Here is a 576,716-nt window from a genome sequence, read left to right as displayed (position 1 = left end):
TAATATGGTTAAGTTCACACACAGTTCGGTTATTTATAAGAGTTATTAGGACTTACATAACCACTTTTTTTTTGACAGAACCATAATGTTGTCATTCGCGTCATATCTGTACAATAGAGTCACATATCTGTGTTTCATGTGTGGTTTCGGTGACTTTTTCGGTAACAGCTGTGAGCTGTGCGTCATCGAAGCTTTCGATTCAGTCACCAGTCTTTCACCCGGATGAACGTGATTTTACCAAGTAGGCTACAACAACATCGAATGTTCCTGTAATGGATCAATGTCTTTGTTGATCCTGGAACAATATTCCAATCAACCAATCAGATTTGAGGGACAGAACCATAATGTTGTCATTCGCGTCATATCTGTACAATAGAGTCACATATCTGTGTTTCATGTGTGGTTTCGGTTACTTTTTCGGTAACAGCTGTGAGCTGTGCGTCATCGAAGCTTTCGATCCAGTCACCAGTCTTTCACCCGGATGAACGTGATTTTACCAAGTAGGCTACAACAACATCGAATATTCCTGTAATGGATCAATGTCTTTGTTGATCCTGGAACAATATTCCAATCAACCAATCAGATTTGAGGGACAAGTTTACAGTTTATGTCAAGTTTAGGCTTGACATAGGTTAGGCTTGCCACATAGGCTTGACACCCTGGGTTAGACAACATTGAGAACATATACACATTATATTCACCCATCATTAGATTTTAGGGATACATTGTGGGTAGGGTTAGTAGCCTATTAGGGGCAGGGCTAGGATTAGGACTACATTTTCCCATAGAAATGTTGTTATTATTTTATTGTTAAAATATGTTTATCCATGAACATGTCTTACTTGGCAAAATAATGCTGACCACAGCAGACAGACACACAAAAAAAACCTTTGCTTATGAATGTTAACTGCAGCCACAGTGTTTGTCTAGCTACTTTTTGCCAGAAAAAAAAAACAACAACGTTAATCTGCAATGAAATATGAAGGCTTGAACTGATCAATAATCCATGCACATTTGGATACTGAAACCATAAAAAAGTAGTTGATAAAAATGTTGCTACACAGACTTGAAAACAATACCAATAAGAAAACTAAACCCATTTATCTAAAACTTATATATGCATATTTATAAAATAAATAAATAAATAAAAACGTTCACACCCAATGGTAGCTGAATTAGTACAGAATCTCATTTAAATCTTGATGCTTATCTCAGATTACTGTGGTAGATGAGAATAGCATTTGATATCCGCATACAGACATATAGCCTACAATATGTATTGCATATTATTTTAATTTTAAATTCTTTTGTTGTGATTCCAGTGTGTTACTGTAAGCGTAAAATCATATGATAATGCACAAAACATCACAAGAACGGAAGTATCTTGAAAGTATTTTCTTTATTTCCAAATTGAGATAAGTGATTCATTGTGATTTCCCAACAGGAGAAAAATCCACAAGCTGACGTGATAAAGCTCACAAAGCTTGTTCACCTTGCTGAAGGGTTACTCGAACTGGATCTCCTCCTCCACTTCATCCATCCTTTATTGATTCACAGAGCTGGATGAGAGATGTGGAGAGAGGAACATCAGAGAAAAATGTAAACACGCCACTCTCCTCTGCCCTTGATCTTCCATTTCCCTTCCCTGACACGTGGATGGGCCCGATGGTTCAACACTGTAATGTGAGACAAAACTATCAGCCAATCAAAGCTGTCAAGGCCCAATGCATTTTTCATCTCCCTGCCAATAATGTTCGTACTGCACCTTTTTTTACATATGGAGAGCAGAAAGTCAGGTACATATATTAGAAGAATGCAGAAAAGAGATTGCCTAAATGGAAGCCATCTTCTCAAAAGGCTAATAGGCCTTTTTCCTGAATGGTGATGGTCTTGTTAGGCAGATATCAAGACTTTTTGGTCAAGTCAAGACAAATCACCTTTATTTTAATAGCGTTTTATACAATACAGATTGTTTCAAAGCAGCTTTAAAGTGATCAACAGGAAAATAATGATTCAATCATGCAAACAGAGATAAATTATGTAAAGCAGCTCTTAAAAAGAAAATAGTGTCATCAAGTCAGTTCAGTGTTGATTCAGTTCATTTGTAAAGATCATCCATATTACATTTTGGTAATATGCATTACTGGCCTACAAAATGACTGATGCTCTGAAACAATAAAACATCTGGAAGCATTCCATGATTAAGAAAAGGATGAGCCATCATAGAGCAATGGACCGCGATTTAAGACATATGGAACATTTTTGATTTTATTTTTTCTTCCATGTTCATGCTGTCGAAGAGACACAGCTGAGTGGTTGTAAAGTGATGAGCGACGTAAAGTTATCAAACCTGTTTACTTCGGCACGGATGGCAGGGTCAGGCTGGCAGCCAACGGGCTGTCACCTCCTGAGGCTATCAACCAGTCATTACAAAAAAGTGGCATGTTAACATGCCACGGAGGAAATCTCATTGAAGTGTCTAGGTTCATAACACCTTGACCGTTTTGTAACATTTGAGTGCGACTTAAAAAGCAGATCTATGCCTGATCATTCAAGACTTCAGACAATCTTAGTATTGGTATGATGGACACATGAATCAATAAATAATAGACTTTTTTTATTTATTCATCCAGACTGAGCTGAAATGTGTGGTTGAGGATCTGTTCTGCCTAACAGAAGATCTGCCTGAGACCTGTTCATTTGAACTGATTATAACAATAAGATAACCCACATCTTGAGCAGAATTGTCTACAGAAGTCAAAACATATCCATCTTTTTTATTCACAATGCTGAACAAATGTCACAGCATGCCACTTTAATACTAAAATGATATACATGTCATCAAGCTGATCATTGTAATGCATGTGGTAATTTTTTATATTTCACTGGCTTGGTCTTTATTACAGCAGATGATGAGTATGCCATACAGATTACAACATTTTTGACTCTTAATATGACATTATGTTTCGGCTGACATGTTAGTTTTTTCTGTAGTGTAAAGCTTCCCATCTCTTAAGTGCGAATGTACATCACTGCAATTCAAGACAAGACGTTTTGTTTTCTCAGCATTAACGATCTGCAACAGAGCATATCAAACTTTCAGCTTTTTCCTGTCACAGCCTATGTCAAACAGATGCTTCAGATGTTGTGGGATGGATGAAGGATGTTTCAACGCCCCATATCGAAATGCTATTATCGAGTGTCTGTCACATGTCACCACATTTAGAAGCACAGTATTTCTCAAAGAGAATATGATTTCCACAGGACCTGTTCAGGAAAATGTTTTAAGCATCAAAAGGCTAAAAAAATCAACATTTAGACAGTGCATTCATAATCAGAATAATGTCTACAGTGGAAATATGCGAAAATATAATATGAAGTACATAAAAAACACACTTTGGAGATCATATAATCATATTGACTGAGGGTACAGAAAACAGATGTACAGTAGAAGTGTAAGTCAATATGAGCAATAAAAGGAAAAGTGTTCTGTGGACTGTATCTTTGGAAGGGTGAAAAACAAGTAAATATGCACTGATAGTTTATCTTTCATCACTGTCTGAAATTACAACACAAGACTAAAGTAGTCCTCTCCTTTGGCACAACCTCAACATGCTTTGAAGTATCAAAGGCGTGCTGAATGACTTGCCTGCTGAACAGTGAGGCAACATGTGTCATTTAGGCTTTTTTCTTCCTCAAGAACTGTGCTTATCTATTCAATCATTTGGATATGGAGTGAGAGAACACATTGAACAAAACAAACAAATGGAAAGAACTGTCAAAAGTCAAAAGTCACAATAGCATTTGAAACAAGCTGAAATTATGTTTTTGAAATAATGTTGGTTAGGAGATTAAGATTCTCGGGGCACTGATTAATTAGAAACGAATGGTGATTTACATATGGAATAACCCAAACATACTTTACATTACATTATTGGTACACCATGTGGAGAACTTTATCAAACCTCAAGTCAACGATGTGTTAGATGAACAGAACTTTGCAAAATTGTTGCCTGCACTCAAATTGACTGTATCATTTAAGAGATAATGCTCGGAAGCCACAAATAAAAACTAACCAAACTCAAACTCGGGGCATAGCGCAGGGAGTTGGAAGGGTGTTGCCCTACGGTAGACGTGGAAAGCCCCCAATTATGTGATAATTCTAGTGAGCGGTTTGGGACATATTTATATTCCTTGCTCAGAGACCTTTTGCATTTACGACATTTCACCACAAACACATTCCACCAACCCAAGGCAAACGTCAGCCTCCATCATTCAGTCATTCATTCACTCAATCACATGATTAATGTGGGACTTGTGAGGAAGTCTTTGGGCTTTAAACTCCCACTTTAAATGAGATGAGTTAATTACCCTCTCTCTGGATGTTTGTGTATATATGTTATATATGTCAACATTAATGATAACGATAATAAATCCACTCAGTGAAAACACTCATTTTCTTTAAAGATTTATAATTTATGCTTTTAACAGTTAGGGGGTCAAAGTAAGCAATCAAACAGCCTGAGGCTATCCAGATGACTGTCAGCTCTTAATAAGTTTCCTTTTTCCATTGTGGTGTGTTCTCAAACGAATTAAACCCCACATGCTGCACAGGTGAGATATCACTGCAAACTTCAGTATACTGTGTGTGTGTGTGTGTGTGTGTGTGTGTGTGTGGGGAGGGGGCTATAGCACAGCTCTTCCCTCACATCCACCCACCAAGAGCACAAGGTCTCATGCTTTAGGAGCTATAATTTTAATCGCTGACCCTATGTGTGAAATCAGCAGGTGACAGAGAGGAAAATGAGGCAGGCTTGTCTCTGGAGGTACAGGAGACTCTCAGGCACAGCAGGGTCGGCACAGCTCTGTGTGTTAATCTCTCCTGGGCTACAATTTATGGCCATTATGGCAGTCTATTTTCAGCCCCTGTGATGGATTCTGCTCAATTATTGGCCATTATGGGGACGAGATGGCTTCGCAAGTGTGTTGCAGATTGCTGGGCACCACTGCGACATTCAAGTGAAATCCACTTGGCACACAGAGCAAGTCCTTACAGACTACGAGAGCGAGTGCAAAGCATCAAGACTTATTATTATGTGTCGTATAAGTGGATGAGGTATGCTGATGGGCAGGAAGTAACATGTGACCAAAGAGACAAATAGTAAAAGCATCACTCGCAGCGCTATTGATCCACCACCAAATTTATGTCACTGTAGTTTGTTGGTTCGTGCTCAACATGAACGCAGAGATGTTCCTCCAGCGCAGGTCGGTCCCAGAATTTATCCTCTGCAGTCTGAGCTCAGCCAGGCTAACTGACAATAAACATTTCCAACAAGCCATCCGCAGAAACAGCAAAGACCTGTACTGTGGGAGGACCCTTCAGACAGGTTAATCAAACCGCCTGATCGATTACTCTCAGCCGCCAGGAGATTTATGGGAAATCCTTTGTGAGGTCCAAAGCATGAGGTAATGTAGCACTTAGCAAATGAAATAAAAAAGACGCAAAAGCACACAGTGATTTGTATTTCATTTTCAATGGACATGTTCTAACTATTTCACCTTCCGTCTTTACAAAGGCAGTTTTGTTTTTTCACATATTTATTTAGTCAGCAGCAATGACACAACAATAACACGATAACATTAACGTCTCAACCTTTTGATTAGCTCCCATCTCAGTTGGTTGATGATGCATGTTGTATTATAGTGCCATTATATTAAAGTTCGAATAGAAGGAAGCACAGGAAATAATTTGAACTCTCAGCTATGGATTCATTCATGATTCATTCATATTTCATTCATTCATTCCAACTAAGTCATCCAAACGAGAGCTTTTGTGCTCTGTGTCTTAGAATTCTGAAAGCCAGATCAGGCAAATAGTCTAACATAACCTGACTTGATTGGAAGCTGCACATTCTGTCCTTTAAACAGAACCAATGCTTCTAAGCACAAAAGAGCAACAATCCTTGGGGAGTTTCTCCACTGTTGTTTCAAATTATTCAGTAATACATATCGCACTTTTCATCTCAAGCTTTAAAAACAAGCTCTCTCCTTAATTATCTTTTCTCACTTTGACGTGAACACATTCATATTCAGATTATGCCTGCCCCTTCTCTTTATGCAGAGATAAATTGATGGATTACTTCTTTTTCAAACTGTCTGTGCCTTGCAAAGTTTGCACAGAAGTTCAGCAAAGGTTTCCTATTTAAAACATCACAGAGCCCACAGCCCTTGTTTCTTAGGTCATCGGCACATTGAACAGCTTTTTTTTTTTTTAAATACCACATAACAGGTCAAATGGTTCACATAGAAGAAAGTTAAATAGAAAGCTCTTTAAACTGGCATTTATAGAGAGGAAGAAAACAAAAAGAGTTCATGTTGAAAACGAAAGCTCATGCTAAGATCCATTTCGATGACAGTTGGAAGAAAGCAGCTTTTATGGAGAGACTTGACTGTACTTTTTTGGGGAAAACTGTGATTATTTACTTAAAAACACAAATGGTGGGCCTCAAATCATGGGGATTGGGGAAGACAGTTTTTTGATTGAACACTCAGGGGATCAATTCCTTACAAATAAATTGCTCCATACCTTTGTCTGTGGCATTAAAGGCCATAGGCTGCACTTTTCTTGCCCTAATCTCAAGAATGCGTGAGTCTGTGGAAAGAAGCATGATGGTTTCCCTCTGTCACACTAAGAGAAAAGGCAAATGTTCTTTTTAAAGACTTCCACTTTTATTGATGTGATGGGTGTTGAACATAGCCAGCTGTTCACACCTTGTGTATATACACAATTTTATGGACTCTCTAAATTATAAAATGTCATTTTACACCATTACATTATGATCACAGGTGAAGATTCTTGTATTTTTTCCTCTAAAGTTATTTTTTTACATCTCAGAATGACCTCTTTGAGACACCTGAGCTCATGATTCAGGTATGAACAAAGAAGCTTTGAGGAATTCAGCATCTGACGACAGCTCGATGAGATCCTCCAGCTCACTGTAGACAGTACATGTGTTTTAACCACTAATTGACCTTCTTCATTTAAAGTTAACCCTCTGGTGCTCTTCTCTTGGGGGTCAAAAATGACAGATTTTTTTTATTTCAATAAAATGAATACTATATTTCAGATAATGTTTTTTATTTCATATTTCATATTTTTTTATTGTATGGTACTAAATTACATTTATGCTGTAGTTATAATCCATTTATTCATTATTCACAATTATAATTTATTTTTGTTAAGTAAATCTGGAATGCTTTAGAGCAGTCTTAAATTAGTCTTGGCAAATTATTGCTGAAGTGAAAAAAAAGGTGAACTTAAGTTACATAATATTATGTTTATTGTAATGAAAACTGCACAAAAATACTATTGTCAATTTTTATATGAAATATGTATTTTCAAAAACACGTTTTACTCTAAAACTGCAAAAAAAAAAAAAAAAAAAAAAAAATCAAAGCCATAAATCTAAATAAGTTGTGTTCCAAATCTGAGCTTGCTGATATCTCAAAAAAACTGTAACAAGTTATCCAAAGCAACCTTCATTCAAGGTAGGCCGATACATTATACCTGTATACATTGGCCATGTATGTTTTTCCCTCCAAACCAGTGCAACCCTGGCCTGCAGCTGATTTAATTGGTCATCTCAATCAGCAGTCACCTGTCAAAAATCATGCTGGCCATGCTCTGGTTTAAGTTTTTCCCAGTATAAAGATGAGGAGTGTGAATGTTGAAATTAAATTTTTTTTATTATGATTTTTTTCTGGACATGAGCGTGTGCTTAGGTTGATGATGGGCTAACAAAAGATTAAATGTTCTGCTCTTTTATTATATATTCCATTATATATTCTCTATATAATGCTTAACAAACACCATACACTTGACATGGTTGTTTCTAAATTTCTTTAGCCAAATACTTAGGCTATTAATGAGTGCAAATGAAAAATGACCATTCAGACCTCAGATAGTAAATGTTTTTAAAAACGTATTTGTACATTTTAAAAGCATTTCCACTATTCAATTCATCGTTCGTAATCAGGTAGGCTATATTGACAATCAGGAAAATGAGATGAGTTCGTGGGAACGTCACTGTGTTGAATGGAACTTCGTCGCATAGCGACCAAGTAAACAGTGTTTCTGTGGACAGCAATGCCGCGGGTGAGGTGCTTTTCTTTTCTTCACTCTTTTTGAGGATCCTCTCTGCGTTCTTAAGCTAGTATGAAAGGGTGACTTGTAAGGTTATCAAAATGCGTCGCTGCTTATTTTGCGCCTCATAATTTAAGAGAACGTTTGTCTTATTTTTCCCGCTAGTCGACGAGCTTTTGCTAGATGTTATGGTTAACTTACTGTTCTGATTCCGTCAGTTGTATCAGTTGCCATGGTTAAACAATTGTACGCCATATCAACGACATTCGCAAGTTCTGGTAAACTCTTTGTAGGCTAATCTCTGTGTTCATATCTCTGTGAGACGCAGACGCAGGTGTAAGATAAATGGACGCTGTAAAGTAAACTGCATAATAGTGGCTCAAAATGCTACAATCGTGACCTTTTTATGAGGCTGGTGACTATAAAAAATATTTTCAGCTTTACGAATTTTGTCCTGTTCATCAAATCATGTAATCATTATCATCACCATCATATTAATATAATCTACCATTGTTATGGTACTCATAAATCACTCGTTTATGACGCAACGTTCAATTTAACAACATGCAATCTTCTCATAAAATAAGATCTTGCAGTAAGACAGTCTCAAAATCCCAGACTCTCCATATAACGTCAGATATCACAGACTTCAGCGCAGCTCTTTAACACACAGTTTAAGTGTAAAGGTTTGTTTGACCCGGAATGAAAGCACTGGATTAGAAGTTCTCAAGTTGGTAATGTTTCTTGGTTTTCCTATAGACCCTAACTCTAATGGCAAAGTTAAAAAAAACACACAAAAAACAAAACACAGATAGGTCTATAATACCATTAGCATTGCCATTCATTGATCACTCGTCAAAGGCAAAAGACAGATAATAAGTATCAGACCATTTCTCTTTGATTATTCACAATAATCCACATTATATCCAGTGTAATATAATTGTATAATAATTGTAAAGAGTAGGTAAACCAGTTTAGACTACTGATCTATAAAGAAGCATGTTTCCATTTTGATGGAAGTCTACTGTATAATTCACAAATATTTAATTACAGTACTGTGGATTTACTAGGGCTCTTAAATGTGAGAAATGGACTGATATTTATTATCTGCCTTCTTAACTGAGTTTGACAGCTCCATGTTCCTTAGGGATCTGGCTGTAAAGCAGAGAGCAGGAGACTGACTCTAGCAGCTGTAGCACTACAGGACCATATCACACGAAGCTTTCCTATTCAAAACATTCCCCATAACCTCCCTGTATCAGACACTTCATGTCCTGCTGGCTGTGGAGCTGCACATTTTAGTAGGAGGCACAAAGACCACAACACAAAGCAGAGAGTCAGATATCCTGAGCGGACACCAGGACAAGAGAGAGAGTATGTGCTGGATCATGCCCCTCCACCTCTGACTCTTGGTAGGCTGTGATCATGGTGGTTCATTCTGAAATTTTGCTGAAAGCTCACAGTGACTAATATGCAGTTGTTGATGATGATGCAGCCCAGAGGATGGGTCTGGTGGCAGCTCCCTCAAGAAGACTAACAGCAGAGGAGTGGGCAGAGGTCAAAGCCAGGTCCATCCAGGAGGGAGACTCAACCCTACCCTGTGCGATATGCAGGGAGGAGTTTCGTCTGCAACCACAGGTAACTGCCCCTCAGAGGCGTCATGCACATTCACATGCCACCTAAGATTTGAGCCAAGTGGAATTTGAATGCAACGTCCAGAAGGCAAAATAAAAATATATTTACATTTGATTGTTAAGATCCACGGTTACTATAGGTACAAAATTAACAGTGCCCCAAAGTCGTTGCCTTTTGGTACATTTTGAAGCCAAATATATGCCATTTAGCCTACGTGATTAGTGGGGGAGTCCAAACTAAATTTGATCAAATCTTAATATGTCAGCACAATACAACCAAAGAATTTTAGCATTTAATGAATTGATATCATCATTGCTATATATATGTGTTGTTATATATCCATTTAAATGTCACCCTTTTGTGAGAATGACTTTTGGCTGAACTCATGCACTCGGGAATCTGTATCGAAGACGTTAAAGATTACAGAGAGAGAACAACCTCTGATTCACAAAATGTAGGCTACTTCCAAATACAAATAAGATGCAGTTTAGTCTTGCGGTGTCCAATGCTGATTATTCAAATTCATGTGTTTCTATAAGCTAAAGAATATGTGGAAGACTGAAATTATGACTTACTAGTGCAAAGTGGCCATGCAAAATCAGTTTTTGTGTGTGTTTTTAGTAATTGGTTCGGTGTGTTTGAGTGCTCATTGTTATACAATTACACAGCAAAAGTTAAGAGACATTTTTATTTGTGCATGGTAGAAAGCAAATACTGATACTGACATAATGACATACAATAAATATGACAGTATATACAGTGAACTCCTAGAAAACGCTATGCTTGAGCAAACAGTTTGTGAATAGGCCACTACAAATGATGGCCGTGAAAGAGACTGTGAACGCATTGAATAGTATATGTTTAGTTGGTGAATAGCATAGGCTACTATTACACAGTAGCGATAACGTTAAGCACACCAGAATAAAACATAATATTCAGAAATAAACAGTGTAGCTGACTTACAGATTCAGTTAACATCCACAAATGAATAAGCACGACGATTCAGGGAGCAGGCTACACAGTGAACTCAGAGAAAACGCTACTTAAGCTCCGCTGCTTTCTTCGACCCTCTCTGTCTCTGGTCCTGCGCTGTGCTCACTCCGTGTCAGTGTGAGAGGGGGAGTGGCCTCTGGTCCTGCGCTGTGTTCACTCAGTGTGCAGTGTGAGAGGGGGAGTGGCCTCTGGTCCTGCGCTGTGTTCACTCAGTGTGCAGTGTGAGAGGGGGAGTGGCCTCTGGTCCTGCGCTGTGCTCACTCAGTGTCAGTGTGAGAGGGGGAGTGGCCTCTGGTCTGGCTCTGTGCTCACTCAGTGTGCAGTGTGGAGAGGAGGAGTGGCCTCTGGTCCTGTGCTGTGCTCACTCAGTGTGCAGTGTGAGAGGGGGAGTGGCCTCTGGTCCTGCGCTGTGCTCACTCAGTGTCAGTGTGAGAGAGGGAGTGGCCTCTGGTCCTGCACTGTGCTCACTCAGTGTGCAGTGTGGAGAGGAGGAGTGGCCTCTGGTAAGTGTCCGGAAAGTGCCTATCGGTTACATCCAGCCTCAGCCGATGTCGAACACACCTTCAGTGTGCAGTGTGAGAGGGGGAGTGGCTTCTGGTCCTGCGCTGTGTTCACTCAGTGTCAGTGTGAGAGGGGGAGTGGCCTCTGGTCCTTCGCTGTGTTCACTCAGTGTCAGTGTGAGAGGGGGAGTGGCCTCTGGTCCTTCGCTGTGCTCACTCAGTGTCAGTGTGAGAGGGGGAGTGGCCTCTGGTCCTGCGCTGTGTTCACTCAGTGTGCAGTGTGGAGAGGGGGAGTGGCCTGTGGTCCAGTGCTGTGCTCACTCAGTGTGCATTGTGGAGAGGAGAAGTGGCCTCTGGTCCTGTGCTGTGCTCACTCAGTGTGCAGTGTGAGAGGGGGAGTGGCCTCTGGTCCTGCGCTGTGCTCACTCAGTGTCAGTGTGAGAGAGGGAGTGGCCTCTGGTAAGTGTCCGGAAAGTGTCCGACTTCACGTCTCCGTTTGCAGCTCCTCCCCGCCTGCACGCGGCTACTCTCGCCTATCGGTTACATCCAGCCGCAGCCGATGTCGAACACACCTTCAGTGTGCAGTGTGAGAGGGGGAGTGGCCTCTGGTCCTGCGCTGTGCTCACTGAGTGTCAGTGTGAGAGGGGGAGTGGCCTCTGGTCCTTCGCTGTGTTCACTCAGTGTGCAGTGTGGAGAGGGGGAGTGGCCTCTGGTCCTGTGCTGTGCTCACTCAGTGTCAGTGTGAGAGGGGGAGTGGCCTCTGGTCCTGCGCTGTGCTCACTCAGTGTCAGTGTGAGAGGGGGAGTGGCCTCTGGTCCTGCGCCGTGTTCACTCAGTGTGCAGTGTGGAGAGGGGGAGTGGCCTGTGGTCCAGTGCTGTGCTCACTCAGTGTGCAGTGTGGAGAGGAGAAGTGGCCTCTGGTCCTGCGCTGTGCTCACTCAGTGTGCATTGTGGAGAGGGGGAGTGGCCTCTGGTCCTGCGCTGTGCTCACTCAGTGTCAGTGTGAGAGGGGGAGTTGCCTCTGGTCCTGCGCTGTGCTCACTCAGTGTCAGTGTGAAAGGGGGAGTGGCCTCTGGTCCTGCGCTGTGCTCACTCAGTGTCAGTGTTAGAGGGGTTGTGCCCTCTGGTCCTGTGCTGTGCTCACTCAGTGTGCAGTGTGGAGAGGAGAAGTGGCCTCTTGGCTTCAAAATGTAGCCCTTGGCTTCAAAATGCACACTGAGTGAACACAGGACCATGCCACCTAAGATTTGAGCCAAGTGGAATTTGAATGCAACTTCCAGAAGGCAAAATAAAAATATATTTACATTTGATTGTTAAGATCCACGGTTATTATAGGTACAAAATTAACAGTGCCCCAAAGTCGTTGCCTTTTGGTACATTTTGAAGCTGTGCTCACTCAGTGTCAGTGTGAGAGGGGGAGTGGCCTCTGGTCCTGCGCTGTGCTCACTCAGTGTCAGTGTGAGAGGGGGAGTGGCCTCTGGTCCGGCTCTGTGCTCACTCAAGGCGTTTCTCAATGTCAAGGAAGGATCCTCGGAAGCCAGAATTTCGAGGATGCTACGTCATCGACATCCGTCGAAGGACTGTTCCAATGTCGAGGATCCTCGGAATTTCCACCAAGGACTGAGTCCTTCGTTCGAAAAATATCCCATATACAGGAAAGGATGCATATGTGTAGCCTTCGCGCTCTTCGCGCTCTCAAATCACCCACAATCCTATGCGCGCAGCTTTGCTATCTTGTTCAAAAAATTCAAAATGTTAGACGTTAACGGAGTCGGAGCGTTAACGGATCAATATGCTTTCAAATGTAAATATATTTACGTTACCAAACATTTGTTTAAAAAAATAATTACATCCATTATGTTATGGGTCAAATTGACCCGCACTGTTTAAACACACTTAACAGTCAAATAATCAATATGATTAAAAAGGAGTTTATTGATTTAAAAACGATTATATTGCCTGAGTGAACAGAACTGCGTCCATAGCAACGCTCTGTTTTTCATTTTCACTGACGTAATGACGCACTGACGTGCACTTGCTAGCCTGTTCCATTTACATGTTCTCCGAATGCTAAAGAGGAGCCTCGCCTAGCCTCTGAAGGAAGTGACTTGGAAGGACCAGTCCTGCCAAGGAAGTATCCTTGACATTGAGAAACACCTTCAGTGTGCAGTGTGGAGAGGAGGAGTGGCCTCTGGTCCTGTGCTGTGCTCACTCAGTGTGCAGTGTGGAGAGGAGGAGTGGCCTCTGGTCCTGTGCTGTGCTCACTCAGTGTGCAGTGTGAGAGGGGGAGTGGCCTCTGGTCCTGCGCTGTGCTCACTCAGTGTCAGTGTGAGAGGGGGAGTGGCCTCTGGTCCTGCACTGTGCTCACTCAGTGTGCAGTGTGGAGAGGAGGAGTGGCCTCTGGTAAGTGTCCGGAAAGTGTCCGACTTCACGTCTCCGTTTGCAGCTCCTCCCCGCCTGCACGCGGCTACTCTCGCCTATCGGTTACATCCAGCCTCAGCCGATGTCGAACACACCTTCAGTGTGCAGTGTGAGAGGGGGAGTGGCTTCTGGTCCTGCGCTGTGTTCACTCAGTGTCAGTGTGAGAGGGGGAGTGGCCTCTGGTCCTTCGCTGTGTTCACTCAGTGTCAGTGTGAGAGGGGGAGTGGCCTCTGGTCCTGTGCTGTGCTCACTCAGTGTCAGTGTGAGAGGGGGAGTGGCCTCTGGTCCTGCGCTGTGTTCACTCAGTGTGCAGTGTGGAGAGGGGGAGTGGCCTGTGGTCCAGTGCTGTGCTCACTCAGTGTGCATTGTGGAGAGGAGAAGTGGCCTCTGGTCCTGTGCTGTGCTCACTCAGTGTGCAGTGTGAGAGGGGGAGTGGCCTCTGGTCCTGCGCTGTGCTCACTCAGTGTCAGTGTGAGAGAGGGAGTGGCCTCTGGTAAGTGTCCGGAAAGTGTCCGACTTCACGTCTCCGTTTGCAGCTCCTCCCCGCCTGCACGCGGCTACTCTCGCCTATCGGTTACATCCAGCCGCAGCCGATGTCGAACACACCTTCAGTGTGCAGTGTGAGAGGGGGAGTGGCCTCTGGTCCTGCGCTGTGCTCACTGAGTGTCAGTGTGAGAGGGGGAGTGGCCTCTGGTCCTTCGCTGTGTTCACTCAGTGTGCAGTGTGGAGAGGGGGAGTGGCCTCTGGTCCTGTGCTGTGCTCACTCAGTGTCAGTGTGAGAGGGGGAGTGGCCTCTGGTCCTGCGCTGTGCTCACTCAGTGTCAGTGTGAGAGGGGGAGTGGCCTCTGGTCCTGCGCCGTGTTCACTCAGTGTGCAGTGTGGAGAGGGGGAGTGGCCTGTGGTCCAGTGCTGTGCTCACTCAGTGTGCAGTGTGGAGAGGAGAAGTGGCCTCTGGTCCTGCGCTGTGCTCACTCAGTGTCAGTGTGAGAGGGGGAGTGGACTCTGTCCTTCGCTGTGTTCACTCAATGTGCAGTGTGGAGAGAGGGAGTGGCCTCTGGTCCTGCGCTGTGCTCACTCAGTGTCAGTGTGAGAGGGGGAGTTGCCTCTGGTCCTGCGCTGTGCTCACTCAGTGTCAGTGTGAAAGGGGGAGTGGCCTCTGGTCCTGCGCTGTGCTCACTCAGTGTCAGTGTTAGAGGGGTTGTGCCCTCTGGTCCTGTGCTGTGCTCACTCAGTGTGCAGTGTGGAGAGGAGAAGTGGCCTCTGGTCCTGCGCTGTGCTCACTCAGTGTCAGTGTGAGAGGGGGAGTGGCCTCTGGTCCTGCGCTGTGCTCACTCAGTGTCAGTGTGAGAGGGGGAGTGGCCTCTGGTCCTGCGCTGTGCTCACTCATTGTGCATTGTGGAGAGGGGGAGTGGCCTCTGGTCCTGCGCTGTGCTCACTCATTGTGCATTGTGGAGAGGGGAAGTGGCCTCTTGGCTTCAAAATGTAGCCCTTGGCTTCAAAATGCACACTGAGTGAACACAGGACCATGCCACCTAAGATTTGAGCCAAGTGGAATTTGAATGCAACTTCCAGAAGGCAAAATAAAAATATATTTACATTTGATTGTTAAGATCCACGGTTATTATAGGTACAAAATTAACAGTGCCCCAAAGTCGTTGCCTTTTGGTACATTTTGAAGCTGTGCTCACTCAGTGTCAGTGTGAGAGGGGGAGTGGCCTCTGTCCTTCGCTGTGTTCACTCAATGTGCAGTGTGGAGAGGGGGAGTGGCCTCTGGTCCTGCGCTGTGCTCACTCAGTGTCAGTGTGAGAGGGGGAGTGGCCTCTGGTCCTGCACTGTGCTCACTCAGTGTCAGTGTGAGAGGGGTTGTGCCCTCTGGTCCTGCGCTGTGCTCACTCAGTGTGCAGTGTGGAGAGGGGGAGTGGCCTCTGGTCCTGCGCTGTGTTCACTCAGTGTGCAGTGTGGAGAGGGGGAGTGGCCTGTGGTCCAGTGCTGTGCTCACTCAGTGTGCAGTGTGGAGAGGAGAAGTGGCCTCTGGTCCTGCGCTGTGCTCACTCAGTGTGCATTGTGGAGAGGGGGAGTGACCTCTGGTCCTGCGCTGTGCTCACTCACTGTCAGTGTGAGAGGGGGAGTGGCCTCTGTCCTTCGCTGTGTTCACTCAATGTGCAGTGTGGAGAGGGGGAGTGGCCTCTGGTCCTGCGCTGTGCTCACTCAGTGTCAGTGTGAGAGGGGGAGTGGCCTCTGGTCCTGCGCTGTGCTCACTCAGTGTCAGTGTGAGAGGGGGAGTGGCCTCTGGTCCTGCGCTGTGCTCACTCAGTGTCAGTGTGAGAGGGGGAGTGGCCTCTGTCCTTCGCTGTGTTCACTCAATGTGCAGTGTGGAGAGGGGGAGTGGCCTCTGGTCCTGCGCTGTGCTCACTCAGTGTCAGTGTGAGAGGGGGAGTGGCCTCTGTCCTTCGCTGTGTTCACTCAGTGTGCAGTGTGGAGAGGGGGAGTGGCCTCTAGTCCTGCTCTGTGCTCACTCAGTGTGCAGTGTGGAGAGGAGGAGTGGCCTCTGTCCTTCGCTGTGTTCACTCAGTGTGCAGTGTGGAGAGGGGGAGTGGCCTCTGTCCTTCGCTGTGTTCACTCAGTGTGCAGTGTGGAGAGGGGGAGTGGCCTCTGGTCCTGCTCTGTGCTCACTCAGTGTGCAGTGTGGAGAGGAGGAGTGGCCTCTGGTCCTGCGCTGTGCTCACTCATTGTGCACTGTGGAGAGGGGGAGTGGCCTCTGGTCCTGCGCTGTGCTCACTCAGTGTCAGTGTGAGGGGGGAGTGGCCTCTGGTCCTGCGCTGTGCTCACTCAGTGTGCAGTGTGGAGAGGGGGAGTGGCCTCTGGTCCTGTGCTGTGCTCACTCAGTGTCAGTGTGAGAGGGGGAGTGGCCTCTGGTCCTGCGCTGTGCTCACTCAGTGTCAGTGTGAGAGGGGGAGTGGCCTCTGGTCCTGCGCTGTGCTCACTCAGTGTCAGTGTGAGAGGGGGAGTGGCCTCTGGTCCTGCGCTGTGCTCACTCAGTGTGCAGTGTGGAGAGGGGGAGTGGCCTCTGGTCCTGTGCTGTACTCACTCAGTGTCAGTGTGAGAGTGGGAGTGGCCTCTGGTCCTGCGCAGTGTTCACTCAGTGTGCATTGTGGAGAGGGGGAGTGGCCTGTGGTCCAGTGCTGTGCTCACTCAGTGTGCAGTGTGGAGAGGAGAAGTGGCCTCTGGTCCTGTGCTGTGCTCACTCAGTGTGCAGTGTGAGAGGGGGAGTGGCCTCTGGTCCTGCGCTGTGCTCACTCAGTGTCAGTGTGAGAGGGGGAGTGGCCTCTGGTAAGTGTCCGGAAAGTGTCCGACTTCACGTCTCCGTTTGCAGCTCCTCCCCGCCTGCACGCGGCTACTCTCGCCTATCGGTTACATCCAGCCGCAGCCGATGTCGAACACACCTTCAGTGTGCAGTGTGAGAGGGGGAGTGGCCTCTGGTCCTGCGCTGTGCTCACTGAGTGTCAGTGTGAGAGGGGGAGTGGCCTCTGGTCCTTCGCTGTGTTCACTCAGTGTGCAGTGTGGAGAGGGGGAGTGGCCTCTGGTCCTGTGCTGTGCTCACTCAGTGTCAGTGTGAGAGGGGTAGTGGCCTCTGGTAAGTGTCCGACTTCACGTCTCCGTTTGCAGCTCCTCCCCGCCTGCACGCGGCTACTCTCGCCTATCGGTTACATCCAGCCTCAGCCGATGTCGAACACACCTTCAGTGTGCAGTGTGAGAGGGGGAGTGGCTTCTGGTCCTGCGCTGTGCTCACTGAGTGTCAGTGTGAGAGGGGGAGTGGCCTCTGGTCCTTCGCTGTGTTCACTCAGTGTCAGTGTGAGAGGGGGAGTGGCCTCTGGTCCTGTGCTGTGCTCACTCAGTGTCAGTGTGAGAGGGGGAGTGGCCTCTGGTCCTGTGCTGTGCTCACTCAGTGTCAGTGTGGAGAGGGGGAGTGGCCTCTGGTCCTGCGCTGTGCTCACTCAGTGTCAGTGTGAGAGGGGGAGTGGCCTCTGGTCCTGCACTGTGCTCACTCAGTGTGCAGTGTGGAGAGGAGGAGTGGCCTCTGGTAAGTGTCCGGAAAGTGTCCGACTTCACGTCTCCGTTTGCAGCTCCTCCCCGCCTGCACGCGGCTACTCTCGCCTATCGGTTACATCCAGCCTCAGCCGATGTCGAACACACCTTCAGTGTGCAGTGTGAGAGGGGGAGTGGCTTCTGGTCCTGCGCTGTGTTCACTCAGTGTCAGTGTGAGAGGGGGAGTGGCCTCTGGTCCTTCGCTGTGTTCACTCAGTGTCAGTGTGAGAGGGGGAGTGGCCTCTGGTCCTGTGCTGTGCTCACTCAGTGTCAGTGTGACAGGGGGAGTGGCCTCTGGTCCTGCGCTGTGTTCACTCAGTGTGCAGTGTGGAGAGGGGGAGTGGCCTGTGGTCCAGTGCTGTGCTCACTCAGTGTGCATTGTGGAGAGGAGAAGTGGCCTCTGGTCCTGTGCTGTGCTCACTCAGTGTGCAGTGTGAGAGGGGGAGTGGCCTCTGGTCCTGCGCTGTGCTCACTCAGTGTCAGTGTGAGAGAGGGAGTGGCCTCTGGTAAGTGTCCGGAAAGTGTCCGACTTCACGTCTCCGTTTGCAGCTCCTCCCCGCCTGCACGCGGCTACTCTCGCCTATCGGTTACATCCAGCCGCAGCCGATGTCGAACACACCTTCAGTGTGCAGTGTGAGAGGGGGAGTGGCCTCTGGTCCTGCGCTGTGCTCACTGAGTGTCAGTGTGAGAGGGGGAGTGGCCTCTGGTCCTTCGCTGTGTTCACTCAGTGTGCAGTGTGGAGAGGGGGAGTGGCCTCTGGTCCTGTGCTGTGCTCACTCAGTGTCAGTGTGAGAGGGGGAGTGGCCTCTGGTCCTGCGCTGTGCTCACTCAGTGTCAGTGTGAGAGGGGGAGTGGCCTCTGGTCCTGCGCCGTGTTCACTCAGTGTGCAGTGTGGAGAGGGGGAGTGGCCTGTGGTCCAGTGCTGTGCTCACTCAGTGTGCAGTGTGGAGAGGAGAAGTGGCCTCTGGTCCTGCGCTGTGCTCACTCAGTGTCAGTGTGAGAGGGGGAGTGGACTCTGTCCTTCGCTGTGTTCACTCAATGTGCAGTGTGGAGAGAGGGAGTGGCCTCTGGTCCTGCGCTGTGCTCACTCAGTGTCAGTGTGAGAGGGGGAGTTGCCTCTGGTCCTGCGCTGTGCTCACTCAGTGTCAGTGTGAAAGGGGGAGTGGCCTCTGGTCCTGCGCTGTGCTCACTCAGTGTCAGTGTTAGAGGGGTTGTGCCCTCTGGTCCTGTGCTGTGCTCACTCAGTGCGCAGTGTGGAGAGGAGAAGTGGCCTCTGGTCCTGCGCTGTGCTCACTCAGTGTCAGTGTGAGAGGGGGAGTGGCCTCTGGTCCTGCGCTGTGCTCACTCAGTGTCAGTGTGAGAGGGGGAGTGGCCTCTGGTCCTGCGCTGTGCTCACTCATTGTGCATTGTGGAGAGGGGGAGTGGCCTCTGGTCCTGCGCTGTGCTCACTCATTGTGCATTGTGGAGAGGGGAAGTGGCCTCTTGGCTTCAAAATGTAGCCCTTGGCTTCAAAATGCACACTGAGTGAACACAGGACCATGCCACCTAAGATTTGAGCCAAGTGGAATTTGAATGCAACTTCCAGAAGGCAAAATAAAAATATATTTACATTTGATTGTTAAGATCCACGGTTATTATAGGTACAAAATTAACAGTGCCCCAAAGTCGTTGCCTTTTGGTACATTTTGAAGCTGTGCTCACTCAGTGTCAGTGTGAGAGGGGGAGTGGCCTCTGTCCTTCGCTGTGTTCACTCAATGTGCAGTGTGGAGAGGGGGAGTGGCCTCTGGTCCTGCGCTGTGCTCACTCAGTGTCAGTGTGAGAGGGGGAGTGGCCTCTGGTCCTGCACTGTGCTCACTCAGTGTCAGTGTGAGAGGGGTTGTGCCCTCTGGTCCTGCGCTGTGCTCACTCAGTGTGCAGTGTGGAGAGGGGGAGTGGCCTCTGGTCCTGCGCTGTGTTCACTCAGTGTGCAGTGTGGAGAGGGGGAGTGGCCTGTGGTCCAGTGCTGTGCTCACTCAGTGTGCAGTGTGGAGAGGAGAAGTGGCCTCTGGTCCTGCGCTGTGCTCACTCAGTGTGCATTGTGGAGAGGGGGAGTGACCTCTGGTCCTGCGCTGTGCTCACTCACTGTCAGTGTGAGAGGGGGAGTGGCCTCTGTCCTTCGCTGTGTTCACTCAATGTGCAGTGTGGAGAGGGGGAGTGGCCTCTGGTCCTGCGCTGTGCTCACTCAGTGTCAGTGTGAGAGGGGGAGTGGCCTCTGGTCCTGCGCTGTGCTCACTCAGTGTCAGTGTGAGAGGGGGAGTGGCCTCTGGTCCTGCGCTGTGCTCACTCAGTGTCAGTGTGAGAGGGGGAGTGGCCTCTGTCCTTCGCTGTGTTCACTCAATGTGCAGTGTGGAGAGGGGGAGTGGCCTCTGGTCCTGCGCTGTGCTCACTCAGTGTCAGTGTGAGAGGGGGAGTGGCCTCTGTCCTTCGCTGTGTTCACTCAGTGTGCAGTGTGGAGAGGGGGAGTGGCCTCTGTCCTTCGCTGTGTTCACTCAGTGTGCAGTGTGGAGAGGGGGAGTGGCCTCTGGTCCTGCTCTGTGCTCACTCAGTGTGCAGTGTGGAGAGGAGGAGTGGCCTCTGGTCCTGCGCTGTGCTCACTCATTGTGCACTGTGGAGAGGGGGAGTGGCCTCTGGTCCTGCGCTGTGCTCACTCAGTGTCAGTGTGAGGGGGGAGTGGCCTCTGGTCCTGCGCTGTGCTCACTCAGTGTGCAGTGTGGAGAGGGGGAGTGGCCTCTGGTCCTGTGCTGTGCTCACTCAGTGTCAGTGTGAGAGGGGGAGTGGCCTCTGGTCCTGCGCTGTGCTCACTCAGTGTCAGTGTGAGAGGGGGAGTGGCCTCTGGTCCTGCGCTGTGCTCACTCAGTGTCAGTGTGAGAGGGGGAGTGGCCTCTGGTCCTGCGCTGTGCTCACTCAGTGTGCAGTGTGGAGAGGGGGAGTGGCCTCTGGTCCTGTGCTGTACTCACTCAGTGTCAGTGTGAGAGTGGGAGTGGCCTCTGGTCCTGCGCAGTGTTCACTCAGTGTGCATTGTGGAGAGGGGGAGTGGCCTGTGGTCCAGTGCTGTGCTCACTCAGTGTGCAGTGTGGAGAGGAGAAGTGGCCTCTGGTCCTGTGCTGTGCTCACTCAGTGTGCAGTGTGAGAGGGGGAGTGGCCTCTGGTCCTGCGCTGTGCTCACTCAGTGTCAGTGTGAGAGGGGGAGTGGCCTCTGGTAAGTGTCCGGAAAGTGTCCGACTTCACGTCTCCGTTTGCAGCTCCTCCCCGCCTGCACGCGGCTACTCTCGCCTATCGGTTACATCCAGCCGCAGCCGATGTCGAACACACCTTCAGTGTGCAGTGTGAGAGGGGGAGTGGCCTCTGGTCCTGCGCTGTGCTCACTGAGTGTCAGTGTGAGAGGGGGAGTGGCCTCTGGTCCTTCGCTGTGTTCACTCAGTGTGCAGTGTGGAGAGGGGGAGTGGCCTCTGGTCCTGTGCTGTGCTCACTCAGTGTCAGTGTGAGAGGGGTAGTGGCCTCTGGTAAGTGTCCGACTTCACGTCTCCGTTTGCAGCTCCTCCCCGCCTGCACGCGGCTACTCTCGCCTATCGGTTACATCCAGCCTCAGCCGATGTCGAACACACCTTCAGTGTGCAGTGTGAGAGGGGGAGTGGCTTCTGGTCCTGCGCTGTGCTCACTGAGTGTCAGTGTGAGAGGGGGAGTGGCCTCTGGTCCTTCGCTGTGTTCACTCAGTGTCAGTGTGAGAGGGGGAGTGGCCTCTGGTCCTGTGCTGTGCTCACTCAGTGTCAGTGTGAGAGGGGGAGTGGCCTCTGGTCCTGTGCTGTGCTCACTCAGTGTCAGTGTGGAGAGGGGGAGTGGCCTCTGGTCCTGCGCTGTGCTCACTCAGTGTCAGTGTGAGAGGGGGAGTGGCCTCTGGTCCTGTGCTGTGCTCACTCAGTGTCAGTGTGAGAGGGGGAGTGGCCTCTGGTCCTGCGCTGTGTTCACTCAGGGTGCTTCTCAATTCTTATTTGTGCATCCTCGTTTCCTCTCCTCGCTTCCTTTCCTCGCGTCTCAGCTCCGCCCCCTGTAGGATGCGAGGAAAGGCTGCAAGGAAAAGACGCGAGGACGGAGGGATCGAATGAAAGCTTTTTTTATACATTGGAATCCTTGATGACTTGAGCGTCACTTCATCGCGTCATCAGCAGCGCTCAGAGGATCTGCCCTCATGTTGTTGAAATTTGTTTATTTAAGAAATTCATAATAAATAATAATAAAGAAAGATACCCTGTTGAAATATGTGAGGTGTGTGGTTTATATAAACTGCAAAAGTAAAGTATAAATCAAAATTATTGTGGCCGATGTGAAGGGGGAGGAGAATTTATACGTGCGTCACGTTTTAGTCGATAAAACTCTTCCGCATAGGATGCACCTGTGTATCCTCGCTCATGACTCCTCTGGAAGCCTCCTCACTCCTCGATCCTCGACTCCTCGCGGTGCAATTAGAGAATTGAGATGTCCTTCAAGATGGCTGAGCTCGATCGGTTTCCGGGTCATAGGATGGAGGACGGAGGAGAGAGGAGACGAGGAGGGATATTGAGAAGCACCCTCAGTGTGCATTGTGGAGAGGGGGAGTGGCCTGTGGTCCAGTGCTGTGCTCACTCAGTGTCAGTGTGAGAGTGGGAGTGGCCTCTGGTCCTGCGCTGTGTTCACTCAGTGTGCATTGTGGAGAGGGGGAGTGGCCTCTGGTCCTGTGCTGTGCTCACTCAGTGTGCAGTGTGGAGAGGAGAAGTGACCTCTGGTCCTGTGCTGTGCTCACTCAGTGTGCAGTGTGAGAGGGGGAGTGGCCTCTGGTCCTGCGCTGTGCTCACTCAGTGTCAGTGTGAGAGGGGGAGTGGCCTCTGGTCCTGCGCTGTGCTCACTCAGTGTCAGTGTGAGAGGGGGAGTGGCCTCTGGTAAGTGTCCGGAAAGTGTCCGACTTCACGTCTCCGTTTGCAGCTCCTCCCCGCCTGCAAGCGGCTACTCTCGCCTATCGGTTACATCCAGTCGCAGCCGATGTCGAACACACCTTCAGTGTGCAGTGTGAGAGGGGGAGTGGCCTCTGGTCCTGCGCTGTGCTCACTGAGTGTCAGTGTGAGAGGGGGAGTGGCCTCTGGTCCTTCGCTGTGTTCACTCAGTGTGCAGTGTGGAGAGGGGGAGTGGCCTCTGGTCCTGTGCTGTGCTCACTCAGTGTCAGTGTGAGAGGGGGAGTGGCCTCTGGTCCTGCGCTGTGCTCACTCAGTGTCAGTGTGAGAGGGGGAGTGGCCTCTGGTCCTGCGCTGTGTTCACTCAGTGTGCAGTGTGGAGAGGGGGAGTGGCCTGTGGTCCAGTGCTGTGCTCACTCAGTGTGCAGTGTGGAGAGGAGAAGTGGCCTCTGAGTCTGGTCCTGCGCTGTGCTCAGTCAGTGTGCATTGTGGAGAGGGGGAGTGGCCTCTGGTCCTGCGCTGTGCTCACTCAGTGTCAGTGTGAGAGGGGGAGTGGCCTCTGTCCTTCGCTGTGTTCACTTAATGTGCAGTGTGGAGAGGGGGAGTGGCCTCTGGTCCTGCTCTGTGCTCACTCAGTGTCAGTGTGAGAAGGGGAGTGGCCTCTGGTCCTGTGCTGTGCTCACTCAGTGTGCAGTGTGGAGAGGAGGAGTGGCCTCTGGTCCTGCGCTGTGCTCACTCATTGTGCATTGTGGAGAGGGGGAGTGGCCTCTGGTCCTGCGCTGTGCTCACTCAGTGTCAGTGTGAGAGGGGGAGTGGCCTCTGGTCCTGTGCTGTGCTCACTCAGTGTCAGTGTGAGAGGGGGAGTGGCCTCTGGTCCTGCGCTGTGCTCACTCATTGTGCATTGTGGAGAGGGGGAGTGGCCTCTGGTCCTGCGCTGTGCTCACTCAGTGTCAGTGTGAGAGGGGGAGTGGCCTCTGGTCCTGCGCTGTGCTCACTCATTGTGCATTGTGGAGAGGAGGAGTGGCCTCTGGTCCTGCACTGTGCTCACTCAGTGTCAGTGTGAGAGGGGGAGTGGCCTCTGGTCCTGCGCTGTGCTCACTCAGTGTCAGTGTGAGAGGGGGAGTGGCCTCTGGTCCTGCGCTGTGCTCATTCAGTGTGCAGTGTGGAGAGGAGGAGTGGCCTCTGGTCCTGCGCTGTGCTCACTCAATGTCAGTGTAAGAGGGGGAGTGGCCTCTGGTCCTGCGCTGTGCTCACTCAAGGCTTGTTTGACTTCATGCAGCTCTGCGCAGACCGATCAGCGGCTGACTTGAAGCAGTGCATGCCGGTTAGAAATTTTGTCCGACTTGATACAGCGCCGACGCCACGTGACTGTGACGTTTGCCATCAAAGTACTGCGAGAGCGATTCGAGAGTAGCCGGAGAACTCAGCCAGCGCAGCTTCTCAAGAGCGGCTGCACTGGGCTGCACGAGGGCTGATGACGACACAGCTGTTCCACGATTGGACGGATTCACCGCATGACAACGATCACATGTGTTTCGTGTTTATTCGAACACCTTTAGTTCCTCTAAAGCTCACAAATCAGTTTTTTTATAACAGTAAACACTCTTTTCATGTAGTTGCGATGTTATATTGTGTCATGTTTATCAAAATAAAACTGATTTAAAAACGTAGACTCCATTTCATTGATAGTAGCTTATGTTGAACTTTATTCTTGTTCAAACAGATGCTGTATGAAGCAGTAGGCTAGATAAAGTATTGAATGAAAATATCTCTGAAACATCTGTGAATTTTTTGGCAAATATTGCATTTATTTCACTTCAGCTGTGGTAAAGTATGCAAACACCACGTGAGCGGTCACTACAGGAACCAGAAAGTGTCCGACTTCACGTCTCCATTTGCAGCTCCTCCCCGCCTGCACGCGGCTACTCTCGCCTATCGGTTACATCCAGCCGCAGCCGATGTCGAACACACCTTCAGTGTGCAGTGTGAGAGGGGGAGTGGCCTCTGGTCCTTCACTGTGTTCACTCAGTGTGCAGTGTGGAGAGGGGGAGTGGCCTCTGGTCCTGTGCTGTGCTCACTCAGTGTCAGTGTGAGAGGGGGAGTGGCCTCTGGTCCTGCGCTGTGCTCACTCAGTGTCAGTGTGAGAGGGGGAGGGGCCTCTGGTCCTGCGCTGTGCTCACTCAGTGTGCATTGTGGAGAGGGGGAGTGGCCTCTGGTCCTGCGCTGTGCTCACTCAGGCCCCGTTCACACTACTGCGTTTTCGTTTAGAAACGGAGAATTAAAACGAATACGATCTCCGTCCACACCAGCGTTTTAGCTGCGTATTAGAATTGATCTCCGTCCACATTAAAACGACTGAAAACGCGGATCACGTGACCATTCACCAACACTGGGCATGCGCGAGCCGGTGTAAACACAACTTCATTGATAAAATTATCCCACCATGCGCTGGTTCTTCCCGGGAATTGTCAAACATAAACTATTTTATCGGGAATTGTCAGTTGCACACGGGAATTGTCACATTGTCACTATTTTACCGGGAATTATCACAGATCGCTCGAATAATAGCTTGCCTCCGGCGCATGTAGGCAGTTAGCATTGTAAAATGCAGAATTTACTTGCACAACAGCTGCTAGAAAATATATAGCCTACGCCATGACTGATGACACCCAATCATAGATCCGAGCGTGAGCCTCTACTACGTCATCGTTTCTAAAGTCCTCCGTTTTGACTAAAACGCCCTCCGGAGATTCAAAACGAAAAACGGGTCGGCAGCGTTTCTAAACTTCTCCGTTTTGGGTCTCCGTTTTTGCCGTTTTAGTGTGGACGGGAGGTGCAAACGTAGCAAAAGGTCTCCGTTTTTAAACGAAAACGCAGTAGTGTGGACGGGGCCTCAGTGTCAGTGTGAGAGGGGGAGTGGCCTCTGTCCTTCACTGTGTTCACTCAGTGTCAGTGTGAGAGGGGGAGTGGCCTCTGGTCCTGTGCTGTGCTCACTCAGTGTCAGTGTGAGGGGGAGTGGCCTCTGGTCCTGCGCTGTGCTCACTCAGTGTCAGTGTGAGAGGGGGAGGGGCCTCTGGTCCTGCGCTGTGTTCACTCAAGGCTTGTTCGACTTCATGCAGCTCTGCGCAGACCGATCGGCGGCTGACTTGAAGCAGTGCATGCCGGTTAGAAATTTTGTCCGACTTGATACAGCGCCGGCGCCACGTGACTGTGACGTATGCCATCAAAGTACCGCGAGAGCGATTCGAGAGTAGCCGGGGAACTCAGCCAGCGCAGCTTCTCAAGAGCGGCTGCACGAGGGCTGATGACGACACAGCTGTTCCACGATTGGCCGGATTCACCGCATGACAACGATCACGTGTGTTTCGTGTTTATTCGAACAGCTTTAGTTCCTCTAAAGCTCACAAATCATTTTTTTATAACAGTAAACACTCTTTTCATGTTGTTGCGATGTTATATTGTGTCATGTTTATCAAATTAAAACTGATTAAAAAACGTAGACTCCACTTCATTGATAGTAGCTAGTTTATGTTGAACTTTATTCTTGTTCAAACAGACGCTGTATGAAGCAGTAGCTACATAAAGTATGAATGAAAATGTCTCTGAAACATCTGTGTATTATTTGGCAAATATTGCATTTATTTCACTTCAGCTGTGATAAAGTATGCAAACACCACGTGAGCGGTCACTACGGGAACCAGAATGTGTCCGACTTCACGTCTCCGTTTGCAGCTCCTCCCCGCCTGCACGCGGCTACTCTCGCCGATCGGTTACATCCAGCCACAGCCGATGTCGAACACACCTTCAGTGTGCTGTGTGGAGAGGGGGAGTGGCCTCTGGTCCAGTGCTGTGCTCACTCAGCGGCAGCGTGAGAGGGGGAGTGGCCTCTGGTCCTGTGCTGTGCTCACTCAGTGTCAGTGTGAGAAGAGGAGTGGCCTTTGGTCCTGCGCTGTGCTCACTCAGTGTGCAGTGTGGAGAGGGGGAGTGGCCTCTGGTCCTGCGCTGTGCTCACTCATTGTGCAGTGTGGAGAGGGGGAGTGGCCTCTGGTCCTGTGAGAGGGGGAGTGGCCTCTGGTCCTGCGCTGTGCTCACTCAGTGTCAGTGTGAGATGTTGAGTGGCCTCTGGTCCAGTGCTGTGTTCACTCAGTGTGCATTGTGGAGAGGGGGAGTGGCCTCTGGTCCTGTGCTGTGCTCACTCAGTGTCAGTGTGAGAGGGGGAGTGGCCTCTGGTCCAGTGCTGTGTTCACTCAGTATGCAGTGTGGAGAGGGGGAGTGGCCTCTGGTCCAGTGCTGTGCTCACTCAGTGTGCAGTGTGAGAGGGGGAGTGGTCTCTGGTCCTGCGCTGTGCTCACTCAGTGTGCAGTGTGAGAGGGGGAGTGGCCTCTGGTCCAGTGCTGTGTTCACTCAGTGTGCAGTGTGGAGAGGGGGAGTGGCCTCTGGTCCAGTGATGTGTTCACTCAGTGTGCAGTGTGAGAGGGGGAGTGGTCTCTGGTCCAGTGCTGTGCTCACTCAGTGTCAGTGTGAGAGGGGGAGTGGCCTGTGGTCCTGTGCTGTGCTCACTCAGTGTCAGTGTGAGAGGGGGAGTGGCCTCTGGTCCAGTGATGTGTTCACTCAGTGTGCAGTGTGAGAGGGGGAGTGGTCTCTGGTCCAGTGCTGTGCTCACTCAGTGTCAGTGTGAGAGGGGGAGTGGCCTGTGGTCCTGCGCTGTGCTCACTCAGTGTCAGTGTGAGAGGGGGAGGGGCCGCTGGTCCTGCGCTGTGTTCACTCAGTGTCAGTGTGAGAAAGGGAGTGGCCTCTGGTCCTGCGCTGTGTTCACTCAGTGTCAGTGTGAGAGGGGGAGTGGCCTCTGGTCCTGCGCTGTGCTCACTCAGTGTGCAGTGTGGAGAGGGGGAGTGGCCTCTGGTCCTGCGCTGTGCTCACTCATTGTCAGTGTGAGAAGGGGAGGGGCCTCTGGTCCTGCGCTGTGTTCACTCAGTGTGTTGTGTGGAGAGGGGGAGTGGTCTCTGGTCCTGTGCTGTGCTCACTCAGTGTCAGTGTGAGAGGGGGAGTGGCCTCTGGTCCTTCGCTGTCTTCACTTAGTGTGCAGTGTGGAGAGGGGGAGTGGCCTCTGGTCCTGCGCTGTGCTCACTCAGTGTGCAGTATGGAGAGGGGGAGTGGCCTCTGGTCCTGTGAGAGGGGGAGTGGCCTCTGGTCCTGCGCTGTGCTCACTCAGTGTCAGTGTGAGAGGGTGAGGGTGAGTGGCCTCTGGTCCTGTGCTGTGCTCACTCATTGTGCATTGTGGAGAGGGGGAGTGGCCTCTGGTCCTGCGCTGTGCTCACTCAGTGTCAGTGTGAGATGGGGAGTGGCCTCTGGTCCTGTGCTGTGCTCACTCAGTGTCAGTGTGAGAGGGGGAGTGGCCTCTGGTCCTGCACTGTGTTCACTCAGTGTACAGTGTGGAGAGGGGGAGTGGCCTCTGGTCCAGTGCTGTGCTCACTCAGTGTCAGTGTGAGAGGGGGAGTGGCCTCTGGTCCTGTGCTGTGTTCACTCAGTGTACAGTGTGGAGAGGGGGAGTGGCCTCTGGTCCAGTGCTGTGCTCACTCAGTGTCAGTGTGGAGAGGGGGAGTGGCCTCTGGTCCAGTGCTGTGCTCACTCAGTGTCAGTGTGAGAGGGGGAGTGGCCTCTGGTCCTGTGCTGTGTTCACTCAGTGTGCAGTGTGAGAGGGGGAGTGGTCTCTGGTCCTGCGCTGTGCTCACTCAGTGTGCAGTGTGAGAGGGGGAGTGGTCTCTGGTCCTGCGCTGTGCTCACTCAGTGTGCAGTGTGAGAGGGGGATTTGCCTCTGGTCCAGTGCTGTGTTCACTCAGTGTGCAGTGTGAGAGGGGGAGTGGTCTCTGGTCCAGTGTTGTGCTCACTCAGTGTCAGTGTGAGAGGGGGAGTGGCCTCTGGTCCTGTGCTGTGTTCACTCAGTGTGCAGTGTGGAGAGGGGGAGTGACCTCTGGTCCAGTGCTGTGCTCACTCAGTGTGCAGTGTGAGAGGGGGAGTGGTCTCTGGTCCTGCGCTGTGCTCACTCAGTGTGCAGTGTGAGAGGGGGAGTGGCCTCTGGTCCAGTGCTGTGTTCACTCAGTGTGCAGTGTGAGAGGGGGAGTGGTCTCTGGTCCTGCGCTGTGCTCACTCAGTGTGCAGTGTGAGAGGGGGAGTGGTCTCTGGTCCTGCGCTGTGCTCACTCAGTGTGTAGTATGAGAGGGGGAGTGGCCTCTGGTCCTGTGCTGTGTTCACTCAGTGTACAGTGTGGAGAGGGGGAGTGGCCTCTGGTCCAGTGCTGTGCTCACTCAGTGTCAGTGTGAGAGGGGGAGTGGCCTCTGGTCCTGTGCTGTGTTCACTCAGTGTGCAGTGTGGAGAGGGGGAGTGACCTCTGGTCCAGTGCTGTGCTCACTCAGTGTGCAGTGTGGAGAGGGGGAGTGGCCTCTGGTCCAGTGCTGTGCTCACTCAGTGTCAGTGTGGAGAGGGGGAGTGGCCTCTGGTCCAGTGCTGTGCTCACTCAGTGTCAGTGTGAGAGGGGGAGTGGCCTCTGGTCCTGTGCTGTGCTCACTCAGTGTCAGTGTGAGAGGGGGAGTGGCCTCTGGTCCTGCGCTGTGTTCACTCAGTGTACAGTGTGGAGAGGGGGAGTGGCCTCTGGTCCAGTGCTGTGCTCACTCAGTGTCAGTGTGAGAGGGGGAGTGGCCTCTGGTCCTGTGCTGTGTTCACTCAGTGTGCAGTGTGAGAGGGGGAGTGGTCTCTGGTCCTGCGCTGTGCTCACTCAGTGTGCAGTGTGAGAGGGTGAGTGGTCTCTGGTCCTGCGCTGTGCTCACTCAGTGTGCAGTGTGAGAGGGGGAGTGGCCTCTGGTCCAGTGCTGTGTTTACTCAGTGTGCAGTGTGAGAGGGGGAGTGACCTCTGGTCCAGTGCTGTGCTCACTCAGTGTGCAGTGTGAGAGGGGGAGTGGTCTCTGGTCCTGCGCTGTGCTCACTCAGTGTGCAGTGTGAGAGGGGGAGTGGCCTCTGGTCCAGTGCTGTGTTCACTCAGTGTGCAGTGTGAGAGGGGGAGTGGTCTCTGGTCCTGCGCTGTGCTCACTCAATGTGCAGTGTGAGAGGGGGAGTGGTCTCTGGTCCTGCGCTGTGCTCACTCAGTGTGCAGTGTGAGAGGGGGAGTGGCCTCTGGTCCTGCGCTGTGTTCACTCAGTGTACAGTGTGAGAGGGGGAGTGGCCTCTGGTCCTGTGCTGTGTTCACTCAGTGTGCAGTGTGGAGAGGGGGAGTGACCTCTGGTCCAGTGCTGTGCTCACTCAGTGTGCAGTGTGAGAGGGGGAGTGGTCTCTGGTCCTGCGCTGTGCTCACTCAGTGTGCAGTGTGAGAGGGGGAGTGGCCTCTGGTCCAGTGCTGTGTTCACTCAGTGTGCAGTGTGAGAGGGGGAGTGGTCTCTGGTCCAGTGTTGTGCTCACTCAGTGTCAGTGTGAGAGGGGGAGTGGCCTCTGGTCCTGTGCTGTGCTCACTCAGTGTCAGTGTGAGAGGGGGAGGGGCCTCTGGTCCTGCGCTGTGTTCACTCAGTGTCAGTGTGAGAAAGGGAGTGGCCTCTGGTCCTGCGCTGTGTTCACTCAGTGTCAGTGTGAGAGGGGGAGTGGCCTCTGGTCCTGCGCTCTGCTCACTCAGTGTGCAGTGTGGAGAGGGGGAATGGCCTCTGGTCCTGCGCTGTGCTCACTCATTGTCAGTGTGAGAGGGGGAGTGGCCTCTGGTCCTTCGCTGTGTTCACTTAGTGTGCAGTGTGGAGAGGGGGAGTGGCCTCTGGTCCTGCGCTGTGCTAACTCAGTGTCAGTGTGAGAGGGGGAGTGGCCTCTGGTCCTGCGCTGTGCTCACTCAGTGTGCAGTGTGGAGAGGAGGAGTGGCCTCTGGTCCTGCGCTGTGCTCACTCAGTGTGCAGTGTGGAGAGGAGGAGTGGCCTCTGGTCCTGCGCTGTGCTCACTCATTGTGCATTGTGGAGAGGGGGAGGGGCCTCTGGTCCTGCGCTGTGTTCACTCAGTGTGCTGTGTGGAGAGGGGGAGTGGCCTCTGGTCCAGTGCTGTGCTCACTCAGTGTTAGTGTGAGAGAGGGAGTGGCCTCTGGTCCTGCGCTGTGTTCACTCAGTGTCAGTGTGAGAGGGGGAGTGGCCAGCGGCTAGAGCGGCAAAAGCCAATGTGTGCTTCTTTTACCGATATATTTAACAATATCTTTTGCATTTCTAATCCAAACAACGCCAAACTTGGCACTGCACTTACTCGTACCCGTAGCAAGACACCTGTCAAGTTTGAAATCCATCAGACTAATGGTTCGAGAGATATGCGAATAACAGACACACACACACACACACACACACACACACACACACACACACACACACACAGACAGAAAGACGTTCCTGTAATTTATAGATAGATATAATATTCAGAAGTAAACAGCGTAGCTGACTTACAGATTCAGTTAACATCCACAAATGAATAAGCGCGACGATTGAGGGAGCAGGCTACACAGTGAACTCCGAAAAAACGCTACGCTTGAGCAAACAGTTTGTGAATAGGCTACTACAAATGATGGCCGTGAATGAAATATAATATTCAGAAGTAAATAGTGTAGCTGAGTTAATGTTTAGCTGACAGTGTTTATGTCAGAATGTTTATTTTTAAACCACAACCTTCTAAGTGCTTCTTTTACCGATATATTTACCGATATCTTTTGCATTTCTAATCCAAACAACGTCAAACTTGGCACAAACTTGGCACTGGCTTACTCGTGCCCTTAGCAAGACACCTGTCAAGTTTGAAATCCATCGGACTAACGGTTCGAGAGATATGCGATTAACAGACAGACACACAGACTGACAGACAGACAGACGTTTCTGTAATTTATAGATAGATGTATTTTTATGTAGTTAAAGTAATTTCACATGTATGAATAATCATATCATTCTATTCAAGCAGCATACACATAAATAGTATTTGCAAAACTTATTTTACCAGGGTTACACACCCAAAAAATTAAAATGATCCTATAATTTACTCACCCTCAAGCCATTCTAATTGTATATGACTTTCTTCTTTCAGCCAAACGCAATCGAAGTTATATTAAAAAATATCCTGGCTCTTCCAAGCTTTATAATGGGAGTGAATGGTACTTTGTTTTAAAGCCCAAAAAAGCAGATCCATCCATCCATCATAAAAGTAATCCACACGGCTCCAGGGGGTTAATAAAGGCCTTCTGAAGCGAAGCGATGTGTTTTTGTAAGAAAAATATCTATAATTATAACTTTATAAACTGTAATCACTAGCCTCATAATGTTCGTCCACGTTCACGAGAGAGTCGAGTTCCGGCGTATGACGTAGGACTTAGGCGTAGTGTAAGCTTAGGTGAGAGTAGACGCGTGTTCGTTTTTGGGTGAACTAGCCCTTTAACCTTCCCTGTATCTCCTCAACGGTTTGTCGTCTTCTTTCTTATCTCAGTCAAGGTATGATGTGTTGCTGCAGTATGTTCTGTCAGTCAGTAGATGCCCCTGCTTTTTCCTACATATACACATGTGCACAATCACACTTTTTAGGGTCCTGTAACTACAAATTTAACATAATGTCTTGTAACTTAGCTGTTTTGTGAATGAAGTAGCAGTCAGTTAGGTCAGTGTGAGAGGTCAACCAGCCATTTACAGCATCCTGATTCCCCTTTAAGATGCCAATCACCTTAAGAATGCTGGGAAAAAAGACCAGATGTTCAAAGAAAACAAAGTTGCCTTAGTCACATGTAAATATTAGTTTGAGCATGTGTCTATGTGTTTGTTAATTAGATCTCAGAGTTTAATAAAAAATGTCACATTTCACTAAGATGTAACCAAAAAAAACATGGTAGAACATTTTAATTAAGAAGAAATAATATTTAATATATTAATATATAGTTCATATTAAATATTAGAATATTATTTTATAGTATTTATTATATTCATTTTAATATTAAATATATTAATTTGAGAAATTATGTATTCCTCAAAACAATTATTATTAGCACAACCTCATTTCTGTTGTAGGGATGAAAACTAATAAGATACAAATAAAAACCCTGAAAAAACCTTTGAACACTGAAATTGATTTAACGATACCAGATATAAGGTATTTTCGATACCTTATATCTGTAATTTGTAAATGTATAATATAATACATAACATAAATATATAAATGTAATCAAATCCTTAAAAAACAATATTTATACTGCAAACAAGTCATTAGATTGCAATATAATTGCATTGTTTGTAATTATTTACAATGAAATGCCTTACTTTTTACAAATGAAATCCTATGTTTTCTTCAGTTATTACATCTTGTATAAGAAGTGTATGCCCACTTTCTATTGCTCTTCTATGCAATGAAACTTCAAGGACTTTGTTAATGTTCCCAGTTGCCACCCACAGTCATTGCATATAGCCACTGCACTTTATTTGTACCATTTTGCTTTATATATGCTCCTAGCTGGCGTTTCTGGTGGCTTACCATTCCAGAATAACCTTGCCACCTTGTTCAGTTCATTATCATGCAGTATTTATTGAGAACTCTTTTCAGCCTTCTATATTCTCACAGTACATTAAGGCACTGTTTTATGGCAGAGTTTAATAGGTATAGATATACCAGTGAACAATGTACAACACATGATACATTTGGGAAAACATTATACTAGATGATTTTATAGAGCTCCTTAAAAAAATTGTCAGGACAGCATGTTTAAAGATTTTTCTTGTGATGTTTGTATAGGTCCTACTATCCTGTTCCCATGTATTTCACAAAGTAAGTCACCACAGATCCTTCCAACATCATGAATTGTCATGGAGCTTTAATAACACCTTATGGGAATCACTCTGAGTGATGGTGATTTGGTGATTAGCCCATTTGTGCCACTAATTTCAGGTGTGTCTGAAGTCTTTTGAGAAGTTCTCAGGCAGGAAGAGCTGCCCGATGTGCAGGAAGGAGCAGTACGAGACAAGGGTGATCTATGATGGTGCTCAGCTCTATCGAGAAAAGTGTGCTCTCAGGTAAAGATGTAGAAGTTCATGAGGTTTGACAATCTACATTCATCTAAATAGCTCCCAGGTCTCTTAAATGAACTTGTAACTGTTTTTTTGTGTTTAAAAATCTCAGAATACAGACTTTCTGGCGTGGCTACCATGTTCGCAAATGGTACAGCAACATAAGGAAGCACGTACCTCCGAAAGACCAAAAATTAAGACGAAGATTCTTTGAAAAAAAGGTAACACTAATTGAGACACTTTGACACTCTTCTATTCAATAGCGTTTTTTAAGTTGATTAATTCGATTATTGTATTCATACATTTACACTTTTCTTGTTCGTCTGTAATTTTGTCATTTGTTATTGATTTTTCTGCAAAATGAAAATCCAAATGAAAATAATTCTTGCTAATTAATTTTGTACAAGATTTGCGAACAGTATAAAAAATAAGTATTTTCCTGTTATTTTCCGTGGCGGTTTCATGCACCCTTTGACCCTTCAGAGTGCAGGATACTGATAGCAGGTGAAAGTGGTTAGAGGCTGTTGGTCAGGGACCCTCATTATCCCACAGCCCAGGGAAAGCAAAGGTTGCCATCTAGTGAGGCAGCAACTGTCAAGTCTTGGTTACGGCTCTGGAGCTGACAGCAGGATTACAAAGTCCAAGCAATACAAGCCATGTTCTGAAACTGCTTTGAAGAACAGAGTGTTCTTATTTAAAAGTATTTCGATTCTGTAACTCGTGACAGTACTGTATACCTTTGGGGGATGCCAAATCTATTGGGATATTTTCTCTTTTTTTACATTTGTCTGCTACTAGGGACTGTGATTGCTGAACAACTAATATCCAAATGCTATCGCAGTAATTTTTTGTATTCCCTAGGAATCAGACCCATAATCGTGGTGTTGCTAGTGCCATGATATAACATTGGCAAAATATTATGTGGATATATTATTTTCGGCATGTTACTTGTAAATGTATATTTCTAGTGCTTGTCTGTGTTTCTCTAGACCTTTGGCACACCAGGAAGCAGTTAACCAGCTAAACAATATGGAACAAAAGAGAGAAAGAATGTAGTATGCTTATCACTTTGCTTTTAGATAGGTTTTCAATCAACTAGTCGTTCTTTTTTTCTTCAGGTACCTCACTAAGTCAACATATTAGAAAGTTAAATTGGTGTCATTAAGATTGATTGTACCTGCCCTCTCTTTTCCCTGAATGTGAAGAGGCAGAGTTCACATTGCCAAGTGTTGTTTGTCCTTCTTTAGGAAGGTCTACGTTTGAACTCTGTGGAACGCTTAACGTCTGTTTAATTACTGATCAAATACAGCTATAAAGAAACCACTGATGTCATTCGGTGCAATAGCCGCCACAGGATGTGTGTGTGTGTGTGTGTGTGTGTGTGTACCTGTGCATGCTTAATCTTGCAGGTCAATTTCTGGGATTGTCCAAAAGTTTCCTTCATACATCCATTCATATTGCTATTGATCTGGCTGTTAACATCCTTTCATTGTCAGTGTAAGATTCAGAATTGATTTATGTTATGATGGAACATCAGTTTGCCTTGTCAAGTCTGACCAAAACCCATTTTCGTGTCATTTGTTTCCTTAATCAGTTTCAGGAGATGAACGACAGCTTGGTGCAGTCATGCAGCACAGACGTGGAAGCATTCCTGAACGATATCGATCGATCGGTGGCCATGAGCCACGACGTCCTGCGCTGTTTCGACAACAAGTACACGAGTGTTTCTGAAATGGAGGACAAAGACTGGCTGGAAGCTCAAGAGAAGGTTAGGAATAATGCCGCTGCTCCTTCACCTACACATGCAGACGGAGACCGAAATACCAGAGTGCCTTTATAAAAGAGCAGCTCGTCAATGCCTCTAATCCCTCTCTGCAGTCGCTCCTCGGTCCTGCCCTTAGCCCGACATGCCGCCACCTGTCCCAAAACGCTCGAGCCGCACAGATGTTCCAATTCAACAGTATCAAACCCTCCATGAGATGATTGTTTACCTTGCTAATGAATGAGCAGAAATAATCCACTGTGTTTACTAAAAAACACAAGCTGTGTGGATAATGCACGCCTAGCCTTTCATTACATGCGAGCTGAAGAAAAGATTTGGCATTTCAGTGGGTCTCATTGTTATTGTGTTGAGGCAGCCAATGGCGGTGATCCACTAAAAAAGAAAATGCTCATTTTTTATCTTCTGGATGAGAGGTCGGGAGATAACTTGAGACTCAAACCTAGAGTTAGCGGAGTTCAAGTCAGAACCAACCCATTCCCACCCAGACAAACAGAACGAACAATTATGAAACGTTCTTGTGCAAAGCAATTGGCCTTCGCTGAATAAAGGAAGCTGACAGTCGGTTAATGATTATGGCTGCACACCTACCTTCTGTTAGACTCAACTGAATCTCAACTGTGATACGAGCTGCACACAGCGGTCATAAATTTGCTAATCATTTTCCCCTGATAATGTAACAGGAAAACACTCTCACGAAACGAGGCGTGCGTCTGTTCATGACTGTGACATGGAACATCAGCATTTCAGAGACCTAGAAAGCAAATGATTCGCTTGTTAACTCAAGGGAATAATAGAAGAATATAGTTTGATAATTAAATACCAAATAACATCACACTACCGGTCAAACGATTGGAATAATTACGATTTTTTTGAAATGCAGTTGAAAGAAGTCTCTTCAATAATACAGTAAAAACAGTAATACTGTCAGATATTATTTCAATTTTAAATAACTTTTTTCTATTTGAATAGATTTTTTTTTAGTCTTCAGTGTCACATGCTCCTTCAGAAATCAGTCAATTTGCTGCTCAAGAAACATTTCAATGTTGAAAATAGTTGTGCTGCTTAATAATTTGGAAACCGTGATACAATTCCATTCAAAATGTTAAGCAGCAAAAACCGCGTTCAACATTGAAAATATTAAGATCCATTATTAATAATTGAGTACCATTAGTAATTGATAATAATTGAGCCGCAAACCAGCATATCAGACTGATTTCTGAAGGATCATATGACACTGGTGACTGGAGTAATGATAATGAAAAATACAGCTGTCACCACGGGAATAAATTATATTTTAAAATATATTAAAATAGAAAAACTGTTATTTCACAATATTGCTACTCTTACTGCATTTGTAATCAGCTTTGGTGAGCATAAGATACTTTTTTCAGAAATAAAAAAAAACAAAAAACTTTATTATTCCAAACTGAACAGTAGTGTATAGATATTTGTCCCACAGTTACCCAGGGGACATCTAGAACAACTTGGCACGAAGTATGGTACTGTCAGTTTCATTCTTCCAAAGTGATGGTAGGTTTGAATTTTCATTTAGTAATAAAAAAATATGTAAATGGATATAGGTCAAAGGGCATTTAATCAATAGATGCATAGCAGCAATTTTGATCATCTTTGTATCTGAATAGCAACTGATTCAGTTGCACCTACTAATTGCTGGTGTCGGTGTCACAGTGGTTTCTTACCAGCATAAATTAGTCTCTTAAACGTCAAGAATTGTCCCTGATAACACATTTTATGGGTAGTGGACAATTAATTTTCGATCCTATTAGACAATTGGTTAAATTTGCAAATGGATACTGGATGATATATATATATATATATGATGTCGTTGACATTTTAGCACCTTCTTGAAAGCAACTGGATGGGTATATATGCATTTTAAGCATTATCAGTGTAATTCGCACATAAATCATTAGCAGGCATCATTACTGTTTGTTCTCACATACTTAGTCTGATTACTCACTGATAATGTTTTCCACTGGGAAGCTCTTTCCTGATACTGAAATTACTTTTTTGAATTACACAATCTCCTAAAAATTGACACTACAAATGATTATTTTTCTTGGTTCCGCTAGGCTGTCCAGCGAGGCGTTCAGGACTGCCCCATTTGCCTGAACCGCTTGAGCTCACACAACGGCTCATCGAAGGAAGACAGAAATGTCCTATTATTGTCCTGTTCCCATCTCTTCCACAAACCCTGTCTGCAGGCCTTTGAGCTTTTCTGCCAGGAGATGAAACCCAAATGTCCTCTCTGCCGGTCACACTACGCTAAAATGCTTGTTTTGAATTGAAGCTCACTATATTTATTACGTAGTCCTGATGTTCCAGTGTATTTACTTAAAGAGACTATTTTGTGGTTCTACATTATGATACAGTTCCAAAAAAATAAAATAAAAAAAAAATAATAATTGTGTCAAAACCACAAACTTTATTGTAAAACTGAAATTAAATACAAAGTAACCTAAAGATAATCTGAACATTTTGCTTCACAAACATATGCAATTAAACACTAACGGGAAAAAGAACATTCTGAAAGTACATTCACACATGTAAAAGAATCAACAGGCAAAAACAGAAACGGAATTAATCTTTCCCTTAGAGCTGAAAATGAGAATTCAAATGAGACCAGACATTGACCACACCACAGACATTTAACCTATGATGAAGAAAACAAGTTGTTTTGGTGTGTAGACAGGCCACTGTCTAGTGAAACGCTGTCTCTCAGAGTTTGACAGATTGATGAACCAAAAATACCACAGCATCCTTGACGTAGTGTGTAGTTTTGTAGCTCAACAATGTCGTACAGACGATGGGATTGAGGATTGGAAAGAGAGATGAACAACTGAAGCGGAAAAACAGAGTATGGAATGAATAGGCTTCGTTTTCTTTCACAGTTAATTCTAGTACATCACTGCAAATGCCTCTATTTTGAGAAACACACCAACTAACACACCAGTCCTTGCGCTGCATAAAGTAGGACCAGGTGTGAAGCCTGGCACAGCAACATCTCTCAAAAAGCCAATTAAAGTAACAAAAGAGTAGAATTTAGCATCTTGTCCGGACAGTATTGATAGTTAATGACACAACATGTTCTGGCGTTACAAACTTTGTGCAGACAAGAGTGATGCAGACACACACACACACACACACACACACACACACACACACACACACTCAAAAAAATAATTAAGCTTAAAAGCTTACTTCAATTTTCTTACAAAATATTCTTTGTGCAAATCAACAGGAGGAAAAGGTATTTTACGTGAAACTTTAAATCCATGACAATAAAAATACAAAAGCAATGCATCATATTGAACCACAGAACCCATTTTTGAGGTGTCAATTTTAAATGACCATTTCACAGGCTTTGAATTCAGTGTCCCTCATTTGAATCCTTCAACTTTCCACAAAATACAATATATTCCTCCCCAAACATTAATATTCCATATCAGAGCCCTGACAGGTTCTTTTGCCTTTGGCCAGTTTGAGTTAAAAAGACGCACCCAGTCGTTTTGGTATGCCATGTTATTGACAAGAGGGATTCACAGTGAATTAGTCAATAAAAAGATACACACACTTAACTAGGGATGCACCGATATGAAAATTTGGCCGAAATTTGAAAGCCGTTAGCCGAAATATCGACAGATAAATCTAAACCTAAATCCACATTTTTATATAATTCTTGAGAGCCTGATTACAAAAACAAAAGTCTCACCATTAAAAGCCATGTCCCAAGCACTTCAACATAAATCAAACGTATACAGTTCAGTAGCCTAGTTTGAACCAGTGCGAGTTTTAAAATTAATTTACACTCCTATGGCCAAATTTCTTTATCCAAAAAATTAAATACAAAAATCTATTGCCTTACACAATTAATACAATTCTTCCTAAATAATGCAAACTAGTCATTGGACAACATTACTTGCGTATAAAGAATAAAAATACATATGCCATGGATAAATATAATGGAATAGCCCTAATGAAATGATTTTAATTAAACCATATTTTTGATGAAAATACGAGAAAAACAAAAGTGGTAGTTATTATTAATAATAATGCATCACTGTTTTTGAAAAGGAAACATCTAAAATGAATATTATTGTTTCAAATAACAGCCTTGCTATTTGAGCTGCGTGCACTGAAGCTGAAAAGCTGAATGGGAAACTAAAGCGCTTTAAGCCTACATGAGATTAATCAGATATTTATGCTACATAAACATAATATTACAAATTATATCTGCACAAAATGATTGCAAACGCACAAGTGAACATGAACTAAGTTATGTGCTAGTATGAATGTGTAACTCCTTGTTGTGGACACGCTCTACCCGCAACAACGCCCTGAAACATGGCAACTAAACCCAATGAATTCACAACGTTTATTTACAATAGTGTTCTCATTATAATGCTATGTGACAGTCCTGAAGATGATCACCGGCACGCTTTACTAACCCCTTAATTCTTAACCAAACGCATCCTACATGAGATCAATCAGATATATACACAAAATAAACATATTACAACTTAGAATTGCACAAACCAAAAGGCTGCGGATGCACAAGCAAACTTATAGTCATGATGAAGGTGCAACTCTGCTGTGGATGCGCTTTTACACTAAAACACGGGCGTACAAAGAATTTCCAACATTCTTTAAGTTTTGTTCACTTCTCATTATAATTTTATGTAGCCTTTATGACAGACTTGCGCTGCACATGTTGCTCTTAACGGTGTCCTTTTCGAAGCGATTCCAATCATATTTCAAGCGATTCAAACCCATCATGGCAAACAGTGCGCATCAGAAGTGTCTCAGATGAAGGAAATAATACATTAGCGGCTTTAATCGGCCAAAATTTCGTATCAGGTCGACAACAATAACATTAAAAAGGACCATATATCGGCCGATACCAACATGGTGGCTGATATATCGTGCATCCCTAACAGTCTGTCTCACTCTTTCACTCATTTACACATCTCACAGCTCGTCTCCTCAATACCGGACAACAGGAGACGAAAACGGAAAGAAGCCTAGCAAGCCTGTTTAAGGCATCAGAGGTGAATTTTTTTTTTTTTTTTTACAATAAACAAATGCTGAGAGACTAATTGACTGGCCTTTTCCACAAAAAGCATAGTATGAATGAAGCTCAAGAGCCTGTTTCATATCTACATTCTACAAAAATAAAAAGAAATATACTGTATATACATGTACATACATAATTTACATTAGTATGAGGCTTGTCATAGTTAAAGATGAAGAGTAAACAGGATGTCTCTGCAGCTTTACATCAAATGTTCTTTTTATGGTCAACATATTCTTTTTAGCCTGTTGGTTTTGTCCTCAGAATGGGAATGTTTGGAAACTATACAGAGCATATTGTACAATAAATGCGTGACCAGTAACATTTCAACAAAGTTAAAATTAAAGCAAAAAAAAAAAAAAATGACACTGTTTCTATGACACTATTTCATTGCTACAAAGCATTTCATTGCCCTTCAATAAGTCCTGCTGCTTTCTACTGTCTCAGCTCGGACTTCACATTCATTTCACCGCACAATAAGCTTTATTAGGCATGTAACCGACTCGTGTGGCTCTGCAGTCCTGTTTCCACAGCCTTTATATGTAAGAGTGTCACCTCTAATCTGCATATGCCAGTACTTCACAAGGCCAAACAGGCTAAGCTGGCCGAAAAACCAGCAGGAGAGCGAGTGGAAAAACACTTAATGTTCATGGATATAATAATCTTCCATTTGCAAAAAGCAAAGCAGCCTCAGAGGTACAGACTAGATGTTTGAAGGCTGTTTTGCTAGTGATGCTGAAATAAGGCAAACAAGCTCTGCAGCGAAGGATGTATGTTACTGGTTATAAAAAAAAAAAAAAAAAATCACTGTGTAATACATGTAGAATAGCATAGTATCAAAGGTTGTGGAGGAAGTAGCAGCAGATTTAAGACCAGGAATCTTAATCCCAAGATTGTGCCTCACCTTCCTCCAAAATATTTGGTGCATTTTTACTACTATAACAACAAAGAAGCATCTCTCTGCAGTCATTTCATTTTTGTTGCCTCCCTAATTCTAGACTATGGTACACTACAATCCATTTAATGCGTTAAATCATTGAGGTGATATTACCGAGAGTGACTGGCAGGTCGAAACATTCCTCAACACAATCTGCCGCAACCAATTCAAGTAAACGCAAAAAGATATTAAGCTGGTTGTTGGAAGTGACTCAAACCCATAATGTCCACTTCTGAACTTTGCCTGCCGACGGAAACAAGAGCAGTTGCAGTGCAACTAGAAATTTGGCAGCTAGGATCCTCCACTGATAGTAACATTCCAATACAACCCAGAATATGCCAACATTTTGAGTAAGGCACATGTTTGGGGAGTTTCCTTGTCAATTCCCATTACTTAATTCTGTCACATCCAACAAACCTGAATTGTCACAGTACAGCATGAGGAAACAAATCATAATGCTTCCTCATTTATAATTGATCATCTAATAAACAATAATTGATCATGTATGCATAATTGAATGTAAACATATTCAATGGCAGACACAGAATGACAATACTTTATACGTCAAGCAAGACATTTGACAGATATGGACCAATTCTGACAATCAAACTGTCAGAATATTGGGCGATCACATTTTGCTTATATATTATCATGAACTGAGTGCCATTTTAATTAGAACCAGTCAATTTGGTATTCAAATATTTGAATTTCTTTCCCAGCGCCAAACTTCAAAGCTCTGCAATTCTTAAAGTAATATAGTTTAATATTAGCTCTAAGATTACATGTAATAATGGCGTCTCTCCAGTCGATATCAACAAAGTTTATATTTCATGTGTGTGCTGTTTTTACGTGAACTGCTCTTGTGGCCTAAACCTGTTTCATGTAACAAGTTCTATTTAACTTAACAAAATACTGTTCAAAAAAAATCTGGCCACAAAATCTACAATAATTCAGGAGGAAAATGATATGCCCTAAATGAGACTAATGCATGGTTCATTGCGTGTGAAATTCAATGAGCTTGGCAAACAGCTTAATATTTCCACTAATCAAAGAGAAAGTATTGATGATGATAATAATAATAATACCCCATTGAAGGGTGCAGTCAAGAGGCCTTTTAGATGTGCAGGTCAGCATGGAAATAACATTTTCTCACCTGAAATGAAAGCATTTACAAGCTGAACAACAAACATTGACCAAAATTAAATCATTGTGAATCTCAGATTGGTTTCAGCTGGAAGGATTCTGCAGTGAGTTTCAGTGGCATGTACAACTGTATAGTGATGAGGTGATGGACACATTCCACACGTCAGGTAAACACTTGACACTAGAAGCATCTCACATTAATAACTTTTCCTAATGATCCCTTTTCCAAATTTTTTTTACATTTTTTTTTAATGCTTTCTGACTGTATACCGCTATATTCTTAAAATGAAAAAGCCAACTGTATACACATACGCGTGTTTGTGTGAGAATGTCTTGATGATTTTTCTATCACAAAGTTTTCTGATGCCCGTTGACAGCATGTTTCCCTGACTCTGTATCCGTCGTACTGTTTGACAGATTCAATTTATCCAGACCTGAAACCAAAGAAAAAAGAAAAAAAAAAAGAATTTGAAAGATTCAGATTTGATCTCCTCTTCTCTCACTCTCTCTCTCTCTAATAGACAAACTAGCATTTCAGACCCCAAAACTACAGTAGCCTATGCATCATCAATCAGTGGATTGCTCTGAATACAAATAGACAGAGACATGAGTCCAGCAAAAGAGATGTAGAGAACAGGAATGGGGGGAAAATGTAGAGAACACACATTATGTAAAAAATACTTGTTGGTTTAACTTAAAAAAAAAAAAAAAAAAAAAAATTGGGAACCTAGCTGCCTTAAAATTGAGTTCATTGAAATAGTAGTTAATAGTTAGTTAATACAAAGAAGATTAATTTAATCAACAGAAACTCAAAACATTATGTTATCTGAACCACATTAATTATCTAAGGTGATCTGACAAAGGTAAAAAAAGTTGTGATAAACATTTTTTTTTTTTACAATGCAGGAATGAGGGAAATGTAGAGCAGAAAGAAATTTGGAGGTTAAACTAAGATGTAAGAAGTCATAATAGAATGAAGTCAGGCAGAATACATTACCAAGGGCTTTGAGAAGTTCCTCTCGCACGGCAGACGTGAATTTTCGGACCAGACACAATGTGGTTACCACAGCAAACAGAAGATTGTATGAAAGTACGATGTAAAAATTTCCAAGCCAATTAAATCGTCCGAAATCACCCAGGAGATCAAACCTTGTTATTCCTGCAGAAAGGGAGACACAGAAAAATGGTGCTCAGATTCTCTAGTTTTTACTCTACTATACCACCTCTTTACTATAATCAACAAAAGGGTTGCATTACACCAAAACAATATCACAAAGATTCTTTTTTTTTTTTTTACAACCCACAATTCTCAAATTATTTTTATTTTCTCTGAATTAACAGAATATCAAACAAAAGAACCACATGCACAAAAAACCCATCAGTGACATGAGAATGTAAACTCATGATGAAATATATGTGCCTATTCTTGGCGAATATTTCAATATTAACATGAGTGGAGCAGCTTGCAGCGTCGGTTTCCCTTTTTGAATGACGAATATAGATGAATGTATCTTCAGAAATAGACAGTATCATTTACACGCAGGCGCAGAACACGCATTCTAGCAAGACGTGATAAAAAGGAGGCAATTCTGAAAGACACTTAAATGACTACAACTCCATCTCAATCAGATAACAACACCTAACATAAGTCTGCCACTTACCATCTGCTGACATATTACAGTTAGAATGAAGTTTGTTTATTGTTCATCACACAAAACTGATTGAGAATAACACATTCTTTCTGAAATAAATTTGAGTATTATGTTGCCAAGTTGCCAAACAAGTGTTATGTCAAACAAGTATAAACAATAGTGAATGCAGCATGCAGTCTGAAATGAATTAACTCACGTCATCACTTTAGACTGCATGGATAAAAAAAAAAAAAAAAAAAGGTGTTTTCCTCATAAATATGACAAAATATTTTAAAGTGATTTGTTTTACAAAATGATTTAAGCTCATGAAAAGACAAGGTTTTCCTGCACAGGATTTAGTTTTTCATACAAATAATATATAGAAAATATTTGCACGTTTCATTTTCTAATTTTCAACCAAATTCATTCCATTTCCCCCTAAAAAGTCTGAATTTAGATAATTGTTTAACCAAAATAAATTTAGCCTTTTTAAACACTGACTATAAATTACTTGCCTTTAAACGCATCAAATTTAGAGTTCAACTAGTTTCATGTGTCAGAAAGGAATAATCTGCCTTCCTTCTTTTTCCTCCACTTGAATGCATCATGGCTTTTCCTATTGGGCATGATTCTTGTTTCCTCCTCTCTCTCCAGCTTTTGGGTGCTTCTTTAAATACCATTATAACTCAACCTTTTTCTGGACTATCTCTAAATAAAACATTGCGCACAACAGGCTGACTCCTGAGGATAACTTAAAACAACTTCAATGTTTCACTTTCAAAATATAAAGCATCATCAGAAAAGTTGAAAATGGTAAAACAGGGTCAAGTTTTCATCCCTGGGAAAGCATATGTATTCTAAGTTGGAAGTGCTTTAAACATAGTTTTCAGACTGACCAACCGGTTTAAAAAAAACTTTTTGTATGCCCAGCATCCACCAAGTACTGCAAAAGCTCAACGGTGTAGACTTACAAACCTACAACCTGCGAACAAATTGTAGAAAATGAAAAGGATTCATAAATAATTAATTCATCTTTTTCTTTTTGTCTGTCCACTTTTTCCCATAGTCCACTTTTTCCCTAGGATTTCCAGCTTGATAAATCCCTTTTAGGTTTTTTGTCCATTCCTAAAAGGAAGGAAGAGACTGCAGGAGGTAATATAAACAACAAATAAATTAGATTTTATTAAAAGGGCTTTAATTACCAGTTAATGAGGGCAATGACCAATTTGTGCACTTTAAACTGCATGTTTAAAGGCAGCTGTAAAGAGAATCACATTTAAAATGATAAATTATAAACAGGATTTATCCAATTATTTGAATAAGGACTTGGAAATGGATATGCTGATTTGCTGTAGAAGTAAACTTATTCTCAAAAGGTTTCTCTTGTCCATGCCTGATTTTTGGCTGCAGTCACATTCACACCATTATCCTGAATTCAATTAATTGCATACAATCTAATAATACCTGTAGTCCATCACATACCACAAGGTTTATAATAGGGATGCACTGAAATTTCGGCTAACAAAAATTTTTGGCCGAAAAAGCAGTTTCCGATTTCAGGCCGAAATCAGTGTCCATAACAGACATTTAATTATCGCTTCACCAATGGCACGTTTTGACTGTTCAGCGTCTGTTGCGCGCACACAACGTGGATAAGCTATAACAGTTAAACATGTCAGCTGTCAGGACAGTAGCTCTGGGTTGATGATTGATCATTTTCGACTGTGCTGTTTCCTGTTGATGTGTTAACAAAACTTGACTAAACATTTGTAGCCCTCCTGCCATTCAATAATTGCAAAAAGCTCTGTGATTTGTTACTTTTAATATGAAGCAAAGCCTCAACTTAAAAATTCTGTTGATTTTATTACAAATTCAAGCAATAAATGTTGTTTTGGCACTCTTTAATACGCTGTGACAGACCACTGCAGCTGCAGCACAGATCAAGCGCACGTGAAGCGATCATCTCATCTCCTCTTTACTACTAGTTGCAGCACGAAATAAACATGGGTGAACACCAGAAGGTATGCTGAAAGATACATTACAACAAACAAAAATGAATCCTGTCTCATGTAATCGCTCAGTTTCAACTGGGGAAAGATGTAAAAAAAAAACAGCTTGTAGGCTATACAATGACACTTAGGGCCCTATTTTAACGATCTGAAACGCAAACGTCAAAGCGCAAAGCGCAAGTAACTTTGTGGGCGGGTCTTGGCGCTGTTGCTATTTTCCCGGCGGGATAAATGACTCTTGCGCCTGGCGCAAATCTAAAAGGGGTTGGTCTGAAGTAGCTACATTATTCATAGGAGTGGTTTGGGCGTAACGTGAAATAAACCAATCAGAGCGACATCTCACATTCCCTTTAAGAGCAGGCGCGCTTGTTCTAAAGCGGATTCCTATTATAACGGCGGATTTGCCAGGCGCACGACAGGAGCGGTTCAAGGCCGAGGAGACCAACGTTCCCGTCAGGGACGTTGGGGATGGAAAAACACACCCAAATTAACTTCGGTTAAACAGGCGTATGATAATTTGGGTAATGTGTAAGCTAGATGTATGCTTTTATAATAAACTGTCTATCTATCTATCTATCTATCTATCTATCTATCTATCTATCTATCTATCTATCTATCTATCTATCTATCTATCTATCGTAATAATGTATGATTTGCAAAAATGATAACTGCTGCGTCTGTGTGTAGATGAGAGAATCAAAGTGTATGCGCGTTGTGCACACGCTACATTGATTAAGGCCAAGCATGCGCCCTTAAAATAGCATATGAATAACATGTGCAACGCGCCACTGACTATAAACTGGTTTTTTTTCGGTCAGTGGCGCAATTGTTTTCTAAACCTGTAAAATAGCATGAGGGAACGTTTGCGCCGGAACACGCCTCCTCTTTGCGCTGAACCGCCCCGGGGAGCGCAAGTGTATTTCTTAGTTAACCGACGTGCTTCTGTGGAGGGAAAAGTCCGCTTTGCGCGGGTGCAAAATAGGAATGATACATGCGTCCGTGTACAAAGTCAATTGCGCTGGGTGCAAGATAGGGCCCATAATGTTACATTTACCTTAAAGCTATTCAAAGTCCATAAACTCATTAGTTAGCTAGAAAAAATAACTAGAGAAGAGCATTTTGCTAAATATATGCACTGTATTACATATTCATTATATTTTACTCAACCTGTTAGTCTTTATTATTTAATGTATGTTTGAACAAGTCTGTCATGAAAACAAGTTATTACACTTATTGTCGTTTAAATGTTTATATTTCACCAACAATCTGGAGTAGAAACTAGTCTTTTATTAAAAAGTAAAAAAAAAACTACCTTATGTGTAATTTAAAATGTTTGTACACCTCAGTTTTAGCTATTTGATTGCTTATTATTAAATAAGTTTGATTAATTAGCTTATTATTAATTTATTTTTGGTTTCAGTTTTTGGCCAAGTGCATCCTGAATTTTCGGTTTCCATTTCAGCCAAGAATTTTCCTTTCGGTGCATTCTTAGTCTATAACCTACAGCCATTGACGATCATGTTGAATTAAAACAGTTGCATAAAACTTTAGGTGAACTGCACTTTCCTGCTCATGTGTAAATTATTTATTTAGCAAAGGCCTCCTTTTTTTGGAAACCCCTAGTAATTACAAAAAATAAAGAAATCCAAGTAACTTACTCCTTCACAAGATAAAAAAAAAAATAAAATAAAAAATCAAGAGTTAAATATCTAGGTGTTAAAAAGTGTTTAAGAGGTGAGAGTTGTAAAATGTGTGTGTAAAAATCAGTGTCACAAGTCAGTTTGCCTTTCTCACACTTTCAACAGGCTCCTGCAGTCTGCATATGTACACACACACACACACACACACACACACACACACACACACACACACACACACACACACACACACACACACACACACACACACACACACACACACACACACACACACACACACACACACACACACACACACACACACACACCTTTGAGTATTTCTGAAGGACTTCCATCTTCCACACACATGCAGAATGTTTTTGAGTCTATTTGATAGTAAATGAGTTTTAATTTGTCTGTCTGAGACTCTATAGCTGCTTTTCCACTGTTGGGCCAAACCGTTCTCTTTGCTTAACCGTTCCATTCTGTGCTGATCAGGGTCAGCCGGCACGGATGCGGTTTCATTTTCCACTGTGGTGATAACGGCCACCCTTTGGAATGTAATGCAAATGCGTCAGTCTTTGCCTTGGCTATTTACTGATGATATGAGATGTAAATGTACTGCATTATGAAGGATGATCAGATATTTTTGAAATTTAATTATGAATTTGTGTTTACGTCGCTCAAATAGCGCGCTTAGTCAGCTACAGAGAAACTGGTAGCCAGGCAACAGATAAGTGACCAATCCTGAGTGGTGACGTCACTACACGTATTCTAGCAGCACGGTTCGGCATGGTTAGCCAACGGTGCAGAGAATTCCGGGCTCAGAAAGGTTTGTAATCATGCCGTGCTGTACTAGGCTCAAGTGGAACATAACTGGAACCGTTCTTAGAACCGTTCGGCTCGACGGTGGAAAAGCAGCTTATATGCACAAAGTTGATGAAATTCTTTGGTCAAAAACAAACAAAAACTACTCTATGCAACCTCTCCTTTCATCTATTCAATGCAGCACAGCAGAAATGTTGATATTTTTCTGAAGCTCCCAATGAATCACTGTACTCACTCACTAACACACACACACACACACACACACAAGGCTATTTGAACAGCTGTCTCTGTAGCTTGCCATGTTGTTTATTGCAGCTATTGTGACGGCTGCTTGTCTGTCCATTTTCTCGCTCCATTCTTGTGTAAAATCTCTATGGCAAATCCTGCTGGAATGTTACTTGTTAAATCTTAACAGTGGAAATGAGTTTGCAGGTATGTGTAAGTTGCAAGTACGTCAGTGCAGCTGGATAATGTAGAACAATTGTAGTATCCAAAAACAAACAAACAAACATTGCATGGCATGTTAATGGCAACCCCAAGAAATACGCAGATGCTTATGAAGGATAGTGTATGCGTGCATGCAAGGAGGACCTTACCAAGTGTTCGGGACATGACAGGCAAGGCCGAGCTCAGCACTAGAATAGATACACAGCAACCGATGATCTACAAGAAAAGGAAAAACAAGTCTAAGAAACATTTCCATCATTCCAAATTAAATATAAAATGACAAAAGATTCCATAGTCAATGGCTTTGGTAAAAAGAAAATATAACTAAATGCAACATGACCAATTTTTCACGATAATAATAGTATCAATTGTAAGGTTAAAATTTCCTTGTTACAGTGTAATTATACATTTAAGTACAAAATATTATAATGCAATAATTGGGAGGTAATTTTTGTATTCAGGTGCTAAACAATATATTCAGGTATTTAAGGTAAACATTTTTTTAGAGAATAACATGAACAATGAACTGTGTGAATATTTTCCCATCTGACTAAGTGTCAACAGGCCATAAAACTGAAGCAGTGTTGCAGATCCTACCGTTGTCATGGTAGTGTCGTCCTTTCTGGGAGTGAGCTCCTGAAAGATGCGAAGGCTATAGAAGCCAACCACAGACGAGACCATCAGATAACTGTTCAAGAGTTAAGACTAACACAGAGGTTTCTCGTCAAACCCTTTACTAGCATTTCACTCTAGAACACACTCACAACAATCATAAACAAACAACTTGAGTCCCCTCACTAAACACACACAATCTGTGATCAAACACTAGACTACAGCTCATGCATAATTTGAGAAATCACACACAGCAAAGGATACAACATGAGAATAATTTCAATAACTGCCTGGGCAACTCCAAACGTGGATAAAGAGGCATTGCCAATATCTCTCTCCTGCCAAAAGAAAGAGTGAAAGTTACTGCCAAAGGTTATTTTCATAAACTTAATTTCCCCATATAAAATTTGGTTTCGGAACATGATCATTTTTTAGTATGACTCTCATAAGTGCCGGTTTAGGTTCTGGACTGAGGCAATGCTCTTACATGGAGAAACTGCATGTAGTGGACGTGTTTTAGCGACATGCCCAACGCAAAGGCTCCTGTTACAACTGAAGCTGTTAATCTAAATAAGACTACAGTGTTGACACCTCAGTGCTTCAGGCGGCGTGGGCAGAAAAAAGCGGCACAAATATTTGGAGCTGTTCTGAGTGAACGCTATTATGAAGAAATAAAACGTATAAAGCTCAGATTAGCGAAGTTTCCCCTCTCACCAATGAGGACAGACAGAGTGAAATTGGCGAAGAAATGAATGGAAGCAGATGAAAGAAATCTTTTTAAATTCACCGCTGCTCACACACACGCATAATATGCGAGCAGGTGTTCAAACAAAAAAAAAACAAAAAAAAAGGAAAAAAGAAAAGAATGAAAAAGCAGTGGTGCTCTTACAGTAAGAGGCTGCATTGAATGAATGGCTGCCAAAAATTAGGAGAAAAATGTGGAAAAAAGAAACCAAAACAAATGCGTTGGCAAACAACGTTTTTCAATCTCAGGCCTTTAATATCTTTTGAAGTCATTGATGTGATCTAAAGGTTTGGATTAGAATTATTACAATAAAAGCCAACATTTATTTGGCATAATTTATCAATGTAAACCAATCTTAGTCTGGGCTTGACAAGTAAAATAAATAAAATAAAATAAAAATCAATCATCAGTCTCATTCTAATGATGTGCACTTGACAGAAGACCAATTCAAAATCAACAGAGCATATACAAATATTTATGATGATCCTTTTAACTGGATTAGATCAAATCTGAACCAGATTTTATAATGTCAGTCTTGCTTTGTTGATACTGATGTCAGGACTGAAGTTTACATGTGATTAAAAAACCAGAGAAGCTTAACTAAACACTGACTTGTAAAATATGATCAAATGCTCACTTTATATTACTGAATCATCCAAGAAAGTTAGCTTGTAGTTAATGTGAAATGAGACCAAAATAGGTAATGTGATCAAACATAAAACCATAACCCATTCTAAACACCACTGAGAGTGTTTCAGAGGAACTATGAGAGCTAAGAATTATAATTATAATATTGTGTGAGTGTATATTTATATAGCATGTAGTAGAGCAACACAATTAATCATTAAAAGATCGCAATCTCGATTCAAATACCCACACAATCTTATTCCTAAATGACAATGATTCAGCCATGTCTATTAAATCTTTGACAAGTACGATCACAGCGAACATTCAAATCCGTGTCGGGGCTGCCACTGAGCCAGAGAGAGCAGTTGTCATGTATAGGTATGAAACAGCTTCACAAACAGACTTTTCAACCACACTAGGCCTCCCTGGTAGAAGAGATAATTGTCTCTCAATGGGACCTTCCTGGTTCAATAAGTAAAATCACAGAAGTACTGGGATAAAAGTCTATAGTTGGGATATAAACACTGATGTCTACGGTAGTGATCAAAATAAAGTAAATCACCTTTTGAAAGTAAATTGGCGCTTCAAATTGTATCAATTACATCGTTACACCAGTAGTTGGCGACACGTGACTGTTAAAAATGAATTTATTGAATCATTCATTCAAGAGATTCATTCAAAAACACTGATTCATCCAGTAATGAAACAAGTGAAGTCTTTATGATTGAGCTATTGAATCATTCATTCAAGCCAATTTTTTAAATAGACTGCAGCAATAAACATTTTGTCAGAACCACTAGTAAATGTTTTGTTTAGTTGTCCATTCAGAATCATGATCTCTATTTTAATTCCCAATTTATCCAGACTCGTGCAGCTCTAATATGTAGTATTAATCTAATATGTATGTATGCATGTATGAATGTATAATTAAACTTATTGTAAAGCGTTACACTTTACAATTAGTTTAATTTTGTTAATATTAGATCTTTTTAGAACATTTTTAACAGCATTTATTAATCTAGGTTAATGTAATGTTATGCAGGATGGATGTGGAGTGAAACTGTGTGTGTGTGTGTACATACTGTGACATGTATACACACACAGTTTCACTCCACATCCATCCTTAACTGTCATTTAACTTCTAACCATAAACAGAATGATATTATTGAACTGGACAGGCATCTGAAATCTCCTTTTATGCTCAGAGCTGTGTAAGGTGTTTGTTGGCGCTGCTTAACCCCTGTGATTGAGTGAGTTTCAGGATATCTGTGTGTTTGCCTTCCTTCAGGTGTGTTCTAACTACGCTACATGTTTTGATGTGCCTCAGCTACCTCTGATGTTGGATAAGAACAGAAAAAACTAATCATGATTCGATTTTTTTACATTCTCTCTTTTTTAAAAAGCTGTTTACTGACAGGTTAGGGGCGAAATGCCATCTGTGGACTCTTACCAAAGGTTCAGAGGTCAAAAAGAAAATGATAATATCCCTTGCTTTCCCGCTCATCTTGTTTCATTCCTTCACTCCTTCTGCTCCGTATGACGTGTGAGATATGAGTTCGGATGAGAAACGGACATTAATGAGGCTGTTTTTAGCATCGACAATAATTCTGAATCCATGGGGAGTGACAGCAATAAGACTTTTATGGCAGTCATTAGCAACAGTGCATCAGACAGCTTAATGCAAGCAGTGCCATTGCATTAGATCTCCTTACCTCATAGCCACATTTACGACACCCTGCCTTATCTGACGGTCTCGGCGTTAACCTAGTTACCTTAACTCGCATCAATCTCTCTTAAGATTGTTGCGGAATGCAGGCCCACGCCCCACCACATCCCAACCCGACGTAAAAACCATCAAACAGACGTAGAGACACCACTGCTGGGTTGTCGTGGTTACACGAGATCATAAGCATGGCACCAGTCCAGCTCATCAAACGCATAAACCATTAAACCAGCCTGTCAAGAGGGCCCTTCGTCTCTGAACACTGTGACAAGTGTAATTTGGGGGATTTTCAGTCAAGCATCATGCCAAGGCAAATATCGACACTAATAAAATAATTAGAATGTGAAGCGGGCACTCTAATAGAGAAGCTCAACACTGTCAAACCGTGGCCAGAAAAGGGATCTGCCTTTCCTTTGTTGTGGGAAGAAAAAGGAAAATGTGCAAAGCAAGGACAGCAGGTGGGAGTGGTGAAGTAAGGTGAGATAAGAGCATCATTGTATGGAGGGAAGGAAAGAGCGAGAACAAAATGTTCATTAAAAAACAAAAACAGGAAGTGACGTAACGGTTCCCATGGACCTATTAAATTTACCTGTCCAAGCTCAAATGAGTGGTAAACTGACTTGGACCCAAATTTAACCAGTCGAAGCTTGTAATTACCTTGTCAAAAGAGAAAACTGACACGGTCTTCTCACAGTGCATAACTGCTCAAAGGTTAAATGATGGTTTCATTGCAGCAGTTTGGCTGAAAGGACTTCGTTCAAGTACTCAAAACACCCAGTTAAAACAAATGAGGTCTGTGTGAAGAGTTGCACACAGGTACAGTGCGTGAGTGCCTTTGAATTGACATCAAGCAGAGCGAACGGGAGCACAACTCTGATAAAGAGCATCAAACAGCAGCGACATGATACACATCTAGACCAGCCTTTTCTTCTACAGCACACACCTGAGCATATCAGGAAATCAGTTTGTGTCAACGCAAAGCATGATTTTAGCAGGACACAGCAGTAGTGAGAGGCGGCGGCAACAAGTGAAGGAAAAAATCCAGAAAAGATGAGCATTGGGTTGTTGACATGCATTTTTCTTACCGTTGAACCCTTCGGCATAGCCGTCTCATCAACGAGCAAGTACACAATGTTCAGAGCAACCAGGAGAACAGAAATCGCCTGCAAGCAGCACAGATTAAAACAAGCATTATAAACAGCAGAAAGAAACATAAAACCAACTCATAAAATAAACTGCAAGTCATATGCTTTGTGGTTTAACCCTGCAAAGTCTAAAACACATACCGTTCCAGCAAGAAGGACCAGCATTACTATGGGGTACAGGAGGTTCTTTTCCCAGGCTGAGGCCTTCTTTCTCCTTTCTAGGACGGAGGGATGAGAGAAACGATTTTAGTGCACATATATCTGACTGAATGTACATACTACATGTTTAACCTTTCAATTTAACCTTATAATTCCTTTAATTAGTCCATGCCTCTCAGTGTCTGACAAATTTTTTTTTTATTAAATACGGAGTAAAATAAACAATCTGCGTTTAATGCAGGAGAATTTTTAAAACATTATTTTTCAATTAACAAAGCAATAAGGACACTATTCATAAGTGTAACACTACACAATAAGTTTCAATTTCTTAACGTAGTTATTGCATTACTATCACGAACTAGCAATTTGCTACATTTATTAACCTAGGTTAATGTTAATCTATAAATATATAATACCTTTCTTAGGTAATTCATATTTGTTCAAAATACATTCATAATACTAATTTATTAATATTACATTAAACTAAATGTATACATAGACTACTGCATTTTAACATTTTTAAAGTTATTTTATGTATAAATGAACATTAATCTAATAGATTAATAAACGCTGTAAAAGTATTGTTCATGGTTAGTTCATGATACCAAGGGCATTAACTAATTAAACTTATTGTCAAGTGTCACACATTTACAATGTCAGTTTTTGGAATTGCCAACTTCCAGGTGCGAGTCTCGAAATGTCCTGTTCACACAGCAACTTACAATAGCGTCTTGAATACTATCTGTATGAACGTGTGGCCATATGTGACCCTGGACCACAAAACCAGTCACATGGGTTGTTGAAATTGAGACTTAAACATCACATGAAAGCTGAATAAATAAGCTTTCCATTGATGTATGAATTGTTAGGATAGGACAATATTTGGCTGAGATACAACTATTTGAAAATCTGGAAATTTGAGGGTTAAAAAAAAAAAAAAAAAAAAAAAACCTTTAAAGTTGTCAATGTTGGCGATTGTGCTGCATTCACTCACAAAAATAAATGTTTTACATATATTTACGGTAGGAAATGTACAAAATATCTTCATGGAACATGATCTTTACTTAATATCCTAATGATTTTTGGCATAAAAGAAAATTCGATCATTTTGACCCATACAATATATTGTTGGCTTTTGCCACAAATATACCCGTGCGACTTATGACTGGTTTTGTGATCCAGGGTCACATATACTACTGTTCGAAAGTTTGGGATTATAAAAAAAAATAAAAAAAAATAAAAAAGGATGCATTTATCAAAAGTGACAGTTAAGACATTTAAAATGTTTTTGATCATTTAAAAAATATTTATCGTATATTGACCTCTAACTTTTGATTGGTAGTGTATAAGAACTAACTGTAGCTTCTATGATAATCTATTGCTTTGCAATGCATTAGTGTATAGAGATAACAGCTACCAGTTATTTCTGGGTTTACTAAATTATTGCTACATATAAGCATGTCTATAGTTCAGAGGTTTCGGTATAGTTCAGAACAGTGATGGAAAACCTCAAACATTAAGGCTTCTCCTGCTCCACTCATGAAGTGGGTCTAGATTAGACCATCTTCGCTCTATCTCAGTGTCTGTCACTCCTGTGCCACTCTGTCCTCTACTCTCTCCTTCTCAACATCTCCCGCTCTGACTCTGCTCTGGCTCTGAGGTTGGCTGGGTTCCCTGCATATGCACCATGCTGCCTCTAAATTAATGACCGCACTTGGAGAGACAGCCACAATAAAGTTTGCATCACACTCCAATATCCTAAGTGCCTTTGTGGCCTCCTCTCCTTCCAACTGCTTGTCTCTCTGGAATCATTTATAATACCCCAAAACACAAGCTGACGTCGAAAATGATACAGCCATACCTCATCTGGCCCCACTCCAAATGACTGTTCACATTCAAATATGCACACACTTTGCAATTCAACATTATTATGAGTGGATATTGCAGCCAACACATATTTTAAACTGACAGTTCATAATCATGGTTCAATTTAGTTTAATATAACGTTGTTAAAAACATCTCTCACCGAGTTTGTTCCTCTGATTGCGAATGTTGTCCAGCTCTTTGTAGAGATGGTGCTGAGAGTTTCCATGGAAATAAGAGTTTGACATCGTACCTGAGAGACAGAAGACAGAAAGATACTTTCATTCTGTTTACCTTGGCTTATTAATAGCTTCTGTAAAACAAGATCAAAGGAAACATTAGTGACGTGAACATAAATCAGTGGTTTGAACGTTATCTTTTCCCTTACTCAAGTACATAATTAATATATCACACCATTTGTCAGAAAGTCTGTCAAGAAAGAACAGCTTTCATGGAGTGGAGATTCAATATCTACAATTCAATATGTGGACGCCCAAGAAGTGAGACTGAGCGAAATACCTGCAGGAGGTTTGTCACCACAGTTCAGCATTATTGTATATTAGAACATTTCTATACAATTTTCTATTTCTGCCACTTTCAACAACTGTAAAATTTAAGAAAACCTCATGAGCACCACACAACAGCAATCTCAAATGTGGTTAACAGTGCTCGAAAACAATGCTTTGAAAAGTTAATTATTGCTTTAAAAAAAAGAAGTGAGTAATTACATTAAATCATTATATTTCATGGAAAGGAACACGTTTGATACTTTTAGGTCACTTTTCTATACGTCATAACTTCTGGAGAGAAACAGCACAGACACTGGTCAAAGATTCAGATTCTAATGCGCATGTGTCAAACCGCCTATGCATCCAGCTGGACGCAAATGCAGTATTCGCATCAGAACTGAGGTATACTTTGGGTCTAGGCCAGACGCGTGCATGCTGCAACTGGTTCTGACGGAAGAGGGGACTGAGGTTTCTTCAAAACACTGACTGTGTGTGTGTCAGGAGGTGAGAGTGAGAGGGCAAAACCAGAGGGGTTCTCCAGGAAAACCACAGACTTCTGTCTCATTTAGCTCTCATTTATCCATTTCATTCTGGTGTTTTTTTTGTTTTTTTTCTGTTTCAGTGGTTCGTTTGCTCCTCAAAGCAAAGGATTGGTTTGCACAGCCTCGGGGGACACACACTGGCAGATCAGCAGCAATTAGTTCAGTGTTACACCGTTACTGGCGTGCAATAAAAACACAATCTTTCATCTTTTCAACGACATGGGGCTGAGAAGTCAATCACTTTGATCAAAACGTGATTATTATTATGATGATTGTACCACGCCCTGTCTGGTAGAGGTTCAGGTTCATAAAGAAATCTATTAAAAGAAAGAAAAAAAAAAACACACAACAGGTGGGTTCCTGATCGTGTACTTGTCTATACCAGTGAATTTTAGGGAAAATCTGTACCCTCCAACCAAAAACTGTGAGAACAATGAAATGGGAAGTGTCACTATTAGCTGATCAGGACTGGATTGTTCTGCCAAACATGGCTCCCTAAAGGGCTAACATGAGGTGAACAAAAAGTGAGAGAAAGAACAACGGAGACTTTTTTGTCAAACGTGTTTTATGGAATAATAATTCCAATAGTTTGTTCAAATCAGCATTAGTCAGTCATTTCCAAAAAGAAGATTAGGAAACACTTGACTAAAATTCTTGCTTATAGCCCTTCAATTAAGGTGATAAAGGTGCTGGTCAGCAGCAACTCAGTAGAGGGATGCTGGCAGAAGGAAAGGAGATGATGTCATTGTTTTCTAAAGAAACTTCAGCCGGTTCTGCATTACGTCAGTGGTAATTATGCAAAAGCAGAGAGCCATCCGGTACCGAGGAGAGTTTATGCAAGGTCACCCTGCCACTGCGCATCTGGGCAACAGAGAAAAGCATAGCAAGAGCCAAGACAGAGGACAAACAAATGCCTGCAATTATATGAAAGGCTAATATTAAAGCATACACTCAGACAAATGCACCTAAACACACAGCCACAAGATTCCCTCACATTGCATAAACACAAGTGCACTAATGCATCCATAGAATGACATTCACACATAGCAATACACACACACACACTACTACATGAATGCATTCAAAATTATACTTCAAAATACAACACATAGACACCAAATGGAGTGATCTGTATTAATGGCCTCAATTTAAGGACAGTAAAGTTGACATCAGATGCAGATTACTGGATCAATTGAATAATTAACACGCTTATCAATTAGCCCATATCAAAGGCCTGCAAGAGAGCGTGTGCAGGCACGTAGTATCTAAATGAAGTTACAGTCAGTTGGGTAATTGTTATTAGATAGAACACAGATAAGAGAGTAAAGCAAAGTAGACAGTTTCCTCTTGAACTCTCTTCCCCTCAACCTCACCTCAGGTTTTTATTTACGGTGCAAAAGAAGAAAAGAAAGAAAATTCCTTAAATTCCTGATAAGGTAAATTCGTTCTCTCTTTAACGCCTGAGCGAGATCTTCCTATAACGCAGAGTTCTTATGCTTTGCCAAAATTGCATTCCGCATCCCTAGTGGCCTTTTGTCACCCGATCACAGTGACTGCCACTGCGGTTCACATCAAACAACAATCACAAAAAAAGCGAATATCGTTAAGACCGATTACAATTATTTTATCAGGTGTTCAAAGCAAATCTGCCTTTGGTGCTAACACTACAGAACCAAACAACCAAATGAGAGGCTATTGAAATTCATCCATGGGATTTGGACAACTGGGTACTATCAGTTAAGATGATCTAGCTTACCTCCGTGAATTCAATAGAAAAAGCACATGTTCTATGTTGACTGGCATCTGTACACTCTGTTGCGTGCTTGAGTTGAAGCTAAAGTCTAGTTTGGCTTTAAGCCTAAACACTTCCTGCATTGTGTGGATGTTTGTGTAGGGCAGCAGTCGGGAACCTATGGTTCGCGAGGCACACCTGGCTCTTTGACAAAAATCATGTGGCTCACCAGGTCTGGCACCCTTTACCAATAAATGATCGATAAAAAATTAGACGCATCAATAGAGATTTCTGCAGAAAAAGCAGCCAATTACAATTCCTTTATTGTATATCCTGAAGTTAATGAAAAGAAAGTTTAGAATAACACATTTCAAGTTGTACCAGCCAAAGTGCACTCAGATTCAAGCAGCTACGTAGCTTGTTTGTAGTAGTTTAAAAATGTTTAGAACCGCAGCGAAAATGTAAAAGTAGGCTATATAAAAAAAAGTGACTGGACTGAAACATATAATTTTATTGAAACTGGGGCTTTGCTGTGCCAAGAGACAAAAATGAAAAAATGGCTCTTAGGTCAAAAAAGGTTCCTGAACCCTGGTGTAGGGTTAAAAGCCAGCTAAAAGGAAGACAAATGTGTGAGAAAACTTTCAATTCTACTTTTATGATGTTTCACCAGTTACTTGATTGATTTAAACAAGATCACTGGAGTCCCTGGTTTGATGAATGTGGCTGCTCCACCAAGTCCTGTTTACTAGTGGTTCTAATCAACAATAAATAGCAGTACATACAGTGCTATCACAGTGCAACTAGATAAATAGATTTATTAAACAGAAAAATAAACTACATGCTTTGGCTGGAAATGTATTAATTGTGCTTTAATTCTTAAAAACTGGTTTAGTGAAACTTACATGAGTCTAATTACTTTTTTTTTTACATATACAGAATATTAAAATATACAGAAAAAGTTTAGTTGTAATAAACATCATGTACACACAAAATGGAAAAATCGCTTTGAGTGAGCTAATGGTCGTGCCCTCTGAATCAGAGTGCATGGGTATGATTTCTCAGATAAGAGAGGATGAATGGGAGGGTGTTAAAGGAAGTGAGAGAGTGGGTTAAACGGTCAGGGACATCATTCTATTAGAACAGGAGCAGGTCAATGAAGGGAGATATCTATATATTTTATATTATTTAATCCTTTCTTTTGAACAAAAATTTAAGTGCAACATGTTTAAGGATTAATATGTCAGATCTGTCATCTGGGTGGCATGGTGATGTGGCATAGTGGCTCAATCTCAACCGGACAGTAGCTGGTTGACCAGGCTGAGCCATGAAAAATGACCATTGTGTTTTTAGCAATGCATTTATCCCCAGGTTACTCCAGAGAATCTACCCCTGTAATAGGTGCAAGATTATATAATGCATTTGCCCCATCATTCAAAAAACAAACACGCTCACCATTGAGTCTACGCTCCAGGGCCTCTTCCTGCAGCTGTATACAATAAATCTGTTCATCCAGATCCTCTAAAATCTACACGGAGAAAGAGAGGGAGTGTGTGAGGGACAATGATAGAGTGGATCTTTAAACACACACACACACACACACACAGAGAGTAACTGTACTTACTGTGGGTTTGACTAGTAACTGGCCCATCACTGTGAACATGCGTGACATTCCCACTGGAGTACACACTGATGAGATGAGACAAGAAACTGCTTAAAACCACACACACACATGCTCATTTATGCTTTTCTAAGGCAAGAGTATGAATGCAACCTTTGAACTAAAGAGTTCAAGTTTATGTAACTACTGTTACAGTGGGTGAAACAAGTGAAAAGGGCATTTTGAGTCACAGCAGGGGTGGGCGATATAACAAAAAATATATTTTCTGGATCATTTTCGGCCTTTTATGCCATTTTGACATATTAGCTTTAAAAAAAAAAAAAAAAAAAAACATACAAAAAAAAAATCATTTCAATGAGAGGAACCATTTTAACCAAACGGACACTTCAGCCAAGAAGATTCAACATGCTCAAAGTATTAAAAAAAGTAAAATTCTAGTTATGTTTTCCACACTGTTTTTCACTAAATGAACAAATTTAATTGTATACATCAATATAACAATACATAGGACTAAAACATTTACCTACATACTTACTAAAACATTTTAAATGCCACATGAATGGCTTAAAATCAATCGCCTCGTTCACAGTGTTGCTTAAATTTTAAATCGTCAGCAAAATCATGAACATATCATAAATATACAAAATATTACCCTGCCCTAATGCACAATCACATTAACTGTCTGCGTATTATATAGTATTCTCCCATAGCAAATTAAACAAAGTCTTTCTGTCATATTTGTCATTAACTGTCAGTCACAGCTAATTATGTTATATTAGGTTAAACTCAAATGTTCAAATTTAAACCTTTAGAAGAAAAGTGCAACATTCAATCTACAAACACTGACTTGTCACTGTTCAGACAGTGCTTTATTTTCCTTACAATGTCTATACACTGCCCTGCACTGGAAGTTACGGTGGCCAATAAGGGCTAAGTGCGGAAGCGATGGTTTCCTGTGAACTTACTAAGCAGCAATAGGCCACCCATCAGAGAGATGCAGGAGTAGAGGTACGGCAGATAAAACTCCCATAAATCTAGAATGAGAGAATGAGACAGGCACAGTAAACCACAGATCAATACATATCTGATTACATCACATGCATGCATCCACAGCAGCAGGAGGAGGGTTAAAAGACATACCGTAGAGCGATTCCATACTGGCCGCATCATTGTCGATGAGAGCGGACGCCACCCATACAATGCCCAGGATGAGGAGACCCAGCAGAAAGAGCATGACAAATGTCTCCAGCACTCGAGCCTTTATGCCCTGAAAGCAACAAACACCCTCTTTAATGATTTCAAGTTTACTTATGGCTGTAGCCAAGAGCGATTCAGAAACACACACACACACACACACACACACACACACACACACACACACACACACACACACACACACACACAGATCAGCAGGTGTAAATGAGGCTCTAATTGGAAATTTGGCTGTGGAAGCCCCGGGACTTCCCTATAACACTGCCTCAATGTCAAGCCCCCTTCCCAACACAAACACACACACAACAATAGGTCACAACACACACAAAGAAACGAATGACCTTCCTCCCTCTCATTCACTAACACGCACACTTATATGAACTGTTATTAACATGTCCGGTCGGAGTTTGCGGCTAAAATGAAAAAGGTGGCTACTACTGTCTGAGATTAACTCCAGAGGCTCATCTGGAAACTATTAGAGGAGTTTTTTCTGGGTCAGTAAGTTCCTGATGTGTGGCATTTAACTCCACTCCTGATTTGCTCTGTTTCCACAGAACCTAGATATAGATGTTATAGCACGATTGTGACAAGTCCGATATTTTTTAAACAAATTGGTAACACTTTACAATAAGGTTCCATTTGTTAACATTAACTCCATCAGTTAACATGAACTAACAATACTAAATACTTCTAAAGCATTTATTCATCTTAGTTTATGTTAATTTCAACATTTACTACTAAATTATTAAAATCAAAAGTTGCATCTGTTAATATGGACATGAGCTATCATGAGCGAACAATGAACAGTAGATTTTTTTTTACTAATAAATACTGTAATACATGTATTGTTTATTGTTAGTTAATATTAATGCATTAACTAATGCGACCTTATTGTCAAGCAAACTTTTATAATAACTTATTTCTTATTTGCATTGGTAATAAGCCTCCACTATCTTTCCTGCTTGAGGTTGTCAGATTTCAAGAGAATAAATCCCCTAAATGGGTCTTTTCTGCCCAGGGTTTTACTTTTATCTTCTCAATCTGGCAACAAATCTGTGCCTATCTCTGCGCAGCAAAAAAGCAGTGATGATCTGACAACACTGACAAACATGCATGTTGGAGTTAAGCGATGTTCAATGTGAAATTCTTTTCCAATGAAAGTGTCATACAGCCAGTTTGTGTTCCTTCATGAGACAGCGTGCAATTTGCTGCTACTAAATCTGCGAGCGAACAGTCTCTGTGACGATCTGTAATAAATTCAAACATGATTCTTGACCATATTGTTTGCGATCATGGTTGGTGAATAAATGTGGTCCGTGTAACCTCTGTGCTACAATACAAAGTAAATGTACATCATTAGGAATTATTGAAATAAATATTAGGAATTTCACATTTTCATGTTTACCAGTTTTCATAATGTATTGAAACCTACATTATTTTTGTATTTCCCGTGGGATGAAGCCATCATAATTGTTTAAATGAAGTCCACGTGCTATTACCCCTTTTGGCTAATATATATATAGATATATAGAGATAGAGATAGAGAGATTCCAAATGAGAATTGTGATTAATAATCGCGATTATAATTTGAGCAAAATAATCATGTTTATCAGTTTAACCATCATCGTGCAGCCCTACAAGCAACATTAATAAGCAGAAATTTAATCCAGCAATTACACATCTGACTGAACCCATTAGGATTATTTCCCTTCACCTTAAACTCAACTGGCCCTTCTATACTTTTTCAAGTCTCTACATTCCCTGCATCCTTAACACAAGCCTGTCTCGGTCTCTGTCCTTAAGGCACTTTATGTATGTGCAGTAGTTAACAGCTTTTCTTGATATTAAGAGAATCTAGAGCACCTCCAAGTGACTTCCTGATGAACAACATCTGCCTCATATCAGTCTCCCCTCAATGGATTTTGAACCTTTTATATTTGAACTGTGAATGAATGTGTTACAAAAAAACATCAGTGTCAATAAATAACTGAAAATCTGCAACAAAAATAAAAATAAAAATAAAAGAGAAGAATATATGCATTTGGTGATGTCACATGGCTATTTTTCTAAAGTTACTTGTATTTAGAACAAGAAAACAAATATAGGCAAGAAAAGAGTTTTAAAAGTGAAGCGTTACCATTCTGGTATCTAAAAAGGAGAGAGACACACGTGGCAGAGAAGCCAGAGAAGGGTTGAGCTCTTCTACTCTTGCCCATCTAAATGTGAGCACTGCTTAATATAGTAACTCTAAAATATTCAGCATCTAGTCCTTACACACACACACACTCTGCAGTATACTCTATTCGGACCGCTGCTAATACCAGGTTGACTTCCAAGAAGTAAGTGTGTGTGTGTGTGTGTGTGTGTGTGTGTGTGTGTGTGTGTGTGTGTGTGTGTGTGTGTGTGTGTGTGTGTGTGTGTGTGTTTGTGTTTGTGTAAAGGGGAGAGATAAAAATAGATGGAAAAGCGAATGTTTGCATTAATGCATGTTTTGTTGGTCTGCGTCACCTAAGAGGGCTCTCCCTGACCTTACACACCCTCAGTCAGCGTCAGGGTCACAAACTGCTCCCTCTCTCTTTCATTCCCAAAATGACTGTCTGTGTAACAAGCATAAATGGACAACAACAAAAAAAACTGCTTAACTTCACATGGTCTCAAAGCTTAGTGCATGTCAAGCTCAAAAAGAAAGAGAGAGAGAGAGAGAGAGAGAGAGAGAGAGAGAGAGAGAGAGAGAGAGAGAGAGAGAGAGAGAGATGAGAGAAGAGAGAGAGAGAGAGAGAGAGAGAGAGAGAGAGAGAGAGAGAGAGAGAGAGATCACAAAGAAAAAAAAAGAGAAGAACCTCTACGAAGTTAGAAAAAATTCTTTAAACAGGTCTGACCTGGCAAAACAGACAGAACAACAGGCACGTTCACAAACATGCACTGTTTTTCCCTGTCTACTACGATTTCCCCTCCGTGAACTACTAACTCTCATCAATAAAGGCTTAGCATGAACAGTAGTCATTACCTTCTCTTTAAGCCTGCTACACCAAGAGCAGTGTCAGAGACACAAAACAGAGCGCAGAACACGCAGGGGACATGAATCACTGTATATCAACACACACACAGGCCATTGATGTGCCATTCTGACTAATACATTAGAAGCCCGTCAAAATGACGAGAAAACAGGATATATGACTTGAGGAAGGCACTTCAGGACTTTTGAAGTTTGTGGGTGTGTTTTATTTTCTTTTTATCCCTCTTCCTACAGTGTCACCATCTTTTTCTTGTTAGCATGAGGTGTCTAACAAATAAGACCTTTGAGAACGGCTTCTGAACTAATCTGGGGTTTGTCAAGAACACAAACAGCAAGATGTTAAAAGCCAAGAAAATGTTTAAGAGTGATACAAATCAGAAATGAATAGAAAAGGGAAGCAGGCAATAATTTTTCAGTGTGTTGTTCAAACACACTAAAATACACGTCGAGGCATCTAGTGTAACAGAGCCAAACTATTGCACAAACAGTGCTGATGGTAGTGAACAGTCAACACACATTCATTTGCATTCAAGTAAACCTCACAAGAAATACCTACAAACATTCACGCTTTCTAAGGTTTGACTATGGAGGATATTATCCAATCCAGTGTTGCGCCTTTTCCCGTCAAAATAGAGAAACTCATATGTTGTCATAGAAACGGGTATAGAATGGGGCGCAGGCAGAGTAAATACACAGTGTCATGGCCTTAGCAAGCAAAGCCTGGGAGCGAGAATCACATCTCAAAAATAAATATCAGTCCTATTGTGGACAGACTACAAAGGAAGAGACTGACACACACTGACACACACACACACACAAAAACGTGATCATTATGTTAAAGAATCATGTGATTCCTAAGGAGTCAGTTAAGTTAGAGTCCTTTTGCTTAGTGATAATAACCAATAGATTTTACTAGTCGTATCCCCAGTTGCATCGTAGAGAGATAGGAGGCCATAAGTACCTCTTCATAGTTTTTTTTTAATGTAACACTGACTGAGGCATCCGGTTCATGCTTACTGAAATCATAATCCTGCCATCTGTTGTACATGATCAGAACTGCAGGCCTAGGCTATGCATCTTTCCATCCAAAGCACCCTTATAATGCCTGCTCCTAAAAAATCATTACAAATTACAATGTACAACACAGATCTAATAAAATTGGGTACGACATGCATGTAGACTGTACGATGACGACACCTATTGAATCGTAGGCTACGACGCAAGTTAGTATAGAAGAATAAAATGTCAACAGCATGCACTAGTGGTAAACAAATTGAGCAAGATTAATCACACTTTGGCAATTGTGGTAGCTGTGGTATATGCGAATGAGGAGAATATGGATGTGTTCATGGCTAGGGAAAAGAGGTGAAAAGAGTAGTTTGAAGTTTTAGCGCCATGTCACGTTGATCAATATGCCATTCATGTTGCATTTTTATTGGCTAGTCAGTGGACGCAAGTCATAGCCGCAAACACACTGGGCCTCATTTACGAAACGAACGTACGACAGAAAACTGGGCGTACGGTCATTTTCACACAAAACTTGGCATTTATGGACGTGAACGTTGACTAGGATCATATCTCAGGTCTCAGCTCGTGTAAGCAGGTTTTTGAGTTAGTGTGAACTTGCGTGCAGAATAGTAAATCTGGAGGAGAAATGTTACGAGAGCATTTTGACCATTTAGATTATTTTGACTGACAACTGAAGCTCATTAGTCGAGCATTAACTGTTAAGATTAGATTAAATTAGATTACATGGGTGTCTGTGACCCATTTAAAATTCCACAAAAGGGGTTTAGCTTTACATGCACAAATAGCAGCAAAACATGAGGATTCACACATCGTCACATCACGCACCAGCAGCACTTGTTTGACCGGAGAAAAACTGAGTAAAATTAAGTAAAAGGAAATAGGACTACATGAAATATATTTAACTTAATTAACAGATTAACAAAAGAAAAAACGGTGGCACTTGTTTTTGTGACACTCTAGCGCATTGTATTTGTTTCTTTATATCTTTTTATTTTATTAAATCCAACTGATCGCGTAAGCGCCTCACACACACACACACACACAACATATTCTAGCGTTAACTTGATATTTCAGCCGTTCATCATCAAACTAAAATGCAGTCAACCAAACAAAAAATTTTTACACTGATTTTACAGCAGACCATTTAAACTAAGCAGTGTGCCCAGTGCCAAACACATTTTTGCGCATGTGAAGGATGCTGTTTTACGTGGATTCTAGATTGCAAAGCCTTGTTTAGCTACATGATGAATAACAGTTTAGCAACCAAATGTTACGTGGCAAATATGGAAACATTTGGATACTTGCCCAATGAGAGAGGTGAGCCCAATGCTTTTCAATTTCGCTTTAAATTTATTCATTTTGGCTTGACGTATGTTGTTTATAATGAATACCACTATGACTATCTAATATATAACTTTAAAGCTACTTATTTTTCATCCTTGTACTTTTCTATATACCGTTACATTTAAAGGATTTGTTGTGGAGGGAACTACAATAGGCTACATGTTTATAATGTTTGTAAATGTTTCATTTGACTTACCGGTATTTAATATCCATATACATTAATGTAATTGTTTCCTGTTACAAGGTTAATGGGTGTTTTTGGAGTAAGAACAATTTCTCTTTCATTAGATTACTTCCTCTTCTTGGCCGGGTTTTGTTTCTCCGAGTTGTTTGCTCACGTGAACCCTGTCGTAAGATGATTTCTGTGCTCGGATCTGCGCTTGTTTCTACATTAGATTGATAAATGAGACCCACTGTGAGATGATCATGCTAAATTTCTGACTGTCAGAAAATTATCGCAGACTATCTTTGGTCGCAAGAACTTCTCTCACTGTACAACGTAGAACCACGATTTAGGATCCACGACCAAAGAAAGCACCACGATTGGCCATCTTTCGTCTGGGACAGTCCAAAATCGTAAATTGCGTACAGGGCATAAAGCTTTTGACAAATATTTTATATATACGAGGTTTGAATAATTACGTTTTTAAAAGAAGCCTGTTATGCTCAAAAAGAAAATACTCAGCAAAGGTGTTGACTTATGAATTTGCACATGGTTTGTCTTAAAGCATAGTAAAAACACCACATACACATATAAACAACATTAAAAACTTGATTTTCACCACAGGGGGACTTTAAGTTATAACAATAGAGCAGTTATTTTAAATTGTAATATTTTAACTATATTTTGGATCAAATAAATGCAGCATTGGTGAGCAGAAGAGACTTCTTCAAAAAGCATGTAAAAAAAAAAAAATTCATAATCATTTCAAACTTTTGACTGGCAGTCAGAAAGTGGATATAGAAAGAAAAACAGTCCAGTCACACACACACTTTTCTTCTCCACAGATATTGTTGGTTTTGTTTATTACATTTGATGAAGTACTAATACAAACACTGGTCCATAAAACGCACCAGCTACAGCTCACACAAGCTTTTAACAAACTACCCAGTTTCATTTCCTCCAGTTACTGAATGTAACTTGCCGTATATACGTCCCTGTTTAACCATCTAACCTGGAGACTGGCACAAGCAGGCCATTTGACTTTATACTTAAAAAGAAAACATGAAATCTTGATTTTATGGGCTTCTGCAGTTGACGACTTTAACCCTTCCCTGTATCAGCAGGGGGCTTTCATACAAGCGGCAGTTTCTGATCATTTCCTCTCTTTTTGCTACATGTGCGCACATACATACTCTCCACTGGTCATTCCGAGACGTGTAGGCCAACATAAAGCAGTGCTTCCCTTTCTCCTGTGTTTCTGGTTGATCAATGGCCAGAAACAGTCATGGTGCAAACGAGACAAAATGAAGCAGTACGCCTTGCTCCCGTACAAATGAGTGCAGCCCTCATAAACTACAGTAGCAACTAATCTTTATGTAGCTTTGCCAGAAGGGACATAAACCAGGAGCGACTTCAAACTGTGATGAGAGTAAGACAGAGGGCAACGTGATGCATTCCCTCCCACCCTTTCATTTCTATCTGCACGCTCTATTGTGACGGTGTGTGTTTGCTGGTTTACGGTCTCTATGAGCACCGGTGACAGCCCTTCTTTGAGTGACTAATAACATAAGGTTGAATGAGACTGGAGACATAAGACCGCTCTGCTTTTGAACTTTTATCTTTTTAGGGTGGGGGGAGTGGCTGAAATTAAAATGGTCACACATAAAACCGTGTGTGTGTGTTTGGGTAAGCGAGGGTGAGTAAGTGCACAAACTTGGGTGTGCTGGGAGCATTGGTTTGTACAAATGTGTAAAAATATCTTTACAATCTTATACGTCCTTGGCCATTGTATATAAACACAAAGCCTCAAGCTTGGAGAACACACACAAACACACATTACCACATACCTTTTTCGAACCAGCAAAGCCCTCAGACTCCAGGAAGAAATAGGCAAAAGGCATCAGCACAAAGAGACAGAGATTTGAGAAGAGGGACACCAGGTTCCACAGGCCTGAACAAAGAGAAATCTGTTCATTCAACTTTAAGTTCAGCTAACTAACCTGATCAATATCATTTTATATAATAACAGCATTTGGAAAACATCCCCTGCATCCCTTGTTCAGTAAATATTATTTCTAATTTGATTGTGCTTTTAGTTAGTGCGGTTTAACACTTTTTGCCATGTTTAAATCCATCCCACAGATTTCCCCTTTCAAAATCAATGAAGAAGAAAAAAAAAGAAAGAAAAAAAAAGTAGTTTCAAAAGTCATCATGTGAAACAACCCAAAAACTGCACAGAGAAACCATCCACACAAATAACAGACATATGACACCACCTTGTGGCCGTGGATGAAACTAAGGAGAAAAATACTTCAGCTGCAATAAAATGACTATAAATGGGAGAAATATGGAGTCAGAACAATGTGACAACACAACAAAATGATATACTCTAAATATTTTCCAGTGCACAAGTCATTTTAACTTTAATCAGATTTATTTTATTTTTTTTACGAAATGCAAGGGCAAATAAAATGGGCTGCGTTTTAAGGAGAACAGCACACAAGTAGCATTTCATTTCCACAACAGTCTGTGAAAATCACCTAATACATGACAGACAAAAAGGAAATAAACTTATGTAGGCATACTTGTACAGTGACATGTAAAAATACTGTGAAAAAGTCGTGATACTGACCATGAATGAGTGATCCATTGAGCCATTGTATATAGTAGTTTTTTGGAAGGGACAGCAGGATCTCATAACTGATTATAGAAAATGGTAAGAGGAGGACAGCCCCTCCAGACACTGCCAATGTGAATGTACACAGGTACATACTGAGAAAGAAAGAAAGAAAGAAAGAAAGAAAGAAAGAAAGAAAGAAAGAAAGAAAGAAAGAAAGAAAGAAAGAAAGAAAGAAAGAAAGAAAGAAAGAAAGAAAGAAAGAAAGAAAGAAAGAAAGAAAGAAAGAAAGAAAGAAAGAAAGAAAGAAAGAAAGAAAGAAAGAAAGAAAGAACATAAGTAAAAAGCATGCACATTTTATGCATTATTATATTAATTAAATTAACCATTTACATCAGTTTTAACTTCACATTTAAGATCATGGCATAATAATAATAATAATAATAATAATATGGTGTTACATGATGAAAACAAGTGTCTACAACTCAAGGTACAGTGGAACATCTAATAACAAAAATGTAATTAAAATGATCCAGTTATATTAATATCACTGAAACTTTAGTTTAGTGTACCATAAAAAATTGGCACTTGTTATTAATATTATAATACTCACGATATTCTGTTGACAATGGCATCTTCATCTTCCTGGTCATCTGAGAGGCATAACCACAGATGCAAAGTCATTGGTTTTGCCGTTTTTATTTTTGAAAAAGTTTATGTTCCTCAAGTTCTTTAGAGCTACGATGCTCTGACAATCTTTATCAATGAAAAAAATGTCAGCCAGCTCTTTTATGATCTAGTGTAAAGTTCTTTACAGTGAACTTGCGACACAAATAGCTCCAGCTTCAGAGGGCACAGAGACGTGACAGATGGTTTAAGATGTCTAAAGCATGATCTCTCTTCATTTAACTGAAAGCTACATGAAAACTGGTTCATCATAAATCACAAACAAGTGAATAAACCTTTACAATTAATCGGCCAGATGGAGGCTGTCAAGAATCAAAGCAAGGGGGAAGAGGAACAGATTGAAAAATGGCAACAAAAGAAGAAAGAAAACGGTGAGAGAGATGGACAAAAAGCATAGAACAGCATCACTAAATAGAGTGGTCCAGGTATGATGTCAGAAGCCGGAAGTCTAATTCGTCGCTGTTCCCTCGAAATAATTAGTTTTCCAGGTTCTAACATCATACCTGCACCACTCTACATTCAGACTCCTTGAAAGGCCTCTACATGAGGCCTGGGGTCATTTGGCTTTACAGTCATGCTTCACAACAGCATCTAAGCTCATCTGTTCATTTATTAAGACACGAGGCTTAAGAACAGCCTAGTTTTTGCTGTGATTGACGCTTTCCACAAGGGTTAGCTGACGTTACATATGCTACGGGAGGACGTGACCTTCTCAAGAACTCATAACTGTCTGTGTCAGGATTGAAAGGTTGGAGGTGGCAGCTTCTTGTGTTATGGAGTTAGATGATACTTGGGAATGTGCATACATTAAAACATAACTGTAAGGCGTTGCATTATGGAGTTATAGAAGGTGTAAAGTAAACCCCTTAAAAGTGTGCAAGCAAGCAATCAAACTGTTATTTTGTCATCTAGGAGTTTGATCTAAATCTCAAGAACTCACAGGTAGGGTTGGGTACCGAACTCAGTACTTTTAATGTCACCGACCGAATTTCACATTAAATCAATCGGTGCCAAATTTCGGTACCTGAGAACGCATCTGGGTGCGAGAGTAAGACTATTTAAATACGAATCCTGCATGTTCTGCGTGTCTCTGTGTCAACGCGGTTTCATTTACCTCACACACACACACACACACACACACACACACACACACACACACACACACACACACACACACACACACACACACACACACACACACACACACACACACACACACACACACACACACACACACACACACACACACACACACACACACACACACACACACACACACAGAAGCACGTGTGACTTCACCACAGGTCTTCACCACAACCCGGTTTCAGTTCGGTTTAATTTGATAATATATTACTGTTGTTCAGTTGAATTTAGATCTCTCAATTTAATAATAATACTATTATTATTAAATACTAACACTAATAATAATTTTTTTTTAAATGAAGGAATAATCACACTTTTTCATCTGTGTTGTAATTTTAACAGTATAAAGCTCAGTTGTGCCGCATGTTGTTTGACAAAAAAGTTAAGTTCATATAAAAGATCAATTAAATTAATGTTTTATGTCTTCATTTGATTACTAGAAAATTCACAACACAGAATTTGTGGAAAGCAAAACATAGAAAATATATATTTTTATTATTACTAAAATGACCAAGGCAGCTCTGGCATAATGTCAATAACACTTCCACAAATGACTTAGGCCTAGTTTCTTTACAGTTATTGAGGTAAACATGCCTAAATTACCGGAAAAAGGCACCGTTGGGTACCGGCACCGAATTTCAGGTAACGGTTAAAATGTGAACAGTACCCAACCCTACTCACAGGACATCATCAACCTGTGAGAGTCAAATATATGACTGGAAAACCTATCTATAACATAATATAATATCTCAAAAGTAAAAAGCTGTATTTATTCATAGTAGATATTATAAATACAATTGCATGTGTAACAACAATTGGATTAGTCTAGTCATATACTTACCACTTTTCCTCTTGTAGCGGGAGATGACGCAGTACGACACAATGTATAGTACTGCAAACAGGAGGAAGCAGACCTAGAAAAAGATGAAGGAGATGAATAAGTTTCCAAACACTGAAGTTCTGCAAGGGTTTTTACATTGTAAACTTTACATTCAAGACCCGTTTAACTAAAAGGTAGTAGTACCTAACTGAAATTCAGTGGTCTAGAAAATGTAGCCCAAGACAGATTGTGTGTGCTGTGTGTCCTGAATGGATTCCCAATAGAGCTGCACAATCAATCATTAAAAGATTGCAATATCGATTCAAACTCCCACGCAATCTAATTCCTAAATGTTTCAGCCATGTCTAAATCTTTGACAAGTACAATCACAGCGAACCCCCAAGTCTGTGTCAGGGCTGCCACTGATCCAGAGAGAGCAGTTGTCATGTCAAAATGAAGCAAAGCTCATTATCAATTAAAGACACATGCACTTAAGTCCCGTTCACACTACAAGCGACTTTATCGCTGCGTGTCGCCAGTGGCTGGCGGTGAGGTCGTTAGTGGGCGTTCTCACTACTGGTTGCCTAGTAATGTTTGTGAGTGACATTCACGGATGTTACTCCGTGTTGTAGACAACAAATCTGTTTTCTTGCCGCTACAAGCTAACATTTTGGAAGGAAAAGTCTAAATATAAATGGAATCAGTACATAAAATGCATAATATTAAAGATGAATGAGAAACAGCGAGTGCCCTGTGCTATCGCGGCTATTTAACTGCAGAAAATGGGCAAATACTGGTCTTTCTGAGTTCACGAAACCATTCGGGCTCGGAGTCAGCACGGCGAGTACCACTGTATGTACACGGAGACATATCATAAATTATTGGACAGTTTCTGACTGCTAAAATAAACTTCTCATTCATCTTGCCTCGGTCAGACGCTGCACTGAAGAGTGACGGATCACGTGTGCTCCACTGACTTCACTCCTATTGGTTGTCGCTCCCGAAAGTGGCTCTTCATTTGCATAAAGTTAAAAATTTCTCAACTTTGTTGCGTCGCCAGACACGCCCCATCCAGTCGCCAACGGTCGCGACCGCGCGTGTCACCGGAAGTCGCCTGCTCCCCATTGAAAATTAATGGTATCGTGTCGCTTGGTCGCGTGTAGTGTGAACGTAGCTTAAAACGGCGTGCTGAAAACAGAGCTGTTTTTGACCAGGTAAAATGAGTGTTTTCTTACAATACTAATGAGAATTTTTTATTAAAGTATATTACAAACTTTTAATTTAGACCCTAAAGAATCATATTAGCTTTAGAGATGCACCGATTACTATTTTCTAGGCCGATTCCGATTTCCGATTTTTCACTGAGTTTGACCTGCCGATACCGATTTTAGCCGATTCCGATTTAATTTTTTTCTAACCACTTTACAGCACACACAAATATTTATTTTCCATCTTTTCTTTAACCCTTTCACGCGTAAGTTTAAAATATTCTAACTGACATATTTATATTAAAATATTCTAACTGACACCCCCCGAGTGATTTTTTTCGCGAACGTTCCCTTTAATGTTTCCATGGCGACGCGTCACGCGATACACCGCAGCCACAATACTGTATGACAGATGTGTCGCTTTTATTTCACTTTTCCTTTTTTATTCAAAATATTCACAAACTTGCTTACCATGTCATCAACTAGCCTATCTGATATTCCGATTCTCAAATACGTGTAAGTGAGTGGTCGTTTAAAAACCTTTAATCTTGATCTATAATGAGATGGGCGCCGCAATGTTGTCCTGTCAGTCGGATTTACAGCACGTGAATTCATCAGTTTCTCCGAAATAAATGCAAGAAAGTGGCCGGTGAACTGAGAAGAATAGAGTAAACTTTATAGTTACTTCCCCTATGTTTGTCTGATATGAATAACACACGTCGGCAAATTATATTTGAATAGATTGTTATTGCTGCTTCCACAGACATCAGTGTGTGTTTTACAAACTCCAAATGTATTGTTTTAATCGTGCTTATGTGTATTTAAATATCTGAAACCTAAAATAAACATTATGAGGTTGAAAACACTGCTTAGTTGTGCCATAACAGCGCTGAACGCGTCCGACTCTGGCTCAGCGCCAGGCAGCCAACGCGCGAAAGCACAGTTTGAATCTGGCAGTTATGCGACGTCACTGAACATCTAAATGTGGCACCGCACCGTACTCTCATGGGCACAGACATACAAATCTCATATATGAGACCGCACCGCTCAAAAGGTTAATCATGCGGCGCCCGAGTGCATTTGACCGGCATAAAATCGGCATATGTCAGACTGACCGGCCGGTCGCCGCCGGTCATGGCCGATCACGTGGAAATCGGCCAATTCCGGTCACCAGCCGATCAATCGGTGCATCTCTAATTAGCTTGTACAAAAATGGCATTATATGACCCCTTTAAATAGCCTTTATATACTTTAAAGGGATAGTTCACCCAAAAATGAAAATTCTGTCATCATTTACTCACCCTCAAGTTGTTCCAAACCTGTATGAGTTTCTTTGTTCTGCTGAACACAAAGGAAGATATTTGGAAGAATGTTTGTAACCAAACAGATCTCGGTCCCCATTGACTACCATAGTTTATATTTTTTCCTACTATGGAAGTCAATGGGGACCGAGATCTGTTGATTACAAACATTCTTCCAAATATCTTCCTTTGTGTTCAGCAGAACAAAGAAACTCATACAGATTTGGATTTTGGAACAACTTGAGGGTGAGTAAATGATGACAGAATTTTCATTTTTGGGTGAACTATCCCTTTAAATAGACGGCAGCAAAGTTGTCAGAATGTCTGGTAGCCTAATTGTTATTTTGTTTAGTTGTCAATACAGAATCGTGGGAAAATCATGACCTCTATTTTAAACAAACAAAAAAATCGTGATCCTCAATTTATCCAGAATTGTGCAGCTCTAATTCACAACATAATTCAATACTGTATAAGTCTTGCCTGTATCAAGCAGTAAGAGCCCAATTAAATGATAAAGTATTACCTCTGTTTTATTCATCAAAAATATGCTATATCTGTAATCTTTAGAGCTGTAGCTAATATGATATGGCAAGAATCAGCAGAGTGTCCAGGACACTGGGTGTATTTTAGGAGGGACTGATGGATCTGCCTATGTAAACATGCTGCTCAAGCGTGAATTTTTACTCATATTACACCTTGCTTGTAGCCTCACAGAACTACAGATCCCTAACAGAGATCTGCATTACATACAATCAACTATACACACACACACATTAGGAGCAGAGTAGTGAGTGGTGTCCACTGTCCACACACACACACACACACAGTGCGGTGCCCAGGGAGAGACAGAGGGTTAGGTGCCTTACTCAAGGGCATTGAGTATTGAAGGTTGGTGTTGCTGTTGGTATTGAAGGTGAAAGAGAGCGCTGTTCATTCACTCCCCCACCTACATTTTCCTGCCGGTATTGAGAATTGAAGCCGCAACATTCGGGTTACCAGTCTGATTCTCTAACCATTAGGTCACGAGCCCACGACTGCACCCAAAATATAATAAATGTCACAATAGGGAAGAAAAGACTGTCGCAACTTACACTTCATGCCGACTTTAAACTTCCAGTCAAACTTCTTCCAGGTGAATTTTCTCAGCAATAACATACATTAAGTTGCTTTAGATGAACAAATAACTGCTATTAAAGCATAAATAATATGCTTGACAACCCTTCGCATAGTGAGGCAATCTTAAAACCATAATGTCAAACACCGATTGGCAGTCTATTGAGGTACAAGCCAAAGAGGCCAATCTAAAACAATTATCAAGTCCACAAATTATTATCCACCCAGAACATCCATGCAACATGCTACAATCTGTCTGCGCCACAAAACAAAACAAAATGTACATTTATATTTGTAATTATATTTGATAGTTTCTTAAAAAAAAAAAACTGTTTACAACTCATATTTTACATTTTCAACAACAGATACTCTGCGACTGCTAAATGTCATAAACGCTTTTGCTAGATATAAAATGGCATGCCATATGGTGGAAAGCATTATTGTTATGTCTAACTGATCCTCCCAAGGCTATTACAAGCACGTTCACACCACAGCTATAATGATGACAGGACAGAGAAACGATATTGTTGGAATCACTTTCAGAACAATTTTATCCAGCTGATGAACGATGAAATCAAGAATCCATCCAGCTGTGCCGAGCTCGAGCATTTAAAGTGTCAGACAAGCACGCGCTTAGAATGAATAGAACGATATTGTCCGCTGGTGTGGACGCTAATATCTTTATAGCTATCGTTCTTGTGTGAAAGGGGGATTTTATTCTTAAATTCTGCTTTTAAAAAAAACACTCTGAAGCTGAGATCTCAGCACAATCACCACTCTCAAAATCCTTGAATAATAAACAAAGTACACTCATCACACTGACTGAATGAATGCATATTAAAAACATAAAACTTTAAACTGTACACACAAAAGCTAGGGAAAAAAAAACATGTCAATATTGTTTTACATTTTAAATCCTAAATAAATAAAGATTATTTGTGTGGTAAAGGCCAAAATATATTAGCAACGTCATGCTTGAATGTCAGTCAAGATTAGAAACAGGACAGTTTAGAAACTTCTAGGACATTATTATCACAGCATCAAAAAAGAGCCAGAAAAATTGTTAGACTAACTTATTGTATGCAGCTGATAACAGCTATCTCACTTCTACACACCTTTAAGCAAAAAATGAATTCAGACTATTAAATACACTGCACGTGCTTCTACATTTTCACTCTAAAGTTAGTGGTAACATTTAAAGGTCAGTATATGAAATGTACTGACAAATATGAAAATAAGAGTCAAAATTGCAACAGTGAATCACACTAAATTTCTAATCGTGCGCATATTTCATTGCTTCGCTTTCTAAAGAATAGCCTAACTTGCTTCCTTGTTTTAAAGTGTGGATCAAGAACAACGTTGATTACTAAATCATCCTATTTTGCACTTTTCAACAGTTTTGCATTTGTTGTAAGGCAGAGACCGCGGCTGGGATCACACTAGAGTTTTCTGGCTGTTCTTACAAGTAAAGGCTGCAAAATCTGTTCAGTCACACATGCCAATTAGCATTGACAAATTAATTCGTGATATTTAATCACTTGCAGATCTTGAGAACAGGTTTGCTTACGGTGGAAGGAGATACACATTACATCCTGACACCCAAAATAAATACTGCAAACCTGCAAAGCTTATATGTACACCAGCAACAGTAAACAAGCTGTCAGTGCAGAACCGTTAGGATTAACGTTACTCAACTGTGCGTCTACTCTAATTCTAGAAATTCAGGAATATGCATGTCACAAAAACATAGCATTCACAGAGCATCATGCACACAATAACAGACTAACGTTACAGCTTTTGGCTTTTTTTTTATAAATAAAATGCCACCGAAAGGGATCAATGAGCTCAATAATGTAGCTAACTAAAAGCTAACAGGCTAGCAAACTAGCCTAATGAACCTCACTCACACACAGTATATTTTCAACAGAGAAACTATCAAAAGTTTCAATTAGAGTACACCCATTCGTATTTTCATTTCAAGAAATAGACGCAATGGAGGCTAAATGCGATAAAGAACAACACGCTAGGCAAACACGGTCACTCTTCATCAGTCTCTCTGTACTCACGATGTACTCGCGCACTTGGCTGTGGAAATTCTGCTCTCTGATCGTCACATCGTCTTCTTCCATTCTTCATGTTGCAGAAACACATTCATTAGCAACACATTTTTGTGGCGTGTCCATTCACTGTAAGAGAAAGCGCATCTATGGGATAATCAGACCGCCCTGAGAAGAAGAGCTCAACCGACTGACAGAGATCTAGTCGCGTCTCAGCGCCAAATAAACGATCAAAACACAGTCAAAATATATTGCGTCATTATTCAGCGACACACGACAGGACAAGAGGGCGTATGCACCATGCACACAGGTGCACAGCTGTCACTGAGAATAATAGACTTCAATAATTTGACAGAATTACATATTTCAGCATTTGTTCAGCGTTGGTTTGGAACCGGAGTAAAGATAGTTTTGCGGTTTGATATTCTTTTTTCTTTTGGCTATGGTACCGCCGTGCGGTGTCGTAGACATGCAAATAATATCTCATTTCGTTATTCATGATTTGTGAATTTGTGTGACGCGGTCCTCCGGTCTATTTTTTTTATACTGACTTTTATTTTTAAATTGCTTATAGCTCCAAAAGTCGGTCACTTAGAAGACTGAACCCAGCTTCATCTTGACCTGCTTGATTTGTGAATTTTTTCACAGCAAAGCTCATGTCCATAAGCGGTTTGGTATGTCCACTAGACAGGAAGTTAGAAAATATCCATTCTTTCACGTTTAACATCAATTTATAATAAACACACAGACCGCTGGTTTACAAAAACACTTGTTTTATATTGAGCTTGATTTGTGAAAACGTTTACAGTGCAGTTTGGGCCAGTTAACCCTTCCCTGAGTGTTTAAATGGCCCACTCTGATTTGTGAAAGGTTCCACAGTGCAGTTTGGGTCAGTTAACCCTTCCCTGAGTGTTTAAAATAACCATTCTGATTTGTGAAAGGTTCCACAGGTCAGTTTGGGTCAGTTAACCCTTCCCTGAGTGTTTAAAATAACCATTCTGATTTGTGAAAGGTTCCACAAGTCAGTTTGGGTCAGTTAACCCTTCCCTGAGTGTTTAAAATAACCATTCTGATTTGTGAAAGGTTCCACAGGTCAGTTTGGGTCAGTTAACCCTTCCCTGAGTGTTTAAAATAACCATTCTGATTTGTGAAAGGTTCCACAAGTCAGTTTGGGTCAGTTAACCCTTCCCTGGGTGTTTAAAATAACCATTCTGATTTGTGAAAGGTTCCACAGGTCAGTTTGGGTCAGTTAACCCTTCCCTGAGTGTTTAAAATAACCATTCTGATTTGTGAAAGGTTCCACAGGTCAGTTTGGGTCAGTTAACCCTTCCCTGAGTGTTTAAATGGCCCACTCTGATTTGTGAAATGTTTCACAGTTCAGTTTGTGTCAGTTAACCCTTCCCTGAGTGTTTAAAATAACCATTCTGATTTGTGAAAGGTTCCACAGGTCAGTTTGGGTCAGTTAACCCTTCCTTGAGTGTTTAAAATAACCATTCTGATTTGTGAAAGGTTCCACAAGTCAGTTTGGGTCAGTTAACCCTTCCCTGGGTGTTTAAAATAACCATTCTGATTTGTGAAAGGTTCCACAGGTCAGTTTGGGTCAGTTAACCCTTACCTGAGTGTTTAAAATAACCATTCTGATTTGTGAAAGGTTCCACAGGTCAGTTTGGGTCAGTTAACCCTTCCCTGAGTGTTTAAATGGCTCACTCTGATTTGTGAAAGGTTCCACAGTGCAGTTTGGGTCAGTTAACCCTTTCCTGAGTGTTTAAAATAACCATTCTGATTTGTGAAAGGTTCCACAGGTCCGTTTGGGTCAGTTAACCCTTCCCTGAGTGTTTAAATGGCTCACTCTGATTTGTGAAAGGTTCCACAGTGCAGTTTGGGTCAGTTAACCCTTCCCTGAGTGTTTAAAATAACCATTCTGATTTGTGAAAGGTTCCACAGGTCAGTTTGGGTCAGTTAACCCTTCCTTGAGTGTTTAAAATAACCATTCTGATTTGTGAAAGGTTCCACAGGTCAGTTTGGGTCAGTTAACCCTTCCCTGAGTGTTTAAAATAACCATTCTGATTTGTGAAAGGTTCCACAAGTCAGTTTGGGTCAGTTAACCCTTCCCTGGGTGTTTAAAATAACCATTCTGATTTGTGAAAGGTTCCACAGGTCAGTTTGGGTCAGTTAACCCTTCCCTGAGTGTTTAAAATAACCATTCTGATTTGTGAAAGGTTCCACAGGTCAGTTTGGGTCAGTTAACCCTTCCCTGAGTGTTTAAATGGCCCACTCTGATTTGTGAAATGTTTCACAGTTCAGTTTGTGTCAGTTAACCCTTCCCTGAGTGTTTAAAATAACCATTCTGATTTGTGAAAGGTTCCACAGGTCAGTTTGGGTCAGTTAACCCTTCCTTGAGTGTTTAAAATAACCATTCTGATTTGTGAAAGGTTCCACAAGTCAGTTTGGGTCAGTTAACCCTTCCCTGGGTGTTTAAAATAACCATTCTGATTTGTGAAAGGTTCCACAGGTCAGTTTGGGTCAGTTAACCCTTACCTGAGTGTTTAAAATAACCATTCTGATTTGTGAAAGGTTCCACAGGTCAGTTTGGGTCAGTTAACCCTTCCCTGAGTGTTTAAATGGCTCACTCTGATTTGTGAAAGGTTCCACAGTGCAGTTTGGGTCAGTTAACCCTTTCCTGAGTGTTTAAAATAACCATTCTGATTTGTGAAAGGTTCCACAGGTCCGTTTGGGTCAGTTAACCCTTCCCTGAGTGTTTAAATGGCTCACTCTGATTTGTGAAAGGTTCCACAGTGCAGTTTGGGTCAGTTAACCCTTCCCTGAGTGTTTAAAATAACCATTCTGATTTGTGAAAGGTTCCACAGGTCAGTTTGGGTCAGTTAACCCTTCCTTGAGTGTTTAAAATAACCATTCTGATTTGTGAAAGGTTCCACAAGTCAGTTTGGGTCAGTTAACCCTTCCCTGGGTGTTTAAAATAACCATTCTGATTTGTGAAAGGTTCCACAGGTCAGTTTGGGTCAGTTAACCCTTCCCTGAGTGTTTAAGATAACCATTCTGATTTGTGAAAGGTTCCACAGGTCAGTTTGGGTCAGTTAACCCTTCCCTGAGTGTTTAAATGGCTCACTCTGATTTGTGAAAGGTTCCACAGTGCAGTTTGGGTCAGTTAACCCTTCCCTGAGTGTTTAAAATAACCATTCTGATTTGTGAAAGGTTCCACAGGTCCGTTTGGGTCAGTTAACCCTTCCCTGAGTGTTTAAATGGCTCACTCTGATTTGTGAAAGGTTCCACAGTGCAGTTTGGGTCAGTTAACCCTTCCCTGAGTGTTTAAAATAACCATTCTGATTTATGAAAGGTTCCACAGGTCAGTTTGGGTCAGTTAACCCTTCCCTGAGTGTTTAAATTAACCATTCTGATTTGTGAAAACTTTCACAGTTTAGTTTGTGTCAGTTAAACCTTCCCTGAGTGTTTAAATGGCCCACTCTGATTTGTGAAAGGTTCCACAGTTCAGTTTGGGACATCTAAACACTCAGGTAAGGTTTAGCTGACCCAAACTGAACTGGGGAACCTTTCACAAATCAGAATGGGACATCTAAACACTCAGGGAAGCGTTAACTGGCCCAAACTGACCTGTGGAACCTTTCACAAATCAGAATGGGACATCTAAACACTCAGGGAAGGGTTAACTGACCCAAACTGAACTGTGAAAGTTTTCATAAATCAGAATGGTTATTTTAAACACCCAGGGAAGGGTTAACTGACCCAAAAACTGACCTGTGGAACCTTTCACAAATCAGAATGGTTATTTTAAACACTCAGGGAAGGGTTAACTGACCCAAACTGAACTGTGAAACCTTTCACAAATCAGAATGGTTCATTTAAACACTTGGGGATGGGTTAACTGACCCAAACTGAACTGTGAAAGTTTTCACAAATCAGAATGGTTCATTTAAACACTCAGGGAAGGGTTAACTGACCCAAACTGACCTGTGGAACCTTTCACAAATCAGAATGGTTATTTTAAACACTCAGGGAAGGGTTAACTGACCCAAACTGAACTGTGAAACCTTTCACAAATCAGAATGGTTCATTTAAACACCCAGGGAAGGGTTAACTGACCCAAACTGACCTGTGGAACCTTTCACAAATCAGAATGGTTCATTTAAACACTTGGGGATGGGTTAACTGACCCAAACTGAACTGTGAAAGTTTTCACGAATCAGAATGGTTCATTTAAACACTCAGGGAAGGGTTAACTGACCCAAACTGACCTTTCACAAATCAGAATGGTTATTTTAAACACTCAGGGAAGGGTTAACTGACCCAAACTGAACTGTGAAACCTTTCACAAATCAGAATGGTTAATTTTTAACACCCAGGGAAGGGTTAACTGACCCAAACTGACCTGTGGAACCTTTCACAAATCAGAATGGTTATTTTAAACACTCAGGGAAGGGTTAACTGACCAAAACTGACCTGTAGAACCTTTCACAAATCAGAGTGGTTATTTTAAACACTCAGGGAAGGGTAAACTGACCTGTGAAACCTTTCACAAATCAGAATCGTTCATTTAAACACTTGGGGATGGGTTAACTGACCCAAACTGAACTGTGAAAGTTTTCACAAATCAGAATGGTTCATTTAAACACTCAGGGAAGGGTTAACTGACCCAAACTGACCTGTGGAACCTTTCACAAATTAGAATGGGACATTTAAACACTCAGGGAAGGGTTAACTGACCCAAACTGACCTGTGGAACCTTTCACAGATCAGAATGGCTAATTTAAACACTCAGGGAAGGGTTAACTGACCCAATCTGACCTGTGGAACCTTTCACAAATCAGAATGGTTCATTTAAACACTCAGGGAAGGGTTAACTGACCCAAACTGACCTGTGGAACCTTTCACAAATCAGAATGGTTATTTTAAACACCCAGGGAAGGGTTAACTGACCCAAACTGACTTGTGGAACCTTTCACAAATCAGAATGGTTATTTTAAACACTCAAGGAAGGGTTAACTGACCCAAACTGACCTGTGGAACCTTTCACAAATCAGAATGGTTAATTTAAACACTCAGGGAAGGGCTAACTGACACAAACTGAACTGTGAAACATTTCACAAATCAGAGTGGGCCATTTAAACACTCAGGGAAGGGTTAACTGACCCAAACTGACCTGTGGAACCTTTCACAAATCAGAATGGTTATTTTAAACACTCAGGGAAGGGTTAACTGACCCAAACTGACCTGTGGAACCTTTCACAAATCAGAATGGTTATTTTAAACACCCAGGGAAGGGTTAACTGACCCAAACTGACTTGTGGAACCTTTCACAAATCAGAATGGTTATTTTAAACACTCAGGGAAGGGTTAACTGACCCAAACTGACCTGTGGAACCTTTCACAAATCAGAATGGTTATTTTAAACACTCAGGGAAGGGTTAACTGACCCAAACTGACTTGTGGAACCTTTCACAAATCAGAATGGTTATTTTAAACACTCAGGGAAGGGTTAACTGACCCAAACTGACCTATGGAACCTTTCACAAATCAGAATGGTTATTTTAAACACTCAGGGAAGGGTTAACTGGGCCAAACTACACTGTGGAACCTTTCACAAATCAGAATGGTTATTTTAAACACCCAGGGGAGGGTTAACTGAGCCAAACTGACCTGTGGAACCTTTCACAAATCAGAATGGTTATTTTAAACACTCAGGGAAGGGTTAACTGACCCAAACTGACCTGTGGAACCTTTCACAAATCAGAATGGTTATTTTAAACACTCAGGGAAGGGTTAACTGACCCAAACTGACCTGTGGAACCTTTCACAAATTAGAATGGGACATTTAAACACTCAGGGAAGGGTTAACTGACCCAAACTGACCTGTGGAACCTTTCACAGATCAGAATGGCTAATTTAAACACTCAGGGAAGGGTTAACTGACCCAATCTGACCTGTGGAACCTTTCACAAATCAGAATGGTTCATTTAAACACTCGGGGATGGGTTAACTGACCCAAACTGAACTGTGAAAGTTTTCACAAATCAGAATGGTTATTTTAAACACTCAAGGAAGGGTTAACTGACCCAAACTGACCTGTGGAACCTTTCACAAATCAGAATGGTTATTTTAAACACTCAGGGAAGGGTTAACTGGGCCAAACTGCACTGTGGAACCTTTCACAAATCAGAATGGTTATTTTAAACACCCAGGGAAGGGTTAACTGAGCCAAACTGACCTGTGGAACCTTTCACAAATCAGAATGGTTATTTTAAACACTCAGGGAAGGGTTAACTGACCCAAACTGACCTGTGGAACCTTTCACAAATCAGAATGGTTATTTTAAACACTCAGGGAAGGATTAACTGGGCCAAACTGCACTGTGGAACCTTTCACAAATCAGAATGGTTATTTTAAACACCCAGGGAAGGGTTAACTGAGCCAAACTGACCTGTGGAACCTTTCACAAATCAGAATGGTTATTTTAAACACTCAGGGAAGGGTTAACTGACCCAAACTGACCTGTGGAACCTTTCACAAATCAGAATGGTTATTTTAAACACTCAGGGAAGGGTTAACTGACCCAAACTGCACTGTGGAACCTTTCACAAATCAGAGTGGGCCATTTAAACACTCAGGGAAGGGTTAACTGGCCCAAACTGCACTGTAAACGTTTTCACAAATCAAGCTCAATATAAAACAAGTGTTTTTGTAAACCAGCGGTCTGTGTGTTTATTATAAATTGATGTTAAACGTGAAAGAATGGATTTTTCTAACTTCCTGTCTAGTGGACATACCAAACCGCTTATGGACATGAGCTTTGCTGTGAAAAAATTCACAAATCAAGCAGGTCAAGATGAAGCTGGGTTCAGTCTTCTAAGTGACCGACTTTTGGAGCTATAAGCAATTTAAAAATAAAAGTCAGTATAAAAAAAATAGACCGGAGGACCGCGTCACACAAATTCACAAATCATGAATAACGAAATGAGATATTATTTGCATGTCTACGACACCGCACGGCGGTACCATAGCCAAAAGAAAAAAGAATATCAAACCGCAAAACTATCTTTATCTGACGTTTCCTGTCGTACTACTGTTTTTTTCTCGCTTGGGCAAACACATAACCACAGATGTCTGGGGTAAACATCCTGCAGGCTCCCAGTCAAGTCAATAATAGTAATATAATAATACAAATGGTTAACACTTTATTTTACAGTGTTCTTGTTACACATGTTACATGTAGTTAACTATAGTAATAACAGGAAATTATGCATAAAAATAACACTCTGGTATTGTTCATTTGGGGGTCACACTTGTGTTGTTCGCAGGTAAAAGTGACCGAACACTTGAAATGTAACTTTTTTTTATTTGCAGTAAAATCAATGTAATATCTTTTTGTTCAATAATGTTTTGTATTTTGAGAGAATTTCATGGTACTAATTAGGGTGAATAGTGGTAAAGTGGGACAATGGGTAAAGTGGGACAGTTAAGCTTCTTAATTTCTATCTTTACATGTAAATGATTCCATTACTAAAAATCAACACTGAGCTCATCATAAGCAAGTATGTGATAAAAAAATATAGATTCTGTGGCTATGACATCACTTCCGGGGGTGTGGCACACCATATTCAACAACCTTACAGTGAACCGAGACGGTAAAGTAAAATGACATTCATTTGCATGACAGCATTCTGAGGTGAATAATGTTAAGATTATAAAAATTAAAACACTCATGGATCATTTGTAATTGTTATATATTTTGTTTTAGGATGTAATGGTGAATCAGAATTTGTAAAAATCACATTCATATGAATCTTTGTGTTTGTTTTTTTATGTGATTTTGACACTGTGCCAGTTTGCCAATAGCGTATTGTTAAACTGGGACAGGGTATTACTGGCAAACTGGGACAGCCATTTAAGTCATTCTAATGGGGGAATTGAGTTCCCTTTTTGTATGCCCCCCATACATTTAGTTAGCTAGCTAGATATTTCAACAAAGATTGTAAACTGATTTTAAAAAAACATTGCCAATTCCAAAAAAAAAACAAAAAACAAAAAACAAGAAAGATGGAGGATACAAGCTTGGATGGCTGGGACATTTGCAATATTTGCAAAAAACTTTTCAACAAAAAGAAATTAAACTTAGCCTGTGTGGAATAAAATTACCCTATAAGAAGAAATGTTAATGAAGATTTCTATTTTTTAAATTTATATGAAATAAACTAAACCCAATACAAAATATTGTGGACATGAGGGAGGAGTGGAAAGAATCTGCTGTATACCTGCACCCCTCCTTAAAAAAAGTGATTTTTATTATTTTTGTTGTAGTTGTTTATATTGTTATTGTGTATTTAATTCATTGGGACTACATTTGAATAACAATTTAATGTGTTTGAAGTGTCCCAGTTTGCCAATAAAGGTGTCCCAGTTTGACAGTAGCACCTGGAAAAATGTGGTTTGGGGTCCATGTGTGTTTGAGGAAGAGTCATCCATCCTGTGTTTAATGTTTCTTTCTTTTTTATGCTGTATAGTAGAGTAGAGCACTTAAGCTATTTAGAATAGTATCATATGAGGGGCTAAGACATTTGGATCATAATAAAACATTATGCAGAAGGTAAATTATCAAAAAGTGTCCCACTTTACCAGTATTCACCCTATTATTTATGCAATAATTATCATACATTTTCCCATTGAAAAAAAAAAAGCTCATATTTTGTATTACTTTTCAATAAAGCAGTATTTCATGTTAAAATATTGACCTTCAATATCCATTTTTTGAAGGCAGATTAGTGCCATCTGGTGGGAGTAAAAAGAGAGAAAGAAAAACATCTGTAATAGTGTTTCTATTTTGCACTCTTGACCCCTTCATTGCTGTGCATTTTTTCTGCATCGTGGATGATTTAGATTGTACACACAAAAAATATCTCAGTATTTTTGCGTATTTCCCGTTCATTTCAGTTTTCGTTCGCCATTCTGGCACATATCTCTCGCGGGGGTGGGGCTAGCAGCAGTGTGTTCTCATTGGCTACTGAGTTTTTGATTGACAGCTTCTTGACCTGGAAGTGAAGTCAGTGTTGTGTTTACATGTGTGGCTGTAAGCATCTGTAAGCACAGGTTTCTATTTCATTTGAGTGATATTAAGTTATGCATTTTGTTTTTAAAATTGTATCTATATTTATCTGCTGCTACTACTTTGTCGACAGAAGCTTTTACGAGCGCAAGAGATCTATTCAGTCTATTCAGGTGTAATTGTACATTAAAGTACTGTATATAATACTGAAAATATTGTATAGTGTTCAATGTTTTTGGAGAATATTTGTTTATTCCTGATGATTCTTCTGCATTGTAACCAGGTAATCAGGGTTGGCAACCATGGCCATCACACCACTCATTGTTAGCATATGCATTTGTCTGTCATCATTTACTTACCCTCAAGTTGTTCCAAACCTGTATGAGTTTCTTTGTTCTGCTGAACACAAAGGAAGATATTTGGAAGAATGTCTGTAACCAAACAGATCTCGGTCCCCATTGACTTCCATAGTATATTTTTTCCTACTATGGAAGTCAATGGGGACCGAGATCTGTTGATTACAAACATTCTTCCAAATATCTTCCTTTGTGTTCAGCAGAACAAAGAAACTCATACAGGTTTGGAACAACTTGAGGGTGAGTAAATGATGACAGAATTTTATTATCTTCTAACATTTAAAATTTGAAACACATTTTTAACAATCATCAATAATTTCAATTTTGACTTATAAAACCAGTTGAATGAATGTAATTGAAAATATGAATTAATTCATGCTGTTGGTATGCTAATCCAAGATCAGCATAGACTAATAATTTAATTTAATACTGTGAAGCTGCTTTGATACAATCTGTATTGTGAAAAGCGCTATATAAATAAACTTGACTTGACTTGACTAATAAGAATTAAGTGCAACCTCTTGTGTACTAGTGAACTGTGTTTGTTTTAATCTAGAGCTCCAAAGAAATTAAAATATTTGCATAATATCAGGTGTCTGAGGAAGATCTCAGTCATTCAAAGGTGATGTGTCTGAACAAAGTAAGATTCTTGTCTGATATGGACAGTGGACCTCTAGTACTACCATTCCATCCTCTGTGACAGCATCAGAATTTTGTTTATGGAAAAGGTTCTCCACTCCCTGGATAATGAGAAAGGAAATGTATAATAATCTAACAATTCGAACCGCTTTGAACTCCCACATAACAAAATAAAGACTTAAAATATTGATTTCAAACAAATATTTTTTAAAGGGATTTTACAGTACTAAATAAAAATACCTAATGCACCATTTATTATCTGTACTACTGTTGTGTAACCAGTAGATGGCTATATATTCCATATTTATCAGGCTCTCTCTCACACACACACACACACACACACACACACACACACACACACACACACACACACACACACACACACAGTCACAGACACACTAAACGATTCATATGATTAAATTATTTGGTTCTCAACAAGTACGCTCCAACTCAGTAGGTGGCGATAAAGCCACTCAAATGTGTTTTCTCTGCTGTAATATCCTGATCATCTAACGACGAGTAAACATCAATGGCTGCCTCCAGCTTCTGCATGTGTTATTTTTCCAAAACCTATTTTATGCGATATTTAGCGAATTTCCGTCTGTAAACACGTAACTATCGACAATAAATAAAGAGTTTATGCACCGTCAGATATAGTTCGCTTTGAAAATGAAGGGAAAGGCGCAGCGCAAGAGTAAAGGGAAAGGTGGAAGGCAAATCCACAAGGAGAAGCTTCAGAAATTCATGGATTCAGTCAATAACTTTGTGAAGAGCAAAGGCGGCTTCGATGAAAATGAAAACAGCCAAAGAGCAACCTTCGTAAAGAGGAAAAGTAGAAAAGAGCTGCGCAAAGAGAAACGTAAGTTAAAGAAATCTAAGATGAAAAGTCACTACATGGGTCAATCCCTCCTGAAGCCCAGCGAGGAGGAGGAACCTGCGCAAAAGGAAGAAAATACACAGAAACCAGCTGCGAAGCCGATTGGAAATCTTAAAAATGCCGCTCAGAGACAGCAGGAGACCAGCAAAGACAATATTAATATGAAAGATGGTGTAGAAGAGACGACTAAAAGGAAAGTCCACTTCTCCGAGCATCTGCCAAAGCAGAGAACGAAATCTAGTCTGCACGAGAGCAGAAAGCGGGCTCTGTTAGAGGCAAATATCGAAGAGGACAAGGAAATAAAGAAATTAGAAAAACGCCTTGGACTGAATAAAAGAAAGAACAAAAAGAGCCTGCCTCAGTCATTCGCCAACGATGGACTCGATTATATTTTAGGAATTCTTGAGCCTGGAGCATCCGCGACAGGACTGTATGAGAGTGATGAAGAAATGGACGTTGACAAAGCGAAGGATAACTTTGATGAGTTAGAAGAGGACAGCGACAGGCAACTGACAGATGATGAGAACAACGGTGAGGATGAAGATGACGCTGATGAAGAGGTAGGAGATGGAGAGGATGACACAATTATGGAAGAAGAGGAGGATGTAGAAGAAGAAGACACACAGATAGAAGATTATGTGGAAGAAGAGGAAGATCACACAGATGCATCAGAGGAAAATGATCATGGGGAGGAAGTTGAATCTGAACAATATACACCTGAAAGCCAGGAACTAGTATGTCATTGTAAATCTTTCATTATTATTGTTTAGGTCTAAATTCAGTCTTGTTCTCTATTAGTCAAGTGAAGTCACGTTTATTTATAGCGAAAATTCCGATTGTTTTAAAGCAGCTTCTCAGTAATAAACAGAACATGAACAGTGTTAATGTTGAAAAATTCATGAATTCTAAAACTATAGTGGCTCTAGTGTACTGTATGGCCATTACTCTCCACTCAGTCTACTGCGTGCTCATCAAAAGTATGTTTTGAAGCTGATATTTGTGGTTTCTTCTTTTTATAGAATTCTGCCACTGTGGGCAAATATGTTCCACCTCACCTACGAGAAGCCATGGACAGCAAACGCAAAGCCGAGCTGGAGAAACTGAAGCGCCGTGTAAAAGGTCTGATTAACAGGTAAGGTGCCGTGGAAGGGTACTATGACTACATAAAAGCTTCATTTTTGTTGATCAGTTTGATAATCCGCCTTTTGCTTGGCAGATTAAGTCAGCCCAACATGGCATCTATCAGCAGTCAGTTGGAAGAGCTGTACATGAGCACCAGCAGGAAGGACATGAACGATACACTCACGGACATTCTGCTGGCTGCCTGCGTCACACCTGCTCTCATGCCTGAAAGGTTACCTTATTATACTTCATTTTATAACCCAGTCTTTGATCATTTGTGTAGTGTTTAATTGAATTACGTTGACTTGAGAAAGCCCACGTACTGATGTTCTTCTTCTGAGACTAAAAGCCCTAGTGCTTTCAAGCTACATCCACCGGGGTCAGGGGTCGGATCTTCATTCTGTTCTGATTTAAAGCTGGAATCTGCTACATGACTTTCTCCCTGATGTTTTGGCCCAAGTTGCAGTCTAAACGCATCAATGCTAGTTGCTAAAAGTCAGAGCCAATCTGCAGATTTTAAACAGTCCAAGTTGACAGATTTTGCAGACAGATGCGTAGTGTATATGATGTGCACAGACTCAGAATATTTTAGCTTCATACTGTGATTCCATCCAGTTGGAGGATATCAAACATGTTTGATATTTTGAGCCTATTTTAGAACACATTGTTTTCATTGGTCATGCATTTCCTAGAGAAAGTCTGTTAGTATGTGATCCTCAGTCGTTTAATGTATGTTGTCTTGTTTTTCTCTATAACCACCATTTACAAAGTCGTCAAGTGTATGATGCCTGTATGATTTTAAAGGAGAACTCGAAGTCCACAGTAGTCAATTGTCGAGTTTACGCACATAGGTTTAGTACCTATGATCACGCGCGTGAACTCGACAATCGACTACTGTGGACTTCGACCGAAAACAGGAAGAAAATACAGGTATGTGCGCTGGCTGAATAAACATAATTTTTATTAATATCTTTCACATCTACTGCAGTCAGATTCACCCGCGTTCACTCCGAAGGAATCACTCACATGACCTGTGCACTTGTAATGACACATCAAGGATATTAAGAGGCTAAAAGCAGGTTTAAAACTTGCCCCATTGAAGTCAACAGGGTGCAAATTTTAAAAAGAGGATAACACGGTGTAGGCAACACCGATTTTTGTCGTTGTTCTCTGTACTGACAGCACTCCAAATGTACAAAAAAATGAGCTCAATGTTAAAATTGACCTGAGTTCTCCTTTAAAAGTTGTGTAGTGTATTCCAGCTTTTACTGTGCTATATCTTTTCTAACTGATTAAAATAATCTATGTCCTAGCAACTACTCAGAACACCCCTGTGAGCGCACCCAGAACACACTAGCATCTCCCTAGCAACCCCCTTAAAAAACAGTCAACCAAAAAGGAAAATTTTGTCATTAAAGGGCTATTTCACAGCTGGAAAGATGAATGTGTATTTAAATTGGGTCATTTATGTAGTAGAAATAAGAAATTATTTTAATAGTTGGTGCCTTCTAGACTGAGAAAAGCCAGAAAATGTATTTTTGGCTCATGTGGATGAAAGACAACAACTCCCAGAATGCACTTGCTTTGCTGCCCTACAAGGCCACTCCCAAGCCACGCCTACCGGTTACAGAGGGCAGTATCGGAAGAAATGATACTACTAGGCTACTAGTTGACTCGAAAATGAAGCACGGTCATTCGAAAATACCCCCGGGTTTCTACTGATACAAAGCTTAATGCTAATTGGTGAAGTATCCCTTTAATTACTCACCCTCATGTCGTTCCATACACACAAGATCTTCAGATCATGATACTTTAATGCTTCAAAAAGTTAATTAAGAGATTGTAACACTAATCTATATGAATCCAAATTTTCTGAACAGACTCTGATCTCTTTATATGATGAACAGATTGAATTTAGGCTTTTATTCACATATAAACATTCATCTAGTCTGACATCAGTTTTGGTAAACATAAGCTTAAGCATGTTCGCTTGACGTGCGAAAACCAGTGAGGTTCATTCTCGTGTTACACAGCACGTTTGAGCTTCAGCAAGAACCAATGAGGTTTGTTCTCACGCATCAGGCAGGTTCAGTTGAGCTTCTGTTTATGTTCGCTGATCAATGTTTATACTTGAATAAAAGCCTAAATTCAACTATATATATAGTGATCGAGTCTCTTCAGAAGAATTTGACTAAACAGCTCAATTAATATGGAATAGTTTTACGATCTCTTTATGAACTTTTTGAAGGGTCAAAAGTGGTAGTTTCGTAGATGCCAATGGATGGACAGAAAGCTCTCAGATTTCATCAAAAAGATCTTCATTTGTGTTCAGAAGACGAACGAAACTTTGGAACAACATGAGGGTGAGTAATTAAAGGGATAGTTCACCCAAAAATGTAAATTACCCCATGTTTTACTCAGCCTCAAGCCATCCTAGGTGTATATGCCATTCTTCTTTCAGACAATACAATTGGAGTTATATTAAAAAATGTCCTGGCTCTTCCAAGCTTTATAATGGCAGTGAATGGCCGTTTCTGTTTTGAAGTCCATCAAAGTGCATCCATCCATGATAAAAGTGCTACACGTGGCTCTGGGGTGGTTAATAAAGGCCTTCTAAAGTGTAACGATGAATTTGTGTAAGAAAAATATCCATATTTAAAACTTTACCAACTAAAATAACTAGCTTCTGGCTTGAGGGTGAGTAAATCATGGGCTAAAGTTCATTTTTGGGTGAACTATCCCTTTAATGACAATTTTCATTTTTGGGTGAACTAACCCCTTAAATGTGACCTTAAAACGTATCAGCGGCTCTGCTACAAGCACACTAATAAATACCTGTAAATTATTATCATTAACACGAACACTCTCTCTTCCAGGCTTTTAATGGAGCACATCCTACTTGTCAGCATCCTCCACCATAGTGTTGGCCTGGAGGTATCTAATATTTACTTTACTACATCTCACAGATTCATACCCTTGTCATCATGGCAATATAGTCCACACTTGCTGCCAGGAGCAGACTATTTGGGGCCCTAAGCAATTTCAGATATGGGGCGCTAACACACCAATTATGCGCCCTGTTAATTTGTAGGCCTTTTTTTTCTGCCTCTCTCTCCAAGCACGGGACCCCCTTTTTTCAAGCGTTTACACCAAGCTTAAAGGAGCCTTATGTAAGATTGTGGCCAAAACTGTTACTGCAATCACTTTCAAATTACTATAGAGCGGTGTATCCCCTCCCCCTCCCCCCTGACGCGAGGTTGCCAGATAGGCTACAGGATCCAGCAGGAACGTAGGCTGCTACGTAGCTAGAGCAACCCCGATGCCAAAACACTACTGACTTTGTGATTGGTAGATAGGTGGAGGGTGGGGAATCAGGCCACAACACAACATGACAACATCAACATCAGTTGAGGGCTGCAACTTCACTTTTTAAATGACAATATCCTGGCCGGACTACTGTTGTCAGTGATATACGTATTTGAAATGAACATGATTTCTTAATGTCTAGTGACATATCAGGGCCATTTTATGATTAATTGAAATACATTTCTTACATACAGCTCCTCTAAGCGAGATGGGAACAACTAAGCCTGACTAATGCGCACAGATACTCAATAATAAAGCAACTAATAATAAATGTAACACATTTATAAATAAACTGTAAATCTTAAAGGGCTTATCTTAAATTATGGCTATGCTAATTACATTACATTAAAGCCGGGATAGTTCACCAAAAAATCAAATCCTGATTCCTATAAACACTAAGTGGCTGCTGTTTTCGGTGGCGTACTCTGAATTTCAGTCATAGTTTGTAGATTTGCTTGACACCTGCTAATTTCTCACTTTCTCTCTTGTTTTCTTTGAGGTTGGAGCTCATTTTCTGGAGACTGTAGTCCGTCAGTTTGATAAAACTTACAGTCAACTCGATGCTACAGACAAAGAATGTGACAACTTGTTGTCCATAATTGCCCACATATACAACTTCCATGTGGTTCATGCTCTCCTAGTGTTTGACATTCTGAAGAAGCTGGTGACACGTTTCAGCTCAAAGGATATAGAACTAGCTCTGCTGCTGCTGAAGAACGTTGGGTTTGCTCTGAGAAAGGATGATCCGCTAGCTCTTAAGGAGCTGATCTCTGAGGCTCAGCGGAAAGCGAACGCTGAAGGAGAGCGTTTTCAGGACCAAACAAGGGTAAGACTTATTTGTCCTGTGATAAGCTGTCTTCTAGTGCTTAGAAATTATCATATTATATTTACATTTAATCATTAAACTCTTTTATCCAAAGCAACTAATAGTCTATAGTCGGTCTCAAGTTCTACAAACAGACGTTTGTTATGTTGGTTTGCTTGTCAGATTCGGTTTATGTTGGAGACTATGCTGGCACTGAAGAACAATGACATGAGGAAGATTCCGGGTTATGACCCTGAACCTCTGGAGAAATTAAGGAAACTGCAGAGGACTTTGGTGAGAAAATGTCTGATGTTACTTAAATTGGTAGATTTATAACGTGGACTTGCGACGCAAAAGTGCTTAGAGCGGATAACTAGTTAATGTTCACATTATTATCAGCCCTAAATTCATTGAAGCCTTAATAGTAAAATAAATGTTTGGTGTTATTGGTACCAAATTAACTTCTCGCTGTGGCCACTAGGGGTCAGACTAACTCCATACTTTGGTGTGGTCACACATTGATCCGAGTTTTGTCCAGTATTTTCAGAGAAATGTTGAATTGTAGCCTGTTAGTCATGCACTAACACAACCCTCTTAATAGATTCACAACAGTGGCAGTGATATGAAGTTGAGAGTCTCACTAGACAATCTTCTGGAAGCTGAACGCGTTGGTCGCTGGTGGATTGTGGGATCTTCCTGGAGTGGAGCACCCATGATTGATGACCATGAGAACAAGACAACCACCACATCCGCCAAAGGGGAACAAGTAAGTTTTTTTTTCTTCTTCTTTTTTTGCTTATTTAGAAATGTTTGAAATGTAAAGTGTTACCCTATATTCTTATACAATAAAGTGTCATTTGTTAATATTAGTAATGCATTAACTAACAAAAACTAACAATGAGCAATACATTTTTAAAACATTTGTTAAAGTTGGTTAAAAAAAATGTACATGTTGGTTCTGAGTGCATTAACTAATGTTAACAGATACAACTTTTTTAAAATATGTAGTAGTAAATGTTGAGATTAACATGAACAAAGAATAATAAATTCTGTAGACGTATTGTTTATTCTTAGTTCATGTTAATGCATGTAGCTAAGTTATGTTAACAAATAAAACCTTATTGTAAAAAAAAAAAAAAAAGTGTCACCAAATATAGTTATTTCTGTTTATATAATCTGTCACTTGTGTATAAATTGGCTTTATGAGAGTCAAATTGTCATCTGAAATGGATTATTCATGAATTTATTTATGAATTTGCAGTACAGCACAAAGATTTTGGAGCTTGCACAGAAACAAAGAATGAACACTGACATCAGGAGGAACATTTTCTGTGTGCTTATGTCCAGTGAAGACTATTTGGATGCATTTGAGAAACTTTTAAGGTTTGTCTGCATAGTTTCTGTTTCTCCTCATAGATTTTCAGTGACATAGGCCATGTTGACACATTTAAGTGTTGTTTTGGTCAAAGTGTCATGTAATGCCAGAGTCGATAATGCACTTTTTATTTAGTTGCAGACCTACTTGTGTAAAATAATTTTATAAAATGATTAGAAAAGTGTATTTACAGATTACCAGATCTGCTTTATTAGCAAGATAACGTTTATTTTATGTTAGGTTAAAAAGAGAATAAGAAGAATGTTAGATCTTCTGAAATGATATCCTTGGTGTGTGATGATGCCACACACTTTAACATTTTAGTTAATGTTATTCACACAGATCTTTCTTTAAATTACTTGCTAAGAGACCCGCCTGTTTTCTTCTTGTGTATTTCAAACATGATGTATTATATTTGTAATGTTTTTCATAAACCATAAATTACCCAATTCATACAGTGGATTATTTTCTGTCTCAGGTTAGGATTGAAAAACCAGCAAGAGCGGGAAATTGTTCATGTTCTTACGGACTGTTGCTTGCAGGAGAAAATGTTCAATAAATTCTATGCGGTTCTGGCAGAGAAACTTTGCTTGCATGACCGTCGGTTCAAGGTAGAGTGAAGCTGCAGGGATTCTTACAGTATGTCTCAGTCATACTCATGTTAGGAGTGTGCTTTTTTCACTAGGTGTTAGCTAAAATTGATATTGATATTATAAATGAATATTACTCTTATCATGTGCAATATGATATAAGATCAGCTATAAGTTTTTAATATACAAATCTGTTGTATTGATATTATGAGTCAGTCTGTTTACACCCATTTCTGCTGCATGTAATGCCCTAGTAGCTTGTACTGTAGCTGTTTACTATAGGTCAATTACAATTAAACATAACATCCATTTTGTAAATGTAAACCCTCTGTGCTTTTCTTCTGTTCTCCTAGATGACCTTTCAGTTTAGTCTGTGGGATAAGTTCAAAGAACTGGCAAACCTTTCCAGTAGGTCTTTCAGTAACCTGGTTCAGATGGTCACTCATCTTTTACACAGGAGGAGTCTCTCTCTTTCTATTCTCAAGGTAATATTTGGTAAAGTTCATTTGACAGCACTATGTAGTATATATGTTTTATGTCCTTCATCCTCTTTATGAATCATTTACATATTAGTTACAGGATGGCTTAATTTTCTGATGGTCTTTTGTGTTTTAATAAGGCTATTGAGTTTGGGGAGCTAGATAAGCCCAAAGTCAAATTCCTGAAGCAGATTCTCTTGAAACTCCTCAAAGAAACTGAGCCAGAAGATCTTGTGAATATATTTGGCAGGTGAGTGTTATTTGTCTACAAAATAATTATATTAGTCATGTAGATAAATGTTCATAATGTTCAATGGTTTGCAAGCTTCTAATTTTTTTAAAGGCATAAATCTATATTTTGTAATCAAAGGCAAAAGTGTGATATCGCTAATTATACATTAGTCTTGTTTCAGAGGCATTGTTCATAATGGCAGTATAAATGAACTTCAAAAGAGAAATGAACTTAATTAGCTATACCAATTCTTACATTAATGCAAGATAAATATTAATACATTAATATTTATTTGTGAGTGCAAGTTTTTAAACACTTTTTAATTTCAGTAAAATGAGTAAAAAGGCCATGTACAGGACAGCCTGAGTTAATCTAAAATGGCTTGTGTGTGGCCTAGTGTGTCAATATCTGTCTACCATTGTGTCCCAGGATTTCTGGAATTCCCGAGCTAGGAATGCTTCGGGAAGGCTTGAAGCTTTTCATCAGTCACTTTCTGCTCCGGACCATTCAGACACAAGAACCATCTGAGCAAGCCAAGGCACTCATGGACAGAGCCGAGGTCGCCACCAAAGCTATGGAGGCCCGAGACGCCCAGATCAAGCTATAGAGCACACAGATGTGTGCATAATGCATCAAACTTAAAAAAGTGACAATTTCTACACGAGGCAATATGCAAACCTGTATGCAGACTTTAAGACACATGCAGATCACTGACATGCATTGCATTTTCTATTAATGGCATTCTGTAGAAAAAATAAAAAGTAAAATATATAAATATGATTTTTTTTGTGTTTTAAAAAGTTACATATAAGAAAACCTCAATGGCCAGCTTTTCTATTGTGATGGAAGATGTTATCACTAGTTTTTTTAAATTGTATTATTATTATTACATGCATGACTGCACATTGACCAGAACAGATCTCAAGTTTGGAATTTATTTTGTATTGACTTGCATACCCGAGTAAGAGAAAGAAGAATATAACATTTGTGTGATGCATAATTATGTTTGGTTTTATTACGTCTCTTTTAATAGTAAGTCGGGATTTCTGTAATGCTTATTTCATTGAAAGGGAAAAGTGATCTTTTATTTGAAAACTATCAGAGCAGAAAATGTAAATATAAAAAAAGGAAAGTAAAAATACCAAGTTTGTAACATATTTGAGTGTGTTAAATCACAATGGCCTGTTTAATTTTTTTTTTTTAATGCCAGAGTCTCTCAACCAAAAAAAGAGAATAACTTTCATTCCTTTAATGTGCAAAAACATTCAATGTACAATAACTGTTGTGTTAACAAATTCAGCCTGTGACTCTTGAGTTGAATAGCTTATCCCATGAAAACAAAACTGTATTAACTTAATTTAGAAAAGAGCACAAACATGCATTGTTTGCTTAATTTGAAATATAGATTCATTGTAGTTGTTTGGAACAACTGCACATGCAGCAGTGCTCTGGACGTGACCAACTAGCATTACATAGCAGAGGGTTACCGTTAGATTTGATGCCCATGGTTAATTCATTAGCAACATTGGCATTACTGACATCAATCCACAGCATGGAGTGATCAGAGGATGAGCAATCATCATCTGGGGTCAGGCAGAGGAAACATCACCCTTGCAGCTCTACAACAAAAGAGCTAAGTGTTCAATTATATTTGATTAATTAAACCTTATCACATACCCCGGTGTGAGATCAAACAGACTGTCACGTTAGAACCTGTAATGATGACACCTCAGTCTGGCTGTTTTTTCTCTCGCAGTTTTAGAGCTGGAAACGGGAGGGTTACCTATACAGATGGCCTGCTTTTCCACCCTTTGACAAAGACAACATTGTCACCATATGTGAGGAGAAGCGTATAATGTGGGTCCAGCCCACTAAGACACACACAGGTGACCGTAAATAGTGTGTGCTATTGTCTGTCTGTGTGAGACCATAGGAAGGTTGATACTGACCTTAGTTTGAACTGGTAATAGGAAGCAAAGTTGCCGTTGAACTGATAACAGCACAGTTAGAATACTGTTGGTGAGGATGTTACTTGTTCCTGTGCAAAGGACCATGGGAGATTCATACATGTGCATAGGCCTGAGCCGAGTGTTAAATAAAACCATGTGCACTGGCCCCTACTGACAAATTACATAGCGCATAATTTTAACAATTTATATTATGTGGTTTATTATGCACTCATACTAAGTAATGTATTTACCCTACATGTTTTGTCTCAACTTTAACTGTCTCATCCAGTCCTTCATGTAGGCCTATGTTTCCCACCCTGCTCACTTGTGGTTTTCTTTCCCAATGGTTAGAGGGGTGATAGTGGCACTGATAAGGTTCTGAGTTCTTTGTACTTATGCAGCTGGGTAAACGTACAAGTAGGGTAAATTAGGCGTTAGTTAAATCAGTTACTAATGTTTCAAATTGACTGCTACCTGTTCAGGGCCAAATTAATTCTGTATAAATCATTGCTAATTGTTTCCCATTAGAGTATATTTGGATAACATTATACATTTATGTATGGTCTTAGTTATCATAACCACCATAATGTTTTATATCTGCATTAAACTGAACCACATTTCAACATTCTTTAGTTTCTTCACCCCTCTGAATTTCCTGTTTCAGTTTTAAAATGTTGCCTCTTGCTTGACTACCCTATAAGCCTTTTAGGACCCAAGGATAATGCCAAGTTTAATAGATTAGCCAGATTTTTAACCAGTCACATCATAGGGCAGGTAAATGCTATTTTTGAGTAATGAAAGGGGAGTCTGTCACAGAGAATTGATTCACCAGAATACACTGCATATTATTCCACTGAGAAGGTGTCTGAAAGTGGCTTAGTAAATGAAAACAAGAAGCATTTCAGATCACATTCAGTGTCCGAGTTCTGGTGGCCCTGGACTGATAGGAGTGGATAGTGATTATATTTAAATGTCCTCTAATTGATTCGAAGAAGCTCCTTGGCAAAGACCAGATGGATCTCTGGGTTTATTACCCTATAAAGCATGTCGTTATTAATAAAGGAGGGAATGCACTTATGCGAAATAGACCTCAATTAGATTGCCGAAAAGACCATTAAAGTAGCCGTGCTGTAGAGTAATCCAGCATACTCTCTTTCTTTATCATTTTCATTTCATATCCTTCCTAAGTACTATCGCTCTGTCTTTAGCTAATAGCTAGGCTAATTTTGAACATTACTCTGCGAACATGACAGAAACAGACTTCCGGATAGATATAACATGAAGTGTCTAAAATCAGCGGAAAGGTCAGTCTAATTTCACTTCACTTTAAGTCTAACATAAATATAAAAGACACCTAGAATAGTCCCTGTGATGTGCTCTGATGATGGATGGGCTTTGTCTCAAAGGTTCATTATTGGGTGGCCATTGCTGCAGTGGTGAGAAATGTTTGGCCATATTCGAGTATGCTTACTCGCACATTTGCACGGATATGAGAGCTCTATAAACGGCGATTCCCATGACCCGACCATGCCACTGACAAGAGACAGAGACCGCTTCACATCCAGCCTTGTTGAGGAGGGTTTTCCTTCACGCTTGTAATGGAATATAGAGTTCAACATTGTTACAAATAAAAAAGGCTCCCCAAAATTACAAAACAAAAAAATAATAATTTTATTCACAAAGTGTAACTGATAAGCCTAAACAATAACATGCATTTTAAAATTAATTTCGTTATAAATACATTGTATAAAAATAAACATCACATATGGTTCTGGCTGTGGATTATTATTTTTTATCCCACTCGAGTTCAGAAAATAATAATAAGTGGTTATCGAATAGGATCATCTTATTTTAATGATGCTAATTATTACCGATAGTGATAGGCCTACTCACTATGCTTGATGAGATGCGATTTTACCACATGCTCTGCAACCATACATCAGGCTATAGCCTATACCTTCAGGAAAGTATCCACTCCAGTCAATGTTTGTAAATGGGATGCCTATACAAACAGCTCATGTGGACGCGTCCACCTCAGCATTTCCATAATGACTGCAAGATGATAACATGCATTTCACATACTTAGCTTTTATGGGTGTTTTTTGTAAAAGAAGTCTCATGGTTGTGGACTTATATCACTGGCATTGGTTCGTTCATCCTCGGAGGAACAATCAGATGAATTTAGCATGTAATTTTCTCCTTCTTCGTCGTCACTGTCTCTAAAGTCCCGTATTCTGTTACTTTTCACTGAATCTGCCTTCTGGAAGTCCTTCTCTAATCCGTCCATTTTGTCCTGGTTTCCTTTGCCTTTCTGCTTCTCGGCCTCCTGAGCGGCCTGTTCTTTGGCCTTTTTACTGCGCTTCCATTTCATACGCCTGTTCTGAAACCAGATTTTCACCTGGAAATAAAAACATGACATTTCTCATTCGTAAACACTTCAGTAGCTAATCGAATTTGGCATTTTTCTACGTTATTGGTGTTAATCAGCCATATTTAAATTAAACAGATTTATATTATTATTTATTAAAAACATTTAATATTATTTATCACAAGACATTTTTTTTATTATTATTATTACAGAAGTGTTTTTCGAGGCGAAGCGTAAAAAAAAAAATCTGAAGATTTACCTGCGTCTCTGTTAGCATTAAAGATGTAGCCACTTCAAAGCGTTTTGGTCTCGATAGATATTTATTGAGCTTAAACTGATGCTCAAGTTCAAGGAGCTGCTGGCTTGTGAACGCGGTTCTTGGTCTTCTGCACTTCCCGAGTAAGTTTGACTGCGCCTGGCCTAGAATGACAAAATTTATAATTCATCATATTTAGCCTATATTTCATCATATGTTTCGTAAAACAGCATAAATTAATTAATTTGAAAGTTTATAAGCTACTATGTTGCAAATATTGTTTTAAAAACAGAACTATTCCAAATAGAACCAACACAGATTTAGCTACATGTTTATACAACATAATAACATTCTGCAAATAAATAAAATAAAGTTCTGCAAATATTTTTTTATTTTTTATTAAGAAAACCACCTACAAACTGACGCTGTAAAGAACCCAGATATACACTGGTCTACAAAACTATAGGCTAATGCAATACCAAGACATCAACAACAATTTTCGTAATCTCCAAAGAAAAACAGAATTTTTTTTTTGAGTGTTAGGCTATTTGATGAAAATGCTACTGCACTGAACCGTTAAATAATTTATTTTTGAGAGTGGTACGGGCAGGACTGCTTTTCATGTATAGCCTATATATATATATATATATCACATTATTATTATTATTATTATTTAGGCCCAGCAGCATTACTGCATTAGAGCACTCAAAACGGATTTTTAACACACAATGCAATTTATACAATGGTACGGCAAGAAATGTTAAAAGCTCTCATTCTTAAAAGCCCCCAGAGCAATTCCCAATCACACATAGCCTCTATGTGCCACGGCATTGTCAGTACATCTGGTAACATTTCCACCCTGTCTGATTTGTTTGGGAGAGGTTTGAGAAAATCTGCAGACGAGCAGCGGAACAGAGAGACAGTGTCTGCAGTGTACACAGTTGGCAGGCTGTGGTTTTCACACTCGTCCGCCACTTTCCCTCTGTCCATTATCTGTCCATTTTAGCCCCTCTTTGAAAGAGAGTGCTCGTTCAGTCTCAGTCAAAGAACAGCTTTACTGACCCTGCGCGCGCTTGTTAGATCAGGCTACTGTTATCCGTTGCTCTGTGCAATCTTAAATGATTAGCCTATTTTTATTTATTACAGCATAGCCTACATATGAAAAAAAAAAAACAGAAAAAAAATAAACACAGGCTATTCTGTAAACTCAAAATAGGCTACCACGTGAGGCTATAGGAATTACAGAAAAAAACAAAGGCCTATATAAAGCATAACATTCAAACTATTTTGAATATGATAAAATACCATTTTAAAATAATAACAATAATAATAATAATAATAATGGGCTAATAATAAGCCTATAGCCTATAGCCTACCTAAGGCTATATGTAGGCTATTTATCCACATGCAATTCAAATTGAACTCACCACTGAAATCTGCCATTTTGGGCAGCATCATTCCCGCAGTTGAGACCCTCAGCCAGTGATCGAGCTGAAAGGAGCTGGCGGTGAGTTTGAGGGGGTCGTTGGGATGATGATGATGGTGCGACCCATGCGGATAAGAGTACGACAGCGCCGGGTGCTGACCGAGCGCTGCTGCTGAATATGTGTACATTGGATGACCGTAGAGAGCTTGAGGAGGAATCCCGGCGCTGCTCTGAGGGTGTAGTCCGACCATGCCCGAATGTGGAGAGTTTAAGAAACCCGGCTTAGGAATCAAGCCGCAAGACGATATCCTGGGGGGCGAAGGAGTCTCGTTCCGAAGTGCTTCGGAGTTCGTGTTCAAATCTGACGCCTGGACACTTTCGGAGGAGGATGATATGGAAGATGTGGGCAGGGAGGTGACCAGCGCCAGCGGCGAGGTCTGCACTTTTGGTGGATCGACAGCTAGAAGCGCGTCGATTCGAAAGTTTTTAGATTTCTCCATCTGGCCCACCTCACAAACAGATTCACGCGTCGTTCGCAACTTTACAAGGCTGTCACAAGTGTCACCGTTCCTCTCCTTAAAGTTATGATCTTGGCCAAGGTGTGCAAGCCAGGAGTGCACTTGTCAACTGCTGCCCGAAAGGGTGTGGATTGGTCATTCACGTCATCCTTGTGGATTTCCGATTGGACAATGATTTCACCTTGTTCATGGTGCGCTTAGTGGAAATTCAATAGTCCTCAAAAGATAAGAATTTTCTCGTATCGTCGTGGAAGTTAAGGGTGTGTGAAAAAAAAATGTTGACACACAACACGTATTTTATATCCATAATTGTAGGCTGATTGTTTTAAGAAAGCATTAAAACGCAATGATTAACATGCTATCAAATTACAGACACAGAACAGAAACATTTTCATTGTATCCCTTAAAAAGAGTTTAATACAGTGTAGCTTATTATCACGATATAGCCTGATTTTTTTTTTTGATGCAAAAAGCTTAAGTATAAACGAAGATGTCTAAATAAATGGCTAGTAGTAGGCTATCATGTTAATACGTGGATAATTTAATCAAATATAGTTTATATCCTTATAAAGATAACGACTATATGTGTTTGAAAAAGAGAATGACAAATACCAACCAAGAGCTTCTGAATGGGCATGCAAAAACTATGGGCGTTTGTTGTTGTTGTTGTTGTTGTTGTTTAATTCGATGATTACTAGGCCTATGAATTAATAACAAAGTGGGATATAGTCTATACGCATTTTATATTAAATATAATTCTGAATCACAAGAGGACAAATTTGTGGAAAGTCTGTCCTCAAACCAACCATATGGCAAACCTTGTCACACTTTTTTGTACTCCAGTGAATATTTTTGAACAGCCAATTATAATTTTTCTGCAAAGACTGAAGCAGTAAAACAATGATGAAACGTAAAACAATTTGCCTAGGGAAAAATGTAAAAGGTAGGCATATCGGAGAAGTGTTTTGAGCAACAAATATTTAATATATTATAGGCTACATTTAATAATAGGCCTAATAGATTTTTAAATGTAGCCTAAATTTATTTTACAATATTTAAAACACTTGTGACAACTTGCCCGCCACATGATATATAAAACATCATTGTCCTGAGAGCAGGTCAAACTTTCATTTGAAATCGACCTTGATTTTATTTGACCCCTGCCTAAAAAATATGCCAGTTTCGGCTTGACATTATTATGATTAGGCTATTTGTTTACTTAACAGCTACAGAAATATAAATGTATTAGATGTTTTACTCTGGAGGTTAAAATTCACAACATTTTAATTTAAGATAATTTTTTAAACTATAACCATTGCGAAAACACATTTTGACTTTTGACTCAAAACCTTGACAACTTTTCCGCGTGACGTAGGCTATAGCGCCGGTCTTTATTTATGCTCTAAAAGAATCGTAATTAGCCTACGGGATTAACAGTTACATTATTCTATAGCCTATTCTGGATTTTTACATATTTTAGCAATTTTGCATCCATAACAACAAGATAATGTGTAGGTTATTTCAATGTTAGATTATATTTAATAAATAGCCGAATAGGCTACAAAGTAGGCCTATAGGTGCCACACTATTATAACTGTCACATTTATCATGACAGCTACAAACTTCTGACAGTATTGTAACATGTTGGTACATTTATATTTTGTAGGTTATTTATTCTGCATAAACATTGGCAAATCAGACCTTTGTTAGTTTGATCAAATTTAAAGGAAAAATGAAGAAAAAAAAGAAAAAAAAATGGGACCTATGGCTTTCTTAAAAGTTATGTCTAATGCAAACGGTGGATCTCGCTCTTAAAATCTAAATTAGCTATATATTTCTTCAAGCAGATGGGCACATGAGATGGGGTGTGGGAGATCTGTGTCCTGTTGTGGGGTCTGTTCCTCTTATAAGCCTCTTTAAGCTAATGGAGAAAGAGGCCAGAGAGAGAATTATTGACACTCTGTTGCCCTTAACCTGTCTACCAATAAAGCGGATTAGTTTTCCTCAATTCATCAGCTAACCACTCTCTCGAGACCGCTCGCATGCGTTTATTTGCTCAGGGGAAATCAACAAGTCACGAACCAAAAGGAGAAAAATAACAGGGTGTCGTAATGATGAAGTTACCCACCATTTCTAAAAAATAATAGGACTCATATAGCCTCAGGTGTAATTGCTTCAACTGCAATGCAATGCATAGTATAACCTATTTAGACGATGGACTGCGAAAAAGAAACGGTTTTACGTGATTTACAACGCAACAATAACCCTATTTATTTTTATTTGAGTTTATCTGGAATCCTCCTATTTGAGGTCTTCAACATTCCTCCCAATCAAATGTGCTTGTGTCTTTAAACGCGGTTAAACGTTCTTGTGTCTTGCCGCTTTTGTCTGCTTCCCATCAGTTGTAATTTCATTAAGGGATCGCATGAATATTTCTATTAAAGCAGCAGTGAAATATGAAGCCATGGACCTGCAGCGATCAGAGAGATTTATGGCTCTTTTTCATCACATCAGGGGAGAGTAAAATTATTATTATTGCACCCTCAGATAGAAGGGCCTGAAACCAGGGACTCTCCTCAAAGCTGCTCATTCGCTCGGTAATTACTTTCACAATTAAGTGGAACACATATCACAATGACAAATCGAAATAGTTTATATATTAATTAGCCCTATCCATGGTAAATGTGTTCATTATAAAAAGCCAATTTATCGGGACCTCCACTGTCTCTTTTATTGCAATAGCCTAAATATTTTCGATCATAATGGCACAAATGGGTAGTGTGATGAAATGCATATAGCACTGCTTTTAAACACATTTCGGGCCCATAATCTTTTTATCAATTTAATTCGTAGGGAACGGTTACTTAAAACGAATGGCCCTACCAGTAGCCTATCAAAAATCATTAAAGGAAATCCGATTTCAGCGCTTATAGATTTATTTATGATTCTGAACATGGAACTTGAATTCATTTTAAACAAGTCCTTCTTGGCTCTGGCTATATCGAAATGAGCGTTTTTATCAGTTTTCTTTGATAACCCTGATTAGCCTATATCTCTGTGAAAAAGCCCGAAAGCCAGGTGTCACTCAACCGAGCATACTGGTAGACTACACTAATGTGATGAACACACACAATTCAGTCAGTGGTGTAATTTAAAATGTGCTTTAAACGAGATGACCCACGAGTCCCCTCTCTCCGTGACACGAGCCCGTGATTGACGATGTCACCAGATGTCAGGCTAATTCAAATGAATGCATTTCATACCTGTCATAAGCACAGCAAAGAGTCAAAGATCTCGCTGTTTATTAAAACGAGTGCCCCACAAAACAAGCTAAGAACCGAGGAAATATTTTAAAAGGCTATTTATTAAATCAACAACAACCCTTATGATTTAATATTCGGCTATAAAGTAGACAGGTGAGATAACAGTTGTGTAAAAACAAAAAACAACAAAACAACAACTTTGTTGCTAAGTAAAACTGTAAAGATTTGACTCTGCACATTTGGGCTTACATGATTTAAAAACAATTGGCCTGATAATAAAAGCTGCAATGTTGCCATAGATATAATTAGCCTACTTATTGTAAGTCTTCTAAACCTGACCTCCCCAAAACATATCCACATTTTTTTAAATGTAAGGCAAATGTGACACAGTGATGTTTCAGAAAAGCACATTTGGCCACCACAAAATAATTGGAGGGTGTCTTTTTTTTCCCTTCTCTCTTTTTCATTTCTTTTTTTTTTTTTAAAGGGGGAAGTGAGGTGCATTTGGGCTTATGTTTCAATGATCAACCAACATCATAAGAGCTAAACAGCTTTTAGTCAGTGAAAACAGTTGCCTGTTTTCTTATGAATGTTTCTCAAGCTCAGCTTTTACATTTGTCTCACTGACTGATGAATGATCAGTCTTGTTTTTGTAGGGAATTTTATAATTTAAACAATGACTGCAAAGTACAAAGCACATATCAGGACCTAATTAACAGATTTAATGATGAACATTCAATTGTTTTATAAAAAAAATTGACAAGTGTACTTTGGAGCCAGATATAAAATTTGCTCTGTGAATGTTTGTATAAATTAATTATTTATAACCCACATTTGTTTTGAATATTTTTAGTGCCTATGGCTTTAAAAGAATATTGTACATGTAACTTGAACTATGTAAGCATAAGCATATGCTGTTTAAGACAAATGTAAAGGCAGCGTGATTTGGCGTTCATTATATATATATATATATATATATATATATATATATATATATATATATATATATATATATATATATATATGGATAAATGGATGCAGGGAATAGCTTAAAACACTTTTTACTTAAGAATACAAGTCCTGAAAGGACTCTTGAACAATTTAGCAATTAACCAGACTCAACAAAGAGTTATGGAGACATATAACTCAGGGAGTTGACGTAAATGTGTGACCCTTTTTTGACATCTTTCAAAATTAGAGACCTTTTGAGATGATGAGACCCCCATTCTGTATTCTGAAGCAGCTCCAGAAGACTTGCTGTAGTGGCTCGTTATACCCTTTTCAGGTCTAAAAGGCAGGATATGATCAATCAATAACTCATAAATCCCTCTATAACATATATGAGAAACTGAGTGGTTTCCTGTCTTGCTACTGCTGTCCAACAAGAATCAGATGCCAAGCAATGAGTGTGAGACCTATTCTGCTATATTTAGGGGGATGTGTGTGAAGTGCCGATGAGTATTTGTAAGTAAAGTAAGTTAATTGGCTTCAAAGTTAGTTCTTCTCCATAAAACTGGAATTCTGTCATCGTTTACTCACACATTCCAAATATACATGACTTTCTTTTTTTCTGTGGAACATAAAATATATTTTAAAGAATGTTGACTTCCATTCTATGGAGAGGGACAACAACAACAACAACAACAAAACATCTTCTCTGTTCCACAGAAGAAGTAAGTAAATAATAAAAAGTTTGACATTTTGGGTGTAGGTACTATGCATTTTAATGTTTCAAAACTTTATGTAAATGGTTGCTTTTTGTTTTGCTATGTGTTTGCCAATTCATTATTTACATCACTTACAAAGAAACCAATAAAGAAAGGTATTTTTATAATACTTTTTTAAGAATATCTAATATAAACATGATCCAGTTCAACGTATCGGAGATTAGATCCCTTTCACCGTCCGCAACTGGTTTCCTTTTATTGCTGGGATTCATCCAGGAAGTAATTGTGACATTTTTCCCGTGATTGACCTCGTTTTTAACCAATCGTTTGGTAGCCAGTGTTGTGTTGTCCAATCACATTCCACCGTGCTATTGAGTGGGCGGGCGTTTCTCTGTGTTGTGTTTGTTTAGTAGAGCAGGAGCAACGATTTCGGTTTTGTTTTCTTTGATTTCCAGTAGCTGAACTGTATGGTTCGGCCGATCATTCAATAAAACCAGGTAAACAATTCGCATTTCATTTACTAACACGACTCATCAGTAGAAAAAGCTGTAAAACCTCACTGAAATCACTAGGTGACTTTAGAAGCGATCAGAGCGACATATGACTGAAGTTTCTGTCAAGCTGAACTAACATATCAGAGCAGAGCAGAGCATTTATGTTTCCAAAATACTGTCTTAATTCTCGTTAAGTGGTGACAGACCCCAAATAACATACAGTTATACGTGTACATTTCTGGGAAATTGGGAATTGTCGAGGTGAAAGACAATTGACCTGCTGCTGAGTCATTAGCTAGCTAGTCAAAGAACCTTTAGCCAAGAGGCTAACAGAGAAGTTCATTGGATCCGACTGAAGAAAATACCAGAACTCTGTGTCTTTCACAGCGCGAATGCTTATTTATATTTAAACCTTCAAAGAACACGTTCGTAAATTATGATGAACGTCTGGTATAGTGAATCTTTACTGGTTCTTTATGTTAGCAAGCCAACTAACGTTAGCCTGGCTTGAGTCATAACAAATGTGTTTGTCTCCTTATGAAACAACCCTTTTCTTGAACATGTTTCGCTCAAATGAGGGTGCAGGGCATTTGTTGAACTCACAGATATTTGTACGCATGTACAATAATGTGCACATAAATTTGAAATAATATTTCAGCGGTCATGTTGTGACATTTCTGATTGGAGATGCGCTGGTGTTATACAGCTCTATAGTGTTGATCATCACACCTGCTGAAAGCGGGGTGACAATTTCCATTCACGCCCACTGTAACCTTCTGCACCTCCTCAGTTATCTATCACAAGGATAAAGTTGCTTTAAATATCTTCATCATAACAGCCTGCTTTATTTCACAGTGGTATATGTTTAAGCAGCATCTTTACCGGTGCTTATTGTTACAAGCAAACATCAATTCTGTTATGAGATAATGTTTCCGTTATGATTAGTTCATTGACTAGACTCCAATCTCATCATTTTTTGTTTTCTCTGTCTTGCCGGCTCAGACTGCACTTTGTTGCACTGCACACAGGATACTTGTATTGATTGCTGCTCAATGGGAAAAGTGTAACCATGTTCAGTTTTGAGGGAGATTTCAGGAGAACACCCAAGGTGTCCCTTGGGGGTGCTAGCAGAAAAGTAAGTTTTCCAAACATTTGACCTTTGTCTACAATGATTATTACTTTGAAACTGACCATTTTGTATATTTGTGAATATTTGTTTGCTAATTCTAAATTAGTGTAAATAATTTCCACATATGGACAACACAAATCTGGTAATTGTTGTTCCATAATGATATTAGATATATTTTGATATGTCTAACGCAATTTTTTTGTTCAGGAGGAAAAAGCATCTCTTCTTCATCGAACACAGGAAGAAAGAAGGAAAAGAGAGGTGAGTATCCGCCATTCGGGTATTTTACAGATGTTTAAAGCATTTTATTGTGAAAATAGGACCAAAAACGTTATGTTAGTTCTGAGAAAAGCTTGGTTTGACTTTTGTTATCTAATGAAATGACATTCATACATTTTTAAGTGTGTCTAAATACTTTTTGGTGTATCACAATGATGTGTATCTATTTTTTAGATTAGAGTCAGATATAAGAATGTGAATCTTGCAGTTATGAACAAATAAAAGATGATTTACTTATCTTTGTATTTTGCACAGGATGAGAGGAAAAGACTAAAAAATTCAATCATCATTCAGTCATACATAAGGGGATACCAAGACCGAAAACAGCAAGTATGCGGAATCACTTTAAACTCTACAAGTGTGGATGGGTTTCTTTGAACCCGTTCTTGTAGTTGATAGACAGATTGTTAAATTCCTGAATTTTCTCTCTGTTTCATATAGTATGCCATTCAAAGGGGCTGCTTTGACCACTGTGTGTGTCAGTGCCAGTCAGGCTCTGGCCCTCAACTTACAGACAGTGCCATACTCAGCCAACTTGTTCGCCAGCTTCTCTTTTTTTACAGACAAAGTGAAGACAGAAACCGAATGGTAAGAACCAAAAATATGATCTGCGTTGCCGGTTTAAAAAGCTTTTGTTATCATATGAGGGTCAATGACGTTTTGTTTTTGTTAATTGCCTTTTTAATGTGAATTGATGAAAAATAAAAAGAAGTTGGACAGCTTTGTTCTATGGTGTCATTAGCCGCCTTCCGACCGGAGGAACCTTTTCACAGTTCCTAGAACTATTGGCTAAAGTACCCGGATGTCGGCGTGTTCGCACCGCAGGAACTAGGAACGATTTTAGTTCTAGGAACTCCATTTGGAGGAACTAATTTAGGTCCTACTTCAGAGTAGGGTCTAAACCAGCACTATAGGAACTACCCGTGACATTAGTGTACGCTGATTGACCGAACGCACGCGGAGCACCAGCACCCGCCATTTTTAAAACAGCTAGAATGTAAACACACAGATTATAGCCTATATATTTTCTCCATAAACTAACTATACAAACATGGAAAACAGTGATAGATGGGTCTCTTAACCTTTATGGTGAAGAGAAAATCCAACGCAACTTTGAGGGGACCAAGCCAAACATGATTATGTTTATCTGCCTACCTAGCAACACTGGACATCAACCACACGGCATAGGCTAATAACCTTTTATTCATATACTGTGTACTTTCTATAACAGTTCTGTTAGACAGATCGCTAACTAATAAACACAGAGAATGTGAGCATTGTTTGCTCTGGCGTTCTCAGCGCCGCCAAAATAAAGGTCCGTCGCGCCGTCAAAATAAAAGTCACCGTGCTTGCGTCACTCCCTTACCCCTCCTACCAGTTCCTATGGCCACTTGGCCAGTGCGAACGCAAACAGCAAAACCGAGTTTGGGGGAGAGTAGTTCTTAGAACTGTTTAGAAGTGGACAGTTCCTAGAACTAAGTTCCTGTAACTACTTGGTCGGAAAGCGGCTATTGTCTTTAATGAATCCAAGAACCTTTCTTTGGATTTATGTGCATTTAAGGATGTTAATGTCTTAACTGTTGTAGATCTGGATGTGTCAGAGTTTGGTAAAGCATCATGCTCAGTTCGTCAAGCTGCTGACAGGGCCAGAAAGACAGAGCTGCCTGTTTCAGATCAAGAGGATGCTGGGACACTGTTGCAGGTACAAAATAAGATGTTCCCCAGATACTGTTTTCTGTTGGAGCATCCCTAAAATAAAAAATTCTGGCATAGTAAAAAATCTTTAGATCTGCTTGTTGGTTGGTCCCTAAGCATTTTCTCTGTCTCTCTAAGGTTATTGCAAGCACGTGAAGATAACAGTCTGAATGTGACAGTCCCGATGCGGATGCTGGAGGTGTTTTCATCTGAGAGAACCTATTTGCCCTTTTTACAGGATGAAAACTATGTCACTGCACTTATTGAGCAAATTTTGCGCTATATGGTACAGAAAGGTACATAGTTTTGCCCTATGTTTGATTTGTCTTAATCATACTTTGAGGCAATAGCTGAATATATTTAGTTAGAGACTGTACACAGAATTCTCTTTTCAAATTAGCAAAAGTTTGCATCTGCTTTAATCATATTATTTTCAATGTCTTTCTGTCTTTTAGGATACTACAGATCTCTGTATGTTTTAGTGAATCACAAGTTGCCATCGAGTCTAGAATATAGTGATTCCCCTTCCATTCCGCTGGCACAAACGCTACTGGAACACACACTCAAGCCTCTGCACTTTACGTACAGTTCCTGCCCCCCAGATACCAGGTACACACTTACATGCGCTCCTACTGTAAAGAAATCTGACTAGTTCAAATTATTCACAGCCTTTTACACTATATATGCTTTGGAGAGCATTTGATTTAAGCTGTTCGAGGAATGTCTTTGTTTTGGTGTATGTGTGGTGCACGGGTCCCACCCAGTAAAAGGTTGCCCTTATTGCAGACCGTTAGCTTTATCCTTCCAGAGGACCAATGGACAGTAATTCCCTCACTGCTTTGTTTACAGAGAGTAGTAAAATCCAGACAGACTCATTCACTCAACATGTAATGTTTACACAACATTTACCCTCCATTCTAACACTCTGAGAGACGAACAGTGCTGTTTTCTTTTCTTTTTTCTCTGAAGAACGACAAGAGCGCGAGAGTATAAGCTTGTGCATACAGTCCTGTGTTTGTCCTCTCTCTTTCTCTTTCTCTCTCTCACACACACACACACACACACATACACAGAGGCACGTATCTAGACAAACCAGCCAGATGTTGTTTCGAGTTATCGCCTTTTGATTGAAATTAACATTGACACTTTTTTTTTTATCTGTTCTTTCCTTTTACATTTTTAGGGTTAATAATGTACACTACCATTCAAAAGTTTAGGACCGTAAGATAAAAAAAAGGATGCATTAAATTGATCAAGTGACAGCAAAGACATTTAGAATGTTACAGTGGATTTCAAATGCTGTTCTTTTGAACTTTCTGTTTATCAAAGAATCCTTAAAAACATGGACAATAATAAGATGGTTTTTGAGCAGGAAATCAGCATATTAGAATGATTTCTGAAGGATCATGTGACACTGAAGTCTGGAGTAATGATGCTGAAAATTCAGCTTTGCAATCACATGAATAAATTACATTTTAAAATGAATGAAAATAAAAAAGGGTTATAACAATGTTATAATTACTATTTTTACTGTATTTTTGATCACACAAATGCAGCCTTGGTTAGCATAAGAGACATCTTTCAAAAACTTTAAAAATCTTACTGACCACAAACCTCTGAACAATAGTGTACATTGTCACCTTATATTTCATTTCAGTGTGGGTAGATTTCTACCAGGTGCCACTTCTATTTTAACAACGTTGACTGTAGAGCAAATGCAAAATACATTCTTTAAAATTGCTTAATTACTGTACTGTTACTTTGGAAAAATATGTATTCTGTGCAGTACCGGTCAAAAGTTTGAAAATGACTATTTTTTTATGTTTTTGAAAGAAGTCTCTTATGTTCACCAAGCCTGCTTTATTTGATCAAATAATTTCTATTTTAACAGATATAACAAACATATTTCTATTTTAAATAATTGCTGTTCTTTAACTTTTTATTCATCAAAGAATCCTGAAAAAACAATTTAAGCAGCACAGCTGTTTCCAGCATTGCTAATAATCAGCAGAATGATTTCTGAAGGATCATGTGACACTGAAGATTGGAATAATGATTTCTATTAAAATAGAAAACCATTATTTTAAGTTGTTTTTGCTGTATTTTTGATCAAATAAATGCAGGCTTGATGAGCATAAGAGACTTCTTTCAAAAACATTAAAAATAGTAATGTTTCCATTCCAAACTATTGACTGGTACTGTATATGTAAGGGTGTAGTCACACTAGGCGATCTGAACTGTACCCGAGCATGTTTGACCCCCAAAGTCTGGTTCATTTGACTAGTGTGATCGCTTCATACCGTGCCCAGGCGCTGTTTGCTTAACCATCCATGGCCCGCTTGGAAGAGGTGGGCCAGAGCACGGTTCAGTCGGGCTCGGGTGCGGTACGCATGCAGTGTGATTGCTAACTGTGTCTGAGCATGGAACAGCTTCTACTTTTGTGTGCGCTACTGTCATCATTACATCATTACAGACAGCAAACATCTTCTATTATACTGGGACAGTACACTTTTCAATTAATGTAATTAAATTGAGTATATTTAGGTTTATAACGGGCCTGGTTCGACAGTCGCGCCAGGGCACTTTACAAGGCAACTGTGCCTAGTGTGAGTACACCCTAAATATGGTAACTAACAAAGTCCTGCTAATATAAGGTCTCCTGACAGGAGATTGAAGGTTTTTTGTCTCATAGATACACAAATGGCCAAAAGTGTGTATAAATGTATGTTAGTATTGAAGTGGATCAATATTGTGATTATTTAGAAAATATGAAAGTTGAAGTACTTACTGCAGGCTAAAACATTAGCTACAGTTACAGTACATTTTAGTCAATAGAGTATTAAATTCACAACATTTTCTCTCTTCTCATTCACAGGCAGTTTGTTTTTACAGCCTTCACTGAGGAGTTCATCTCAGCGCCTTTCACTGAACAAATCTATCATTTCTTCGTGCCAGCTTTGGCAGATCCAAAACTAGCTTTCCCATTTCAGAACTTCCTTTGGTCACTCCAGGCCACCATAGCCTCCTCTGCCCAGGCCAGAGCTCAGGCTCCTTGGCTCTTTTACTTTGTGCTGTCAGTTGGAGAATCAGGACTGGGTAAGTAGGGTGTGTAAGAAAGATAAAACTGCACTGTATGACTAGTATAACATGTGCTTAAAAGGTGACTCCTTTAGAAATCGATTTGCAATTCTTTTTAAAATATTTTTGAGAGTATATTTAGGGAATCAGGTTTGAGTATTTTGTCTGTTTTATTTGTATAGGTTCACTCTCAGAGGAAGGGTTGCTGTTGTACTTAAACGCTCTACAGACTCTGTTGCCATTGTTGCCAGTGACGGAGTGCAACAGGAGAGCTGACATCAACAGTGATTCAGAAGATGAGGAAGAAATGACTGTACAGCCTCTTGCTGCGCAGGTACACACATTATCTCTTATCCAAATCTTTGCACAGAAGAAAATATTCAGAGAGTAGCATACAACGGGTGGATTTAATCCTGTTTCTTTTTCAAAAGGATGGGAGTTGGATTTCTGTGTATTACATAACAGAGGAATGTGTACAGAAGTTGGACACCAAGCAGCAGACTAATGCTCTGCTAACATTAGTGTGGAGAGACTCTGCAAGTGAAGACATCTTCACCATGATGGCTTCCATCTGTCACACGTTGATGGTGCAGCACCGTATGATGGTGCCCAGAGTCAGGTCAGATCACATACACGCATGCAAACAAAATGAATCACCTAGCATTTTGTGCAACACAACATTAAGGATAACCAATAGAACTAGATGTACTGCACAGTGCACACTTGTGCTCTATCACACTCTCATTGCAACTCTAATTGATAAAAAGAGATGCAGTCAAGAAAGTGCTATAGATCGGAGTCGGATAGGATTGGGATGCACTTTTATAGTAGTATATAAAAGATTCCCAAACATCAAACTGTCCTCAAGTCTGTGAGCGTTGTTTTTCTTTTTTTATCTTTGCCTCTCTTTTTCTGCTGGTTTTTAAAAACAGAAAACAGTAAAATCTCTAATGAAGCAGTCAGACGGTTAAGTTTCATCTTGCTGTGTTTTTTCTATTACCAGGGCAGTTTTAGTTGCTGTCACTCATCAATTAGTTTAATGAGCTCTCCTCTCAATTACCTTTGCTTTTTTCTACTTCTGGTTGTGCTATATTGACAAAATGAGAACAGGATTTCAGCAGAAAGAACTTGAGAAAGAAAGAAAGTGATGGAGAGAGGTGGTATGAAAGACAGGGAAGAGAAGAACGTCTAGTTTAATGAGGGAGAGGGACATATTTGATTGGTAAATCCAGTGTCAATCAGCTAATCAGAACCTCAACACATGCCATGTGTTTAATCTCGCTAAATCATTTCTCGTAGTGTATTAAGCTATAAGAACCCTGGCCTATACCTTTTATGTTCTCAGTATTGGTATTAAAATCTTGTCAGAAAACAGTCTTTACAATTAAAGGAGTAGTTCACTTTAAAATGAAAATTGCACCATGATTTACTCACCCTCAAGCCATCCTAGGTGTATAATGTGACTTTTTTCTTTCAGACGAATACAATCGGAGTTATATTAATAAACACCCTGACAACCTGTAGTGGATTGCAACCATCAGTTTGAAGCTCGAAAAAGTGAATCCATCATCATAAAAGAACTCCACATGGCTCCGGGGGGTTAATAAAGGTCTTCTGAAGCAAACCGATGAGTTTGTGTATGAGAAATATTCATTTTTAAAACTTTATAAAGTAAAATAAATAGCTTACAGCCAAACGGCCATTCGCAGTCTACTTGCGCCTAAAGCGCAACTAAGTTACGCAACTTGTGACGTCAGAAGTAGTGTAAATATCAGCAGTGCGTCGCATAAGTTGTGCTTTACACTTAAGTGGAATCTGTATGTTCGTTTGGCCAGAAGCTATTTATTTTACTTTATAAAGTTTTAAATATGAATATTTTTCATACATTTCAATATTTTTCAGTTCTTTTATGATGGATGGATTCACTTTTTCGAGCTTCAAACTGATGATTGCAATCCACTGCCATTATCAAGCTTGGAAGCGTCAGGGTGTTTATTAATATAACTCCGATTGTATTCGTCTGAAAGAAGAATGTCATATACACCTAGGATGGCTTGAGGGTGAGTAAATCATGAGGTAATTTTCATTTTAAAGTGAACTACTCCTTTAAGGAGGCAGCATTCACAAGCCTTTCATATCTTAATTTTTTTTTTAATGATCCATCTTGTATATGCTGAAAAAAAGTCACTTCTTTTTGTCTATTTTTATTTTTACATTTTCACATTTTCTTTTGTTAATATTTGCAATGTTTAAATTAACATTGTTTAAAGACCCTCTGTGGTGAAAATATATTTTTTTGTTTATATTTCTATGTGCTGTTTTTTAATATGCTTTAAGACAAACCATGTGCAAATTCATAAGTTAACCCCATTGCTGAGTATTTTCTCCTTAAAACTGTAGTGAAAAAAAGACAGTTTCTTATGTCGCAAACTACCTTGTTGGAACCAATCACGTCAATGTGTGGGCAGGCTTTAGCATATCATTAACTATGCTCTGAGGCAGGGGAGTCTCAAGAGAAGCCAGGTTATCCCGGTATATTTTTCTGTTGACATGAAAAATCTGGTAGATTTATCAGTATAGCGGGTGAATTATGTATATATTACGATGTTATGATGAACTATACGGCTTTCTCCACTGATGTTCAAAGTGTTTCTAAGGATTCAGATTTTTAGAAAGCAGCTGTCTGACTTTGAGGTGATGAACGGGAACATGGTTTGTGTAACATTAGCAACACATTATTAGCTGTCTGATAACGTAGTCAAGCAAAAGGCTAATCATATTAATTACAGTTATGTGTCCGATGTTGTAGAGAGCGATCCATAAAACGCATTTCCATTCTGACACATCGTCTTGTAGACGAGCCTGTATGAGCCAGTGGAGGCGGGGCTCATTTGCATATTTATGGTTCCGTGTAAACTAAATAAAGCAAGGTTGTAGAGTTACATTCAAGCTATTTTAAGGCATGAATAAAAAAAATTTACAGGAAAAAAAACATTTAAATATGACATTTTGGTGATCAAAGACTTCGTTCTTAATCTTGCTCCTCTGACGTCTTTAACATGTTTTGCCTGTTCCAATTACTTTCATACATGACATAAACCGCTTATTTCCATTGTTTTCTTTCATATTCTTTACTCATCCTTTTTACCCTGAATATTTTTTTGGTGGTATTTTTATATTTTACAGCTCCGTCGAGAAGAGAAGGCTTTTATCATAAATCCTGCCTTCACTACTTTATCATTATCGGATATCTGTACAAAATAATTAGCTGGCCTAGGAAGATTAATTCTTGCAGGAGTGGATGGGATAGTTTTACAAGAGGTATAACAGCTGTCCCTGATTTACAACCTTTAAAGAAGCACCCAGTGCGCGTGCAAACTTGGTTGCCTTTTGAACATTATCATATTTTAAAGTGAAGAGTATGACTGTATTTTACTCTAAACAGGTCATTAAAGTATCAAAAACTGTTAGTGTAAATAGAGTGCTTGGTTCCTGTTCATGGAAAGGTCTCATTAATGTTAAGCCTGCTGTATTTGTTTTGACAATTTAAAATCATCTTCATAGCGTTTTTAAATAGTGATTAGATGCAAAGAACAGAAAGGTGAAATAAAGAAAAAAGTCTCATTATTCGTGTTAATAATAGATACAAGATTTCCAAGTGCAACTTCGTTATCCTTGCATATCTTACTTAAATATGTAGTAGCTGGCAGACCTATTTTTTGTTTGTTTTTTAAACCCCCTAAAGTCAGTGAAATTGGGTGTTTTGTGTGATGTCCAGTAAGGCCATATAGCTTTGTTCACTTTTCAGGCAAACACACACTGTAAAAAAAAAAAAAAAAAAGTCTGTAAACTTCAAACATATTTACAGACCAACCAGTAAATTTTACACTTTAAACCTGTAATTTAGAAGAAAAAAAAATGAACCGGTAAATCCAACAGTCATGCGATGCTACTAAAATCTGTCTTGTTCTTTTTACATTTACTGACATCCACCATAATAACACTGGTGGTAAAGAGAAAGTGGCTTTTCTACAAGCTGAGCTAAATACTAAAATATAGAAGCTGCATATAGTGTCATGAACACAAACACAAAACACCATCATGGTAACAATCAACACTAAAGTAATGCAATAAACACTCTTTAAACAACATAAGATGTAACATAAAACCCTAATGTAACTGATGAGATCAAAACTAAGAAGAAACATAATTATTACATTTAAAAACCATCAAATGTGAAGTGTCACAAACGGAATTCTAGGAATGTCAGTTTACAGTTGTTTTCACTGTAAATTATAAGATACATTTGTTATTTTTACTTCCATTTAGTACGGGAACTTGCTGTTAACGAATTAACAGGGTTTTTCAGTCTTTTACTGTTGAAATTACAGTAATTTTTTACAGTCAATTACAGTGCATGCTCTGTGAAGCATATAAGCAATAAATAATAATAAAACGTTTAATTTTTTGTTCTCGCCTAATTTCCCTTGAACCTGTGGTGCTGAGATAACTGCTTAATTTGTAAACTCACTTTACTCTATTTGGTCCTTGATTGAATTTATCATGAACTGATATATTTATTTATTTTATTTAGAAAAGACCGGATAGCATTTTGCTTTGTGTGTCAGTTTCACTTTTTTAACATTTGGTCTACTTATTTCCCAGTATTGATGGATTTAATTTAAACTTTTTGGACCAGTTACTCTAAGGCTGCCAGCTTGTTCTAGAGTTACATCCATTTCTCAGTGAGAGTTCTGTAGTTGTTTTGATATTTTATTGTAGAAGTGCCACCTACATATACCATATTGGAGACTAGTGCTTTGTGTGTGTGTGTGTGTGTGTGTGTGTGTAAGGTGCACTTACACATTCTTACCTAACCTTACCCCAACTTTAATCTTATTTTCTCCCTTAATTACTTGCAATTATGCTTTATTTATTCTTTCACCTCTTGACACAAAACAAGCATGCGGTAACCACCAGAGCGATTTCTCACACCCCGGTGTGACGGCTGTTAGGTTTAATGATTTGGGTGGCCTAAGCACAGTATCTAATTTGTGATGGCAGCACTGTTTCTACGGTCAGGCAATTGTAGCCGTGCTACATTGTCTCTCTGGCCGTCATTAACTTAAATGGAGCCCCCACAGGAACCACTGGTCTGTTTACGACCCTGAAGCAGACTGCTAGTTTACTAATGGAAGGTACCTCACCTAAATAAAGCTTAATGGCTCATTTAATCTTTCCTGTGGTCACATTCAAAGACTAGAAATTCCAGCTCACTGGGTTGTTTATATTTTTTCTACTTTATGAGTCCTGCTGGAAATTTGAGTAGTTCAGGTTTTATGGGCAGGAGATGTGGTTATTTGAACATTTAGAGATGAGCATAGTTCCTGTAGCACCTTTGACTTAAAGTTTTGGTGAATTGTTTAGTTATGGTATTGTGTGTGTGTGTGTGTATATAGCCTAGACTACATAATGTTTAGTGGTAGCTTCTTAGCTGGCGTACTTTGTCTAAAAATCTTTATTCTGTGTTTTTGTCCTTTTTTTAGGCTTTTGTACAGTTTAGCCTTCAATGCTCGCTTTCTTAGACACCTCTGGTTTTTAATCACATCTATGAAGACTAAAATGATCACAGGGTGAGTTTTCCACATTGTTCTTTTCTAATGCATATTTCTTGAATATAATATTAACAAATCCATTTTTCTTTTCTCTTTATTCTCTGTCTCTTTTGTGTAGCTCTTTGGTTCCCTTGTTGCAGGTGATGTCCCGAGGTTCTCCGATGTCTCCGGAGGACTCCAACAGGATCATACCTCTCTTCTATCTCTTCAGTTCACTCTTCAGTCATTCACTCATCTCTGTGCATGACAGCGAGTTTTTTGGCAGTTCAGCAGATGGTAATAATACCTATTTCTGCAGAAATGTACTGTAAAGTCTAATAACTGTATAGAAATATATTGAAGTATTTAACAGATCAGGTAATTTTGTTCTTTTTTGCCTTCTTTTTATTGTGGTCTTGTTAATACTATTACACATCTAAATGTTTTTGCATTGCTCGGGCAGGTCAGAGCCAGTCGTCGATGATGCCCTTCTCTCTGTCAGAGTTGGTGACATTATCTCGGTGTTTGCGGGACGCGTGTCTGGGAATCATTAAGCTGGCCTATCCTGAGACTAAGACAGAGCACAAAGAGGAGTATGTAGCTGCGTTCCGTAGTGTCGGGGTGAAAACCAACAGCCAAGTACAGCAGCGCATCCAAGCTCAACAGAAACGATGGGTCCAGCTCTTTAAGGTGATTTCCTCTATTTCTCACACTCTCGTATTACCTAGTTAATGCAGAATTCACTTCCATTAGGTGTTGTAGTTGAAAGGAATTAAACTTAACCAGTACTGAGAAGATTCTCACTAGCACTTATTCTACATTCATTAGCGGTGATTATACCTCCAGTGGATGATGTGCGTTACTTTTAACCGGGCGCTGTATTAGCAGTCCTAACAACGTCTTTGATGACCTAATTAGATGGGTTTACAATTAATGAGGCGAATAGTCTTAGCATCTGTTATGGCCATCAGTGCTGATCAGCCAGGCAGGAAGACCACTCACTCGGGAAATTAATAGGTTGTTTGCCAAGACTAAGTGAGCTGAATAACGGCATTAGGATATTAGTCAGCTGTCTTCACTCCATCCATCTCCATCCTCTTCCTCGTCTTTCTCCATCATGTTCTTACTTCCATCCCCATGTCAAGTTTCAGCTTTTTCCTCATTATTTGTTTGTGGTTTAACCCAATCTCTTGCTTGCTTTTGACAGCTCATTTACCTACTTTTCTTTTCATTTAACTAAACTTATTTTCAATAGATTTGTAGAGTTTTTCCAACACTGACAGTTAAACTTAGTGTTGTTCTTATTATAAAATAATGTGAATTGATATGATTATACAGTACATCTCAGTACATATTTGTCTCCAGGAACATGTTGGTAACATCTACATTTAAAAAAGATGTTCCCCTTGAATGAATGACATCCATCTTTTTCTTGTACTGATATTACACATTTCTCCAAACTATGATTACTGCTAATCTAATCCAGTTCACACAACTGTTAGTATAGACTCTTCATTTAGCAAATCAGTTTAAAACAACATCAAGAACAATAGATTTGTCCACTATTGATTACATCATATATTAAGCTTTATATACTCACACAAGTATACAGATTACACAATACGTTTCCAAAAATTTGCTCAGATTCAGTTAACAGATAATTGTGGAGATCATTAATATTAATTTGGATAAAGTTTAAAATAAACTTGGATAAAAAAAAAGAAAGTAAAAAACAAGTTGTTATTTGCGAAATTCAGTTTTCAGTTTTTTTTAGGCATTTTCTCACCTTCCTCATTTGGAGCATTTGTTTCGGAACCTGGTGTATTTTCTCCCTCATTTCGATTTGCTTAGACATAAATGAACAGAGTAATCACGCTCAGATCCGGAGTAAAATAATCAGTCTGAGAACGCCTGGACGAGGGTGTCTTGGCCTAATTGAAAACAAACTCTGGAGCAGTTTGCGTACGGTGAGAAAGCAATCTGACCTATTGGACGTTCTGACGTACAACCCAGAAGCGCTGCGCTGTTACACTACGTGAACTCACTCAGAGGCCCACACAGAAGAAAATGAATAGTTGAATAAAGTCGTTATTTTTGTTGTTTTTTGCACACAAAAAGTGTTCTCGTCACTTGATAAACTTAAGGTTTAGCCAATGTAGTCACTTAATTAAATTAAATGTAATTTATCATTCAGAGTGCTAATCCAGACTAATATACATTTATGCACGTGTAACCACAACAGCTAGTTTGTGGAGCTAAATTGTCAGTCCATCTTGATGGATGACCACTATGAGCAGAATCCCAGAATACAAACAGGTGCACTCTGAAAGGAAAAATGTTGCCTTGTGAAAGTGAACCTAACCAAGGAAAAAACAACATTGTAAATATAGCTGCTTGCAGCGATGATGGGCCCAAGCTCCAGCGTCACTGCCACCTTTAGGACAGCTGTGCATGGTGGGCAATGTGCATTTAAAGCGGATAAAAAGTTGTTTGAATATGCCTCATTTACTGCAGCAGCTGGTGCCATTATGACCAAGAACCACAACAGCCACATCCATGAGATCTTTTAAATTTAGATGAATATCATGTCTTAAGATGTTATAGGTCACTTTCAAATAAGTGTGTAAGTTATCATTTGCAGGTAAAGATTTTGTACATTCATAAGTATTTATCTTAAGGTTTCTTTTTCTAGTTTTTATTAACCTTAATTAACCTTTAATTAACCTTATTATTAAACTAATTATAAACTATGTTGTCAGTGCAATACAAATAAGCTGGTTGTATGCCTTTATTTTGTCATTAAAACTGATAGAAACAGATCCTAAGTCAGGGATAGGCAACATCGGTCCTTGAGTGCAACTGTCCTGCAGAGTTTAGCTCCAACCCTACTCAAACACACTGTACTATTCTGTACTATTCCAGCAAGACTCTTGTTCTGAGAAAAGCACTTTAAAAGACATCTTATTGCTTGGGTTCCACTGGTTGAGTCAGTACAGCACACACAAGGCTCTGAAAGATTTCCACAAAAGATGGCGGAAAACGCCTCCTGTCAGCTAAAACGACCCATTAAAGAAGTACAAGCAGGAGAAACGCATTTCCCAAATTGAATGTGCAATTTACAGTCAGCTTTAACGCAGTTGACCCCTCACACACTAATGTTTGCCTCCAGCCATGGGCCGTCCCTCCGGATGTTTTATCACTCCTATTGTCGAGCTATCTATTTAATTGAAAGAAGTTAATTGAATGAAAATGATCAACTAAGCTTGTATTAATATTGCTAATGGAACTTTCTTCTTGGCCCTGTTTGGAGAGAGATGTCACCACAGGAGTTTTGGAGAGACCCATTAAGGCCTGCACTTAACCCGATGGGCTAATTAACCAATGCTTATTCATTCCACTTAGACAGGAAGAGCCTTCGAACCCCCTGCCCCTCAAGCCCACCAGCAACAGAGTTTTGCACTTGCCGTTATTACAGCGACGTTAACATTCCTTGGTCAGAGATTGATAGGCGTTCTCTAGAAATGGCCTTCCAGACGTTTGTTTGACACTGTAATCGGAGAAAATGAGTATTAAACAGAAGTGTAGATAAGTGAATTCAGATGAAGTCAATTGACTTTAGATGTGACTTACCCAGTGTTCAAAAAGAATGAAGACTTAGAAAATACATATTTGTTAAATAGTAGTGTGTGTGTTTTTTGTTATTGGTTTGCTTTTCCCTGCACAAGTGAGTGTGTGTCTATTTGTGTCCTGATGTCAACAAAATACCTGCTTTGTTAGTTGTGCTGGCAGCTCCACTTTTGGTTGCACTATTACATAAGCTATGTCAACATAAACTATTTATACTTATTAAAGAAATAGGACAAACACATGGGGCAGATTTTTCTGGTTGCTGAACTGTTAATGACATTAATAATATTTTTAGAAGCTTAAAATATGCATGTTTTTCATATATTAGCCATTTTTTAAATATATTTTTTTATTCCTGATTGTGAATGCACATCATGCTAAACATTTTTTTTTCTTCTTCTAAATATGTTAGGTGATTACCAACCTTGTGAAAATGCTCAAAGCCCGAGATATTCGAAGACCATTCTGTCCATCGGGTCATTGGCTGTCTGATGAGGTCAACATCAGGGCAGACAAGGTAAAAATAATTAAAGAAATTGAATCATATGATTAAAACCTAATAAACAGAATTACTAGTTTTGCTGTCTGATTAATTGACTGCAATGTATTTGATTGATAAACATTAAAGATCCAATGAAAGCTGGACTAGATAGATTTTTACTAATGAATGGCAAGCATTTGCATTTTAAAGAATAAATACAATTTATTATGAAAGTGTAATGGTTTTATTATTTAATCTAGGGTGTACAGCAAAGCCAATATTTGTATCTGTGGCAATGGCAAAAATATTTGTATTTAGATAAAGCCAAATGTGGGTAGGACATAAACCGGGGGTTTGTCTAAACTATACGAAAAGCCTGTTTTAAATATAACTTTGTTCCCTTCATCATTTGCATATAGCAAGTATGCCTTGTATAATTCATAAAATATTTTTTTGTCTTGTTTTTTATTATTTAATGTATTTATTTTTATTTTTTACAAAATGTTTTAATAATTTAATACAACAATAATTCAAATATCCTTTAAAACAATAGTACTAAATGTTAAATAAAAGGAATAAGTTCTTTAGGACAGTTTGTTTGTCTGTTTACTAGAGGAACTGCGGATTGCAGTTGCAGGAAAACAATCATATTGCTTTAACAAGAAATCGCTTCTATTGGTCAGAAACTACAAAAACCAACAGAACCCATTATAATTAGTTATACTGTCTGTCTACACTGCATGCGGTGCAGCACGACGAGTCATAGACACAAACGTTCTATTTCTTTGACGCGTACAGGGCAGAAAGCCACATGCTGTTAGACACGCCAGTTATGTCACACATCTGCTTGCCGCCTCCAGCGAGACAGAAAAACATAATATTATGTTTCTCTTTTGTAATGTATTATGTTTAAATAGATATGAAATAGTACAAAATGTGTATATTGCTGTATCTTAGTTGATGTATCTCTTAACAAGCTCTAATTTCTGAGAGACACAATATACAGAAACTGCAACACGACTGATGGCGCTGCGCTCATAGAGTTTACACTCATTAAATTAACACACTCAATATTGCATTGTAATTTTAATATTTTTCTATTAAATAAGGCTATCACCTCTCTCTATCTAGCAAGCTACTATTATTATGTATAATTCGTTTTGTTAAGTACAAAAATAAGTTATTTTTCATGCCTTTCTGAATAAAGCATATGGCTTCGTGCACATCCCTAATATAAACAAAAATACATGTTTCGAAATAAATACGTTTGAAAATGCATGAACTCACTAATAGCTTGTAGTGAACTGACTTGCTTTGTATATTATTGTTTGTGTGTAGGTGACTCAGCTCTATGTGCCCTCTGCAAGACATGTGTGGAGAACCAGGAGAATGGGACGTATCGGACCGCTTCAGTCCACGTTAGATGGTAAGACTTATACATATGGAGAACAACCACATCTAAACTGAAGTGTTGTGGAACACAAACAAAAACATGTAGTAATATTAACATGGCTTCTGTCAAGCAATTTCATTCCAAAGCAAGAACACTCAAGAGGGTCTTAATGCTAACTAGTACCGGTGTGTCTGATATTTCCCATGCCACCCTGGAGCATATGTGCTTAAAAATTCAATCAGCCTAAGACTGGACACATCTGGCTGCCTGTTTGTCCGGACCTTTTTCATTTCCCTAAATGGACTTGCGAGGTAGTGACGAATGGCTCCTGTATTGACCATGCTGCGCCATATTTCTCCACCAAGATGGCCCCTTGATGGCTGGTTTGTGGAGAGAGGGAGAGAAAGGACTGACTAATTGAGTAGAATCGTTCCACCATGCAAGCAACGTATTAGATGAAAGACACTTCTCATCTGCTGCTATGGCAGTTTTTTTCCCCGTGGTCGAAACGTTTGTATAATACAAAACAAACGTCCCTGTAATGGAGGGAGAGGACAGGTGGATGGGCAAATCGCTGCTGAGTTAATTAAAAGTGTGTGGCAGGAAAGACAGAGGGGGATTGAGTGATCTTTAATGGGATGCTCTGTAAATATCGCATTCAGCAAGGCTGGAAGGAGACCTCACTCAAGGTTGTGCAAGTGTACAGATGTAAATGAAGTAGGTCTTTTGCAACAGACATCATTGTCTTGTGCAGGTTAATTATCTCTAACAATTTACTGCCACATCGTTTGACCTTGTTGTGAATGGAAAAAATATGTGGATATACACTACCGTTCAAAAGTTTGGGGTCAATAATATTTTTTATGTTCTTGAATGAAGCCTAAGGTCCCACCAATTTAATAAAAATAAATAAATAAATATAGAATATTACTATTTAAAATAGGGCTGTGTGATTCATTGTTATTGATTTTCGATTTTGGCTTCCAACGATTATGAAAAAAAGATAATTGAGGTAAAACAATTATTGTGCCGCTGCTGCACTTTGTCTAGCGCACCTTCCTTTCCTTCACAGCGGTGCCCTTTTGTTCCTCCGTAAAAGCTGAGTGTTGTAAAATGCATTCTACTGTTGTTATACTGTGGGACGTGCTTGATATTAAACAGTGTTATTAAAAGTGCATTAAGCCACGAAAGAGACACTGTTCCCCAGGCGGCTTTCTGTGTTAGCGCTGCGAGATGTAGCCAAACGTGGGTAAGCAAAGTATACTTTGAGCTTCAGGTGTGGGCCTAAATGGTCAAATACACACAAATATGCCGTCTTAGCGAGTATTCATGTAACCAGTCGTTGGGACAGTTGGGAGTAAATAGGAGGTGTATCAATATATTGGATCTGTGTAGCTTTTAAAGTGACAGCAGCCTAATAAACCTGCTGCCTTTTGTCTCGTTAAGAGAAAATCACTCACTGCTCTTGACTGAATAACTTAAGTAGCTTTATTAAAGCTGCAGTCTGTAACTTTTTTGGGTTAAAAATTATCCAAAATAAATTGAGCAAGTACATAACCAGCCAGTGTTCAAAACTATCTGCTTGCCTTAGCTCGATTCAAACCGGTAAGCTTGTAATAATGTTTTTAATTCCAGTGGTACTGGTGGATTTCCGCGGGAAATTCAAGCATGTCTTTGCGTCATTACGTCACATCTGTACACTTAAAGAAGGTGTCTCGGCTAGTAGGCAATATTGCGTGAGGATGTTGGAGGTGGAGATTTATAGCCTTTTCTCACAGCACTTGATATAATTAAACTTATCAATTTGATGACGGATCCAGAAAGGTTCAAATGACAATCACCAGTGACAAAAGACTTCGGAGTGGCTACATAAAAAAAGAGACTGCAACCGGGCCCATGCGAAAACAAGGATAAATGTAAAGTTGATAATTCCGCGAATAACTGCAATTGCAGATTTCGAACAGAGATGGCGACAAAGAGGAAAAACTACAGACTGCAGCTTTAAGTATTAGGGGTGTGACGAGATCTCATGCCACGTGTCTCGCGATATCGCCAGGATGGGTGAAATAAGCATAGAATGACACCATTACACTCACATTCACCTCAACTATCGTTTTGCTGTTTTTATAAAAAAATTAAAACCAATGTAAACTAATATAAACTAATGTAAAAGTCTGCTCTGCTCATCCAGCACGAGTTGCCGTCACACACAGTGCAGCAGGAATCACAGTTCACTGATCGCGTGATGATGGCGGAGGATTCGTTACGAAACAGAGCCTAGACGTATGATAAATGTCCTATCTTAATCTGCGCTCAGCACCGCCGCTCCCTCTATACATAGAGTATGTGCGATCACAAATTTGAAAGTGAAAGTAAAACACAAGCTCCCTGATGTGCACAAATTAGGCTGCATACATACAATATGGTCTCTGTTTTCACTTAGAATATTGAGAGAGTACTGTAACGTCTTAAGGACAACAGATAAGGGAGCCTCCGTTTCTGAACTTATAATCGGAACGCAAGAACAACTGTAGAGACGAACGCACCATCCTCGTTTCTCTCTATCCGGCCTTAACGAACTCGCCGCCGGTGAAAAACCCCCCCAGCAATTTCACAACAATTATAAAGAGTCTGTGCGCTACAGTACTTTGATTATGGTTGCATGTGCACTTATTGTTTGCACTTAATAAGACTAAGAGAAAACTGTTATTTATTTTTGTTATTTATGTTGTTTTTATTTCTAGTTAGTTCAGTTAGGGGGTCACACACAGCTTCAATCAGAAGTTCTGGAAGCTCATATTTCATGTACAGTAAGGTCTGAATAGACTTATGTGAAATCATACAGGAGAAATTATTAATTATTTTAGAGAGCTTGTATATTGTTTTCTTTCAATGCATGTGATCATTCATACTCATTAAGTAGACCTGAAAAGACATGCATTAGAATATTATTAGTTAAAAATGCACCTGCAGACTATTTTTCCGGTCACAAATTTTGTCATTGAGGATTTCTGAAAAATTGTGCAGAAATTGCATCTCGTCTCGTTCTCATGAACCCAATCTCGTGCCTCATCTCGTCTTGTGAGATAAGTGTCTCGTCACAGCCCTATTAAGTATTAATCTGTATTTAATGTAAACAGTGAAGACTATGCAGTGTTATTTTACATTTGATTATATTCCATTAATTTGAGCTATTATCTGAATACAACTTAGTACATCTTCCTGAAAAACTTAACGCACTGTTTATTTAATTTGTATTTTTGTTCTGTTGAATTTATTTGTTGACTGTTTACTTGTTTTCTATAATTGTTTTGAGGACCTTTACATTAGTTAACCTTGTATTAGTTTATGCTGAAGTATCTATAATTTCACTGATATCTATTGTCTGTATTTTCTAAATGCTAACAGCAAACAATGCCAAGGATTTGAATGTTGAGCAGCAAGCTCATTGGCTTCTGATGCCATAGCAACCAATCAGCTGCGCTATATAGATAATGATGTGATCGCTAACAAATTGAGCCTATGCCATCTAGAGTTTCAATACCGAACATTGTATATATCTGATATCTGAAATAAGAATTTGATTAAATCAGCCACCAATAATCTTGTTAAATAATCGTGATTTCAGTATTGACCAAAATAATCGTGATTATGATTTTTGCCATAATCAGGCAGCCCTAATTTAAAACAACTTTTCTATTGAGATTGTATTTCTTATATGCTGCTTTGGTGCGGAAGGTGAGGAAGAATTTTTGGTTGACTGGTATATTATGTGTTTGGATGGTGAATAGAGAAGCATTAGCGATAACTATCAACAGGATAGATGAAGATGGAGGATGAATTCTCCAGGAGGATGAAATCTGTGCTTGTAGAGTAAATTGCTTGTCAGTTTTATATATTTTTTGTCCTTGTAAATTGAACAGCAGATTAATAAAATATTGGGATAGATTCCTAAAGGTGAAAAACACAGTATTGGGTGTTTCATAATGGATGTTTATTTTATTTTTGCCCTTTTTTTTTTACTTGCACAATTTAAAGAAGACAAATATAGATGTTCAGAGATGACTTAAATAAAAGTTTAATAAAAGATTTTTGTCCCCCGCACAGTTGGACTGGAGCCTCCACCATTGTCTGTATCGGAGGAGAGACATTTGGCCATCCTGACTGAACTACCGTTTGTTGTGCCCTTTGAGGAGCGAGTGAAGGTAAGAGCCATTACTGGTATGATATGGATTCCGTTTCATGCTCAGCACTGGTCTAAAAATTCAATGATCTGTGAATTAAAGAGAAGGTTGAAAGTTGTAATTAGTTGATAGCATTGGGTTTTACAAACTCTTTCATGTGTTTTTGTGCTTTAGATAAGAAACTGTGAGAAAGTGAGAATCTAAATTAACACATGCTCAAATTCGGATCCGTTACCTGACTTTAATCAGCTAAACTTCTTTCATTCTGTTTTTAGATTTTCCAGAAGTTGATCTATGCTGATAAGCGGGAGGTGCAAGGAGAGGGCCCTTTTTTGGATGGCGTTAACGTCACTATTCGGCGGAACTACATCTATGAAGATGCATATGATAAATTATCCCCCGAGAATGGTAAACAAGGCAAACCTACCCCTTCAAATATGCTGAAAGCTCTTTTAATAAAAAGCGATTAGCACACAGAATGTGATGTTCATAAGCACTGGGATAGACATTAAAGGAATAAGATACAATAATTTATAGCAGCTGTTTTGATGATTCAGGGCGAGGCCTCTTGAGTGTAAGAACTTACCTGAGAAAAGTCTTTTTAGTTGTGTAGCACCAGATATTTATAGATGACAGAAGATTTGGTCAAATTTTAGTGTTTGCTTTTTTTTGGTAAATGTTTTTCTGACTATAGCACCGTCTGGTGTTAAAGGAGAACTCCGGTCAATTTTAACATTGAGCTCATTTTTGTGTAAATTTGGAGTGCTGTCAATACAGAGAACAACGACAAAAATCGGTGTTGCCTACACCGTGTTATCCTCTTTTTAAAATTTGCACCCTGTTGACTTCAATGGGGCAAGTTTTAAACCTGCTTTTAGCCTCTTAACATCCTTGATGTGTCATTACAAGTGCCCAGCCATGTGAGTGATTTCTTCAGAGTGATCACGGGTGAATCTGACTGCAGTAGATGTGAAAGATATTAATAAAAATGATGTTTATTCAGCCAGCGCACATACCTGTATTTACTTCCTGTTTTCGGTCGAAGTCCATAGTAATCGATTGTCGAGTTCACACGCATAGGTTTAGTTACCTATGATCACGCGCGTGAACTCGACAATCGATTACTATGGACTTCGACCGAAAACAGGATGTAAATACAGGTATGTGCGCTGGCTGAAATAACATCATTTTTATTAGTATCTTTCACATCTACTGCAGTCAGATTCACCCGTGATCACTCCGAAGGAATCACTCACATGACCTGTGCACTTGTAATGACACATCAAGGATGTTAAGAGCCTAAAAGCAGGTTTAAAACTTGCCCCATTGAAGTCAACAGGGTGCAAATTTTAAAAAGAGGATAACACGGTGTAGGCAACACCGATTTTTGTCGTTGTTCTCTGTACTGACAGCACTCCAAATTTACAAAAAAATGAGCTCAATGTTAAAATTGACCGGAGTTCTCCTTTAAGCCTTTGAAGATTTTATGTAACGGAAGTAGCAACAGATCTTTTCTTCTGTACTGTGATGAATATCCAAGTGAAACAGATTATTGAAAAAGAAGGAATGCATTGCAGGGATTTGATGTTTTATTCATTGCTTGTTGATTGAATGGCAAATCTGAATGAGAACTTGATTTTCAAATTTTGTCACATAAATTCATAAATGATTGTTTTCTCATAATATTATTCCCTGTACTTCTGAGGTAATTCACCCCATACAGATGTAATTACTAAAAGTCTGTAAAATAGGGCACAATGTATTGTTAATATTTTTCACAGGTGTTTTACTCATATTTCGAATCATGCATTGCATTGTGTTTTGTTTTAGGGTTAAAGGAAATGTAAACTTAAAGGGTTAGTTCACCCAGAAATGACAATTCTGTCGTGAATTACTCACTCTCATGTCGTTCCAAACCTGTAAGACGTTACTTCATCTTCTGAACACAAATGAAGATCTGAGAGCTTTCTATCCCTCCATAGACAGCTACGCAACTGACACTTTGGTGCTTCAAAAAGTTCATAAAGTGATCGTAAAACGAATCCATATGAATTGAGCTGTTTAATTTTATGAAGAGACTCGATTGCTTTATATGAACAACAGATTTTGAATTTAGGCTTTTATTCACATATAAACATTCATCTACTCACACATCAGTTTTGGTAAACATAAGCTTAAGCATGTTCGCTTGACATGCGAGAACCAATGAGGTTCATTCTCGTGTTACACAGCACGTTTGAGCTTCAGCAAGAACCAATGAGGTTTGTTCTCTCGCATCAAGCAGGTTCAGTTGAGCTTCTGTTTATGTTCACTGATCAATGTTTATATGTGAATAAAAGCCTCAATTAAATCTGGTCATTATATAAAGCGAGTTTCTTCAGAAAATTTTGACTAAACTGCTCAATTCATATGGATTTGTTTTACGATCTCTTTCTGAACTTTTTGAAGCATCAAAGTGTCAGTTGCGGACAGAAAGCTCTCAGATTTTATCAAAAAGATCTTCATTTGTGTTCTGAAGATGAACTAAAGTCTAATGGGTTTGGAACAACCTGAGGGTGAGTATGTAATGACGTGAACTATCCCTTTTTCTTACGGTACATGTGGAGCATTCTAAATACATTTGTTTATCTCCATTTCAGAACCTGATCTCAAGAAGAGGATCAGAGTTCATCTGCTCAATGCTCATGGGCTAGATGAAGCTGGCATTGATGGAGGGGGAATATTTCGAGAGTTCTTGAATGAACTGTTGAAGTCAGGCTTTAATCCTAACCAAGGCTTCTTCAAGACAACTAATGAAGGGCTTCTCTATCCGAGCCCCACTGCAGAGATGCTTGTGGGAGAATCCTTCACCCGCCATTACTACTTTCTTGGCAGGATACTGGGAAAGGTAAGACCGATTTCACAGGGATCATGTGATGTATTGCATTACACTATAACATTCTTTATCTCTTCAGTGGTGCAGAGACCAAAGAGCATTACGAAATCAGTGATCACCTGCTACACCTGTTCACGATTTAGTTAACATATATCACTGCAAGTTAATAATTGAATAACACTTGCAGTGGCTTGTCTTTTCATTTTTTTCTCATTTGTCTTTGGGGTCAAATGGGGTCATTTGGATCAATGCTGAAAGTCAAAGGTCAGGTTCAATCAGTGGTCTCTGGCTGAGTAGCTTAGTTAACATTATAGATCATATTTACGAGGTCACTGAAGTTTAAAGTCAAGTTTATTTGTGGCCTTTTGATCCAAATAATTTTTCCTTTGTCTAGGTTTATTTTTGTAAGATCATTTAGTAAATTACCTTTAATAAACCTCCATCAAAATACTAGAAATTTATGGTTGCATGTAAATTAAATAATTTGCTCACAATTACATTACTTTGTCTAATTGTATGAGGCCTCAAAGTAGTTTAGGAGCTTTAATTTAGCGACAGAAATTACAGTTGACTGTTTCCAAGCATTGCAGGAATCTGTATATACAGTATAGCAGTACATCGTTTTTGTTGGAGGATGGAAAGAATTTGATATAAGTGCATGCTAATTTCTTAATGGTTAGAATGGTTCACAATAAGTGGAATTTTTTTACAATAAAACCATCTTGATAACTCTTTGATTATCCTAATTTTGTCTAGTGTTTTCCTATAATGGCTCCACCTTGAGCCACAATTTATTGACGCTATTGTTTTGGCCATCTCTTTTGTATGGCCGCTAGCTGGTATTTATTAGCCGCTAATGTTTTTAAAGTTTCATTAATGCGTATGCCCAGGATTGTTTATCACAAAGCACATTGACTGGGGGAAGGGTAGATGAATTACCTCATGCCAAGAAGCTTGCTGCTCAATTAGGCTACTCCATTAGCCCATGATTTCCCGTCTCTGTTTGTGTAGCCATCGCATTTGGCCATGGACGCTAAATCAGCTAGCACCATAAATAACTGGAGCCGTGCCGCTGGTAATAGAGTTTTGATCTGTTTTACAGTCACGGGCATCAACACCACTTGTGAAGAGGCAATTCAGGCCACTTATTAGAGGGCTATAATGAACACACACACATACACACACACACCTTGTATGATGGAAGGGACATAACTGAGCACCTACCCTGAGGAATGGCTGGCCCCCTCCCTGCTACTTTCTTGATCTTATTCCATTCAATTGCCCCCACTCCTTAGTAATGGGCGAAGCAATTAAGGTGACGAGATTAATTTCAATTTGACTTTCAATTAACCCTCCTTCTCTCTCCATAAATATGTGAAGGAGTGGCAGACTGAGTGGGATATTGATATTTGTTTAGTGCTGTTATAAAGACGATCTGTTTAGATTACAATTGCGTCACTGTAACTGTGGCAGGGTCCAATGAAGAGACCTGTCAATTTTACTTTTTGTGATACATTGCAAATTTTTTATTTTTTATTTTGACGATTTGTCACCATGGTAAATTTATCTAATTGGCTTTGCCTTTGGTAAAAGGTTTTGTACAAACCTGACAGTAGTGTTTTTTTTTTTTTTTTGGTGGCGTCATATATTATGTGAAATCTAAACTTCTTGCCTGACTGGACCAGCTGGATAAAATCCTGTTGAGCCCTACACTGTTAGCTTTGCAGACCATATTTGTGTCATCAGGTTTAAGAGAGTTTAGACATCATTGCAAATGCAGATTTTGTGTGGTCCTGTTAACCGGTGATTTACACAGAATTGGAGCCCTAGTCATTTACAAGGGTCGACACATCACTTCACTTATTCATTAAAAGTTTTGATTAAGCTTTTGATTAATTTGATTATTCTAGTTTCAGCTACCATTTTAGAAGTGTAGTACTCCCAGATCCATTCAACATACAATTCTATTTAACAGTCTAGTTTTTGGCAACTGGTTTTGTTTTTTTATTATTATCTTTCATCATTTCATAATTTTTTTGATGATTGTTTTTATTAGGTTTAGTCTTGGACGCTGGCCAGGTTTACATTTCACTGCAAGTTGTATTCTATATACGACTGTGTAAGTGACAAATAAAATTTTCAATATTAATTTGTAGAATTGCTATTACATGTCTTTATCAGGAAGACATCATGGTCTGGATGCATTATAGATCAGGATGTTTTCACAATATTGGAAGTGGATACTTGAAAAATAAATGGATTTTATTTAAATATCAAGGCATGCTACAGCCATTTAATTAAAGACCCACCCTTGTGTAGAATTGAATTATTTTCACACTCTACTCTACACATGCCCTCAAATACGAACTGAGTCACACACACAAATGCAACGTGCTCTGCAGTTCAACAAGCAGTGCTTAACTGTCCCTCTTCAAAGGGCAACAGAGAGGAAAGAGAAGGTCAGAACTCCTGATTGATGGCAAGTGTGTTAAATTTTTTATTGATTCTTAATGCTGTAAATTTACAAATTTATTTGGCAGAAACAGAAGGCAGCTGCTAAGTTGTTGGCGTTTACTCTCCTGATGGTGCCACAATTTGCATTAATTGCGTTGCCACTGCACTCACTTATATTAAAAGTCCTGGCCATTCATTAATCCATTTTATCCCAAATCATTTTGGCACAATTTCTGGCAATAAACACCCATAAATAACCTGAAGGTTTGAAAAATAGGCTGCGTTGTGCCTCCATATCCTTATTGCGGCTTCTTCCCGGGAGCGACGTTATTGATAGGTTTCAGGAGGGCGCAGCACATATGTTCCCACAACAGGGCTCGTGGGAAGAGTGTTGCTAAGTGGATTATTTTGCATAAAAAATGTCCCATGTTTGAAGTTGCACGATTAACCTGTGTTTAGGAAATGCTCTGATTTACAGCCTGCGTGTGTGTTTTAGATGCATGCATTATGGAGATTTGGGAAATTTATAATCCATTTAGCTTATGTGGCTGAAAGATTTTAGTGCAATCATTTATGCAAGGCCTGTATATTTTAATGACCTCAGATATGGTCTTTTTAGGACTGTTGTGGTACTTTAGCTTTTAGGACTCACCATCCTTGTGCTTCTTAATGGAACAACAGGTTAAGGATACAGTTGATGTTTGTAAAGTTTGAGCTTCTTCAGTATAAAGTGTCAGTAGTATTTGGGACAGATTAGCCCACAGGATATAGATATTGTCATAATTGTGCCACTTACTTTACATTACACAGTGTTTAACAGTCCTAGAGGTCATATTGTTAAATATATTTCTCTGTGTCTTCTGTCTCCCAGGCGCTGTATGAAAACATGCTAGTGGAATTGCCTTTTGCCAGTTTCTTCCTGTCCAAGATTTTAGGCACCAGTTCAGAGGTGGACATCCACCATCTGGCCTCTTTAGACCCAGAGATGTACAGAAACCTGCTTTTCCTCAAGAGCTATGAAGGTGACGTGGAAGACCTCGGCCTTAACTTCACTGTGGTCAACAATGATCTTGGGGAAGCACAGGTGAACAACACGTCTCCCCCCCTTTGTGCCCTTTTGTTTGTCTTTTGTGTCTCCTCTCTCCATCTCTTGTTCTCTGGCATTGTTAATGATTGATCTAACTGTTGTTAGTCTTGGCTGATGGAGATAAAGCACGTCTCTGTCTAGATCTTTAAAAGTACTTATCTGTTGACCAGCTCAAACATACCTACTGGGAGAAAACTGTGTAGCATAGTATAAGGTCTAATCATCCAGCTTGATATCTGGTAGTGCCACTCCTCACTTCCAAACAAATGGAAACCAACTCAACCTGTGGTGTATGGAAAGAAATTGTGTGTGCTCTCAACATTTGGTTCAAGTTTAAGTAAAAAAAAAAAAAAGAGTAATGAAAGGTTTCTGAATGTTTAGAAAATATTAATTGTCAACTATTAGTAACAATTATATCCTTATATAACTTTAACTATATATATATATATATATATATATATATATATATATATATATATATATATATATATATATATGTTTATATAGACAGGATGGGTAACAGGGTGGCAGATTTAGCCTAAATAGTAATTCAGTAGTGACTAGCTAGTTTAGGACCAATTGATACTGATTTTTATTTTTTTAAAAAACTTTTATTTTGCATGAATGGAGAGTTTGATAATTCTTTCTTATTACTAAGATACCAAAGTACAAGTAAACTCTTATTTACTTTCCCCTTCATTAGGTAAAGGGTGTTCATGGGCACTCATTTCCATTATGTTCCTCAGTTGCCTTAAACACTTTCCTCTGCAGCTGTACTGTTTCACTTTCAACATGGAATTAAATTATCACTGAACCCAGGGAGACAGTGCCTGTCACACTTCCATCTATTTGTTTCTTTTTCCAGGTGGTTGAGCTCAAACCAGGGGGAAAGGACATCCCGGTAACCACAGCCAACAGGATAGCCTACATCCATTTAGTGGCCGATTACCGTCTGAACAAACAGATCCGAGCACACTGCCTGGCCTTTCGACAGGGCCTGGCTAACGTGGTCAACCTGGAGTGGCTGCGAATGTTTGATCAGCAGGAAATTCAGGTAGCAGCTTACCTGGACGCACACACACACATGCATACACATGCATGCTAAAAATGTGGGAAAGGGCACATGTGTCTAGACACAAACCAATCAGTAATGTGTCAGAAAGGATTAATAATAATAAGATCAACAGATATTATCACCAGATAATACTGAAAACTGTCTGTCTTTTCTTCTCTTCTCTTTTTTTGTTGTCATTAATTAAATGTAAACAACTTAAGTCCACCTATATTTTCAGGTATTGATTTCTGGTGCACACGTGCCAATCTGTCTGGATGACCTGAAGAAATTTACTAACTACTCAGGTACTACAAGCACCACCCATCAGACTTTTTATCACTATAGATTTAGCTTGATTTACTAGCCTCTCTTACTTTCCTTCCAGAGATGTCATGTTGCTCTTACGTTTTGTCTTGTATTTATTTATTAGTAATGGAGAGCCAAAACACGCACAGGTCAAGTGTGAATTTGTAGTTTATTAACTACAAATTCAGATTTTAAGTCGTGTAGTGTATTCCAGCTTTACGTGTTAACTCGGAAGCTTCAACTTTTCCTCTACTTCAACAGGATGTAGTAAAAAAGGTTTAAAATGTTAACTTTTAAATTAAATGTTAAATGTTAACCATGTTTTGCTCTAAAGCTCATAGCTGAGATGTTGTATCATTTAGAAGGGTTTAGTTATGAAAGACTTTAGATATATGCATTATATTTATTGTTTATTATGCATTATATTTAGTTTTTATTAACTGTTGCTGCACTACTCAGGTGGTTATTCAGCAAATCATCCAGTGATCAACATTTTCTGGGATGTGGTGGAGAGCTTCAGTGATGAGGAGAAACGGCAGCTTCTCAAGTTTGTTACAAGCTGCTCACGACCTCCGCTCTTAGGCTTCAAGGTCAGTGACATTGACCTAAAGCCTCTGAAAATATGATTTTAATTAACTTTGGGTTGTGTCTGAACTCTTTAAAGATGAGTTAATGTTTTATCTGAGATTGTAAGGGGCCTTAGGTGGGTTCACTGGAAAAGTGAAATGTACAGACATAACCCAACCCCGTGTCTGAGCTGCATCGATATGACTCGCACCTCTGTTAGCACATATGAAGTTCAGATGAAGTTCATGCCAACTCGCACCTGCTTATGATTTTGTCCTAATTTCTATATTTTTATTCAATAAAGTTATCAGGATCCCCACCACAAAGACGTCTACTCCCTGCAAGGTGTGCTGCCTTAACGGAGAAATAATGAAGTGCAAAAAATGTTTTGTCGCAGTATCTCGTCATTAATTTACACAAGGGTGTACGAGCAAACAGGCTCATTGTAACAAATCATTTTCACATTATAACAGCTATCAGGATAGGCCTTATCTTGGCCTCTATTTGTGCTAGAGAGGTTGTGACCCCTAGCATTGTAATGTTATTTGAGGCTTTTCCAAGTGCCACTGGGTGTGTGAAATCCATCTGACTGATAAAATGCCCTGCTGAACTTTAAACGGCTCTTGCTTGATGTTGACTGTATCTAGCGTGTAGTCGAAGGCCAGGAAATGAGGATGATAGCATCTGACAGTAAACACAGAGAATAAAATACATTATTCTGACCACTTCATCCACTGACTATTTTCTTAGGATTAGCATTGTCTCAGTCTCCAGGAATTCAACCTTAAGTCTGTTTCTTGTATACCAGAGTGTGAAGTTGTGCTTATTACACTCAGCAGTATCTGGGGAACAGAAAAATCATTAAATGTGTTTTTATGCCTTCCTTAGATTAACCAAGGACAGTAATTGTCATTTCATTGACTTTATTGCATCTTTTAATATCTGTCATCAGTTTAAAGCAGATTACTTTAGCCTGAATGAATTTGGGTGGGGGATGGCTTCTGAGCAATTCCACAGATACGTGCTACTGCCAAAATTAAAGTGGGGCTGTTTAATGAATTTGACTTTGGTGCAGACGCTCTGAGGAACGGATGGAAAGGAGGAGTAAGAGGAAAAAGACGAAGAGAGACGGATCAAGGGGAGATGGCCTCCCACCTCGTCTGGCTCTTCAGCCAGCTCAGCCTTAATTAGATGCCGTTAAACATCCCAGAATTCATTAGGGGAGAAATAGCCCTGTCACAGTGAGCTATTTAAAAATCATGATGGATTCCCTTTTTTCAAAATGATGGCTCCCATCATGACATTTTCTCGATAAGCAACGATACTTTAATACCTTAATTGTTAGAAAAATTGGCCCCTTAAAGCAGGTTTAAACAGGTTCATTTTGGGGTTGATCCTCGCAGTCACGTGGAGAATTTTTCCAGTAGGGCCCGTCTTGTTGTTCTTTCAGCAACCTTTTATAGATCTGAAAAGTTCTCTGTTTAGCTGTTGCTGTGATATTAGGCTGTTGTTTGTTGCATATATCTGCATAGATGCTGCCTGTTTAAAATGATTTATAGCATTTTTTTTAATAATCAGTGATAGTCTACACTGAATGGAGCGCAGCGTGACCAGATACTGACAATAAACTTGTGTTTTATTTGTGCCTGCGCTACTTCTGACAACAGTACAGTTGGAACTTTGATTTTGACGCGCTCCTCGTAGACAAGCTGTGGTTGACTACAGTTCACCTAGTGTAGACACAGTGTTAAACTGTTTTTACAATCCTACACTAATTTTGGCTATAATATTATTATTATTATTATTTTAAATCAGTGATACACGACTAGAGATAAATGAGAAAAATGAGATTCAACACTCATAATGCACTGGACTTGATCCGACTGTCTGAGCGGGATACAAAAATGACAAAGTACGATCTGTAGTTTTCACAAAATAAACGAGGATATCTCCGTGCAGGTAAAATGGAAAAAGAGCACAGATTGTTCATTCACTTATACTCCCGACATTGTAACAACGTAAAGCTGGTTGAAAATTTACGAACGTTCCCTTTAATTCAGTAACCGCCCTGACTGATTCAAGGAGTTCATTCAGTGATGGATTTGTCAGACTGATTCAACCCAGTAATGTCTTTCAAATGTCATTAGTGAATTGGATGACACTGGTCACTCTGTATGTTTTGTTTTGAATGCAGCCCACAAAACTTGATAGAAAGACATGTTTTTGTGTATTCAAATTTATTTAGGCAATCTCACATCTACAACTTGACTAAAATATGATTTTGTTTCACTTTTCCCCTCAAAGTGTTTGTTGAGTATGAGATTTTCCGCTTTCTCTTTGTCTCTAGGAGCTGTACCCGGCGTTTTGCATCCATAACGGAGGCGCTGACCTGGATCGTCTCCCTACCGCTAGCACTTGCATGAACCTTCTCAAGCTACCAGAGTTTTGTGACTCTCAGCAAATGAGGAACAAGTTACTCTATGCTATTGAATCCTCTGCTGGCTTTGAGCTCAGCTGAGGAATACATCAACCCCTTGATGGCCTTGAAACGCAGACAAGAAGCTGCGACTTTTGTCATAGTAACCAGATATTAAATGATCAGAATGAACAGACAAGTGTGTCTGCTGTGGATGTACAGTGATTTACAGGTGTTGGGAGGTAAAAAACAAAAACAAACGCAGAAGGACAGTTTGAAGTTGTGGCACGGACAAATATATGCTCAGTTTTATTTTTACTTCAAAAAGAGTATCCTTGTAAATAATGCATTTATAATCTCAAAGCAGCATCAGGGAAAGGCGTCCATTGATCAAAAGCACTATCACTGAACGGGAATATCGGGATGTTTGAGATACGGAGGGAATAAAACGGCAGCGCGACATTTACTTGTAGATTTTCCTTGGTTTTGCATTGCTTACATTGAAGTGGATGTTTTAAGACAATTCCATTTTACGATTTTAACTGCCCTTTGTCACAATAGTGCAGCACATATTGAGTGTCTACCAATAAAGATGCATGCTTTAGCCTCGCTGACTCAAGGACAAGCTAAAACATACGCTTCTCCAATGTAACAGCATGCCTGAAATTTCTTCAGCACAGTAGGGATACTAAAGGTTGTGCTTGGATTAAGGTCACACTGCTTCAGCTTTACAAATGTACATGCCTTGATACAGGGCGTGCTTATATTGTAGCTTTCGCTGAAAACTCTTGAGCTATTAATTTTGCAAGCTAAATACTATTGTTTGGCTAATGTGCCACCAACAGAACAATTGAATAGATTAGAATCACGGCAGGATAACGGAGGTTAACGGGGTGGTAGAACAGTAGCACAGGTGTGGAGTCATCTTGTTTCAATCATGTAGTAATGATGGCTTAAAATAAATATTATTCAGTTTTAAATTACAACAATGGCTAGCTGCATTTCAGGCCTCAAGGTTTACTGTATGTTTCTATTGCATTTTACAAAAAAACTAAACAAAAAAAACAAAAAACAGATTGTGTAATTATGTATTCCACATATTGGGCCTTGTTTTTATAGCAATGGAGAGAGTGACGCTGATATTGTGCAATAATTAAAAACAGAAACTTTGAGGACATGCAAGTTTTAGATTAGCGGATCTAGGGTTTTTTTTAAGGTCAGACACATTGATAAATGAAGGAAAAGTGTGACATGCCTGAGTTCTGCTGTAGCAAAGAACAATTTGGTAACCTGAAGAGGACTGAAGAATGTGCTGTCAGCATCCTCTGATTGCTTTTTTGCTGCTACTCACTGGGTTCAGCATGGCTGTATGGACATGTTGGTTGGTGGAAAGCTGAGTGATGATGGATATGCGAATATGTATTTGTCTACATCTTTTAACGTTCACGCAGCATTTGTACAAGACTTTTAAATTCTCTCTTCACCTTGTCAGTAATAACCTGTTTCCCAACATCTGTTAAAGTAAATGAGTAATATGACAGCATCTGATCGTTTACGAACACTGATGTGTAGAGTTCGTCTTGGTGTTCATGATGAGCAAGGACAAGCAGAGTTGTTTGTAAAGATGTGTTTACCGACATTTAAGTGTATGTGCCCTGAATGATTTTTTGATTGACAAAGACAGGTGTTCAATCTATGTATCATAGAATGTGTGGTAATGATTAAATGTTTTTTTTTTTTTTTTTTTTGCACAAGGGATATTAGCATCTTTTGTTAAAACATAATGTTTAAGGAAAACTGGGATGTAGAATTTCATTTCGAGTTTTATGGCCTTTGACATATAATTAAAGAAACATCCAGTGATGGAACAAGAAAGGAGGCTGGTCGGGACCACGGATGCATTATCCGTGTAACATAAATTAAGGGTGTGTTCGTTTGACATAAATCTAATGGGGGCCTGCAATGAGAGCAAGTGATGGCCGGAGAGCAGGGGGAACTTTTTTTTTATTCCACCTTGGATCATCTCCATATATTCTCCTAGCCTCAGTCTCACCCTCCTCACTGGAATAAGTCTCTAGACTCCTCCCTCTCTGACCAAATTTCCAGCATTTTAGCAGCAATCTCAGACGCGGGTAATTGGGTCTTAAAAAACTAACTTGTCTTATAGCTATGAAGAATTGGCCTTAATTATGGGGAGATTTATTTGGGTCTATTACCTTATAATGGATTATAGCTGGCAAACTTAATGCCTCTGGCCATCAATCACACCCACGTGCTAAGATATACCAAAGGTATTTTATATAGCTTTTAGAAATGTTATTATTGCACTTAGGGCCAAGTCATTTCACGCCAGAATGTGAAAGCTTAAAGATTTCATTTCAGAGAATTCATTAAGAACAATTAATGGGTTTAAAAAACAACAACTTTACGTTTAGTCTGTTTTTTTTTTTTTTTTTGGTTGCTTTTTTCCCAGGAAAAGATTCTAGTGTACATTGTCATCCATCGTGTTAAAGATGATTAAAGTCGTAAAAAAACTCGTGTTTTTTAATGTGTAAAATAATTATAAAGATATAAGAAAAACAATCTGATACTGTAGGCCTACATAAGATGATTTGCCGCAAATCTGAACAGATTTGAAGTAAATACACATTCATAATTATTATAGCTTAGGCCTACATAAATATAAAAAAAGTAACCTGGATGTATTAAATATTACCATGGTTTCCGTTTTACAGCTTGCTCAAAAATGAAAATACTGCTAACAACAGTAAATTGGAAAGAATGGACTGCAAAATGATAGCCTGTTAATTCATAATCGCTTTTCATGCACGATCTCTGTCCGTACTATTTTTTTCTTATCATCATTATTAATATACATTGTAAATAATAACAATAACAAATACTTTGATTTATTAATATTCGATTTTTCCATTGCTTTGTTGCTCTAATGTATCCTAAACAAGTAACTACCGCATATAAAGATGAATAATCATTAGAAGACCACGAGTGCCTCCCTGTGGAGGTTTTTTGAAACTAACTAGAAATAAGTTATGTAGCCTAGTATCAGTTTTGATACATGCAGCATTTATAAATCATAATGATGACCTCTGTTATCATTGGCATTGGGAAAAGGCACATATTGGTATTATCTCACTGTGTAAAGTTTAATAGTGCACTATGTAATAGGGGGTTAAATGCGAACGGAATGATTGATCAAAGGAAAGGAATTTTCACTCTCTGTTGGCCAATACTGAGACATACAGCGCTTACAATAGAGCTTAAACTCTATAGCAGAAACACTTACACGTTTTACATAACACTGTCACTAGTTCTCAGTGTTCCACTAAATCCCATCATGAATGCTGTATACTCACCTGCAGTCTGTAACACACCACACACTTTACTCATACCAGTTTAATAATCACTTTTTTTAAATAAATAAAACATAGAGGCCTAGTTATCTCCCAGTAGAAAAAAAAGGAGCAGCCTTACAATTTGTTTTAGTTTTCCACATTCTTCTGACTTGTTACTGCTTTTGACGAAACAGCATAATGCTCTCTTAAAGGAACACTCCACCGTTTTTTGAAATAGGGCTTATTCACCTTCTTTCCTACATTTAGATAGGTGGGCAAATGCATTTTTGTCTCAGTGCATGCATTGTTTTAGTTTGACAGGGTCAGCGCTAGCTTAGCTTAGCATAATGAATGGAATCCTTTGTTGCCAGCTAGCATGTCCTGAGTAAAAGTGATATATATAAAAAAAATATAAAAAAACTAATTACTTCTTGTGGCCTGCGTATTCACAACGAGTACATGCAGATTAACACTAGGCGATTTCCTAGGCAGATATTGACTTATATATTAAGGACTATATTAGGGGGAAGCACAGGCGAAGCACTGCTACTTGGGCGTGATATCTCTGCACCCAAGTAGCAGTGCTTCGCCTGTGCTTCCCCCTAATATAGTCCCAAGTCAATATCTGCATAGGAAATCGCCTAGTGTTAATCTGCATCACTATTTGTACTTGTTGTGAATACGCAGGCCACAAGAAATAATTAGGTGGGGTTTTTTTATTTTATATATTACTTTTACTCAGGACATGCTAGCTGGCAACAAAGGATTCCATTCACTATGCTAAGCTAAGCTAGGGCCGACCCTGTCAAACTAAAACAATGCATGCACTGAGACAAAAATGCATTTGCCCACCTATCTAAATGTAGGAAAGAAGGTGAATAAGCCCTATTTCAAAAAACGGTGGAGTGTTCCTTTAAAGGGATAGTCCACCAAAAGAAAATTCTGTCATCTTTTATACCCTCATGTTGTTCCAAACCTGTTTCTTTCTTCTATTTAGCATGAACCATTTTGAAGAATGTTCTTTAGTCATTGTATAGACTAAAAATAAAATAGAAGTCAATGGAGACCGAAACTCTTTTGTTACCCACATACTGTACTTCAAAATATCTTCTTTTGTTGTTCTGCAGAAAAAAGAAAGTCAGAACAGACTTTCAGATTTATTTTTAACTATCCCTTTAACCAGTAAAATCATGTGTAATCTCAACATGGGGTCTAACAGGGGATACAGACAAGAGCCATTCTCCATCTCGTATGTGTCGTGCTCCCTGCCAAGTTTGGATCAACAAGCTGAAGATTCCAGCACAAGCTTTTTGGCACATTCTTTGTCTACATTCTTCTACAATCCATTTTGTTTACTAAGCGTCTAGCTATCGTTATCAGAGTGGAAAACATAACAAAAAAGTCCTTCCACATGATTTCCATGGTATCAATCTCCATTCCAGAATCCTTCACAGGCAGCAGGAGGGGGAAAGGCAACATCTGAATCCAATGCATGCATCACATCACTACTAACATGTAATCATTTGGTTGAATGCTTAAGGAAAAAATAAACATATATGTGCCTATTTTTATCAGCCATAAAACCATAAACATAAATGGTGTCTGAAGGGGTTATGCTTTGTAGTCACTAATTTGCATGGTTATTAGCTCAATTGGATTTGTTCTAGAATCTAGATCATTACACCGGTGATTGCATAGGCGCAGCCAGTCACAGGTCATGACCTCTCACCCTTCGCTCCACCTTTGAATGTGGAAGCTGCACTTTCACTTTCCACTCCAATTCTTCTGTCTCAGGATCATAACTAAACCCTTTCCTCTGCTTGACATTTAGATATATATTAGTTTTAAAATTAGATTTATTTTTATGAGTGGATTATGTAAATATTTGTTGTCCATCTATAGGCTAAGCAGTGGTTCTCAAAGTGTGGTAGGCAGGCTCCCTCTAGTGGTACGCAGAGGAATCACTGAATTTCGCATGAACGATCAAACCGGTGTGCTCAGTCTTGGCTGGTCCCTGGAGTACGATTACAACGATGCGATTGTGAGTAGAACGGTCAGTGCATCACGTGACGTGATGATATTTTGAATAAAAAAGGAAATAAAAGCTGATCATCAGTCATTCAGCACTATTGTGGTGTCACGTGACAAGCAATGACAAGTCACCATGGAAACAATAAAATTATCCGTCCTAAATAACGCTCGCCATGAAACCCTCAAGGGGGTCAGACAGAATATTTTACGTGTAAAAAGGTTAAATATGAATACACAGCCTGTGTTAATTTTTTTTTATTAAGTACAGTACTTTTTAACCTTAATATGTTAAGTTCAGTACAGTTTTTATTTCACTTTTAGGTTCAATACATTTGCATTTACTCATTATTTAAGTTTTTTATTTACCTGTATGTAAGCAGCACAGTGCAGTGTTAATATTCACACTGTGTTTTTAAATGTTTAAAGTGGATGACAATACTAAATATTCTTATTAGAAATAAAACTGCCTCATTTTTGAGCTGTGCATAACTGTAGCTGAATAGTTAAACTCTACTACTGTATTTTCATAGTTTGAGAACCACTAATGCATATTATCTGCTCCTAAGAAGAAACATTAGTTTATGATATGTTCTCAACAATCTCAATGTTTGAGATATGAAGATGAATCATTTTCCCTCAAGAAGTCCCCATATTACAACACCATTAGGCTACCTGTCACATCACACTTACTGAGCAATCTCCTTCAGCTGTTTGGGTAACAGGAAGTGACGAAATTGCACAAGAATCATGTCGCTTTATAGAGGTCGGCGGATGGTTGGAGAACATTAGTGGCAGCCCAATTTCATTGATAAAGGTTCATGTGTTCGTCCGCTCATCTCTGTCTTTCATATAGGGAAGTTACTCCGATCACCTGAGACTATATTTTATAAACGGACAGACCTCGGACCAAACAGAGGCTAATTACCGCAGGAATAGTTTTTCAAATAAAGAAACTCGACCTCATCATTGCAATAGCTGATCGGAGGTCCAAATAAAGCACCGGGATAAGGACACATAAGGTTTGTGAGTTTAACCTTGAGATATGTTGATGTTTTTTTCGGTTTGCTATGAAAACGAGATGAAAAACATGTAGCCTACGTCAAAACTTAGTTTCGCGCCTATGATGCCCAAATGTTTAGGCAGGCAGCTCATAGGATATGAGACACGGACACAGTGTCTTCGGGGATCACTGGAGCGCCTTTTCATATACAAAAACAACAGAGATCAACAGCTGCAGAGTTTTTAATGAAAATGGTAGGCAGAAATAAATAAATGTTTAATACTAACGTTAATAATTTTACAAAAGACAAACGTTTTACATTGTTACAGCAGCCGCATAATTTCTCTTGACATCTAAAAGTTTTGATCAGATTTCCGATATAATTCTAAACGATTTTACGTTAGTATTAAATTGTAGCCTTTAACGGTTTAAGTATAGTTTTGTTCTGTTTTAAAAAAAAAAATAAGACTAACGTTAGCCTACTGCTTTTATTTCGCCCAATAAATTGACTAACAATAACAACAGAATGGTAAGATATCAGTGTTGCATGTAAATGTCAAATAGGTTATTGTAAGTGTGTAAACCACAGTCTATGGTGTAAACTGACTTATGTAGGTGAAACGATTAGTCACCGGAATTTGGTAAAATGTTCTTGACTTTCCAGTACATTCCATGTCTTCTCACACCTGTAAACATGCATGCATTAAAAGGTCATATATGAACCTGAGACGTGCTTGAGATTATTTCCACGATTAGTTATGATAGTGTTCAAAGAGTTAAACTCTTTAAGACACCACGTTGCTCTACAAGTACTTTTATTCTTGTAGAACAACATTAGGACAGGGAAAAATCAAGGAGTTGAAGATTGCTCATGCATGTTTGGCAGAAAGTTTTTCTTTCGGTTTAGTTTTTTATAGGCTTCCGTTTACATCTGCTATGGATACTAGCATTCTTATTACATTGAGATAATTAATTACATGCTGATGTTAATTAAACGCATTGTTGATTATTTTGTGAGCTGTAGTTTAAGTGTTGGTCTGCAATTTCAAACTGACATTTTCATATTTATTCATGGTATGGTTAATATTTCTGTCTCATTTTTATTTGAGATCAGAGTTGACAGCATAAGTCTTAGGCTACATTTCAGTAGAATGGAGAGTAGTCCAAGTGGTGTTTGTTAATGGTCTGGCTTCACTTTGCATCACTTTAAATTGTTCAAATCTTTTCATCAGGGATGCAATGCATAAGGTTAGTAGCATAACAAACCAATTTGACAAAGTTTTGAAATGGCATAATCTGACAGCCTTCATCTTCAAGTGGACCGACCAAATTCCCCTTTAATTTTCTGTGCTTTGTCAATGTATCCCAGTGTTTTGAGATTAATGCTATTAAAGGTACTCATCGGTGTGTTTTTTACTTTGAAGAGGTACCAGTGTTCATTTCACTTTGTCCAGCCGTAACTCTATCCACCTTGATTTAAACGCAAGAACAGCCTCAGTTGGTTTTAAACTTTTTGTGTAAGGCTTCCGGTTATCCACTTCCAGTTATTTTAGTTGTAAAAAATACTTAATTAGGCTGTTTGTTTCGCGGCTGAGTCTGACAGACAATATTTAGTATATTATATCATCATTATTATCATAAACACATTGGTTTAGTCCATAATATAGTTAGTGTGTTACAGATTTTAACATTCTGCCAGAATGATCGAATGTAAGATTTTACAGGAAGTTCATATAGCCTCAGCCTTATTTGTTACAGTCCCTATTTTGGACAAACAAGTTACTCAAGTCTTTGGTTGATGCAGGAAGTTACTGTAAATAAGTGTGTCTTTGTGCTGTACTGTAGATGAACACAAATGAATGTCGCTGAACTTGTTCAAAGATAGAAATATAAACTTAATTTAGTTGTCTTTTCTAATTGTATCAGTCAGAAACTTGGTTCAAACACTGGAAGCATCAAGCTGTCCTCTGGTTCAGTCTGTCACACGCTCTTGCCAAATAATGACTTCCATTGCCCTAGATAGCAATGGCTCATTTGTTAATCGCATTGACAAGTCAAATACTCTCTCTTTCCTAAATTTGCAAAGAAAGAAAAAGAAGAGAAAACAAATGGCCACATGGACAAAATGTCTTGTAATTATTATGGCAACATCTGGTCAACATATCCAGCTATTTGGTTTGTCGAACTGATCCTTCATCAACACTTATTTTAGGCCCGTTCATGTTGTGTAACTCTTTGCCTTTCACCTGTGGGAAGTCTAATTTAGCTTTTTAAATCACTAAACCAGTTTTCACTAATTAAAACTGACTAAGCTGTGGTCATTTGGTACAAGTGTGGCTGGAGTTATTGCAGTCAAGTGATCTGCTTTGAGCTGAGCTGACAGGCTCCTCTTAGTGCCACTATGAGAAGCCAGAAAACAACCTCCAGAGAATTCCACAGCCATTTCACATCTGTTCACACATTTGTGAGCTTGCCCTGACTGCTGTTTCATGACAAGTAGCAAAGGAATGTGCAACAGATTTTGGAGGAAGATATGGCAGAGGAAAGATGAGGGTGAAGAAGAGGGGACTGCTGCTCCATGAAAAGGCTGTCTCAAAAAGGTGAAAAAGATTGACTGTAGCATGAGTCAGGAATGTTGGCTGTTGTGCAGTAGGTGTGGTTTTAAAGAAAAGCACTTAAAGATCCAAAAGTGGGTGAAGAGAGGACTTGAAATAGTGGGTGTGTGTATTGTGAGTATTTAGAGAATTTGCATCTGCAGAAAGTGGATCATCAGTCAAAGTTCACAAAGTTCTTAATATCTTTCACCCTTGTGTTGTAATTTAGTAAATATGTTTTAAATATTAAAAACTCTCTGCTGCTTTAACACAGTTTGTCGTATTTAAATCCATTCCACAGAATTCCTTGGATTATGCCCTAACACCACCACAGAAAAACTATTAAGTATTTTGTGAATTATTATTTTGTTTTTAACAGATTTTCGACCTTATTTTGTCTTAATGGTTGTGGCCATTAATGTTCAGTATTAATTCGTTTTTGTGTTTGTGTACCATTTTTATGAAGTACAATACGCTAGTAGATCTTACTGACTAAGCATTGCCGAACATTGTTGTGAATTTTGAGGATGCTGGGGTGGTCTGCAGGAGATATAATCTTTCTCTCTATGGGACAAAAGTTTAAATGTTAACTTAAATGGAAACCAAGTTCCAAGGTTTAAATGTTGCCAATACAAATCATGTTGTGTTTTTTCTGTGGCTGCATCAACCTGGGTAACCCTTATTTAGCCATTTTAGCTGTACCAATTTTGAACTAATTTTAATATTGTAATATTGTATTTAATTTCCTTAAAGGGAAATTAATGCAAACCCAAAATAAAGAAATCAAAAACTAGGTTATATTTGAAGAGTTCAGATGCAAAAGCCTCTAAGTGCCATCTGAAATTTTCTTCTAGAATGATCATTTTTATCAAGCTCGTATATTTAAGTTCAGTAATTTCACTTAAATGGCAATGAAAATTACCTATTAATTGTCATTTAAGTGAAATTACTGAACGAGCTTGATTAAAAAAATGATCATTCTAGAAGAGAATTTCAGATGGCACTCAGAGGCTTTTGCATCTGAACTCTTCATTTGTTGTACATATTAATTAATATTAAAGGGATAGTTCACCTAAAAATGAAAAAGATTTCATTAAATACTCGCCCACATGTCGTTCCAAATTCGTAAGACTCTTGTTCATGATCGGGATACGAATAAAGATCTTTTTTATGAAAGCTGAGCGCTTTCTGTCCCTCATAGACAGCTACACAACTGACACTTGGATGCTTCAAAAAGTTCATAAAGAGATCGTAAAACTAATCCAAATCAATTGAGGGGTTTAGTCCAAATTTTCTGAAGAGACTCGATCACATTATATGATGAACAGATTTAATTAACTTTTATTCACATATAAACATTGATCAGTGAACAAACAGAAGCTCAACTGAACCTGCCCGATGTGTGAGAACAAACCTCACTGGTTCTAGAGGAAGCTCAAACGTGCTACGAAACACAAGAATGAACTTGTGCCCATTAGACAGTCATTGGTTTTCACACGTCCAGTGAACATTTCTGTCTGGAGGAGTCTATGCTAGTGAAAATCAGAACCAGTCTGCAGATTTTGTCCAGTCTTGAGTTGACTTATTTCACAAGATTATTGTGTAGTGTATGATTTGGCACAGACTTGTTTTAGCTTCATAGTATGATTTCATCCAGTCGGAGGATATCATGTATGTTTGATTGATGTTTTGAGCCTATTTTGGAACACATATTGTTTTCATTTGTCGTGCATGTCTTGGCAACGAGGCACGTCTTTCTGTGTGAGTCTGTGTTTGGAACGAGTCTGTTAGTGCGTGATCCTCATTTGTTTGGTATATGATGGCCAGTTTTTCTGACCATTTACAAAGTCGGCAAGTGTGTGATGCCTAGTGTTTTAAAATCTGTTCAGTTGTTAAAAGTTGTGTAGTGTATTCCAGCCTTTACTTGGACAACGCAGAGGAAAGCCAGTGCTGTGCCATCACCTCTGGGCCTGTCCTGAAGGACACTGCAGATATAAATAACCAATGAGATCCAGCTGGAAAGCTATTGGAACTGGGTATTAGGCCCCTGTTTGTTTGAAAGCAGTTGACATTTTGTTCTTCATCAGAGGTTTAGATTTGAGATGATGACTCAAAGCGGTTTTAAAAATGGCTTGTAGGTTTTAGGAGTTATATACAGTAAGTGCCGTAAGAACATCTGTAAACTGCTATATGAAAATTATTTATTTATATAATATATTATATGTACTATGTTCATATCTTATTAGGGTTAAACCAAGCTGGAGTATAGCCATGTAGATTAGAAGATAATAGGATTTCCCAAAGGAAACTGAAATCTTACACAGGAGCCAACAGTGAATAACAAATAGTCATGAATCAGTCGGTTCCTTATAAATGCTTTTTATGTAAGAGGTGTAATGTAGAACCATGCTTTCACATGACATGTTGGTTTGTTTGAGGTTGTCCCTCACAGTTGCCACACACCCACATAGCTACCAAAACACACCCTCTGTTTGTTGGATGTCTTCTTCAACTAGATTTTTCTCCCTCTTTCCAGGTCCACTGCTGAAAATTTGTCATCCAGTGGAGTGAAATTAACAAAACCTGAGCCATGGGGGATTATTATGAGATCCTGGGTGTGACGAAAAATGCATCCCATGACGATATAAAGAAAGCGTAAGTACTCGGTGTCCTGTCATGGCCATCTATTTTTGTACACGTAGTGCGGTAATGATAACAGTGACTGTGCAACACAGCAGGGGTTAGTTAGTTGATACCGTCCATGTGAGACCTCTTTGCTGCTTGCCTTATTAATGTGTGTTTGTCTCAATCCATCGCTTCTAATGTTCTCTGTAAATAAAAATCAGCACTTCGTGATAATAGCACTGATGCAGTTTGGCAATAGAAAAGGGCAGACACAGACATGACTGCCAAAAGAAGAACGAGTTTGTGCTCTCTGTGACACTGGTGAGGTCGAGACAGACACTGTGGTTTATATAAAGTTGACAAACTCGCTAACCTCATGCCACAGTTTTATAGTTCTTCAGAAACTGATCAAATGCAGATGTTATTGAGGGAAGACGGCTACCCATTAACTGCCGCAAATTTTTCAGCTGCACACCATCAGAAACCATTTATTATTATTTATTTATTTTCATCTTATTTTTTTCTATTAATAAAAAGACAATCTATATTAGTGTTTTATTTTATTTTAATGTCTTGATAAATGTGTTAATAATAATAATAATAATAATAATAATAATTATTATTATTATTATTATATCCATATTATTTTTATTAATATTTGTTTTATGGTTTGTTATATTGTATATTTCTTTCTCTTCTCATTACTTGTTTTGTGCATAATGCGTTGGCTGTATTGTATGTATCTAAACAGTCATGTCAGTAAAGTCCAAAAAATGGACACAGAGAAAGGGAATGGAGTATATGGATAGATGAGGAGCGCACACAGCATTCAGTATTCAGACATGTTGTGTCCTTGCTTATGCCCCGTGCCTTATTCCTAGAAAAGGGTGTTTAGTCCTTTGTTTTTCAGGTAAGCAAGCACCTATTGAATCCTGATTCTGTAGGTCTTTAGAAATTCCCCTCATAACCATCAGCAAATTCAAAGCACAGAGCTACAGAGGGCAAACACTATTAAAAGATGTGCAAAGGACAAATCCCCTGGTGTATGGAGTGTTTGGTTTAGGCCATTGACCCTGCTGTGTCCTGCTGGTCGGGTGTGTATCGCTGACTCAGGCTTAGTGTGCAGAGATGCTGACCTGTTGTCACACCTACCGAAGTTGTATTGTGCAGCATGACCTGTATTGAAAGTGGTTGTTAAGTGGTGCATGACTTTGTAATGCAGTGATGTGCTAGCATCATAAATGAGGACAGTGCAGTACTTTACAATGAACAATTTGTGTCCTTGAACTGTTATGTATAAATATTATGTCTTATAACTGTTATTTTAAACCCATAACAAATGTGTGTCATTTAAGTGGCTTAATCATTGTGTGGCATCAATTAATCATTGTTAGATAACAAAGTCTGGTTTTAAATCAGCATCAAGAATTTTGGTGAAAAACATATATTGGGTCTCGTCTTTTCTTTTCATTTCTTTTACAACCTCCCATGATGTTTAATTGTCTTCACTAGTGCATTTTAAATGGTCTTTTAATAGTTCATAAAAGTTGCATGAATAATAATAATAATAATAATAAATTAATTAGCAGCATCCAAAAATATTTTACTCCAACTTGTGTATGGTTATTTTTAGATTTTAATTGGCAAAGGACCTTAAACTGAATATGTCAGAGGTTTTATTTAATGACCCTCATATTTGCTGTACTTCTAAATGTTAAGCAATGTTGTTGTAATTTTGGATATACTAAGAATGAAGCAGTCTTTTGTGTTGCCGTTGTTCACTCTTAACAAGACTTGTTTTAATGAGTGTGTGTGTGTGTGTGTGTGTGTGTTTTACAGGTACAAAAAACAAGCACTAAAGTGGCATCCAGACAAAAACCCAGAAATAAAAGAAGAGGCAGAGATCAAGTTTAAAGAGATCTCAGAAGCATATGAAGTCCTGTCAGATGGTATTGGCTATTTATATGTTTGGCTGCACTTTCTTTTAAGGTGTCCATGTTACAGTGTAATTCTACTTCTAACTCGTTTAAGTACTGAGTAATTATAATTAACTACATGTACTTACTATAGGGTTGGATTAGGGTTTGCATGTAATTATGTATAATTAAACGATTGTTATTACTACAGTAACTAGATGTAACGTGTAACAAGGACACTGTAAAGTGTTACCTTTTTTTTTTTAAATAGATTTTTGTAAATATGATGCCCTGTTTTGATGCCATTTACTAACATTAATGGGTGACTTGAGACATTAATGAATTGTTGTAGAAAGAATGCCCATTAGACAGTCCCTTTATGCTGATATCCAGAATTAGCTGTGATAGTCTAATAAGGCAGTCAGTAGTTGAAATGTTTGATTCATGAGTGTTTTAAACATGTTGTATGGCCACGTCCTCAGAATAGGAAGGAGTTTGGAGCAAAACCGGAGAGTCGGTGGCCGGTTTCATTTGTCCTTCCTTGAGTGGTTGTCCTTACACATCTGCTTCTGACCTTTTTATTGAATATTATTAGTTGTGTCCTAGCTGAATGCAGGTGATTTATAGATGGATATGTCATCTTTCCTTTTTTAAGCCCTGTAAAAAAAGCTTTATTTAAACGTGCATGGTATGGATTGTCTCACGAGTATTAGAATCAGCTAAAATAGGTTTCCGTAAGCTTGCAAATGGTAACAGTGTGCCTTTCTGAGGTAAAGGTAATATTTGGTGTGTGTATTTACATGGGTGTGTGTGAAGGCTGCATATGTTGCATTATTTATAGGCTCAAGTTCCTTGTGAGGAGATTGCATTTGTTGTTCATGTAGGTATAAATGTTTGCCTAAGCATAGATCATTGCTTGTAGTAACAATCAACTTACATTATGTTATGAACCATAGTTTTGGCACAGAACGGCACCCTTTACTGGCTCTGATGTTGCGAAGGTGTGGTGGGAGGAGTGTGTAATTATTATAAACCCTATTAATCTGTGTTTTGTGTGAAACTAAAAGCAGCATTTTTCTTTCATACAGAAAACAAACGGAGACAGTATGATAGATATGGTAAAAAAGGCCTGTCTAATAGAGGTAAGTGAAGTTATTCCACATTATTTCACATTTTTATCTGTTTTTGGATTTTACCTGTAGTTTTCCTGTAATTATTTCTTGTTGGGAAAGGTGGCCATTATGACGAGGATTTCATGGGCGGATTCACATTCCGTAATCCAGATGATGTCTTCAGGGAATTCTTTGGAGGCCGAGATCCATTTGCAGATTTTGCAGATTTCTTTGGTAGGTGCATGCTTAATAATTTATATTGATTTAATGAAGCGAAAAATAAAGGTGGAATAGAAAAAGAGTACATCAAATAATTTGGTATCAATTTCTATGAAGCCCATGCTTATAATGAATTATCGCCCCATTTTATACTTATACTATTCTATAAATATATTTAGACTCATTAAGACCAATACTGCATTATAAGAACAGTTATAGTTACATTTATAAGTCATGCATTTGGTTTTTCAATGCGCATGCTCATAATCCATTATACACTGATTTAGAAATGTTAATTAGCCAGTCGTATAGTTCCATGAATGTGTTTATAAAGATGCAACCTACATTGCTATAATGTTATTATATTATAGTTACAATTACTTTTAGTAATTCAGATTTATTTCTGTCAAAAAAGTGAATATATTGTTATTAATAGCGGTGTTGTTTTCTTATAAATACTTATTGTGAGGAATAATACAGTTACTAACCTCTATAAATGCATCATTGATGGCTTTAAGTAAAGTGAAAACATAGGATGCAATTTTCCTAAAGCAAATGTTAAGAAATCATGTTGTTGTTTATTTGTAAATGTAACCAATGAACAATAATTCCTGTAATAAACTAATGAAAAAAAACAACAACAACAGAGAAATCATTAATAGAAACAGATTTAAAAAAATATATTTTTTAATGTTACATACGAGCAAACACTGCAACAATATTTTTTAAGGTATAATTTCAAACTGCTATAAGCAATACCATTCATATGGCTGAGGAGATATAGATTTTAAGTTATCAGAATGACCATTCATAGAACCATTTGACTGGCTAATTAATACTTATAAATCAGTGTATAATGGATTATGAGCATGTGCATTGAAAAAGCAAATGCATGACTTATAATTAATTATAAAAAATAATATAAATGTAACTATAACTGTTATAATGCAGTATAGTCTTTACATATATATTTATAGAAGAGTAATACTCATAAATAAGTATAAATGGGGCTATAATTCATTATAAGCAAGGACTTCATAGAAAGTGTTACCAATAATTTTTCTCTATTTCAGTTTTCAATGGCAAAAATTTAACCTGCATATTTCCAGAATAAATAGGTTATTGTCAGTGAAAAATGAGAACAGAATTCCCAAAGAGAGGAAAAGGTCATTTAATCTCTCACAGTGTCTCTGTGAAAGTAATAACATGGTTTGAGTTAATTAGGAAATTAGGTTTTGCATGAACTTATCGGAGCTTTGGTTCATTAGTCAATTAGCTTTCTGTTAATCTACCATAATTGTATTGCTCACTAAAAATATTCACAAAAATGAGCTCTTAACATGGGTGTATTATGGGAACAATTTTATTCACTTTATTAAAAGCCTCTTTTTTTTTTTTAAACCTTTTATACATAAAATATATTTTTACTTTTGTCATTTCACACAAGTATGCTGTTTAATTTTTTTTTTGTTTTTTTTTTGCTATAAAACAACTCAATTAGAATCTCAATTTTTACTCGTTTCTTTTTTTTGTCTATACAACAGTTAATCACAGACTGTCAAGCTTAGAAAAGGACATAAAAGCGCCATGAAAGCACGACTTGTGTGCTACATTCCAAGTTTTCTGAGGATTATCCAAGAATAATGGCATAATACATCATATAAATAGCTTGAGTCCGTAGTCACTATGATTTGATGTGTTGTTGAATAACTTCTTAAAAACATAAATGCTGATATAGGTATTGATGAACTAGTAAAAAAATTGATCATAGATAACACACTTCAGTTATCCATTAAATACTGAAGTGCTATCCCATGCCCACTGACTCTACTGCTGGGAACAAATGGCTCAACGCAGGGCTCGACATTAAGCCTTTTCTAAATCTGTCATTCACTTGTTCGAGTAAAAAAGTTGCTTGTCCGGAATTTGTTTTGTATGTGTGTGTGTGTTGTAAATATAATTTATTCTGAAGCAATATTCTCATCAGTGTTCAATCAGCTTTGATATACTTAAATCTGCATATTGTAATATCTGCACTTTTAAAACTCGTCAACTGTATCATATGTTAAACATAGAAAAACTCATAGAAAAAATGTATCGGCAGTATGTTGTTAACTGAGTTTCTTGTGCTTCGCTCATTTGTTTCCATTTCTCTTCAAGAGGCTGTGCGAGCCTCAACAGCGCAACCATGTTACTGTCAGTAGGCCTAAAACATTTATTATCCACTATCGATCACAACTTACAATAAATGTAATAAAATCAGAATAATTCTCTCGTTTTAGTGATTTCCTAGTTATTTTCTTATAAACGTTCTAATCAGGCTATACTTGTCCGATCAGGCAAGTAAAATTCTCTTTGCACTCGTTCCGCACTCGTTCCGGACAAGCGTTAATGTCGAGCCCTGCTCAACGGCATATGTGTAAAACATACAGGCGCTCTAAATATGGCGAGGGCGCTCAGACCAGTGGGACGAGAAGAGACTGTGCATCATCCACTAGGAATGTTCTCAGAAATAGCTTCTGAATAAAAGAGCAGCAAGAGAAAGGGAATGCTTATAGCTCTAGGCCGCTACAGAGAGTGGGAACGAGTTGTTCAACAACATTAATGTGTTTGCATGTGTGTTCATCTGTGAGCAAAATGTCAAACTACTTAGGATTATTTCTATACAGCAGTCAAATAGATGTGGGTATACATGTGAATGTTTCAGGAACACCATCCTTTATGATGGGTCAATGGTGTTTACTTGTGTTTATGTAGCCATGACAAAGTTGGGGGTGGGTTAGAATAACTGTGTGTGCTGTGCATGTGTTGGAGAAGATATCAGGCATGGTTCTGCCTGCCAAATCAAACTGCTTGAAGGAGCTGGGAAAGGTTCATGTGAAGGTGCTGAGTGCCTGAAAATGGAGAAACTTTGATTTGGGCATGTTTCAGCTGGCATACTGTATCTTTACACTGCAACACTGGTCACAACATTATGAGAAAGAATAAAGATAGACCTCTGTAGACACCAACGACCTAGTATTCCGATGAACAGGTCCAAAAAAAAAAAAGTGCAACTTATTCAAAGCTGGAAACCGAAAATATGTGTGTATGTAGCACTTCGGTATTTAACGGATAACTCCAGGTTGCTTCAGGGAGATTCTCCCTGTTATAAGTCACCTGGGATAGAATCATTTACTTGAACATTTACTACTTGTTTGACAGTTACCGTATATTCACAACTTTACCTAAACAAATTGACAAATTTTAAATTCATAGCGTACCGTACATTTATGAGCTGTTTCAAGTGGCTTATTTCTAACAAGTCAAAATGCTTATTGTTGTCATGCCACAGTTATGAAGATTTTGTATTTGTCATGCCACAGTTATGAAGAAAACTGTGTTACGAGAGAAATTTATATTAAAGCAATCCATGACATGAAAAACGGGTTCCCTTTAAATGCAGTTTCCTCACTCTGAGTGGCAAAAGGCCACTGTTGGTATTTTGTGATTAAAACAAGCAGATGGATCAAACTGGTTCCCATTGAATTGCTTGCGGGAAAGTTGTAATGGTTTGACATTATGATAGAGGACCAGTCCCAACATTAAATACAACAATTTTGGTGTGTCTACTTTTGAACCGTAAGGCCTATCAACAAATTTCTCATGACGATTCGATTGCATCCTATGATGTCATTTTCCGACATAAAAATATGTCCACCATTTTGAAATTTGAATTGTCCAAAAAAGCTACTTTTTCGAACTCGTCCTAGACGGTTTGTCTGATTTGCACGAAAATTGAACCGGATGCGACTAAAAGTTATGGAATTCATGTTGATTCGTCAAACCGTTGTCAAATACCGCGCCAATTAATTTTATGTAGCGCTAGCGAAAACAAACGCAAGGCTGTATCTCTGCAACGCTTTATCTTATTCAGACCAAACTTGGTACATGTCATCACAAGCATGACCTGAGGCTACATGCTGCATTTTGGTGCAGCGGCACCTACTGGTCCAGAGATACGAAAAATGGCTATTTTTGCTTATAACTTCTGAACGGTTTGTCCAAAAATCATAAAGTTGTCTCGTTAGATTCAGGGCGAGTCAAATGATATCCAATTTTCCCAGATTGGCCATTTTGGTTGTCGGACATTTTGAATTATGTGCTAAAATGCTGTATTTTCTGAACACATGAACGGATTGTCACGAAACTCGGTATGGGTCATCACCACGATGCCCTGAAGTAGCCTGAGAAGTTTCGAAACAGCGCCACCTAGTGGCAGAATTCAGAGAAGTGATTTTCCTCATTGTGTCCATATTTAGATGCTGTAAAGAGGTTCTGTAAAACATTATTGTGCTGTTGGCGAATGTTTCAGTGGTCTTTGTGATATCTATCAAGCATGTGAATCTGTTGTTCAGTAGTTCTTGATTAATTGTTGATTAATCTGGAACCACTTTATTCTAACATTTCTTACATTTACAGTCATGACAGTTTCACTTTTTCTTTTGATTTAGCTGATGACCCCTTTGAAGATTTCTTTGGTGGTGGGCGGCGTCACAGGGGTGTGAGCAGGAGCAGGACGACAGATTCATTCTTTCCTGGATTTTCTCCATTTGGTCCTGCCTTTTCTGGGTTTAACACTGGTATGTTAATCTGTGTGTAGCCAGTGAAAATTTAAAAGTACTTCTGTGTAAGATTGCCATACTTTTTGTGTATTTGAACATCGTCATCATCATCATCATCATCTTTTCTGTAGGATTCACCCCGTTCGGCCCAATGGGTGGGGGTGGGGGTGGGGGTGGTTTCACCTCATTTTCCTCCTCTTCTTTTGGTGGAGGTGGAATGGGAAACTTCCGCTCTGTCTCAACATCCACCAAATTCATCAATGGAAGGAGGATCACCACCAAACGGTACCAAAGAACATTCTGTAATGGCCTCTAATAGTGACTCATAACTTCAAGCATGTTACGCAATACACTTTTGCATAAAGTTACTCAGTTACCACATATCTATGCAAATTGCTTATAAATCGTTGCTTATTTGACTAAGCCTTTACCACTAGATATGGTAATTATAATCTCACAGTTAATGTAATCTCACTGTACAGCTAACTTTTGTGTCATTACAGTATTGTAGAGAATGGTCAAGAGAGAGTGGAGGTAGAGGAGGACGGTCAGCTCAAATCTCTCACAGTCAATGGTAAGGAGTAGCTTCTACAACGGGACAGCAAGTGATCTCTGAACTCTGCAGATGAACATTCAAAAGGTTTAAACCCAAACATTCCTAAAGATAAGCAACCCTCACGACCAGGCTGATGGCTACTAAAGCATCTGCTCTCCACTAGTCAGCAAACCAAGAGTAGGTCACATGTGACGCATCCAAGCGATGTGATGCTGTTACCCTCCTTGCAGTGAATTGCAGACATAAACAGGGTTAAACACTCATTCCAACGTGAGCATTCTTTTTTTTCTTTTTTCTTGGGGACCATTTATTCCTCACAAAACCTGGAGACCTCAGTTTGAACGAGCGCAATTCATTCCTTTCTGTCAGCTGATGGCTGTTCTTTCATCCATAAGGGCTTATTGTCTGATTGAATCTGGAGCGTAACACGTTGTATCTGCTTTCTGCTGCTGAGCCATTCAACTGTTCCAATGAAGTCTTAACCTCTCCACTCTAAAATATTTAATATGATCTAACCAATTTCATATAGCTACCATTTGTTGATAATATTAGGCTGTTGACAAATTACTTTTCTTATTTTGCTTCACAACTAACTGTTGCATAACCTGAGACCTTTCCATTAAAAATAATATTGTGTGACTTATTTATATATGCTGGAAATTTTGTTCTTTGTAAGAAAAAAGCAAAGATGGATAAAGTTTCAGGTTCAATAAATCTACACTTTCACATGTTTGGAATGTTGCACTCAATTTCTTTGCTGTGGCTTCAAGAAACACAGACTCGTCTCTAATTTGTATGTAGGTGTGTGTCCTTTTGCTTGGCGTATGCATGTCTCATCCCAGCACTCACAAAATTAAAAAGAGTAAAACATCGTCTTTCACATCACTTTATTACTACTAGCCTCCAAAATATCCACACATGCATGTGCACGTACTGTACTTCACTGGTTTTATTTGGTTTCTTCTGTTACGTGCAAATTAATGCACACAAATACAAGATTTCATCTTTGATTAACTACAAGTATATGTAAATATTAATTGCTTCTGCACACTTTAACAGCCATGAAAAGCTCAACACATCAGCAGATGTTAATCCAAACCTTGTCCCTTTTATATTGATGTAAATAACCTGAATAATCATCAAAATTGTGAATGAAGAAGCTAGCTATCATAAAACGCAACTCTTTTCTAGATGTAAAGATTGTCTTTAGAAACTAGGCTCACTTTATGACTAGCTCATACACATAGTGCATGGCATTACAGTATGAGAACAATGGAGAATCAGAAATATAAATGATTTACTCTAAATCCATAACTACACTTAAAGGAACAATTTCTTCAAGATCTGAAGTTGTAGACAAATATGTGCTTGATCAAACCTCATTATTTTGTTGATTAAGTTAATAGTTAAAAATGATTCTTCTGACATATTACAGTTAAGCTATACTTGTGAGGGCCAAATGTCCTTACTAATATAATGACATATCATGAAAACCGACTTCCAGGTATTCAAAACTGGTCCAGGTATTCCCCTCAAAATGTTGGTCCCCATGATTAAAAAAACGTATACATTTTATATAGGGGATAGACTATTATTATATAATAATATATATGTTATTATATAGGGGATAGAATATACCATTTCAAACTGTACAGTATAAAAATCTATGGTATGTCCCCATAAAACACGGAAACCCAACGTGTGTGTGCATGTGGTGATTTTTATACTCATTAAGGTAAGTTGGAAAGAACTGTTGTGTTGAACATGAGCAGATAGCTATTCATGCAAACGCTATCTTCCTTTCCTTTGTATTTTGATGTAATGTTTCTCTGTAGAATTATAGAAATACAGTATTTATTGATCTTTGCTAAGGTTATTTAATAAAAATACAACTGTTCATTCTTTGTTAATATGGACCTGAGCTAACATGAACTGATGCAACTTTTGATTTTAATAATTAACATAACATAAATAGCATTTATCATAAATGCTTAGTGATTTTCACTGATGTTAATGTTAAGTAATGTTAACAAATGGAACCTTATTGTAAAGTGTTTTTGAAAGCATGGCTGCATTAATTTGATCTAAATTATAGTGAAAACAGTACTATTACAAAATATTATTACAATAACAGTTTTGTATGTTTTAAAATTAAATGTATTCCTGTGATGATAGCTAAAGCTGAATTTTCAGCAGTCATTACTCCAATCTTTACTGCCACGTGATCCTTCGGGTCAGAAAAATATTTTATGCTGATTTGGTGCTCAAGAAACATTTATCATTATTATCAATGTCGAAAACAGATGTGCCGCTTAAAACTGTGCTAGATCTTTTTTTTTTTTTAGGATTCTTCAATTAATTTAAAGTTCAATAGAACAGCATTAACACCATCCTTACTAAAAAAAAAAAAAATGTCTTAAAAAAAATTACAAAAATCTTACTGACCCCAAACTTTTGAACGGATTTCAGTGAGAGCACTGAAAGATGAAGCTGAAAGCTGTGCTGAGTAGTTTGTTTGTGGTCCACTGGCGCCCCCTGTTATCTACATGTTACACTAACATGCCTTTCCATTCCCCAGTCTTGCCTTGTCCTTTAATAAAAGTAAGCTAAATAGATTGGATTTTCTAATTATGAATGTCCTTTTTTGGGATGGTGTAATTTTCACCACATATTGTCAGCTGAAAGGAAAATGTAGTGTCTAACCCTCCAGGGGTGCTTCTCGTTTCTTAATTGTGCATCCTCGTTTTCTTTCCTCGCGTCTTAGCTCCACCTGTCTATCCTCGCTCGTGACCCTTCAGGAAGCAAACTCGCTAGAGATGCCCTTCAAGATGGCTTAATTCGATTGGTCACGGGCTGGAGGACAGAGGAAACGAGGAAGCATCAGTAGTATTGAGAAGCACCCTAAAAAGTCCACTTTCGAGATCTTTCCTGCAAAATTGAACTGAAACCGTAATCAAACACAACTGTAGGCTACAAGGCAAGGCAAGGCAAGGCAAGTTTATTTATATAGCACATTTCATACACAATGGCAATTCAAAGTGCTTTACATAGAAGAAATTAAAATAATAAAAAGAAATAAGAATAATTAAAACAGTTTAGAAAACTAAAAACTAAAATACAGTACAGTACAGTACAAACAGTCGGACGAACAGCGGCACAGTGCTCATTCAGTAAATGCATAGCTAAACAGATGTGTTTTGAGTCTGGATTTGAAAGTGACTACTGTAGGAGCACGTCTGATCTCCTCTGGAAGCTGGTTCCAGCTGCGGCTGGCATAATAGCTAAAAGCGGACTCGCCATGCTTAGAGTGAACCCTTGGTATTTCTAGCTGATATGATCCTAGTGATCTGAGTGATCTGTTGGGTTTATATTCAGTGAGCATATCTGCAATGTATTGAGGTCCTAGGCCATTGAATGATTTATATATCAGTAATAATACTTTAAAATCAATCCTAAATTTAACTGGGAGCCAGTGTAAAGACCTGAGGAGTGGTGTGATATGTTCATATTTTCTGGTTCTGCTCAGAATCCTGGCGGCAGCGTTCTGTATGAGCTGCAACTGTCTTATGGTCTTTTTGGGAAGGCCAGTGAGGAGTCCATTACAGTAATCCACCCTGCTGGTGATGAAAGCATGAACAAGTTTCTCTAGGTCTTGCCTGGAAACAAAGCATCTAATTCTTGCAATATTTTTCAGATGATAGTATGCTGATTTAGTTATTGCTTTGACATGACTACTGAAACTAAGGTCTGACTCTAGTGTCACACCAAGATTCCTGACTTGATTTTTGGTTGTTTGACCCCTAGAGTGAAGGTATGCGTTCACCTTGAGAACTTCATCTTTGTTTCCAAAAGCAATGACTTCAGTTTTGTCTTTGTTTAACTGAAGAAAGTTTTGACACATCCAACTGTTGACTTCATCAATGCATTGGCACAGGGAGTCAATGGGGCTGTAATCGTTAGGCGATAGGGCTAAGTAGATCTGTGTGTCGTCTGCATAGCTGTGGTAAGCAATTTGGTTCTTTCTCATTATTTGGCTCATTGGGAGCATATACAGGTTGAACAGGAGTGGCGCAAGAATTGAGCCTTGAGGAACTCCGCATGTCATGGATGTCCACTCAGACTTATGGTCTCCTATACTCACATAATAACCTCTCCCATCTAAGTATGACCTGAACCATTTTAGGACTATCCCAGAAATCCCCACCCAGTTTTCCAGCCTGTCCAGAAGTATGTTATGATCGACAGTGTCAAATGCAGCACTGAGGTCGAGTAGTACCAGCACCGATAATTTGCCTGAATCAGTATTTAAGCGAATATCGTTTATTATCTTTATGAGCGCTGTCTCTGTGCTGTGGTGCGGTCGGAAACCAGATTGAAAATTGTCAAAGTATCCATTCGAGCATAAGAATTTGTTCAGCTGATTGAAGACAACTTTTTCAATGATCTTGCCTATGAAAGGAAGATTTGAGATCGGCCTATAGTTGCTTAATATGGTCTTATCCAGATTGTTCTTTTTCAGGAGGGGCTTGACAACTGCAGTTTTCAGGGAGTTTGGAAAACTCCCAGAGAGAAGTGAAGCATTTACCACTTCTAGAAGATCTGCTTCTAAACTGTTTACAAATACAAGCTATTCAAGATCTTCAGGATCACACTATAAAATTACAAGCAGGTGAGTTTAATCAGGGTTGGAGCTAAATAGCAGGAATGTGGATCTTGAGGGCCAGAGTTACCCAGCCCTTGTCGAATCAGTAGTGACAGCACTAGAGGGCGCCATTTCTTCAGTGATATCGAAACGTATTCGATGTTCAGAAAGTCTGTTTATAACAGGGTTAGAAAGATGAATTTAACTGAAACCTTTTAACAGACAAGGTGTGGCAGAAATGACTGACCGTGTGTGTGTGTGCGCGCGTGTACGTGCGTGTTTACCGGTGTGTACGGGTTTATATTTCATTGTGGGGAGTAGCCTAAAACCTGAGATCACATTGCAGGGAGCAGCCTACTAGGGAAATGGCTAAATAAACATAATAAATTGTTTTTTTTTTTTTGAAAATGTAAAAATGCAGGAAGTTTTCTTTGATGGGTAGGTTTAGGGGATAGAACAGTTTGTACAGTATAAAACCATTACGCTTCTACTACTTTTTTACATTTCTCTTTAAAAAATGAGATGAAATGCAGACCTGTGTTCCCAAATATTTTTGTCAGCCAAACTAATTGTCATATGACATGCAGATAAACAAACAAAGTATTTAATCATTTTAGTATCTGATGTTGATTTGTTTTTTATTACTTATTATAATTAGACATTTTTTATGAGACTTCATGAATTATTAGCTTTTCATGAACTCACTACCCTGCATGCAGTTCCTTTACAAACCCTGTCTGCAAACCCTAACGTATATTGTAATGTTTAATGCCCTTAATGGAAAAAATAATAATATTTGTTTAGCTTTGTATTTTTTATATCAATATGGTACAAGATTTATATATACTATAAGTGTTTCAATCAGACCCGTTACCAAAGGTGTATAAAATCAAGCACCTAGCCATGGAGTCTGCATTTTCAAACATTTGTGAAAAAAATGGGACGTTCTGATGAGCTCAGTGAATTCAAGCATGGTACTGTGATAGGATGCTGCCACCTTTGCAATAAGTCAGTTTGTGAAATTTCATCCCTGCTAGATATTCCACCGTCAACTGTATGCTGTATAATTGGAAAGTGGATGTGTTTAGGAACAGCAGTAACTCAGCCATGAAGCGAAGACCACGTAAAGTAACAATGCCAAGTGTCGGATGGAGTGATGTAAAGCACTGGACTCTGGAGCCGTGAAAACGTTTTTTTGTGGAGTGACAAATCACGCTTTTCTGTTTGGCAGCCTGATGGCTGAGTCTGTGTTTGGCGGATGCCAGGATAACGTTACCTGTCTGACTACATTGTACCAACTGTAAAGTTTGGTGGAGGGATAATCAGTCTGGGGCTGTTTTTCAGGGGTTGGTCATGGCCCCATACTTCCAGCGAAGGGAAATCCTAATGCTTCAGCCTACGAAGACATTTTGGACAATGCTATATGCTTCCAACTTTGTGGGAATAGTTTGGGGAAGGCCCTTTTCTATTCCAGCATGACTGTGTTCCAGTGCACAAAGCAAGGTCCATAAAGACATGGTTGGATGAGTTTGGCTTGGAAGAACTTGACTGGTCTGCACAGAGCCCTGGCCTCAACCCTATTAAACACATTTGGGATGAATTAGAACGGAGATTATGAGCCAGGCCTTCTGGTCCAACATCAGTGCCTGACCTCACAAATGCTCTACTAGATCCTAAAGAAGCACTCCAAAATCTTGTGGAAAACCTTCTCAGAAGAGTGGTTGTTGTAGCTGCAAAGGGTGGGACAACTCCATATTAATGTATTTAGAGTGCAATGTTATTACAATCCCTGTTGGTGTAATGGTCAGGTGCCAATACTTTTGTCCATATAGTGTGTGTACATATAGTGTATGTATGTATATGTGTGTGTGTATATATATATATATATATATATATATACAGTATATATATATATATATATATATATATAGTATATGTATATAGATATAAACCAAAAATCACCATACTGTAGTTCAAATGAAAGCAGGCCACACATATAGGTTATATAGAGAGACAAATCTATGTAGACAAAAATAGATGTTCATTTCCTTCCTTCATTTTTTCCTTGCCTCTTTCTTGGATGCATTATCCAAATTTGATCAAAAAGATCCACAGCTGTGAAACCGGAAGCTAAAAGCATCCAAAGCCTGATGAAGAATGTTTCCTCTCGTGTTTTACTGCTGCCCTCCCAATGTTTATTAAAGATGGTAAAGATAGGAGTGATAGAAGAGAAAAACATAAGGTTAGCTCTGGGTTTCTGTTAGTGCCTGCTGTGATGCTATCAGAATGTCAGAACAGTGGGAAGTGGTTGTTGACTGTGGTCTCATTTAAAGATGGTGGTAGTTGCTTTCCTGGCTGTGTGAATGATTTTTGGTATTGCAGAATGGATGGAAGAGTGTTAAGCTTTACCGCAGAGATCCAGTCTAATTTCTCAGTGACCGCCATTTATTTTTTGTTTGTTTTTTTATATCACTTAAAAGGTGTAATTTTTTGCTTTTGTTGCATTGGCTAATATGGATGCATAATCCTGCAGAAGTTTTTCAGCCATTGAAGACAAACGTAACTAGCATTCTGTTTCATACTGACCCATGGATGACAAATACCAACACAGTCATGAGGGATGCCACCCATCTGAAAAAAACCCCCCTCCAAACTGTGAGCTCCTGACTCACAGCATGATGAGCAGCAAAACTGACCTTATAAAACCTGGCAAAAATGTACAGAGAAGCACAAATAGCGACAGTGCAGATGTCCGTCAATGAGACTCTTCTAAAGGCAGCCCATGAAGAAGTGATGGGCCTAGTGGAATGACAAGTTAGACCCCAGGGCAATGGTTTCCCTGCTGCTTTGTAAGCCAGTGTAATCCTCTCCAGTATCCAGTTAGACATCCTCTGCTTCGACACAGAAGCAGCTTTCTTCACGCCACCATAGCAGACAAATAGCTGGTCTGACTTGAGCATTAGTCTCCACAAAACACCTCAGGGCATGAACGGGACACAAAAGTGGAGCACTCGAATCAAACCCTCAAGATGTCTGAAAAGAGGCCAGCTCAATGTGCTGGTTTAACTGAGGACCATCCCGAAGCCATCCAACAACCAACGCAAGCATAACTCGCTAAGCGATTGTGCGTGCACTCACTGATTTGATTTGCAGAAGCAACAGCCAACAAAAAAGCAGTTTTCAAGGACATCCATGTCATAATTGCAGGATCACAATGCTCTAGTGAATGGTCAGTGACCAGACCCAAAGCTGTAGACGAGCTGCATCTGGGTACCAGATTTCTGCCCTCCAACTGGGACAGGAGGACCTTCCTGGAGGGAAGCTTCCTAGGATTACCTGTGTCAGAAGTCACAAATCAAACCATGGTCTGGGTGGCCATTCTGGTGCCATGACCCTGTGCTTACAATGAGAATGAAGCCTCCATTCTCCTGGATGTAAGCATCCCTGGAAAGAGCATCCGCTGTTTGGTTACATGTTCCCAAAATATGAGGCGCCTCCAGTAAAGTCATGATCTCATAAATAAACTGGGAAGAAGAGCAGGATTTCGTGCCATCCTGGTGGTTCAAATGGAACACTGTCGTGGTGTCTGGCAAGAAATACCTTAGAGCCATGAACACTGCACATATTTCCAGAAGATTTATATGTTCTGATATTCGTCTATACAATACAATACAAAATACCTCTCATCCAAAGAGGAGACAGAGCTGTGCTCACACACCTCAAAATATGAGTAGTTTTCAGCTGGTCATGTGACCTCAACATGGCAGTCCCCATAAGGGGACCTGATCCATGTAAAATAGTACAGCTTTGCTACTCAAATGACTGGAGTCTTCATCCATGTGTATACACACACAAACTTTTATTTTAAACACATTTTTCTTTAAAAATACTACCAATTTCTTAATGTGTAAAACCTTAATAAGGAAAAACACTTGACTGCACATTTAAAGGAACACTCCACCGTTTTTGAAATAGGGCTTATTCACCTTCTTTCCTACATTTAGATAGGTGGGGGGCAAACGCATTTTTGTCTCAGTGCATGCATTGTTTTAGTTTGACAGGGTCGGCGCGAGCTTAGCTTAATGAATGGAATCCTTTGTTGCCAGCTAGCATGTCCTGAATAAAAGTGATTACATTTTTTTTTTAAACCCCACCTAATTACTTCTTGTGGCCTGCATATTCACAACGAGTACAAATAGCGATGCAGATTAACATTTGACTTGGGACTATATATCTCTGCGCCCAAGTAGCAGTGCTTCGCCTGTGCTTCCCCCTAATATAGTCCCAAGTCAATATCTGCCTAGGAAATCGCCTAGTGTTAATCTGCTTTCCTATTTGTACTCGTTGTGAATACGCAGGCCACAAGAAGTAATTAGCTGGGGTTTTTTTTATATTTTTTTTATCACTTTTACTCAGGGCATGCTAGCTGGCAACAAAGGATTCCATTCATTAAGCTAAGCTAAGCTAAGCTCGCGCCGACCCTGTCAAACTAAAACAATGCATGCACTGAGACAAAAATGCATTTGCCCATCTATCTAAATGTAGGAAAGAAGGTGAATAAGCCCTATTTCAAAAAACGGTGGAGTGTTCCTTTAAGAAAACTAACAGAATTATTTTAGACTTCATGGGTAACTTTATCAAACCCCAACGCATGGTAGTGTGCCATTTGCAGCTCAAACAACAAAGCATATCTTCTTTGAAACAAGCCATGTAATGAAAAAAATAAAGGATTTGAACAGAGAAAACATATCTTTACTAAATTGGTATTAAAAGCTTGTAGTTAATTAATTCTTCCCGCCAAAATATTTATTTCACCACACAAGAGTAATTAAATGATAATGGATTACCACAGGGATAACCAGTAACCACCATAATATACTGATCTGAAAGCAAGGACGCTTTCCAACAATAAAACCACCACATTGAATACTCCTGCTTCTTGAATACACCAGGCTTGCGAAAGCCTCTCTATTTCCTTTTTTATTTCCCCTCCATATTTAAAAAGCTAGATATGATCTCTCCCGCTGCCTTTCATGGACGAATAAACACTGCTTGTTATTCAAAGCTCGACGAGGATGAGAAACCTTAACGCCAAGGGTTTTTACTCCACTGAGAGCTAGTGAACGGGACACTTATTTTCCATGTACAGTCCCTGACTGGGATTTAGACAGTGCGCCTTGATTTGCGTGAATGCACATGTTTGCAGGGACGTGCGCCTTCGGTAACAGACTGTGATTTTACGACGACCCCGGGTAATAACACATCCATCCAATCATTTGCGTGGACATTGAGACTGCTTTTGTCTCTCTGTTTTACAATATACTCATTACGCTTTGTGCTGACATTTGGGCCTCTTATACTTTTCTCACTGTCACGTTCTCTCATCTATATCACTACCTTCATCTTTCATTTCATGTGTCACTCTCTTTTGCCATTTTCCCCTCTACTGAGCCTTTATTTGTTTTCTTTTTAGAGATACATGAGCAAATTTCTATTGGTTTTGATTAGAGGTCTTTTGCTGCCCTCACATGCTTGTTCCTACATCCCAAGTTGAATTTAGAAGTATACCACATTTTATGTGATAGCAAGATGGCCAGTTTCCTATTTCCTGAGTATATTGTCCAATACATGTACTTGTATTGTGCAACAGTGTGCAACAGACATTCATTTACACATAAATGTATATGACCGAAACTGCAACAGCTAACAAGGTAGCTATATTTACAATCATTAGCAACCATTCACTACTGAAACTGTCCTCTTTTGTGCCATGTTGAAGGTTTTCATCCACTGGAATATTAAAATGGTCTCTGATGTTCCCAGTCGTAATTACAATTCGAAGGGGCTCTCATGCGCATCTTGTTAAAAAAAAAAACGTTAAGGTTCTGTCATCATTTCACCAGCATTTCGCTCCTAACCTGTATTACTTTCTTATTTCGACTGAACACAAAAGAAGATATTTTGAGAAATGTCCCAGTAAACTCAATGTTCACCAAAAGGGTTTGTTAGCAACTTTCTTCAAAATATCTTCTTTTATGTTCCTCGGAAGAAAGTCCAACAGGTTTAGAATGGCAGAGTTTTCATTTTTGAGTGAACTATCCATTTAACATAGTTCTGAGTGTGTCATTACTTAAACGAATGAACTTGTTCATGCTAAAAGCTTTTATAATATCCATATACTACAAACAATGACATTTCCCAGTGTCACCTTAGGCAGCTGCTGTTGTGGCCCGGGTCACAGTGATCCCCTACTCCAAGCTCAAATACAAGGGTCCGCCAGAGAACAAGAGATGTGGTAAAAGCGTGTGGCTTGTCCTCTAAATGTATTCTATTTTTCATCTTTTCTTTGGGGGATTGTTGGTTGGTAGAGGAGGGTGTTGCAGCAGACGCAGGCCTTTTCCGGAGATGAAAAACGGTTTGGTAGTTTGAGAAGCAGCATCTGTCCCTTTTCTTCTCCTCTCTCCCCTTTAATTACACAACACAATAGCCACGAGATGTGCCCATAATCTGCACACATAATCAGCCTCTCTTTTCTCTCTTCCGAGCCCCTATTCCGTACGCTAATTCAATATAAATGTAAATTAACACGCGAAAAGAATAAAGAAATCTCAATCTATTTACATGACTAATCACAATAAACGCGTTCCACATGAAATATGAATGAATGCATCTCGATTAAGGGGAAAAGGGGTGTGTGGGTGTCAGGCAAGGAGCACTTAAGGAGCTGTAAAAAAAAAAAATATATATATATATATATATATATATATTTTTTTTTTTACAGTTTTCTCACACACTTTTGTGTTTGTGGAGTGTCTGTAAAAGGCAGGTTAAGTGTGATATGAAAAAATGCACAAGACTGTGTTGTTAGTATCTTTGGAGACAACACTTACAAGTCTGGTGAATATAACCTTAACTTGGGATCATGATGGATTAAATAATTGTACAAAAAAAAAGTAATATTTTTGTCAGTGTCAGATAGTATTACCAGCGTTACTCCTTGCTAAATTGCTAAATTAATAAATTGAAAGAAAAAGAAGATACAATTTTCTCCAAACTTCATGGTTGAACTGATATCTGAGGTACTGGGCTACAACAAGAAGAACTAATGATTGGATTAGTAGAATTATTTGATGTTCATGGATTCAAATCTTTAAAATACATTCAGAGTTAGTTTGAGGCAATTAATAAAACTTGGGTTTGCTTTGTTTTATGCCTGTGAAATCATCAGTACTTATTTTTTAGAATGATGGAAATTTTGATCATCCTATATATATATATATATATATATATATATATATATATATATATTAAATACTGTTATGGTATCATCTGTGTCAGATTTACCCGTTTCTAAATGGTAGATAAAAGCTAAATAAATGGTTTATTTCTCAGATGGACTGTCAGGCGGTTCTCTGCCAGAATAATGTGACATGATCAGACTTTATAATGATAGTCAAAAAAAGAACAAACTGACTGAAAATGAGGATTGTGTGAAAATAAAGCAGCACAATACAACCACACAGAATATTGTCGGTAAAATGATAAACACATTTTGGTAACTTTGAACAGAAACAGAAAACTTCTCAGTCAAAAAATCTAAATATAAAACAAATCCAATATAAAACAAACTCAATACTGTATAATAACAAACAACCATAACTTGTTTCAAAAACTTAATTTGAGGGACTAAGCAGGTGACAGATGAAATTTAAGAAGTTTTTTTATTTATTATTTACTGTCAGATTTGCTTATTTTGCATCTCACAACTTTTGCCTAGAAGCACGTAATGGAATCAGTTCAGTATAATAAATGGAGGTGGTTTGGCACAGAGAGGAATGATTCAATGAGAGTAAAGCCTTGCATGTATCATAATGACTAATACATGCAAGGCATGATCTGATATAGATAAAACTGATTGTGCCTTTCTGAAACAAGCAATATTTCTGATTTGTATGCTTTTTGGACATCTCAGGAATTCAATAATAATTTACTTGATCATGTTTGTTTTATGACTCTAGGTGAGCCCTGACAGATTTTTCACATGAATGAAACATTAAACCCAATGTATTTATTATAAACTGCTAATGTTCCATATCATTTGTCTGTTTTATTCGGTACAGTAAGTTGCAGTGATTAAATTAACATAATTCATGAAGGTTGACTAAATGATTGATTGTGTATTGAATATTATCATCTCAAATTATGATGGAGTAGACATTGAATAGTTTTGTCTTGTTGTGTGTGTTGTTACACTGATGTCATATAAAAATGATGTTTTTCTATTCGAGTTTAAGCCCTCTGTCTACTTTTGTTCATAAACAATGCAGAAAAATATGAGAAGGAATTGATGCCCAGAAGTAAATCGAATGATGTCAGATTTTAGAGAAATAAATAACTGCCCAGAGATCACAGCGGAGCCTGTGCTTACATAAAAACTGCATTTCAGCAAACACAACACCGAGCTTGTTTGGGTTTGCTTGTACTATTAACCAGCCACAGAACTCCTACAGTACATCTGCTTGTAAACCACATATTGATCTTTACTGATCTCAGTATTATGTTTTTTTCTGAGGTGTTATCTGTAACACATTTTCATTTTAAGTACTTGAAGTACTATGACTTTCGATGACTTGGCAACTTTACTGAGAGAAGAATTCTTGTAATCCTAATGACTACATTATAAATAATATTAGGTGTGTCCCAGTTTGCGTGCATTTAAAGCATGTAAATAATAATAATAAAGAACATAAATAGGCAATCAACATTTAATGCAAATTCATCGGAACTGTGTCTGGTCTTGCTCACAGGTATTTCTGATGACAATGTATTGGAGGAAAGCTGCAGACAGAATGCTCTCTCTAGCACCGCCCCACACAACCGTTACCTCCGAAATGTGGCCCAGAACCCTTCAGAGGAGGAGAAAGAGGAGGACAGAGGCCTGCAGAATCTGGGACTTGCCAAAGGTTTGTGTCCCAGCTGGACGCTGTGGTGGAGGCGGCACTTACTCATGAAATGTATTTCAGCAGGCAATTTTTTTAGCCAATACAACTTGCTTTTGACTGCTTTAAGCTCTCAACAGCATCTGGAAAAGAATTTCAAGGTTACAAAGATGTTCCAGTTATTGATTTAAAGTAATTGAATTCTTCCCTTCTGTTTCCTAGAGCCACGGTTAATATGTTTTCAAGTATTAGTCAAGTTGTTTTTATTCATTTTGTGTTGTTGTTTTGCGGACTTAATAAAAGTCAAAGCTCATCAGATTCCCTCATAGTAACTAACTTTCATTTCTATAGGTTTTTTTGACACTAGGAGAAAGAAACTATTGCTGAAGGAGTCTGACACCAAAAAGAAGCGGATGCCAAGACTGGCTCCTCGGATTGGGGTGTGGTTCTAGCAATTTTTACAATATACAGTATATTTTGTGTGTGTTGTCTTTACTGTTCATTTTCTAAAAAAAATTAGGGGATTTAAAGACATGCCTATTAAATACTGTCACACAAATTATTCAAATTATTCTTTTTAAGTAGCCCACATAGAAAGCTTCTTTCTAAATGTTCTGCTTTGACATGTTGCATTCATGTAGTGTTATCAAAGTCTGTATGGCCCACTATAAATCGTAATCACATCTGCTTAGTGTAATTATTGTAACCTTTTCTATTGTGTTTTTTAGCAATGCCCCGAATTTGGAACAAGCCAAGTTGCATTTCACCAGCTCATGATTTTCCCAATCTTTCATTATCCTGATCTGATGTATAAAAAGCAATCACACTCACTTTTGTACTTACTTTATTCATGGTTTTTAAGCATATTGTAGGGCATCCCCCACCATCGCTGTGGTGTTGAAAACAGTCCGTTCATGAAGGGGCCTAAACACATCACTCATTAAATAATTAAACCCAACTTTTTAAACATTAAACAGATCTCTTCATTATTCTGTAAAAGTATGTTCAAGTTACTTGCAAGTCTGTTTTCAGCACTTTGATATATTTTTGATGAAGAAAATAGTTCATTATAAACATAAAAGTGAGGCACTTTAAAGTTTGTGTGTTTGCTGGTGAATTATGCATTTTGTATTAAATGATGGAGTACAAACTCAGGATTGACATGTGTAAAAGATGCTTGAAAGAGTAACCATGGAAGTGACAAAAAGAGGCAGGATGATGAGAGCAGGTCGGACTAGGGTACTGAGGAAGGAAAGTGAGCAGGACAAGGGAGAAAAATGGGGGAAAGGATTTTTAAATTATTCATTTACCAATGTGAGAGAACACGTTTTCACCAGTCTGCCTTTTGATCCAGTCTTAAGCACTTATGAATATTTCAGAAAATACTCCAGATGTGGTATGTCCTACCAGAAATGGGAGCATGGCTTTAATTTTACTCTGACTACTGCATGTGTGTTTCATTTTGTTTTTCAATATGAAACAGAAACCCAAATATGTGCATAGTTCCCATATAAAAAACTAATTAAAGAGATGAAGAGCTACATAGACACATTTTTAATAATACACTGAAAAGCTTCTACTCTGATGTGTTATAGTACATTTTTGCTGATGCCTAATTAATATGTATTATTTGTTGATACATATTTATGCTGTTAATTGGTATTGGTGTGAACTGAAGCACTTTGTTTTAATCAAATGCTGTTTCATTTTCAAAGCCATGAATGTCTGTTCATGCTGTACAGAAATAACTAATAAATTGGGTTTTGGGGAAAAAACGCTCAACACAAAACATTTTAACCATAGTAGAAAATGGCTTGCTGTTTACTTACAGCTGTGAAGGTTTTACTTTGTAATGTTGACAGAAAAGGCTTATTTCAGATGCGTGTGTGTCTGGTTATTTCCTTTTTTAACATATACAAATAAAGCTTAAAGTTGCACAATTTTTGTATGTTCTGTAAATGTATGAACACTAATTTACAACAAAAAAATGTTGTGTATTACAGAAGATTTATAATTGCCACTGTATTAAAGCAGCTTGTGGAGTGCAGTATTATTCATGGAAAGGTATGCGCACATGACCTGTAGAGTAATTTGGGTCTGGTTTGGTTGACTGAAGTCTCACAGGGCTTAATTATAGCACAGCACCAGCTATATCAGTGGCCCACCTTCCATTGCTTTCAATTTGCAAGCTGTCTCAACTCAGATTAATATAGATCCTGATGGGAAGGAATGCTTCAGATTCAGGTGGTTCTTACTGATTGAAAGAAATCAAATGTACTGGTCATAAATGTGCCATGCATGGACCCTTGAAGTGGGTGTTTGTGACGGTCACGGATTGACCACACATTTAACATGGACTTGAGTTTATCAATACACACACACACACTTGTTAATCGAAATGAGTGAATGAAATACACGGGTGCTTCTGAATTCTTATTTGTGCATCCTTGTTTCCTTTCCTCACGTCTCAGCTCCACCCCCTGTAGAATGCGAGGGAAGGCTGCAAGGAAAGAAAATGAGGATGGAGGGATCGAATGAAAGCTTATTTGTATATTGGAATATTGCACTCGAGCATCACTTCACTGCGTCATCAGCTGCTCTCAAAGGATCTGCCCTTATGTTGTTAAAGTTTGGTTATTTAAGAAATTAATAAATAATAAAGATAAAGCGAGATGCCCTGTTGATATATGTGTGATATATGATGTATTTAAACTGCAAAGGTAAAGCATAAATGACAATTATTTTAGACGTGAAGAGGGAGGAGAATTTATATGTGCGTCAGGTTTCTCGACAAGAAAGACTTCCGCATAAGATACACCTCGCTCATAACTCTGGAAGCTTCCTCACTCCTCGTTCCTCGCCTCCTCGTGGTGCAATTAGAGAATTGAGATGTCCTTCAAGATGGCTGAGCTCGATCGGTTTCCGGGTCATAGGATGGAGGACGGAGGAGCGAAGAAACAAGGAGGGATATTGAGAACATAGACAGTAAAAGAAATGGACACAGCGACCCCATGGACTTCAACGGAGACGAGTGAAGTCAATTAGAAGCACTCACTTCCTGATGGCTGAGCGTACTGCGCAGCCTCAAACCGAGCTTGACGACGTAGATGTGACGTGAGCAACCTGTCTGACAGTTGTAAGTCTTCTAGTAGCTGTGCCAAAAGAAATCTGAATCATTCCCTTCCGAATCTTGCAGAGACGGAGAGCGTGAGTAGGAGCTGTCCATGAGCTAGAAGCAGGAGCAACTTTATGACTCTCTATGGGCTTCTCCCTTGACTTTATCGGACTCTATGCCTCCACGTTCCCCCCGATTGCCCGCGAGCTTCTCCTCGTGTCTATACGGTAATTTCTCTACTGTGCGACAGTTTTTACAAAAACGGCTTCTACGGGGCCATAGTGTAAGATACAAGGTAATGGATCCTTTTATACGGACAAATGGAGTCTTTAAAGGAATGGTTGAATATGATTTCAGTTTTCTAACTTTAGTTAGTGTGTAATGTTGCTGTTTGAGCACAAACAGCATCTGCAAATTTACAACGCTCAAAGTTCAAAGCAAAGGGAGATATTTGCTTTTAAACAAATCGCTTTTTAAGGACTACAACAAACGGCTGGTAAGAACTACACGATAATCCTTCCGGGTTAGTGACATCACTAACCCTAAAATTTACATAAACCCTGCCCCCGCAACATGATTTATAGATTATCAAGACAGAATATGCTAATCAATGACAAGAAGATAACTACACATAAGCTACATAAATTCACCAACTAACCATTCAGAAATGTTGTCTACATGTTGTCACTTCTTGAATCTCCATCTTTCTGACTCCGGTTTGAACATGAAAAGGCTAAAAGTTTTTGAAATTTCCATTGCATGTGTGTGTGAGGTAAAAGGACACAAGCTCTTGAAGCTCCGCCCTCTGTGCTGGGAGCAGCAGCTCATTTGCATTTAAAGGAACACACACAAAAACGGTGCGTTTTTGCTCACCCTCAAAAAGTGACAAATTTAACATGTTATATAAAAATATCTGTGGGGTATTTTGAGCTAAAATTTCACATACACACTCTGGGGACATCAAAGACATATTTTACATCTTGTGAAAAGGGCATTTTACCACCCCTTTAAACGCCTCAAATGTAAAGTTATTCGCTGTCAAAGTGACGCCAAAATGAATGGGAGTCAATGGAATGCTAACAGCAGGTGATGGCTTGTTAGCCAATGGATGCCCCCAAAAAAGGTGCGGGCGGTGCGAGCAGAGGTTGAGACATCTGCTAGAGCTGAGATGGAGGGAGATGATGGTGAATTTGGGAGCATCACTGAGGATGTCTTACTAGCGGAGCTAAGAGACATGTTCCGATCCCATCTTGCACTTCACCAGGCTCGAGACCACTGCATGGAGCAAGAGGCTGGCCAACAGGAAGCTCGATGGAGAGCAGTGCAGAATCAGTTCTCTCTACTACAGTAGGAAGTGCATGAGAGAATGACACCAGATCCACGGCCTGGCAGTGGTATCCAATATGGCCTTCCATTACAATCAACAGTCCAGCGAGTACCCTCAGTTTTACAGGATGGTCCAATCAGCAGACAGATGGCATCACCAGCAGCAAGGCCAGAGTCAGCTGAGAATTGAGAGGGAGCCACACCTGCAACGACTGAGTGAGGCAGACGATGTAGAGCATTATTTAGCTACATTTAAAAGAATCGCTATGGCGTGTCGGAAAATTACTATGTTTATCTATTTCTTAGCCAATGAGAATCATTCAACAAACTCCTGTGTGAGTCTTGAAGCTGACTTCTGCTGATGAAACTGCAAACTATCTTCAGTAAAACAGAAAAAATAATTCTGACTCCAGGTCTTCTTTAAAAACATCTGGTCCTTGGGTCCTAAACTGTTACCCCCTAACATGTGGAATCCTTTTCTACTGATATATGTCTCCTCATTTACAGTTGGAGCGATAATGCAAACATGAGTTCCATCAATGGATCCAACAACTCCAGGGAAACTTGCAATCCTCATAAAAGTGGCTTGATTTTGCTGCAAGATTTGAAGATCAGTTGGAAAGTCAATAAACTGCCATACAGTAGTGGCCAAAAGTGATGTCCGGCAAAGGAAAATTGACATATTCCCCTTTATTCAAATAGTATTAAAAAATGTGTTCAAGATTTTGTAAGCGTATTGTGTAGTGCTTGTGCTTGGAGTGAATTGTTTATTTGTGATAACACAATGAAACATGCCAAATTGTACAGACATATTTTTTAGCCAGGCTGTCATACAATGAAATTATAAACACATGAAAAAACAAGAGAGGACAATGAAATATTAATAACTAACTACAGTATGTTGCAGTCAATGTGTGTGTTTATTTCCCCCTGTGAGTTTTTAGTTTTTCTAAAACCTCTAGCTGCAGTTTGCCTTTTTTGTCACTTAATTTTCAACAATATTATTGATCTGCTTAAATTGACACGATTGTCTTAGAACTGAACTGAGCTGGACGATGACATCACTGTTTCTCCAGAGCGGCTGTATAGATAAATGAACTAAATAGATAACAAATAATTTTTTACAATGGAAATGAATCAACACTGGACTTACGCTGGACAATTACACTATTTTCTTATTATGCTGCTGCACAGCCAAAACAAACTTTGTTTAATTTTTCCCGTAATCAACAAGCTTCTTTGAAACAATCTGTATTGTAGAACGCACTATATAAATAAAGGTGACTTGAAATAATTTTGTCAGATAAGTTAAGCTAAGTTTAGTGTTTTGTTATTTCCTCATATTTTAAAATCTAAAAAAAAATCTAAATATCAAAATATTTTCCTCATAATTTGATGGTTTAAGCAAACTTGTAGGGTCATTACTCCGCACATCACTTTTGGCCACTACTATGTTTGGTGTGGTAGGTGCCACAATAGTGCTATTAAGACTCTGCTTACAGTGGACTGATGAGCTCAAGTCATCACCTAGATACACTGCTAAATTTTTCCAGTCGCCAAAAATGTAATTATTACTTTAACTTAATTTTTAGACTTGCAGTTAGAGCATTGATTTGTAGAGTGGGAGAGGCTATTACATTTCTTAAAGGTAAGTTACAAAAATAATACCTTGATGACATCATTTAACTCCTCATTTAACTCCAAGACATTATATTTTCGTTGAAAAATGTGCGGCCGCCTCCTCTGTGCTGCCATCTTGTTACTCCTAACTAGGTTAGGATACCTCTCAAGCACTCTTAAATAACCTAGGAGCTGAGCTCCTTTACACTGTTGGAAATGCGGAGAACTTAGTGAAAAGTGCTGTCTGTCGTGACATTCACACAATTTACCTGGCCACTTAAGCCACTTAAGACCCCAGGTTGTAAAACTGAGTTTTTTCGCTATTGCAGGTACATTGTAGTTGTTAATGAAGATCATGCAATCACGACCATGCCAGTAAATATGATTTGATTGTCCCCCAGGCTTCCCTAATGTTAGGTTTATAGGTTTAAGAGGGAAATACGAATAGGAGAGGGGTAGAAAAAAAAGGATGAACACGAGGTATGTGTTAAGAGAATGAGCAATAAAGAAACATGTAACCCGTTCACCTGCTGTGGCCTGGCTTCGTATTGATACCTAGAACACTACAAATTGGCGACGATGCGACCCACTATTGTTGCAAAGATGGCATCGTCTGCACCATTTCCTAACTTCTTCTTACCTGCTCTGGGTGACCCCGCGACCCCTTTCAAGACATGGGAGCGGATGTTCCAGAATTATCTACTAGTGAGCGACGTTGAAGGACAGGAATGGTCGGAAGCCAGGACAAGAGCACTTCTATTACACTGCCTGGGCACGGAGTGGCAGAGAATATTCTACACGTTACCAGAAATGGGCGATACAATGGCCGCTGCTATTACTGCTTTACATGCTCATTTTATACCCAAGTTGAACGTGGTTATGAAGAGAGACACATTCCGGAAAAGAACTCAACAAGCTGGTGAGTCTATAATCCAGTATGTTGCTGCACTGAGAGAACTTTCGTCTACGTGTGACTTTACAAATGCAGATGATATGATTCGTGACCAGCTGGTGGAAAGCGTCACTAATCCGCGTATCCGTGAGAGACTTTTGTTGCATGATAAGTTAACATTAGTGGATGCTGTTACAATTGCACAACAAGTCGAATCTGCTGGAGAGCATGCTAAAGCAATAACGAGTACACAGAACTTTTCCATACAGACTGTGAATGTGCAAAGAAACGCAAAAGTACATGGACATTAACATTAACGCTGGGGGATCTAAAAATAGAACGGCCGGCGCGCTCTCCACTGATTCATTCACATCTCCTCGGACGGTGACTTCACGCACCTGCTTTCGCTGCGGATCGGATAAACATCTTGCAAATGCGGTAGAATGTCCAGCAGCCAAGGTAACTTGTAAAAATTGCAAAGAAAAAGGGACATTTTGCACGTGTCTGTAGAACGACGCAAACTCACACAGTGCATGAAGTAGTAATGCCTGAGTACACGCTACTGTTACTGCAAGATAAGGATGTAAGTGCTAAACTCAACTGTACTGTTCAAGTCGAAGCCGGGGCGGTTCAGAGACCTGTTACACTGACTGTTGATACTGGAGCTTCTGTCTCAGTTCTGCCAAAGAGCATGTATGATGATTACTTTGGGGAAGTACCTCTACAGCCACCTGCAGCATGCTTAGTCACTTACTCGCATACTCCAATTCATGTAATCGGCTGCTTGCGCGCAACCGTAGTAAAAGACTGCCGCAAATGCTCAGTGAACTTCTATGTGGTGGATAAAGGAACTGCATTAATGGGCATGGATCTCATAACAGATCTTAAACTGTGCATTAAAGTAGATAAAATCCTGCCAGATCCTGCTACAACCTCCACATCTTGCTCTTCAGAACCAGTGTTACAGCTTTCTACTCAAGTGGACTCACCCTCAGTTGGCTGTGTTGCAGGGTTTATGCATAAAGTCAAAGTGTCAGATTCAGCCGTGCCAGTTAGACAGAAATTACGACGCCTTCCCTTTTCTGTGAGAAAAGCCGTGTCCGCTGAGTTGGACAGACTACTTTCTGCTGGAGTTATAGAGCGAATTGATGCATCTCCATGGGTGTTACTGATTGTGGTTACAATGAAAAAGACTGGTGGCATAAGAATGTGTGTAGATCTCAGGGAACCGAATAAGGCTGTAATAATAGTTCACGAGTTCACATCTACATATAATTAATACAATAAGTTTATGCGTATTTGGCGTGCTGTCCGGGGGGAGGGCTCCGAGCTCGGAGTTAGGCCCGAACCCAAAGTACTCCCCCCAGTTGGTAAGTGTAGATGGAACTGGAAGTGTAGATGGAACTGGAAGTGAGGAGATGGGGTGGAGGAGGGATGCTGACAAACTTTCAATGAACAGAGATAGGTCTGCTGTGAATTTATACTCTGTCATTGAGTTGATTACTGATTAATCTCCAGCTGTGCATAATTTGGTTAATTATCTGAACCTGCTCCTCCCGAACTTTGTTAAATAAAACCTCATTTCACGAGTTCACATCTACATATAATTAATACAATAAGTTTATGCGTATTTGGCGTGCTGTCCGGGGGGAGGGCTCCGAGCTCGGAGTTAGGCCCGAACCCAAAGTACTCCCCCCATAAAAGCCAGGTGAGCGCAGGACAGCAATCGTAAAATGATGTGCAATTAATTCCCCCAAAAAGTGCAGGGCATGAGAAGGTACTTACTAAAACGAGCTTGACTGTTCGACCGGGAGGGCTCTCGCGACATCCGACGGGAACTTGGATGCTCACGGCATCGGACGGATAAGCCCATTCGGCAGTTGGACTGTCAACTCGATGACGCAAGATTTTTACGAGCGTGATTTGAGAAAGAGTTTAGCCATTCAACTGGGAGGGCCCTCGCAGCGTCCGACGGGAACTTGGATGCTCACGGCATCGGATGGGTAGGCCTCGCCAGCGGAAGGGAGGGCGCCCGCTGGACTCTGTCGGGGGGCTCGACCGGCGCTTCGAAGGGGGCTGGGACATGGGAACAGAACCCTCGCGGCCCGACGAATGGGGAGCCCACACAGCGACACGAGCGCGGCCGTCCCACGATGACTAAGACGGGCAGACTCTCACTGCGATTCGAACGGAATGGCTCAATCAGCGCTTCGGAAGGGGGACAGAGCCCGGCCCTTGAACGAGGAGCCATTACGTGTGCGAACGGGGGAGCCTGCCATTGTTTGTAAAAAAATACGCTGTATTGTAGATGTTTATTGTATCGAGCTTGAACGCAGCGAACCAAATGATACTGGAAGTGGGTTGGAACTTGGTACTGGTACTGAGAGTGACGATGGATGGAGCGCAGCAGGTGATGGAAATGAATGATTTAATTATGGCTTGGTGAGCGTTTTGATGTGGAAGCGGCTGGATCTGATGTAGGTTTTGAACGCTTCTGATATGGGCCGAGTAGGGATTTGAACATTGAACGTTTATACTGCAGTAAATCAAACGAGAGTGGTACAGTTGGATGGGGGTTGGCGGATTGAAAATATAAACGAAGTGACCTTTTTGCTTGATCAGTTTACTACTTGTTTAATGAAGAAAATATGTTTTCGATATCTACGATCTGTAAATCTGAGATTGAAGGATAGGTATTTGAGTCGACGTTAGATGTGATAGTCAATTCGGAGCGGTGGAGAAAACCGAAGACAGCTAGGACAGACGTGCTTCCAGTGTGCAGACGGAGTTGGTGGAATGGTATGCGAGACAGAGTGTTGGAATACATTTGGTGAGTATGTCAATTGCAACGGATTGACTGGTATCCGGACGAGTGGGATAAGTTCTTGAATCCTTTAATGAGCAGGGATGTTTGAGATTTATTTATGGCGGGGGCAGGCTTACCGTAGACTAATTTATTGAAAACTGAATGCTGGTTAGATAGCTCTATTAAGCTTTTTATGCTTCTGGCACCAACGTCCTGAATTTCTGGAAAGAGTAATGGGAGAGAGTCAGCGATTTGATTTTGACTAATCAAGCGGAGTTCCAGATGAGGCATCTGAGGAGTGGCAATTAACACGGGTGAGTAAGAACGACCTTTGTTGATGCAATGCATAGTTTAGTTTGTCGCGATGGACCAGGATTCTGTTAGTTGACCACTTTCCCCCCTGAGAAAGCAGTGACGACGATTGGAAGGAGCTGTCAACAGCTTAAATCGAGGGGGGGAGAGATGTAATCGAAGAAAAAGGTTAAGCCATTCCACTGATTAGAGTAAGTTATACATAAACTTAGGGCGAGGAGGTGCGTGATGACAGGGCGGCCTTGCTGAATTATGTGTATAGCATGGTTTAGGTGGCTGAGCGGCGAGAAGAATTCGCGTTTGGAATTATTTGGGCAGTCTATGAGGTTGGACGGAAGGACTGCCTCCGCTGTGAGACCGATGCTTGCAGAGAAGAGAAAACATAGATGCATGCATTGTCCGCTGGGAGACCAATGCTCGCTGGACAGAAGAGAAAACTTAGATGCATGCTATAGCACATCCTCTGGGAGACCAAAGCTCGCTGAACGGAGAAAGGCTGTAGCAGAAGATGAGATTAGCCGGAGAAACAGTTCTCCTGCTGGAGCAGACACATCCCTGCTAGCAGTAGAGAAAATGAACTGGAGTAACAAATCCTGTGGGAGCAAAGGAAACCTCACTGCCATGGCAGTAGAGAATTAGCCAGAGAAACAGAGCTTGCGGGAGCATAGGAGACATCACTACTGCGGCAGGGGAGAAAGTAGCTAGAGTAACAAATCCTGAGGGAGCAAAGGAACCTCATTGCTGTGGCAGTAGAGAATTAGCCGGAGAAACAGTTCCTGCAGGAGCAGAGGAGACATTGCTGCTGCGGCAGGGGAGAAAATAGCCAGTAACAGAAAACCCATGAGAGCGAAGGAAAACCTTACTGCTGTAGCAGTAGAGAATTAGCCAGAGAAACAGAGCTCTTGCGGGAGCAGGAGACAGCCTTGTTACAGCAGTATAGAAAATTAGTCAGAGAAATAGAGTTCCTGCGGGATCAGAGGAGACATCACTGCAGTGGCAGTAAACAAGATTAGCTAAAGAAACAGGGTTCCTGCGGGAGCAGAGGAGACATCAGTGCTGTGGCAGTGGAGAAAATAGCCGGAGTAACAGAAAACCTGTGGGAGCAGAGGAAACATCCCTGCTGTGGCAGTGGAGAATTAGCGGGAGAAACAGTTCCTGCGGGAGCAGAGGAGACATCACTGCTGTGGCAGTGGAGAAAATAGCCGGAGTAACAGAAAACCTGTGGGCAGAGGAGACATCACTGCTGTGGCAGTGGAGAATTAGCCGGAGTAACAGAAAACCTGTGGGGGCAGAGGAAACATCACTGCTGTGGCAGTGGAGAATTAGCCGGAGTAACAGAAAACCTGCGGGAGCAGAGGAGACATCACTGCTGAAGCAGTAGAGAATTAGCTGGAGAAACAGTCCCTGCAGGAGCAGAGGAGACATCACAGCTGTGGCAGGGGAGAAAAATAGCGAGAGAAACGGAAATCCTGTGGGAGCAGAGGAGACACTGCAGTGGCAGTAAACAAGATTAGCTAAGGGAACAGAGCTCCTGCGGGAGCAGAGGAGACATCACTGTTGCGGCAATGGAGAAAAAGCCGGAGTAAGATAAAACCTGTGGTAGCAGAAGAAAACATCACTGCTGCAGCAATGGAGCAAATAGCCAGAGTTACAGAGAACCTGTGGGAGCAGAGGAAACATCACTGCTGTGGCAGAGAAAAAAATAAAATAACCAGACTCACATGAAACCAGGAAATGAGCTCCTGCAGTGTGTGGATGAGCAAATGGAGGAGGAGAGTGGGGCTTGGAGAGCCGATGGTCATCTTTTTGTGCGTTAATCTAAGACGCGATGGAGAGGAGGTTAGAGATGAAATCGTTGCAGGATTATGCATTTCTGTTGTTTAAGTGACCGAGCACAGATATCAGTTTGCTTAGAACGATATTGACTGTCTGAGAGGTGGACGAGATCCGAAAGTCCTATTTGTTTATTTATATACTGGAGATCAACTGTTCAAATTAATGGCCAGGATTCGATGAGGCTGAACCCATGGTTTTAACCTGCGTTTGGAATCCAGAGCTTAGCCAAACTGTGCAGGGCTGAAAGATCAATTATTGAACGTTTGATGATTAACAACGTCAAAGTACACTCTGATTTAGATAACGATTGTTCGTTTATCTGTTGCTGGTTTCTACGGAGACAGCTTACGTAAAAGACGACGCTTTGCATAAATTTAGTTTAGGCGCTTTGTGTTTGTTTAATTTTGTTTCATTTAAGGATCACTAAACTATTGGTGTGAAGCACATTGCTTGTAACCATGTATAAAAACATTTATGCTATAACTAAGTTTCTACGCGATTTATGCAGATGAATTGCAGGACATAGTTAACGATATAAGTTAGGTTAAAGATTCTGAGCGCATGCGTTCAGCACGTAATGCACGAGGCCGCGAGCTACTGTGCTTGTGAGTTTTAGCCGCAAGAAAGCATTAGCATTAAGTTAATGACATAAAATAATTTGGACCGACACCATTTAAAAACGTGTTCCCCTCGTTATAACTGAACAACTGAATGCAATGCGAAATTTAACCACGGAGCGGAGCGCTCGCCGAGTTCAGCCAACGGGGTTGAGAGCGTAGGCTGGCCGACCGGTACTGAATCTGCGGCGCTGCTCTTTGAGGGCCTGCGGCTTCGGCCTAAAGCTGCTGGAGAAGCCCGTTCTTTGCGTGAAGAGGGCGGCATTGCCCGAAACGCGAACGTGGTGCTTTGCAGGCCTTATGACCATTCTCCATGGCAGGAAAAAACGTTACTTGAATGATCTGGTTTAGAAAAAATGCGGAAGAAGTTTGCTGGTATTTCGCCTGTGGTGGCAAGGACCAGTTTATTTGGCTTGACGCCCGCAATATAATACCCGAGGATTCTGGCAGATCGGATTCCTTCAGTGGGCAACCAGTCTTGGGCTACAGGGTGATATGGCTGCTGACAGGATGATGAACTAATGGCGGGAAAACAAAAGACATGTGACTAATAAGACTAAACAGTAACACAACTGTTACAGTACTCCCCCCTCCCGGTAGGCGTGTCCTTGCGCCGTGGAGGGACCAACTGCAGAGGGACCAGGACGGAGCAGGCAGTGCAGGCACCAGGGCGGAGGGAGGAGCCATGGTGGAGGTAGGGATGACGACACCAGGGGGCGGACTGACGGGGGCGTAGCAGGTGGGAGAGGTGACCAGGGTGGAGCTGTAGAGCCGACGAGACAGGCGACGCCGAAGATCCAGCGGGACATGGCGGGGCCGCCAGGTCAGGAGACTGAGGTGCAGGCAGGGACACAGAAGGGTGCGGTTAAGACAGAGGGAGTGAGGACCAAGGAGGAACTGACGGGAGTGAGGAGTCCAACTGAGCCGGGGGGATGAAGGGACGAGGCGAAGCCAGAGGAGTGCAGTCCAGAGGTGAGGGAAGATGGACGAGCGACCAAGGTGGATCCGGAGGGACGAGGGAGCCTGGCAGAACTGGTGCACTGATGGGCAATGGTGGAGCTGAAGGAGGTAAGAGCCAAGGGGACGTCAATGGACTGTTGGGCTGAGGCGGAGTTCTGGTCGAGGAGGTTTGAGGCAGAGACTGGGGATCCACCGACCCTGAAGGAGTTGGTGGCAGGCAGATCCTCGGCGACTCCACCTCCTCAAAGGTGGATACAGGAGCAGAGGGGCTGCCAGGCAGTGGTGGAGGAAAGGTAGAGAGGAGGCAGATGGGAGGAGGTGGGAGAGGGAGGCTGGGTGGGAATTCAGGCTCTGGTGTCAAGACGGGCTCCGGGCTGGAAAGGACCAGCGGTGAAAAAGGCTCTGGACTGGACGGGACCAGCGGTGAAAAAGGCTCTGGGCTGGACGGGACCAGCGGTGAAAAAGGCTCTGGGCTGGACGGGACCAGCGGTGAAGGCTCAGGGCTGGACGGGACCAGTGGTGAAGAAGGCTCAGCGGGCATGACGTCAATGGTCTCAGGCTCGACGGGCATGACGTTTACAGTCTCTGGCTCGGCGGGCATTACGTGTACAGTCTCTGGCTCGGTGGGCATTACGTGATGCGCAGGCTCGGCAGGACTGACGTGAAGTGCAGGTTCGGCAGGACTGATGTGAACTGCAGGCTCGGCAGGACTGACTTGAAGTGCAGGTTCAGCAGGACTGACATGATGCGCAGGCTCGGCAGGATTGACGTGAAGTGCAGGTTCGGAAGGACTGACGTGAAGTGCAGGCTCGGCAAACATTACGTGAAGATACTCAGGATCTATATCAAAGTCAATTAAATTTAACCCCTCAGGCTAGGCAGATATGATGTGAAGATTCTCAGAAAATGATAACTGCGTCGGACTGAAACTAGCAAAAAACACTTGCTCTTCACTCAATCTTAATCTTAATCTTAATCTTAATCTTAATCTTAATCCTAATCCTAATCTTAATCCTAATCCTAATAATAATCTTATTCCTAATCCTAATATTAATCCTAATCCTAATCTTAATCTTAATCTTAATCCTAATTTTAATCTTAATTCTTATCTTAATCATAATCTTAATCCTAATAATAATCTTAATCCTTATCTTAATCCTAATCTTAATCCTAATAATAATCTTATTCCTAATCCTAATCTTAATCCTAATCTTAATCCTAATCCTTATCTTAATCCTAATCTTAATCCTAATCTTAATCTTAATCATAATCATAATCATAATCATAAGTTTAATCTTAATCTTAATCTTAATCTTAATCCTAATCCTAATCTTAATCTTAATCTTAATCTTAATCCTAATCTTAATCCTAATCTTAATTAATTCGTTCACTTTTTGTTCAAAGCATTTTGCTGATATTTCTCAGGGTTACCTGCAGTATTCTGGTTCAGTATTTTACAGCATATACTGTATAGTACTTGGTTTAATACTACTGACATGACATATTTAAGGTAAGGTTTATATGGGCTATAGTGTTAATAAGTTTGTTGGTATACCTAAGTTTTCATATAGCGTTTATTTCATGAATTCATGATCACTGACACTACCTAAAATAAGACCCTCTGGTGGTTTCATGTTTTACATCTGAACAGTTGAACAGCTTCTTCAAGAAAGAATATTTTCTCCAGACTGAATTCATTAAACACTGCCTCTCATGACTTAGAGCTCTCTTAAATACATGATTCTGGATGGTCAGTTGCAGCATTTGGTACCACAGTACGATAATTAAAATGTAAGAGTAAAAGTTTTTGCAGATGTTTTCTGTACACTATAGACAAACATTGTGCTCCACTTAAAGTATACCAACAGGCATTTGGCATAATCTGAAAACTGATTTAGAATGATCTCCTGTTGTAAACTGGGCGATGACTAAGACAGTCTGGTCAGCGGATAGCAATAACTGCCGTAGGCTTACAATGTTTAAAAAAAACATTGCCTTTGTGAGATGGAGAATGAGGGAAAGACAGATACAGAGAGTAGTCTGCCCCCTCACCTCCCACACATCGACCCATCTCAGGTAAACAATGCTCTAACACACAGCTCTCCGGTGAGATCTTTCTCTCTTACTCCTGTTTGCTTCCATTCTCTCCTATCCTCCAGAGTCTTTTTTCTTTTCTTTTGCTTAGTCTCTTTTCTCCCCACCTTTCTTTTGTCTATGCCTGAGGACAATATGCTTCTACATTATAACCCCAATTGGTTTCAACCATCTTCAGATCTCTTTAGCATAGAGACACACATGATGGGGCTCTTTCACACATGTGAAACCGCTTTTAAAAGAAACAGTCTCTGTATAGTTTTAATCACATTGTAACAGGTCTGAGCTACACTGATACCAGTGTCCAGATCACTGATCTATATAGACCTTATGTAGCCCCGCCCCTTTTCAGCACTGCGCTCGTTGTCTTTTGACTTCCGGTCTGTATTTTCACAGCGATTTTGCGTGTTTATTAATGAACGGCTCGTTTTAAAATCTTCCCGGTCGACTGACATTTGTTAAGTCATCTGCTTTAAACATTACAGTCCTCATGATAACTTTCGTTAACTTTACATGAAGTAAATCCACTTCAAAAGCGAATTACTCCTGGACAGCAATGCCAGAGGAATACACCATAGACAGTAAAGGAATATACAAAGCGACCGCAAAAACGGAAGTTCAGAGACAATATTCTAAAGATGGCGGTGCCCTCGTTTCTCTGGCGCATAAGGTCTATAGACCTTATGTAGCCCCGTCCCTTTTCAGTGCTGCGCTCGTTGTCTTTTGACTTCCGGTCTGTATTTTCACAGTGATATTGCGTATTTATGAATGAACGGCTCGTTTTAAAATCTTCCCGGTCTACTGACATTTGTTAAGACATCAGCTTTAAACATTACAATCCTCAAGATAACTTTTGTTAACTTTACATTAAGTAAATCCACTTCAAAATCGAATTACTCCTGGACAGCAATACCATAGGAATATACAGAGCAACCGCAAAAACGGAAGTTCAAAGACAATATTCTAAAGATGGCGGCGCCCTCGTTTCTCTGGCGCATAAGGTCTTATAGACCATCTTGTTTAATGTTTTAGTTTGGCAGTGCCGCCGCTAGCTTAGCTTAGCATAATGAATGGAATCCTTTGTTGCCAGCTAGCGTGTCGTGAGTAAAAGTGATAAAAAAAATAAAAAAATAATAACTTCTTGTGGCCTGCGTATTCACAACGAGTACAAATACCAATGCAGATTAAGACTAGGCAATTTCCTAGGCAGATATTTACATGGGACTATATTGGGGTGAAGCACAAGCGAAGCACTGCTACTTGGGCGCAGAGATATCACACGACACCTGAAATCCCCCAACTGCCGTCAACATACAGGCGTGAATAGTAGCTGGGCTATTTTTCCTACAGTAGACATAGTGAATGGTGATGAACATGGCGGATTTTGTGAGAGACGAAGAGGGTGACTTCTTTGACAGTCAAGATCCAGAACCATACCTCTATGAACCAGAGTTTTCAGAAGAGGAGCGGCGTGCTTTGGAAATAGAACGACAGGAAGAGGAGGTTGCGATCGCTCAACAGCCTGAGGACATGAGGATGAGAGCCAACACGAACTGGTGACAGTAGCGCGAGAAGGGGGGTGCTGCGGGTGCTGCAGCCCCCCTCGTCATAGTATCAGCACCCCCTGGTGGGGGGCTGTGGACTAACATAATATTGTAGTTAAAAACGTGAAAAAAAAATAAAATAATGGACAGTGTTAACTAACGCTCTTATGCCTAATGTAGTGAGTGTTCAAGCTACAGAGAAAATTAAATAAAGTTTGAATTTGTCATGCTTTGTTCCGATCAGAGCATTTGAGCGGAGATCGTGCGCATTTCGCTCAGGGTCGCTCGCTCAACCCAGAATGTCCTGCTGGTTTGAAAATATGTGGAATAAGGGCTGCCTCCGACTAAAGTTTTTTTTCTAGTCAACTAGTAGTTGTTCATTTAAGCCATTATTGGACAAATCGCCCCTTTATATGAATTTAATTGCTTAAATAGGCTATATACAGGATAATGAGCGTGTACATATTAGCCGCACTCATAAAGCTTGCCACAAAGAACCGGCAAAAGTATGAATGTGTCAAAAATAGCAAGGACACATTTAATTGTTTATTAATAAACTGGTGTTTTCTGTGTCGCTGCAAAGATGAAGTTGACGATGCGGACTCGCCATGAACGCCAGAGAGACATTACATAATCAGAGAGTAGCCTATTTCTTTTCGTTATGAATAGTTTCGCTTAAAAGTAGACATTTCAAGCCTTCTATAAGATAGCCTATATTTCACAAATCTGTGAGGCACAAGCTGAGTTTCGGCGCCCTCCAGTTCACGTGCAATGCAAGTGATCGTGTCGGTGCCTTATTACATTGTCTGCTATATATTTGCTTCTTATTTATTAAATACAGGCAATTGGTTGATAAAACATTGATCAAAATTAAGATACAATTTATACAAAACGAAAATCTTTTAAAAATAGTCTTTCTACAAAACAAAACTCAATGAAGTGTTCAAAATCATGTCTTACCCACTCCATGTCTCCAGACATATTGCGCATCTCATGATGTATTATTATCTTTCTCATGCTGCATGCTCACTTTCATAATCAACATTTATTAAATAAAAAAATAACATTAGCCTATAATATTTAAACATAAATATGAAACTAATATTTTTTTCTTTAATGGCTACAACACGTATACAGTACAGAGAAATTTCATGTCTTGTCGTCAGCCACAACATAATGATGTCACATATTTTCCAACCCAGCCCTCAGCCCCCCTCACATGAAACAGCTTCCAGCGCGCCTGACTGGTGATGTGAGTGTGGGGGAATAATGCCAACCTGTGCCGACTGAAATAGAGTGTCTGTGCTGTGGCGAGTGGGACAAGGTACTGCCATAGATGACCATTCTCAACGTGGGGGGATTTCAGGTGTTGCGTGATATCTCTGCGCCCAAGTAGCAGTGCTTCGCCTGTGCTTCACCCCAATATAGTCCCAAGTCAATATCTGCCTAGGAAATCACCTAGTCTTAATCTGCATTGCTATTTGTGAATATGCAGGCCACAAGAAGTAATTTATTTATTTTTTTATTTTTTTTACTCACGACATGCTAGCTGGCAACAAAGGATTCCATTCATTATGCTAAGCTAAGCTAGCGGCGGCGCTGCCAAACTAAAACAGTGCATGCACTGAGACAAAAATGCGTTTGCCCACCTATCTAAATGTAGGAAAGACAGTGAATAAGCCCTATTTCAAAAAACGCTGGAGTGTTCCTTTAAAGATTTCACTGGATGCACACATTTTTCTTTTACCCAAAATGAACAACCAATAAGAAAGACAGACGATATGTGCACACAAACACACACACACACACAGATGAGAAAATCATTAATTAATATGGTCACTTTAGCTGAAGAAAAATATAAATAAATTAAAAGTAATTTCTTTAGCACATACAGTATTCAAAACGAAGTCAGCAAAAATACAGGCTTAAAGTCTGTAAAGTCATTTTCCCTTAACCAGTGTTAAGATTGTACCCAAATTACCACATTATAATGTTCATCGTCATTAAGCCATTAAGTCAACTCATGAAACAAAGGCCCTAAAAACTCCCTAAATAGTGTTATCTGTGCTTGTGCCTTCAGTTACGCTTTTATTTACTGATCCTTAATAGCAAGCATTGCATTAATTTGTTTTTGCATGTCTCGTAGTTAACACACTCGTGCAAAAGAAAACGTTGACACAGCATCTCATGAGGCATTAGTTCAATATGAGCAGACATGATTTATGAATGGGTTTAACACAGTAATTAGCTTGCTGTTTTATGTATCCAAGGGGAAACGGCCTGCCGTGGCCACAGCTCAATTCACGATGTGGAGGAACAGCTAAGGGAAGTCTGATCTGTGACTCAACATTTCTCAGTAACATACTGTATGCTTCAGGGAAATAAAATATTTGAAGATAAAATGCTATCTTAAAAGATAAAATGAGGTAACACTTTATTTTGGTCCACTTCAGACATTTTAACTATAAGTAACTTTTCAACTACATGTCAACTAACTCTCATTGAGTATTCGTAAACTGTCTCTGCTTAATATCTGCTAACACTTTATTTTGATGCCCTTCCAGACATTCTACTGACTAAGTAACTTTGCAACTACATGTCAACTTATTTACTACCCTAGTGAAAAAAAGTATACTTTATTGTATTTGAAATATATTCCCTTTTTCAATAGTACATTGCAAATATACTTGTACTATCTTTAAATATATTAAAAGTATATTAGGATCATGCTTTTACCTATTTTCACAATACAACTTTTACCACACTTTAAAATAATTGTAATTTAGTATATTTTCTAAAAATATATTTTAGAAAAATATACTTGAAGTGAAAATACATGATATATTTTACACCATGAAATGTGGAGCTGGCCTGAGGATTTTGTGGATTATAGACTATTGTAGCCTATTTATTTTGGTCATGTTCTCTCTGTGCAGTAAAAATCCAGATATCTGTAAGAAAATACATGATATTTTGTAGTATTTTGTACAAAGTATAGCTAAGTTTTATTTGTCTAATAATGTACATTTGTTATTGAAGACAAAGTATGAAATTTGTGCTATTTGGAATAAGCCAAAGGTATTAATGAGCCTATAGTTTTTACTCAAATATATCACACCACGATAACCTTGTGGGCAAGTGTGCTGACATGTGCTTCAGTCCCTCCTCTCTCTCTCTCTCTCTCTCTCTCTCTCTCTCTCTCTCTCTCTCTCTCTCTCTCTCTCTCTCTCTCTCTCTCTCTCTCTCTCTCTCTCTCTATCTCTCTCTCTCCCACCTCACTTCCTGTCTAGCTACTGTCCTATCCTACTAAAAAGCGAAAACGCCAAACATAATATATATATATATATATATATATATATATATATACATATTATGGCAAGCCGTTCAGGAAATAATTATATTTATAATATGAAGTCTGAATATATAGAATGAAAGTCTGAATATATAAAACGAATGTCTGAATATATATGGAATGAAAGTCTGAATATATATAGAATGAAAGATATAGAATGAAAGTCTGAATATATAGAATGAATGTCTGAATATATAAAATTAAAGTCTGAATATATATATAGAATGAATGTCTGAATATATATAGAATGAATGTCTGAATATATAAAATGAAAGTCTGAATATATATAGAATGAATGTCTGAATATATAGAATGAAAGTCTGAATATATATATAGAATGAAAGTCTGAATATATAGAATGAAAGTCTGAATATATATAGAATGATAGTCTGAATATATAGAATGAATGTCTGAATATATAAAATGAAAGTCTGAATATATATATAGAATGAATGTCTGAATATATAGAATGAAAGTCTGAATATATATAGAATGAAAGTCTGAATATATATAGAATGAAAGTCTGAATATATAGAATGAATGTCTGAATATATAAAATGAAAGTCTGAATATATATAAAATGAATGTCTGAATATATAGAATGAAATTCTGCATATATATATAGAATGAAAGTCTGAATATATAGAATGAAAGTCTGAATATATATAGAATGAAAGTCTAAATGTATGTGAAAGTGTGAATATGTGAAAAGAAAGTGTACATTTGACAATTCTCACTGAATAATGTGTAGCTTGTTTTAGCCTTTTGAATTGTGATTCATTTAAAAATGTCATTCCCTGAAATTTTCCAATACTTTGGTGAGCTACAAGACTTTTTTGCAACAGTTGGTCATACTCCAAACAACATAAACAATTTGGAGTCTACATCACGTCATCTCGAGGATCATATTTCCATTCTTGCAACATTCTTAGCGCTTATGGGCAGTCATGTTCAACAAAACGTTGCTGAAAGAACATTATGCATCATTCTCGAAGGAATTTATGAATCTTATGAATTCACCGCATTCACTCTTCCGCGATGAAATAGCGAATTCATTTCGTCATCAGTAGAACGATGTTGAGTACGGTTGCCAGTATTTTGGCCCGTACACGCATTCGCCAGGGTGTTAATTATGATCGTTACTTAAAATTGCTGCTACTAAATTTCGTGCGGACTCGCTCATTGTTCAAAATGTGTATAAAAAATAGTAGATGAATAACACAAGATGGCGCTGATAACATCAGATTTACATTCCATATATTCAGACATTCGTTTTATATATTCAGACTTTCATTCTATATATATTCAGACTTTCATTCTATATATACATTCAGACTTTCATTCTATATATACATTCAGACTTTCATTCTATATATTCAGACTTTCATTCTTTATATATATTCAGACTTTCATTCTATATATATATATTCAGACTTTCATTCTATATATTCAGACATTCATTCTATATATTCAGACTTTCATTTTATATATTCAGACATTCATTCTATATATTCAGACTTTCATTCTATATATTCAGACTTTCATTCTATATATATTCAGACTTTCATTCTATATATATATTCAGACTTTCATTTTATATATTCAGACTTTCATTCTATATATATTCAGACATTCGTTTTATATATTCAGACATTCATTCTATATATTCAGACTTCATATTATAAATATAATAATTTCCTGAACGGCTTGCCATAATATATACACTTATGGTATATTGCTTGTATGTTTCGAAGACACTCGAAATGAATTTGTAATACACAGGCATATACTTAAAGTATGCTCGAAGTTGGTCCAATTTAGTATACAAAAGTACACTAAATACACAGTTATGCTTTACTACAATTTAATTACAATTACAATATACTTCAAAATAGCACACTTCAAGTTAACTAATCATTAACACACTTGAAGTATACTGATAATTAGTCTGGCTGCAAGTATACTATATCTTTTATTTTTTTCACCAGGGTAACCTGAACCCTAACACCTAACCCTAAGCTAACAGTCTACTACAGTCTACTAATACTCTGATGAGAGTTAGATGACATGTAGTTGCAAAGTTACGTATAGTTAGTAGAATGTCTAAATTGGACCATCGAAATAAAGTGTAACCTAAAAGGATTTTAAATCTTTAGCGCATTATGCAGGATTGGGGAACTCTGTTGTGTGTTACAGCATTAGAAGGAGTGAAAGATCTTGTCCGATGACCTGAAGGTTCAAAGTTGACAGGAGTTTTTTCTTTCTATAACATACACTATTTCATAGATTTTCTTTTAATTTGTTTAGGAAAACCAATATGCAAAATTGATTCAAATGATTTGATCAAATACATAAAAGCTGTGTCTGCTATTTTACTTTTCTGAAATAACGCAATGATCACAAACAAACAACCATATTATATTAAAACATAACATAATGAGTTCCAAAAGCTTTAAATACCTTCAGCATATATCAATATCGCTTTGTCCTGTTGTGTGACACTTCCTAAAGATTTAATTTTGTGCTTAATTCTCTCACAATTGTCATGCACTACGCTGCACTGGAAGTTGCAGTTGCCAGTGGGGATAAAAGCAAAAGTGATCATGCATAGACTCAATTATTGTATGAAACACTAGTCACTCACAAAATTGCGATAATTGATGATCACCATAGCAACGCTTTGAGTTCTCACAGCCACCATAAACTACAAACGAGAATGAGGTCCAAAGCAGTCACATCACTGCAGCAACTAGGTGTTCAGTTCAATTTAATTCTGTACACATAACAATGCAGGTTTTATGCAAACATCATAATAAATAACTTATGCTATCACTATACCTGACTTTTCGGAAGTAAACTCAGTTGTAGATTGCGGTTCACTGCTGTGAATTACTGAAATATCTGTGATCAGAACTCAGTTAAGAGGAGTGACAACCGTATTCAGCTGTGGTCCATAGGTACTTAGAACAGAGCAGCTGAACTATTTTTAAAGGACAACCAAATTTTTTGTAAAATTCACATAACCCCTCAGGTCCTACTTGCCCTGCTCTGTGCGGGCCTCGAAGCCAGATCTGGGAGGTCCGCCTTGGGAGAGCAGAGCAGCTGATCCAATTATCGCATGCCAATATGCATTGGCTCGTTTTAATACTCTCGAAGTAGATTGGTCTCTCAAGGCGATCCCAATTACGTCGTCACGTCGACGTTACGTCGAACGTGAGCGACTGAAAGGGAACACATTATATAAAGGTTATAAATTGATTAGCATTTGATCGAGTGAAATAAGTATTTGATCCTCAACCAAGCAGCAAGCATTCTGCCTCCCACAGATTGGTTATGTGCCCATGTGAAACACAGATTAGCCCTGTCACTTTAAGAAAGTACTCCTAATGTCAGCTCGTAATGTGTATAAAAGAAACCTGTCCACAGAATCTGTATCTTCCATTCCAACCTCTCCACCACCATGGGCAAGACCAAAGAGCTGTCAAAGGACATCAGGGACAAGATTGTAGACCTGCACAAGGCTGGAATGGGCTACAAGACCATCAGCAAGAAGCTTGGTGAGAAGGAGACAACTGTTGGTGCCATTATTCGGAAATGGAAGAAATACAAAATAACCATCAATCGCCCTCGGTCTGGAGCTCCATGCAAGATCTCACCTCATGGGGTACGGATGATCATGAGAAAGGTGAGGGATCAGCCCAGAACTACACGGGAGGAGCTTGTTAATGATCTCAAGGCAGTTGGGACCACAGTCACCAAGCAAGCCATTGGCAACACAGTACGCCGCAATAGATTGAAATCCTGCAGCGCCCGCAAAGTTCACTTGAGCACCTGGTCAAGAAGGCACATGTACAGGCCCGTCTGAAGTTTTCCAATGAATATCTAAATGATTCCGAGAAGTCTTGGGAGAAAAATGTAGCTCTTTGGCATCAACTCAACTCGTCTTGTTTGGAGGAAGAGAAATGCTGACTATGACCCCAAGAACACCATCCCTACAGTCAAGCACGGAGGTGGAAACATTATGCTCTGGGGCTGTTTTTCTGCTAAGGGTACAGGACGACTTCATCGTATTGAGGGGCTGATGGACAGGGGCCAAGTACCGTAAAATTTTGGACGAGAACCTCCTTCCCTCAGCCAGAACACTGAAGATGGGTCGTGGATGGGTCTTCCAGAATGACAATGACCCAAGACATACCGCCAAGGCAACAAAGGAGAGGCTCAAGAAGAAGCACATTAAGGTCTCCAGATCTTAATCCTATAGAAAATCTGTGGAAGGAGCTGAAACTTCAAGTTGCAAAGTGACAGCCAAGAAACCTTAAGGATTTAGAGAGGATCAGTAAAGAGGAATGGACCAAAATCCCTCCTGAGATGTGTGGAAACCTGGCGACCAACTACAAGAAACGTCTTACAACTTTGCTTGCCAACAAGGGTTTCTCCACCAAGTTCTAAATGATGTTTTGCTTGGGGATCAAATGCTTATTTCACTCACTGAAATGCAAATCAATTTATAAAGTATATATAATGTGTTTTGTCTCGATTTTTTGGTTGATATTCTGTCTCTGTCCGTTAAAATAAACCTACCATAAAAATGATAGACCCTTCATTTCTTTGTAAGTGGGCAAACTTACAAAATAAGCATCAGGATCAAATTCTTATTTTCTTCACTGTACAATCAGCTTTCCATTGTACATTATACTGTACCAGGACAATACAACTTGCCAGGATTGAAAAGGATCAAATTGATGTTGTGTAAAAAGATAACCTGGAGGGTCACCTTTAGAAATTAGACCTTCTTGGTGGTCCTGGCCACAATGACTAATGCTAACATTTTATTTTCTTATAGATATCTGGATTTTTAATGCACAGAGAGAACATGACCAAAATAAATAGGCTACAATAGTCTATAATCCACAAAATCCTCAGGCCAGCTCCACATTTCATGGTGTAAAATATCTCTTGTAAGACAGGGACAGTAATGACTGCATGCAACTGCTTGGTTAGCACCAGTTGCGACAGCTGGTTGCCAAAAACACCACAGATAAAATCTGATCAACGTTACACTGGCTGGAACCCAATATAGTGAACAAACTCTCCCTGCTGTTTAGAAGTGTGGTTGCCTCTGAAAAATATCAACTGACCAAGATTCTTTATTAATGTCCTGGCTGATGGACCAGTGTACACTGCAACATCTGTACACCTCAACTTTACCACCTGCGGATAGACAGGATGGGTGTGACTGCATGGAACCTCATTCGTCAAGATACTGTACACATTTATAATCCTTTTATAATTAATGCCTTTTGATATTTGCATTTATCATTGTTTTTCCCCTGCTGTCTGGCTGATCAGAAGAGGCCTGCAATGCATTTTTCAGGGTCTTCAGAAATCTTCACATTCAGTTAACAAATGCAGTGCTTTAATTTTCCATCATTGGAGAGGGAAATTGTTGATGTGCGTTGTTCTGGTCTTCTTGTCATATGGTTCACGGCATATTTTTAACAGGTCAAGTGGTCCAGAAAAATATTAATTATCAAAATTCATTATTTTGTACTAGCGTTGTGTGTTCCTGTAAGATCTTAAATAGTCCTACAATAAGATGATATAATATTTCAACCTGTATTTATTAAAAAAATACATTCAGTATTGTGTCTTAGTATTTTCACAAAAAAATGGTTTTAAGCCAGTCATTTATATAGTATACTGTAGTAAGTAGGAAATACCAATTTACATTTCCAAACATTCCTTTTGCTGATCAATTGATCAGCGGTTTGCAGAAGCAGCAATGGCATCGAGCGATTTTTGCAGGTTGTGCAAAAAAAAACATTAAATTGAGTGGTATTTACACCCACTCGAGCGATTTGTTTGCTAAACTAAAGAAGCCATTGAGCATCGTTGAGCGGTTAAAAGGAATTGGATTGGATTAAAGCCGCCAATAGCGCGGCAGGTGGATAAGCCAGTTTGTGATTGGTCCCCGCAAATTTGTAACGGAAGCAGGATAGAAGAATGTACAGGTTTCCAGGCTGAGCTGCAGTGCGAAATCAAATGCCGGCAGATCGGGCTGGGTTTACCCAGTCTAATAAAACATAAATCAGTAAATATAAATCAACATACTTGAAACCTTTTATTTGGTGAAAATGTTGCAATGCTCAGTACGTAAATAAATGTGATGAGTCTTCATAAATGTTGTGTAACCCACGGTCATACATTGTAAGTGATTTATACTCACTTAAGATGAATCCCTCTTGAAATTCACTTTTCAGGGCACTATTGGACGATTGGAACACACCCTGACTGTGTAGCAGTTGTCTAGAAAAAAACATATTCTCCCCTTCACTCCTCTCCTCTCCTCTCTCACCCTATTGGTTGAATTTGATGAGATTTGAAAGTTCCCCATAGGCTGAAAGCCGAGTGGCGAGTTGTTGCTGTTGCTAGGTTCCTGTTACTAGGATGGGCTGTCGTGCCGGAAGGGGGGTGGGACACACACAATGAATTATGGATGAATGATTTTTTTCCCCCTCTTTTTTATGCAGAGTAGAGAGAGGACTCATCTGTGATGCAGATGAGAGGGGGAGTAAGTGAGAGAGAGAGAGAGAGAGAGAGAGAGAGTGGAAGAAAAGGGGGGTGTCTCAAACCCTAGGGCAGGCGTTTGGCAGAGTCCTGGTTGCTGTGGTAACCAGCTGCAGAAAAATGATGTTGATTCTCATGCAAAGGCGAGGTTCAGAGTTCACTATCTGTTATTTGTTCAGCAGGAGCACCAGAGAGTTGGCCTCTTGATCTTACCTGACCTCCACTAACCTAAGAGATTAGCCACTGATGAGTGACAAGGCACTGAGAGAGGGAGAAAGGACAGTCAGATATGAGAGGTCCAGAGGAAAATTGGGGAGGAATAGGGATGAAACGAGAGGAAAAAACATATGGAGTACGAAGAGAGAAGGATGTGCCTAACAGCAAATGTGAAATAGGATGAGACACTAATTTGACCACTTTGGCTGTCAATATGAAGAGCAAAGTTACACATAACATAATGTCCTCCACATTTAGCCGAAACAATTGTCTGAGAATCAGAGCAGCCCTTTCCAGTGTTTTATGCAACTTTGTCAGAATGCAGATATAGTTGTTGCAGCTTATTGTTTGGCATGACACATTTTGTTTTTCAGTCTTTTATTCACCTTTTTCTTGCCGTGAATCACAGTCTCATTAAAATGCGTAATCAGCTCTCCACCTCGGTCTGAACGTGCGGGTCGTCTTTACAATGGCTGCGAGCATTTTTAATAACACGTTATTGAATTTTCGCACAATGAACATAGGGAGGGATTTTGCTGTGACAAGCGCATGATATTTCATCCTTTATATAAGAAAAGGAAAACACACATGCTTTGATACAAAGGTTTTTTTTTTTTTTTTTTTTTAACTAGTGCAGCTGTTCCCCAATAAAGCATTTGAACCTTTCGTATGGAATCGGGCCGACTAGCCTCCTGTGCTGAGAAGGTACAAAAGCCATAATTACCATAAACAGATGAAGGACAATATGGAGCCTGCTGTTTCAATGTCACTAACACAGAAACACATGCACACCTACACGGTGACAGCACATGGTCTCACAAAAAAAGCTTACAAAAAAAAGAAAAAGAGCTCACTTGCAACAGTAGGGGGGAGAATAAGGTCACACGCGTATTGTAAAACCTACCAATTATCTGGAATACAGCCCCATATTGAAACAAATAGTGACACATGCAGGAAAGGCAGCAGGAACATAATTATTGCCTAAATTACACATCAGCACGTTTCTGATTTTCGTGTACTGCTGCTGCTTATGTATACTGCTGCCTGTTTGGTGTTTCTGCAGAGTCACAGATCTTACCATATATGATAATTTGTTAAAGGTGCAGTATGTAATATTAACAGCTAGTGGTTGAAATGGGTACTGCAGTCTAAATTCAAAATATTGGAGAGAGTTGTTTCCCCCGCCACCTCCTCCTCAGACTTGACGCTCATGCGGGTTGCCAGATTGAGGACATGCAATAGGAACGAACGCTATTGACAATGGAAGGCAACGAGCACTTACACTGTAAGTTGATGAGTTGATTTATCCGTGTTTAATATGTGGGACTACACAGACCAAAACAAAAATAGACATTCTGACAAGGAACACATATTTCAAAATAGAATAACTGGCTGTAGCATTGCTTTTTCTGTGAAACGAGTAAGTGAACTTAGTGGTTCCTAAATATCTGCAAGCATATTACGATATTTTTATGCTTTAGTACAGTCAGAAAATTACATACAGCACCTTTAAGTTTCAGAATTGTAAATAACCTCTTGAGCCTACCATATCATCGTTGACCTCTGGCTTTCAACTACAGAATCCATATCATTTAGGTGTCTAAATGCGTCTGTGACACTAATATACCATGACATTCTTGTTAGCGCCGCTCTTTATCGTTGATAATTATGCAAGCACAGGGCGACGCCTCCTCGACTCAGAGCAGGAAAAGGACGGAAAAGCCAATCTCAGTATGCAGATGGTTAAAGTCCCTGTGGAGAGGCTGGCCGATTAGATGTGTGTTGATAAACTCACTTACTATGAGTGACAGTTTGCAATATTGGGGTCACGGAGGTGACCTCCGTTGACGACACTGATGAAAACGAGGAAAAAAGAGGAGACAAAATGCCAGAAGTGTCCCCTGATGCATGATGGGACAGAGATGAAAGCTTGTGAAATGTCAGTCTGTTTTTTCTTTCTTTCTCCTTGTTTGTGTTGTCAGCCCCTCCTTGTGCTTCCTCCATGGTTAATAACCGTGCGAGAGCATGAGGTGTAATGAGAGGAGATTCTTATTCAGATCAGGAGATTACCCTTATCCAACTCTCACTTCCTCAACAAGGAAGTCACCTTGGGTGTAAAATCATCTAGTGTAATCAAAATGTATATACTGTATATTTGCATGAATTCATGATTTCTATTTTAATATATTTTTAAATGTTATTTATTCCTGTGTTGATAAAGCAAAAATTCAGTGCCACAAGATCCTTCAGAAATCATTCTAATATTAATGATTCTTAATATTTCTTAGCATTTTTTTGTGGAAACAGATAAAAAATTTTTTTTTCAGGATTCTTTGATTAATAGAAAGTTCAACAGAACAGCATTTATTTGAAATAGAAATATTTTGTAACATTATAAATGTCTTTACAGTCATTTTTGATCAATTTAATGCATTCTTGCTGTACAAAAGTATTAATTTCTTTCCCAAAAAGTTTTTGGAATTTGGAATTGGTTATAATGCAAATGTTATGTATGTTTTTAATAAACCTGGCTATGTAATAATACCAATAATACTAATACAACTAATGGTAACACTTTATTTTATGGTCCAATTCTCACTATTAGTTGCTCATTAGCATATATATTACAAGGATATTGGCTGTTTATTAGTACTCATAAAGCATATATTAATGTCTTATTCTGCATGACCATATTCCACACCCCTTAATCCTTCCCAATACCTAAACTTTACAACTAATGGTAACACTTTATTTTACAGTGTCCTTGTTACAAAGGTACATGTACTTACTATAGTAATAACAGTTAATTATGCATAATTACATGCAACTAACCCTAAACCAAATCCTAATGCCCAAACCCTATAGTAAGTACATGTAGTTAATTAATATCACACTGTACTTAAATATATAATTACACTGTAACAATGACACCTTAAAATAAAGTGTAACCCAACTACCTTACTAACTTTTAATAAGCAGTAATTAGGAGTTTATTGAGCAAAAGTTATAGTTAATAGTGAGAATTGGACCCTAAACTAAAGTGTGACCAAAATAATAATACATTTTGCTAACCTTTTTTTTATAATTCTAAAACCAACCTAAGTTGTTTTGTATTACATTGTCTCTAAAGAGTCTGTTGAGGGCATGAAAGATGCTTCATAAAGAGCTCCATCCATATTCTAGCATATGAAGGCATTGGGTGAGTGGGAACGCTTGAGTGTGTGTGTGTGTGTGTAAACTCCTTTTCATGTTTCCTCTATTCACTAGGTTCATTGCAGTGGAGAACATGGTGAGAGTCTCTGCCTTGTAGCACCATGTTTAAAAAGCTTGTTTGTGTTTTATAGGAGATCAAAGCGAGCAGGGGTCCTGGCCAGACATGAGACGCTACTGCTGCAATCTGCTCCCCTCTCATTACAGATGGGAGAAAACAAGCCCAGCTTCAGTCAGCCATCTCAAGGAGACCTGGATCACTTCCCACATGCTTCTTCTGGAAGTCGTCCAAGCCAAACACAACCAGGGTTCACCATTGTTTTTTAGGCATAAAACTGGCTACCTGTGCAGATACCTATTGATCTAACAGTTTTAAAAGCAGCCCGTTTTCAGAAATGTTGCTGGTAAATCAAGAAGTGCTTGCTAGATTATCTAAAGACCTTCTGATTTAAGACCAACAAATTATGTCAGATCTTTTGCACAATGCCTAAAGACATTTATTGGAAATATGCATCCTAGTCTTCAAAAAGGAAAGTCACACAGCCTAGCATTTCAGACAGACCCAATTAGCTCTTTGAATAGCTCTTATATAGGTGGACTGTGGACATACTATTAAAGCTGTTTTATGTCATTACGTGTGTCTTAATCATTTCCACAGCAAGTTTGTATATACCAAACTGCACTTAAACATGAGATTCTCTTTGTCATATTTTTTTGGTTTGACTCAGCCTATTTATTCCTAGGGTAACGGGTGCAAAGACATGATTATGAGCTGGATTGGAACTGAGTTTGAAGTACTATTGAAGGGAATCTCCTATTGAAAAGGGTCCTCTTAAAGAGCTGGGATACTGGGCCAGTGGTTGTCAGAGGGGACTTGGGAATAATATAGAAAGATAATTGGGTTTCTAAGTGAGCTTCACTACAGGGCTCTGATTGAGTCATACTCTTGAGGACTTCTAATCGTAACTTTTAGTCCTTTCACGATGAAATATTCTGAGCTGGGAAATCTCACTTTCTTCACATCAGTAAGTGATAGCAGAATATTGTGGGAACCCTTACACATGAGATGAACTGACCATATTCATAATATCTGTAATGGCGATGAACTCAAGAGACGGAGAAGAGTAGGATTCAGAAGCAAGAGTGTTATTTAATAACAGCAACAAAAAACGAGGAACAGAACTGAGGACAACACCGACGGAACATCCATAAAAGAACAACACCAGATAATAAACACAGGAAACACAAGGGTTTAAAGACACAAGACTATTAGATGAGAGACTAAAGCCCTATTCGCACGGGATTAGTATTACCTAGGGACCTCCGGTAATTTGTAATAATCGCGGAGGTCGTCTGTGATTTTTATCCCGTGCGAATCTGCCATGTCTGTAAAAATTCCCCCGAAAATTACCTTCCGTATTTCGGCCAACACAGGGGTCCTCTGATAATACCAGTCCCGTGCGAATCCCCATGTCTGTGTTTTGGGCTGTTTTTCTGTGAGCCTATCGTTTCCTAAAGAACGTAATAACCATTATGGGCCGTTTAACAGTCCATTTTACGTCTGTATTAAAACTATATTAACAATAAAATCTCTCGATATGCCCTACTCCAATCCATCCGATTATAGTTTTTCTCCAATAAAAACTATGAAGTGCTGCAAAAGAGAAAACAAACTACAGTAAAGACGTGATCCGGAAGCTCAACTCGGACCGTTGTCATGGAAACGTCAAATTAAGCATTTTGGCGCAACATGGAAGCTCTTTTGGAAAGTTTGGACGCTTTTTGTGGAAATGTAACAGTCTGTATCGTGGAGCAATTCTTTGCGCTAAGCGTCACCGTAAAGTTTTGCGCGATAACATCCAAGGAATCACCAAACCCGCTATTCGTCGTCTGGCGCGCCGCGGCGGCGTCACGCGCATCTCCGGTCTGATCTACGAGGAGACTCGCGGAGTGTTGAAGGTGTTCCTGGAGAACGTGATCCGCGATGCCGTCACCTACACCGAGCACGCCAAGAGAAAGACCGTCACCGCCATGGATGTTGTGTACGCGCTGAAGAGACAGGACGTCCATCCTGTAAGTATCTCAAGAAATCAAAGTGTAAAAGAGTAAAAATGATATAAAATGAAATAAACCAAATAAAATGAATAGAAGAACAAGCCTATCGCGACGTTTCGGTATTTATAATACCTTCTTCAGGCAGGCTTGTTGTAAACATGGACAAAGAATAAAAGAAAAAGAAGATATATTATATATTTATACAATAATATGATATTCTATAGGCTAATATATATAAATATTTTCTCTAATAAATTGGTTTTAAATAAGTTCTTTTTTTGAATTGCAATACTGCAGCGCGATCTTCGTTTCAGCACGTTCAGCTAGTGAAGTGTGAATGGGTGGGCGCGCGCTGTCCAACTCGAGGGAATTACGAACATTTATTTGCCCGTGTGAACAAGCCACCAAAAACACAGACGTCAAGGGGTAATTTCTTAATTACAGAGGTCCAGGGGTAATACTAATCCCGTGCGAATAGGGCTTAAGACAGGAACTAAGCAAAACTCCAAACTAAAAGTCCAAAAGCAGAGAGAACAGAGGGAAACATATCACAATCTAAAGTGATTGAAATATTTGAACATAAACGAGCATGAACCAAGGAGTTCTGTGTATTTATAAAAATACATGGAACAGACACATAATGATGTTTCCTAACATTTTCCTTTCCTGCATGTCACTGGGGGATGCTGTAACATTCACGTTTGTATGAAATAATGACACTTTTAAATGATATTACATTGTGATTTACTTGCTAAGAACATTGTCACTATATATTCAAGCCTAAAACTATCTAAAATCAAGACACGGCAAAGGCATTCTATTATTAAATGGCATTAAAAACATTAGCAATAAAAACATTTACCTATGCTTCTAGTCATGTGACACAAGTGTATCTCTGCCTTCAATCATATTTAACAAGTTGTGGCCGGCATTACAAAGTATTTTAGATAAGACCTGATTAGTCTTTGAATTGTTCTATCAGTCAATGTGTGCGTTCTTTCTGCAGTGTCTAGCTTCCTTTCTATCCTCTAATGCAGTGGCAGGTAGTAGTAAAGCTCTTAGAGAAGCACACAAGGTCATTTGTGATCACTTACAGTCAAATGCTTATGTACTGATATAACTTGTGTTAAACCAAATTAGAATGCTGTTTTCATCCCTCCGCTCTGAATATATTCCACAAAACAGCATTTCTGATGCTACTTGTTCGATTTAGTGATCATCTGCAAGGCTCGTCTTTTAGTTTGAATCTGTATTTTTATTCATTCATGCAAATTACGTAATTCTGAGGATACTAAGCTTTCAAATTTGTTATGCTTGTGACATCTAACATCAATTCCCATAACTTCCAAACCAAGTTTTGGGGAATTCTTTCAAGCTAAACATGCAAATTCTTTGCATTTCTAGTGTGTCAGTGAATGCAATGCAATCAAATAATTTAGAACTGATAGTATTAATAGTAATATCTCTTCTTTGACAGTGTGTTGGTAAAAATGAGAGAGAGAAAAGAAAATGGATAATGACACTCTGATTTAAACAACTTGGAACAGATGAGAATAATCAGAATGCAAATTATCAAGGACAATTTAAATGGATGAATTCTAAAATAAATGATAGTGAAACTAAGTTAATTAAAAAATCAGCTTGAGTTAAACTAGTTGTCGCCAAACGCAATAATTAATCGTGTTAGCAGTGCTGAACGATATATGAATTCCCTGAACAGGAGACGACAGCATATCACAATCCTGCATAATGCTCTAGTTGCTGCAGGAAGCAATTACCATCCGTAATTTTTTCTAATAAACTTGTATCCCTCTGATGACGACCAATTAAACATGCACAATTATGGTTACCATATAGTTATTCATAAGATGATTAGCATGCCCCCCTTACATTCAGATTGGTTGCATACTGATAAGACGCAGGTTAAGCGACAGATACATATGCAAATAGCATGCAAATCAACACAGAAATAGCAGGAAGGCACATGGACGTCATAAGTGCTGTCAATAATAGCACTGCAGACAGGAAATGAAGGAAATTAATATGCATCTAGGAGAAAAGTTTCTACATTTGTATTATGCATACATTAGTCTGTATTAGCTGTTCAAGGATGAGTAAAACAGAAAATGGCCCTTTTTTCGTATTTACCTCCAGATATTCCCAAATCAAGCATTCCTGAACAGATTTAGGAGATTCAGGAGTGACAATCCATTTGTTCAGTTTCTCTCATTCTGTCTTTCGCCTTTCATTATACAATGATTCATGAATGCAATTATCACTCAAGCTTCAGCATTTTGAGATTTATTATGTTACTTTATATATTGCACACACACAAAAATAATATGTACAATAACATTTTGGCAGACCATTTTTAATCACATGGTTCATTCTGTATGTATAATCAATTAATCTATATGTAATAAAATCTGTTTATTAGTTGATCTAGAAACAATATATCACAACAACGAAAGTTGATTCCAAGGAGATCACAACTGTAGCACTGTAATATACTGTAGTATTCTCATTTTCGCATTAGTATTTCTCATTCATAACTATAAAGTGTAGTCACATGAACTCACTGTATAAGAACATAACTGCAGTGGACTAATACAGTGTAATACAATCTGCATCACACAAACACTTATATTTCAGATATTTCATATGCACAACTAGTGGGTATGTAAACACCAATTCGAGCTGCAAATACAATCTATGATTGCATGCCTTGTTGGCTAGTTGAATATCGTTCTAAATAATCACTTCAATGCTATAGAATTGTAGACACACTTAGTACAAAGAAATGTCTTATGCAATACAATGCGTCTGAATCTGGATAGAGCTTGACATTGTCCATTTTCATAATCATCTAGATTACACAGAGAAGAGAGGAAGAAAACAGGTTGGAAGTGTTTGTGAAAGTTTCTTTCACTGAGGCAGAGCTTTCAGGATGGCGTTCACCTCTTCTGCTACAGCAGTCAATGCAAACTCAAACTGTTCCTGAAGACAGAAGGAGAGAAAGCGGAAGCTAAGTACTTGGAAAAACACTGACATTTTACACTAAGCACAACGGATGCCAGGGATATATTTTGCAGAATAAAGGATAATGGAGAACATAATAACAATAATAAAAAAGGACAGACAGAATAAGACGAAGAACACCAATGTGTGCACTTTCCTTGTGTAGATGTGTGTGTTTAAAGCTGCAGAGAATGTGTGACTCAATGTGCTCTGTTCAAACTATGACTCAAAGTCTGTCTCTTCCCTGAGGGCCGGCCCGTGAAGATCGATCATTGTCTGAAGAGCGACCCTCAAATCTAACGTTTGAAACTGAAGCCTCCCACTGCAGGCCAATAAACAAGCTAAAGTGGGCGTTAAGTTAGATGCAAAGCTTCACAAAACAAGAAACGGATAAAAAAAAAACCTCTTGAATTAATGTTTACATGCACTTTTCAGTATTTTGAACCAACAAAAATGAGTCTCTAAAAACACAAAGTGTAGAGTGAAGGTAAAGGTTTGTGAGGTCAGTAACAAAACTAAACAACATGAATAAATATACTATTTTATTATTTCACTTTGTAGCAGTAGTAGCTTGTGCTAGACACATGAGAACATTTTGATCATTTTCACAAATATCATTCACAGTCATACAAAGAAAAAAGCAACTGCATAGGAAAGTGTAAATGTGACCATCTTGCCACTAGATGGTGTCACATTAATGCCTCAATGTTCTCCAGACATGATGCGGTTTTGCTGTGGATATTTATCTGATCAGTCAAGCCATTTATTGAGGTTCTATTCCAAGGTAAACAAAAGCCGAGAGCTCAAGTATCTGCAAATGCACAAAACATTCCTATTCTGGGCCAGGAATGGAGAGGGGAGAATGGATTTTAGGAGGCAGACCAATTTCACACACGAGTACCTGCTTTGAGAGTGTTCTAAAAGTGGAGGGTGAGGGGGCATCCTTTAGACATATGTTGCCTTTTGGAGCAACACAGAGATGAAGTATCGACTGAGCAGCCCAGTACAGTAAAGAACAAGATTACTGTACTGTACAGTCCAGAAATTAGCACATTTAACAGAACTTGAGAACAACCTGTTATGTTAGACTTAAGGTAAGTAATTAAATAAATGATGTTTTTCTTTTTTAATTAAATTTTTTCACATTTAATTAAAAAGTGACTCAAAACACAGCAGTTTAAAATTACACGATTAAAATTACAATGCACTAGTAATATTAGTACTATTTTGCTATTAAATAAGTGCAAAATAGTGAGCCACGTATTATATCACAGTCAGAAAATCAAAAATATACACATACTAACTACAATGTGACTCTGAACCAATAAAAAATAAAAAAACGCAGCATGTTTTTTTCATCGTTCTATTATTACTATTTTAAAATAATCTTTTACACTCTGATGGTAGTTGGTACATTTTGGTAATTTGCCATTTCTTTAGAAATCCATCAAAATTCACTGTTTGTGAGGAAACAGCGCTGGCTTTTATTTGTATATAACAAATTTGTCGAACATCATGATAAATTAACCTTAAATTAAATTAACTTAATTAAATTAAGTAAAAAAAATTAACAGAAGAGTAGCTGATTACTCTGTAAAGTAGGTTGATTTCTCCAAATAGCTCATTCACTAACCTGAATACATGAAAAATGAATAAAAATCCTAATAGGGAGGAAGCTAATATAATACTAATATTTACAACTTATATAATATCACTTTCATTATTTTTAGTATCCTCTAAATAGATTTGCATACTGAATGCTATCTCTCCGCCACAATCCACGAAGGCTCAATATCTCAGTTTACAGTGTCTAACCAGGTATGGTCTTTATCTTTTATAAACAGCAGCTAATGTAATTCAGTTCGGGGGGGTTGGGTCTGCTATATCTTACTATCTCCAAACACAAGACTGCTAAATATATGTTTCTTTAACACAGTTTATATTTTTAAAAATCATAAACATAAACTGTGTGAGACTATCTAGGCCCTGCTGGCTGATGTTCAAATCGTTGTTGCTTGCGGCATCAACAGGACACATTTGTAATGGAAGAAGTGATCAATTACAAGATAATTTTCTGAGCCTGGCTTTTGGTGCTTTATTGACTACGTGGTTTTAGATTACAAATCGATGTTAATTGTAGCAGTGTGGTTAGGGTCGCATTGTGCAGGACGTCTCAGGACGATATGTGCAAGTGAAATTGCAATTATTGTTTAAAGGGCAGCTGACTGAACTTTCCTTTCCGATGAAGTTATCATAGCATTACACTGAATAATAGTATTGGCACTAATATTGAATTATTGTTATATGAAAGAGACATCCAACCTAAAAATGATTTATCTGCCTTGAACAGACATATTCATGAGAGAAAATTAAAGCAGTAGCAGTAATAGTAAAAAAAAGACTTTAAAAGACACGTTTTAGTTTTCTCACAGAACATACCTTAAATTTTTTTTATTTTAAATAATATTTTGTACATTTTATTTTGAGAATTATTTTATTTTATTCTGGTTTAAGTACAAAATCTTTACCGGAGAACCTAAACACCTGACGTCCATCATCTCGCACTTTTATGCTGTTCTTTAAGCGGAGAGCTTACCTTGGTCTGTACCATGCCTGATCTCTGGTCCCTCAGGTGCTCCAGGGTAGCAGCAATATCAATCTCCTTAGCACCTGCAACAGAGCCACACAACATGAGTTCAAAGTACTGCGCGTAATCATAGATCATCTTCCACTCTCTCCAGCGCTCACTCTTTTTCTATGGAATTACATTCGCCGGACAAAGCTTATAGACTGTTTCTTGTTTTAGCTCACAATAAAGAAATGGAAAGGATCAAGCAGAACTTCACGGTTTATTCTAGAACAACATAAGAACTTTTTCAAAACTAACCAATACTAGTGATAAAAATCCAATCTGTACAGTATAAAAAGAGTAAAGGCCCATTCACACCAAGGACGATAACTATAACAATAACAATAAAGATACAGTTCTAAAAATCGTTCTAAAAACAAAAGAATAGCAGAGTCTACACCACAGCTATAACGATAACGGCACAAAGAAACGATATCGTTGGAATCACTTTCAGAATGTTTTTTTTTTTTTCAGCTGATGAATGATAAAAACATCGACAGCCAATAAGAATTCATACAACTTTAAAGAGCTCAAGCATTTAAAGTGGTAGATGACAAAACTGCAGCTCGCTTAGAATAACAGAACAATATCGTCCGCTGGTGTTGATGCTAATATGGTTTTCATGCATGCCTAAAAATGCATAGAAGCGCAAGGAGTTTAGTCAGTTTAGTCATACTGATGTGGTCATATACCATATGTTATTTTATTTTAATAAAACCATTTCATTTCGATTTTGTAGGTCACCTGACAATAAGTCTTTTATGCTTTGTTTATATTTGGAAGATTTAGCCATTGCCTGCAGATCATTTTACTTGATAATAAGTAACATGCATAATCACTTACATTAGGAGATTCTGAGACTGTGGTCACAGATACTGAACCTGCACCCAGTTTACATGAGGTAAAGTGCTCATGTAGAGCTGTTGTTCTTGTCCATACAAATTTACAATGCTACCACTTATTGAACCAAAACTGTAAAGTGAATATGAACATTTTCACATGGCAGGAAGAGTGAAAAGGCTGATTAGGAGAAATATCCCTTTCACCTTTAGCTTGAATTCATTTTTCTACAGGTCCATTGTTGTTTCTCCTCATAAATGAGAGGAGAGCAGGAGAGGTCTAACAAGGCCTTATTTCTCATTCATTCATTCTTCAAAAAGAAAAGAAAGACTACCCCCTCCCTTCTGCACAGATTGATAGAGAGAGAGAGAGAGAGTTTGAGGGCGAAGGAAAGAGAAAAGCTGGAATCTTTATAGATGCTTTCTGAAAGGGAGCGAGTGCAGCTGGGGTTCCAGCCTCAAAAGTCCTCCAACACTTTCATGTCTTAAGAAGTGCAAGATTCCGAAGTTTAGGGGGAAAGACAGAGAGTGAGCAAAGGAGGGGGCATCTAATAAGAAAAGCCTTTGGAATTAAAACAGCATTCTTCACTAATTTACAATTCATTCCTAGAGATGAAAAAAAGCAAAAGAAAAATACGACGGGGTGTTTGAGGAAAAAAGGGAGCGAGAGAGAGGAGGAAGACATGAAGAACAGGAGAGAGAAAAGGGGAATGGAAGAGGGAGATTTCTGTTGTTCAGGACTTTCTAGGGCTTTGATCACACAAGTGAACACTGGAAAGTGGGCAACCTGTGAGCCCCTCCCGCTTCCCAGAGAAGAGACAAAAGGGAGATGGAGGGGGCCGATGAGGGCCGAGGCTCCGGGCCCCTGACAGCATGGGAAAGGGGCACAAATGTGACTCTCTCCCCTGAATCTGCCCTTTGATCCCCCATTATGGAAAAAGCTACGGACCATGGTCGGGTCAGGAGTAGGGATGGACCGGTGACCAGAATAGAGGGAGGCAAATGCATGGGTGACCTCACCAGATGGGGTCAGGAAGAATGGTGCCGGTGCTGGAGAAATGATTCGGACAGGTTATGAAGGCACCTCCTGTCTCCGTGGCTGGATTCACATGACTTGTTAAACTCTATGCAGCGTTTAATATTTGCATGTGAAAAAATCAATCATAGTATGCAAAGCTGAAACCTTCGCAGTTGCTTTCAGGAGAAACGCATTAAGACACAAGCCGCAAAAATCGGGGAATGTCTACGCTTTTCTCAGTCCTTCACGTTTTCACACACTTTTCTTCACATTAGCCATTTGAGATCCTTGCCCATTCATTAAAGAGCGCAATCATCCCCTAATGCACGGCGAGACCTTCACTGTTTGCTGTGCGCTCTTACCTTTGGCCATTTTATTTAGAACCATGTCAATCAGGATGTAAGTTCCACTCCTTCCGCCACCATCGCTGCAAGTGAAGACAGAAACTCGTTATCACTTCTGAGAAAAGAGCAGACCTGTCTGATTGAGCATTACAGCGTGTGCCTGCCGAAATGAAAACAAAGCGTTCATTTCTCTGTGTTTCAGCCGCATTGTTGGCTGTTGCATCATCCTTCAGCATTCACAATAATTCTGTCAAAGGCGACTGCTGTCTTGTTTTTCTGTTCTTTGCAGAACTAAACTGCATTCGCCAAAAAATTAAATAAAACAGCTTTTTTAACACTTTATTTTTGAGTCTTAACACAGTGGGAATTTGAAGTGACTTGTAAAAGCATTTTAAACTTGTTTTACCTTCTACACAATCTACTAAATTGCAAGAACCAGCCAAACTCAGACGCAGTTGGATGGTAAACTGCATTTTGATTTGAAATCAAGGTTACTTTTCAAGACATGCAGCTGAATATTATGAGTGTATTACTGAATGAATGTGTGTGGATGCCACTTTCTGAGGTTGCTCAGGTTTAAGCACACACACCAAAAACACATTGAAGTAAGGGGTTTGGGAAATAAGAGAGAATAATTTACGGAAACCCTTCCCTCTCCCCTGATATCATTCTGAATTATTCAAATATGCATGACAGCTGTGAAGCCTGTCTTCCCCCCAACGCACAACATGTTAGCCATTAACCCCTGAGGTTAAAGATCATTTAACCAATATTTTAGTTTACACAGACTCTCATATTCTTCTATTTCACACTGATGGTAAAGGGCATAGATTTTTACCATCAGTCATATAGACACCGCTCACTGAATAATCCATTTATTTTACCAGCGGATCATTTCTAACCGAGCCTGAGAGATAATTCAGATCCACTGGACTGATTACTGCTCTCACTTTTGCATCTTATAGTAAGACAACAACAAAAAAAGAAGCAATAATTTAACAAAATTAAGAACAACGCACACACACACACACACACACACACAGTCTTAGTATTTTAGACTGGTGCAACTAGCTTATAAATGCATTTTTATATTATTGTGGTACTTGCCTGCAATGAACAATTATCGGACAAGATCTGCCCCGGTAGCACTTGTTAACCTTTCTGCAATGACAGAAAAAAGAGGCCATTAATATTTGAAGAGCAAATTAGTAGATCAGGGACATATTCATTTGTTTAAAAATTGCTATAAATATGGGCACATAATATAAACATATGACATTGCTTAACATGTTACTTTCAACCAGAAAATAAATGAGTAATCCTCCACATTGTGACAAGCCATTAAGGAAATGATGTGTGGTTAGGTGTCACGATCCAAAACACATTAACCTTGCCCAATTATAATGCCTGCAAAACCATAAGGCCTTGCAAGATTTTAAGACACATAGGTGTTGTTGCCATGGAGACCTACTGTTAACTCATATTGTTTATCTCATCCAAATAGAGGGAAAAAAATCCCTGCTTCAGTAAACATAACTTGACAATACTTTGACGTTGTAGAACAAAACGTCAAACACGAAATAGCAAACGCGAATTTTGAAGCAGTTATTTTCATTTTTGAAAATTTACATTTTTAATAAGTAACTAGATAAGACAGTTTGGGGTGTGAGTGTGTGCAGTATGTTGTAGAACAAAACGTCAAAGTATCGACAAGTTATGTTTACCACAGGCTTTATTTTACTCATAAATTGAAATCCCCCATTATAAAACCCCATAGGAAAATCTCGAAGGAACCAGTGGCGAATAGACTTCCGGATTCTGACATCATACCTGCACCACTCAATTAAAGAATTTCCATGACTCGCTTATCTTATAGAAGCTTTTAATTCTGTGGAAAAGTACCATCAGAAAGATGCCTAAAGTTTTTTTGTTTCTTTTACCAATACAAATGTGAAATATTCATTGCAGTAAGCCATCAAAATGAAAGTACGAGGTGGGAAAAAAACAATGGGTTTTAATAAAAATAGAGTAAAATACATTTCTAAAAAAACCAAATGCATTCCAGATCCGTACATTAATTAGCTTTGGACCTTGAAATAAATATAAAATAAAGTGTGATGCTTCCTACACAAGAAATGTTTAATGAAAGTGATTCTTCGAGTAGTTTTGTTTGAGATGGCGCAGATCTGCAGAGGGGACCATCATGCATTAGGGGCATTAGGACAGCAGAGAGCGTTTTTGGGTAAGACAGAGGGGCAGAGAAAAAGGGAGGGTGAGTGCGAGAAACAGGGAGATCTGGTGAGTGAGAAATGCAGGTGGGGAGGCAAGGAAAAATCAAGGGCCTGGAAGAGGATATACAGTTTCCAATGATCACTTTTGTGACTATGCAACTGGGCTCATATAACTAGCTGCAACATCACAAAAATGACACTGGCAACCGCTAATTAGCTGGCCAACGAAAAAAACAAGAGGTGAGTGAGGAGCGTTTGACAGATTCAGTGTGAGTCATGGCAGTGTATGAGACAAGACTGTGTCACAGGCCTTTGGGGAGATATTCAGTATGGCTTCAGAAACCAGAGAAAGTCAAACAGAAGCACCAGGGTTAAAACCATCTCATCAAAGCCTCAATGCTCAAGGTGTCATTGAAACGTTGGGAGAATTTTCCTAAAGTGAAAAGAATATTCAGAACACCTCAGAATAGGAGTGCTAATTCAGAACCAAGGATCATATGGTAATCATCAATAAGACTGCCGATTGAGGATCAGACCCAGCCTATTCACAAGTTCCAATATCATCATTCCAGATCTAAACGCTTTGTGCATATGAACACTTTTCCCATGATTCCAAAAACAGATTCAGCAAATCTGAGGCTTTAGAAATGTCAGCACATAAATTTCAATCTCATATGATAAGTAATTCTTAATTCACCTACATATTTAAAAGAATATTTGAAATCTAAAGCACTGCTCCCTGTATCTATAAAAGTGGAAAACATTCTATGGTGAAGTAGTGTAATTAATAAAGTAACAGCGCAGCAGAGCACTTTGTTAACTCAGCTTGAGTATGAACAATGAAACTGGTAGACCAAAATGGATCAACCTATTGGAGGTATACATCCACCTACTGTATGCCAGGGTTATTACATTTCTTTAAGGTTTTACCCCAGAGGCCTATTGCATTTCTTCAGAAAGCTCACAGCAGGTGAAAAATGAGGGAGTCTTGTGCTGCCATTGGCTTTCCTTTCACTACTGTTTTATTGCTGAACATTTCACATTTAATTGGAGTGTTTGATTTAAAATAGATTGCTGTGGGGGGTTTGCAATGCGTTGGCTATTATGAACACATATACGCAGGGCCTAACATTAACACTCGCCAAGTGCCAAATGCTAGTAAAAATCTGTGTTGGCGAGTGTATGAAACATGGTCAATCGCCAAGTGCCAAATGCTAGTAAAAATCTGTGTTGGCGAGTGTATGAAACATGGTCAATCGCCAGTTGCAAGGTAACATTTTTATGAATTCAAACAATGCAATATTGTGAGAACATGAACATGAACAAACATGAACGACGCTTGGGACAGTTGACGGACCAGTGCTGCATCGTCACCAAAGTTTGAGCCATGCCAATTTAAATATTCAAGCGCAAGCGGACGTGAAAGACAACTCATTCGTCACTCGCATGCTGTGTGGGAAGTTTTCTGTGCGCAAGCATCCAAAGCCCGTGCCCAGAAATCCGCGTCTCAGCGTGCGAATACTGCATTGAGCTCTCTTTCACGTCTTCTTGCACTTGAAGAGACACATTTAAACAAAATTATGTCAGAATGCCCATCTTTGCAAGTATACCTGTAAACATGGTCAGTTATGTCTTAAGTGACCGTAAACAGTTGAGAAAGAAAACGCATGTGTGTCAGTTTATTGGATCTTATTCATTCATTAGCTCTTAAAGTGAGAGTAGCCTAATATTCCTGCTGCTGTCTGTGTTTTTAATGTTAATCAAACAACAAAAGACAAAGAAAAATCACGCACTGCTCTTGACTGAATAACTTTTGTAACTTTAATAAGGATTAATCTATGTTTCATGGCTGGTAAAACAATATTTATGGCCGGTAAATTTTCTTAGCGGCCATTGGCAGGTCTGGCAAAAACTTAATGGCCATGCATATAGGGATCTGATATAAAAAAAAATAAACTAAAGGGCTACATTTTTTCTTCTTCAAAAGCATTCACTCTATTCACTCTAAAATATAGGGTGAAGGTCAACAGAAGGTCAAGAAACAACAACTAATAAGGAACATGAGTATATTAGTCAAAACCTTTAACGAAAACCAGTAGACATTCTGGCATTAACACCCTAGTGAAATATAGTAGCTGGACACATACCTGCGGAAGTCCAGCAAGGTTCTAGCAGACTCTGGAACATTCTGGTCCATCCAGGACAAGAAGTGGAACTGAGTGACTGTGCGGGTCTCATTAGTCTGGACGTTCTTTAGGTAGAAACTGCGCACCAGGAAATCATCACACCAGATATGCTCAGAGACCAGGTTTACCTTCAAGAACATAAAGAGAATGTGATATTACACTAGGAAAAGCCTTAAGCATTTTTAAAGAGTAAACATAAATTAGTCAAAATATAAGGAAATCTGTAATATAGGTTTGAAGCTGTCAATCTAAACTAAGGTATTAAAACCTGAAATAATATATAATAAAAATAAACCAATATATTTCCTCAGAAGCTTTACCTCATATATGTGGTAGAGGTCCGACCCTTCATCAGGCCAATACTGATGACACTGTTTGATGCCGTTTTCAGCAAGAGGTGTCAGCATGACAATCACCACACAGCCACTCTCCCAAACCATCTACACAACATAGCAGAAAGTGGAAAAGCAACATTACAATGTAGACAGAGACGGACAGCCATAAATACATTTTCAACATAAAAATGTTTTTCCTCAACAGTATGATCAGATTCAGAGAGTTTCAGCAGAGCTCACTTTAAACATAATTGGTCTTAATAACTCAACCCCACTCGTCACTGTAATTGAGGTTTAGTTTAGTCTTCCAGCCAACCTCTCTTGCCCTTTATCTCCCAATCTCCCCTTTTCCTTGTATACTGAACCTCCTCAGCCTTGCTCCATTTCCCCTAATCACACTTTTACTGTATCCTTCAATCACGGAAAGGCCCACTGCAGCCATTATGAAAATGAGGGAAAACACTGACTTTTATGGGAGCAATAAAATACAATGATCCTGTTCATAAAATAATCAAACTCGTGTGCCACACGTCCCCACAGAGTCATTATCAGAGAAATTGTAGAGACATTACACCATGGAAAAAGTGGTTCAAAAAGCAATATAAAGTTATCATTATGAATATGTTATCATTTTTAATCTCACAAGACACTGGAGATGGAATGATTATATGATGATGATGGCAATACAAAGCAGCTTTCATTGAATGTAGTATTTAATAGAGTTTTAATTTTATTTCACATGTTTCATCCTAACAGAATTTATGTTACAACTATTAGCCTACAGGAATAAAGAAATGTGTTTAGATGTATTTTCACTGTACACATTAATGGTCAAATGATGTTAAAAGATAAATGTTATTCAGCATTATAAAAAACACATTGTGTAGTTTAAGTCATTCTGATCGATGAGCTCATATACAAAGACCACAGCGCTTGATTCTGTAATACAGAATGTATTAGAAGGTCACTGAAGGAGCTTGTAATGTTCCAGACCAGGTGATAAAATATTGTTGAGTTTAAGCATTGCAGTGCAATATGCAGAAAAGGTCAAATAAAACCAACAAACATGTTTCTGAAAACTCCTCCGCTGTGAACAGAACTGAGCGCTCTGTGCTTGGTCAGAGTTTTGAACAGAAATTGCACAAAGCAACAACTGAATACTGCGTGAATCAAATTTGACAGAAGTAGAAGTTGCTTTCAAACAACTTTCTTTTTTTGACATTTGGCATGTGGACAGTACAAATCTCCAACATTCATATTAAAACATGTTGTAACGTGGACCTAAAGGGGTCACTATTATGGATCATCACTGCTTGTCTTTAAGGGTTCAGTGGAAATGAATGGCTACAGAAAGGTACTAAAATGACCTAAATTTGTTTAGCTATATTTTTACATTAATCTCTTTAATAATTGTTTTTTTTTTTGGATGTATGCTCACAGATTTTCAACGAATGACTTCAGAACTTTGAACAACATAGATACTTATCACTAATTAACACTGTTTCTATTGTTCTTTGAATGACGAATTAGAGAAAGTCGTACAACCTCATGCCTAATGAAAAACTGTGTATAGGCTATTATGTATGTATGTATAGGCTATAATTTGTTTTATATTTTTATTAACTTGTGCCCTATCTTAAGGAGAAAACTTAAGACTCTGCAAACCGTTAAAAGCTTGGCTCTGTTTGGAATGAATCACCTTGTCATTAATGAGAAGGAACACTGAGACAATGACATTACTACATTAATTGACAGGGATTAATGCACTCAGTTTAATTTAAATGGAACTTTTAATGTTTTTTTTTTTGCATTCAGAACTGGCCTGACTGTCTATAATTCATCTGTATGAAATTAAATCAATTTAGATAATTAATTTTCTGCCAGTAATTGACAAAATGACAAATTCAAACAACCAATAACATCAATTAGTGCACACCCACATCTGTTAGTAAACAGCTTTGTGATTACAGAGGGTCAAGTGACATCAACACATTACCACAGTCAATTTATTAAAATGTAGATTCAGGTTTTTAACATCATCTACTTACAACCTTACTTTTTTTTTGTTGAAAAGCACAAAGAGGAATCAAAAAGAAAACATGTTCAAAGCTGCTGCTATATGCAGATTATTGGATCAGTTGGAAAATGTTTGAGTTAAAAAACATGCCAGCAAAAAGCATCAAAATCATCGGAGGCAATAATGTCAATTCTAATATACAAATAAAACCACTAAAATCAATACTGAGTGACTTGTTCAAAGCATGCGTGTTGGAGAAAAAAATCTCCCAGTTCTCACATACACACTTTGTGCAGTTCTACCAGTCAGGAATCCTAAACATTATAAGACCTTTGACCCTCTTAATTAAGGTAACATGGTGATGTTTATAAAGTAGCTTTTTGTGGACAGGTGGAAAGTGTTCTTTCTAACCTTATCATTGTAAAAAAAGGCCCAGTTTTGCCTTTTTTATTCGAGAGTTCATATTCACATTATATTTCGAGTTCTTTGCTTTTACAGATAGATATTAATTACCGATATGTACCCATAGCAATAGCAAATAGCAAAAGTAATTAATGCTAATGGGTTTCCCTGAACAAGTCTAATGCGATAAAAACGAACAACGAACACTGAATAGTGATGAATAGTGTTTTTAAATCATGAAACATTAACCTAAAAGAGTAGACCAACATTGTGTTTATCCTTATGGAATAGACATGGACAAGACTGAGTATCTTACCTGCCAGAAGTCTGCCACAGTGGAGGGAAGAGGACCTTGAGAGCTGATATAGGCTGGGTTTCGGGGGTCATGGTCCATCTTAAAGGAGAAAAGACAGAGTAAATATTCCATGAATATCCATGAAATGGTCATTTTCAAATAACATTGAAAATTATACACCTAGCAGCTTTTTATAGGTTATCTATTCTACAGTAAGACTTAAGTGATATGTGCATGTTGGACGGATGGAAGTTTCTATGGTGCTCTACTGCACTGTTTCATTTATCTTATTTATTTGCTTTCTGAACATTTTTTCGGTCCCCTCCAATATTTTGGGAAGGGGTAAACAAACTTCCTGCCAAGAGAAACAGAATGTCCACAATTTCTGTTTGGCGTTAAAAGCAAAAGCAAATCAAATAAAGAGAAGGCACAGAGGCCTGTCTCTAATGAGAGCAGAGTCGTCTCTCTCACGACCACCTTCCCTCTCCCGACCCCTTTCTCGTTCTCATTTTTATCTACTCCACATCCCCTCTCTCTTCCATTTCTATATCGTTCTATCATCTCCAGTCACCTCTTCTTCCTCTCTCTCTCCCCTGTCTGTCCTCTCCGAGCACGTGCATTCTTTAATACCTTTAAAGCCGGCTCCGGAGTAAAGCAAGGCATCTCTCTAATCAAAAGCATTTATTGATGAGAAGCTCAGTGGCTGGAGGAGGGTGTCTGCGTGTAATTGTGTGCCTGTCTGAGTGAAAGCTGTCCCAATGGAAAAAAGGCTAATGATGGAGAAAAAAAACTTGATATGGATATGGACTATGACATTTATAATGCACTAGCCACAATTAAATAATGACAGGCAAGATCTTCTCCAGCACTTCAGCTAATCAGCAACAAAACCATAAGCAAAAGTAGATTTCAAACTGCAGCAAAGTCAGTCCACCTCTTTTAACTTAATCAATCTAATAAGTTTGCAAACTGTCAAATTATGCCAGTGTTTCTCAACCTTTTTCCCATCAGTAAGACCCAGGTTCCTCTTCCCTGACGCAAACCAGAATGTGTTCACTGTTAAAAGTGATAACTGTAAGGAGCTATTTCTACCTATCTATCCCTTAATTTTTTTTATGAAACCTTATGTATTTAGATTGATCCAGCGAAGATTTTTGAAGACAACATTTTTGACTTGCATAAAACCCAATCCATTTAGAGGCTATAACATTAACATTTAACTTTAATCATCAATTTCATTCAGCATTATCATTAATATTATTAAAGTAGAAAACAAAACAAAGAATGTTTAATACAGATCAATACAAACTCACCAATTAGCACAAATATTCTGGGGTACACGTAAACCTGATTGGCAATTACTGATTTATGCAGTACAGGAGAATGGCCAGAATGGGGGCATGCTATTGATCAATTCTTATTTAATAACCCATGTCTAACAAGCTGTGATGACCATCATTTGTCTGAAGTATAGCATCCGGTCTTACACTAGTACACACATCCCACTATCTGTCATCAAAGAACATCAACGGACACCACCATTTATCAGGTCTGAAAGAAAAATGAAGCAAATTTTTTTTATAAAAAATAGCTTATTATAAAATATGTATATTCACTGACTCCAACACATCCTGTCCACACTCATATTTAAGAAATATATTATTGTCTGGATGCATTAGAGGAGAACATCCTCCTGACCTGAAATGTATCTTTACAAAATGAAGGGAAAGCTGTCATCAGGTTGGAATGTGCCCATTTTGAGCTGCAACAAAATCGTGTTTGCTGTGAGGAGGCAAGATATGCAGTCTTGTTAGGGATGTCAGACCTGAGCTTATTAAATGAAAGAACGGTTAGAGAATGGACGAGACTGTAAAACACACAAGCTCCAAATACTTCCAAAGTTGCTGCTGCTCTTTCATGTGGATGTGTGTGACCTTGAAGCTAAAAAGAATAGTACTGCTTATTAACGTGGCCATTTTCATGTCCGAAATGCTCTGATTTGATGAGAATTTCTCCACGCAGATCAAATGCTACAGCAGTCTGTGTGAGTGAGTGTGTGCTTGATAGCATGTATGCTTGTCTTTGTGAGTGCATTTGGGAGTATGTATGTCTTTAAAGCACAAAAGCCGATCACAAAGCCTTTCAAAACTTTTGCTAAAGTAATTGCATGGTTCAGTACTTCTCCACTAATTTCTCTATAGCTTCACAAAAAGATCAAACACCACTGCATGAGAGAGAGACAGATTCAAACCCCATGGTTACAGTGAATGACACGCACACCTATTAGCATGGCAGAAAATGGAAATAATTGCTTTGCTCAACCTTAATTGTTGGCAAGAGCAATTTAAGGGTAGAACAATTATATATACACAAGCTGGCTAATGCCGGCAGTCTATATGAAACTGATTTTTGACTACCCGCTCTCTAAAAAGGGTGTTATTATAGTCGATTTGTCATTTCACACAGAGATATGATCCCACTCTAAGAGTCTAATTTAAAAGACCTGAGACTTTTATCAGTTTATCAGTAAGTTCAGCATCTTGTGATGCTCTATACAGGACACATATCAGCTGAAGTAGAAGATTTGAGCATAAGATGACAAAAGTGTTAGCAGGATTCATTTCAATTGTTAGGAGTCAAGATTGATGGAATAAAACAAAGAATGCAATTTTTAATTCCTGCTTTAATTTACTCAATATTACTAAACATAATAAAATCTTTGCCCATTTATGTGAAAGATGCGATAATATCATCCAAAAAGCTTTATCTGTACGTTTTTCGTGTGTATATTTGAAAGAGAGAGAGAAATGCCAGAGCATAACTCAAACCCAAAAATCACCAAAACTGGAGGAAAGGGTGTTGGTGTGAGGAGGTTGTGAAAAAATATCACGAATGATTTACTTTGAGGCCTTTTTCTTTCTGGCAGCTAATGAGAAAGAAGCTACAAACATTGACAGACATAATTATCACAGTTTTTGAAACGCACATTGCCAAATCCCTGCTGCGCTTTAATTACCGCGCCTCCATGCATTTGTCTCCGCACCAGTGGATCAGTGCACCCAACCCCGACTGCAGTGTGAAACCCTCGGGGAGGGAGGGCTGACTTGCTTGTGCCTTTTGTTTCTTCTTTTGACGAGTTGGAGTCCAAAAATAACAGCATGTAAAAATGACTCAGTTTGACTTTCTCAGTGTGATGTTGCTGCACACGTATTATACTGATTAACATTATGTGTATGTACTGATTAAGGGGCCAAAACAAAAATTTGTGTGTCTTAATTATTATTAAATTATTATTGCGATGAAATCACACAGTGTTTGGTTTTAAAGTATTCATGTGGTCTGTGTATTATATTATGCACACAAAAAGAGCTCACATTGATAGACAAGATTACTTCCTTTTGACTCATAATGTCTGTCATAGTGAAATGTTTATTTTTGTTCTAGAAATAGACCCTACTTGAGTAGTGAGTATTTTCTTTGTGTTTTCTCAGTCTCTCTGCGCCTGTGCCTCTATATATACATAAACGAGCATACTTAACAGTCTGAGAATGGTCAGTGTTGATTGACAGAGGAGAGACGAGGAGGAGAAAGGGGGGAAATATCTACAGTATGAGCAAATAAATTAAATATAACAGTAACCCTCAAAGGAAAGTTGAAATGGACCTGGCATAGTCCAAGCAATTGACACAAATGGGCATTAATACGGTGTTGCTAAAAGAGCCTCTGCTTCAGTCACATGAACTACCTGTAAAACGTTTTTTTACTTCCAATAATGAAGATGATGTGTAAAATATGTACAAAAATAAATAAATACAAAAAAAGAGTTAAAATGGCTACTTACAATGGGACTCGCGTTGATGTAATCAGATCTGGATTGGTTATTCTCCGGCTTCAGGATGACTCTGGAGTGATCGTCTACAGTATTCAGGAAGACAGACAGACAGGTGGTGATGTAACTACTGGAGCATCAACATATAACACATTTGTCTTAACCAGGTGCTTATTTCTTCAGTAAAGAATGCACTTGTTTTTATAAGCAAAAAAAAAGTATGATTAAAAGAGGCCATTGACTTTCTTAATTGATCAAAACAGAACGCAATAGCCTGTGACAGGACACAAGAAAACAAATATACATTCACTCGAGGCTGATACAATTTGCGAAGCACTCACACACAAGGACGCCGTGTGGGCGGTTGCGCTGGACATTCTGTTCCTCCTGACCCGTTGCACATGCTGCTGGCTCAGCCTGGTAACTACAGAGAGCCTCCCACTCCTTATCCAAACGATCCTTCTTCTGCAGGTGATCCTCCATATACGACTGCACAAGACACACAGGAGAAAGTCAGACATAAAAGTTGCTCACAGGGTACTAATGATGATATGGTAAATATTTCCTGTAACATGCATAACTCAATAAAAAACAATAAGCAGATACCAGCTCAGACAATATAAAAACATGACGCATGTATAATTCTCGGGATTTCGGTTCAATTCAGGGTTACAGTTGTTGTTTATACAACGCAAACAAGAACATGAACCATATTTCGTGTGCTTATGCGTTTCATGTCCCATTTGCCTTCCTGTGTAAACGTTTTTGAATTAAGTCTCCTTCCCTCCCCTAAATCCGGCGAGTAAAAAATCTCCGTAGCAAGTTTTCATTCGTCTGTTATAATCCAGCTTTACCTCCAAGGCCAACCTATCGCTTTCTGTGCTTTCTTTCTTCCCAACAATACAATCACTCACCTATCCACCTTCAGACAGGCAAGAGCTCAAAACCGCTCAGCACGGGAATCGTAGACAGTAATCCTAAACATGCACCACAAAGGAGAAGAGAGAGAGAGAGAGAGAGAGAGAGAGAGAGAGAGAGAGAGAGGTACAGAAAGGGGGGTTGCAGGGAGGGGGCTTGTCCTGACAATCACACATGCAATTAAGACTCCTGAAAGGCCTGGGCACGCCAGTGCCTCTTCAGCCTGCTTCAATCACTCCTTTTCACTGCTTGCACAAATGCTGATAAGATTGTCTGTGCTTAAGCCGCCTTCCCAAGAAGCCCAAATTGAATTCAACTGAGACAAAGGGGAGTGAGAGAGAGAGAGAGAGAGAGAGAGAGAGAGAGAGAGAGAGAGAGAGAGAGAGAGAGAGAGAGAGAGAGAGAGAGAGAGAGAGAGAGAGAGAGAGAGACAGACAGAGACAGAGAGCTCAGAGGACTGTGTGCTGGCCAGAATGTAAGAGCGTAAGTGTTGTTTGGCGGTTGGTGTCTTGTTTTTTGGCTGCTTATTTCTGGCCTCCCATTGTTAACCAACAAGAAGGGGTTTACCTTGTGCAAGTGGGCATGTGAATGTGTGTTTATGAGTTTATTGTGTGAAAACAAATTACACACTCATAACCTAATGTCAAGAATCCTCTTGGCCCCGTACAAAGACAGCAATCCATAATTTCACAGGGCTCCGACACAAACGGAAATGTTTCTGCATGCCAAAAGTGGCATTTAAAATATATTTTTAAATGTACTTCATAGAACTTCAATGTCTTTATGTATACCAATATCATGGCTTTATAAACATTCTCATAGATTTTATTTCTTGTTTGAATAGCATATTGCACTCCTCTGAACACTGAGCTTGTGTATGTGTGTGTGTGTGTGTGTGTTTGAGAGAGAGACCTTGTTTTAAGAGATGATGAACCATGTGACAAGTCGCTTAATAGAAGACATTATGGTTCATATGGAATTCATGATTTAGCGAAGGAGAAAAGACTTTGATTAAATGCCACTGTAATAAGATTAACTCAAAGAGGAGAAAATGTGGCCAGTCCCCAAGAAAGTCTAGGTGTCAAAAATCTTTCCCTTTAGTTTAAGGACATAAATACCATTGTTATCATTTTAAAGTATTATCATTTAAGTATTTAAAGTATTATCATTTTAAATATGATTGTCCATAACACACATACAATTTGTTTTTAGTTTTTTTGTGAGAAGTCTCTTATGCTTGCCTAGGCTGCATTTATTTGATCAAAAATACAGTAAAAACTGTAATATTATGATCAATAACAGTATATATTTATTAAATAACGGTATATTATTACAATTTAAAATAACTGTTTTCTATTTTCAGATATTTTAAAGTCTAATTTATTCCTTTGATGGCAAAGCTGAATTTTCTGCATCTATTACTCCAGTCACATGATCTTTTAGAAATCATTCTAATATGCTTTTGTGCTCAAGAAACATTTCTTATTATTATTAATGTTGAAAACAGTTGTACCTCAATATTTTTGTGATAGAATTCTTTGATTAATAAAATATCAAAAACAGCATTTATTTCACATATAATAAAAATGTTCACCATACCTTCCGTTACACATGTGGAATTGTTTTGAAAACTTCTTGCCAAACAATGTGAAATATTTATGCATATTACATATGCCTTCTAAGTCCTGGTTATTTGTGGCAAATACATTTTAAGTAAATGGAGTTCCCACAGTAATAACTGACGAAGGATGACTTACAGTTTTGTGTAAACGGAATTATGAACCATAGTTTGTCGCACTGTCGTTCTTATAGGCTATTCGTCATTCATCTTTTTTGATAAAGTAAAAAACGTATTCATTGTAATTTGCAGTGTCGTGTTTTAAATAAAATGAAACGTGGTGTCTTACTGTCTTACTGATGAAAAAACAGAAGATGTCTCTCACTGAAGCTTTTATTCAGGATTACAGCAGATTTCGCAGATCAAAACAAAAACAAAAGCAGTGTTCTCTTTCATCATCTCGTGTTCGAGATCCACCTATGGGAAGGGCATCCGTACCTGACCTCTGCAGAAGCATCCAATTGCACCAAGTCTGGCTAGACAGACAGAAGCGCGCAGCCAATGCTAGGTAAGGTCCATCCCCCTTACCTGCGGGCATAAGAAGCCTGCAAGCGCTGCTATTCTCCAGTTGACATTCGTGCTGATCGCCGCTAAGGACCTTCACTCTTTCTGCGTGGTCTGCTTGGGCTTCAAACACGCTCAAGAAGCCTTGGAGAACCCGGAGTATTGCAGTCAGTGCCTTATGCTGCCCAAGAAGCTTTTGCGACCCCGTCTTAAAGTCGCAGCGACCCAGTGCGCCGAGCTCGGCCTTTCTGACTCGGATGGGGGACACGGTGATGACGACGCGCTACTGGGGGCCTCCCGGGGCGCTACTTCACTTAATTGGACTGACCAGCCCAATCCTGCATTCTCTGAAGAGGACATCTCCGCGGGCAACCTCCCGCTCGTCGACAAACCGGCCGGTTCCAGCGACGAGGATGACGCGGCCCTTCTTGGGGTCTCAGAGGACGAGGAGGCCATCCCGCCCTCTGGAGTTCCTCAGGCCTATGCCCCCACGGCCTTGCCTCAGCCCATCCTCCTGGAAGTGTGTGAGCGAGCGGCCGTTCGCCTCAACATTGAGTGGCCGGCTCCACAGAGCGCCACCGACCAGGAAAGGGACATTTACAATGGAAAAGTGGTGGGACCCTCTCCCAGTCCGAGGAAACTCTTAGAAGGAATGTTCTTCAATCTTGGACCTCCGTGTGTTGAACAAACGTCTGAGGAAATACAATTTCAGAATGTTAACTCATGGCTCGCTCGCCCGCGCCATAAAACGGAACGACTGGTTCACATCGGTCGATCTGAAGATGCTTTCTTCCACATAAGCATTTATCCGCCTCACAGGAAGTTTCTTTGTTTCCCCTATCAAGGCACATGTTACGAATTCACAGTTCTCCCGTTCAGGCTTAGCACCCACGAGAATGTCAGGTCTGAGGATTTTGACATACATAGACGATTTGCTCATTATAGCCGAATCGAAGGAGAAAATGTTGCAGGACACCTGCAGTGAGCTCGCACACATCACATCTCTCGGGTTCAGGGTGAATGTGAATAAGAGCAATTTTACACCCAGTCAAAATGTGATTTTCCTGGGCTTGGAGTTGAACTCAGTCTCCATGCAAGCGCGTCTCTCTCAAGAGTGTGTTCTCTCTCTAATGAACTGTCTGTCACAGTTCAGAGAGGGGTAAAAGTACAATATCGCACATGTCTCAGACTGTAGGGTCTTATTGCTTCATCTATCCAGGTTTTGCCGCTGGGACTCCTGAGAATGTCCATGAAATGGGTTTTGTCACTAAATTTCAGCCCGATACGCGATCTTTGCCGCTCTGTAACAGCGCCTGCTCGGCAGCCTTGCACCACTGGAAGAGTGCAGACTTTTACGGACCGGGAACCCCTCTGGGGACGGTTATGATGCGGAAAGTTGTGACGACAGATGCGTCCTTAACAGGCTGGGGTGCCACCAAGGAGGGCAGAACAGTGAACGGTTTGTGGCCGAGCAGACTACGTTCAGCGCACATCAATTATTTAGAGCTTATGACCATATGGAAAGCTCTGAATCATTTTCTGCCTCGCCTGCAGGGACATCATGTGTTCGTACGCTGCAACAATACCACGGCAGTGGCTTACATCAACCGTCAGGGCGGCATGCGCTCGTCGAAACTCCATGCTCTAGCTTACAAGCTTTTGGTGTGGAGCAGACGCGTTTTCCTGTCGTTACGCGTGACGCATGTTCCAGGCATTCTGAACAAAAGCACAGACCTTCTATCGAGGGGAAACCCAATCTACGGAGATTGGCGCCTTCACCCTCAGATAGTGGACATGTTATGGATGAGATTCGGACAGGCAACCGTAGATCTATTCGCTGTCTATCTGTTCTTCTCGCTAAAGGGCGTGGACGCGCCCCTCGGGGTAGATGCACTGGCCCACCCATGGCCCAAAGTGCTGCTGTATGCTTTTCCTCCCCTATGTCTGATAATTCCCACACTGGCCAGGGTAAGAGAGCAGGGCCTGTCTCTCATTCTGATAGCACCCAGGTGGCCCAAAGCACCATGGCTGGCGGAGATAATCCCTCTGTTATATGCCGAGGCGTGGCGCCTCCCCCTCCATACAGACCTATTGTCCCAAGCGAACAGGGAGATTTATTACCCACACCCGGACAGGGTGGCTCTCTGGGACTGGCCCGTGAGAGGACAAACCTAAGCGCACTGGGGCTTTCGCCGCATGTGATTGCTACTATACAGAATGCCAGGGCCATTTCTACACGGTCCTTATATGGTTGTAAGTGGCAAGTGTTTGAAGGGTGGTGTGATGGGTATGGTCTCACATCATATCAGTGTTCAGTTCCTGATGGTTTGTGTTTCCTTCAAGACCTCATGGAAAAAGGGAGGTCTTTTTCCACAATTAAGGTCTACCTGGCTGCGATTTCTGCCTGTCATGTGGGTTTTGAGGGCTTAACAGTATCCCCTAATCCGCAGATTTATGAAGGGTGCCCGTCGCTCTTTGCCAGTCGTCAGGAGAACTGTTCCTGAGTGGGACCTCTCCATGATGTTGGAGGCTCTGTCTCAATATCATTTTGAGCCTCTGGGAAGTATTTCCCTAAAGCTGCTGTCTTTCAAGACGGCGTTGCTCTTGGCCTTGGTGTCAGCTAAACATGTCAGTGAGTTACATGCACTCTCGGTTCCTTCCTCGTGCACTAAATTCTCTCTTAGTGGAGATGAGGTTTCCCTTAAGCCTAATACGGCCTTCATGCCGAAATGCTTCCCTGTGTTCACATCGGAGGTGTTAGAGTTGTCCGCTTTTCACCCTCCACCTTTTTCCTCCACGGAGGATCAGAGGCTGAATGCTCTGTGTCCTGTCCGTGCCTTACAGACATATAAGACCAGGACCAGTGCTTTCCGGAAGAGCGACCAGCTCTTTGTTTCATGGGCGCCCCCTCAGAGAGGGAGTCCCATATCTAAGCAACGCCTCTCACATTGGCTTGTGGATGCTATAGCTTTGGCATATGAATCTAAGGGAGTGCGGCCCCCAGGGGACATCAGCGCTCATTCCACGAGGGGCTTAGCCGCCTCTTGGGCTTTGTTTAGGGGAGTGTCACTGCAGGACATCTGTTCCGCTGCCATTTGGGCTTCTCCTCATAACTTTGTGCGTTATTTTCCGGCTGGATGTCACCAGAATCCCGGTAGCAGATTCTTTTTTAGGGGTAGGGTCTTCTTAGCCCCTCACTGCAACCCTATTGGAAGTAAAGAATAGGGGGTGAATGGGCCGGCAGGCCATGCACATTCCTGTCACCAAACATGCATATACATTCCTTCCTGGGCGTATATATACACATATATGTGTTGCTGGGGTTGTTAATGTGTGTGTGCCACATACATGTTTCATGTCCTGCATGTGCACAGCAGGTATGTGTGTGCGTTAGGATTGCAGGTTCATGATTATGGGACGTGTCAGGCACCGCCTCCCTGGGGTGACCGTCTTTCTCTGGCTTACAGAACCTCACTGTGAGTGTATTGGGCAATCGGGGAGCTGTCCATGTCTCTCCCATAGGTGGATCTCGAACACGAGATGAAAGAGAACAATAGGTTAGATCCACCAGCTTTGCCACCGCTTGCCGCACGAGAAGCAAATATACTTACTGGAGAATAGCAGCACTTGCAGGCGTTATATGCACTCAGGTAAGGGGGAGGGACCTTACCTGGCATTGGCTGCGCGCTTCTGTCTGTCTAGCCAGACTTGGTGCAATTGGATGCTTCTGCAGAGGTCAGGTACGGATGCCCTTCCCATAGGTGGATCTCTCCACTCGATGTTTCAGAGAACCGGGGTTACGATAGTAACCTGTTGTTTTCGATGTGCTTTCTTCTGTATCCGATAATCCAACGCATTAAGCCCATAAATGCCGAAGCAAAGGAAAGAACAGCAAATCACAAGTATTCGGTTTGACTGCGGCGCTACAGTATAAATACTCAGTACATATCAAGCGATCTGTATCAGACAATGCAATAGTGACACATGGTAAAAACACTCACGCTTGTGTGTTGTGACATTACTGTAGGATCCAATGTAGTCGGCACTGCATCATCTTTTATTTTCAGTCTCTCTGAAAAGCCTGTGGCGAACTGTGTTCGACAACAAACAGTGTCTTACTGACGTGATCTGACTGGAACTTCGCTAAAATAAAGTTCTACCAGAAAGACTCGGGAGAATTAATACTGTGACGATGAACATTTATTTAAGAGCTCAGCAAACAATCAAGTTCTTTGGTGTAGGCCCCGTCCGTAACTCGCATTCCGAGGGTACGGAATCTGCATATCCTGCCTGAAGACGAAGGCAGTGGCGCAGCCCACCCCTGCGAAGTAAGGAAGGGGCCATCTGGTGGTGGTGGGGTGGAAGGAGGAAGAGGACATCCTGGCGTCTTCAGGATGGAGGGGAGAGCCCGTCTGGAGGTGTTGGGGAGGATGAAGGGGAGAACCCAACATAGTGGTGTTGGGGGGGATGGAGGAAAGGTCCCGTCTTGGTGGTGGTTGGGGAGGATGGAGGTGGTTGAAGCGACAGCATCTGCGAACTCAGACATGTGTAAGTACCACCCTTTTATACTGGGCTATTAGGATATGATTGGATAGATGAGAAGGTAATAGGTGATGTGAACGATTGAGTCTTCCTGGCAGAACTTGCGCTAGGCTTCATTTCATCCACACTTTCTTAATGTTAGGATCACAAGGAAGGCAATGTAAATAATGTGTTTTTCCACAACTTGGCACTTCAAAACATCTTGTAATCCTCAGAGGCATCACTATCGTTTTGTTGGTGAAGTAATCCTGTGTCTGCCTCTGTCTCGTATTTGGGTCAGTGACAAATAAGGTTTGTCAAGATGAGAAATTCGAAAATCTTGTAAAAACTTGTTTTAAAAGCATGAATCAGGTACGCTAATATGTTCATAGTGTATTTATGTTGATTTTAATTAAAAATGACATTTGCATTTTTTATGAAAGTTAAGACTGCATGTACCTGAATGTGTCAAATGGTGTAACTGCCAAAGAATGAGAAATATGAAACATTTTATCCACCTAGATAGCATGTAAGTGTACATACAGAAATAAATACTTCATTTTAATATATCACATGGAAATAGATTTTATTCGAGTAAAATAACATTTTAAATGTAATTTTTAATTTTTAATTTTAAATGTAATTTCTAAATGTAATTTTTAATGTGTTTTTGCAACATTTGGCAGGACATATGCTGAAAACACCTTTGACAAATTATGAAAAATTGTTAAAAACCATGTTATTACACAAAATGTTATTACTGGTTACGCCAATTGACAAAAACCAGTTACACCACCTGACCATGTTGCTTCTAGAGTCAAAGGCCATTGTTTGTTGAAGAAATTGTGACTGAAAATCAAGTATGACAGTCAACAGTCCAGAAGTGGTTTTATTTTTGTCAATGCTGAAAAAAACAAAGCTGAAAAGAGCTAATGAGCTTCATTCTCGTTTTACGCAGCACGTTTGAGCTTCAGCAAGAACTAATGAAGTTCATTCTCATGTTACGCAACACGTTTGAGCTTCAGCAAGAACCAATAAGGTTCATTCTCGTGTTATGCAGCACGTTTGAGCTTCAGCAAGAACCAGTGAGGTTTGTTCTCGTGTTACGCAGCACGTTTGAGCTTCAGCAAAAACCAGTGAGGTTTGTTCTCGTGTTACGCAGCATGTTTGAGTTTCCACAAGAACATATGAGGTTACAATGGTTACATTGAACACTTGAAAAGAGTTCCAAATAGTAGGTTAGTTCATATTACATTTTTAATTAGCATCATAAACTAGTGATATTTTACTAAATTGGCCCCTAACATAAAGGCTTTTAATAGGAGTCAATAGGTGTAACCGGTTACACCATTTGATATTTCAGTTTAAAATCTAATTTCACAGGCATTATCAATCATGTGGCCTTGGTGGTAATATTTAAAATGTAATTTTTAAAGTTAATAATCATTTCTATAATAATGATGAATTATTAATATATTCCCGGGGTCATACCATTTGACATACACTTAAGAATACCTGACCATACCCTAAAATTGTCACATTATCTCACATTTTAAAGAGAGTTAATAACATTTGCATGCAGCAGTTAGTTTCACTCTGACAGGGGTCCGTCTCTGTGATATAATTTCCATGTCACATGGTCTTCTTACACAATATAAAAAAAATGACTCCTTGAATGGTGGTTACACCAACCTTAACACTTCAGGAATTTGACTTGACTCACATGATTCCCCAAATTAATTATAATATTTAGAACAATGGTGCTCCATTTACTTTTATTTACTGTTAAATGGTCCTAATGTAAGATTATGTCAAACTAGCTGATATGGTGTTTTATTGAAAATTTCACCTTTTTTAAACAAGATCAATTATTTGGTACAAAGTTTTGATGGTTACACCACATAGACATTTTTGCAATCATCCCCCAAATATTCTCTCAAAATTAAATTTAGACTTGGTCCTCAAAAAAGAGAATGTATGCAAGTAATTTGCCATTTTATTTAGAAATTGTAATCCTATTAAATTTAATTAAACCATATAGACACAAAAAAATGTCACGTCATTGACCCATTTACTACTACATGACATGCGTGAATCTGTGGGCGGGGCTAAAGAGGCAATAATGTAGAAGTAGATGTTGATTTTTTTTTTGCAGATGCAGTCTTTCGTCGCACTATTACATCATAATGTGACGAAATCCAAAAGGAGTCATTTTCTGAGCTTGGTTTCAATAAAAGCTGTTTCTGGACTAATGAGGAAGTTTTGAACTTATAGGATATTTCTTTTGTAAAATGACCTCTTATACACTCACCTAAAGGATTATTAGGAACACCATACTAATACTGTGTTTGACCCCCTTTCGCCTTCAGAACTGCCTTAATTCTACGTGGCATTGATTCAACAAGGTGCTGAAAGCATTCTTTAGAAATGTTGGCCGATATTGATAGGATAGCATCTTGCAGTTGATGGAGATTAGTGGGATGCACATCCAGGGCACGAAGCTCCCGTTCCACCACATCCCAAAGATGCTCTATTGGGTTGAGATCTGGTGACTGTGGGGGCCATTTTAGTACAGTGAACTCATTGTCATGTTCAAGAAACCAATTTGAAATGATTCGAGCTTTGTGACATGGTGCATTATCCTGCTGGAAGTAGCCATCAGAGGATGGGTACATGGTGGTCATAAAGCGATGGACATGGTCAGAAACAATGCTCAGGTAGGCCGTGGCATTTAAACGATGCCCAATTGGCACTAAGGGGCCTAATGTGTGCCAAGAAAACATCCCCCACACCATTACACCACCACCACCAGCCTGCACAGTGGTAACAAGGCATGATGGATCCATGTTCTCATTCTGTTTACGCCAAATTCTGACTCTACCATCTGAATGTCTCAACAGAAATCGAGACTCATCAGACCAGGCAACATTTTTCCAGTCTTCAACTGTCCAATTTTGGTGAGCTTGTGCAAATTGTAGCCTCTTTTTCCTATTTGTAGTGGAGATGAGTGGTATCCGGTGGGGTCTTCTGCTGTTGTAGTCCATCCGCCTCAAGGTTGTGCGTGTTGTGGCTTCACAAATGCTTTGCTGCATACCTCGGTTGTAACGAGTGGTTATTTCAGTCAAAGTTGCTCTTCTATCAGCTTGAATCAGTCGGCCCATTCTCCTCTGACCTCTAGCATCAACAAGGCATTTTCGCCCACAGGACTGCCGCATACTGGATGTTTTTCCCTTTTCACACCATTCTTTGTAAACCCTAGAAATGGTTGTGCGTGAAAATCCCAGTAACTGAGCAGATTGTGAAATACTCAGACCGGCCCGTCTGGCACCAACAACCATGCCACGCTCAAAATAGCTTAAATTACCTTTCTTTCCCATTCTGACATTCAGTTTGGAGTTCAGGAGATTGTCTTGACCAGGACCACACCCCTAAATGCATTGAAGCAACTGCCATGTGATTGGTTGATTAGATAATTGCATTAATGAGAAATTGAACAGGTGTTCCTAATAATCCTTTAGGTGAGTGTACGTCAAAAGATCAAGGAAAATTGTATTTTTCAATTCATGACCCCTTTAATACATCCTTTAATGTATTCTTTCAAACAATTTTAAATCTTACTGACCACAAACTTTTGAACAGTAGCATAAATACATGGAAAAAATAAAATAAATAATCCCCCACACAATAAACATTCTAAGTCATGATCTCTTATTGGCATCTAAAAGCAAAGCACATTTCCATAAAACCACTGCCATATTACCAGCATAAACCATGAGAGGCAACTGCACTCAAAATGTTCTCATCCTTCAAGCAACATATCACAAGAGAAACAAATTACCCAGCAATCAGTTTACTTCTCCAGTTCCTGAGTGCCATGAGCGGATGAACGCCAACTGTTTGTGGTCACATATGGATGTTATGAGGACAATTTGCTCTTCTCGAACATACTGTATATCTGACCTTCTAGACAAAAGGTTTTCATTTTTTCCCCTTAGTTTTTCTTAAGTTACAGATGGTTGATGGAGCATCTGCCCTATGTGTGTGTGTTTCTGTGACCATATGTAACAGTAACTCTCTCTATTTGCCTTCTCTAATACCACCTCTATTAGCAAGATGATGCATGATTTAATCAGAGACAGAGGGATTTGGCAACTAGCCAACCATTTAGTCACTGAGGTACTTCTCCCTGACAGACAGCAAACCATTTTCTCTCCTTTCACACAGAAAAAAACAGTCCATCTCTTCTTTAAGGAATGTCAATAAATAAACACTGCAGTTTATTACTAGCTTTCACACACACACACACACACACACACACACACACACACACACACACACACACACACACACACACACACACACACACACACACACACACACACACACACACACACACACACACACACACACACACACCAAATGTGTTGCTCTTCCTCCCAAACAACAGACAAAACCTGTGCATCTCTCCCCCATCATCTTTCACTATGTGCATGTTTCACGTATGAATAATAAACACACAGTGAAGTGGAGCAACAGCAGAGAACTGTGGCGCTGTCCAAGGTTCTGAATTAGTTCTTCATGATCCTGCAGCAGCTATAATTTGTATATAATAAAAAGGTCAGATATCTGGGCTAAATCTCAGACTCTTAAACCAATGATGTGTCATAATATATGATTTGAACCTCACATTGTATGCATACAAAAACATGTACTCATTTTATGTACAGAAACAATATCTGTAATAATGTATTTAAATGTATTAATGTCTTTTCATGTGATGAAAAGACCGTGTAAAACAAAAAGCAGTTTTATAGATCGAATAGACCTTATTGTACAGCATGCTAGTAGATGGAAACCAAATACATAGCATATATTAAAACAAAACAAAAAAACAAAGCAGTGGGATTGTCAGTCAAAGTATGATGGCAGAACAGGGGGCCATTATAATGCTGAGCAGCGCCATATGAAGCTGGGCTGTGGAGAATGCATTCTCTTGTTTTGGTCTTACCTGAGGAGGGATGAAAAAGATGCCTTATAGCAACCTGACATACTGAGAGATTACGCTATCAGAATAGTTATTATTTCATAACCCGTCTTTGATTGCACCCATTGAGAGATGGATAGTGTACAAGCGGTAACCTCTGATACATTGCACTAGCTGGTATTGCAGTCAGAGTGTGATTTTGAGATTTTCTGTAGCACATCGACCAATATGGATATTTTTTTCATGGATGATGACGATATCTTAGAGAGCAGGGTGGCTGATGGTCGATATAAAAAAAGTTGATACAGAATCATACTATTTAATTAAATAAAGATAGTAAATAACACCTGGCAGTTAAATTTACATATTTATTAAATTAAAAATACATTTGAAAATAAATTAATCTGAAAAAATTATTTGAATGCTGAACCTGTACGTAAAATAAACTGATTTTAACTTTAAATAGGAACTTCTTGATTCCGTTTTTTTTTTTTTTTTTACAAATAAAGAAATATTTAACAACATTACTAAAAAGGAAGTAATAACTAAATATACAATTTTTATTAGCTATTTAAAGGTGCTCTAAGTGATGTCACGCGTTTTTTAGGCCAAAACATTTTTTGTCACATACAGCAAACATCTCCTCACTATCCGCTAGCTGCCTGTCCCCTGAACACACGGTAAAAAAACGCGGTCTCTCTAGACACCACAGGCTCCACAAACGGCAACAAAAACAAACTGGGCTCACCCGCACCACGAAACACAACAAACAGTGTTCCAGCCAATAACTGGCAAGATGTATTTGAGGGTGGGGTTTGGGGGGGTTAGTGCGCGTACACATGAAGGGGGTGTGGAGGAGAGAGAAGCATGAAGAGGGAAGTTTGAATTATGGTCGACACACGACCAAAGAGACGACGTTCCGATGAACAAATTGCAAAGAATAGGAACAAGGATAAGGAACGCGCGAAGTACCGAATTTACATCAGAAAAACCTTCGAAAGGTGGCGAGAACTCCGCCGGCAGAAGGGATTCCAATCCGACATTCAGTTGCTCTGTTTTTGCAGAACAGGTAAATCCATTTTTCTTTCTAAATTGACGTTCATGTTCGCCAAACCAACACAAGGATGTAATTAGCTAGAACTACTGTATGCAGTCAGCGTATGGTCAGCGTTAACTTTGGTGAATACAACATGTTTCTAGCAGCTAGCGATCAATCTCTATTGTAAATGATCAAGCAAATTCACAGTAGGGCGACAATTTGTGTGAATGATTGTTTTCACCCAATGTTTGTTATGAATTTGAATGTTCATTTATAGGCTATTGACAACTTTTACTAAATTAGTTTACGACGCCGCCGTTGTTTATGCTCACTGGGAAATGCGAAGCTAACGTTATCCTGTTATTATTGCGTCCTTGTATGGGAGCTAACTTGTTATAGTTATAACCTCAGGTGGCGAAACTATTTTAAGATAATGTTTATCTTTTTCTGCATTCTGTTCTGCAATATATAAAAGCATTTATCTAACTTGGCGACATTACACATTGAATGAAGTATCAGTAAAACTTAACTTTGTTTGTAGTGACTACTTTGACTTTCCTTTATGCCGGAAGGGAGGGGAGGAGGGAGGAGACGGGATGAGGAGGAGGGAGGGTCGAGCTAGCCTCCGTTTTGTTTGACAACAATTCGAATGTCAACAAGAAGTTACGACTCCCGGCATCGCTTAGAGCACCTTTAAAGACTTGTTTAAATTATATAAATGCATTTTTTCATATTCTATTTACTTTCTTTGTTTTACATTTCTGTCTAATAATGCATTACTAACGAAGACTCAGGATGGGAGTTCCCACGTGTCTGTCCTCAGGCGTGGGTGTTCTCTGCACTGTCAAATTAAAAGTCATTGCGCTGTCAAAATAAAAGACACATATCACTTAAATGCCAAAAAGAAAAATGTATTGGCTGATGGCGATAATTAAAAAATGCTAAATATCTGCAATATATCAGTCGATCACTGCATTTTTAAGCATTTTTTTTCACTGTTCAGAGTGCAATGTGCATTTATACACCATAATATTGGCAGTGTGACTGTGCATAAATAGTTTAAAAAAAAATAAATATTTGATTTGTCTCGAACACCTATAATTATCTTAAAGTCAATGAAAGTACACTGGCACGCATTTTACTGTCCTTGCTGAGTGTCTGTGAAGACGACATGGTCCAAGTTGCTTCAAACCAGCTAAATAATCAATTAAACAATTACCACAGCACTTTTCAAACTTCTGAATGTTTGAAAATTGCTTTGCAGGTGTACACTTTAGCAAATGCATCTCTGCCAAACAACGCACATAGTTTTATTAGCTGTTGAAAAAACCCCCCCTTCATCTCAATAAGGGCCATCCATTACAGCAAAACACAATACGCTAAATCAATCAACTCAGTGGCTGTCTTTTGCTCCACTGTTGGATGTATGATAGATTCTCTGCTCGGTAATGAACACAACGCTACCAGGCACCTATCAGTCTTTCCTGTCGAAGCTGTGCTGAGATGAATAAAACAAAAGTTGGGACGAAATTAAAACAATCCATTGTGTCAGAAAAGCCAGAGACCATGGGGCCCTGCAGTTCCTTTCAGAGCCAAAACAAATCCACAAACTTATAAAATATGAGACTGATGTGAGACAAAGGTGAAGGAAAAAAAGGAAAGAGACAGAAGGAGAAGCACATGTTTGGAATGTATTTATGCTCATCCTGACTATGACTGCAATGACACAGGCTCTGTACAAAGAGTGTGAAGAGTGTAAGATATTATGTTTAATAGTCTATTGCTTAAATGACTGTGTCCTGTTTTCACGTGCATATATTAAACTGTTTACCAGTATCATGTGTCCAGTGGAGATGTCCATGTTGGTTTGGGTGGGCTCTTCACTCCAGGAGGATGTGCTGCTGCGGGCGGAGGGACTCTGCATCGGTCCGTCACTGAACTGTGAGGACACGCTGTTAATGCGTGACGTGTGTGATGGGTGGAACACTTCTGATCGCTCTCCACGCTCTGATGTCTGCACCGCCATGCGCTGGCGACAGAGATCCTATCGAGAAAGTGGACAAAAATTTGTCTTATCTGTGAAGACATTATCTAGGGCAACTCATAAAGCTCTTCTAAAGAGTAAAATGAACAATCACACAAAGTGCAGCATCAAAGCACTGGTTATTATGCTTAGAATTGTATAATGGTTATATATATATATATATATATAGGAAAATCATTCAAAAACACACTGATACTGCATCAGGACTCTGGATCAAATTTCATTTATCTCCACTTTGCATCTCAGAGTGGGTTCAAGATACAGCCAACAATATATTACGTCACTGTCTGCTCTACAAGATGAAATCTACCAGCTGCATAAACTCACCAATGGAGCAAATAATTACTATTTGCTAGCAGCCATATTTAAACACAAGGCTCACTGATAAGGTTTATTTTACTTAAAGAATACATTTACACACACACACACACACACATATATATAAACCATAATCAAGCATAAGATTTGCTTACAATATGACAGTTTGTAACAAGTCATACCTTGTATACATATAGTTGGAGTAGTGTTGGTAAATTGTTCATAAAATGCTATCAAAAGCAACAAATTAGCAATCTATTTACAAAACCAGTCAAATTTTATTGAAAATCCAGCTTGCTCTCTCTGTCTCAGGATATAGCTACTGTATTTGTCAACCAACTAGCAAACACTTCTATATACACAGGTCTTCCCTTTCCCCTTAACAGCTACATATCAGTCACTCACGTCATTCTGGAATTATAACTCCAAGCTATTATCTACCATTTGTCACTTCATTGAAATCAAACAAAGAAGCAGATTTTTTAAACCACCTTCGAAAGGATCAGTGACTCTACGAGGATATCAGATGAATGCTTCAATGTAAAAGCTGAACTCTCTCACAGATGTGTCATTATATCCCTTCTAACCTGGCTCAACATATAATTGCTGCAAGCAATTATTTATGGAACAGCGTTCAGAAAATGTCTGTACTACCTGACAGATTTCACTGAAATAGGAGAGATATAATGTCTGTTAATAGAAAGAATGAATTTGGTTGTGGGATGCTATTGTTTAGTCAATCAGAAGACTTTTGAGCTCTCTGTCTGTCAGTCATTTTATGAATTTGTCTAGGTGAAATCAGGATTGATCTTCAGGGGGAGGGATTTTAAAACGGGAAGTCAGTTCTAAGTCAGTTCTGGAAGTTATTGAAATGACTAACATAGCTTTCAACATTTTGACTACAAGCTCCTTACAATGTTTAAAACAATTTACAAGAAAGCTTTCAGGCATTTTTCAGGCAATTACCATATAGGTTTTGTATAAAACAACAGCATTTTGTAACATTTTAAAGCAATTTTAAAAGCAGTCAAAAGCTCTAATTTTATGGAGTGAAAAACCTTCTGCTCATTGTGCCTGATTGTGATTATTTCTACTTTCCCCCCCTTGCTTAACTTCCATTGTATTTACTCAAAGGTTAAACAGGCACAGACAATTACTTTCTGAAGCAGTTGCAACAGTATGACCCCATCAAATGTCCAACAGTTAAAAAAGCACTCAGATACATATAAAAAAAGAAAGACAGCAGAGTGAGGCTGACAGCAGGGTCAGTGAGGGAGTGTGGGGGTTGGAGGTGGAAGTTTAGTGCGTCTCACTAATGGAGCTCCCCAGTGAGAGAAACCAGGAGGGAAGGTGGTGGGGGCTAAACAGAGGCCACAGAGCTCTAAAATGAGCCACAGACTAGAGGATGGAGTTCACCCTTAACATTAATATCTGATCTGATCATGTCTACCATGAGTCAATCTGACTCAAAATGAAAAACTGAAAAAACATGTGCAAACTGTTAAAACAGTGCCCACTTCCTGATAAATCATGTTCATTTCAGACAGCACAAATCAATGCATACATTTGCTTCTCTTAATCAGTCAACCAAGCAAAATTAATTACATTTGCATTTAATCATTTAGCAACCATATTTATCTAACGTGATTTACAAAGAGCAAAAGAGAAGAATATAACTACAAAAACAATTAGCAAAAGCAAAATATATTTGATTTATAACTCAATAAAAAAAAAAAAAAAATGTATTTGATGCTTTAATCTAATTCTTTTTTTAAAAGATCACTTTACTTAAAGTAAAAAACAAAACATGCTGTTAATGTAAGTAACAATAACCTGACAAAACTAACAAATAACAAAACTTACTTTAATGAACATTTTTACAAGTATGGTTAGAATGTGAGGGATATAAAGAGGACCATGAACTGTATTTAAAGAACACTGAAAGCACTGAAAACTACAGTTGATCTCATAACACTTTGACCTTTTCCACATTTTGGCAATAATGGTATACGCAAGATTCAGATTAACGTTTTAAGAACAAGAAACTTATTGAATAATAAGGTATTAACAGGGAGAACAAACAATTGTGAATATGCAAGTGTTTAGGAAAGTGTAATGTGTGTGTGTGAGTAGGTGGGTGGCAGTGGTGATGGTGATGTGTGTGTGCTTTGATCTGCTACAGAATCATTGCGGCAGAACTGATTCTAATTGCATGTTTCACTGTAAGAGTCCCTGTGCACAAGACTGCATTCAATCCAGCTACAGCAGTTGGGAAATCCCTTACAACAACACAGTACGAGCCGTGTCTATGCCTTTAATCTTATGCGCTTATAAAAAATAAATAAAAAAAACCTGGCAGATCTAAATGGCTGAAAGCACTCTCAATATACTACCATACGACAACATAACACACAAATTAAAATCAATACAAAGTAATTAAAATCTGAAATGAAAACAAAGCAAAGGAGTCACAGGACATAATGTGTGACTGCATCATAATAATATTAAGAAACACAAGTTATTTTGCCACACTGATAGGGCCAACATTTATGGAAGGGACTTCTCGACCAAGTGTGAGAGGTTTATTAAATATTGAAGGCGGGGGAGGAAGCCAAGCGCTTGCACCCTGCGATCCAGTCTCAATGAGTACAGCTGAGCCCAACACAAAATCAATAAGCCTTCACCGCAAGCCCTCCCTCCAGGAGCCGTGAAAGAAAGGTCAGACAACAAACTCATTTCCCTGCTAAAAAGGGCTCTGCCTCAATTAGGATTCATATTAAACACCGCTGTCGTGCAAGAACATCTGCGCCTGCTCCAATGGGTCACAATTAAGGAAAAAAAGCTTTAAATGAACTCCATTGTCTTTTTGTTAATGAGCTACAATAATTTCAGCAACAATTAACAACCTTCATTACACCTGGTGAAGATCGCAAATATGGACAATGTTACTCTGGAAGGGTTGGTTTGCTGGATTGGATGTGGAAATAACCTTGGTCGAGGACAACTTGCTTAGTTTATCTTAAAAACAGGAATGCTTATTTGTGTTAATATGTACCAATGAATGTCAGAGAAAACATGATTGGCTGAAGTAATTGGCCTGCTCCTACCTGATAGGCTGCCGTGGCATCGTGGCCTGTGTCATTTCCCAAACCAGTGAGCTTCTCCTTCAGTTTATGGTGGGAGCGGTGGCGCAAGCAGTACAGAGTCCCTGACATCCCCAACACCATGACAATAAAAACCATGGAGACCACCACCAGAATCAAAAAGTTGCCTGGCTCCACTCGACTGTGTTTGACCAGGGGGATGTGGTTCAGTTTGCCCCTCTGAAATTAGAACAGACAAGAGAGAGAAACCCTGGTAAACATCGTGGATTACAAAATATTAAGCATTGCAACTGTTTTCAACAATAAAGATAATAATGTTTCTTGAGCACCAACTCAGCATATTAGAATGATTTCTGAATGATCATGTGAGACTGAAAACTGAAGATTCAGCTTTGCCATCACAGGAATAAATTACATTTAAAAAAATATTTAAATAGAAAACTTAACTTTAAATTGTAATATTTCACAATTTTACTGTTTTTACTGTATACTGTATGAGTCTTCTATATCCCTCAACTGGTCACAGGATAAGAGTGTCCAATTGGTGTTTTGATATGGTACTTTAAATTACGTGGCAAGATGCTTATTGCTTTTAATTATTACTTGTTGTACACATTGACGTACAAACAACTTGGGAAGTGAAGGCCTGCTCCACTCTTGCCTTGGCAAGTTAAAGCATACCACCACAGAGCAATTAGGGTCGGTCCTCACTGTACCAGCTTGTTGCTAATTAGCCTCCAAGTCTTGGGTTTGGTAGAGGATGGGGGAATTGGCTCAGACCTCTAAGTTAATAAAATGGGAGAGGGGCTAAGCTGAGGGGGAGTACCTAAAAGGTCCGGGCCCCGCGAACGTTCCACTGTAGAGGGGGTTGTCAGGCTTGTTAGCCCCTCGGGGGGAGGGATGACAGCCGGGGCTAAGCTGCTGGGGGATTGGCAGCGTATTGTTTCCAAATGCCTTGTGAGGCTGAATAGACTGAGGCCTTTAGAATGGGGTTCAATTTTTTTTTATCTGCCTCTATTCGCATTCAGTGCTATCATACCAACCGACTGATCACAAAACTATAAGCCATGTGAGCTGCCATCCCATGATTGATTTTTCTGATCAGTATTTTAGAAACAATGACTATTTTCTGTTTCCTGAATAAATACTGATAATTTACTTCATATTTGTTATTGATGTATTGTTTTTCTTAAAGCATTAAGCAACATTTAGGACTACTACACCTTGTATAACAGGATGCAAATTCATGAAGCACAACATATTTAATTCAAGCTCTAATTACATATGCCACTCCATTTAATCACATACTGAAATCCCCCATACACTGGCTACACATTGCTGAAAATATTAGCACCTAAATGTGAGGTTTAGTAGTTTCCAAGGATTAGTTTCTACTTTTTGTGATTGTGAGCTTTTGTTGGTGCAGAAATGGTTTGCTTTCCACCCATCAAACGTTGCATGGAGAGTGTGTAGAGAGGAGGGCGCATTCAGCTGGAATAGAAACCCCCCTCTCTCCTTCCCTCCATCCCTCTATAGGCTTAGCGCTCTCAATCGAATTACATGAAAAGATCTCTAACATGAAAAGCTGACTCTGAAAAGAAAATTGTGCTTGGCTAAATAATGTCCGCAATTAATTATAACTAAATAGAATACATGCATTAGGCAGTTGAGCAAGGGACTGGAAAATGGATCAAAAAAGGAGAAGATATTAAAGAAAAAATAAAAATGTTGTCCTGAGGTAGTTTAGTTAAATGCAAGTTACAGTGTATATGAAATTTATGACGACTACCAAAATGAATCCTAAAGTATATTTGTGCAGTATACAGATATATATATATATATATATATATATATGTACACACACACACACACACACACACACATCTATATATATATATATCAATCAAATAAATATGAAACCCCTATGCCAAAGCACAGTTGACAATTCTTTTTTATCATATGTACAAAGTAGTTGCTTAGCAAAAATGTTTATCATGGTCTAAATATATTATGTTGGTATATACAATTAATCAATATAACTGAAAACAAAAAATAATAGAAAAACAATCAATGTCATTGAGGAATTATTAGAAAAATAATAACCTGTCAACGACATAACTTCTCTTAATATGAGGACAGAAAAAATGCAAAGCAGACTCAACATGGTAATGTGGAAATCTCTTTTGAAGAAAAATCTGCTGATTATTTCAACTGAAATAATGTCAAATCTTCTCTTCCTGCAACACATCTGGTCTCATAATAGAAAACCCGCAAAGATACACTTTACGTAAAAGCAGAGAAAAATTAAATAAAATGAGGAAAAAAGAGACAGGGGGAAAAAAGAAAGAAAGGGAGGGAGAGACAGAATCCTTTATGCTTTTATGGTTTTGTTCTTCTGTAGGGAATAAAATTGGACTTGCAAATTTCTGATTCACAGGAGTCTACTGAAAAACAGACAGACAGGTTCAAATCAAGCTTTCTCTTAAAAAAGTACCTTATTTGAACTAAAATACAAGGAATTCTGGGCGTATAAGTCTCCATACCTAAATGTGTTCCAGTGAAAATATGTTTCATTTAAATATATATAATAAAAAAAATATATAATAATTTTTGTAATCTAAATGAGAGATATGAGAAAAAACTGTTGGAGTTGAAAATGATATAATATAGTATATAATATAGATAAACATAAATCAAATCAAATTAAATTAAAACACACACACACACACACAAAAAAAACAACAACAAGGAAAAACAAGACATTGCAAACAAAAAGAAGAAAAATGTTACAGGGTGAAATGTGTTCCTGAATTAATGGGTGTGTTTCCAGGGTCATCGGATATTGCTTATCCACAGATTCAGCTAATCAATCTCTTGACTGAAACTTTACCAAACTGACAAAAAATTTATCTTAATGTTTCTCTTTATATTAAGCGATAAAATAAAAACGTTTGTAAAGCAGTGAATCAATGTCGATACAAAATAACACTTGAATCCAGGATTATTGTTCTAATAAATAATAAATAAAACTAAAAATGAACACCTAACACAAAGGCCACTGCCCAATGTACGGCCAGAAAAATTTCACCGACAAAATTTTTATTTTTATTTTTTTACTTTTTTAAGCAATCTATACGTATGGACTTTTTTTTATATATATCTCTTTTTTTTTTTTTTTGCTCTCAAAGTTTAACAGGAGGATTTGTATATTTGAGGATGGATAAAATGGAGATGGATTTGGGATGCTCTGGCTGATTTAAATCATTGAGGAAAGGGTTGGGTGGAAGAGACTGTGATGGGTGAAAGGTTGAGACAAGGGCCGCCCAGATATCCTTTAACTTTTACACACATTAATCTCTCAACCTTAAAATCATTCATCCACTCAAATCTCAGCTCTATATCTTTAAAATATGTTGAAACTAAATCAATTTTAAAAAGAACAAACATCATGCACGCGGTATTGGACAAATTAAAAGCAGTTTTACAGTCATTGTGTTTTGAAATACAAGTTCTATTATAATTTTTTAAACTCTTAAAAAAAAAACTACTATAATTTGCATTAAGTGAGAAAAATATTTCTGTTTCACTATTTATAAGAAGATCGTCTAAATTGCAGCATGTATGTGGAATCCTATTGGGAAAATCATCCAAAATTAATTTGTATATGTCAGGGAATATATGTAGCCTAATGCATTATGACTTTAAAAATATCTTACATTTCACTAACCATTTCACTTAAGTTAACTTTACATGTAAATTAGAGATTAGACATTGCCAGTGTTTAAAAATATTTACAGTCAGACATTAAAGCTGAATATATAGAATAATGAATCTATGATCACTGCAATTTGTCAAAGTAGGCTATAAAACATTATTGCCCTACATTTCGTTCTTTAGCTCGTTTATGGAACATTTATAAAAAATATAATGATCAGAGATAGGCCAAATAAAATAATTATCAGTCCTTGTAAATAATCCCAAATTGTGAGAAAAGTTTTTCTCCATTTATCAACCCATCTAGGCTACCTAACGCATCTTTCTTCTTATTATTTATTTTTGTCTCAGAGTCATATGCAACTTGCGAAGACCCATGCAGACGAAACACACCGCTTTCAATGCGATCGATTTCCCACAAACGACCAGCTAAACACCGATTCCTCCCTCTAAAAAAAAAATGAACCGAATGTTGCTTCTGTTAGTATCTGTGCCATCTGCACAGCGCTTACCACCACTCTATATTGACTCACGACCCATATCAATTACATAACATCTGCAAACCATCTTGGCCATAAAATCGCAAACTATGCACGCGCTTCTATCAGCAGAAGCGTTTAAAATGAAAAGCACGATGAAATTTGCCATGCTGTAGCACCGCCATGTAGCAAGTCTTGCAGGACAGTGTCACTCTCATTATCAGTCCAGATGCATCCGGATGCGCAATAAGTTTTAGGTGACGCTTAATGGCGCGTTCACAGCCTCGTTACATTAATTTACCCGACCACTATACACGTGCATCAGACATACAGACAAGTGCAAGTCCAGATAGATAGTTACCTTGTTCCATTTTCTGACAGCGCGCGACGGATGCTTTTCAAGATCCTATTCCGCCTTTCTACATCAGATGTCCGGCTTGGCGACTGCAGCTTCCTTTCTCAATCCCGCTAGCTAAGAAAAGTTTTTCACCTCCGCATCCACCTCAACAATAGACCGTCACTGTTCACAGTGTTTTTAAACAGAAGAGTAAAAAAAAAAAGAAAAAAAAAAAAGAGTTTGAAAGATAAAGACGGGAGCGGGAGAAAAAGGCGAGCCAAATCGCCCGACACATTTCCTAAAGACTTATAAGAAGCTGCAGTGGGTTGTCTTGTCCTTTGAATGATCATGTGCGCCTGAAAAGCTGGGTTTTTTTCACGGAGCCCCTCCTTATATTCAGCGAGACTCGAGTCGCTGTCTGTAGCACATGTCACATCCACTGGTTGCTATAGCGATGCCTCCACATGTTGCCCACAGCTCGAGGGGCGCTAATCAGCGCGCGCGGGGTAGAGAGGGCAGCTTGAATGGACGGAGAGCTTGTCACTCATTTGTTCAACTATTCGGGATTTCTGTGCCTGCTGAATTCCTCGCGCTTGGATTTTCCCTAAGCTTTCTCCCACGTGTTTAACCCGTTATATCGCAATCAAAACGAACTAATGTTGCAACGCCCACCACCAACTACTTCGTACGAGCCAGACAGAGAAGGGCGCTTCACTGACCACATCGACCCGTCGTTTTAGGACTGACTTCAAAGAATATAAATCAATTACAATTCAAACATCGTCTTGCATATTAAATAATTAAAAATAAAATGTAACACACACATGCATTGCACAATACTAAGACTAGATAATATTTGACATGAGCATTTCCCCTATTACATAAAATGCCTGGTTTCCTCCCTCTTCAACTAAATATCTAATAATTTATTTCCTTGCAATTTTTTTTTTAGCATAATTGAATTAAAATAATACCTTGACAAAAATTATGCTTAAAAATATAAATAACTGCATAATAATAAATAAATAATATAATTCTAGTTTTGATGGTCGACAAAATAGGGCAAGGAAAAAGACTTTATGATCAGTGAGATGGAGCCCATGTAGTGACTAAAGCTACAAAAAGAGGAACTTATTTTGTTCTTTATAAAAAATATATTTAAAAAAAATTCACAATTTTCGGGGACTATTGTGAGGTTTGAGGAGGGCAACAGCTGCAGCGAGCAGAGAGGGATTACCAAGTCTAACGAAGAGAATAGAGGAGGGGGTGAGGGGGTTGAGGGGGGGTGGGGGGGGGGTGGTTTGACTGTTTCTGTGTGTGTAAGAGAGAGAGAAAGAGAAAGCAATGCAAGCACTCAGAGAGGGAGAGTGTGTAAGAGCTACACAACATGTGCCCGTGAGGTGTAAGTGGCTGTATTTGTGTGTGTGTGTGTGTGTGTGTGTGTTTGTGTGCTGAAGGAACTGGGGGTGGGGTCCCGTCAAATGCAGATGACGAGCCTGCGGAGGGGTCTTCGGTTTATCTTTGGTTTCAGCTGCACTCCTCCCTCCGTTGTCCCCTGCTTACCCCTCTTTGTCCCACAGCGTGACAGCTGGAGTTGGCAGAAATGAGAGAGGAACAAATAAAGTGGTTCAACCATTCGAGAATCTCAATATCCGATTAACACACCTTAGCGTGAGCACCGGCCAGACATACTTCCACCTTTAACCTCAGCTCTCTTCATTTTCCAAGAATGGGCGTGCTGTAGTGAATGACTTGTATACAAAATATGATCTTCGACATGGACAAACAAGCCCAAAACCACAGAATGGCTAGATAAGCACACTAACATTTCTTTCATAATATTTTTTTGTGTATCCACTTTATGACTATGTGTCAATTTTGTCTGTTTCTATGATAAATGCCTGCCAGAATGGTGCATCTGTGTCCTAATATGCATTGAATTATTATTTCACAGCTTCAACCGCTGATGCATCAACCATTTGTGTAATTTCTTAGAGAATAAAATCTGGATGACTAAAAACCTCACTGCCATTTCTGACAACACAAAAACCCTTAATGATATATGAAATTATAGACATTTAATGTCACTCAACAATGCAATATCATTTTTCAACAAGGACATTAACACTAACTTGTAACTGAACCAATAGCTGCAGTGCCACTCAGTACTATATAGAAACAGCATTGCACGCCTTCCGGCTGTAAAGAGTCCTGCGGTGACTGACAAACAATACTGTTCTGATCAATCTAAATCACTGACTGCAGAAGGAGAGAGTGATGTTAAACACGCATCTGGATAGAGGATGAAGTCAGGCTGCCTAAACCATGCCTCCAACCATACTCACAGACTGAGCCATCTGTCTGTATCTTTCTTCAAGTATAACCCTCTGTCTCAAATGTAGATGCTTGATAGTGCAATATAGGCTTTACATAGGTGGTCAATTCAGAGTTATAGGAGTATTTATGAAACTGCTTATTTTCACACTTTTCTTATACTTTTTCTTTGTTTAATGCATTTAACTCTCAAACCCATTAACTTGTCTAACACTACATATTAAAATGTGACAACTATTTATTTCTCAACAGGGTAATCGATTTTTGATGTTGCTTGAAAATATGTTACAGCTGTACAGTATTTAGTATTAGGTGCAACAAATTACTGTACATATTGTACACTCCTAAAATTTCATATCTATCATTACCAAGGTTTGTGCACTTAATTTGTGCAAAAAAGACAACATGCTGTTGTTTAATGGAGTTGGGCTAGTCCAACTCAGTCATAATTTGTACAAGATGGCGAAATCATATTAAAAGCATACGATCTAAACCAAAACTTAACCATCATTTTAATAGGAAACAGCTATGAAAATTATATCTTTTCATACAATCCCAAGCTGTATGCCATGCTGTATGAAGTTGCCATGTAAGAGTGTTAGCTGTGACAGTGTAAAGGTGCGGTCTCATTCGTACATTCAGTTTAATGTTATTAAGATAAATTTCATTTATCATTTATGATTCACCGGAACTATGCATTGTAGACACTTACATTATGTGTTTGCTCCATCCATGCAATAAATGTGCGCCCTTGAATAAGCAGGGTTTTACTTCAACTGTCCAGGAAAGGTAATGTCAATGGTATGACCCATTTTATGCCAAACTTTTTATTTAAAAAGTATTTTATCTTATAGAAAATAACGGTGACTTTTCCATGCAATGAAAGCATTTTATTTCATCAGTAGTGACCACGCAATGACTTGGCAGCTTTATCAATGGCTTGAGAGGTTTGACTCAGGACTATTGCTGTCTCGATAGAGAGCTATGGACGGAGTGTGAGCGCAATCCAGCGAAAGGCGGTAAAGACTGCAGCATGTGTCTGTGAAGGAAAGCAGTGAGGCCGCGAATGGTGAGGCCGCGAATGACGATGCACCATGAATGTCTCCATGAATTAGCGCATGTAGTCATTTAATGTTTATATATTTTAAAGCACTGAATCACTATCAAATATCTTAATTAGATTCATAGCATTTTAAATCGATTATTGACCGAAATCACAGATTCACGATTCAAAAATACATGTTTGAAGATCGATGCATCGTCAGGATTTGTAATCAATCCATCGAGAAATCAAGTGAATAGGCGTTGTATGAAGCAAAGTTCACACAGAAGTCACATTCAAATAAAGCAGCTTTCTTTTGGGCAAATCTGCAAATTAGCGTGACCAACGTGAACCTGATGCTAAATCTGTGCCAGGATGGATGGAGGGAACGAAACATGATGTCACACTTGGGAGCCCCAATCACCTCTGCTTTTTTTGAGAAAAGGCCAATGAAAATTGGCGAGCGGAATTTGCATGTGTCACTCCACCGGAAATTCAGGTATAAAAGGAGCTGGCTAGCATCCACTCATTCAGGTTTGTGCTGAAGAGCCGAGGCAGTGTCCCGGCCATTTCAGTGGGAAGTTCAGCGCTGTGGCAGGAAGGACTCCACATCTCATTCCCTTTATCAGGGAACGGAGGTTGCAATAATAAATGAGACATTCCTCTGTCAGTCATTTTTATGTGGTGTTGATGACTGACACTAAGGGTCCCCCAGGGAAAATGGCACAACCGCTAAACCGTGTTATGAGGTTTTGGCGGTCCTTCGTCGCATGCAGGGACAGAGAGCACAGTACTTACCATGGGAAAACGATACTTCAGCCAGTCTTCTGACCTTTTCTCTCTTTTTTTTTAATTCACAGCTGTGCGGACACAATGTGGAATGTGGAAAAAGGAACACTACGGAGATCACATTCTGCCCGAAGGTAGGTTAACACGTGGAGAATACATCACATGGACTTAACCACCGGGAAGTAGCACACTTGTAAAGAAGTCTCTGCAGTAGGTCCTACCTGAAGAGGGAGGAACTTCTATAAGCACAGTGACTGGCGGAAGACATGGGTTTAAGTAAACACGCAGGGCGCGTAGTAGACGCAGCAATGGCAAGGCAGGGTCTGCCTCATCTTAGGGCAGTGCTTGCAATTTTACCACTTAGTCCCTAAAAGGGATAGTGGAAATTTTGGGCACATAGCCCGTCCACATGCCCCATGAGCCTCTGAAATTGTTTCAGTGGAACCACTGTTTTTCCCCCGAAAGTCTTCGAGGAGTTCAGCATTGACTGAGCGCGCTCATTCATGTGATGCGGTCGAAGTGACTAAATCCAGCTCCATCCCAAGAAAAGAGATGCTTTGCACTGGGGAGAGCTTGCTCTTTTCCCAGTTGTCCTGAAGCCCCAAACGGCTGAGGTGTCTGAGCACCAGGTCCCTGTGTGCACAACAAATCTCGAGAGTGAGCTAGGATCAGCCATTCATTGAGATAGTTCAGAATGCTAACGTCATCTTCCCTTAATTGGGAAAGGGTAGCCTCTGCAACTTTTGAGGTGGGAGGGACAGCCTGAAAGGAACTTGTCCTGGTATGCCTGACCCTTGAAAGCAAACCGAAGAAACACTGTTGAGGAAAAATCAAGACATGGAAGTACACATCGTTCAGGTCTATCACCACAAACTAATCCTGTTGGCGAAGGCATGTCTGCGTTAACATCTTGAACGTGAGTTGAATCAAAAGTCACAGGTCTAAGATTGGTCGCAACCCAACACCTTTCTTTGGCACGATGAAGTAACGGCAGTAGAAACCCTTCTTCATCTTGGCTGGAGGTGGAACAAAAAGAAAAGAAAACAAAGAATTCTCCGCCGTGACCTTCGTCGCTTGTAGAGCAAAGTTGGTTGCCGAACACAGTTCCTGCATCAATCCCCAGCTCAGAACTAACCTAGAGCAGATCTTTAAGGGTGTTGGCCTGATATACCTGCAGGATGGCCTTGGCATGCAAGGCGGAAGCAGCCTGTCCAGCAGCACTGTAAGCCTTCGCCGTTAGAGATGAAGAAAATGAGCCCAGAAACCAATCACCCGGGCAAGCATGGTCGCCAACTCAGCATCGAATTTGATGCAGCATTTGATGCAATGCTGAACTCATCCGGGAGCTCCACCGGGCGCAATTTGCAAGACGAGGAATAGGAGGTCCATGGGGATTACCCAGGGGAAAAGCTCCCATTGTTGCACTCAGATCGCCCTAAACGCTAGCCACCGCAGCCTTGTGCATTGCAGAAGGACCGTGACAGAAGCAGCTGAGGTGACTCCTTTTACTATAAAAGAGAGTCCTGATCGGAACGTTTCCATGGTCATGTTCTCGCAGTGAGGACATGAACAATCTACGAACACTGTCTCAGCGTGTGGGTGACCCAAACACGAGACAAATATTCTGGCAGTCCGAGGATGAGCGATATCGCCATACCCAGAGACATTCAGGCAGAGAGGTATCTTTAAAAAGATGCTCTCTGTCTGTGTTTGCTCTTTTAGAGGAAGCTTGCTTTTTCAGATCGCTGCACAGCATTGCCCACAAGGCTATTTTTCCTACATAACAGCTTTTATTTTTTGTTCTTTTGTCTTTGGGTTGTTATATTTCTCACAGAAAACTGCTACAGTAGTTCTAAATCAGATAAGCACAGTAGCACAGTAAAGATTACATTTATATGAATGCATTAGTGAGAGAGCGATTTCATGTGAATTAATTCTACCTGGCAGCGTCTCTCTACTAATAGTGAAGCTGTGGGTTTTAGTTATTAAAAAATATATGCTAGCCTAGAACTTTTCAGTTTCTAAGCTATTTTACTGATAAATCACAGAACAGTGTTGACAATACATTTATGCGCAACTGAATGATTTTGTGTGCGTGCGAGCTACTGTCTGCATGTATGTGCGTTACAATGCAGCAGCGCATTAGTTTAGAACAGCGATTAACTTACATGTACAATAATCTGTTTAAAACATGCATTCACCCAATACATTTTGAGCATCCAGATGGTATAATCAAACATATCTTGTGGAGCGCTCTCGGAGTAGACATTTATTTGTCATTTTAACTGTTGGAAACGGAATGTAGAAGTGGAAATATTTCCTGTCCTGTTGGGTACTCTATGGGTCATGATCAGCGATTAGTTGACGTCAAGCTTGAAGTGTCATGGCAGAGAACTAAAGTCGACTAGTCGCAACCCCCAATAGATTACACTTCACTCGGCTCCGAAGAACAAATCTGAATGAGTAGTGCATGCCTGCTCCTTTTATACCTCTATGTCCGGGGGAGTGGCGCAGGCAAATTCCATTCGGCAATTTTATTTGGCCTTTTCTCAAAGTGGGCTACCAAGTATGACCCCACTGTCAGTCAATGACATCAAAATGACTGAAAGATAGGGAACTTCAAGATTCTGCAGATTCCTATTTAAATGAACCAATTTTGGTGCAAAAAAATCCGCCCAAACAACGGTAATTGTGACCACGCTTTAAGAAAAAGTAGCCCAATCAATCAACTATTTGACTCAGCATTATGTGAAAGACTGAGAAAACAAGCATTTGCTTAATAGATATCCTGTCTGTCAGAGCATTTTAACACTTTGCATTTTTGGCAAGTTTAGAACATGAATTCACTTCACCACTGAGAGCTAACATCAGGATGTTGTGTGACATTTTCAGGGTATTTTGGAGTGAATTAACTTTACATTCCCTTCATGGATGAAAGAGATTTGGTGGAGGGGAGAAGATGGGAAAAAAAACAACCCGCCTCTAATCCACACTGAACACTGCTGCACTAATTGGCAAGCGCTAACATTTGGCTCGCTATGTCTCATACATATATAAGGCTTAAAGGACTAATTTAGGGAGAGATATGTGTCGGCCATGTCGCTGCAGTCTTTGCCGTAGATTAGCTTGTTAAAATAAGCTCCCTCATTGTCTGAATCTAGGCTAGAGCTAGACCCATGCCAAGCGGTTCAAAGCCATGAACAAGCTAGCGATCAAGGTAAATGCTACGCTTGTCATCTTGTGTATACGGACTCAGCATGATCAAAACCCAACAACACATACACAGCTGACTTTGCTTCAAAATAACACTGAAAAGCAAACCAATAAAGAAAATCAAACCATGAGGCGACACAGTTACTAAGAATAATACTTCATGGAATATGGAGAGTTGGATGCCAAAGAAATTTTGACGCTGATTCTGCTGTTTAACACAGCATACACATAAGATACATTTGGACGCATGATTTAAGTGAAGAAACAATTGACAATCCTTATAAATCTTGGTATTGACTGGTACCACTGTGAAAACATCTATTCAACAAATTTTACTACTTTATGCAGAGTCATAAAAAACCCTCTAAGCTGCACAATTACTGTTCCACGCTGCTGCTGATCTGGTGGAAAATGCTGACTCAAGGTTCAGTCCACCTTACTTGGAGCTGCTCGGGCCAGGGCCAACAATTAAAGCATTCCCTTAATGCCCATATCAATACTTCTGATAGGCTCCCTTTAAAGTTTAAGAGTTATGGATTTCATTAGGAACACTGTACTCTCAGGGCCTTTAGCCATGGTTATTATGTTGGACTCTATTAGCAGTTCTTGCGTTTTAAAGGACATGCTTGGAAGCCGCTTTAAAATGAGATATGACAAAACCTAATGATGGAATTGCAGCACATTTAGGCATTTGAGACATTTTATACATTGGATGGAAGGTTATGATGAATCTGCTCAAATGCTGCTCATATATGTATAATCAATTTTGTTATTATTGGTTCATTTATGAAATGACTGAGCTAAATAAAAAAAAATAAAAAAAAAGAGTTGTTACTTAATCATATGGTTACCACACTCTCTAATTTGTGCCCTACTTTTAACGTTTTGTTCAAGACACAATCTGTAATTGATAAACACCACTTTAAACCTAAGCATTATTTTTGAGGTCAAAGAAACCCCTTGAGCAGAATCAGGAAAGAAGCTTATTGCTGAAGGTGTCTTATGCCACCACTAAAAGTCTGTCCGATGCAGTAATTACAGACTGCTGCTCCACCACTGCCTTTTAAACCTCAAAAGACCAGTGAACCAGGCACTGTCTTCCTGCTGAAGAATTTGGAGAGTTTGGTATGTCCCTTTCACAGAACATTTTTTTTTTTCTTTTTTTTTTTACTGCCATTTTGTTGCTACAGATGAGATGTCTTCACTGAATGTGTCAAGTCCTGCAGTTATGTTAAAAGCAAATCGCTGAAAGTGTAGAAAGAATGATTACCACGATGTCATTGTTGATAAGTCAATAGATGTGAGTGGCTATGAAGCAAAAAATTTATTGCCCTTAAAAGCTATTTCACTCACAATAAGATGATGGTTAGAATATACTATAATCTTGACTCATTTTACATTTGTACAAAGCTAAAAAGCATTATTTGCCAAAAGTATCCACTGGGTAAATCTGGCACTTACTGTATAAATCACATTGATGAATGTGTTTTGTCTCTGACAAATAAAGTCATATTTATAAAATTGAAACATGGCCAGTATATGAACACCCCTTTTAATTAACCGGTTTGGGCTAGTCCAGTATGTCCAGTTAAGACAAATCTTAATGTGTGTATGTATGTGTGTGTGTGTGTGTGTGTGTGTGTGTGTGTGTGTGTGTGTGCATATACAGTAATGTAATTTATTTTAAATAATAAGTCATCAGTAAGTATCCTACTTTACCGGTATTCGCTAAAATAGTGCAATCATATATTTTGATTTCTAAATATGTAATGGCACTTTTTAATTTCTCTAAGCATGTGCTCTATATCTTGCAATCCTAGTCCACATTCACATAGAAACTGCCAGCCAAACTAATAGATATCTCAAAGGTCAATCATCCCCTGAAGCTGAATCCTGAAATGATCTGCAAAGAGCTCACAGATCCCAAGATCTCTCCATTAAAATCTCTATATAATCTGCTGCACTGTAATAAACTAGGACCTTGTGTTGGAGCAGAGCTTGTATCTACAGGTCCAATACCACATATATTTAACAACCTTAGAAAGAGTTGAAGGTGATGTTTTTAAGACAGTCCCTGTTGATTTTTTCTGCTAGGGTCATCCCAGGTCTGTAAACTAAGGAATCTGAGACCGCTTCCATTGTTACACCATCACTGCACACATCATTACTCACCATCCATACATCAGTGTCAGATCTGCCACCTTGTTCCTGTATGCAGTCTCATTACTGCTGATTAGGACTCTCATTCACACATGACACCTTGCTTTTCCCCTGATCTGGATAATGGACATTTTTAAAAGCAGCCTGTGACTATAAAGAAAGACAGTGAGAGGTTGAAAATAGCTCTAACAAGAACTGAAGAACTATCAGGCCAGTTTACGCCAGTTTATTGGAAACTATTACGAAAATGTTTAAATTCAGAGACAAGAAAACATTCAGAAAAACATTCACAGATGTGGGGAACTTATACATTCAAGATATTTAGCAGACACTCTTATCCAGAGTGACTTAAAAGAGCTTTAGCATCACATTAGACGATTGTGATCAACAGATGGCATGCAGGTAATTTGAAAAGGATGGATGTGCTTTTGTACAAATACAAAGAAGTCCCATTGTACTAGTACAATAAACCTAATCCATGTCATTATATTTTTTGTGTGATGGTTCACAGCCCTGTATTGTGGCTTTAATTTGTTTCCTTTTAAAAATGTTTTTTGGCCCTTGTCTTGTATACTGATCCATCAAGGAATTGAAAGTTCTGCTGAGGTCCTTTAATCAGTTATGCATGTCTCTGTTAAACTAGATGTACCGCATCGCGGTACAAAATATGACCGCCGCTCAGGCCTACACTGGCTTTCCACAAAAATAAATGACGTGGAGTAATTTGGCTGTATTGCGTGTTTATGTATATACCTAAAAAAAGTAATAGTATGTGCATGTCTGTCTGTGTGTGTGTGTGTGTATGTGTGTGTGTTTGTGTATGTGTGTGTCTGTGTGTGTGTGTGTGTGTCTGTGCGTGTATGTATGTGTGCGTACATGTGTGCGCGTGTGTGTTTGTGTGTGTGTGTCTGTGCATGTGGATTTGTATGTGTGTGTATGGGTGTGTGTCTGTGCGTGTGGATGTCAGTGTGTGTGCATGCTTGCGTTTGTTTGTATTCCTGCATGTGTGTGTGTGACAGTATCATCCTAAACCAGCAACCCTTCGCTCAACAGCACCATCTACAGGCCGATGAGTGTACAGTCACTAAATGTGCACATAAATGAATTTATTTTATACCCCCCCATGGATGAAATTCTACAAAACTTAGCAGAGGATACCCCCAGAGGATGTCAAGTTAATCATACACATGAAATATGGTGCAGTTCTGAACATCTGCACTGAAGATAGGGGCGATTAAAGCAGAATAATATTGCATTTTCATTTTTTATGGGAGGGGCGCAAATCACAAATGAGTGATTATGGGCTAGGTTGATGTGGGCCCTTAAGAGCAAAATACCATAAAAATTTCTTCATCCTCGGTGCCACGGTTCAGGTAGTTATTTAGGAAAAACTGCATTTTTTTGGTTTTGGGGGGGGCCCAGCGCGGGGGGGGAGTGGCCCCCGGGGACCAAACGAAATTTTTCCGTAGAAGTCTAGTGGGGCTACATGCCCACCAAATTTCATGTTCCCCGGTGCTTCGGTGTCCCTGGTATCGTTGACGAAAAATTTACGGGGGCCCCAGCGCGGGGGGGGGAGTGGCCCCCGGGGACCAAACGAAATTTTTCCGTAAAAGTCTAGTAGACCAACATACCATAAAAATTTCTTCATCCTCGGTGCCACGGTTCAGGTAGTTATTTAGGAAAAACTGAATTTTTTTGGGTTAAGGGGGGCCCAGCGCGGGGGGGGAGTGGCCCCCGGGGACCAAACGAAATTTTTCCCTAGAAGTCTAGTGGGGCTACATGCCCACCAAATTTCATGTTCCCCGGTGTTTCGGTGTCCCTGGTATCGTTGACGAAAAATTTACGGGGGCCCCAGCGCGGGGGGGGAAGTGGCCCCCGGGGACCAAACGAAATTTTTCCGTAAAAGTCTAGTAGACCAACATACCATAAAAATTTCTTCATCCTCGGTGCCACGGTTCAGGTAGTTATTTAGGAAAAACTGCATTTTTTTGGGTTTGGGGGGGCCCAGCGCGGGGGGGGGAGTGGCCCCCGGGGACCAAACGAAATTTTTCCTTAGAAGTCTAGTGGGGCTACATGCCCACCAAATTTCATGTTCCCCGGTGTTTCGGTGTCCCTGGTATCGTTGACGAAAAATTTACGGGGGCCCCAGCGCGGGGGGGGAAGTGGCCCCCGGGGACCAAACGAAATTTTTCCGTAAAAGTCTAGTAGACCAACATACCATAAAAATTTCTTCATCCTCGGTGCCACGGTTCAGGTAGTTATTTAGGAAAAACTGCATTTTTTTGGGTTTGGGGGGGCCCAGCGCGGGGGGGGAGTGGCCCCCGGGGACCAAACGAAATTTTTCCTTAGAAGTCTAGTGGGGCTACATGCCCACCAAATTTCATGTTCCCCGGTGTTTCGGTGTCCCTGGTATCGTTGCCGAAAAATTTAAGGGGGCCCCAGCGCGGGGGGGGAAGTGGCCCCCGGGGACCAAACGAAATTTTTCCGTAAAAGTCTAGTAGACCCACATACCATAAAAATTTCTTCATCCTCGGTGCCACGGTTCAGGTAGTTATTTAGGAAAAACTGCATTTTTGGGGGTTTGGGGGGGCCCAGCGCGGCGGGGGAGTGGCCCCCGGGGACCAAACGAAATTTTTCCTTAGAAGTCTAGTGGGGCTACATGCCCACCAAATTTCATGTTCCCCGGTGCTTCGGTGTCCCTGGTATCGTTGACGAAAAATTCAGTAAGGTGACGAAAAAAAAAAAAAAAAAAAACTTTGACAATCCCTATATGACCGCTTTCGCTAGCTACGCTAGCGGCGGTCATAATTATGGCTTTTGATTATGGCAATGGCCTGATTTTCATTAGGATACAGATATGATACACTATTTTGTAGATTGTATTATCCACATACTCTTTCATGAATCCATAAAGTGACCCAATTATGCTATTTTAAAGGCTCCTAATTTTGTTTTGGAGGTCTCCTTAAAAACCACTTTCATTTTCTCATAATATACATTGCACATCTCCACATTTTTCAGCGATTCTCAAACGACTCGATGGATGAATCAGTCTCTCTAATTAGCTTGCTTTGCTCTGCTCTGATTGGCCAGATGGCCCAGTCTGTTACGATTGGTCTACAGCTTACAGCGCCTGTCAGAAGCTAACGGCCATTACCATAACTGAACGTCCGCTCTGTCCGGATGATTCCTAAAGCTCAGCGATTGTACACACTGTAAAGACAGTAATGACGTCGATTTTACCATATCAATCCGAGTGCGAGTCTGATGATGAAGAAGTAGTTATTCAACCTGAACCTCCATCACAAGGACAACTTGAGCGGGACGTTTCTCAGTGATATGCTACTCAGGTACATTATGAGATGTTGCAGTTGGTCATTCCTCACCATTAGCAGCCCACCGGCAACTATAGTGACCGCAGTGCATAGTTGTCATTTTCCTTTTGTAAGTATTTTTCTAGATGTAGTCCATGTTTTATTTCTCAATGACATGCAAGCAAACAACCAAATAAAGGATTTCAAGAAAAAAAAAAAGGTATTCACTTCCTTCCTGTCACATGAGGCTGTCAACTTCCTACCCCTACTTCCAGGAAGCATGGCGAAGGCAAACCCTCCCAAAGAAAGGATCCAACTCCTCCCCCTGGATTTCGTGTTCTACAGTGAGGACCATCTCTTTTTTTTTGTTATATAGATATATTTTTTTCTTCATTCTATTTATTTGTATTTATTTATTTTCATTTAACTTTTTGATACACAATGCCCTGTTATGGCTGCACTTTGTTCTGCACTATGTTCCACAACTTTAACCCTTGTGCGCTGTTCGTTTGCGGTTTACAGTCAGGCTGTTTGGGGTCTGAGAGACCCCAGGCAACAAAATGTAATTTTGTAACAATATATATATATTTTAAACAAGAATTAATTTTACTCAGTTTATTAATGTTTTTACTCCACATTTGGACATTTTTACTCCAAAAAAAGTTCAAGAAAAGAAAAGAAAAATTCTCCAAAAAAAAAAAAAAAAAAAATGTAAAATTCGCCTTATAAAATACCCCCATTTCTAACTTTCATTCATGGGGAAAACATGGATAATTTGACATGGTTTAGTGTAAGATTGTTGCCCAAATTTTGGAAAATGCAGTTTTAAAAGTAAAAAAAAAAAAAAAATCCCTGTAAACAGTAGATGGCTGCAGAGCTCTAAAAGTACTAAAAGTTTCAAACTAAAAGACTTCTTTTCACAAGTTTTTCCAGGTAGATTCATATCTACATATAATGAAATCACAATTATAACAATAAAAGTTACTTTTTGTCAAAGTTTAGCAGTTTTTGTACTGAAAAAAAAAAAAAAATCAGTTTTTCAATAATGTTACATTATGATTAGAATCAAACCTGATCAGGATTTACAAAGAGAAAAGTTGGAGTTTTTAGAGTTTATCATTTATTTCAAACATCTGGTTTTCATATAATTCTACAAATTTAAAGTGTGCTACTTCATTTCTGTCTATGTGTGTTCTGTGTTGTTTCTGATTTTGAGGATGAATTTTGTCCATTGATAAAATTCATTTGATTCTAATCATAATATAACATTACTGAAAAACTGATTTTTTTTTTTTTCAGTACAAAAAGTGCACAAAAAGTAACTTTTATTATTATAATTGTGATTTCATAATATGTAGATATGAATACAACTGGAAAAACTTGTGAAAAGATGTCTTTCAGTTAGTCAAATAGCAAATAGTTCTGCAGCCATCTACTGGTTAAAGTGATAATTTGTTACTTTTAAAACAGCATTTTCCAAAAGATGGGCAAAAATCATACACTAAACCATGTCAAATTATCCATGTTATCCCCATGAATGAAAGTTAGAAATGTGAAGCTGAACAGCGCACAATGGTTAAGGCAAATGGATTTGTTTTTTTTGTTGTGTTTTCATATTCAAGAGATTATAAGCTACATGCAGTTTTTGGGGGTTTGCATCAAGTGGTCTTCGACTTTTATACATAATAAATTTATGAATAAAGATTGATCTGTTGAAAGCAGTTATTTTGAGATAAATGCCAAATGTTCTCCTCCTATTCATATTTTACATTGAGGGGGTGCATACAACATACTTGCCCACCGGCAACTATAGTTGCCGCACATTCAAATATGATTTTCAAGAAAGAAAGAAAAAACCTGGGACAAATAATGTTCACATAGGACACTATTAACACGATCATATGCATGAAACCATTCAGAAAAATTTGGGCACAAATGGGTTAACAAGAGTATGTCCATCAACAAACCGATGTGTATATTTCAAATTTATTGCAGTGCACATGCGGGAACTGTACCAATAACGGTGCATATGTTCACCCAGCACTAACGTGAATGACTGATGTAACAAACGTTTGTAAACCATCCTTTATCATTACTCAAAGTATAAAAACGACAGCCAATCTGCATTAATAGACACAGTTTTAGGTAATAGTGGCCCACAGCTGCTTAGCAGAAGTATTTCAGTAAGATAACGTGAGGTAGCCAGTTAGCCGGAAACTTACACAATATAAACACAAAACTAAGTATTTTGAACACCCGGTAGAATATATATACATCAATAATTATTCATACTTACAGGTTGTGACTCTGAGGAGCAAGCTGGTCTAAATAAACTGGGTACTGAACTATATTTCAAGAGCAAGCGGTTTGCAAATCCTGCATTAAAGTCTTTTTTTATTTTATTTTTATTTTGAGAAGCAGTTGTCAGTAAAATGACTTGCTGTGGCTGGCCAAGTTGTTCGTGGGTGGACAACATACAACATAGGCAGACATTATGTAAATGTATCTTCTAGTGACGTAGAACCGTAAAGCAGTAGGATGCGAAAGAAAAACGACTCATAAAGGCAATTCAGAGTTGATTCTTTCTTTTGGGAGACAATAACTTTAGTTATCGTACACTTTCGACTTTATAATTTTGCAGAACGTTTACATTCACAAACAGCTATATTACACACTGCATGAAAGGGAATATTCAAACCATAGGGGCACTTTAATAAATCTGTAAACACACTTAAATCAGAAGCTGTGGATCACTGCTCCACTTCTGCTAGCCGGTTTTGTACAATATTATGTGTGAATGCCTCTTTAATGCTGCAGTGTTCACCATCATGCACAAAACAACCTCCATATGCATTTTTTACTTGTTTTCTGAGGATGCTTGGCCTGACGTCATCATACTCAGATTCCAGTCAGAATGTCAGTCTGATACTGCTTCATTGGGCTGTGATTATGGGGCGTGTTTCAACCAAACCAGGAAAGAAAATGCCTCTGCACTCAATTGGATAGACCTACAACCAATCAGAGCAACGGAGTAAATGACGTATGTTTTTCATTCATGTTTCCGATCGACAAATGCCTTGATCGCGGTTCTCTGTTCTTCTTTTAAAATGAATGCGCTGTCGATATCTTCTATAACAGACGCGATGGCGGAATCAACACATGATGTTTCATAAACAAAGTTCAGAGTGATGTTCAAATAATCAATCCAATCAACTTGTCATCAAACTATTACAATGTCTACCAGTGGGCATACCAGTCTACCAGCATGAGAGGAAGCATATATTTATTCACTCTGTCAACTCACCTAACATTCCTTGACAGTTTTCAGCATCCCTCCACTCACTCTCGGCTTGGTCTTCCACAGCCTGAAAAACGGGGGGAGTACTTTGGGTTCGGGCCGAATACCGAGCCTGGAGCCCACTCCTCGGACAGTAGGCTAGGCTACGCCAAATATGCATTTATTCTATCTGATTTCTTTGTAAGTGTGAAATCTCAATTCTCCAGCGGCAATCATCTTTGTTGTAAACAAATTCAACCCAAGCGCTCTTTGGTGACGTGGATGATTACGTTACTGTTGATCATCTGTCCATCATCATAGAAAGCCCGCCCTGACAATTTGATTGGTCCGAACAGTTTTTGTTCGGGCATAATAGCTCCTCAACGGATCAAGTCCAGACCGAACTTCCCGACCTAAAAATTTTGTGGGTGGGGCCAGTGGCGGATACAGAACGTCATTAATAGGTGGGCCTGGTGAATATGCGGAGGGGCCTCGGTTTTTTAATCTTATATACACGACCAGTGGCGTAACTTTGCTAAATCAGATATATGTACAATAACATTACGATATCCAGCAATCGATTTAAATAGTAGGCTACATGGGGTTAAATGAGATGTAACCTAATATATGTTGTCAGTGCCGAGAATTTTCGTGTGAATAAATACATAGATCCGCCTATATGACCAACATATACCTTAATGGTCCAGTGGTCTAATCCGCACTCGTATAGTTTTTTTTCCTCATCAAAACCGATTATGTTCATCAGTGGTTGTATGTCAAGCAGGGACACGTTTATGTGCATTATGTTTTGTGATTTCACCAGAACGAATAGAGTATCCGCAACGGATTGAAGCGCGCGTCCGAGTGAAGATAGTGCGGCGTGTGCGCGAGCCACACGAGAAAACACTGTATCCGCGCCACTGATCGCAGCGGCAACGAGCACTTTGATCACTTGATTTAAAAAAAAACACATTTCAGCGCTAGATCGTCTCTTATTTAAAAAACGAACGAAATGAATGCTCTGCCAGTTAACTGGAGATGTTTCATTTATTTGTAGAATTGGTACATTCTAGTACGAGATGTTTTAAAAAGTGGTGGGGACAATATCGACCCTGGCAAATTTACGCCTGTACACGGCTGATAAATATGTCAACTATAGAAGCAGATCGGTGCTTTGGTAGTGAATTTAAATAGGCCTATGCCTTGTACTCATGTCAGTCAGCCCCCGGCTGCTTTAAACCTCATCTGTCTGTTACGCGACTCGCATGTAGACTATCACAACGTTAAGTCAGTGCGCGCACGGAGAGCGGTGTTGCGTGATAGCATCACTGGACTGGCACGTGATATGCCGACATAAATATTTTTCTTTTGTAGTTATTTTTCGTAGCTACTGTATATAAATGTCCGCAGGAAACTTTTGAAATGAAATTATTTATTAATTAATTATTATTATTATTATTAAAATAATTTTTTTTAATTGTTTTTATTAATCTGATTGGGTGGGCACCCATAAATCCGCGCCTGGGTGGGGCTTTGTTCGGCTGGCATCCAGGCTAGAGGATGCTTGTAAAACTCTCAAACAGTGGAAACAGTTACTGCAAAACACTTTCTTCACACTAAAACTAGATTTTAAAGGATAGAAGCATGCACACTACCTTATGAGAGAGTTGAAAGGAAATGACAGGTTTGTCTGTGATATTTTATGTCACCCTGAAATATCAATGGCTTTGTTTTTGGTAGCTTGAAGCAATTCCTCAAATGTACGTCCCCTGCAGTGAGTACAGATTATGAGATACAAGAAAAATTATTTTATATATGACCATTTCTAATTCACTAAGTGAATAAATGTAAATGGACAGTATTTCTAACATGGCAATTCCTCAGTCATAGTGATCATTACTGGTAGTGCATTAGTTTTGAAGTCATGAGAGGGGATTTCAATGTCTTTACTTTTTCTGTATCAAAATCTTAATCTCTCTTCTAATCTTAGTATAAGATTTACATTCTTGATTTTTTGTAATAGTTCTGTATGAGTCCTTCAATTGTCCTCAGTGCAAAAAGATGAGTCATGAACAACAATCACTAAAAAACAAACAAACAAAAAATAAAAATAAACAGTCATGGATCTTTCAGATAATGATACAGTATTAAGAATCAAGCGTATGTAAATTTACTTTTTTGTCTTGTGAACTACACGTAAACATCTGCTATTTGAAGTAGATTATTCAGGGCATTACTCAACATGCATAAAACATGCAATTTTTATGATCCCTAATTTTTTTTTACATTTTGCAGATTCTGCATATATGTAAATGTATGACCACAACTATCTACAATTTGTAAATTGCAACATTTACAATAGGTAATTTTAATTGTTAAATGTGATATATACAGTGTATATATATATATATATATATATACAGCGGGGGAAATAAGTATTGAACACGTCATCATTTTTCTCAGTAAATATATTTCCAAAGGTGCTATTGACATGAAATTTTCACCAGATGTTGGTAACAACCCAAGTAAGCCATACATACAAAGAATAAGTTCAGAAATTAAGTTATGTGTAATAATGTGAAATGACACAGGGAAAAAGTATTGAACACATGAAGAAAGGGAGGCGCAAAAAGGCATGGAAAGCCAAGACAACTGCTGAAAACTTACAGTAATTAAAAAGCAATCCAGCCCCCTGTCAGTGGAAATTAATAACAGCTGGTTCAGTCCCAAATGATGGCCTACAAAAAGCTCTCATTGCCAAGGTGTCACACAAGACACATCTCATGATGGGTAAAAGCGAAGAGCTGTCTCAAGACCTTCGCAACCTAATTGTTGCAAAACATAATGATGGCATTGGTTATAGGCGCCATTCTAAGCTTCTGAATGGTCCAGTGAGCACTTTTGGGGCCATAATACGGAAGTGGAAAGACAATAATTTCACCATAAATTTGCCTCGACCAGTGCTCCTTGCAAGATTTCTGATAGAGGAGTGAAAAGAATAATCAGAAGAGTTGTCCAAGTGCCAAGGATCACTTGTGGAGAGCTTCAAAAAGACCTGCAGATAGCAGGTACTGTTGTCTCAAAGAAAACAGTAAGTAATGCACTCCACCGCCATGGCCTGTATGCACGCTCACCACGCAAGACTCCATTACTGAAAAAAAAAGCATGTTGAAGCTCATTTAAAGTTTGCTGCACAACATTTGGAAAAGCCAGTGAAATACTGGGAGAATATAGTGTGGTCACATGAGAGCAAAATTGAACTGTTTGGATGCCATAATACACACCATATTTGGAGGAGAAATGGCAGTGCACATTACCCTAAAAACACCATACAACTTGGTGTTGGCTCTTGGACAACTCTAATATATATATATATTAGGGCTGTCACGATGTTAGATTTTTCATACCACGGTTATTGTGGCCAAAAGAATTCACGATATCGATATATCGTGATATCTATAGAATCTATGGGGGGTTTTTATATAGTTTTTCTTTTTTACCCAACAAACATAAGGATACTGATAAATACAAGGCACATGCACTTTTACTTCTTGCGTACTCAATCTATGGCAAATTTTTGTGAAATAAGACAAGCATGTGAAGTTTATCTGGTTTCAAACTGAAGCGAAACACTGTCTGAAGGTTTCCTGAAGAACTGAAAAGCTCTTAAACCTATTGTTGCGCCGGCGCCAATAAAGTCATGCAGATAGCAGATTTTAACAAAAAAAAATCAAGTGCAAATACAAATACAAAAATTAGATGAGTAAAGAAAACGGGGTTCTTAATAATCACCCTTTATTAAATATTTGAACACAGAAACCCCCTGTTAATAGGTTAATGTCACGTTTCCCATTCCATGACTAGTAAAATAATAGCAATTTACTCTCTGTAAAATGGCGTAATCCGCAGGATGATGGACACGGAGATGGGTAAAAAGGTTGATGGCTACACATTCTGCAGCGCCGCGTCGCGTGTAGGACAACTCGAGGTATCGCACACCGGACGCTCACTTTCTCAGTTTATGGCCAACAATATTCTAATGCTTAAGGACATTATGAATTTAAGATAATGTCTGTACTATGTTATGATTGTACTGTTACAATTAAATACAATAGTTGCTGAGTCTGTGATCTGAACACTTTACCTCAGAGCATCCGTTAACTGAATGAATTGAGAATATCACCTGAAAGTCCGATAACATCAGTAATTTTCATTCAAGCAGCTGATTTCTGTAAATTAATGTAAAATTAAATGTATATTGCAGCACAGGGTTAAGTCATTTACGATGATTTGAGACAAATATAATGTAAATTTAATATAAAACTAGGTAAATGGTGCTCTGTGTCGCGGCAGGATTTTGAACAAGGTCCTGAGCTGTTGCTGGGCGCCGCGGACAGACGCCGAATGGCACCGCCGGTGTGTGTACACTCATAGTCATAGAGAATAATGTGTTTGAATTTTAAAGACGCTGGCGCTGCTCGTCTCGTCCAGTGTGCGACCCCCTTTAAGGTGCTGTTTTCTTTGAAGCCGAAGAACTCCATACTGGCAAGCTTACTTTTTTCGGGTGTGCAATACAGACACCTGAGAGGTCAACCAGGTACTGGCGCTGGAGTATTTACGTGTCATGTTATCATAAGAGTCCTATTCATTTTAAACATTGTGGTTATCGCCAATACCGGTATATTGTCACACTCTAAATTAACAAGATGTCGATATTTCATGCTTTGAATATCACGATTATCGTCAACACCGGTATATTGCGACAACCCTAATATATATAAATATAAATAACAAACTATAATGCCTTATAGAGCATTGTAGTGTATTTTTTTATACGGTCTATGTATTTGAAGAGTTTTGACACTGCAAATACAGCCTCCATTACAACCTAAAGTACTTTTTTACACTGCAAACACTCATTATACCCATTTCAGTTTAACAGATACATGCCACTACAAAACAACACGTCAAAGGGGAGCAAGAGAAACACCAATCACATCAATAGCTGTTGAAGTTGACGGCTGCCGGTGCCACATGCTCTGAATTCTCCCAAAATGTTTACTTCGTTGTCATTTGATTTGCCTCCACCACCCACTGCCTTCCTCAACCACAGACTTACAAAGCACACGTTACTGACTTAAAGAGAGGACAGTCATTAAGGAAAGAGCCATTACACAGAAGAAATGCAAAAAAAGAGAAGAAAAAAGACAACATAATGGTCACATAAATTCTCATTAGCATCTTCATTACTACAGCACAACCAGTGGGAGAAAACATTTTTCCTCGGCCTAGTCATTGCCATGACAACATGACTGAAACACAGCTTGACGACTATCCTCGACACGGGTTGCCTGCCTATCAATCTACATGCAACTTTCATGGGAAGTTAGATGGACACATGTAAAACCTCCTCCCCTTGAGTCTGAAGAGTAAGAGATGGTCAAGAGCATGGAATAGAGCCAGGCCAGTTTGATCCATCCCCTCACAATACCTCCTAACAGGCCAACGCTGAGACCAGACCTTTGATTTCAACGCTTAATTACTGCTAGTCTAACACAGTGTCACAACTGCTAATGATGCTATGGAGCCTGGGTTTCTCCCTCAGTTCACTCCAGCAGACCTCGACCAGAGCTAACAGTGTCTTAAGTTCACATGAAAGCTGTTCTCTTTTTGCCTCAAGGCAAAAAAACCGAGCTCAACTCAAGCTCTGGTGAATATGTAATGAAGCCTATGCCCATGCCCATGAATTGCTATGAGGAACTGTCTGTTTTTATTTTTCCTCTGCTTAGTTCTACCACCAGACACAACATTAGAGGAGTCAGATAGTCAGCAGGTGTTGGTTATGGAGGTTTACAGCACATTAACCATAGCTAAACTGTACTGAAACAGAATCCTTGACAGTTACGAGAGACTGCAGACAGATTCACAGGAAATCAAGAAAAAGATATGTATATCAGAGCACGCGCTGAGCAGACACCACAGACAATCAGCGACATATTCGTTTAGCGCACATTATCACTTCATTACTTTTAATGATCAGCTCATGTTGAGGGGGGTTTAAAAGCCTTGATTATTTTGCAGTGTTTCCACAATCTGCATTTGTATTAGCACCTCATTTAAACTGAATAACCTTGATGAAAGACATACTGTGGAGAAAAACATTGCGCCAATCATATGCAAAAGCATGAATGGGACAGACATGCAATAAAAAGGAAAGGTTAGGATGACTATTTCCATGTCGCCAGAAAAACCAGACATATGAGAAAAAAAAAAAAGTGATATTGGCATACACTATATTTAAAAATGTCAGAGTTAAAAAGGAAAAGAACATGTATAATAAAGAGCTGATCATGAAAATAAATGCACTGATTTGGTTTATAAAAAGTTGTTGATGAACGAAAGTATCCATGCAGAGCACACTATTCTTAGCATAGATTTTTCTTAGCATTCTTCTGGATAAGTTTCTACTCCTCAGCGTGCCAGATTTGTTAGAAGAACTCGATGTTGTACAGCCCTACTACTCTTAATATTCACTTATTTTAAGTTTTAATGAATAATTTATGTGTGTTGCATAACCCAAATCAAAGCACCTGTCTTTTGCTATAGCATGGATGGCAATCTGTGAAAATCACCAACTGCTAACATATTCACAACACTATGATATAGCTACTCTGTCTCAACTGAAGTCAGTCAGTGTATTTTAAATGTCTGTGGTATTACAGCGAGTCTCTAAAAGTGTTCTGCTGATAGACTCACAAAGTGACACCTGCCGTGAGAAACAGCAGTCGCCCACTCACTGGGCTTCAGACCTGCTCTGCTTCTGACCCCACCAGTGCTTTACCATGTGACATGTCCCACAAAATGGCACTGAGAGGGAGACCCTGCCAGGCTGACATTTAAACCCCAGCATTGTACCCAGCTGTGACCCCACACCACCATCCCTCACTGCCTGAGGGTGCTTGCTGTCTCTGTGTTTCTCTCTCACTCTCTTTTCAAAACACACACACACACACACACAAATGAGATGACACGCTGAGAGGAAAGCAAGACTAGACTAACATATGGCAATAGCTGATCATTCAAAACAGTAGACTGTTATAAACTGATCACTTAACTGCTTTGGATGGGACTGGTTTATGGGATACAAATTAGTTCACAGACTGTTAAGGAGTAACTAACTATAAAGGTAGTGACATTACTAACATAATTCTTTTTGTAGCATGACAATAGTTTCATAAGTAAAACTATTTTAGTGATTTAGTAAATGTATCCAGGAAGCTGCAGTGTAACATGACCAAATACTACATGGTTGTTTTTAATGTCTGGACTGAGTGAATAATAAAAAAAACAAGGCTTAACAGTAGTGACTCAGAAATGTAGCAATGCGTTGTAGTGGATCAATTCACCCTAAATGTTCAAAAATCATTCAGTGATTTGAATCCCTGTACTGTTATTATGCAAGGTGTTAGGTGGATCTGATGTATTTATAATAAACTGAACTGCTCAAGTTTGATACTGTCACCCTAATTTAACTATTTAATTCATTTGTGACACTTAAGACTGTCACAGCAATGGCTGGTGAAAATTGAGCTTTGCCATTACATTTTAAAGTATATTAAAATACTATAGACAGTTGTTATTTTAAACTGTAATAATATTTCACAATATTACTGTTTTTAATTATATTTTTTCTGATCAAATAAATGCAGTCTTGAATGGTAGTATATACATATTGCCCCGCTACATTACTTCAATGTAGTTAGATACTTCTTGTTTCTATCTTGTAAGTGTAACTAACTACTTTTACAAAACAGTAGCTTGACAGTTAGTCAAATTACTTCAAATAATGATTGTAGCTTGCTTGGCAAGATACAGTTTCAAAGTAGCTTCCACAACACTGGTTTTAATTAAGCCAAGGTAAGGAATACAGTTAGCAAGTTTCAGGAAAAAATGCCATTATTCTGTTGGATACTTGAGGTTAGAATCAACAGAGAGACAGTCTGTTATTGATATAACATGAGGTAATGGTCTTTGTGCTTCAAGGAATAAAATGGTGCCATGAGAGCAATTTGTGGGAGTAATGTCTAATTTGAAGCATTTGTTGTCAGAGCAGCTCTAATGGCATGACAGCAGCAGCATTTACAGTACTTTTAATGTAACTTTAAAAGAACACAGAGTAAAAGCTGCAATTGTCATTAAACCACCGGCCTCTCATATATGTCACTGTCAGATGATGTGAAAAGAGTGCAGGGAAGGTCGAAATAGCTGGTTTGAATCCCATCAGCTTAAGGTTGATCTATCCATTACCTTTTAAAACAGAGAAAGAAAAGGGAGGTGTAATGAGGGATAGATGCAGGTGCCCACACGTTACTCACTATTCCCTTTCAACACTCATAAATGAAATAAAAAATCACCTCTCACACTGCTTTGGAAAATGCTTCAGTGGTTGATTGGTGGGGGGGAATGCCTGCACAGACCGCCATCAAACGCTCTTTCCCTGACCAAAAGGTCAGACCTTGGTAAAAGGTTGCCAGAGTCGCGAGTCTGCCTCTTTTTCCTTGCTTTCAACCATCCTCTGGAGCCCTTGCTCCAGTGAAAGAGGAGAGAGGGAGAATGAGGGAGAGGGAAGAGAGAGAGTCACTCTGTAGCGGCTGCTCCAATATGACATTTCACACAGGGATCCACCACAGCAACCACTGGCATTTAAGTTACTTTTAAAGCAGGCAGACCAGGTTCCTAACAGCATGGCTGTTGTTAGTGGCGGTTGATGTGCCCACTGAAATCTCTATCACAGGCAGCTCAGATGTCGGCACGTTAGGTTGACTCTAAAAATGCAGCATAAACAAAGTTATAACATCCAGGCTTAGACACACACACACATTATCTGACAGGTTCACACGATCTGAACATTACACACCACATTAGCACTCCGGCACCTCGTTAACACACAGCCTCTTTGCACAGGAAGTTAGGATGCCCTCCATCTGTTGCGAGTGTAGGTGTTTATGATGTCAGTTAGTGTTGCGAATAATAGCACAGCTAAGCTTTGAAGAAACAAGCAACAGGATCTTTGACCTCTTATTTACAACACTGATAAAAGATAAAACACGGCCATAGAAAATCTTTTTGGCATGTTTTTTTTTTTTTTTTTGGTTTGATACAACAATAACCTCCCTTTATTAAAAGCTGTAAAGGTAAGACAGCAGTTGATCAATGTGGTTAAGAAATACTAAAAAGACCCCATAAAAAAAAAATGCTTTTGGATAAAGATGATTGTAAAGGGTTCTTTGACATGCCACAGTCTTTACATTCAAATGTTTAAAACATACACAATAGGATGCACACATACAAAAAAAAAAAAAAGATATGCACTAAAAAGAGAGGACTTTCATCTCCAGACCACTGAAAGACCCTCGGAAAAAAAGAAAAGAGGGAAAGAGAGGAAACAGGGTTAAGCTTTGAAGTTGTGTGCAGCACTCTTGGTATTTCAGTATCAATTTATTATCTGTGATTTCATTTCATTTGTGTTACTCACTCTTTCGCCTGCATTAGGAGAACAACATCATTTGCTTTGATGTCTGAGGCTGAAATATCCTGGCTCTGCAGTGGAGATGTAAAGAATCTCTGGACTGACTCACAAATCCAAATTATGTCCAGCCTGGCTTAAAGTGGACAGTGGGACATGTTAAAATCCACTCTGTAACAAAGTCCTTACAGAAACACATTATGAATTATGATTATGATATTTGTTTGCTCCAAACAACAACAAAGCAGACACAATCATGACCTTAAAGGGATAGTTCACATAAAAGTTCAAATTCAGTCATCATTTACTCACTCTCATCATGTTGTTCCAAACCTGGATTACTTTCTTTCTTCTGCAAATGTTTTTGTCCATATAATGAAACTCAATACAACACTGAACCTCATTGACTTTCATTATACAGGCAAAAACACAGATTTTTCAAATCAATTTTTTTTAAAGAATCTTGCATACAAGTTTGGAACAACATGAGGGTGAGTAAATGATAACAACATTTTTGGGGAGAACTATCCCTTTAAAACAACACAAATTTAATGAAATTGGAATTCCATTCATAAACATGTCCAAAAATATTTTAGAAAATATAAAAATATGAAACACTAAAATACTTAGTGCAATTAGGATGTTATTCACCATTCTCTTTTTAAAATGCCTTTAAAATCACACAGACTGAAGAATAACGCATCTGTGTTAGTTAGGAATTTTTCAGTTTATATGGCGCCCTTTTTAGAAAACATATTATTCCAAATTATCTTTAAGAAAAATAGTGCCTTGCAAACCCCCATTGATCAAGACAAAGGCGACAGTAGATGTGGAAGAAACCATGGGGGTAACCAGACTCACCTGGGTAAGCCCTCCTCCTCCTCAACCTGGCACTTATTTATGAACAAATAAACTTACAGGAAAACCTATGGTGCCAACAACAACAACTGTCAACAGTTAAAAAAAAAAATGTTTTATCAAGAATTCAAACTGAGTACAGCATCTGCCATTAATTCACATGCAAGCCAGGAAATAACCAGGTAAATATTGACACATTTCCCGTCCACAATGGAAGCTCACACAGACCTATTGTGCTGCTGTTTTTGACCTTCTGTAACTGAATCAATAATAATCTGATCATTCACCTGATTAGATTGAGGTGATCTTCACGGCAGGCTTTAATCTGTGCGGTTGTGATATCCCTCACGTAAAATGTACACAGCAAACTGATGTTCAATCTAACCACCACATTATAGTGTGGTATCGGCTGTGCAAAAGCTGAAAGCCACCATTAGGGATAAAGTGGATATTCATTTGTGCCACCATGCAGTGGACACGAAGGCCATATTTGCTGGCCTCCAGTATAACAAATATTTGTGTTGCCATGGTGATCCCTCTTCTTTTCTATCTGGCTGATTAACACCTTCAAGGTCATTTCTAATCAACATGGTGGAATGTATCAAATATTCCATTCATACAAATTGATGTACCGGTACATTTCAGTTCCTTCCACAGTTTCCAAACACCTTCTATATAAATACAATGCTGAGTTTCAAATTCCAAGCAATAAAATGTTTTAGCATATTAATAACTTCTTATTATAATTTACGCTGAAATCATCACCAGCCCCAAATGCTTTGGGGACAAATAAGTGAAAAGACAAACCAAGTGTGAATACCTTTGTATGGCTTGGTTTTCCTTTTTTTCCTTTTTAATCCAGAGTCTCCTGACTGTCTAATATATCTGACACACGTGCGACTCTGAGAAGCTTAATGAGTCGTGAGTGTGAACGGGGATTTTTACAGAAACCACATTTACATTTCACAACAGAAACACCAATATATTCCTCCAAAGACTTCTCAAATGCTGCTGTAAAACCCCAGCTTACACACCAACTGTAGAGCTGTTACATTAACTGCTTAATAGAAGTGTGAGGCATTTTTCAGGTTTCAATTTAAACCCTGAATTACAGTATTAGAAATAACTGTGATATTGCTCAAGACCAGAATGGACAGCTTTTGCATAAATATTTTTAATAACACTAAGCTGAATTATAGCATAAATGCATTTTTAGTTGAATGTTTGTAGTTCACAATAGTTATACTTCATTCATTTTCATTCAGCTGAGTTTTATCTGCCAGACTGAAATGTGCATATTGTATTTGAGCATGTGTCACATATGTAATATGTAATATGTAGTGTAACACTAGCAGGGCAAGGCAGACAAAGGTCTGAAAGAAGGGTTTGGTGAAAAGGCCTGCATCTGTGAACTTACTGGAGAAAGCCTATTCTTGTTTCTACACCTGCAAGATGTGATTCGACAACAGATCCCTTCCTTGACATGTCACAGTATTATATGCTAATGTTTATTTCCACTGCATCAAATTCTACTCTCTTGTTGGGTTGGGGGAGGGAGAGATGGGGCGAGAGAGAGAGAGAGTCAATGCAGGGATGGAGAGAGTCTGGGAAGGCTCCTCGAGGTTTTGCTCACATACACATGAAAATACACATTAACACTCTCTTTGTCAAAGGTGATGTTTTGATGAAAAACTAGCATGCAGTTGTACTCTAAAAACTAATTTAATACATTTGTCCCATCATGTTGTCTTTTTTATGCATTAACATATTTACTGGTATTAATTACAGATTTTTCATGTTTCAGTTTATTTAGCACTGTCTCTTTTTTTCTCCATTTATTATTATTTTTTGCTATTATATGTATGGTTGAACTATCCATTGAACTACCTGCCATTGCCAAGCTCCCATTATACAATGAAAATGTTCATTTACATGGCCTACCTAGTTAGGCCTAAATTAAGGTGAAATAACAAAGTAAATAAGCAGACAAGGTATACAAGCCTCTCACTAAAACTATTCTATGAAAACAAGCATGCAGACATGCTTACCTTTCTTCATAAAAAAACATACAAAAATACACACACACACACACACACACACACAGAGAGTGAGAAGTTGAGATTCCTGACTGTCATAGATGATTTTCTGCTCCTTCCAGCATTATCTGTTGAAGTGGTGTTTAGAGAATGGCTGCTAATGGCTGCATCCATGCATAAATACCCTGAAATAATTCGTGGACCAATTTATTCACCAACTCAGTCAGATGTTTGACAGGATCTGCCTCTTGAGAATAACGTAGCCAACAGCAGTGGCACACAACCTTCCCACTACCTGTTTCGGGCATCAGGAGCATCGTAAATCTCTAACCAATAGGGGACAGTTGCGGCCTAATGGTCAGAGAGTCAGGCTTGTAACCCGAAGTTTGTAGGTTCGATTCTCAGTACCGGCAGTACCCTTGATGCCCTAAATGAAGAGAACAAATTCTGAGTATGGGGTACCAACTTACCATACTTGGCCTTCACCTCATGTCACACACTCCATCTAGAACAGCTTCCAAACCTTTCTTCCAGCACTTTAGAGTTCATCATACTACCACTTTTTTCCTCCAAAATACTTATTGACCTTCCCCAATCATCAACAATTTCCTGACGAGTGTGCCTAATTGTGAATGGTGCGTCTGATGGCAAAGAAGCCTGGAGAATCTCCACTCCACTCTCCACAATCCAACTCTGACCCATCTGATAGCAATAATTACAGGCCAGTCTCTCTCAGTCTCTGTTCATGTCATGGGCTCTTAAACATGTTAATTCTAGTAAATGTCAACCTTTCTCACCTAAAGCAACCTGCTTTGTGTTTTCTTTTCTATTTTAAATGACCTAGTATCATACACAAAATATCAGATTTTTCTGATTATAAAATAATTACCTAGTTCTGGCATTTTGTAGCATTCAAGTCATTATCTACATAGCACAGCTGATTGGTTGTTGTTGCTTCAGTGGCCAATGAGCTGCAGCACAACATTCAAACAAATACCGGTAGTGTCGCTGGTAGCAGTATGCAGAAACCCTCCAGCTTCCCCAGCTCCACCTGTATAGATCTGCTATGGGGGTTAAATCATTTATGTTACATGTTCACAACAATGTCTGTGAATGTATTGGCAGTAGCAAGTCTCTATTCCGCCAAGAACAAATACATTAACAGTGCCATATCCATTTATATATTATATTTATTTATTTAATGATTCATTTATATATTTTTTTATTAACTTAATGTTAAAAATGAGTTAGTATATGTAATAAAAGTTGTAAAAATACTGTTCATTCTTAATTCATGTTAGCTAATGTCAACAAATTGAAGTGTTACCGCAATAATATTATCTTGAGGCTTTTGGGCAGACAAAATGCATTGTTGGTTTTGGGTGAAGACAGACGGTTCTTTTTAAAGCCCTCCTCACCTCTCTACACCTGGACTTCTCCCACACTTCCCACCAACTGCTAGGCAAAGACTGACTTAACGATAGGCCTGTGCAGCTGACACAGTGTGTCAGGGATTTAGTCACTATGGAAACCCCTATCATAGCTGACGTGGGGTGGCACAGTCTCCGTCGCTATGACAACCGGGCCAGCTGACATACAGGTGGTCAGGGGGCGGGTGATATCACCAGGTGTTGTGTGCCCCCCTCCCCCCCCGTGACCCCTGGCAGTGATAGAAGGCGGAAAAAAGGTCAGGCTTTTCCTTTTACCTTTTATGAGCTATGTATAACTCTTTCACATATCCCAGTCCTATTCCTCTCCCTATTTCCCGTTCCCTTTTATTTTTCATCCTTTGTGCATGGCCCTGTGTTTCTTCATCCCTTAAACACCCTTCCCCTCTCTCTTCCCCTCTCTCTCTCTTTCTTTCTCTGTCTTTTAATCAAGGAAGGAGCTAAAAAGAGGTTCATCTTTTAACAGGGAGAAAGATATGATATACTGGCCAGCAAATGAGTTCATTAAAACATTAATCAACACATTTATCAACTATCAACTAAAAAAAAAAAGAGAAATCTTCCCTTTCCCTTCTTCCAGCTCGCACTTTTTTGTCTCTCTCACTCTGCTCTCTACCAGATTTCACACATATCCGATATATATTTCTCTGAAATAACACTCTAATGCAGTGGTTCTCAACCTTTTTTGGGCCAGTGCCCCCCTACCCATTATCTAGGTCACTCCCTAGATACCCCCACCCCCCACCCCACTACCATTCAAATGTTTGTGGTCAGTAGAATTATTTTTTTTAAATAAACTGAAGGTAATACTTTCATTGAGCAAGGATGCAATACATTGATTCAACAATAAGTGTAATAATTTGATTTACAAAGTTTAAGGGCCAGATTTACTAACAGTTTGCGCCAGCGAAAACCCTCTTTTGGTGTTAAAAAACTACTGTCAGGATTTACTAAAGACACACAGTGAAAAATTAGCAAGTTATTTTTTGCGGCTGACCTTATTGCATTTGCATTTGTAGGAGTTTCCCTTTCAGACGCAAAATTTATGGGAGGTGAGTATTTAAATGAATCATGATTTACTAAGGTTTGCGCTCGTCAATTTACTGGTATTTTGTGCTGTTATTTACCACCCCAAGAAAGCAAGTTCTTAAACCAGACGCTAATTTGTGTTGTTCTTGGTAGATTGTGTTGGTCATTATGGAAATGATCCAGCTGTGTCTGTGTTCTTGATTTGCGCGTCATCAGTAGATCACATGCAGAACTTTCCACATGAACTTTTTTGGAATTTCGCTCTCATGCTAATTTGCCTTGTTTAGTAAATCTGGCCCAGCCATAGTATTGTTGATGCTTTTCAGTGATATAGCCTTTGGCAATGTTAAGGTGTCTTTCAATTTCTATCTGACATACCCTGTTGCTCCAAAGGTTAGAGAGACTTGTAACATAATCCTGTTTAGGAAATACCCATAGTGGAACCAATTGAAAAGACATTTCAGTTGGTTCTTCCTTAACTGGAACTCTATACTGTGATTTTACCTCTAAATATTTGGTGAATGTTTTTAATTGGCTTTCAGTTAAAATATTTATATTTATTCCTTAGTTTTAGAAAATATTCTGTTTATGAAGAATATATTGAATCCCTAGTTTAGTGCTGTCCTAATTTACTTTAAGTAATGAGTCCATTCCGTTTCAAATCTTGCTTTTTTGGATGTTAGTAAGTGTGGATATGCTCTCTGTCACATTTTGTAAATGTGCAAAATGTGCAATAACATTTTTGAAAAGACAGTAAATATATTTATAATGCTAAACATTTCTATTTAAATTTTTTTAAAGGAATTCACATTTCTATTTTCCATTTCCATATTTCTATTTAAATCTTTATGTTCACCAAAAAATTCTAATAAAAACAAACACCACACATTCCACATTTCTATAAGCAGCACAACCATTTTCAGCTGATAGGCCTAATAATAATAAGAAATGAAAAGCACCAAATCAGAATATTAGCATGAGTTCTGAAGGATCATGCGACTGAAGATTGGACAGGAAACAGGAAAAAAAAAACTTTTAAAATACATTCAAATAGAAAACAGTTTGTTGAAATTGTAGTGATATTTCTCAATATTGTTTTTACTGTGGATTTTTTTTATCAGTCGTGGTGAGAAAGATACTTCTTTCAAACAACACTTTTGATCTGTGATGTACAGTATATTCAATTTTTTTTATTTCTAATATATATTCTGATGTATATTATTATTACTATTATTCAACTATAAAGAATGCCACATAACAGATTTGATTTGACTGGACAGTAAAAATATTAGTTTCCCAAGGAGCAAGAACAGAATTTCTTTTGAACAGAAATTATATGTTAAACAATAAGCATTCATATACATTTTCTCAACCGGAAAACAAGAAAAAGAAAAAAGCATATCGTGTTGTATTGTGTCTGAATGCAAGACTACAGCTGCGCTACAGAAAGCAAATAGTCATTGTTATGGAAATGATACACCATCGATTTTAGTTGCATTGGTGTAAACCGGCAGGTTACTCTCTTCTGTCTACAAAGAAAGAGAACGGTGCGTCACATTGCATCAAAAGCACCTATTATAATCAGTGATTCTGTCTACACTGGATGTGCGCCAAGTCATCGACAGTAAACAGATGCTATGTACGAAGTCTGAGGCACTTGATCCACGCCCTTTCACTACGGACAAATGCATTTGGAACGTTCGCTTCAATGTGTCCAAGGATGCACCGGTATAGACACTGTGTTAGAATGTTGAAGACCATTTTCTTTTACAGGTAGATAAAAAGAGTTTCATTTCGTAAATCTTTGGCATATACGCGCCTTAAACAAACGCCCCTCAAGAACACCCTCTTCCATTGAGAAACGTTAAATGCCTCCTTGTCTCGGTTTAGTGCGATCATAAAAATAAAACATAAAAACCTAGGTACAAATATCAAAACAACAGAGCTCCACTTGCAGGAGCTATATATGACATTCAGAAATCACATAAAAAAAAAATCATGCCTTCATTTTAAATGTTGCATGTGCCCACATGGAGGCATGACCAGTGGAAGGCCTATCGATCCTCCCTCCTTATCTCTCTGACATTTACTTACCTCAGACTACATCTACCACAGTCACATCCACCACTGGCATATCAGACCTCTAGCTAAGCATTTATGTCATTACTTTAGCAGACAGATACAGAGAGAGATTTCAGTCATGCGTGAGGTAAGAGGAATCCTATGATTTGATTGGCCCCCATGGGAAGGCTTTTTTCTTTTTTCTTTTCTTTTCTTTTTTCTTTTCTTTTCCCCAGATCCGTTGTGCAACTTTATGATCTTCTTTATCCTTTTTTCTCTCCTGCTATATGTACATTTATATTTTTCTGCTATGTTTTTCATAACACGTGTCAATCCACCTACTCACACACACACACTTCTGCCCGGTGAAACTCACACAGACATATGCACGGCTCTGCATGGCTTTTTATTTTATTTTATTCAGCGCTATCTGATCACATTTTCACACAGCTCAGATAATTCTTCTTTCCCTTCCTGCTGAGAGTCTTGCGCCCCCGCCAACCCCTGCAGAGCAGTCGTGATTAAGGCTAATTACCAACAAAACTGGCCAACATGACAAACTTTAGACAGTGGCCCTGCACCCATACAGCATGGTGAAAATGACTGTCAGTGTGTGAGCACAAAGAATGCAATTCCTCAGTGTTATCTTCAGTGTGCTGTAATGAGAGCTCCAAGATCAAATAGTTACTAACACTTCACTACAAACATCCTTGTTGTTAAAATTTGATTTAAAAAAAAGTGTCAATTTGGATGTCAAACATGAGCTGCAGCTCAATCTCATTGTTAATTACTATTCATTTCTATAAACAACATGATATGTTTTCAGCCAGCGCTGCAAAATTATACACTCATGAACAGTTTGCAAACAAGTTCTCAAATAAGCTCACACCAGTAAAACATAAAAGCCGTTTCATGACCCTGTCAATTTCAAATAATAATGTCGATGACAATCTTTTTTACTACCAACCCAGCAGTTACAGTGGATGAAAAGATAATAGATGAGTTGGAAGAAGCGCAGCTTGTTTTGCGACATATTCTCCTCTTTGCTTGTTTGTGGCACACATACTGAGGTCTTATGGTCACATTTTCTATTGGAAAGCTCATTTAGACCAGGTTCATAAAGGCTGCCGGCACATCAATACCCTACTTGATTACATTCTCACCTCCGCTGAGAGGCCTCGATGAATATTTATCAATGTGGATGCACACGCACCCTCCCCTTTCATCACATCCGTCCACCGCCCCTCAAAACCTTCTTCACTTAATTTCTTTATGAATATTAAAGGCTGCATTATGTCAGCTCACAGACTGACAGCACTTGAGCTAATCCTGTTATTGTCTTAGCGAGATGGCTGCATCTCTTGCTTAATGTGTCAAAAAACATGCATCCCTTTATTTATTTCTTTTTTCACCCTCTTTCTATTGTTGTGTTTGTCTTTTGTTGGCATGGAGACAACCCTAAGTGGATCGGAAAACAATTTGTGGAGGTGGAAGGATGGGTTATCAAAGTGCTGCTTTCAATAGGAATATGCTTGACGTTAATTCTTGGCAAACAATCAATGTCTGGGTTTTCATGTAATGGGAGCGTCGGAAAACAGCACAGGGAAGGAGACTTGAAAATTAAAAACATCTATCTCAGTGATTGTCCAAAGTCACGCAAAAAAGAAAAAGAAAAAAGAAAACTCACGTTTGATGCCACAAGCATGCAATTCATCGGAAATTCAACAACATATTCCAAGAAAGTATGTTTAAATTGCTTCATGCAAATCACTATCATGTGCTGGTAATAATTATAATACAACATTCTACTGTTTTAACATACAAAACTGTCTGTTATGCTACTTAATGTTGCAAAATGGTATTTACATTTACATTACATTTACATTTATTCATTTAGCAGACGCTTTTATCCAAAGCGATTTACAAATGAGAACATTTTATATTCGAACATAACAAATATAACAATATTTGTTATATTCTTTTCATTTCTTATCATAAACACACATTGTTTTACCATTTACCACACTGTTATTTACCTAGCTTGTTTCCTAATCTAGCTTTAATAAAATTAAAAGGTGGATACTTAACGATTTCACTTCTCGCACTGACCTACAAACCAGTGTTGAGAATTTTTAAGATAAAAATGTAAGATAAAACAAACAGGTTAACAGGTTAAATGTGTATTAATTTTATGCTACAAAAAAGTTTAATCACATGACATTGGCTTGATAAATGTTAATTCACTGAAATCACAGCATGATATCATCTTAAATATGTCTAGTCTTCATAATGCTTTCTGCCAGTGGTCTACCGGGCGATGTTGCATCAATGTAGTTGTTAAGTTGAATGAGCCGCTATAGATCTACCACCAAAACAACAAAGACTTAAGGGCAGGTAGTCAGTGGGATTGAGAATGAGATCAAATGTTCCAGCATAAGAACAGTCTTATTTGCTCATTGTTCCCTTCAATCTGAGAACAATGCAAGGATATCCTCTCTGATTATTATCCTAAATAAAAGCAAAACAAGTTTTACCATTTTCAAACTAAGATATTAAACTACCCCTTTGGTATATCTCGGTATGGTATTGTTTATGTTATAATTGGCTTTATGTTTCGTGCAGAACAGCCCTTTTAATAATTTCAGTTTAAAGTATCCAGTGAAATTGCCAAATGTCTGCCTGTTAGGCAATAGTCTCAAAACATCTCTGTCCATGTATTTGATTGAGATAACTAATAACCATCTGTCCCTCCATCCTCTCTCTCTCTCTCTCTCTCTCTGTTGTGTGGCCGTTTTGATTGACAGAGTATATTTGGCATGTTGCCTCTGCAACAGACAGCGAATTGAAAAAGTGACAGAGAGAGCCGCTTAGCTCTATTTAATGGCAATCACAGACAAACACATACATACGTGCTCAAACACACACACACACACATGCATATAATAATCACTAAAGTTTTAAGGATGCTCTTTTAATATTAGGAAAATTAAGGAAGGACTATTAAAATTGGATCAGAAAAGAAATGCCTGATTCAGCTTTTGGAGTTTTATCTGATCTAAAAATTCACAGGAATTGAGCAAGCTAACAAAAGACTACCAAAAATGCTATAGTAAAACTATGCATTTTGAGATATGCACAGAGTATTTTCTGAAAGAACTTTGGGAAAACATAAATGCCATGACATATATATATATATATATATATATATATATATATATATATATACAGTATATATATATATATATATATATATATATATATATTATAAAAAGAAATATATATACTGTATATATATGGTAACCATTTAGTACCACAAGAGATTTTGCTTCAGATGCCATTCGCAAAAATCTTATAGTGAACCAACTGCAATGATAAAAGGAATTCAATCCTGGTATTGAACTTTTCATGTGGGAGGTAAGGCTTTTTTCTATTAGTTGACTGCTAGTCATTAGTGCTATGAGTTTTGTTGTATTTAGCCTTTGACGGGCTTTTCACATTTGAAATAGTGTGTCATTCTAAACCCCGGGAAACCAGAACCCTAGGTTATCTTGTTTCAAGTAGGGCTGTGCAATATGGACAAAATAATCATATTGCGAATATTTGCGAATAAATGAATATTTGCAATTGCGATTTTATTTTGCAATTTTGCCAGTTGTTTTTGCTTTTTCAAACATGCTGCATTCTAAATGTATTCAGTGCACAAGAAGTGCATAACAAAACATTTCACAATGATATAACATTAGGGAAATAACAATGTAATAAACTGTCTTAAAAACAGACAACATAAAAAAATTCAAGGTTTACTAACCTAAATTGCAATCATAACAATAAATAAACTTCAAAATTGTTTTTCAGTGCACACATTTCACAATGAAATATAATTACTGTACAGTGTACAGTTGTAATTACTGCTTGATAAACTAAATTGTAAATTGTATCTTTAAAACAGACAACATAAAATAAATTAAGATTAACTAACCTAAACTCCAGTCATGACAATAAATAAATTGTATCTTTAAAACAGACAACATAAAATAAATTAAGATGAACTATAACCTAAACTCCAGTCATAACAATAAATAAAAACTAACAGAAATCAAAACCAAAAAATAGATTGCTATATAATGGACCGTTAAACTCATGGCGTAGCATTTCACTTCAACGCCCACCTTACATTTATCATTCATTTCAGGAATAGCAACTCGTGTGAAATGAGCGCGAGATAGCAGGTATCTTTTGTCGAGTGTTTGTATTAGTCTTCGGAAGCCGTCTTTACTGACGATGTATGCAGCCAGGCACCATGTCTTTGCATAATGATATTGCGTCTGTAATTTCTTTGTGCCGTTTTGATCCGAATTCTCATAAGGCGTGACGCTTGCAAATGCTTGAAAGGTCGGTTCAGGCTGGCTTTGAGGTGTGCTTTTGTTAGTTTCGATGGTCTTTGTCGACATGCATTGTTCATACAGTTTTTTATGACTTTGTTTTAAGTGTTGGAACAGGTTTGTAGTATAGCCCCGTTTCGTTGCAATAATTATTTCACAGGTCTTGCAAATTACCTTGTTCTGTGACACATCCTCTCTCCTGAATTCAAAATACTCCCAAACGACTGCATCTATGTTTTATGTTCTTTCCTCCCGTTCGCCTATTCTGTTCTCCCGCTCAGCTTCGTGGTTATTTGCGCGGTGCGCTGAGTGAGCTCTGATTGGTTAACATCTTAAACATGCGCACAAGAACGTTGCAGTATTCTGAATTAAAATTTACATAAATTAATAAATAAAATGGCAGCCTTATGCATTTAGAAATCGCATGTGCTCAAATCGCGATTGTTCTGCGATTGCGATTAATTGCACAGACCTAGTTTCAAGATACCTGGTGTTAAGTGAAAAAGAGACATCACCATTTTACATTTTCCCCCTCCAACGCTGAAACTTCTGTTTATATACAACACTTAAATCATGACAACTGTGTTTGGCATGGTAATGGATAATGTTGATATGTTTGGTCTTTGGTCTAGATCTGCTACACTGCTGCTGATAATTGCTGCAGCAGAGCAAGTACGGGACTTGCTACTGCCAATACATACATGACACGCTGCTGTGAGTAAGAAAGACATGCTGCTGCTGTACAATATAGCGTACATGAATTACCCATGGGGAAGGTGGAGGGTTTCTGAAAGCGCACTGCAACAGCAAATGCTGACCAAGCTCATTGGCTACTGATACAGCAGGAACCAATTAGCTGTGCCCCATAGAGAATGATGTGATTGCAAGCAGATTGAGTTAAGGACCTATCAGCCAGCACCATCTAAAGTTTTGTGACAGAATTTTGTATTTCTGTGACTGCCCAAAGCATGTCAATATGAACTACATGATTGGTTGTCTGTTTGCTAAGTATCTAGCCGTAACATTATAACAACACATTGTTTAAAGGAAGTTATCCCAAAAATGAAAATTCTGTCATCATTTATTGACCCTCAAGTTGTTTCAAACCTGTATAAATTTCTTTTTTTCTGCTAAATGGAAATGTATTGAAGTGGAAGTCAATGGCTACCGTCAACTGTTTGGTTACCCACATTCTTCAAAATACCTTCTTTTGTGTTCAGCAGAAGAGAGGAATTCATAAAAACTTGAGGGTGAGTAAATGATGACAGAATACATTTTTTGGGTGACCTGTCCCTTTAACACTGCACACGTTTGACACAGCAATGTGAGGTTGCTGTGCAAAACCTGCTCCAGAGTTTCATAACTATAGATAAAAAAAAAAAAAAGCTCCCGGGTTTAGAACAACGATACCCCGGCGTTAAGCGCAGTGTGAAAAGCCCCTAATTGTACTTGGCCACCACAAATGTTCAACTTGCACTGCAAAAGACATTTGCATAAACAGCATAAGGTCTCAGATCCATGATTTGAAATTAATGCTGGTGGCGCTAGTGCTAATCTATGACATTTCATTCTAGAGTTCGAAATAAACACCATCTATAAAAGAATGCTAAGTTAAGGGACAAATTTTGTGAATAAAATACATTCAATAAGGGGTTGCACTCTGGGAAAGGAGGATGTCATCATTGGTGAGGGAGGAATAGGGGAGAGAAAGCAGACTCCTTTCCTCTGACTTACATCACTCAGTCCAGCCTCAAGAATCTGCAGACCACTCTCCTTCTCCAGCTGTCCTTTTTGCTCAACTGTTAAAGAGAAAAAAGAGGGCCTGAGTGAGAGCACATCAGAGGCTATAGCATGTCATCAGTGCTGAGGTGAAGATGTGTGTGTGACAAGAATGTTTGGGCTCATCTGAATGAATATTGGGGTGCCTGCTGCACATACTAAAATATACTTGAATCAATATAAAACCATTTAAAACAGGATATTAAACATAAATATCCGCAAGCAACAATCAACAATCAACGGGGTCAGATGATGAGAAAAAATGGCGAAAGGGTGTGTACAATGTTTTTCAGGATTATTAGCACTGAGAAAGAATTTTAGTATGTTTGGGAACTTTAGTATGTATCTTCATGGGAAACCAACACAGTCAAAAAGTACACCAAGAAAACAACAGATGTCAGTCTGAAACCTGCAAGTACAAACATTTAACCTACAGGGTGAATCTGGGACCAGTAGGGAAAAAGAACATTGTGTGGATGAAAAAAACAAATGACTGAGTTTGCTATGGATGTTGTCATATCTTCAGCTGATGGATCAAAAAATACTGGAGCTTTATTCAGCATTTGACACTTTCAGAAGTTCAGACCATGGAAGAGCTTTAGCATTGAATAAAAAGTCCAAAAATATGATACAAAAAAGAGGACTCCTTTGCTGGTAACAATTTGTAACAATTTGTTACTAGGCAGTCTTGCCTTTGATTACGTCTCAGAAGACTAAAATCAACTAGTATCAATTTCAATAATGTTGTGACATGTTTAATCTTTCAACACATATATGAGGTTATCCATTGTTTTGGCATTTTAAGAGCCACATCTGCTCTGACATGACAGAAAAAGTAAAGCATGATGCGTTAAATATCAGCCCTTTTGACATTTTTCTGTCAGTAATGTTAGTTTGCTTACAGCCCCAACCAAGCAATTCATGTGATACTTAAAGGGATAGTTCACCCAACAATGAAAATTCTGTCATTATTTACTCACCATTTAATTGTTCCAAACTTTTATGAATTTCTTTCTTCTGCTGAACACAAAAGAACATATTTTGAAGAATGTCAGTAACCAAACAGTTGATGTGCTCCGTTGACTTCCATAGTATGGAAGAAGACATGGAAGTCAATGGGCCCCATCAACTGTTTGGTTACCCACATTCTTCAAAATATATATTTTTTGTGTTCAGCAGAAGAAATAAATTCATACAGGTTTGGAACAACTTGTGTCACGTTTAGATTCCAAAAATGATGATGAAGGCAGGTTAACAGTTTCAAAATAGTAATAAGGTTTATTAACAGAAGCGATAACTCGAGGCAGAGTGCATAGGAAACACCAACAATATCGGACAGAAAGGAAATGAGGAACTTAAAGGGTTAGTTCACCCAAAAATGAAAATTCTGTCAGTAATTACTCACCCTCATGTTGTTCCAACCCTGTAAGACCTTCGTTCATCTTCGGAACACAAATTAAGATATCATTGATTAAATCTGAGAGCTGTCTCACTCCTCCATAGGCTTCTAAGACATTATAACTTGCTGGCCCAGAAAATGCATTAAAGACATCGTTAATATAGTCCAAGTGACTACAGTGGCTCAATCTTAAGTTTATAAAGCGACGAGAATACTTTTTGTGCGCAAAAAACAAACAAAAATAACAACTTTATTCCACTATTCATTTCCTTCTCTCTGGGCCTCGAGTTTTTTCACGTAGTATAACTGCGCAGCGCATCTGTTTTGTACGTCACACGTAGGCTCACTATTGGCCGACGCTGGTCATGTGTGTGATGCGTGTGACGTACAACACAGAAGCGCTACGCAGTTACACTACGTGAAAAAACTCGAGGCCCAGAGAGAAGGAAATGAATAGTGGAATAAAGTCGTTATTTTTGTGTTTTTTTGCGCACAAAAAGTATTCTCGTCGCTTTATAAACTTAAGATTGAGCCACTGTAGTCACTTGGACTATATTAACGATGTCTTTAATGCATTTTCTGGGCCAGCAAGTTATAATGTCTTAGAAGCCTATGGAGGAGTGAGACAGCTCTCAGATTTAATCAAAAATATCTTAATTTGTGTTCCAAAGATGAACGAAGGTCTTACGGGGTTGGAACAACATGAGGGTGAGTAATTACTGACAGAATTTTCATTTTTGGGTGAACTAACCCTTTAAATACTCAATGATATTAAACTCAATAATGACCAGCTGTTATAATAAAAATATCCATGGTAATAGATGACTGGAGGGATTCGTCAGTCACTGACTTAACTCGGAGTGACTGAACGAAAGGGAACGTTACGTCTCCCTGCCACTTCCGCTGTACCGCTGGAACCACCTGAGTTCAGTCTCAGCTCCTCAGCAGGAAAACATAACTGCATGTCGCCAGCGTACTTCCATATTTACCCACGAGGAAAAGGCGGAGTTACGCTATGCAAATTCCGCAGACCCATGGCATTTCATTGCCATTGGCTCGTTTTGTAATACTTGAAGGTGATAGGCTTTATAAGCGAAACCTCATTCGTCAGTCACTGACGTAACTAGGAGTGACTGAAGGAAAGGGAACTAGAGCAAAGGAAACAGGAAACAGATGATAAACAAATCAAAAGTCCATGAAAGTGAAACTAACTGAACATAATCGTGACAAGCTGTGGGTGAGTAAATGATGATAGAATTTTCATTTTTGGGTGAACTATCCCTTTAACTACTTAACATTTTCTGTTTGTCTGCAACTGTTTTCTGTCTCTCCTCAACACAACCGAAACCAAACAATCATCAATTTAAACAAAACCATTTTAATCAAAACTCTAAAGTGATGTTGTGAACCTGAGTGGTACAGCAACATGACCTCTCAATTGTTTCAACTGAATGGACAGTGAATGCATACAATAAACTGTTGTACATATTCTTCTATTCCTCTTCTACATATTTAAATTATTACTCTGAAACTTGTCCAAGTTAATAATAAAAAATAAAAAAACTACTGTATACGTACATAAAGAATACCCTCTTTTCCAGTGTTCTTTATGTTTGCCAAAAAACAACAACAACAAAAAAAAACTAAAAACAATTTAAAAACAATTTACAGTTTTCAGCAACAATATGCCATTACATGTTCATTACAAGAGATGGGAATGATCTCGGCCAGTTACTGATTTAACTGTGTGAACAATTAACCTGCCATGTTCTATAAGCAATAAAGGAACATTGCAAAACATGAGCGTGAGAGCATGAGCACTAAATATGTGGATTTGAACATATCTTACGATGATGGAATCAAATGAAATGCATTAGTTAAAAAAAAGATGAAACACTTTCTGCTTGCCTTGATTCTCAGGCAAGTTGCTCTTTTCAAGCACAGCTTTGATAGTGCATTTAGAGAGAGAGAGTGAATTAAAAGGCTTTTTACAGATTACACAGAAGGGAAAATAATTATACAGTGTGAAATTATAATTGACTTTGTTTACTTTGCCGGAGCAGAAACGGCAGAGGGAGGGAGCGGGGTTAAGAGGCAGCACTGAGATAGTGAAGAGAGAGAGAGAGACAGATATAAGAAAAACAGGCCGTCAAACCTGCAGGAAGATAAGGCAAGAAAAGTGTGAAAATAAATGGCAAAGCAAGGAAGCCAATGCGAAAAAGTTGGACAGAAAAGAGAAATGGGGGAAAAAAAATGTTCAATTGAGTTCTGAGGAAACAGAACAAAATGAGTTGTGTGAAAAAAAGAGAGTTCTTTAAGTGCCCCCAGATGACGGCTATGCTAATGACACCAGCTGAGTTGGTCTCCAGTGCTGGTCTTGTCTGCTGGAGACTCTTTAATTAGGATTTTAATCTATCAAAGCCCGTTTCTCTCACCATACTCTTAATGCTACATTCCATACGATTAAGCACGATGCCTCATTGAGCGCCTCATCTCTCTTTACATCACTGTCTGCCTGTGACAGCACTAAAGCCTGGTCTCTATAAACAGGTGTATGTGTGTGTGACAGAACGACAATGAGGGAGTGTGTGAACTAAAGTGTCTATCAGCGGCTGCGGTTGAGAGAAAATGAAAGACACTTTTTTTAGTGTCTGGGTCTCAAATACAGCTGAGCTATTCTGCACCACATCATCACTTCTCGAGACAGAGATCATCCAAGCTCAGTAAACATCTATTACTTCCATATATATACTGTTTTGTCGTACAGGCACGTAAATAGAGGTCGCAAATATGCTTTTTGTACATGGTCATTTTTGTCAGCTGAACATTTGTTTTGCTTTTGTAACAAGACTAAAAACAATGTGATGTGATGAAAAAATGTTGTGCTATCTTAAATCGATCAGATATGCTGTACGTTAAAATGCAATTCATACAATGGCTTGGTAAAATGTTGTATTATTTAAATGTATATTATATGGCCAAATCAGAGTCAAGTGATGCAACCAAAATTCTGAAAAAGAAACCATAAAACAGGAAATTATCTCATAGAGAAGACCCATGCAAACCCTCACAACTGTGTCAAGGTCATAGTCTATTAAAATATCACATAGGGTGATCATTTTTATGACAAGAAAAAGCAAGTTCAGACTTGAAAATATCATGTGATGACTTCAAAAACAATGATATTAAACAAAAATGAGTGATAACCTTAAAAATAACCTTAAAAATGTGTCATTAAATGGAAACTTTATCATGAAATAAACATGTACACCAATAGTATAATCCTAAGTAATTTTTAAAATATATATTTTTAAATATATTTAAAAAATATTGATTTCTTTATTGAGGCCAATATTATGTTATTGACTCATATTTGTTAATGAAGAACCTGGATGATGTTAAATAACTGAATGTGATTAAACTAAGGGTACATTTACACAACCAAAATGTACTAAAAACGGAAAAAAGTTTCCTTTGCACAGATGACAGCGTTGTCAAAACGATCCCCGTTCACACGGATCCGCAAAAACGACTAAAAACGCTGTATTAAGTATGCCAGGCCAGTAGTTGGTGATGTCACTTTGTAAAGAAACACTACGACAAGCCTATAAACGGAACAAATTTTCACAAATTTTATTTTACACAGAGACGATAACAGTACCGTTTTCAAAAACTTGCAATTTGGATCCCGTTTGCATTTACAAGCACCCGAAACACCGTTTGTCGTGTAAATGAAGGGCCAAAAAGCATAACAAGTTTTCTGTTTTTAGTTGAAAATGGTCACCCATCACCCTAAATAACCTATGTTTCAATGTAACACCTAGGATGTAGACTACATTCACATATGGTAAACAAACACAAATACTGTACTGTGCCACTAATATTCATACATCATTTGTAGATTTGTGTTTTTTTCTGTAGAGCACCTAATAAATGCTAAATGAGAGCAAATGCAACCACGTAAGCAAACATGCCTTCTCACATCACATATTCGCACATGAGGGACTAAATCTCACTCTCCCCTGCGCTGAGCTTTGACCCACTCTAGCGAATGAAACTGCACCCAAGTTAACCTTGTGTCACAGCCAATCCCCAGAACCCCTCAGAGTCTCCATTTATTAGAGCTCAGAGTCTGTGGAGGCCTTCTCCATCCAGTTTGCACTCAGGCCTGTCTGTAGCCACTTTAAATGTAAATGAAAAGGCTGGGGACAGAGTCAGGGAGCCTGAGCGTTTCTCAGGGGAAAGGGACTGCGTGAGGGTAAGATGCCCTGCTTTTGAAAAAATGCATCATGAAGGTTTGTGTTTTGTTGCATTTAGGACTGTATGCTGGATTTGGATGCGGTTCAAAGGTAATGAAACATAAACAGAGAAAAGATCTGTCCACAGATGATGAGAGAAGATAGCAGCCAAAACAAAATTGGCGGTGGTGGTCTCACAAAGCTTCCATGGGGTGCACGTATCAAGGCCTTTAAAATTAAACAGATTTCATATCTGACATTCATCATATAACAAATAAAAATGTAGTAAATGGCACAAGTCTACAACATGGATTTCAGAGAACTATATGAATTACAGTCTGTGTTACACACACACAAATTCTGGTAGCTGTTCGTTTCTGATTTTATTCAGTAAAAAATTGTCTTGACTTTCCAAATTATTCAAGACAGCCCATGAAAACATGTGTCAGGCTTGATTTTCAAGTTGTTTTTCAACTGGCTTTAATTGGCTATTGTACCAGTCACTTCGGTTTTATTCCAGATATGCATTTCTTAATGTTCCAGCTGGTCCAGCATCTCCATCGTACTAATAGACTGCATTTTTTAAAGTCCTCTTAAGACATAAATAGCCAATTTAAATGCATTTAAAATTAATCTGAAATGTTTAGTTGGAAGTAAAAAAAAAAATTCTAATCAAAGACACACACACACACAGAAACAAAATAACCCTAATCTATGGTGAAAGTTTGGCTTCCTCAACCTCTGTCATAAGACCAGTGTGAATGTTTACATGTTTACGTCTTTATACATGTAAACTTTTAAGATGAAAAAGGTCTGAGGCTGATACCATTTGCGTGATGGCAAGTAGGGTTCTAAAACTTGGTTGTAAATGTACCTAAACAATTTATATCCAAAGATTCATTGGACAGGGAACAAGGACAACTTTTTCGATTGGCTCTGAATCAAGCTTAATTTGCCTGGGGGTTGTGAACCAGGGGATTTTATTTAAACCACACTACTCATCAAGTGTTACGTCTCTCTCAAGCTCACTATACTTGTCCTGTGAAAGTCAAGATGTCTGAAGGACTTTGGGAAATTGTGGCCCACTTTAAACAGAAAATAAAGCATGACAGTAAAATGTAAACAGAACCATATGACCAGAAAAATTGGTGACTTGGAACAATCATTTTTTACAGTGTTATAAAGACTGTGAAAATACTTACAGTTAAAACAAAAAACAAAAAAAACTTTGGTCACTTTAATGACATTGTATAATTTTACTGAACAAGTTGCAGTATGAACGCATTTATAGTTGTGCATGTTATTGATACCGATCACAAATACACACTATAATGCTATCATTTTATCATGCAACCATATTTTTTAACAATACATTTTGCGACATGGATTTTATTTATTTATCATCCTCCTATATTGAACTGAGGCGTGTGTGTATCTATTTCATTTTATTGAGGAGAGGAAGAGTGATTGAAAAATTGCGTATAAAAATGAGGGCCATCCCATCATGCCTTTCCCCGATCTGTTTGCAAAAACATAATGCCATTTCAGGATGACAGAAAAAAGCATTTTCCAGAAAGCGCTCTTGGATCTTTTAATATCACATCTTCATCTCAACACCCACGTTCCTCTGCTCACCTATTCACCCAATCAATCCATCCCTCTCCATGGTGATGACAAGTGCCTGCCCGACGTGGCTATAACCGTTATCGAGCAATCACTCCAGAATTAGAGCAGACATCATGACAGATGCCAAACCCACCACATATGAAGCCTGTCTATACGTATCTATCACAGAGAATGAGAGAAAGACAAAAAGAGAGCGACAGAGAGTGAACAGAGAGAGAGAGGAGGGATATATGAAGATATAGCTTGTTTTCAGCAAGGCAGGCAGAAAATGTTTAGCAAATTCCATTCAATTAGTAGACAAAGTTTTGTTAAGCTGAAAATGCAGATGCTAATAGAAAATTGTGCAGGAAGTAGTAGACCACAATCCTTTTATGTGCTTGTACGTGGAAATGCATAAAAACATACAAGACAGACTAATCGACAGCATCTACAGTATTTAAGGTATACACAGCTTCAAAGAGATAAAAAAATCTTTACAAATCAACTATATTATGTTTATATTATAAATATATTCACATAGCTACATTTTACTTTTTACATACCACAATATCATAAATAATTCAGTGGCAGTAACATCTGGTTGACACTCTAACATGGTAGGTGGCGGTATTGCACTTTAACAGTGGTTGCCCAAAAAAAGACGCTGTGTGTAGCTACTACTGCCTCACAAAACCATGTTGGAGGCGATGATAGACAAAAGCGAGACACTCTACCTGCAAACGGAAAACCGTTGAAGTTTTCTTGGATTCAGTAAAAAAAGACGGGGTGTTAGGCACCCCAGTCTGCAGAAAGTGCCAGTCAAAAGTAAGTCATTTTTGTATGTTTTTTTACAGTTATGGTTACAAACTCTCCCTAAACTCAAACGCCTCCCTATACTCATATTTTGAGTGTAAATCACTGGCCAAAAAAGAGAAAACACAAAATATACAAAGTTAAAGATTCATTTGATTGATTCATCTGATTACATTACAGACCGATGATCATGATATGAATATGCATCCTCTAGACCCAAATCGATGTGTTTACAGGCACACCTTCTTAATTCAACCCTTTAGTTCAACATGAAATGACGGACTCGCCTCATTTATATCATGGTCACAGGACTTCTTGTTGTCTCAGGAGGAAAAACAAGAACAAATTCAAACCGCTTTCTCTCCCTACTCATTTTAGAAAGCGAGCAATCATCTTTCCTCCTGCAGTAATGCATCCAATCCTTGTATATTTCAATGGTAATATGACATTGTCCTGGTCTGCCTTTGATAAGCCTATAATATAGAATCAAAGCAAGAAACCTTTTGCTCTGAGTCCACCAATGAATATTAGAGTGAAAATGAGATGTGATAGCGGAAGTAAGCAAAAGAGTGAGTGAAACGTTGAAAGAGAAAGAGAGGGGGAGACGAAAAGACAGAGAGAGAAGGAAAGATGGAGATAAGTGCTGAATGAAGATGGAAGGGTAGAAAGAGGGACGAAGAGACAGAGATTAAAGGGTAGAGAAACAATAAGATGAAGCGACTGTGACAGATGAGAGGTGCAGCAACAAAGAGCTGGTGTTTGAGCAAGCAGCTGAGCAGTTAGCAACAAGCCACGCAGACTGTGTCTAGCATCTCACTGCCACGTCTCAGCCTGCAGATCTGAGCGGTTTGCTCTGGAAAAAAATAATAATCGTAAAACAGCCTCACCCAGAGAAATGTCAGAAAAATAAGAGTCAGTTATTTGAAATGGTTAATGCAGCAGTGATCTGGCCATATGCAGTCAGAGTTAGATGCAGGTAAGTGATCACATATGTAATGGCTAGAACTGCAAGAACTGCCACACTTTAGAATCAACGTTGTTCAAAAGATCATGACCACATCAATGGTATTCAGCTCTGAAGGCCAAGAGCAGGTCCGGATCAGAATTCGGTATAAGCAAAACAAGGAAACTGCCAGTTGCAAACCAGTCAACCAAATACACAATCACTAAAGAAACTCGAAGGATATTGAATCCAAATGTTGAGCAATGATAATGGTTACATTCAATGTGTCCACTTGATTACTTATTTTCCTTTGAAATTGTGCGTAAGTGGAATTAGTAGCCATGTTTGCTTACTGTTATTTATACTGTAGAACTCCCACTCAAAAAAAAAATTGGCTTGTTCAGTGAACTTGATTAAACTATGAAAACCTTTTCCACGCAATTGTTGGTACAATAAGAATGAAACAATTCCATTTAAACAAATAATGTTTTGCTAAGCCAACTCAATAAATATAAGTTCCTGTGTCATTCTAACCTGCTATAGTGCATGTTAGAATGCTAAAGACAAGTCTGGTTAATATGACACAGGAACTTTTTATTAAACTTAAGTTGCCCCCATCCAAAAAAAAGTTTTTTTAAAATATATGATCTTGTTTCATTCTTATTGTACCGGTCTAAACTAAGTCTGTGGAAAAGTTTGCCTTAATTTAGTTGTTCACTGAACAACCTTTTTTTGTTTTGTTTTTGAGTGTAGGTCAAAGGAATTTGCAAGACAAACAGAATCATCCTTGAATTACTGGTTAAACTAAAATGAATTAACATTGTCATGATGACAGTTTTTTTTTTTTCATTAGACATGAAGGGTAGTGTAGTTATCAATAAACATTTGTGACAGAGTCTGGTTTTAATACACAATATTTTAATAAACATAACAAAATATTTCAAATAAACACAAAGGGTATTTTCAGTCAGGTGATGATGTTCAAGATGTTGCGCAGGAGACTCAGCTGATCATAATCTGACCAATACAAACCATAGTTTTTCTGAGGCACAGATTTTAGAAAACTAAACTGAAAAAAATGCACTCTTAGTGACGATTGGTCACGCATGAAATGCGGATGAAGTAGAGAGTTCTTGAAAGAAAGAAAGAAAGAAAGAAAGACTCAGTGAAACATTATGCTGTTTACAGCTGAATCAGTGCAGCATGAGAGTGTTGTACACTTGAACTGTCGACACTTATTTCCAGTGTAAACTAATGGTTGTCAGGATCTGTTTATTAACAACCAAATGCCTGTGCAGAAAATCTTTGAAATCTATTTCACGCATCGTCCAACCGGATTATTTATTAGCTTTTCCTCTTTCTTATCATCAGTTGTGATCAATACCTGATTGGTCTAGCAGGGAGGTGAGGTAAGGATGCATTTCCTGATTGGCCTAAAAATTGCCTAGCAACCACTGAAATGGAATGAAATCATTCTCGCTCACTCTTAATGACTCTAGAGCCGACGGCTGTATTCAGATCCTTGGATTTGTGTGTTCATTGTCATGTGATTTTGTCTCAGATAAGGCTGTTGTTGGATATGGTGCATTTCACACATCTCCAGTTGTTACCAACCAAATTCAGCAGTCTATCATGCATATACACACAAATACGACCATGCATCCACCCACCTTCCAGCACACAAACTGATACACACAATGATTCCACTTGACTTTACGTCAGACTTTTTATGTTCAAACTCTAGATGACATTTAAATAGAGAAACTGTAAAAACAAAAATAAGACTAACACATTGCAAAGAGCTTGAACACACTCTCTCCGTCTCTCTCTCTCTGTTACACACACACACACATTGATTAATAGGTTGTGACTTCTGTAATACTGTGTATATAGGCATGTCAAATGAGAGGAGATGGTGATGCTAATCTTTCACACTGACTTAAGCAGCTGGCACCCCAGAGAGGTTTTTTTCCCCCTCCTTTTTAACTGAATGAAATACTACTCCAGCTAGATTCAAATAACTTACAATGCTTTCCATTTATAGTTCTACCAGAAAGACTCGGGAAGCAAAATAATGTAACAAGTATGCATTTATTAACAGCCCAGCAAGCAAGTATTATGATATAAACTTCTTTGGCGTAGGCCCCATCCGTAGCTCGCAATCCGAGGGTACGGAATCTGCATTTACTGCCTTAAGACGAAGGCAGGGGCGCAGCCGACCCCCTGGGAGGTATGGGAAGGGAATATCCTGGTGGTAGTGGGGAGGATGGAAGGGAAGGGACCATCCTGGTGGTGGTGGGGAGGATGGAGGTGAATGTATCTGCGAACTCAGACATGTGTAAGTACCGATCTTTTATACTAAAAGTATTAGAACACGACTGGACAGATGAGAAGGTAATAAGTGACGTAACAATTGAGTCTTCCCAGCAGAACTTACGCTAAAGCTTTCATTTCTACCAGAAAGACTCGGGAGGCAAAATAACGTAACACGTATGCATTTATTAACAGCCCAGCAAGCAAGTATTATGATCTAAAGTTCTCTAGTGTATGCCCCGTCCGTAGCTCGCAATCCAAGGGTATGGAATCTGCATTTCCTGCCTGAAGACGAAGGCAGGGGCACAAGCCGACCTCCAAGAATAGGTGGAGGAAATAATTCCACTGGGAACGGAGCCCACCCCCAAAGAACTGTAAAGAAAAAGTATACCCACCAGTCGTGTATCTTGTGGTTCCTCGGTTAAACCGAGAATGAGAGGCTAACATAGCTACATAAAGACAAGGCCACTATAAGCAACGAACCATGATAGACCACACAGAGCAATGCCACGATGGGCCACACAGAGACAAGGCCATGATAGACCACACAGAGCAAGGCCACGATGGGCCACACAGAGCAAGGCCACGATGGGCCACACAGAGACAAGGCCATGATAGACCACACAGAGCAAGGCCACGATGGGCCACACAGAGACAAGGCCATGATAGACCACACAGAGACAAGGCCATGATAGACCACACAGAGACAAGGCTGCGATCAGCCCCAAGGCCTTGATAGACCACACAGAGACAAGGCCGCAATCAGCCACAAGGCCTTGATAGACCACACGGAGACAAGGCCACTAAAAGCCACACTGATACAAGGCCATGAGACAAGGCCGCTTGGCCACACAGAACCTATGCCCCGAGGGGCCACACTGCCAAGATAGGCACAAAGGACAAGGCAACGATATGCCACAAGGCCTAGAAGACCCACACAGAGACAAGGCCACGATAGGCCACAAGGCCACTAATGCCACACAGAAACAAACCATTCAGAGACAAGGCCACTAGGCCACATGGAACCTATGCCCCGAAGGGCCACACTGCCACGATAGGCACAAAGGATAAGGCAACGATATGCTACAAGCTATGGTAGACCACACAGAACCAAAGCCACGAGGGCCACGAGGCCGCAATAAGCCGCACAGGACAAGACTACGATAGGCCACAAGGCCACTAAAGGCCACACAGAGATGAGGTCACACAAAGACAACAGCCACTAGGCCACACAGAACCAATGCAGCTAAGGGCCACAAGGACACGATGGGCCACACACAGGACCAGGCAACGATATGCCACAAGGCCTAGAAGACCCACACAGAGACAAGGCCACGATAGGCCACAAGGCTGTGAATGCCACACAGAGACAAACCACTCAGAGACAAGGCTGCTAGGCCACACAGAACCTATGCCCAAAGGGCCACACTGCCATGATAGGCACACAGGACAAGACCACAATAGGCCACAAGGCCACACAGAGACGAGGTCGCACAGAGACAATGGCCACTAAGCCACATAGAGGCAATGACACGTTAGCCACTCAGACTGGAAATGCAAGCTAAGACAATCGACAGGATAGATGAGTAATATGTGTGAGCATGACACCACCACCAGTATTTGCATGAGGATTACATGAGGATTACCTTAATCGTTGTTGGAAAGGGCTTGCTGAGCTTTGAGGATGATTTTGGAATCGGATCTTATATAGGATTCAAATGCAGAGGAAGACCATCTGCCCAGGATCTTGATAACTGACGTAGAAACAACGCGTTCAGCCATGATTACAACGTGTTCAGCGTTCAGATGATTAATCTTTGCAATAAAGGCAGCAGTTTATCTGGGGAATTGCTAGAGGATTTAGCTATGCCTTTGAGTAATAAGCGAACGGAAGTAGCAGTGAAAAGACTTGGAAAATCAGGATTGAAATACTTTGTAATTGTAAAATTTAATACCTGCAAGCAATCTACGAATGGAAGAAGTTTTTAATTTGCGATTTTCAAAATTGTAGACGAGAAAGTAGCAGACTGTCGTGATCAAGATGGGAAATAAAAGGAATCTGAAAGGATAAACAAAACTTTAAAAACGAAGACCTAGCGGAAGTGTAATCTTTAAATGTGGAAGGAGCTATGCCTTTAGAGATGCAATGTCTGGCTGATTTAAGCAAATCGTCTAATTTAACATTATTACTGCTAGGGAAGTCCAGGGTGTTGGATCCGTGTTGGCTGAAGGGCAAAGCTGTCTGAAAGCCTGAAAATGAAAGCGAGAAAGCGCATCAGCAATGACGTTGCAGTGGCCAGGGATATGAGCAGCCTTAATTAAGCCTTATTTAAGCCAAAAAATGACTGATTGCCAGATTAAACGTCTCAAAAAAGGCATAATCTTCTGGCAAGACAATCTACCTTTGTTGATGATGGCAACAGTGGCTTTGTTGTCACAAAACATCATGATACGTTTCCTCGACCACACCGAACCCCAAATAACGCTAGCTACAGCTAGAGGATAAATCTCGTAGAGTGCGGAGCCACAAGCCATCTTAGGAAAAATCGTTTGGCCATTTCTCAGCAAACCATTTCCCTTGAAAGAATTCCCCGAAGCCAATAGAGGGGGCAGCGTCGGTGAATAGATGTAAATCTAAAGCATCACTGTAGAAAAAAGAGATACTGTTCCAATCATTTAACAAACGGGTCCAAAAACTGATATCAGACAGACATCCTTCATCTACAGTAGCTGGAGCGGTTCGCTTAAATTTGGCACGGAATGAGCCAGTGTCAGCAAGCGAGAAATAAAAGCCCTGCCTTGAGAAATAATGCTCATGGCAAAATTTAGGTGACTGAGCAGAGAAAGCATGTCACGCTTCGAAACGACACATAAAGAGGAAAAAGATTCTAGAAAGGACCTGATTCTTAGAAGCTTTTCGTGTGGAAGAGAAGCTTGCATTTTTATTGTATCGAGAGAAATGCCTAAGAATTTTAGCGAAGTAGAGGGGCCCAGTGTTTTTTCTTCAGAGAGGGAAACTTTCTTTATTTAAATTAACTTAACTTAAATTTAAATTTAAGTTTAAATATGTCGAGGATAGAAGATTGGGAAGATGGAAAATCGATCAGCAAAAAATCAAGTAAATGCAAGATGAAAGGAAGCTTACAAACATTCAGCAGGATCCAACACAGAGCTTCGGAAAGACTATTAAAGATATGAGGGCTACTTCTACACCCGAATGTGAGCCTTACAGTGAAATAGAATTTTGAATTCCATTTGACTCCAAAAAGAGGCCAATCTGAGGGGTGAATTGGCATGGTTTTAAAAGCGTCTGTGATGTCAGCTTTAGCTAACCAAGCACCTTGACCAGCTAACTTAATTAACTGAATAGCATTGTCGACCGAAGCGTAATGTAGAGAGAAAGGTGTTAAGGGAATACATTCATTAACGCTTGCTGTATTGGTAGAATGTGGAGAAGACATGTCAAATATAAGACGTTTTTTGCCGGAATATTTACGTGTTGCGACGCCGATATAATTGATCCGAAATCGAGAGAAAGGAGGAGATGCGAAAGGGCCAATGACGTATCCTTTATTAACCTCTTATTCTAGCAGGGCTGAAACCACGTCAGGTTCAGTTATAGCTGATTGCAATTTTTTTGCTACAAAAGAGGTGGTGAGATGGGAAAGGATGCCCACCCTAAACCCTTGGGACAAACCGGTGATTAAATAGTCTACAAAGGACGGATCAGGGTGAGAAAAGAGGTAGCATGAAAGGTTTGGAACGTTAATAGGAGTTGATGGGTGTCTATTCAGAATTTTTCCGAATTGGGGCCTTCCCGTGGGTTGCAGGTCTGTACCAGCGTGGACAGACTGATTTCGGGTGCGGATCCCTGCAAACTAGGGGTGGGAATCTCTAGGCACCTCACGATTCGATTCGATTACGATTCAGAGTGTTGTGCATATGCATCTTTTTTTATATACAGATTTTCTTTTTTTCTCACTGTGTGACTACTTGGTACTTTTTAAAGCAAAGTATTTGTAATGATCCATAATGAATTTACTTCCAATATATTGTATTAATTAAACTAATGGAAGTGATTTGGCAATAAATGTTGCGATAAAGTTTGTAATTCGCTTTGCCTTTTCCGAGTTGGGTGGAAGCTTTTAAAGTTTTCCTGGTTTCCACGTCAGCGCTGTTTGATCTGACATGTGTGGTTTATAACAGAATTCTACACCAAATTTGAATGCTTCCAATTAGATCTCGCTACGATGTTATTAATTCAATCTGTGGTGAATTCAAATGCTTTCTCACTGGATCTCCCAGCGCTGTGTAAAAACAGTGTTGCGTAATTGAGATTGGCCCACGAGTACAGCTGTTCTGAGCTCGTGCCATTTTATGTTCATGTTCTGAGCTCGCGCTCAACGTTCTGCGCAGCGCAGCTCAAGCGAATAGCGCGGTTTCGTTTCACTTTGCTTCGTTTGCCGTTTGAAGTTTCTCGTATGTAACAGAAGTTGCAGCTCTTATCACTTGGACAACGTGCAGGTCACACCAGCGCGAACTCTTGTTGCCCATTTGGTCGCAGTCTGGAGCCCTACTTGCATAAAGTGTGGCTCTTGTCCAGGTCCTTTTTCCCTTCAACTTCATAGAAGCCAAAGTTACGCTAGATTTTAATGCAGAGGGTGACTGTCGGATTTCTCGCTCAATCTTGCATCATGCGTCTCTGTTATGTGCACAGCTGCACGCCACAGACTGTCCAGGCGCCTTTTGCATTCCGTCAACATTCTGTCATCAATTAACATTTAGAAAATCGATTTTTAACATTTGTGATTCGATTCAGAATCGTCCACGTCCACATCGCGATGCATCTAAGAATCGATTTTTTCCCCCACCCCTACTGCAAACACTACAAATGTGAGCAAATTTACAAAAAAAAACAAACAAAAAAAACAGACTCATTAAAATTATTACATAGAGGAACACCGTTGAATTCTGCAACAGGGCGACCTCTGCTGTTGGAAGGGAGTCTTACATTTTCAGCACCACGGACAGCGGGCGGATCATGGCTAGCGAATGCTTTAGGGCAAAATGATGCAGAGTGTCCATGATAGCTACAAACAGCGCAAGCCAAGATTTTTTGGCCGCCGAAATGACGGACGAGCAATTCAGTGTCAGACAGACCAGTCTAATCTTGAGTTAAAAAGAGTGATGGAGGTGGCAGATTTAGCAGAGAATGACTTATGGTATTCATAAAATAAAGTGCACCCGTATCTTTGGTTGAAGTCCGCCATCATAGCTAAATAGAGGTCTAACTCTTCCCTTTGATCTGGAAAACCTTGGCACAAAATATCTCTGTAAATGCTAAAAGCAATTACAAACTCGGCAAACGAAACATTGCGTTGAAAACGAGGATCGGAAGTTTTGAGGAGGACTGTCACGTCCCCACAGTCAACCATTTTCCTGTCAACTGCAGGCGAAGGAAGCAGTAATGTAGCCAAGTTTATATCCTTACCTTGGATGATATTAGCTCTAAGATGGGGAGACACCGTTACGGTGGCGGGTGAAACAAAACACCTACCGAAAGCTTGTGCTGGAGCTGCTGTGGAGAGACTGAAGTTTGGAGAAGCAGGTGGAGCAGAAACATCTTGGAATGGCGTCTGAACCGTGTAGAGAGAAGCTGGCAGAGTAGCAGATGTCGAAGGCACACTCGGGGGATTGCTTAAAGGGATGGTTCGGAGTAATTTCAACCTAGGGTCCTTTGCACCGTGACCTCGAGCCAAACAACACTTTTTTTTCCCTTGGTCGAACATTATTAAAGTTAGAGCTTATTTAGAGATATCAGCTGAATGGCTTATTGCAGGCGCTAATGTATCCAAGTTTGTATCTCGTAAATTACCCCACTATAAATGCCCGGAATGGTACCAAACTTCTACAGTGGTACAAATAGGTTCTGTACTCATAAAACGAGGCATTGGAAAGTTTTTAAGTACATCAGGAGTTTATTTAAATAACACTTGCCTGATGGCTTATGCTACCGCTAACCCGGACGTCGAGGTCACTTACGCGATTTGGGAAAAGCCCGTAAAAGTCAGGCAGAAAGCGATGCGTAAGGATGTAGTGTAACGACGCCCAGTTCCAGGAATGCACTAATATTTTGTTGGTAGTACCAGTTTGCAACAATTATTAGTTAACACTAAGAACCTATTTGTACTACTGTAGAAGTTTGGTACCATTCGGGGCATTATTAGTGGGGTAATTTACGAGATACAAACTTGGATACATTAGCGCCTGCACTAAGCCATTCGGCTGATATCTCTAAATAAGCTCTAACTTTAACAATGTTCGACCAAGGGAAAAAAAGCTTCTTGGGGGGGTGTTTGGCTCGAGGTCATGGCGCAAAGGACCCTAGGTTGAAATTACTCTGAACCATCCCTTTAATCCGAAAGGAGGAGGACAGAACTGTGGAATAGCTGAAGAGTTTGTGACAGGATTCGAGCTGAGGTTAGGATTAGCGAAGGAATGTTCGAAATTCGCCATCTTCGATTCTAATCCTTTAACCATTTGAGAGAGACTTTGAACTGAGTGGATGAGCTGATGATTCACGTCAGTGGGATCGGCGATATGTGGAGAAGATGGTACCCGTGCAGGCAGCGTGGTTCTTTTTGCTGGACGGAGTGAGGATGATTTTGCAATTCTCTTCCTGCCGGCTTGTTTATGCTGAGCTGTCAAGGTTGAGGCTTTTGGGGTTGTAGAAATAGAAACTGGAGGATTACCCAGGGTATTTTGGGCATGCGCGTAATTTGCACGGGGGTTACGGGGGTCATGACCCCCTCAAAAATCAGATCCAGCTAATATAACCCCCCCCAATATCATCACATCATTAAGATTAAAATAAATATGAAATATTCCGAATTAATACTTTTGTTCGTTTTCTTTATTAATTTCATTTGCCAGCAAGATAGTATCATATTTTAAATAATCTGTAATGTACCCCCCCGCCCGCCACACCGACTACTTGGTATTACCCAACCCGCTTTCTCTAAGTTTGTTCACTATTTTGCGCAGTCGCTGGGATGATGAATGGTTGGAGAAAGCTGACGTTGCATGCTAACGGATGGAAAGATGAAAAGGACACTGAAAGGCAGCCAGACAACGATTTTTCATTGTTGGTCGACACCAGCCAAAAAGAGGAAAAATCCTGACCAAACGAGCTAAGTTAGCTGTTAAGTTAGCTCAGCGTCACTGGTTTTGTGCCCATCTTTATTATTTCCTTTATTTATTGACCATACACTCAAAACAAAACAAAGACACATTTAAATGTAAGCCTTACTTAACCTTTTCACACGTAAGTTTAAAAGTTTTTCAAGGCGACCGTTATTGATCGTAGTATCACTTTATGGTTCCCATGGAGACGCGTCATTCATTGCTTGTCACACCGCAGCCACAATAGCGCAGAATGACTGATGATCTGCTTTTATTTCCTTTTTTATTCAAAATTTCACAAATTTGTTAGCTATAGCAGGATATATCTGATATTCCGATTGTCAAATATGTGCAAGTGGATGTGTCTTGTTGTTCAAACACCCTTATAACGATCGCGTTAGTTGAGCTGTATGTGCAACGTATTTTAGGTATCTTATTAAAATACCTAAAAAAATACGTACATTATTAGGAATTTACCACCTCTGGCTCAATTTGAGATTTTTTTTTTTTTTGCATGGAGTTTGCAAAGTGATAAAATGAATCAAAGCACAACTAACGTTAGTCCACACTTGTATTTTCTCAGTTTGTGAATTTGAGCTTAAACACTTAATTTAACTACTGTGTCATTATGGCATAAATAGTCAAGTGAACAGCTGCATTTACGGTAAGTAGCCTAAATCAGTAAAAGTATCACAATGTACAGGGTGGGCCATTTATATGGATACACCGTAATAACATGGGAATGGTTGGTGATATTAAAGTCCTGTTTGTGGCACATTAGTGGCCACCATGGTCACCACCCATCTTGAGGAGTTTGCCCCCTCACATATACTAATGTGCCACAAACAGGACTTTAATATCACCAACCATTCCCATGTTATTACGGTGTATCCATATAAATGGCCCACCCTGTATTTCTAATACAGGAACGGCAAATTAGCATGTTACCTTTTACACAAGAAAATTATTCAATAAATAAATAAATATGCCGCGAGTTTAACCCCCCCAATAGTAGACCCAAAGTTACGCCCTTGATTTTGGGCCAGAAGAAGCAGATCCTCTCTTGATAGTCCTTGGCTGATGGGTATGCCGGCGGCCTCAAGAGTGCTGATCATACGAAGACCACTGCACCCACGGGGAGTCACGGCACTGAATGCGCGAACTGCGCCGTGTAGCAGGAGGAGACGGCTGGAAAAATTAATCGTCAGAATCTGAATAATCGCAAAACAATATGCGTGTCCTGGTTGGCAACTGAACGCGAGCAAATGAATGTAGGCGTCAGCATCTGCAAACTCAGACATGTGTAAGTACCGATCTTTTATACTACAAGTATTAGAACACAATTGGATAGATGAGAAGGTAATAAGTGGCATACAGTAACAATTGAGTCTTCCTGGCAGAACTTACACTAAAGCTTTCATTTCATCACCAAAAGCATCTATTTTGACACTGAGGTATGTTGATAGGATCTCTGAAAGCATCCAAACAAAAACATGAAGCACAAAGTCAAATTATTTCTCTTTCAAGATCTCTTAATTTAGCATAACTTTACACTTTATATAATTTTTAAAATAAATAATATTAAAATGAGTGGTAAAACCTGTATATAATTTGCATAATATTCTAATCCACTAGTAACTTTTAGTCATCCTGCAGTGCTTGGTTGACCACCATCAAACAAACCAAATGTGGGACGATTATAAGTTTGTGTGGGACAATGTGGGACATGTTACCAATACTAAAACATAACCTGAAACTGTTATGTCTATCTAACATAATAAAAACATTTGTATTCTGCCTTTCAGCTGATAAAAATACTTTGTTCTTTAGTCCCTTCCAGAAAACACCATTACATCACAATGTAACATAACATGTCTTAATTTTAAATGTCATTTAAATTCAACATCACTGAGCCCAAAGGCAGTAGGCATCATGCAGATAACTATTTTTGAAACAGTTCTGACCAAGTCCAACTAAAATCCAACAAAATAAACAATGAACAAATAAAATATAAAACAACATGAAATTAGATCATTGACAGTCTTATATATTAAGAATATATTAAACCAAAAACTCCTATTTTTTAGAAAGGATGTGAAAACAACCACAGCAGGTAACAAATTTATAAATTCTGTTAAATGAAAATTTTAATTGACCGAATTATTCATTTGTTTTCTGACAGGGAACACATGGAACGAATCACCGGTCCACATTTTGATTGACAGCCGTCACAACCTACTAGTGACCGTGTTTACTCCTTTCTTTTCAACCATTGGATAGGCTGTTGGGCTGTTGTATTTGTACTTCTGACGAAGCGCTGTTAAATATAGGTGAAAAACTACGCCTCAAAAAGAATAAATAAAATGCTTTCTTAAAAAGGCAAAAGAACGCATGCACGTTTTCTAAATATGATAATTGAAATATGACTAATATTTCTCAATATGCGACATGCGGGACAAGGGGTGAACATGCTGTGCGGTACAACGCAAAGCGGGACGGGTGGCCACCCTATGCAGCGCTAATGCTAAATTACCAAGTTATCTGTAAACAGTGGGGTTCAAAACTTAGTGGAGGAGTTTGTCTTGAGGAGCATGTCTTGAGGAGCATGTGGATCCTAGATGCAACCTCCAGAAATGAGAGAATGTGGCGAAATTAAGGCATATTTATTTAGTTAGTTAAATCTGTTTTCCAAAATAACATCACTTTATATGCCTTCTCAGTACTGAACCAACAGCACCCATTAAAGTTCCACCAAAAACAAATGAGAAATGAATCAAGATTTTTGTTCTACAACGAAGATCATGTTCTCCAGCATGATTCAAGATCCTAAGTTTTTGCACATACTTGTGGAGTTTATATCAGCTCGAGTGCTGCTGACATTAAAGTAAATGGGGGACCAACCAAATACAAATACATTCTCAAATCCATAATAATAATAATACATTTAAAGTAATTAATTCATTTCACCATCCCTTTGAACAACTGCACTCGATGCAAGCAAATTCACAATACCAAAAATAACATTTTGAAAATAATATCAATTTTATATTAAGTCAAAATCAACTCTTTTGTGAAAAATAATCACTTTCATCAGAGTAAATATCACTGAGAAACAATCAAAGCAGATTCATTTAATTCGATGGCTTCTCTGTCCCAAAGCCAAGTGTATGCACATCCAGGAAGTAAGATCTGGCAAGCTGGTCGCCAGCTGCAGCTTTTTTCCTGCGGGAGCCCTGAGACACAGCGGGAGGATGTCCATTTTGGCTAAAAGTAAGGCAGTAGGAGGTATGGGGTGTGAATATGCTTTCACATGCTTAGATCCTGAGTTCTGTCCAGACAGATAAGCAGCTTTACTGGCACTGAATCTCAGTGATAAACAGTGTATGGAACTTTTTATCCAATTAATATTGATGCAGCAAACATGTTATTTAAATAAATGAGTCATCTGATTTAACTGATGCTAGCCCAGCTAGGGCAATGTAATGACACAACTATCTACTATATGGTCTTGACAGCTGCCTTAAAGGGTAGTTGATCATTCTGCCATCCTCATGTTGTTCCAAACCTGTGTGGCTTACTTTCTTCTGTGGAACAACATTTCACAAAACTTTTTTTTGTGTGTGTGTTCTGCAGTCAGGTTAGGAACAACATTTTTCTTTTTGAGTTTGAGTAAATGAGGATATAAGTTAGATTTGTCTGTGAACTATTCCTTTAACTAGTGAACACATATTAGTCACTGTAGTTTGTCTGCTGTCTTCAAACATATAAATTGTGCATCCATATGTACTGTACCAAAGGGTTCAGAATAATGTCTTTTACATAAAGAGAGAAGCATCTAGAAGAAAGACCAAAATGTACAACACAAACTATTTCAAAGCAAACAAAGACTACCTGCTATAGGCATCAGCGACTTGGTACCAACTCGCCAAGCTACCAAAAGCTTCATTACCTACCCCTGCAGCTGGTTCATCCTCACACGACTTCAAACGCATGATCCATGGCCCTCTGGCCAGAGAGAGAATGAGAGAGAAACTGGTGAGGCAAACAAACTACACGGCAAGGTCACCTCATTACAACCCATTTGTTCCAGCTGTCATTAAAAATCACACGCAGCGTCACTCAAAGCAGCAACGAGAGAGGAGGGGACAAAAGAGAGTGGTGTAGTTGAAAATGACACCTATCAGATATACAACATAACATCCACCCACCCACGTCCATACACACATACGCACACATCACAAAATGCATTAATCACTGAATCCTTTCATGACCTTGTGGTTCACAAACACATCCCACCTCTGCCTCCATAACACACACCTCCCTCCATTTTGGCCTTGTACTCTCATCTCCTCTCAGCTGCTACTTCTTAATAATGAGCAACTGTAATATTGGGAGAAGAAATTTTAATAATATGTTATCATATACGGCACAGTGATAAGTCTAGCTAGAGGGAGGGAGGGAGAGACAGCTTTGGAGAGCTCTGCATGGTTAGTCATTAGTTGGACTGAAGTTTGAAAATGGCCGCCCCAGAGCTTAATTTCCCCTTTTGTTTCTCAGGAGAGATAAAAGCTCAGTGGCAACCCACAGCATTGCAGAGCAAATGTGATAGTTTTATTAATAAAGAAAGTCCTGTTTAAAACAAAGAACTTCTAAAGCTGAGCTCTCTCTGCTTTTTAATATGCCGAGAAAGGAAAGGAAGACAATTGAGTTTGGAAACCCCGGTTGTGCTTGGGAAGTATTGTTGAAATATCACTCACTCTACTTTACAAAAACTCAGTTGACATCACAAAAAAAAGGTTCTATCAAATGTGGTTAACTACAAAAGCAAAATGTAATGGTTTAATATTGATATTTTAATTATTAACATAGTAATAGGTTGCATTTAAATGTTTTGAGATAAACTTACAGCTAAATTCAAACAAAATTACATAAATTAGCAGATAGTAGGAGTAGATAGATAGTTTTCAATAGTGTTTATTTAATGCATTAAATTGATCAAAAGTTATAGTAAAACATTTATAATGTTACAAAAGATTTACATTTACAGTAAATGCTGATCTTTTGAAGATTCTATTCATCAAAGAATCTTGAAAAAAAAGTATCACATATTCATATTCAGCAAAATCATTTGTAATAAAAATATTTCTTAAGCAATAATTCAGTATATTAGAATGATTTCTGAAATAGCATGCAACACTGAAGTAATGGTTGTTGAAAATTCAGCTTTGCCATCAATGGAATAAATTATAAATTATTTAAATATCCAATAAGGATATTGGTTCAAAATCCAATGTGCTGCATACATAAACCAATTGCAATTCAGTTTAGTTCTAGTGGTACAGAAATGAAAGCATTTGTATAGTAACATTAACACCTGTATTTAGTCACAACAACTAAACACTCATTCCCTGAGACTCGTTTTATTTACAGCTGAAGTCACATTGACTGAGCTCTCAAATAGATCTGACAGCACAGCAAGTTAAAACTCCATTTATCAAAGTTGCACAAGAACATAACACACAGATTGCATATTTTACATATATATTTAAAAAGATTCATCACCTTTCACTGTCTGTTCATCAAGTGCTCAGAAGTTTGTTTAAAGGTTCAAAGAGTCAAGAACAAGTCAGGTTCAAAAAGTGTATATATATATATTTTTATGTCTGATGAAGAGAGGATGATTCACGTCGTCAAGATGCAAAGACTTAAAATGACCTCTTGTACAGACTGTGGGTGGCTGAGAGTTTATTCAGGGTTTACAATACACGTATGCACTTAAAGCTTAAGTACAGTATAAGCACATGCTTAAACCGATATAAAAGATACTGAGAATGGATGCTTTTAAAGGGTATGATAAATGTTAGTCTCAGGAACAGTCGAAACGTTGAAGCGAAGTATGTATTACACAACAAATATTTCTAATAAGGGATTGAAATGGTCAGAGGGTTTGATCCCTACTGATCAATATGGATATGATTAGACAGCTATATGACTGAGTGGAGAACTTCTGTTTTGTGTCAGATAAATGTCATTTTATGCAGCATTTCATCTGATCCTTCACTGCAAAAAGCAGTCTTCCCTTTGAATTAACTTCATTTATCCATTCATCCATGGGCAAATATGTTTTCTTGTTTTAGGTGTAAAAAATCTTTCAGAAAACAAGACATTATAAATCTTGATTAATAATGTTTAGATATTTGTACTGGACAAAAATACTGAAGAAGCCTTTTTGCAGTGTTTAGCCATGCAACATTTTACAAGTCATTAATGAAATTTGGGGTGTAGGGAGCTCTGGGTAGAGGTAGTGCCTTTGTTTTCTGATAGCTGCACTCAACTATTGACGCCCGTGAAGAGACGACTCGACGCCTGTGAAGAGACGACTCGGCGCTGGCGATATGTTTATGCCCTAAATCAATACATGATTAACTAACTGTATTTCTCTATGTACATTCCTGAAATGCACTTTCTGTAAAGCTGCTTTGAAACAATATGTATTGTGAAAAGCGCTATAAAACAAAAAAACAAAAAACAAAAAAAACTATTGAGTGGACGGATACACTGGTCCTCATCCATCTCCTAAATCTCTCACGTCTGGCTCCTAGTGCCACACCCCGGTACACTACTATCGTTTAGCCCGGCGCTTCAGATGTGAGGGGGTGATGTCCACACAGCATCACTGGGCGAATGAACTCCCACGACGGAGTCACCGGCCACCTACCAGCTATGCTTTCAAATAGCAGGGAAGGCAGATCTCTTCAGCCTTGGCAGGCCATCTGCCTAGGAGATGGAAACTCTGATGTAAAACCTACGGCCCGAGGACCTTGCTGTCACTGTCCCAGCTTGCTAGGCCATGGCAGTTGAAGCCCGGGCTTAAAGGGTGGGGTCATTTCTACCAGAAAGGGAGAATTATTTCAACAAATCGTACATTTATTGACAGCTCAGCAAGCTGATAATATACAAAGTCAATTGGCGTAGGCCCCGTCCGTAGTGCATAATCCGAGGGTATCGGATCTGCAATTCCTGCCTGATGACGAAGGCAGGGGCGCAGCCGACCCCCCCGGGAGGTATGGACAGGACCATCCTGGTGGTGGTGGGGAGGATGGGGGTAATCGTCGCTTCAGTATCTGCGAACTCAAACATGTGTAAGTACCGAGCTTTATACAGTGAGCATAAGAATATGATTGGATAGAAGTGAAGGCAATAGGTGACGTAGTAATTGAGTCTTCCTGGCAGAACTTATGCTAAAGCTTTCATTTCTGTGCACACTGCACTCCACTAGAAAACTCCTCTGCGCAGGCAAGAAGGAAATATCCACGTCTACTAGCACCATGCAGCGTAAGCTTCGAGAGATTCAGAACGAGTGGTGGACCAACCTCGCAGTAAGAACTCAGCTTTGCGCTGACACCGGTGACTACAGGGGATTCTACTAAGCTCTAAAAGCTCAGTCCAAGAACCAGCGATTGATCGCATCCCACAGCAACCAGTGAAAACTGAACTGGATGTGGCACCAACAGTACAAGAGACTGAGGAAGCCATTAAACAGCTGAAGAGCAGAAAAGCTGCATGAGTTGATGCCATCCCTCCTGAGGTATGGAAGAACGGAGGCCCAGCACTGCACACCAAACTCCATGAATTCTTCGTCTGCTGCTGGGAGCAGGGAGGTCCTCAAGACCTCCGTGATGTCGTCATTATCACTCTGTACAAGAACAAAGGGGAGAAGTCAGACTGTTCCAATTATCGTGGCATAACACTTCTGTCCACCGCCGGCAAAATCCTCGCAAAAGTACTGCTGAATCGACTGTTACCCGCGATAGCAGAAGATCACCTTCCAGAGATACAGTGTGGCTTCAGAGCCAACCGGGGAACCACAGACATGGTGTTTGTCCTGAGGGAGATTCAAGGAGTAGTGCCGGGAACAAAACAAAGCGCTGTACGTCACCTTTGTGGATCTGACAAAAGCATTTGATACCATGAGCAGGCTCTCTTTGGAAATTCTGGAAAAGCTAGGCTGCCCACCAAAGTTCCTCACCATGATCATCCAGCTTCATGAAGATCAGCTTGGACAAGTAAGACACAGTAACAACCTCTCGCAGTCCTTTCCTATTGCAAACGGTGTGAAACAGGGCTGCGTTCTCGCTCCCACACTGTTCACCATTTTGTTCAGCATGATGCTCCAGCAGACTACAGAGGACCTCGACGACGCTGATGGCTTATATATTCGTTTTCGTCTCGACGGGAGCGTGTTCAACCTGAGGCGTTTGCAGGCCCACACAAAGACCATGGAGCAACTGATCCGGGAGCTGCTGTTTGCTGACAATGCCGCCCTCCTTGCTCACACAGAGGCAGCTATGCAGCGAATCACGTCCTGTTTTGCAAAAACTGCTCAGATCTTCGGCCTTGAAGTCAGCCTGAAGAAGACTGAAGTTTTGCATCAGCCCGCACCACAAGAAGAGTACCATCCACCAAGCATCTCCATTGAACAAACAGAACTGAAGGTTGTCCACCATTTCAGTTACTTGGGGTGCGTTATCTTGTCTGACACCAAGATCGACAAAGAAGTTGCAAACAGGCTGACCAAGGCAAACAGTGCATTCAGCAGACTATACGGACGTGTCTGGAACAACAACAACAACCTCAAAAAAGACACAAAGGTCAGTGTATACAAAGCTGCTGTGCTGACCACTCTCCTGTATGGCGCTGAGTCCTGGGTCACGTACCGCTATCGCCTGAGACTTCTCGAGCGTTTCCATCAGTGCTGCCTCCGCACAATCCTTAACATTCGTTGGCGTGACTTCGTCACCAACACTGAAGTCCTCGAGTCAGCGGAGGTTACTAGCATCGAGGCCATGGTCCTCAAGGTACAACTTCGCTGGGCAGGCCACGTCTTTAGGATGGAGAACCACCGCCTACCTAAGATTGTGCTGTACGGGGAACTGTCCTCTGGCTACCAAAACATCAGGGCACTGCGAAAGCTATACAAAGACTGCCTGAAGAAGTCCCTCACTGCTTGCTGCATCGATCACCGTCAGTGGGCAGCACAAGCAGCTGATCGCGACTCCTGGCGGCGCACAGTCCATCAGGCCACCTCCCTCTTTGAAGATACCCGCAGGGCCAGTACGGAGGACAAAAGGAGAAGAAGAAAGAACCGTGTCCCCTCAGCACCTATCCTGGACCAGACCTTTACCTGCAGCCGTTGTGGCAGGACCTGCCTGTCCCGCATAGGCCTTGTCAGCCACCAGCGTGCCTGTAGAAGACGTGGATGTCCTTCCTAAATCTTCGTTCGCGAAGCCAAGCCATGAATGAAATTAATTGTCTTGGTTGTTAGAAACAGAAAAACTTTATCATTGGTTATAGTGTGGATGAATCTTGTGATATTACAAATCCAGATTACATCAGAAGAGATTAAATCATTTAAAGAGCAGCTTACACCCTTAATTTCTACTTGGGAATTGTATAAAATGAATATATAGTTATATTAAATAGTTCTATTTCAAGTTTCCATCATTGTCTATTAGAAAAAAATGTCTGTGGAAAGTCTCTGGCTAGCTCAAGATTCAAGATTCAAGAATCTTGAACTTAAAGAATCTTGAATTCAAGAAAACACGATGAACTTGGTCTGTATCCGCTTTACTAATACATCAATGTTAATAAAACTTACTAAAAATGAAATAATGAAAAATAAATAAATAAAAATTAATTTACTATTTTTTGTACTTTTAATAACAATAAAGCTTTCTTTCAGTGCATGTGGCAGTGGTGACATTGGCAAGTGACTCATGGAATGTGTAATGAATGTGGCTAGTGTTCTGTCTGGATGAGGGCTGCTGGGGTTGGCAGGGCAGAACTGCCAACATCAGGCCTTGCAATACTGCCAGAGAGTAGAGAGACCACATGGAGCAACTGCAGAAGCTTTACACAGTCTGGCAAAGGCAAAATACACCCCAGCAAATACAAACACGCACACAATGGGAAACAACGGTAAACACACAAACAGCCAGCTGCAAACAGCACCCTCATCTATAAATCCATGTACTGGCATCTATGGCACAACTTTGCTACACATACCTTGATTGTGGAAACTGCTTAGAGCTACCCTCAGAGCCCATGAACTGTCATTAAATAGAAGAGAATGGGCAGGATATTCTTCACAAATTCAAAGCTATACGGTTTTGGAATGACATAAGGGTGAGTAAATGATGACATAATTTTTTTGGATGAACTATCAAGAGCATTACAGTATAAAATAAGCATTAAGACAACTTGTTCTTTAGCTGTGAGGCATAAAAACAAATGGAACATTTAAGCATTGAAAAACTGACAATTTTATGTAAATTATTTCATGTTGGAGCTTTTCTGTCAAATACAAGGTAATTCAAGGTAAATGGATGTTCACTTTTTTCAAATGACTTTTTAAAATCAGTGACATTGTATTTCAAAATGAATTTTAAAACTTAACTCTGCAATACTACAACAGAACAATATTGATATACTTTTAGGTAAGGAAACATAAATGTATACTGAGCTGTGCATCCAGCACCCAGTAAATACATTTACACTTGAAAAAACAGGAAAAGTATGAGACAATATGCAAGATTTGCATTATGCAAGGATGATATTTAGGAGGCTTTTTTGACAGTGGAGAACAGAGACTGACAACATCAGACGTGCTCTCACCTCTGTGAGTTCTGTGAGCCATCCATCAGATCAAAAAAGAGATAAAGAAAGAGATGGACAGAGAGAAATAGACAAAAAGACAGTGAGACAGCCAGGAGAAAGAAAGGACAGGAAGGTGCATATGTGGAGAGAAAGATAGCAAAGGGTTTGTAAGCATAATCTCAGGACATGAGAAAATGTATATATGTACCTGTCTGTGCGCGCGTGTGTGTGTGTGTGTGTGTGTGTGTGTGTGTGTGTGTGTGTGTGTGTGTGTGTGTGCTATAAGTATGTGTGTACATGAGAAATCGGTGTGGAAAAGGTAATTCTTCGGCTGTTTACACCTTCAGGTGATAATGTGACACCTCCTCGGCCGAAGCAATGGATGAAAAGAGCGCCAGAGAGCGAGAAAAGGAAAGAGAGAGGGATGTGTCCCCGGTGTGTTGACAGGAAAAGAGAGGTGTTGTGTGAAGTAGAAAAATATCCAGAGGGCCACTCTCTCCACAGCAGCCTTCAGGCAGGTAATTAGTGCGGCGCTGGTGTAAGGCTACAAATATGAACGCCGCCATCAGTGTTATGACAGAATTTATACCTTTTCATTAACTGTTGTCTGACTGTATAGCAAATAGCACTTTTCCTTCAAACAGGCTGGATAATTGAGGTTGAACTGCTTTATTAATCATCTGTTTTTTAGCTTTTATGCACACTCTTCCAGGAGAGTTTAAGCACATCTTCAAGAGTACCTATAAACATATGGTTGTGATCTTTAAAAAAAGCAAATTTGAATATATAAAGGAATAGTCTGGGTTCAATAAAATACAAGTTCACCTAAAATTTATTCTCTCACAAGTTACTCACTGTAACTTGTGCATCATTATTGGTTAATGACCCATTAATCTACCGTTCATCTTCGGAGCAGATATTTTTTTATAAAACTTGAGAGATTTCCATTCCCCCATTGAAAGTCCATTCCACCACAAAGAAGTTCATAAAGACATTGTTTTAAGGCGAGACACTACAGGTGAATAGGGTACAATTTTTATATAGATTATTTAATATCACCATGAAACTTCCTCAGTTGATTACTTACACAAGTATATAAAAAAAATGTATTACAAGTTTTTGAAATTTGTATCTCTGATTATGCAAATTAGGCATTATTTCATTAAATATGCACGATTTTGCATATATTTCGGTAGATAGATCTGAACATATGATAAAGCCAGGTGCAAAATTATTTTTTCATTTTGTTTACACACAAGATAAAAAAAGAAAAAAAAAATTCAGAGGGATTTCAGGATATATGCTTTCATTACCTAGGAAATCAAAATATACTGTCCATAGCCTTAAAAATGGATTTTAGCCATATTTTTTTTTATTAAAATGTCACATAAATCAGGCCAGGAATGATTTATTAACAAATCCCTCAGGAAATATCTTCAGAATACTGCTAAGTGTATAACTGGAAAGTTTGGTGTACATACGTGCTACATAGGCTGAGATGTTTGTACTGGAGAATGACAAAAAACTCATTTTGAGAAAACGGCATTTAAAGATTTAAATAGCTCTAAATGAGATTTCGTCATTAGCTTTAAATCCCCCTTTGAACATTCACGATTGGTTACTGATAGAAAGGAAATGCCCTTATTTGGGTTACATAGTGTTGTGCAGGAGACTCATAGCTTTACAACGATACTGGTCATGACAGACTTCAAACGTTTTCTTTAAAGCAGCTTGAAAGAACACATATTGAAGGAGTAAACTAGCCCAACATCTCAAAACTGACCACTGCATGAAAAATATATGGTTTTGCCTGCTGTGTCTCACCTTAAATCATCAAAATCAACAACATGTATGTTAGACCCTATACCAACTAAGCTACTGAAAGATATGCTTCCAGAAGTCATAGATCCTCTTCCTAATATCATTTCTTCATCACTGACATTAGGATACATACCAAAAACTTTCAAGCTGGCTGTTGAATTGAACCTCTCATTAAAAACTTGATCCTAGAGAATTTGTTCATTACAGACCGATCTCAAATCTCCACACCCTTTTCTGTTAAAAATAATAGAAAAAGCAGTATCCTCACAATTGTCTTCCTTTTTAGAAAGAAATGTTATCTGCGGGAATTTACGGTCAGATTTAGACCGTATCATAGTACAGAAACTGCTCTCATTAGGGTTACAAATGATTTGCTCATCATCTGATCATGGTTGTATCTTTCTATTAGTGTTAATGGTCCTTAGTGCTGCATTTGATTATACAGACCACAATATTCTTTTGAATTGACTCGAAAATTATGTTGGCATTGGTGGAATTGCACTGGCTCGGTTCATATCATACTTATCTGACAGTTATCAATTTGTAGCAGTAAATGAAAAATCATCATATCGGTTTACAAGTTCAGTATGGAGTACCGCAAGGCTCAGTACTCGGACCATTGCTTTTCAAACTGTATATACTACACTTAGGAGAAAACATTAGGAAGCATGGCGATGCTTCAGTTGATAAAACTTTGACATTCTCTAAATGACAAATGTAAAAAAGTTAGTTCATGTGTTAATGACCTCAAGGCTAGATTATTGTAATGCTCTACTGGGTGGTTGCCCTGCGTGCTTAATAAACAAACTCCAGCTGGTCCAAAATGCAGCAGCTAGAGTTCTTACTAGAATCAGGAAGTATGACCATATTAGGGTATGACCGCATTTGCTTAATGCCTGAGAACAAAGGGATAAGACACAACATCCAGTGTCTCATCCATTTGTTCTCACGCATCAAGCAAGTGCGGTTGAGCTTATAATGAAAGTAAATTGGGCCATTTTCAGATAATCTGAGGTATATAATTTTATAAAAGAACTAAAATCAATAATTAGTTACCACGTGTGCATTAAATTAGAGTTAAATTGTTCTTGACATATTTATGGTCATTTAGGTTTTAGGAATTAAGTTGTTATTTGGATATAACATTACACAGAAAAGGTTAGCAAGCATTTTTCTTAACACAAAAATCATGTTAACATTGTTTGTCTTGTGGCTATACTTTTAAAAACAGTGAGTATTTTAACATTTCCGATTACCATTGTTAGTGCCCCACTAGTAACCCAGAAACCATTTTTGCTTTTTTTAAAGAAAAAGTAGGACAAGTGGAAATTACTTTTTGCAGTAAGCAACATTATGCCACAAACTGTGTTGATTGAACTTACCTTGTTCTGAACCTGGAAAAGTCCTCAACGTGCATCTTCAAGAGTAAATACAAACACTGTTGTGAATGTGATCATTAGAAAAAACTAATTAGAATATCTGAGGGATATCTGTGCTACTTTTCACAATATGGAGGTGACAGATGCAGCACCATGACATGTCTCACTCAGAGCAGGTTTATAATAACATGCTCTCGATGCATTCCCCATGGCCAAGAGCCCCCACGCAAACCTTGAAGAGCGATGAATATATGAATTCTGCACCGCTCGGCCTACGCTACTCAATCAGAAGCGGATATTGGAGTTAAATTGAAAGAGTCTGTCCTCTTGGAGCTAAGGCTCAGATATGGCAGACTTATCACCATGAGAGCGGCTGGATGGGGGAGCAGGGGATAGCTTACTTTGGAAGCACAGTGGTACTCTGGTGCACGCTGGGTAGTGACCCATGACAGTGAGCCTGTATCGATTTAAAGAGCGAGATAGAGAGGCCAACCAAGAGGAGCGATATTCCTCTTAGGAGTGATACATAATTCATTCCAGGCATTATCTTCTTCCCTCACTTTTCTTTCTGTCTTTTTCTTCCTCCTCTCTCAGTTTTTCTTTTATTGAAGGGTGTACACCAGGGTACTTTCAATTTTAGTGAGGGATTTGGGGTTGGCATTTTAGGACACATCCCCAATAGGAACTTTGATCTTCATCAGGATATAAATGATGACTGACATTGAATGTGAATTGTAGGGTTAAAGAGTAACCTCTATATTACACAAAAGCTTTAAATTAAGCAACCCTGTTACCTTAAAAGCAGAGACTGGGACGATGATGCTGAGGACAAAGGGAAGTGCTATCTAAAACGTAATGATCATTATTGTGGCCCGTAAGTGGAATATAAAAGGGGATTTTTTTTCTCTTTGGATATGATACAAGTATTTTTGCAGTGACCTTCTAAAATATCGCATACAGCACAATAAAAAAAAATAAAAAAGGAAAGAAAGAAAGAAGTCCATTAGGTCGGATTGCTTTCACACCTCAAGCGAACTGCCCCAGAGTTCGTTTGCAATCGGTCAGAGACCACCTCGTTCAGGCGATCTCAGAGCGATTGTTTTGGTGCGGATTCAAGCACAATTGCCGTGTTCAGATATGCCTAAACTAACCAAACCAAGGGAGAAAATGCACCAGGTTCCGAAACAAACGCTCAGGTGTGAAAGCACCCTAGACAATTTTAAGCAGAACCCTTAATCAGATATGAACAAATAAAACTACTTATAATAACACTGAAATAAACCTGTCTCTTTGAAAATGTCATATTAGAAGGCCTTTCTTAATGTACTGCAATTGATCTTGCACATTAGTAGGGTTGGATTTCGATTCCACTTATCGATTCCTGTGTGCACATTTTAATGTAATTTCAAACCATTTTCAAGCACAAGACGATGTGAAAGAGAGCTGAATTTGGCACAGGCGCCGGCAATATCTAATCAAATATGCACTAATTTGCATATATTTTAAAAAACGATATCTGAGTATTGGATAAAGCCAGGTTAAAAATGATTTTTTCATTGTGTTCACATATTAGATAGGAAAAAAATTACAGAGGGATTTATGGATATCTACTTTTGTTATCCTGTAAATCAGAAAATACTGTCAATAGCCTTAAAAAAATGATTTTCGCCATGTTTTTTGTAATAAAATGTTATATAAATCAGGCTAGAAATAATATATTTACAAATCCCTCTGTAAATGTCTTCATAATATAACTAGGTACAAGTCTGGAAACTTTGGTGTACATAGGTGCTACTGAAGTGGAGATTTCGGACTTGGAGTATGAGAGAAAAATCATTTTGAGAAAACGGGCTTTAAAGATTTTTCATCAGCCAATGAGATTGCGCATTCAGCCCTTTTACTTTCACGATTGGTTGCTGATAAAAAGGAAATGACCATATTTGGATCCGACAGGATTGTACACAAGAGAGAGAGCTTCCTAGCATGTGATGACAGGCTGACGGCAGAGATCGCGGAGCAGCACGTTGATTTAGAACGCAAACTTTTGTTGAATTTATGAGAAATCTACAGACGCAAACAGACAAAGTGTAATAAAATAAAGACCTAAATGTGTATTTCGGACTTTTTTTTCAACACAAGTCTGAAAGAAGACATGTTATTGAAGACAAAAAAAAAAAAACGATGTTTTTGCCTGCCGTGTCTCGCCTTAAGTGAACATAAAGAGTTGAGAAAGAAAATGCACATGTAAAAGTATATGGGATCCTGCATGAAGTCTTAAAGTGACAGCAGCCTAATAATCCTGCTGCAGTCTGTGTCATTGTTTTGATTTTCATGGACTTTTAGTTTGTTATTGTCAGTCACATGTGTTCCTTTGTTCAGTTTCCTTGTGAAAACTTTTAAACAGGATGAAGTTGTCCAAATGCTTCTTTTTCTTTTTTTAAAAATATACTTTTTTTTTCAGTTGTGTTTCCTCAATTGTCCTCAATGTGAAAAGATGGATCTCAAAATCATACAGTCACTGCTGGAAAGGGTTCAAATATGCAAAAGATGCTGGAAAACGGAAGAATTTTCAGGACCTGGAGGATTTTTCCGAAGAACATTGGGCAGTTTAACTGCTCAGGACAAACAAGGGACTCAAGAGCAACCATCACAAAAAAACAAAAACCTTGTGGTAACGTCTAGGTAACGACACAGTATTAAGAATCAAGGATCCCTAAACTTTTGAATGGGGTCATTTTTATAAATTCAGCTTGTTTTTTTTTTTGGTCTTCTGGACTATATGTAAACATCTTTTATGTGAAATATCAGTACTAAATAAAAAATAACAAGCATTTTGTATGATCCCTCTTATTTTGTTAAAATTATTCACATTTTCTGCAAGGGGTTCACAAACTTTCAAGCAGCACTGTATATTAGTTAGTCCAGTAGTTTTTGGTGTGGTATTTCTTTTAAAACCTGTTAGGCTGCTGATTTTTGTTAATAGAAATCAGGTGCAACAAAACGTTTTGCCAAAAGACACAGAATAAATATGTTTGATATAAATGTTTGAATAAATGTTTTTACCTTACTGGAATCGAAACTGGGAATCGATGACCACAATTAAAAACTTTTCTTTTTTTTGTTTAAGAAATACACAGGCCTTATAATCCTGTCATCCTTTCTATTTTCCTTATTTGAGGTCAAATAAGTGAACGAGGTCAAACTTTCAGATGCAATGCCACTACCCACAAGACAAAAGCTCGAGGAGCCTTGTGACAATAAGCCTGATGAGTTGATTTGCAGACAAAAAAGGCATAGTGGGAAATACAGGCTTAAAAAGCAGATAGAAGACGCTATGACAGCCGAGTTAATGAGAAACCAAAGGATAAACTGAGAATCTGATCAAATAGCTTTTCACATCAACACAATGGATGTGAAATCTGTATGAAAAAAGAATGTCATTGAAATAAAGGCATTTTTCTCAGTCGAAAATCATTTCAGTTGTCGTTCTGTCAACTGCCTTGAAAATTAAACTAGTACGTTTTTCTTCACAGTTTGTGTTTTTTTTCTGCCTCTGTGGTAGCAGATATGGTCTTAAGCTAACTTGTTTCTAATGAAAATACTGAGGAGGAAAAAAAAATCTAACAAAGAGACATATTCATGAATTTCTCTTTTAGTGCAGCTGCATAATGAAATAAGTAAAGACTGGTTGAAGCCGTGTGCTAATCCAACTCCCAACAAGTCCTTTAGAAGAGGAAATATATTAATTATACTCAAAGAGGAGCTACAAAAGCAAAATGGGGGCTTTGAACACAGAGGGCCCTAAATGTCACTCGCTTGCTTTGAAGTGAAGGGTGCCTGTCTTTGTTTTTCCTCCCTCTCTCTCTATCTGTGTGTGTGTGTTCACAAAACACGAGTGAGTGAGACAGAACACTACTGCTTTCAAGAGGGCATCTTGGACACACACTTTTCCATTATACAAAAAGAAAATATATACACATGTACAGACACAAACAAACAGTCTTGAATAGATAGGAGGAGCTTGGCCATGAATACAATGCAATATTATTTTTATGCATGTAGCTGTATAAACCTCTCAATGAAGAATATTTAGCACTGAGAAACAAATGGCTGCCAAATCTATGAATTCTGTATGTAAACATTTAAAAGAATATTACAAGAAACTGTATATGGTACTTCGTTTGAAAAAATAATAATGGTGTGGACCAGTCATTTGTGCAAACAGCTCATTAAATTGTTTCTTGAATATTGATTTTTCCCAAGTGCCTAATAATATCCAGCGTGACAATGCAACGTTGAATCAGAGGTATACTACCGATAAATACAAATCAGCAAAGCCAAACCACCTTGAAATCACAGAAACCCTGAAGCAGCAAAGCCTATGACTTCCTGAATTTGTCAAGCAGGAGAACCAAATAAGGCTCTGTGCAATTACAATCAGCATTCACCTTGACCAATCAATTCTTTCCACTACTTGTTCCCATAAAGAGCCTGGCATCTGAGGGCATCCAGGATACGGAAAGAAGGGAAGAAAGAAGAAAACTAAGCGGTAGAGGCCAGTGATAGACGAGGAGAGAGGAGAAAGATGGAGAAGAGGAAGAATGTGTTGTTTAGCGTAGAGAGCTGCAGTGTGAGGAAGACTAGAATATTCTGCCAGCATGTAGAAGAGCTCCTGTGGCTGTAATCGATCAGATCGCCCTCCTCCTGACAGACTACCTGTAAGAAACCGGCTGACTATGTTTTTTGGAGTGAAGAGTGGAATCTAGTCTTTGAAATGGGCAAAGCTTCGCAGGCAAAACAACTTTCAGGCAACGATTTAGTGTTAGACAGTAATTCTAAATAATCATACCTATTTGGCATGGATCAGAGAATTTGTGTAACTAACCAGACTAAACTACTACATAAGAATCTTGAAATTTACAAATCAATAAAACCATGATTCTAATAATCTAACAATCTGGCAATACCATTTTGTGCAAGCAGAGATACAGGAAAGGACCAATAACAAAGACAGAGGCTGTTTCTCAATTCAAAGAACACCAAGATTTGAATTCTAGTGGAGACCGGTCTTGCCAGGCTACCGTGAAAGAACAAACTCAGAAGGACGCAAGGACACAGAACGCATCCTTGTGAGGATTGAGATCTCTGCAATCTTGTTGCTCAACTGACCGTCCAAGCATATTATAAGTAGCGTCCAATCAATGCACAATAACTACAAAATAACATCACAAACATAAGTCATAACCTATTAAAACATTCATTTTGGTCACACTTTAGATTAGAATCCAATTCTCAACGTTTGCCTCAATGAACTCCTAATTACTGCTAACTAATAGTAAGGTAGTTGTTAAGTTTAAGTAATTTTTGTAAAAGTGAATATGTATGTTTAATGTTACTTATGCTTTGTTAGTGTAAAGACTTTTTTTAATACGCTAATAAAAAAACAGCATACTTTCTCCAGGTCTTTTTTTTCACTTTATTAAAATTAGGCAAAACAAAATGACAAACGTTTACTTTCACAAGCAGTCACATATTTGTGAGCTTGCAGGTTGAATCTCTTAAGTGAAAATAAGAATTTTAAAGCTTACAGGCTTCTGTACGTGGTCTGCCCACAGTGTCTTCTGGGATTTCTAACTGTTTGATTCTCTCAAGTCTGCATTCGATGCATCCTCGGTATAAAGAACACATCCGGGTACTTTCATGCATCCTCTGTACTTGCTTGTTGTAACTTCGACAGTTGATGATGATGTAGTGCGAGAACACAAGAAAACAAGGATGCAAGATCGCTTAAGAACGCATATTGAGAAAAGGCCAAAATAAAGACTCTAAAACACTCCAAAAATCAGGGAGAAAAAAGTGTGACTTAAACACATGCCTGTTCCTTGTTTCATATTAAAAATTTCAGGGGTTGATAACCTTTCTGTCATGAAGTGCCATTTTTATTCATTTCATTCACTTACTCTGCAGTGGTGGATGCTGAAAGGCTCACATTTCCCACCATAGCATGAATGAACAATTTTTTTGTGCATCATGTGGTGATCATTTAATGTGAAATTCTTTCCTTAATGAATTTGAGTGTCAAAATCATTACATTTTGTGAATAGATTAATAAAAATGTATGCTGGGTTGAATGTTTATCCGCTGCATGGTAATACAGAAGGATTACTGCAAGAGGTAATTTGTCATAAAAATGTGAGGAAATTAAATATTTATAAAAACACACACACAGAAATAAATACCTTTAATATTATTTAATATTATTAATCTTTCTCATTCTTATTTGTGTGGTAACATGAGTAGCAAAGGTTGCAGACTGCTGATTTATAAACAGATTAGATGATACCAAGGTGACAAGGACCTGATGAATGTGACTGAATTTTTGAGTGACTGAACAATTAATGTCAGACACTTCTCTTATTGTGGGCTCCTTAAGTTTTTTTATGCTGATGTGAGCTTTAGGGCATATCAATACCCTAAAAAAAAGAAAAAAAGAAAGTGAATTGGTGTAAAATCTACTTTTTTCACTCAGAATTGCTACATTGTTTTTACAAATAAAGTAGAAAGTTTTTTCTGTGAAACTAACTATTCATATTTACTTATTGTCCAAAAGTACTTATTGTCCCTAAGAATACCAAAACTTTTTTTGATTTAACAAAATGAATAAAAACAGTTATTATGTATTAATGGATTGTAAACAGATGGGACAAAACATCAAAACAGATCTGTGCATTAGTGTGAATGCACCCTATAGATCTGCTGCTGTCTATTATGTCATTTATAAAAATCTAACTAAAATAGAAAAAACAAATCAAAAAGAAAATCACTCACTGCCCTTGATAATGAAGACACTCTTTTAATGCTTGTGCTTCTTTATTCTGCTTTAGGCTACTACTACTGACTATTTGCTTGTATGTTTTGAATCTATATTTACTTGAAAATTAAAAGGGGTGCAAATTAAAAGGGTTAGACCATATGTGCAATTTTAAAATGTCAAAAAGTACTTAAAGGGATAGTTCACCCAAAAATGAAAATTCTGTCATATTTACTGACCCTCAAGTTGTTCCAAACCTGTTGATTTCCACAGTATGAAAAAAACATCAACAACAAAAAAATACCATGGAAGTCAATGGTGCCAATCAACTGTTTGGTTACATACATTCTTTAAAATATCTTATTTTGTGTTCAGCAGAAGAAAGAAATTCATACAGGTTTGAAACAACTTGAGGTTGAGTAAATGATGACAGAATTATAATTTTTGGGTGAACTATCCCTTTAATGAAATAAGTAAAATAAAGGAGTTAAACAGATAAAAAAGAAGTGTCCAATAGCATTTTTTTCTTAATTTTTTTTTTTTGTAATGGCTAATGTAATTTTGGTATCACGATAACAACTTCTAGCCTGTACTGATAAAAATACTGGAAGACATGACGCATTGAAAATTGTTTTGTAACCAAATAATTACTCTTTAAATGTACCCTTTAAATTGAATCGAATTATGAGGCCAGTGAGGATTCACACCTCTAAAACAAAGAATAATAATTAATAAAGTAAAAATACAAAACCCCTAGTCCCACTTTGGCAAAAAATAAATATTATAACTATCTTGTGGCCTCAAGATACTAACTCGTGGCCTCAAGATACTAACTCGTGGCCACGAGAAAGTAAGTTTTTTCAAGGCGAACGTTCCTTTTAATGTTTCCATGGCGACGCGTCACGCGATACACCGCAGCCACAATACTGTATGACAGATGTGTCGCTTTTATTTCGCTTTTCCTTTTTTATTCAAAATATTCACAAACTTGCTTACCATGTCATCAACTAGCCCCTGAGTACGTACGGCGCCACATTTAGAATGTTCAGTGCTGCCAGATTCAAACTGTGCTTTCGCGCATTGGCTGGCGCTGAGCCAGAGTCGGACGAGTTTAGCGCTGTCATCACAACTAAGCAGTTTTTTCAACTTCATAATGTTTATTTTTGGTTTCAGATATTTAAATACACATAAGCACGAGTAAAACAATACATTTGGAGTTTGTAAAACACACTGATGTCTGTGAAGCAGCAATAACAGCAATAATCCTTCGGATGAGACGTTAAACCGAGGTCTTGACTCTCTGTGGTCATTAAAAATCCCATGGCATTTCTCGTAAAGAGTAGGGGTGTAACCACTGATCTATATAGAATGACTGGATAGCTCATGACGTCATGAACAGTGAAGCCACCGCGCCGCCATATTGGTATTCCCTAGTGAGCTCATGCGTTCTATTGAATCAATAGGAAATTTTATGATTTGACTGAAAAAACATTGCCTAACGAGACACCGTTTTAAAATCTAAAGTCTCCCTGCACATTTTTACAACGCAAACACTCTTAGCATTTAAATGGGTATTTGTTTAAAGTCGGAAATTTTTCCTGCTTATTAAAAAACGGCAATTTCTTTGCAAAAGGAATTAAAAGCTGTACGAGAACACTAGTCGGCCTTCACTGAAAAGCTATCTTCACAGGTAAGAAAAACAGTTTGATACTATTAATTAAATAGTGAATGCTAAAGACCTATATTTTTTTGAATTGGTGAATATTCATGTGAATATTGTTTCGTAGCCACGTACGAATGAATAATACCTCAGCACAATACTAATTTGTTCCCTCGTTTTATTATATTGTGGCCACGTTGTAATTCGTTAAATCAAAATGAGGGAGGGAATTAGTTAAACGTGTCCACGATTTATTAAAACGAGGGAACAAGTCGTCGTAACAACGAATTATTTAGATCAGTGCAGAGAGAGCCCCGGCCGCGCGCGCGCGCGCACTCTCAGCGCCTTCAAACAACCCGAGCGCTGTATTGCTCTCTCTCCCTCGCGCATATCAACATCAACTGACACAATATTAAAAGGTCGGAAGACCGATTTGTGTTTTATAGATTAGTAGTTTGTTCATATAAAGTGTTTGATTAGCAAGTTACATGTTCAGGAAATGCTTAATACAAATTGTATGGGTTAATGTAACGGTAAACGGACTCTGCACGAAGCTCTTTTGAAGCTGTCAAATGGTGTCGCTATTGGACACTTAATTGTGATTATTGCTGCTCTGAGGTTTCTTATAGGCTACTGTTGACTGTTTTATCGTTGATTTTTGAAGAAGCAGCAGCTCTTGCCTCGGAGAAAACAACACAGGCATAGCGACAATTTTGCATATAAATTACTACTTATAGGGCTTGAATTACAACCTGTGGGCAGTTGTTCTACATCCCTTTGTGAACGTCGTCTTACACTTGTATGCTGCACATCGGGTCATCTTAAAAGTGCCGTCGGAGCTACCAATCTCTGTATAACGGGCGTTGGATCCCTCTGCTGGTAGGGAATCGTAAGATGGCCGCTCGAACACTTCCGGTGGCTTCACTGCCTAGTGGCAGTTTAGAACGTCATGAGCTATCCAGTCATTATATAGATCAGTGGGTGTAACCCCGGTGTCATGGCCACACACCATTGGCCCTTACCAATCATGGCCTCCTAATAATCCCCTTACATTGAATTGGCTCTATCACTCTCTCTCCTCTCTCCACCTATATCCGGTGTGTGGTGAGCGCACTGGCGCCGTTGTACTGTGGCTGCCGTCGCATCATCCAAGTGGATGCTGCACACTGGTGGTGGTTGAGGAGAGATCCCCTGACATGATTGTAAAGCGCTTTGGGTGTACAGTAGTACATATGAAAGCGCTATATAAATGCCCGATTCTATTCTATTCTATTCTACTATCTTGAGGCCACGAGTTAGTATCTTGAGGCCACGAGATACTATCTTGAGGCCACGAGATACTATCTTGAGGCCACGAGATACTATCTTGAGGCCACGAGATACTATCTTGAGGCCACGAGTTACTATCTTGAGGCCACAAGATAGTTATAATAATTTTTTTTTGCCAAAGTGGGACTAGGGGGGCTCCGTACAAAACAAAGTGCAAGGAAAATGATATTTGTCAAGGCAGTCCGTTGTTCAAGTTGCTGCATGTTAAAGGGATAGTTCACCCAAAAATGAATATTAGCCCATGATTTACTCACCCTCAAGCCATCCTAGGTGTATATGACATTCTTCTTTCAAACGAATACAATCGGAGTCACGAATATTAAAAAATGTCCTGGCTCTTCGAAGCTTTATAATGGCAGTGAATGGCTGTATATATTTTAAAGTACATAAAAGTGCATCCATCCATGATAAAAGTGCTCCACACGGCTCTGGGGGGTTAATGAAGGCCTTCTGAAGTGAAGCGATGCGTTTGTGTAAGAAAAATATCCATATTTAAAACTTTATTGACTAAAATAACTAGCTTCCGGCAGACAGCCATACGCATTGATTTACGGCGAAAGAGTTACCCCCAATTTCCACCGGCTGCGTTACGGCTCCGGCACGGCGGCGGAGTCAATAGGTTTCCATTAAAGTCAATGAGTGTATTTCCACTGAATGCGGTACAGCTGCGTTCCGACTCCGGCGATCCGCAGCCCTCCGGAGCAGATACGCAGAGCTTCTATTTTTGCCGGATGCCGGAGAGCTCCGCAGCAATTCAGCACTTATATCGCGCGATCATACGTGAATTTGCGAGATCTCGTGGGTCCTTGTGACTTCAGCTGTCAGTCATGACCGCAGCCGTTCCGCAACAAATCCGGACCTGGTGGGTATTGACGGACGACGGAACACGGAGCTGTCACGCAGCGGAGCCGTTCCGCAGCCGTTCCGCATCTGGTGGAAATTGGGGGTAACACTTGACATGACGCACAACGTAATGGCGAACGCGGAACGAAATTTTTTAAAGAGAACTGTCGGAGGAGCTTGAGGTTGTTGCCCAGCCCTATTTGTTTGAACCGTGAGAGGCATCAAAGCTTATGCTACTCCTACATCCTATATCGTCAAGTGTTACTCTTTTGGCGTAAGCTGACTTGCGTAGGCCGTCTGCCGGAAGCTAGTTATTTTAATCGATAAAGTTTTAAATATGGATATTTTTCTTACACAAACACATCGCTTCACTTCAGAAGGCCTTCATTAACCCCCCAGAGCCGTGTGGAGCACTTTTATCATGGATGGATGCACTTTTATGTACTTTAAAATATATACAGCCATTCACTGCCCTTATAAAGCTTGGAAGAGCCAGGACATGTTTTTATATATGTGACTCCGATTGTATTCGTTTGAAAGAAGAATGTCATATACACCTAGGATGGCTTGAGGGTGGGTAAATCATGGGCTAATATTCATTTTTGGGTGAACTATCCCTTTAAGTTAAAGAAACAAAAAGTTATACCTTTGCATAGGTTTTCATGTTTAAAAAAAAAACAACACACTGGTGTGTGTAACTGTGGAACCAGCTAATTAATACTGGGATGAAAAAGACTTGTGGGACTGATAATTACTGGGTGTGGAATGGATATGACAGTATGAAAATGTTTAATAATGTAAGATGTTACTAGTAGAATTGGTGACCAGTAATTGTTTCAGTTTTCAACAATTAGAACTACTGCAGAATGTATCTATTTTTTTGGCAAAAGGCAATATTGATAATTAGAGATTGATCACATTGTCACATAAAAATTCCCTTCACCCTTTTCAAACAGCTTTATTCCACATACTGTATGATAATCACAAAAACTCTATTGGTATGGATAGGGGCATCATGGGTAAAACTTTTTTTTGTGTTTACCTTTTCTCAGTCTCTGCTGAACTGTGTGTATTCTCTCTCTCTCTCTCTCTCTCTCTCTCTCTCTCTCTGACAGCCTGTCTCATTTGTCACTTTCCTTAATCTCTCACACTTGCCAACACTTTCGTCTTCATCAAGCCTAAATCACTTGATATTATGCATGCTTGTTTTCCACAAATACCTCGCTGGGGGAATTAGGAAACAAAAACAGTGCCCACATTCTCCTAATCCCCGTCTACGGGCAGAGCCTCCACCAATACACAAGAGCTCTGGCCGGCTGTCGAACTGGCTGCCACTGTTTTGAAGTTCCTCTCCACAAATCTGTGTTGACACAGTGAGCGCTTACTGCCTTGTCACCTTGCCACAGATTGGGGACTGCCTCCTCTGGACTACAACTGTCTGAAGATATCAATGAGCTTGCATAAAACACATGATCCAAGAAGGTGGGACGTTTTGAATCAGCTGTGTAGGACTGCTATATATGTTTGAGCAAGCCAATGAGATTTTGAATAGAAACTACTGATTCCTATGGACCCATTCAAACCATGCATGAACATTTGTTGTCAGAAAAAGCCAATGAGATACAAGCTTTTGGTCATGTTTACGGAGCCTATGCTCCTACACAGTCGTCTGCTATTTTGCCCTAGAAGATGGTCCTGAAGTTCCTGATACATGGTGTTTTTGTCAATGTTTAATACTGAATGAATGTACATTAATCGTTACACTATACCTTATTATTTTAAAATATAATCTTGGCTTTAAAATAACTGAGGTAACACTTTACAATACAATCCTGTTAGTTAATGTTACTTTTGCATTAACTAACATTAGTTAGGGAAAGTTAGGCAGTTTTTTGCCAATCTGCAAACAATTTTCTTACCAATAGTTTTTTTTACCATGTATTCCTATAGGTGTCTAGTAATACCTCCCAATTTATCCATGGCCAAATCCTCGGGGAAACGCCTGAAGAGGCAATCAAAGTTGGGGTGCCCAGAGGGCCTGGGTAAAAATAATGAAAATATATATATTTTTTTTTACCAATATTAGCTTTTGAGATGTCTAACTAGGGATTTTTAATAGTTTTTAGGGGTGCTGAATTGTTCCTGTGGAACAATGTTTTTTAAGTCTGAACGAATCTGAATGTCACAGCATGCATTCTTCGTACGTCTCAGGTGGTCATGGTCCTTGGTGGAGCTACCGTATCCGTCAAAGACCACAGTGATCCGGAGGTGATGGCTACCCATGGACATCACAAACCGGAGGTAGCTCTCGGTGATGTCCTTCCACGTGAGATTAGCCTCCCATTTGACGCTGTGCAGGAGCCAACCGCCATCAACCACCAGGCTTGTGCAGGTGTTTTTTTTCGACAGGCTCCACAAATGCCTTCAAGAGCCTCGCTAGGGCAGCCTTGTCTGGCTTTTGCAACTTCTGATTTTTGTCAAATAGAGACATTGGTGTTGGCGTCAACTCAAAGTGCAGAGCTTCTTTGGTCTTGACTTCGTGCTCACTAATGATGATGAGGCGGTTGAAGAACTTGAGTGAGTCAATGATTAGCTTCTCTCCATTGATTTTGGGAGCAGATCTGAGGCTTGCCAATAACCTGATCTTCCTACACAGCTTCTCTGACTGCGATACCGTATCAGCAATTTCTGTGTTTAGCAAACCAACTTTGCTCACCAAGCTCTGCAAGACTGACAAAGCAGAGGGGGCCATGGATGTGTTCAATGACATCTGAGCCAAGAAAAGTGACATCATCAAAGCTGGCTGCCAACTGTTTAAGCTCATATTCTGTAGAAATCCACCTGAAGATTTGGAAGACTTAAGATTTGAGATCTTCAGCAAGAGGGCCGCAGCCGGGAGCATCAAGCCTGAGAAACTGCCTCCGACTACAGGAGCTGCAGCACAGCACTCTCTGCGGGCATATCTCCAGACCAGAGATTGGCTACTGCTACAAAGTCCATCACTGGATGTCCTTGAGTATGGATGGAAACAAGGAGAACAAGGTTATGCACCAGTCCCTACAACAGATCCCATTGCCCTGGACTACCTTCTGAAGTTTGTCAGCTACATCTGTGCAGGGGACTGTGACACTCTCAGGTGCTGCTGTAAAAAGCAAGGAGTCAAGTGTATTTCTGTTAATGGGAACTGTCATGGTAACTTTTGACAGAACATCAACCAGCCAGATGATAACAGGAGTGAGGGAGATGCAGGGCAGTTGGATGAGGTTTAGGAAGTTTTGTTTTGTAATTGCTCAATAAAATTGATATATTTAAAAAAGACTTACTGTCTTATTTACAATAAGATTTTTGTATGGACTTGGAGTAATTTTTTCCTCAAAACTAATGAATGGGATAGATTCAGCACCCCTAAAACCCCTAGTTAGACATCTCAAAAGCTAATATTGGTTGAAAAATGCATTATTTTTACCCAGGCCCTCTGGGCACCCCAACTTTGATTGCCTCTCCAGGCGTTTCCCCGAGAATTTGGCCATGGATAAATTGGGATGTGTTACTAGATACCTATAGGAATACAGAATTTATTTTGCAGATTGGCAAACAATCTAGCAATACATCTGTTACAGTATTTATACATCTTTGTTATACATCGTTAGTTAATAAAAATACAACTGTTTAGTAGGAGAGGGGGGAAATTGATTCGCATATGAATCACAATTCTATCTTCTAACGATTTGAATGGATTCATACATTTCAAAAATTGATTTTATAAATGTTTATTAATAACGTGATGTTGTTGGAACAAAGGTGGCAGCAATCAACTGCGAAAGCAGTGCAGCCCCCGGACAATTTAGAGAACGCACATGCTTGCAACGGGGAAGCATTATGAATGAAGCTTACGTGACAACAGTTCCTGTATCAAAATCTTAACGAATAGAAAATGTCATTAATTAATGTATAGTTACCGGCACACATCAAGCTTTTCACTTTCGATCTTGCCGCCTCTTATGTGTACAGGTACTGTAGGCCCTGTCCCAAATGGCACCCTAAACACTCGCGAAGTGCGCATCGAGGGCGCATATCGACCGCACCCTTCTGACATAAAAAATAATAATTGGGACACCCTACGTTCTCATGGACTTAGCGGACGCGCACGTGGCAGCCATTGTAAATCCATAAGACCGTAAGTGCATATGAAGTGTGCCATTTGGGACAGGGCCATACTTTATACACACGATAAGCGCGCTCAACATGGACGTGCAAGCGGTTTCAGTGGTAATGAACAATAGCTACTTGTATAAGCTAATAAACATCCTGTATCTGAGGCACTGTATCACTAAACACTGAGAAAGCAACAGCGCACATTATATTTTTCTAAGTACAAATGATCGGCCACTGATCAGAACCAGCTGATAATCCCTTCCTTTGATTTGATACGTCTCTCAACTTGACGCTCACATAAACGCTAACATTTTAATGATGTAAAAGACACGTGCGTGCTCACGCTGTAAGAGGCGAATATGAAGGGATGAGTGGCAGCGGGCTAGAATAAGATAACAACACGGTTACAAGGTGTGTATAATTTAAAACACTTTATTTAATAACTGCCAACCAATCGGCACTAACAATAGCTACTGTTCAGTTTGCATACTGCTGCTTGCTTTTACTCACTTCTGAACTCTTCCCTCTCTGCATTAAAGCTCCAGTGAATGGTTGTCATATCACAAAAAAAGCAAAACAAGCCCCTTAAAAAACACAACTTAAGAAGTAGACATGGCTGCACTAAACTGAACTTAATTTATTATGAATAAAAAATAGTTAAATATAAAATATTTAGATAAATTGATTGAAGTAAAATAGTAACATGAGACTGAAAAATAATAATTCAACAAAACTTGAATTAAAGTTTTAATTGCACCTATGAGTTCTATTTAACTTCAATCATTTGGGGGCACAAGTTTTCTTATATATAAGGAGGAAGGGGTTCAAGGACAAAGGGTTGTGAACCACTGCTTTAGATCACTTGTATCTTTGTTAATTCTAGTTAACTAATGAAGTTAACTAATGTTAATAAATGGAACTTTATTGTGAAGTGTTACCATAATGGTTTAGTTCAGAATGTAGTTAAGAACTAGCCTGGGAAAACCCAGACAACTTCCGGCAAATTTAGATTTGCTCTGCAAGTAGTCTGGCAAAGAGCTCATTCAAGCCCATTTCTAATCCGTCGAAATCGCGGCACCAATCAGAAACGTTGGGGCGGGCTTTACACAATGACTATCGCTCTGATTGGTTTTAGGTCTATCCAATTGCGCCCAGAGGCATTTGAGAGACGTCCGTTGGTGAAGCGCACCAACTTTTAAATGCATTATTATATTCAAATTGCAAACAAACACATGAGGACAGTCTCCATGAAAGACCCACTGGCAGATGAACGTGCTACTACATTTCTCTCCGAAATGGTAGGAAATTAAATTAGATTTAATAGAGGATTTTAACTGTGACAAGATGATTGACAGGGCAGTTTACGTGACAGCATGCACGCGACAGATCCGTCCAATAAAGATGATGAAGTAGTATGTCCCAAACCTTAATTGCCTACTTTTTTGCTACACATTCAAAAGTAAATACCTTTTCTTCACAAAAAGAGTACATACTTTTATGGCGTAGTGTAACTTAGGTGAATTGGGACGCAGCATATGGCTTTACAAGATGACGATCGCTCTGATTGGTTTTAGGTCTATCCAATTGCGCCCCGAGGCATCTGAGCGACGTCCGTTGGTGACGCCCTTTGGAAATGAGTTATTAATGAAGCTTTGCTCAGTAAAGTAAACTCATGAAGTATGAAGTATGAAGTAAACTCAGTTACTACTGAGAATGGTCTGGTTTTAACCAGGCTAGTTAAGAACTACATTTGTAGTAAAATATATATGCCAACATACAAAGACACTGGACTGATGTAGAGGCTCTCATAAAAAACAGATTCTGTATTACTCAAAATGCATCAAAATATACAGTTAAAATGCACAATTAGGATGAATTGATCTCAAATACTGTATCAATATGGCTGCACTGACAGCAAAGTCACTTGAAGGCAAGCTTGCAAGGTCAGCAAAAACCTGCGTTACACAGGGAAGGAGACCAGAGGCTTTAACAATGCATATCAATGGAGGAGAGGCTTCACTACGCTGAATAAACTACTTTTGTGGGAAAACGGCATTGTGGAATTGTGGAATTGACAGCCCATCGGCTAATCTTCAACATGTTTGCTCTTCGTTTTGGATTGATCTATTTTTAGAGTTTACACAGAAAGAAATGCAGTTTTTTTAAGAGAAGTGATGGACAATTGCACGACAGGTAGGATTCCGCAAACATGTTTTCATCCCTAGTGATGAATTTAACTAATGCACAAAATGGGAATATCGCATAAACCTAGGGATGCACAGATACCACTTTTTCCAAAATGAGTCCGATACCAATATTTTTATTTATAGTACTTGCCGATACAGAGTACCGATACCATTATATTCATTGCATTTAAAAAATTTTAGGCAGAGAAACCAAAAGAATAAGAATCAAATTGGTTGGCTTAGCAAATAGATATTTTCTTAAGTTATTTTAAGAATGTTAACATGTATTGTAGGAGATACTGCTACTTTCACTGTTCATATTATTGCTCTATCATATTTTATCTTAAAATTAATAGAACAGTGAATCTTTAGAGCTGCTCCAGCAGGGCTCAACCAGTCAAGAGCAGAGAGTGATTTTCTCTGTCTTTTGTTGTTAGATTAACATTGAGGACAAAGACAGCAGTGGGTTTATTAGACTGCTGTCACTTTAAGAGAGGCACGTATCCAACATACTGTTAAACAGGCATTTTCTTTTCGACTTTTTATGTTCACTTAAGACCGACTAGTTTCACAAGAATACTTGCCTATACGGGCATTTTGTGTGAATTTGTCAGTTCAAGTGCAAGAAGAGAACTCAATTTAATAGCTTTCTGGGCGTGCGCTGTGGATGTTTGTACACAGAAAACTTCTAGAAAACGTCATGTGCTTTACATTCCTTGTTATACATAAATCATGTAACAGTTCATGTTTTTACTTGAACATGCGTTGCACATGCGATTTAATTTTAATTCAAAAGACGATCAGTGAACGATCAGCAATCAAGAGCATGCAACAGAAGTGCGCGCTCTCTCTATTTACCATCAGTTAACATTAGTAATATGCTCCTCATTTGACTTTCTTTGCTACTCCATTATCCGACCGAACTACAAATATTCCAACGATGTCTGGGGAAAAAGGGATGTGTGCCAAGCTGCGCACTCAATCCACTCCTTGTTTTGCTTGTCAGCTCGCGCACAGCAGCTATATAGGCGTAAATATTTCATTTGTTTAACATTCTATTTATTTTATACATTTCATTCATAGACATCCTTCTCTGATATATCCATTCTGCTCTCTGTTTTCTCTGTTGTAGATGTTTCGTTGTCACGAGCACTGTACACACTACGTGGTATCGGTTGTTGGTGTCAGAGCATTTTAATGATACTACAAGTACATGAGCGCAGCATCTGGCCTGTTATCGGTGCATCCCTACATAAAACATTTGCGAATAAGTCGAAGAGAAAAAAAATCATCACTTCCTGATATACAGGTGCTAAATATCACTAAGAACAGTAGGAGAAGCCACTGTATACAGTTGTAATCAAAATTATTCAACCCCTCTTGCAAATCAGGTTTATTGTCAAAATTTGCAGACTTTCAGCTGTTTGTAATGAACAAATCAAGCAAAAGTAATTTTAATAAAAAAGTAATTAAAGTCATTAGTAATTATGCATTTTCAGTTGAATTTGGGGAAACCACATTTGTTGTGTTGATCTATTTCAATTACTTTTGTTTGAATAAGTCTGTAAATGTAGAAAAATTTGTAGAATTTCATATCATTTTCGTATCAAAAATCATTTTCGTATATAATAAATTACTTGCGTCTCAGAGCGCACAGACTAAACGCAATGAATGCATTTTGGAGGAACAAGCCTGCTGTTTGGCAGTCATGTAAGACAGTTCCGGAAGGCAATTATACCGAAACACTTTGATGACAGAGCGTTTCAGAACAACTAAAACAGCATTTCAGATGCTGTGCAAAAAGATCAGTCCGCTGATTAGTCCAGATCTGCCGTCCCATTTTTTTATGGGAATTTCTTCGGTAAATGTGTATCTATCATAGTTTATGCGCATGTTTTCTTATCAAATAAAAAATGTGTCCGACTCAAACGAGCGCATACGTATTTAATGCACATTTTTAGAATTGATGCGCATCTTGGCATTTCCATCCAGCATTTTTTAATGCGATATCCCAAAATGCGCATAAAAAAAGTGGATGGAAACATAGCTAATGATTGACTGTCCAACAAAGAAATTTGTGGCGTCAATGACGTCAAGGCTGTAATATGATTAGATGTCAAGGCAAACGTGATTCAAGTTGGCCATTATGCTTTCTCCAATGGCAGAGCCAAGGACCCTCGTATCTCCCAATAATAAGACAATTTCTGCTGACAGGCCTGTTAGAGTTTGGACAGAGTTTTAATCTTTCATGCTTTTATGTGTGGTCCGTTTCTCAAACAGCGCCACCTATTGAACAGGAGTGAATTGTGGTTTCATGTAGACCAGAGACTATTCATTTCAGCCTTAGTCTGAACAGACCTTGGGTCAACAATGTATTCTGCATTTGGTGTGAATAGGCCTTGACACAGAAAATATCACTGAGCTGATAAAATCTTTCTCTCCTTCACTTCACTTCTCAGTTTCAAAGCTGGATAAAGCTCCATGAACAAACCCCCCCCGGGCCCATACAGTATGCCCAGAGTACAGCACGTCCTGACATTGCTGTAATCACAGACCAAATTTCACACTTTCAAACTCAGGATCTTTACTGTGAGAAAAGCCTAGACACATATCCAAATGCACAGAGGACAGCATGCTACCTAATCAAAGGCTTGCATAATGTCTCAAAATCACTGCGAGTGTGATTACATGATAGCACAAAGCTATAGTCTAGAAACCGGCAACTCAGCCAGGCACTGGTTCAAATTAACAAGCCGGAGCTGATGGTGAAAAAAAACACAAAAAAAACGAAAGCATCCGGTTGGGATTTAGAGTGATAAACTGGCTCATATTTTTATCAGTAATCACAGGTTAGCAAACTTGATAGAAGGTTTTCTATCTTCCATGTTTCTGTAATCTCAAACAAATACCCCAGTACTGATGTTGATCATTTGAAAATATAATAAAAAGAATTCAGTTCAACTGAACCTAAATTAAGTATACATTAGCGACCTTTCAAAACTTTCAAAACTATATTAGTTTTTTTTTTTTTTTTTTTTTTTAATACAAGGATGTATTAAACTGATCAAAAGTGATCGTAAAGACATTTGCATTGTTACAAAGGATTTCTATTTTTTAAAAAAAGCTGTTCATTTGAACTTTCTATTCATAAAAGAATCCTGAATAAAAAATGATCACAAAATATTAAGCAGCAAAACCGTTTTCAAAGACCTTGGTTAGAATGAGACTTCTTTAAACAGCATTAAAAAAAATCTTACCGACCTCAAACTTTTGAATAGTAGTGTACATTCATAATATAAGAACTGTAGCATATAGATTAACTGCACCAAAAATAAAATTTTCTCCTTTCAAGAGCGAATGAAAGCAAGTAAGAGCCCGAAGTGACGTTTGACTGACATGTGCCATCCAGGCAGAAGCTGAGACTGTGGCTTGCCCATTAAGGAGGGAAAGGCCCCCTACTGCTCTAACACAAAAATGTAAAAACACAGATCCAAAAATTTTAACAGGATCAATTTATTTTAAATAAATTATTTAATAAATTATGATTTTTTTGGTCACTTTATTTTACAGTGTCCTTGTTACATATGTTTCATGTACTTACCATAGTAATAACAGTAAATTATGCATAATTACATGCAACTAACCCTCAACCAAACCCTAATCCTACACTAACCCTATAGTAAGTATGTAGGTAATTAATATTACTCAGTACTTAAATATATAATTACACTGTAACAATGGCACCTTAAAATAAAGTGTAACCTTTTTTATTATTATTTCTAGCATATTTTGAAAACCTTATCACCCTCTGTTCCTCTCTGCCTTTCTCTCATCCACAGCCTGTTAAGGAAGAGAACATTTTTGATCACAGAACTAAGTGCGCTCAACCAAGGAGGGCAGTCAAGGATGAGAAGGAGAAAGGGGTGGGAGGCGAATGAGGGGAACAGAGACACACAGAGTGTGAGAAAGCAGGGGAGGAGGGAATTAGAGAAGGGGAAGATGAGAGATAGAGGGAAAATTAAGAAGGACAGGAATTAACTAAACCCAGAGAGGCGGCAGTGGGCCAAAATGAGGGTGTCATTCTACATCTGAGGTTTTGTTTTGAAGACAAATGTGTAATGTGCTTTCAAATGTGCTACAAAAATATGAACGTAAGCCAGTAAACACCAAACAACACTTTTGTGATTCAGTTCCTATTTAATGAGAACATGAAGAGACATTAAATGACTGCATCTCACAAACTGTACCAGCTCCCGATGCCAGTGTAACGATGACAAAAACTGTGTTCATTCATTAAAAGCCATTTATTGCACATGATCATCAATTATGTTGACTTATATTAGTTGGCATGCCTTCTTGATTTTTAAACAACACCAGAAGTGTGTGTTTTCCATAATGAGTAATGGTATCAAAAATGCATAAAAAAGAGGTCTATTAACACTCAGTTCACAAAAAAAAAAGAAAAAAAAAAAGATTAGGGGGCAATTTAGAGGTGAGCGGGGCACAAACTAATGCAGGGTTAGTTGTAAAACACATGGTTTACAACTTTCCACACATGCCAGCATGACAAAAAAAAAAAAAAAGTGTATTTACTAGTTAACATATCAACACTATATAGAAAAAAAAAGTGTGCCAAGAAGACATTACTGAAAATATGATTGAACATTTATTTAACCATAACAAAAGTAAATTTCTTACTGAAATACATTTTTCTTCTCAGTTTTTAGTGTTTATATAAAATAAGACAAATCTGCTATTATTTAAATCTCCAATCTGTTATTTAGCCGTTTAGATAGTTTTTTTTATGTTGATCTAACCAGCATAAAACACTAGCCGGGTTTAAATCCCAGCTGCGCAGGTGATTAGAACTATGCTATGATGTTTGCAATATAATTCACATTAACAATTGTGTTTATGTGTTTAAATTGTCCTATTGAGAACCATGCGAAAAAAGGTGAATAAAGACCAAGATTCAATGTTCTGAAATTATTATTATGTTTTCATAACAATGCTGTATAGCTGTGTTTTGCGGTGTGTTTGTTGTGAAATTCAAAAATTGGTTTATTTTTAATCATTAAAAAATGCCATTATTTTATATGAAAAAGTTGATAATTGTATTTTATTGACACAATATTTAGTTTGTCTTGTATAGTTTCTTGATTAGATCAGATAACATTTTAAGCTGTCATATGGTCATGTTACAATGTGCCCCTCACAAGTTACAACATGCCCCACCTATGAGGCAAGTTGTCACATTTCACTTCCATTTTTTCGGGGTAAATCAAGAAAAAAAATATACACTGTATTAATGAAACAAAACCCTATAATTGTACTAGACGTGTGAAATGAATGTGTGAAAACTAAATACTGGGGAAAAAAGTGGATTTACACAAAATTCTAAATGTGCTCTGCTCTGCCAACTCACCCTCATGTGACTTACTTTCCCTTTTAGTCAGTCACGTTCGACGTTATGTCAAAACGACTGATGAAATGGGATCTCGCCTGAGAGCCCAATCACCTTCGAGTGTAACTAAACGAGCCACATTGGCGTGCGAGATTTGTATTGCGCACCCCGCCCAGCAAAGCAGGTGTATGAGGAAGAGCCCGTGCAATCGCACATTCAAGATTTAGCTTGGGAGCCGAGTGTTTGTTCTGCTCTACAATTATCAAGAGTGTGCTACAAGGAAGAAGCTCGTCTAGACAAGTGTTGGTGTGACGTCACGTCAGCGGTGGTCGCTCTTAAAGAGACAAATTTCCTGCTGTTTCTGCAGCTTCCTGAAAGAGCATTTCTGCACATTGCAGTGAAAAGGTCTAGCAAGTTGTGCTGCAACCATTCCCTGTGCGCTTCAGCACTTAAAAGAGCAATTTCCCTAAAAGAGCCAGCACAAAGATGTCATTCCACCCGTGTGTTTCTGGATGCAGTTGTTTCCTGGCTCCGTCTGACAGTCATGATCGCTGCATCACGTGTCTGGGCTTAAAGCATGCTGAGGTGGCTTTCGTGGATGGTAGAGTCCGATCTGCTATGCCCCGATCTAGATCCTTTGCTGGAGATCAGCAGAGGGCTACTTCGGTGAATACACGGGGTGACAGCAACATCGGTGAATACACAGGGTGACCTGAGGATCACAGTGGGGGATTACCCACTGAGCCAATCTCCGTGGGCCCCCCACTCCTCTAGTGCATCGCAAGCTGTGGAGCTTCCGGATGAAGTCGCTGGTCCTTTCCATGGGGGACCTAGCGTTTCATTCTGGGCTCCGGTGGACCAGATGTCAATCGCTGCATCAGAGGGTGAGTTAATTGTCGATTCGGCTGCATTGTCCCCTTCAGGGAGATTAGCGCTGCTCGAGTCTGATCCAGAGCTGACTGCTATGCTTTCCCGGGTCACTGAGAGCGTCGGGCTCAAGAGGAGGCCTCCACCGTGTCCTGAACGTTCAAGGCTAGATGATTGGCATCTCGGGTGGCTCAGGCTGATCAACCAGCCTAATCTCACACACGAAACGTACATATTTAGACGTAAATAAAAACGATCCAATTCGTATATATATTTACGTATTATAGTGACTATTACGTATCATATGGACGTTATTTCAGGTTCGATACGTATCTATATTTACGTATTACAACTTAAAATACGTATAGATTCAACGTATATCCATAAATGCATTTATACAGCCTGGTCTCATTGTTAATACGTAGTATTAATACGTAATTTTCAAAGATAGAAAACTGTATAATTTACCTTTTACCGTTTTATAGATAAATGGAAGATCCCTTAACCCCACTCCCAAACCTAAACATAACGTTACCCATTTTATACAGAATATAAAAAGGACAAAACGTACAGATGTGTATAGGGAAATGGCAATTTTATTAACAATATAGCATTAAAAGATTTTTTTAGCAGCTAATCCTACTCCTACCCCTAAACCTACCCATAACAATTTCTTAAAACTACATAGGCTACAATTATGAAGAAAAATTACAACATACGTGTAATCACAATAATTAATTTATTGCGAAAATGTCAAAACCGGTACCAAAAGTCGTTCACATGACGATGTGTTGCAGTCACAGTCCTCTCTTTCAGTATAATAGTTTTGGATGAGGTACAGAGCAGAATTTAAGTTATTAATCCATGAAAATGTTAATCCGTCTTCGCTCTGTGTGAAGGCGCGCGCGCTTCTCCATTTCAAATGTAGTTTACCGACTGAAATACGGCATGTCGCAATCTGTGGCGAGAGCCAATGAGCGTTTGATATTACTGCCGTAAAACATGTCGTAACGCTTCTTGAGGGCGCAATTTTTGAATTTAAATTCATCACGAGCGCGGAATTTGACAGTTACGGACTGCGCTGCTGTGATAGCCAGTGGAATGGAGATGAAGATCACTCACTGGATAAAGGGCTGAATTTGGATCTCTTTCTTGCAAACGCATGGATTCTAAAGATTTGGATTATAATATCAAGCTAATAAAATGTATGTCTTTTGTGAATTTATGTTGGGTTTTGGTGTATTATTGTTCTATTGGAGAAAACGCATTTTGTGTCTCACTGTAAATAAACTTAATATTACAAAATGGTTAAACGATTAAATAAGGTATTTTAAGGTTTTAAAGTGTATTCTTGTGTAACTGCATGTAGGCTAATCCTCCGAAACGAGTTTGCAGCAGAAGGCACGAACAGAGCGAATGGTTATTAGCCTATTTCTTGAGTAAACTGCATTTAATAATAATAAATGCGACTGAAAACGTAATTGATAAGACATTTGAATGCAATAGAGTCAAAACATTAATGCCACGATTTTAATATGCATAAATAAGAATACGTACAAATATGTACGTCGGTAGAGTTGTTCATACGTAAATAATTTACGTTTTTGTGCTGTTAATACGTAAATATTTTACGTTTTAGTGCTGTAAATACGTCAGTATTATACGTTTCTGTGTGTATAAAACGTAAGTAAATGTACGTATGGTAGAATTACACTTTACGTAAAAATACACACGTATTCTCATGAGATCACGTTGGATCAACAGCGTCCCACCCCAGTGCCCTTCTTCCCGGAAGTGCATTGTTACATGCTCAGAGAGAGAAGGAGGGAGCTGATTCTTTTCTTTTGTCACGCTGTGTTGTTGGCGTGTCTTGTTTTCGTTTTTTGATTCTTTGTTTACCCTCTTAAATTTTTGAGTTAACAGTTTGTTTTCTCCCAGTGGTCTGTTGTTTTTGTATTAAGTTGAAACTTTGAGTCTTTATGTTTTTTCTTTTTTTTTTGTTATTCGTTTTTTTTCATATTGTCTTACAGCCGACCAGGGAGTAGTGACCAGGGAAGTATGTTACGTGAAGATATTCGCAACATCTAGGGAAGCGCGTTGTTAAGACACTAGGTAAGGAGCGGATGCCACTATTGTATGTTTTGAGTTTTCTTAAGTAATATAGATTAGGTAGGGCGTGTTGAACGCCGAAGGTTTTATTTTGTGTGTTGTATCTTTTTTCTTTTCTATTTTATTGGGAAGGGGATGTAGTTAGAATGCAGGTTTTGTTTTATTTCTTTCTTGATTTAGCCACGCTCAGGTTCCTACTCCCTTTGTACGGTATTTGTGTTTTTTTTAGTCTCTCTCTTTTGAGCACTTTGTTGTGAATAAATATATTCCTTTTCTCAATTAAAACTCCCTTTGTTCTTGTGTTCTTTTGCACCAGCGCCTTAATAACGTTACCAGGGTTAAACAATCCGGGAATTAACTAATTTATTTTATGTTGTGTTCCCTCATGCCCTTAGCCACTTTAAGGATGTAACATGCATGAAGAAGATACCAGATCATGAAAGGCACCTTTTTCTGCCCTAAATGAGCTGGTGCTTGTTCCGCCCTCACTACCCTCGATGGTGGGTGGCCAAGGGGTACTTGGAGATTCCCCCCAGTGGAGCGTGCGGTTGTGATGCAATTGTGTCCACAAAGCACTGCCGCATGGTGGGGAAATCCACGTCTCCCATCCAAGGCCTGTAAGTTCTTGTCCGTGCTTACGGCCAAGGCTTACAGAGCCGCTGGACAGGCTGCCTCCGCCCTGCATGCCATGGCCCTGCTGCAAGTCAATCAGGCCAAAGCACTCACAGAGCTGCACAAGGGTAGTTCTGACCCGGGTTTAATGCAGGAAATGCACACAGCGACGGACCTTGCCCTACGTGCGAAGAAAGTCACTGCGCGGTTCCTGGGTCAGAATATGTCCACACTTGTGGTCCAGGAACTATGGCTTAACCTGGCTGATATGAGGGAGACCGACAAAAACAAATTTCTCAACTCCGAAATCTCCCAGGCTGGCCTCTTCGGTGACGTGTAGAGAACTTCGCCTAGCAGTTCTCGGCCGCACAGAAGCAGACGGAGGCGATCAGGCACATCCAGGTCCACAAAGCATCGGAGCAAGCGGAACTCCTGAGACATGCGACCCAGCGATGGAAGAGATTGCTCGTCAGGAGATGGTAACCACACCACTCCTTCCCCCAGAGGAAGGCCAGGCAGAGATTCCTTTGTTCAGTTTCTTCGCTGATGTCCATTCAACCATGTTTTTTGAAGCAACACATAAATTACATATATTATTTTAGAGGGCTCTAAAAAGCATGAAAATCTTGAATACACTAAATATGGAACATGCTTTCACTTATGCTGCACAATGCAAACCCTGAACTCTTAATATCGACAATCTACATTAAATGGTCTGTGACACTGACAATTACATAAATGGCTAAGTCAATCGAAATACTTAAGGAAAATGCTATTGGACTGTCTGTCAAATGCTGATGAGATATGAATTATTGTACACTTGTGCTGAAAACTCATATAACCCTCATAAAACGCTCAAAGGATCAGTGAGAAGATACAGTCCAACACACACACACACACACACAATAATCTCATTGCACACTCACACACACACACACACACACGCTCACATATATTCCACATCCAATTGGTGGCAAAGAGTGAGTCAGGTATATGTAAGCCATTACTTTAGCTGGAGAGGCCAGGGTAATTATGGCTGGCATTTTGACAAGTGTTTGGTGGAGTGAAGGTCAACTGTGTCTGCGTGGGAGATCTATGCTAATCTGCCCAGCTGGAGTGCAGACGAGCAGCCCCTGCACCGCACCACTGCAATTACAGAGAGAGAAAGATAGAGCAAGAGAGAAAGGGATGAGTGGGTGAGGAAGTAAACACGGCAGAGATGTCAGAGATGTGGACGGATGTGAAGAAATGTCAGCAGGAAAATAAAGACAACATGAGATTGAGGGAGTACAAATCAGATGAAGTAACCAGACTCTTAAACAGACGGCAGTTCAGTTTAACTACCTCAAAGCGAACCGAGGGGCAAGGGAGAGGAAGATAAAGAAAGGAATAAATGAGGCTGTAGCAAACTGTCACTCTGACCTATGTTAAAGTAAGAGCATGGCCATTATTGTTCTAGAAGGTCATGACCTATGACATGAACAATAGCAATTCAGGTCACGATTCCTCTTACTCCTTTCTAACCTTTAGTATATTTTTCCTTTTGACACACTGATCACCTTTTCTCTGTTTTATCTTTTATCTGTTTACATGAACTGAAATCCCTGTCTCTTTCTTCAATTCTGCAGTGGTAGCAGGTGTAGATGGCCTTGACAGTGGCTCTGATTGTTTGCCTGACGGGACGTGACCATCAGGGATCCATGTTCCATCTGCCCTAACCTGTCCAGACTTGGACCCATAGGGGTTCTCACGGCCTGGGCACACCACCGGGGTCAACCCCTTAGAGACCCCCAAGATCTCCTCTAGAGATCTGGCCTGACAAAGAATGGTCATATCTCCACCCACTAGCCTGAGACACAGGCTGATACCTCACGCACTGTAATGGCCAACATTGTTCTTGGTGTGTTTAAATGTGGATGTGTGTGTTTGTGATATGTGTGTTTGTGATATTATCAGAAGATACAGAAGTAATGCATTCATACAATATTTCATTCTGTAATAATCATTTAGACAGGCATATATTTTCCCAATAATTCCACCAAAATGACACATTTAAAAGTTTTTTCCTGTGAAAATATTTTCTTCATGCCTTAAAATAGCTTGAATGTAACTCTTCACCCTTGCTTCATTTAGAATTTGTGGATCCATATATATGCAAATTGGTCCCTGCCTCCACTCAATCACAGAAGCTCGGACTACCTGATCCACTCGGTCAACTTTACTGTAGAAAACGCTGCACCAAGGCAAGTAGAAATACTGGTTTATGTTTGAACCAGAAAATGATTCAGAAGAAGAAGTCGAAGAGCAAATTCTATAGGTTCGTTTACAATTCGATGTATAAGAATGGTAACGCGTTTAGATATGATTAGCCTTTAGCTTGACTACGTTATCAAACAGCTAATAATGTGTTGCTAATGTTACACAAACCATTTTCACATTCACCACCTCAGAGTCAGACAGCTGCTTTCTAAAAATCAGCATCCTAAGAAACAATAGGTTACTGTCGTAACCCCGGTTCTCTGAAACATCGAGTGGAGAGATCCACCTATGTGAAGGGCATCTGTACCAGACCTCTGCAGAAGCATCCAATTGCACCAAGTCTGGCAAGAAAGACAGAAGCGCGCAACCATGCCCGGTAAGGCGATGGGTATGTCTTACCTGCGGGTATAAGAAGCCTGCATGCACTGCTGTTCTCCAGTAAGTATATTCGCTTCTTGTGCGGTAAGCGGGGCAAAGCTGGTGGATCTCTCCACTCAATGTTTCAGAGAACCGGGGTTATGACAGTAACCTATTGTTCTCTTTCATCATCTCATGTTTGAGATCCACCTATGGGAGAGACATGGACAGCTCCCGGATTGCCCAATGCACTCACAGTGAGGTTCTGTAAGCCAGAGAAAGACTTTCACCCAAAGGTCACCTGACACATCCCATAATCATTAACTCGCCATACTGACGCACACACATAACTGCTGTGTACAGGCAGGACATGAAACGTGTGTAGCACACACAGGAGAAGGAAGGGTTAAGACGACCCCACCCCCAAAACCGAATGTGGTACCGAGGTAATGGTGACATCCAGCCGGTAGTAACGCACAAACGTATGGAGAGAAGCCCAGCTGGCAGCAGAGCAAATGTCCTGCAGCGATACTCCCCTGAACAGAGCCCAATAGGTGGCTAAGCCCCTAGTGGAATGAGCTCTGATGTCCCCTGGGGGCTGCACTCCCTTCGATTCATATGCCAAAATTATAGCGTCTACAAGCCAATGTGAGAGGCGTTGCTTAGATATGGGATTCCCCTTGCGAGGGGGTGCCCATGAAATAAAGATCTGGTCACTCTTCCGGAAAGCACTGGTCCTAGCCAAATATGTCTGTAAGGCACGGACGAAACACAGGGCATTCAGCCTTTCATCCTCCGCAGAGGAAAAAGGAGGAGGAAGAAAAGCGGACAGCTCCAACACCTCCGATGTGAACGCAGGGAAGCATTTTGGCATGAAGGCCAGATTAGGCTTAAGGAAAACCTTATCTCCACCAAGAGAGAATTTAGTGCATGAGGAATGGACCAAGAGTGCATGTAGCTCACTGACACGTTTAGCTGATGCCAAGGCCAAGAGCAAAGCTGTCTTGAAAGACAGCAGCTTTATGGAAATATTTCCCAGGGGCTCAAAAGGGAATTGAGACAGAGCCTCCAGCACCATGGAGAGGTCCCATTCAGGGACCATTCTTCTGATGACTGGCAAAGAGCGACGGGCACCCTTCATAAATCCGCAGATTAGAGAATGCCAGGTAGACCTTAATTGTGGAAAAGGACCTGCCCTTATCCATAAGGTCTTGAAGGAAACACAAAATATCAGGAACTTCGCACTGATATGATGTGAGACCACGCCCATCACACCACCCTTCGAACACTTGCCACTTACAGCCATTTAAGGGCAGCATAGAAATGGCCCTGGCATTCTGTATAGTAGCAACCACACGCGGAGGAAGCCCTAGTTCGCTTAAGTTCGTCCTCTCATGGGCCAGGCCCAGAGAGCCACCCTGTCCGGATGTGGGTGATAAATCTCCCCGTTCGCTTGAGACAACAGGTCTGCGTGGGGGGTGGAGGTGCCACGGCTGGGCGTATAACAGAGGGATTATCTCCGCCAGAAAAATCGCCTGTTCCACACCAAAAGCTTGTAAGCTAGAGCGTGAAGTTTCAATGAGCACACACCGCCTTTACGGTTGATATATGCAACAGCTGTGGTATTGTCGCAGTGTACGAGCACATGAATTTCCTGCAGAAGAGGCAGAAAATAATTCAGAGCTTTCCAAATGGTCAGAAGCTCTAAATAATTTATGTGCGCTGAACGTAGTTTGTTCGGCCACAAACCGTTCTGCCCTCCTGGGTGGCACCTAAGCCTGTTCAACACATCTGTCGTCACAACTTTGCGCAACATAATCATCCCCAGAGGGGTTCCCTGTGCGTAAAAGTCTGCACTCTTCCAGTGGCGCAGAGCTACCATGCAGGTGCGCGTCATTGTTACAGAGCGGCAAAGATCGCGTAACGGGCTGAAATGTAGTGACAAAGCCCATTTCATGAACACTCTCTGCAGCCTGAGGCAAGTGCAAAATTGCACTTTCGCCCCCTCTCTGAACTGCGACAGGCAGTTCATTAGAGAGAGAATGCGCTCGAGAGACAAGCGCTCGCATGGAGACTGAGTTCAGCTCCAAGCCCAGGAAGATCACACTCTGGCTGGGTGTAAAATTGCTTTTGTTCACATTTACCCTGAACCCTGAATGTGGGGGGAGAACACACAACGTCCACTGAACACATGAGCTGGGCAGCATCAAGACGGGGGTGGCCGACCCCTCCATAAGAAACCCTCCATCTCTTGGGCAGGAAGAGAGTCCAAAGAGCTTGCCTACCAGGTATTCCCAGGAATTCCCGCCCTGGTATTCCTACCAGGGCAGACTCGATGCCCCCATCAGCTGAACATCAGGCAGGCCGCTTGCGTTTCAAGTCGGTGGGGGTAGGGTTTGAGGGTTTTCCCGTCGCAGCAGGAGTTCGTCTCCCCAGGGTTTAGCAGAGGGTGGGTTGCTCTGTCATGGCGGGGGTTTGTTGCGGGGCCTTTCCTTGCCCTGATGGAAGTTACATCCCGAGACAAGGGGGTTAGGCAAACGCGCAGGAGGTGTCTAGCGTGGGGCCGCCTTCCTGGGAAGGCATAACTTTAAGGCCTTGTCTTCCTTTTTCTTGTCGTCACATCGTTGCTGCATCAATGTGATGTTGGGGCCAAAGAGAGCCTCTTCTCACTGTCAGGGAGGCCCGACAGGTTCAGCCACGGAGCTCCCGCAGGTTTGGACGGCCTGATGAGCCATGCCGAGAGCCGCCATATCCTTCACCTCTAGACCCGCAAGACCGTGTTTGAGATCGAGCGGGTCGCTCCAGTTGTGCCTCATGTGCTTTGTGCACGCTGGAAGGACGGGGAAGAGTTGTTTCCTCAGACCGGGAGGGGGTCCCATCACTTTCCCGTCATAAATGTCCCTTTCCTGGTCGGTGTCAATTTAAGAGTCATTTGATTACATTTAAGGAAATTTTTGTTATTTTGTTTCGAACAAATACATTTAAGAGTCATATATGTTCAAATAAGTATTAATTGATATTAATAAGAGTAATTCACTTGTATTTGAGGTAACTGAAATTCTTTTTTGGGGGGGGTCTGACTATTTTAAGTCACTGAAGTATTGAGTTTTGGGTCACTTAAAGTGTTGCACTATTTAAATGTGGGTAACATTGTATTGTAATGTAGGTTTCCCTGAACCATTCAAGATTCCATCATTGTGTAAGTGAATTATTCTGTAGTTTCATATTCCTACCATTTGTTTAATTTTTATTTAATTTAATTTAATGTATTATTTATTTTTGTTTGGGGTTTATTATAACTTTCTTATGGTCAACCTGTTTTTATTTTATTTTCAAACACATGAGAATATATGTTTATTATTTGGAGGCACCGCGCTATATAACAAATTATTCTTGTAGTATTCTTGTAGTTAACTATCCATTCTTCAGGGGAAGGAGCAGACATTACCCTTTACTACTGCTGGGATACCAGGACTCCTTTAATAGCATTATACGAGTGTACCCGGCTGGGAAGGGTTAGACATATAAACATAAAAACTTGATTTTCACCACAAGGGGTCTTTGAACCTACTAGTTTTTTAAGCCAATAACTGGTATATATTCCCAATGTTAATCTACAAATTGTGAGACAAATCGCAAAAAAAAAATGTTCACATTAATACATAGGTGTAAATATCATCTAACAGTTGGAGGAAAAATAAACATAATATTTCTCAAGAGCAATTTTAGAAGGGGACACAAAAAGCCTTACTAATATTATTAGAATAGCATGGAGACCGTGCACAAAGCAATGGTTGTTTAAATATAAGTTAGGTTCATAGGTTCACCACGCTGTAAGATTATTAAATTATCTTGCGTCCTCCACATAGTATTTTAGGTTTCATCTGGGACAGAGGACATCTCTTACTTAGATATTCAACTGCACCAAGCCCACTGATCTGCCACTTAACAACATATTGAGCAAAACCCAACTCAACGGTAGATCTATAATATTAGCCTAATATCAGTTTACACAAAGACTTATCGCCGTGTTATTTGTAGTGGGTGACTTACGGTATTAAACAAGCTTCCAAACAAGCTAGGTAATGTTATAATTGCTATCATAGTGGACTCATGGAAAACTACATCTGTTATCATAATTGTTTTTACATCTATTTTAAAGAGAAAAGAATCACATAATTTGATGTTTAAAGGGATAGTTCACTTTGAAAAAGAATTTTGGTATGTTTTAGCTTACCTCAAGGGCATCCAAGATGTAGGTGTCTTTGTTTCCGCAGTAGATTCAATTTTGATATTTTTAGGTCAAACCGTTCTTGTCTGTCAGTCATATAATGCAGGTCTATGGTCACCAGCTCAAAGAGCATGCACAGAGAAGTCCAAATTAAACAATTCCCCATCTTAAGTACACATTGATGGCCTAAGACACGAAACGAGCGGTTTGTGTGAGAAAACGAACAGTATTTATATCGTTTTTACCTCTTGTACACAGCCACGTCCAAGTGATCTGAGGGCGCGTCCGCGCTTCCTGGTGTGTGACGTTCTAGCTTTTCTTTTAAAAGAATTACACGTAATTGTTTTCTTTTACGTCGGTTTAAACATCCCGGATAAGCGCAAATTAGTACCATTTCTATTAGCCGTCTTACCTACAATCTCTGTTCTGTGTGAACAATGAGTGACGTACATGCACGAGAGATCACTTCCGGCGCTTGTGCAGACCAAATTGTAGGTTGTGTACAAGAGGTAAAAACGATATAAATACTGTTCGTTTTCTCACACAAACCACTCGTTTCGTGTCTTAGGCCATCAATGTGTACTTACGATGGGGAATTGTTTAATTTGGACTTCTCTGTGCATGCTCTTTGAGCTGGTGACCATAGACCTGCATTATATGACTGACAGACAAGAACGGTTTGACCTAAAAATATCAAAATTGAAACTACTGCGGAAACAAAGACACCTACATCTTGGATGCCCTTGAGGTAAGCTAAAACAAACCAAAATTTAATTTCAAAGTGAACTATCCCTTTAAATTGAATAAAATAGCCTTGACAGCCTACTTACTGGAGTTCCACAACTACTGAAGAAGTTTGTTCTCTCCCACCAGACTTGTGTGTGTAGGTGAGGTAAAAGGGGAAAGCAGGCAGTGGACCAAAGCACTGTGAGGCAAGGGAGGGGGACTCAAAATGTTTCTAAACTTAAAATAATTGTATAAGTAGTAAAACAATACAAATTCAAATGGGGCAAAAAAAACAACAACTTTTTTTAAAGTATATATTATTTACAATACACAGTGTGGTTTTTAACCCTCAGATTTTAACCCCTTAGCAAACAATTTAACTTATCTTGCAATCATTTAAGGAATATAATTTATACATGTCTATGACCAAAATATAACCTTATCAAATATAACAAAGAATAAAGAAACTAACAGCCTTTGTGCTTTGTGCTAACTAAAAGCCTGTGCTTTTTCCCCCCATTTATAGCAACTAAACTAAAACACTGAGATTGAAGCAAGAGTATCTCCAGAAGAGCACATCCACTCTACAGAAATACTGCCTCACTCACACACACTCACACACCTCCCACACAAACATTCCACTTTTAAGTGGATGAAGCACAATGCATTCTGTTTTATCAAAAAAGCTTTTGCTCCTCTATCACAGGAAAATCTACACTGTCGCACGTTCCCTTTCAGCATATGAATTTAGATGAGACCATTTTCTCTTTTGATTGATATGCAGCATTATGAGTTTAATATCGTCTGATCAGAGCATCATAAAAAATGCACCAGTGTACAACAGACTTTAATGAAATCTCACCCAAAAGACAAATGATGATGCAGAATGCCCCTTCTTGAAAATGTAACTTGCAGTTCTCTTGAGAGCATTTTTTAGGATGTTACAACAAATGAACAGAATATATGTGTGTGTATATGATATTTATGAAAATGCAAGGTTGCAGTCATCCTGTTGGAACATCTATACCCGTATACCACAATAAAGATGCAAACAAACAAAAAAGTCCAAATTAAACTAAACAGAACAACAAAAGTTAGGTAATATTTAATTATTTTAAAAAATTTAATTAATGTAAAATACTAAATCAAATATTCTACATAAACTGACACATTTTGACAATTTAGTTAATTTAATTAATAATTACATACAAATCAAATAACCAGTCAAAGAGACACATCTGAAGTATACTATGTGATAATATGATTCATGTTTCTATATTTTTAATTAGAAGGGATTTAATAACAAATAAACTATGAAAACATTACCTGAAAAACATTCACTGATCACTCTATTAGACAAAATATTAGATAATTTAACCTTTGTCCAGCTGAAATAAATCTAACATGTTGATGTTCAGATGAGATTCAGTGACATCTATGGTCAAGAGTAAAGATGGAGTGCTATCTGACACTAGTAAAGAGGAAAGAGCGCGCACACACACACACACTTGACAAAGTATAAAGACAAAAAATAAGCTAGATGAATTAACTTGGACTGCAAAAGGTGAGCAGGAGCAGAAGTGGGAGACAGGCAGAAATTAAATGTGACAGGCAGAGAGGAGGAAGAAAGCATGTTAGAAAGAGAGAAAAGAGAGAGTGACAAGAGATGAAGCGAGAGATGACACATTGTAAGATTACACTGTGCAGTTTAGGGTGCCATTTCATCAATACTATGGATGAATCAATGGCCCGATAAATGATTGTGAAGGACCCACACACACAGAGAGAGAGAGAGAGAGAGAGAGAGAGAGAGAGAGAGAGAGAGAGAGAGAGAGAGAGAGAGAGAGAGAGAGAGAGAGAGAGAGAGAGAGAGAGAGAGAGCAGGGGTTCATCTTTTGTTTTGAGACCAGGCAGGGATTACCATATCCAGTCTTTTGTCCAAAGCTTTCTTTCCAGATGAATAGAGTACAACAGCAAATTCCTCAATCCTAATGAATGCACCCCAGACCCCCCATAAAGCCCTTCAGTTAGTTGCTGTGTTGCTAGCAGTTTGAAAGACTTCAGCACAGCTTTGCATCAGAATATGAAATCCCTGCCATATAGATAGACCCTACAGGATACAAACATCTATACTGCGGCTCCTTCACTGGAAATAGTTTGGCAGGAAGTGATCATTTTTTTGTCAGAGAAAATTAATGGTTACATGTTTGTGAAGCCATGGTTACCGAAATGAGGTGTCGTGAACTGGTGTGACATACAGTGCATTTCAAAACAACTTTTGAGAGAGTGTGTGGCATCAAACAAATAGGTACAACACGCTACAATAACTACATGTTCTAAAGCATTTGCAACATTTATTCATCAATATTGTGCATTTTCATATTAATATTTTCATATTCCATATCTTTATTTGCCATATATATTTTTCCTTGGTTCAGTATACAATGTATCAGCATACACACGGATCCTGTGTGTAAATATGTATAAATGTATTTTATCCAGCAAGATTTCTTTCTGACACAATTGTAAAGGCCAACCTTTGGAAAAAATGGGTGAATGACTTATCTTGCATAGATAGTTTTGACTTAATTATAAATTATGTACTCTTTGTATATACAATTTTTTTATATTTTTATATATTAATAATGTATGAGCAAATGCTTGATGATTAAATAACTATTAACTAAAAAATTGCAAATCCTCTATAAATAGGTGTAGTATAAAGTGTTCCCTTTCATGGTCACTACGAGTTACGTCGTGACGACAAATGGGGTTTCGCTTAGAAAGCCTCTCACCTTCGAGAATTAGAAAACGAGCCAATGGCAATGAAATACCATGGGTCTGCGGAATTTGCATAGAGTAACTCTGCCCCACCTCATGGGTATATAAGGAAGTACGCCGGCAACACGCAGTTATGTTTTCGCTTCGGAGCCAAGAACATTCTTCACTCCACAAGCCATTCTGAGTTTATCTACTCATCATCTCTTCACTCTTCGAGATGAGCGACTCTCCTGGTGTTGGTGTGACGGCGATCTCCAGCGAGTTCACACTGCCTGCTGATCTGTGCAGTGATCTGCCAGTGAGTGCGTTTCTCCCTGGCCGCTTCAGCATCTGCAGAGTTTTTTCCTCTCACAAAAAGAGCTTGCACGCGGCACATCTTTTTAAAGATATCTCGCCCGTGCACTTCTGGTTGCGGTCGGACTGTATCTGATTCTGATGGGCACAATCACTGCTTTGTGTGTTTGGGCATTGATCACGCTAAAGCAGCGTTTGTGGATGACTCATGTTCTCATTGCGGGAACATGACCATCGCAACACTACGGTCGAGACTCAATGACCTCGTCAGAGGGAAAGTCCACTCATCCACACCCCGATCTACCGCCACCACGAGAGGTCGTACTTCGGCTAGTGGGCAGGGTGACCTGAGGGTGACGGTCTGGAACAAAGCGCCGACGATTGCTCCTCGGCCCACACCCCCCTCTCCTGTGTTGCTACCCACGAGCGTTCAGACTGAAACCGTGGGACCGTCTTCGGGCGTTCTGCGTGTTTCTTTTGGCGCTCCAGATGATGATGCTATGCCATCGCGGCATCACAAGGTGGGCAGGAGTCATCGGGAAGTGAAGATTCGGCTGTGCTGCCACCTTTGGGTGTGCCAGCATTGTCCGAGTGTGATCCTGAATTGACGGCCATGCTTTCCCGGACCGCCGCGAGCATCGGTCTAGAGTGGAACCCTCCACCCCGTCCTGAGCGCTCGCGACTGGATGATTGGTTTTTGGGTGCGGCCGATGATCCCCATCAGCATCCAACCCCAATACCATTCTTCCCGAAAGTGCATGAGGAGGTCACAAGGTCCTGGAAGGCACCCCTGTCTTCACGTGATCGTTCCGCGACCTTCTCTGCCTTTCCTCCCCTCTACGGGGCCACTGCAAAAGGGCACACTGGGGTTCCCATGGTGGAGTTCCCATGGCAATGCCCCTGTCATGCGTGCGGAGGTCGCTACCTTACTGGCGAAAGGTGTGATCGAGATTGTCCCTTCAGCCGAAATGAAGTCCGGGTTCTACAGCCCCTACTTCATTGTACCGAAGAAGACCGATGGGTTATGGCCAATCCTGGACCTGTGTGTCTTGAACCGATCCCTTCACAGGCTGCCGTTCAAGATGCTCACGGCCAAACGCATTCTCGAATGTGTGCAGCCACAGGATTGGTTTGCAGTGATCGACCTGAAGGACGCCTACTTCATGTCTCCATTCTTCCTCGACACAGACCGTTCCTATGGTTTGCTTTCGAGGGGCGGGCATATCAGTACGCGGTTCTCCCATTTGGTCTAGCCCTGTCTCCTCGCGTCTTCACGAAGGTCGTCGAGGCAGCCCTTGTTCTGCTACGGCAACACGGGGTTCGCATCCTGAATTATCTCGAAGACTGGCTGATCCTAGCTCACTCTCGAGACCAGGTTTGCGAACACAGGGACCTAGTGCTCCAGCACCTAGCCTGTCTGGGCCTTCGGGTCAACCAGGAGAATAGCAAACTTTGCCCCGTGCAGAGGATCTCTTTTCTCGGTATAGAAATCGACTCGGTCGCCATGTGCGCGCAGCTTACGAGTGAGCGCGTGCAGTGACTGCTGACTTGCCTGACACAGTTCAAGGGCAAGAGTGCGGTTCCACTGAAGTTATTTCAGAGGCTCCTGGGGCATATGGCATCCGCAGCCGCAGTAACGCCGCTCGGACTGCTTCATATGAGACCGCTTCAGCTCTGGCTTTGCGATCGAGTCCCGTGGTGGGCATGGCAACACGGCACGCTCCAAGTACCAGTTACTCCGACTTGCCGTCAGACCTTCAGCCCGTGGTCGAACCTCAGCTTTCTACGGGCCGGAGTGCCCTTAGAACGAGTTTCCAGGCATGCTGTTGTCTCAACAGATGCCTCCACCACAGGCTGGGCTGCCATGTGCAATGGACATGCTGCTGCGGGCTCCTGAACAGGACCCCAGCGTCTTTGGCATGTGAATTGCCTTGAGTTGCTGGCAGTACGTCTCACTCTCCACCGCTTCCATGCGTTGCTCAAGAACCAGCAAGTACTAGTCCGATCAGACCAAGCGTGCCGCCCAAGCCCTGAAAAGTGAAGCCAAAACATCTTGATCGCCCCCTGGTGACAGGTCTGGTCCCGAGATCGCTACTGCGCAGACTCAAGTTCCAAGATGTCAGCGCCATATCGGGACACTGGCGGCTTCAGTTCTCACCAATGGAAGAGAGCGAAGGGGCGTCGTCCATCTTTTTTTACAGTCTATGGATCAGACAATACCGTGACAGTAGTGTACATCAACCGACAAGGTGGTCTACGCTCCCACCGTATGTCGCAACTCGCTCGCCACCTCCTCCTATGTAGTCAGAAGCATCTGAGGTCGCTTATTATACCGAGCCATTTATATCCCGGGAGACCTGAACTGTGCAGCCGACGAGCTCTCACGGCTTCAGCCTCTCCCTGGAGAATGGAGACTCCATCCCCAGACGGTTCAGCTGATTTGGGATCAGTTCGGGGACGCGCAGGTAGACCTGTTTAGACCTGCCTCCCACGACTCGTCCGATTGCGACCTGTTTTACTCCCTGACCGAGGGCACGCTCGGCATGGATGCACTGGCGTACAGCTGGCCGCGGGGCCTCCGCAAGTATGCGTTTCTCCCAGTGAGCCTTCTTGCAGAGACCCTGTGCAAGAACAGGGAGGACGAGGAGCAGGTCAATTTGGTTGCCCCTCATTGGCACAACCGGACCTGGTTCTCCGAACTTGTACTCCTCGCGACAGTACCTCCATGGCCAATTCCTCTGAGGAAGGACCTCCTTTCTCAGAGACGGGGCACCCTATGGCACCCTTGTCCCGATCTTTGGAACCTCCACGTGTGGCTCCTGGACGGGACGAGGCAGGTTTGAGTACCCTACCACCAGTGGTGGTGGTTACCATCACTTCCGCTAGAGCATCGTCCACGAGACATGCCTACGCGTTGAAGTGGACCTCTTCGTCAACTGGTGCTCTTCTCATCAAGAAGACCCCAGAAAATCCCCGATCAGTGTCGTGCTTTCCTTCCTGCAAGATGGGTTGGAGCGAAGGCTGTCTCCCTCCACCCTGAAAGTGTATGTTGCTGCTATCGCCGCACATCACGCCGCAGTCGAGGGTAAGTCCGTGGGAAAGCACGACCTGGTCATCAGGTTCCTGAGAGGAGCGAGGAGACTGAATCCTCCTCGCCCTCCTCTCGTTCCCTCTTGGGACCTCTCAGTGGTTTTAACTGCCCTGCAGAGTGCGCCCTTTGAGCCTCTGCAATCAGTGGAGCTTAAGTTCCTGTCAATTAAGACAGCACTCCTGATTGCATTGGCCTCCATTAAGAGGGTAGGGGACCTGCAGGCATTTTCCGTTGACGAAGCATGCCTGGAATTCGAGTCAGCCTGCTCTCACGTGATCCTGAGACCCAGGCCTGGATATGTGCCCAAGGTTCCCACCACTCCCTTTCGAGATCAGGTGGTGAACCTGCAAGCGCTGCCCTTGGAGGAGGCAGACCCAGCCTTGGCACTGCTCTGTCCAGTACGCGCCCTCCGTGCTTTGGCATACCAGCAGCAAGGTCGACTGTGCCCCCTTGGTGTGAAGGCCCACTCCACTCCACACTTCTCTTGGGCTCTAGCGCATGGCGCCTCGCTAACAGACATCTGCAGAGCTGCAGGCTGGGCGACACCCAACACATTCGCAAGATTCTACAATCTCTGAGTGGAGCCAGTGTCCTCTCATGTATTCGCTTCAACCAGCCAGTACTAGGATCTGCCTGACTTCACTTTGCTCGCCATTCCACTCCACAGACTGGATACGTGCGATATTCTCCTCAGGTGAGCCTCCCCGAGAAGCCCTGAGTTCCTCCAGCACTGTTGACGTCAACACCAGAGTTATGCCACTGGCAGCTTTCGCGATTGGCTAGGTGCAACCATGTGCATGGTTCCCCCTCTGGGCGACCCCCACATGTGTTTTTCCACTGTAAGCCTCTCCAAGCATGTGTCTTTCCCTTGGCAAGCCACCTTGCCCCCCCCCCCTGGGGTTGAAACATATGCAGCCCCATATGTTTCTCCATATGCAGCCCCATATGTTTCTCCATATGCAGCCCCATATGTTTCTCCATATGCAGCCCCCTCTAGGGTCATATGTGTATTCTGTAAGTCCTCCCCCTTCGGGCAGGCACTAATTGCATATTTCTACTGAGATATGCTTCCCAGTGTACCTTGGTATTCCTGTGTTAAGTAGGAGTCCTTCGTTCGTGCTACTCTCACGTCAGGGAGCTCAGACTTACATAGGGCACTGGAAGACAGCCGAGTTAGCGTGATTAGACTGGGAACCCCATTCGTCGTCACAACTTAACTCGTAGTGACCACGAAAGGGAACGTCTCGGTTACGTATGTAACCCTCGTTCCCTGAGAAGTTACATCTCCCTGCCACTTCCGCTGTACAGCTGGAAACGCCTGAGTTCAGTCTCGGCTCCTCAGCGAGAAAACATAACTGCATGTTGCTGGCGTACTTCTTTATATACCCACGAGGTGGGGCAAAGTTATGCAAATTCTGCAGACCCAAGGCATTTCATTGCCATTGGCTCGTTTTCTAATTCTCGAAGGTGAGAGGCTTTCTAAGCGAAACCCCATTCGTCATCACGACGTACCGTCTCCGTTCCCTACTCAGGGAACGAGGGTTACATACGTAACTGAGACGTTACCCAATAACAGAGTGTAATGTGGTATATGACTGGCTAGAAAATTATTAATGCATATTGGGTATTATAAACCAATTGAGAATAAACTATAAAAAAGTTGATCTTATCTATAACTGTTCATTAAGTACTGTAGTATTGCAGTTGTATATATTTTTCTTCTTACACTATAAAAGACAGACGGACTTTTTTGTCCCCAAAAGGGAAATACAGGAAGTTAAATATAAATTGACACATTTGCATGACATACAACAACAACAACAAAGACAAAACACAAGGGAGCTGCTGTCATAGACAGATGTGTGTGGCAGAACCAGAGGAATACAACTAGATAAGTGGAACATGTTCATTTCAGACACCCATGAAAACATTCTCCATTTTGCGTGTCTGAATGGAGGGGGGTTATATAAAAGGGAAGACTCTTGCCTAACAGGCTGATCTAATGTTCTCTAATGTGCTCAGGTCAACAGTACATGTGCTTTTCAGTGTCATTTAGAGCGGTGCTACATAAGAGCTCCATACATGCACAAAAGACTGATGCCTTTCAGTGCTTCTAAAAATCAGACTGCTGAGCTAGTGGCCAATTATGCCATATATATTAAGGTTTTTGCACAACATTTAGCAAGACCCAAATTCAACTCATTCAAGCTACTTATAATAGAAGTTTATAATATCCCTTGAAAATTGCAGTAAGCACTTGAGAAGTTAAATAAGCAAGATCTGGTTGTTTTAAATGTAAAAACACTGCTTCTGGAAAGATTTAGGCAAAGCAGAGATGTAAATCATGGACATATAAACAAATATCAACAGTTACAACCCAAACATAATCCTCAACACTCATATTAACATATTTTCCACTAATCACAAATACTGTGAAGTTGCTTAAATATCTAAGGGGTGTATGTGATGTCAAAGGCACAAAAAAATTTGAATAAACGATTAGGTGCGAACAGCAGTGTGTATTCAGGAGTAATAAAGTGTGAGGAGAGATTCTCTCTGTTTAAATAAAGTAATAAATTGGTATTCAGGCACCAGGGTTTTCATAATTTATCTGCTGTGTGAGAGCGGCTGATCATGTTGACTTAACATTTTGTCTGACATTTGGGTCTGACGAGCCCAGCCATTAACTCTCTCAACATGCTACAAGAGACTCTCAAAGGGAGGAGAGACTGGAGATACAGTCACGTGAAAAAGATAGGACACCCCATGAAAACCTTTTTCAACATATGGACATTGGATCTTCATTTTAACAATATTGAGAGATGGAGGTAATATAAATAATAATACTAAAAACTAATAAAACTGAAGAAATGTCTTTTTAAAATTATTTGTAAAATTTCCTTAATAGAAATGAAAAATTTGGTGAGCAAAAAAATAGGACACCTCCACATTTATTTACTACTTAAAATTAGAATCCGGTGCGCCACATCATGTGCAAAAGATTAGAATATCATTAGAAAGGATTGTGTTTTTTTATTGTGTTTTAAAGGATTGCCTGTCTTATTTAAACCTCAGACATTTAGTTTGGTTTGCTCTTGATTGTGGAAGTGAGTGAAATCACCATGGTGAGATCAAAAGAGCTCTTTGAGGCCTTCAAAAAGAAGGTTATAGATGCATATGAGTCTGGGAAGGGATTTAAAAATATATATATTTACAAGTGGAGAACTTTTAAGACAACTGCCAACATGCCCAAGTCAGGCCGTCCTAGCAAGTTCAGCCCAAGAGCAGACAGCAAGATGCTTAAAGAAGTCTCCAACAATCCTAAAATGTCATCTCGGGACCTACAGGTAACTCTTGCCACAGTTAATGTCAAAGTACATGCATCTACCATAAGAAAGAGACTGCACAAGTTTGATTTGCATGCGAGGTGTGCAAGGACTAAACCCTTGCTGTCAAAATATTATCAGGGCAAGACTAAAATTAGCCAGAGAACACCTAGACAAAGACCAGGACTTCTGGAACAATGTGCTTTGGACAGATGAATCCAAAGTTGAATTGTTTGGGCCCAGTAGCAGAAGACATGTGTGGTGCAAGCCAAACACAGCATTTGAGCACAATAACCTCATACCAACTGTGAAGCATGGGGGTGGAAATGTCACGTGTAACGCTGTCAGTCCGATGATGAAGATGAAAGGCAGAGAAGATCAGGTATAAGTCCTTTTATTTAAACTCAAAGTAGACTCAGATTATCCAAGGTGTATAAACAGCAAATAGACAGAGTGTAGCACACAATACACCTACATTTATAGAAGCAATTTCCAAGCTTCTCATCTTTATGGTCTGCAGGTCTTCTGTCACAATCAGAAGAGGAAAGACAAGGTTTAGGTGAATAATATAAGTTTATTAAGTTGTGCAGAGGGAAGAGCAATGCAGGGAAGGCATACAGACGAGAAGTATAATGATCGATGAACTGTTGATGACTTAGCTGACAGTAGTGATGTTACATTTGACACTGAAGTTTCAAAGCGCGTATCAAGTATGCAGCGCAATTTCTCATTAAGCTCATTAAGTAGGCCTATTGTTTTCAGAGAAACACGTAATCAACGAAAAACGAAGCCTCACTTTCTTTCCAGTCACGTGAATGCTTCACTTTGCGTGTCGGAATGTTTGAACCCAGACCACTACTCTACAGGTTTTTGGAAGATTAAGTCCATTTACTAACATAAAAATATATATATATGTGGCGAGCACGACGAGGTCGAGGGCCGTGGGAGGACGGCGCGAGGCCGGTGGCGTGATTGATAATGAGCGACACGTGCGCGACGCACCGGTCTCGCATCTCTCACGGAGGAGCGGAAGCATAAAGGAGGAGCGACGACAGTGAAGAGCGAGAGAGGAACAGGCCTGTGTTTTATTTGATGTTTTGTTTCTGTTTTGTGTGGCAGCAGTCGTCCGTGAGGGGCTGCTGTCTTTTACTTTCGTTTTGTATTTGTTTTATTTTATGTCATTAAAGTGTTTAAATGTTCGCCGGTTCCCGCCTCCTTCTTCCCGTAACATCTGAACTGCGTTACAATATATATATATATATATATATATATATATATATATATATATATAGTACCAGTCAAAAGTTTGGAAACATTACTATTTTTAATGTTTTTGAAAGAAGTCTCTTATGCTCATCAAGCCTGCAGTAAAAAAAAACAAAAAAAAAACAGTAATATTATGAAATATTATTACAATTTAAAATAATGGTTCTCTTTTTTAATATATTTTAAAATGTAGTTTATTTTTGTGATGCAAAGCTGAATTTTCATCAGCAAGTACTCCAGTCTTTGGTGTCTTATGATCCTTCAGAAATCATTCTAATATGATGATTTGATACTCAGTTATTATCAATGATGGAAACAGTTGTGCTGTTTAATATATATTTTTTGAATACTTTTTTCAGGATTCATTGATGAGTAAAACGTTAACAGCATTTATTCATAAAAACAGCATTTATTCAAAATAAAAACATTTCTAACAATATAAATCGTTACCATCACCTTTTATCAATTTAACGCATCCTTGTTGAATTAAAGTACTAATTTCTTTAAAAAAAAAAGTTATTGTTCCCAAACTTTTGAACGGTAGTGTATATTGTTACAAAAGATTTCTATTCTAAATAAATACAGTTCTTTTTAACTTTTTATTCATCAAATAATCCTGAAAAAAGTATCTCAGGTTATAAAAAAAATATTAAGCAGCACAACTGTTTCCAACATTGATCATAAATCAGCATATTAGAATGATTTCTGAAGGATCATAAGACACCAAAGACTGGAGTACTTGCTGATGAAAATTCAGCTTTGCATCACAAAAATAAATTACATTTTAAAGTATATTAAAAAAGAGAACCATTATTTTAAATTGTAATAATATTTCATAATATTACTGTTTTTTTTTTTTTTTTTTTTTTTTTTTACTGCAGGCTTGATGAGCATAAGAGACTTCTTTCAAAAACATTAAAAATAGTAATGTTTCCAAACTTTTGACTGTTACTGTATATATAAATATATAATTAAGCCCACAGCCTATATTACATGATCATATATTCTGACACATAAACAGCATTAAATAATTAGACCAACATTTACTTGCATCAAGCAACTCTGTAGGTATTTTTATTTCTGTATAGTATTAATATAATTGTTACATTTATTTTATTGCCACACTTTAATATGTGAATTATATTATTAGAAAACTGAACATTTAGCGTTGTCAGGCTTTTATTTGTGCTTAATGGATAAAACAACGGCACTGTGCACTCAGCTGCACATAAACATGGCTGCTATAAATTTGACCTGCTACAAGATGATGCTGTTTTCGACACTCTTGATGCTTTGAATCTTTTCCCGAAACATTCAGGGGAAAGCCTCAGTGCTTCATGAGGCTTCATTTGCCCATCCCTAGCTGACAGTAATGACGTCTCTTGTTGCAGGTATGAAGACGGGAAGAGCCAGGGTAACGTAGATCGGTGATGATGGGAAGAACGGTACTTCAGGTGAGTAGACTGTGGCATTAATCATGGACGAGACCAGACAAGGGAGTGCAGGAGAAGTGTCTCTTTATAGGGAGTGCTGATGATGAGGTGCAGGTGCTGACGTAATTAGGTGATGGCTGATGGTGTGCAGGTGGGAAACATGAGGGATGCTGGGAAGTGAAGTGCGGCTGAGGGGACAGAGCTGGTGACCGTGACATCATGGTTTGGGGCTGCTTTGCTGCAGCAGGGCATGGCCAATTCACTATCATAGAATCTACTATGAATTCTTCATTGTATCCGAGGGTACTTGAGGAAAATATTAGACCATCTGTCCGAAAATTTAAGCTGAAGCGGATGTGGACTATGCAACATGACAATGACCCAAAACATTCCAGTAAATCCACCAAGGAATGGCTCAAAAGAAAGAAATGGAGAGTCCTGGAATGGCCAAGTCAAACCCCGGATCTTAATTCTATTGAGATGCTGTGGGGTGATTTGAAACGGGCTGTGCATGCCCCTCAAACATCACACAGCTGAAAAGATTCTGTATGGAGGAGTGGGAAAAACTTTCTCCCAGTCGATGTCAGAAACTTGTAGACAGTTATAGGAAACGTCTTATTGAGGTTATTTCAGTCAAAGGGGGCAATACCAGCTATTAGGGCATAGAGTGTCCTACCTTTTTCCTCAGTAGGAATTTTGTTAAATAAATGATATCATGGTTAAAATTTCATTGTTTTTGGTTCATTACATCACCTTTATCTATATATATTGTTTGAAAGAAGATCAAATATTGATATGTCCATATTTCTTACAAAAGAACAAAATATTTCATGGGGTGTCCTATCAATGTATACACACTTGCGCAGATGCACGTACACAAATAAAAGTCGAAATTCACACCAAAGCAATTGGACAAAACTGGAGCGCATTTCCAAAGATGCTGAAACATGCACAAACACATTTGCATTTTGCACACACACACACACACACACACACACACACACACACACACACACACACACACACACACACACACACTCAATCAGAACTGGGTCTAGAAGGACGAGATGTCCAAAGACTCCAGCAAACAGCCACAAGAAAGACAACACACAATAGACTTATGCATTATCTGTAGAACTGAAATGAGAGCATTCACTACCGAGGTCAAAACAATGACAATCAAATAAATGAAAATAAACACGAAAATAAACATTTTCATTAAATACACTTCAAGTACTGGCTTGTTGGCTGCATATGTCATTATTTCAATGGGCGATAGTGAAAATTATTTGTAGCTGCAGATATAAACAAATAGTAATAAACAAAGAGCCCATAATGACTGTCAAACTGTAATAGAGTTTCAACACATACCTAGAGTGCTTTATTTTTAAAACAACTGGGTATTTCAGGTTCAGTTTGCAAACGTTCCTGTGAAATCTTTCCCTTGCATATCTCGTCTTATCTCTTGCATTTCTGTCAGGAAGCACAGACAGACATGGGACAAATTCACATGAATATTTTTTCCCTAGTAGTAATTATGATGGATCAAGGGAATTCAGACCTTATGATGTCAGATTCCTTTTGTTTTTCCTTTCATTCTTTGCCCTTTCTTTTGTGCATTAAAGATCAAATATAAAATCCTGAGTGTTAAATGTTAAAATAGTGACTGAAAAAGGGATGCAGTACTGCAGTCTATTCTGTTCCAGTTTATAAATGCTGAATTCCTGACACCAATGATGAAAATTCAAACGGTACTGCAAAACAACTGTTTTAGAATTTCAAAATGTAGAAAAGTCATAATAAGAGTGCTTTTAAATGTCTATTCTATCAGGATGCAGATCTGCAATTTAAATTAAAATAGGGGGAAAAAACTAAGAAATTCATTGAATATTACTGTAATAAGTATACATTTTTAACCTAGAACAGATTTGTTCAAATAAAAACTTGTAATTTTGAGTTGAAAAATCCTTGTCTGAAAGTTTTGAAGTTTGAAATTTTTATAAACCTTACACACAGATCAATCTGGTTGAATGTCAGCTATAGAAATTTTGTTTTAAATAACCAACACAACCATTCCAAAGTTTAGGGTTGGTAAGATTTTGTTTTGTTTTTGAAAGACATCCAATTCTGCATTTATTTGATAAAAAAATACAGTAACAACAACAAATCCCTGTGGGTGGGACCAATACAATTAAAATTTCCTCTCAAATGAATGGGTCAATTAATCAATTTTGGATTTTGTCCAATCCTGGTATTGGTCGATGCCGAAAAATTATATATACCATGATTCACAAAGGAAGATGCATCCCTGCTATTAAAAAACAAAAAACAGTTAAATTAAAAACGGGAACGATTTGCAAAGCCCATCCTAAATAAATATTGGTACAAAACACCAGCAGACAAAAAGACAAATGAAATGGATGACATCCTCACATCACATCCATTTAAACTAAAACAATATAGTACATACACTGTTTATTATATATAACAGTGATTTCACAAGGCCTGGAGACATCAGAGTCCATATTCACTAAAAGTTAGACATTTTTTATCTGTTTTTGTTTGATTGCTTGCTTTTGCATGTGTGTGTGCAAATTTCTTATGTGAACAGTGTAAAATGGGGGTTTAAACCTTGAAAATAACTAATGCTGCAATCAAGGTCGTGGCACTATGAGAGGATCTTCCCCAATGTGTCAGGAGATGATCAGAATACAGAATAGCAACTAGAACGCAGTAGTGGAACGAGTGGTGTGCGTGTGTGTGTGCATGTCTGTGTTTGTGCGTACCTGCCACTCTGGCTAGCTGGGACGTGCTGATGTTTCGAGCATTGGGGCGCACTCGAAAGGTTACTGCTGGACCCAGAACCCTGAGAGACACAGGAGACAGAGTGAGAATGAGACAATAAGGAGAAAACACGTAAAAAGAGAGATCTCAGTATGCAGTGAGTGTGATGAACAAAACTGTTGCAGCTTTGAGTCATGAACATAATCTTTTATAATTTAAAAAATACATTGTTGCAGACACAGTCACCTGCAGTACTGCAACTGCACAGTTAAAACATCCGATCACTGGGGAATATTGCGTTTTTGGTTCATTTTGTTATGACAGATCTGTGCCGTTAGCTTCCCTTTCTGCTTTTGACATAAATTGACAAGTTTTTCCTCCATGAAATAAATCCTCACGGGAAACCTGATGTTCTTAAGAGTTGTCTAAAATGTTTAGTAGATCAGCAAACAGGTCCAAATGAAAAAAGTAAAAGAAATCATTCTTTAAAAAAAATGCTCACAGGCTCAATGCATTGTATATGAATCTCTTTGCAGCATTTGAATAGGTGATCCAGAAATGCTGTGCAAATGCACAATGGCATTTCGTACAAATGGCATTTGTGATTGAGCCAAACAGCTGTCTGTGTGAGATCCGAGCAGCACTCCACATTCATTTATCTATTCTAACAGAGAATCCTGTGAAGTATAATATTTCATGGCAAATTGTTCCTTTAAAGGAAATGGAAATGATTTAAAAAAAATGCTGAGTATACTCAAAACTGACACAGTTTAAACAAACCGTCACACATCCCACCACAATTAAAAAACACAGACTCAGGCAAAAGAAGAGAAGGATCTGTTAACTGGCACGCCACCATGACATCAAAACAGACCCATAGATGAGCTACTGTTCATCTCGACATATCTGTTTATCTGTGTGGCGAGCAGGACGAGGCTGAGGGCCGTGGGAGAACGGCGCAAGGCCGGTGGCGTGATTGCTAATGAGCGACACCTGTGAGACGCACCGGCCTCGTATCTCTCACGAAGGAGCGGAAGCATAAAAGGAGGAGCGACGACAGTGAAGATCGAGAGAGACCAGGTGTTATGTGTGACTTTTACTTTCATTTTGTTTTTCATTTTTGTTTTATTTTTTATATTAAAATCTGTTGAATGTTCGCTGGTTCCCACCTCCTTCTTCCCACAATAACGAACTTCGTTACAATCTGTTTAAGATGACTAAAGCAGTGAATATGATGGTTAGCTCATAAACATGCAGTTGTCCAACAAGGGATCTTCCTGTTTCCTGCTTCTGAGGCAGAAACATTTATCTGGGATGCAGCTCTGAAGCTGCTCCCACTGCCGACCAGGGTGAGGTGAGGGTCACAAATAGAGAGAGGAAAAAAAAAATGGGAAGAGGGGAGAAAAAGAAAGAGAGGTGGAAGACTGGAGGAATGGATCTGTCACCAGAACAAAATCCCATTCACACGTCAGCAGGTGGCCAAAGGCAACCTCTCATCCTCAGCAGAATTAACACACACAGACAGCCAGATATCTGCTGGAAATAATAGTGCTTCTAGTTTCTTGTGTATCTTTTTATTCTCATTATATTTTAAATTATTGTAAACCATGGCTTAATGTTATCCCATCAAGACACATTTTCATTTTTAAAAATGATATTCACCGTGGGAATAACAGATGATATGAGAAACAGCATAGCAATAATCTAATAAAAAAATTAAATAAAAAAACATTAAAGAGAAACCTTTACCTTACTTTAGTTTTAAGAATAAATGTCTTAAGATTACCTGTTTTTTGTTTGTTTTGAAAAAGGAAAGCTGTATGGTAAAAGAGCAAAGAATTAGATATATAACGTAATGTATGGTTTTGATGTGTGTGTGTGTGTGTGTGTGATCATACATAATTATTATTATTTGCCGTTAGGCGTGACAGGTCTTCATTTTTGATGTCTGTGCAATGTGACAAAAAACACCTTGCACATTTGTTTGCCTACCAGTGTCCTCATACGTACACCTTACCTTTTGAATATATACAAAAACATAATTCCCCCTTACAAATATACACATGCACCCTGGGAACATTATCACTCCACTTGTATTTACTTTCCCTACACCAATTTCCCCTCATATTTTGCATTCTTCTGTATACCGGAACACACACCTCTGTTTGGCTTCTTTTCCCAGAAAATCTGGACATTTCTCGATGAAAACACTGACTGTCAGAGCTAAATAAATACAATGGCCCAGACTCCCGGTTATAACACCATCAGTGCTGATAAGCTATCAGTAAAATGCCACCAACGTCCAGTATACAGAGGGAGGGAAGCTATAATGTAACAGGACTGTTTCTGTTCGGCTTCTTTTGCACTGTGGGGGAGAGTGTGGGATGGAGATGCTAGGTAGACTGTGTGTGGGGGTGGGGGGGATGTAGAAGAATACATAAACGAGTGAGACAACAGAAGAGAGGTAGAATTAGTATAAATGAATGTGCGTCTGTTAGTGTTTCAATGTGTATAAGAGAACAAGACCGTCTGATTGCAAATCCATGACTGTGCGTATGTGTTTTTCTGTGCCCCCTACTGTCTGCACACAGTACAGCCCTTACGTCATGTCTGGAGTTAAGAGAGGAGCTACACTGACTCTTTATGTAACTGCAACACAGCGCAAAGCCCAAATATGGCAGCACCGCCTTTGGGTGAACGAATATTCGAGCGAGTGTGTGCTGAATTTTCGTGATCTTTAACTGCTTTTGATCATACAAGCAGCATCTTGCTTCTCCACCATGTAGTCTGCTTGTGCACTGCGGTTTTCTGCCTGTCATTTCTTTAGTCCAAAATAATACAGACATTACGGCATAATGTTTTATATAAAAGTGCGCATCATCCAGAACACCTTTCCATTATTTCTGAGAAAAGATGAAAAGCATGAGCTGACAATAGATACATTAGCAGGTACCTGTGTACATAGATATGAGCCACTATTCAAGAGAGAACATTACTCAAACACAAAGACACAGCTCACCTGGACAGTGGTCAACCACACACAAATATTTTACAATCTCTGTGTGTGTGTGTGTGTGTGTGTGTGTGTGTGTGTGTGTGTGTGTGTGTGTGTGTGTGTGTGTGTGTGTGTGTGTGTGTGTGTGTGTGTGTGTGTGTGTGTGTGTGTGTGTGTGTGTTTGTTTGTGTGTGTGTGTTTGTGTGTGTGTGTGTGTGTGTGTGTGTGTGTGTGTGTGTGTGTGTGTGTGTGTGTGTGTGTGTGTGAGTGAGTGAGTGAGTGAGTGAGAGAGAGAGAGAGAGAGAGAGAGAGAGAGAGAGAGAGAGAGAGAGAGAGAGAAAGAGAGAGAGAAAGTAAGAGTGCAAGAAATTAGTAATTGCATTAATATTTGTATTTCCTTTATCCTCGTATATAAAGCTCCAATTTATTAAGTGTGTGAGTGAAATGTAACCACAATAAGTTCCTCACTAAAATACAGATGTGGCAGAAAGCATTTGTTGCATTCCAAACAATTAAGCAGAAAGCTGTCTTTAATCTGTGCATTCGGAGAATATTGGCTATCATCAGAAATGTGCTGTAATTGAACTGAAGTTTATCACTGCAGGCAGGTCAGAATAACACACACCTACACATACAGAGATGCATTCTCTCTTATTCTCTCTCTGAACCATTTATTTAAAGCTTGAACTTATATGCACAGAATTCAGAACACACTCATAATCATTGAGCTGTCACTTGAAAATAAGTACTTAGCCCAAACTATACTGTGAAATGGAAAAACAAAACAAAACCACAGGTTGAGTGTTCCATTAGTGCCATTAGTGTGACGACCAGCATGAGACTGTCTTCAACAAATATGTTTGTGTGTGTGTACTTACGAGAGTTGTAGAAAATCTGTTACATGAAGGCTGACTCTTTCAGCTAAGAGCTCCATGAGGTTCAGCCCCTGATCAGTGGACAGGGAACTATGACAAAAAAGACAAAAAGGAGAAGAGAAATAGAGAAAGAATAATTATCTAGATTTGTACATTCTCACAAGAAAATGTGGTGATATGGTTTTGTGGGTGGTTGCCAGGACATTTACAAAAATGTTCGGAGTAGTTTTTACAATGCCGCCATGCAGTAGCTAGGTGGTTGCTTACTGGAAGAAACTCAAAAAAGCCCTTTCTTAAAGTGTAACTCTTGCCAAAATGCAACCTAGGGTCTTTTTGTGAATCTACCCGAGGCAAACTTTCATTTAAAAGCATAATTAGAATGGAAACGCCACTTTTAAGATTGACCGTATTTTCGTTTTCGGTCAAATTGCCTTTTGAATGGGAGAGCTAGGGGCACTACTATGATAGCATCAAAATCGCTATTTTTAAAACACTAAGAAGGCTCGACACAACATGAAACTTTGCTCAAAGTATCACCAGGGGCTCTACACATGAGCTCGAGCATTGAGAACATTGACTATTTTTGACTGTCAAAATGCCGGCGGACACAGCTACAGTGAGTTGTTCAAATTTTTTCTTTTTAGTAAACTCTGTGTAAACAAACAATCTCCGAATGCGAATGAACTGACTCTGAATTTTAGTATTGTTTCTTATATGAGGATTCTTTTTCAAATACAAGGTCAATATTGATTTTCACTAACGACAAAACAACAAATTATCCGTGAATTTATATGGAACTAAGCTTTAGGAGCTTTCCATCTTTACTCTCCTACCCGTTACGTTGCATTCGGAGATCGACTATTTTTGACAGTCAAAATACCGGCGGACGGACACAACAACAGCTACAGTGAGTTGTTCAAAACCTTTCTTTTTAGTAAACTCTGTGTACACAAACAATGTTCTCAATGCTCGAGCTCATGTGTAGAGCCCCAGGTGATACTTAGAGCAAAGTTTCATGTTGTGTCGAGCCTTCTTAGTGTTTTAAAAATAGCGATTTTGATGCTATCATAGTCGTGCCCCTAGCTCTCCCATTCAAAAGGCAATTTGATCCAAAACGAAAATACGGTCAATCTTAAAAGTGGCGTTTCCATTCTAATTTTGCTTTTAAACGAAAGTTCGCCTCAGGTAGATTCACAAAAAGACCCTAGGTTGCATTTTGGTGAGAGTTACGCTTTAAGTCTCTGTTATTCTAGACTGACTCAGGTCTCTCCTTTACTGTAAGTCTATAAGATGTTTTTAACCTGTTTTACTGTTGGTCAGGTGAAATCAAAAGTCCAATCTTTTAAAACAGTAATATGAGATTTCTACTTAAACAAGCCGTTTCATTTGATTTATGATTCATGCCCATAGCATAGTTACACTAATATTAAGGGCTACAACATAGGTTCTCAACCTTGGGATTGCAGAAATTAATCAAATTTTTCTAGGAATAACATGACAAAATCAGCAAAGTCGAACAATTTACATTTAAAACAAAAAGCACTTAAAGGTGCATTGTGTAATATGTAGGAGGATCTGTAGAAATAAATGCAATATAATATACATAACTATGTTTTCAGTGGTGTACAAAGACCTTACTTAATGAACTTAATAATGTTAAGTTATTACTTAATAATGTTTTTTATTACCTTAGAATGAGCCATTTCTATCTACATACACCACGGGTCCCCTTACATTGAAATGCGCCATTTTACGCCATCATGTTTCTACAGTGGCACTAAATGGACAAACGCATTTCGTCACTGTGTTTTTCTTCATGCAAAGAAGCTAGCTAAAGTCAACGAATGAAACACTGACACAATGATGAACAAGTAACAATAACATTCGCAATAACATATTGTTTTACTGAACAATAAAGTAAACATTATTTCTTAATTTATCTTTGTAAAGAAACCTCATTGCTTAACTGGCTACTCTCTGCTGTCTCAGACAATGACATCTTCTCCTGTCAGCCACCGTAACTTTTGATGGTTGCAATTCATAACCTCACCCTGCACCAGTTTAATATAAAATAGTTATATTGAAATGTGTGGTTTTCAGGCAATACATGAGATCATTTAAACATTAACTATACAGATATGGGTGCTGCTGGATGGATGGATGCAGTATACAATTCAATATTGAAATATCGAACACAGCACATAGGAGGAATACAGAGAGCAGAGAGTGCATAAAACACATAGGGAATAGGACACAGGTGGCTTGCATGCTTTGATAAATCACCTGTATTTTCCAGCAATAAGGCAAACAATAAGGTGTAAATGGAATCCCTGTGAAGTGTGATGTCTTTATGATATGGCCATGCCAGCCCGAGTTAAAAACACACACTCGCTCACACATCAGAAAACGTGCAAACACACACTTGCACACAAGCCTGAAGAATGATAAGCATCCAAATGGAAAAAAAAGTGAGAATTAGAACATGCTAGAGTTCAGCTGTATTCCTAATGCCTTTTTACACCTACAACTCCCTTCTAATACACACTTACACACTTATAAATCTACTTCTTGAGATTATACATTTCAGGTACTCCAAGTTAAATGGGACTGTAGTAATTGAGCCAAAAACCTGGAGTGTCTGTGAGATAAATCAAGTTATTGGAGATGCAGTGGCTGTGGATACCATCATCTTTCGCTTTGAGGGATGTACTATAGCACAACACACACACAACAATTTACACACTGACACCAATATACATGAAGAGGACGGCTGAGGGAAACCAAACAAATTGCAGTATGGAATGCAGTAACAGAAACTGAGCATGGAAACATAGGAGTGAAATGTGACAATGAGTGAAAGGCTCCATTCTGCATAGAAATTGCAGTTTACCTGTAACTGATTTTAAAGGGATACTCCACTTTAAAATGAAAATTCTGTCATCATATACTCACCCTCATGTTGTTTCAATCCTTTATGAATTTCTTTCTTCTGCTGAACAGAAAGGAAGATATTTAGAAGAATGTCAGTAACCAGACAGTTTCTGGTCTCATTGACTTCCATAGTAGGAAAAAAGATATACTATGGAAGTCAATGAGACCAGAAACTGTCTGGTTACTGATATTCTTCTAAATATCTTCCTTTCTGTTCAGCAGAAGAAAGAAATTCATAAAGGATTGAAACAACATGGGGGTGAGTATATGATGACAGAATTTTCATTTTAAAGTGGAGTATCCCTTTAAGCAACACCATAACCATGTACCACAGATGACTCCTAATTAACATGGTTTAATCAATGTACTTAAAGTTTCTATAAAACATACAATAATAGTATCTGTTATGAAAATGCAGCCTAAACACATGTATAAACTCTAGTTACAACTGCCACAGGTCGCAATTTAAATTATTTTATATAACAAATGTAAAATATTTAAGCATACAGAAGGAATAAATGTGACAAAGAAGTTGTTTTAGGGTGTTTCAGGGGTGGGACGTTTTAGGCTTAGCACAGACATTTGTGAATACATAGGCTCTGATGAAATACCGGAATATGATACACTGCAAAATCATTACAAAATTAAATGCTACATCAGTGAGGATTGATTTTGTGAAGTAAAACTTTAAATATGACTAAGGCAAAAAACTAAAAATGTCCCACTAAACTGTAGACCTGCAGTATAGTCCATTACATGTTTGAATGATTATATAAAAATATTCAGTTCATTTACACTACCATTCAGAAGTTTTTGGCCAGTAAGAGTTTAAGAAATTGAAACTTTTCTTCAACAAGACTGCATTAAATTGACGAAAAGTGACATTAAAGACATTGACAATTATAGCTACATTTATATTGACATGTTTTGTTTTCATCAGAATGAATTCATTCCGATTGATGAATCCGAACTTAGGGCCCTATTTTAACGATCTGAAACGCAAGTGTCAAAGCGCAAAGCGCAAGTAACTTTGTGGGCGGGTCTTGGCGCTGTTGCTATTTTCCCGGCGGGATAAATGACTCTTGTGCCTGGCACAAATCTAAAAGGGGTTGGTCTGAAGTAGCTTCATTATTCATAGGTGTGGTTTGGGCGTAACGTGAAATAAACCAATCAGAGCGACATCTCACATTCCCTTTAAGAGCAGGCGCGCTTGTTCTAAAGCGGATTCCTATTATAACGGCGGATTTGCCAGGCGCACGCGAGGAGCACTTCACAGCCGAGGAGACCGACGTTCCCGTCAGGGACGTTGGGGATGGAGAAACACACCCAAATTAACTTCGGTTAAACAGGCGTATGATAATTTGGGTAAATGTGTAAGCTAGATGTATGCTTTTATAATAAACTGTCTATCTATCTATCTATCTATCTATCTATCTATCTATCTATCTATCTATCTTTCGTAATAATGTATGATTTGCAAAAATGATAACTGCTGCGTCTGTGTGTAGATGAGAGAATCAAAGTGTATGGGCGTTGTGCACACGTTACATTGATTAAGGCCAAGCATGCGCCCTTAAAATAGCATATGAATAACATGCACAACGCGCCACTGACTTTAAACTGTTTTTTTTCGGTTAGTGGCGCAATTGTTTTCTAAACCTGCAAAATAGCATGAGGGAACGTTTGCGCCGGAACACGCCTCCTCTTTGCGCTGAACCGCCCCGGGGAGCGCAAGTGTATTTCTTAGTTAACCGACGTGCTTCTGTGGAGGGAAAAGTCCGCTTTGCGCGGGTGCAAAATAGGAATGATACATGCGTCCGTGTACAAAGTCAATTGCGCTGGGTGCAAGATAGGGCCCTTAGAGTTTACATGGACACTTCATAAAGTGATTGGGTTGATGAGTGTGTTTATGCATCACAATCTTCAAAAAGGTTTTTTGACATGCACACACTGCACAAATATACAGAGTTTCCCGCTGTTTGCTCATACTAACCATTCACTCCAACACTGCTTCTTTTCTTTGTTTTAAAGAGCAGACTTAAAGGTCCCATATTGTACACCTTTATGAAGTTTTATTTTAGGTTTTGATGTCCTTAAGAATACATATTTGCGGTACAAGTACCAAAAACCATCTCAATATATTTTTACAGCTCCTTTCTCAGGAGCTCTGCCAAGAACAGGTCGATTTTGGCCTGTCTACTTAATATTCATGAGCCTCTCTTCTGAATGGCCTATTGTTTTCTGAGTGACGCATGGCCAGGCCAACCACAGCTACTACGTGCATGGTTTGGCATGACAGAAATAGCGCAAAGTGCGCTCCCTTAATAATTCCTAAAAAGCTTACATCTCAGTTCATCGCGATCTCACAAAGCTCCGTTATAATCAGTGAAGCTGACTGCACAATAAATCTTTCATAATGTCAACACTTCGTATGTTATAATCAGAGGATTTGCCAGCATGCAGAATTCAGCACTGAACAAAAACTCAGTTTTGAGCGGTGAGTGGATTCACTTAAATGCATCTCATTGGCCATTGTGTTCAAGAAATCAACACATATGTCTGTGATTGGCTACATTGCTCAACGCTGCAAACATGTTATGAATAGAAACTCGTTCTGGCCTGTAAATCGTTTGTATTTAGTTTTAGTTATTCTTGTTGCTTTTGTGCAACATACGAATAACAATTTATTTGTTCTTAGATGTTTTATTTTTAGATATTTCTATTTTGCGGGAGTCCCGCAAATCGTTTTATTCTCCCACAACCCGCACACACAGGAGTACCTTACGCCCTCTGTTGCGTTGGGCCCCGCGAGAGTGCAGATCTCTACATCCATCGACCTGAACAGCATTTTCTCGACATGTTTCCGTGTTGTTGTTGCTCGATCAGCAACGATGTTGTCTGGGGGTTGGGCAAAAGGATGGAGGGACGGTGGGCAGTGCTCGGGGTGGAGACTGAAGGCGGTGACTGAGTAGTTCTGACATCACATTTTTACGGAAGTCACAACGGCTCGTGAAAAGGCACAGCTACTTTATGCAGGCCGTGTGCATTTGTCTGTGGATTGACTGTTTTGAAACTTATATGGTAGTTACATAGCCCCTAGACCTCTGTTATCATGAAAAAATCCAGGAAATTTCATTTTTGACAATATGGGACCTTTAATATTTATCTATTTCTGGTCCTGATTAGGAGACGACAAGCATATGAACCGTTGTGCCGTGCTGCTTATATTTATCAAGCAGTAAAAACGCCCATTCCCGCACCCAAAACAGGTGTCTGTGGAGGAGAATCGAAAGCAAGGACTAGTGGGATGTTGTCCTGCTCCACTTCACAGACAACTAGTGGAAGGAGTGGAAGGATTTTAGAATGACACAACAGTCATGACACTTCATTCAACAACAACAACAGCTCGTTCCAAGCATCATACATCATTACACCATCTCTACTTCATTGCACATGCGCAGTCCTTTCCAGTTTCGGTTTTCAATCCGATCAAGTGTTTCCATATCCTCTCAAGCGGATTAGAAAAGGTTTAAACCACCCCTTACAATCCAAATGAAATTTGAATTGGATTTGGCCAATTCATTCCAATTGACATGGTTACATATGACTTTTTTATCCCGACTGTGCTACTAGTCTGATTACAACTGGATTATTAGGGTCCATGTAAACGCAGCAACTGTTAGAAAAAGGTTTCTATTATGGCTGGTTATTGACACAAATTTCACGATTTCAAACGATTCCGATTCCCAAGCTTGTGATTCAATTTGATTTCGATTTTGATTCAAAACGATTGAATATCGATTAATTTGGATATATCTCAGGTTCAGTGCATGGCAAACTAATGCTTTAAATTATACACTGAGTCACTTGGTACCACATTGTAACAGTTCTAAAAGGCTGTTCCATTTCTTGTGCTGTAATGGTACTCCCCACCTCAAGGGGGATCTAGGGAGGTTTCTACGGGAAGGGCTATCCTTTTAAGAGAGACAAGTAAGAGTGTTTAGACTGGTAGGCCCTATCCCAAATGGAGCACTTCATGTGGACTTTCGATCTCGTGGACTTAAATTGCGCGTGCTCGCTGAGTCTACGAGTCCGTAGGCCGTCCCATTCAGCATTTTAACGCTCTGAAGTGTGCCCTTTGTACCCTTGAAGTGGTCTTCAGCGAAGCCCGCATAGACGCAGGCTCCACACACTTTAACTACCCAGGAATCCTTGCGAAAGGCCAATCAGACAACGGATGGGAGGAGATTTCGCTCACGACAATTGTTAAAGAAATGATTACGGTTTTTATTACCTAGGTGTAGCTACATTTTACCAGTTGTTACCTACAGTTTATACAAACATTATGGTCATCGACCAGTGGTTGATGTCTCAAACATAATAATAGCGCGTTGAATAATACGATCGCATTATTATCCATTAAATAAATAGAACCGAATGTCAGGGCTTTACTGAGTCATATGTAAGTATGAATATTAAAACCTAACAATTCATCTGAAACTCAAGCACATTTTCATTATGTGTTAAAATTGTAGTCTTAGTTCAAATGCAACATTATGTATTATTATGTACAACTGTATACATCATTTAAATAAGCATGATGTATCTTGTCTAATGCCCAGGTGGCATACAGAATATACAAATATAGAACTGTAAAAGCAGGCTGTGTAGTTGACATGGAGATAAGACGTCGGAGCGCAAAAATGTGATTTCTCCTGTCCAACAACGACCAGACCGTTATTTCCGGCGTGACGATCGAGTCTGTCCCAAAAATACCTCTCAATGCACCCTCGTGGACTCGCGCCAAGGGCCCTATAGGCCTGCACTACATGACGTCACCAAAGTGTGGACTCTGAGGAAGTCCACAAGTCCGGAGTGTGCCATTTGGGACAGGGCCGTACTGTCATGGCTTTGAGTGTTTGCTCAATTGAGCCGGATGCAAGAAACCATATTATGAGGAACCTTATTGGTTCTACAGCTCAATGTAAGTTGTAATTCTATGTTTATTATGTGTCAATTGCATATTTTGATTAGTGTTTGCCTATTTGTTCAGAGGGTTCTCTTTTGGCTTCATTCAATATGGACTCTTCATCTGGACTATGTTGTGCTCTTATTCTACACCTTTGTTGATTACCTGGACTGGTGCTTGGTTATGTTTTGAAACGCTTTATGTTGGACTTCTACTTCTGGATTTCTATTAAACTTTTGGGATATTGGAAACACTCGCCTCTTACCTGAACTACTTGTGGTGTGGTGAGAAATTGACTTTATTTCTGCCTGGACTTAAACATGTGTTGAACTGAAATGTTCTAACATAATGAAGTTATGATTTTCCTTTTCTTTGGATGTAACGATTTGCTGACAATATTGCTGTTTTGTGTATATATATGATATTTGGGTTATCTCACAAAAACTTAAATACTCTTAACTCTGCTCTTGAATGAATGGATCCCCTTCATTTAGTATGTGACCAAAACTGTGAATGTTACCACATTACTATAATATTAAAGGTTAAAATGAACTGATTTGCATATGATCACTTAGGGGCCGTTTACACAACACTGTTTTTAACTAAAAACGAAAAATCTTTTTATGCGTTCATCTGGCCATCCGGTTACATGACAATCACGTTTTGGGGGCCAGAAAACACAAACTTTTGAAAACGGGTTTCAAAGTGCACGTTTTTTAAACCGATACCATTATGGTCTCTGTCTAAACTACAAAAATGTGAATTTGTGAAAATGGTCACGTCATGCACATGCGTGTTACGTGTTCAGCCTATAGGAGCGTTTCTTTAAAAAGTGACATCACCAACTACTGGCCTGGCATGCATGATACAGCGTTTTTAGTCGTTTTTCGCGAATTCGTGTGAACGGGGATTGTAATACTAACTTTATTATTACATAATTATCATTGTACACTTCATTTTTTGAAGATATAAACATTTAAATGGGGGCTCTCATAAAAATTGGACAGATTTATTCAAACATACATTAAATATTCATGAACAATAAACTATATAATGATAATTTAGCATAATCCTTCTCGCTAGAGTTAATTTTTCCAGCTGACTAATGAGTTTATGGTTGAAACACTGATTGAGCGATTACATGAGACATGATACGGATTTCAGTAAGTTACTTTCAACATACTTTCTGAGGTTCATTTGTGTTTATTTCATGCTACAACTAGTAGAAAAGCAGAAGAGATGATTAGTTCACGTGCCACTTGAACTGAGGTGCTACAGAAATCTGTCACGCCACATTAAAGAGCGCCAAAGATATAATTGTTTGAATTACGCAATAAAATGGACAGAATTTGGAGAGACTTTGTTTCATATCAGAAGTAACAAAGGACAAAGCTTATTCCAATTAATTGGATGGGAGGGTGATACAAAGTTCTGTTCATTCATCAACTGAAAACAGCATAGACTAAAAGATCGATTCTTGGGGTTTAAGAATCTATATCGGTTCATAAAAATAAAAATAAAATAAAATCGAGAAATCAATATTTTTTACCCAGCCCTAATTTCAATTAAATGCTTTCTATTCATCAAAGAATCGTGAAAAAAAAAAAGTATCATGCAGCACAACTATTTTCAACATTGATAATTTGAAATGTTTTTGGAGCATCAAATCATGAGAAACTCATGACTGGAGTAATGGCTGCTGAAAATTCAGCTTTGCATCACAGGGATAAATTACATTTGAAAAATATATTGAAACAGAAAACCGTTATATTAAACTGTAATTATATTTCACAATATTAATGTTTTTACTGTATTTTTGATCAAATAAATGATCTGCTTGGTGAGCAGAAGAGACTTCTTTCAAAAGCATACTGTAGATCCATGTGTCCTACATGAGTGCAAACATCTTGTTACTCAAGAAAGTCTATGAAAGTGTTTCTATTCTTACTTACTCTTCAGTAATAATGTAGCCAAAGTCTCCGTCATGTGGACTTGAATATGCTGTAATATCCACCTCCACTCTCACACCTTTCTTTTCCACCTCCTCTTTCTCCACAGAATTTTTTTGTGGGACTTTTCCTGGTTGAACCTCAGCTTTTACTTCTGGAGAATCGTGCATCCACTGTTCTACCTCAGCGTCCACCATTGGCTCTATATCCAAAGTGTCAGGTTCCATTTTCTTTCTCATCAGGTCCAGGTCTGTTTGCGTTGTCCGGCTCTTGACGTTCTCCAAACTAGCTCTCAACGGGCTTCCAGCGTTTGGCTGGTTGATGTACCCCAGAAAAGGCTCTTCTGCTTGGGGAGGACGAGCAGATCCATGGCCAGAGTTATGATCCAGAAACTCAAGCAGCTGGCTGATAAAACCTTTGTCCTGCAAACAGAAAATTACTCAGGAAATTCTACTGACTTCATCATTGAGATGTATCATAGTCAAATGGATCTATGCATAAACACATTACCTTGTCATCAGATTTAAGGCCAGTTTCTTCCGTTTGAATTTCTGTGAACAGAATTTTAAATTATGGTAAAGATCATGGCTCTTGATTGATCAAAATTGTCAAAACTTAAGGGCTGTAGCTGGGGTTTTAAAGCATGTGTAACGAGGACCTAATCAAATATTTATCTTTGTTAAGGGATTACTACCTTTATGTGTGGTGCCGTCTTCTAGTTTCTCCACCTGATGTGACTCTTGACTGGGTTCCCTCTTCACCTCCACTTCATCCTGTGTGGCTTCTCTACCTTTGACTCCTTCCACACCATCAACCACCTGCAGGGCCTGGGTAATGGCCTTGGAGAGCTGGTCCAGGTCTTTTGGGGTTAAAGTATTCACATTGACGCTCTGATGGCCGAGCTGGTTAACCACTCCGTCAATGAACTTCTCTAATAGAAAATAAAAGTAAAGATAGAAAAACTATCTAATAAAGTTTTTTGCACGTGTACAAAAATCATCCTGCTCTAACTTATATAGCATCTGACATAAAACATATTTGGAGTCTCTCTCTTCTCATCTCTACTTCTTTCTGTCACAGTCACCAGCTGGTGTGCCCAGGTTGACCACTAGAGGGCACTCCTTCTCTGACCTTTGCCACTCAGCCATGAACTTCAGTCCCCATCATCCTTTGCCCGGACTCATGAATTAATGCATTCACCTGTTTGTCATTATATTGTTTGTCTCACCCTATTTATACCATGTTCTCTCTGTCATTTCTTATTGAGAATTTGTAATTGTTACACTGCATGTCTGAGCACTCTCCCTTGTCTCTTGTATTTTTTTGTGGATTGTTTGCAAGTGTCTTGACCCTTTGCCTGGCATGACTACGATTCTGGATTTTCCAATAAAGCTGCGCTTGGATCTTACTTAAGCCTCAGAGCAATCCGTGACACTATCAGAGTCTCTTTAAGATTAAGGTAAATGTATAATTAAATAATTGTGCTTTTTTAAGTTTCGGGAAAGAAATGATCATAATGATATAAATGTTTCTTCAGTCACTTCAGACCTGATCCTGAATATGGATAATTATAATGCAAAAACTCATCCTAGCCAACATACTATAATATAACCTTGTTTCTCCATATTAACATAAAATGAGTTCAATTAAACATAATTTGAGAATTTAATTCCTTGTTCATTTTTTTTCCTGGCTTCTTTAAAAAAATTACAAATATATATATATATATATATATATATATAGAGAGAGAGAGAGAGAGAGAGAGAGAGAGAGAGAGAGAAGAAGCTCACCGTCTACTGAACTAAGGGCCTCCTTGTAAGCAGGGCTGCTTGCTGAGGATTTGAAAAACAATTTTCCGATTTGGGGCTTTGGAGGTTGCTTGGAAGCTCCTGGCAGTTTTTCTATTTTGGTAGCAGGAGTGCGCTGAAGGCTGAAGTAACGCAGCTTTCCCTGTGTTTGACCTTTACCGGGATCTTGTGCTCTCATGAGCCCAGCTTGATACTGCTGAAGCTCAGCAAGAGGGACTCCAGTACGATCCTGTTCAAACCCAGTGAAGAATGATTGACCTTGGGGAGGCTGTTCCACAATGGCCTGGAGATCAGGTCGGCCTTGTAGGAAGGAGATGTGGGGTGAAGGAGGCTTCTCTTTGAGCTGCATAAAACCCTTATGATTATGGGGTCCATTTCCCTTGTTAATTAAAAAAACAAACATCATATTGTGAATTTTACAAAACATTTTGTCCTCTTTCCAAAATGATAATATGCATATGGTACCAATTTGTTAAGGAAATGTTGTAAAAGAAATCATTATCAAAGGCTGAGCATTATCAAAGATAATAATGTTTAAATTGAATGGAAATACAATCCATGAGTGTCAGCCTCCCTCTTTTTGCTCTACATATTGTTCTGCTCTACTTGAGAGATTATATAAAACAATTATATTCTTCCCACCCCTGCAGAATAGAAGGCCAAACTGACTTTAGAACAGCAGGGTGGGCTTCGATGAATAAACCACCATATACACACGCTGGCTCCAAAAGCACTGCAGGATACTAATGTTCAATAGTGCAGTGAACTTTTCAACTCACACAACATCAAGAACAACTATTTGGTGATGGTGTATGGGTAGAGTATAGTGTATGGGAACCAAGCAGGTTCTACCTCACATTAAATGTCCCCAGTAGCTATGTGATTGTCTGCCAGTTGTCTAAAGAAGTGCAGATCACTTTGTTACATAGAAGTGCATTAAAATAATTGTGCATTTATAAACTACAAAAAACAACTTATCCATAGTTTATGTCCAATTGTTTACAGTCCTAAGCTGAAGTTAAGCCCTTTTAGAAATCAGTTCACTTTTAAGGACTACTTCCATATAGCCAATTTGCATCTGTATTATTTCAAGTGATATGCAAGTATACAGCCTTATTCATATATATATATATATATATATATATATATACAGTGAGGAAAATAAGTATTTGAACACCCTGCTATTTTGCAAGTTCTCCCACTTGGAAATCTTGGAGGGGTCTGAAATTGTCATCGTAGGTGCATGTCCACTGTGAGAGACATAATCTAAAAAAAAAAAATCCAGAAATCACAATATATGATTTTTTAACTATTTATTTGTATGATACAGCTGCAAATAAGTATTTGAACACCTGTCTATCAGCTAGAATTCTGACCCTCAAAGACCTGTTAGTCTGCCTTTAAAATGTCCACCTCCACTCCATTTATTATCCTAAATTAGATGCACCTGTTTGAGGTCGTTAGCTGCATAAAGACACCTGTCCACTCCATACAATCAGTAAGAATCCAACTACTAACATGGCCAAGACCAAAGAGCTGTCCAAAGACACTAGAGACAAAATTGTACACCTCCACAAGGCTGGAAAGGGCTACGGGGAAATTACCAAGCAGCTTGGTGAAAAAAGGTCCACTGTTGGAGCAATCATTAGAAAATGGAAGAAGCTAAACCTGACTGTCAATCTCCCTCGGACTGAGGCTCCATGCAAGATCTCACCTCGTGGGGTCTCAATGATCCTAAGAAAGGTGAGAAATCAGCCCAGAACTACACGGGAGGAGCTGGTCAATGACCTGAAAAGAGCTGGGACCACCGTTTCCAAGGTTACTGTTGGTAATACACTAAGACGTCATGGTTTGAAATCATGCATGGCACGGAAGGTTCCCCTGCTTAAACCAGTACATGTCAAGGCCCGTCTTAAGTTTGCCAATGACCATTTGGATGATCCAGAGGAGTCATGGGAGAAAGTCATGTGGTCAGATGAGACCAAAATAGAACTTTTTGGTCATAATTCCACTAAACGTGTTTGGAGGAAGAAGAATGATGAGTACCATCCCAAGAACACCATCCCTACTGTGAAGCATGGGGGTGGTAGCATCATGCTTTGGGGGTGTTTTTCTGCACATGGGACAGGGTGACTGCACTGTATTAAGGAGAGGATGACCGGGGCCATGTATTGCGAGATTTTGGGGAACAACCTCCTTCCCTCAGTCAGAGCAATGAAGATGGGTCGAGGCTGGGTCTTCCAACATGACAATGACCCGAAGCACACAGCCAGGATAACCAAGGAGTGGCTCTGTAAGAAGCATATCAAGGTTCTGGCGTGGCCTAGCCAGTCTCCAGACCTAAACCCAATAGAGAATCTTTGGAGGGAGCTCAAACTCCGTGTTTCTCAGCGACAGCCCAGAAACCTGACTGATCTAGAGAAGATCTGTGTGGAGGAGTGGGCCAAAATCCCTCCTGCAGTGTGTGCAAACCTGGTGAAAAACTACAGGAAACGTTTGACCTCTGTAATTGCAAACAAAGGCTACTGTACCAAATATTAACATTGATTTTCTCAGGTGTTCAAATACTTATTTGCAGCTGTATCATACAAATAAATAGTTAAAAAATCATACATTGTGATTTCTGGATTTGTTTTTTTAGATTATGTCTCTCACAGTGGACATGCACCTATATATTTTTTTATATATATTGCAAAATAGCAGGGTGTTCAAATACTTATTTTCCTCACTGTATGTATATATTACAGAGGTCAAACGTTTCCTGTAGTTTTACACCAGGTTTGCACACACTGCAGGAGGGATTTTGGCCCACTCCTCCACACAGATCTTCTCTAGATCAGTCAGGTTTCTGGGCTGTCGATGAGAAACACGGAGTTTGAGCTCCCTCCAAAGATTCTCTATTGGGTTTAGGTCTGGAGACTGGCTAGGCCACGCCAGAACCTTGATATGCTTCTTACAGAGCCACTCCTTGGTTATCCTGGCTGTGTGCTTCGGGTCATTGTCATGTTGGAAGACCCAGCCTCGACCCATCTTCAATGCTCTAACTGAGGGAAGGAGGTTGTTCCCCAAAATCTCGCAATACATGGCCCCGGTCATCCTCTCCTTAATACAGTGCAGTCGCCCTGTCCCATGTGCATAAAAACACCCCCAAAGCATGATGCTACCACTCCCATGCTTCACAGTAGGGATGGTGTTCTTGGGATGGTACTCATCATTCTTCTTCCTCCAAACACGTTTAGTGGAATTATGACCAAAAAGTTCTATTTTGGTCTCATCTGACCACATGACTTTCTCCCATGACTCCTCTGGATCATCCAAATGGTCATTGGCAAACTTAAGACGGGCCTTGACATGTGCTGGTTTAAGCAGGGGAACCTTCCGTGCCATGCATGATTTCAAACCATGACGTCTTAGTGTATTACCAACAGTAACCTTGGAAACGGTGGTCCCAGCTCTTTTCAGGTCATTGACCAGCTCCTCCCGTGTAGTTCTGGGCTGATTTCTCACCTTTCTTAGGATCATTGAGACCCCACGAGGTGAGATCTTGCATGGAGCCCCAGTCCGAGGGAGATTGACAGTCATGTTTAGCTTCTTCCATTTTCTAATGATTGCTCCAACAGTGGACCTTTTTTCACCAAGCTGCTTGGCAATTTCCCCGTAGCCCTTTCCAGCCTTGTGGAGGTGTACAATTTTGTCTCTAGTGTCTTTGGACAGCTCTTTGGTCTTGGCCATGTTAGTAGTTGGATTCTTACTGATTGTATGGAGTGGACAGGTGTCTTTATGCAGCTAACGACCTCAAACAGGTGCATCTAATTTAGGATAATAAATGGAGTGGAGGTGGACATTTTAAAGGCAGACTAACAGGTCTTTGAGGGTCAGAATTCTAGCTGATAGACAGGTGTTCAAATACTTATTTGCAGCTGTATCATACAAATAAATAGTTAAAAAATCATATATTGTGATTTCTGGATTTTTTTTTTTTAGATTATGTCTCTCACAGTGGACATGCACCTACGATGACAATTTCAGACCCCTCCATGATTTCCAAGTGGGAGAACTTGCAAAATAGCAGGGTGTTCAAATACTTATTTTCCTCACTGTATATACACTCACCTAAAGGATTATTAGGAACACCATACTAATACTGTGTTTGACCCCCTTTCGCCTTCAGAACTGCCTTAATTCTACATGGCATTGATTCAACAAGGTGCTGAAAGCATTCTTTAGAAATGTTGGCCCATATTGATAGGATAGCATCTTGCAGTTGATGGAGATTTGTGGGATGCACATCCAGGGCACGAAGCTCCCGTTCCACCACATCCCAAAGATGCTCTATTGGGTTGAGATCTGGTGACTGTGGGGGCCATTTTAGTACAGTGAACTCATTGTCATGTTCAAGAAACCAATTTGAAATGATTCGAGCTTTGTGACATGGTGCATTATCCTGCTGGAAGTAGCCATCAGAGAATGGGTACATGGTCAGAAACAATGCTCAGGTAGGCCGTGGCATTTAAACGATGCCCAATTGGCACTAAGGGGCCTAAAGTGTGCCAAGAAAACATCCCCCACACCATTACACCACCACCACCAGCCTGCACAGTGGTAACAAGGCATGATGGATCCATGTTCTCATTCTGTTTACGCCAAATTCTGACTCTACCATCTGAATGTCTCAACAGAAATCGAGACTCATCAGACCAGGCAACATTTTTTCAGTCTTCAACTGTCCAATTTTGGTGAGCTTGTGCAAATTGTAGCCTCTTTTTCCTATTTGTAGTGGAGATGAGTGGTACCCGGTGGGGTCTTCTGCTGTTGTAGCCCATCCGCCTCAAGGTTGTGCGTGTTGTGGCTTCACAAATGCTTTGCTGCATGCCTCGGTTGTAACAAGTGGTTATTTCAGTCAAAGTTGCTCTTCTATAAGCTTGAATCAGTCGGCCCATTCTCCTCTGACCTCTAGCATCAACAAGGCATTTTCGCCCACAGGACTGCCGCATACTGGATGTTTTTCCCTTTTCACACCATTCTTTGTAAACCCTAGAAATGGTTGTGCGTGAAAATCCCAGTAACTGAGCAGATTGTGAAATACTCAGACCGGCCCGTCTGGCACCAACAACCATGCCACGCTCAAAATTGCTTAAATCACCTTTCTTTTCCATTCTGACATTCAGTTTGGAGTTCAGGAGATTGTCTTGACCAGGACCACACCCCTAAATGCATTGAAGCAACTGCCATGTGATTGGTTGATTAGATAATTGCATTAATGAGAAATTGAACAGGTGTTCCTAATAATCCTTTAGGTGAGTGTGTATATATATATATATATATATATATATATATATATATATATATATTATTATTATTAGAGATTTACCTTCCAAAGCACTTGCTGCCCTTGAGGACTCTGTTTGAAGGAGGCAACATCAGAAGGCAGGAAACCTTGAAGGTACCTTTGCAGTGCCCTGCTCATTTCTTCTTTCTGAGCCTTTAGCTTCCTGTTCCCATTGGGAATGTTTAAAATACAGTTCAAAATAAACAGATTTCAGTAGAAAAAAAAGTGCCTAGAATACAAACCTGTCCATATCACTTTACAATAAGGTTAAATTTGTCAACATTAAATAATGCATTAGCTATTAATTAACAATACTTTTGCATTATTTATTAATTTTGATTAATGTTTATTTGTAAATATATTATACATTTTAACATTTTAAGTTGCATAAATCAACATTAGTTAATGAATTATGAACAAACATGAATTAATATAAGAACACAACACATAAACACATTACTGTCACGGACACGTAACACAACAGAGGATTTAGGAGCTCACCTGGAATTGCCATTGAAACGAGAAAAGGTGTTTGTAAATCCTCCAAAAGGAACCTTGGGTAGTTGTGAGAGCTCTTTTGAAATTACATCCTGAGTTGTGTCATCCAGCCAAGTATATCCTATAATAAAAGGGACAGAGAGAACCATAAAGTAGTATATACTTATACATTGAATTGCTGACATTAAAAAAGACATTACAAAGACCCAACAAGAGACATCATGGTTAAAGCACACTGCTGCTCATTTTGCCCACCAGCAGAATGTTAAATAACTTGCTGATGATATTCAAGTATTCAAGTTAATTAGTCCATATCTTTTCTTGCAGACTAAAGACAGTAATCTGAAGAATTTGTGTAGGTACCTCATGAGAGCACTTCACTCATTCACCTGAATTTTTCATTTTTTAAAAATCCCACATTCTGAGAAATGTTAAACTTCTGGTCAGCATCAAATCTACCCACTGTCTTCAACTCAATAAAAATAGTAACACTTCTGAATTCCAGGGAGGAGAAAGATAAATAGAAAAACACCGAACTAATGCATCAAATCCCATCTTGTGCATTCTAAAGACGTGTTCATTCAGCTTTCATGCAAATGTCACCCAATCAGACATACTTGAGATTGTTCACCACACTAAGGGACACAGGTATGCTGTGATTGAATGGATGGATGGGAGGAATGCCATTAACCAGCCACAGATGCAGAGGAACGTATAAAGATCTGAAGAGTATCTCCTTAAGCCCCTATAGATATGACCTCTTTAGCCTTCTACCAGCCTCCGACACTCAGTCATTTTAATCTGTTTTCTTGGATACCTGGTGTTTGGGGTTGAGAAGGGGGGACTGAACAATGTAAATAATTTATTTACATATAACTCTAAAAAATGCAAAAAACAGAGCCGTACATGTTTAATAATATAACACTGAAACATACTTTAAAAAATATATATACTGTATATTTCTCATCTAAATTCCAAAAGAAAATGTTTGCTAACTAAGTTATACTCCACCACCTGCTTGACATCATTAACCAACGCGGTTGAACGACCAATTTGTGACAATATGGTTTCTGGAAACAGTCGTGACTAGCAAGTTGATTTCTTCAACGATGCATCATACTATGGTAGTTAAGCAGCAAGTTACGTCGTTGTACGGGAAACGCACCCCAGAGTGTCTAAGTCACGTTGTGAATCCATTCATTCCATAAAACTAAATCGCAAACGATGAATAACTAAAGCATAAAGAGAGTACTTTGTTATCTATTCTGCCATGCAACGGCAAAAGACCGTAACTTCGTTTTTGGTCGAAAATGAGTTACCCTATTAATATTTTTGGCACATTCAAGACCTCCTTTATCATGCGGATAAGTATCTTGAGTCAGTTCCATTGTTTTTTCGAGAAAATAATGGGTTGTCTTAACAGACATTCGCTTCTCGCGATCTCTGCGTCTTACAGCTCGGTTGTTTTTTCACTGCTCACCTCGTGTCTTCAGGAGGAAATATCAGCCAGATCAGCCTCCGCCAGACGTGACAGTCGTCTTTTTCAACCACTGCTGTTTTGCATCGTAGCCGCCCACGCTCTCGCGATTTCACCGTTCCTCCTCTCACGGAAACTGCCCGCCACGGATTTCTCCGACTTCTTCTCCGGTATGTCGCTGTCTAAGCCTACCGCCTCTCCAGGGGACAACCTATCACGGGCCTGCCCGGCCGCGTGTGGTGCACTTATCGCCGCTAAGGACCTTCACAAGTTCTGCGTGGTCTGCTTGGGTCTTAAGCATGCTCAGGAAGCCCTGGAGAACCCGGAGAATTGCAGCTTCTGTCTCATGCTGCCTAGGAAGTTGCTAAAATGCCGTCTTAAGGTGGCAGTCACTCAGTGCACCGAGCTCAGCCCTTCTGACTCGGACGGGGGACACGGTGATGACGATGACGCGCTACCGGGGGCCTCCCGGGGCGCCACCTCTCTTATCTGGGCTGACCAGCCCAATCCCGCTTTCCCCGAAGAGGACATCTTCGCGGGTAACCTCGCTCTCGTCCACGAACCGCCCGGTTCTGTGGAAGAGGAGGATGCGGCCATTCTCTGAGTCTCAGAGGACGAGGAGGCCATCCCGCCCTCTGGTGTTCCCCAGGCTAGCGCCCACACGGCTCTGCCTCAAACCATCCTCCTGGAAGTGTGTGAGCGAGCGCCGTTCGTCTCAACATTGAATGGCCGGCACCTCAGAGTGCCACCGACCAGGAAAGAGATATTTATGATGGGAAAGTTCTGGGACCCCCTCCCGGCCCGAGGAGACAACTCTTCCCCATCCTCCCGGCATGCGCGAAGCACATGAGGCACTACTGGAGCGACCCGCTCGACTTCAGACACGGCCTCACGGGACTCGAAGTTAAGGATATGGCAGTTCACGGTATGGGTGACCCCCCCGCTGTTGAGCCTTCCATCGCCAGGCACCTTAACCCCCCTCAGGGTGGGCTGCTCGCTCCCCCGAAGCCGGTCTTGCCTAACAAAATGGACCGTTTTGCTGCCTCCGTTCACCAGGCAGCGTACAAGTCTTCGGCTTTGGCCGTCAGGGCCCTAAACGTCTCTTCTCTCCGCCTACCAGGCGGAGATCCTGGACGAATTAGGGAAACAGCTAGAGAAGGGAAATCCTTCCGAAATACTGTGGAAGGAGATCCTCACGGTGAACGACCTCGTCCTCCGCAACGCCCGGCAGGCCGTCCAAGCTTGCGGGCGCTCTATGGCGCTCTCCGTAGTGGGAGAACGCACGCTTTGGCTTAACCTGTCGGGACTCCCTGACAGTGAGAAGCGGCGAATCGCGGGCGCGCCGGTAGAGCCCGGACGGGCTCTCTTTGGCCCCGCCGTCGCACTGATGCAACAAAGGTGTGATGACAAGGAAAAGGAGGATGAGGCTTTCAAGCTGTGCCTTCCTAGGAAGGCAGCCCCACGCCAGGCACCCCCTGCGCGTTTGCCTAACCCACCTGCCATGGGCCGACAGTTTCGTCAGGGCAAAGAAAGGCCCCGCAACAAACCCCCCCCACGGCACAACAACCCAGCGCCTACTAACAAGCACTGGGGGAAATACACTCCCGCCGCGGCCGCGGCCGGGAGACCAGCTAATCCCACCCCCACCGACGCGAAACGTAAGCGGCCTGCCTGATGTTCAGCCGATGAAGCATTGAGTCCATGTTCACGGGCCACGAGCCCCTCGGACTCCCCTCCTCGCCCAGGACCCCCGTCCAAGAGACTCAGGGGCTCCCGCGGCTGGGTCAGCTCACCGCCTCTCGAGACTGCCCAGTTTATGTGTTCAAGAAATGTGTGTTTTCCCCCCATGTTCAGGGGGCCCGTTGTGAGGGAATGTTTAAGTACAGTGGCACCACACCGCTCTCACTCTGTTCCCCTCACTCTGTCTATAAAGGCTTCGGCCCCAGTGTTCTCACAAAAACACAAAACACACAAAACACTAAAAAATACGAATCAAATTAATTCGTTTCGGAGAGAAGTCCTCTCTCCGCAAAGAGATCTCATCTCATTGCAGAGAGCGGAAATCTCTCCAAACCCCTGCATGTCGCCCCTAGTGTGTCCACTAGATGGCGCCATGGCATCACTAATAAACCAGCTAGGCTCACACAGCTCCGCTCCGGCCCGAGCAGGGGCACTCCCGAGTCACGAAGCGGCTTGGCAAACCGTTTCAGCTCCCGAGTGGGTGATGCGTACCGTAACCAAGGGTTACAGGCTGCAGTTTGCAATGAAACCCCCGCTTTTCAACGGCGTTCTCTTTTCTCACACGGAAGAGAACGCCTCACACATTCTGAAAGAGGAGATATCCTCTCTCCTAAACAAGGGAGCGATTCAGGTGGTGTCCCCCAATCTGATGAATCAGGGTTTTTATTCCCGTTATTTCCTAGTCCCAAAGAAATGCCGCTCACTCCGCCCTATCATGGACCTTCGAGTGTTGAACAAACATTTGAGGAAATACAATTTCAGAATGCTGACACAAGGCTCACTCGCCCGTGCCATAAAACAGAACGACTGGTTCACATCAGTTGATCTGAAAGATGCTTTCTTTCACATAAGCATTTACCCTCCACACAGGAAATATCTTCGTATCGCCTACCAAGGCATATGTTACGAATTCACAGTTCTTCCGTTTGGGCTCAGTCTAAGCCCCCGGTCCTTCTGTCTGTGTGTGGAGGCGGGCTTGGCACCGCTGAGAATATCAGGTCTGAGAATTCTGACGTACATAGACGATTGGCTTATCATAGCCGAATCGAAGGAGAAGGTGTTGCAGGACACCGGTCGTGTGCTCGCGCACATCACATCTCTCGGATTCAGAGTGAATGTGAGCAAGAGCAATCTTAAGCCCAGTCAGAATGTCATTTTCCTGGGCTTGGAGTTGAACTCAGTCTCCAAAGTCTCCAACTCAGTTCGCTCAGAGAGCGAACGCACTCTTGAGAGAGACACGCTTGCTCTCTCAAGAGCGCGTTCGCTCTCTGATGAACTGCCTGTCGCAGTTCAGAGAAGGGGCGAAAGTGCAATAGCGCACATGCCTCAGGCTGCAGGGTCTCATGGCTTCATCCATCCAAGTTGTGCCATTGGGACTCCTGAGAATGAGAGCGTTCATGAAATGGGTTTTGTCACTACATTTCAGCCCGATTCGTGATCTTTAACGCTCTGTAACAGTGACACACACCTGCGCGGCAGCCGTGCGCTACTGGGAGAGCGAAGACTTTTACTTCACGCTCTAGCCTACAAGCTTTTGGTGTGGAGCAGACGAATTTTCCTGTCGTTACGCGCAACTCATGTTCCGGGCATTCTGAACAGAGGTGCGGATCTTCTATCGAGGGGAAACCCAATCTACGGAGATTGGCGTCTTCACCCGCAGATAGTGGAGATGCTATGGATGAGATTCGGACAGGCGACCGTAGATCTATTCGCCTCGTGCGAAAACTACCAGTGTCCTATGTTCTTCTCGCTAAGGGACGTGGACACGCCCCTCGGGATAGATGCACTGGCCGACCCATGGCCCAGAGTGCTCCTGTATGCCTTTCCTCCCCTCTGCCTGATAATGCCCACACTGGCCAGGGTGAGAGAGCAGGGTCTGTCTCTCATTCTGATAGCACCCAGGTGGCCCAAAGCTAGATAATCACTCTGTTACACGCCGAGCCGTGGCGCCTCCCCCCTCGCACGGACCTACTGTCCCAAGCCAACGGGGAGATTTTCCACCCCCACCCGGACAGGGTGGCTCTCTGGGCCTGGCCCGTGAGAGGACAAACCTGAATGCACTGGGGCTTTCGCTGAGTGTCGTTGCCACTATTCAGAATGCCAGGGCCGTTTCTACACGGTGCTTATATGGCTGTAAGTGGCAAGTGTTCGAAGGGTGGTGCGATGGGCACGGTCTCACATCTTATCAGTGCCTGATATTTTGTGTTTCCTTCAAGACCTCATGGAAAAAGGGAGGTCTTTTTCCACTATTAAGGTCTACCTAGCTGCTATTTCAGCCTGTCATGTGGGTTTTGAGGGCTCTACTGTCGGGCAGCACCCTCTAATCCGCAGATTTGTGAAGGGTGCGCGCCGCTCTCTGCCAGTCATCAGGAGAACTGTTCCCGAGTGGGACCTCTCCATGGTGCTGGAAGCTCTGTCTCAACATCCTTTTGAGCCTCTGGGGAGTATTTCCCTTAAGTCGCTGTCCTACAAGACAGCTTTGCTCTTGGCATTGGCATCTGCTAAACGTGTCAGTGAGCTTGCACTCTCGGTTCATCCCTCGTGCACTAAATTCTCCCTCAGTGGAGATAAGGTTTCCCTTAAGCCTAACCCGGCCTACATGCCGAAGTGCTTCCCTGCGTTCACTTCGGAGGTGTTGGAGCTGTCCGCTTTTCACCCTCCACCCTTTGCCTCCTCGGAGGATCAGAGGCTGAATGCTCTGTGTCCCGTAGGTGCTCTACAGACATATGTGACCAGGACCAGTGCTTTCCGGAAGAGCGACCAGCTCTTTGTTTCATGGGCCCCCCCACACAGAGGGAGTCCCATATCGAAGCAACGCCTCTCACATTGGCTTGTGGGCGCTATAACTATGGCTTATGAAGCAAAGGGAGTGCAGCCCCCTAGGGGCATCAGTGCTCATTCCACAAGGGGCTTAGCCGCCTCTTGGGCTTTGTTTAGGGGAGTGTCACTGCAGGACATCTGCTCCGCTGCTAGTTGGGCCTCCCCTCATACCTTTGTGCGTTACTACCAGCTGGATGTCACCAGAACCTCGGTAGCACATTCGGTTTTAGGGGTGGGGTCTTCTTAACCCTTCCCTGTAACCTGTCTGTCTAGCCAGACTTGGTGCAATTGGATGCTTCTGCAGAGGTCAGGTACGGCCCATAGGTGGATCTCTCCACTCGATGTTTCAGAGAACCGGGGTTACGATAGTAACCTATTGTTTCCCCCTGTTTGAGCTGCTTAAGCTTAAATGCTTTTGTTTTTTATATTTTTTTAGTTTAGTTTAATGTTTTCAACTAAAAGAAGACCTTAAAACATAACGTTAGCTTGCGTATATTGCCTAATCGTAAGCTTGTTCAAAAAAAAAAAAAAATCTCTTTCTCGTTAAACGTTTTTTCAAATGAACAAATATTCGATTTTTATGAGGCCAAATATTTGAATACAATATTTTTGAAAAATGCCCATCCCTACTCATTAGCACTCGTGGCACTGGCCTCGCTCCATTCTCATGGCTCTCGGCCCGCCCTGCTTGCCACAATGACATACTAAAATTAAAAGTGATTTTTGTCCAAAAAACAAAACTCTGACTAAAAGAAAAAACTGCATAAATATTAAGTGAACAGCATAAGATAAATAACAAGCACAAGGAGAGCTAAGCATTTATGTGTTACACCAGAATTTACCCTCTATGGAAACACACACACTTACACACATTGTTACCTTCCTGTCACCCACAAGCACTGCACCGTTTTGCCTCAGCAAAGGTCCACCTCATTAGGTCTTGGATGGAGCCTGATATAATGTGCTATTACTAATTAGCAGCCCGGCCATTGATGTTTCTCCTATCAAAAAAAAAATAAAAAAATTGTGTGTGGGGTGATGGTGGTGGGGGGTTGTTCTAGACTGCTTTTCTTTTCTTTTTTTCTTTTTTATAAAGAGGACACCATGATCTTCAAATATTCAGCAACAGACATGCCATCCATTCTTTGTTTTGACTGCCTTTTGGTTGTGCAGGTCAATACGCAAATGGCTGCACAAGTTAATGTGGAACCATCTTCCAATTAGTGAAGCTGACAAACATTGATTCAATTCTGTTCATCATGAATTGCCTAATTTATTGTGATAGTATAATAGCATAAATTAGACAAGGGGGCAGGTGGGCTTTTCCTGTATTATATGGGATTTCCATAGTATCTTCATGATCTAATTAACTTAACTCAGGTGGCACATTTCACAAATACTGTACACAATATTATCCCATTACTTTAAACATTAGAGGCACAAATCTAATATTTTTTTGTAGTGAGATCAAGTAGATATGTTTGATAAATTATTATCTAACATACAATGAATTTACCATGAACAGTAGCTTATTTTAAATAGATTAAATGATGGTACACACCCATCTACAAACTGCGATTTATAGTCTTAATTCACTGTAGCAATTTTTTTTAAAACATTAACTCATTTTAATTACCAAACACATTTTGTGTACAACCCTGTTACTGCATGCTTTCACCCCAATCTTAAAAAAATAACAAAACCATTAACAATTACAGAACAATTATTAATTAACAGATTTTAGTATTTGCCAGTGTTGGCTATATCTGGTCTCCATTAAGCCCAGAAAGCTTTATTAGTACCATCTTATCCTGACAACCAAGGATCTGAGATCTAATATTCCCTTTCCAATTATGACGAAAGGTAATCTAAACTTCTTTTGCCTCCTACACACAACAACAGAGCCCGATCTACTGCAACAGTCATCATCATTGCCCAGAAAATGGCAAAAACAGAAAACACTGCAGCAATGTAAGCTAGTCAAACATCTGTTTACAACAACATTTAGAAATTCCTCAAGAGAGGGCTTCAGATTAAGACTGCCTTTATGTCTTAAGTGAAGCACATGCAAAATGATGTGAACTTTGCTGCAAAGCAACAGATGCTGAAATATAATTAAAGGCCTATTTAATTCAGCCAAGAGCTCTGTAGAAACTGTTGACATTTACTGTACTGAAAACCACTTCTGGAGAATAATAATAATAATAATAATAAAATTTGCTGAAACTAAATGCAAGTAATTGCTATAAATTGTGAATTGTATTGGCAGGTTTGTTTGATAAAATGTTTTAAAGACAGATGAATAAAAATATGCACAAGGACACATGCACTTCTGCTGTGATAAAGCAAATATTCCACAAATTACCAACAATTTGTTATTTGAAATGACAATGTAATGGTCCCTGTTTTGCAATATTGTTTTTTACCATCCCTTCTGAAAGTTAACTTTAAGGTGTGCAATGAAGAAATGTAAGTAAAATATAGGACTCGTTACTTAGCATGTTGGAGGGCTTACATACTGGCTAACAGGTACCAATCAAATGTGTTTTTCATAGCCTGATCTATATAGTGCTTCTCTCACACTATCAAATAAACACCACATATAAATACATTTGTAGCACACCCAAGATTGCTTGGCAGAGTATAGCATTTTCCCATGATGCATTGTAGCTGCTGAAATCTAATTTGTTGCCTTATTATTTCTGTTGTATTGTACTGTACTGTAATTCATTTGTGTTCTCCTGTTAATTTGTGTTTGTTTTCATGTTATTTGTTATGACACTTGCAAGTTTTATAGCAGTGTTTTCGTTCTACTGCTAGTTACTATAATTTCGCAGAATATGCCAGTTCATTATTCGCCTTGTCATGTCTTTCATTTTCAGTTCAAGCTTTAAAGTTAAATATGAGGTTAAAATGTGAAATAAATGATGTTAAAATACTAAGCTACGCATAACTGTATTTGGTATGGACCTACAGGTCACAAATCACAGTATCTAAAACAAACTGACCATGTAAAGTTATTCTACTATTTTATTCCACACAAAAAAAAAATAGTTGTAAAGCAAATGAATTCCCAAGGGCTGTTCGAACATCTCACTTGCATACACACAACCACACAGGTGTTATGGATGGTTTTAGCAGAGGCTAAGTGTTATACGTCAAAAATGTAGTGCACCAATGTGACTAATGCATTTTTTCCTCTATCCCGTGCTCTCCTTCTCTCTGTCTTTCTCACTCTTGCTCCCCCATGTCTCATCTCTCAGTGGGCTATGGGAGTAAGTAGCTCTAATGCACATGTCAAGGTGAATCAGTTTGCTTCGCTGAGCTTCTATCTGAACATGGAGTTTCTTCCTGGATGATGGTAGGGCCAGAGGTCACTGGTGAGCCTGAAGGGCCATGTTACACATCAATACACATCTCATGGCAGCAGTGTCTGTTCATACACCCCGTGCTGTGTTACCTGAAACCCGCCCACCAGAACCCACATAACATATACTTATGAACAAATCTATATATTTACAGTAAACCTATTCTGGAGAAAAAACAGTCACTCATTTAAGAATGTAACAGATGTCATGTCAAATCAAAATGTATGAGGAAAAAAGAGTATCTGTATGTAGTTAGTATATTATCTTGTGTGGAACAGAACACAGGGATCTTGAGACACGTTTTTCAAAGTTCATTTATTTCAACACTGCATCTTAAAAATGTGGCGTTCATGGCATAAGACGTGACAAAATGACCAAAGATGCCTGTCTGCATATTAACCTATATATATTTTTTATAGCACAGACTGAACACAGTAACACATCCTACCTGTAAGTCTACCTCGGACAGACAGCAAAATAGATTCATGGATTGTAGGCCAGTTATACGCCAAATGACAAGTAATATATTCCCTTCAAAATATTGTTTTTCTGCTATAATGTAATTCTTTTGAATTACACTACCGTTAAACGTCTGCAGTCCATACGATTTTTCGTCACGCTCACCAAGACTGCATTCATTTAATCAAAAATACAGTGAAAACAGTCATATTTTAAAATATTATTACAATTTAAAATAACTCTTCTCTATTTTAATATATTTTTAAATGCAATTTATTCCTTCAGTATCACATGATTCTTCAGAAATCATTCTAATGTGCTGATTTCAAGAAACATTTCTTATTATTATCAATGTTGAAAACAGTTGTGCTGCTTAATGTTTTCGTGGAAACATGATACATTATTTCAGAATTCCTCAATGAATAGAAATTTCAAAAGTATAGCATTTATTGATCAATTTAATGCATTCTTGCTGAATTAAAGTACTTTTTTCGGTGGAAGAAAAAACTTACATCCAAACTTTTAAGTGGTATATTCATTCATCTGGATGTTTTTTTTTTTTTTTTTTTTTGCAAATAAGCAAATAATTGTGATTCATAAAATTAATTAAATCAAATTTTACTGAAAGTTGATTGTCAGACCTAGTATTATAATCAAACAATGCTGGTTTTGAGCCTCTAAAGAGCATGAGAAACATTATACTTTATGTAACTTAGACATGCAACTGAGTTTTTGCTTTTTTTAAAAAAAAAGAAAAAATAACTTTAAATTACTTCAGAGAATAATTTCTGAGGTATTTCAGCTGTCCACTCTGTGTGACTGCACTTACGAGTTCAGCCATTAAATCCGTCTTAATTCCCTCTCTTTCTCACTCTCCCTTCCAGCTGCTCCTTACCAAACTGTCTGTCTATCACCTCCTATCTGTCCCTCTCTATTCATTAATAGTGGTCTATACCAGGAGACATCTGTAACTTCCCATTATCTGTAGACACACTGACCACGGTTGAAGATCAAAGAGATGGCACGCCGCATTCAAGCAGGCTCTAATGTTCAAATCCAGGAGCCGGGAAATCTGAAGAACCTCTAAAGACAATGGCATGAAATATGGGGCAGCTCACAGCAGGGAGGGCTGTCAGTTGCCGTAATGGACCCGTATGATAAAGAGAGAGCATTCTTGCCATCCGGTCAATGGCATCGATCTAATGACATTGTGCAGGTGTGCGGCAGTGGCTCCACATATTGCACGATTTCTACAGCTACTCTAAACGCGTAATAAAGAGAATTGTCAGTCGATGGCATTGACGTTCTCAACATCTATCTGCCTATCTACATCTCTCCTGTGAGGAGGAACGTGGAGGATGTTGATGAAGGATGTTGGTCTGCTAAAGGGTTCTGTAAGGATGACAGAGCGCAATGTGATGGTTGCGAGGCGAATGTGATCAGTTATCTCAAACACACAAAAAATGTGTACTAAATTATCTCATAGATACACATACAAATGCCCATGGATCAGAGAACAAGATAACTGCAAACACTTAATGATTCACACATTTGTCATCTGTCTGTTGAATTGGGCACAAATTCACAGACGGACGCACAAAAACATGCACACAACACACAGCCGTTCATTCACACACAAACGCACAAAGAGGAACATCTAAAGACGACTGAGATCTCCCTCGCAAAGCGCTCTGAAATTAAAATAAAAACACTGCAACACAGCCCGTCAATCAAAAGCCAAGGTTTCAGACACCATCTGTATCCAAAAAGAAAAAAAAAAGAGAGAGAGAGAGTAAGCTGAACACAGCCTCTCATCCTCCTGATCCCTCTCTCTTTATTTGGCTTGGGTAATTGGAGTCGGCCATCTCTCTGGCTCTCTAATATTCATTACCATGTTGGTAATTTACCCAAAGACGGTTGCGTGCCTTCCACGCTTTTCAACTCTCATTTATGGCTGTTTGAAAAGATCAAGCTGGGAGCAAGCCTCTGCAGCCTATTAACAGCTCAGATCCTTCACCGAGACAGACAAGATGGAGCATGCTGCCCCCAAATGGCTATGCTGGAAACTGACAACAATAAGCCTGTTTTCTGATTGGCGTCACAAAAAGCTGCTTTGAATAAACACTGCACTAAAAAAAGCAGAGCATGAGCTGGTGTTCTAATTTACATCCCACCAAATCATCCTCATGTTGTTCCAAACCTGCAAGACTTTCTTTCTTCTGCAGAACATACAATTATATTTTGAAGAATGGTTAAAAAAAAATGTTTTGGACCACAATGTTCTTCAAAATATCTTCTTTTGTGTCATACAGGTCTGGAACGACATGAGGGGTGAGCACATGATGACGGGATTTTCATCTTTTAGGAGAGCTATCCTCTTACCTTGGAGCTCAACAGATCTATTTCAAATCAAATGTTTTGTAAATTGTATTATTATAGTTAAATGAATGTGACTGATCCCATAAAACCATTGTTTGTACTCTCTGAACTGAATTTGAATGCTCTGAATTAAAATTACAAATGATTGACTGACAGTCTAGGCCTGGTTTCACAGACAGGGTTTAGATTAAGCCAGGATTAGACCTTAGCTCAATTAGGACATTTAAGTCGTTTTTATAAACTGCCTTAGAAACATGGCAAAAACAAACAAAACAATGGCACTGACATAAGATGTTACTTTCAGTTAAAACAGCTCAACCATGCATTTTAATCTGGGACTAGCTTAAGCCTTGTCTGGGTGAGTATAGTTTGTATGTAACATATATATAATGTATAGTTTGGCTATGAATTGAAAGAGCTTAAAAGGAAATAGTTTGTAATGAACTGGTTTAGATAAACAGTTGGGAGTGAACAGACACACACACACAAAATGCCCACTGATCAGCCCATTGAGCATCAAAATCAAAATGTTTGTGATGAAACCACATTCTAGCAAAGCTGCAACACATTCAACACTTCTAACACAGTAAGTACCCAGAGTTTGGTGTGTAAGCACAAATGTCTTAGGTAAGGCAGATCTACATATCAGAGGTCTGTTCAAACAATATGTTCATCTTGAACAGATTAAGACTCACATCTCTGCAGAAGTTCTCCTCTATCAGTGATAGTACATTCAGTCCTGCCCTGCTAACACATTGTATTACAGAGAAACCTTTCTGTCACGAAAGCCCTCAGATGTCCAATTTCAAGCCCCTGAGCAGTGGATGAGTGCTCAGTCTCATCCTTTCATCCCACTCTCTTTCATCTGTCCATGTGACAGACAGCAACATCGTGCCACAAAAGTTGAGTGCACGTTTGGCTGTGTGTCAGCTTTGACTTGAGTTGACGAGCTCTGGAACTGATTGTGACACGGTTCTGTCAAGGATAAAACTTACTAGCTAAGAACATTGACGAAACCAGAAACTGCTATCAGTGAAGTTTTGAAGATTTTCATGATTTTGGCCAGCATTTAGTCATGTCAACAAGCTGTGCACTGCAATCAAGGTCGATATAGCTAAAGTAGCCAGTGAGATTAATTTAGCTGAAACTTCTATCCAACGCAACTTAATGCTACTGAGCAATGTTACAACATATTAGCAAGATAGTATATGAAGATAGTATCATAAATGTGCTGTAGTACAAAACTTCAATATTGGCTAGAAAGATACCAACTAGTACAGAGATGTAGGTGGCACAAAACAATAATGAACGAGTAAATATATGTTGGTTTTTTTAACTACTTTAAAGTATACTATAGTTCAAAAGTATGAGTTTTGTTCATTTTTTATGTTTCTCCTATGCTCCCCAAGGCTGCATTCTTTGATCAAAATATTGGTCAGTAAAAACAGTAATACTGTGAAATATCATTAAAATTTAAAATAGCTCTTTTCTGTTTGAAAACATTTTAAAAAGTGATTTATTTCTGTGATGTCAAGGCTGAATTTTCAGCATACTCCAGTATTCAGTGTCACATGATCCTTCAGAAATCAGTCTAATATGCCGATTTGATGCTCAAGAAACATTTCTTCTTATAATATAATATATATATATATAATATTTTTGAACAAACTGTAATCAAATGTTTTCCAGAATCTTTGATGAATAGAAAGTTCATCAAAGAACAGCATTTATTTGAAATAGAAATATTCTGTAACAATGTAAGTCTTTGTCACTTTTGATCAATTTAATAATGCATCATTTCTGAATAAATGTTTAAATTTTTACTAGAAAAAAAATATGATCTTACTGGTCCCAAACTTTTCAATGGTAGTATTTATATAAACCTATGTTTTCATGTACTTCACAGTTTTGTTACAGTAGATAAAAGGGCAAAAGGTAAATAATTGACAGTAAATAAACAGGTGAAGTGAGATGAAATCAGATCTAAAAAAAAAATGTTAACAGACTAAAAGGTAAGTTACTGACAGCCGATAAGAACTGAATAATCTGGTAAACAATGAGATATGTAATTAGAAAACAGACAATGGACTTGTGAATACATAAACAATTTCAACAGTGAAATGTATCTTACACTGTATAAAAAGAAAACAATTAAATGAGATATGTGATAAATAAGCACACAAGAGTGCTGGTAGAAAGGTTGACAAAAACAGGCAGGTAAAGAAAGAGAAGTGATACCTCTGTGGGCCAGCTTCTGAAGAACATTCCTCAAACGCTGCACTGCTGCAGGAGTCACGTCGTAAGTGTAGGGAACTGACCCCAAATAACTCTGACATCCACCAAACAGCCGATCTGCAAAATAAACACACACCTCTTACAACCACATAATGTACATAAATCACCATCTATTATAATAAAGAAAATAAAGAAATTATCTTTATTATATTTTTATTATTACACTAAAGGTATCAACCAAACAGTATGTATACAAATCACCTTGATAAAAGACATCATGTTGTGCAAATATCAAATAATCAGGTATGGCAAGAAACCATAATAGTCTAATTTGTTTAATGCAGTTGCTGTTCCTCTAGATTGTGATAGAGACCATTATAACAGAAAACCTGCCCACCCATGTTAGGGTTGAAGAGAAAAGCACAACTGTTTGTGTCTACTGGCCATCAGTTTATTTTTTAAGGCTGAAGTTTCTGCTTGGAGTCATAACAGCCACTGGGGTTTAGGGCGTTTTCTTTCTTTCTTTCTTTTTTTCTTTCTTTCTTTCTTTCTTTTTTGACACTTTCAAGATAAGCACACAGGCCATCAGGAAACACACCTATATAGAGAGACACACACACATTATCTGGCCCCTTGTTTATCTCCCCATCACCAGGGACCCAGTGCCACTCAATAGTCTGTTGCTAGGCAACCCAAACCATGGCTCAGATTGGCTTCATAATTCAATGGCTATCTGGGCAAACAGGGAGGATGCAGGGTATAGCCGTGGTCCTCACGAGGAATACTAATGACCACAAGTTTTCCTTCACCATGTAAGAGCATTTTTTATATATTTAAGTGCGCCATGACGTGATGAGCTCTGTCAGACAGTCAATACAATCTGCCTTATTGTTTTATTGCAAATAATTCCGCCATTGTAAATTATACAATATTTTGGGATTCATGTAGGTCTTTAGCAGAATGATATTTGTCTAATATGTGAACATGAGCATGTTAGAAGAACACAGTAGGGAAGAGTGAGCGAGAATAAGAGCAACAAAAAAATAATTCAATGCAATGAGAGGAACCAAATGAGACAACAAATAAAGCTTTAGTCTTCAAAAGCAGCTTCAGTTTACGCAGGCAAAACATCCTACTCTGCCTCCTTTTGACTTGAAACCTGCCATGTCCAAACTTTTTACATACACACCAGACACATGACATAACCACCAGCGAACGGACCTTTTCACTGCCTCCGTGTCGGTTTCCATAGCAACCCCCCTCACTGTCGGCTGCCTTTTTTTTTCTAGCCGTCTCCGGGAATAATCACACTCTAATTACAGTCATTGCACTCAAATATAGACTCGGCTGCGCTTTCTTCTATCCCACGATTCCTCGAGCTCTACACTGTACAACCATAAAACAGAGCCTTAGGGAAATAGAGTGAGTGGTTATATAAAATCTGTCAGGCAGTTTGAATTATCAAACATGATACATTTGCTTCCCACTTGGTGGGAATATGATATGCTTCTAGACCTCTGTCACTCATTTGCAAAATGCTCTTTATACTGCTTAATAACAGCTCTGAGACCCCTGGCAGGTGCGTCGTCAAGAAAATCCTAGACCGCTCTATAATCACTATTGTGGCCATTATGTCCTTTGAAAGATCAGAGCTGAAGTGAAAATGAAGAATATAGATTGACATTTCACAACATTTGACCTTATTCGGAGAAGGTTTGGATCACTCAATCTTCCTCTGTCATTTGATCAAATATCTGGCCACCCAGAGACAAATGTCTGGCCACACTGACCTTAAACACAATCAAATCAATTATATTCAAATCATCAGCATTTCTAAAACTGCTTAGTTTTGTATGTTTAGTTTAGTATGTTACAGAAAATGACTGTTAAATATTTCAAAAAAAAACTAAAGCTTGTAATAATAGTCATATTGGTAGAATTATGCCATAATCAACCAATAAACTTTTAAAAAGTACTTCAGTTATTGGCAGACACAGTGTCACACTTATATAATATTATATGATGATTTATTTATTTATTTCTCTCTCTCATAGTGTTAAACATGACAACACGTAATTCAACACACAAACCTTAATGTGCTGTAATTCTTGTTATCTACCACAAGGAGGAGACTTAACAAGCAAAAAGGGAGACTGTTACACTCCTGTTGCAAGTTCACAGCACAGCCATCCTATTGGGAAATTAATGTTTAACATATGGTCTATATGAGCTGTAAATACTGTCTACATCCATTATTAAAGATGATGGCTCAAATTATATTAATATATATATATATATAATATAATGATATACAGTTATAGGTGGCCTATTTTCGGTGAATGTGTGAGACTCATTAGCCACTATAGGTAAATAACTAAAAGTATAACAAAGTTTAAATGGTAAAAAAAAAAAATTGCACTACAGACCAATGTGTTTATAATTATGACAATACGTTAAAATAATATGGTAAGAAATATCAGTTTGCAATATCAATCAGCATTGATCTGTTTTTGTACAGCTAAAAATAGATATGTAGATATTTTTCTTATCAGTGCAAAAGAGACTCAAATAAGTCTGTCGATTTTTGTCATACAGGCAAGTGTTATACATCATTCAAAACTGTTAAATGTCTTCTTTTATTTGTGTACACTAATAATAAAAACTAAATGTTGTATTTTTCGTAAAATAAAGAAAATAAACATGATGCGCGTTCTCCCGTCTCTCTCAATGTGAAGTTCATTCTTAAACGCGACAGAAAATGATCTGTAACTCAGCGAATGCTTGTCACTGTGATATGAAACACGTCTTTACAAAGCTTGAAGTCTCCATTTTTAAATGATGCAAATTATATCAAAAACAAATATTCTATGTTTAAGTAATTCATATGAAAGCAACGACAAGTACAGTTTCTTCAGTCCGAGCTAACAATGTGACCACGCCCACGCGCGCACAAGCGATTGACATGCAAATAGTACACGCGGGCCTGTAAACACCCTCATTACCTCGAAACAAAGAATCAGAGACTACAGTAACGCACTTCTCTGCTTTTCGTTGAGACTGTGTTTGTGCTGTGCTGTTTACCTTGGATTTACCTCAGAAGAATTAGAAGAACGCGATTTGAAGATGAGAAGATTTTTAAGGTAAGACATTTCCACTCCTAATAGTAATCATGTTATTGTTGTATAAACTTTACATTGTAGCTACTCGTTAAACTGGTGCCAGACTAAAATGTACGTTATGAAATGAGATTGGAGTAAAAACATGTCCTACATATATGTAGGCAATCTATATATAGACAGAAACATGTTGAAATGTGAACTAGAGGCAACCTTTCGATGCTAAATGTATATACATGTACGACACGAGGATGTTTTTCGATAATAAAACACAGCATGATAAAAGTAGGCTAGTATGAGTGTTTACTCTAATATGAGTGTTTACTCTAATATGGTGATTATTATAATGTTTAGACCAGTGTTATACTGTTAAATACTTAGTGGATATCTGCTCAAATGTAGATGGTGGTAACAATAATGTTTCATAGTTTGGAGCGGCTCGATCGATTCAGTAAATGTTTGAGTTTGAGTCAGTCGCGCTGTGCATTATGTTTCATGTTTTTACTCCAATCTCTTTATTTTTATTAATTTTTTTTATACAGGAACCAGATGCCCCACTGATGAGTCCTGCTGACTTCAACATTCACATGAGTACATGAACATGGTCAATTAAAAATCAAACACCTTGGAAATGTTTCATGAATGGCACAAAGGTGTGACTGGTTAAGTCTCTGTCTTTAGTTCAGTGTGTTAAATAATGTGCTTTTTTGTCATTTGTTGTGTATCTTTGGATTATGTTGTGTTGTAAATAAATCTAAACAATCAAAAAGCCATTTAAATTTCCTCATTCTTTGTGCAAGGGTTCTCAGAATGATAGGGCCTGATAGCACCTGATAGGGCCATTAGGGGAGGGACTTTGTCTTTCTCAGGTGTGAAATACATTAATATTCATGATGTGTTCACGCCTCCTCGCATAATTCGACATTTGACATCTGGGAACGGCAGGAATAGCCGTGGATTACGATTAATAATCTCCATAGCTGTTAGTTGACCTCACCAGCAGGAGGGTAAAATATAAGATTCGTTGACGTATCAGGAAATCCTAGGAGAAAACGTCATGCCGTCAGTGAGGAAGCTGAAGCTTGGGCGTCATTGGACCTTCCAACAGGACAATCCCGAGCATACCTCAAACAGAAGAAGTCCTGGATGATTCTACAGTGGCATCACAGACATCTGACTTGAACCCCATAGAAAATCTCTGGTGGGATTTGAAGAAGGCGGATGCAACACGCAATCCCAAAAATATTACTGAACTGGAGGCCACTGCTCATGAGGAATGGGCTAAGATTACTCAGAAACGCTCCCAGAAGCTGGTGTCTGGCTATACATCACGTTTGCAGCAGGTCAAGCAAAAGGTGTTCTACTAAATACTAAAGATGCTTGCCATGAAGGGGTTGAAAAATTTTGAGACTGCAGAAGTCATCAAAAAAGTTGCATTTTCAGTTGAATTTGGGGAAACCACTGGAAACAATTGTTGTGTTGAGCTATTTTTTCAATTAATTTGTTTGATCTGATTTTGATTTGTTCATTGCAGACAGCTGAAAGTCTGTACATTTTGCCAATAAACCTGATTTGCAATTATTCAATATTGAATAATTTCGATTATAACTGTATAATATAATAATAAACTAAAGTGATTTTACAAGGAACTATTTTAATTTATTTTCAATTGGTTTTTGTTGTTTAATTTATAAATATAACTCCACTGAAAGGAAGGACTAGACACAATTCAAAATAAATTATTTCCATTGCATTCTAAAAATAGTTCAGTAAAACACATTTCTTACTTAGACAAGAGGCCAGTTGTTGATATTGGCATCACTCTAACTGGTGGATCTGGGATTGATGTGCACAGCCAAATGAAATAGAGAACTATTTTGGGCAAAGGCCTCTATATACAAAAATAACTGAACAGACTGAGCAAGAAAGCAGACGGCATTTTAAATCATTCGCTGAAACTACTGAACTGAAGGAAAAATGCAAATGCATAGTAACTAAAAAAACGTATATTCTACTATGTCACACTTCTGTGCACATACATAAAAGATATCTAGATATGTAGTCTGCCAGTGCATTTGGCGAAGGCAGAACAGAGAAAAGTGAGACATTAAACTTCTGTCTCATATCTAAGATTTTCTCTTTTTTTGAGGCAGTGGCATTAAAAGTAAATTGTCGACACCAGACTTGCTAAAAGGCTTTCTTTTCTCATATCTTCCGTTTCCCCATGAGTACACAGATCATAAAGCACTTCTTTTGGGAAGAGGACAATATTACAGCACAAAGTGTGTTTAACCTTGTCTTTGCCTTTCCAGTCAGTTGAGGTCATTGGATCTGCTTTACTCAGACATCTTTAATGGAGTAAAATACAAAACTATTGAAATGTCTCCTGTCTCATGTCCTCCTCTCAAGTTATGATTCTTAGCCCATCACATTAAACCCATATTCAACCGAGCTGCCGTCACAAGATGCGCAAGGATCTGAAATGAATTGCTGTAATATAGCCAAAGTTTCACAAATAACAATAACTCATGACTTCCTCCTCGATGGTTGTTTCAATAAGACAGCAGGGTCGTGTGGATGCAAACGGAGCTCTTAGGAGTGAGGCAGTGAAGCATGTCTCCCATTGACAATGCTGAGGCAATTATTCTAATCGATGAAACAAGTGAAACACGATGTTGCAACCAAATCGATAGTAATTCAGATTTTTTTTCCTGAATTCCTTTTCCCTGTCTGCTGGTCAACCGAGGTCTAGTGTATAAGTCATGCGATGGGCAGATAATGACAGAACAGGAGGCTGCGGTTGTGTGTGAGAGACAACAGCCACAATGAACAACTTGAGCTTGAAAATTATTCAGATACCCAGTCAGCTGTTCAAAGATGTTAAAACCATTACTATAATGAGTCTCAGACAGACCACACGGATCGCCGCAGAAAATCGATTTCACCGCGCAGAGTGATACTAATGAAGATAAAGAACAGCCGGTGCCACAGAAGAGGAGTCCATTTTTGCAGCATTAAGAACCACAAATTCAGTAGATTATCCGGATTTTGTGAGGCCTTCGTTTATTGAGGCAATTAGTTCATTTGCAGATCTCACTGAAAGTTAACCCAATACAACAAGGTTACTAAGACATTATGTACCTTATCGGCAATGCAATATTATAGTGTTTGAACGATATGGAGTCTTTGATGGCAGATGTCGATGCTGATATCAGGGTGGTCGATGGCTGATATAAAGCCGGCATAAATTATATCACACCATTTCTTTAAAGATAAACAGCATGCTGCATGAAATTTATATTTATTTACATAATATTATAAATAAATCAAATGACTACTATAATATTTGAATAATTGATATAAAGATATGACAACAGATCAATGCTTGTCTCACCAGGAAAGCAAACTCCTATGAATGAGCACTACAAATATTAAAGCGGTGCGGGTGTTATTTGTGTATGAAGTGGTTTTTCAGTGTTATTCTAGATGAAAGCCAAAATTACTCAAGCTAAGACAGAACGTACAAAATATAGCATAACTACAGGTTCCTTCTAACGATCAGATCCAAAGGTCCTTTGCCTTTTACTAATTAGAAATACATCTCTGTTCTTCAAACTGGTAGTATAATCACCCAAATGAATCCCCTTACTCACATTTAATTTCACCAGCATCACAGCACGAAATACAATATACGGTTTAATTATTTCAGTCAGTTTTTCCTTTTCTGTTTCTTATGTTATCCCATTTCTGCATGCTTAACTGAACATTTGTCAATTTTAAAATAGATATGGCACTTTATGAGGACTTTTGTTCACACATCAGAGTGAGCGCTTAGGTACAATACAGTAAGCCAACAATACCAAAATAAGTATTTCATTAAAAAACAACAAGCCTGGCTTCTTGTTTCCAATAGAACACAGTTCATATTTCAATTACTAAAATGTTAAACCATGAATTTTGCGTGTTTTGTACTAAGAGAAAATAAACATGAAAACATGAATTGTTCATGTATCAACTTTCATTTCAAATCTTATTTTTTAGAATTTAATAGTTTTCATGCAACATGAACTGGACACTACAAAAACGTTAGTTAGAATCACAGTCATTTTTCAAATTTGGAACTTTTACATGATCATCATAAACATAAAAAATCCTACTAACTTTTTTTCAATGAGTTTATTAAGTCTAGTATTGATTTTTAATGATCAAAGCCATAGTGAAAATGGCATTGGAAGCTTTTTCAGGATCTTACAATATCTCATCCTTCAGCAGTTATGCTTCCAACACAACAGACGCTGGTCTAATGGTAGGAAGCAAGGTTTTAAAGATAAAGTTCAGAGAATAGAGAATGTCAAACGGTTTGGCACTAGTCTGTCAGTCTGTGAAAATACGCATACATACTACTCCTGTCCAAACAGAAAAGGTTCGATTGTCTAAGCAGATAATGACTTGCATTCTAATCTTGAAAATACAGAGTGTCCTATGTAGACTTATAGTTACAGTCTGCAAGACATTTTTGATCTTTTTTGAATGGTCAATTGTCTCTGGGAAGTGTCGTCTAATAGGTCAAGGGACTAATTGGACTTTTCTGCAAGTTTATATAGTTTCTGAAAACCCTGGGCAACCATAGTCAAACCATCAGTCACTTACCCTTTACAGAGACAGGTTTAGCTTGTTTAACTCTTATCTATTTAATTGCATATGTAAATAATGGCCTCTATAAATGTGATCGCCTGTCCCTTAAATTGTCCTGTTAGTTTATCCTGCTTTCTTCTTTTGAATTATTTCACTTGTCAACTTATTTAATACCATTATAACAATGCAAGCCAGAAATATTGCATTTGGCAGGCAGTTTGATGTGAAATAAGGAAGAGGAAATTTGTTAGCACACAGCATGTCCTCAAACACACTGGAAATACGAATTGTGTTGTACCACACTGTACGTGTCTAATTTTACTTTAGCCTATATAACATTATATCTTACTATAATGCCCCTTGATACTGAAGAATTTTCAAAAACTAGACTCTACTTTATGGATGATCTCAATCTGTAATCATCATTCAGAGTGGAAGAGAGATCACAGAGGATCAATAGCTGGCAGCTAAACAAGAACAAATAAATCAAAACTGAAATGCTTTTAAAGAATATGTTCAGGCTCATATTTCTGTCTCTTTTCCAGCATTACTGGGGAACTGACATGCCATTTATTATGTTATCTGGAAACCAATTCATGTGCATTGTGGTATTTGTTTTTAGTGATTAATAATAAAATCATTGACTTTAGTGCATTCAATCAATTCAAGCACCATACAATAGAAATTCCAACAACAATGATGCTAGGGATGCACCGATATGAAAATTTTGGCCGAAACCATTACGATAATTCTTTATATTTAAAAGCCGAAGCACTTCAACATATAGTAAATCATATATACAGTACAGTAGCTTAGTTCGAAATCAGTGCAGTGGAGAAAATTGTTGTTTGATCCCCTGATGATTTTGTAAGTTTGCCCACTTTCAAAGAAATGAAGGATCAATCATTTTTATGGTAGGCTTATTTTAACTGATAGAGACAGAATATCAACCAAATAAAACAGAAAAAAACACATTATATATAGGTTATAAAATTTGCATTTCAGTGAGTGAAATAAGCATTTGATCCCCAAGCAAAACATAATTTCAAACTTGGTGGCGAAACCCTTGTTGGCAAGCAAAGTGGTAAGACATTTCTTGTAGCTGGTCACCAGGTTTGCACACATCTCAGGAGGGATTTTGGTCCATTCCTCTTTACAGATCCTCTCTAAATCCTTAAGGTTTCTTGGCTGTCACTTTGCAACTTGAAGTTTCAGCTCCCTCCACAGATTTTCTATAGGATTAAGATCTGGAGACCTTAATGTGCTTCTTCTTGAGCCTCTCCTTTGTTGCCTTGGTGGTATGTCTTGGGTCATTGTCATTCTGGAAGACCCATCCACGACCCATCTTCAGTGTTCTGGCTGAGGGAAGGAGGTTCTCGTCCAAGATTTTACGGTACTTGGCCCCTGTCCATCAGCCCCTCAATATGAAGTCGTCCTGTACCCTTAGCAGTGAAACAGCCCCAGAGCATAATGTTTCCACCTCCGTGCTTGACTGTAGGGATGGTGTTCTTGGGGTCATAGTCAGCATTTCTCTTCCTCCAAACATGACGAGTTGAGTTGATGCCAAAGAGCTAAATTTTTTGTCTCATCTGACCACAGCACTTCCTTCCAAGCCTTCTCGGAATCATTTAGATATTCATTGGAAAACTTCAGACGGGCCTGTACATGTGCCTTCTTGACCAGGTGCTCAAGTGCACCTTGCGAGTGCATTAGTTCTGGGTTGATCCCTCACCCTTCACATGATCATCCGTACCCCATGAGGTGAGATCTTGCATGGAGCTCCAGACCGTGGGCGATTGATGGTTATTTAGTATTTCTTCCATTTCCGAATAATGGCACCAACAGTTGTCTCCTTCTCACCAAGCTTCTTGCTGATGGTCTTGTAGCCCATTCCAGCCTTGTGCAGGTCTCCTGTCTTGTCCCTGATGTCCTTTGACAGCTCTATGGTCTTGCCCATGGTGGTGGAGAGGTTGGAATGGAAGATACAGATTCTGTGGACAAGTTTCTTTTATACACATTACGAGCTGACATTAGGAGTACTTTCTTAAAGTGGCAGGGCTAATCTGTGTTTCACATGGGCACATAACCAATCTGTGGGAGGCAGAATTCTTGCTGGTTAGAAGGGGATCAAATACTTATTTCACTCAATCAAATGCTAATCAATTTATAATCTTTATATAATGTGTTTTTTTCTGGATTTTTTGGTTGATATTCTGTCTCTATCCGTTAAAATAAACCTACCATAAAAATTATAGACCCTTCATTTCATTTTAAGTGGGCAAACTTACAAAATCATCAGGGGATCAAATTCTTATTTTCTTCACTGTAAGTTTTAAAATTAACGTTACACTCCTATGACCAACTTTCTTTATAAAAAAAAAATAATAGTCTATTGCTTTACAAATAAATAAAAGAATGCCTAAATAATGAAAACAATTAATTGGACAACAATTGCTTGGGTATAAAGAATAAAAATGCATGTGCCATGGATAAATAAAATGGAATAGCCTCCACATAGACAATAATGAAACTATTTTAATTAACCCATATTGTTGATGAAGATAATAAGAGAAAAATAAAACGGATAGTTATTATTTATAATGCATCAATGTAAACATAATATTACAACTTCTTGGGCCCTATCTTGCACCCAGCGCAATTGACTTTGTACACCGACGCATGTTTCATTCCTATTTTGCACCCGCGCAAAGCGCGCTTTTCCCTCCACAGAAGCACGTCGCTAAACTAGGGAATGAACTTGCGCTCCCTGGGCGGTTCAGCGCAAAAAAGGAGGCGTGTTCCGGCGCAAACAATCCCTGGTGCTATTTTACTGTTCCATAAAACAATTGCGCCACTGGCCAGAAAAAACCTAGTCTAAAGTCAGTGGCGCGTTGCGCGTTGTTCATTATGCTATTTTAAGGGCGCATGCTTGACCATAATGTATAGCGTGCACAACGCGCATAAACTTTGATTCTCTAATCTACACAGAAGCAGCTGTTTTCATTTTTGCAAATCATATTATTACAAACGATAGATAGATAGATAAGTCAAGTCAAGTCAAGTCATTTTATTTGTATAGCACATTTAAACGAACGACAGTTGACCCAAAGTGCTTTACAAGTTAGAGCAGGAAAGGCAGAAACAAAATGCCTTAAAATTACATAAAAATGTGTGTAAGACACACATAAAAAAATAAAAAAATAAATATGTATCAACATTTCAAAACAAAAAATAAAGCAAAAAGACATAAGAAATTAAAGAGAATTAAAAGCAAGAGAATAAAAGTATGTTTTCAAATTTGTCTTAAAACTGACAATTGTGTTACAGATAGACAATTTATTATAAAAGCATACATCTAGCTTACACATTTACCCACATTATTATATGCCTGTTTAACCGAAGCTAATTTGGGTGTTTCTCCATCCCCAATGTCACTTCTCTCTCTTTTACGGCCGTGACGAGAGCGTTGCTCTCCTCGGCTGTGAACCGTTCCTGGCGCGCGCCTGGCAAATCCGCCGTTATAATAGCAATCCGCCAAGGAAAAAGTGCGTCTGCTCTTAAAGGGAATGTGAGATGATGCTCTGATTGGTTTATTTCACGTTACGCCCAAACCACACCTATGAATAATGAAGCTACTTCAGACCAACCCCTTTTAGATTTGCGCCGGGCGCAAGAGTCCTTTATCCCGCCGGGAAAATAGCAACAGCGCCGAGACCCGCCCACAAAGTTACTTGCGCTCTGCGCTTTGACACTTGCGTTTCAGATCGTTAAAATAGGGCCCCTTGATGCACAAAATGACGCAAACGCACAAGTGAACTTGAACTGAGTTGCGCGCTAGTCAGAATGTGTAACTCCTGTTGTAGATGTGCTTTTCCTATGTTCTCTTTATAATGGTATGTTTATTTTTATTTAATTATAAAACTTCATAAATAAAATAAATAAACATCTATTTTCCCTTTTATAAATGGAGTGCCACACAACTCACATAAGAGTCACATCAAAGTCTGAATAGAAATCTAATTGCAGGCCTAAGTATATACACAAGCTTTAAGGCTTGTCACTCATGATTGTCAGGCTGTCACATACCTCCTGACAGACATGACTATGGCTCAAAATGTGCATCATTTATTTATAATCTAACGTCTGGTTAAACGATTCGGTCACTGATTTAGGCCCTCCAAAACCATTTTGGTAGCTGAAATTTTGGTGCATAGGTGCATCCATACTTATAACGAGAGGATTTGCAAGAGTGCAGAACTCAGCACTGGACAAAAACTCATTTTGGGAGATAAGTGGATTCTAACTTAATAACGTCTGATTGGCCATTGTGTTCAAGAAATCAACAGATATGTTTGTGACTGGCTACATTGCTCAACGTTGCAAGAACATGTTGTAAATAGAAACCTTTGACGCTCAAGAACACAAACAACATCTCGTTTGCCAATATGATATTATTACAGAGAAAACTGATCCTAGACCAGCAGTTATGGGCAGCTTTTCCCTCTGAGTGGTTTGAGCCATAAAATTCCACGCTAGTCTCAAGTCTGTGGCCAGAGGAAGGCTAAGCCTATGTGTACTTGCTTGACACACTTCATTTGTGTTTCAAAGGTGAAAGAAAGTTTCATGAGGTTGGAACAACATGAAGAAGACTAAATGATGACAGAGTTTTCATTTTTGTTTGAAGTAACCCTTTAAGGACTCGCTGACAAACTACTGCAAAAAAAAAAATCAGTCCACATTTCAGAGTCCACAAATCAGAATCAGTCCACATTTCAAATCTCTGGCTGTTCGTACACAGTCTAGATTATTAATTGAATTGTCAGACTGTACCACCTCTTTCTGACAGATGACTGGTCCTAACAGTCCTCCGGAGCTCCAAGTTTTCTCCACAACTCCTGTGTGTTTCTGTTATTTATTCTGCTGCAGGCTGTTCTCACCTGTGCCAGAATACTGGGTCCAGCACCAGCTTCCTGTCTCCAGACCGCTCTTCATTGTCAACGGAGGAGTCATCTGTGAATGTCTGAGGTGGCATGAGCAGGTATTTTACTGGTACATCTTTGAGTAGAGATTAAACAGGGACTGAGACTAGAGTTCTCAACGGGTCGGGTCGGCCCGACAAACCCGACGGGACCCGCGGGTTCGGGCAGGGTTCGGGTCGAAAATATAATCAAATGACTCGGGTCAGGTCGGACCTCGGGCTTAATCTTTTCCAGTCAGTGAAAAAAACAAAACTTTAATTAATAATCGCTGCTGTTCACCGTAAAGAAAGTCTGGCTGCTGCGTGCAAGCGCATCACGGAGAGGGGCGGGGGCAGACCTGATGCCGCTGCGTGCACTGCACGCCTTTAGCCTGGAGAAGAAGATGGAGTTGGTGAGAAGTAAACTTGCCTCAGGTGAATTCACCGTCGCTACTACAGCCTATTTATATATTTAAAGTTTATTGTTTCAGTTGTTTGTATTGTTAAAAGGCGTGAACATTAAAGGTTGATTTGAATTTCCGTCTGCTGGTCATGATAATACGTGTATGAGAAAAAAAAATCCGACGCGGCGTCGGGCCGCGGGCCGGGTTCGGGCAGATAATTCATGTTGATGTGTCGGGTTACATCGGGTCCGGGCTTTAAAAGCCACGGGCCGGGTCGGGTCGGGTTGTTATTTTCAGGCCCGTTGAGAACTCTAACTGAGACAGGACAATTTGTGGGGCTCATAATAACATTCCCTGTAATGTTAATGTTAATGTTTAGAGAAAGCGCAAAAACTGTTGTGCACTTGTGAAGAAGGTGGCGAGTATTTCAGTACAGAGCACATTCAGAAGAAGTTTTTACGCTCGGTTGGCACAGGTTTGATCAGTGATCATATTAAATTTCAGATGAGGCCATACCTGGACGATTCAAAAATCTCAGATGAAATGTTGATAAACAGAATGAACGAAGTCGCCGGTGATGAAACAGAGAGACTAAATAAACAAAAGAAGAACACAGGAAGTAAAGTGGCAAAAGTATACAAATTGTGTCCAGAAATGCAGGCTCATCCGCAGGATGAAATGACCGCCAAAGTGTTGGTTCAGGAACAGTCAAGTGATACTGTCAGACGGAAAGGCAGAGAGACACCAGCAGCGGAGGGGCGGAGAGAATCAGAGTTATATGAGATGGTTAAACTCCTGAGAGAGGAAGTTGCGGAACTCCGAAAAGGACAAAACATCCCCCTGAGCGTATAGTCAAGGGAAGGTCCAGCTACAGAAAGGGATGCAGAGCTTGTCAGGAGAAAGGAGAAGAGGATCGATGCGAGCACTGCTTCAGATGTGGAGTCGTGGGTCATGCTGCCCGGGGCTGTAGAGCACCAAAGAATTCAGCAGAGGGCAGAAGCGATGTAAAAAATATCTGTTCATTCCATGAGACCAGACAGCTCAACCTCCATTCTGAGTTACTGCGACCCACAAAAGAAAACTCAAGAGCTCCTGCGACAAAGGATTAAACAGCTGGAGGCGGAGTTAGAACAAAGAGGAAAAACAGGGCATGCTAGAGCTACCACCTACACCAACCACATACCTTTACGACGACATCCAAGATTGGAGAACCTCATTGGTCCTAGATGTATGGTTGACTGTTTCTTTGAATGCGTGCCTGTGCAGGCGCTCTGGGACACAGGGTCGCAGGTGACCATCATCAATGAGGAATGGAAGAATATTTGCTTTCCCACATTGCGACGCGCAGCCTAAGTGAGCAGCTGGACGAAGGTGAAACCCTCATTGGCCGAGCAGCCAACCAAACCGATATACCCTTCTCGGGATGGGTTGAGTTGAAGTTTCAACTTGGGCCGAAAAGAGGGGCCCAGGCAGAACTCCTGGTTCCTGTGCTTCTCTCTAGTGAGCAAGGCGTGGGGCAGCCTCCAATCATTGGCTATAATGTTATTCAGCAGCTGGTGACAAAGGGAATGGAGCAGTACCCTGCTATCATTCCAGAACTGGTAAAGGAAGCCTTCTCATGTGACTGCAAAAAAGCTGTTGTATTGATAAGAATGATGCAGAATGACGACCAAGTTGTAAAAGAAGGAATTGTGAAAATTGGACAGATTACTACGGTAGTTGCTGCCGGACAGACAAAAGCGGTGAAATGCAGAGTGAGAGCTGGTCCTCTAGTTTCAAAGCAAGAAGTCCTGTTTGAACCAGAAGTTATTCCACAGTGGCCTGAGGGACTTGATGTAACTAAGATGGTAATCAGTCTTCAGAAGGGAAACTTGACTAAAGTTCACATCCCAGTTACCAACATCAGCAATGTGGACATTATGCTTGCTCTCCGCACTGTACTAGGACGAGTTCAGCAAGTCAGGTCCATTTATCCAGCAGACACCAAACCCGCTACTGGGAAGTCAGACTGGAATGTCATTGGGGAGGATGTGGTGGCGGCGGGAGTAGTGGTCGCTGAAGGTAAGGACGTGATAAGCCATGAGGTGAAGGATCTGAACGAGATTGAGAACACAGGACAGGATACTAATGGAAAACTGTGGGACCCGCCAGTGTCAATTGACCATCTCACCCTGGAGCAACAGAGAAAAGTTAAACAGCTGCTGAGGGAGGAGTGTGCAGCATTTTCAAAGGATGAGAACGATGTGGGGTGCATCCCGTCACTCCAAATGAGAATCAGATTGAGTGACACGACACCAGTAAAACGTACGTATGTCTCCGTACCAAAACCACTACACAAGGAGGTGAAAGAATATGTGGAAGACCTTTTGAATAAAGGATGGATTCAGAAGTCTCGCTCCTCCTACGCATCTCCAATCGTCTGTGTCCGAAAGAAAGATGGTAGTCTACGTCTCTGTATAGATTACCGGGAGCTCAACCGCAATCCATCCCAGACCGTCATACTATCCCACGGGTACAGGACATGCTAAACAGTTTATGTGGAAGTACATGGTTCTCGGTCCTGGATCAGGGGAAGGCGTATCATCAGGGGTTTGTGGAGGAGGGCAGTCGACCATACACAGCTTTCATAACACCGTGGGGCCTTTATGAATGGGTCAGGATCCCCTTTGGGCTGTCCTCTGCCCCTGCCGAGTTCCAGCGCAGTATGGAGGAGTGTTTAGTGGGACTCAGGGATGACACTTGCCTTCCATACTTAGATGATACCTTCCTACATAGTAAGACATTTGAGGAGCATCTCCGTGATGTTAACCCTCTGAGGTCGGCAAACGCGCCCCCGCGTTTTGCTGGATTTTTTTTACATTGTAGCACTTTAAATTTAAATTACTCCGTCATTTATGGTCATACAGAAAAAAGAAATATAAAAAAAGAATCTGTGATATTTCTACTTTTGTATGTGTCCACTTACAATCAAATCAAAACATTGTGCTTTTGTAAAATAAAGAAAATAAACAGGGTGTGCGTTCTGCCTCTCCGTCGCGGTGAACTTTTTTTTCTTGAGCACGTCTATAAACTGAAACAAAACTCAGCGAATACTTGTCACACATTTATGAGCCATATACCTTTATAAACATTTAAGTGTGTACTTTTAAATGATCGGATTCAAACTGAAAACAAATATTCTCTGTTTAAGTAATTTGTATAAAACCAACAAGATGTCCAGCTTCTCAAACGCTTCCTAATTACTTTTAATTTGAACACGCCCACTCGCGCAAAAGAGATTCACATGCAAATCTCCACATGGAACGCGAACGCGCTCATTACCTCAAAAACAAAACACTTCATCAGTCTCTGCTTTTCGTCGAGTTTGAAAGACGTGAGCTTACATTGGCTTTACCCCAGAAGAAGAACGCGATTTGAAGACAAGAAAGATAAGGTAAGAAATTCTTACATATTAGTTTGTTATCGTTGCATAAATTTCACATTGCAGTTGAACTGTTGCTAGATATATGGTGAATATTATAATATTTAGATTCGTGTTTACTGTTACTGTGTTTGTGGATATCTGCTCAAACGTAGATATGTATATGGTAGCCTTGGTAGGCCTAACCATAATATTTTATATTTGATCGCGATCGCGTTTGAATGTATCATATTTTGATCGCGATCGCGTTTGAATGCATCATATTTTGATCGCGATCGCGTTTGAATGCATCATATTTTGGAAAAGCAAAACGCTCCAAACGGCTTCATGTTTTTACTATTATCTCATTTCATATCATCATAACGAATGGAAACATTTGAAGTAACATGATAATCAATATATTTTTCTCTAGCTTAGTTGTTACTGAAATCTTTTTGAAAATGTGTATAGGCTGCTATATTGTTATTATTTTTTGCAGCACTGCGCATAGCCTATACCTACAAGGCACAACAAACCTGGTGTTCATTATATAATATATTGTTGGAAACATTTGTGTGAGTGTGTGTGCGCATTCTGTGAATTTTAAAAAGCAATTTTAACCAGAAAAATCTAAAATGTATTCCTAAAATCGTGCCGGCCTTTCTCTTGATATCAGTATGTTCACTTTTTTGTTTTTTTTTCAGGGCCCAGATGCCACTGAGTCCTGCTCACTTCAACATTCACAGTACATGTCTCTGTACATGAACATGGTAAAGTGAAAATCAAACACCTTGGAAATGAAAGGTATGTACAATGTTTTTAGGAATGGCACAAAGGTCTCTTTCTTTGGATCATTGTTATCAATAAGTGCTTTTTTGTTGTGTATCTTTGGATTATGTTGTAAATAAATCCAAACAATTTTAAAAGCCATTCTTTTTTAAATCTCCTCATTCTTTGTGCAAGGTTGCTCAGAATGATAGGGCCCTGATAAGCTCCTAATAGGGCCATTAGGGAGTGTCTTTGTCTTTCTCAGGTGTGGAAAGCTTGTGCTGAATACAGTGTAATTAGACTTTAGCCATGAAAATGTCACAAGTAACAGAAATAACCACAAATGTCAGAGCATGTCAGAACACCTCCAGGGCCCAGAAAACAGCTCAGACCCCAGAGGGTTAAGGAAGTGTTACGCCGCTACCAAGCTCATGGAGTGAAGCTTACAGCTAAGAAGTGTGAATTGTTCAGGGCTGAGGTAAAGTTCCTGGGGAAAATAGTCTCTAAAGGGGGATAAACTATGGACCCCAAGGAAATTGTACCCGTGCAAGCACTAAGATACTGTAAGCCTAAGACGGTCGGAGATCTGAGACAACTGCTGGGGTTCCTGTCATAATATCGCACGTACATTCCCAGTTTTTCCCAAATTGCCAGACCCCTCTATGAACTATTGTCAACAGGGAAGCCTTCAGGAAAGGGGACGAGCAGTAAAGATGACAACGGTAAGAAGGGTCGGGGTAAAGGGGGAAACCAGCTCAACTTCATTCCAGTCGGCCTATAGCTTGGACAGAACAACATCAGAATGTCCTCAACCAACTACTTGAATTCTTGCTTCACCCTCCGATCATAGGCTACCCTGATTTTGAACAGCCCTTTATCTTGCATGGTGATGCATCGAAAGACGGACTGGGTGCCGTACTATCTCAGAGGCAGAAAGGGAAACTGGTGGTCATTGGCTTTGGGTCACGGACCCTAACAGCTCCAAAGAAGAATTACCATTTGCACTTGGGGAAACTGGAATTCTTGGCGATGAAATGGGCCATTTGTGAACGATTCCGTGAATACCTGTATCACGCAACCTCCTTTGTGGTCTATACGGACAACAATCGGCTAACATATGTTTTGTCCACGGCCAAGCTCAATGCCACCACCCACAGATGGATAGCAGAGTTGGCTGACTACAATTTTACCATCAAATATAGACCAAGCCGCATACACCGGGTTGCTGATGGACTGTCAAGGATGCCTTTGGACATGGAGAGTTACATGCAGACCTGTTCGCAAGAGGCTAGCCCACGAGTCAGCTGCTGTCACGGATGCACTTCTCCTGAAGCCGCAGGAAGAGGAGCCCTGGATGTGTCCAACCATCCTAACAACAATTTGCTCCGAGGCAGAGCAGGAGCAAGGAGCAACACAAGAGACCAAAGTGACCCCAGAGGAATTGAGAGGAGCCCAAGAAAAAGATCCAGTGCTTGGAAAGGTGCAGGAGTACGTTCTAGCAGAACGTTGGCAGAGGTTGGTGAGACGACATTGTCGCGATGAGTTGACTGTTCTGTATAGGCAGAGAAACAGGTTGTATGTGGATGAGGAAGGAGTATTGTGTCGACAATTAGCAGGACGCACCCAGACAGTGCTGCCCAGAAAATACCGCCAGTTGGTGTTTAAGGAGCTTCATGAGGAGATGGGTCACCAGGGAGTTAAGCGCACACTCAGCCTCATCCGGGACAGGTTCTATTGGCCTCACATGCAGGCTAATGTGGAACATTATGTCACCAAGGTGTGTAGCTGTCTGAAACGCAAGCGTCCAAATAGAGTGACGAGAGCCCCATTGGTCAATATAGTGACAACTTACCCTTTCGAACTGGTATCAGTGGATTTTCTACATCTGGAGGGCTGCAAGGGTGGCTACGAATACATTCTGGTATTATTGGACCACTTTACACGCTTTGCCCAAGCGTACGCTTGCAAAAATAAGTCTGCAAAAACAGCAGCAGAAAAGATCTTTGGCGAATTTGTTCTCAGATATGGGTTCCCCACTAAACTCCACCACGATCAGGGAAGGGAATTTGAAAACAAGTTGTTTGAGCACATGGAGGTAATCTGTGATATCCAACACTCCCGCACAACCCCATACCACCCTGCTGGAAACGGGCAGGTGGAAAGATTTAACAGAACATTGTTGTCAATGCTGAGATCCCTGCCGAGTCAAGCCAAGGCTGATTGGAAAAGCTCTCTAAACAAGGTCGTCCACGCGTATAACTGTACGCGCAGTGAAGTGACAGGTTATGCCCCGTATTACCTTCTGTATGGCAGACACCCGAGGCTGCCCATTGATGTAATGTTTGGGCTGAAGCCAAGGGAGAGTGGAGTGTCGCATAGTGATTATGCTGCCAAGTGGAGAAAGCGCATGAAAGAGGCATATGAATTGGCATCAAGGACAGTTCAGAAAGAGCAGAGGAGAGCAAAACAAGGCTACGACAAGAAGATATATGGAGCAGATCTCCAGCCAGGAAACAGAGTTTTGGTGAGAAATCGGGGAGAAAGAGGTGGTCCGTGGAAACTCCGGTCATACTGGGAGGATCGAGTGTATGTTGTGATGGAAAGGAAGTATGCAGACGGCCCAGTGTATGTGGTTAAGCCAGAACATGGCCCAGGGGAAGCGAGGGTCCTACACCGAAACTTTTTGCTGCCTTGCGACTTCCTACCTGTTGACTATGTCCAGCAGAACAGGAGTAAAACTCAATCAAGGGGGAAAGTGACAGTGGCAAAGGGGAAAAAGGACACACATCAAGTGGATGCTGAGATGGAAGAGGATTCCGAGAACGAGGATGACTGGAGAGGCTGGACAGCATTGCCGATAAAGCAATGCGCAGAGAGAAAAAGCCGACCAAGAGCTGAGGAGGATGAGTTCCAATTAAGGGCAACAGAAGGAGAATTGGACCAAGAGCCAGAATGCGGACATGTACTGACATAGAAACGTGTGATGAAGAGGACGGAAATTCAGAGAAGTCTGCAGATGAATTGGAGGATGAAAATGAGGTGGCAGAAGGGGGACAGGAGACATCATCCGATGAGGCAGATGACATCAGCCCAGCAGCAACTCACCTGCCACAAAGAAAGTATCCTTTCAGACAAAGGCACCCACCAACAACACTGACATATGATACATTAGGCACACCCTCTATTACACATAGAGTCATTTGATTTCATAGTTGCTATGTGAAGTAGTAAAAACACAGTTCATAGGTTCATAATGAAGGAAAAGTTAATGGAATTATGTTTCAATTAATACACAAAGTACCAGTAAACAGACATTAGCACATAGATTGCTAAAATATGATGATACAGTCAGAACAGCACATATGTGGGTCTGTGTATAGAGCATAGAGTATGTTTACGGTTGCAACCTTTCAGCACTTGATGCATGGCCCGTCCCATGATGGAGCAATGTTTCAGACATCATGTGGCCAGTGGTGTCTACTTCAGCAGATGACATGAAATGGGAGATAAATGTCATGCAATGACAGTTTCAAGACTAATTAGCATCAAGTATAGAGATTCCTTATGTACTTCTTTGCAAGACTCCATGAGACTCTGGGAACTATGGAATGCTGAGACAGCATTCATTTTTGGAGGGGAGAGTGTGGGGCTCATAATAACATTCCCTGTAATGTTTATGTTAATGTTTAGAGAAAGAGTACCCACTCTACTCCAGCTTCTCAGTCAAGTCAAGTCAAGTCACATTCATTTATATAGCGCTTTTAACAATATGGATTGTTTCAAAGCAGCTTTACAGTGATAATAGGAAATTACCATAACAGACTGTTTAGGCTTTACAACAGCTCTAGGATAAAGTTATTGTCCAGCTAAAGTTAGTTTTGATTGATTGATTCACTTCCATTGCAAAGATCATTAGTTATTAACTTAGGGGCCGCTAACACAACACTGTTCTAACAGGAAAACCCTTAACGACCTCCGGCCGTCTATCCGCACAAAACAGTGCCTGGTGTCTTGAGAACTGAGATGAACTGAACTGTACTGAGGTAAAGAGAAGGGAAGGAGGCCTTCACAGGGGAGGGACTGGTTGACACTTCAGGACTGCGTTGTCATCGTGTCCAGGCGCAGGTCCTTCATCAGATCTGGATACGGCCTGGATCCAGCGGACTGCTGTAAACCTCGGATAAACAGAGAGACTATGCATCAGCATAGACGCCATCCTTCTTATGATGTAACAAGTACATCAGGATTTATGGGGAGTGTTCCCGGTTCCGGCTGACCTAATCTATGCAGCCTAACATTGAATTATAGAAGTCTATAATGTGATATGTTTATGCTAGGCCAAAGAGATGTGTTTTTAGTCAAAATTTGAACTGACAGAGTGTGTCTGCTTCCCAGAAAATGATTTGGTGCTAAATAGGAAAAGGATCTACCGCCAGCAGTCGATTTTAATATTCTAGGTATTATCAACTGGCCGGAATTTTGAGATCGCAATAGACGTGAAGGACTATAATGCGTTAAGAGCTCGCTCAAGTACTGGGGAGCTAAACCATTTAGTGCTTTGTAAGTGATCAGCAATATTTTAAAAAGTATACGTTGTTTAAAATGCAAGATTTATCTCTCATTTGAAATTGTATTAATTAGTTGATGTACATTTTAAAATATAAAATTAAGATAATTTAGGAATAAAGTCAGAAGTCTGGCATGGGCTTAATTGGTACTTTGGCACCATTTAAGCCCACATGTGTTCCAAATAAGCCCACATCATCATTGATTCACAAAATATAAAAAATTAATTGATTTTAAAGAATTAAAACATCAATATATTTATTCAGTGACAGGGAAGTATTAAAAAAAATTCCTTTTGCTAATGTTTTATTAGAGCCCTGGGTGGGATGGGTAGGTGTTAGTGGCCGGTGGTCTGGAGCCTTAAGTCGGCTTGACTGGAGTTGTAGCTGGAGTCAAGCTGGAAGTTTGACAGGGTGCATCTTGTGAGCCAAGCCGAGTTGGGGCTCTATACTCTGGGCTTAGGGGGGCCTCCTAGTAAGCCCCCCACACCGGGAGTCTGGAGCCTTAAGTCGGCTTGGCTCCCGAGTTATGTCTGGTCAAAGGTGGAAGTTTAACCGGGTGTATCTCAGGAAGGAAGCCGAGTTGGGGCTCCAGACTCTGAGGTTTCGGGGGGGTCTCCTAGTTTTGCCCGGACAAAGCTGGATAGGAAGTGGCGGTATCTTGGAGCCAGATGGTCCCAGGGGCTCAGGACTGTGGGGAATGTAGGGTCCCTCTGGGACCTCTCCATGCCCAAAATCTCAAACCTTAACTCAGCTTGGCTCCTGAATTATGCCCGGTTATACATAAAGGACTTTTGTCATAAAGACACTTTAAAAATGTAAGATGTGTTTACAAATACATGCATGGAGCTTAAATATACTGTGGACAAGTATCATAGTAATTTTCATTGTGCCCACATTGAGAAATGTTAAGTTTTTTTTCATTCAGGGTTAGCTTGTGTTGGCTATAGTTTGCATGCGTTTTGTGGCGCTGTGCCATTTAAGCCCATCTTTAAAAAAAAAGTTAACAATTGTTTCTCTACAAAACAATTTATGATGTATTTATTTATAAATTAATGTAAAATGAATCACAAAACATTTATTGTTTGCAGTTCACATGCTTAATTCTTTGGCAGTCTAGCATTTCTGTAAGGCTAATGGTTTGACCTAGAGATTAGCTTTGAACGCAAGCTAATAAAACTCATCTTTCCATTTAAAGGAAAATGATATAAAATGATAAAGTACTATTTGTTCATACACAAAAAACAATACATTTATCTCTTATTTGACATAATATCAATGTAGTTACCAAAGAAATGGCTGAAAATTGCAGAAATGTGTTGATTTCTGAAGGGTCCCGAAACACCAAAGTTTTGGGGTGACTTTGTGTGAGGTACCCTGAGACAGCATGCACATGGGTGGGGCTAACTCAACATTGCCAACTGTGATTGGTATGCAATAGAAAATGCCAGGGAAGTAACAAATCACTGGATTGGTTAAAGGGTTAGTTCGCCCATTTAAGACATGAAGTTGTATGCAATCCTTACCAGCACTATAGTACATACACACTGACCCACTCTGTGGTAACCTCCCTGGTCAGAGTTCTGGCCGCTCGAAGTTTTTCAAGAAAGTATTCCCGGTTACTTTCCGGGGCCTCAAAACTCTGCGTTTTTACGTGAAAAAATTATATGCGTTTCAAAGCTTGATTAATTTATATCACAAAAAACACTCCGGGCAAAATTCATACCTCAGTTTTAATCGGCACTATTTTCTTTCCATTTCTATCAATCCGCGCTGCTGTCGACGTCAACAGTGCGCACGTTCCGATCAGCAGTTCCATAGTGTAAACACAATCGAATGACAAAGACGTAAAAAGTACAAAATTAACAATGGTGCGAACTTGTAAATTCCCAGGTTGTGACCACAAGAATGTGCCGGGATCACCGTTCAGATTCCATCGTTTTCCTGTTTCGGATATAGCTATAAGACAGCTTTGGCTGGTTGCCATCGGCTACTCTGCCGGAGCTAAAATATCCAAAATAAAGGATTTTCGTGTGTGCAGTGCTCACTTCAGCGAAGACGATTACATCCCCAACCAAGGAGGAAAAATAAAAAAAAAAGATTTTAAAGAGTTTTGCTGTACCAGTACCACAGGTAAGCTCTATTACTAACTTTATAATTACATGTCTGAACTGTACGGTTAAAAAAGCTGATGTTTAGACTCCAGTGGAAATCACGTGAAAAGAGGTCTAATATAAAAACAGTTTATAGGGATATAGGTACAATTTTGCGGGTAAGCTCTATTTACTAACTTTATGATCCCATGTCTAAACTGTAGCCTACAGTAAACAAGCTGATGTTTAGACTCCAGAGGAAATCACGTGAAAAGAGGTCTAATATAAAAACAGTATATAGGGATATAGCTTCATCTCTGTTCTCTCGCTCTCTCTCTTCCCGTTCTATCTCCATCTGATAAAGTTCGGCATCGGTATACTCCGGTTCATAAAGGTATCCCTTTGGTGTTGTGCTAAAATTACTTTCATCCTCATCTGTTCCGTCTGACATTATGCTAAAATTTGTTTCGTCATCAGAACTTTCGTAGTCAGACATGTTGTCAACGAGTCGCGCTATCAACAGCTGATCGGAACGTGCGCACTGTTGACGTTGACAGCAGCGCGGATTGATAGAAATGGAAAGAAAATAGTGCCGATTAAAACTGAGGTATGAATTTTGCCCGGAGTGTTTTTTGTGATGTAAATTAATCAAGCTTTGAAACGCATATAATTTTTTCACGTAATAACGCACAGTTTTGAGGCCCCGGAAAGTAACCGGGAATACTTTCTTGAAAAACTTCGAGCGGCCAGAACTCTGACCAGGGAGGTTACCACAGAGTGGGTCAGTGTGTATGTACTATTGTGCTGGTAAGGATTGCATACAACTTCATGTCTTAAATGGGCGAACTAACCCTTTAAAATAATAAGCAGCATAAAATATTATTTTCTCTTTTTTCTTATTTGACTTCAGAGTTGAAAGTGGGCTTAAAGGGTACATGGGCTTAATGGGTACACTTACCCTATATCTGTTTTTTATTTGTTGAACATCAATTAAATTTTTACCCTTAGATGGGTTGGGAAGTTTTTAGTATTTCCTAATTCCTAATTTCCTAGCTCTAAGAGGTCTCAGGGTGCTGAAGAGGCAGTGAAGGGGCCCATCCATTAAAAATAAACAAAGCTTGTCACTCCAAATCATTCTCACGAGACCAGCTTGTGCAACAACACAAAACCAGAGAAGGTGAAAGAAACCAAGGGGAGATAAAAGTCCCCTAACAGTCCTTGGGATTTTTTCCTTCATAAGTCCTGAGGTTTGACAGCACTCCCTGAGTGCTTGGGTTTTCACTATTCACTGCATTTGTTTAATTGTAGTGAATGACTTGGTGCCAGGCTCCAAATGTATTCCACGTCAAGAGAAAATCATCACACACAGGGTTCCAAATATAGCATCGCACAAATGAAAGAATTTAACTTTTGGATGTAATTTGACTTTTGACCAATTTTGCAGGTATCATAAACTATTGGTCAATGCACTGTCAATACATCAAACTGTGAAAATCAGAACTTTCAGCATCCGCCAATATCCATATATGACACTGACATCTTGGAGCCTGAGTCTGCGCAGTATAGAGCACGAAGTGTAGCCGCGGTATCAAGTCCCTGGACACACTTGTGCAGAATTGGCTAGTGCAGTTTACTGCAGAACAACTCATTATGTCGGTGTGAAATAAACAGTTATGGAAATGTAGAAATTAAAGTTAAAGCTCCAATCTCCTCCCGAAGATCATGAATAAAGTCTGTTAGTGCCTCAATGGTGCCTGTCAATCATGACGTCACACCCCCGTTTTTATAGCATCAAATCAAAACTAACTAAAACCAAACCTAATTTTAAAAAATGAACTTACATCAGCGTGATAAAAACTACATAAAAAGACAGAAACCATCTTTGGAAAAAAATATTTGAAGTGTAATTTGATTGTTTAGTTTTTCTTACGTACCATTACATTACATTGAGAGGGTGGGGTTTATAACCTATACTGCTTCCAGCCACCTGGGGGTGATCAAAACATTTTGGCTTCACTTTTCAGGACTTGTGCGGCACACTTGTTGATGACGTGTTTACTTGCACAGGGAGAGACAATGGGTGTTTCTCAAACGGAAAGCTGCATGTATCGGCTGCCATGTCATCAAATGTCGCTGAAGGCCATCTCAATTTGAACGATCCTTGGAAGGCAGCCTCCATTTCATGTCCTTCATTCGGCCTGTTTTGAAGAATGAATCGTATGTATCCTTCGTGGTCTAAAATCACCATTGCTTACATTGTACACCAATGTAAGCCACTGGGAGACCACAGACAACTGTCATTCACTGTATTGCATTAATTGAAAGCTAGTTAATATAAAATTTGTAATAAAGTATTTTTCCAAAATTAAGTTTTAATAGTATTTTCGTGCCATGGACGTGGGGGCGGGAACATGTGTGGCATAGCCATGCACTCTTACTGGACCGCCTCATTCTAGCGTTTAATTGCTGAGGAGGAAACTAGCCTACAAGCCTACTAGGAAGGACGCAGTCTCGGTAGGATGCAGCCGTCCGTTTGAGAAACACCCAAAATGTCTCTCACATGAAATCACAGCAATATTACACTACAATCATCCAATGATCCAATCAATTCCCAATGGACAAAATCAAGTGCCGCCCTAAATTTTTTCTTGTTCAAGAAGCCGTTACACTTGCACATACATCACAGTAGGGAAGAAAAGACTATAGCAACTTCCATTTCATGCCAACTTTCAGCACTAGATGTTGAGAAGACACCATTTACAATAGAATAGAACGGGATGGAAATTTGTCTGGCTCACCAAAAAACACTTTTTGGATTACTTGATAATCATGAAACCACAAAGCCAAGAAGAGTAGAATTTCAATGCTGAAGCTCAAGTCTAACAAAACGACCTGCAATCAGGTGGCACAAGGTAAATCTCATCTTTCTGACAGCTAAACCTTGATTGGATCTTTTCACCTGCTTGCACTTAAAAGGACTTGACTTGAAAGGTCTTCTTCGCAGCCAAGTCCCCATTCAGTCCCTCACTTTCTCTCTTAAGGCTTCAAAGACATTGATTTGCAATATGAGAAATGTTGATAGCTAGTCCTACACAGTTACTGCCTGGCCTTATTTCATAATATGGACAATCCAGCCTGTAGCCTATATTCACTACAATAGGCTACTACCGTCCATATCCATCCCCATTCAAGTTTTCCTTATTTCCGAGATTAAATGAGAAGCACTGTCTTGCTTTCCAAAGATACAATTACATTCCATCAGTGCAGATAAGGCTGGTTGAATTTCACAATTTAGCCTAATTAAAACAGAATTTCAAAATAAACTTTGATTAGATTGTATTAAACAAATAAATAGGATACTGTTAATAAAAATAAAAAAACTTCTCAATAATAGCACACTGAGTGCACACACAAACCATTTACTTCCATCTCTGAACTTTATTTTTGTGACATTTATGTTTTGCAGTTTTTAAAGTGTCAGTATGTTAAGAGAAAATATTCCCCACCAAAAAAATCTTAACATGAGATCATAAAAAAAAGATAGAAAGATAGTTACACTCTGTGCAGCTCATTGTAGGTAGTAGAGTGACAGCTCGTTTTGGAAGAGACTTTATCTATTTTTTGCAGTTCAAATTAAAAGAATACTTAGTGCAAAATGTAATCTTTTTACGACTCACCGTTGATGCAGACTTCATATGACTCACATACCACATCTTCAAACAGACAACCTGTGAAAAAATAAAAAATAAAATCATCATTGGAATGGAAAGCCATAGTGAAAAGTGTGAGGGAATTCATAAAAACGGTTTGTTCAGCCCCTCAGTTTTCTGCTGATCAGTATTTGGAATGCAACCCGCAAATAATCAGCCATGTATGACTTCTAATTAGCAGGACTTCTAATTTGTGCAGTAAACAACCATTGAAATAACCTTATTTTTGAAGAAAAAAAACGCTTTGGTGCAACACTAGATGGCTGTCACTTTTAGCGCATGCAACAACATGATTGCGAGTGTGATATTGTTTCCAGTAGCTATACAATAGTTCAATAAACAAGTTAGTATTGAGTAACTTACATTTTATAAGCAATATCATCAATCTATTTTGCTTCACCAGCGCAAAAAGTATTCTCGTCGCTTGATAAACAAGGTTGAGCCACTGTAGTCACTTGGACTATTTTAACGATGTCTTTACTAACCTTTCTGGGCCGGCAGATGCAATTACCTAGCAGCCTATGAAGGAGTGAGCCAGCTCTCAGATTTCATCAAAAATATCTTAATTTGTGTTCCGAAGATGAGCGAAAGTCTTACGGGGTTGGAACAACATGAGGGTGAGTAATTACTGACAGAATTTTCATTTTTGGGTGAACTAACCCTTTAATGGTTCAGTGCTAAGAGCAGCTCTTGATTCTATTCATTGACCTCAATATAGAGTCATTCAATAATTCAGAAATAACTAAAAAAGAAAATGACAAAAAGTTTTTGTAATTATAGAGAACATCATTTCTAGAGAGATGAGGTAGGATTAGATGCGAACACACTCAACACAGACTGCTGAGGCTGAACCGACCAGAACATAAAATGTGACACAAAACAGTTTGCTGTCTCCATGGAGACAGGACTGAAAGGGAGCTCTTAGGTGACAAGAGGAAAGATTACAAAGCTTTGTACATGTGCCAATGTGTGTGTGTCCATGCACATGGCCAAGGGACTCTTTAGCAGCTGTCCTTTGATAAAGCACAAGGGAAAGACAAATGTCCCTGACGGGGAGAGAGAGAGAGAGAGAGAGAGAGAGAGCGAGAGAGAGTGAGCGAAAATCAGAGCTCTCATTTTGCCTTTCCCTTTTTCATTACCACATACATTTATTACATTGTTCACAGTAGAGAAATGTTTCATTTTTTCCTCCTTTCTCAAGCCTCTGAGATGACTTTATAACCTACACATTTGCTTTATTATCCGTCTTTCTCTTTTCCTGTCTGTATGCCCTCACAGCTGTCATTAGTGTAAAAATAATAATTCATAAAAGAGCCAAGGTTCATGTCACTATTGCCGACCCAAAAATGAAGAATCAACAAACTAGAGCAAAATAAAGTCTGCGAAACACCAATCTACTCAGAAAATCATCCTAAAAGATATTAGAGTTGAAGTGAAGTGCAGCTATTGGCATGCTGAATCAGAAAGCTGGCTGTAATAAATGGCCTGTCAATGGTGGGGGGAGAGTCAGGGGAAGATTCTATTAAACATGAAGACAGTCCCACACTAAACTCTGCTCTACACACTGTTTAAAGCTCTGTAATTACTCCTGGGCACTCAAGTCTTATCAAACCACTCAGCCTCTTTTATTAGAACTTGTCAGAATTCTCATCAGCATTCCATATTAATTACCCCCGTTCCTCACACCGACGTCTGTCTGGATAAAGCGCGTTCTGCCTGCTCCTAGCTCCTAAATCAGGTCGACAAAACCATTTGTTATCTCGGAAGAGTGTCCACTCACGCAGGCCGGCCTGTGCTTGTTGGCTCCTGAGGTTGACTAAAAGGAAACATAATTAAACAGTAATAGCTTTTTTTTCTTTTCTTTTTTTCTTCATCATAGGGAAGACAAGGGTCTCCCATCGCACAGCGCACTAAAGAGAAACACTTTGGCAATAGATTACCATGTTCCACACTTGTTTTGTGCATGTTAGAAATTGTCAGTAACAATACTATATAATGAGAAGACAATATGTAAGGTATCATTATTTTTTGGGGTGATTATGACTAAATAAACCCAGACAAGATTATCAAGGTATTATAACATAATTAAAGCTTTTGCTAAGAAAACAAATGTCCAGACCATGTACAAATTTTTTCACTTTCACTACAAACGATACATGAGACGCAAGCCACAAGGGACATGCATTTTGAGAAATTGAGCCCTCCCTCGATATTGGGTCTACATCAACTGTCTACTGCATAATAAAACAAAAAGTATTTTTCATATACATTTTTCCCATTGGAATAAAAAGTTTAAAAAGCTATAAGCAATGAACCAAATCAACCAGCTATAAGGTGAATCACAACATTACAAACTGATGCACAAAGTATTTGAAAATCTGTGAAAAGACAAAGGTACAAGACTGTGTGCTTAATGAGGGAATAAACTACAATTCTTTGAAGCCTTGTGAATGATTGATGAAATGTTGATTATATATACTGAAAATATATATTGTTTATTGCAAGATATGCATACAAATTAGGTATAAATATATTTAGAGTATAGGGAGAATGACTCTATTACATCAATCGCAGTTCTTCATGGGAGTGGGCGGGCACTTAAGAGTTGTCTTGGTGCAATTTGTTTGTTTAAATCCTCTGGATGGAGAGTTTTCGCAAAATCATGGGTAATGCAGTTTTTCATCAGGAACTTCACTGTTAAAGGGATAGTTCACTTTGAAATTAAATTTTGGTATGTTTTAGCTTACCTCAAGGGCATCCAAGATGTAGGTGTCTTTTTTTCCGCAGTAGTTTCAATTTTGATATTTTTAGGTCAAACCATTCTTGTCTGACAGTCATATCATGCAGGTCTATGGTCACCACCTCAAAGAGCATGCACAGAGTCCAAATTAAAACAATTCCCCATCGTCCAAATTAAACAATTCCCCATCGTAAGTACACATTGATGGCCTAAGACACGAAACGAGCGGTTTGTGTGAGAAAACGAACAGTATTTATATAGTTCGTTTTCTCACACAAACCGCTCGTTTCGTGTCTTAGGCCATCAATGTGTACTTACGATGGGGAATTGTTTAATTTGGACGATGGGGAATTGTTTAATTTGGACGATGGAGAATTGTTTTAATTTGGACTCTGTGCATGCTCTTTGAGGTGGTGACCATAGACCTGCATGATATGACTGTCAGACAAGAATGGTTTGACCTAAAAATATCAAAATTGAAACTACTGCGGAAAAAAAGACACCTACATCTTGGATGCCCTTGAGGTAAGCTAAAACATACCAAAATTTAATTTCAAAGTGAACTATCCCTTTAAAGTCGGCATGAAATGAAAGCTGTGATAGTCTTTTCCTCCTATTGTGACGTATATCCGAGCAAAATGGCTTGTAGAATGAGAATTTTTTTTAGGGCAGGACTTGAGTTTGTCCATCAGGAATTGGTTGGATTGTTAGATTATTGTGGTTTGCTATTGGTGTAATCTCATGTGAGTGACAGGCTTTCTCGTTTTCGTGTCATTAAACACGTTATCAGAGAAGAGATGTCAAGAGGGAGGGAAAGTTATTTTGATTATAATAATGCACAGTTAAATCATATAATAAAAATAAGAATTGTCCATTTTGATTTCATGGTGAATTTAAACAAGTTTATACTGATGATTAACAACTTCATGGCTCACAGTAGGTCTGTCCATAAAGGTTTAAGTTATTGTTAAAAAACCAATTCCCCTGGAGAAAATTTATATGATTTTTTACCTCCAGAACTTGACTGCTGACTTTCAACATCATGCTTTCAGACATGACTGTTGCAGTAATTTAGGAGGAGCTGTTTGTCGATTTAAAGTATTCATAAAACACAAGTTTCAATGGAGATGACAAACCCTGAGATGCCAATTGCATCAGCACGGTGTCACACAGAAAGAGCAAAATAAATTTTAAACAAACATTTAATTAATTCTACAGTTATCTTTGTCTAGCAAGCAACACTCTAGTACAGATTACCTTTTGTGCTTGAGTCTGATGAAAATTTCCTTCTTACTCTGAGCCATAGGAAGCACACCAGGTGCTGAGTACATCTGAGTCTTTACCCCTCCCATAGAAAGATGCTTTGACTGAAGCCTACAGGCTGACATCTTTATGAAGAATCCATTTTAACCCACCCACCACTCACACAGTGCCTCATTTCCCCAGAGCTTCAGTCTTTGAGGATGAACAACAACAGCAGTGTATGTGAAGCCTCATTCTATGGTGATTAAAGCAAGCCTGCAGAACTGCATACTGAATGATGATGGCATGAATTAGGGTTGGAAGATTTATACACACTTACATGTCTTTTATGGATATCCAATGCCTTTTAATGCTAAATAATTGTTTATATGCATGACTCTGGTGCGAAAAAAAATAAAATAAATTGCATTACATACTAATTCTACCATATTAACTACATGTGGTGTGGAAATGGATTTTGGTGAGGTTAAAAATAACCAGTGCCAAGTGACCTGAATTCTGAAAAATTAATTCACATCACTATGATCCATGGAGGATAGGGGATTCTATTCACTTATGACTATACTTGTTTAATCAATTTTCTCCTCGTATCATTGTAGACATTGTAGATGTAAATTAAACTGCTATATAATTACAAATTCTGTAATTCTCAGCATATTTACGACGTGGTAGCACTATTGGTATGAATATGACATTCATCAACCAACAGCTTGTTGCGCTCTAGAAATATTTAATAAGTGGAACATTATATAGTCTACTATATTTATGAAAGTGTTGAATATATGTTCCTTATACCATTTTATTGTAAATAAAAATCATTGTATGACTTACTGCATGAAGTACCAAAAATATTCACATGGATTATTCAGGTCCACATACAGTATGTTAATATGTTATAATTACCCACTCTAATATTTGTACATTCTTTAACACTAAAAGATGACTTGAATTTTAAGCATAAAATCATTTTGAACTTGAGCTTCGGACAAGCAGTGGTCATGAATGACGACTACAGGTAAAAATGTCATGGATCCTTTGGAATTATATGGATTTCTTCTTGAACCACACAAGCAATAAAAGCATACTCTTTGTGTTTTAGTTTGTTATAAAACTTTCTTCATTCAGTACTATGTTATGGATTAGGGTCAGATCTAAGGAGCTACTGATGTTGATATCCAAAATGATTTATAAACTCAATCTGAGAAATGCTATATTGCTTTAAATATGCAAAAATTCTTAAATAGTTCAAGAAAGAGTCTAGATGTTTTATTCTACCAACAAGTAGAAGCCGACCTGTCATCTTTCAGGGTCACTTCATCCTGACGATCCTTCAAATTTGGCCAATGAATATACGAAAGGGTACATATTTTTACAATAGCCTAAGTTACAAATATCCTCCCTTTAGGGGTTGATAAAGTACAAAGGTGTCTCTTTTAAGGTACTACCCTAGTGACAAGCTGCTGTACCCTCAATTTTTTTATATCCTCACTGGAGGAATGATATGTAACAGTTCAGGTGTGTACCAATCATACAAAACATTTAATTAAGAGATGCTATCTCTTCTCTTTCTTACATCAATCGTGACATATGCCAAGGACACAACTCTCTCATTCTTCAACCTTATGTTGGCTTGTTTTCGGATTCACACTGTCCCTTGGTGTACCTTACTGAATGAGCTTTTAGGTAAAGCAAAGATGCATATAAAGAAAAGACAGAAAAGGAGAGAGGAAGGGGCTGCAGAGAGAGGAAAAGGGGAAATGAGAGTGGAATGGAAAAGAAGCAGTGTTGTTTGCAGCTGCATACTCTGCCACACAGACAGGGTACATGACCTCAGTGCAAATTAATAGCGCATCTTGAATAGGAGAGTTTTGTGCTCACTGAGTCTCATTAAAAGCCACCTCAGTCAAGGTGAAGGCAAAAAAAAAAACAAAAAAAAAACATTTAATAACACAATGAAAAGCGAGAACAAAAAGTCACAGCTAAAAAAACATTTTTTAAAGATACACTATGTAAATTTTTTGGTTCAAAATGAACAAAATTTAAATATTAAGACAATACATTATCAATCCTTCTCCCAAACCAAGTTTTTGTCTTACCCTGATTCACTATGGTAAGCCTATTATAAGTGTTATATTTTAGACCTGTCGGACCATGTAAAAATAAATTGTGTACATACTGTACGTCACTCGTCTTGTCATTTCTATAAACAGAGAAAAGTTGCTCCTGCTACTTAGCTGCATGTATGGTGTGGAAGTGTCATAGGTTATTTGTCACAACAAGTGAGAAAGGTTGATCAGCTAAATCTCAAACCTCAGAGGAAACACCCATTTTAAACAAACACAGAACAGAGGAGAGTCTACTGGCAAAAAGAGAGAACGCAACAGAGGATAGCGAGACGAGAGGGATTTGAAATGTTATTGAAGTACACAGAGATGCGTTTTTATTACTCAACATGTGAGTAAGGTATTTATTGAACAGATACATTTCCATATAGCTCTCTAGTGTTCATTGTATTCATTGTTACTGAAAGAACCAGTGGCAGGAGTTCTTGCAGAGACTTGTTCCTTGGAGAACTGCCCTGGTTGTTTCTTGTTTTGCTTTTTAAGGTGTTGATTGTAAAGAATGTGTACTAGAGAGAACACTGACACCCTGAACCAGGATCCATCACTGATGACAACCACAGCAGAACATTAAAAAGTTTAGTGGTGACAAATTATAACAGTTCAATTATAACACTACCAGAATGAAACTCCCAATTGACAATTATTTTGTATTATACGTATTTGCAAATCATGCATATATTTAATTCTCAAAAGAAAATCAGAAAATGATATAGAGTGAGCATTAATAAATAGTAATATAAGCCCTCTATCCTCAAAAGAGGATAATTACTTAATTAAGAATCAATTATATCAATCGGCAAACAATACTCCCAATAAGTCAGGTCCTTCTACTTTTTTATGTTTTAGTATATAAAAAAGTAAGCAGTTTTTTTTTACATTTGTACTTATAAATTTAGTTAAATTTAAACTGGAGTGATAGTTAATCAGGGTCTCTTTAACTCTTTAAATCTTTATGATGATTTATGCATTTCTTCCACCCTTAGTCAGAACCACGTTATTTAAATATTTGCTTTAATTTTTCTTTGGTTATGAATTTCCTAAAAAGTGGTGACCCAAAAGGATACAAACAAGCGGCAACCTCCCCGTCTCTCACTTGAAACCAACACGGAAGTGAGTTAAACTGCAATTCGGTGACTGGCCGCTTGAGGCTGTTGTCAGAAGTGAGTCAAATCTGTATCTCCCCCATGTTAAAATGCCAAATTTTACAGCAGAAAAAAACGTGTTTAAAGCCTGGTGTCTATATGTGGATTTGGTCTATACAGCTAATTTTGCCCTTCATAACAACTGTGAGGGGGGTGAATTATTTTATAACTCGTCCGTTTAGTTGATTCATATTTAAATTTAAGGGTGTGGCCAAGCCACTTGAGTGACAGATGGATTGCCGCTGTCAGTGCTAGCCGTTTGTCTGCTGTTATTAGCCGTCACTTCACCTCAGCAATGTTAGCTGCTGAACTTGCCATCTCTGCAGTGTTTGTGCTTTTTTTCGGGATTATTATTTCATACTTTGGTAACGTTACAAAGCCCACGTATTTGGATTCCGTCGTTATCGTTCGAGAGAACAACCAGCGCTGTATTTCAGTTGTTTTCCTCTGTGAACATGCACTAATGGATGTCTGACAATTTCGTTGCTTTTTGGGGTTTTCAAATTTAAAACGTCAATAAATGCTCGTTCGTTCTGCTCCCATGGAACAGATGGATTATAATATGCTTATGTAAGTTACCGTCAGATGAAATCATGCGGGCGTCGGCGCTTTCTCCGTCCGTGAATGAGCGCGGATTTTCTAGCGCATTTACTTGCACTTCAAAGGCAATATATCTATGGTTTAACGGTTAAACCATAACCCATTTGAGAGACGGCCAACATCAGAATTTAAAATGGACTGAAGCTCTCTACGAACTTGAGCGATGCCGCGCTGACGGACCATGAAAGAGTGACGGACATGTATGCACATAAAGCACTGTCACACACAAACACTCTCGAAGTAATACACAGTCTCACTTGTAGCCATGTCTTTTAACTATTATAATATTTCGAAGGGCAAAAATAGGAACGTTTAATTGGCTTTACATCATCAGCTAACTCGATCACGTCGAGCTAGGTGATTTCAGATAGCCAGGCTCCTCAGCTCCACTCACGCCCCGCCTGTTTGTCTATTTTCTGTATTCCGGGAGTGACGCCAGGCCAAGATGGCGACGGCCGGCTCCGCCCACTTTAGGCTTCAAAAATGCTCTTCAGAAACCTACGGGTGACGTCACGGACACTACGTCCATATTTTTTTACAGTCTATGGATACAAAGCAATCTTAAAAAAACAAAACAGTATAAAAACAATTGCACATGTAAATTTCCTTGGTAACTGAAGCAAATAAACACAATAAGGACAATTCTCTATGGGAGTTCAAACTGATTAAATTGCTGCTAGTGGGCATGTACACAGAGCATCGCCTTTTCTTGATGAGTATGAAACTGCATGAACATTATACTCGTCTTCAAATGTTTAAACTTGTTCTGCAGAATAGGTTGAATTAAAGCAAACACTTCTGAGAGAAATTCATGCATTTCTCCATATATATATATATATATACACATACACAGTGGGCCCTATCTTGCACCCAGCGCAATTGACTTTGTACACCGACGCATGTATCATTCCTATTTTGCACCCGACGCACAGCGGACTTTTCCCTCGACAGACGCACGTCGGTAAATTAGAATGAACTTGCGCTCCTGAGGGCGGTTCAGCGAAAAGAGTAGGCGTCTTCCGGTGCAAACGTTCCCTGATGCTATTTTGCAGTTCCAGAAAACAATTCCACCACAGACCAGGAAAAACCTACTCTAAAGTCAGTGGTGGTTATTCAGATGCTATTTTAAGGGTGCATGCTTGGCCATAATGTAGCGTGTGCACAACACGCATACACTTTGCTTCTCTCATCTACACAGACGCAGCAGTTGCCATTTTTGCAAACCATACATAATTACAAGGAAAAATATTCCACACGAGGGAAATCATTGTGGTGTCCATGAAGATGTGAAAAAATAGGCATAAATCTAGCTTACACATTTACCCAAATTATTATACGCCTGTTTAACCGAAGCTTATTTGGGTGGGTTTCTCCCATCCCCATACAATGTCACTTCTCTGTCTTTTACAGCCCTGACGAGAACGTCAGTCTCCTCGGCTGTGAACCGCTCCTGGCGTGCGCCTGGCAAATCCGCCGTTATAATAGCAACCCGCCATGGAACAATCGCGCCTGCTGAGATGACACTCTGATTGGTTTACTTCACGTTACGCCCAAACCATACCTATGAGTAATGTAGCAGCTACTTCAGACCAACCCATTTTAGATTTGCGAGATCCGCCCACAAAGTTACTTGCGTTTCGCGTTTGATACTTGCGTTTCAGATCGTTAAAATAGGGCCCAGTATCTCACGAAAGTGAGTACATCCCTCACATTTCAGCAAACATTTTAGTATATCTTCTCAAGGGACAATACTATAGAAATGAAACTTGGATATATTTTAGAGTAGTCATTGTACTGTTTGTATAGCAGTATATATTTATTGTCCTATAAAAATAACTCAACATACAGCCATTATTGTCAAAATAGCTGGCAACAAAAGTGACAACACCCTAAGTGAACGTCAAAACTGTGTCCAAAGTGTCAATATTTTGTGTGAGCACCATTGTTATCTAGCACTGCCTTAATCCTCCTAGGCATGGAATTCACCAAAGCTGCACAGGTTGTTGCTGTGATCCTCTTCCACTCCTCCATGATGACATCATGGAGCTGCTGGCTGTTAGACACATGGCACTTCTCCACCTTCCGCTTGAGGATTCCCCACAGGTGCTCAATAGGGTTCAGGTCTGGAGAAATATTTGGCCACTCCATCACCTTCAGCTTCCTCAGCAAGGCAGTTGTCATCTTGGCTGTGTGTTTGGGGTCGATATCATGCCATTCGGCACAGTTTCTAAAGGGAGGACATCATGTTCTGCTTAAGAATATCACAGTACATGTTGGAATCCATGTTTTCCTCAATGAAGCTCAGCTCCCCAGTACCAGGAGCACTCATGCAGCCCCAGACCATGATGCTACCACCACTATGCTTGACTGTAGGCAAGACACAATTTTCTTGGTACTCCTTACCAGGGCGTCGCCACACATGCTGGACACCATCTGAGCCAAACAAGTTTATCTTAGTGTCATCAGACCACAGGACATAATTCCAGTAATTCAAGCTCTTGGACAGGTTGCTTTCAGCAAACTGTTTGCGGACTTTCTTGTGAGCCAGCTTCAGAAGAGGTTTCCTTCTGGGATGATGGCCATGCAAACCAACTTGTTGCAGTGTGCGGTGTATGGTCTTAGCACTGACAAGCTGACCTTCCTCTTCCGCAACCTCTAAAGCAATGTTAGCAGAACTCATGCGTCTGTTTTTAGAAGTCAGCTTCTGCACCTGACGGACAGCACGAGGACACAACTTCTTTGATTGCCCCTTGCGAGGCCTGGTATGAGTGGAACCCGTCTTGGAAAACCTCTGTAAAAACCCTCAGTTTCAGGGTGTTACCAATCTTCTTATAGCCTAGGTCAACTTTGTGGAGAACAACAATTCTAATTCTCAAATCCTTAGAGAGATTTTTGCCATGAGGTGCCATGTTGAACATCCAGTGGTCAGTATGAGATAACTGTACTCAAAGCACACATTTTAACTACTCTAATACAAGATACAACAGTTTGTATGGTCCTGTCAAGCAGACAAAAACATGAACATGATGAATAGGACATGATGCTTTGCATGGTTAAACGACATACAGCTATTATCACCTAGGGTGTACTCACTTTTATTGCCAGCTATTTTGACAATAATGGCTGTATGTTTAGTTATTTTCAGAGGACAGTAAATATACTGCTATACAAGCAGCACATTGACTACTCTAAAATATATCCAAGTTTCATTTGGTATTGTCCCTTGAGTAGATATACCTTTTGTGAGATACTATATACATACATACTATATACATACTACACTGCTCACAAAAATTAAAGGAACACTTTTTTATTTGGCCCTGGCATTAAATCAATTAAACCTGTCTGATAATTTTCTTGTTGGCTAAGCAGCTGAGGGCATCGTTAATCACTTTCAGCTGTATTGGTGTTCATGGACTTAACAACAGGTGCACTACAGTGGCAACAATGAGAAAACCCTCAAAACAGGACTGGTTTTACATGTGGAGGTCATTTCAAGTTTCTCCCTCTTGATCTTTTTTGGCTGGTTTTCCACTCGTGCTGGTTTTGGCTTGAGTAATTATCTCTACTGGCAGTATGAGGCGATTCCTTAACCCTACAGAAGTTGCACAGGTTGTCCAACTTCTCCAGGATGGCACATCCACACGTGCTGCAGCAAGAAGGTTTAATGTGTCTCCCAGCACAATCTCCAGAACATGGAGGAGATTTCAGGAGACTGGTGGTTATTCTCGGAGAGCTGGACAGGGCCGTAGAAGGTCCTCAACCCATCAGCAGGACCGATACCTGCTCCTTTGTGCAAGGCGGAACAGGCTGAGCACTGCTCGTGCCCTACAGAATGACCTCCAGAGGGCCACTGGTGTGAATGTCTCTACCCAAACAATCAGGAACAGACTTCATGAAGATGGCCTGAGGGCCCGACGTCCTGTTGTGGGCCCTGTGCTCACTGGCCAGCACTGTGGAGCTCGACTGGCATTTGCTCAAGAACACCAGAATTGGCAAGTCCGCCACTGGCGCCCTGTACTTTTTACAGACGAGAGCAGGTTCACCCTGAGCACCTGTGATAGACGTGAAAGAGTCTGGAGAAGACAAGGAGAACGTTATGCTGCCTGCAACGTCGTTCAACATGACAGGTTTGGTGGTGGGTCAGTGATGGTCTGGGGAGGCATATCCATGGAGGGACGCACAGACCTCTACTGCCTAGGAAATGGTGCTCTGACTGCCATAAGGTATCGAGATGAAATCCTTGAACCCATTGTCAGACCCTACGCTGGTGCAGTAGGTCCTGGTTTCCTCCTAATGCACGACAATGCCCGGCCTCATGTGGCAAGAGTATGCAGGCAGTACCTGGAGGATGAAGGAATTGAAACAATTGAATGGCCTTCACGATCCCCTGACTTAAACCCAATAGAACATCTGTGGGACATTATGTTTCGGTCCATTAGGCGCCGCCAGGTTGCTCCTCAGACTGTACAACAGCTCAGGGATGCCCTCACACAGATCTGGGAGGAAATGCCACAAGACACCATCCATCGTCTCATTGGGAGCATGCCCCGACGTTGTCAAGCGTGCATACAAGCTCGTGGGGGCCACACAAGATACTGAAAAGCATTTTGAGTTGCAGAAATTAAGTTTTTGAAAAAATGGACTAGCCTGCCACATCTTCATTTCACTCTGATTTTAGGGTGTCTACACAATTGAGCCCTCTGTAGGCTGAAAACCTTTATTTCCATTAAAAGACTTGGCATCCTTTTGTTCCTAAGACATTGCCCTGTCGTTATTTGTATAGATATCCAACTTCATATTGAGATCTGATGTATCTAATGTGGTTGTTTAAAGTGCTCCTTTAATTTTTGTGAGCAGTGTATATACATATATTCTAAATTAAAGGAGAAATTCATGAATTCTCACAATTGTTTGCTTAATTCAACCTATACTGCAGAACAAGTTTAAAACATTTGAAGATGAGTATAATGTTCATCAGGTTTCATACTCATCACATACAGTGGGTACGGAAAATATTCATACCCCCGGTAAATATGATAAAAAATGGCTGTAAAAAATAAATCTTTCATTCAAAAAATTTGATCTTTCGTTAAAAAAATTGGCAAAATTCTAACCTTTCATTGAAGTAAAAGAATTCAAATTGGGGGGGAAATCATATTATGAAATAAATGTTTTTCTCCAAAACACGTTGGCCACAATTATTCATACCCTTTTAGTAAATACCTTTTTGCAATCTCCTTTTGCCAAGATAACAGCTCTGAGTCTTCTCCTATAATGCCTGATGAGTTTGGAGAACACCTGACAAGAGATCATTCCTTCATACAGAATCTCTCCAGATCCTTCAGATTCCCAGATCCATGTTGGTGCTTCTTCTCTTCAGTTCACTCCACTCATCAGGTCAGGGAACTGGGACGCTCATGGCAGATGCTTTTTGTGCTCCGAAACACATTTTTGTGTTGATTTTGATGTTTGTTTTGGATCGTTGTCCTGATGGAAGATCCAACCACGGCCCATTATAAGATTTCTAGCAGAAGCCGCCCGGTTTGGATTTTTTTATCTGTTGATATTTGATAGAACAATGTCATGTATCTGAATAAGAAGTCCAGGACCTCCAGCAGAAAAATAGGCCCACAACATTAAAGATCCAGTGGTATATTAAATTGTACACATGGGGTACTTTTTATCCTTGTGTGCACCAAACCCATCTAGCATGTTTGCTGCCAAAAAGCTCTTTTTTTAGTTTCATCTGACCACAGAACCCTGTGCGGTTTGAAGTTCCAGTCGTGTCTGACCACTGAATATGCTGGAGTTTGTTTTTGGATGAGCGAGGAGCATTTTTCTTGGAACCCTCCCAAACATGTGGGGATGTAGGGGTTGTTTTTTTTTTTGTTTTTTTTTTTAGGCTTTCTGATCCCCAAGACTCAACTAATCTCTGCAATTCTCCATCTTTGATCCTTGAAGAGTCTTTGGCCACTCAAACCATCCTCCTCACCGCGCATTAAGATAATATAGACACACGTCCTCTTCCTGGCAGATTTGTAAAATTTTTACTTGATTATAACTTCTTAATTATTGCCCTGATGGTCAAAATGGGTATTTTCAATTATTTAGCTATTTTCTTACAGCCAGGTTTTACTCATTGTGATGGATGATTAAGGGAATTTGGCCTTTGTGTTTCCTCATATTTAAAATCCTGTGAAACAAGAAGTCATGGCTGGACAATTTCATGTTCCTAGTCCCCCTGGTGTGCTAAAAAAAGGTAAATATTAATGGGAATATACTTCAGAGATATTTTATTCATAAAACATTCTAGGGGTATGAATAATTGTGGCAAACGTGGTTTGGAGAAAAACATTTATTTCATAATGTGATTTCCCCCCCAATTTGAATTCTTTTACTTCAATGAAAGGTTAGATTTTTGCCAATTTTTTGAATGAAAGATTTATTTTTTACAGCCATTTTTGATCATATTTACCAGGGGTATGAATACTTTCCGTACCCACTGTATATAAATCGAACCTTTCATTGAAGTAAAATAATTTAAAGTTTTTCTCCAAAACACACTGGCCACAATTATTGGCACCCCTAGAAGTAAAATATCTCTTTAGTATATTCCCATTAAAATTTACCTTTTTTTTTAGCACACCAGGGTGACAAGGAACATGAAATTGTCTAGCTATGACTTCTTGTTTCACAGGAGTTTAAAGCATATTTAAAGAAAGGCCAAATCTCTTTAATTATCCATCACAATGAGTAAAACCAAAGAATATAGTTCTGATGTGCATCAAAAGATTGTTGAGCGTCACAAAATATAAAGTGGCTGTAAGAAAATAGCTAAAGAATTGAAAATCCCCATTTTGACCATCAGGGCAATAATTAAGAAGTTCCAATCAACTAAAGATGTTACGAATCTGCCAGGAAGAGGACGTGTGTCTATATTGTCTTAATGCACGTTGAGGAGGAAAGTTTAAGTGGCCTAAGACTCTTCAAGGATAACAGATGGAGAATTGCAGAGACTAGTTGAGTCTTTGGGTCAGAAAGCCTCAATAAAACTCAAACAACCCCTACATCACAACATGTCGTTTGGGAAGGTTTCAAGAAAAATCCTCCTCGTTCATCCAAAAACAAACTCCAGCATATTCAGTGGTCAGACACGACTGGAACTTCAAACGGCACAGGGTCCTGTGGTCAGATAAAAAAATAAAAATAAAAAAAGAGCCTTTCTGGCAGCAAACATGCTAGATGGGTTTGGTGCACACAAGGATAAAAAGTACCCCATGTGTACAATTTAATATACCACTGGATCTTTAATGTTGTGGGCCTATTTTTCTGCTGGAGGTCCCGGACATCTTGTTCAGATACATGGCATCGTGGATTCTATCAAATATCAACAGATAAAAAAATAGAAACTTGACGGCTTCTGCTAGGAATCTTATAATGGGCCGTGGTTGGATCTTCCATCAGGACAACGATTCAAAACAAACATCAAAACGTGTGTTACGAAGCACAAAATGCCATGACCGTCCCAGTTCCCTGACCTGATGAGTGGAGTGAACTGAAGAGAAGAAGCACCAACATGGAGCTGGGAATCTGCAGAATCTGGAGAGATTCTGTATGGAGGAATGGTCTCTGATCTCTTGTCAGGTGTTCTCCAAACTCATCAGGCATTATAGGAGAAAACTCAGAGCTGTTATCTTGGCAAAAGGAGATTGCAAAAAGTATTTAATAAAAGGGTGCCAATAATTGTGGCCAACGTGTTTTGGAGAAAAACATTTAGGCTATTTCATAATGTGATTTCCCCCCCACTTTCAATTATTTTACTTCAATGAAAGGTTAGAATAGCGTGCCGCACGAGTGCTATTTTTAGACCGCAAGGCCGCGTGACGTCAACAACGTAAACCGGAAGGGGGTCAACATAGAAGCGCGCTCGCTTATGATTCATGCTAGTACTGCTTGTTTTCTGCCGGTTATCCCTCAAATAAGAACATGCAGAGTAAACACTGCTGCTATGGAACTTGCAGAAACGACTCCAGACACTATGACCGTCCACATATGAAGGATGTATTCTTTATTCGTTTCCCGAAGCCAAAAACCCAGAGGGATAAATGTGAAAGATGGGTCTTGAATGACATGTATTTATCATAAAAGTCATATGTAGGCCTACTTTCTTAAAATACTCTTATTTAAATATGTAAGACATGTTCAGCCTCTGCCTTTTTCTAGCAAGCCTGGTCATGCTACAGGTAGGCCCTAGATCTGACAGATTTACTTTTTCTGTAGTAAGGAAACAGCCTTAGGGGGGAGGGTAAAATAATTGAGAGAATTTAGATTTGATATTAATTAAAAAATAAGTGTTGTTGGTTGTGACCAAGTAGCATTAGCGATCGCTAAACAAAAAATAAATACATTAATAATAATAATATAAATTACCCCCAACAACTGTCAGACGTAAGACAACCAGAGGACATAGTATGACAGACAGGACATAGGGTGGTAAAAGATAGCTTGTTGAAACTGCAAAATGTCACTGTCAGTGGCGTAAGGCGATGTTTTTTGGGGGAGAAATTCTGTCGATAACAATCTACCTCTGGATCAGGTCGGCTCTTTTTCCCGTCTTTTTCAGCCCTCTACACTCAAGCCATCTCTTCAATTGAATATTTGTATGTTCTTCTACTTCTATACCAGTGAATTTGGCACCGGGGACATCATTCTCGGACAGAGTTAGCAGGTTTAGCTCAGTAGACATCTCGTCCGTAAACTGTTTACATGCGTCTAGCATGAGTGACACGCGCGAGTTTGACCCCCCTAGCAACCGTCGCTAGCTTAATGAATATTAATGAGAAAAGGTGACGTATATCGTGCGGTACGCTATTGTGCAAATTTTTTTAATGAAAGATCAAAAGGATTTAAACAATGTATAGCCTATTTTGCATAGCCTAGCCTATTAATTTAAATAAAATGAAGGTAATGATGTTCGGTAATTATAAAGAAAACGCAGAAATATTATTAAGTATTGATGGTGTTGCATTAGAAATAGTGTCAGAAATAAAATTCTTGGAAATAACTATTGATAGTAAATTAAGCTGGAAACCACACATCAGATACATACAAAGTAAAGTATCTAAAAGTATTTCTATAATTAATCAAGTTAAATATGTCTTGGAATATAATGCACTATATATATTGTATTGTTCACTGGTTTTGCCCTATTTAACTTATTGTATAGAAATTTGGGGCAATAACTATAAAAGTTCACTACATACCCTCTTCTTACTCCAAAAACGAGCAGTTAAAATCATACAGAAGGTGGGATATTTTGATCACACAAACATATTATTTCTGCAATCTAAAATTTGTTAACTTTTTGATCTAGTTGATTTTTATACTGCTCAATTTTTGTACAAAGCCAACAAAAATGATCTGCCGGGTAATATTCAAAAGTTCTTTATAGGAAGAGAAGGGGGCTATAACCTGAGGGGATGTGGTAACTTTAAAGTCCAGGCGGTGAGAACCACCAGGAAAAGTTTGTGTGTGTCTGTGTGTGGTGTCAGACTTTGGAATGGTTTGGGGATACAGCTCAAGCAATGCCCAAATATTCACCAATTAAAATTAAAATTCAAAGAAATGGTGTTGACAAAATATAAGGCTGAGTGAGGGATCTGGTAATTGATAATTATAAACGGTTCTTATTATTTATCTTGAAATTGTAAATGGTGACAATTAAAATAGAGCGGGATATGTATGCATAGCTGAGTAAATAATGATAATGATTATTATTATTTATTATTGATATTACTGTTGTTATTGTAAAACTGTGATTAAACAATATGCTAGGATATGGTTATATTTTATATATGATGTGATTATTATAAATATCGGGACATATTTGAATGTTTACGATAATGAGGATTATCATATAGCATTATTGTGATTATTGACACAGCTTAATGTAACTGTAAGAAACTATAATATCAAATAAATATTATCAAAACAAATAAATAATTATTAATCTAACTGTTAATGGCAGCGGCTATATGGGGTAATATATGGGAAGGAATTGGGGGTGGGAGCAAATAAGTTATACTTTTTTCCACTCCCTTTCAAGCAAACTATTATTAGTGTAACTAATGTATGTGGATATGTGTATCAAAATTGTAATGTGTGTATGTGTGTGTATGTATATGGGAGATAAACTGTGCTTGTTTATTTTTATATATATATATATATATATATATATATATATATATATAAAAAACAAGGTAAATATGATCAAAAATGGCTGTAAAAAATAAATATTGTTGATTGAAGTTTATTTCGAGCAAAAAAAGAAAAGAATATATATATATATATATATATATATATATATATATATATATATATATATTCTTTTCTTTTTTTTGCTCGAAATAAACTTCAATCAACAATATTTATTTTTTACAGCCATTTTTGATCATATTTACCAGGGGTGCCATTAATGCTGACCACAAATGTATATAATATACGTTTAAACCAGGGAAAGCAATTACCCACTAGGGGGCTCAAGGCATCAACCTATCAGTATGAATTAAATATGTGAGAGACATGATGGGACTATGGGAGTCAGGAATAGACAGTGTGACCTTTCCCTTTGTCCTGCTGAATGATTTAGATGTATACACAAAATAGAGAAATGGAGGATAGAAGACTGACAGGGAGAGATTTTGCTATCATTTTGGAGTGACGAGAGCTATTTCTCCAAGGGAAAAAATACCTGTGGTCACACACACACACACACACTGACAGACCGTCAAAACCAGAGGGAGAGATTAAACAGAGTGAAGTGAAACTCAACGAGGGGAATGTGAGAGAGAGATCTATCGTTCTAATTAGCCAAGTCAATTCACATGCTCAGACATGAGCGACAATCATTAAGGACAAGAGAGACCAACTAACTGTCAAATGAAAGGTCAGAATGTATCACGTCCAGCTTGTGTTCTGTGTATTTATTTGAGAGAGATAGGAAAGGTTTTAATCAATTGCAATATCTTGCCAGTAATAATAATAATACAAGTTAATTGTATGTTAATAAAGGGTTCAATAACCGAAAGCGTTTATGCCATAATTATTAAAAATATATATTTTTGACCTGTCCTTTGTCTTATAATTTTATTTGAATTTTTATAAAATCACTAACATAGAACAACTGTAAAAAGTACTTAAACAGCTTTACAGCACAAAATAATGCACACATTTTAACAATATTTGTATTATTGTTAAAATGTGTGCATTATTTTGTGCTGTAAAGCTGTTTAAGTACTTTTTACAGTTGATCTAATATCATGTCAACGCCATTGTTAAATTGGATGTAACTTGAACCAAGAAAACATGCATTATGTCTATAGCTATACTATTGAAACACTGAGTATTAAACATTTAGGGTTTGTCCCCATTTTCTTCCATTATAAATGCCTCATTATTATTATTCTTCTTTTTATTTTAATAAAAAAAGAAAATTAATTTAAAAAAAAATACAAAAGCTGGAAATTAATTATTTTTGTGGTAATTAACATTTATGCCACAAGTGCTGTCGATTGAGATTTACTGAACTCAGAATATTCCTCAAGATTCTCCTGAGGTAAAAATGAATTTGCATCCAGCACAGCAGTGGCCTGAATGTCCATTACCTAATGTCCTCATTAAGAACCCAACTATTTTAGAACACTGTGCCATAGTGCAAAATAATATCTGTTAAAGTGACTCATTGAGAAGGGAAAATGTGCAAATGTCCTGCTACTCAGCCAGCGTGTAGAAAAGATCACACAAGCTCTCAAAAAATTACAATAGCAATTGTCAGTATGTACATACTGTACTGATTCTTCAACTGAAAACCACAAAAGTTGTGAGTCAGCCTGGATGAGAAGTGAAATAAATGCACTGCTAGGCTTAAGTTTGATGAATTGATGTCAACCTGGGCATTTGCATGCGATGCATGACAAAAGTCCTAAAGTTTTGTGCGAGTGGTGTTCATTACTTTCCTTCTACAAATATAGTTATGTCGAGTTGAATTCCAAAACAAACTCTGGCACTATCTAAAAACTCAGAAAACTTCTGGACTGAATCTAGTCTAATGAAATTACTGCTTCTGTAGTTCCCCTTCGTCAGTTCACTATTACGTACGTCATAACTGACGAAATGGGGGTCTTGCTTGAGAGACCAATCTACTTTGAGTATAAACTAAACAAGCCAATGCACATTGGCATGAGATAATAGGGGTTATGCGGAACGCCCAACGTTCGAACCGGAAAACAGGTATAAACATTTCCGGTTTGCATTACCGTACGCATATGCAGCGGTAGATGATCTCTGAGGTAACTTATTTTGCGTTTTTTTTAGAATACAATTCTTATTTCTGTTTTAATTAAAATGTCACGAATGCTTAAGTATCAGAAAAAAAAAATTTATAAAAAAAATAAAATGCAGTCTTCATTTGATTGTTTTAATCGTCTGCAAGCAAATATAAAAGGTTAAGTTAAACCACTATGATAGCATACAAGTCTAAACTAACTTACTGATAGTTAGCTAACTCTACATCGGGTGCCATTAGGAAAAGCTACATATACTAACTTACATACCTTCATAATCATGAATAAATGAGGAGGCGTAAAAACTTAAATCCTTTATCTAAGTCCGTTTGGCAATACGATGTACATCTGAAATGGATAGAATGGGTAGCTCCTGTAAACACTGGCTATAAAAGGTCGCCATTCCTACGCTGTGTTTACCTCAGTAGCTGACGACCGGAAGTAGTTATATCTGTTTTGTAGAACCCGGAAGTATGTTGCGCATAACCCCTATTGCACCAGCTGCTATGCATCGCGGCACGAGCATATAATGAGCAGGAGGTGCGTTGCATCTTTGTCTTTTGCTTCGGAGCCAGACGGTGAATGCTGTTCCTGCTCCGCAATCTTATCTGAGAGTGTTTTAACTTTAAAAGAGGAGTCTGCTTATTCAAGCATCTGAGGTCACTTCTTCAGCCTCTTCAAACTGGTGTTGGTTGTTCGGCACGTTGTTCGTCTCCCCTTTCTCGTAAAGGCTCGAGCCGCTCAGCGTGCCATGTGCCGTCGAGCTGTCGGCTGACAGCGCGGGTTGTCACGGCAACCCGGCACGCGTCGTTCGGTGCTCTAGATGCGCGGTCGAGACTCAAGTACCTCAAACGAGGTGGAGTCTCTTTGCCTATTCCCCGGTGGCCACCAGAAAAGGGCTACTTTGGCTAATAGCACTGGTGATCTGAGGATTACAGTGAGCGGTCCCCGACAAGACCACCTCCTTGGGCCCCTCACTACTCTAGCGCAACGCAAACATGCTGAGACTGCGTTCGTGGGTGGTTTCAGGGTTTCTGCAGGTTTCAGTAAGTCAAATTTAAGACCTTTTTAAGACTAGGGATGGCAAAAACTAAATAATTTCTTGACCGACCACCGAGCCTCATTAGCCGGTTGAAACTGGTTAACCGATTAGTTTAAAATATGCTACGCTATTTGAAATAACAGCCATTTCGAGCCGCGCCTGCAATTTCGCAACTCTTGTCGCATCTCTCTGCCGCTCTGCCTCCCGCTCACACACACACACACTGCCTTCCACCCCTTCCACTCACGTCACTTTTCTAAAATCCCCTACAGCGCGAAACATGAGTCCCGCAAACGCGGCGCCGAGGAGCTTGTATGTAATCGGAGGATAAATGGCTCCTTAGTTTCGAAATGGTTTGGGTACAAGGTGATCGCGTTGAAAATAAAGTCATTTGTCTAGCGTTAGAAGCTCATTTGAAACATTGCCACGGCTCATTTAAGAAAATGACAGCTCCGAAGAGACGCCGCTTTAGTTTGAGGTAGTGCTAACAATAATAAAGAAAGATGATGATCATCATCACCTTACATCATAGATGATGTGCTAAAGCACTGTATCACACAAGTTGCAACTTACATCTGTGTCATTCTTTTTGGTGAAATCTTTTTCTTTGCACGCTTCATCCTGTCGTCTGCCCTGGCTCTAACCTCGAGTGTTTTAGCCTGTAGCCTTTACTTTTCGCAAACCTTGTGAGCGCGCGAACCCAAACGCTGTGACCTCGCGCCAAATGTTTTTATTGATTTATTAAGTACAAACAGGCGAGTTATAAAAAATTGAGTGTGAGGGATTTGTTCACTTCACACAAAAAGATCTTGGAATGAGATGGCTAACTGTAGTAGCGTTTAGTCCACTGTCTATAATAGCCTAATTTAGAGATCACTTTTTTTTTTTTTCTTAACCGACTGCCGACAATTTTGATCGGTTAACGTTGATACGGTCAACCATCGGTCAAACGGTCATCGGTTAACATCCCAATTTAAGACATTTTAAGACCATAAAGATTGAAATTTAAGACCTAGCATTATCCAAGTTAGATAGATAGTTACCTCGGGATCATTAGAGTATCTATCTATCTATCTTTCTATCTATCTAGGATTATCTGATGTGTGTGTGTGAGATGTAGATTTTTTTTAATAGAAAATTTTACTTTTGCATATTATACTGTAAAAACACAATTATTGTTGATTTTAGTTGATCATAGTTGATCATAACTAGAGAGGAAATGATGAGATGATTAAAGTGACCAAAATTATCACGGTTATCACAGAATCATGTTCAAAAAGTACTAATACTACAGAATGAAGTCAATTCAACAAGTTTTATGTCGAAAAACCAAATAACAAATTGAGTAGCATCAATATGCACTTTTTGTTTACGTAAACATTAAAATACCATTAAAAATTATGGCCAGATTTTAAAAGAGTGTCTTGCAACATGTTATCTACTAACATGTACAAGTTCAAATAAAGTTTTGACAAAAAAGGTTTTATACAAAGATAAACCTCATATTTCAGCCTTTAAATTTTTTTTATAAAAGAATGAGTCAAAAAAGATAAATTACTGACATTTACACATTAGCTTATATTTATTAGTAGTGTTTGGGTGCACCCCCATCCTTCATGTTGACTGAGCTTTAAATGTTGTTATGGAAAGGGGGGATTGGTTGGTTCCTGTCACATGACCTGCGGTGCGTTTGCGGCATTCTGAAAAGTTTAGATTTTTTTCATCTCGTTGCTCCTGGTAAAAAAAATTGCTGCGCGCCTACATTTGAACAAACTTGAGCGCGCAAAAGACGCAATATGTGAACGGCCTCTGGCGAGCTAGCTCATATCAAGCCACAAGCTATTGGTAGCACGCGAGCGACGTGTTGGAGACCCCTGCTCTAGGGCTCCGCTTTGTAGGCTACGACTCGATACTTTTTTGCTACTTTGTAATAACTTTATGTGGCCAGTTTTTCTGGAAATGAACGAGGGTAAACAGTTTTTTTAGACCTGACTAAATGAAATTTAAGACCTAGGATGAAAATCTGGCCGTTTTTAAGACTTTTTAAGGCCTTAAATTTAAAGTACAGAATTTTAGACTTTTTAAGACCCCGCGGAAACCCTGTGGTTTATGCTCTCTCATGAGAGTATGACCAAGTCGGCACGTTGTTCATCTTGCCTTTCTCACGAGGGCTTGAGCGCTCAACGTGCCATGTGCCATTGAGTTTGACGGCCACGTTCGCTGTCTCACATGCCTGGCAGCTTTCGGATGGGATTACTGGTCCTTCTCATGAGGGACCAAGCATTTCATTCGGGGCTCCAGGGAAGGATCAGATGTCAATCGCTGCATCAGAGAGAGGGCTGTTACGCTCTGGAAATGAAGATGATGCTGAGTTCCCACTATAATAGTGTGTGTGCTCATGCTGAATCAGATTCAGACTTGACAGCCACACTTTCCCGGGCTACTCTGGGGGCGCTGTGCGACGAGTAATCGCCTTGCCCCGCCTCCGTGCCTGCCTGGATGTGTGTGAAAAACTTTGGCAGTATGGAAGCATATTGGCGCCAATATGGCAAGCCAGACATGCCAAAATCTGCAGAAAACGTTTTTCCTCTCTCACTACCCTTGGCCAAGGGTGTCAGTCCCCTGAAAAAAAAAAAAAAACCTCTGTCACAGCCAGCTCTACTGTGACATCGAGCCTTCGCAGGAAGACGGCACCACCTGTCTCAGTAGCCCAGAGACATGCGACCCAGAGTCAGCTGCTCTTCCCTTGTGGAGAGCCGAGCGGAGAATCTTTTGTCTAATTAAATTCTGTTCCGCCACTGGTGTCAGTCAGTGGTACCCAAATTCTCAGTAAGAGTAGCTTCTCTATCTCTGGGTCTCAAGAGGGTACGGATGGTAGTGAGCGACGCTTCCATGCCTTGCCACTCCCGTCCCCCTCTATCGCCAGTGGGCAGCAGTGTGTGGTTCGGGGACGCCACCAGGCCTTCCCACACACCCTCTGCCCCACCCTGGAACCAGGTAAGTGTTGCATGACACACTCAGACTTCGCTTCGGGCCGCCTCAGTGCCTCCCGAGCCGAGTCCCTGTGTTTCACCTCGCTGCCCCACCCCGGGTACGTCTGTGGTCCCGTTGGTTCCGCTTGCACGGTGTCTGGGAGCCTGGCTAGCACTTCCCAGCCTGGCTCGCTGGCTCGTCCATACCATCAGACTCGGCTATGCAATTCAGTTCGCCCGGTGCCCACCCAAGTTCAGGGGCATCCACTTCGCCTCTGTGCGGAGTTGCGATGTCTTGCGGGCAGAGATCAATGTCCTACAGGCAAAGGACGTGATTAAGCCAGTCCCTCCAGCCGATATGAAGACAGGATTCTACAGCCCCAACTTTATTGTACCCAAGACAGGCGGTGGGTTACGGCCAATCTTGGACCTGCGAACCTTGAATCGGGCCCTGCACAAGCTCCCGTTCAAGATGCTATTGCAGAAACGCATTTTCGAATGCATCCGTCCCAAACATTGGTTTGCAGCGATTGACCTGAAGGACACGTGCTTTCATGTCTCGTTTCTCCATCGACACAGACCATTCCTACGCTTTGCGTTCAAGGGACAGTATTATAAGTACAAAGTCCTACCCTTCGGGCTGTCCCTGTCGCCTCGAGTCTTTACGAAGGTCGTGGAGGCAGCCATTGTTCCACTCAGAGAACGCGGCGTTCGTATTCTCAACTATCTCGACGATTGGCTGATCCTGGCTCAGTCTCGAGATCAGTTGTGCGAACACAGGGACATGGTGCTCCGTCACCTCAGCCTGTTGGGACTTCGGGTCAACTGGGAAAAGAGCAAACTCTCCCCCGTGCAGAGGATCTCTTTTCTCACTATGAGTTGGACTCAGTCAACCAGACAGCGCGACTCACAGAGGAGCGCCTCAGCTCGGTGCTGAACTGCGGAGTACGATCAAGAGCAGGACAGCGGCCCCACTGAAACTTTTTCAGAGGCTCCTGGGGCATATGTCATCCGCAGCCACGCCGCTCCGATTGCTTCATATGAGACCACTTCAGCACTGGCTTCACGGCCGAGTCCCGAGATGTGGCCGTCACCCCGCACTGCCGCCTAAGCCCGTGGTCGGACCCTTCGTTTCTACGGGCAGGTGTTAACAAGTGTCCAGGCATGCTGTGGTCTTCACGGATGCCTCTGCCACCGGCTGGGGGGCCACGTACAATGGGCATGCAGTTTCAGGTCTGTGGACGGGGCCTCAACTGCTTTGGCACATCAATTGCCACGAGTTGCTCACAGTACGCCTTGTGTTGCCTCTCCAGACTCGACCTCTCCGTTTTACTCCCTGCACTGGCGCACAGCCGGCCCCGGGGCCTACGCAAGTATGCATTTCCCCCAGTGAGCCTTCTCGCACAGACACTGTGCAAAGTCAGGGAGGACGAGGAGCAGGTCTTGTTAGTTGCGCTGTATTGGCCCAACCAGACCTGGTTCCCAGAACTCATGGTCCTCGCGACAGCCCCTCCTTGGCCCATTCCTCTGAGGAAGGACCTGCTTTCTCAGAGACGGGGCACTCTATGGCACCCGTGCCCAGACCTCTGGAAACCCCATGTCTGGTCCCTGGACAGGATCTAGGTGACCTACCCCAGGCGGTGGTAGACACCATCACTTCCGCTAGAGCCCCCTCAAGCAGGCACCTCTATGCACTGAAGTGGAACCTGTTCATTGATGGTGTTCTTCCCGCCGGGAAGACCCCCGAAGATGTCCGATCAGAGTCGTGCTTTCTTCCTGCAAGATGGGTTGGAGCGAAGGCTGTCTCCCTCCACCCTCAAAGTGTATGTTACAGCTATCGCTGCACATCACGATGCAGTTGAAGGCAAGTCATTGGAAAAGCATGACCTGATCGTCAGGTTCCTGAGGGGAGCGAGTAGACTGAATCCACCTCGGATACATGCCCAAGGTTCCTACCACTCCACGGGACCAGGTAGTGAACCTGCAAGCGCTGCCTTCGGAGGAGGCAGACCCAGTCCTGTTTTTTTTTTTTTTTTTTTTCTGTCCGCTCCTTGCGGTTATACGTGGACAGAACGCAAAGCTTTAGGACCTCAGACCAGCTCTTTGTCTGTTACGGAGGCCAGCAGAGGGGAAAGGCTGTCTCCAAGTAGAGGTTAGCCAACTGGATAGTGAATGCTATAGTCTTGGCGTACCAGTCCCAAGACATGCCTTGCCCGTTCGGGTTGCGAGCACACGCAACTAGAATGTTGCTTCCTCCTGGGCGCTGGCTCAAGGCGCCTCGCTGACAGATATATGTAGAGCCGCGGGCTGGAAAACACCAAACACGTTCGTTAGATTCTATAGCCTCCGTGTAGAGCCGGTATTTTCCTGTATACTCGCCCCCAGTGGCCAGTAGCGCGAAGGACCCATTCTTGTCGGCTTGCAATGCCACTCCCACCCCGCTGGGCCGGATATGTGCGTCTATTGCTCCAGTAGTGTTCTCCAGAAATGGCTAACCCTGTTGAGTTTCTCCGTCACCCCTGCGGCAGTCAGACATTGCCTGACGTCTGATGCCAGGCCTACACTCGTATGCATTGTGGAACCTGTGCTAGGCTGGGTGTCCATGTAGCGGTCCCTGCGGCAAACCCCATATGTGTATTCCTTCACGATTAGCTCCTCTGCGGACGAGCCCTTGTCTTTCCCTCGACAGAGTCTACTCTGTCGTCTCTGCAGGTGTTCTTTCCCCCATATAACTAGGCTGGAACCACCCCAGACATATGTTGTACTACCCTGCTTGGCTAGTCCATATGTGTAACCATCACAGTGCCTCCCTCTGGGGTAGGATGTGGCTTCCGCAGCATCCCCTTCTCCAAGGACACGCTTTCCAGCATTATCCAAGAAGTCACACTGAGTGGGTCTTGCGGAACATAGAGTGACTGACCTTCTCTGCTTAGAGCTCCTATTTTCTGCCCAACACTGCGGTCAGGCCAGGAGACTCAAGCTTATGACATACACCATAGTGAACTGACGAAGGGGAACATCTCGGTTACGTATGGTAACCCTCGCTCCCTGAGGAGGGAACGGAAATGCACAGTTGCTGAGCTCCTCACAAGTCAGTCTCCTCAGCGGAAAAACAAAGATGCTCGCGCCGCGATGCACAGCAGCTGGTGCAAATATCGCATGCCAATGTGCATTGGCTTGTTTAGTTTACACTCGAAGTAGATTGGTCTCTCAAGCGAGATCACCATTTCGTCAGTTATGACGTACGCCTCCGTTCCCTCCTTGGGGAACGCGGGTAATCATAAGTAACCGAGACGTTTGCCTTGGATGCAGTTTTATGTAGGTCAGTGGGGAATACAAGATCTGCTCAGAAAGGATTGTGAAAAACACATCCACATCTAGGTCATTAGGGAAATAATACAAGAATTTACATAATACTTCCCAATGACTGCACACAATTTTGTTGAAGCAAGCATGATGGAATTTCAGAAATACATGAAGACTGAAAATACATAACAGTCCTCTTAGCTGCTGTCCACAGGGAGTTTCTTCAATAATACATTGAACATATGGATGTGTTTCTTGATTGTGAACACAGTTCTTTGACTGGCCATTGCCACAGATTATGATTTGGTCTTTTCTCAATGTCTTTTCAAATGTTAAAATGTGCTCTGGGCCACTAGTCTTGATAGTAGTAGATTTTTTTAACCACAATAGACATTGAGGGACACCGATTGACTTTAACTATTATATAGGCTACCCCCCAATAATGAATATGTGGTTACAGTCTTTCTTTGTTTGTTATTTTATGGTTTAGAAATCCAAGTCTAGGGTAAAGTGACTCGAACGGACCTCAGTCAGGGTAAGTGGAATATTTCGTTTTTCGCAAGCGAAATTAAAACTCTAAGGGGTACAGTACATTCAAGTGCTTGCAAAGTTTGTTTTCAGTCGTTGATCTCATGCGATTTAAAGAGTTTGGTTTCAGAGAAAACACACATTAAAATGACAGCAGGTGGGAGGTGAGGTGATGCCATCACTTGATGGATGAGATTTGAGTAATTTGCCAAGAGAAAAATCACTGATTATTGCAAAATAGATTATGCCACCGATGATATATGAGAGAAGAAGATGCACACACACACACTAAGTGTGGTATAATGACAGTCTGCGTTACCTGTGTGTGCCAGAATGCCAGACACTGTGGGGTGCTAAAAGGATGCTGGGATACACTCACAGATAACAGCTTGTGTCTGCACACATAAGCAGAAAGGAGGACTTTATCTCCATCTCACACTCCAACAAAGACAAATGACAAGACTGCACGCAGATACAAAAGCTCATCTAGCAAAAACAGGATGGGGATGACAGACACATTCAGCTCAAGCAGTGCTTCAAAAACAATGAGATTTCATACTGAGACAATTAGCAGTGACACTCAGAGCTTCATGAGAGTTTCATTGAGAAACAGCCAACGAACATAGACATACCTAATAGGGGTGTAAATTGGACAATTCATCACGATACGATACGATATCGATTCTCTCAGCCAGTGATACGACATTTGCCGATACCTCAAAAAATTCTGCGATACGATTACGATTCGATTCAGGGCTATATCGATATTTAGATATTATGTTCACACAACCAGTTACGTTTTTATTAACTCACAAATGCAACCAAAATATATAACATGAAAGTTGAATTAAACTCTTTGAAAATTGCACACCCTCTCCCAATTGGGACATTTACAACAGAAGAGGTCATTTGCAAGTACTCTGTTCTCGTTTTCATAAATTGTGTTTTTTTTAAAGTAATATCAAACTGCAGCTGGGTTGTTTTGATTAATAATAATGATAACTTAAAAAATACAGGTAAATTACTAAATTAAAGTTAATTGAAAGTAGGCTGTTTTTTATATATTAGCCTAAAAGTTTGTTTTTTAGCAGAGCAGATACATTCATATTTCATGTTTCAGAGTTAAACAAAACCAAGTAATTGCTATGATACATAATACAACACTCGGTTAATCTTTGTAGCGTTAATCTCCTCAACTGACATAGACGCCTAACAAACTTTGTTGTTGTGATTAATGTACACGGCACGCAATACAGTGAGCTTTTCCCTCACCACTAAACGTGCTGCTTTAGTAAGGTTCCGTGAAAAGGTTTCAGCTTTTATTTTCCTTTTACGCCCCGAAGAAGATATCACAGGTTCATCAAGTTCATTGAAATTGTCCATCCTCCTCGATCAGTTTTAGTCAGCTTTGACGAGACTCCACTTAGCTAGCGCGTCTTTTCGAAGTGACATCTGACATGAATACTGCGCGCTGAGTCGCTAAAACTGACTTATCGTGTTGTGTTCACCAGAATGTGGAGAATGTCAAAATATATAAATATTTTATGTGCGGAATCAGTGCATCGTATCGTTAGACGTTTTATCGATGCATTGATCCATATCCATGTATTGTTACACCCCTAATACCTAATGGAATAGCTTATTGAAAAGTCATTCACTCACCCTCATGTTGTTTTCAATTTGTATGACTTTTTTCTTTGGAACACTATTTTTAATTAAGTTTCAACTGGTTTATTCCATATTATGAAAGTCAGTGGGGTCCAAAACAAGACAGAGCCATACTTTTTACAGACATGTAAAAATTATCCTTTGTTTTCCATGCAAGACAGTCATACGGGTTTAGAATGACATGAGGGTGAGTAAATGCCAACTTTTTTATTTTTTTATTATACTTTTAAGATGTTTTTGAGTGGAAAAAAATTAATTACTGTAATACAATATTTATCAATTACCAATAAAGCTTGTGGAAGGGCAAATCAGTTATATTTATTGTTAAATATAGCACTCAACAGCAAACTCTATTCAATGAGGACATATTACACCTTTGTGTCCATTCAGTCAAGTTTGATTTGTTATCATTAGATTCTAAATATTAGGAGAAGCATGCAGTTAACTGGAAATTAAGCACCATGCTGGTAAAGCTCATTACTGTGTTATGTTGAAAATCTTTAGGCTACCATTCACCCAATTTTATTTATTGTCATGGTTATCTCAAATGGAGATTTTATTGGTTTTGTTTATTTGCTAATCTTGACTAATCATAATTTAAACAAATTAAAATACATTTTGATGCTGAAGGCCATAGGCCCCACCATTAGATAAGCCTGATGAGACCCAGGCTGTGAATTCAGCCAGGCTGTCCACATCTGACCATATTATCTCTTTCTTCTAACCATCCTGACAGCACCTTTATTAAAATGCACTGAAAAGCTGAACCTCACAGGGCTCAAAGAAATAATCTCTCTCTTAAACAGACCTCAGTGAATGGCTTGGATGAGATATGGAGACAGAGGTAGATAATGAATTATTTAATACAAAACTGAATGAGATAAATGACTGGGTGTCATGTCTGTCTCAAACTGTGTCCATTTATCCATGTATGTTTAAATGGGGGGACTTACATTAGCCTATATATAGCTATATATGTATTAAAGGAATATTCCTTATAAGTTAAGCTCAATTAACAGCATAATAATTATGTATGTCCTTTGATTCGTTTATATACATGTAGGCCTAAGTATCATAGCAATGAACTGTATAACTGTTATAACAATGGAATTAGATATAACTTTACACAGAAAACATTAGTAGGCTAAGTAATTCACACTGAAATCATGTTAACACGCATGTTGATTACGCTTTGTGCCTACTGAAACGTTAAGTATTTTTTTAAAGTAATCTTAAACTAAATAAGATGTTTAAGATTGTTATTTTTTTCCGAAAAACCTTAAGATTAACTTTGGATTTATTTGGTTTAACAACCTTTTCAAACGTATCAACAGAACGAAACTAGTTCCGCAAAGGGGTAGAAGTATCACAGTCCAGCAAAATGTGTTCAACGGAGAGTGGATTCTGACAAGATGAACATATTGGGGAATTTTGTCTTGAATCTGATAGTAAAAAAAAGAAAAAAAAAAAAGAAAAAAAAGAAAAAAAGCATGAGTCTTGAGCAGAGATAGACTTCCGCATTGTCCGTCTTTTTGATAGACAGGGTCGTAAACATTCCGTCATAATCTATTATAACCCATCATTTTAAGCCATTTAATAGGCTCTGTTTTTGTTCACATTTTCATTTACGAACTTACAGGACAAGCATATAGCTAGATTATGTATTTATTTATGAAGAGAAAATTTAACAGACTTGAACGTCACTTTTCAGGTTTAATCATGAATGTTTGTCCAATACATAGCAATAAGCTTTGTGCGTTGTTACTTTTATATATGAAACAAAGTCTCAGCTTTCACATTCTGTCTATTTTATCACAAAATTCAAAAAATAAATACCGTTTTGCCGCTCTTTAATATGGTGCGAGAGATCACTGTAGCGCCTGAGTTGAAGTGAAGCACAGGTGAACGCGATCAATTCCTTCCTCTTTACTACGTTACAGAATGAAATAAACATGAATGAACATCAAAAAATATGTTGAAAGATACAGTCCAACTTACCAAAATTCGTATCATGTCTCTCATGTAATCACTCAATAGCCGCGTTTCCACTGTCGAGTCGAGAGAGTGCTAAAGTTCCTCAGGTCGTATTTTTGGTGGCATATATTTGTAGAAATTATCATTCTTTCTAAATGTGATGTAAATATGTCCTGTAACTACCAGATAAACAGAAACAGACGCGACTGAAGAAATAAGTGTGTCCTCTTTCTTTTGTGAAATAGACCTAACGGTAATTTATTTCTGAGTGACTAACGTGCAGTTTTGACATAAATTAATTCATTATGATCAATGTATCACTTTTTATTGTAAACCTGTGGTAAAACATCGATGCTTGGTTTTTTAAATATTCAAGTAAACAACAAAAATGCCAGCAAACGGCCGCTTTTCATGTTTGTTTTCAACGCTGTTTCCAGTGATTTCTGATTCGTTTTCTGATAAAACTTCCATTTGTTGGTGAAATGATGGGTTAGTGTGACGTTGTTCCAGAGAGGCGTGTTACGGGCATGTTTTAGTGAAGCGCTGTGGAGCTTCTGGCCCGACAGTGGAAACGCAGGCCCGGTGCTATTAGCCCGGCACGGCCCGTTTAAAGCCCTGGCTCGCACTGGCCCGACAGTGGAAACGCAGGCCCGGTGCTATTAGCCCGGCACGGCCCGTTTAAAGCCCTGGCTCGCACTGGCCCGACAGTGGAAACGCAGGCCCGGTGCTATTAGCCCGGCACGGCCCGTTTAAAGCCCTGGCTCGCACTGGCCCGACAGTGGAAACGCGGCTAATCAGTGTTTCAACCGCAGAAAGACGTCAATAAAACAGCTTGTAAACACTCTGAAATGCCATTCGTTGACCATTAACTTGATAGTCAGCAAGAGCGCACTCACCACCAAGTGGACAGGAGTGAGAATTACAGTTACAAGGTACAATACATCACACTCTCAGTGTAATCTGTCAAAATGACGGACGGCTTTCAGATTTTCCATCACTGCGGAAAAAAAAAGACAGAAATGCATAGTTTTTGCTTGTGAAAACTTAAAACCGTTCTGCGTTGAGCAAGATTGTATTTTGTTTATCTTCAGTTGGATTTTTCGCTCAATAGTATTCATGTAGCCTACTTGCTTCTGTAACAAATGCAGATCTATAAACTACAGAGAACATCAGAACCAATGACTAGGCTACTGCAATGCGGTCTATTTTAATGCTAAAAAGAGATACAGATAAAATTCTTCCTTGAGGTACTCTAAGTTCCTGTTTATGCAGGCCAGACAGGGTGTTTCCTACTCTAAAGTCTGTTTAATAGAAATTCAACCTCTAGAATTAAATTTCGTACAAATCCTTTAAAATTCCAAGTTTCCATGTCATGTCATAGGCTTTCTACAAATAAAAAACATCACCAATATAACTTTTAAGACAGACAAGATGGTCTGTACTAGTGATTCGACCGCATTAGGCATTACTTATGAGATGTTCAGATTCCAGTATCCAGACCAGGATGTCATTAACCATCTTTTGCATAAGCAACTGGTTAAAGCGATAATTAATGGGATCTAGTGAGTATTTTTATGTTTATGGATTTGTCCCATTCACTTCCATTGTAAGTTCTTCACTGTAACCCAGATTTTTGTTATATTTAAAGAAAAGGAGGGACAAGTCAAATATTGTTTTTGTGTGTAAACAACATGCCTCAAGTGCTGTTGATTGAGCATAACTTGCACTGAACCGGAATGTTCCTTTAAGTGAGACTAGAGGAGAATGCTGTCAGTTATGTGTATTTCAAAATGTCAGCTGTTGTGCGATCTTCTTCTGCAGCTCCTTGAGCTATAGGTGTGTCGGGGGCGTGGGAGATATTGTTCACCTCCAATGTACAGGAAGCATCAGAGATTCTAACTGAGCCTTAAATAATCTCTTCTGTTCAAATAGCTCAGTTTGTATCTCTGCTGTTTCCTGTATATTTGAGACGAGCCATATCTCCCACGCTTCCCATCTCCTCACAGGAAATTACCATCTCCTATATCATGTTCATTAAGTGACGTAAACGTAATGCACAGTGGGACTTATTAAAAATAACAATGTGCTTCTGTGTGTGCATGTAGACGCAAACTGACTGTGAAATCAGCCAACACCAACACTACAACAAAACCTTAAAAATTCTGAAACTCTGACCATTTGCATATCTCACAGGACAGTGACTCACTATTTCCTATCCAACAAATCCAGCTTTGCACATTCTGTGTCCATGCCATTGGACATAATTATGATGATTAGAGTAGTATGTTATAACGTTTAAGTGTATAATGGTTTAAACAAACAATGTATATCATGTTATATCCACAAGTTTTAACGGATTATATTCCCCATAGTTATAATAAAAGTCTCACATCTCGATATTAAGATCTGAACAGTATCTCACTACATCTTATGAGTGGTTGATCATATTTGTGTGTTTCGTGTTAGGCTAATGTTAATTTCAATGTGAGCTGGTTTAAGATCACTGGTAACCCTTTTACAAAACAATCCAATACGGTTTTGTTGCTATTACAATAAATATAGCAAATGTGTCATATAGCCCATTCATGATTCTGGCTTAATCTAAGCCCTGTCTGTGAAACCAGGCCATCAACCCCCGGTTTCAAAGATAAGACTTAAGCTAGTCCCAGACTAAAATGCATGTTTGAGCTGTTTTAACTAAGATCTAATCCTGCCTTAATCTTAGCCCTGTATATGAAACCAGGCCTATGTGTTATAACTGACATTTATGAGATTTATGAGATGTAATTTACGAGGTTTTTATAAGGCGTTATGCATGCATTATAATGAATTAAGAATGCCTTTATAATGCATACTAAATACAAGCTTCAAAGAAAGTGTTACCAGATAATTTCATACAAAACAACCTAAAAAATTAGGAAAATAAAGAGAGAGTTGGAGACCCAGAATCAGTTTGAATGTGCAGTGATATATAAGCCTCCAACAGACTCTTTGGAGATGCTTAACTGCTCTATTCATCAGGGCTTCACTGAACTCGCTCATCCCAGCCTCTGCCAAGCTCATATGCCAGCCGCAGAGAGAGCCTGCCTCTAATGATGCATTGTTTTCCAACCACAGCTTACTTAACAACGATCCTGAGCAAACCCAGCTGAGTGTTTGCTAATCATTTAGTAACACTTTGTGAATTCTAGAAAACTTCAGAACCAGCATCACAAGCTGCCTGGTGTGATCTGGCTTTTGGCTTGCTAACAATGAACTTAACATTCAGGGTAGTATGTCATATAAATCAATCCTACACTCATAAAAAATAAAGGTTATTTATTGGCATCTGGTTCTATGAAGAAACTGTATCATCCATGGAACCTTTCCATTGTGCAAAAGATTCTGTATAATGGAAAAAGGTTCTTTAGATTTTTAAAATGGTTATTCCATGGAATCACTGTAAGAACCATCTTTTGGAAGCTTTATTTTAGAGAGTTTTAAATCCAAAAGTTTTAAATTACCAATATACATCCACATGATCAAATCTATAACAAAAGTTCTGCTTTAAATTGTATTTATTGCCATGTGCTTTTACTGTATGAGAGTAGAAAGCAGACACCAAGAGATAGGGAGAGACCGAGAAATTGATGCAGACCAGATTCAAACCTGCATCCTCGTGATCGCATACACTACCCACTGTGCCACAGCTCTGACCTACAACAAGATTTTTATGTACAATGGCATGTGTTGGAAAAGTCACAGGCACACCAGATCAAGTATTTTACGGCTCTAGTCTTTAAAGTTTGCAGTCATTCATGTCTTCAAAGATCAAAGCTCCCTCACCATCCATGTATGAATGCACAGGTTCATGGAGCGTGTAGAGCCGTATCTGTTTACAGCTCAAGTCGGGTCCTTCCCATCTGAGGCTGGCTCTTGATCTCGGCCTGTGCCTTTGAAAGATGAAGCCTGCCAAGATGCTTTAGCAAACCGTAACGCAATTATGTAATCCACTGTCAGTGAGGAGCACCAGAACTATCTTCCATTTGTCCTATGTGCTCTTCTATGATAAAGGAAGCAAATCTCTGTCCTAAACACAATTTTTCTTATAGAGGACCAGAACATTTTGTTAGTCAGTATCATTTGATGGTCCTGGAACAACAATCCTATCAAAAAAAGTGTCCAGCACTAATCCTGACCCTCAACTACCGTTAAAATACACTCAATGTGCAAACATTTCGCCCTTAGAGGTAAAACAGCTTGTCACTGGGGCAGTACACTATAAAAACCAGTAAAAGATGCATATTAGTAGGCTACTTTAGAAATATGTACCCTTAAGGTATGAACCTTTCAGGGGGAAATACAGTTGTCCCTTTAAGGATATTGCCCCAGTAAAAAGCAGCTTTAACCCTAAAGATACAATTTTTGCATTGTTCTTCTTCTGTGTAAGAAATAAATAGTTTGATGGTGCACTACAAGCCCTTAACTTATATTATCCCTAAAACCTTATTGGTTTATGGGGAATGAGCAATGTAATTCTGATTATTCAGAAGCACATCTCTAATGTAATGTCAAAACCCATAAACTTAAGGGTGAAAGATTTGTGACCATACTGTTAACCAACCAGCTGGATATATTTATAAACGGTAGCTATGGTAATTTGTATAAAAACCGAACATCACACTCTGCACGTCAAACCGCCGTTGTGCTTAACCAAATTAGTTACACTTAAGTAACCCACAGTTTTTTTTTTTTTCAAAGGTAAGGCCGTCTAACGACAAACGGCACTCACTTAGTGGGGCGTCACGTCGAACTAACTTACCGAATTTCTTGTCCGCGATGGTAACGTCGAGCGCGTGGACAGATAGCAAGGCGAGGAGCAGCGCGCGCACAGAAGCCATCCTGCCCATCGAGCGCAAACAGCTCCCGTTAATTCGGCATAGCGGCTCTCACGTTTCAGGGGTGATGTGATTAGAGCGGAAGTAGGTCAGAGGCAAATGTGATGGAGGATAGTTAGATGAGTGATGCTCTGGTACCCCGTGTCCTGCACTCAACTCTAAAAGCGCGAGGCGCATTCAGCACCACGGTCAGCGCCCCGCCTCAGCTACTGACGTCACTCGCTACATGCGCTTTCTCGCTGTGTTTTTTTTAAGACTTCTGCGCGGTCAGTTGAATTTAGTTTGCAGAGATGGAGCTCGCTTCGTCTCTGCTTTTCTCTTATCAGATAGAAGAGGCTGAGGAAGTGTTATCTATGTTGCTCTCCAGCGCAGTTATTATGCTCAAAGGTTGTGCCCTCTACCGAGACGCTGGTATGCTGTACTTGACAAACAACACACTACAATAGTAAATCGCCTGCCACCTGCGTAATGAATAAGCAAGTCAAAGTTATGCCATAATCTATCATCTTAAAATAACCACCCATTAAAAGCAGAGAAAGTGAAGTTTAAACCATGGACTGATAAGGGAAGACTAAATGCCTATATAGACACATACACACTTCACTTTTTTAAGCTATGACATGATTAATTAAAACAAGGGATGGAATTTTAATAGTGCATTCATGTGAAAGTATTCCCACCATTATGAAAAGAAACAAAATCCAAGCAGAAATCAAAATGGAGAAAAAGTAATGTAAGAGTGTCACTGTAGAATCAGAAGATGACAGTCCACCCAACCATTAAAAACCGTTCAAGTTTAAACAAGCAACACAGCTTTTTCCCAAGTAATCTGAATTTCATGTGCCTTTTCTTTATTTTATACTATGATTTTAGATGGATACTGTATAGACCTCAGATTAGGGAAATTTTCAATCATATATTCATAGCTCAGAACACATTTAGTAACTACTTTATCGACATGACAACATTGACAACATGTCACACCCTAGTTGGATCTAAATATAACACAGAATATGTAAATGAGAGGGACATATTTCATCAAAGACACCTTGATGAAATAAATAATCGTATCTTAAGACACACCAGATTCACTGATATGTTTTAAAAAATAAAAGCCTTTGAGAAGATTTTAACCTACAATTATCTGCAATACAAGAACACATCTGTTTGAAACTGTACAAAATAAAATAAAATGAAGTATCAAGGGTGATGGACAGTGTGAGCACTCTGCTTTTAGTGAACCAAGATGTTTTATGGAAGTCTTGTTTACTTATATAGTGAAGGCCCTTGTATATCAAATCCATCCATATGTAGAGAGTGAAAAACATGCAACACAATATACAGATGAGAAAATGAAAAAGTGAACAATGGATTTTGTGCGAGTATGCAAAAGCTCTAAACTATTAGCTTGCCCGTTTAACTGTTTGGTTGTTGGCATGGATTTAGGATGTCATTCAGCATCCTGATAGTGGATTCATAGATGGTCCTAAGATTGAGAGAAAAAAAGAGCAAAGCAACATTAACAGTCATACAGCTATTATACTGTAGGACAAAGACAGCATGCTTTCACAATATGACAATTTTTTTTTTTACCTCTGTATATTGTCAGAGTTTTCTGCAGAGATGTAAAAGTTCTGTATTTGTCTGCGTACAGACACAGAAATTTCCTTCAACTCCACAACAAATGCATCAGCTGTAATAAACAAAGCAGAAAAGTAAAAATGTACTATAATCATGTATTTATAGGATTATATCACAGAAACAAATCAAACAAAGTCTAACTTAATATAATTTATGTTTCTTCTCCAAGTCCAACTCAACTGGACTTGTTGTATGCTTTAGTACTGGATAGTGTCAAATGAATTGTGATAGCACGTCTTTCAGAATGTCTAGTGGAATCATTTTCTATAAAATGCTTAAAGTTTTACTATCAAATATTCAGGTGTTGGAACCAAGTAAAGTCCCGTTCACACCAAGGACGATAACTATAAAGATAACTAAGTCTCACGCATTGGCCGTGAGACACGCAATTCAACCAGTTCACATGCTCACACGCCACACCGTGTATTTCTCACGCTGAAAAGGCAATGCCAACCAAGTTGTCCTGCAAGCTTTATATATATATAACGTATACGAGGCGCAGGCACACAAAGTGAAGTTTCCTGCCGCCAGCACGTATCTCGGCCAGATTGCGTTCGTTACTAGGCAACATAGATGCGCAAACACACGGAAGTTGACGGAACATTCTCGGCCACCGTACGTTCGTTACTAGGTAACCAACAACATTGCGCGAACACACGTCGTGATGGAGAAGGTAAGTTGGAAGAACATTTAATATATAGCCCATCATATACATTATTATTGATGCAGTCAAAAACTCTACAACTACTTTGCAACCAGGCCAGAAGCTTTGGCTCAGTTTGGCTAGCTTACGTTATCTGAAACTAAGGGAAATGTTAGTGGGTATGGGAAGGAATGAAGATGTATTTCTTCATTTTATTTTAAATGATATATTATACTGTATTAATAGTCTTTCTAGTTACATTAAGGCTACATGTATTAAAGCAGAGTGCTCTGGGTAATATTTTATATCCTGAATCAAAAGGTGCAACAAACACTTACAACACAAAACACATTTCATAAGCTGGAGTGTGTACTCGTGTGTACATACACACACAAACACACACACACACACACACACACACACACACACACACCTTAATACTCTTAATACTCAATTTGTTATATTTTTGTAATTTTTGTATATTTGTAATTTTGAAATATAACATTAAAGAGTATATTTGATGTGATGAATTGCAGATTTACTAATTGTTATAATTTCAATTTGTGCTGGTTAATTATGAACAATGGGTAAAATTAGGGGGCGGGGACGGGGCTCCATTAGGGCTCCTCCCCTAACCGCATGTGATCTCACTCCAAGCTTTTGATAAAACTTGAGAACCCTGCTACAACGATAACTATATTAGCGTCGACACCAGCAGAAGATATCGTGTTGTGCTGCAGTTGGGCTGGAAGCTAGAATTTTACTTTGTAACGTTTTATATATTAATATTTTTCTTACACGAACGCATCGCTTCGCTTCAGAAGGTCTTTATTAACCCCACGGAGCCGTGTGGAGTTCTTTTATCATGGATGGATGCACTTTTATGGACTTCAAAACAGAAACAGCAATTCACTGCCATTATAAAGCTTGAAAGAGCCAGGACATTTAATAACTCCGATTGTATTCGTATGAAAGAAGAATGTAATATACACCAAGGATGACTTGAGGGTGAGAAAATCATGGGCTAATTTAAATTTTTGGGTGAACTATCCCTTTAAAGGATAATTCCGGTATTTAACGCCTTGAGTCTATTTTGTAGTTTGTTTTGGATGAACTAGAGTGGTGGACACAGAAATTTTGACAATGGGTCCTGTCTCGACTTTTTGACTCTTTTAGAATTAAATGGCCTTTGACCGCTTCAGAGTGGCTGTCTACGGGCATGCACGAACATGTCCTTAAAACAACCCTTAACGTTCGTTTTCAAAACTGTGCAACTCACCGAGTGGTTAGTGGTGTTCGTTGATGATTAAAAACAAGTAGTGTAGCGAAATACAGTTTCTGTCGTGTTTTATTTGTCATTTTGTAAAATCCCATTGATTTCTGTTGGAGGACTCATTGCTCGTTGATATTACTGCGCTACCGGAAACGGAAAAGGGGCTGTTTACATTTGGTTGTAGTCTTTTTGCTCAGTTCTCCGTCTCTCAGAAGGCTAGCGTGAGCAGAGCAACTGTGCTCTATGCGCTAGACACCGAGTTCCGTACAGCGCCCTTGTACGGCAAAGTGGTTGTCGCCATCAAGTAGTCGGGAGTGTGCTAACACTTCAGACTCAAATATCGAGCGGAAGTTTATACGCGGTTGTGAGGTATCTGAAAAAATAGTTCCACTATAGCAAATAACACAGATTGAAATCATACATTGCGCGATATATTTGTTTTTAAATCATAAACGAACACCACTAACCACTCGGTGAGTTGCAGTTTTGAAAACGAACGTTAAGGGTTGTTTTAAGGACATGTTCGTGCATGCCCATAGACAGCCACTCTGAAGCGGTCAAAGGCGATTCTAAAAGAGTCAAAAAGTCGAGACAGGACCCATCGTCAAAACGTCTGTGTCCACCACTCTAGGTCATCCAAAACAAACTACAAAATAGACTCAAGGTGTTAAATACCAGAATTATCCTTTAACGAACATAAAAATGAAATTAAGTTAAAATTTTCTTAACAGAAACGCTTATTTGAAATGACCATTAACCGGTTAATAATGTTATTTTATCGTTCGGTTTAAGATTTTAATTTGGCAGTCAATCAACCATGAATACAAATAGTACGGCCTATGCAAATGTGACGTTGACACATCTAACGTGAGTGAAATGTCCACGCTCAGTTGTCAAGTCATCCTATGTGAGTCGCAAGGCAATGTGCATTAACTGTTGGATTGCAGGAATTTATCCGAGGATCTGTTACCATAGCAGGTTAAATCCAGACTGGTGTTTTGAAACCAGCGAAAATTGCAGGTTAGTGTAGAACTAGTGTAGTGTAGAAAGGTTAGAATAGTTTTTAAATGATTAAACACCTTGTTGTCAAAGATAGTATTGTGGCTTTATGTATGGGCACAGACACTTGCATGTAGTTATATTAACATTAATAAAAGAAATCCAATGTAGTTACGAGATTTTTCACCAGCGAATGTTGGATATTTGTGTTTTGTCTTCCTCAAAAAAAAGAAAGAAACGTTTTTAGCCCTCGATCGGAAAGTGATTCCAACAATATTGTTTCTTGGTGTTGTTATTATTATAGTCTTGGTGTGGACTCTGCTTTAATTTATATTTAGAATGATTTTTAGAACTATACCTTTAAAAATGACCAGAGTAAAAAAAAACTCACATTGTTTGATGATGGTCAGAATGTGTGTAACTGCAGCCCATTGTGTGATACTGTCGATAGCCTCTGACTCTATAGAGGAGCTCATTTCAGACAGAAAAAACCTAGAACATACCAGAATATCAATCAGAAATGTTCAATTTAAGTAAAAATACAGGGCTTTAAGTTCTAGCTGGTGTTTCATATTACCTGGTAACAGCAGGAGATCTGAGCGTCACTTTGAGTATGGTGTTCGATAGATGTGGAAGGTCATTAACTGTCTCTGGTGTCAGCACCTCTTCCACATGAGAGATCTGCATGTAGAAACATTAAATTGCTGTTTTCCACATTTATTCTTCAGTGTCTCAATTGGTTTCTTTTATCCTTTAACTTATTTTTATACATGGCTTTAGACAGCTCTTCCACGCTGTTTGTGGTTTTATTTTGTCTCAAGAACAAAACAATTTTTTTTTTTATCAGTCACTTTGTCAAACATTACACCCGAGAAAAAAAGAAGAAATGCTATGGCATTGAGCTCAACAAATGTTTCAATTACAAAGACAAGGAAGAAATGCCACCCAAACATCACACTAACAGCAATACAAAAATAAATTATTAGCGGATTTACCTTCTGCAAGGTGCGGCTGATATCAATAATAACTGCTGCACAGAGAGATGAGAAGACTCCTGTGATAAACTCTGACCTCTCAGTTGCAAACTTAGTCACCAGCAGAAACTCATGGAGAGCTTCCTCAGAAGAGCAACACAGCTAAACATACATACAGAAAGGCATTTTGAAATGAAGTGTTAGAAAGAAATGTTGTCAGGCAGAAATGTCAGCCAAATTTGAACTAAATTCAGTTTAAATATGTACATGTGCACAAAGGTTTGGTAAACACATACAGAAATTAAAGTGCTTGAGGAAGACATTAATGTCTCTTATCAAAGGCCTCACCTCCTGACCCTCTTCCTTGTCTTTACGCAGTCGATGTGCTATGATCTCCACAACTTTCTGGAAGATGTTGGTCAAAATGCGAATAGTGAGCAACATTTGATCTTCCTGCCCCTCAGCCTTATGGGAAAGGCAGCCCAGTGCCACCTCAGTAAGCAGAGCGAGCACATGAGGAGTGCATATATATCCTTTCTCTATATGAACACACATACACACACAATTGTGATAAATAAAACATTATGATATTGTACAATTTAGCATGAAGGGGTCAAACATAGTGCATCTTGATTAAATGTACATTTATAAAACTGAAAAACCCCAAAAAAGGACAGATTTATGCAACTATCACTGGGCCCTGGATTAGTATGAATACTAAAGGACTCACCTGTCTGCAGTAGAGAGGCAATGTGCTGCAGTAAGTGGTCTTTGAAATCACTGTCTCCTACAGAAACCCGCAGCACATCCGTGCACACTGTTAAACAACTCTGACAATGACACAAGAGGAGAAATAAATCAAAGGAATATAATAAAAAAGCATGTTTCTGCACAATTCATTGTAAAATTGTGAAACAATGGATATTTTTAGGATTAGGACTCGTGTTATTTTTTTCTACAATTTAAAATAAATTACTTCTATTTTAATATTAATATTTAAAAATTGTTGCCTGTGATGCAAAGCTGAATTTTCAGCAGCTATAACTCCAGTCTTTAGTGTCACAGAATTCTTCAGAAATCATTTTAGTATGCTGATTCGGTGCTCAAGAAACATTTCTTATTCCAGGGTTCCCACACCTTGGTTAACTTCAAATTCAAGGACCTTTCAAGGACTTTCCAGGTCCAATACCCTCAAATTCAAGGACTTAATGTGGGGACTTAATTCAAGGACTCAAAAACTCATCGTGTTACCTTGTTAGATGCATTGTTACAGTTTTCATGTGTCAAACACAACGATGCAAAAAAGCTTCTTTTTTTTCTTTTTTTTTGGCCAAATGACAGAGATCTGATATTCTATTTGTCATATTTCTGTTTTACATAAAACTAAAGAATATTCGGTACATCCTATACTGTATTCTAAAATGATATGATATTAACTTTTGCATGAATTTCTTTTTAAAAGAGCTTAGGCTCATGTAACCAGAAGTTTTGTATATGAATATGCTTTTTAGTTTTTCTTGCCTCATGGGTTTACATTATTTTAAAGCAAAGCAATTAAACATTACATTAAATAAAATATTTGGGCAAATGCGTGTAACTAACGTAAAACAAGCAAGCTAGTATGCATGCATAGGCCACGTAGTGTTGGCAATATAACACATTAGCGGACCGGAGGGAATAATATGGATTTATTTCCAGAAAACTTCTTGCAGAAAATAAATTCAAGCACTTTCAAGGACCTGTATCTATGGATTCTTCGATGAATAGAAAAAAAAAATCGTATTGACATATATTAAACAAAATGAGATATCGGTGATAAATTTGTCACTTTCACACTGATCATGTCACTCACTTCTACTGTCTTCCTGCTTAAAGACAGCTGTTGCTCACTGCTGGAGTTGGCCAGGAAAGGAAGGACTCTCTTCTCTACCCAGGACACAGAATGCTCCAGGGATTTGAGAAACTCCCGCTCCTCTGGGTACTGTAGGATCAGAAACGTGCAGAAACCGTTTTATTTGTTCAATCTAAAAGTGAGCTTACAGAGCATCTGTAGTTCATGAAATCTCAGTTATGTCTATAATGGAAACCATTTGCACAGTTCAGCACAGAACGTCAAAACAGTAGTAGTATTGGCTTGAGATCCTGTGACCTGCTTCAACTGCTGAAATGGATTCGTATCACGTCACCTCATGTACTGAGAGACAACTTATTTCTCTTAAACCTCTCTTCACATCCTAATAACATCATTTGTCTAAGTGTGTTCAGTGAATGATTGATTTGTTTGGTGTGTAGAGCTCATGCAATGTGGTTACGGCTATGGCTATATACTCACTTTGTGTTGAAGGTGGATATTGAGTCTGCCATGGAAGATAAAAGCTCTCAGCGCAGTCTCAATGACTGCCACGCTGACCTCTGATCCACTCAGAGAGGAGAACAGCAGCAACTGGACACATATACAACAGAGCAATAACAATAGTTCTGAATTAAAGGTACATTATGGATTTAGTTCAGAAAAAAGAACCTAGAAACTTTTCCAAAGAAGAAAAAAAAAAAAAAAAAAAAAAAAACTCTACCTTTTCCTAAGGTAGAGGCAGATTTTTTTTTTAATGTAATATCTAAAGACCTCAGTAACCATAACTTCCCTTGAGCATAACAATACTTCTCTAAGCTCACAGTGCTTTTATTATTATAATAAGGGCAAAAACATCACGACATATAGCCAAACAGCTCCGTGCACCATTATCTTCAAAGCAAGACAGCTGAAAACCTGCAATTACCAACTAATGACAGCAATAACACGACACGCAATACGAGTACACTTGCACCAATTCTCTGTAATGGTAATCATCAAACCTCATGTTTAAGGTACCTTCCATTTGTTGAGGGCCTTCTGGAGCTGTCTGATCTGATCCAGCGGCAGCGTGAGAAGACAGTCTCGTGTTTTAGGGCGCAGGAGCAGATAATCCAGATAGTCCAGGCCCAGATCTGGCTTTGACTCTTCTAGCCCATCAAAATGCACTTTGCCCGTCGTATCGTCATCACCCTGTTGATTAGAGAGTGATCATAGAGGATATAAAAGCACCATAAACAGCTAATAAGCCCCCACAACAGGGCTCTAGACTGCGACCTTTTTTCCTGTTGGTGCAACTGAATTTTGTTAGAGGTTGCACTAGTGCCACATCCAATTTGATAAGCGCTGCCATTTCGGTTGCGTATGAAAAACCTTAAACAGAAAACACACCAAAAGCAAAACGAAACAGCACTGCTCGTTTGAACGGGGCTGCATGGACCATTTATCAGCTCGGTGCAAAAGCGAATGCGTTTACACGCTGACAGGTCTCAATCACGCGACCACAAAAACAGCGCTGTGAGATCCAGAGAGAAGCGTTTGGGTTTGGCGTCTGGGTCTGAGAGTTCTCCGATATAAACCACAAATGTCTCAGTGGTTTAAACTAGTTTAAAGCCAGATGAAATAGTGCTGACATTCTCAACCACACTGATGCAGAAAACAGCAGAAACACTGAGCCTTTTCAATGGATTTACTGTAGCAACACTAACTGTAAACATGGTATTGTTGCAGAAATGTGGGATATTAATAGTGAATTTTGTTTTATTATTAATGTAGACGTGTAGCCTGTTAATTAATGAAGTAATTGAATAATTACAGTATTTTTTGTTGAGCTATAGTAGTTTAGTTTCTGTGCATTCGTGTTTATACTAAATGTGTTTAGGCTACTTTTTTTCATGGCAAATCCATACAGTTTTTACCTTGATAATGAGGTGTCATACGTGGCTAGGGCTGGGTATCATTATAAAAATTTCGATTTCGATACGGATACCATGACTTCAATACCGGTTCCTGAACAATAATTTTTTTGATACCAATTTTATGAACAGATAATGCTATAGCAGAGGCTGTAACATTAATGTGAAGAGGGGGAAAAAACAAGAAAGCTAAACTGTTAATGCAGCCGAACGTAAGTGAGTTAATTCCATTTGAATTTTCCTGGATTCCGTTTCTTCCCCCGTTAAAATTTTTCTGGATGGTTAAATTAAATGTTATTAACAAAAAAACATTTGTAATTAACAGCAATTTATCAAAAGTTTAACAAAACTTACATTCTTAATGGTTTTTATTTTAAAATGTTTTATTTTTACCCAGTTCTGTGCTTTCTGTTTTATTTAGTCTATATTCCATTTTAATGGTTTATTCAAAAACATATCTAATTAATTACATGTATAAAAACAACTTAATTGATTAATTTGTATACAATGATAGGGCCCTATGAATTTTTTTTTCTAATTTTTTTTTCTTTTTCTTTTTTATTATTTATTATTATTTTATTTTATTACATTTTATTTTAAATAAACTTTTATTCAAATGAAAATTAAACAAGCCCTTACATTTTTTTGGCAAACAACTGCTACACAACAGGTTTACTGTTAACATGGAACATGGAAGAAAATTTGTTTTAATAATAATTGTATTATTAGTAGTAGTTGTAGTATTAGTAGTAGTAAGTAACTTTTATTTTGACGGGTTGCCGTGTAGACCTAGCCTGCAAATCCAGACCCAAATCTGAAAGATTAAAGGGGTGATGAACTGAGAAATCAAATTTTCCTTGAGCTTTTGACATATAAGAGATCATCATACTGTAATAATATCCTGTAAGTTTCAGAACTGAAAACTACCTTGTTAGTCCAATAAAAGCTTTTATAAACATCAGGCTCAGCAAACGACTTGTTTTTCAAAGTGGGGAACTATGACGTCAAAGAGGATAAAACACCGCCTCCACAAAAGAAGATCAACGCCTACTTCAACACGGCCTGTTTAGCCCCGCCCACCGATTCGCTCAAACATGCTAAATGACCTTTACTGTCTATGTAAATGACATAGGACGACATGATGATTGCTAAACCGGATCGAGCTACTTCCAAGCAATAAACATGCTGTTTACTAAATATTGTGCAGTGCCTGGTTGTGGAAGAAGACAGTCTGCATAAGCTTCCTTCGGATTCCAGCATGGTTAAACTTTATTAAATCAGTCAATCACAATTTCCCGACGGATCTGCCAGCAACATGTAAGTAACCATGTGTATTCTAATGCCTGATCTGCGATCAGCGATTTCTGATGTGTAATTATTCAAGTTCAGATATCTTTCTCTTAAAATCGTTCAATACTGTTTATGCATCAGTGACTAAACGATCAACTTCACATAATTTCTCGCAGTATTATGAAAATAATCTTTTTTAAACTGTTATTAAATTATATACAGAAAGCGATCAAAGAACGATCCCTTTCCATTCGCCCAAGCTGTCAATCAAACAGCACAGCGCGAGCCGCGAGCCGCGAGAGCTTATCTGGACACTTACCAAACTCGTGATGAAATAATGACACTGTTACACTACACAACGAAGCTCTTACTGTGTATTCACATCGTGTTTGCATTGTGATTTGGTGTAAGCATTTGTGAGAGTGCAAAAATTGCGTTGCAATGATAAGATCTTTATTCACGCGATCAACAGACTGTCTGTCATCTGCTCAGTCAAAGCTCATCATGCTGCAACCTTTCATGCGATGTAATAGATTTAAATATAATGCTTTAAACGATACTTTTCACGATTTGTTAATCTCGATAGCTGTAATAGTAAAAACGTAGTAAAAGTTTTCGAGAGAGTTCATGTAATACTAGCTATTTCATATGCAAGCATGTCAGCCAATCACAGCAGTGGGCGTTTGCACTGCAGTCTCACAGCAGACACGCCCCTTAAAACGGAGCGTTCAAATCTGAGGCTGAAATCAGGCTTGGAAAGATGGCTTTTATTTATAAATTATGACAATTTTTGATGTAAAAATCATACTAACATTATAAGGGCACCCCAGGCAACATTATAAAATAATAAAACAATCCAGTTCATGACCCCTTTAAGGGTCTGGCATCGAGTAATGAAAATCGCCCAACTGGAGGGGCGGCACCAAGCATGCATTTGAAAATCTCACTGCACGCAATTGGATAACACTACGACCAATCACTGTCGTGATTCACTGTCACTAGTCATCTGTCGCTGTCTCATCTGTTTAGCTCGCCTCTGGCCCGCCTATATCAGACACACCGATGTGATTGGTGCAGCTCGGCTACAAGGGCATAGTTAATGAGCATCATTACTCAATGCCAGAGTAACTCGCTGAGCAAATTCAAATTGTGCTCTCGCGAGAACTCTGGATTTCCAGGGTAGTGAAGACATTCTTCTGTGATGTGATGATAGTTTCTCTCAAATGAAATGTTGTCAAAGTGAGAATATTAAACCGCAAAAGCACTATTTAAATATAAATCCTGCATGTTCAATGAATGGCGCAGACGTGCGGTTCCCTTTACTACACAGCACGTGCGACGCACGCGGTGCTCGTTTGCGCCATTTACTGCATTGCGTGCTGTTGCCATCAAGCTAGACTAGTGTTTTTCTTTGATGCCTCGACACAGCCAATCACCAGCACTTGATTTGGGCACATCATACATACTGCATGCTTATTTTTTTTACTGACGTTGACAAGATTAACCCCTCAGGTATCGAAATTTGGTACCGAACGACAAGACATTTTTTGATACTCAATGGTATCGAGGCAATTCGGTTTCGGCAATTCACTGCTCTTAAATGTTAGTCTAGAGTCCTGGACAAGGACACTTTCGCAACATTTACCTCTTTTACAGGTGCAGCCTCTGTAAGCCAGTTCTCTATCAGCTCCACAATATGGCTGATCTGCCCCCAGCTACAGAGACACTCCACCGACTGACTGTATGCCGTCACAGCGGTGCCCGCTTTCAAACTCCTCAAGTGAGACATCACTTTACTCCTGCAGAGAGGAACACACAATCATGCAGTACAACCAGACTGTCCTACAGATCGCTCTAAAGCCTTGAAAACACAACTTCAATCCCACCAGCATTAAAGGACGTCTTTCGGATCAAATGGGAATCAGAATTGGCATTTCACTTTTGAGCCAACCTGCTGTTCTGGGGAGATGGCTGAGATACCATGCCGACTGTGTTAAGACACTCAGCAGGAAAGAAAGTTTTGAAAAGCTCTTTTCTTCATCGAACTGTTCTTTGCAGGAAGTTTCCCCAAAAATGACATTTTAGAAAATGAATCTCTCGAAGAATGTTTCATTTTTGGCTGCCCTATTCCTTTAAAATGGGGCATTTAACAATGTGAGCTGCATTTAGGGGTTGTTCAAGGGGAGAGTCCTACTAACCTCAGAGCTGGAACAGATGTGGCAGGAAGTAGAGAGGCTAGAAGAATGAGAGGGGCTTTACACCGCTCCTCCTGCACACACACATATACATAGACAACCGCTTCATGTTGCAACCATATTGCATCAGCTCTAATGATGTGATTACAGTGTGCAGCTTTGCTCTTGGAATTGCCCTTAGGTTCCCTGTGTGTGAATGTGTCTCTTACCTGAAAGATTTTTAGATACTGGGGCAGAACAGCTGCAAATTTTGACGTGGTGTACTTGAAGGCCTCTTGGTTAGCCATAAGAGATTTCTGAACACTTTTCCACAGAATGACAAGGATCTCCAGCAGGCTGGCCATGGAGGCAGTGTCCTGCACTGAGAGAACATCCTCCAACATCTAGTGACAATGACAAACATACGCATTATTATTTATAGCTGTTTGAAGTTCCCCATCATTGCTCGGCAGTGTCTAGGGTATTGTGGAAAACATTTAATCTAAATGGTGAGAGGCCTTTCTACTCGTTTAAGAATATATTTCCAATGTATGGTAAAAAGGAAGCAAGATTCAGTTTGCAAAGAGTATATAAAATGTACGTCATTTGAATGTTTTTTAAAGAAATTAATACTTTTATTCAGCAAGGATGCATTAAATTGATAAAAATTCACAAAAAATACCTTTACATTATTAAAAAGATTTCTATTTCAAATAAACGCTGTTCTTTTGAACTTTCTATTCATCATAGAATGCTGAAAAAAAGTATAACGGTTTCCACAAAAACATCTAGGTGCACAACTGTTGTCAACATTGATAATAATAAGAAATGTTTCTTGAGCAGCAAATCAGCATATTAGAATGATTTCTGAAGGATCATGTGACAATAAAGACTGGAGTAATGATGCTGAAAATTCAGCTTTACCATCACAGGAATAAAATACATTTTAAAATATATTAAATTAGAAAACATTTATTTTAAATTGTAATAATATTTCACAATATTACTGAAGAGGCTTCTTTTAAAAACAAACAAAAATTAAAACAGTAGTGTATATGAAATCTCACCGTGCTGTTTTCTTTATTGCTAGATACAAATTCATCATCTCCTGAATTTTGAATGCACACATTCAGACATTTTCGGATCACCAGCATTAGCTTGACTACAAAGAAAAAGTACATTGAGTTAATAGTGACACATACTGTGCTTCAAAATGACAAAACCAAACCCTGGTAACTCAACACATCACAACACACAATATTAAAACAGAATTTACATTAAGAAAGCTTACTGGGGTATCTAAAGCAATCTAACCTATATTAGCAGGAGCTGTGTACAGATAGGCATGCTGGTAAAATTTGCGAGCCGCTCCAGGGTTTGTCTGAATCAGTGTGACGCATCGCTCACACCAGACAGTCTCTGGTTGGTTGACTGGAAAGAATGAGTTAAACAGGAGATTGACAATTCTCTTAGAGACAGGAGGAGAGTCCATCTCCAGTCGAGCCAGCAGGTGCTCCAGGGAACAAACTTTCCAAAACTGTAGAATAACAAGGAGTGAAAGAATAGGCATAAATGAATACACAAATATTTTGTTTAAATTAACATTTTTAACTCAATTAAAGGCATCATATTTAGTGAGAGATCAAACGATGTGACATATAATGTCAATAAAATACATTTTGGTGTAAACTCTTACCTTAGCTGCCCGTACACCCTTGATCTTGAGGAGCATGCTCACAAAGGCAACACGCACCTTTTCAGAGCTGTCATGGAGGCTACTCTTCAATGCAGGCAACAGTTTTTCCATGAGTGGATGGCTTAAACTGTTATCCAGAATTATAGACATGCACTGCAGAGCAAACAAACAGGCTATAATAAGGCTTAGTCATGCACAAAAAATGAGGATGAAAAATATATAGACCATGCTGAGTTCTCCATCTCATTACACAAAAATTAAAGCTAGTATTTTACTGCCGCAAAGATATTTAAAACTATAATTATGTCCCGGAACATTATAAGAACAAAAGATCAAATGAATTGTGAACATATTAATTTAACTTAACTTTCAGGTTAAAATGAATTTGTAAGCACTGCTAACCTCTGAACTATAAATTAATGATTGGGTATGCCCATTCCCCCTAAAAAGCCTTTTAGTTTGAAGCTCTTAAACGAACAAATTACACTGAAATCACAGAGCAGAAGACAGTGTTCTTCCTCGAGCTGTAAATGGCTTTAAAATTCATTTTACTGCAAAACTGGAAAGATGCCGAGCAATTGCTCCCCATCTCTCTCTCTGATCACTTTTCTCAAGTGACTGAGAGACAGTTAGGGGTTTTACCATGAAGACGGAGCAGCGGACATCTGGAGAGCTTGTGTCATTAGCCAGCTGCAGGATGAGCTTCTCCAGGAGGTCAGCGATGACCGTGGAGGGTATGACCTCCCAGCAACGAGCCAGAACAGAACAAACTCCGAGCACTGCTGATGAGCGCACAAGGGGCTGGGGGTCATCAAGGAGAGCCTATAGAGACACAAAGAGACAATTTGATAGCGATATAAGTTAGTGATATCTTTTTTGATGACTGCTATTGAGTGCAACAGTCGGGTTCTAGCAGTAAAAATCCAATTTATTTTCTCCACAGGGGAATTGATTTTAACAATAACTTCTAAAGTGTTAAAGACAGACCATTCTCAGGTTGTTGTGTTTTTTAAGCCATTAGACTGCATTATTTCAATTTTTCATGTTTAACAGTGGAATTCCTTGTGAAAATGTACATTAACCATGATACAGCAATTGCAAAGAAATTTTTCTTTGATCAAAGATCTGTATTTTTGATCAAATAAATGCAGGCTTGATGAGCAGAAGAAACTTCTTTCAAAAACATTAAAAATAGTAATGTTTCCAAACTTTTGACCTGTACTGTGTGTGTGTGTATATATATATATACACACACACACACACACACATACATACTTACACACACACATATATAGAAATATTTAAGTAGTTTGTGTATGTATGTATACACATACATACAGTACAATATAATATATAAGTTTGGAAACATTACTATTTTTAATGTTTTATAAGTCTCTTATGCTCATCAAGGCTGCATTTGAATATTGAAAAATATATTAATATTGTGAAATATTATAACAATTTAAAATAATGCTTTCAATGATGCAAAATTGAATTTTCATCAGCCATTACTCCAGTGTTCAGTGTCACATGATCCTTCAGAAATCATTCTAATATGCTGATTTATTATCAATGCTGAATATTTGAATATTTTTTTATAACCTGTGATACTTTTTTTTTTAGATTTATTGATGAATAAAAAGTTAAAAAGAACAGCATTTACTCAAAATAGAAATCTTTCTAACAATATAAATCTTTATCACTTTTATCAATTTAACACATCCTTGCTGAATAAAATTATACATTTCTTTCAAAGAAAGAAAATAATTACTGATCCCAAATCTCTAGGTATGGTGAAGGCTATGTGATGATGTGGGGCTATTTTAATTCCAAAGGCCAAGGGAACTTTATCAGGATGCATAGTATCCTGGATCCATGAAGTAACTGGCCTTTAAAAATAAAAATCTGCCTGCCTCTATGGGAATTTAACATAGGGGTGTCCAGACTTATGCACCATGTATTTTAAGGAAGAAAATTTATTTATTTACAATACATTATTCATTCACAAAGAAAATTGGTGTCCTTAAAGGTTGGATTTTTCCTAATTTTTTTAATTAAGGCATTAAGTTAAATTTCCAAAAGATGATTTTTTATTCCTCTTTTTAGTCAACTTTAGCATGGGTATCTAAACTTATGCATTGCACTATATATATATATATATATATATATGCATATTTTGCAACAAAATGTAAAATATATTGTTTCTATATATAATCAACTACATTCTTTAAATCAATAGTTTTATATTTCTCCATGTTTTAATTTGTCATTCACGATGCTTCTTGAGAATGTAGTTCTTTCCCCTCACTAAAGGTATGTTTGTGTCCAATTTTTAAATACTTATTTGCTTCAAATTAAAGTTTGTAATACTGTGATTAACTTCATCGCTGGTTGGTTTGGTTCATGGCTTACAACTCTTAAAATCCATATGGGAAAAATTCTGCGGGAACCAAAGCTGCCGAAAAAGTGGGTGGGGCCTGTTGCACTGTATTTGCACACATTGAACCCTTTACATAAATCCTTGAATATTGCAAAATATCAATAAATCAATAACAATGCAAAATGGAATCAGCTGTTGACATACAAACAGTAAATTGAGTTGATTCTGAACAGCCTGGTCAACCATCTCACTGCTCATGTTGGGGTCATGGATGGGAAAAGCCTCAGTAAAGAGCAGTGTGGCATTGGCACGAACCTCAGCATTAGTGGCCTGTTTAAAATGATTAGAAACATGTACAAATTAACAAGGTGATATATTTCATTGAGGCATTAATTCATTAACTTTAGGCTTTAACTCAAAGAACAGAATATTTAAAACAAAATAACAATAAAACAACACAGTGTCAACTACTTTTTGATCTACCTTTAATGCTTTCCACAGAATTGGCTTGTAAAGTCTGTGCAGCATCTCATCGATTCCCTCGCGAAACTTCTGCTTGTGGAAATAAGTAAGGACCTACATAGAGAGACAGTGACCATTTTTATTTACAGTGAAGAATTGTTTCAAATTCAGATCACTAATTTATCTGTTCTAGTTGTCAAATCTTTCCTGTATCAAATGAACCTTCTGATTTTTATTTCTGTCATTTTCAGAATCCTTCCAGTGGCACCAGCACAAATTTAGCAGTATATCATGAACATAAGGCAAGGCAAAGCATATTCACTTACACTGCCGTTCAAAAGTTTGGAGTAAGACATACTTTTATTTAGCAAGGACATTATTTATCAAACAGTGACAGCAAAGACATTTAAAATTATTTACATAAAAATATTAAGCAGCACAACTGTTTTCAACATTGATAATAATAATAAATGTTTCTTGAGCACCACATGATTTTAGAATGATTTCTGAAGGATCATGTGACACCAGAGACTGGAGTAGTGATGCTGAAAATTCACAGGTAGATTCAGATTCATAAGCTCTTGATTTGATTTGATTCTGATCTCGATTCGATTCAATTCAGGAACAGTATGTCAATTTTTCTTAAAGAAAAAAATCTTGTTCAGCTAAAGTTGTAAACTATACACGGAACTCTGTCAGTTGGTACATTACAATAAAGCTAAAATCAAAACTGTTGGTTAAAGTTCAAACAAATAATCATCATCAGCAATCAAATAAAAACTTGTTTGATCTATCAAGCTAAGAGCGCCAAAACGATGATTTATTGTGATAAAATTGACAGCTGAGATTTTGTTTCATATCAAAAGTAACAAAGCACAAAGCTTATTGCAATTTTTGGATGAGATGCGTGCAACAAATAACTGAAAACAACATAGACTAAAAGATCGATCTTGAGATTTAAACATCAAAATAAAGATCAACTGAAATTGAGAAATCAATGTCCACCCAGGTCTAATTACAGGAATAAATTACATTTTAAAATACATTAAATAAAAGTTATTTTAATAAAATGTAAAATTATATAATACACTAATATTAATGATATTGATCAAATAAAGACAGCCTTGAGCATAAGAGACTTCTTTCAAAAACATTAAAACATTTTACTGACCCCAAACTTTTGCACATTCATAAGTTCACAACCTAAATTGAATGATCTACTTCAATGTAATAAAGAGGATATGTGGTTTCTGACCTGTCTGACTTTGCTGTGTACAGGTGAGTTTCTGTGCAGCAACAGAGCATGCTGCATTAAGTCCTGGATGCAGGTGGACTCAATCTCCTCCAGAGAAGGACCTGATGCTTTCCTCCATGCTCTGAAGTAAATCTCAGCCACATGAACAGACAGAGTTCTGCAGGTATAGCGTAAAAAAAATAAAAAATAACAACCACGAAGATCAAAAGAAACAGCAGATCAAACAGTCTGCAGACACCACTCTAATATTGTTTGTCTGATAAATATGGGAAGGTTATTACAGAACTGTCACATAAAAAAATACTGAGTGCTTTTTTTAGCATTATAAAACAAGAGGTCATGAGTGTATGAAATACTTTGGGAAAAACGGCAGCTGATTCTTAATAGTTTCATGAATCATCCGAATGAAGTTGTCGTTCCAAGAAAAAAGGAAGGCAAGGAACCGTTTCCCCTGAAAAATGAGCAATAAACAGAGTTATATAAAATGATCTCCTGTAGAAAATAATGTCTCAAACTCATGAGCCCACAAACACATATACACAAACCTCTTCTTGTTTGATATGAGAGGCCCTGAAGAAGCACTGGAGCAGTGGGTCAATGACCTGCTGACCTCTTTCAGATGCAAAGTCCACACTGAGAAGCACCTCTCGCAGAGTACAAAGCCTTCTGAGCTCACTGACCTGGGAACATACCCAAAAAGCATCAACATTGCTCATCTACAATACAGAAAATTATATCAATAAAATGATACACATGTTAATATAATAATGTCATATCTGTTAATAATGCATATAAAGCAATTCTAGTACCGGTTTCTCAAGTGTAACAGTGTTCTCCAAACAGACAAGGAAAGCAGTCCAACCAAGCTCCTCTTTTCCTTTTAGATCCTGCCTCCACCAGCACTCAAACAGCCAATGAATAGCCTGCTGGAGGGGGGTGTGTGACAGTGGCAAAGCACTCTCTATACCTGGAGAAAAAGACAACATGGGAGGAAATACATTCTATATCTATTTAAGAAAAACATTTAGAATTATGAACACATTTCATTTTCAAGTGTTTAATGGTGATGGGAAAATGACAATTATGAAAAATAAGATCAGACCTGCAACTATTTGTCTTTAATCTATAACACCCCCTTGTTTTAAAGAAATAGCCTACTTCTATTCATCAGGGACATTTTAAATTGTTAAAAAGTGACAATAAAAACAATTATTTTGTCATAAAAGATTTTCTAATGACTAGATGCTTAAAGAGTTGCATTATCCCCCGGTTTCGCAGACAAGGTTTAAGCTAGTCCCAGAATAAAATGCATGTTTGAGCTGTTTTAACTGAAAGCAACTTGTACTGACATATCTTAAAATATGTCACTGCCATTGTTTCATCTCAAGATGTGCACCAGTAATGTTTTTTTTCTTTCTAAGGTACATTTATAAAAGCTAATTAAATGTCTAATTGAATTTACCTAATCTTGGCTTAATCTAAGACCTGTCTGTGAAACAAGGCATACAAGTACTTACAGTTTAGCATCTGGGCACAGTTGAGAAGAGAAGTATAAGTGTCATTTTCCTGCAAAATGTCTACAGAGACTGTAGACACAATGGTGACACCCTCTATTACTGCCATGGTTTGTATCTGAAAGGAAACATGAACAACAAACTACCTGTCATTTTTCGTCACAGTGATTTTGCCAAGACAGACATGTTCCTGGGTCAACATACTTTGTTACAACATTCCCCTCTGAAAATTTTGTCCTAATCCTATCCCACCCCTAAACCCTACCCCTAAGTTATCCCTAAAATCAGAAGGAAATGATAGGCGAAAAACACTAACGTAGAAGCATCTTGACATTAACTGAAAACCTGTCCTTCAAATCTGATTGGTTGATTGAAATGTGTTTCCAGGACCAACAAAGGTGTTGATCCAGGAACATGTTGCACTGTCGTTCACCGTGTCACGTTCACCGTCATTTTGACATGTTACCAAAAGGCTCTTGGTTTTCTGTCTCTTACGAAACATTAGCAGCCTGACCTGTTCCTCAGAGATCTCCACCTCCATGTCGCCCGCGTCCTCCTCAGCCCCAGTGATCCAGCGCTCTGCAGGGTGAGCAGTGAGACTGTGCTGCAGTAACTTCAGCTGTCTCTCCCACAGCTCCTGCCTCTGACTCCTCTGCAGCTCCGCCAAAACCTCGGCCAGGTCAAACGGATCTGCTCCATCTTTCTGCAACACAAACATCAGTGAACGCAATGACCTTCTATACAATAAACACTGGGCTTTTTCGGCTCTTTCTGAATCCCTGATTTCACTGCTAGTTCTGAAGACTCACTTATGTAGACTTTCCTTCTTTATTCTGAAATGTTAACATCGTCTTTATACTTAAAAAATAACAGCATCACTAACGTTAGTCAGAAAGGTCTTGTTTGTTATTTTGCTCTCAAATTTCAAACATGTAAGTTAACGTTATCAGTGTTCACATTAAACGAATGTAACGTTACAATCTCTAGTGAAAAACAAGTAAACCTAGGCATACTTTCAAAAAGAACTTATTCTGTGACACTGACAGCGAATGTTGAAAACATGACTCACATGTAATCTGATGAAGTTCAGAAAATCTTGGACGTGCTCATGATGGACCGAGTCCAGAAACTGCTTTCGTTTCGACATTTCGCTGAAAAACCCTATAAGACAGACAGAACAGAAGCACACTTACTACATACCGTAACACTGATCTATAAGTTTATGTTAATAACGTTACCCGTGCACAGGGTAAGGCTACAGTTACAGTTATGTACGCAATAGCATAACGTTAAGTATCAATGAACAGTTTATTAACGTTACATGTCAAACCAAAGTTAAACTGACGACAGGTAACGTTAACTGTTAAAGTTAAGTTAAAGCTTTAGTTTTGTATATGCACAACATTATTTCTACTATATCAGCACATAGTAAATATAAATTTTCCGTCACCTTAAACCTGTCAGTTTGTTTCATAGACTGTAAAAAAAAATAAGTTTGTTTACATACAGAAGATCTTCAGAGAACCGCTCAGTCCGTTTCAATATTTCCCCGCTCAAAGTTAAAGAAGCGTCATGACGTCAGGCAGGCGTACTGTTTTTCGTCCTCGTCGTGCCGATGAGACAGTGCCATCTGCTGTTGTGGAGATGAACGGGTTTAATGTACTGGATCCACGCGCGATCTTCATCTCTATGCTAAAACCGTATCTATCTTCTGTAAATAGTTATAATTTTCAAAATGCTTCAGACGCTAACTACTATTTCACAACGTCAGCTGAGTTTTTTTACTACTCTAAAATCTACAACAACTAAGTTAATGTCCACCAGATGGCGCCAAAAGCACGTCGTATGTTATGCCCCCAATAAAAGGCACAAAGGTAAAGTTACTCTGAGATTTATTGTAATTACATGCTTACTACTTTTCTGTTATAGAAAAATGTTTTCATAAAAAAAATTTAGTCAAATTAAAATCAACTTTTAAATCTGTTCTCTCTATTTTTGCACTACCAAGCCAAGCAAACTGCCATCAGATTGTAGTTATTAGAAAATATAGCTCTTTATGAAGTGAAGTGCAGGCCAACTGGCCAAGTATGGTAACCCATACTCAGAATTAGTCCTCTGCATTTAACCCATCCCAGTTACACACATTAGGAGTAATGAGTAGTAAACACATTTAAGTTATCTATGCTTCTCTCTCTCTCTCTCTCTCTCTCTCTCTCTCTCTCTCTCTCTCTCCCCCTGTATCACTATTGACTACTGTCAAGTTTACATTTTTGGCCACTTCTCCGAAACGACTTATACTACCAGTTTGACATACTTGACTGAATTCATGTTTCACACATAAAGGGTTATGCTTAAATGTATGAAATGTGTTTAAATTATTATATTAGTTGATTAGTTTAAAACCTTTTACCTTTTAATAACTGGATAACATGGAAAGTCTGCTTCAAATTGTACAGAGAGTGCATTTTCCTAACCTCAGTAAAACTGTTCTCAAGCTACCTCAACAATTATTTATATATTGAATCATGTTTACTCTATTGCCCTGCAAAACATACACAATTAAATTACAATAATTACATTTATGCATTATGCACGTAGATTCAGAGTACCCGTTTTTCCAGTATGTGTTCCCTATGAATTATTTAGACACAAAAAAACTCTAAATGTCCACTGTAATGCCAGATTAGAAAGATCCTCCTTAATGGTGTAACATACTGTCTGCAGTAAAAAAAATGGAGCAGGTCCATGAGTGTTGCACCTCAGGATGTGCTGATCATGCACACACACACACTGCAAACCGTGGACACAGACACCTAGAGCACTGGGCAGCCATTCACTATGGCACCCGGGGAGTAATTGGGGATAGTTGCCTTGCTCTGGGGCACCTCAGTCATTTCCTGCCTTCTGAGAATTGAACCCACAGCCTTTGGGTTACAAGTCCGACTCTCTAACCACAACTGCCCCACTGTGGTATCCGTATCATTACCACATTCAATAACTGAGTATTGCTGAACCTAAAACATGGCCAAAATGTTGAGCATTATCTTTTATTAGGTTGCTTCAATACCTTCCACATAACCTTGTTAAAACATACCATCAAAAACAAATGTATGAAGAGAGACTAACTTAAAATAACTGTTGAAACAATATTAATATAATAAAATGAATTTAGGCTCTGTAACTCTGAAAGGGTGGGGTTGGGGGTTGCACACCCAGAGTGATAAAATGGTACATTTACCTACACCATAAAAAACATGATGAAACTGGGCAGAAAAACCCAAAAGGAAGAAATTCCTCATGCACACTTCTGAAATTGTCTCTGACATGATATGAGACTGGGCAAATACTCAAGGCCCGGTTTCACAGACAAGGCTTAGACTAAGCCAGGATTAGGCCTTAGTTCAATTAGGGCATTTTAGTAGCTTTTATAAATGTGCCTTAAAAAAAAAAAAAAAAAACCTTTACTGATCTGATGTGTTTGAGACAAAACAATGACACTGATATATTTTAAGATATGTCAGTGCAAGTTGCTTTCAGTTAAAACATCTTAAACATGCACTTTAGTCTGGGACTAGTTTAAACCTTGTCTGTGAAACCAGGGGATTGGGTCCAAAAAATGTATAAGTGCACAAATCCAAATTACGAGTTCAGTGATACAAACTGATTTTCATATTTCAATGATATCATGCATGATGCATAGAGAAGAGTAAGGCTGGAAATCACAGCAACAGCCAGTTCACAGTCTTTAAACAATCCATGAGCAAAACACTTTGTAACCAAGCTACCAATCTACTTTTCAAACATAACATACAGTATTTTGCTTAACCTGATAAAACTCTTGCAAACAAAATGGGTATCAAACATTTCTGTACAGGCTTTTCATTTTGTGCTGTGCAACAGGAAACAGTGAAATACTTTTAAAATAAAGTATTATCAATGGATCATTTATGAAGAGCTGAAAATAACTTCTTATAACAATAACAAATTTCCTTTACCACATGTGGTAGAAAAAAACAGCAGCATAAAATCCAGGGGGAAAAAATGTGTTCATACATACATACATACATATATACATACATACATACATACATACATACATGTGGTGTTTGTCTTTTGCAAATGTGACCCTATACCTCTTTGGCCTTGTGTTTTGTGTAATATGCTGACACACAAATAACAATGTTAAAGTAACATGTCTGCCTTTCCAGCAACAGGATATTTTTCTGTTGTGATTCTAATAGTTAACAAAATGTAGCATTAAAAATGTAGAACTAAAACCAGTCAAAAGTTTCAGAATATTATCAAAATATCTTATAAAAAGAAAAAGAGTGTATTCATGAATCTAAATGATTTTTTTGTTTGTTTCTGTTGTTTTATAGATTGACTTTGTGGGTAACCAGTTTTATCTACTGGAGAAAAAAAAAATGTGTGCAAACACTAATAAGATAGACTGAATTCAATGATAAGAGAGAAACTTTGTAGGCCAGTGTAAATCCCAGTAGAAGTAGCCTGGTTTAGTTAGTCCATCGCCGCTCTTCTGCTACTAAAGATTCTATGTTATCCTGTGCGGGCTGTGACATGTCCCAGTTATCCGCCCGTTTCATTCTTTCCTGCCTTCTTGCACGGACCACTACATCTGAATTATTTTCTTTGATCCATCCTCAGTCAGTTGATACCTGATAGAAAAAGGAAACCTTTATAATCAAGTAAAAGCACATGTACAGGAGTGACAGTATGAATAAATGAGAATCATACCATTGAGTCCATCCTTTAGAAATGTCTTCACTTGCCAAGTCCACAAGTGCCTGTGACAAAGACATTTGCAAGCCTCCATAAAAATCCAATGATCAACAAAATGAGAAAAAGTAGGAATAGTGAATGTGTCAGGGTCTTTACCTTGCCTAGTAGCACTTTGTGTTTGGACAGCAGTCCTCCTCCATTCTTCACAGCAACATCAAGTGTCCTCCTGTGCAGTTCCACTATAGACACACTGAACTCAAAGCTGACAAAAGCAACACAACAAGAGACTGTAACTTACTGCTGTTATTGGTGCACTTGAATATGCACATACAACTGGCATCAATAAACTTTCAGTAATGGAACTACTCGAAAAGAAAATTTCTCAGAAACATGGGCAGTTACATCATATATTATAAAGCCTTGATTGACTTGGTTTGGAGGGTAAAACAGTTAGCTAAATCTGTCCAGTAAGAAGCTCTGCAATGGATTTAATATGAAAAGGAATGTCATGCAAATGCATACAGAAAGATAAACAGCAGATATGAGTTTGAATTTGGTGGGTGCTCTTCTAATTTGAATGCCGTTTCAATGAGTTGAAGTCACTCTGTCTGTAACCGCTTTAGGTTTTACATGCGAACAAGAGCGCAGTAATAAATAAATACTATTAGCAAAAGTTAGAAAAAAAAATCACTGTAATATGGTCGCCTCCGAATTTCCTGATGAACTGCCTTTAAAATCACCTTATTACCACCTTACGCAATATTGCTAAAAAGAAAGATTATTAAAGTACAGCGTCAAGCTAAAGAAACAACAAAAAATTCAGTTTAATTGATTCATCAAAACTGGCACTTGTCAATTGAAAACGTATGGTAGGTAGACGTATGACAACGCTGCTAATCAGAGCTAGATGTGACACATGGGTTGTGATTAAAAATAAGTGTGTTTAATATACAAGTGTGCTATAATGCATTTGTTGTGTACTTCAAATTTTAAAAGCATTTTTAAAACACTACTTGCAGATAATATATCAATGAAATATGGTTTAATGTTTTATTAATTTTTGTTGTGTTTTAGGGTACATTTACATAACAATGATGTGCTAAAAATGGAAAAGTTTCTTCTTTGTACAGATGACAACGTTATCAAAACAATCCCCGTTCACACGGATCTGCGAAAACGGCTAATAACGCTATATTATGTATGCCAGACAAGTAGTTGGCGGCGTCACTTGGTAAAGAAAGACTACGCGCCTGCGCGCATTCTTTTACTACAGTGCACTGAAGCCGAACACACATGCCTATAGTCACAAATTACATAATCTATCCTTTTTGTTTGTCCAATTTTCATTCTAAGGATGTTAATGTTGATAATACTGTATTATTACTTTGTCTTCTGGGTAAATTTCATCTTTATAAAGCTAGAAACATTCACTGTAATCCCAATTTTAGATAGTTCTCCTCCGTCTTATACACAAAGGCTTCAAAAACATATCCTTGAGTCTGTTGTAAAGAACCTTTAATTTTTCATGAGGACAAAATGTTATACTGAGTTGATTTGTGTAATTCTTATAACCACTTGTGATGATGTCTGTATGTCCTCCCTTATTTCTTATTGTTAATATCTGTATCCTTTAATTTGCAAAAAAAGAGACTAAACTACAGACCAAACACGTAATACGCATGTGCATTACGTCACTGTTTTCACAGATTTGCGTTTTTGTAGTTTACACAGAGGTGAAACTAAATTACATGGGTGTCGTTTTCAAAAACGTGCACTTTGATTTGTAGTTTGCGATTTCAGGCTACGAAAACACCGTTGTCGTGTAAATAAATGGCCAAAACGCATAAAAAGTCTTCAGTTTTTAGTTGAAAACGGTATCGTGTAAACAGCCCCTAAAAGAAGGACACTTATTTTATGTATGTGTTGACTAAAGCACATGTAAAGTGATAGTTATACTGTAACTGTAGTGTTATTCGATATTACATTTAAAGTGAATATATTTTAAATGTACTAAATTGCAACTTTATCATTACAAATGTGTACAAAACTTAACATTTATGTCACACTAAGTATATTCCTTCAGTGTTATTTCCATAATATGTTACATGTTTAAAAAATGTGTACTTCTTTTTCAAATTTTGTACCAATTATTATGAAGAATATAATTCGAGGTTTGCTGGTTGGTACTCTTGGTCTTGTGTCTGACTGTGTGTTCAGTGAGTTTCTTACGAGTGGTCATAGACAGGGTTGAGCGTCTTCTTGAGTGTACTGGTTTTTCTGCGGCCACTCCGGCTCTTGTCTGGTAACAGGTACAGGCGGATGTATGGGTCTGAGCCATCTCTGGTCAGTGCTATGAGGTTTCTGTGATTATGACACATGGAAACACATATTTACACAAAAGCAAGAGAAGTATTTTCACAGAGACCTGTTTTGTCATATTTATACAAATTTAAACATACAAATGCAAAAACGTGTCCCCCATTATTTGCACACACTGTTTTAATACTCAAGAGCAGGGCTTGACATTAACACCCGCCAATACCGCCAAATGGATTTCAGCAGTGGCGTGTCACTCCTACTAGCCACTTTGGCGGACTGAATTTTATATAGGCCTAATATACATTTTTCAATTGTAGTCTTTTAAAAAGGCATCTGAAATAATAAACTAAGTGCAATCTAGTGTTTTTCAACTAGATTTTTCAATACATATCGATACTGATCGATCGTGAGTCATTTCTTAAAGCAACAGCAGCCTAATATACTGGCTGCCAAATAATGAGATAATATTAAAAAATATCTATATGGCAATTTTTCCCTATGGTATCAAAGTCAAAATTGTGGCCAGTGAAAATGCGGAGTGGCTATAACTTTGAAAAACCACTAGCCACAGTGGCTGGTGAGCAAAAAAGTTAATGTCAAGCCCTGCTCAAAAGAGTTAACCACTGATCACCTGGCAAAAAATAAAATAAAAAAATACCTCACTAATATACTGTACATGTTCAGTGTAAAAAAAAAAATTACGCAAACAAAATGATTGGAAGTGGTACTAAAACACAGAAAGGAGGACTGTATTTTTGGTATGAAAGTTACCTGCAGGCATGAACCACTACAATAAGTTTATTCCTTTGTGAGCTGTGTCGAATAGTGAGCTGGACTTCACCAAGCGGATACTGGCTCAGCCCAGAGCCGCTGTAACAGAGAAACAGCATGTTCATCTGACAGAGTGTGGGACTAAGTTTTTCTTCTAACAATTTCTTAAAGTTAACATGAATTCAAAATTGACTATATTTCCTTTCATAATGCATGTTCCTGATCTTATTTTGCACGACTTCCTTGATGCATGACTTCCTTGATACACCTCATTCCAAATTAAATCGCCTTAAAATATTTGAAGTACTTTTTGAATTTCAACTAGCTGAGCTATTTGGGATGCCATAGGTGTTTGTAAAAGGAAATCAGTGACAAATACAAATGGGCCGTGTCACACTTTCCACTGCTTCACTGTTCAAATTGTTTTGGGTGCCTCAGTAGAGACCAATCTGCTCAGTGCTATCCAGTAAGTCATGCCGTGTTGTTCATTGGGCCGTGCAGATAAATGTTTCTCAATGAACTGGGTACTGCTGTTGTGACTCACTTATTTGGCTTTTGGTGTTTCTCATACAAAACAGAAAATAGCAGTGTGACTTCTAACAAAATGTAATTGCATTGACAAGAAAAAAAGCAAACCGCAAACATGACTTCTGCATATAGGGAATCAGTGTGTCATATGACATGGACACAGACTCACTTTTGTAGCTGCTGTAACCGCTGCTGCAGTTCCATTGTGGCACAGGGCAGTGAAATGTCGGAGGCCAGACTAGGAGTAGAGTCTCTGTGAGTCTGATGCTTGTGCGAGCTGCTTATCACTAGACTGGAAACACTGCGGCCTACCTCCGCAAGCCGCACCGGGGAGCCATCCGATCCTCTTTTCCCTTGAGGGGTGTCCGGTGGAGGGGTACATGGTGGGTTGTGTGACGGCTGGATGACTGTGGAGTTGCTGGTGCTAGTTGCTGTTTGAGATTGTGGGGACACGAAAGTGTTATTCTGACTAGTGTGCCTGACTCGGACAGATGATGGTTTGCTGGATGTGATCTCCTTTTCCAAACAGAGGACCTGTTTACACAAAAACATATTTATATGGACAAAATGTATTGAAGTGCTGAATGAAACATAAAAAAAATAAAATTAATCGCACACAGACACACCAACCCTGAGAGCCATTTTGAGTTTGAGGGTGCTGTTGGGGCCAGAGTTCTGCAGGGGGAACTGCTGATTTAGCGTCATGTCCGCCTCCTTCAGGAGAGAACCAAGTGCCACCCGCACACTACCCAGAGAGCACTTGTGCTTACTATCCCTCACCTGAGACACACAAACAACATCTATACATGTCATTTGACAAATACAAAACACTGTGTTAAAATTTGTGTACATATAGTTTAATATGGAAAAACGGTGGAGTGTTCCTTTAACATGTTTACTGGCGTGAGGGCGGGACATCCTGTCACTCACATGAGATCATAGCAATAGCAAACCACAATGATACAACGATCCAATAAATTCCCGATGGGCAAAATCAAGTCCCAGCCTACATTTCTTTTTTTTACTTTAATATACTACGCAATAGGATAAAAAACGAGCGCAATTTCCGTTTCATGCCAACTTTAACATTCATGCTTTTGGTGTGGTTCCTTATAGAATACCTCAATTTCCAGTTCCTGAGTGCGGGGGTTGTTGATAAGGAAGAAAAAGGCCTCCTCCCACAGCGGCTCAGAAGTTTTATACCTAACCTGAAAATACAGGAGCAAAACAGGACTGAATATATGTGCTAGTCTTCAAACAGGTTAAAAGCTGATTTATAAATGTTACCTTGCTTGTATACATCTTTTGTCCTACAGTCAGTTTGACAAAAGGATTTGGATCTATGCTCACTTTCTTCCCAGACTGTTGAACAAAAAAAGAAAGAAAACTTCAATTGTACAGTATTATATGACAATCACCATATATGACTGTCTCCTTTAATAGTCACCAAATCTACTTAACATCTGCTTTCTGGTAACATAATACAATATTTCCTGCATGTACTAGATTGATTACAAATTATATCATAACTCAGTAAGCCTTTATTTAAGTTTTTTTTTACTAACGCTTTGTGATAAGAAGGTTATTTTAAGCTCATCTATGAAAATACCAGAAATGTAAATACAATAAGCCTCCTGTTTTACTTTGAATATATAAAGAAAAAATAATAATTAAAGCTGCAGTCCATAACTTTTGGCGCTCTAGCGGTTAATAAACAGAACTGCATGCGTCTTGCGGAAGAACACTGGAGCTGGAGCGACTTCTTTAAATTTTTTTTTTTTTTTTACATTTATTCATTTGGCAGACGCTTTTATCCAAAGCAACTTACATTGCACTTCTAATAGATGTACCATAGTGATTCAGGATTAAAAAAAAAAACGGTTTGGAAAATGGATTCATGATGCACTCGCTTATTATATAATTTTTGTACATTTTGAACACACAAAAAAAGTTATGGAATGCAGCTTTAAATTAAGTTAAAGAAAAAAAAGTATACAATAGTATATTAACTCAATGAATTTGGTGTTAAGTTAATAAAAGCACCCATAAAATACATAAAAATGTATATTGACAATCTGCAAAATCCAAAGGACTATAAATGCATGCAGTGAGGCATGAGGGAAGAATACATTGGAGAAGCATTCAAGAAATAAACCCAATCACAAAAGAATGAAACAAATCATAAAAGACGTGAAATCATGCTTAGGCTCCAAATATGCCAGATACGAGTGCAGTGCCTGTTATGCATGTCACTGTTTGAAATGCATGCATTCCCAATGTACCTTCAGGCCTTTATAAGGGGGTTTGGGGCCATCAGGGTTAAAGTCAAGAGGATTGGTCTTTCCACCGGAAGTTTTGAGAGAAATTGAAAACAGGAAAGTTATTATAAAAGGACATGCAAGAATGATAGTTAGATCGGTCCAATCTTACAGATTCGTAAAAAATATGTATTAAAATTAAATACATATACATATACACCATTTTTATTTATTTTTTTCACTGAAACAATGTTGGCAGCCATACAAAGACCTTTAAATAACCAGGTTTTGTCCCAACTCTTCAGACTGCTTACTTACTCTAGACCAGGAAACGTCAATCATATGTCTAAGATTGACCAAGTTGTATTTAGATCAATCATGTGACTTCAGAATCAGTTAAAAATAAATGGTGAAAAAAAAAAATATATAAACCTTGGCCTCTGACAGTCTGCTAAAGCACAAATTATATATAATAAAAAATGTACATTCTTAGTTGCTGAGCGATTATGATAGTTTTGAACAAAGGGACAAAGATATAAGAAATGTGATGTTCATAGTTTATCTTCAACCCTGCTCCTGGGGACCAGAGTTGGGCTCCAACCCTAATCAAACACACCTGAACAAGCTAATCAAGGTGTGCAGGATAGCTTGAAATTTTCCAGGAGCATGGTTGAAGACTTCTGGTTTATTGCATGACAATTACACATTACACATGCCCAACAGGTAAAAAACACATGCACTAGATCAACGTCATCTGCGTTGTTTGCTTGTTACTGAAGAAAAGCTTGACTGGAAGAAATGTCTATTCACACTGTTAGGTAAACATCTACAGCTAGTTCTGGAGAACCAGGATGCAGATTACTGGCAAACTCACAAATAACGTTCTATAGAGAGAGTCGGGGTTCTCACAAAAGACTAGACCAGAGGCCCTCCTCTCCTTTAGGTTTCCACAGCCAAAGCTGCCCTCAAAGACACTCTTACAGTAGAGGAGGAAGGCACAATGCATTAAAAAAATGGGCAAGACTGGATGACTACTGTATGTTTGGGTCAAGAGTCTAAAAACTCCCTTTCTGACCATAAATGACTGGAGTGAAAATAAAAAAAACTCAAATAGTTTGAAACCTTCAAACCTACTCAATGTTCTGCATAGAGATCATCACTCAGCAAGCAACTGATCTCGTTTAATGAAGCTTGTATTACTACTTGTTGGTAATATAAATGTCATTACTGAAAACTGCTTAAATTACATTTTCTGACTCTGTTAAGTACATAATTCAATGGTCACATAATTAAAGGTGCCAAATAAGAATTGCAGTGTTGAGTATTTTAATTTAATACTGTGAAGCTGCTTTGATACAATCTGTATTGTGAAAAGCGCTATACAAATATACTTGACTTGACTTGACTTGACTTGTTGTTTTGGGCCACATTGACTTTCACTGTATGGACAAAATAGTATAAAATATAAATTGTATAAAACATCATCTTTTGTGTTCTGCAGAAGGAAAAATCCTTTGGGTGTGAGAAATTGCATTTTTATCATATTTTTACTGATATCCAAGCAGATTATCATAGAACATAAAAAACAACGTCGCTCTACAGCAGATCCTCAGGCAGAGCTTATGTACACGGCTACAAGCACACACAAAAATATACTTATTCTTACCGGCAAATTACTGGCAGAGTCCAGGTAAACAACTAGCAGAGCTGAAGAGAGATTGTCATTAGACCATATGCACCTCGGTACCTAATAAGAGAGCAAAAGAGAATGAAATGATCATAGGTTTAGCTAGTTATGTTTAAATCATCTCTATCAGAGTCGGTCAGAGAGTTTGTGCATACTTGATCTAGTTTTTCAGCACTCGGGTACAATGAAAGCCACTCTAATTTCAGATGAAGTTTGCCTGTCGTGACTTCTTCCAAGTCAAACCACTGCAGAAACAAAAATGTGTTTAGTGCACTGGAATGGCAGCTATGGGCTTAAAGAACATTCAGTTCATTCCAAAACAATGATGAAATAAAAAACTGATGATAATCTTTTCTTTGGAAAAATGAAAAAATTACTGAGAATTTGCAATTACTGCAAATACAGCATTATCTCAACACCTTTGGAAACTCAAAGTCAGTTCATTAATTAGAGGGTTCTGAATATTAATTGTGGAAAAATATATTGTTCTGAAGTAAAAAGGCAGTGTTATGAATAACTGGAATGAAACCAAAAGACTCAAACCAAAAAAACTCAAAAATGTTCTGCATAGAGATCAATCACTCAGCAAGCAACTAAACCTGTTAAATGAACCTTGTATTACTACTACTAATAGGTAATGTAAAGAGTAATATCAATGAATACTGAAACTGTAAACTATTTATGTGTCATTTTCTTCAAAACATCTACATTTTAATGCATACATTAGAAACAGACATTGAAAAAAAAAAATATATATATAGACAGTATATAAGGGGGCAGCGGATAAAGGAAGAATCAATGCCTGCCAATACAGAATAATCTCAATAACTTTGGAAGCTCAATGTCAGTTCATTAATGAGAGGGTGCTGACATTTGTTGAGGGATGTGTGCTATAAATTAGCCTTAACAAGAACGAAAGTGTAAAGTATTACCTCATCAACCTTCTGTTCTTTATGAAGCTCACTCAAGTCGATCATTAGACTGAAACAAAAATAAATGAAACAAGTTTTTAAAAAGGTATATAATAAATAAATAAATAATAAATAATGTTACATTTCAGCTACATAAATGAATATGGCACCTGCCCAAGAAGTCATCTTTATCTGGGTCTTCATCGAAAAGCTCTATTTCCAGATGCTGTCCTGAATGTTCATATACTAGTGCCTAATAATAAAACGCAGGAATGCACATTTTAAGTGTACGTACATGAGTCTTATGAGTGCAGTAAATTAGTGTTTGTATATATATCTATGTATGTGTGTGTGTGCGTGTATTCACCTCATACACCTCGTTCCATTTGGGGTGCAGGCATTCTTTGATGGTTTTGCTTCTAAAGAGTTGGTTGCTGACAAGCAGCATGCCATATGGGTCAGACTTGCCTTTGATCAACCCGCCCAGATATGTGTCCTTAACTTCCAGATTCTGAGCCTCAATAAAATGAATCCTGAGAACTCCCTAATGAGTGTGAGAGAGAATTAAATATAACAAGAGATTACTGAATATTAATATGAACGGAAGGTTTGCCAAATAATAAGCACTGAGATAGTTGTGTATGTGTGTGCATTCACCTTCGGCATTGGGAAACGGAGCTGTGCCAGTTCAACCTCACCTATCAGTGGTACAGTGATCCTGTTGGGCAACACCATGTAAGTGCTGATAATATCCTGGATCATGTGGTCTGAAAAGCCACTGCCAATGAAAAAGAAATCATGATAAACATGAATGTTTCATTTTTAAAGTACTAAAGTGGTGAAGTACTTCTGGATTTTAATCATTCTCCTCTAGGCAATTCTTAAATAGTTTGGTAGGGGGAAAAGATGATCAAATTCTTGTTTTGATGTTAAAGACAACATTAGGATATTTTTCCTTTGTGGTTTAATAAATAATGCATCAGAGAGTTAAAAGCAGAGGCAGTGTTATGAATGACTGGAAAGAAAACAAAAGACAAAAATAGTTTGAAAAAAACATTTAAAACCTGCTCAAAATATTCAGCATAGAGATCAATGACTCAGCAAGGGAAAATGTTTCTGCATTAGTTGGTGATGTAAATGAAACCTCGGTATACAGCAAAACGAAATAAAATAATATCTATAACTACATATTCAAAAATATAAAGCATTACATAATTACTGAAGGAAACATGAAGTTAGAATTTGCCTTAAAACAAAGTCTAACTGATGTAGATATACTGACATAGATGATTAAAAAAATAATAATAATTATAATAATAATCCTGTACCTCCCGGATGTATTGCTAACCACATAAACTGCATTCAAATGTTGACTTGCTGACTAAACCAACAATTTTACAAAAGATCATCTGACACTGTTTAATCAAGTATGTTTTTGTAACATTAGCATGAATACATTTTCTACATTTTGGCGGGCTCCTGCAGCAGCATTTGGTGTGACAGTATACACATCTAATTGGCCCACAGCCTGCTTGTCCCAGCACAAAAACACTACAACCTTGTTAAAATACAAGCACAAGAAGGGGGAGAGGCAATGGAGAGGAAACACACAGAAGCAATAGTGCCATTTTGAGGATAGTGCTGAAATTCCTCAGCTTTTACTCATACTCCTGTCTCTGGGCAGCTGCCTGTCTTTGTTGAAAAGGCTGTAGTTCTGTCAGTGCCACCTGGGTTTAAAGTCATTTTAAAACACACACATAGAGGCGAGCAGTCCTGGATGTACTGTACAGGAAGACAAACTATATTTGCCATGGCAATAAGAATCAAACCAATTGAAAAACAACTGCACACAGAGAAATATATAATAAGACCACCAAAAGTTAATCTCATCCAAATCATGTTACGTCCCAGTCTAGGAACGGCGTGGCGTAACATAACTGAAGGACATCACATAAGAAAAGCGTGGGTTTTCTTTCATTTATTGTAGGAGCGTTCGGTTTGTTCCTTTTATAGGTTACTGAGCTTTGGAAATGGGTATGCCAAAACAAACAAAATGAAATAAACTATTTATTTAAGCGCTACCATAACCTAAATGTAACGATGCATGCAGGGAAGCTGAAGACAAAAGACTCAGGTTTTCACAAAACACTAAGTAGTTTAATTCTTACTCAAAAAGCAAGCAAACAGGCAGTGCAAACACATCTAAACATAACAGAGACTGGACAAAAAGTGAAGGCAAGGGTGAGGCTTAAATAACAAACTGAAACGAGCTAATAAATGACACACAGCTGAAACCAATGAACTAAAAATGACGGTAACCATGGAAACTGAACAAAGGTGGGAAACTGAACAAAGGAATAGGTGAAACTCAGGCATGAACAAAAACAGATCAAAAACAAACATAACCCTGACACTAACAAAGTAAAAGTAAAACAAAATACATCACACTCCCCTAAATTCCAGGAAAATTGTAAATTCCTATTACAAACCAGGAGAAAATATTATTTTACAAAAAAATAATAGGCTCCCGTCACCTACAAGACAATTTACAGATTACCTTTTAATACCGACACAATAATAATAGAAAGAAAGAAGAACAACAACTCCTACAAAATAGTGACGTTACTCTATTTACAGATTATCTTTTAATACTGATGATACAATAATAAAATAACACTAGCTAAAATAATTTAACCAAAAGCAAGGTAAAAGAGAAAAAAAGGCTGTGAGTACAACGGTACGTATAAGTACCAGGACACTTCGTATCTAAACAAGTTTAGGTCACCAGTTCGGAGGAACGCAAACACACGATTCCTCCCGGCAGAACACACATAGCCGGTTGTTCAGTCTTGCGCAGAAACGCGTTTTTAAAAGATGTGATACCAAAAGAGGAGCCAATTTGCTTTCCCCGGTAATTAGAAGCCGGAACCTGGAGCAGTAGAGAGAGAGAAAAGAAAACGTACACAAACTACAGTTTAATACCACATACGTCCAAGAACGTAACACCCCCACAAATAAGAAACAAACTCATGTAATTCATGAGTTCACACTTACATATAATTACATGGAGTAAAGCTTTACGAGTATTTGGCGTGCTGTCCATGGGGAAGGCTCTGAGCTCGGAATTTGGGCCAGACCCAGAGTACTCCCCCCGTGTATAGGAGTGGTTCGAACTTCGAAGTAAAAGTGTGGAGAAGGGATGGTGGAGGGATGATGATAAACGGTCAACGAACAGAGGTAAGACTGCTGTATATATCCCTCTTATCGTTGATTAATTGAATGCTCTTCACTCGTGTTAATTATGTTATAATTATGCTGAACGTGCTTCTCCTGAACTTTGTTAATAAAACATCATAAATTTATTTATTTTTATTCAATGAAACATTACATAGCAACTGAGCTTGAAAGAGCATCAGCAATAATATTGTCAGTTCCTTTCTTGTGCTGTATTTTCAAATTAAATTCCTGCAATCAGATGCTGGTTGTGATTTGACATGCGCGAAAGAAAAATCACGGGGTTATGAACTATGAAGACTTCAATTAGGAGAGAACTGCTGCCTAAATAAACTTCAAAATGTTAAAACGCTTATACTAAGGCAAGCGTTTCTTTTTCAATAGTACTGTAGTTTTGTTGGGGTCTGGAAAACTTTCTGGAGAAGTAACACAGGGGGTGGTCAATTCCACGGTCATCCTCCTGTAACAGCACTGCTCCGGCTCCCACAGCACTGGCATCCACCTCAAGTTTAAAAGAGCGTTTTCACAAGACGGAGACCAGATAAAGGTTCTGGAAGAACTCAATAAATCAGTAAGTGGAAGCAACATTTTTTGCAAAATGCTCTGTAATAGCCCACCATCCCAAGAAAACGAAGTTACTCCCATCTTGTCTTAGGTGCAGGATATTGAAGGATGGCGACAATTTTAGCATTTACCGGGCAAATTTGACCATGCCCTACTTGCTTGCAGAGATACGTTACCGCGGCCTTGCAAAATTCACATTTAGCAAGGTTAATGGTGAGTGAAGTTTAGCACCTGCCAGTACCCTTTTAAGAGATCTAGTTTCGTTACTAGGTGGGCCGCTCCAACCCGATCTATACAGTCATCCATGCGAGGCATGGGGAAGGAATCAAGTTTTGTGACACTACTGATCTTGGGGTAGTCGGTACAAAATCTATAGGTACCGTCAGGTTTAAGCACAAGGATGCACAGGGAGCTCCATGGGTTGGAGCTGGGAACAGCAAGCCCCTGATATAACAGATACCATACCTCCTCTTTCAGTATCTCCCGTTTTACAGGATTTACACGGTAGGGATGTTGACGTATGGGAGCTGATCCCTCAATTTCAATATCATGTATTATCGCAGTAGTCTGAGAGGGAGTATCTGCAAACAAGGAAGGGTATTCTTTAATCAACAACATAATATCTCGATGTTGCTGATCAGAGAGATAAGACAACATTTGTTCGAGGTTTTTCAGCCTTGCACTTCTTTCAAAATTATTAACTGCTTCACCTTCCTTGACCTGGGAAAGGGGTGTTACAATTGTCACTGAAATAACAGGCGGGACATCAACAACTTCCGCAGCACGGGCTCTTTTATAGTAAGGCTTTAGCATATTCACATGACAGACTTGTGTTTTCCTGCTGTGATCTGGAGTATGCACAATATAATCAGTTTCACTGCGCTTTCTTTCTATTTCATAAGGGCCACCAAATTTTGCTTGCATTGCTGAGCCGTGAACTGGAACCATGACCAACGACGAGTCTCCAGGCTGAAAGTTGCGTTCGACACTTTCTTTTATCAAAGTGAGATTTCATCTTGTTCTGTGCTGTTACTAAATTTTCTTTCACCATCGCACACGCTCGATGTAACCTGTCACGAACTTTACTCACATAATCCAGTACAGGCACAGGGGAAACAGATTCTTCAAGTAACTGTTCACGTAACATTCTCAGCGCACTGCGAACAGTATGTCCAAACACTAGGTCAGCAGGAGCAAATCCTACGGATTATTGCGTGGTCTCACGAATCGCAAACATCAGCATGGGTCCCTCGTCCCATTCTCTGCCCGTTTCCACACAGAATTTCCACACCAGGCCAACACAGTCCATAATAATATGCTCAAAAGGTTCTCCCTATAAAGGTATTGGATGTAAAGGAGCAGGTGGTATGGTTTGATTGGGCTTACCGGTCAGTTGGCATGCATTACACGAACGGCAGTAAGCGGAGATATCAGACTTCATCCCTGGCTCAAAAAAATAGCGAAACACTTGCTTGTAGGTTTTTCTAATGCCCAGATGACTCGAAAGAACATGATCATGAGCAAGTTTAAGTATTTGTACGCAGTACACAGAGGAGACTACAACTTGACAAAAGATGTCATTCTTTTTCCACCTATGCATTAGCACTTCGTCTTCCCAATGAAATGCAACTCCAGACTCAAAAAATCTATCCTTGTAAATCGCATCTGCAACACACGCAGTCAAAGAAGGATCTGATTTACTCTCAGCTACAGGTAACTTCAGCTCTGGCTGAACGAAAATTTTAGCTTCCATTTTTTTACCATCAGATACCAAAAACGAATCTGACAAGTCAACAACTTCCTGGAGCTTACGAGCTTGAGTGGGTGTTACCGCACAAAAACGAAACGCGTTAGCAGACTGTTCCGTTTTTTATGTCAGTCTATCACTCAGGGGCATCCACTACGACAGGCTGCGAAAAAACTTTACCTCCAGCTAAATCATTACCCAGTATGAGGTCAATCCCCTCCACTGGACGCTGAGATCACACGCCCACCTGTACACATCCTGAAACAAGGTCAGACTTTAAACACACAGTATGCAAGGCAACTTTAATACAGCCCAGTTCAACACCTCGGAGCAACACATTAGCTCCCGTATACGATTCATTAGACAGCGGCAACATTGTACTCAACATAAGTGTCTAAGCGGATCACGGAGAATAGTTATCTATCTATAAATTACAGAAACGTCTGTCTGTCTGTCTGTCTGTCTGTCTGTGTGTGTGTGTGTCTGTTCCTCGCATATCTCTCGAACCGTTAGTCCGATTCATTTCAAACTCGACAGGTGTCTCGCCACGGGCACGAGTAAGTGCAGTGCCAAGTTTGACATTGTTTGGATGAGAAATGCAAAAGATATCGTTAAATATATAATTTTTAAAAGGTTGTGGTTTAAAAATAAACAGAGAGTTGTATCGGTCAAAGAAGCCCCAAGAAGGTTGTGGTTTAAAAATAAACATTCTGACACTCTGTCAGCTACACTGTTTACTTCTGAATATTAGAGTTTGGTTCCAAAACGTGATAAATCCATTTTGATTAATTTGAGTAAAAATGTGTTTTCTTTACCAAGAAAGTGGCTAGATGAAAACCACTATTTTCTGTTTCAAACTTTCACATAGCATCTTTAGGTTATAATATCATAAAAAATTCTAATCCAGATTTGGATTTTCAAAGATTTATTATAAAAACTGATTATTTTCCCCCAAAAATGCAATAAATTCATGACACTTTTTTCTTCAAAATGCTATCATATTGAAACTGTTGAAATCAGCCGTCGCTAAGAAATATCTCCTGAACTTTTTTGACGGCGATCAGCTCACAAAAACTGATTTTGCACGGGCACTTTGCACTGCTCCCTGAATCGCGACGTGCTTATTCATTTGTGGATGTTAACTGAATCTATATGTCAGCTATGCTGTTTACTTCTGAATATTATATTTCATTCTGGTGCGCTTAACGTTATCGCTACTGTGTAATAGTAGCCTATGCTATTCACCAACTAAACATATCCTATTCAATGCGTTCACAGTCTCTTTCACGGGCATCATTTGTAGTTGCCTATTCACAAACTGTTTGCTCAAAAATAGCGTTTTCTCGGAGTTCACTTTGTGCTTTCTACCATGCACAAATAAAAATGTCACTGCTCATTGTTACAATTACACAGCAAAAGTTCATTCAATCACACCAAACCAACAATTACTAAAAACACACACAAGAACTGATTTTGCACGGGCATTTTGCACTAGTTGGCTTAAAACTCGAATCATTACACAACCCTACTGATCCAGTTAATAGAAAAGGTTCATATATTGACGACTTACTTGATTCAGCAGGCATGAGACAGATTTGACAAAAGCAACACTTTTAGACTTAGTCGTGTTTTTCTTTTTCCATGCTTATAGTCCGCAATGAGATGACCCGAATAAAGACAGTAAAAACACACTATTTTTTGTGCCGCACGAACTCGCCACCCTGTGCTCCCCCACGTACAGCTTTAACAGCATCGGAAATATCTTTCCCCTGAACTGCAGCATGCGAGATCACAACTTTCTCGTGCCGAACAGCATGGGGAAAAAACACTCTATGAGTTAACACAAACTCATCAGCAAGAATAGCGGCTTCTGCGGGTGAAGATACCTTTTGCTCATTTAAATGAATAACAAGATTATCAGGAAGGCAACCCTTGAAATCTTCTAGCAAGATTATTTCACGGAGTTGAAGGAACGTAGTCACTTTGCAGGCAGCACATCACTTGTCAAATAAAACCTGTTTTTCCCTTGAAAATTCTGCAAATGTTTGTGTGACTACTTCCTTTTGATGTCAGAATTTTGGTCTGTACGCCTCTGGGACTAGCTCATATGCACGCATCACAGCCACCTTTACCACATCATAATCCAAACTAGTATCGATGGGCAGGGATGCACATACCTCTTGAGCTTTTCCAACTAATTTACACTGTAAAAGAAGAGCCCACATTTTTTTGGCCACTGAAGGGCCACCAGTTCAAATGCAGTAAAATAGGAGTCTACCTCAGCCTCTCTGAAAGGTGGGACCAATTTAACATGTTTCCCCACATCGAAACCGGGAGCTGCAATCGAGTCTGCCACAGGTGCTGCAGGATTTGAAGTGGCAGGCACCCCGGCCACGGCTGGTAGAAGAGTGAATCATTACTTCCAACTCTAATTCTTTCAACCAAACCACTAAAGTTGGATCGTGAGGTAAAAACAGTGGGCTAGGAGGCTGCGCAACTGGGGGAGGTTTTTATTTTACATCTAACGCGACCTCTCCTTCCTCTGCATCTTTTTCTAATTTGCTACAACCTCAACTCTACTCAAAATGTTCTGCATGGAGAGCAATCCCTTAGCAATCCCTTAGCAAGCAACTAAAACTGCCTAATGGAGTCTAAAGAAGTCTATATTATTGATAATACTAGTTGGTCTTGTAAAGACTGGTGTACTTCATTTAATTGTGTCTCATCTACTTAAATATGCAAAAATGAAGTTTACTTAACTGTGCAGTGGATTTTTAGTTCCCATCATGCTTTGCATAGGGCTGGATCAGAGTAATTGCTAAAATAATGAAGTGTTATTTCATGTGTTTTTGAGTAAAGGAAAAAACCTGTTAGTGTTTAATGTTCAGTTATGTTTGATAATTAAAAGAGTTTTTGTGTTTCCCATTATTCTGAAGAATATAGTTTGTGGTAGGTTGTGGGTGGCTACATGCATTAGGTTTATAGTGTATACGTTGCTCCTATCAATGAGCAATAACAGTACTAATGGAAGTACGACAAGTTACTTACTACTTGTTAATTGCAAACATTTCCTATACAAGCTCCAGAAGTTATTTTAAACATACAATAATAAACAAGAGTTTGTATTACTTTTTACAACTAAGTTTTACAACTAAGTAATTAGTTGTGTAATGTATTGACAAATGTTAGAAAGACTTTACCTAATTTATTTTAATGTGTCATAGCTGTTAAATTGAGGAAGTGTTTATTCAAAAGTCAGCACACTGCCACTGCTGCTTCCAAAGAATCAATTTATTGAACTGTACAACGTTTCGACCCGAAGGTCTTCGACAGGCTTAAAAACAAGTACACAGCAAGGTCCAATTTATAGCAGACTCATTAAGCCAATCATCCAATAAATGGAGAGAAAAAATACAAAATAGCACCCCATATATGAAAACAAAATAAACAGAAACATACAAAATAGTAACCAATATAAAAGAATTTTATTATTTTAATTGAATGTTTTATTTTTTATTTTTTTATTCTCAACTTTTTTTTGTGTCAATGTTGGTTACTATTTAGTTTTTTTCTGTTTACTTTATTTTCATATACGGGTCAATAAATTGATTACTTGGAAGTAGCAGTGGCAGTGTGCCGACTTTTGTTTATAATTAATAATTGCCTAAAGTTTCTGGATGTGCGCATACTACTACTTTGAATTGTTCATTCAACACATGGGATGAAATCTACCCAAATAAACTGAGTGCAAATTGTTACCTTAGTTTTATTGAGTAGATTCTATAGGTTTGCTTTTACAGTGTATATTACATTCAGTTTATTCCATTAATATAATATAATTTTGTCATTCATTTAAAATTAATATCAGTATCCACATATGGCAATGTGCAGGTCAATGCTCAAAAACATAAAAGAAGCATAAAAGTCACCCAAGAAGCTATGAAGAAAAACATCAGGATATCTGAGCATTACAAATAATGTCATTTGAAGAAATGAATGAATGAGACTTAAAATAAAACCCACTATTTTAGTTGCATATAATGTAAATTTCTGTCGAAAACATTTGCTTTGCATTTTGAATGATTTTACACTGCAACAGAACAGGTTCAACAGCTGGGCATTTAAACGTAAAAAACTAAAACAAAACAGGAAATTAACCCTTGTGTGCACTGTTGGGCATAAGTGGTAAATTTGTTTAGTGGTAAATTTTATCAGTTACCTGGAACTCAGCTCATCTACATGGAAAGGAAACATGACACTCAACAACAAAACAAACAAAGAATACAGACCCAGAATGATGCAGATGCGAGTTGCAAACTATGAATCCATCACAGAAAATTCAAAACTTGTTTGACATATTAACATCAAACTTAAGCAGTTAAGCTTAAGTAACTACTTTCGATTATGTCCAAGTAAATGAAAGCCTTCTTAAAGGTGTCCCCCATGGCAATTAGACAAATTCCTTTAAGAGCTTTGTATGGGGGAAGTGCAAGGCAAAAGTACATTTCAAGAAGATCTTTGTAAGACCCCTATGGAAAGTAAAATTAAATCAATTAGTTTTAAACAAATCTCTCCTCTTTTACCTGATTAAAACCTTTACATGCACTTGAACTTATCTCACTCATCAAATACTTTCTCTACATTTACCAAAACCTATTTTGTGTAATTCATTACACCTGTTCCCCTGTTATATTCCCCTCCAATCTGTTATTCCCCATTTCTGTCCAAATTACTTTCTCATATCTCTTGTCAGCAACACTTGACATTTAATCTCTCAAATTTTAGAGTACTATGGTAAAACGCAGATTCATTGTGAATTACTTCCTCTGTAATAAAAGAACACAAACATCCACCGGGTAACACAACACGCTGAACAGAAATAATAAACACCATAAAAGAATGAAAGCAAGAATGATGATCATAACTCTCATATTGATTTGCTTGCCAAGCAGATGCAGTTCCCCAAACATCTTCATAATGCAAGCATAGCACTCTCTGAGACTACAACAATCACTCAACAGTCCTAAACAGTGGGACACTACAGATATATAGCACAGAATTACACTGCATTAGGGTATTATGGTTGCCTGGACTGACAGATCTCAGCTCAGTGTGGTTTTCTTCAGTCTTACATTAGCTATATGATGCAAGGAGCATGGCTGACATGGGAGCAGTACTTCCTTTGTGCAGTGAAGATCCAAAGCAGCACCAATAAACTTTAATAGCCTAAGAACAAGGACTCTCAATGCTGCAGTGCTAATGACCACAGCCTAATGTTGCTTATTTCCTTGCAATAAGGATTATTACCCCCAATTTCCACCAGATGCGGAACGGCTGCGGAACGGCTCCGCTGCGTGACAGCTCCGTGTTCCGTCGTCCGTCAATACCCACCAGGTCCGGATTTGTTGCGGAACGGCTGCGGTCATGACTGACAGCTGAAGTCACAAGGACCCACGAGATCTCGCAAATTCACGTATGATCGCGCGATATAAGTGCTGAATTGCTGCGGAGCTCTCCGGCATCCGGCAAAAATAGAAGCTCTGCGTATCTGCTCCGGAGGGCTGCGGATCGCCGGAGTCGGAACGCAGCTGTACCGCATTCAGTGGAAATACACTCATTGACTTTAATGGAAACCTATTGACTCCGCCGCCGTGCCGGAGCCGTAACGCAGGCGGTGGAAATTGGGGGTTAGAAGATCAACCTACCAAACAACCTCAACTAGTGCATTTATTCAGTTTTCCAAAAACATGATACACAAAACAATCAGCAAAATAAATACATACAGATTTAAACTAGTCTGAGCTAGAGCTGTGTAATCACTCACCTGTCTGTGTGTGTGTGTGTGTGTGTGTGTGTGTGTGTGTGTGTGTGTGCGTGCGCATGATCAGCACATCCTGAGGTGCAACACTCATGGATCTGCTCCAATTTTTTACTGCAGACAGTATGTTACACCATTAAGGAGGATCTTTCTAATCTGGCATTACAGTGGACATTTAGAGTTTTTTTGTGTCTAAATAATTCATAGGGAACACATACTGGAAAAACGGGTACTCTGAATCTACGTGCATAATGCATAAATGTAATTATTGTAATTTAATTGTGTATGTTTTGCAGGGCAATAGAGTAAACATGATTCAATATATAAATAATTGTTGAGGTAGCTTGAGAACAGTTTTACTGAGGTTAGGAAAATGCACTCTCTGTACAATTTGAAGTAGACTTTCCATGTTATCCAGTTATTAAAAGGTAAAAAGGTTTTAAACTAATCAACTAATATAATAATTTAAACACATTTCATACATTTAAGCATAACCCTTTATGTGTGAAACATGAATTCAGTCAAGTATGTCAAACTGGTAGTATAAGTCGTTTCGGAGAAGTGGCCAAAAATGTAAACTTGACAGTAGTCAATAGTGATACAGTCCAAATATAATATGCATAAAATCTTATATTTAATTAAAGTCAACATACATTAGAGAGAAAGAAGAATGTCTTACACTGAGTATGTACTAATAATGCTCTACAAAGGCTCTTTCAATTATCTACAATAAATGGGGTATAGGCCAACAACAAAGTACAACTAAATGAAGAAGAAATAAACGAGAGGTCTAGACTCTTCGTTTTATAAGAGGCCATTAAATCCAAACAAAACAGAACCAAAAGCCTGACCAACATGAAAATAATAAATAAAAAATAACAGGTTATATAAGACTGTTGTCTTAGTAAGTACAGATATAATCCATTGTAGGAGGAAAATTTTAACTTACTTAAGCCCTGGAATGTCCAATATGTTTGTGAGGCCTGTCCAGTTTATGTCCAGAAGCTGAATGGGGGGAGAGAGAGAGAGAGAGAGAGAGAGAGAGAGAGAGAGAGAGAGAGAGTGAAGCATAGATAACTTAAACAGATCACACTGCTAACGTAGAGAAAATACAGGTATATCTGTTCAGAGAAGAAAAACAAGGACAAATAGCACAAAAAGACAAAAAAAACAAAAAAAAAAACATCTGAACATCCCTGGGGCAGTAATTTAATATCACCATGGATGTCAAGCCCCACTGTGATGTCAGCCCGTAAATAATAACACTATAGTATGTATCTACTATTAGTTACTGTGATGAGAACAATCTGTGTCCCTGTGTGTCAGCATAAAAAATAGGAAGAAAGGAAGGAAGGAAGGAAAATAAGTAAAGAAATAAACGCCATCCATTAAAATGGGGACAGATGCAAGATGTTTCAGTGTCGCCCACACTGCAGAGGAATATCTGAAGAGAAGCCACCTCTGCAGTGCATCAAAAACTACAGTCAGACCACAGGACACTTCCCACAGCACTCAACACCCATTCAGTTTTCCTACACCTGCCTTATTTAAGCCTTCAGTCAAAAACAGCAGCAGAATTTGAGCTAGAATCAGGCTGAGCTATGATGACCTGCTGTGAAATTAGCACTGCTACTAATCTGGTACTGACAGACAGTAGAATCTGGGTCAGTGCTGACTCTGTCGCTGACTGTCTGCCACTGCTACGCACGTGGTAGAGCTGTTAAGATCATTTTATGCTGGTTAGAAAACCAAAGTTTAAATAGTCTCAATCATGCAGTTCTGCAAGAGAAAATGTCTTTAGGAACTTTCTCTTTTTCTTATAATTATACAGCAAATGAGTATCAGTTGCACTCCCAATAAGTTCTTACATGTTGTTGCCACTAAATCTTCTGAAGTGATTGAGAAGATACCCTCCACTAGCTCACCTCATGTCAATCATCAAAAATCCTCAGGCCACTAAAATGCGAGTGTGAGGGAAAAGACATGGAAGTTGAGGACAATCTTTAAAGATGAACTGAACTGGAATTTTGAGTAAAGGTGATATAACAGATGCATTTTATTTATTCTCATTGGTACAATTTTTAAAGTGGCAGAATTTGTTAAAAGGGATAAAATGGTATGTTGAAAATGTTGTTGTTGTTGTTACACGGGCGCCGCCATGTTGGATTTCAACATTCGGCAACGTCACTGGAATGGTAAGCTACTCCGTTGCTAACCAACACTAGCAGAGCAGCCATTGCATGCAGCCCCTGGATTTCGAGTCCGTAGTGAGCATTTTTTAGCGACAGACTATTTAGAGAGTTGTACTTTCAATACAACCGGTTCACTGGTGAGGGTTAGGCTAAACCTGAGGCCATTCCGTCAATGTTAAACTTTTCAGGCTGTAGTACAGGGCAGACCGATAGACCAATGGCAAGTACTAACACCACCGATGCTATCTATGTTACCGCAGAGACAGGGCGCTGATGAAACGCTCACGTCAAGGCAGAGGACAGAGAAGTATGTTAACTGTTATCATGATAGCAAGCTAAGCAAAGGGCTGGATGTAACGTTGTCACATACACAAACCATATTGTGTTCAATATAGCTTTATAGCGTTCAACAAAACTGAGACACTCATTCATTGAAATTGAGTAACAAAATCAAGCTATATACCAGACGATCCAACCTAGGGAAAGAGCTAGCAGCTAACGTAAACACGTTGGAAGCACTTTTGTCAAACTCCACAAGCTAGCCACCACTCCGACCATATAAACTGTATAAATCATGACTCGTCTCGATAATAATGCATTTACTAGCTGCTAATAAAACCACAGCAGGTCTGTAAACAGATTCCAATGTCCTACCCACCCTGAAGCTAGCTGATGTCCATCGTCTCAGGGCACATTGTTGATACAGAGGGAGTTCAGTTTTTTTTTTTTTTTACGTTTCTTCATTCGGATCCATTTGCGATCCATTCCATTCTGAATAAACAAACAACGCAGTTTACATGCTTCATCCTTGTTGCATTATTCACTAAGATAATAATTAATAAATGCACGCACAATTATCCGTTAACTTGATAAATGTTGCAGTCAGATATGTTTTATGCACAAACAAATGCCTTTCAACGTACACAATTCAGAAGTAAATGAATATGCAGCAATTTGTACAACTAGAGAGTCTGTACGCCTACTATACGTGTAGTAGCCATTAAATAAGCTCATTTAGTTTCATTAAAATCTTTTTTTTTTTTTATTATTTTTTTTTTTTTCATCTATGTTGAATATAAAAAAGTTAACAGCATGAGTAAGATAGGATGCGCAATATATCGAGAGATATGGAGCGGGTCAGACATGGTTTTGACCACTTAATTAAGATTTGCATTGTAGAAAGCCTTTCTTTAAAGTGAATTTCGTTTTGTATAAATTGTATCTTAATTTTAATATTTTTTTCATCAACCAATTGCCTGTATTTAATAAGCAAATATAGCAGACATTATAATCATGGAGGCGTCCGCGCGTCCACTTGCATTGCACGTGAACTGGAGCGCATCTCATCCTAACTTAAAGGAGTCATAATGTAGAAATTTCACTTTTCCACGAGAATCAATGTATGTTATGATTGCATAATGATTGTACACTGGCCGGGAAGCCGATATTTAAAAGTGAAGCGTTTGTTTACCTCAGGGTTTGTAAAAAAGGCCACGTGCACGCGCACGAAAAAACGAGATTTTGATTTCTTCCCCCTCTTGACGTCAAGACGGGGGAGGATATACCAAATATGGACACCGCAAACCTATGCCGCGGGAAGCCCGCCCCTCTCCCCCTCTCCCCCTCAGATTCAGTTTAGTCGACTCGTGAAAGATGGAGAAACCGAGTGCACACCTGAGATGCTCTGTGGTTGACTGCCACAAACAACATGCAAATGTGTTTTATCTACCAAAAACGGACGAAACTATCAGGGAACAGTGGAGGAAATTCATTTTTAATGACGCTGTCCCAACAACTCTTTCAAGTGGCGTATCGTTAGGTGTGTGCGCTAAACATTTTACACCGGAATCATTTACAAATTTGGGGCAATATCAGGCGAACTTGGCCTCGAAGCTCCGTTTGGGAAAAGGTGTCATCCCAACCATCAGGGACTTGCCAGAAATTGAAAAGGTAAGACTGTGTTTTTATTGCTCTACTGTGGTTAACAAATAGCAGCTAACTGCTAATGCGGCTATTGTATGTAACGTTACCTTCGAGGTAAACACGGGGAATGGACTCTACGAATGCTAGCCACATCTTTCCACTTTGTTTTACACTAGCAGCTACAGTAGTGACGGTACAGGAGTCCATGCTCAGTGGCTAAAACTGTTTAAATGCAAGTATGAAAACAATATACCACTAAACATTATTAGCCAAACTCATGCAAAACATGCAGTTTGAAAATAGCTTTCAGTTAGTGGGGCTTCTGTAAGAATGTATCTGGAAATGGTGTATTTTTTCTACGACCAATCAACGCGCCCCTCATTTGCATTATTATAATGACCGTCCACGACAGCCAAAACATCGCATCAGATCTCGCGAGACAATAATGCCTTTAGAAATAAGGGTCTGAGGGGCTCTGTGTTGATTTTTTTTCCACTTTTCTTTTTTAGAAGTGCCTGAAAGACTATAATAGAGCATTGGGTATCCAAGGTAACACAACATTATGACTCCTTTAACCGAAACTCAGTGTATGCCTTACACACATGAGAAATATAGAAAGCTTGAAATGTCTTTAAACAAAACAATTCAAAATGAAAAGAAAAAGGCTACTCTCTGATTATGTAATGATGTGCATTTCTCTCTGTAGGCGCGTTCACTACGGAGATGGCGATCGTCAGCTTAATCTTTGCAGCCGACACTGTTTATTAATATAAATAAATGCATGCGCGTCACCGGATTTACAAATGCACATCTTGCTTGTTGCACGCACACATATTATGTAGGCTACATATTACGAAATAATATGTTGAAATAATTAGGCTAATTATTAATTATCATTATTAATAATAAATCTATAAGAATATTTGATTGAATGCTGAATGTTGCTTGTTCAATTGAATACAATTAATACTTTAATTGTGATAATTAAAATAATTGATTATTAAATATTAAGTGGCCTATGTTTGCTCGTTTATTAATACTATTTGTATATATCTAGCACCCCCTCAGCACCTGAGTTAAAAAATTCTCTGGCGCGCCCCTGGTTATAACGGCCCACGTATTAAAAAAATGGTAGGTTTAAATCGGGCTTGGGTTCATAATTACAGTTAATAACAGTTAATGTGTCAGGCCGGGCTTGTGGTGGTAGTGTGGTGGTAGTCAGATACCCATGCCATTAAAATGACTCATTTTCGTCTGTGTATAGGACCTGCAGCTGCAGCTGCCTATATACCTTCGCAGGTTCTACCATGCCGGTGAACATAGCTTGTTCTACATTGTTGCATCTTCATGGATGAGATAACATGCAGATAAATACTGTAGTCCAAAGATTATTCAACCTTCAATGCGTTTGATATAATCAACCAATTCTGAGTTTGTCAAATAAAAGTTTAACTTTCTATATTAGTTGTCAAAATAAATAATCGCAACAGTTCTATCATACCTAAATTAAAAAGGAAAACAAAAGTTCTCTTTTGAATCCCCAAGTGCAAGGATGTGAACAAGGCGGAAGTCAACAGCACATAATGTAAAATGTTATGTTTTTCATAATGTAATGTTGGCAGAATGTAAAATTAGTTATTTTATGGATTTAAAAATTATCCATTTTTGTTTGTCCTTTACAAATGAATGCAAAATAAATGCCTATCGTCTAGTAGGCCTACAAATGCACAGTGCTCACATTTATTTGGACATTAAAACATTACATATCAGTTTGTACCTTATATTGTGATCTCACATAGCAGAATATTTTAATACAGAGACATGTGACGTATATATAACAAATACATGCATGCAGTTTTGACAGCTTTAATCGCCTTTTTGATTCTTACATGAGTTAATTGACGACTACTATGGCTACAGCACGCCGCATTTGCGCGTGATGTGCGCAAGGACAAGTACAACGGCTGTCAGCCGTATGACAGAAAAGTTAGTTAGTTTTCCTGACAACATCTCATCTTAACGAAGATAGCCAACTGAACAAGGACAACGCCCTTTATCTCAGCATCTGACAGAAGTGTCACCAGCTTTCACACACATCTTCTAAAATAAAAGTAGCATCAGAAAAAAAAAAAGAGAATTACGTTTGTTGTTGCCTTCACACTATTCGACTTCCTCAAAACGGTCTTGCAACCCACCAGTTGAGAAAGATTGACTCTATATTTACTATGTGCATATCACTGTCTGATGTTCTGCTGAAGCTCACTCGGCACTTGCACATTTCCGCACTCGTTTGACTTGCGCCTGGCGCTGAGGTGAAGTTGGAGTGTGCGTCTGAAAAGTCTCACGTTTTTTGTGGTCTTAAAGAGACGGTTCAGCGTTTAAAAAAAACGCACTTTTTGTCAATAAAAAAAAGAGACAGAAACAGCAGTTGTGAGAGGGGTGGCCAAAGGGGCCAAGCTCAGACCAAGGGTGGCCACGGCCACCCCCTAGCTTCGCCAGTGCCCCAGACGCAGTTCAGAGAATCAGATCTGTTGGATTTACAACACGTGAATTCATCCACTTCTCCCGAAATACATAAGTGGCTGGTGAACTGGGAGAAGAATAGAGTAAACTTTGAAGTTACTTACACAATGTGTATCTGATATGAATAAGACGTGTCTAATTATAATGGAAGGGATTATTATTGCCTCTTCCATAGACATCAGTGTGTATTTTACATACTCTAAATGTATTGTTTTTTTTAGTACTTATGTGAATTTATATGTCTGAAACCTAAAATAAACATTATGTGGTTGAAAACACTGTAAAGTTTTGAGATATGACAGCTCTGAGCGCGCCTGTCTCTGGCTCAGTGCCAGCCAACGTGTGAAAGCACATTTGAATTTAGCACTTGATCACGTGATGCACTAACCATCGTATGCTCCAGGGACCAGCCTAGACTGATCACACCGGTGTGATCGTACGTGCGAAAGGGTTAAATGAAATAAATTTAAAGTATTTCCTCCAATCAGTCAGTGTAAAAGCAAGTGTGTTAAGTTTACTGACTTTGATGTCATCTAGCTAATCGCGCTAATAGGCTTATTTTAGTGAGCAAAAATGCTAAAATATATACTGCAATTATTTAAACTACATAGATAGATAGAAACGTTATTGATCCCCTTGGGATGTTTATGAAAACATGTCACATTATGAAAATATACACTGGACATGACTTTACCTGTTAGCTGTCTTATGTTTCCGATCAGCCGTTCTGAGAAGTGTGAGAAAGGCTAAGCTCGGGGGAGGGGTGGTATGATATTGGGGAGGGCAAAGGTTTGGGAGTGCATTGCAGCACATTTGACACATTTTACCTCATAACAAAATACAAACTAAGTAAAAGTAGCCTGATAATATTAATAATAATAACTTAATTATTAATTAGTTAATAATAGTTCATAGTTAAAAACAACTATTTTTGCAATATCTAAGCAGTTTCTTCACATGACATCTAAAATCTGAATATGGCATTGAATTGCCCATGTAGGAAAACTTACAAAAGCACATTTATTTCATGTTTGTACCTTGTTTAGTCAAAAAGATATACTGAAAAATTGATTTCAGCCTGGCGGTGGCGGCCATTTTGAATTTCTCAATTTTGAGGCATTTTGGGACATTTTTGAGCTTCATATACAGCAGATTTGGATTCAGCACCCCTTAATACCCCTAGAAATGTTGTACAATATAAATAATCACAAAATGCCTTCGGGGTTCTGATTTTGTGAAATTTGACCCTGTCTATCTGTAAATGTCTTGAAGTCATTCAGCTGCCCTTTGACAGGTAAAAAACCTTTTTGACCTTTTCTGTCTTCTATATTACCTTATCTGACTCTATGATACACGTCCAGGTTAGCGGTAGCATAAGCCATCAGGCAAGTGTTATTTAAATGAACTCCTGATGTACTTACAAACTTTCCAATGCCTCGTTTTATGAGTACAGAACCTATTTGTACTACTGTAGAAGTTTGGTACCTTTCCTGGCATTATTAGTGGGGTAATTTACAAGATACAACCTTGGATCCGTTAGCGCCTGCACTAAGCCATTCAGCTGATATCTCTAAATAAGCTCAAATTTTAATAATGTTCGACCAAGGGGAAAAAAAAGCTTCTGGGGGGGTGTTTGGCTGAGGTCATGGTGCAAAGTACCCTAGGTTGATTTTACTCCGAACCATCCCTTTAACCATCCTTCCTTGAGATGCTTCCTTTCTAGGCCTAACACTCACCCATGACTTTGTATGTACAGTAGAAACTTGGAGTATCACCTTGAGCTTGCAAACAAAATCACAAAAAATCGGGTTGGATCATGCATGCACGTTACTGTAAGTTGCTATCATAGACTGTAAAAAAATATGGACGACGCCCCTTCGCTCTCTTCCATTGGTGAGAAGTGAAGCCGCCAGTGTCCCAGTATGGCGCTGACATCTTGGGGTTTGAGTCTGCGCAATAGCGATCTCGGGACCAGACCTGCGCAGTAGTGAGCAGGAAGTAAAACCGCGAAATCACTCTCGGTGTGAAATAATTAATTATAGAAATTTAGATATTAAATTTAAAGCTCCAATCTCCTCAGTCCTCCGAAGATCCCGAAAAAAAGTCTGTTGGTGCTTCTGTGACTACTTCGCTCAGAGAACCTGTCAGTCACAGCTGTCAATCATGACGTCACACCACCGTTTTTATAGCATCAAATAACTAACTAAAAACAAACTTATTTTAAAAACAAACACTTGAATTTACATCAGCGTGATAAGAACTACAGTAAATGACAGAAACTACCTTCGGAAAAAAGATAGTTGAAGTGTAATTAAATTGTTTAGTTGGTCTCAAGTCCCATTGAATAACACGGGGAGACGGGGTTTATGACCTATACTAGGACCAGTCACCGGGGGACGATCGAGATGTTTTGGCTTCACTTTTCAGGGCTTGTGCGGCACGCTTGGTTGCTATTAGAGGGCATCTGCTAAAGATATAAATGTAATCAATATTATTTCTAGAGCTAAATTACTGCAAACAACAGCAACTCAAAAGACAAAGTTCATTTGCTTGTGATGGTAAAATAGATTTTGTTTTGGAAAAATGCGCACATTATTTCAAATACAAGTTGAACACAAGTCAGGACAACAGGCAGCAAATATAGTAAAAAAGGGAATAGAATTGTTTAAGTTTGTAAACTCACTGGTTTCTTGAGGAAGAACAGGGATAGAGCACCAACCAGCGGCATATTCCCCAAAAGTGGTTCAAGAATCACACGCAGAACTCCATGTAGCTATTCATACATCAGGCCATGTACATGAGAGAGAGAGAGAGAGAGAGAGAGAGAGAGACACTGGTAAAGATTCTCACTATAGGTTTGTGTGTATCCTACTCCTCTTAAGGCAACATGAAATATCTTTATCTTTCAGTAAACAAGACATTAAGTCTTAATGGCTTATGCAAAATTGTTTCTCATGTAAACCTATCTTGTTCTAAGAATGATTAACTTTTCTGGAAATCAACAAACAAGAGAATAATTTTTGCAGTGGGAGAGCAGCACTGTCGAACTAACCACTAGGCACCTAAGGCTGATGATGAATGTTTTAGGATCTCGATACTGATGCATTTGTTTATTTTGCTTTTGACAGCGCTCCAAGACATTTAACTTTACAACCATCATTTTGAGCTTGTGTTTTGAACAATCATTTATTGCCAAAGAGCTGCTGAGAACAAATAACTCAAGGGAATGTCCTTCCTCGACCAGTCTTTATGGAATCATAACACTGAGTGGAAGACGTTATATCAGCCAATGTACAATGTACACAGTGCACACAAGGGCTTTTTCTGACTTATTAGTCACTTTAGTGTGAAAATCTCACTAGATGGTTATAATAATCAGTGAAAAAGAACTGACAATAAGCAACCAATAACCCCAAATGTCAGAACTGTAAAACTGTGAACAGAAATGTAATATTTTTCTTATTTGTTTTACTGTACTACTCTTTTTTTATTGCTTATTTTTAATCATTTTTAAATACATTTTAAATTTTAAATCATTTTAAATGTTATTTTTTATTACTTGGGTACTGTTTATGATTATTTTTAATCACTCATATGCAGTGTTCGAATTGTGTCAAAGCTCTTGGGGGGTTCCCCCCAAGCTCGGTACCTCTAGGGGGAAGAAAATTTTGTACATTTTAAAGATAAATTCATTAATCTGGTGCACTTTGAGTCCCCAGAATCTGCTGTTAAAACTAAATAATCCACCCGCCAACCTCCCGAACCTATGATATTCTCTGATTTAGATATCTGTATCTGATCATCACATTTCAATTATTCAAATTCTCAGTGTTAAGCATGATAATATGATGAAATATCACAATGTAGGCTGATTTAAAATTAAGATTTATTTAAAATAAAAGTTCTTCTTTTGTCAAAATTACATTTCCAGCCTAAACAGAGGCTTTACTCCCTTCAAACTTAAATTGTCAATGTGTCATTACATCAGTGTTGGAAAACACTCTTATCAGAATAATTTTTTTAGCTTTATAAAGGGCATTTCTTTCCCTAATTTGTACTCTCTATACTCTTTCCCTACTCTCAGGGAACTGAGGTTATGTTAGTAGCCTAACCGAGTAGGCCTACGTTATTTCTTATTTTATTTTTTTGATATTGAAAATTGTTTTAATCAGGGCATTTGTCCGGTTGGGCAAGTAGGCTACAATTCTCTTTCACTTGTCCCTTAAAAAACACACGCACATGTCCCGGACAACCGTTAATGTCGAAATTCTATTCAGATCAGTAAATTACCAAACAATCATAAAAGAAAGAAATATTATCTTACTGTCATCGTGAGGTGAAAATGAGGATCCACTCTGCCAGACTCTCGTGAAAGTGCTTATCTATAGCACAAAATTTATTTCTCGTACCATTTATTCGCCAAAAATAGTTTTTGCGTGCATTTGATATGCACTTTATGGCGTGTAATACGCACGTACTCCACACCCCTAATCCTACCCAAGGGGTTTGCAGTGTGTATCATTTACACGCAAAAAAAAAAAAACAATTTTTGGCATATAAATGGCACGATCAATAAAATGTATCTGTTTATAAATTTGAGCGTCTTTTCAGACGCAAATCTAATTTGAATTACTTTCTAATAGGAGCGTACTTTCTAATATTACCTAATAAATTATGTTTCTATTATTTTAGTTTTAATGAAAAACCAGGGGACCCCCCGAGGTAATTTTTTTGGGCCTTATGGGGGGTCCCTTGATGCTTATGGGGGGTCCCGGACCCCCCCAGCCCCCCCTCAATTCGAACACTGCTCATATGTAAACCACTTTGAATTACCATTGCGTATGAAAGGTGCCGTATACATAAACGTATAAACTTACACAATCATTTGAGTACACAATTTGAATACACGTATTCCAAAAATTTCATGACACCTTGCAACATTAAAGTTTTTCATTAAAATGACTGTACATCTTTTACCAGTGACTAATTATTTTACTGCACAAGGGCTCTTAAAACTATGAAATGGACTGTTATTTATTTTTTATTATATCTCAATTGTTTGTCTCAATTGTTTGAGTGTCCACGAAGTAAAGATGGCAGCCTCCAGGTCTCATACTTCAGAACTATCATAGACATGAATGGGAATGCTAACAGATATCTCTCTCTAGGTATTTTAGACCTTGTACAGTGAAAAAAAAATACATCATACATAAACACAGCATGCTGTCACACAAAGAGATTACCTTACTACGTGTTTAATGCGAGAGAATGAAATAGCTCCATTAATCATGCACAAAACTGTCATTGTGTGAGCATGCATGTATATGTCTGATCCTGCATTACAAACAGTACAAGGGCATTTCAGTATTTGGTTACACGCCTTCCTATAAATACACACACCCTTTCTGTAAAAATAGGCTCCGTTCAGTTCACGGAATTCCTTCCATGAAACACGTGGTTGCATCACAATATAGGAAAGAGCTTCTCTGTATCCAACAAATTAATTCTCTGGCCTTGGCTAGCATAATCCATTGGGTCATGGAGACAAACTCAATGGAAGATGCCATAACAGAGCTGATGTATATGCGTTGTGTATAAATAATAGTGGAAAATGCAATCCTACTGCTTTATGCGGTACAAGAGAAGAGAATCTCACTCTTAAATGTTTTATGAGAAAATATAACAATATACCTGTATACTTTTGATCCCCGCTCTACAGTAGTACCTTTTGATATCCACATCGATTTCAGTATTTCCAACGTAGCTGTAAGAGAACGGACAAATAATAAAAAAACGTGGCACAACCAGGATGATCAAAAGATGTCAGAAAGGCTTATCAAAGTGATGTCACCTGATCTGAAGGTCCATGATGATCTGTCGTTTGTCCACGTTCTCAGAGTAAACTTTGACCCCATTGATCCTGAGAGGCTGTGACAGAGATGAGCACAGATGCCCCGTCAGGGGGGTTGCCATTTCTTTAACCGTATGCATTCCTCCAAAGAGCCCTGACAACATGAACTATTTCCATCTGACAGCTGGAAAGCTTTTCCAAAAGGTTTAAATTTCTTACGTCAACCTTCCTACTCCTGATGCAATATGAAGCTTTTTAATGCAAGTAGTTGAGCCATGTCTTGTCTTCAATAAAATATGCAAGATGGTCTTAACATAACATACAGTCTTTTAAATGAAACATCGTTCAGACTAAATAGATCAATGTATTATTATCAGAATACTATCAGAAATTATACCGTATTGGCTTTCAATTCACTTATTTATACATTCCCTCGGAAAAATGATGTGAACAATTTGTGTATAAATTTGACTTGCTGAATAAAAGCCAACACCATGCATGCCTGTTTCATGCCCTCATAGGGTGTAATAGCATCAAATCCCATTGTGAACTGCTGCATAAGCCAAATACATGATTTTCATAATTAAATGATTGAAGGTGCTTTTGACTTAATGCTTAGTTATATTTACACAGTTGTGTGAAGTGTGTACAGTTTCTTATAGCAGTGCTAAAGCACAGTCTCTTCTTACAAAGGCTTTAAGAGCAGAAAGGCTGTCCACTGCCGTAACCTGGGGCCTCATGTATAAAACTTTCCATAGATTTCATCCTAAAAGTGTGCGTATGCATAAAAGTCAAATTTTCAGATTTATAAAACCTTGCATATGCCAGAACCTGTGCAAAATTCCATTTTTAAAACATAGTCAGCAGAAGAGATTGTGCATACATGTATCTCATTCTCCACCCTGTCTCCTCCCCGGAATAACCATATGGAGCATACAACGCCTAGTTTTACTATGCATATCCTCATCTGCATATCATTTCCATATGAATATTCCCATCCACGTGATACCATGTTTAACGATACAAGACATTTGGAAAATATGACTATAAATGCCATTTGTGCTGTCACATTGCATTGCAAAAAATCATTCACTATCCTTGTTATTATCCTCATTCACCCTGTTTTAGAATAAATAAATAAAATTTTATGAAAAATTTTATTTTCTTAGTATTTTTAATTGTTTTAAACACACCAAATGTATGCAATTTTGCCTACCAGGTAAACATTAGGATGTTTATATATTTTATAATGGAAACAGATAGGCCTTATTTTTGCAGTGTAAATAATTGACTCACTGACAAAACATTTTAAAAATAAAACGTACATATCTCACTATTTCCTTCAAACTCCTTCAAATACATTGGTATTTTTCAGAATATTGGAAAGACCATGAAAGGGCTCATCATTAGGCTACTGTCTGTCTGCACATGACACCAATAGCACCTGCATGCTGCACAGGTTGTACAGTACTGTGTCACCAGACCAAGTCAAATGGATGAATGGACCGTTCGATTAATGAGCGCATCAAGTGCGCATAATTGATCCTTATTCGGCCAAAACTATTTTCTCAAAACATGTGCTCTGCTATTTAAAACACAATTTAAAGCGGATTTATCATGCAGCAAGCAATCCTCATTGTATGAGTTCATGTAATTTCAGTGCTTAACTCCATGAGAGTGGAATATTTAATCAATATTTAATCAAAAATCTGAGTTTTTAAATCATTCTGTTTACTTCATTACTTTGCTCAGTCCGCGGTCTAGAGTGTCCGTACCGTCCGCACATATTTACACCTAGTTTATTTTTTATAATTCCCGATATGTGCGTGGAAAATTGCATACGCACATATTTATGCCCATTTTGTGCATAACCAACGTTTATACATCAGGCCCCAGGTGTTCACACAAAAACACCAGCACAATGTGATTAGCTCCGATTGGGTAGCTGGCCATTTTCCTGACTAAAGGCATGACAAAATGTAGAAAAATTAAGAATAAAAAAATGTACGCAATACATATCTACAAAATCAGGTTAGATAAAAGTTAACACTTCTGATGTGCAGTTAACCTAAGATGGGAAGATGGAATCTAATTATTGGTCTTTGAAAGTTTCTGTGATGGAGTACAACAGCATGCCATTCTGTACTTCCATTGTGCCTTCAAATATATGAATATTCTGCACAGTATAAAAATATACAGCTAAAATATTTTTATGGCTATAAACTCCTTGATTGAGGTTGAGTTGAACAAATTGACAATAATTGACAATTCTTTCAATAATACACATGAGCAGTGTACGCATGCTAGGCGTGAATGGGCTAGGCTGAATCCACTGGTTTCTCTTTTAATAAATCTTTTTATTAATAATTAATAGTGGTGACAGCACAGGAAATAATGGGAACAGGGGGCAGAAACAGTGGCTGCGTCCGAAAACTTAGGCAGCTGACTTTTTGCCTCGCTGCTTTATCAGGCAGTGACTATGCAGGCAGTGTTTGCGCACGAAGGTAGCTCACGAAACGGATTCTGAGGCAGCGTAACGGTTTAATGATCTACAGCAAAATAGAACGAGCTTTGGTGATAACTAAGCGAATATTTAATTACTGTAATAGTAATTTATTGTTAGAAATTACATCAAAAATGGAAAACATTTACACACAAACTGACCACCAATTGTAACTTTCAGACACCATCTTTATTTTTTAGCTCAACTGTCATGGAATGGAAACCCCAAAATTGTGAGATATTAAAGGCAGCGAAGGACACTGTACATCTATGCTGCCTTCAAAAATTGATCAAAAGAAGGTATCTCAGGAAACAGGAAGTCAAGCTAACATTGGATTCGGACATGCCTTGATGCCTTCCTACCTTGGAATGCGTCCTCCGAAGGAAGCATTTATATGCTTTCGGACGCAGCCAGGATTAGAGCCAGACTCATGACGTCTGTCTCATGTCTATCACACAGAGGGGTTAAATACCAGGGTATGTTAAATCACAGGCTAATTCAGAGGGAAAGGAGCCAAAAAAAAAAGAGAGTATGCGATGTGTTTTTGTGTATAAAGTGTAGGTCATATTGGGTCAAAGCTCTGAAAAAAAAAGAGGCTTGGGTCAAAGCTTGACTGCTGTCATATTAAACATCATGAACAGACATTTACATGTTCTCTAATATGATGGCCTCTGTGAGAGATGAATGAGAGCCCTGAGAACTCTGTGAGCGTGCATACCCTGATGAAAAGAAAATATATTTCCCATATTTGAATGATCAATATATTAAATGGTTTAACAGTATATTTGAAAATATACAGAATAATATATTGTGTTAATACAATACAATATGTTGAATAATACATAAGGAATTGCCGCTTTTCATTTACTAATTTACTATTTACTATTTTATATTCAGTAATATACTTCATGATATATCGATGTGTGATCAGAAATGGTACTGCATGTGTAATATATTGCAGATATATTTACTCATGCAGCATAAACACACATAGAGATGTAATATATATATATATAATGTAGGCTATATATAATGTAATATATTTCTTCTTTTTTTAAATTATTTACATTATAAATGTTTCATATTTTCAAGCTAGTTAACAAAAGCACAAGCATACCTGCATGTACTAAAGTAATTATCCAAGAGACTATCACTGTGCTGAGGAGTGCACAGCCATTACTTTTAAAATATAGTAATAATAGTCGTTATGGTATTCGGCCAATCGTCAACCTCACCACAGGCTCTATACTCTTCAGCACAATAGCACAATGGTAACCCCAAAAACTCAGACCAAAATAATAGAACATTAAACACTAACAGTTTCGCATTTTACACTATCGCATTATATTTTGCAGTATATTCCCATATATTTTTGTTCCATAAGGGTACCTGATCTCCGAGATCGATCTTGGTGAAGCTGAATGTACTGAGGTGGGCATTGGCTTCTTTGATGGCTGGCTCGATTGTTTCTTTAAACAGCTTCTCCACAAACTGACACACATAAGGCCACATCTGTTTCACCGTCTGAAAGGCAAAGAGTGTATCTGCTCAGCAACTGAGTAAAACTTAGGTACTTAAGGCATCTTCATTCCTTACTGCTACTGACTTGAAAATAAGTCAATTCAAAATTCATTTTTTTTCACAACAAGGTTGCCGATCACACAAAGGTACACAGGTTTTGTTCAAACAGGCCTGAGGACATGTTATAACTTGACTAACTGTAAATATTCTAAGCATTTGGAAACGATTCCCCATGAAAAGAGAACAGGTAGCCATGGGATGGCACAAACAGAATTAACTAAATCTGGAAAGACAAATGGCTTGTCTGAAAGCAAAGAAATAACATCTATAAGCCTTTGAACTAAGTTAGAGGTGTAGATAGTCTGACAAAAAAAGAGACTGAATAGAACAATATTTTTACATTTGTATGTATATCACATTTATGTGTTTCAAAATGCATGTGTATGAATATTTAGGTTGTAATATTAGTATGATACAGTACAATAAGAGTTTTTATCCTCCTCACTTTTGTCATGTTTAAAAACATGAGTGATTCTGCAGTGTTTCATGTAAATAGATTTGCATGATTTTGAATGTTGCAGACATACTTTGCAGAAGAATGAGGCTATTCAGGTACATAAATTACACCGCTGGGCAAGATGCCAATGAAATATTCAAATCAGGCATGTTTTATGAAGACTGGGAGTCACTGAATGTATATGTACAATTAATATTTTAAAAAAGCCACTGGTTCTACACAGCTACACACAGAGGGTGAAAAATGATGGCTATGTATGTGTAATATAACATGAGCATAGCGAACTGGATTATATCACCACCAGTGTAAAACCAATAGAGCAAAAGAGAGAGAGAGAGAGAGAGAGAGAGAGAGAGAGAGCGTATCAGATTGCAGATTATTGACTGCAGCCACATGTACAGTATACTGGTGGTGGATGATGATTATTTTAAAATGATGAAGGACAGGGAATTATTATACTTGTCTCACCTTATTTAGCCACTCAACTCTCTCCACATCTGGATAATGAACCTGGAAAAAAAATAGACAAATGTATCTTATTATAAGAGGGAACGAGACTGCTATTGTAAATGCACTGAAATCACACACACACTCTTAGTCCATAAATGGTATGAAAAATAAAGACAGTCAATGTATGACAAAAATAAATAGAATTTCTGTGTGGAATGACACACTAACATTGCACTTTTTTAATTTCCTAACTTAAAAACAGCAACAACAACAAAAATAGGTATTAAAGGCAGGGTAGGCAATTTTGGAGCCTTGAAAGCATGAGATCCCACCCTCCCTTTAGAGTGTCTCCAAAGCCACGCCTCCTTCAAAACACACACAGCAGAGTCTGCAAAGCGTCATGAGAGACTGCGTTAAATTACCTCATGTCTCAAAGCACATAACAGCTCCAGGTAGAAAATCACGGGTTGCCATCTCATAATTACGGTTATGACATAGCATGAACGCATCATAAGCTCGCTGTTTTGGTTCAGGAAGAACTGTAAAATGTGGCTGCTGATTGTTTGTGGTGGTCAGTAACTGACTACAACTCTGCATTAGCCTTACTGACTCTTATCACTACCTGTGTTTGGTGGTTGTCAGTGCATTACAAAGGTATAAAACAGATATTAGAATATGTTGGTATATTAACATAAAATAAATTAATGGAATATGTTTTTTACTGTACATTTAAGTTAAATCTGTTGCCAGTTGCCACCATATTTTTTTTTACAGTACATTTCTGGCAACCACAGCTGCCAGTTTTTTACCGTAAATTTCACCGATTTGTTTTTACAGTGGCTATCTGAGAAGAGACTGTGTTTTTGGCACCTGCCCATATAAAGCTAACTTCTTTCTGTATATCCTACAAAAGTAACATCATTATAATCTCAAGAGAAAAAGTGGATGTGTGTGACTTCCTTCTGCAGTGCACTCACTCTGAATTTATTTTCATCTCAAAACAGTGTTGGTGTAACTTGAATATTGAATATTTAGTTTAGTATTAATGACATGTGGGAAAGACAAGGAAAGTTGCCATGGTAACCATGTTTCTATGGTCACTAGAGATCACTCATGATTTCTCCTCACTGACTAGAGAGATATCTGTGAGAATGTTCACTGGAGAAAAAAATCTGGCTAGAGATGAGACTGTTGATTGTACAGTTGCCACTTGCCACAGAAATGTAGAGATCTTTTTTTAAGTCTATAGAGAACTAAAAGTGACATAATGAGAATGTGATAACCTAACCTGTGATGTAAATGGTTTGTCTTTGTATTAATAGACCTATATTGATTTGTCGTGACATACTAATGAGAGAGAAGTCAACTGGTTAAAACTGTGTGTGTGTTTGGGGGGGGCACACTTCCAGAGAACCGTTTATAGATATAGGATAAGATATCTTCCTGACACATCACAAACTTCCTAGAAATCAGAGAGAACCTGGACAAATAAGTCATCTGTGTTTCAAAAGACACTTTTTGGTTTGAGTGCCTAGTGCCATGAAATAAATGAATGAATAATCATAGAATTGATAACACTACTGTTGTGAAACATTCTCTTAAAACGAAACCAAAAAAACTTCAAACTCATCAGCATAAACCAGTTCAACAGACATCTGATCAAATCGCCAACAGGCAAGTTGCCTCAAGCCAGAATTAAAGAATGGGGAAAGCAAACATGAAACATGTTTGTTTTTAATTTATCACCGGGAATTCCATATTGAGAGGCCAATCATTTAGTAAAGGGGGGTAAGGAGCACCTGTCATTAAATACCATCTTGATCTACATTAATAAAAAATATCCAGTTAAAACTTTTTACATTGAAATGTACTGCACCATAATAGCATTTCTGAACAAAAATGAGAAGAAACAAAACTATTAAAATAAAATATAATCATAATTTAACAAGGGCATGACGAGGCATCAAACTGGAAACTCAGGACAAGAAAAAGAACAAGAACAAGAACAAGAACAAGAACAACGACAGGAAACATGCAATACTCGACCAAGACAAAGACTAATTACAATATAAGGAACACCTGTGAACAATGATCAGACTATTAACCAATGACAAGACACATGGCAGGATCACATGACAACCATGGAATCACATGACAAGACACAGAAACATGACAATGACAAGAACAAGAAACAAAACCCAAAACATGACACTTTTACTGTTTTTCATTGTAAATTATATGGTAATTCATTGTTTTTACAATAAATAATGTAAAAAAAAAAAAATGCATTGTTCACAGGTTACAATGGTAAGGTAATTACTAGTTAACTACTTAATTTATTTACTTTCACTTTTTTTTTCTTTTTTTTTTGAAAATTACAGATACAAACATTTTTAACAGTGTACACAGTGCAGAGCACTGAATCCTCATTTGAAACTACACAGAATGACTTTAGCTCTCACCCTTCAGGTTCAAGTATCTCATTACACAACATATTTTTACTATCCCTAACACACTTGGCTTTAGATTAGAGCAGAGGCTAAAATATAATGCTTGTATATATATTAAGACTTGGTCTGCCTAATGCCTGACAGCCTGGGATCAGCTGGGATCCACACTTATTTATGTTTCAAGTTCTCAATTTGCTGAATAGACACAACATTGACAGCAAACTAAACATCATAGGCTCAAATAAAGCAAAACAATTGAATTCACTTTGATCAAGGAAATGCTGTTTATCTGTCACATTTCAAACTTTAGTTCCTATAAGACTTTGCTTAACACATAATGCACCACATCCAGGCCTAAAGAAGTATGGAAAGATGTTATGGCAAGTTGTCCCAGGGTCATCAAATCTCACTAAAGATTCTAGCTTTAATGAGGGGAAGTTTTATAACAACTATAAATATAAACTCCCTCTAGTTTCCATGTTTGTGTCCTCCTAGTGTGCAGACTATGATGTCCTGAAACAGCCAATGTCATCAATGAAAGAAGAGTTTAACTCACCCATGATGGTAACTCAGTTGCATCCAGCTCCTGTTTAACAGCCTCTTGCTCAAAAAAGGAGAGTGCTCTGTTCAGCCTCGTGTTCTTACACTTCGTGTTTCTCTTCCAAAAAAAAAATATTGTGAGTGCGATTAAAAGCCAACTAAAGCTGAACTCAAAATAACCCAAGACATATATGGGGAAGATAATGACGAAGGTCTTGGCGAACTGCAGCCACGTGCGGGTCAGTTCCCCCGTGCAGGACGAGGAGTCCTCGCTGAGCTCCGCCGCTGAGGAAGGAATCGCCCCGTTTATCGGAGCAGTTTGTCCGCTATCTTTTTGTCCCGAGGCACCAGCTGTTTGAGAAAGATTTCCGCGCACAGCCGTCATAATGTCCTCTGTCATATTCAGCATAAACGGCGCTGATAAAATGTTAAGCACTGCTGTCAAACGTGAACATTGTGCTTCAATGTAAAATCTTCGAGAGTAAACACGATACTTCAGACCATCCCGTCCCACGTTCAAGTAACGTTACAACGCTCAACTAAATCAATTTGAGGATGGTTTCACGTTAGTTCGCCCGTACACCAGTCCATTTTGACGCAGATGATTCGCATTGCTTTAAATTTAAAAACATATCTAGCGGTGCATTACTAGAGACCTAACTCAGTTGTCGCTGCTACTGTCTGTGCGTGTGTGTCGTCTGTTGTGTGGCTGGTGTGTTGTGAAGGTAAAAGAAGCGCGTGCTGCTGTTGTGACAGACAGCCGCGAGCTTGATACGCGCGCGCGTGCGCTCACACACACAGCGGGTCTCGAGAGGTCAGTGTAACAGCGCATCGCCACCCTGAGCAACTGAAAAAACACAAACAATACGAGGCGTCGACAGCGATGCTATGCCCAAATGTTAACCTAACTGTTAATTCAACCAGGGGTTTTCGATCTTTTAGATGCTACTGACCCCCCAAATACGACCAGGGACCCCATCCTTATTTTAACAGACATCTATATTTTATAAACACCCAATTTATACACTGAAAATGTAATTTATATGAATAGTTTTAATATGAATTAATTCATATTGTAAATCTAAAATTAGTTGGTTTTTTTATATTATATTTTTTATAATTTTATAACATAAGTTATATTATATAACATAACATATATTATATTATATAATTTATATATATTCTACTTTCTGGAAATGTACTGTTAAATGTGTTCTTTATTTTAAATGTATGTTTATCTATATTTTAAATGTATTAATCTTATATATTTATTAGTTTGTCTCTAGACTTTTCCACTCCCTTGGGTCAATAACAAGAAGTTGTTTGTTTCATATTTTATTTCATATTTTCAGATGGACAGATAGTTTGTGTCTACAAATAAGTGTCGACTGCGTGTCTAGTTATCGCTTTTGTTTTATTTGTGTCGTCTTCAGCTCAGTTCGCACGACTTCATACACATGCATTAACTATAGACATAGCTATTGGCAGATGTAGTACAAAGCTTTGTGTTAAAAAAGTAGGTAATGACTGTAGACATGGGCAGATGTATAGTACAAAGAAATGTCATGTTTTATATTGTGAGCTATGTCGCATTTTATCAGGTCGATTTTTCGATTATTTTCCACTTCAATTCTACAGTGTTGCCATAGTAAGATTGGTATTAAGCGATTGCTCGTTGCTCGATTTCATAGTCTGGCTTGTCAGGTTACCATAGTAGCGTTTTAACTGCGCATTCGCTGTAGTTGTATAGCGGTATGGCGGTGAAATCTGTCAACACAAACTTGTGATTGTTGGATTGAAAAGAAGAACTGAGGAGTGGATCTCTAAAGTGATGTACCCTGGGAAGGTAAAGCAACACTTATCCCGTATGGATCAGCAGTTGTGTGGTGACTGTTGTTTTTTTTTCCGTGAAGATTTTAAAGCTGAACAGCACGATTAGCCGCTCATCGATAGCTAACGTTAAATAAAACTGCTGCTTACCCACTCAAGTTATTATATCTGTAAAATGTTTACTTCATCATTTAAACACTTGGTATATAAAGAATCAACTTGTAAGTAAGCAGTATTTAGTTATATTAGGTAACGTTAATCGAGCCATGAGCTTCATTCTGCACAATTTTAACGCTTCTGATATAAGTTTCCCTCGTCCTCTCATAAGAAAATAACAAAAGAAGATACATGGAGGTCTGATGACTTAAAAGTGCACATACAGGTAATCTGCCGTTTGTTTGTGTGTAAAAAAGAAAGAAAAAGAGGTTTAAAAGCACAACCCGTAAAAATGTGATTGTGTTGCCAGACTCACAATGAGGAGAGCAGAAGAAGATCCAAACGAGAAGAGGAGCACAGGAAACACAGGGATGGAGAATCTCTGGGTCGGCGACACAGAGACCCTGATCCAGATGCAAGGAGAGAAAGAGAAAAAAAGAGACATGGAGAAAGCACAAGAGAGGAGAGTAAACACAGAGATCCAGACAGGGACAGAAACCAGGATATCAAGAGGGAAGATGTCAGGGAGGATAGATATAAAGAGAGAAGGAGAGAGCGAGATAAGGCATTAGATTACAACAGACACAGAGATGGAGATGAAGAAGAAAAAATACATGATCAAGTTGAGAAGGGAAACGGTGAAAGACGGAGGGATAGAGATAAAGACAGGGACATTGATATGTACAAACAACGTGACAGGGAAAGAGAAAAAGATAGAAGGAGGGCTGAGAGAGATGGGGAGCGAAGAAGTGAAACAGATAGAAGGAAAGAGGAGAGAACTGAAGGAGAAAAAGAAGAGAGGGAGAGAGACAAAGAAAAAGAAAGAAGAGAAAGACACAGAGCAAGAGAAAGTAATCAGAATCGACATGAATATGAGGAAAAACAGAGAGAAGGGGAAAGGAGAGAGAAACGCAGGGATAAAGACAACTCTGGACACAAAGAAAGAGGTATGAACAGTTTGTGCCTAGAGAAAAAGTTTTTTTTTTTTTTTCATGTCAATTTGAATTTAGTAGAAAATCACAAATGTAATATGATATTATTAATATGATCTCTTTTATTTCAGAACACAGAAGAGATAGAGAAGATAAAGAGAAGAGAAAAAGGGATAAAGAAAGACATGTAAGCCATGTAAAAGATTGTTGATATTTATGAGCAAGATAGTCCAGTCATTTTAAGCCAAAATGGGGGTCAACCTTGAACAAATTGCAACAGAAGCAAACTCAACTGATTTTGTATCCTCAATATGTCCTGAGTAAGAAAAAAAAAGCCCAGAAGAATCCCATTAGGGGAAAGTTTCGAAAAAGACCCAAATATAGCCTATTCATTATTTTTCTTACGTGAATAGTGTAAAAAAATTTAACCTTTAGATATCACCATGAAAATTACTGAGTTGATTACTTACATCAAGACAAACGGCTTATTTTTTATTTAAAAAAAAAAAAGAGGCTGGTTTCTAAAGTACTTCTTCCTGCCTCTATGTATTAATGCTCATGGGTAGCCTAAATGGGTTCCATTCAGACCTTAACATGAAGTATTTTACTGTTAAGTGTCAACAAGATTCAACAAGACATTTTCACCTGGCAATGTTTAGACCTGTTGTGGTATTTATGCAAATTAGCACATACATAATTAGATTATGCACCGTTTGTACATGTTAACAAACCATTAAAAAAAACTTGTAATACATTTTTTGTTTGTCTTGATATAAGTAATCAACTCAGTAATTTTTATGGTGATATCTAAAGGTTAAAAATTTTACACTAGTCACATAAGAAAAAAGAATGAATAGGCGTATGAATAGGCTATATTTTGGTCTTTTTCTAAACTTTCCCCTAATGGGATTCCTCTGGGCTTTTTTTCCCCTTACTCAGGACATATTGAGGATTACAAAATCAGTTGAGTTTGCTTCTGTTGCAATTTGTTTAACCTTTTTTCATAAAATGACTGGACTAAGATATTGTACTGATAATATAAAATGTACATTACCGGTCAAAAGTTTTTTGAATAAGTATGATTTTTTTAATCAAAAATACTACAACATTCTGAAATATTATTACAATTTAAAGGAACTGTTTTTTATGTATATCGAGGTGATACAGAAAAGTTATTTTAAATTGAAATAATGCGTCACCATATTACTATTTTTACAGTATTTATTCAGCCTCGGTGAGCATTTCAAAATTTCAAAACCATTTAAAAAAATAACTTAATTATTCCAAACTTTTGCCCAGTAGTGTAAATCTGTAAAAAAAACAACAAAAAAAAACAGTGGTGTAAAACTGTACTGATATTACGGAAGAATATAAAAGAATTGTGGCTAGTCAACATTGAAAACATTAAAAAGTCTTGCTAAAGTTGTTGTTGTCAACAGGTGACAAACAAAAGTCACTCTCAAGAAGTTGAACCCCACCAAGATGGGGATAGGGAAAAGACCAGGGAGAGGGAAGAGAGAGACAGAAGGCGTGAAAGAAGGCACAAGGAGAGTTCAGACTCCAAGAGTGAAAGACAAAAAGATTCATCAGGACATGACATGAATGAAAGGATAATTAGAGACAAAGAGGTACAAACATTGTCAATTAAATTGAATTAAATGCTTAAGTTTCATGACATTCATTTGCTTTTTAGGTTTGTAAGGTTATACATTTGCATATATGTTTTGTATTTGTGTGTGGGTGTGTAGGAACCTACCAAGAGACCTCAGGTAACATGGAGGTCTATTCAAGCTGAAATGAGTGATCCAAAAATCCCTGTAAGGTTTCTGTTTGAAGTTCAGTTACGATAAGTTAATGTCGGCATGGAATGAAAATTCGATTTGAAATTTCTTATTTTGAATGATTTATCTGTGCATGTTTAATTTTTTTATTTGTTTTTTGTTTGTTTGTTTTTTGACCACATGATTTTTAAAAAAAAATACATTTCGATAATCCAGCATTAACAAGATGAATTTTTGAGACACAACAGACTTAAGTCAGGTAGCGGACCTCTAACAACAGCAACTACTAGGAAAGGGAAATATATATATATGAGTATACAGAAACAGGTCTCAAAATAAACACAAGAAGCTGCATTTCTACATTACAACAGCCTAAATCAACCTAAATGTAAAATATTTAAATTGTTTAGTTGCATGTCTTTACTTTTTTTTAGCCCCATTGTAAATTTTAAGTAAAAGAGTAAACCCACAGCTAATCTGATTGTATGCCTTTGTGTTTCAAGGTGGGGAATGAAGATACTGAAAAGGACGAACAATCAAGCAAAGATTATCATAAGGATGATTATGATGAGGATTTTGAGGTGTGAAGGAGCCCAGTGCTCCCATTACATCCATGACATAAGTCGGATAGTACACAGTACTATGAATGGTGAACACATTTTGTTGAGAACAAAGTCATTTTGACATGGTGTCATCATTTAATCAAAGATTTTGGTGAATTTATGATAAATACAAGTTAACTTAAATATAAATTCTTGGTTTATATTGCCCTGATGATCTTAATGCTGAATCTAACCAACAAAATCCTTATTTATTTCTTCCTTTAATTATGCTATTCATTTGGCTGTAAAGTGATGAGCTGTTCCTGCTTTTAGGATTATGAGGAAGACTTTGAGGATGTAGGTGAAGAGAAGGATGATGAGGAGGAGGAGGAGGAGAAAGAGAAAGAGGAAGATGACAATAACGTGAGAGAAAAGAAGAGGGAGCTGAGCCCCAGGAGAAGAGAAGAGATTGAAGCCATCCAGAAAGCCATTGATGAGGAAAATGAGAGAATCTACACTGCAAGATCAAAGCCAACAACCATAGAGTCAGCTATCACCCAGAGAGGTAGTTAAACAAAAGTTTATGTTGATTCGCACATTCTACTGCTGAGCATGAAAAGGAAGACCTAAATCAGTGTTTTGTTTTGTTTTCACAGAAAGACACTCTAACAGAAGTCAAACACAAGGCAAAATTATTGATTTTATATCAGCAAAGCAGCGAGAGGTTAGCCAGAAAGTGGCCAAGAAACAGAAGTAAGTTATCTGTCTTGATGATAATCTGAGTATCTAATGAGATCATCTAATTTGAAGTACACACATTTAAAAAAAAAAATCAAAAAAAATAATTGCATTTGTTGACTAATTAATCAATTAATCAGTAGCCATTTGATTTTAATTGAAGGAAGCGCAGTGAGGAACTTCTGCGTCTGATTGATTTAGACTTCTCCATTACCTTCTCTCTGCTGGACCTGCCTCCTGTCAATGAGTATGACATGTACATCAAGACCTTTGGAACAGCCAACACCAAACAGGTTAGAAATCTAGAAATCCACGCTATGTGTCCTGCAAAAGGAAAATGGTGATATTTTGAAGTATTTGGCCATGTTGTGAACAATACAGGCAGCATGAGATTAATGACTTATCTCAGGACAGATCTGACTCTAAGGGCCCTATCATACACCCGGCGCAATGTACGCCAGGTGCGATGCAAGTGTTTTTTGCTAGTTTCAGCCCGACGCAGTTATCAAATTCATGTCCTACGCCACATTGTTTAAAGATGCACTTATGCAGTCTACAGGATTACCCTCTTTCGCTCCTCTACCAGCCGTGGCCGGGGTGCCTGCCACTTCAAATCCAGCAGCACCTGTGGCTTTAACTTGCTCATGATCATGTTCTTTCGAGTCATCTGGGCATTAGAATAACTTACAAGCGAGTGCTTCGATATTTTTTTGGGCCGGGGATGAAGTCTGATGTCTCCGCTTACTGCCGTTCGTGTAATGCATGCCAACTGACCGGTAAGCCCAATCAGACCATACCACCTGCTCCTTTACATCCAATACCTTTATTGGGAGAACCTTTTGAGCATATTATTATGGACTATGTTGGCCCGCTCCCTAAATCAAAAGTTTGGCATCAATACATTCTTACAATAATGTGCGCTGCGACTCGCTATCCGGAGGGGATTCCGTTGCATACAATTAAAGCTAAAAGGATGATCCAAGAATTGGTCAAATTTTGCTATGTGTTTGGGCTACCAAAAGTGATCCAAACTGATCAGGGATCCAATTTTACATCGAAAATATTTACCCAAGTTGCTCGTGAATTAAACATAAAACATCTAGGCCTACTATCCAGCACCTACCACCCACAAAGCCAGGGAGCAATAGAACGTTTCCATCAGATATTGAAGACACTGTTGCGTAAATTCTGTGTGGAAACAGGCAGAGAATGGGACGAGGGTGCAATTCGTGAGACCACGCAATAATCCGTAGGATTTGCTCCTGCTGACCTAGTGTTTGGACATACTGTTCGCAGTGCGCTGAGAATGTTACGCGAACAGTTACTTGAAGAATCTGTTTCCCCTGTGCCTGTACTGGATTATGTGAGTAAAGTTCGTGACAGGTTACATCGAGTGTGTGCGATGGCGAAAGAAAATTTAGTAACAGCACAGAACAAGATGAAATCTAACTTTGATAAAAGAAAGTGTCGAACGCAACTTTCAGCCTGGAGACTCGTCGTTGGTCTTTCTTCCAGTTCACGGCTCAAATTTGGTGGCCCTTATGAAATAGAAAGAAAGAAATTATATTGTGCATACTCCAGATCGCAGCAGGAAAAAATTTGTCTGTCATGTGAATATGCTAAAGCCTTACTATAAAAGAGCCTGTGCTGTGGAAGTTGTTGATGTCCCGCCTGTTAGTTTGGTGACAATTGTAACACCCCTTTCCCAGGTCAAGGAAGGTGAAGCAGTGCAAGGCTGAAAAATTCAGAAATGTTGTTAAACCTCGAACAAATGTTGTCTTATCTCTCTGATTAGCAACATCAAGATTTATGTTGTTGATTAAATAGCAAATGCATTTGCGCCCATGGGCGTGCTGGTCTGAAAACGAGGTGTGTTCAGGCACATTGTTGGTGCGTTGCTATTTTGAGGCAACAGAAATAGACTGCGTCAATTGACCAACAAAAACCTGGTCTAAAGTCAATGGCGCAATATTTTTTTTTGTTATTTAAAGAGTGCGTTAGTAATGTGCGCCTATAGGCGGGTCCACATGCGCATACACTCTGCTTATTACACACAAAGGGACCCGCAGCAGCACACAAACTAGCCAAATATTAAAAATAAAAGGATTACAATGTAAAATATTAATATTGTGTACATAAAGATATGGTGGAATCCGGCTTGTCCCGTAGATGGTCTGCTTGCGTGCTTTAACCTTGCGCACGAGCAGATCCGTTTGCGCTCTGGAGACGCGTTCAGTCTTTCCGCTTGCAAATTCCACCATGTAAATAGCGAATCCGCCATGGTCCGAGCACAACTGCCATTTAAAGGGAATGGGCCCAAAACACACCCATTACTCAAGAGAATAGAGACAACCCTTTTAGACCATGCGTCGGGCGCACCAACCATTTTTCTCGTCGTTAAACTAGCAAAAGTGGATTCGGTGCCTAAGGCCGTGTGTCCACCAAAGCGTTTTTACTCGCGGCTGGCGTGATTTTTCAATTGTTTTCAATGGGAGCGCCGCGTTTTTAAAACGCCATGAGCGTAACGAGGCGCTGAGCGTCTTTTTCACGCTGAGCGTTCGGCGTTTTTTACTGGTCGCCGAGAGTTGAAGAATGTTCAACTTTTGGTAAAACGCAGCGCTCATCACTGTCACTTTTTACCCAACCGTCCAATCACAGTGGAGGAGGGGCGGGACTAATACCACACCGACCAACCGCGTCCGCCCGCCACATGATTCTGCTTGTACAACGTCAACAGATGACAACAACAAGCATAATAACGGAACAAAATCAAGAGCCAGATAAAATACATTACATTGTATTGACATTTTAATATAGAATCAACACAGAAACAAAATATGTGTGAAATGAGATACTAGTAAGACTTTCGCGGATATTCCGTATCATAACAAGCAAAGTGTCTTGGTCTCAACCGTCTCAACTGAAAAAACGCTGCGCTGCCAAAACGCTCTCAAGCGCCCACAGCTGAGCGTTTTTAGCAGAGCGCCTAGCGTTTTCAGCTGGCTAAAAACGCTTTGGTGGACACACGGCCTAAGTGCACCTGCACCGTGCGCTTTAGACCATGCGCTTAGATCGTTAAAATAGGGCCCTATCTACCATATTTGTTTTATTAAGTCACTTTTACACATCTTCTCTGTCATCTAGATTTGTTTTTCTTTCTTCCTACTCAAAATAGCTTTTATGCAATCCAATGAGATTCTTGTGTATCCAGGCTTATGTGCAGTGCAATGAAGACAACACTGATCGAGATATACAAACAGAAGAAGTTGACATGACAGACAAATGGACACAGCACCCACCAGAAGCAAAGGCAGCGTGTGGAGGTATTGTGTTCAAAATTTCTCTGTCATTATTAACAAACAACAATGGAAGTGTAAAAATAATATAGTCTACTATGTGCTATTTCCTTCTCTGAACTGTAACCAGGATCTAAGGCATCTCAAGACACTTCAGTGGAATCCACTGCAAGAATAACTTCTGATTCTCAACGTCTGACTACTTTTTTACGTTCTGCTGCACAGGTAAAGATTATTGTTTATGTTTTTTTTTTGTTTTTTTTAATCAACTTAACAGTTAAAAATGATCTGCACATATCTAAAATAATTTTCCACAAAAGTGCAAAAAAGCTCTCAAAAAGTTTGCTCATGTCTTGCGTTATTCAGTCACAGAAATAGAGACACAATGGCCCTCATTTATCAAAAGTGCGTACACCAAATTTCCAGCGTACACCCAAAACCACGGTGACTTTGAGATTTATCAATATGGACGTTGGCGTACGGCACGCTCAAATTCTACGCCACCTCAGGAGGTGGTGTACGCACGTTTTGAGTTAGTGCGGAAATGCGCAGAAAACCAATTCCTAACACCACAAAACGCACTGACAAACTAAAAGATATGATATATTATGACCCACTGTAAAAAAAAAAAAAAAAAAACATAGTAATTATAAACTTCAGTGTTTATTTTTGTGCAACATGGACTTCAATGTTTAATTTGTGTGACTTTACCAATGCATTTGATTTGTAGGCATATGTATTCCTTCAGTTGCGAGCCTGTGCGCTTTACCTGACGTTTCAGGGTTAGGCCCGGCAGGTGCGCACGGACTGGGTTCAGTAATGAAAGGCTTTCAATGACCAAAAAATAATTCAGACTGATAAAATAATAAAAATGACATTCTTCTTCTTTTAAATAATAATAGTAATAATACAAATAATAATAATAACAACATTCTTCTTCTAAATAACAATAAGCGTCATTAATAATAAAAGTCATAATAATAATAAGAAGAATATTACAAATTGTCATGCAATTATTAATGTGAATGAATGGTACTCCACATCACATCATCATCACTATTGTACACCCCAATACATGTGACGTGATATGAAATTAAATGCTAATTGTTTCAAAACACGTGCTGTAAAATAATGCATTGTGATAGGTCATTTGCTCATCCAAGTTTCTCTTCTTTGCCGTCTTCCGTGTGTCTATGGCGTAAAATGAGGGCGTGGGGGAAGCGGAGACTTGAATATATAGGAGCGTGTTATTCTAATGACGATTGTTTTCAGCCGCGGCATTTATCAAGGGCAGGTATTGCGTACACCTGGATTTCAAAGGTACGCACAGCTTCATAAATCAGGCGGTGAGAGGAGTGTAAGCATAATCTTACGCCAACATATACGCCCGTTTCTACGCAAGAATGATAAATGAGGGCCAATATGTGCATATGAACTCGAGTGGACCATGACAGTCATTCCCCATAATCCACTAGGTGATTTATTTAAGTATTTTTTGTATGTCAGGTGATGGCTGTTCTGATAGAGGAGAATATGGCAGAGAGTAATTCTGTCCGAAGACTTCGCTCTCAAACAGACGCGCTGTCCTTCAGTGATGGCTGCATTCAACTCAATGCCAAACTCCCATTTTTGCATGGTAATATTTTATAAATAACATTTACTGATGAATGGCAGCTATTAAGAGGTATACATTCAAATACATGATTTTGATGTGGAATAAATGTGTTAGCAGTAGTTCTGGGATTTTTGTATTAATGTAAATAAATGTTCTTTAAAGGGATAGTTCACCCTAAAATGAAAATTAAGTCATTTACTCACCCTCATATCATTCCAAATCCGTAAGACTTTCGTTTATCTTCAGAATACAAATGAAGATCTTTTTGATGAAATCTGAGAGCTTTCTGTCCCTCCATTGACAGCTATGCAACTACCACTTTAACGCTTCAAAAAATTCATAAAGAGATTGTAAAACTAATCAATATGAATTGAGCGGTTTAGTCCAAATTTTCTGAAGAAACTCGATCCTTTTATATGATGATGGGTCAATATTTAATTTCAAACAAAACATTCAATGATCATCGTCAATAAATATGAACTGTAAACTGTGTTTATTACAGTGGTGAATATGCTTAATCACGTATACTGTATGTGCGTGTCTACCTTTTTGCAGGTCGGCAGGTGAGTCTTCTGCAGTTCTCTCAGGTCCAGAGACAGACTCTTCTGTCTGTTCATCCTCCTTCTTCCAAAACCAGTGCTGTTCGGCTTGACAGCGAGACTGTCATCTGTGTGTGGAACATCTGGGAGCCATCCAGACCCCAAAAAATTCTTCTTTATGAATCTGAGGTATGTAGAAGAACATACTGGTATGATTAAAATTCATTATTGATGTTTCTGAAATTAAATGCTCTCACAAAAGTGAATAAAAAAAAAAAAAAAAATTATCCCATTTCTCCTACCCTCTCAGGTGAGGTGTTGTTGTTTCAGTCCAGGTAAAGTTACGTTAGTGTTTGCTGGTACAGCAGTGGGTTCAGTGGTGGTATGGGATCTTAGAGAACATTCTGGCACTCACTGCAACTTGGTGGTTGGCAAAGAGGTGTGGACACTACGCTACCCGACCTTCTCTACGGGTCAGTCAATGCTCACAGCTTCAGCTGCTGTGCTGTCAATTTAAAGAATAGATCAAATATACAAGTGTTTGCAAAAACTGTTTATTCTTTATCTAACTTAACTTGTATTTAAATATAGATATTTGGAGTCAGGTCACAGTTAAAGTGAAACTGACCTTTTTTGTGTGTGTGTGTGTGTGTGTGTGTGTGTGTGTGTGTGTGTGTGTGTGTGTGTGTGTGTGTGTGTGTGTGTGTGTGTGTGTGTGTCTGTATGTTCGCAGATGCTGTACTTTCTGGGGTGGGTCATCTCTCTCCTGTGGTGTCTGTTGAACCTGTACTGGCAACTGCCGATACAAGTTCAAAAAGCACACTAACTGCAGACATAGAGGGTAATACAAACCATGTGTTTGACTTACATTGTTTTTAATAAACCTACAGTACAGTTCAAAAGTTTAGGGTCAGGAAGATTTTTTTTATTATTTTTTTGTAGAAAGAAACAAATATATGTAAGTAAAATAATGACAAATGTATTTTGAAACAAAAAAGCTTGTTGAATTGCACTACTTGGAAAAATATGCATTGCGTTAACCCTGCTTGTATTTTAATGCATTGTATTTTTTAGGGCTTGCATTTTTATGGGCTGAAATTCAACATGGTTGTATATTTAAGCTGTGAATATTTCAATTAAAAAATGCATATTTTTTTCCAAGTAGTGCAATTCAACAAGCCTTTTTGTTTCAAAAACATTTGTCATTATTTTACTTCCATAGTATGAGTTCCATGTTAGTTCACAGTGTATTAACTAATGTTAACAAATACAACATTTGATTTTAATAATGTATTAGTAAATGTTAAAATTAACATTAACTAAGATTAATACATGTTGTAGAAGTATTGCTAATTCTTAGTTTATGTTAACTAAAGTAGTTAACTAATGTAGTTAACTAAAGAAACCTTATTGTAAAGTTTTACCAAAAAATCGTACTCACCCTGAACATTTAAACGGTAATGTATATTTTTAAAATCACCAAAAGAAATTCCTTGTTTACCTGTGCAAATTCTAGAGTCTCTGGGACTGTCATTTCAGTTAGGATCTCTGGATGAAAATGGGGTATTAACTGTCTGGGTATGTCTGATTTTTACCAGTAACTTTATTTTACAGAAACTCACTTTCATTTGACGCTGTGTCATTGATTGATTAGATAAAGTTGTATGTTTCGTCTTTGACAGGTTGTGGTCGAGCTGCCCAAAGGAAATGATTCTGGATCTCAAACAGACCTAGGTAAACCTAAGTTTAAATTTATTTTCCTATTTTCTGTAAAGCTGCTTTGAACAATGAGTATTATAAACAAAACACTATACAAATAAATTGCAGTTGAAATCATCTTTGCTGAAATATGAAATATCATTGCCTTGGCAGGTCTTAGGCCTGGCGGTAAAGTTAAATTACTCCACAGCTCCTCTCTACAGACCACTGAGAGATTACCTCAAGACATTATAATGGGATTTGGATCTCCTGTGAGCCTTCAGTTAAAGTTCCTCCCTTCTGACTCAAACCATTACTTCATTGGTACTAACATGGTGGGTGTTGCATGACGTTGAAGTTGAAGATAGTGTACATTTGGTTTGGTGGTGTTTCCCATCACAGACTTTTAACTTGGTTTTGAAATGTTTCTTGATTTTCTTTTATTATCGAAGGGTCTGGTTAGACATGGTACGAGGCATAGCTTGAAAGTTCTTCCAAAGTTCTACAGATCGCAGTTTGATAGCTGTAGACCAGTGGAGGTCACAGCACTTGACTTCAGTCCTTTTGGAGAACCCCTTTTCTTGGTAAAAGCAGCTTGAATTGCTTTGTATGTGTATTATGTAGTATTTGTTCATAGTCATCTTTTATTAGTGATGAAACAAGACAAGTGTTCTTTAACTCCCAGTTTTCAAAGTATCTAGCTGAAATTTAGAACATGCGTTTCTGGGAACATTATATTAACCCCTTTGATTCCTTTCCTTAGGTTGGCTGCAGTGACGGAACTGTTCGACTACACTCGGTCCTGAGAGAAGATCCGTTGATGGAGTGGTCTGAATGTTCCAGTGGCGCTCCTATTCTGTCAGTACAGTGGTCTCAGACACGGCCAGCTGTGTTCTGTGTTCTGGATGCTGCCTCTGATCTGCTCATCTGGGACCTGACAGAGAAGGATTATGTGCCAGCCATCACTGAGAATATACACAATGACCGGTATAAAGCCAGGACATCAAACATTAGATCTTTTTAATATGATAGAAATAAGTTCAGTTAGTGTTATATAGTAAGCTACTATGTCAGATAATTCCTGTATGTGTAATTCTAGAAGTAGAGCATGTACCTCAGGCACGTCACTGTTTTTAAAATGATCTGTTTTCTAACTCCTTTTCACAGGGTAACAGCCATGGCTGTGTTTGGTGAGCCAGCCAAACAGAACACATTTTCTGGCGTTGCGCTTGCCAAGCAGTCCGGAAAGGTGGAGATTCAGTATTTCAAGAAGTCACTTACAGTGCCTAGCGCCTCTGATAAAGACAAACTTCATTCTGCTTTGCACGATACTTTTTGATATGAGATCTTAGCCCAGATTCAAATTAATATCTAGTTAAATTGATAATATGCAAATAACAAAGGAAAACACAAAGAGAGTTTAGAGAAAGTCACACAGTATGGATGGACGTAGTGAATTACATTTCCTTGTCACATCAGTAAGGTACCCAAAATTACATTGACTGTGGCATGAACTGTAGAGGATGAGAAATGGTTATTTACCAGTCACAGTGGCTAGCCTTTTTGGTCTATACAAATAACAAATGAACTTTCCTGGCTTAAAATTCATTACACCTGAAACTTTGCTGACGTTGGCTGGAACATAATGGTTTTGTTTGCTGTAAGCAGCATTTTGTAAAGTTAAATCAAATACTAAAGGAAGCACATACAAATGAGCTTTCTGTTCCTCAGGGATATAAATACTTTATATCCTTTTTTGTATTATTTTACAATATGTACAAATGAATATTTACACTGAGTAGCATTTAAACAGGGATATATGTCTTATTTATGTCCTTATCATTTATTTACTATCAAGGTTACTATCATCCTGTAATTATTAATGGATATTTTGTATTAAAAGACGATTACATTTAGACTGGGGTTTCTCATGTTTCTACTTTATGTTATTGGTAATCTAGGGGTGTTCTTTCTTCACTAGATAAACAACTGTAAAACCTCACTATGGATCTTTGTTATCTTTAGAAGGGTATCAGCACACACTTTGAGGCCAACTGCGTTTTGACACCGTCTTTTCTGTCTAGTATTATTATTTTTCGCCGTTATTGTGGTTTTACTTAAGATCTACTTCATTAGTTTTTTGTTGTTTTTACATAATGAAGTCACTGCAGTAAAACTTCCTGGCAATAGTATATAAGTTTGTCAAAACATTTGAAAATAGAGATAAAGATCAAATTTCTACATGAAACTTTTTTCATGCAATCCTCAATGTAAAATATACATGTTTGACCTATATTTTTGCTGGGTAAAGTTTTATTTTGATAAAAGGGAAGGAAAAACTTAACCTGTAACTTACTGTCTCTTGATGAGGAACAGTGTAACGTTCCTGTACGAGTTAAGTGGACAATTATTTGTTGTCTGTCTGTCGTTTTCTCCATGGTTACTGTGTTGCCCAACGGCTCTATTCAGACGGCGAGTCGGCGACCGAGTTATTACAAGAAACTTAGCTCCTTCAACGGCAAGTTGAATAAAAAGATTTTTAATAACAAAATACCACATAAGTTATAAAATATATAACTGTTACGAACAAATAAAACGTGGCTTGTTGTGCTTTGAGTAGTGTATAATAAACTATAGCGCTTTATACAAGTCGAATTATTTTATACAACTCCGAGAGAAATTAATCCGAGGTAATTTACCGACGTGTTTTTGAATCAACCCAGTGAATTGAAATGGTGAAGATATGGTTAAAGAAAAGACGGAGAACTCGGCGGTGGAGTGTCTAAAAAGTTAATATCCTGGACGAGGCAATGAATGGAGAAGATAGCTCTCAAATGTGGAAGGAGAGCGTGGATAAAGTAAGGGAATGTCTTGAGTTTTCTTTACCTTAAATCACTTGATTGTCACGTGACCTACAGTAATATTTTATGTCTACACTATATCATATTTCCCTATTTATTCATAAGTACAATAATGCATGAACAAATCACTGGCCACACTTTTCATTCCCACTTTCTCCTTGGACCTACTCCATCATCTTGCTTTTGCTCCTCTATTGAACGTTATCTATCCTGCCTCTGTTCAGATGAATCATGGGAATGTCCTCACCCATGGCCTTCGGCATATCCTCCACCTCTCCTGTAAAGACCCCGTTTGTCACATGACCTGTGGTCAGGGTGCTGCAGGCTTCACTAGTCTCCACAGTAGCGGTAATGTGCAGTTCTATTATCCTGATGGCCACCTTAGAGATCCATCTTTTTGCCGATCCCACACCATCCACTATGCTGGACTCACCTCCACACATCTGCCAGGCAGACTGGTTGGCTGGGGACCTGGGGCCATTCTGACCATACTAGATGCAGAACTGAATCCTCTGGTTCATGCTGTGGAACCCATGGATGTGAGAGTGTGCAAGGTATGGCTTTAAAGAAAACTTTTCAGACCACGATTGATACAATTAAACCTGGAATAATGTTTTCTTAATGGAATGAAATGTTGATGGTGAAGACCAGTGGTTCTCAACCAGGAAGACGGGGCCCACTAGGGGGCCTCAATATGATTTAATAAAATGAAAGGTGCTCTAAGCGATGTCACGCGTTTTTTAGGCCAAAACATTTTTTGTCACATACAGCAAACATCTCCTCACCATCCGCTAGCTGCCTGTCCCCTGAACACACTGTAAAAAATGCGGTTTCTGTAGACACCCCAGGCTCCACAAAAGGCAAGAAAAACAAACTGGGCTAACCCGCACCACGAAACATAAACTGTTCCAGCCAATAACCGATAAGAAGGATTCGGGGTGGGGTTAGGGGGGTTAGTGTGCGGATGAGGATGAGGGAGGGTCTAGCTAGCCTCCGTTTTGTTTGACAATACTTTAAACGTCAACAATAAGTGACGTCACCCAACATCACTTAGAGCACCTTTAAAGTATTTATTATAAATGATTTATCTATGCACATATTTTTTTTTTAAACTTATGTGCCCTCATCATTTTTAATAAAAAATGACCCAATCAATTGACCCTTCGCTAAGCCACGCCCGAAAACCGCCACAGGCCAATCGTGGCTTAGCAACCGTAACTAGGCGCGGGAGGTCTGGCAAGCTTATATATCCCTCGAATGCATACTGCAGTCCCTTTTGTCTTGCTCTCTCAGATTTTCACCTGTTCGCCAAAAATGACTAATTATCTCCTTAGGAATGTCTGAGACCGGTGCATACATACTGTAATAGACGTGCCAGGCGCAAAAGCTTGACAGGCGTAGCAACAGTAACTAAGGAGGGCGGGGCTTAGCGAAGGGTCAATTCCAGATGACAAAATATTGTTGTTGACAGTGGTGGGCAATTGAAAAAGTCAAAAAGGTTGAGAACCACTGATGTAGACATTAGAACCTTGTTGAATTAATGATACATTTGTCTGTCACAGATTTTGGAGCACTCTAATGAGCTTGTCACAGCCGGAATGGGAAATGTATGTGTGTGGTGCCTTACACAGTTGAAATGTCGCAAACGGGTGGTGGAGGGTTTGGGGAGACACGTTGTTTTCACACATCTAGCACTGGTGCCTAGCAGGACTCAGCAGGGCCGCAGAGCACTGGCTGCATACGGACGAGCTGTGGTTGTGCTGGACCTTACAAAGGGATGCATTATGGAGCACAAGAAGAACCTCCATTTAAGGTTTGTTTTGAATGTTTTGTAATAATTCAGTCATTTGCAGCTATTAAAGGGACATTTCACCAACCTGTTCCAAACCTGTATGAATTTCTTTCTTCTGCTGAACACAAAAGATGATATTATGAATGTTGGTAACCACAGTTGACGGTAGTCATTGATTTCCATAGTACGAAAATAAATAAATATGGAAGTCAACCGTCAACTGTGGTTCCCGACATTCTTTATCTTCCTTTGTGTTCAACAGAAGGTTTTCTCATTAACTCATACAGGTTTGGAACAACTTGAGGGTGAGTAAATGATGACATCATTTTCATTTTTGGGTGAACTATCCCTTTAAGGTCTGTTTGATTTCAATTCACGCTATGGAATATAAAGAAATCCCAACAACCAAAATAATTCTCTTTTTCTCTCACCTTCTCTGTAGAAACATTAATAATCCCACTAGTAACGTCTAAAATAAAATTAAAATAAAAACATTAAAATTTACTTTTTAGTTTGAAGGGTTTTGAAAAGAGTTGTTGCTGTATTGTAAACAATAAATGAAAGTGCAGACTGCCATGAATTCACATGACTTTTTTATACCAGTCACATGACCAGAGTTTGATTGATTCACTTGTTCTGGCCATGTTTTTAAAACTCATTTGAACAGAAATAAAATGTGCATGCACTGCAGTTTGTTTTCATTGGACTGTCTAAGGAGTAAAATGCATGCATTCACTTTGCTGGGAAACATTTGTGATAAAATGGGTTAAATGAAACCGATGCCTGTGTAAAAACTTAACTTTAGTCCTATTAAATCATTCTCTTTTTTTTTTCTTCAGGGAAATCACAGGGATGGTCTACTGTCCCCTCAGGGAAATTGTAGTTACTGCATCAGAAATGACAATCCGAGTGTGGGGACTAGACTGGGAGCTTCAAATGGCCTTTGTGGGACATACAGGTCAGAAAATCAGTAAACTTCCCTGCTAATAAAGTTTTGAAATATGAGTGATGTTTGCAATTGCACTGTTGAAATTGCTTTTAATGTCAACCCAGCTAACAGAGAAAACATTCTCTGAACATGTTCAGAATGTTCTGGCAAGGCATTTTTCCATTAACGTTAAAAGAATGTTCATTCATAGTTATCTGGTCTTTAATAATGTTCTCAAAATGTTAGCACAAAAACATCTGTACATTGTTCATGGAACTTTTTTGCTGAAACATTTTAGTTGGACGTTTGGTTAATGTTTTTTAAGTGTTTGTTTCAGAATGCTTAAAGAACATTCTAAAGTAACAATCCTGTAATGTCTGCAAAATAATATAAAGGAATGTTCCTGTGGCGAGCAGGACGAGGCCGAGGGCTGTGAAAGAACGGCGTGAGGCCGGTGACGCTCATTAGTAATCAAACCACCGGCCTCACGCCGTTCTCTCACGGCCCTCGGCCTCGTCCTGCTCGCCGCAGTTCTCTTAAAGGTAGGGTAGGTAATCCTGTTCAGAAACACTTTTTTTTATACTGGGTGAAATGGTCCTTCCATCCTGATAGTAGTCAATACATTATGTGTTTAGAAAAAGGAATGAAAAAAATCAGACCTCTGTAGCAGCTGCAGGACAGTAAAAACTCTGACCAATCACTGCCATTCGGTGCGAATGTAAAGAACCAATCAGATGCCTTCATGTCTCGTGCCCGAGCCCCACTGCGCGCGCTGCCCTGCGTGCACTCATCACATGTCACCGTTCCGGAAATATTCAGCTCAAAGCACCTGCATGCAGTCAGCGAAGGCAAACAAGGCAAAAACTACTTCCTCGGACCCTGCCCGCACTCTTGAACGACCTCCTCTGCTTCGCCCTCAACCCCGGACCTGTCCTCGAACCGACGATGCGGTACTTGTCTCCGGACTCGGAGTGTATGTTAGTCTTCATTAGAGTCAACAATGTTTTCATCATGGAAACTCTTACATGCAAAACACCGTATATGTTATGAATCTTACACGAAATTCACCTTCATCACAGTGTAACTGATGGTAATGGAAAAACGTGTATCAATGCAACCTGTTTTTAGTTTTGCCTTATAAATATAGCTCGTTACCGAATGAAACTTTACCATTATCGATATGCTAGCTTGATAGTGAGTACTAAAAGAAATCTTATTTGTTTATATTTATAGTGATAAAGTTAGGTATTTTATTACATGTGATTCTGACATGATGTCACTGTATGTACTGCGCTCCTTCCTCTCCACTCGTCTCAGGTAATAAATGCGTCTTCCAGCTGAGCCTGAGCGTTTGGCGTCGCGCGTTCATGTGTTTTGGGGGCGTGGCTTTGGAAGGAGCTCAGAAGGGAGGGGGTGGGAGTGAATGGAAATAATGAGCTGTGTTTATTGCAGATTAAAAGGTCTACAGTCACTCGATTTTTATATTTTCTTTTTCAGGGTACTTACATTTTAATTATGTATTGGTATATAAAGACAGTTTAAACAAATTTGGAATGTTTTTTTTTAGAAAAAAGATTACCTACCCTACCTTTAACGTTCGCATAACCAAGAAAAAAAAAACATGTTTAAAACACTCAAAAAACACTGAGAAATAACGTTTTCATAACTTAAAGGTGCATTGCGCGAGAGTCTGAGTTTTCGCAGAACTACGCCCCCTCTGGCGGCAAGCGAAACTGCAACCAGAGGTGTGCACGCTCACGGACCACACGCACACGCACGCTTGCACGAGCTCGAGCTGGTCATAACCCAAGGAGCATCAGCCGCACAAATCTTTTGTTTACAATCATAATGTCTTCAGAGGTAATAAAGTTTTAAATCTGCAAGTAATTTAAAATATGTGAAAGGAAAGGCAATTGAGTAAATAACACACTTATGTGTGAGGGAAAAAATGGGGGTAGTAGAAAACTTCGTTTTTTATTCCCATCTATCTCCATGTTGAACTGTGTTATGTGTTTACTGTATCCACTTATGACTATTATTATGGAAACACGTTCATGAACAATATAAGTTATAACTTTGTAAAAACTCAAAATTGTAATCATGATACCATACCATACACAGTCGGTCAACAAAGTACACCCAAATGTCTCAAGGTAATAAACAATCAAGTGGCACTATGACGTTACCATAAAAGCCAAACAGGCTAATCCGCCGAAGATTTGCGGGGGTTTAGCCTGTTTTATTGATCAGCTAAGTAGCATATTCCAATAGCAATACATCGTAATTAAGCAGTAATTTGCTCAAAATTTGTGTCTAAGTATCTAACTTATATATCAGCATTTTATATCACAATCATTCTGAACCTGATCACTGACAATGGTAAGTTAGTAAAACCTATTCCGATTGTACATTTATCTAGCTTACGCTAAAGCATTACACATTTTATGGATCGTCATTTATTGTCATTATTGGCCGTATCAGACATTAGAGAATGGGATATATCTTACCTTTTTATCAAGAAAAAAGCCAACTGAGGATCCCGTTTGAGCCCTAGAGCAGACCGGAGATCTCTCCATTTGTTGAAAGCCTTCCCTATGTTTACTCTCGTCTTACCCCGACGCCTGTCTGACTCCAATTTGGACCTTTTGGTTGCACTAGACAAAAGTTCTCTTTTTTTTTTATCTTACGTGGAGTTTGCGTTGGTGTTTGAAATGAACTTAAAGCCGGTCTCTTAGAATCCATTTTCTACGGAGAATGGCGGCGTCGGCGCATACACAAACCTGCCAGACATATGAGCGTGCCGTGAACGCGCATGACGTCACGCCCAGTCTCAGATTCCGACCCGAATCCCTCTTATTTATTTTACTGTACAGGATTATAGAGGCAATCGCAGTGATCAGAGAAGGGCTCAGTCAGCCCATCAGGCAATTGTTTAAGCATGTATGGGTTAGAAAACGGGTATTTTTAACATGAAAAGTTGCGCAATGCACCTTTAATGAGAACATCAGCAAAACGTTTTTCTTAGATATTTTTGTTAGCTGGGAACAATATAAATTAGCAGCACTTCTTTGTCAGTTCACCGACCATTTTGGATGAAGTCTTCACTGAGAATAGACTGTACTTCCTTCATTGAGTAGGTGTTTTGTGTCCTTTTTCCAGCTCTAGTCACTTCCCTAGTTCTGTGTCCTGTCTCTGGCCTGTTGTTTTCATCTTCTCTTGATGGCACTTTGAGATGCTGGAGGCCTGAAATTGGAGACCAGGTTCAGACTGTATCTATTCCTAATGGGTGCTCACCTCCTCTTCTCATGGGAGGCCCAGACAGTGCTGGCACCTTCTTCTCATACTCCACCAACAGTGTGGACTTCTGGACCTTCAACTGCCTCTACAATCTACACTGCAGACTGGATAGATTCCTGGGAGGTCCTATCCGTCAAATCTTGACCCCACCTAGCCCCCCTTCCTTCCAAGCATGTGTAGTTTGTATCCATGGAAACAGCGATGTCACAGTTGTTGCAGCAGAGACCGGTGCAGTGCTCACTAGGTTCCAAGCCAATGGAAGAGTAAGGTGTGCTGATTACTGTGTGTCTAAGGAGTGCCTATTGGTCCTGACTGAGGACGGGGTGGTAACTATTGCTAGTACTTTGACCAGTCCAGTAACAATACTGGATGAGTGGCATGGGATAGAGCATTGGGATTGGTCAGGTGGGCAGGTGGAGGCAATCATAGGCACGGTGTGCTGCATGGTGTTATACAGTGACGTTACAGATACACAAAGTGGACAGGAAGAATGGAGATCCTTACAGAGGCAGAGAGCACAGAAGCCAAAAAATAATAAACTTCTACATGATGCAAAAAACAGGTTCGTATTTGTATGTTTGTGTGCTTCAGGTATTTGTTGATTCAGGCTGTTATCAGCAATTAAGTTTAATATGGGTAAAGTGGGCCTGTTAAGCTTGATCCCTTGTACTATATACAAATGAACTTCCATAAATGGTTTTTAAAAAATCATCACTACATTTTTGGGGTTCCTAAGTTGATGATGTCACATTTAGGGGTGTATTAGAATTCAATTCACAACCGCCAGTAGGAAAAGCAATGGTATAGAAAATGAATGACAAATTTACCTGCTGAGTAAAATCTTAAGTTAAAAGTTTAAAGATCACTTAATGTCCATAGATGTTACAAATAATAATATGTATAATCTTTATATAAGCCTATATTGCTAACAAAAAAGGTCCCTGTCTAGCTTGCATAAGAGGGAAAAAAAAGTATGTGTCCAATTTTACCAGCATTGATTGGAAAAAAAAAAATCGGGGGGTTTGGTCATAAGAGACACAAGAGAAGTTTGTATTCTCAATAGTGGTTATTTCTTAGGCTATTTATTAAGCTTTCATTACAGGTATAATGTAAATGTTATATAGCAAGATCAATTAAATGAATTAAATTCAAGGAAGAGTAATTTCGACAAGTGTCAGACGTCACCAATATACAACCTAGTTATATCAGTGCAAGAACATATCATTTACGGGGTTTTTTTGTGTGGTTAGCAGCATTTGCCTGCATGTCCTGAAGCATCTAAATTGTCTCTTAAGATTGTGTGACTTGAGTCTATTTTGCTGAAATTGCAGTCTGTTTCATTATCTATGATAATGAAATGCCTGAAATGTTAAAGGAACACTCCACCATTTTTTGAAATAGGGCTTATTCACCATCTTTCCTACATTTAGATAGGTGGGCAAACGCATTTTTGTCTCAGTGCATGCATTGTTTTAGTTTGGCAGTGCCGCCGAGAGCTTAGCTTAGCATAATGAATGGAATCCTTTGTTGCCAGCTAGCATGTCATGAGTAAAAGTGATTAAAAAAAACAAAAAACGAATTACTTTTTGTGGCCTGCGTATTCACAACGAGTACAAATAGCAATGCAGATTAAGACTAGGCGATTTTCTAGGCAGATATTGATTTGGGACTATATTGGGGGGAAGCACAGGCGAAGCACTGCTACTTGGGCGCAGAGATATCACACAACACCTGAAATCCCCCAACTTCCGTCAACATACCAGCGTGAATAGTAGCCGGCTATTTTTCCTACAGTAGACATAGCGAATGGCGATGAACATGGTGGATTTTGTGAGAGACGAGGAGGGTGACTTTTCAGACAGTCAAGAGCCAGAACCATACCTCTATGAACCAGAGTTTTCAGAAGAGGAGCTGCGTGCTTTGGAAATAGAACGACAGGTTGCGATCGCTCAACAGTCTGAGGACGTGAGGATGAGAGTCAACATGAACTGGTGGTGAGTGTGATATCTCTGCGCCCAAGTAGCAGTGCTTTGCCTGTGCTTCCCCTCAATATAGTCCCAAGTCAATATCTGTCTAGGAAATCGCCTAGTGTTAATCTGCTTTCCTATTTGTACTCGTTGTGAATACGCAGGCCACAAGAAGTATGTTTTTTTTTTTACTTTTTTTTTTTTACTTTTACTCAGGGCATGCTAGCTGGCAACAAAGGATTCCATTCATTATGCTAAGCTAAGCTAGCGGTGGTGCTTCCAAACTAAAACAATGCATGCACTGAGACAAAAATGCGTTTGCCCACCTATCTAAATGTAGGAAAGACGGTGAATAAGCCCTATTTCAAAAAACGGTGGAGTGTTCCTTTAATAAGATAAGCATTATGTGTGTTGTCATTTTTACAAGTTTGTTGCAGTGTGGCTGCATTTCACTGTTTCTTACTTAGTTTTTTGTGTGTGTGTCTCATAGGTTTCTGGTTATACTGGGCCATTGTGGTGGATGTGTGTCTGTGCTCAACATGCTTTCAGGCAAAGTCCAGTTCAGAATTTCTGCTCACAACAACCAAAACATCATCAGCATGCAGGCACACCCCAACAGTGGCTACCTACTGACTGCAGGTGCACACACACTTCACACACTATATACATCACCACACTGATTGTTAGCATTCACTGATTGACTGATGATAATCTTGATGGCATTATATTGTAGGTGAAGATAAAACTGTGCTGGTCTGGCGTGTGTTCCCATGTGGTCAGCAGTGTTTGAGTCTCCATTTCAGCATGTTGTTTGATCTGCCTCCTATTTTGTTGGCACTGATGGGAACTCAACTCACCCTCGCTTTACAAGATCCAGAGAATGACACTTATAGCCTGGTGCAGTACAGTTTAGAGAGCCAAAGCCGATCTGACCAGCAACCAAATGAAGAGCATCACAGCAAAATCACAGGTTAGAGACTGTAAAAACTTTTTGTTACGAGGTGTCATGCTTCAAGTGAATTAGATCAACCCTCAGATCACATTTAGACCGTGTAGAGTTCTCTACCTTTTTGATTCGAAGGCCTCCCACTGTCAAAGAAAATATCTGAAGGCTAAGATATTTCTGCTGTAATGACAAAGCTGCTTGTTTTCAGACTGCTTTTTATTTACAGAAAATAGGAGAGGTAGTATATTAAAATAATTACAATTAATTTAATTAATTAATTTCCATAAATCCAGGTTTCAAGAACTCAATGTACTTCAGAGTTCACACTTTTTATAACCAATGAATATACATGACGTTTTAGTGGTTTGAAATTATGGGAATGTTTAATCTTTTTAAATGAAAATAAGATTTTTTTTTTGTGCCTTTTTTAAGCTTGTTTTGCCTTATTTTAAATAATTTTAAGCCATTTCACAGCCCCATTGGAAGTGTGCTTAGCCCCCTAGTGGGTTCCGGCCCCCTGTTTGAGAACCACTTATGTAGAGATATCTAATATTTTTTTAAAAGCTTAAATTGTCACTCAAACAAAATTGAGAAAATACAACCAATAGGCCAGTTTTCCCAAAGTTTTTAGTGCTTTTTTATCTATGCTAATTTTAATGTAATAAATGGATTGTAAACAAAAACTATTCCCCACATAATTTTGGGATGATATATTATTCAGTGAGATTTCATGAGATTCATATCAGTTAATTAATCAAGTATACCACACCCTGACCCTTTTAGGATAATAGACAGTCTGATTATGTGTCCCCAGGGCTCTGTGCATGTTATCAGCTCAGCGTGTTTGCTTCAAGCAGTCCGGATGGGACTGTACGAATCTGGGATATGGAAAATCGCCTTCTTAGGTCAGGACAGATGCTACTTTTTGTTTTTAGTTGTATGTGTTATGTAAAATAAATGTTTTAACTTTGATTATCTCTGCATCTGTGCTTTTGTGTTGTTTATTTCAGAATTCTTGAGCTGAATGCAGAGCCAGAGTGTTTGGCGTACTGTGAGGGTGGAGACCTGCTATTAGGCATCACAGGAGACCTCTACAGAATCCCACACACACATCTACTTCCTCCCGAATGCAGGACACAAGTACAGCTTAAACTATCAAACAGCATCATTTTTTGTCAATCCTTCTTGAAGAGTTGTCAGACTCTTGGGCCTGGTTTCACAGACAGTGCTTAGTAGGCCTTGTTCAATTAGGACATTTAAGTAGCTTTTATAAACGTTCCTTAGAAAAAAACACCAGTTCCTTACTGGTGTGCATCTTGAGACAAAACAATGGCAATGACATATTTTAAGATATGTCAGTGCAAGTTGCTTTCTGTTAACACAGCTCAAACATGCATTTTAGTCTGGGACTATCTTAAAGCGTTCACCCAAAAATAAAATTCTGTCTGTAATTACTCACCCTCATGTTGTTTTACTCACTCAATTACTCACTCCTTCATAGGCTGCTAGGTAATTGCATCTGCCGGCCCAGAAAAGTTAGTAAAGACATTGTTAATATAGTCCAAGTGACTACAGTGGCTCAACCTTAAGTTTATCAAACGACCAGAATACTTTTTGTGTGCAAAAAAACCCCAAAACAACGACTTTATTCAACTATTCATTTTCTTCCATGTGGGCCTCTGATGTGAGTTCACGAGAGCGCCACAACGCATGTGCGAGAACTGAGAAGATGTTGCAGATATAGTGTTTAAAATGGTTCTAAAGTGTGAATTTCCTGGATGTCCGAATCATGAGAAGCCAACGAGAATACGTAAAAGTGCCTTACCAATGCCGCAAAATGAATGGCTTACCTTTCTCACTTTCCCATCAAATGATTGCGAGCGTCATCTTCTCAGTTCTCACGCATGCGTCGTGGCGCTCTCGTGATCTCACATCGGAGGCCCACACGGAAGAAAATGAACAGTTGAATAAAGTCGTTATTTTGTTTTGTTTTTGTAATTACTGACATAATTTACATTTTTGGGTGAACTAACCCTTTAAGCCTTGTCTGTGAAACCGGAGGTTTGGGTGAGTGAAAATATTTTACTCTAGGTTTACTCTAGTCTAAAATAAGGTTTAATCTAGAACAGAGGAGGTATAGTCTGTTCAAACAAAATTAATCATTCATTTTGAATGTATTCACTTTATCACCCGCTGAGAAATGTGATCCAGACCCTGAATTACCCAAATCCTGGATCCCAACCATGAGCCACAAATGCAGGTAACTTCCTACTCAAATAAAAGCACATGCATAAATACATATCAGTAAGCTCACTCTTTGCTTTTAACACCTATCTCTAGGACAGAGAGTTGCCATGTTGCTAAAAAGGATGGTTCTAAAAGGCTCGACAGGATAAAAGATTCAGTAAGTAACAAATATATGTAAGATTGTGTTTGTGTCAGAGCTCATCCATATGTTTGTCTTAAAGGACTTTGGGGCACTCATGGCAAGACATCAAGATCTGGAATCCCTGCTAAAAGGAGAGGTTGAGTGTAGAAGGAGAAAACCAGCCACCATGCAAACCAAACAAGAGGCTTTCAATAATTACCTGCGTCTAATTTACAGGCAACCCCCCAAAATAAGAGTACGTTCATAAACACCATTCACTTTTACTGTCTTTTCAGTCAATATTTTCTCACAAAAATAATCACAAACCTTTTCCATAGAAAAAGGAAATATATGATCTGAATGATTTTTATGAACCTTAAGAATGTCTTAATCAGGTTTTGAACTACTTAAAATTCTGGTTTTGTGTGAATGCAGTGTATAATTGAATAACAGTAGAATAATTGTTTTTTGTTGTTGTTGTTTTTTTGCTTGCCATGAGCAGATCGAACTTGATGAAGTGCAACTCTTGTGTACTGAAGAGGAGGAGAAGAAGAGGAGGGAAGATGCTGACATACATCTTACACCCATCATAGAGACTCCATCTACAAAGAAGAGCCCTCTTCCACCCAGACCAGCAGCAGAGAAACTCAGAGAAAAAATATACGCTGTTAGGATGTTTTTGTGTTTTTTTATTTATTATTCATTCTAGTCACATGCGTCCTTGTGTAAAATAACAAAACTCATATTGTGATTGTGTGTTGAGTTTACTGCTGCTAACTTCTTGTCTAAAAATGTGGTTATATCAGCACATTTTTGCAGGCAAATAAGACATTGTACATTGTCAATAGCATAACGATGTATGAAGCGAAACTCACACAGAACTTTCTGTTGGTGAGCATGGCGAATTTGTGTGACCAACTTAAACATGAGCGAAATCTGCATGGGGAACTTTTTCACCCTCATTTGAAACATCCAATTGTGTGGATTCCAATTGAAATGGCTGGATTTCGCCCACAAAATTTTGCTGTGCAACTGTAAATGTAACCACACTTTAAGAAAGGTATGGAATGATGTCAAGGTATGGAATGATAACCACTTAATCGTTTGCTCTTTTTTTTTTTTTTTTTTCACAGCCACCAAAGCCCCTTCCACCAATACAGTGTCCTACATTCCCTCTGACTCCACCCTCCGAGTCTGCACCACCTTCACTCACCCCTGTACCACCCTCGCCCATCACAGAGACTCCATCTACACAGAAGAGTCCTCTTCCACCCACAACCGCAACAGAGAAACTCGTATGCCCTGTTAGGATGTTTTTGTGTTTTTTATATTCATTCTAGTCACATGCAATTTTGAGTAAAATAACAAAACTCATATAGTGATTGACTGTGTGTAGTGTTTACTGCCGCTGACTGTTTTGCATAAAAGTGCGGTTACATCAGCAACATTTTGCAGACATTTTGAGACATTGTCCATTGTCATTAGCATAGCTATTGAAGCTAAACTCACATAGAAGAAAACCTTGCATAGAAGTCACTTTCAAACCAAGCAGCTTTCTGTTGGTGAGCATGGTGAATTTGTGCGACCAGCTTAAACATGAATGAAATCTGAAAATGTTTTTGCCCTCATCTGAAACTTCCAATTGTGTGGATTACAATTGAAATTACTATATTTTGCCATTCAACGGTAAATGTAACCGCACTTTAAGAAAGGTAAGGGATGATGTCATATAACCACTTAATTGTTTGCTCTTTTTAATTTGCTCTCTTATGCTCACTCTTCACAGCCACCAAAGACCCTTCCACCAATAAAGTGTCCTACGTCTGCACCTTCTCCACCTAAACAACCCACATCCTTGCCTCCTCCTCCCTCATCATCTTATATTCCAGAGTTCCTCCTGCAGTTTTTGGATGAGCAGTGGTTTCAAAAGATGTTCCCTGATCTGAGTGTAAGATGACACAAAAGAACTCCGATATCAGTCCGATATCAGATATACAACGATATCAGTCTCCTTATTCTAGTTCATTTCTGCATCATTCTACATTAATTTGTGCATGTGTTTGCAGTGTATTTCGAGTTCTTTAGGCCCCAAGGAATTCTGCATGCTTCTGTTGGACTTCATGATGTCTTGCAGCATGGCTCAGAAGAATAGCATTGTGAATGCATTACTTATGTTAATTCAGCAGGAGGCGTTGGACAAAATATCTCTCAGCAAAGGACTGCTAATTTGCCTGGAAAATTGCATTCACAAAAACATGGTGAATCAAATTGTGATAGTAGATTAAATACATACAGACATGACTGAAATACATTTTGCTAACAACTTCTAAAGTATAATTTTATTTTGAATGTACAAATACAGAACATGTAAAATGTATGAATTCTTCATAAACACTACAGAGAAGTATTCAGTATAATAATATATATATATATATTAATATGTGAATATGTGTTCTGCAGTCAAGGGAGGAACAGCATTTTGTCGGTGAGCTGCTGAATTTGATGGTGTATCTGAGTCCTGACAGTTTTAACACCATTGTGGAGCTACTCGCCATGTTGGCAGATAAACAAGTTGATCTTAAGTAAGGAATAATGCATGTTTAACACAATACAAAATACAATGTAGTTTTATATTCCATTGCATAGGTACTTTCAGCACTTTTTTTCATGGCCCACTTTAATACTTTATGAAATTGCTTGTGAAAGGGATGCATCAACTGCAGAACATCCATTTATTGAGCAGGAGTTTCATGTTTGGGTTTTTGGGTGACCTAAAACTGTTTCCACCACTTTCTTAAAAAAAAGTGACACCCGATTGCCATTGGAAATCTCCTGTATGAATGTAAAATATGCTAAATGAAAAAAAATAAATATCTGTAGCAATTAACCATTCTTTCATTTTATATCTCTGGCAGGGCTTTAGTTCTGTGTGTATTACAAAGGTTGGGTGTGGAGGAGGCTGAACTGTGGTTATGTCCAGAATTGGAGTCCTGGAACTCTCTGACAAAGCATCAGCCTAACCAGCACTGCATTCTTCGAGATATGGCCAGCCACTGGCTGCTTACCTGGACCAGAAAGTACAGGGTAACGAGAAAATATCAAATTGGTAGATATATTTTTGAGGAAAGCAAAAGGTGCATTTCTGTTGTTCTTCACAGGTGCACAAAGGGTCTGTGTTCTTGCAGAGTGAAGGAGCACAGAGTATGTGCACTCCTGTGGAGGTCCTCATATATTTCTGCTCTGTGCAAAGAAGCAAACAGCCCCGACCACTGCCACCTCCACCAGAGGGCAGGAAGGACACTGTTATTGTGCCTTCAGACTTGGATAGGTATGTCATACTGATACAAAGACACCCTCTATCAATTGGTTTTGTCTGATATATATTTTCAGTCAGCTTATCTACATTTAAAATGTACCTCAAATGTATCTAAAAAATCTTACAGTTAAATCCAAACCTTTTCTATAGTCTCTTTAGAATTAAAGAAATTAAATGATGCCCCTTTTTACAAGTTGTAACATAAGTCTCAGGTGTCCCCAGAATGTGTTGGCAAAGTTTCAGCTCAAATTACCCCACAGATCATTTATTATACCATGCTGTAAATGTATAAATTTTTTTTCATTAAAACTGAATATGTTCATTAGTGGTTGTATATCAGGCAGGGACACATTTGTGTGCATTTTGTTTTGTGATTTCACCTGAACGAATAGAGAGTATCCACAACAGCGTTAAGCGATAGTTTAAAGCACACGTCCAAGTGAAGGCTGTGCTCGAGCCACAAGAGAACGCTGTATCCGCGCCACTGATAGCAGCGGCAACGAGCACTCAGCAGCTTGATTTAAAAAACAACACATTTCAGCACTAGAACGCCTCTTATTTAACAAACGAACGAAATTAATGCCCTGCTAGTGAACAGGACACGTTTTATTGATTTGTATTAGGTACATCCGTGCCACTTTAAAAAGTGGTGGGGACAATATCGACCCTGGCAAAAAGTGGTGGGGACACCTATATGTCTCCAACCCATATTGCTCCATGATGTGTCAACGGTCGCTTTGGCCAGGTGGTATTTATAGCATAGGGGACGGGACGCTTTAGATTCTAAAGAGCATTTGATTGGACAGAAGCTGAAGTCCGCGGTGATGTCATAAAAATCTGTGATCCATTTTAGCGGAAGTGAGGGACTGTAAGTTTTGAATGCTTATATCTCCTAAATGTGAATTTTGTCATTGTTTTGAAACACACCTTACATTTCCTTAAGGCTAACATATTTAAACTAAAAGCTAAAAAACTTAAATTTCGATTTCAGGGGGCCTTTAAAGTAGAAGCAGCCTAATATACAGTACTTTCTGTTCTCTATGCCGTTAATGTGAATCAAACAACAAAAGAAAAACAGAAAATCACTCACTGCTTTTGACTGAATTACTTTAGTAGCTTTAATAAGAAAAAATGTCTTACTTGAATGCTGCTGTTAAATGCTCTAGTGAGGAGATAAACATGGCAGACTGTGTACAGCTGATTCCGTCGCCAGTCGTGGGCTGGGCCTGTTCCGCTGTGACGTCACAATGTATGACGTCTTGAACAGCTCATTTTGAGAGAGGCTGCTCACTGCAGAGCCAAGGGGTGGAGCTTGACATCTAGCTCCCCGTTGCTGGACATAATGGGTGGCGCTAGATGGTCCAACCACACCTTAGCCCTACCCATAATCCTATCGCTAAACATAACTCTGCCAATTAGGTCCAAAAAGGTAGAGCTGGACTAGGTCAAGCTCCACCCAATACATCCAGAGAGGGGAAGCTGGATGTCATTTGGTTTTGCAGTGAGCACCACTTGCATTTTGAGTCTGTCTCTAATTTATGAGGAAAATAACTAACGGAGTGGATGGACCATAATAGGGTGGTTGTGTAAACACACTGTCGACACATAATTATGTTAAAAAAAAAAATGCAAAAGTGAATTTTGCATAATAGGTCCCCTTTAAGATGAACAATTACCTAAAGAAAACCAACAAGCTGCTTTTTTTTTTTTTTTGGATCAATGTCCCAGTTTAACATAAAATAAAATAAAATCCTCAATTAAAATACTGAACAACTGAAATACTGTGTTGAAATAGTTTGCAAAACTAAGAAATGCTCTTTACAATAAGTGTTGTTTGGGTTTACAATGATCAGAAATTTCTGTTTTTATTTAGACTGAAGCCTATTCAGCGCCTTGGAGAGACATACAGTATGTCTAGAATACGGGAGCCTCAAGGTTAGTATATATTGTAGACTTTCAGAATTAATTTGTTGCATATATAATAACTCTATATCCATTATGTCTGTGGCAATAAAAGATGTTAAGCAGTTAGTTTTTAATATTCAATTCAAGTGGAAACCTTAACAAAAAGCAGGATCAAAGAAGGAATATGGAAATTGTACTGTAATTTAGAGTACTGTACTGTATCAAAAATTTTGTTTAGCATCTTCATATAAACCAACAGGATGTCTGCTGCCACCATTGCCATATCGACCTGCGTTGATGGGTTTCACTCGGTTCCTCTCTCTACCAATGGCGTATGTCACATTATCTCCTTTCCCCTTTTCTCTGGATTTTCAGAACTTCAAACAACCCTCAACACACAGATACTTTTCCCTGGAACACTCCTATGTAGAGTATTATAGATAGGACCCGATTATTACAAAACGCATAACATGAAAGCTTTAAAAGGCTACTATACCTGATTCTCTCTATGATGCATTAATGACATAAAATAAATCTAAATGTATTAGTCAACTTTGTTTCTCCAAACAAATCCTTTATCATCTTGAAAACGTGCAGTAATTGACAGTTGAATGTTTGAAGAAAAAAAACTTTTTAATGTGGAAAGATACTAGCGCTTTGAAAAGCAGTCAGTTAAATGACACACTGAGAAGTGAGAACACAGTTCCAGTATCCTAAATTGCATATTGTGACATTCATTGTAGAAGTGCTTTTGCAACTTGAACATTCCCTGGAATTTAAACCCTATGCAAAACATGGTTCCTGGAATCACATATTCATAATGAATAATTAGAACCTAAATTTAGTTGTGACTGAGTTAAACAACATACTAGGGGTGTGATGAGATCTTGTGCCATGAAATTTCACAATATTATAACGTGAGGTAAAAAGTGGCAAAAGTGGTTTTGCAGCAAAACCTTTTTAAAGTGCTTGTTTTTGTTCTTGTTCTGGTCAGTTATTCTGTCTTTTACTGCATGGTAATTCATACTCAGAAAGTAAATCTGAAGTGACATTCATAACAAGATGATTAAATCATTTCAAAATGCACCCTCATTGTTTTGCATTTTGTGACTAAATGTGACTCGAACAAAACTATTTTTCCAGTCATAAATTTCATCTTTGAAGATTTCTTGAAAATAGAGTTAAAATATCATCTCGTTCTCGTGAACCTAACAATTGTGTATTTTCTCGTCTCGTGTATCATCACCCCTACAAGATACATTTTTTAACGGCTTTAATTATTTTAAAAGCACAAACAGGGGAAATGATTTGATGAAAACGTTTTTTAGTAAGATTTTTAGCAAATTTTTGTTAAAATCTCTTAAGAGTTTTTGGTTTCAGGTGTACTTTTATCAATGTGGTGAGAATGCTTTATAATGACATTAACTCTTCTGGTTGGTTTGCAAACTACTAAACATTTTAATTGTGATAGAGGAGTATATCAAGGTTGCCCCATTTCCTTGTTCTTTAAGTTGTTTAAAAGATATTTCTGTATTTGGCAAAGAATTTAAAATATATTAACTAGCCGATGATACTACTTTATTTCTTAAAGACCAATGTCAAATTCCCTTGAGTTTTGATATTATTAAATCTTTCTCTGAAGCCTCAAGCTTATATCGAAACTTATCAAAGTGTGAACTATTTTGTCATTATGATGCTCAAGAATCATATGCATAATATACCTGTGAAAAACTATGTCAAGTACCTGATGATTTTTCTTAGCAAAGATAGATCGATTCACCTGCAACTTTATTTTTCACCTAAAATAATAAATACTAGAACTATACTTTAATTGTTGGCTACAACGAGACCTGTCAATCTATGGTAGAGTTCTTATATCTAAAACCAAGAGTCTGTACATCTGTACCGTTGTGTCTATCCCTCCTTATCTATATTTGTTTGTGACAAAATGTGTGCAGACATGAACAAAATATTATTCACTTTGATCTGGAAGAACAAATCGCACAAAGTTAGAAAATCTGTTTTGACTAATAGAAGTGCTGAGGTTGGACTTGAAGTCTTGGATTTTAAAGAATTAGTTAGCTCCTTTAGAATTTTTACTTTAGAAATTACTCCATTTGGTACTATATCCCCAATGCCATGTTTCATAGATTAGGTGATTTAGATTTTCTAAAATTAAATTTCACCCCTTCTAAATGACCAATCTCTCTCTCAATTTCATCGAAAAGCTTTACTTGCATGGATATTGCACATTTTTCTGTCCACAAATTTTTGGGGGGGAATAATTTGAACATTTTAATCTGAAACAAATTCTTGGTGGTTTAGATTGAGGTATTGTTTTGATGGCAGTATACTGGAGTATAAAGAATTTATGACTGTATAATTTTCCTCAATGTCATCAATGCTTTGTCTCCAAGTTGTACACTTATTTAAAACTTTCATTTGCTTTAATGAGAGAAAAACAATTATGCCTAAACTTTTATTGGATGGATTGAGTCTTCTTGATAAAAAAAGTTACAATAAATATATGAAAGTGACATGTGAAGGCCAAGTATGGTAACCCATACTCGTAATTTATCCATTTAACCCATCCAAGTTAGTGCACATATATTAGGAGCAGTGTAGTGAGTAGTGAACACACACACACACACACACACACACACACACACTGCAAACTCAGATACACACCCAGTGGGCAGCCATTATGCTGTGGCACCCAGGTTAGTTGCCTTGCTCAAGGGCACCTCAGTAATTTCCTGCTAGTACTGGAATCGAATCATCAACCTTTGGGTTACAAGTCAAACTCGCTAAATAAAGCAATTGGGAATTTAAGCTATATCTATCTACTTTTATATTCTGTTTGAAATTTTTCATTGAAAGATATATATATTTTTTATTTTATTGGGAGTAACCATGCTATTGAACTTTTTCATTTGGTCTGTATTGAAATGTTTTTATTCACAAAAACAAATTTCTCAAGACTGCCTAGATTTGATGTTTTTCTTGCTGAAATTTCACTCATTAATAATAAGAATAATTCCAAGTTTCTTAACAATTATTACCTTTTCTTTTTTTTTCTTTTTTTTGATTTAGGTGTTTTTTAGGTGCCTGTATTTTCTTTCTCTTTCTCTTTTTCCTTTCATTTTATAGTCTTTTCATTTCAATGCAGTGCTGTTTCTTCTTTTTGCATGAAAAAACAACAACAACGTAGACAGACCAGGTGTTATGACTGTGTGTAAAAAAACAACAAAAAAAACATTTTTGTGTAGTTTAGAGGGAAAATCGTCTCGGGTTACTAATGTAACCATGGTTCCCTGTGAAGGGGAACGAGACACTGCGTCCTAGGATGCTTATGGGGAATGCATCCGGCATGACCGGTGTCTGAAGCACGTGTCAAGTAACAATGGCAACAAGCCTTGACAAAAATAAAGTATTTGACAGAAATAAAGTATTTGTGCGTGAGTGAGTGAGTAAGCGGTCATAACTCCTTTATACAGATTTGTTTCCTTTGACCTTCGCCTTGGATGGTATGCGTTTGCTTTAGTGTATTATTGAAGCATGTGTCAAAACACGACAAAAACATTGGCCCGGTGACAGCCTATGACGTCACTACCGGTGCGACGAGTATAAAAGGGTGCCTGTAGTACACGGCAGCTACTTCTTTTGTCTGAAGGAGACGTGGGCAGGCATACCCGAAGCATAGTAGCGGGATGTAGTGTCTTGTTCCCCTTCTCAGGGAACCATGGTTACATTCGTAACCCGAGACGTTCCCTTTCAAATGGGAACTCGCACTGCGTCCTTACCGTCCTAGGACAATTATGGGGACAAATACCCACTCCGCCATGCTGAAGGAATGAGTGCTGTGAACGGAACTAATCTGGAGTTACAGTTCCCCGTCCTAGCGGTATGCACCAGCGGTCGTCGTGACTATTTCCCAGGCCCAGAAACCCTGGCTACAAAGGGCAGCTTAGCTCAGGCCGTGGTATTAAAAAATACCTTCAAGGGAATATGGCCGGGTATAAAGAATATCCTGCCAGTCGCTGCAGGGGATACACCCCTGATGAAGGGAGACCTATCAACACTCAGGGGAGCTCTAAGAGTGGAGGCCTCTACATTCTACGCTAAAGCCTGTTTTATACTTCTGCGTCGAACTGCCGCCGTAGCTACGTCGTAGGCTGTGTGTAGCGCGCGTACCCTGACGTGCACCTCTCCAAAAATGTAACAACGCGTCAATTCTACGCGGACACAAGCGCTGTGATTGGTCTGCCAGAACCCCTCCCTCGGGGTTTCATGCTCCCCAGGTGCGCGTCAACGCAGACAACGACACAGAAGTATAAATTAAAACCAACACGTTGCCTACGGCGTATAGGCTCCGGCGTAGGTCCGACGCAGAAGTATAATGAGGCCTTAAGAGATCTGGGTAGTGGAGGTCTCAGCATGACGACTCTCTCAATCGAGAGAAAACCTAACAACCCAGACCAAGTCGGGCCAGGCCCCTTAGAGGCGAGGTATAGGTCTTAAAGGCTGCAGACTGCGTCTTCGCCTCCACTGAACATCTGGACCACTGTCTCAACAGATGTGGCAAAAAGTTCAGATGGCGATACGGCACATTTCTTTCTATTTCTCCCCGATGGTCTGCCAGGTTCACCCAGAGATGCCTCTCCGTGGCCACCATTGTCGCCATCGACCGGCCGATTGTGGCAGCAGTTTGTTTGGTGGTGTGAAGAGCAAGGTCTGTAGTGTGACGCAGTTGTGCTATTGCCTCAGAAGGGAGGCCTTGACCTTGGTCCAGGTCTTTCAGCAGATCGGCCTGGTAAGCCTGCAACACAGCCGCTGTGTGCAGAGCAGCCCCGGCCTGACCCACTGCCGCGTACGCTCTGCCATTCAAACATGACGCCTCACGCAGTGGTTTGGTTGGCAGTGTGGGAGCCTCCCCCAGCAAGAGATAGTTAGCCAGTGTCTCCTCAACTGGTGGTATCAACTTACAGTGGGGAGAACAAGGATTTCATACACTGCCGATTTTGCAGGTTTTCCTCTGTAAGTCTGTAATTTTTATCATATGTACTCTTCAACTGTGAGTGACGGAATCTAAAACAAAAATCCAGAAAATCACATTGTATGATTTTTAAGTAATTAATTTGCATTTTATTGCATGACATGAGTATTTGATATATCAGAAAAGCAGAACTTAATATTTGGTACAGAAACTTTTGTTTGCAATTACAGGGATCATAGGTTTCCTGTAGTTCTTGACCAGGTTTGCACACACTGCAGCAGGGATTTTGGCCCACTCCTCCATACAGACCTTCTCCAGATCCTTCAGGTTTCGGGGCTGTCGCTGGGCAATACGGACTTTCAGCTCCCTCCAAAGATTTTCTATTGGGTTCAGGTCTGGAGACTGGCTAGGCCACTCCAGGACCTTGAGATGCTTCTTACGGAGCCACTCCTTAGTTTCCCTGGCTGTGTGTTTCGGGTCGTGGTCATGCTGGAAGACCCAGCCATGACCCATCTTCAATGCTCTTACTAAGGGAAGGAGGTTGTTGGCCAAGATCTCGCGATACATGGCCCCATCCATCCTCCCCTCAATACGGTGCAGTCATCCTGCAGAAAAGCATCCCCAAAGAATGATGTTTCCACCTCCATACCTCACGGTTGGGATGGTGTTCCTTCTTCTTCCTCCAAACACGGCGAGTGGAGTTTAGACCAAAAAGCTCTATTTTTGTCTCATCAGACCACATGACCGTCTCCCATTCCTCCTCTGGATCATCCAGATGGTCATTGGCAAACTTCAGACGGGCCTGGACATGCGCTGGCTTGAGCAGGGGGACCTTGCATGCGCTGCAGGATTTTAATCCATGATGGCGTTGTGTTACTAATGGTTTTCTTTGAGACTGTGGTCCCAGCTCTCTTCAGGTCATTGACCACGTCCTGCCGTGTAGTTCTGGGCTGATCCCTCACCTTCCTCATGATCATTGATACCCCACGAGGTGAGATCTTGCATGGTGCCCCAGACCGAGGGAGATTGACCGTCATCTTGAACTTCTTCCATTTTCTAATAATTGTGCCAACAGTTGTTGCCTTCTCACCAAGCTGCTTGCCTATTGTCCTGTAGCCCATCCCAGCCTTGTGCAGGTCTACAATTTTATCCCTGATGTCCTTACACAGCTCTCTGGTCTTGGCCATTGTGGAGAGGTTGGAGTCTGTTTGATTGTGTGGACAGGTGTCTTTTATACAGGTAACGAGTTCAAACAGGTGCAGTTAATACAGGTAATGAGTGGAGAACAGGAGGGCTACTTAAAGAAAAACTAACAGGTCTGTGAGAGCTGGAATTCTTACTGGTTGGTAATCAAATACTTATGTCATGCAATAAAATGCAAATTAATTATTTAAAAATCATACAATGTGATTTTCTGGATTTTTGTTTTAGATTCCGTCTCTCACAGTTGAAGTGTACCTATGTTAAAATTACAGACTTCTACATGCTTTGTAAGTAGGAAAACCTGCAAAATCGGCAGTGTATCAAATACTTGTTCTCCCCACTGTATATCCATGTTCATGCATCCCCTCCACTCTAGCATAATTTGCAAGCTGAAATGGGTGAATACAGCCGAATATGGTTTCCTCCACGATCTTTCCACCTCAGCGTGCAGATCGGGATGAAACGGAAGGCTCACGAGTGCTGGGAGATTATGGCCGGAAAGATATCGCTTGTCTAAGTAACTGCGAGCGAGCGACCATCTCTCGCGCCGCCACGGCAGATCTAATCTGTTTGTGGCGTGAGACATAAACCTCCAGCAACTCGTACGCAGGGCAGGCAGGCTGCGAGGATTAAGAAACAACATTGTCCTCAACAGCCACATCCTACTCTTCTTGGCTTGAAGCCAGAAGCGCACTCGCTGCCGGATCAGAGGATACGAGCGATAATACATCCTCGTCCAGCAGCTCGCCTTCGTCAGCCACAGAAGAATGAGAAATAGCCATACCTTTCTCGATTTCCTCAGCTAGCTCCATCTAAGAAACCCACAATCTCAGTTTCCTCTTCTCCTTAGCTGAACCAGGTCCTGATCCGCAGGGTGGATGATTGTCTTAATTCCCTTGAGAAAAGGGACAAACAAGAGCGGAGTTTCTTAATAAAGAAACTCTCGCAATGCTCGCATTCAGTCCCTTCAAGGACTGAGCGAGCATTCTCCTCGCCCAAGCAAATCACCCATAGCTCATGTGTGCCATCAGGTGTCATTCCACTTATTCGGGCCTCTTCTGGGTATGGTTTTGTCCCCTTTATACACCGCCGTGATGCAGAAAAGGCTCTAGAGCAGTGGTTCTCAATTCCAGTCCTCGGGACCCCTTGCTCTGCACATTTTGTATGTCTCTCTTATCTGACACACTCAGTTCAGTTCATGGAGTCTCTCCTAATGAGCTGATGATCTGGTTCAGGTGTGTTAAATAAGGGAGACATACAAAATGTGCAGAGCAGTGGGTCCCGAGGACTGGAATTGAGAACCACTGCTCTAGAGCATAATGCTGTGAAAACAGTTCTAAATAGCCCAGTAACCTGGATGGGTGTCAGTGTTTTGGCGCTAGGATGGATGATAGGGCAAGAAAAAGATTTGAGCTGCATCCCATTTATTCTTCCTGAATAGTATTTGATATTAGGAATAGCGTGTCACAAATCGTAGTATGCTGAAATTAGTATCTTAAAAAGGTATCCGGATGGTGTACTTTACCCACAAGATTAGATTAGAACTACAAACAAGAAAAAGTGCAAGACCAATGGTTAAGTACAGATTTAGATAAAGCGGTTTGAGTGATTAACAATCCACATTATATTTCATCAGCAGCAACATTGTGAACTTTCATAAAGATACGTTTGGTCATTACCTTTTAAATACAACATATGCAAACACATGATAAGAGTTCTCAGAATGAAAGACCCACAATTGGTAGATCAACATGCTACTAGATTTCTCGTTAAGAGATCTGCACGAGGGTGGTCCAGACCCAGAGAAAATGCAGGAGCTGCGTACAGTGACTTATGGTGCGTTCAAGTAATCTCGTAAAGATCGTATTTACGAGTTGAATCCACATGAACACCACCACAATGATGTAAATATGAGTGGGAAACTCTGGATTTTCTTTAAGCCCAGATCTTTACGAGTTGGGGGCGTGTCAGTGAGAAACATGGCGGAATACATTACACTGAAGCTAAGCAGGGCTGAGCCTGGTCAGTACCTGGATGGGAGAAAACCAGGTTGCTGCTGGAAGAGGTGTTAGTGAGGCCAGCAGGGGGCGCTCACCCTGTGGTCTGTGTGGGTTCTAACGTCCCGGTATAGTGACGGGGACACTTTACTGTCAAAGAGCACTGTCCTTGGGATGAGACGTTAAACCGAGGACCTGACTCTCTGTGGTCATTAAAAATCCCATTGCACTTCTCATATAGAGTAGGGGTGTAACCCCGGTGTCCTGGCCAAATTCCACCCATTGGCCCTTGCCAATCATGGCCTCCTAATAATCCCCATCCACTGAATTGGCTCTATCACTCTCTCTCCTCTCCACCTGTACCTGGTGTGTGGTGAGCGCACTGGCGCAGTTGTTCTGTGGCTGCTGTCGCATCATCCAAGTGGATGCTGCACACTGGTGGTGAATAATTATTTTACCCTGAATAATTATATTCATTATATAATTATTTCCCTTGACTGGAAAGCCGTACTGCAAGATTTCAGGTTTTCCAGAAATCGT

General features: G+C 39.3%; 11 protein-coding genes across 21 annotated transcripts; 6 read left to right on the top strand and 5 right to left on the bottom strand.

Moving 5' to 3' along the window:
• Nucleotides 1-8,133: 8,133 nt before the first annotated feature.
• On the top strand, nucleotides 8,134-38,042 carry rnf32 (ring finger protein 32). The gene is made up of 8 exons (XM_084404503.1): nucleotides 8,134-8,155; nucleotides 9,291-9,555; nucleotides 9,639-9,781; nucleotides 33,507-33,539; nucleotides 33,660-33,784; nucleotides 33,891-33,999; nucleotides 35,373-35,546; nucleotides 37,655-38,042. The coding sequence occupies exons 1-8, from the start codon at nucleotides 8,147-8,149 to the stop codon at nucleotides 37,868-37,870; spliced, it is 1,074 nt and encodes a 357-aa protein (XP_084260629.1). The 5' UTR covers nucleotides 8,134-8,146; the 3' UTR covers nucleotides 37,871-38,042.
• Nucleotides 37,988-78,531, bottom strand: lmbr1 (limb development membrane protein 1). 2 transcript variants are annotated; one of them, XM_084404502.1, is made up of 18 exons: nucleotides 78,280-78,531; nucleotides 72,613-72,685; nucleotides 70,555-70,594; nucleotides 69,957-70,096; nucleotides 69,172-69,275; nucleotides 61,701-61,827; nucleotides 61,526-61,594; nucleotides 60,564-60,628; nucleotides 60,395-60,467; nucleotides 56,323-56,412; nucleotides 54,279-54,355; nucleotides 54,078-54,155; nucleotides 50,162-50,235; nucleotides 49,883-49,973; nucleotides 49,435-49,501; nucleotides 43,731-43,892; nucleotides 43,046-43,167; nucleotides 37,988-38,421 (listed from the first exon to the last, which is right to left on the bottom strand). In XM_084404502.1, exons 1-17 carry the CDS (start codon nucleotides 78,340-78,342, stop codon nucleotides 43,082-43,084), a joined length of 1,479 nt encoding a protein of 492 aa, XP_084260628.1. In that variant the 5' UTR covers nucleotides 78,343-78,531; the 3' UTR covers nucleotides 37,988-38,421; nucleotides 43,046-43,081. The 2 variants fall into 2 exon arrangements, with proteins under 2 accessions (XP_084260628.1, XP_084260627.1); XM_084404501.1 differs by lacking the exon at nucleotides 37,988-38,421 and having other exon boundaries at nucleotides 40,845-43,167.
• Nucleotides 78,532-88,658: 10,127 nt separating this feature from the next.
• nom1 (nucleolar protein with MIF4G domain 1) lies at nucleotides 88,659-98,184 on the top strand. Its single transcript, XM_084404612.1, has 12 exons — nucleotides 88,659-89,949; nucleotides 90,235-90,347; nucleotides 90,432-90,569; nucleotides 93,214-93,271; nucleotides 94,203-94,529; nucleotides 94,692-94,802; nucleotides 95,110-95,274; nucleotides 95,770-95,891; nucleotides 96,362-96,494; nucleotides 96,827-96,958; nucleotides 97,093-97,202; nucleotides 97,614-98,184. The coding sequence occupies exons 1-12, from the start codon at nucleotides 89,008-89,010 to the stop codon at nucleotides 97,789-97,791; spliced, it is 2,529 nt and encodes an 842-aa protein (XP_084260738.1). The 5' UTR covers nucleotides 88,659-89,007; the 3' UTR covers nucleotides 97,792-98,184.
• Nucleotides 98,185-101,202: 3,018 nt separating this feature from the next.
• Nucleotides 101,203-103,683, bottom strand: mnx1 (motor neuron and pancreas homeobox 1; the record flags this gene model as incomplete). Its single annotated transcript, XM_084403719.1, has 3 exons — nucleotides 101,203-101,531; nucleotides 101,761-101,921; nucleotides 103,185-103,683. The coding sequence occupies 3 exons, from the start codon at nucleotides 103,681-103,683 to the stop codon at nucleotides 101,250-101,252; spliced, it is 942 nt and encodes a 313-aa protein (XP_084259845.1). The 3' UTR covers nucleotides 101,203-101,249.
• A 5,321-nt stretch (nucleotides 103,684-109,004) lies between these two features.
• ube3c (ubiquitin protein ligase E3C) lies at nucleotides 109,005-143,866 on the top strand. The gene is made up of 24 exons (XM_084404611.1): nucleotides 109,005-109,128; nucleotides 110,128-110,260; nucleotides 110,462-110,515; nucleotides 110,789-110,863; nucleotides 110,975-111,121; nucleotides 112,120-112,235; nucleotides 112,367-112,524; nucleotides 112,684-112,837; nucleotides 115,104-115,324; nucleotides 115,489-115,640; nucleotides 115,738-115,925; nucleotides 120,853-120,939; nucleotides 121,040-121,197; nucleotides 121,364-121,590; nucleotides 124,940-125,044; nucleotides 126,347-126,434; nucleotides 130,509-130,606; nucleotides 130,861-130,993; nucleotides 133,225-133,472; nucleotides 136,786-136,998; nucleotides 137,867-138,055; nucleotides 138,294-138,360; nucleotides 138,821-138,951; nucleotides 141,276-143,866. The coding sequence occupies exons 2-24, from the start codon at nucleotides 110,195-110,197 to the stop codon at nucleotides 141,444-141,446; spliced, it is 3,246 nt and encodes a 1,081-aa protein (XP_084260737.1). The 5' UTR covers nucleotides 109,005-109,128; nucleotides 110,128-110,194; the 3' UTR covers nucleotides 141,447-143,866.
• A 3,563-nt stretch (nucleotides 143,867-147,429) lies between these two features.
• Nucleotides 147,430-176,981, top strand: dnajb6b (DnaJ heat shock protein family (Hsp40) member B6b). 3 transcript variants are annotated; one of them, XM_084405806.1, is made up of 11 exons: nucleotides 147,430-147,747; nucleotides 152,859-152,977; nucleotides 154,787-154,896; nucleotides 155,952-156,005; nucleotides 156,096-156,209; nucleotides 160,688-160,816; nucleotides 160,930-161,083; nucleotides 161,302-161,372; nucleotides 174,804-174,959; nucleotides 175,287-175,375; nucleotides 175,664-176,981. In XM_084405806.1, exons 2-11 carry the CDS (start codon nucleotides 152,913-152,915, stop codon nucleotides 175,805-175,807), a joined length of 1,086 nt encoding a protein of 361 aa, XP_084261932.1. In that variant the 5' UTR covers nucleotides 147,430-147,747; nucleotides 152,859-152,912; the 3' UTR covers nucleotides 175,808-176,981. The 3 variants fall into 3 exon arrangements, with proteins under 3 accessions (XP_084261932.1, XP_084261934.1, XP_084261933.1); XM_084405807.1 differs by lacking the exon at nucleotides 147,430-147,747 and adding an exon at nucleotides 150,092-150,328; XM_084405808.1 differs by lacking the exon at nucleotides 175,664-176,981 and having other exon boundaries at nucleotides 147,471-147,747; nucleotides 175,287-175,617.
• Nucleotides 176,982-209,731: 32,750 nt separating this feature from the next.
• Nucleotides 209,732-470,514, bottom strand: ptprn2 (protein tyrosine phosphatase receptor type N2). Its single transcript, XM_084404889.1, has 23 exons — nucleotides 470,285-470,514; nucleotides 433,749-433,799; nucleotides 406,137-406,250; nucleotides 391,659-391,776; nucleotides 391,200-391,320; nucleotides 385,811-386,207; nucleotides 384,715-384,951; nucleotides 384,531-384,571; nucleotides 384,024-384,442; nucleotides 374,175-374,261; nucleotides 370,304-370,383; nucleotides 289,384-289,448; nucleotides 245,654-245,869; nucleotides 242,016-242,228; nucleotides 226,942-227,089; nucleotides 226,613-226,686; nucleotides 222,793-222,870; nucleotides 220,043-220,162; nucleotides 219,684-219,850; nucleotides 216,413-216,466; nucleotides 215,324-215,388; nucleotides 213,072-213,145; nucleotides 209,732-210,454 (listed from the first exon to the last, which is right to left on the bottom strand). Exons 1-23 carry the CDS (start codon nucleotides 470,370-470,372, stop codon nucleotides 210,383-210,385), a joined length of 3,099 nt encoding a protein of 1,032 aa, XP_084261015.1. The 5' UTR covers nucleotides 470,373-470,514; the 3' UTR covers nucleotides 209,732-210,382.
• A 1,261-nt stretch (nucleotides 470,515-471,775) lies between these two features.
• ncapg2 (non-SMC condensin II complex, subunit G2) lies at nucleotides 471,776-492,046 on the bottom strand. 2 transcript variants are annotated; one of them, XM_084404887.1, is made up of 27 exons: nucleotides 491,934-492,046; nucleotides 491,496-491,587; nucleotides 490,941-491,129; nucleotides 490,430-490,544; nucleotides 489,722-489,879; nucleotides 489,458-489,592; nucleotides 489,269-489,363; nucleotides 488,913-489,069; nucleotides 487,679-487,771; nucleotides 487,400-487,525; nucleotides 485,458-485,637; nucleotides 484,816-484,968; nucleotides 484,434-484,656; nucleotides 484,187-484,281; nucleotides 483,350-483,523; nucleotides 483,144-483,214; nucleotides 482,591-482,744; nucleotides 478,760-478,933; nucleotides 478,223-478,333; nucleotides 477,743-477,871; nucleotides 476,621-476,720; nucleotides 476,239-476,429; nucleotides 475,912-476,052; nucleotides 475,494-475,597; nucleotides 475,308-475,408; nucleotides 471,954-472,053; nucleotides 471,776-471,846 (listed from the first exon to the last, which is right to left on the bottom strand). In XM_084404887.1, exons 2-27 carry the CDS (start codon nucleotides 491,571-491,573, stop codon nucleotides 471,777-471,779), a joined length of 3,417 nt encoding a protein of 1,138 aa, XP_084261013.1. In that variant the 5' UTR covers nucleotides 491,574-491,587; nucleotides 491,934-492,046; the 3' UTR covers nucleotide 471,776. The 2 variants fall into 2 exon arrangements, with proteins under 2 accessions (XP_084261013.1, XP_084261014.1); XM_084404888.1 differs by having other exon boundaries at nucleotides 491,877-491,976.
• A 1,415-nt stretch (nucleotides 492,047-493,461) lies between these two features.
• On the bottom strand, nucleotides 493,462-536,219 carry esyt2b (extended synaptotagmin-like protein 2b). 2 transcript variants are annotated; one of them, XM_084403542.1, is made up of 23 exons: nucleotides 535,490-536,219; nucleotides 532,502-532,543; nucleotides 531,385-531,519; nucleotides 527,493-527,569; nucleotides 527,333-527,405; nucleotides 524,325-524,414; nucleotides 515,953-516,008; nucleotides 504,298-504,418; nucleotides 504,008-504,184; nucleotides 503,811-503,893; nucleotides 503,662-503,710; nucleotides 502,885-502,974; nucleotides 502,709-502,789; nucleotides 501,067-501,123; nucleotides 500,072-500,146; nucleotides 499,906-499,992; nucleotides 499,415-499,564; nucleotides 498,954-499,318; nucleotides 498,257-498,355; nucleotides 497,396-497,527; nucleotides 495,323-495,428; nucleotides 495,182-495,231; nucleotides 493,462-495,102 (listed from the first exon to the last, which is right to left on the bottom strand). In XM_084403542.1, the coding sequence occupies exons 1-23, from the start codon at nucleotides 535,880-535,882 to the stop codon at nucleotides 495,057-495,059; spliced, it is 2,634 nt and encodes an 877-aa protein (XP_084259668.1). In that variant the 5' UTR covers nucleotides 535,883-536,219; the 3' UTR covers nucleotides 493,462-495,056. The 2 variants fall into 2 exon arrangements, with proteins under 2 accessions (XP_084259668.1, XP_084259669.1); XM_084403543.1 differs by lacking the exon at nucleotides 501,067-501,123.
• Nucleotides 536,220-537,185: 966 nt separating this feature from the next.
• dync2i1 (dynein 2 intermediate chain 1) lies at nucleotides 537,186-550,601 on the top strand. Of its 6 annotated transcripts, none has more exons than XM_084403561.1 (22): nucleotides 537,186-537,319; nucleotides 537,632-537,685; nucleotides 537,770-538,406; nucleotides 538,523-538,578; nucleotides 539,831-540,019; nucleotides 540,140-540,160; nucleotides 540,676-540,753; nucleotides 541,048-541,279; nucleotides 541,371-541,467; nucleotides 541,616-541,745; nucleotides 544,664-544,775; nucleotides 544,879-544,973; nucleotides 546,255-546,384; nucleotides 546,919-547,091; nucleotides 547,213-547,375; nucleotides 547,636-547,743; nucleotides 548,419-548,480; nucleotides 548,585-548,636; nucleotides 548,775-548,935; nucleotides 549,053-549,184; nucleotides 549,364-549,587; nucleotides 549,768-550,601. In XM_084403561.1, exons 1-22 carry the CDS (start codon nucleotides 537,305-537,307, stop codon nucleotides 549,937-549,939), a joined length of 3,093 nt encoding a protein of 1,030 aa, XP_084259687.1. In that variant the 5' UTR covers nucleotides 537,186-537,304; the 3' UTR covers nucleotides 549,940-550,601. The 6 variants fall into 6 exon arrangements, with proteins under 6 accessions (XP_084259687.1, XP_084259686.1, XP_084259690.1 ...); XM_084403560.1 differs by having other exon boundaries at nucleotides 540,140-540,208; XM_084403564.1 differs by lacking the exon at nucleotides 537,632-537,685.
• A 12,335-nt stretch (nucleotides 550,602-562,936) lies between these two features.
• On the top strand, nucleotides 562,937-568,484 carry wdr97 (WD repeat domain 97). Its single transcript, XM_084406153.1, has 10 exons — nucleotides 562,937-563,015; nucleotides 563,262-563,426; nucleotides 563,893-564,054; nucleotides 564,546-564,707; nucleotides 564,826-565,017; nucleotides 565,220-565,341; nucleotides 565,675-565,843; nucleotides 565,918-566,087; nucleotides 567,949-568,010; nucleotides 568,240-568,484. Exons 1-10 carry the CDS (start codon nucleotides 562,947-562,949, stop codon nucleotides 568,422-568,424), a joined length of 1,458 nt encoding a protein of 485 aa, XP_084262279.1. The 5' UTR covers nucleotides 562,937-562,946; the 3' UTR covers nucleotides 568,425-568,484.
• Nucleotides 568,485-576,716: the final 8,232 nt, after the last annotated feature.

This window comes from Rutilus rutilus (assembly GCF_951802725.1).
Source record: "Rutilus rutilus genome assembly, chromosome: 3".
In the NCBI taxonomy this organism is placed as follows: domain Eukaryota; kingdom Metazoa; phylum Chordata; class Actinopteri; order Cypriniformes; family Leuciscidae; genus Rutilus; species Rutilus rutilus.
Note: the sequence above shows the minus strand (reverse complement) of the source record. Positions and strands in the feature narration are given on the sequence as shown.

Excerpts from the sequence above, each read along its gene's own strand:
- ncapg2 (XM_084404887.1), bottom strand. The coding sequence starts at position 491,573 with ATGTCGAAACGAAAGCAGTTTCTGGACTCGGTCCATCATGAGCACGTC. Across the intron at positions 487,772-488,912 it reads TACACAGCAAAGTCAGACAG|GTCCTTACTTATTTCCACAA; the intron begins GTCAGAAACCAC and ends CTCTCTATGTAG. Across the intron at positions 476,053-476,238 it reads ACAAGGAAGAGGGTCAGGAG|CTGTGTTGCTCTTCTGAGGA; the intron begins GTGAGGCCTTTG and ends ATGTATGTTTAG.
- ube3c (XM_084404611.1), top strand. The coding sequence starts at position 110,195 with ATGTTCAGTTTTGAGGGAGATTTCAGGAGAACACCCAAGGTGTCCCTT. Across the intron at positions 115,926-120,852 it reads ATGATGGTGCCCAGAGTCAG|GCTTTTGTACAGTTTAGCCT; the intron begins GTCAGATCACAT and ends TCCTTTTTTTAG. Across the intron at positions 120,940-121,039 it reads AAGACTAAAATGATCACAGG|CTCTTTGGTTCCCTTGTTGC; the intron begins GTGAGTTTTCCA and ends TCTTTTGTGTAG.
- esyt2b (XM_084403542.1), bottom strand. The coding sequence starts at position 535,882 with ATGCTGAATATGACAGAGGACATTATGACGGCTGTGCGCGGAAATCTT. Across the intron at positions 504,419-515,952 it reads TTGGACATTCCAGGGCTTAA|TGGCTTTTCAGACCACATGA; the intron begins GTAAGTTAAAAT and ends TTTCATTGGCAG. Across the intron at positions 495,232-495,322 it reads ACAAAGTGCTACTAGGCAAG|GCACTTGTGGACTTGGCAAG; the intron begins GTAAAGACCCTG and ends TCTTTGTCACAG.
- dnajb6b (XM_084405806.1), top strand. The coding sequence starts at position 152,913 with ATGGGGGATTATTATGAGATCCTGGGTGTGACGAAAAATGCATCCCAT. Across the intron at positions 156,210-160,687 it reads AGATTTTGCAGATTTCTTTG|CTGATGACCCCTTTGAAGAT; the intron begins GTAGGTGCATGC and ends CTTTTGATTTAG. Across the intron at positions 174,960-175,286 it reads GAATCTGGGACTTGCCAAAG|GTTTTTTTGACACTAGGAGA; the intron begins GTTTGTGTCCCA and ends TCATTTCTATAG.
- wdr97 (XM_084406153.1), top strand. The coding sequence starts at position 562,947 with ATGCAAACCAAACAAGAGGCTTTCAATAATTACCTGCGTCTAATTTAC. Across the intron at positions 563,016-563,261 it reads GGCAACCCCCCAAAATAAGA|ATCGAACTTGATGAAGTGCA; the intron begins GTACGTTCATAA and ends TGCCATGAGCAG. Across the intron at positions 565,342-565,674 it reads GATAAACAAGTTGATCTTAA|GGCTTTAGTTCTGTGTGTAT; the intron begins GTAAGGAATAAT and ends TATCTCTGGCAG.
- rnf32 (XM_084404503.1), top strand. Across the intron at positions 9,782-33,506 it reads AGTTTCGTCTGCAACCACAG|GTCCTACTATCCTGTTCCCA; the intron begins GTAACTGCCCCT and ends ATGTTTGTATAG. Across the intron at positions 35,547-37,654 it reads GGCTGGAAGCTCAAGAGAAG|GCTGTCCAGCGAGGCGTTCA; the intron begins GTTAGGAATAAT and ends TGGTTCCGCTAG.
- nom1 (XM_084404612.1), top strand. The coding sequence starts at position 89,008 with ATGAAGGGAAAGGCGCAGCGCAAGAGTAAAGGGAAAGGTGGAAGGCAA. Across the intron at positions 95,892-96,361 it reads GCATTTGAGAAACTTTTAAG|GTTAGGATTGAAAAACCAGC; the intron begins GTTTGTCTGCAT and ends TTTCTGTCTCAG. Across the intron at positions 96,959-97,092 it reads TCTCTCTTTCTATTCTCAAG|GCTATTGAGTTTGGGGAGCT; the intron begins GTAATATTTGGT and ends TGTTTTAATAAG.
- dync2i1 (XM_084403560.1), top strand. Across the intron at positions 547,744-548,418 it reads ACTAACTGCAGACATAGAGG|AGTCTCTGGGACTGTCATTT; the intron begins GTAATACAAACC and ends TGCAAATTCTAG. Across the intron at positions 548,481-548,584 it reads ATGGGGTATTAACTGTCTGG|GTTGTGGTCGAGCTGCCCAA; the intron begins GTATGTCTGATT and ends CGTCTTTGACAG.
- ptprn2 (XM_084404889.1), bottom strand. The coding sequence starts at position 470,372 with ATGGGCAGGATGGCTTCTGTGCGCGCGCTGCTCCTCGCCTTGCTATCT. Across the intron at positions 374,262-384,023 it reads GGCTACATTATTACTGAAGA|TTCCCTGTCCACTGATCAGG; the intron begins GTAAGTAAGAAT and ends TTTTTGTCATAG. Across the intron at positions 215,389-216,412 it reads CCGATAATTGTTCATTGCAG|CGATGGTGGCGGAAGGAGTG; the intron begins GCAAGTACCACA and ends CTTCACTTGCAG.
- lmbr1 (XM_084404502.1), bottom strand. The coding sequence starts at position 78,342 with ATGGAAGAAGACGATGTGACGATCAGAGAGCAGAATTTCCACAGCCAA. Across the intron at positions 69,276-69,956 it reads CAATGGATCACTCATTCATG|GCCTGTGGAACCTGGTGTCC; the intron begins GTCAGTATCACG and ends CTCTTTGTTCAG. Across the intron at positions 61,828-69,171 it reads GCTTTGCTGGTTCGAAAAAG|GGCATAAAGGCTCGAGTGCT; the intron begins GTATGTGGTAAT and ends TGTTGCTTTCAG.